This window comes from Saccopteryx leptura, chromosome 2 (assembly GCF_036850995.1).
Source record: "Saccopteryx leptura isolate mSacLep1 chromosome 2, mSacLep1_pri_phased_curated, whole genome shotgun sequence".
NCBI classification, from domain to species: domain Eukaryota; kingdom Metazoa; phylum Chordata; class Mammalia; order Chiroptera; family Emballonuridae; genus Saccopteryx; species Saccopteryx leptura.
Window position 1 is genome coordinate 344422846 of NC_089504.1, and position 470403 is coordinate 344893248.

The window sequence follows — 470403 nt, forward strand, 5'->3', positions numbered from 1 at the left end:
TGGAGGTTGTTGTGGTTGAGCGTGGGGAGGAGGCCCCATCTGTGCCTGGCCAGGAATGATCTGGTGGAGAGAAGGAAGGGGGGCAGGCTGCTGAGCCAGCTGCTCTGGGGCAGCTCAGGGCAGGGCAGCTCAGGGCAGGGCAGCTCAGGGCAGGGCAGTGCAGGGCAGCGCAGGCCACGGTTCCTGGGGGAAATGCTAAAGAGCAGGTTGTCAGTGTGCCAGCATGAGCATTGAAGTGAGAGTGGAGACTTCTTCAGAAAAAAATAGCAGGAGTTTTGATATCAGGTTCTGCAAATACTGGCCACACTAAGAGTTAGGGAACAGGAGGGAATAGAAAGCAGGGGGTGGGGATGGGAAAGCAATGTCATTTGGTGGCGGTGGAGGGAGGTGAGTCCAGAAAGGGCAGGCTGGCTGCTGGAACTTCCTAGCTAGCTTTCAGAGGTTCTTCTTTGCTGGGGAATGAAGTCCAAACACTTCATGGCACGAAAGGTCCTGCATGACCTGTCTGGTCTCAAAACCTCTCCCTGACCCCAGTTCCTGTTGCTTCCCCAGATGCACCTTCTGAGCCTTTATAGCTTCCAGATCCCACAGTCCTGTCTTTAGGCCTCCCTTCCCTGTTAGGTGCTTCCCTTTGCCTACTATACTTTTCCCTGTGGATGTCAGCGAATGGACTGCTCTCCTGTCTACAAGGCCCTTCTGGCTGGCTTCTCTCTGTGAAGCTTTCTGTCATACAGGGTTGGGCCACAACCCCCTTTCTCTGCCTAAATTTTCTCTTTCCAGGTGGGGGAAGATCACTTACTAGCTGTGCAACTCTGAGCATCATTTCTTCTGAGCTCCAGTTTCCTTGCTGGTAAAAACTGGGATAAAACAGTATGTATATATGTAGTTGTCAAAATTAAGTGAGCTCATATATATAAAGTGCTTAGAACAGTACTTGGTTAAATTAACTCCTCAATAATAATTTCAGTGTTATTCTGTAGTATATTTTATATGGAACACTTAAAATTGGACAACTTGTATTTTGAGACATTTTCCTTCATTAAAAAAATAGAAAAACAAAATATATGATCATACACAAAAATTATTTGTGTTGCCTGACCGGTGGTGGTTCAGTGGATAGAGCATTGACCTGGGATGCCAAGAGCCCAGGTTTGAAACTCTCAGGTCACCAGCTTGAGTGTGGGCTTATTAGCATAATCCCAAGGTCACTAGCTTGAGGCCAAAATCACTGGCTTGAGCAAGGGGTCACAGCTTGGCTTAATCCCTACCCTCCCAGCCCCCGGTCAAGGCACATATGAGAAGCAATAAAAAGTTATTTATGTTCAACAGTCCATCCTTAGCTTTTTGTGTATTTAACTATCCATCACTTTAAGAGTTTTGTTAAAATACTTTATATCCATTTATATAGTATGTTAATATATACACATTATACATTAATTTTAAACATTGTAAATATATACTTGATACTTATTATATACTAATACAATTAATATAATGTAGAGAGTTAATTTAGAATAACTTTTTTGTTATTCTTGACACAAAAAATTAGAGAGCTTATTTCCCTGCTGGCTACTCTTATGTAGTTTTTATTCCCACTTATTTGAGGCGGGGGGAGGCAGGAGAGGGAGGTATCAACTTGTTGTTCCACTTAGTGTTCCACTTAGTTGTGTGCTCATTGATTGCTTCTTGCACATGCCCTGAGTGGGGCTGGCAGGGTGGGGGGATTTGAACCCATGACCTCCGGTACACCAGGTCTATGCTTTATCCACTGAGCAACCCAGCCTGGGCTCTTACGCACTTCTAAATTTGAATCAAACAAAGTGTATCTAATTATTCTTTAAATAATCTCTTGTGCTCCCCACAGTTTTCAGGTAGAGGGTAAAACAATCTGTGAGAAATAAGAATGTATTGGCCTCGCCCTGGCCGGTTGGCTCAGCGGTAGAGCGTCGGCCTAGCGTGCGGAGGACCCGGGTTCGATTCCCGGCCAGGGCACATAGGAGAAGCGCCCATTTGCTTCTCCACCCCTCCGCCGTGCTTTCCTCTCTGTCTCTCTCTTCCCCTCCTGCAGCCAAGGCTCCATTGGAGCAAAGATGGCCCGGGCGCTGGGGATGGCTCTGTGGCCTCTGCCTCAGGCGCTAGAGTGGCTCTGGTCGCAACATGGCGACACCCAGGATGGGCAGAGCATCGCCCCCTGGTGGGCAGAGCGTCTCCCCCTGGTGGGCGTGCCGGGTGGATCCCGGTCGGGCGCATGCGGGAGTCTGTCTGACTGTCTCTCCCTGTTTCCAGCTTCAGAAAAATGAAAAAGAAAAAAAAAAAAAAAAAAAGAATGTATTGGCCTCTACCTCTAAGAAACATAGTTTATTCCTCTGTTCCGTGACTCGCATCTCCCTTTTCATACCCTGTATTGTCATTATCCACCTGTGGGCCCTTTACCTCTGATTTTTCTCCCTATTTACTCTTCTACTCATTTATACTTCAGTATATTTTTTTACATTTCAAATGTAAAATTTATTTTTTTCTGATTATAAATAATACATATTCATTGTAGACCATTTGAAAAATATACATAGAAAACCAAGAAAAACATACACATAATACCATTACCTGGCCCTGACTGGGTAGCTCAGTTGGTTAGAGCATCATCCCAATATACCAAGGTTTTGAGTTTGATCCCCAATCAGAACACATACAAGAATCAGCCAATGAACACATAAATGGGTGGAACAGAAAATCAGTGGTTCTCTTTCTCTTTCCTTCCTCTCCTCTCTTTCTGAAATCAATGAATAAAAGTATGTACACACACACACACACACACACACACACACACACACACACACACCACCTGGATATAACTCCTATTAATATTTTATCATATGTGTTTTCAGTCTTCTTTCCATTTGTCCAGCTTTATCTCTACATATCTATATCTTTGAAACAAAAATAAATACCACTAAATGCTTTTTCACTTAACAGTAAATGATGCCAATGTACTTTTCAAGCCGGTTTCAGACTAACCACCCTAAAGCACAGATTTCATCATGTCACTTCCCACTTCAGGAACCTACCATTGCCATTCACACAGCAGCATACCTCTGAGTGTCTCTTAGATGCTGGGTCTGGTGGAAAGAGCTATTGATTTGGAGCCAGAAGATTTGAGGTTGAGTGTGTTCAGTTACCAATTGCATGATTTTGGACAAGTTACTTAACCTCTCTGAGCTATTTGCCTACGGTGACAGATGACAAACATCTTACCTCAAAGGGTTCAGAAATTAATGTAAATGAAAGTGTATCATGAAGGGTAACATGCTATACAAATGGTAATGGTGCTACATTTCCCTACTCCAATAAAATTGGGAACCCCCATAGGGAGGGTCCATTGTGAAGCTAATACTGGGCAATGTGGTCTCTGTTTTAAATAAATGCTTGCTTGAGCCATGAACAAACAAATGTCTATCTACTAGGCCTAATTTAGCCCTGATCATTCGTATGCACTACTTCAAGATTTTCTGATCATTCTCTGTGGAGTTAATTTTTTTTTTTTACATAAAAATATTTTTTATTTGTATCAAAAGAATGTACCACTAACAGGCAAACTAAAAGAGGGGAATTTACCTTCAAAATACATGACTAAGAGTAACCAATTAAGAATTCTTACAAATTAGTTAGAAATAAGACAAGCATCTTCCTGGCAAAAGCCTCATAGAAGTAACTCATAAAATACAAAATTAACAAAGAAAGAAAATTTTTTTTTTTTTGTATTTTTCCGAAGTTGGATAAAGGGAAGCAGACAGACTCCCACATGTGCCCGATCGGGATCCACCCGGCACGCCCACAAGGGGGTGATGATGCTCTTCCCATCTGGAGCGTGGCTCTGTTGCAACCAGAGCCATTCTAGCGCCTGAGGCAGAGGCCACAGAGCCATCCTCAGCGCCCGGGCCAACTTTGCTCCAATGGAGCCTTGGCTGCGGGAGGGGAAGAGAGAGACAGAGAGGAAGGAGAGGGGGAGGGGTGGAGAAGCAGATAGGCGCTTCTCCTGTGTGCCCTGGCCGGGAATCGAACCCTGGGACTCCTGCACGCCAGGCCAACACTCTACCACTGAGGGCCTTAACAAAGAAAATTTTAAACATACCAGGTTTTGCCTATCACAATAACAGGAGAAGAGAGAGCATAGCCAATGGTGGTTAAGTACGTAAAGGACACAATGAAAAACTGCTGATGAACTTTTTGTTGGCGACATGCTAATATACCCTTTGACCTTACACATTTCTGAATTCCTTCTAAGAAAAATAAAAATGTGTAAAGATTTAGTTAGACTACTGTGGCCAATAATAAGAATAGGCTAAATAAATTATGCTAAGTTCATTTAATGAACTACTATGCATGTATTAATATTACTGAAATAAATATCTGACATGGAAAAATGTCCACCATTTACATTTTTAAAAAATCTTAAATGCCTGACCTGTGGTGGCACAGTGGATCAAGCATCAACCTGGAACTATGAGGTCACCAGTTCAAAACCCTGGGCTTGCCCGGTCAAGGCACATATAGGAGTTGATGCTTCCTGCTCTTCCACCTCTCTCTCTCTCTATCTTTCTCTCTCTCTAAAATGAATAAATAATAATAATTTTTTTAAAAAGTCTTAAATGGAGGCTACAGAACAGTGTAATCAGGGTGAACAAATTTTGGTAAATATAAAACGTATTCCAAGATAGTCTAAGAAGATAGACAGCAAAGCATAGTGAATATTTTCCTTTTTATTCATCTGCATTTCTACAACGTACATATATTACCAGTATATTTTTCCTTGTTTGTTTTTAATAGGAATTAACAGAATTTGAGCTCAGTAGAAAAACCGAATTTCAAAGTATCACAGTTTGAATTGAATGGAATCATTTCAGGTTTTCTTAAATGTGCCTGTTACAAATCAAAGTTCATCATTTTGTTTGCAACAATTTTTAAAAATCAAGTGGTCATGTAAATGAGGATGCAAACTGACATAAGATGGCAAGAGAGCAATTGACAAAATAGCTACAAACCTTGTTCCAATGGCTGTTACAGTATAATAAATAAAATGACAGTGAACCAACAGACCTTTATTTTCATCTTCAAAGAACAAGCTGTTCTTTTTTTTCCAAGATAAACACAATTAACTTAAAAACAGCATTTACAATGCCTCTCTAAAACATTCCCCTTTAACGGGAAACTTCAGAGAATCTTAAAAAATATATATATATATTTTGTTGTCATTGTTAAGACAAAGCAGAATCTGACGTAAGTCAAGGGAACCCAGTCATACTTCAGGTCTTTCTCCTCCAGGAACCAGCATTGTTATATTATTTCCATTTAGCAAAATCTGGTCTAATTTAGTAATCCTTCTTCCTTCTGGTGTGATTTCAGTGACATCTTCCAGTCATCAAAGTCATCAAATCCTAGAAGTGTGCCAACAATTTCCTTATCACTGTTCATCACGATGGGAATTCTTGATCCGATGCACTTGTCCACAAGCTCTAGGCGGGGCAGCCACTGTGACGGGTTGGTGGTAGCGTTTGCCTTCGTGGTAATACCGGACTGGAGTTCTTTAATTTAAGGTGACCAATTGTCGTGGTTTTCTCATGACTGAGGGAATGTGGGACTATGCATTTTAAAACTGAATCCGAGGGGGTTCTTGGAACTCAGAATTTTTAGTGTTAAAACTAGAATGAGTTGGTCACTCTATTAATAATTCAGTGATGGATTTGAGGGCTTGAGGAAAGAATTACTCAACTCTGGGTTCCACAGCCAAGGTCACTAATATAGCACTGCCAGAGACGTGAGGAGAATGTTTCTATCTGGGTTGCATGAGGTGTTAGACCCTGACTGGCAGGGCCTGCCACTTTACAAGAAACTCGATTTTACCGATTCATGCCCCAGTGATCTGGCCTTTGGGAATTTAATTAAAACTTATAAATGATGGATAAGTAAATAAGAATGTCAATTTAAACTGTTCCTGTTAGTTTTCTAGGACAGCCTCTTCCCTGTTTAAGATATCCAAGAGGGCATTCCCTCTTGGGTGAGCCAGTGGCAGTGGGCATCACTGGAGGGAGTCTAGAAAATTGGATTTTAAACAACTTTCCACTGCCCATTTTTCTAGGGAGATCTATGTAGAATGCTTGTGGCTTGTGGAGACCATGGATCAGGCTTACTGGACTGATCACCAGCTCTGTCAAGCCTCTGTGCTTATCCTCATCATCTCTTTGCCTCGTCTCAATCCACTTTCCAAAGTTACAGTCCTTAGGTTTCAGATTCGTTTATACCACTCTATTTGTCTTTGGTTATGTGCTTCCTCTACTAAGTCTGTGTCTCATGCAAGTTCGAGGATCCATAGGGTCATATCACATGGAGTATTCTGGGAACATTACCTTGAACTGGCTCATTTTCTCTTCTTTGTTTAGTCAAAAGAGGCCCCCTGTTCCAGGCTTGAGCATCCTGCTTTCTCTCCATTTTTTTTGCAGCAGTCTTGTCCTCTCTCATTGGGATTGTTACTTCTGTGGCTTGCAGTCTCTCAGACCACAGGGATTTTTCACCATCAGCACCACCTGCTGCCCTGATTCCCAGAGGCTTCTCTCCCTTTCCACCTGGCCTTCTCACTGCCCTCTAATTGACACAAGTTGGGGTTTGCGTTTGCCAAGAAGAGGAAGGGGCTGCACTGGTGTGGGGTGATGGGTGATCTGGACATAGCCTTGGGGGTGGAGCCTGGCTCTGAAGCTATCGTTGAGTTGTTTGCCTGTGCTTACAATGCCTGGCACTCTGCAGTCAGAAAACGGAGGCATCTTTGTAGATCCAACTAGTTGTTCCTCCCAGGGAGGCCCAGTTGTGTGGAGTGTTCACTCCTCTGGGTTGGAGACCGTAGTAGTATCCACACCAAACTTTTACTCTGGACTAGCTAAGTGTTTGCTCCACCTGGGTCTCCACACTCTTACTGAACACTGCAAAGGAGGGCCCTGGGATGGATGGTGGCCGGGAGGTGGGCTGGCCACCCACGCACCTCATCTCATCTGCCCATTCATAATCCAGTGATGAAATGCTGGTTATCAGGGGCAGGAGCAGTAAAAGGGGAGAAGCAAAGCAAGGTACCCAGTGGTGCCACCAGTGGTGCCAGGTCAGAAGGGACCAGGTACAGGCTGGCTTTCCCTGAAGTCTTCTTCTTCCCTACTGTTGGTTGACACCAACCCGGCTGTATATTCCTGAGTCAGCCTTGGCAACCTATAGCGACAGGCTCCTTCTTTGACACTTTTTTTTTTTTTTTTTTTTACAGAGACAGAGAGAGAGAGAGATAGGGACAAACAGACAGGAACGGAGAGAGATGAGAAGCATCAATCATTAGTTTTTCGTTGCAACACCTTAGTTGTTCATTGATTGCTTTCTCATATGTGCCTTGACCGTGCAGCTACAGCAGACCAAGTAACCCCTTGCTCGAGCCAGCGTGGGTCCTAGCTGGTGAGCTTTGCTCAAACCAGATGAGCCCGCGTTCAAGCTGGGGACCTCGGGGTCTCGAACCTGGGTCCTCTGCATCCCAGTCCGACGCTCTATCCATTGCACCACTGCCTGGTCAGGCTTTTTCTTTTTTTTTTTCTTTTTTTTTTTTAAAATTATTTATTTATTTATTCACTTTTAGAGAGAGAAGAGAGAGAAGGGGGAAGGAGCAGGAAGCATCAACTCCCATATGTGCCTTGACCAGGCAAGCCTGGGGTTTTGAACCGGCAACCTCAGCATTCCAGGTCGACACTTTATCCACTGCGCCACCACAGGTCAGGCAAGGCTTTTTCTTTGACTCTTGTAGAGTCAGGCTTGTGGCCTCCCTGCCACCTCTCAGGCAGCCCAGGACCCGACTTCTGACAGCCTGTCTCTGCCTAGCAACCCTGCAAGGGTCCCTTTTGTGTTTTTTTTGTTTTGTTTTGTTTTTTGGTGTTTTTTTTTTGTTTTTTTTTTTGCATTTTTCTGAAGCTGGAAACCGGGAGAGACGGTCAGACAGACTCCCGCATGCGCCTGACCGGGATCCACCCGGCACGGCCACCAGGGGGCGATGCTCTGCCCCTCTGGGGCATCGCTCTGTCGCGACCAGAGCCACTCCAGCGCCTGGGGCAGAGGCAAAGGAGCCATCCCCAGCGCCCGGGCCATCTTTGCTCCAATGAAGCCTCGGCTGCGGGAGGGGAAGAGAGAGACAGAGAGGAAGGAGAGGGGGAGGGGTGGAGAAGCAGATGGACGCTTCTCCTGTGTGCCCTGGCCGGGAATCGAACCCGGGACTTCTGCACACCAGGCCGGCGCTCTACCACTGAGCCAACCCGCCAGGGCCCAAGGGTTCCTTTTGTACATAAGGGTCTGACCTGTCTGTTGTTCACTGGGTTTATAAAGCTTTATTAAAGATAAATAGGTTCTGGTCCTGGCCAGTTGGCTCAGTGGTAGAGTATCAACCCAGAGTGTAGAAGTCCCACACAGAAGAGGTGACCATTTGCTTCTCTATCCATCCCCTCTCCCTCTTCTCTCTGTCTCTCTCTTCCCCTCCTGCAGCCAAGGCTCCATTGGAGCAAAGATGGCCCGGGCGCTGGGGATGGCTCTGTGGCCTCTGCCCCAGGCGCTAGAGTGGCTCTGGTCGCAACATGGCGACGCCCAGGATGGGCAGAGCATCGCCCCCTGGTGGGCAGAGCGTCGCCCCTGGTGGGCGTGCCAGGTGGATCTCGGTCGGGCGCATGCGGGAGTCTGTCTGACTGTATCTCCGTTTCCAGCTTCAGAAAAATGAAAAAAAAAAAAAAAAAGAAAGAAAGAAAAAGAAAAAGAAAAAGGGTGTATTAGGTCAATAGTAAGCAAAAGAGAAAAAAATTCTTTTTTTTAAGCAGGAAAGAGAGAGAGAGAGGAAGAAACAGAGATGAGAAGTATCAACTCGTAGTTGCAGCACTTTAGTTGTTCATTGATTGCTTCTCATACCTGCCTTGACTGGGGGCTACAGCTGAGCCAGTGACCCCTTGCTCAAGCCATCAACGTTGGGCTCAAGCTAGTGTGACCTTAGGCTTCAAGCCAATGAGCATGGGATAATGTCGATAATTCCATGCTCAAGCTGATGACCCTGCGCTCAAGCTGGTGAGCCTGCACTCAAGACAGATGAGGCCATGCTCAAGCCGGTGATCTCAGAGTTTCAAACCTGGGACCTCAGTGTCCCAGATCGATGCTCTGTCCACACTGCCACCAGTCAGGGGGGGAACAAAACATGGCCCCAAGTTCCTGGGTGCTCTCAGCCTCCATATGGAGCTGCAGACACCTCTTAGGGCTGGTTCTTCACTTGTGTGCTGAGCTCTGCCAGCCCCAATCCCTCATCCACCGGGCCTGACCTTCTGGCTTTGATCCCAGACAGCCCGGGGTGATGAGGGTAAGAAGGCAGACACAGCTCCCCAGCTACTCTGAGCTGGGCAGTGGGTATACTTTGTAGATGTAGCCAGTTGAAGCTGACACCCCCGCCCCCGGATTGCATCTGCCCTATTTGCCCAGATGTTCAAGGTCCCTGCGTCCTCTGACAAGCATGGGCCCATCCAATGGCTCCAAAAGGCCTCAGAAATGAGATCATCCTACCCCAGTTCTGTGAGGTGTCACAAAAGGCACAGCAATGTACAATGGTTAAGAACACTGATGCCAGTCAGGCAAACCAGGGTTTGCCTCCCTCTCTGCCATTTATTAGCTGGGCAACCTACTAAATTAAACTCTTGGACTCAGTTTATTCATTTATAAAATAAGATTAATAATATCTACTACTTGAGGAACAACTAAGTGGAATGAGTTGATGCTTCTCTCTCAAATCAATGGAAAAAGTAAAAAAAAAAAAAAGGAAAGAAAAATATCTACTACTTCAGAGGGTTGTCATGAGGATTACATAAAAGAATGCTTTGGATTTAGCACAGTGCCTACACACATTACTGCTACTATAATCCTTACCCTTGGGGGGGGGGGTATATGGGCCTAGGAGGGGCCTGGACACCACAGTCGAGGAACTACCTGCTTTGCCCTTTTGGTCCTGAATATTTAAATCACTATGTATTTATTACTTCCCTGCAATCTTCCACCAGAGCGGAAGGAACTGGCCCTTTGAATAACGAGATCACATGAGAACAGAATCATGGTGCCTTAGCTACAAGTCTTTTTTTTTTTTTTAGATTTTATTTATTGATTTTAGAAAGAGAGGAGGAGGAATGGGAAGCACCAACTTGTAGTTGCTTTTTGTATGTGCCTTGATTGGGTAAACCAGGGGTCTTGAACCCACAACCTCAGCATTCCAGGTCAATGCCTAATCCACTGAGCCACCACAGGTCAGGTGCTATGGGTCCATTTTTGACCCTGCTTAGTCTAGGCTTCAGGTTTGGTACCCTGACTTAACTGTCCTAGACTCCAGCTGCCTGACCAGTGGCTCTCATGGCCTGGCTCTTGGGCACTGCCCTACTACTTGCTAGATTAAAGGTACTGGGGCAGATTCTATTGCTTGCCCAGGGTCGGGTGGTGGTGGTGGTGGCCACAGGCCTGCTGCCATGACAACCAAAGGACACTGATGTAGGAATGTGAAACTGGTGGAGTGGAGAGGGTGGGAAGAAACTGGGATCCAGGGTGTCAGAGAGCAAAGTAATATATATGGGCCTTTTTAGCCTGGAAATGAATTTCTCAGTAGGTCAACCCTACCCATATTCTCCAAAACGAGGCAGGAGAAGGAAAAGCCAGGGAAGGCCGTTTGCTCAGAGTTGAAGATGCTAGAAGTGGGGGAAGACCCTATTAGTGCTAGAGAGAGAACAGGCATTCCCCTTCCCCAGTTCTCTAAGCCTTCAAAGAGACCAGTGATTTGATTTATAGCCAGTGCTTTATTAAACATAAATAGTCTCATAAGAGGAAAAATAAACATGTCCCCAGGCCAAAAGAGAGTATGTGTATTTATGAAAAAGAAATGTGTTAGGTCCTTGATCTGTGCTCTGAAGGGATGGTCAGTCAGGCAGGGCCTGGGCCAACCGGTAAGGCAGATGAGGGTCTCGGTCCTGGGGCACTCACTGCTCCTGGGTGCCCCAGGAGATGTAGTCTGGCCGCGTGGCAGCGTGGTACTCGTCGATGAGCTGCTGTACAATCTCCCTGGACGTGTCCAGCTCATCAAAGTTCTCCTTGAAGATGTCCTCCTTGCGGAACTGCTCCAGGAAGGCTTCCCGCTTCCGTAGCTTGTCGTACTGGCGGCAGGTCCGCTCAAAGAGCTTGAAGTGTATAGAAAGCAGGGTCACGAGATACTCTGAGGACCAATACGATCCAGAGAGCCAGGGAATCAAGGCTGGGCTATCGTTACAGTAAAAAAGCCAAAGCAGAGCAGCAGGGGTGGAGAGGTGAGGCGCAACCAGGGGAAGTATGGGAAATAGGTAAAGCGTGAAACTCACCGAGGAGATGCTGGTATGGTTGGCCATCATGAGCCCGCTGACACGGTGGGCAGACGGCAGGTAGGGAGACTTCCTGGACAGGGCCACCTGGATGCTGGCTGGGCCCCAGGGGATGAAGTTGGCCAACTTCCGTTCCCGGATCCTCTGCAGGCTCTTGTGCACCTGGAGTTGGAACAGGAGTGGTGGTGGTCACCTCTCCTCTACCCCGATGGGTCCCAGGGGTGGAACGAAGGGGTCCCACCTACCTGAGTGGGATCCACCTCCCCCTGGATGATGTTGAGGATGGCAATGTAGCAGTGGTTGGTCTGGCGATCCCGGCCGGTGGACACCATCACGTTCTTGGGCTGTAGCAGCCGCCTCATGACATCCAGGACCGTGGTCTTCCTCACACTGGCCACCTGAGGGGACAGTGGGCCACAGTGACGAGGCCAGCACTCAGGTCAATATCCGGAGATGCATGGACAGAGAAGAGTAGGCAACACATGTTCCCCACCAGACTCGGGGCAGTATGGTCTCTTTGGGGAGTGTCTTTAGATTCAGGTCTATACTGAGCCTCTGCCGTGGGATCAGGAATCTTAGGCAGCCTCAGCTCAGCAAACTCATGTCCCTGTACAGGAGCATAAGCAGATTCCATACAGCCCAGCCCTTGCAGGGAGCCAAAGGCAGGGGAGAGAGGAGAGCAAGTCAGCACGGAACTCATCTAGTCTGTGCCAGTCCCTGAGCACAGAGCCTCCTGGGGCAGCAGGGAGAAGAGAAAGACGAGGTTAGGGCTTCTGGGCCCCACACCGAGAGCTCTTCTTACCGACTGGTCTGTGGTGAGGGGGGTGTAACCAGTCATGAGGAAATGGAGGCGTGGTGTGGGAATGAGCGAGGCGATGAGGCCGATGAGGTCGTTGTTCATGTAGCCAGGGTAGCGCAGGGTGGTGGTGCTGGCCGACATGATGGTGGATACCTGGGGATAGGGATGCCATGTCATGGCTCTTGACCTGGTTGGAGGGCGCTCCTTTCACCAGAAAGCACTCCAATAGGGACAGATTCCAGTCTAAAGGAGTCCAGAAGTGGGGGCTCACCAGCTGGTTGATCTGGGAGAAGGATGGGTTCTGGATGTGCAGGCGGTCTGTGGCGATCCTGTTCAGGGCTGTGTTGTCCAGCACCACCTGGGGGGATGGAAGAGGGTGGCAAATTTTGGGGATTAGAAAGAACAGGACCTCTGCCTGAGCCTGGGCTTTGAAGTTTAATTTCCCTTGGGCCTCAAAGCCGGAAAGACCTACCCAAAAGGGACTTACACAGGACTGGGGCCTAGGAGGTCTCAAAATGGAACTTTTAAGTGCATAAAAATGATGAAACAGGGGGATTAGAAGTAGGGAAAGGTAGAATCTAGGACTCACCACACAGTCTGCATTCTGGGTCAGCCTCTTGAGTGTGAGCAGTGAGTTGTAGGGCTGGACCACCACATCGCTCATCTCGTCCTGGTTGGGAAACACTGAGTATGTCTGCACCAGCTTCTTGGGGTATCTGGTGGGGGTTGGGAGAAGAGAGTCAGAGCAACAGACTGGAGGCTTGGTAAACATGCGGCTCCCAACAACTTTTGGGAAGCAGCTACATCTGGATGGGGAAAATAGCGTGGGACCATGAGATCAGTAGAGAAGGTAGACTTGACTTTTGGATGTCTGTAACCTTCCCAAACGACAGAGAGACATCTTAGGATCTAGGGTTCCAATTCCAAACTGTCCAAACTCCCTGAACCTTTATCTCTTAATCTAGGTCTGGATTCTAGGCTCCACTCCCGGGATTTGGTTCTCAGCCATCATATCTTGACTTTCCTCACTACGGGAAGAACTAGAGGTCCCTTTCCTGCTCCAGTGAGTAGGAAGGCATATCTGGAGGGACTCCCAGTTACTTAGGAAACCAAGTCCTCCCAGCCGCTCAAAACACAGACGTACCTGTCGTTCAGCCGTTCTAAGAGGTAGGAGCCTAAGCCAGAGCCTGTCCCCCCAGCGATGGAGTGACACAACACAAAGCCCTGCATGGGAAAGGGGCAGTCAGAATCTAGGTATCTTTTTTTTCTTTTTTCTTTTCTTTTTCTTTCTTTCTTTCTTTCTCTTTCTTTCTTTCCTTCCTTTTTCCTTTCCTTCTTTCTTTCCTTCCTTCTTTCTCTCTTTCTTTCTTCCTTCCTTCTCTCCCTTCCTTCCTTCCTCCCTTCCTCCCTTCCTCCCTCCCTCCCTCCCTCCTTTCTTTCTTTCTTAGACAGAGAGAGAGTGAGAGAGAGGGATAGATAGGGACAGACAGACAGGAACGGAGAGAGATGAGAAGCATCAATTATTAGTTTTTCATTGCGATACCTTAGTTGTTCATTGATTGCTTTCTCATAAGTGCCTTGACCGTGGGCCTTCAGCAGACCAAATAACCCCTTGCTCGAGCCAGCGACCTTGGGTCCAAGCTGGTGAGCTTTGCTCAAACCAGATGAGCCTGCGCTCAAGCTGGAGACCTCGGGGTCTCGAACTGGGTCCTCTGCATCCCAGTCCGACGCTCTATCCACTGTGCCACCGCCTGGTCAGGCAGAATCTAGGTATCTTGTGGCAGGATTTCAAATTGGGCCCGTCCCACAATTTCTCGGAATCCTACCTTTCTGAGCCCTCTCCTCCACTCCTCTCCCCCCACACATAGAGCTTAGGCGACTTCGCCTTATTTCCCTGAAGGTCTGGAGGCTTCCAGTGCAAAGGGTACATGGGTGAGTCTCATACCTAACAGGTGGCTTCTAAAGGGCGTTACTGAGCCTTCCCTATGTCAATTTCCACCAGCATTCCTGACCACTTACCTCTAGACTGTCACTGCCATCTGCCTCCCGGTCTATGATATCAAAAATGTCCTCATGGATCTTCTCTCCCTGTACAGATGTGGGGAGGGTCAGAGTGGCAGGACCATGAGGCAAGGACTCCGACATCAGAACAGCCACCCTTAATTCTCCTTATAGCACCTAGAAGTCCTTTTTGGAGCACAGTGGCCCTGCTTTTTATTTTCGCTGAGAGGCAGTGTAACAGTGGTTAGGAGGAGGCACTCTACATCCAGACTGCTTAGGCTCATATACTAGCTCTAGTTCTATGTAGCTGAGTGACTCTGGGCAGGTTACCTAATCTTTGCATACCTCAGTCTCCTCATCTGTATAATGAAGGTAATAATACAAGTTCATATACCCTTATCTAAAATAGTTGGGGCTTAGGTTTTGGACTTCAAATATTTCAGATTCTAGAATATGTACCCAGAAGATACATATAATGTATGTTCAGAAAAACACTAGTGGGGTCTGAGGTGTGCTAATCAAATACAGGAATATTTCTGCAAAGAGAAGTATGCATAATGACAATAAATTGAGTAGAAGTTATAAAATAGCCTGTCTCCATTGAGAGTTGGTTTTGCTGCTAAATAAGTTATACATAGTCTTTTGCTTTCAGGGTTTTTCTTTCTTTCTATTTTTGATTCTAGAAAGGCAGCTAAGTGTCTGTGGGTTAGAAGGTTAAACAAGTTAGCATGGTTTGGTACACAGCACTAGCTAGTTTCGTCTCTCAATAATATTACATAGCCCTGGCCGGTTGGCTCAGTGGTAGAGCGTTGGCCTGGCGTGTGGAAGTCCCGGGTTTGATTCCCGGCCAGGGCACACAGGAGAGGCGTCCATCTGCTTCTCCACCCCTCCCCCTCTCCATCCTCTCTGTCTCTCTCTTCCCCTCCCGCAGCAGAAGCTCCACTGGAGCAAAGATGGCCCAGGCGCTGGGGATGGCTCCTTGGCCTCTGCCCCAGGCGCTAGAGTGGCTCTGGTCGCGACAGAGCGACGCCCCGGAGGGGCAGAGCATCGCCCCCTGGTCGGCGTGCGGGGTGGATCCCGGTCGGGCGCATGCGGGAGTCTGTCTGACTGCCTCCCCATTTCCAGCTTCAGAAAAATACAAAAAAATAAAATAAAATAATAATAATATTACATAGTTGACCTAGAGAAAGGAACTCCCCTCAGCATCTCTCTCCCTCTCCCATTTATACATTCTCTATCTGATTTCATCTCTCTAGGGGAAGTCACAGGGCCTGTCTCCACACAGGAAAAGTGTTGAGCCTCCTGCCAGGGAACAGCAAATGACCTGGGAGAATCCACTGGCCCAGTTATTGCCAGCTCCTCCTCCATGCTCTGACAGGTAGATGTTCTCTGGGTTGTAGAGCTTGGCATAGGGGGAGTTGAGGATGGAGTGGATCACCCGGGGCTCCAGGTCCAGCAACACGGCCCTGGGGATGTAGTGCTCATCGTCTGCCTGTCAAGGAGAGTCCAGGACGGAACCCAATTAGCAAAAGCCTTGCCAGTCCTCCATCCTCCCAACTCTCCTGCCTACCCTCCCACCTCAAGCCAACCACTCTGGCTCCTTTGCCCAGAGGGCTTCCCAGTAGCAACCCTCTGCCCTTCCCTTTTAGGCCCCTTGGGCAACTGCCGGCTCTGGCCAAGTCGCTGGTTGCACCTGGTAGAAAAAGACGTCCTTGCGGTCAGTGCCCTCGGTGGCGAATTCCTCCACGATGCCCTCGGGGCTGATACCATGCTCCGCGCACAGTTGTTTCCAGAACTCGAACCCAACTGGGGTGGAGGGAAGGGGTGGGCGGGGGAGAAAGAGGAGATCTGGGTCTGGGCAGGTTCCAACTAGCAGCTGGGGGACTGAGCGCCTGGGTCGGGGGATAGGAAGTCAAGCTTCAGGAGTCTCCCACGACCGAGGAAAGGGCTGTATGCCAGCGACTGGGCAGGGAAAGGGCCCTCGGGGCTGGGCAACTGAACACTGGGTCAGGCATGTCTCGCTTTTCGATTCTGGGAAGGGCAGATGGGAGTCTAAGATCCCGCAGCGAGATCTCACTGAATCTAAGGAGCCTGGCCAGTAGAAGGGCTGGAGGTTCGCTCACTCTGATTGCCGCACTGGCCCAACTGTAGGGTGATGATTTCCCTCGGCATCGCTCCTCAGGCACCGCCTTGCAGCCGCTCTAGCTAGCAAAGCCGCCGCTCGCCAGCCCGCTCACCGCACGACGCAGGCGCCAACCAACCAGCCCCGCCACGAACTTTCTCCGCTCCAATGGCAAGTAAGTTCTGGTGATGGCACTTCCTTATTCATTTGGCTTCAGTCATGCCAACTACGCGTGCGCAGTTCCGGATGGGTCTCTGCTCCCTGGAAAAAGGGACGCACTTTGACGCAGTGTTCCCTTGGTAGACGCGAGCTGGAGCCCTTGCGCAGGCGCACTGTTAAGGGAAGCCACCTCCCCCCCCCCCCCCGCCGAATCGCGCATCTGCGCAGTTGGTGTTATTGTCACTGTCGGGCCGCGGCCCCGGATGTGGTGGCTGCCGGGGGGAGATGGCGGAGGCAGAGGGGGTGGCCGCGGCCCCAGACCCAGCCTCGGGGCCGACTTTCAAGGGCCACGGCGCCATGTCAGGCACCTTGGAGCGGGACCAGCAGGTTGAGGCGGCGCAGCGGGCCCTGCTGGAGGTGCTGGGGCCTTACGAGCCTCTGCTGAGCCGGGTGCAGGCGGCCCTTGTGTGGGAGCGGCCAGCCAGAAGCGCCCTGTGGTGCCTGGGGCTGAACGCAGCTTTCTGGTGAGAAACTGGACCCTCGGAAACTCTCCGAGGCGCGAATTCGTCAGGTTTCTCTAGAGCTCCACCTCTCGCCTCCCCTGTTTTCTTCGCTGCACTGGCTCCTTCCTTACCTGCCTAATTTTGCCTCACCTTCCACTCCATCCGTCCTGCGAGTTTTGGCACCGCAGTTCTCCGCAGGGCCTTCCAGTTGTCGTCCCTGCTTACCTGGCCCCGCACCCTCGCCCCGCACATCTGGCAGGAGCTTTTTGGTAACATCTTGACCCGCTCGCTGTGAGCGAGGGCGCCTCATTTTAGCCAGGGAAAGCTGTGTCCCTTAAGGCCATCACCTCCTTTCTCTTGTTTGCTCAAATGTGGTTAGAAGATTGTCTCCAGAGATTTTAGTAGTTATTTGGGTAGATGCATGAGATCTTGAAGAGGTATAATAAGAAAACAAGCTTGAGCGATGTGAATTAGCATTAGCATGTTGAGATATCCTTTTGCCCACTCAAGGAAGTTTGTGAAGTCTGAGCGTCAATGAGCGCCTCCAAAACTGCAATTTGAAAGTTACAAGCGTTTAAAGAACAGTTATGAAGTAGTGATTGTGAGATTTCTCCCATTTAAAAGCCATTTATGATTGCAACTCTTCCTAGTTCCAAGGAATTAGGCGTTTTTAGCCATGGTTTAGCAGCAAGAAAATTGAGGATATCTAATTGTGTGTTTTCCTGTGCTGGAAAAGTGGGACTATAAATATACTTTTAAGAATCTGTATGTGTCATGCTCTGTGAAAATGGAACTGCTGCGTCTCTAATTTGTCATCACCTAAAGTGGACTAAGGTCTTCATAGAATCTGCCAAGCTGATCTAGGGAAGTATTGATCAAATTCCCAGGGAACTGAGGTGTAGGGGGGCTTCAGCAACTGAATGAAATGGCTATCCTGGGTAAGCCTGAAACAGAACAAGGTGTGTGTTTCCAAAAATGTTTAAATTTTGTTCAAAATGGCTTACCTTTTAAAATTCTTGGTTTTAAAACCAAAACATTTATGGCCCTGGCCAAGTAGCTCAGTTGGTTAGAACGTTGTCCTGATATGCCAAAGTTGAGGGTTCTATCCCCAGCCAGAGGACACACAAGAATCAACCAATGAAAGCATAAATAAGTGGAACAACAAATCGATGTTTCTCTCTCGCTCTAAAATCAATGAATTAAGAAAAATGTAAACCCCAAAACATTTATTATTCTTTCTCTGAAAGATTTTCAGTCAGCTGGAGCAAAAACATTTTCGAGGTCATTGAAAGGAAGACACGGTAGCCTGACCAGGCGGTGGCACAGTGGATAGAGCGTCGGCCTGGGATGCGGAGGACCCAGGTTCGATACCCCGAGGTTGCCAGCTTGAGCGCGGGTTCAACTGCTTTGAGCAGAAGCTCACCAGCTTGGACCCAAGGTTGCTGCCTCGAGCACGGGGTTACAAGGTCTGCTGAAGGCCCGTGGTCAAGGCACATATGAGAAAGCAATCAATGAACAACTAAGGTGTCGCAACGAAAAACTAATGATTGATGCTTCTCATCTCTCTCTGTCCCTGTCTAGCATTCTCTCTGACTCTCTCTCTGTCCCTGTAAAGAAAAAAAGGAAGACACAGAGTTCAACTATTAATACTCTCACAGTTTGAAGGAGACTCAGGTTAAAGTTGTCACAGTTGTCTCTGTCATTTGTTGCTTCCAGAGTCTTTAGGAACTTGATGATAATTTTTCTTTTTATACCATTCTTCATTTTTGGGTGGTCAGTCCTCTTCCTTGATCCCCAGGTACCTACTTCTCTCTTGTTCTGTCGAAACGTGTAACCTCATTCAGGTTGGTTTAACAAAATGACTTGTTTTTTCCTTCTGTTTTCCTTCTGCATCACTATCCCAACCCCAAATTCCAGACCATTCAGTCAAAACTTCATTTCCTAAATTGGGATTGTACTTAAGGAAAAAAAAGTTGGTCCTCAGTCAACCAGCTTTGTATGAAAGTGTGACTGGCTGATATGATATATGTATAAGAACTTTGTCAGGATTTAAACAAATCCTGATAAACCAAGGGTTTATTAATGCACATGGATCAAGTAGCATGTAAGTTGTGCGTGTGTGTTTAACGTAAAAAAGGCCCCATTTGCAGGGGAATGAAGAGACTTTCTCCATACCCCTTGCCTGAGAGAGATTTTTGAAGTAAAATGCAGATGGAGGTCTACATAGAAGGAGCTGCTCTGTTTGAGACACATCTTTAAATGTTATAGTGTTAGTCTTAATTTGTTTGCCCGTAACAGTGTATGCTGTATTTAGAATCTCACCCAGATCCCCCTTTCCTACTCCTGGTCTCCCATTAAAGCATTGTTTTGATCAGTCTTGATCTCTGGCATTTCCTGGTAATTTGCTGTGTATCCAGAACAGTTCCTCTTGTTACTTTCCCATCACACTGGAAGTAGGTGGGGAAGAGATGTAGCAAAATGAGGGTGTGACTCTTGACACTGAAAGCAAATGGGTAAGCCCTTGATGGAGAGGACTCATACCTGTGAATGGTACAGAATGACTGGTGATGTTAAGGCCCCAGAGGCGAATGTAGTTTGGCATTGGAATGCACAGGATTGTTTTATAGTAAAGGTGCTTCCTGGAAGGTAGTTTGAGGTTCAAAATGAAAGTCAGAGTTTACATTCCAGTAGCATCATATGGAATATGGGTGTTGACAGTTCACTTTGTAGAATGTTGAAGAGTGACTGTTTAATTCTTGGTCATTTTAAGTGTTTAGGAAATGAAGGAGGTCAGAGAGAAATCAAATCGGAAATATTTTTCACTATTTGTTTTGAATAATGATTGATCATTGAGGTTTTACACGTTTTGGGTGTTAAAAGATTGGGTAGGAGTACAAAAAATCAGAATTCAGAAAGGTGACTTTTATCTTTCCGTGTACTGTATTCTCAGTGGAGGTTTTTCTGTATCTGAATGTGCCCTCTTTCATCATAATAAACAAACAAACATAAAAGATAGAGGTAGATGTAGATACCTTGTCACTACGGTATTTCAAGGTTTTTGCTTTTTATATAATTTCTTTCAGGCTCCAGAGAAATTACGGTGATTCAATCAGAGATCTTCCAGCCCGTTTTGCTTCTGGTCACAGATATGTTATTATTACTAGGCTAATAACAGTCATGTCAGGCCTTCCTTTTTAATAGTTTATAATTTCTTTCCTTTTCTTTTTTTTTTTTTCTTTTTTTTTCTTTTTCTGAAGCTGGAAAAGGGGAGGCAGTCAGACAGACTCCCGCATGTGCCCAACCGGGATCCACCTGGCACGCCCACTAGGGGGCGATGCTCTGCCCATCCAGGGCGTCGCTCTGTCGTGACCAGAGCCACTCTAGCGCCTGGGGCAGAGGCCAAGGAGCCATCCCCAGCGCCCGGGTCATCTTTTGCTCCAATGGAGCCTTGGCTGCAGGAGGGGAAGAGAGAGACAGAGAAGAAGGAGAGGGGGAGGGGTGGAGAAGCAGGTGGGCTTTTCTCCTGTGTGCCCTGGCCGGGAATCGAACCCGGGACTTCCGCACGCCAGGCCGACGCTCTACCACTGAGCCAACCGGCCAGGGCCTCTTTCCTTTTCTTTTTGTTTGATTTTTTTTTTCTTTCTATTTTTCCCCCCAATTGCTTGTATTTTCATTATCTTCAACATCACCTATAAATGAGTGATTTGGGGGAAGAATATGAGTCAGCAAGAGTGTATTCTGACAAGATCAGAAAAGAACATGTTTGAGTAACTTTTTGGTTCGGATGAGACCTCGTAGATAATGGGGAGGGCAAAGGAGCCCTGGAAATGTATGAAGAGCATACAGTTCAAGGAGGGCTAGGTGACTGCTGAACTCCTTTCTGGTTTTCAATATTGTATGATTCTAAGTGGTCTTTACATTACAGATGCTGATTTAGAGGACTCCACAACCTGTTTCCCTGTTGGGGTCTGCTTTTACAGTCACTAGGCTGAGTTAACCATACCATATTCTAGGAGTTATTATGGAATCCATTGTGTTCATGATGGAAAAAACACAAGGTATTCCCCCCCCCCCAAAAAAAAAATCTACTCAAATTAAAAAAATGACCCAATCTGACCAGTGGTGGCTTAATGGATAGAGCATTGATCCAGAATGCTGAGGTCCCTAGTTCGAAACCTGAAGGTCACCACTTGAGTGCGGGCTTGCCCAGGACTCTGGCTGGGCTTGAGGATACCCCCCCACCCCCACCCCTGTGAAGGCACGTGTGAGAAGCAGTCAGTGAACAACTAAAGTGAAGCAACTATGAGTTGATGCTTCTCATCTCCTCCTTCTCTCCTTTCTGTCTCTCTCAATAAAAAAAGCATTATTTTTTTAAATAACCCAAAAAGTGATTAAAGGTATAAAGAGATTCTGATTTAAAAGGTTATAATTTGAGTAAGAAACAATAGTGAGGAACAGGAAATGGAAGGGAAGGTTCATTTAAGTAGAGACATACGTTCTGTATACACAGTGATACACCGTTCAGCTTTACTTCATTACATCAGACGTTGGAAACATCTTAGTTCAGTTAGGAAAAGGCTTAAAATACTAATTGTATATATGTGTGATGCAAGCATTTAAAAAGTGATGCTTTTCTGATGATATAGGAAAACATATCTATGTATTGTTAAATAAAGAGGAAGGTTTTAAAACCAGATATGCCATATATTTCCATGGAGTTTTTATATGTGCATATATATATATATTTTTGCTTTTTTTTGGTTCTTATATGTACATATTTTTTTTTATTTTTAGGGTTTTCTTGTGCCTATCTTTTTAAATGAAGGGAATAACCATAACCTCTGTTCACATTTTGGGTATATATGTGGATAATGGGTCATTTAAAAAACTTTTTTAAAACAAACATTAAAACACATAAGTAGACAGAATAATATTTTTACCACCATATACTCAACTTTAAAATATTTTCACTTCCTGGCCAATTTTATGTCTTCCACACCCCAGTTCTTTTCCATATTCTTGAATTGGAAGCAAATTCTAGATGCCATATCATTTAATCTGTGTTTCAGTATGTCTCTCTAAAACTAGACTTTAAAAAATACAACTGCCTGACCTGTGGTGGCGCAGTGGATAGAGCGGTGACCTGGAAATGCTGAGGTTGCTGGTTTGAAACCCTGGGCGTGCCTGGTCAAGGCTCAGACGAGAGGCAATCAACTAGGAGTTGATACTTCTTGCCCCCCCCCCCACTCCTCTCTAAAATCAATAAATAAAATCTTTTAAAAATACTACTATCACATGTAAAAAAATTAATAATTTCAATCAGTGTTCAGATTTTCAGTTTTCTCATAAATGTTTTTTTTAAAGCATTTTGGGTTAGGATCCATAAAGTCCATATGTTGTGATTGTTCTTTTACATCTCTTCGCTGGTTCCCTTTTTAGTCTTCTTTCCTTTTTTTGCAGTGTATTTATTGAAGAAACCAGTTTGTCCTGTAAAGTGCCCTATAGACTTGTAAAGTGTCCTGCAGACTGGATTTTGCTCATTGCATCCTCATCTGTGGCTTAACATGTTCCCCTGTGCTATGTATGTTCTATAAATTGGTAGTTGGATCTAGAGGCTTGATCAGATCCAGGTTCAAAAAAAATTTTTTTGCAAGACTATTCATAGATGTATTAATTTCATTTTTTTTCTTGATTAGTTATATTTTCTAACCTTTCTTCAGTCAACATGCTTGCCTTTAGAAATAAGAAAAATAAATATCATAAGGAAAAATTGATTATAGGCTCACAATGGATAGAAGGAGTAATAATGGCCTATTGGCAGTGCCCAGTTTGAATAATTCACATGTGACTATCCAGAATTGACAGCATTTACAGTTGTTTTTGCTAAATTGGGATGTTCTCATGATGATTATGCTGAACAGTGTTTCACATGTTGTCTTATCAGACTTGTCCACTGGGAAAGCAGCATGTAAATATTTTGGCCTGTGTGAATAGACACTGCAGGATTAAACTAATCCAGAGGAGTCTTCCCTTATGCTTCTTCCATCCCTTACCTATGCCAGTTTCAAAAGTACTTTATCTTCAGTTATGTCTTGTCCTTGCTAATAGTTGCAGAGTTTTTTACAGTTAGGCTTTCAGGTTGCCTCCATAAAATGACAAGGACAGTGTGACCCTTTGTATATCCAAAACACAACTATCCGAGATCGAGACTCCCTTTTTGTTTAGGAATTTAGTGTTGAGGGCTGGTAGAAAAGGAGTACATGCTTATCTGTATTCTTCTATATTTGATAGATTCTGAGGGAACATTGATATTGTCTAGTTACCTAGGAGGGGTCAACTCTAGTGGTTTGAGGTGATCTTTCTATTAATTAAGTTTTTATTTATATGGAGGAAACTATTTTCCCAAGAAATATTATTTTATACCACACAAAACTCTTTATTTCTCTGAAGTTCCTTCATTGTCTTGTTCAAGAAAAGGATACATCTGGTCCTAAAATTGACTTGTGGACCAGTATTAATTAGTAGATTAATTAATCTTGTTCAAGAAGATACTAGCTTTCTTTTTTAAAAAAATTTATCTCTTTATTATTTATTGATTTTAGAGAGAGGAAAGAGAGAAAGAGAAAGGGGGGAAGAGGAGTGGGAAGTATCAAGTGGCTTCTTGGATGTGCCTTGACCTGGCAAGCCCACGGTTTCGAACCAGCAACCTCCGCATTTCAGGTCAGCGCTTTATCCACTGAGCCACCACAGGTCAGGTGATGTTAGCTTTCATGATGCAGAAAATACACGTTTTGTGAAACTCTTTACTAGTTCACCTTTAAAATTCAATACCCTTTATCATGATCTGACTTCTGCCTCTTCCTGGAGTCATTTTCTCCCTCTGTTCTTTATGTCTCAGTTCTGTCAAACTACTTGTCTTAAATATGTTATGCCAGCTGGCTGTTCTCCCTATCTGAATGTCATTTCCTTCTTCCCTACACCTTTTGGCTGTGTTTTCTTACCATTTGTCTTTCAAATCCCAGCTTAGATGTCCTCTTCTTTGTTATCATTACCATGTCATGTTATGTTGCAAACACACAGACACATAAATACACTTGGGAATAACATCCATGCTTTACTCTTTTCTGTAACTGGCCTGCTTACTAGGCGTTGGCATTTAATAGGCACTCAAATGGTTGTGGAATTGAGTTGACGCATAAGTGGGGGGATTATAGCAGACTACTAAAATAGTCCAGATCTTGAAGGAACATTTTTATTGCCTCATTTTTGGAAAACCGACCTTTTCTTGGGTGAGTTTAATATCCTGCCTTCCTCCAGTTTATGTTTGTGTTAGTAATCATGATCTGGGAAGTGGAGATTGCAGACTGAGTAGATGGCCTCCCCAGAGAGCCCTTTCAAGTACTCTGGAGAAAACAGTAGTCGCACCACATCTTGCTCCTGGGACATGGAAGCAGCAGCACTAAGGAGCTGGAAGCTCTAGAGCCCTATCCTTAGTCTTATTAAGTTTGCTTGTTTGTTGGAATGAGGACCTGGCTTTGGAGAGAAGATGAATGGCCTGTTGCAACTCTAGAAGCTTATTTCTATTAAGCTGCTTTCATTCTTTAATTTCATATATAATTACCGTATCCTTTAAGTGGTGGGGTGCAAAATTGGAATAAGTTTGTCACTGGTGACTGGCTTTCTAAGTTCTTGTTTCTTTCCAATTCTCATTCTTTGTATAGTTTTTTAAAATTATATAACATGGATTCGTGTTTGTTGGAAACAAAGTACCGCCCTGGCCGGTTTACTCAGTTAAGTGTGTGGTCCCGAAATGACAAGGTTGTGGGTTCAATTCCTGATTAGGGCATACATAGAAAGCAACCAGTGAATGCATGACTGAGTGGAAGAACAAATGGATGGTTCCCTTCTCCCTCTTTTCTCTCTCCCTTCCTCTCTCTGTCTCTGTCAATGAATTAAAAAAATTAAGCCCTGGCCAGATAGCTCAGTTGCCTGAAGTGTTGTCCTGAGCATGGAGGTTGCCTGCTGGAGACCCCAGTTAGGGCACATGTGGGAGCAGCTCTGTGTTCCTGTCTCTCTCTCTCTCTCCTTCCCTCTTTCAAAAAAAAAAAAAAAGTACAAAAATGTCTAGAGACAAAAATGAAAGTTTCTTTGCCAGTCTCTATATTTGTATGTGTATTTATATATACACACAAATAAAACTTTAAAAAATATGTTTTAACATATATTTGTGTGACTTGAATTATTATTTTCTAAGATTAAGAGCCCTATATCTACTTGTAAATCTTTTCACATAATATCATATAAGCTTTTGTGTGAGTTATGGTTGATTTTCAGTTTAGTTATCATTTATTTTTTCTTTATAAGAATGCCATCAATGTACTTTTGTGTTTTTCAGAAAAGGGTATGTTTTGGATGAAAGTAAAAGAAAAAATAAAATCTTTCACTGTCGAAAAATATTTTATAAGGATTGTACTCTTGTTATTGTTTGGTGATTATGTCAAGTCATTAGGTCATGTTGAGTTGAAAAGAGCTCCTTTATAACCACCTTGGTAATCATTACCCTTGTTGGATCAGTTGCTGTGATAATAGCTAATAACACTTCTACGTTGTAAAATTGACTAGAATTTCTGTTCAACTTGACAGTGTATTAGGTGACTTGTATCTTGTCATTTTAGCAGGGTCAAGTATGATTTTTCTTAGGTGGTTAAGTATGTTGTTTCTGATACCTACAAACAATACTGCAAGATTTATTATTGTTAAATCACATATTGTGAGGAAACTGCGAATTTAAAAAGTTAAGGTAATTTATTCAAGGTCACATGATTAATAGAGTGGCTGTTCAGATAATTAAACTCAAGCAAATCTAACATTTTTTTAAAAGACTTATTTGTTGAATTTTGAGAGAGGAGGAGTGGGAAGCATCAACTGGCAGCAGTTTCTTGTCATATATATGTGCCTTGACCGGGCAAGCCCAGGGCTTAGAACCAGTGACCCCAGCATTCCAGGTCGATGCTCTATGCAGTGCGCCACCACAGGTCCGGCCAGCCAGACTAACTTTAAAAGCCATGCCTAACTGCCCTGCTGAACCACCAATCTGGTGATGCATTCAGCTTCCCTTTCAATCTCAAACCATTTCTGTGGTGAGGACTAATACACTGTTTTCTCCAATCTGTTGCATATAGATACCTTTGGATAATACAAAATAAATTACTTGTTAGAAAAATTAAGTTTAAAAGGCACAAAAAATATAAGCTCAGGCTCTGGCCAGTGGCTCAGTGGTTAGTGTCAGCCTGGCGAATGGACATCCTAGGTTCGATTCCTGGTCAGGGTACACAGGAGAAGTGACCATCTGCTTCTTCCCCCCTTCCATTCCCCTTTCTCTCCCTTTTCCCCTTCTCTCCCTCTTCTCCATCTCCTTTATCCCCTTCTGCATCCAGTAGCTTGACTGGCTCAAGCATTGGCCCCAGCTGCTGGGATAGCTCCTTTGGAGCGCATCAGCCTTAAGTGCTAAAAACAGCTCAGTACCTGACCGTTGGCCCCAGATGGGGTTGTCAGGTGGATCGGTCAGGATGCATGTGAGAGTCAGCTTCACTATCTCTCCTCCTCTCACTTAAAAAAAAAAAAAAAAAAGAATACAAGCCCAAATGTATTCTTTGATTCAAAATTACTTGTCAGATTGTTATACAAATTTCTAAATGCTTATTTTCAATTTCTATACTTACTTCCCCACAGACTGGTGAAATCAGCCCTGGACTAGATACTTACTTCAGGACACTGCCTTAGAGGCTTGTGGGTGTTACAATTGTAAGACTCATAAATACTGGTTTTGTTTTTTTTGTTTTTGTTTTTTGTTTTAATTTTTCCGAATCGTTGGAGCAAAGATTGCCCGGGCGCTGAGGATGGCTCTGTGGCTTCTGCCTCAGGCGCTAGAATGGCTCTGATGCAACAGAGTGACGCCCCAGAGGGGCAGAGCATCGCCCCCTGGTGGGCATGCCGGGTGGATCCCTGTCGGGCGCATGCGGGAGTCTGTCTGACTGTCTCTCCCCGTTTCTAGCTTCAGAAAAATAAAAAATAGGAACTCTAAAAATGTAACTTCCATAACATCACACCTAAAAAAAATTAACGATAATTCAATTGTGCTGTCAGTGTTCAGATTTCCCAGATTGTTTGTAAATATTTATGAATTCTTTTTAAGGTGAGAGGAGGGGAGATAGTGGGGCAGACTTGCACATGCGCCCTGACCAGATCCACTTGGCACCCTTGTCTAGGGCTGATGCTTGAGTACCAAGCTAATTTTAGCTCCTGAAGCTGACTCACTTGGACCAACCAAGCTGTCCTCCCTCAGTGCCCGGGGCCATGCTCGAACCAGTTGAGCCACTGGCTGCAGGAGAGGAAGAGGGAGAAAAGAGGAGAGGAAAGGGGAGAGAAGCAGATGGTCACTTGTCCTGTGTGCCCTGAATGGGAATTGAACTGGGACATCCATATGCTGGGCTGATGCTCTATCCACTGAGCTACCAGCCAGGGCCTGTTTATGATATTTTTAAAATTTATTATTTGGGCCCTGGCCGGTTGGCTCAGTGGTAGAGCGTCGGCCTGGCGTGCAGAAGTCCCGGGTTCAATTCCCGGGCAGGACACACAGGAGAAGCGCCCATCTGCTTCTCCACCCCTCCCCCTCTCCTTCCTCTCTGTCTCTCTTTTCCCCTCCCGCAGCCGAGGCTCCATTGGAGCAAAGATGGCCGGGGCGCTGGGGATGGCTCCTTGGCCTCTGCCCCAGGCACTAGAGTGGCTCTGGTCGCAACAGAGCGACGCCCCGGAGGGGCAGAGCATCGCCCCCTGGTGGGCGTGCCGGGTGGATCCCGGTTGGGCGCATGCGGGAGTCTGTCTGACTGTCTCTCCCGGTTTTCAGCTTCAGAAAAATTAAAAAAAAAAAATTTATTATTTGTTTTAGAGAGAGAGGAAGGTAAAAATAGAAACATTGATTTGTTGTTCCATTACTTATGCATTCATTGTTTTTTTGTTTTTGTTTTTGTTTTGCAAGAGAGAGAGGGATAGACAGGGACAGACAGACGAAGGGAGAGGGATGAGAAACATCAACTCAGTTGTGGCATCTTAGTTGTTCATTGATTGCTTTCTCATATGTGCCTTGACTGGGGGCTTCAGCTGAGCCAGTGACCCATTGCTCAAGCCAGTGACCTTTCAGCTCAAACCAGCGACCATGAAGTCATGTCTATAATCCCATGCTCAAGCTGGTGAGTCTGCACTCAAGCCAGATGAGCTCATGCTCAAGCCAGCAACCTTGGAATTTCAAACCTGGGTCCTCAGCATCCCAGGCTGATGCTCTATCTACAGCACCACTGCCTGGTCAGACTCATTGGTTGATTCTTATATATACCCTGACCAGGATTGAATTTGCAACCTTGGTGTTATCAGGAGAAGGCCAGTGGTGAGATTCAAATAATTTAACAACCGGTTCTCTGCCCTAATGACCGTTGTAAGTATAAAAAAATGATATACTGAAAGGTAGTTTATTATTTCATGCATTTAATACTTAAGAACAATAAAAGAGGTACACAAAACTAGATTGTTATAAGAGTTTTAAAATATTAATGAAAAAATATTAAATAATACCTGACAAAAAACAATAAAACTGTTATTTAAGATATTTCTATATTGCTTCTTGATTGTCGTCCTCACTTGCAGTTTTTTTCACCTATGGACGGAATAAACATTACTACGGGCCCTTATAAAACACTGTTGCGCAGATGAACGTTAAAAAAGAGTAAGGAATAAAAAAAAAAAAAAAAAAAGAGTAAGGAATGACCTGACCAGGCGGTGGCACAGTGGATAGAGCATCAGACTGGGATGCAGAGGACCCAGGTTCGAGACCCTGAGGTCACCAGCTTGAGCGTAGCTCATCTGGTTAGAGCAAAAAGCCCACCAGCTTGAACCTAAGATCACTGGCTCCAGCAAGGGGTTACTCGGTCTGCTGAAGGCCTGCGGTCAAGGCACATATGAGAAAGCAATCAATGAACAACTAAGGTGTCGCAATGTGCAACGAAAAACTAATGATTGATGCTTCTCATCTCTCTTTGTTCCTGTCTGTCTGTCCCTGTCTATCCCTCTCTCTGACTCACTCTGTCTCTGTAAAAAAATAAACAAATAAATAAAATTAAAAAAAAAAAGTAAGGAATGTAAATTTGTGATTTCCACATTGGGCAGCTACCCAAGTACCCACCTTAGAGAGAACCCTGATGACAAGTGCCATTTTAACAACCAGTAGCCAAACTCAACAAAAAATTAGGTATCAGTTCTGCTGAACCCATGTGAACAGGCTGAATCCAACCATTGGGTGAGGCTCTAATCAACTGAGTTACCCAGCCAGAACTCGATTTATGATTGATTCCTTCAAATAAGAACTAGCTTTTGGCCCTGGCCGGTTTGCTCAGTGGTAGAGCGTCGGCCTGGCGTGCAGGAGTCCCGGGTTTGATTCCCAGCCAGGGCACACAGGAGAGACGCCCATCTGCTTCTCTACCCCTCCCCCCCTCCTTCCTTTCTGTCTCTCTCTTCCTCTCCCACAGCCAAGGCTCCATTGGAGCAAGGTTGGCCCGGGCGCTGAGGATGGCTCCATGGCCTCTGCCTTAGGCGCTAGAGTGGCTCTGGTTGCAACAGAGCAACACCCCAGATGGGCAGAGCATCGCCCCCTGGTGGGCATGTCGGGTGGATCCTGGTTGGGCGCATGCAGGAGTCTGTCTGACTGCCTCCCCCTTTCCAACTTCAGGAAAAAAAAGAAAGAACTAGCTTTTCCTTCACTCTGGTTTGTTATTTTTTTAGAGGCAGACAGGAAGGGTAATAGATGAGAAGCATCAACTGCTAAATGTGCATGTTAGTTGTTCATTGATTGCTTTTCATACATGCCTTGACTGAAGGCCTCCAGCTGAGCCAATGACCCCTTGCTCATGCCAGTAACCATGGGATCATTTCGATGATTCCACATTCAAGTTAGTGACCCTGTGCTCAAGCTGGTGACCTCGGGATTTTGAACCTGGGACCAGCATCCCAGGTCAATGCCCTATCCACTGCACCACCACCTGGTCAGGCTATTTCATTCTGTTAATATGATAAATTACACATATTGATTTTTGTATGTTGGACCTCCTTTGCATTACTGGAATAAATCCTAGGAATTGATCACAGTGCATAATCCTTTTAATATGCTTCTGAATTCAGTTTGCTAGTGTTTTATTGAGTATTTTGTATCTGCATTCGTAAGGGATATTGTCCGTAGTTTTCTTGTAATGTCTGATCTGGCTTTGGTATTAGAGTCATGCTGGCCTCATAAAATGAATCAAGCAGTTTTCCCTCTTCTTCAGTTTTTGGAAAGAGTTTAAGACAGATTGGTGTTAATTCTGAATACAGGCTTTTAGATGTAGCTTCAGTGCTTTCTGTGTGACCTTGACAAATCCTTTTACATTTTTGAACTTCAGTTCCCAAAGGATATCTAATTGAATTAAATGCTCTTGAATGCATCTCTATCAGTTTGTTGCTCTACACTCAGGTCTAATTTGGTAGAAAGATGTTTGCTTTCATTGTAACTTGTTATCAGGATGAATTTCTCCCTAAAATTAATAGAATCACAGACTTAAAAGTTGAAAGGGGTTTTAAGAGGATATTTGGTTTAGTCCTTTATAGAAGCAAATTATTATCCTTGCCCCATAGATAAAATAGTTGAATTTCAGAAAATTTGAGTGATTTTTCTCAAAGTATGTAACTAGGATTCTAAGTCTTATTTACTATAGAACCTGTAGTGCACATATGTCTTTTCTGAAATCAGCTTAATTGGGTAATGATCTTTCTTGTTTTTCCTTCTTTCTAGGTTCTTTGCACTGACATCCTTACGTCTTGTATTTTTACTTGCATTCAGTTTGATGATCATAGTGTGTATAGATCAATGGAAGAACAAAATCTGGCCCGAAATAAAAGGTAAGTTTGGTAGCATTTAGAACACTTTGAATTGAAAATGGTCTTTCCTATAATTTTTACCTTTAGTTTTGGGGATTTATGAGAGTATGTAGAATTTGGAATATCTTTTGATGTTCAAATTATTTGCTTAAGGAGTCGCTTGAAAGGCTAATAATGTTCCATCTGCATGTAGTTCCTTAGGATTGAGTTCCGCCCTTTCCCTTGGTAAGCTCAAGAAATCTATATTTGCCACCTGAGACATTCTTGCTCTCATAATTGTCCTGAGGAATAAGTAGTCTGTAAGTAGACCTCACGTTTTTAAAAAACCATCCGCTTCATTGGATACTATGTCTTTACTAAGGCAGTATCAATTTGCCTCTCTGGAATTTATTTTAAATTGTCTATTTGCAAACCACTAAAGCTAGGCATTATAACTAATATAAAGTATTCTAAGATATGTTTCCTTTCTTAATGATTACACATACATAAACATAAGAAAAAATAAATGACAGTTATAGAACAGTGTCAGAGATGTCACGGTGCAATTTGTGATTAGTATGTTTGTCATATATTTTTGCCCTAGTTCAAGCCTTGAATGAAGCAACAGATTTTGATAGGTAGAGAGAAAAGTGTGTTTCCAGAGGGGTTTGGCTTGATTAGCCTGAGGAAACAGAAGCTGCAAAGCATCTTCTGAGAGCAAGGAATCGATCAGTTTCACAGGAGTGTCTAGGTTATTAAAGAAGTACCAGGAAGTAAAATTGAAAGTATGTTGGGATTAGATTTTTATAAGGCTTTCAAGTTAGGCTTAAGGTAGTAAGTGGTCATGGCAGATTTTTAAAATTAGAGCTATATGCTGAGATGATATTAAAGATTACTTTATGATAGCATTTTAAAGGACCACATGAAAGGAGAAAAGGGGGAAGGAGGGAGACCTGATAAGGAGACTATGGCAGTATTTGTGAAAAGCAGTTAGTAGAAGTGTCTGTGGAAACAAATGGCAGATAGTTTGGAGAGCTGTGAAGGAGGAAAATACATCAAGACTGAATGGGTTAGAAGAGTAAGGGATAAAAGCCAACTGTGGGATTTCAAAGATAGGAACGAAGGAGAATAGAATTATAGTTAGCAGATATAAGCAGTGTCAGGCTAGGGAGTTGGTTTGGGTGGGAGTTGGTTTGGGAGCGAGGAAAGTTGATGTGGGTTTTGGATGTATTAATTTTGTTTGTTTTTATTACAGAGACAGAGAGAGAGTCAGAGAGAGGGATAGATAGGGACAGACAGGCAGGAACTGAGAGAGATGAGAAGCATCAATCATTAGTTTTTCATTGCAACACCTTAGTTGTTCATTGACTGCTTTCTCATATGTGCCTTGACCGTGGGCCTTCAGCAGACCTAGTAACCCCTTGCTTGAGCCAGCGATCTTGGGTTGAAGCTGGTGAGCTTTTTTGCTCAAACCAGATGAGCCCGCACTCAAGCTGGCAACCTCGGGGTCTCAAACCTGGGTCCTCGGCATCCCAGTTTGACGCTCTATTCACTGCGCCACCCCCTGATCAGGTGGACATATTAATTTTGGAGTGTTGGCAGTATATTCCAACCAGAGTATCCAGCTTTTAAATATATTCCCATTCTATTTTGCAGAGACTTCAAGGAATCATGTCCAAAGAATTTTACATCATTCATTGTAGTTAATGGGTTTCTTTTGCAAAAGAATAGGCAGATTTCTAGGATTGGAGTAGTTATAACATGCCTCAGTAACCTGGTGCACATTGATGTGTTTGGGCAAACCAGATACACTTGAGGGATGGGATGAACTATTTTTTGTGTATACCTTGGCTCTAAGCTTTAGTAATTAGAAGGGGCCCTAATACTCCATTGGGATCCTCTCCAACCCCCACCCCTACTCTGCTGGAGAAATGAGCAAGCAAAAGGCATCATTCCCTTGTCTACAGCTCCCTAACTCTGGCAGTATAACATAGTGTCTCCCTTTTATTTCTTTCCCCAAACCTATTAAAACTTCAGCAGTCAGACCAACAGCCTAACATTTTCATGTTTAGTCTTCCCTACCAACTAATGCTGGTGTTTGTTTTAATATTGTAGTGCCAAGACCCGACGCATTAGACAATGAGAGGTATGGAATACTAATTAAATCCCTTTTTATTGCTCTGATTGATTCTCTTGTAATATTATGGTTCCATGTTGTTAACCTCATGTTCTGGACAAAGTGTAAGCTGAGAACCTAGTCTGTTCCAAGTAATCATTTTAACAAATCCTTAAGTTCAGGCAGCAATATGTTGAAATGGGTAGTGTCCTCTGATAGTTACAAGGGAAGTTTCTGAAAAAGAAACATTATAGTGCCCTATAACCTGATATGCGAGGGAATTAGCTACATTATCCAGCCCTAGTGTGAAAACCTAGAGGCAACTTACTTCATTTGTCTTCCAGCTTTTATACCAGGCCATTTAGTGTTTTCTGTTACCTTTGGCGATTTCACGTTCCTTGGTCAGAAAACACATTGGTTCCTGGCTCTGCATGCCAAAGATTCTTCTTGTGTCTTACAGCTCCTGCTTTCATTTCTCAGTTCGTTCATCCCATATGTGTGACCCAAGAAATTTCCTCTGCTGTGGTTTATTTTTGGTTTGGCTCCGTTTTCTTTCAGAGGGGCATTTCCACCGTTGTTCCCCTCTCAGCAGCAGTGGTGTCAGACTGTGCTTTACTTTTATCCCTGGATTGCAATCACAGTGAATTGCAGTGGTTGAGTGCAGGGATGATGTTTCTAAGCACAAAGGGCCTTGGAGCTGGTGGCAGGTTTACACATGAGGATTGGGCTGCCTGCTTCTAGGGTGGAGTTGTCAGAACAAGTTTGCCCTCATAGTCCCTCAATTCAAGTTTCAACCTGGTGAGCCAAGAAGAAAGCCATGCTTCACCTCCAAAGCCCCTAGGACAGCCACTCCCCAGCCCCCATTTTAAACCTGGAAGCATTGGCTGCCCACACAGCAAGATGGGGGGAACCCTCAGCACCCTCCTTTCACAGCTCCCCCTTCTCTCTCCATAGCTGGGGCTTTGTGCACCCTCGGTTACTCAGCGTGCCCGAGCTCTGTCACCATGTAGCTGAAGTCTGGGTTAGTGGGACCATTTTCATAAGGAATCTTTTGCTTTTCAAAAAGCAAAACCCAGGCAAGGTAAGACTCTTCCCTTTATCACTTTCATTTCTGGCTTCTCAGTTCAGTTTATGCTATACTGAAATAGCCCATTACTATATATATCCTTATTCAAGAAAGACCGTGACTTTTGTAGAGACAAAGGGAAGTTATAGGAAAGGGCTTCTGACGAGCCACTGGGACTAAAGAGCTTGATGACTCCTCCTTTGGTCACTTGCCACTTATATTAGGCCACCTTTCTGACCCAAGATGAGAAAGAAAGCTTGCTTGTGTGCATTCTGTGTCATGTTAAACATGTGATAGTTTGTTGGGTTTTTTTGTTGTTGTTACTTTTAAAAACCCACCACCAACACTTGCTTTTAGAGACAATATTTGGCTAAGTCCTATTCAAACCAGTTTTCCAGCATGAAAGGCACAGCCCTATGGGGCTAGCCACATAAAAGGAGTTTGAATAGAAGTGGATAGCCTCCTTTTCCTCCCAAAGAGAATCACCATTGGATTGCAGAGTGGCTAGGCACATCTGTCATTCTGATGTGCCCATGCTTTCCTCGTAAAGAATTATTTCAGGCACATCTCTACATTCTCTCCTATCCTCACCCCAGCCATGTAGCACAGACTTAATAGTGTTTCCTGACTCCTCCAGTTCTGCTTGCTGAGCTGTGGGATACTGACCTTTTTGGCCGTCTTGGGCCGCTACATCCCTGGGCTCCTGCTGTCCTATTTAATGCGTAAGTATGGCATATACCTTCCTCTGTCAGCTTACTCTACTCATAGCTTTTCCAGCCACAGCTAACTCTGGGTCTAGGAAGAGGACTTTTCTATTTTGATTCTCTAGAAAATTACCATTTTTTAAAAATTTTATTGGTTTTAGGGAGTGGGGAGAGAGGGAGTGAGGTCATAGTTGCTTCACACCAGTTGTTCATTGATTGCTTCTCATACCTGCCTAGACCTGGCAAGCCCGGGGTTTGGAACTGGCTAACTCAGCATTCCAAGCTGACTACTCTATCCACTGCGCCACCACAGGTCAGGCTAGGAAATTACCTTTTTATTTTTTTCATGACCTGTTGAGTGTCATGAAAATATCTTTGTATACGGTGACAGAAAATGATTTGACTTTGGGTGATGGGCATGCAATGCAATCAACAGTTCAAATGCTGTAGAAATGCTTACCTGAAACCCATGTCCTCTTACTGATCAATGTCACCCCATTAAATTTAATTTCTAAATAAAAAAGAAAATATCCTTGTACCTTTATAGCAGGCTCCCCACATATAAAGTCCTTATCTTACCAAGTCAGCTTTAGAAATTGACGAGGTGGTGCCTGACCTGTGGTGGCACAGTGGATAAAGCATTGACCTGGAACGCTGAGGTCACCAGTTTGAGACTCTGGTTTTGCCTGGTCAAGGCACATATGAGAGTTGATGCTTCCTGCTTCTCCCCCTTTCTCTCTCTCTTTTCCCTCTCTAAGATGAATAAAATCTTTTTTAAAAGTAACAAAAAATTGATGAGGATCCCCTAACATATATTACCAACTATAAAGGACTGCCCCCATTTGAGGAGGGGATTTTTAGAGTCAGTTTATTGTGTAACAGGAGAACATAACTCTCAGGGGATTCTCTTCTAGGTCCTTTTCACCCTAGAACACCCCCGCCCAGGAGCACAGTTTTATAAATTTAGTTACTTCCTATTGGCATGGATTCTGCTTGCTTGAGGCTGGAAGAACTGAGTAGTTAAGGCTATGGCTGTTATATATCAGAAGCTCACATGACTTGCTGTGTAGTTTCTGAGGCATTGCTACTATTTGGCCTTGTTTATGGCTCAGTGTGACACCCATATGCAAATTATCACACTGCCATGTTCTGCCCTCAGTATATCAGCTCTGTAGGCGGCTGTAGAAGTGTCTGCCCTCCAACAAAACCTCCTTATGTAGGAGGGAAGACTAGTGAAGGTGACCAGCAGAATTAAGCATAACTGTTCCACACTGAGTGTCTAAGCCCCTCAAGACACAATAGCTGAGGGACAGGTAGGACTGTTTTGTGTAGTTCCTTCTCCATTTTGCCACTATTTCCTACTCCTCTCAGTTGTCACTGTCATGATGTGGCCCCTTGCTGTGTACCACCGACTGTGGGACCGAGCCTCTGTACGGCTGAAGCCAGCTCTGCAGCGGCTGGACTTCAGTGTTCGCGGCTACATGATGTCCAAGCAGAGAGAGAGACAACGTAAGTGTGAAGGGGAGGCTTCCTTCCACTTGGACAATTTGGGGAAGAGAAGGAAAGCCCATAGGTCTAACATAATGGGTAGATACCTCAAAAATGGGAAAAATGAGGTGTGGTTGGTGTTTAGGGAGTGGTAGGTAAAGTGATGGTTTATTCCAGGGATATATATTCAAGCTTACCAATTTTTCTTATTTGGAATTCAAGACACGCCTATTTTAAACAAATCTGAGAAAAGTGCTCCCATGTTGAGTAAAAGACAGTGAAGATATCCCTAGTGTTTGCTGCTTTTTATGAAGCATTTTCCATGTGCCCAAGCACTGTGCTGGCTGCTCTCCATACTGCGTTTTATTTAACCTCTACAACAACCTTGAGAAGAGGGTGGTATTATTTTCCTTTTCCAGTTGAGAAAATTGAAGCTCACAGTTATTAATGGCAGAACAGGTCTTTTAAACCCTAAAGCCAGGCCTCTTTCCACTACTGAGAGCTGTCTTCCAAAGATGATTTAGACTGCTGTCTCAGAAGCCAGAAGTGTACTAGCTTGAGATTCTCCAGCACAGTAAAAACAGTCATGCGAGCTTTTTCTCTGCTGCGGTCTGATCAGGTTGAGTGTTTCATTAAGCCCTGGCCTTCAAAGAGCTCTGCATGTGGTCACTAAGGCCTTGCTTCCCCTGCTGCAGCCAACTGAATAGTACCAGTCCCAAAGGCTTGTCTTAACTAAGGTGGGGACTCTCCCCTTGCCTCTATGATAGTGTCTCCTGTCCACCTTGACATCCAGTTGGCCTGTTGCTGATCCTGAGAACTGTTGACAAGCCTGGTAGTTGATCATCTATCCAGAACAAAAAAGCTTGGGGGTCAGGAGGGGCTAGCGGAGGAAGAGCTGTTGGAAGAGAGATCTTTCTCTTCTGTGTTACCAACTTACCTTTCCACTTAGGCTCTGCATCCCAGCCTCGGGCACTGTTAGACAGGCTTAGGGCCATACTCAGATGGGTTGGTTCTCATAGGTTCTCATTTTATGTCTTCCAAGTACAAAGTGGGCAGGGGTTTCCCCTCAAGGGAAGGTTGTCAGGCCTTCTGCTCTTTCCACATAGTGCGCCGCAGAGCTCTGCACCCCGAACGTGCCATGGACAACCACAGTGATAGCGAAGAGGAGCTTGCTGCCTTCTGTCCTCAGGTATCTTGGGTGTGGGAGCTGCGTTTAGCTCCCTTTTAACCATTTGGCACCTCACATTTAGGCAGTAAGCTCATGGGCTCAAGTACCACCCTGCTTCTGCCCATAAGAGCCCAGACATGAGCATAACTGGAACCCCTGTGAGAGAAGAGAGTATTATATTGGAATTTGTACATAGATCTCAGTTTGAGCCTGGTGACCAGCATACCCTCTTCCATGTTTCCCTTTAACGCCTACCATCATGGCAGAACTTCTGGAACTGGTGTGATCATCTTTTAAAGAGCTCTGCTCACCTTTGGTTGGGCAGTGTGTGTATTCTCCAGGCCATCTGTGAAAAATATTCTTTGGATCATTTTGCTTAAGAGTAAGTGGCTGGTTGACTCCCAAGACTGCTTTCTTTCCTGTGCTCAAGATTGATGAATAAGGGTGTTTTCCTTAGTGCGGGGAGCCTAAAAATGGTCAAGATTTTGAAGGAAGTCCCCATCTGTGCCTGGTTACACTTCTGGCCTTAGGGTAGCCTTTAGGGCCAGCTAATTCGTAAAGCTATTTCTAGGGAACTGCATCTGCTTTTAATGGCATCATTTCTTCAGGCATGTTGGTCTTTTCTTTCCTAAGCTGGATGATTCTACTGTTGCCAGGGAATTGGCCATCACAGACTCTGAGCACTCAGATGCTGAAGTCTCCTGTACAGACAATGGCACATTCAATCTTTCACGGGGCCAAACACCTCTAACAGAAGGCTCTGAAGGTGAGGGGAACCTTGGGTCTGAGTTGATACCCTTCTGTCTGGATACATGCCCTCCCCTCTCCTGTTTTCTGACTAGTAGATCAGGTGGCAGAGCAGCCTTAGGGGTATGGCTACAGCCAGGATGGCACAGCTGCCCTCCTTGGAATCCTCAGTTCTTTAGTCGCCTCAGGTTGTATATTCATGAGGGCCATAGTTGAAGAAGAGATGGGAAGTTATCTGGCCATTAGAGGTCACAGCATTCCGTAAGTGAAGGGGGAAAGCTGACAATGCAATGGGGGTTTTTTTGTTTGTTTTTGTATTTTTCTGAAGTTCGAAACGGGGAGGCAGTCAGACTCCTGCATGCACCCAACTGGGATCCACCTGGCACGCCCACCAGGGGGCGATGCTCTGCCCATCTGGGGTGTCGTTCTGTTGCAACAGAGCCATTCTAGCACCTGAGGCAGAGGCCATGGAGCCATCCTCAGTGCCCGGGCCAACTTTTTGCTCCAGTGGAGCCCTGGCTGTGGGAGGGGAAGAGAGAGACAGAGAGGAAGGAGAGGGGGAGGGGTGGAGAAGCAGATAGGCACTTCTTCTGTGTGCCCTGGCTGGGAATCGAACCCAGGACTCCTGCACGCCAGGCCGATGCTCTAACACTGAGCCAACCGGCCAGGGCCGGTTTTCTTCACCTTAGATATCCAGAGTAGAAAAATCTGGTTGCATGGAGCTGACTATTGGGCTGCGGCCAGGCAGTTACTGTGTCTCACACACTCTTCTATTCTCTCAGACCTAGATGGTCACAGTGATCCAGAGGAGTCTTTTGCCAGAGACCTTCCAGACTTCCCTTCCATTAATGTGGATCCTGCCGGCCTGGATGATGAGGATGATACAAGCATTGGAATGCCCAGCTTGATGTACCGTTCCCCACCAGGGGCCAGGGAGCCCCAGGTCCCCCCCGCCAGCCGGGACGAGACTGCACTGCCGGAGCTCCTGCTTGGTGCCCTGCCTGCAGGATCCAACCTCACCAGCAACCTTGCCAGCCTGGTCTCCCAAGGCGTGATCCAGCTGGCCCTGTCAGGGGCCTCCCAGCCAGGCCTTTCTGACCCACCTCCCCGGAGAGCAACCAGAGGTTTCCTCCGGGCCCCCAGCTCAGACCTAGACACTGATGCTGAGGGGGATGACTTTGAACTTTTGGACCAGTCAGAGCTGAATCAGCTGGACCCTGCCAGTTCCAGGAGCCACTGAGGCACAGACTCCTTTTGGGGGTCACTGTGGTTTAGGTTTTTTCTCCTCATCCCACTAAAGGTGAAGGGGCAAGAGAAGAACCCAGGTCCTACCCCCTGAATTATATTTGTATGCCGGTGGCCTGGCTGATGCTCAGAGGCCTGCTGAGAGTGGATAGCCACTTCCCCGCTCCCAGCTGGACACCCATTTCTGAGCTCAGTCACTAACATGAGGCTGTGCTTCCTTAGGGAGGCTTCTCCCCATCAGGATGGTACTTTTGGAGAACAAAGTAGTCAGGGGTTCCCCTTTGAGGGAGTGCTGCTGTTTGCTTCTAGGTATGGGTGCTCAGGGGCCCTCAGTGGTAGAAGAGTCCTTCCTTTCCTTCCTCCTTCATCACCTCCTTAGAGGTTCAAGTCAGGCAGCAGCTGGAAGAGTTACATTGTCATCCTCTTGCTAAGCTATGATTTGATTTTCTTTTTCTAAGCAAGCTTGCCCTTTGGTTCTGCAGAGCAGACCTGTTCCCTCTGCCCCAGTTCATCCTCATTTCTTAAGGCCTAACCTCCAGTGCTCCAAAATACTGCTTGTGAAATTTAAGAAATGTGAACATGATGTGGGGGTGGATGTCTTCTACATTACCTTGGACCGTGGGGTCAGCTGACTGGGAGGGTGAGTACTTTTCTATCTCATGGTCTCACTGAGTCTTCTGGAGCTGCCTGCTTGTCTTTGGTGCTGCTAACCCCAGGTTCCGTTTGACCATCACCCTGAGCAACTAGCAAAGCAATACCATGCCCATTTCCATACTCCTGCTCCTCCTCTGGAGAAGCAGTGTTCCATGGGGAGTGCCAGAGTAGCACTTTACAAGTGGCTCTGTGGCGTTCATTCGAGGAGCCACCAGCTCCTCTTCACCAGCTATTCTTACTCCCTGTTTTCAGCTCCTTTAATACTTTTTGTATTGAACTGCTTCCCAACTTGGCAGGGCCTCGTTTAAGGATGAGCCCAGTTAGTAAGAATGTGTCTGTAATGAGCAGAGACCCCCTCTAAGGGGTATCTGTTAGACTGCCCCTAGTAAAATCATGTGAGACAAAAACTAAAATTGGTAATTAGTTCTAAACCTGTGCCAGCTTACACCCTCTCTCTGCCTCCCTAATCAGAGCTCAGGCCACTCTCCTGTCCTCTTTCCCTCTGCATTAACCCTTTGCTGATCCTCAGGGACCACTCCCCCAACACCCCACACCTGGGTGAGGGATGCTGGATAGAGCCTATTTTCGTGTGCTACAGGTGGGAGTGTGCTAACATGTTTGCTCATGGTTGATAAGGTAGAGGCCAGGAAGTAAAAATAGTTAACAGTGAGAAGTGAGAAGAACTAGGTGCCTGTTTCGTAGTCACCATTGTGTGACAGGGGTAATGGCATCTCCCCACTTTAGGTTTGTCAAACATTTTGGACACCTCATTTCTTCTCAGAGCCCAGATGTCTTACAGGTGATCTCTGATGTGGAAAAAGTGGGAGGTGAGGGAGGAAGGAGTGGGGTTTTGTGTGTTTGCATGAGTGTGTGTAGCCTCAGGTGTTGGGAGTTATGGAGGGAAGGAAGGAGAGCAAAATCTTTGGAAGGTGTTTCTTGTACCTGGGGGATCCTGCTCTGAATCTTAGTCCTCCACTGTGAATCGGGGCTGGGGGTGGGAGGGTGCTGGGGAATAAATCTTGTATGAGAACAATCTTTCAGAGACTAATGTCGAATGGTGTTCTACCCTTAGGTAGGCCTTATATTGTTAATTTGGTATGCGATTAATTTGAGAAGGTGAGATCCTCAAAAGAGGAAGCCCAGGTGTGAGGGACCCATTTGCCTATCCCTGGTTTTCCTTTGTGGTCAGAACAACCACCATGCTTTGAGGCTACTGTCCCTACCCAGGACAGCCCAGACATGAGTGTAACTGGTCCTCCTGGCCAGCCTCCATCAATGCTAATTCTTGATAATGCCCCCTAAACGTGAGGAGACATTTCAAAGGCTGAGATTTTAGGTAATAAGGTTTTAAAAGTAACACCATGCTTCTCTCCAGATTATTTGAGCTGCACGGACAGCTGCTCTTCAGCCTTAAGCTGACCTCAGAAACTAGAAATATTATTTTAGGTTTTGTCCCATTGGCCACTGTGGGCAGGAGTGGAAAGCACCTGCCAGGTGTTGCCATAAGATTGACTCAACCAACAGGAAACTTCTAAAAGCTTTGTGGCTTAAGAATAACCCCCTCCCAACCCTCCCTTTCCTTGGCTTTCAAACCACTGCATGGGTTGAGCGCCCTCTTGTGTGCGGAGCTCAGAAACGAGCAAACGAAGGTGACGTTATGCTTTTTCCAGGGCTATTTTACGCACTCCAGTCTTCCTATCCTCCAGGAATTACCTCTAGTTTCTGTTTTCCAAATAATAAGACTGACAAGCCTGACTTGTGGTGGCGCAGTGGATAAAGCGTCAACCTGGAAACTCTGAGGTTGCCGGTTCAAAACCCTGGCTTGCCTGGTCAAGGCACATATGGGAGTTGATGCTTCCTGCTCCTCCCCCTTCTCTCTCTCTCTCTCTCTCTCTCTCCCCCCTCTCTAAAATGAATAAATAAAATAAAAAGTAAAAAAAAAGTTATCTACAAAAATAAGTTTAAAAAAAAAAAAAAAAAAAAAAAAAAAAAAAGGCAGGCCCTGGCCGGTTGGCTCAGCGGTAGAGCGTCGGCCTAGCGTGCGGAGGACCCGGGTTCGATTCCAGGGCAAACAGGAGAAGCGCCCATTTGCTTCTCCACCCCTCCGCCGCACTTTCCTCTCTGTCTCTCTCTTCCCCTCCCGCAGTCAAGGCTCCATTGGAGCAAAGATGGCCCGGGCGCTGGGGATGGCTCTGTGGCCTCTGCCTCAGGCGCTAGAGTGACTCTGGTCGCAACATGGCGACGCCCAGGATGGGCAGAGCATCGCCCCCTGGTGGGCAGAGCGTCGCCCCTGGTGGGCGTGCCGGGTGGATCTCGGTCGGGCGCATGCGGGAGTCTGTCTGACTGTCTCTCCCTGTTTCCAGCTTCAGAAAAATGAAAAGTAAAAAATAAAAAGACTGACAAACAGCCTCCAGCCGTGGGATAGAATATGTCCCTGTGGGTAACTGCCCTGTGACCCTGAGCAAACCGTTTGCCCAGCGGGAGTTGACTAAGGTTTCTTCCCATTCGAACACTCTGCCTCATACAGGGTCACGAGTGCTTCGCCGCCGTTGGGGCTGGGTCTCGAAACCTAGGCGTGGTTTACTACGGCGTTCGTTCCGAGTGGGAGGGAGGGAGAGGCTGGAAGTACGGTAGGTTCCCCTGGCTCCTCCGCAGAGTCGAGAGGTACTGGGCCCGGCTCACAGCCCAAGCTCCGGGCAGAAACCCAACTACGGAGCCCCGGAAGGGTCACTTCGTTCCTGGCGAAGGCTTCCCTTCCGCCAGTCACCGCGCGAGGGCCGTCTCCGTCAACGGAAAAAGCCGTTGCCCAGAGCAACTGTAACGTCCGGGTTTCGAAGTTTGGAAAGGCCATGAGTAAAGGCCGGGCTGAAGCTGCGAGTGGAGGTAAGCGGGCCTTGGGAGCCGGGAAGACCCGGAAGGGAGCGGGTGAGGGGGTCGGCTTAGTGACCCCCTCCCCGATATGTCTCTTCCCGTAGCCCCCGGGATCCTTCTGAAGTACCTGCAGGAGCAGAACCGGCCCTACAGCGCCCAGGATGTTTTCGGGAACCTGCAGCGGGAACACGGACTGGGCAAAGCGGTGAGGACCCTCTCCCGGATTCCTCCCCGTGGGACCCTTCGAATCACATGGGGTCCTGCCCTCTCGAGGCTGGCATTCTAGCTTTGGGCTTCCTAACGCTTGTCGCGCGCTGGCTGTCCGGCCCAAGTCGCTCTGATTGCTCCGCACCCTCTCTGCCAGGCGGTGGTGAAGGCCCTGGAGCAGTTGGCCCAGCAGGGCAAGATCAAAGAGAAGATGTACGGCAAGCAGAAGATATATTTTGCAGACCAGGTGAGGGAAGCCTGCGCAGATTATCACCCGTGTGAGACACCAGTATTAGGTGAATCAGTTCCTAGTATGAACTGTCGTTGGCAGAATGAAACTCAGCTATCATTCGCCATTAGAAGGGCCCAACCATCCATTAAATCAAAGTGTGTCTTCCCATGCTGTGATCCAGACTTCATGACATTTACAGATTTGAAATAGGATGACAAAAAATCCTGAATTCTTTCTACCAAGATCCATTTCCATTTGGAAGTTCTTATTCCTAATTATCTAGATTAGAACCACCTTCTACCGAATGATTTTCCTTCTGTCTCCACTCCCCTCCCTAACACACACATTAATTCCAGCCCAGACCTCCATCTGGGATGTCTTTCAGAATCATATGGCTAAAGTAGAATGCTTCATCTCTCTCCTAAATTGGCTCCTCTCACTTTTTTTTTTATTATTGATTTGAGAGAGATAGGAAGTGTAAAAAGGAGGAGAGGGAGTATGAAGCATCAACTTGTAGTTATTTCACTTTAGTTGTTCATTGATTGCTTCTCATACGTGCCTTGACGGGGGCTCCAGCTGAGTCAGGGATCTTAGGCTTCAAGCCAGCAACATTTGGGCTTAAACTAGCAACCATGGGATTATATCGATGATCCCACGTTCAAGCCAGCAACTCTGTGCTCAAGCCAGTGACTTCCGTGTCTTGAACTGGGACCTCAGCGTCCCAGATCGACACTCTGTCCACTGTACCACCACCAGTCAGGTTCATTCCATTCTTTCTTAATGGAATCACTCTTCACCCAAGCCCCCGAGACTAGGGAGTCATTCTTAACTTACCTTATCTCACATGGCTAGCCAGCCATCAAGTCCAGCTGATTTTCCCATTTTGAATCATTTTTTTTCCACTTGTCATCACTGCCCTACTTCAGGCATTCCTCATCTATTGCGATATCCTAACAGATCTCCTGGCCTCCTTAAACACTAGTCAGAGTGATGTGTTAGTGCATCTTTAGTCATGCCATTTTTCTACTTAAAACTCTAGTGCTCTCTGAACAGGTAAAAGGCATTTGGAGACTTGGCCCGAGCCTGCCTCTACCTTCAGCTGGCTGTTACCATTTATATATTTTACTCCTGTATCCCTTGCTCATTGTCCTTCCTCTGCCTACAGTGTTTTCATCCCTTCCTTTGCTACCCCTTTGCCCAGCCTACTCTTACTTGTCCTTTAGAATTTCATTCAGGCATCACCTTCTCCAGAAACCGTCCTTGAATGCTCTGAGCTAATGGCTTTTTCAGGTGCTTACCTCTGAGGCACACTGTATTATAATTGTGTTTTTACTTGTCTCCCTCACTAAACTATCCTAACAGACCCCATTTCTCAACTGAGCCCCTAGTGCCTGAGTGGAGGCCATGGAGTCATCCTCAGCACCCAGGCCAACTTTGCTCCAATGGAGCCTTGGCTGCAGGAGGGGAAGAGAGAGACAGAAAGTAGAGGGGGAAGGATGGAGAAGCAAATGGGCGCCTCTCCTGTGTGCCCTGGCCAGGGATCAAACCTGGGACTCCCGCACACCAGGCCGATGCTCTACCACTGAGCCAACCGGCCAGGGCTGCCCATCAATATATTTTTGTTTGAAAAAACATGCATTGAGCCTGACCGATGGTGGCGCAGTGGACAGAACATCAATCTGGGACGCTGAGGTCCCAGGTTCAAAACTTCGAGGTTGCTGGCTTGAGCATGGGCTCATCTAGTTTGAGCACAGGGTCGCAGGCTTGAGTGCAGGATCATCTAAATGATCCCATGATCACTGGCTTGAGCAGGGCATCCCTGGCTCGGCTTGAGCCCCCCAATAAAGGCATATATGAGAAGCAGTCAATGAACAACTAAAGTGATGCAACTACAAGTTGATGCTTCTCATCTTTCTCCCTGTCTCTATCTCGCTAAAAAAAAAAAACACACCCAAAAACAAAAGCATCAGCATGATTTGGCTTACAGGCTAGTTTGCTGCTTCTTGCATGCCTTAACATAGAGTCCAAACTTCCCAGCTGCTATAACCTGCTCCCTCTTAACAACTGACAAGGCCCCCGAGCCCCAACGCAGTCCTTTTCCAGCAGCTGGTCTCTCACGGGAGAAGCTCCTGAGACTTTTACTAGTCCCTTAGCTAAATACCTTCCACTGAGCCTCTTTGCTTGTTCAGATCCTTCCTGTTATAGAAGCCCATAATTTAGGTAGCACCACTTGGGAAGAATGTTCCTTTACTCTTTTAGCCCAGTGAGAAGTTTGAGCACTAATCTGAAAGATATTTGTCCTATTCAATATCCTGCCAACCTAGAAGACCCTTGAGGACTGGCGTTAGGTTCCAACTTTGATACCTCTTTGGTAGACCCAGCACTATAACTGAAATCCTTCTCAAAAGTACACTCTCACTCTTTTCCTGGGCCCTTTGGAAGGTTGGGGCACCCCAGGTTCTAAAGTATGTGAACATTGCCTGTCTAGACGTAGGGTCTCATCCTATGCCACACATCAGCCCACTTCCCTTTTTCCTCTTGTCTTTGGCAGAACCAGTTTGACACGGTGAGTGATGCTGACCTCCAGAGCCTGGATGCCAAAATCGTGAGCCTCGTGGCCAAGGTGCAGAGCTTGCAGCAGAGCTGCCGCCACATGGAGGCTGGTAGGAATGGACAGTCCGGGAGGGTGCCCCTACCGTCAGGGTCAGTGCAGAGGTCAGGAATTATTAAGGGAATGGTTTGTTGATTGCATTGTCTTTTAGTGAAGATCCCTTTGTTGGGCTGCTATGCCATTACATGAAAAGAAATGTGACAGCTAATGGCTTTTGAAATGGGCAAGGCATGCATTTGCCTTCCCTATTATGACTATCCTCTTCCCATACTTCCCTTTATTCCTGTTCCTTTAGCTACCACTAACAGTCTGTTTAACCTCACACCCAACCCCTACTTGTAGATGGAAGAGGAAATAAAACTAGAATAAACTAAATTTGTAAGTCTTAATTTCTCCTGATGATATCCAGAATAAGGGGCCCATTCTGGACCCTGGGTGTAGAAGCCAGAGTGAGTGGAGGCCTGGTCTCCTACCTCAGGGAGCACCCACTGGGTAAGAGAGAACTCCTTTCTTGGGGGATAGCAAGTGACCTTGGGGAGATGGTGTTTTCAGAACTGAAGGAGTTAACTAGTGCCCTGACCACACCAGAGATGCAAAAAGAGATCCAGGAGTTAAAGAAGGAATTAGCTGGCTACACAGAGAGACTGAAGAACATTAAAGCAGCCACCAACCACGTAACCCCTGAAGAGAAAGAGCAGGTGGGTTGGGTGGCAGGGCTAGTAGGGAGGGCCACCTTGCAGAGAACGGAGGGCAGAGGTTGACCCCAGCAGCTGCCATGGGGACCAGGGCTCGGAGGAACCTGTTTCTCCTGTCTAGGTGTACAGAGAGAGGCAGAAGTACTGCAAGGAGTGGAGGAAGCGCAAGAGGATGGTAAGTGCAGGAACTGCAAAGCAGGCCCTGGAAAGTGCTGCCCAGACCATGCTGACAGACAGTGCCGAGTACTGCCTGCCTGGAAAGGGTGGTTTTGTTTCTTGTCAGGCATCAGAGCTGTGTGATGCAATCCTTGAAGGATACCCGAAAAGCAAGAAGCAGTTCTTTGTAAGTGGATCTCGTTCCTTTTCTTGTTCCCCTGGGGTGTGGTCCAGGGAGGTGTCATCCGCTTGTCTCATTGCCCCACAGGAAGAAGTTGGGATCGAGACAGATGAAGATTACAACGTCCAGCTCCCAGACCGCTGAGAAGCCCTTGTGGCACAAGTAGGGGATGGGAACAGATAAATAAATTAATGAGAAGCTTTCAAAAAGCCCAAACTGGCTGCCCTGTTTAGGCCGGTTTTATTTTTGTTTTCTTTGTTGTTACTACTTTCCACCTTTGAGCAAAGCAGTTGAGAGAAGTATAAACCAGAGTATTAGGCAGAGAGGGAGGGAGTGCTGGTCACCCAGAGTGGATGGTTACACTCATTCCATCATCCACATTTCAAATGCTTGAGCTTAACACTTAGACTTAGAACAAAGCTAAAGGAAAGCATTAGCAATATTTATTGTAATATAATTTGATATAAAAATACTTCATTTCCTCTGGATAATCAAACCTCCCAGATATGAAACCTGAGGAAGGCCGAAAGGGAGCTTAGTGGGACAAGGGTAGAGAGGCTATTATATACAGCACTCAGGGAGTCTCGAGGGCTGCACCCCAGACTCCCCTGGGTTCTATACACCCTAGAAGGCCTTTACCCACCCCCAAGTCCTGGGAGAAATGCAGGCAGCAGAGAGATGGTAGAGACAAAGATATACCTGACAAGGCTGGGGGTGGTTTTGAGGCCCAGCTAATTTTCTAAAATTGTAACTTTAGCAAAATTGCATTGTTGGTATTTAGAAAAATAAAAACTTTAATAGGTGGTGCTGTGTCACATTTGACTTTGCTGTGCAGTGCTACTGCCTGAGAGGGACGGAGAGGGCAAGAGAAGGCAGGAGCAGGAACCTGGCAGGACCAGAAAGCCATGGCTTTACCGTGGGCTGGCCAGGCGACTGTAACCTAGGCGTGAGTGGCCTTTCACTTTTTGTCGCCATGGAAGTGTTTCCTTTTAATCCTTTTCTTCCATCTGACTATTGCCAAAATGGCTAAACTTGGGCCAGTTATTGCCCAAGAGACCAAGACAAGCAAACAGTGGTTTCTAAATATTATAGGTCATGTGCCAAAACCTGTAATCTGAAGCTCAGGAAGGGGGGGAGGTACCCAGACAGACCCACGTTGATTATTTCTACATTTCTACAGGGGGAAACACTGGGTAGGTTCAAGCTCTATGGTCAATATAATAAATTAATGAGAAGTTTTCAAAAAGCAACCCAGTCCCACTGAGGATGAGGGAGACTTGGGACCAAACATCAAGAGGAAATCAGCTGACTGATAATACAGTGTTGCAGTCCAATCTCATAAGCCCAGTGGCTCTAGCCAAGTAGGAGGCTAAAGGCCTCCTGTTGGCCATTCTGCGGGTCAATAAAGCTGGTTCTTCAGTTGATGCAGGACGCCCATCACGATCTCCCGTAGAGTCTGTTGGGGGGTAGCAGAGGAAGCGATGATGCTCAGGTGAAGGCACAACTATCTGTGACACCTGCCTAGAGCAGTTGTGCTCTTTATATTAAAAAAAAAACAAAACCAAGAAGCATTGATTTCTACTCTGCAATACCACTAGAACAGGATGGAGAGATGGACAACTAACTACGTGATAAAGCAAACAAAATGTTAATGGTAGAATTTAGGTAATAGATAAATATTCATTGTAAATTCTTTTGATGTTCTAGTATGTTTAAAGTGCCTCACAGCCCTGGCTGGTTAGTTCAACCAATTAAGAGCAGTGTCCTGGCCCTGGCTGGTTGGCTCAGTGGTAGAGTGTCGGCCGGGCATGTGGATGTCCTGGGTTCAATTCCCAGTCAAGGCACACAAGAGAAAAGCCCATCTGCTTCTCCACCCCTCCCCCTCTGGCTTCTCTTTCTCATTTCCCCTTCTGCAGCCATGGCTCAAATAGAACGAATTGGCCCCAGGCAATGAGGACAGCTTCATGGCCTCCGCTTTAGGTGCAAAGAAGGGCTCCGTTGCTGAGCAACAGAACAACACCCCAGATAGGCAGAGCATTGCCTCCTACTGGGCTTGCCAGGTAGATCCTGGTTGGGGCACATGCGGAGTCTGTCTCTGCCTCCCCCCTCCTCTCAAAGGAAAAAAAAACCATTGTCCTGAAACAACAAAGTTGTGGGTTTGATCCCCAGTCAAGGCGCAATGCACAGCTGAGTGGAACAACAAATGCTTCCCTATCCTCTCCCTGCTCTCTCCCTTCCTCTCTCTGTCTCTCTAAAAATCAATAAAAGTTAAGCCCTGGCTGGACAGATCCGGAGCGTCATCCTGGAGCACAGAGTTTGCCAGTTCAATTCCCTGGTCAGGGCACATACAGGAGCAGCTTGATGTTCCTATCTCTCTCTCCCTGGCTCTCTCTCAATAATAATAATAATAATAATAATAATGATAAAGTGTCTCACAATAAAAATGTTGGGAATCAAAAAAAGAATGCAAGAATCTCAGATACAAGTTCAAGTTTCAGAAAAAGCAACTAGGCCTCAAGAGCAGAAGACTCCGGTTAATATCATTAACACACCTGACCTGTGTGGTGCAGTGGATAGAGCATCAATCTGGAATGCTGAGGTCACCAGTTTGAAACCCTGGTCAAGGCACATATGAACACTTCTCAGTCCTTCTTCCCTCTCCCCCCTCCCTCTAAGGTCAATATACTCTTAAAAATAGAACAAAAACATTAACACACCACAATGTTAGAAATAAGAGTAATAAGCCCCAGGAAAAACTAGTAGGCCTGGGGGTGGGGGCCAGAAATCTTCCCAAAAACCTCAAGTAATTCTGCTTCAAGTGATGGGAACTTACTGGGCAGCCCAGGAATGACTGAGGCAGCCACAACAGGCGCTAAACCAAGGCCAAGTTGGGTCTTGCAGGAGTAAGTGCTCAGATTATACTCGACAGATGAAGCCCTAACAAGGAAATGTGGACTTGAGAAAGCAAAGACGGGTGGAATGAGTACTGAAAGTTGTAGAAACACCCTGAAGAAACCTAAAATCTGCTTCCTGCTTTTCTGGAAATGGCTTGGATCACTCCGTCTGAGGGTGGGGAGAAGACCCCAGGCCCTGTGACCACTGCCACCCCGTACCTGAGGCTTACAGTGCTCCTCAATCCAGCTGAAGACACAGGCTGACAGCTCCTGAAAGCTGGCCATGGAGATGGAGGCATTAAAGGACTGGAACAGGGAGTCCATGATGCCTTGAAACACGTTGAACTTGACCTGGTCAGAGACCTGGTCCTCCCCCTCGTGTGGGTTGTCCTGGTGTGCCTTCACGATCTGCTCATAGTTCCTGAAAGCAGGCAAGCGAGGGCTAAGCCAGGGCTAAGGTGCTACAGCAGCTCACCCAGGCCAGGAAGACTAGGGTGACCCTCCATGCCACCCACCACACCAGGAAGGGGACTCCTAGAGAGCTTTTGGAATATATTCAGCTAGATATTGCTTCTAGCTCAAAAACAGAGAGCAATGCTCTCCAATCTTTCGTTAATCCAACAGGTTTTTCCAGAGTGCCTGCTGTGTCAGGGGTCCTGCCTCTAAAGGGCCACCTGAGGGAGTGAGTACTATCTGATGCAGCTTATGAACAAAAAAGTGTGAACTTAAGTTGGCCTCAGAAGCCCTGGCTCCTGCAGTTCGCAGCCCCCCTTACACTTTCATGATCTTTAGGGCCATGACGTCCTTGCGTAGTGTGGACACCTCCTCCTCCTGCTTTTTCTTCTCCTTGTGCAAAAACTGGATGTAGTCAATAGCTAGGGTGGGGGGTGGGAAAAGCGGGTAAGCACAGAGGAAATCTCAACCAGAGGACAAGGCTCATCTTTTTCCCCTCTCCCCGGATCCCAACTCTTTCGTTACAACCACCCAACCAGGGCCAGGCCAAAAGTGGGTAGGAGGCTAGCCTTGTCAGAGCCCCACTAGCTCCAATCCCCCAGGGCTCTCCCTGGCCATACTCTTCTGTAGAACAATGGCTTTGCTGAGCTTCTGGGAGCCAATGGAGAAGTCTTGCTGCTGGCAGGTGGGGACGATGGTCTGAAGGTCATCATAGCCTCTCTGTGGAGAGAGCAAGGAAAATAGGTTCCTTAACTATTGAGGGGTTAAGGCAAACTAACACAAAGCTCTTCTTCCATGACACCAAGTTCAATGCTCACAAACTAACAGGGATGAGGGGCTGGAAGGAGGGAGGTATTCATGCCCAGGGACCAGACTAACTGTCCAGACGCTGCTGGGGACTGTCTGATGGGGTCAGGGCAAAAATGAATCTGAAATATGCAGGGCCTTGCTATGCTGGCCAGGGCCTCCCCAATTACCTTGATGGCATCCCTCCTCTTCTGTTCAGCCTGAGTGTGTGCTCGCCGCCGCCGGTCTTTGTAGGACTCCTTGTAGGACTCCTGGTGGTAATCACTGTCCTCGTCATCTACACTCAGAGTTGGGGGCAGGAAGAGATCATTCTGGGGCCCAGTGAGGCCCAGCTAGTCCACCTTTTCCTAACTGGGAAAAAGAACGTGGTCCCCAGGTGGCACACAGACACAGGAACCTAATATTCTTGATGAGGTGAAGATGGTGAAACCCTGTGTCCAGCCTAGCACTAGGGCTCTAGAACCCAATTGGATGGTTAGAGCTTCCTAAGAAAAATACTAAAATGATGGCATATCTGAGCCCTATCAGGTTGGGGGTGGGGTGGGGTGTTGCTGCCTACCTGTGTTGGGGACAGAAGAGGCACTGGTGGAACCGATGCTATTAGCTCTGGACACTACACTTCCCTTGCGGGTGCTTTCTACGAAAAGCCCTGGAAAAAAGAGGCTCTAATCACTAAGGGGTAAGGTTGGGGGACATTGCTAGGCCCTCAGACACCTGTGGGCACAATGGCTCCCTGATGCTTAGATGCTGACCTCTCCCCTTAAACCCAAAAGCCAGCCATCTGGGCCACCCACTTCCTGTAGTGCCACACTGTAAAGCTCCTGCCCCTAGTGTCTACCCTGCTCCACTGGTCTGCAATGATACTCGCTGGGGCACAAAATAACATCTGGACTTGATGAGGACGAGAGTGACCAAGCTGTCACCATTTCCATCACTTCCCTGCTCCAGGGCAGAGGGAACTACACGTCACTCTCTCATGCTTCCTGCTCTGGTCCTCCAGCTCCTCCCTCACTGTTTCAGGCTCCGAGAGTGGACTGTGATCAGGTGTGGCTGACAAGGCCAAGCGAATCTACGGGGCTGAAGTGGGAGTGTCAGTGCAGAGCTGAAGACGATGGGGGCGGCACTCACCGGGGTCCAGACTGTTGTCGCTGTAGGCATACTCCACCTACGGCACCAAGCAAGGGAGACAAATTCATCGGACTGCCGCCCCGGAGGAAGTTGCCTCCATTCCCTGTGCGTGTTCCCGTGAACGCGAAAGCGCGCGCACGCACACACACGCACACACACACACACACACACACACACACACACACACACACACGTGCGCCAGGTAACTGATGGACTAAAGGATTTCCCACAGAGCCAAGACTGGCTACGTCTTGGGAACACCGCCCCTCGGCATGATTCCGCCCGCCCCACACCTCCACCCCCAGTCGTAAACCCTGTCCCCTCACACTCGCGCGCGCACACGCCTCAGTCATCTCCCCACCTTGGCACGTGCGAGGGGGTGAGCTGTCTTCACTGCAGCCCCTGGGCCGGGAGAACGAAGATGGGGGTACTTTGGGGACCGAATGGACTTCCCTCATCCTCCAGACCCTCTACGTGCACGCGCCCCACCCACCAGCCCTCCACCGGCGTGCTTGCCCACGGGGCTTGCCTTGACCCAGGGGTCCTCTGGAGAGGCTCCGGGTTCCGTCATCTCCGACCCACCGTAACCGGAAAGCAGCCAAGGGCTGGCGCCTCGCGTAGAAGGGGGAGTGTCCACGTGACTCAAATCCACCAATCCGCACCCAAGGAGAAAGGGCGGGGCAAGGGTGACGCGCGTGCGCAGCGCAGCGCAGGAATAACCCAGCCCGCTGAGTGGCCCAAGCCTGTTCCGACTGACAGAGGTTGCTTTGGCAACGTCACCCAATTGGTTTCTCCCTCCCTTGGGGAGTTGGCGGCATGAAGCACATTCTGTGAAACGGAGTCCCCCCAAAAGGCTTGTTGTAGTAATGTTGCGGATAGTTGTGTACACACGCACTGGCAGGCCTAGCCAGCTCCCGGGGACGCCTTTCCGCCAGGCTCGCCAGCCCGCCTCACCACGACTTGTAGGCCCGTCTACCTCGTCCCACTTCACTAGGCTGCAGGCTCTGTGATGGCGGAGATCTGCCTGGCTTGTTTAAGGATAGTCCTCCACCACCCAGCCCAGCTTCCGGCTGGATACTTGTGGAATGAGTACTTTCGAAGAGCCTATTAGTCAAGTTCTGCTACTTTATAGATAAGGCAACATGTCCAAATGCACACGACTGGCCAATGAGAGGGCCAAAGCTGGCTTCAGTCTGGCTCGCTCCAAAGGCCATGTTCTTAACCACTGAATATTGACTTCCAGCTCAGGCCTTAGCTCTGCACTTCCGGCTCAAGGGTCCCAAAGACACCCAGAGGCATTGGAGCAGAAAGCAGACACCATAAAGGCAGCACCTGAAACATTCAGCTTTAATTCTGTCACAAGTTCCAGAGTTTGCCCTCCACCCACCCAGCCATAAGTAGTGCAGATGCGTGTAGGCAGGAATGGAGTTGGAATGCCAGAGAGGCTTGTTTCCCCATGGGCCACATCCTCAGTGTTGGCCAAACACCAGCAAGCTGGGTAGTCTTCCTGTGTCCACCAGGCCCTGTCCCGCCCAGATTAGCTCAGAGCCCTCCAGACTCAAGATATGGTGAGCACTGAAGCTCCCATTCCTCCTCATCACTGGATCTCTTGGCAGCTCCCGGGGCCAATGTGGCCCCACAGAAAATGCATTATCAGTCATGGCATGATGGCAACTACTGGATGCGCTTCTGCAGGAGGGTCCAGGCTTTCTCCACCTTTGGACAAGCCAGAATGTGGGGAGGAAGAGAGGATGGAGTCAGGCAGGCATCCACTGGAGACTCCCTCCCTGCAACCAAACCTTTCCCTGGGAACCAACCTGGCTCTGGGTGACATGTGGCTCCCATAAGGTGCTTAGCACCACGTGGCTCTGATCCACAAGCTGCTGCCCACTCATCTGGCTCTGCAGCCGGCTCTGAGCCGCAGCCTCGCTAAGGCCGTCCCTCTCCACAATTCGTCGTACAGCCTGGGTACAGACATGACATTTGTCAGCCTACCGCTCAGAGCAGGATGCAGTCTATAGTGGAGATGCGGTTATAGGTGGGCTCCAGATACCTCAGTCTCAGGGATGACAACGGTCCACACCTCATGCACCAACTTCTGCCAGCCAGCTTCAAGTAGAACAGCGGCATCAATCACGCACACATGCTTTCCTGTAGGGACAAGCCAGTCACTGCCAGCTGTACCCTATCACTTGCTACTAGTCAGAGAGCCAATGAAACAGTCCCTGGGAAAGTGGATGGTCTGGCTTGGAGTGGGGAAACTCCCAGAGAAAACATCTGCTTCACTGTGCCCCTTAGCCACTCCCATCATCCCTCCCACTCACCCTCAGCCACAGCCAGATCCATCTCCTCTAGGGCCAGCTTTGCGATAACTGGCCACATAATGTCCGTGAGCTTCTTCAGCTGTTTCTGAGGAGCAGGACAGAGGGAGTAGGCAGTGGTTACCTCTCCTTGCAGATGGAGCCAGCTCAAGGGATGAGGTAGTTGGGAATAGATGAATGGAAACTGGCATTCTGAACCAGACCAGAGAGGTCTACTAGATCCCAACCCCTGGGTCTGTAGCAGCTGAGAACCTTTGGAGAAGTGTGCATTTACCTTGTTCCCAAAAACTCGGCTCCCCAGGACCTTCCTGTTGATAATGCCATCTTTATGCAGAATATCTAGATGACAGAGACAGAGGACTGGGCAAGGAGACCAGGCCACCTCCTCACTTCAGGCCTCCCCCAGCCCTCTCCAGTTATTACCTGTTCCAAAGGCTTCCACCACGGGCTGGTAGGCAGGACCACCTGGGGCATAGGCCCGATGGCCCAGTTGGTCACAGTCGATGACAAATGCTCCTAGGTCCTTCAACCGCTGAGCTACTGAGCTCTTCCCAGAGCCACTGATACCTGTCAGCCCAATCACGTAGAGACCCGGGGGGAGCTCCGGCCTCTTCTGGGTTAGATAAGAGAAACCTGAGTTACTAGGGTCCTCAGGCTCACGCTTTGGCTGAATCCATCAGTCCCTACCTTCCAGCATTTCCAGCCCATCCAAGCAGTGTGTGTGTGTGCAGGGGGTGCTTACATGTGGAGGCCGAAGCAGGTTTCCCAGCATTCGCTGGCGGAAACTGGAGGAGCTGACTTTATCCTCTTCATTTTCTTTGTGGTTTAGGTCTTTCAGCAGCTGGATCTGGTACAAGGCAAGCTCCTCCATATCCTAAAGTAAAGGAGTAGAGATGAGGAGAGGGAAGGAGGGCTAAGATGAAGGACAAACACTGATGTCCAACTTGCCCCCTTACCCTCCCATACTTACCCTGGACGTAGAGTTTGCCTCAGAGGACAACCTGGGAATGAGTTCCTCCTTGCCTCTTTCTACCACGTTAAGATCTTTCTTCCCCTCTCTGGGACCATGGTACGTCCAACAGCACCCCCACCCGCAATGGCCTGCCCCATCCCCACCCACTCCCTCTACCAGTCTCCCTCAAGGGTTACATGCTCAAGGCGGAAGCGGTTGACAGCCATCCCCCCACGATGGGTCTCCTCGCTGACCACCAGGAACTCCAGGGAGGGGTCAGAGCCAGTGGGCCCGTAGGGGTCCAACAGGGGAACGATATCAAAACTCAAGGAGGGCTTGATGTCCACCAGGAACTCACTCAGATGTTTCACACGTTCTGCGTAGGGCTGGAGCAGCTCAGGGAGCAACTTGCCTGAGGAAGGAGCCCAGAACAGTGAGATCTTTTTATTGGGGAAAAGAATGTAGGCCAGTTGGTGAAGAGTATCCCTAAGCATCCTATCTCCAGAGGTGGGTGGCAGGAAGAAAGGACTAAGCTGGGAAGTGGTCTGTGATGGTGCAGGCAGAAGGCAAGCATGGTAGTAGTCACTGCAAGAGCTGGCATGTGTCCAGAGACTAGCAGTGCCAGTAGGCGTCAGAGCCAGACAGAGGCTTTCAAAAACCATATTATCCTTGTGTCCCTTCTTCCTGTCTCTGCCACACTACCTACAACTCATTCACCCATTTATTCACAGGGTTTCAAACTTTAGAGTTCCTCACCTGGGGAACTTGTTAAAAGTGCAGATTCCTTGGCTCCACATTTGGGGGGATTCTGATTGAACAGTGACTAAACCACACACTGAGAAAGCTACATTTATTCATTTAACAAAATTTCCTTAGCAGGAACTGAGTGCCTGGCACTGTGTGTGACAGTGGGGAGAGGTGGAAAGTTATGGTTGGCCCCCACCCTTTCTCAATCTTGGCACTCGCAGATGCAAGGAGTTTTGGGGGTCCTCCACCACCCTAATCCAGTGTCTCTCCCACTCACTCTTCAACAGGTCTTTGTCTGCTACTCCCACAACAAGCTGCTCCTGGGCCAGGATACACGCAGCACTGAGCAACACCTTGTGGGCATTGTGCAAGCGGTCAAACGTGCCGCCCACAGCCCCACGACGGTAGCCACGCATGGGCTGCTTTGGAGATCTGGCCACGGGGGAGGATGATCTGATGGTGGAGGGTAAGGGGACATCCAGGGGCTCCACAGACAGCTCTCCCGGCCCATAGTCGGGGTATAGCAGCACTGAAACGAGTTGCGGGCAACAACTGTAACAACTGGTGGCATAACGCTCTAGCTGTTGCTTAACCGGGTTGTACTGGCTTCCATCCAGGGTCTGGAAGTCAGTCAGCACCACCTCTGGCGGGTGGGCCAGGTTCTGGACTGAGCTGGGCAGGGGAGGAAGAAAGGAGCTCTTGGTTTGGATATTGGTCAGCAGGATTCTGATGTCCAGGTCTGTGTGCAGGTTGGCGCCAGCATAGAAGTGCGTGATGAAATCGAGAACCTCAAACGTGGCCTGTACAGGGCTGGACTGGGGCTGAGCAGGGCTGTCCAGGCTCATGCCCGGCTGCAGGTGTACATAAAGTGTGCGATTCACCAGCTGGGCCGCAGAGGTCAGGATAGGGGCCAGGCGAGGGACCAGGGAGGCCAGAGGCGTCGTCAGCACCAGGAGGCCCGAACGGAATAAGGCCATGCTGCCTAAGCCTGTTGACAATCAGGGAGACCTGTAGAGGGTGACTGAGGGGGGTGTGCCTGAGGTCGCTATCTGTACGGGACCTTGGACTCAAGACAGGGGTCTTGGAGCAGGGGCAGGGTCTGTGCCAATCGAGGGGAAACCAGGGGAGGGGTCTGGGCCGGGTAAACCGCGCCTCGAGGCTGTGCTGTAAGACACGGTTTCCTCGTCTTTCAGACGGGGAGGTGAGCTCGCTGAACTGAACCGAAATCCTGGGAGAGGAAATTGGACAGGAGTCCCTGTGTCCTTAGAGTTGGGGATCCAGAAATCCTGGGTCCTTCTGCTAAGCTGCAAGGTCTTCAAGGAATCAAAGGAGGGGACTAAAGGAATCAAAGGCGGGGGCTCAGGTTCGGCTCGATCTCCTACTTACTGACAGCTCCAGGGTTTGCTTCCACTTGCAGTACAGCTAAAGCTTTCCCTGAAAGCAAACCGGAAACACTAACTTAAGAACTGCGACTCCGAGCTACGGAATCAGAGAAAGGCCAAGAGTCTCAATTATTGTTCGGAACGGGATCCTTGCGAGATTTCCCAGGGGGTGGGGAAATCAGCTGATGGGGCGGGGCCTCCTGCCGATGGGGCGGGGCCGAGCTCGGAGGTTTGGGAGATGGGTGAAAGCTTCTTTTCACAGCTCACACACAGGGATTGGGTGAAGTACGAGGCGAGAGCTTGAAAGTCCTATTCACGGATGCCCTTCAGACCCCGAGAGAAAGACTGGCTTCAGCCAGGTCATTAAGGAGACAGCAACAAAGGCTGAACACCTGCTTTTGTCCTTGATAAATTACGGGGGGACGGAGGTAGGCGGTCGTCACATGGTAGCGCTTAAATTAGGGCTCGGCGTTCCTGGAGTCCTCTTGGGTCCCCTCGGTCCGAGGATCCTTACGTGGGAGGCCACAGAAAAAAATCTGTTCAGGTCCTCATTTAACAGATGGGAAAGTTTAGATCCTGTATGTTGCAGAAACGTATAGGGAGGTAGTGACAGACGCCATATCTTGTGACTCCGTGGCTCCGTTGGGATGCCCTCCGAGATGCGCCCGTTTGCAGGAGAGGAGAGCTCTCCGCATGAGCTCGTTAGAGCCGCCAGAGGATCGTCTTTGCTGACAGGGAAAAAGCCGGCAAGAGCCCGAGGCAGGGGTTTACCGTGAAGTCAATGAGGGCTGGAAAAGCTGGAATTGATAGTTTCCGTGAGGAGGGGAAACATTTCAGGTAAATTGTCCATGGAGATCTCAAACGGGAGGGAAACCAATCTCCAAGGTTACAGTAAAGTGCTGTGGTTTATTTTCCCACATAAAATAAATGTTACCGTATTTCCCATGGATAAGACGCACCCCTTTCCGAAAAATTTGGGGTCTAAAAACTGGGTGTATCTTATACAGTGGTTGTAGTTTTTTGGTTTTTTTTTTTACTTGCGTTTCTTGCTTTTTCCCGCTTGTTTTTGCGCTCATTGTTGAAGACAGTGATTCGTCATCAGACACAGATGAGGACAAGCTAAAGGATGGGGGAGTTTTGACAGTGATGAGGAGTTGTATGAATTTTATGATGAATAAAACTTGAGTTCAATAACGATGTAATACATTTTTTTTTTTTCAAATTTCAGGCCCCAAAATTAAGGTGCGTTTTATACATGGGGAAATACGGTAACTTTTACACTTAACATGTTTTGGAATCTTAAAGGGGTCCCCCAGTCTCCCAACTTGTATAAGCCTCTGGCCCCACAGAACCTGAATCTGCCCCTGGAGTCAAGGATGGAAAATTATAGAGTCACTGAAGCCAGGCTTCTTGCAGGAGACATTTAAATTTTTAAAAGAGTTTTAAAGAGGAGCAGTTTGAAGAAGCAAAATGCAAAGAGCATCAGGAAATACTCTGAAACATCTGGACACACAGTCTCATATGCCAACATTAAATCACTACTGGATGAGGGCATTAAGAGGACAACTGCTGGGTGACCCTTGAGCTGGACCTCACGCTCTCTCCTGTCCTTGGAATGTATGCTCTATGTATCATCCTCACAGTGGGAGCTGTCTTCAAGGACGACACCTTGAGAAAGAGACGTGTTGTTGAGACCATCTGGACTGGACTGTGACTAAACCTAGTTAAAGGCTTCGTCTAAACTTTTAAGATTCTGATGAGTGGGTGCGGAGATCTATTTGTCTTGTGCCTGCCTACAAGTCCTTGTAAGTTTTCTTCTTGCTTATTAAACCTGCCACCTAATCACTATGCTGTACAACTGAAACTAATACAAAATAATATTGAATGTAAACTATAACTGAAAAACAAAACCAAAAAAATCCCCAAAACCCCTGTTACCTACTAATCTGAAGTGATCTGCCTCTTTCTTCCTCACCCTTTCTTTATGGGGAGGGATGTCAGTTTCATATTCCACAGGGGGGAACTCCCCAGGTTGCAAACCGAAAATTGGCAAGTCATCTGGAAGACCAAAGAAATGGCTTTGAAGAAAAGGCATCCACTGGGGAAATTCAGGTTGGACTATATGATAGATGCTTCTGGACTACCACCAGCACACCCCAAATACCAGCAAGTCTAATGTGTGAGGAACTGCACACAGTACACTGCAGCAAACAAGGGGACCCAACGGCTGCCGCAGTGGGCTGGCTTCTACTGGGGCACTTTGGCCGGCCACCGATGCCCAGCTAGAGGCTCAAGCTTCAGTTAGAAAGTTGGAAGAAACCCTGGCTGCGTAGTTCAGTTGGTTAGAGGGTCATCGTGTTACACCAATGTTGTGGGTTCGATACCCAGTCAGGACACATAGAAGAATCAACAAATGAATGTATAAATAAGTGGAACAACAAAATGGTGTTTTTCTCTCTCTCTCTTTATCTCTTTCTCTCCCCCTTCCTCTCTCTAAAGTCAATTTTAAAAAAGCTGAAAGAAGAGCTGAGGTTGGAAAGGACGTTCAGTTGTCCACAATTCTGCGTGCTTTGGGGCTAGTAGACAGGTGGGAGAGCGGGGTAAGAAGTTGGAAACTTTAGCGTGCTGCAAACAGGAGTGCACACACTGCCTCAGATAAAGGCCTGAGTGCTTGTGACAGAGCCTGGTTGGGACATGAAAAGGTGGATCCCTAAGGAAAGTAAGAAGAGAGAAGGGAAGGGTATTGTGGTAATTGGTGGTGAAATGGGGGACAAAGCACCCCATGCCATCCAATCTCTAATACAAAGGGAAGCAAAAACCCAGCAACAACCCCGAGTCAAGAAAAATTCATGATGAGAGAATATATTTCTGCTGAGCTTTTTGATATAGCTGCTAAATTCCAGTAAAAGGCCATGGAAGGTATTTTGTTCTGGCTATTGCAGCTACGGTATGGGAAGGGAAGCAATAGTGTTTCTCCAGAGGTGGCTTAAGGTCAACTGAGGCCCCAGATGCAGAAGAAAATATTGAGCCACTTAAAAAACAGAGAGAGGGAAAATAAAAATATATGTTAACCATGTTTTTAAATAAATAAAAAATATTATGTACTTACTGTTAATGTTAAAATTGCACATATAAAACCAAACTTGGTGTCATTAGAAAAAAGTGTAAAGTCGGGGTTTTGCGGGGCCCTTCAGAAGTTGGGGCCCAGGGCGTGCGCCTGGTGCGCCCACCATTAAATCTGCCTCTATGTTTCTCTGACCAGGCAGGAGACAGAGAAAATGAGCAACATCACCACACAGCTGCCTTCCAGCAGTGCCTGCATGGCACTTGGAGGAGGGGGGGATTTCAAGGTACTCACTGTCTTATGGATTGGATTATTCTAGCTTGCAGAGAGGCTTGGCCTCATGAGGGGGATCACGTTGGGCATAGGGGACCTTAGAAATCTATAGAGGAGGTGCAGCAACTTCTTAAGAAGTTGGGAATGACACAGGCCATCTAAGCTTCTGTGTTGACAGCCACATTCACTGCAGAAATGCAAGCCAAGGTACTCCATCTGCCCCAGCAGCTGGAAGGGACACAGGTATCCATGCTGAATCATCATGGTACAAGACATTTTTATTTTCAGAGAGAAGGATAGATAGGGACAGACAGACAGAAACACAGAGAGATGAGAAGCATCAATCATCAGTTTTTCGTTGTGGCACTTTAGTTGTTTATTGATCACTTTCTCATATGTGCCTTGACCGTGGGGCTACAGCAGACTGAGTAATCCCTTGCTCAAGCCAGCAACCTTGGGTCCAAGCTGGTGAGCTTTGCTCAAAGCAGATGAGCCTGCACTCAAGCTGGTGAGCTCAGGGTCTTGAACCTGGGTCCTCCGCATCCCAGTCCAATGCTCTATTCACTGTGCCACCACCTGGTCAAGTGGTACAAGACATTTATGACTCAGGTAAGTCCATTGCTGATCTGGGGGAAACTGGCAAATCTCAGAAATGAGTGGCAGAAAAGCCCTTGACAGAGACAGAGCTAAAAAAAGCCAAAAGACTATCTCAATCAGCAGTGAGGGGTCCAGTAAAAGTAACTCAGAAGCAAATGTGGTTTGACCACATTGCAGTCACAACCCCATTTGAACAGATAAAGCCAATGCTATGTTGGTTTGCCTGTGAAAAGTCCTAAACCTGAACAACAGCCTTATAAGAAAGTTCCCTTGGCCTGACCAGGCAGTGGCGCAGTGGATAGAGCGTTGGACTGGGATGCAGAGGACCCAGGTTCGAAACCCCAAGGTCGCCAGCTTGAGTGCGGGCTCATCTCCTTTGAGGAAAAGTCCACCAGCTTGAACCCAAGGTCGCTGGCTCCAGCAAGGGGTTACTCGGTCTGCTGAAGGCCCGCAGTCAAGGCATATGAGAAAGCAATCAATGAACAACTAAGGTGTTGCAACGCGCAATGAAAAACTAATGATTGATGCTTCTCATCTCTCTCTGTTCCTGTCTGTCTGTCCCTGTCTATCCCTCTCTCTGACTTACTCTCTGTCTCTGTAAATATATATATATATATATATATATATATATATATATATATATATATATATATATATATAAAAGAAAGTTCCCTTGTTTATTAAACCTGCCATCTACCAATCTGGAGTGGTCTGCCTCTTTCTTGGTGTCTCCTTGCCCTCTGTGTATGGGGGTCAATTTCAGATCTCACCTGGGGAACTCTCCAGGTTGCAAACCAATAGTGATTTTTATTCAATAAGTGTATAGTGCCTTCCATGATCAGGAAAAGTGCTATGCACAAGGGATCAACCAGTGAACAAAACAAAGCCCCTGCCCTCCTAGAGTTTAGATTCCTGTGTGCCTTGGGATGAGGTGATGAAGACTATAAATAAATTTATAGCAGTAAAGTCAATGAGTCAATAATTAAATTTATAACACATCTAGTGGTGATCAGTTCTATGGAAAAAAATAAAATAGGGTAAGGGGACTATAGCAGAGGGGAGGGAATGCTATTTTAGATAGGGTCGGCCACAAAAACAACAAAGACCTAAAGGAAAGTGAACCACACAGAGGAAACAGACAGTTGAAAGGTCCTGGGGCAGAAGGCCAGTAGAGCTGGATCAGATAAGGGAGAGTAGCAAGAAAGTAAAAAAGGAGGCAGGACCAGATCAATAAAGGTGTTGGGAGGCCTTGGGGGAAAACCTTAGATTTAACTGAGATGGGAAGCCACAGAAGGTGTTTTGAGTAGCGATATGAAACGAGTAGACATTCATCTTTTTATTATTTATTGATTGATTTTAGAGAGACTGAGAAAGGCTGAGAGAGAGAAGCATTCATTCATTGTTCCACTTAGTTATGCATTTATTGTTGTCTTCCCATTTGTGCCCTGACCAGGGACCGATCCCACAACCTTGGCATTTGGGATGACACTCTAACCAACTCAGCTAACTGGCCATGGCCCATATCCATTTTTAAAAGACCATCTGGCTGCACTGTGGAAACTGCACTATTGGTGGGCAAGGGTGGAATCTGGGAAACCAGTTAGGAAGCTATTGCAATGATCCAGGAGAGATGATAGCACATGGACTGGGGTGAACTAAAAAATACATTGAAGCTTGAGGGTAGAGCTGTCAGTATTTGCTGGATTGGTTGAGGGATGAGAGAAAGAGAGAGACTGTAGTCAAGGAGTGTCTAAGGTTTTTGGACTGAGCAACTAGAAGCATGGAACTGTCATATACTGAAGTAGAGACGAATGAGAGGGCTGGAAATAAGAAACTGAGGTTTCTACATATTAAATTTATTAGATATTAAGATGTTGAGAAGGCAGTTGGAGATATATAAGCCTGGAGTTCGTGGGGGACAATGGAGTTGGATCTGTGGGTTTTTTGCTGGGGGTGGTCATCAGCATGTAAATAATATTCAAAATCATGGGACTGTTACTGAATCACCTACCAAAATTCAGGTTCATGTACCTGATGTGCTTGTAGGCCAAAACGTTGAGGCATCAGTGCTTGGAGCTGGAGAAGGGTGTGTTCAATTTGACAAAAGCGAGAGGAACCTGACCTGTGGTGGCGCAGTGGATGGAGCATAGACCTGGAATGTTGAGGTCGCCGGTTCAGAACCCCGGGCTTGCCCAGTCAAGGCACATGTGGGAGTTGATGCTTCATGCTCCTCCTCCCTTCTCTCTCTCTCTCTCTCTCTCTCTCTCTCTCTTCTCTAAAATGAATAAATAATTTAAAAAAAAAGCGAGAGGATGGGAGAGCAAGATCCCTCAAATCTGTCTCTCCCCAAAAGCAAAAGAGTAGGGAGTTTTTATGTGGCAAAGGGAGTAAGGGAGGGGGAGTTTCAGGGCACTGAGAGAGAAGTCTGTGTTTCTTTAGTCACAGATAACTTTCTTTTTGAAGACATTCTTTCCTTCTGCTAAACAAACTCATAAATTCTTCTCCTGCCCCTGAAGTTATCTCCCCCTGCTTGACAAAGAGATACACCACATCAGCAACTTATTAGTACATTCCTGAGTACAAAGGAGTTGGGCAAGAAGAGTGGTTAACATTTAAACAAAGGCCTAATTAAGAATTAAATTATTTAATTCTAGCTTCCAAAAATATGAGGATTAAAATCACGAGGTGCTCGGCTACAGGACTGCTCGAGATCATTAGGAGTACGGACCTATGGAAGAGACGGTGGTCACGATCTGCCTTTCTCATCATCACGCCCCCCACCCCCCCACGGGCTACACATACACTCTCACACACAAGTGCAAGGAGAACAGGTCCTACGCCTCAGAGCTGTGTGTCACCTTGGCCCCGACCCTTTCCTATGGTCTTCCTGGGTGCTATAGGGACAGCAGACCATCTGGGCCAAAAGGACAGGGAGATAGGAGGGGTCAGGGTGGCTGAAACTTCCCCCAGGAGCGGAAGCAGCAGGGTGTCCGAAGGCCCAGAGCAGATCAGGAGGTAGGGGCAGGTCAGGGCACAGTGCCTCCTTCCCCCAAGGTCCCATACAAAGCCCCAGGCACCCCAGGCGGGTTCTCTCTATTCCCACGATCAGGCTCTCCGCAGCCATGCTCCTGGCCGCCCCCTCCCCCTCCCCTAGTCTCCCCCTCTGTACCACCCCTTCCAGGGCTCCCCTTCCCCCTTCCTCTGCCTGCATCCTCCTCACCTAGTTCCTCTCTATTCTCCACCCCTCCTCCAGCACCCAACCTGGGAGGAAGTTAGGAGACTGGTGTGGACAAAAAGGGGCCACATAGGAAGCCTGGCAAGCTAAACCTGCATGGCTGCCTTGTAAACTCAGACCTACAGCCACCGCACAGGACGATCTGCAATGAAAACTTTCTAACGAAAAGCAGTTCTTAGTAGGTAGCATGTCCTAGGGTGGTATTTCTCTCTCTCTCTCTCTATTTTTATTATTATTTTTTAAAAAAAACAACACGGCAAATTGTTGTTTTTTATATATATTTTATTTATTTATTATAGAGAGAGGAGAGAGAGAGAGAGAGAGAAAAGGGGGGAGGAGCAGGAAGCATCAACTCCCATATGTGCCTTGACCAGGCAAGCCCAGGGTTTTGAACTGGCGACCTCAGCGTTTCCAGGTTGACGCTTTATCCACTGCGCCACCACAGGTCAGGCTCTCTCTCTCTTATTTATTGATTTTAGTGAGAGATGGAGAAAGAGAGAGAGACAGGAACATAAAGTTGATCTTTTTTTTGTGTGTGTATTTTTCTGAAGTTGGAAATGGGGAGGCAGTCAGAGTCAGACAGATTCCCGCATGCGCCCGGCCAGGATCCACCCAGCATGCCCACCAGGGGGCAATGCTCTGCCCAATCTGGGCTGTTGCTCTGCTGCAACCAGAGCCATTCTAGCGCCTGAGGCAGAGGCCACAGAGCCATCCTCAGCTCCCGAGCCAACTTTGCTCCAATGGAGCCTTGGCTGCAGGAGGGAAGAGAGAGACAGAGAGGAAGGAGAGGGGGAGGGGTGGAGAAGCAGATGGGCGCTTCTCCTGTGTGCCCTGGCCGGGAATCGAACCCGGGACTCCCGCACGCCAGGCCGACACTCTACCACTGAGCCAACCGGCCAGGGCCCAAGCTGTTCTTTTATGTGCCCTGACTGGGGATTGAAGCAGCAACCTGTGAGCTTTGGGCCGATGCTCTAAGCTACCGAGTTATCTGGTCAGGGCTCCTTTGATTCTGATGTATAAAATGAGTGGTGAAACTGCCATTTTCTGGAGCACTTTCTCAATCCATATTTCTAGTATTGTAATTGTATTCTCATGTGGAAGCCAGATGTGTAAAGAATAAACAAGGCCAAATGAGTTAAAAGGAGACAGCCCCACTCACCCTCCTCTTTGCCCCCTGCCCTAGACAAAATTCAGTGGGAGAGATCCCCACAGGCGCAGAAGCTGCCTCTCACCAGGGGGTTTATTTTATTATTCTATTTTTATTGATTGATTTTAGAGAGAGAGGAAGGGAGAGACAGACAGATGGAAACATCAATCTGTTCCTGTATGTGTCCTGACTAGGGATCGAATCTGCGACCCAAGCTATCTGGACAGGGTGCCACCAGGAGGCTTAGCTGAGGCTCCAGGCCTGGCTGGTCTGCCCAGTGCACTGACCGCCTTCCTGAGGTCAGTGGAAGGAGCTGGAGTGGCAGGAGCCACTAAAAGCGCTGCAGGGAGCCAAAGCCAACGTGAGAAACATCCAAACCTGTAAGGATTTTTGTGGGTTTAAACCATTTATTTTATATGTATACATCAGAATCAAAGGGGAAGACATAAACCGGGTACATAAAATCTATAGGTAACAGATTAGGGAGGCAGGAGAAAGCAAAGCGGGGAAATCTGTGGGATTAGATGAAAAGGAAAACGGTAGAGACACATGTGTCTTTTACATTGGTGGTTATAGGATAGTTAACAATTAACACGATAACAATAACAATGAAGGATTTTGTGGTCCCTTGCTTTGGTCAGAGATTGTGTCCTGGAAAGATTACTTTTACATTTCAAAGACATGCTATTGAAGACGTTAAAGGTATGTTATTGTAGCTGGACAGGCTCAATTAAGGTGAGCATGGACCTTGGTTAGAGAAAAATACCGCCATAGACATGACTACCCACCAAGAGCTGCTTTTAGAAAGTTTTCATTTCAGACCAGCCTGCGCCGTTGCTTTAGGTCTCTGAGTCTGCAAGGCCGCGGTGCAGTCCTCCCCAGAGTTTGTCAAATTCAGCCTGCAGCCCTTTTTCCGTTCACACTACGATCCATGCTTTAGGGATTATACCCCTTTTACAGATAAGAAAAACTCAGAGAGGGTAAGGAACTCGCCTGAGGTTCCATGACTAGTGGTCCCATGACTAGTGGTCCCATGACAGACTTTCCTTCCATTCAAGTCTGCCTCACTCCTACTGCTGCGGATAAGAGGACTTGAGGCGTGCCCCTGGATAGCTTCCCCCTCCTTCTGGAAGGTTTCCAGGTAGGTATTACTCGGGCTAGGAAGGTTGTTCCAGCTCGCCCACGTGGTGCACCCCTCAGTACAGTGCAATCCTGCTTCATTCCCCAGAACCACACATCCTCGGGGGCGCAAGGAGAGAGAGGGAGATCACGGGGACCAGGCCTTTATTGCGGGGCGGCTGTTGGAGCACCGAACTCAGGAACCCCCAGTTCTCCGGCTCCGGCCTCCGTCTGGGTGCTGTCCGGACCCTCCGCGCGCTTGTCACTGAACATAAGGCGCCGCATAGCAGCGACGTAGCTGCAGCCGCTGGGGTCGGCGAGGCGCAGGCGCACGAAGGGCAGGATGCGCTCGGAGCTGAAGTAGCGCAGGGCTGGCTGCGGGGCGCGCAGCGCGGCGAGGAAGACCTGCGGGGGACGGAGGCGGAGCGCTCGCCGGGGATGGCTGCAAGGACTCGAGTGCCGCCCCCGCTCCCGGAGCCCGGCCCGGCACCCACCTCTGTCACCTCCTCTGGGTCCTGCGCCGTCTCTCGGAAGACCTGCTCCAAGTGGCGCTGGTACTGGTCGAAGAGGTCTCGGGTTTGGGCGTCTGCTGCGTCCAGCGCCGCGCCGAGGCCGTCCTGGACCTTCTCCTGGAAGGCGGTGCGCACCGGGCCGCACTCGATGAGGCTCACACTGGCGGCCCAGAGCAGCGAGTGGGCGTGGGGGCCAGTGAGATCCGGGCTCGGCCGGACCCACCACGCCGCGCCCACAGCCAGGGTGGGGAGGGGTCTGCGCACCGCAGGTGACGGACGCTTAGGCTTGAAAAGTGGTTCTCTGCCGGAAAAGCGCTCCCACATCCATCTCAGGGTGTGAGAGCGACTCTGGCGTCAGAATTCCAACTCGGCTGGGTCATTGTGTGACCTCTGGGCAGTCAGCTAACTTCTCTGGGCCTGAACTTCCCAATAATAAAAAGACACCTCACCAGCTAGGTCCCGCCTGTGTCGTGGGCCCAGCACAGTGCCTGGCACACAACTATTATGGGCTGCAGTCGGTAGGGCCCGGGGAGAACGCTTGGGAGCAGCTCCAACGAGACGGGTATGGGGGGGGGGTCCCAAAGTCAGGGTTCAGAAGGTCCAGGGGCAGGGAGGTGACTCACTGGATCCCGAAAGGCGGCAGCAGAACCGCCAGACTCTCACATAAACCTTCGATCGCGAACTTGCTGGCACAGTAAACGGCATTGAAGGGCAGCCCTTTGAGGGGAGAGGTGGCCGCTGAGACGCTTGGGGAAACACATCCGCGGAAAGCCCCCTGCGAAGCTGGGTTCTGATCTCCCCCAACCCAGCCCCCTTCCGCTCACCCATTAAGCCTCCCATGCTTCCAGTCACCAATATTCGTCCTGAGCGGCGGCGCTTCATGTCCGGCAGGAAGCACTGAAGCATCTGCAGGGTCCCGACCAAGTTCACGTCTAGCACAGAGCCCACTGCTTCCGCCGAGTGCAGCTCGAACGGCCCGTGCAGGCCGCGGCCCGCGTTGCACACTGCGGGAAGAGGTCTGACCCCATGTGCTTCGCACACCGCCCTCCGCCCCAGCTGGTTCCCTGACCCTGGGGACACCTTGGTTTGGACACAGGGCCGGAAGGCTCTTCACATGTGTTTTGGGGAGGCTCACCCAACACATCCACGTGGCCTTCGGTCACCCGTGCCTTGGCTGCAGCCACAGAATTTGCGTCCTGCACATCCAGCTGCAGCGTCTCCAGGGAGCCAGGAGAGCACCCTTGGGACCTGGCTGCCTCCCACAGTGGGCCCTGTGTGCTCAGGTCCCGAAACGTGGCGTACACTGGAGGTTGGGGGAGAAGATGAGGGTCTGAATGTCCTGCTTAACTTATCTAGGTCCCCTTGGACAAGGGCTGCTCCCTTCTCTCCATCCCAGTCCCCTCAATACCTTTGAAGCTCTGGGATGGGTCTGATGCCAAGCGCAGAGCCAGGTGCAGGCCAATGCCCGAGGAGCAGCCAGTGATGAGCACCACAGTGCGGTCCATGGAGAGAGGGTGTGGGAGAGGCTCTGGGCTGCTAGGCTCTAGTCGCTGGACTAGATATCACCTACTTCACCCCGCCCCTGCTGCAGAGATTCCCACCCCTTGTTGTGTCTTAAGCGCCACCACCTCAAGGCTGAGCCCTCCAGAGGCCCCTGAGCGCTCTCTCCAATCTGCTCTAGAACAAGGCAAAAATGAGGCCCCTGCTTGGAACACCCTCCTTTAGATACTGGTCAGAGGTAGGGTGAAGCTTTGCAATGAGGAGGTGTGGGCTCCCATGTGGGTGCTGAGTGCCCTGGGCAGATCCATGCTCTATCCCACAGGGATAATTATAGTTTCCAAAGTTTGCTGCTGAGGGTGTGAAAGTGTTAGGTTCAGGTCCAGGGCCCCTTACTAAAGGCCTCAACTAGCCAGGTTGAACTTTAGGTGACCTGGCACTGGGGCAGTTTCCAGAAGTCTCCACCTAAGCAATCCTGATTGAAGTCTCACCTCCTCCGACCCTCACTCTTGGACATCCTGCCAGTTAGTCACCTCTCCATCACTTATCTGAATATTCTGTTACTTAGTAAGCACCACCACCCCTCTCTCATTGTTTAACCACCACAGGTAACAGAAGTTTCCCCCTGTGGCGAGAAATACTGTACAGCCAAACTCAGTCCTATGGATTTTCAACCTTTTTTTTTTCATGGCACAAACACACACTAATTACTAAGGTCAGTGCCCCTGACTAAATACAACCATTTTCACCTCATGGCACAAATAAATTAGTTACTAAGGGAGAAGAGGTCAGGGCCCCTTTTTCTTTAGTAATTAGTTTATGAGTGCGTGAGAAACAAAAGTTGAAAATCACTGCCCCCTCGTGGCTGACGCCACCAGGGTCTCAGCCCATCGGTTTGCAGATGCATAAATAAATTTCTTATAAAACTCAGCAGCCTTGTGCGTCCCTTCTTTGGCAGCCTAACAGAAAGGAAATGCTTTGGGAAGGCATTCTCAGTTCAAAGGTCAGGGGTCAGTATTAAGAATGGAGACTAAGGCCCTGGCCGGTTGGCTCAGCGGTAGAGCGTCGGCCTAGCATGCGGAGGACCCGGGTTCGATTCCCGGCCAGGGCACACAGGAGAAGCGCCCATTTGCTTCTCCACCCCTCCGCTGAGCCTTCCTCTCTGTCTCTCTCTTCCCCTCCCGCAGCCAAGGCTCCATTGGAGCAAAGATGGCCCGGGCGCTGGGGATGGCTCCTTGGCCTCTGCCTCAGGCGCTAGAGTGGCTCTGGTCGCAACATGGCGACGCCCAGGATGGGCAGAGCATCGCCCCCTGGTGGGCAGAGCATCGCCCCCTGGTGGGCGTGCCGGGTGGATCCCGGTCGGGCGCATGCGGGAGTCTATCTGACTGTCTCTCCCTGTTTCCAGCTTCAGAAAAATGCAAAAAAAAAAAAAAAAAAAAAAAAAGAATGGAGACTAAGGCAAGGGGGCAGGGAGAACCGGCCTCACAGCAGTGTCCACGCAATAACCCTGAGTCCTCCCGGTACTGCAGCAGCAACACTGACACAGGCCCAGGTGATTCATCAGTTTATTAAGTTGTACTGAACAGTACTTTGATCCCAAATTTCAGCTCACTTCCCTCCACGTCTCCTACCCCTGATCCAACTGGCAGGTCTTGAGTTCCTCTGCTCCAGGCCCCGGGAACCTGCCCCGGCCTGAGGCTTGGGGCGAACGTGGCCCAGGGGTGGTTACTCTGTCACAAGGAGCCAGCCAGCCACCGGGGATAATATCTGATGAAGAGTTTTTTGGCCAGGTCCACAGTGTCACCTTGGGGCTGGTTAGGATACCTGCGTGTGCCCAGGACAAAGGTCTGCTCCAGCTGGAAGACGTCCTCCTCAAACTGGTGCTGTGGGAAGGGGACGCCCTGGGCCAGGCTCTCAGTCAGCATCTCCAGGAAGAGGCGCCAGCGGGGGGTGTAGTAGTCGGCCACTAGTCCGGCCAGCTGCTTGTTAGCGTAGTCTAGAATGTTGCCCTCTGGCCCCCAAAGGGTCAGCTGGTAGCGGCTGTTCAGTTCATAGAGATGGGCCTCGGCCTCACTGACCGCTGCCTCCCGGGCCTGCTCCAGCCAGCTGCCCAGCAGGAAGTGGCTGTCGCTAGCCAGTAGGCTGTCCAGTGAGGGCAGAAGCTCGTAGGCCAGGACGCCTGCCGCCCTCAACAGGGGAACCAGCTCTTTGTTCAGGTAGGCAGTCCTCACCTCCTCGTAGTACAAGCTGACCAGCTCCTGAACCGCCTGGCGAGTGATGTCCACCAGGTCGTAGCGGAAGGCCGGGCTGGAGGCCAGGGTGGGGGCGGCTGTCAGCAGCAGCCGCCAGGCCTCAAACACATCTGATCGGTTGTACCAGACGGTGGTAGCCATCTTTAGGGATGGCCGCCTGACCAGTGGGCTGCGATTGTGGCCACTGCACGCCTCGCCCGAGCAGTTGTAGACACTCCTGAGAAGCAGCCGCCACGCTGCTTCTGCGTCCCCGTGGGAGACCCCATACCGCCGGGCTGCAAAGCGGGTCACCCAGTCCCCCAAATCTGCCACTGGGTCCTTCCGCCAGCCCAGCTCGGCCATGAGGGCATAGACCACTTCGTTCTGGCCAATGCCTTCAGGGGCCATGCCCGTGCCTACCAGGGTGGAATTGGGGAAGAGGCGGGCAGCCACGGGGCCTCGGTTCACGGCCTCCAGCGCCCCAAACAGGCCATGGCTGCCCCCAAAGTTATGCAGCATGCACCAGATGAAGGGCTGGCCCTGGAAGGAGGCTGTGTGGACGTACACGGGCTGGCTCTCAGCAAACAGGTCCAGAACCAGGAGGCGGCCAGGGGGCACCGCCCTGAGCACAGCCCCCACCTGGGCAGGGCCCCAGAACTGGGGCTGGTGCTGGAAGAGCCAGCCTTGCAGGAGCCATATGGCAGCAGGGTCCACTGCGGTTGGAGGTGGGAGGGACAGAGAAGAGGGGTGATGAGAAGAGAGGGAGTCAGGGGAACATTCACCCCATTCTACAAATGAGGAAAGAGGTCCAGAAAAGTAAAATGACTACCACAGGACACCTCCTTCCCCTGCACCCCAACCAACGGGACATCTCATCGAACACACCCTTCCCCTCTCCTCCTCCCCACCCGGGAGCTCCAGAGCATGTGACCAAGCCTCATGGAACATCAGAATCACCCAGAGGGTCACTAAAGGCACAGTCATGGACTCCAGCCCCGGTTGCTCTGACTCAGGAGGAGGGGGAGGGGAGGGGAGGGAAGGAGACTGAATTGGCAGTCCTGCCAGGCTCTGGGCTGGAACAGACCCGGAGCGGAGCTGCTCCAGGAGCCCTGAGCCAGCTGGTGCGCCTCCCAGCGGACACAGCGGCTGCCCCACCAAGCCACCCCTGCCCTGGCTCCTCGCCACCCTCCCTGTAGGTCTCAGGAAGGAGTACCAGGAAGGGCACCTGCCAGTTTGGGGCACATTCCCTAAGTTCTGGCCTGTGTTACATAGCAAATAAGGTAGAGACTAAAAACAAAAACAAAAATGAGGTGGGAAAAGGTTTACAGATGTAACACAAACTGTAAAATAATAACTGAATAAGAATACAAGAACTAACTGTGTTTACATACTCAAAACTGTAAACCTACTTTTGTTCACCCCTGTGCCTTCCATAGCCAGCACTTAATGACACTTACTCTGGGTCAGGCATCATCTTACTTAGGAGGGAGTCCCATTTTACAGATAAAGCAACTGAGGCACTGGGTGGGGGGAGGTAACTTGTTGCAAGTCACAGACGCAGGAAGTGGCGTGCCAGAATTTGAGCAGGTCATCTGGTTCCAGATCTCATCTCTCCACCAGTGAGATTAAATGACATAATGTACGTGTACAAGAGTTTACTAACCCGTCAAGTGCTGTGCGTCACAATCAGGTGTTATTATTCCAGTCCCTTCCCCCAGCCCTACCTCCTTGAGGGCCCAGGGCTTCCCCCACCGCCTCCCCCGGCACAAACCTGAGATCATGGCCTGGTAGACAGCAGCAGTGGCTGCGGTGAGGTAGGAGGGCTCTGAGGATGGGGGCTGCATCTCATTGAACGTGTCAGCTCCGTAGATGTGATCTGTGCCAAACTCTTTGGTCAGCTCCCGCAGGAAGAGGCTCCCCACAGTAGGGAATAGGGGGTCTTCCGGAGCCAGAAGGAAGGAGCAGGAGTAGGAGCAGTTGAAGTGTCCCCAGCTGCCCAGCTGGGTGACATTGACCTGAGGGAACACCCTAGTTGGGGGTGGGAACAGTCCAGACAGTCACTGGAGGCTGACATAGTCTTCTCTGCCAGCCTCATTATCGGCAACTCCTGCAACTCACCCTGGCCTCCCACGCCTCCGCGCTTCTGCACACACTGCCCCGTGCCCGGAGTCCTTCCTTCTCCCTCCCTGCTTATCCAGCTGGTTACTCCTCCACATCTTTCAAGTTCTCCTAGTCTGGAAAGCTTTTGCTGTCTTTCCTCTCCCACTGGCGGAGACGAAGTGACCCTGACCAAGAAGATAGGCCCCCCTGCCAGCCTATCTCTCAGCAGGGGCAGGAACTCAGGGCACTTTTGTCGCTGCCCCCGCCCAGGGCCCAGCACAGAGCCCGGCCTGGCACTGCAGACAGCCTGACAAGTGTTCACTGAACGTATGCATGAGGCTTCTGCCACCCAGCTGGAGAGACGAAGGGTGGCCAGCGAGGCCGGCAGCGTGCACGAAGTACCGGGAAGGGATGGAAACCAGGTGCTTCTGGGCATGAAGGAGGTGGTGACCGACGCTGGGGTCCCAGCAAGGCTTCCTGAAGGAGGGGAGGTCTCAGCTGGGCCCGGAAGAATTTTCCCAGCACCAAGGAGCAGGAATGACGGAGACCAGTGCACCCCTACTACCAGTCATAAGAGCTGCCCTTTGCTAAGACTCTGTGCCAAGCCATGTATATTTTACAAGTGAGGCAACCGAGGCACACAGCAGTCACACAATCTGTCCAAGGTCACATGGCTCGTGAGTAGCGGAGCCAGGAATCAAGCCAAGGCCTATGTTCAGAACTACAGTTTCTCTTTAAATCGTGTCTTGCACAGGAAAATAACTTCTGTTTCTGGGCTAAGTAGGAAGCGAGGGCAGGGAGAACCTCACCTGGTTAGAGCCTTGGGGACATGCCCCGCGAATGCAGGCAGCACGGGGGTCATGCCGAAAGAGCGCATTCGGTCCAGAATCCGATGCTGGAAAGAATGGGAGGGGGGCTGGTGAGCATGGCCCAGACGGGAGGCCCTCCCTCCCCCAGGGCCCGGAGTCCCAGGGTCCGGTGAACAGCCCTGAGGCTGCCCAATACCACCCTCCCTAGCCAAGTTACTGTCCGGCACCCACTCTGCCCCTTTCCTTCCCCATTATCTCACCTGCAGGTAAAGCTGCTTGAGGTGCCAGGAGTGGGGCAGGGGGCCACCCCAGGTGTGCAGGTTGCCCATGCGCCCCCAGGCCAGGAAGGCAGGACCAGTGAAGTACTCATCGATCTCTGACTGGGTCAGGCCCAAGGCCAGGTACACCTGAGCAGGAAGGCAATTCCCATGCACATGAATACATGCATCTCCATTTATTGATCCATTGAACAAACATTTACTCTTCTCTGTGCTATGTTACTAAGACAACATGCAACCTTGCCTGCAAGGAGCCCACAGTCCAGTAGAAACATCTGCGAACAGGTGAGTTTTCACCCTTGTCATGCAGGTGAGGTGAGGCGCAATGGGGCTCTCTCCCAAATGAGAAAGGAGGCTTAGAAGGCTTCCTGGAGTAAGGCTGGCTAGAGTGATGGGTGAGAACAGCTCTGTGCGGAGCCTAAGCAGCCCCAGATGCAGCCAGAGCCCTCGGGGCCCAGGGATGGAAGGTCCCAGGCCCCGCAGAGACTGAAGGCCACGGGGCACTCCTGAGTGTTAGAGGGCGCTCTTGACCAGATTAGCATTTCCAAAGGGCACTCTGGCTAGCAGAACTCGGAAAGCCAGGAATCCTGTTCAGAGGCTCTTGCTGGGGGTCCAGGGCACGAGAGCCTGAACTACGGTTCTGACTAAGGATGGCGAGGATAAGGCAGATCAAGGAACTGCTAATGAGAGAGAATCTGTAGAAGCAACTGGCTGACCAGATTGGGGTGGGGTAGGGGTGAGAGATGGAAGCCCCGACTTCCTAGTGTTTACAGCGGGGTGGGGTGGGGGGTGGGGTCCAGCTCTAGGTAAGCATTCCTATATGTCTCAGCAGTGGAAGCCTAAGTTTCCAGGGAGCTGGAGCTATCATGCATAACACTAACACTTCTGGAGCTCTTATTCTCCGTGTGCCTGACACTGTGCTGATGTGGAGATTGAGTGGGGGCTGGGGACACCCGGGGTGGCCCTTGTGGTGGGCACGTACCCGCTGCCAGATGGCCTCCTGGCCGCTCCACGCCAGCGCCAGGTTGATGCCATTCAGCGCCATCCAGTCAATCTCCTGTTCCCAGCGGGCCCAGTCCCACCACACGAAGGAGTAGCTTTGCGTGCACACATTCTGGTAATAGCGGTACCTGCGGGCAGGGCCATGAGCTGGGCTGTGTCCCTCAGAGCAAAAAGGATGTCCCTTACCCCAGATGTGCATCATCCTGGAAGAGCTCAGAGGACGCCTGACTCCAGATCCAGCCCAGAGGGGAATGGCTCCAAATGTGGCCCCTTTACGGCTTCACTTGGGGATTCACCCCAGGTAGAGCAAAGACTCAGGCCCTGAGCTTCTGAGGTGCCCACACACCTGCCCCCAGCACTCCCCCGGGGCCCTTGAGCCCCACAGATATTTGAGAGAGCGTATTCCATTTAACTCTCCTAGAGCCCTTACTCTGCAGAGATTACGTGCTCTCTGGCAGCGTTGGTCCCTGCCTCGGAAGGAGGAACACATCACCTCTATGCAGCTAGGCAAGTGCTAGAACAGAGGCCTGTGAGAGGAATGGGTGTCAGGCCTCAGTGAGCACCTTTGAAGAGAGGGTGGGGAAGGAAAGAAATAGCATTTACTGATCAATTTTGCAAATCCTACTCCTATCACCATGCAAATCCTCACAACCAACACTGCATGGTCGATGCCATTATTTTCATTTTTCAGATGAACCAACCAAGGCTTGGAGAGGCTAAGTGACTTGGAGAGGGAAAGTGACTTGCTCAAGGACACACGGCTTTTAGAGGCTGAGAATAGAGTGAAGAAGTGAAATGGTCACTGTAGTCAAACTGCTAAATTACTAAAATCACAAAGGTTGACGCATAGAAAAAATTATTCTATTCTTGTTTTAACTAGTCTGGGAACTTAGACCTTGATCTTTCCAGTCCTGGTCAATGTCTGGATATACAGCAAACCTCCAGATAACCTCCCCTGCCTCCTCCGATTGAGTCCAGGTAACCTTTTGATTACCTCTTTGAAGGGCTAAGGAAAAAATGGTCATATCCTGCCCACAGGATTACCATTTGGGACCATTCCAGAGGTTAAGAATGCAAGATGACTGTTCTCAAGAATGTACCTCTTATGTCCAGGGCCATGCCACCGTGAACGCACGGGATCTCGTGATTTCAGAAGAACGTAGCTTTTATTATAAGAACTCTTAGCTTTTCTTTCTTCTTGGAAACACTCTGGGTTTTGCCTAGTTGTGTTTCCGGTTTAAAAACCCTAAGACCCTTGTATATTCATTTATTTATTTTTTGGTGACAGAGACAGTCAGATAGAGGGACAGGTAGGGACAGACAGGATGGGAGAGAGATGAGAAGCATCAAGTCTTCATTGCAGCACCTTAGTTGTTCATTGACTGCTTTCTCATATGTGCCTTGACGGGGGACTACAGCAGAGCGATTGACCCCTTGCTCAAGCCAGCGACCTTGGGCTTTAAGCCAGCAACCTTTGGGCTCAAGCCAGCAACCATGGGGTCATGTCTATGATCCCACGCTCAAGCCAGCGAGCCCGCACTCAAGCCGGATGAGCCCGCCCTCAAACCCGTGACCTTGGGGTTTTGAACCTGGATCCTAAGCATCCCAGTCCGACGCTCTATCCACTGCGCCAGGCTAAATGTTTTTATCATTTATTTCTAGCCAAAGCTCCTAGATTCTTTTCCAGTTAGTTGGATTAGGAAGGGCTAGGATCTGAAGCTAGAGCTGTGCAACCTTAAGGCTGGTAGGAACCAGCCTAGCGCTGGGGTGCGGCGGTGCGCGCGGGGGCTGGAGGCAACTACAGGGGAGCCGACGGGCGGGTCCCGCCGGTACCTGTTGGGCGTGGCCTCGGTCAGCTCCTCCGGCACGGCGGGTAGCGGCTGCGGCAGGTGCAGCTGAGAGCCTGACCAGGCCACGTGGCAGCCGCAGAAGTCGCGCAGGTAGCGGTGCACCCCTGCGGCAGCGGCCACGCCGGTGGAGCCGAGCACCCGCACCTGCGCCCCGGCGCCGCCGCCGCTCAGGCGGTAGGTGTCCAGGCCGGACTCGGCCGCCAGGGCGCGCTCCACTGACACTGAGAAGGCGGCCGCTGGCCCGGGCCCCAGCAGCCGGGCCAGCAGCGCCCGCACGGCCTCCGCCTCCTGGGCCTCGTCCCTGGCCGAGGCCCCCGCCACCACCAGGAACAGGAACCCCAGAGCCGCGGCCATAGCCACCACCGCCGCCTCCGTGGTCCTACAGTCTCAACCTGGTGGTGGCCCCGCCGGAAACCAATTCGGGACTCCCCTAGGGGGCGGGAAGGCCTGGGTCCAATCAGCTGCGTGTCTTGGGTCACATGGAACCGAAGGCAAAGCACCCGCCTGCAGAGAGACTTGTTTCCGGGTCCCAGGCAGCTGTCTGAGGGTGTCTACTGACTGCACGTGGTGCGGGAGCGCGTGACCCCAGTATCATCAGAAGTCCAGGGCCGGTTGTCACCCGCTATCCTGTGCGGGAGCGCGTGACCCCCGTATCATCAGAAGTCCAGGGCCGGCTGTCACCCGCTATCCTTCACAAGCATCTTCAGATACAACACGCTTTCATACGCGAGTCACTTTCCTTTCATTCACCCAACCATCCAATAAATATTTATTTGGAGTTTATTTTGTACCAGGCACTGCCACTCCTCTCTGGGGGAGACCGAGAAACCATATACTTCTGTAAAGGTTTGCATTAGAGTTGTGATGCTGTGAAGAAATACAAGAGCATCCGGCCTAAGGTTTTCTCCCCCCCCCCCAAGGGGACCCACACTTTTTATTTATTTATTTATTTATTTTGGTATTTTTCTGAAGCTAGAAACCGGGAGAGACAGTCAGACAGACTCCAGCGTGCGCCCGACCGGGATCCACCCGGCACGCCCACCAGGGGGCGATGCTCTGCCCATCCTGGGCGTCGCCATGTTGCGACCAGAGCCACTCTAGCGCCTGGGGCAGAGGCCAAGGAGCCATCCCCAGCGCCCAGGCCATCTTTGCCCCAATGGAGCCTCGGCTGCGGGAGGGGAAGAGAGACACAGAGAGGAAGGAGAGGGGGAGGGGTGGAGAAGCAAATGGGCGCTTCTCCTGTGTGCCCTGGCCGGGAATCGAACCCGGAACCTCTACAGGCCAGGCCGACGCTCTACCACTGAGCCAACCAGCCAGGGCCCGGCCTAAGGTTTTCAAAAGGAAGTAACATTTAATCGAAATTAAACTGAGATTCACTGGAAGAGACAGGGTAAGTACCCAAGGTGGAGACAATGTCTATATGAAGACCCCTGAAGGATAAAGAGCTGAGCAGATTTGAGGAACCAAAAGATTGTGCACCAAGTGGAGGGGCAGTGGGCCAGGGGAGCCTGAACGGGCGGTGGGCAGAGCGTGGTGGACATGCTGTCTCTCCTTGGATACTTAAGGTTGGCGGCGGCAGCAGCACCAGCACCACAAGAGTTACCTTCATTTTACATATTGAGAAACTGAGGGCTAGAGAAAGGAAACGGATCAGACGAGATAAATACCTGTAGGAGAGGGCCCTGGCCTAGGAGCTCTGCAGGTTAGAGCATTGTTCCATACACTGAGGTTGTGGGTTTGATCCCTCATCAGAGCACATCTAAAAATCAGTCTTAGGCCTGGCCGGTGATGGTGCAGTGGGTAGAGCATCAACCTGGAACGCTGAGGTTGCAGATTCGAAACCCTCGGGACTGAAAAAGAACACGGTGCCCACGGAGCTTGTCCTGGTCCCTGCTCCTTGCCCTGGCTGCAGACAAGGCTGCAGTCCCCTTGCCTTGCTCCTGGCTGGTGAGCAGCTCCTTCAGGAAGTGTAACCTCAGTTCCTAGTATCAGAAGGTTCTCGGCTCTTCCCAGAAAGCAGCTCTAAGACTGGCCCAGAGAGATGTGCTCTCCTAGAATTATAGCCTGTACCACCTCCCCCCAGGCTTCTCCACTCCTCTCCAGTCTCCTTTACTCCCACCCCACTAAAATTTTTTATTTATTTTATTTTTTATTTATCGATTTCAGTGAGAGGGGAAGAGAGAGATAGAAACAGGAACATTGAGCTGTCCTATATGTGCCCTAACTGGGGATGGAACCAGCAACCTCTGCACTTCAGAACGATGTTCCAACCAACCCAGTTATCCAGCCAGGGCACCCCCACCCCATGTGCCCCCAAACACCCCTCACTCCAGGTGAGACTTGTCAGATTCTCTTCTTGCCTGTTCTACTGTTATTTATTTACTTACTTATTTATTAGTGAGAGGAGGGGAGGCAGAGAGATAGACTCCCGCATGTGCCCTCACCGGGATCCACCTGTCAAGTCCAATAGGGGGTGATGCTCTGCCCATCTGGGGCATTGCTCTGTTGCTCTGCAACCGAGCCTTTCTTTTTTAGGGCCTGAGGCATAGGCCACAGAGTCATCAGTGCCCAAGGCCAACTTGCTCCAATTGAGAGGCTGCAGGAGGGGAAAGAGAGAGAGAGAGAGAGAAAGAGAGAGAGAGAGAGAAAGGGGGAGGAGGGGGGGTGGAGAAGCCTGGGGGGAGGTGGTACAGTGGGCGCTTCTCTTAGGTGTCCTGACTGGGATTGAACCTGGACATCCACATGCCAGGCCGACACCTTACCACTGAGCCAACTAGCCAAGGCCGCGTTCTACTGTTTTACTGGAATTTCTGGATCTTAGGGAACACGTGGGTGAGGAGAATTGGGGCTCTCTATGGGGTCTGGATTAACCGAGAGTGGTGGGGGTGGCTGACAGGGGCAGTAGGTTGTTAGCACATTTAAAGCCTGAGCTCATAGAGGCTGGGCAGGAGCTTCCGGGATGACTCTGACCAGGCCACACTCTTTTCTCATCTTCCCCATCAGTCTGGGAACTCTTTGAGGACAGTAGGGAGCTGTTGAAAAAAATTAAGGTATGAAATGTCAAGCATTTGCTAAAAAAATGAGGAAGATGTACTGTTAATGATTTGGAATGTTCTGCAAAGTATATTCCTTTTTTTTTTTTTTTTTTTAATGGTCAAACCAGTGAGTATAGTATGCTCTTTTTTTTTTTTTTTTTTTTAATATATTTTTCTGAAGTTGGAAACGGGGAGGCAGTCAGGCAGACTTCCGCATGTGCCTGACTGGGGTCCACCCGGCATGCCCACTAGGGGGTGATGCTCTGCCCATCTGGGGCGTTGCTCTGCTGCAACCAGAGCCATTCTAGCACCTGAGGCAGAGGCCACGGAGCCATCCTCAGCGCCTGGGCCAACTTTGCTCCAATGGAGCCCTGGCTGCGGGAGGGGAAGAGAGAGACAGAGAGGAAGGAGAGGGGGAGGGGTGGAGAAGCAGATGGGCGCCTCTCCTGTGTGCCCTGGCCGGGAATCAAACCCGGGACTCCTGCACTCCAGGCCGACGCTCTACCACTGAGCCAACCGGCCAGGGCCTCCCATTTGTTTTTTTTTAAAGAAGGTTATTAGGCCCTGACCACATACATCAGATGATTAGAGTGTTGTCCTGATACACCAAGGTTGCAGGCTCAATCCTTGGTCAGGGCACATACAAGAAAAAGGCAGATAGCCCATTATCTATCTCAAGAGCAGAACATACTGATCTGCTTTAGAAGGGCATGTAGCCACATTCCTTTCCCATCATAACAAGCCAGGATCACACTACAAAAGAGGCCTACAAACTGAGAATGTTACTGCAGACTTTGGGTCCGAAGCCCTCTGCCTTCTTGCGTTTGCTGGCAATTGAATTAAAGACAATTGGCCCTGGCCAGTTGGCTCAGTGGTAGAGCATTGGCCTGGTGTGTGGATGTCCTGGGTTGGATCCCAGTCAGGGCACACAGGAGAAGCGCCCATCTGCTTCTCCATACCCCTCTTGCTTCTCTTTCTCTCTCTCTCCCCCCTTCCTACAGCCAACACTCCATTGGAGTGACCTGGCCCCTGGTGCTGAGGATGGTTCCATGGCCTCCACCTAAGGTGCTAAGAAGGGCTGGGTTGCTGAGCAATGGAGCAATGCTCTAGAGTGGGCAGAGCACCGCCCCCCAGTGGGCTTGCTGGGTGGATCCTGGTTGGGGCGCATGCAGAAGTTTGTCTCTGCCTCCCTCCTCTTATTGAATTAAAAAAAAAAAAAGAATTAAAGACACTTATATTCACACACACAAAAAGACAACCAATAAATGCATAAATAAGTGGAACAACAAACTATGTTTTACTCTTTTTCTCTCCCTTCCTCTCTCTTTAAAAAAAAAAAAAGGCTATGTAAACAGTGGTTGCCTCCCATGGATTACTGGGATACTGGGTATGGGAGAACATTTTTTTTTTCAAATTTATTGATTTTTTCCCCCTAGAGAAAAGGACTGGGAGAGATGAGAAGCATCCATTCTTTGTTGAGGCACCTTAGTTGTTTATTGATTGCTTTCTCATATGTGCCTTGATGGGTGTGTGTGTGTGTGTGTGTGTGTGTGTGGGCTCCACTGAGCCAGTGACCCCTTGCTCAAGCTAGCTATCTGGGGCGTTAAGCCAGCAACCTTTGGACCCAAGCCAGTGACCATGGGGTCATGTCTGTGATCCATGCTCAAGCCAGACCTCAGGGTTTCTAACGTGGGTCCTCAGAATTCCAGGCCAATACTCGATCCATTGCACCATCACCTGGTCAGGCTATTTATTGATTTTAGAGAGAGGAGGGAAAGAGAGAGACAGAAACATTGATCTGTTCCTGTATGTGCCCTGACTGGGGATCGAATCAGTAACCTTCGTGTTTCAGAATGCTGTTATAACAAACCAAGCTATCTGGCCAGGGCCTTTACTTTTTCAACTAATGTGTGTGAAACAAATAGGCCAGCTCTCTGCTATCTCATCATGTCCTCTTTTGCTCCTGGCCACTTGGCCTATGTACCCCAGAGTATTGCCCAGCCAGTCTAGTTGCATGTCTAGCTAGGATCACACTCACCTTGCCAATGAGGAGGAAGGAGTCCTTCTCTGTCTGGCCACCAGGGGGCAGTCGATGTCTAGGACATGCCTTGGGTAGGCTAGGGACCTGGGAAGGCAGCCAGGTCACTCAGATCTTAAGGGAGTTCCTATTCCCTTACTACCCAGAGCTCCTGAGACAGAAAGAGGCCGAGTCTCACACAGGTCACCAATGAACAAGATAGAGAGTGGGTCCTGAGGGTGGTGATGGAACTATGCCTTGTCTCTAACACTGAACCGGTCCACGGCCACCCTCTCCATGCTGGTTCTAGGACCACAAGATGAGGAGGGTTTGCTGGATGGGGGCAGTCTCACTCAGCAGATGTCTGGGGCCCAGAGATTCCACAAGAAGGGGCTCTCCCATTTTAATCCTGCCCCCAAATCCAGCAGCCAGTTTTAGGCAACCACCCCATCGACTCTCTCTGTAATCTGCTTGTTAGACATTTCACATAAATAGAATCACATATTAATGTGGTTTTGTGTCTGGCTTCTTAGCATGTTTTGTGAGGTCCATTTATGCTGCAGTATCAGTACTTCATTCCTTTCTACTGTAGAATAATACCCATTGTATGGATAGATCACCTTTTGTTTATCCAGATGATGAACATTTGGGGGCTATTATAAATAATGCTACTATGAACACTTGTGCACACGTTTGTGTGCCTGTCTTTTCATTTTTCTTGAGTGGATACCTATAAGTTGAATAGCTGGGTCTTATGTTACTCCTATGTTTAACATTTTGAGAAACTGCCACACTGCTTTCCAAAGCAGCTGTACCATGTCAGTCTACCAGCAGTCACTAGGCTTCCCAGTTCCTCCACATCCCTGCTGACACGTCATTAACTTACAATCTTTTGACATGTGATATCTTCTTGTGGTTTTGATTTGCATTTCCCTAATTATGTTGAGCATTTTTTCATGGGCTTATTGGCCATTTAGAGGGCCAACCATATATATATGTGTATATATATATATATATACACACACACACACACACACATATATGTATATATATACATATATATATACATATATGTATACACACACACACACCTGTAAATGGACCTGCACAGTTCAAACATGTTATCCAAGGGTCAACTGTATGATTTGCAAATATTGTCTCCCAGTGTTAACAGTTTTGATTGTCCTTTGCAGCAAAAAAATTTTAAATTTTGCTCAAGTCCAACTCATGTTCATTACTTATCTTTGGTATCATACCTAAAAATTATTGCCTAACCCAAGGTCAGGATGAAGACTCATTTCCTCTAAGAGTTTTAGTTTTCATTTCAACTCTTACGTTTAGGTCCATGATCATTGTGAGTTAACTTTGCTATGTAGTGTTGGGTCGTGGTCCAGATTTGCTTCTTCACATGTGGATACCCAGTTGTACTAATTCCAGTTGTTGTAAAGACTATTCTTTTCCCACTGAATTATCTCGGCCCCTTTGTGGAAAATCAACTGACCATAAATATTAGGGTTTATTTCTGGGCTCTCAATTCAATTCTATTTCATTGGTCCCAACTACCTATTTTAATTAGGACTTCTTTTTTGAGTCAGTAACAGCAGAGGCTCAAAGAGCTCATTTACCTGAACCTGCACTCTGGATTTTTAAAGGAGCCAGGTGGGGCACCACACCCCGGGCCTACTCCAGGGCGGGCTTGAGGCTGGGTGGGGGTGGGGAGATGGGGACATGAAGTGATCTTCCTGCCGTCTTGGAGCCGCAGTTGTCAGCCTGCTGCTCACATTCCTAGGCAGCCCCTGCCCCGAGGCCCCACGGGGGAGGGCGGGGAGGAAGGGCACTGGAAAAGAATGTGGCTTCCTTACATGGCACTTAGCAGGCAAAGGCCCCCTCCCTGCCCACCCCGCCCCGCCCGCCTGGCCAGCCTGCGGGCTCTCCAGCCACCTGCCTACCTCAGCATCACACATTCTCCAGCTGCCCTGAGGAGTCCCACACTGAACCCTCCACTACAGAGAGGCCAAAGGCAGGAAGGCTCAAAATAGCCAGGCTGCTGAGCCCTGCAGAGCACAACTGTTGAAGAGGGAGAGGGCAGGCAGATGTCTGGACCCCTGCAAGCCCCTGCTGTTTGGGTGTGTCATGAGGGAAGGGGAGATGAAGGCGGTCCTTGCCTCCCCTCCCCACCATGGGTAGTGTCTGCAAAGCTGCCTTGGCTCATGGGAGTGGGAAGGCGCCTGGGAAACTTGAGATAAGGTGAGAATTTCACAAACTAACTGCCCAGTCAGGGCCACTGCAGCTGTGGCCTTTGATCAGAGAGAAGCAGAAATGCTGGAGGGAGGGGAGGGTACGCGCGGGGCTGTGGGCACAGTCGGGCAGAGTCAAACACACTTTATTCAGCACAGGAATGTCTGAACAGGAGGGTCTTGGGCAGGGCTCCTGAAAAAGAACTCTGCTTCAAGCCCCGCTGTGAACAGAGCAAAGACCATCACGTACACCACGGGGACCATAGGGAAGAGGGCTCCACACAAGTTCTGGGTCAGGTCACACTGGCCAGCACACGGTGAAGCGGGCAACTGGGGCGGGTGGCCCACACCCAGGGCTGGGCCAGCCTTGGAGCCGGAGCCCAGTGAGCAGCTGCAAGCAGCCCCCTCAGGAAAGCCAAGGTGGGAAGCGGGCAGGGGCCTGGCCCATGCAGGGGATGGTCGCGACCACAGAAAGTGACTGGACAAGGAGCGGCAGCACCTGCTCAGAGGTGCTCGGTCCGCAGTGGGGTGGGAGTGCGGGAGCAGCCTCAGGGTGCTCTCCCCCAGCGCGCAGTGCCGGCTGCTTGTCTCTCACAACCGCCTGCAGCAGCTCTACCCATGGCCTCCAACCAGCAAGCTGCAGGGGCCTTCCCTGCCCAGGACCTCACTCCCCCAACCTGGGCTCACTGTGAGCGTGGGACGGGGCACTAGTGGGCAGCAAGGCTAGCCTGCCAGAGAACCCCTTTGATGACTACAGTCTTTCACTTAGATTCATGATTTGGGGGTGGGGGAAATCTCAGGGTCTGCACCAGAAAGAGCATCAGTTTAAGTCCCCTGCCACAGAGGGCCTGAGAAGCAGCTAGCCAGGACCTTGCTTTTGGGTGACTCCCAGCTGTGCTATTATGCAGAGTGCAAATAAGGGAGGGAAAGAAGGGGATTCTGGGTGGGAGGAGGAGAGGGTATGACTATAGAGTGGAGGTCAGAAAGGGGTGTTGGGTACCCTGGGACCCTTGGGGGTGACAAGGAGCCATGCACAATGGCACAGTGGGGCCCAGCTGAATTCCTGGTTAACAAGACCGGAGACATCGGGAGGCAGAGAACAGAGGTACCACCTTCCTGGCCCCACCGTGCTCAGCCGAGCAAAGGGTGTTAAGGAAAACCCTGTCCACAACTAGAATGGTGGGAGCAGAAGCTCAGAATCTGAGTGTGGATGGCAAAGGCGCTCCTTCCACGGGCTTGGGCTCAAGTGTAGATGCACACAGTCACCACCAGGGGTCAGAAAGGCTGTCTCTGGCTGGCTGGAGACAGGGAGGACAAGGCTGGTGCCCAGGGGCGTGAGTGACAGAACTCAGCTTCTCTAGAAAATCACCACGGTACAACACACAAAGCTGAGGTGGCAGGGGACCCAGGAGGGGGCCGGTTCTATCTAAATGACTCACAGACAGCTGGGGGAGGGTGGCAAGGATGATACAAATCCCCACAATCCAGGGATCACAACCCACACGCAAGAGGAGCTCAGCTCATCAGCATGGATGAGTGGGGGAGGGCAGCAGGGACATAGCACACGAAGGCTCACTCGTCACTCGTCGCTCTTCCCTTCCCGAATGTGTTCGAAGGAGAAGGGGAGGAACTTGAAACCGGTCCCGCTATAGAATTTATTCTGGAACTCGACCCTGGGGAAAGGGAAGAGGGAAGTCATCACAGCTGGGCCAGAAAGATGCCCGGCCCGACGCTCCCCGAAGCCTTCCTTTCCTAGATGAGCTTGGAAAATAGTGCCACCTTCCGCAGCCTCTGCCAGCCCACTGAGCCCAGACCTGGGCCAACTTCTCCCAGGGCACACAGCTCTGCCTCTGAAGCCCAGGACCGGCCCGCAGCAAGGGCAGTGACCAGAGCCCTGGCGGGTCCGCAGTCCTGCTCTGGCCTGCTGAGCAGGGAGCCACATGCCAAAGTTTGGCTGCCCTGAGTTTCTAACAGCAAAGAGGAGGAGCCCCCAAACACTGGTGCCTGGCAGGGCTCACAGCAGACCTCCGAGGGAAGCCCCGAGTGGCTGTGCCCAGCTCCAAAAACCCTGCAAACACCACTGTTTTCTTGCTTGTTTCCTCGGAGGGAAGGAGAAGGGAGGTTTCTTTTTTTTTCCTGTTTTTTTTTTTTTTGTATTTTTCTTAAGCTGGAAACAGGGAGAGAAAGTCAGACAGACTCCCGCATGCGCCCGACCGGGATCCACCCGGCACACCCACCAGGGGCGAAGCTCTGCCCACCAGGAGGCGTCGCTCTGCTGCGACCAGAGCCACTCTAGCGCCTGGGGCAGAGGCCGAGGAGCCATCCCCAGTGCCCGGGCCATCTTTGCTCCAATGGAGCCTTGGCTGCGGGAGGGGAAGAGAGAGACAGAGAGGAAGGAGGGGGGGAAGGGGGGAGAAGCAGATGGGCGCTTCTCCTGTGTGCCCTGGCCGGGAATCGAACCCGGGACTTCTGCACGCCAGGCCGACGCTCTACCACTGAGCCAACCAGCCAGGGCGAAGGGAGGTTTCTGAGTGAACATTGGAGGTTTTCGATTTAGGGAGGAAATTCCCAGGAAAGTGGGGGAAGTCAGGAGGGGAAATCTCCTCAAAGTTATGGCAAAAATATGCTCCAACTACAAAAACATCTGAGAAAGAATTCTTCTCTGGGGAACTGAAAGGAAAAAGAGAGCTTTAACTCCCTTCCCAGGCAGCTCAGCGTCCACCCGCAGCCCCCCTGGGGCCCTCTCAAGCTCGGGGCAGGAAGGAGAGGCGCTCAGCCAGGCCGCTGGGCTGTGCTTCCCCAGCAAGCTCACCCTGGATGGCTGCCCAGCAACCGAACCAGCACCAAATATGGGCAGAAAAATGCTTGATTGAGAGGACAGAAAAGCCAAGGAGAGCTGCCCTGAGGAATAGTTTCCACTCAGGACTGCGGCCTGGGGCACCAGAACCCCTGCAAGCACAGGCGGGTGAGGCAGGTTGCAGGCAGCACTTTACAAACCGGCTTCATCTCCCTCCAAACTAGGAGGGGAGGGAGGAGCTGAGTGCAGGGAGTGGCCTGGGGCCCTGCAGCCTGTCTATGGCCTCTCCCTGCCAGTCCTTGGCCTGTGGGCCTTGGGGTGCCGGCCCAGGACCCTGACAGCAGGACTGTCGGCTCCACCCCCGGGGAGGAGAGGTGAGCAACCTTCTGTGCAGCCATAGGAACTGGTGGCCTTCGCCCCAAGCCTCACATCCCACGGGCTGGACCAGGGTCCCAAGCCTGGCAGACTGGAGAATTCTCATCAGTGCCTGGGCCAAGCTCCCCAGGGAAAACCACATCCAGGAGGGGGAGCTTCAAATTCAAGTCAGACACAGGATTCTCCACAAGAGCAATTCCAAACCAGGACCTGGATTTGTCCCCACATCCCAACACTTCTCCGAAGTCCTTCTACCAGTTCCAGCTACGGGCCTCCTGGGATGGGGTGGGGGGTCCTGCTTGCCACCCACTGCTGTTAGGTCTGAGATTTTCATGTTGGCAAGCCTGTGTCTGCACACAGCAAGGCATTTCTGAACACTGAAAACAGGTTGACTCATCCCATTTTCATTCAATAATATGTAGCCAGATAGCAGGCAAGTCACCTTTGGGTCCGTGAAGTATCCTGAATTTTGGCTTCCTGGCTGGCTAATCACACAAAAAAATCTATTTTCAAATCGGGTGAATGCAGGAAAAGCTTAGAAGTTTTCAGATGCCCATGGGGTTACCACCCTTCTTGCCATCCCTCTAGCTGACAGGTGGGCTACCACCAGCCACATCTCAGGCATTTCGGGTCAGCCTGACCTCGCCTTCCTGCTTAGCCGTGCCCGCCCACCTCCCGACACAAAACTGGAAAGCGAGCGCCCCGCCAGTCTCCCTGCCCTTTCCCCCTTCAAACCAGGGACACGGCTCCCTGGGAAAGTACAAACACAAGCCCCTGTTTGGGGGTACAACGGGCCCCAGTGGCCGCCCCGGGTCTCTGCTTGGGGAGCCCCCAGGCCCTGCCATGCTCCAAGCCACTAAAACACCTCGCAGAATTCCACAGCTGTGAGGACAGCCCCGGCAGTTGAGTTTCTCTGTCACCCCTGCCAGCTCCAGCACCTGGCCAAGGCCGCCCAGTGACCCAGAGGAGAACTGGGAGTCCACAGAGAGAGCGCTCCTGCTATGTAACAGGAAACCTTGTTTCCTTGAGTGCGTGAGTGAGTACGTGAGTGAGTGAGTACGTGAGTGAGTGAGGGGGGAAGGAGTTCCGGGGCCTCTTCCCTTTCCTGGCAGGGGTGTGACTGAGGGGAGGCAGTTTTAGAAAGATGATTCTAGGCCTAGATGCTTCTCGCGTCCTTTCTGTCACTCTGAGCAGTTCAGGGCCTGGCACATGCATCTCTCCGATGGCCCAACTGTCCGGATGATGATGTCAGCCTGGGACTCCATTTCGGGTGTTCCTCCTTCTTCTGGGTCAGCCACTCACTCAGCTATCCCACGGTGTCCTGCCGGGGCACCACCACAGTCCTTACAACAAACTGGTCCCAGTTCTGTCCCTGTAGCCATCAACAGCCTATGAGTGTGCATGTGTGCACATCTACACATATGTGGAACCTGCTAGATAAGAAGGCAGGCCATGGGGCAACAGTCTTCCTGATAAAATCACTTTGGTGTCCACAGTTATAACTACAAAGCACATCCCTGCCTTTGCCTTTTCTGAGGAAGAAAAGACATCTAATTAAAGTGGCAGGAAAGCCCACTCACGTTACATGGTTGGTGGCAGAAAAGAAGGACAGATGACTCAGGAGTCAGACCTAGCAGGCTGGCACCTTAACCTGCTCACTGATGTTTTCAAGGGTCACCCACCTCCTTCTGACCCTACACGAATCTCAGACTAGTGGTTTATAGTCATCAGATTACATGTCTTTCTTCTTGTCCCCACAGAAGAGATCTGGAATATGCATAATGGGACAGCCCTTGCATCAGAATCAGAAAACCCCAGCTGAATACCAGGGATAAAGTGACAGGTATGAAGACATCCAAGCTGGACATCAGGAAAAACAGCACCAATGTCCCTGTAGCTGTTTTCAGCAGGACAAGCAGTTTCCACCCCTCACAAAAGGACTACAGTCCAGAACTCCTGTGGCCCAGGACTGAGGCCAGGCATCCCTGAAGCATGTCCATATTCGGCCAGAAGGGGGCACACTAGCACCAATTTCATTCCCTTCTTTTTTGGGGTGGGATGAGCTCCAAGCAGGCCTTCCATATGGTGGGATTCGAAAAATTGTTGCACAAAGGAGTTTTTCTGCTTTTTCCTCTTCTCTCAATTCTTCCACCACCAAAGCCCCGCAAGCACAAGGTGGCGGACAAGCCTATTCCTTGAAAACTATATCTGAGAAGCTTTCAGACGGTATTATGTATCCTCTACCCAGTGGCCTCCCCTGTCTCTGAACAGACTAAAAGTAATTTCTTTATGAGTCACCACAGCCAGGCGCCCTCGCCACAGGACACCATACTTTAAGCAGGGCAGCCGTGATCACTAAGTTCACAATGTGCCAGGCCACCTGGAGAGTCACTTGGAATGTCCAGGATTTCTTGTTTAATCAGGCAGCCGTGGCATGTGGATACTACTCTCTTCACACGAGACAGTGAGGGTCAGAGAGGTGAGGGCTCTCCCAGGGTCAGCCAGCCAGTGTGCCCAGAGCTGGAATTCAAACCCAAGTAGGCCGCATTCTGAAGCCTGCTCTCTTGTCACCTGTCACTTTCTTGGGCTCATTTATGAGAAGGAGGGAAGACACCTTCACTCGAAGGCCACAGATGAGCCTAAGGAAGAAGTAATCTTGTTATCAACACAACGGGACCCTGTAAACTGCTTAGGCTCACACTGGAGATGAGGCCCAAGCCCCGCGACCGTCCTCATGGTGGGGTGCCTACCTCACCGCTCCATCTAACAGTTCTGACCCGGCACCTGGACTGCCCCCAGCCCGCCCCGGAGGAGGCACCCGGCTCCCCACTCGGGGACCATGGTGGGTGGAAGCTGTGTCCACAAGCCCAAGGCTCAGGAGACACAGAAGTTACTAGGAAAGGAAGGAAGCCAGGAGCACAAGAAAAAGTGAGTCACCACAGCTGGCTCCACAGCCGTCCCCTTGCCCGAGTGGCTGAGGAAGTGTGTTGGCAGAGAGTAAGCTGATAAGCTAAGAACAGGGGAGCGGCCAACAGTCTGACTCATGCGGGCTCCTGGCTCCACAGTAAACAACAGCTGAGCGGGGAGGAGGGTGAAGGGGCAGATGGTGGAGGGTAGCGGGGAAGAGGGTGGGAGGAGGGAGGCGGGGAGGACAGAGGCAGGGAGGAGGAAGGAGGGGAAGAGAGAGGAGGGGAAAGAGAGAAGGGAGGCAGGGAGGAAGGAGGCGGGGAGGATGGAGGCGGGTAGAGGGAGGAATGTGGTGGGGAGGAGGGTAGAGGCAGGGAGAAGGGCAGTGGGGAGGAAGGAGGCGAGGAGGCAGGGAGGAGGATGGTGGGGAGGAGGGCAGAGGCAGGGAAGCAGGGAGGAGGGAGGCAGGGAGGAGGGTGGCGGGGAGGCAGGGAGGAGGGGAGGCAGGGAGGAGGGAGGCGAGGAGGCAGGGAGGAGGGAGGCAGGGAGGAGGGAGGCGGGGAGGCAGGGAGGAAGGAGGCGGGGAGGCAGGGAGGAGGGAGGCGGGGAGGCAGGGAGGAGGGTGGCGGGGAGGCGGGGAGGCAGGGAGGAGCGTGGCGGGGTGGCAGGGAGGAGGGTGGCGGGGAGGCAGGGAGGAAGGAGGCGGGGAGGCAGGGAGGAAAGAGGCAGGGAGGAGGGTGGCGGGGAGGCAGGGAGGAAGGGGGCGGGGAGGAAGGCGGCGGGGAGGCAGGGAGGAGGAACAGGCCAGAGAGCATTGCCACACTGCCACAGCCAGACAGACACTGCTGAAGGGGCTTTTGAGAGAAGACAGTCCCAGCGCCACCTCCCCGTTCATGCCTCACTTTTCTCCTCTGTGATTTAGAACAACAAACAGTGGAATCTTTGAGGAGGCTCAGCTAAAACAAAGGAGAAAAAGCAAAGATAAGGGGGGTGGGAAGATGGGTTTCTCAGCTGAGATTCTGGATTTTCTTCAGGTCTGGATTAGCGATGGAAAGAGACTAGCTCTCTTCTGTCCCTGAGATCATTAACCCCACAGATCCTCTCATCGGTGAGCGCCTACGGTCGGGTCAGTGGGTCTGTGACCCCCTAACCTGGTAAAACTGTGTGCACACACTGGGGGGGGGTTTCTCTGCAGAGAGGGTCCAGAGCTTCCAGAGCCACTGGGGTTCGAGACCCAGAAAGGGAGAGTCACTACATAAAAGAGGAAATACACTCGGAGAGGCAGGGTAGCCAGATACAGTATAGGATACACAATATGTCCCGGGCACATTTAGAAAATACTGATACTGCAAGAAAACTTCCCACCAAACTATTCATGTTGATCTGAAATTGAAATTAACTGGGTGTCCTGAAATTTTATTTGCTGAATCTGGCAGCCTTACTTTGAGGTGAAGGAGTCACGCCCAGCTCGGACCCCACCACTCCCACTACCTAGGCAGGAAGCACACTCCATGCCGGGCCATTAAGAACCACAAACTACATTAAACACACACACAGACACACACACACACAGACACACACACACACACACACACACACACACACACCACAACCCCTAAAGCTGCCCTGCAGCTGCTTCAGTGTGCTGACACACACCGCGGAACCAGGCTGCCCCCACCCGCGTGGAGCTGCCAGGGTCCTGCTCAGACACTGGCACAATGACAGACAGGGGACAAAGGGAGCTCTAGCACTTTCTTGGGCTTAGAATCTATTCCAGAGCTGCTTTCATTGCTCTGAAGACAGGAGAAAGTTCTATGCCAGAGCAAAAAAACCCCAAAACCAAAACAAAAAAAACCCCAAACAGACAAAAACTAAAAGCTCAGCAGCTCTTCCGAGCTATCATCAGGAGCACTGCACAACGCTGCAGAGGCAGGGAGAGGGAACCTGACCACACCCACCCGAGACTTCTCCCTGGGGCTACGGAAAGTGAGCCGCCTATCTGTGGCATTTCCTAAGCTCACTCCTAAACTGGGCCCTGGGTGTAATGATGTGAAAGCAAACACTTCCTAGTGTCTCTGGATTCTGTACAGGCACGAAGCTGTCCTCAGTGCAGCTAAGGACACGCCCCCGCCCCCACTGCCCCCTCACCAGTGTAACCGCAGCGCGTGCAGGAACGCCGAGAGGCCCTCCATGATCAGGAGGATGGCCACGGTCAGGGTGGCAAAGGCGGTGAAGATGAAGAACAGCGCCAGACTGCCTGCCAAGCTCTTCAGATGCAGGCCGATGTGGATGACCATGGTCCACAGCACCTCCGACAGCTCTGGGGACGCGGGAGAGACATCGCTGGTTCATCATGGTGAGAGGTGCCGGGGGCCTTGCACCTTGCTGGCCACCCCTCACCTGAGTGATCCTTGTGGCCTGGCTTCCCACGACCTTAGTGGGACCCCTGTGCATCGTTAACCTGGCAAAAGTGCTGATTCTCCCATCTGGACATCATTCTCTCTGGACTTCGGAGTCTGAATAATCCCGGAATCCTTGGGTCATGTCCGCCCTCCTTAAGCCCCCCGCGTGAAAGTGCCCAGAGAAGGGAAACCAGTGCTTGGTCTGAGTGGGACACACTCACGTGCGTGAGCGAGGCTGAGGGCCCAGAGCCGCAGGTAGGAGGCGGTGTTGGAGATGCAGCCCAGGCAGTACTCGATGGTGTGGATGGCCTGGTGGACCATGGTGTCGCCAAAGTCAAACTGTGGGGGAGGAAACCAGGGAGGAGATGTGAGGCTCGGAGGGGAACGGCTGTGGCCACGTGCACCTCGGGCTCCACGGGCCAGGGGCGCCCAGGGTTGAACGGTGGTGACTTCAGCTATGCCATCCCCAGAAATCCTGCCTTGGTCCCCAACTGGGACACCCTGTTCCCCTCAATACACTATATTTTTAACAAACTACATCTTTATGAAAGTCTTCTCAACACATTTGTTCTTCCTCCCTGCTAGGCTGTGAGCTCACGTGAGCGTGCACGGCGTTGAGCACTCAGAGAAAAGGACTGGGGACTGCGAGACCTGGAGCTGCGCTAGCGGACCCCTCGCCATGCTGAGGGGGCACCCTCCCTGCCGGGCTAAACCTCTGCACTCATCTCACTTACTTTTACAAACCTTTGGGAGCAAGATAACGTGTGTGTGTGTGTGTGTGTGTGTGTGTGTGTGTGTGTGTGTGTGTGTGTGTCTTATGAAAAGATGACACGGACATTTTGGCAAAAGTTTTATCAGTTCCTACTTGGGCAGTTGATTGAGACCAGAGTGCCTATTGGTTTTGTTTCTGTTCTCACGTTCCTTTTCTCCCAATTTTCATTTCAACATCAAAAATTATTTCCAGAATAAAGAAGTTGGGCTGGAACAAGCTTTCAGGAGTTCACATTTAGGACTGTTCCAAGCACAGTCGGGGAAAAACACAGATGCCCTAGAAGCACCAGGTGCATTTCGTGGCCTCTTGCTCTCCCAGGCGAAGAAACCAACAGCCATGATAGCACAGGTCACGCCGTTCCATTCCCGGGGCCCCGCCCACATCCCAGACTAGGACTCCAGGGGCAGAGGGCAGCTGCCCAGCGGGCCTCCCTAGCCTGCTCTAACCTCGGGGCAGAGTCTATTTTTCACCACAGTTTCTTTCAAGTCTCACATGACTCCACACCCAAAGTAGACAGAGCTGCCTGGTAAAGGCTCCCAGGCCGGGCCCCGGGGGTGGGCTGTCAAGCTCAGTAGCAGCTAACACTGGGTCTGCCAGCAGTGCCTCCCTCCCTTCCCTGTGACTGTCACCACCTACGCCACCCACTACCCACCCTGAACACCGCAGTGCGGTTCTTCCGGAAAAAGCCTGCCACGCCATCTAGTCACCTCGGCCCCAGCCATGCTGGCTGTCGCCCCAAAGCCCGTGCCCAGAGAAAGGAGCCACCTGGCTTCAGGAAGCAGTCTCCCCTCCCAAGAGCTCTATAGAAGCAGTGACTGCTGGGCTCCCTTAGAACCAGCCCCTTTCAGCGTTTTTATCCCATCTCCAGTTTCTCCCGTTAAAAAAAAGGGAGGATAGAGGAAGCTTCCTTTCCAGGTGTCACCCTAACTTTCTGCCGTCCATGTTTCCCGATTTCCTGTTTTGTAACCTTGGGCAAACTTCCTGTGTAATAGGGGATGGTAGTGGGGTGAGTACAAAGAGGGTCTGTCACTCAGACCCCCTGACGAGTCGGCATGGCTGACTATGAACTTCTGCAGACACTCCATCTCCCTCTATAACCTTCACCGCCCACGTGCTGCTCGCCAGCTGGGCCCTGGCTCGGTCTCCGCTCCACACACGGGCCCTTCATGGCCGGTCACTCTTACCCCCCAGGCATGAGGTCTAATACTGTGTCCCGACTGAGCCTCTGCAGTGGCCGTCACTGTCACCTGTTCTTCCTCCCTCCTGAGACACTCACCTTCCCTAGGTTTCCCTCCTGCTTCTCTAGAGGTTCCTTCTGTCTGCATTTTGGTTCTTTCTTAAATGTGGAAGTCCCAGCCTCAGCCGCCCAGACATCTTTGCTGCAGCACTGCCACTCAGGGCCTCACGGCCACCCATAGGAGTGACTCCCAGATGGTCACCTGCACTCCCATGTCCCATTTCCAACTAGCTGTGTCTCTCCTCCTGGTGCACCACAGGCACTTCAACTCAAAGCCACCCAGATGAAACTAACTTGCTGCTGTCTTCTGGCCCCAGCAAGACCCACTTCTAGTCCACGTCCCCTGTCCCGCAGTGTCACAGCCTGTCCCCCCAGGAACCCAAGCATGGTGACCACTATTGACTGCCAATATTCCTTAAGGCACTGGGAGCTGCAGCTTTAACAGTGTCATATTGGTCCCTTCATTTCCAAGTCCCCCTGGAAATGCCTTGCTTGTCTCTAGGCCTCCCAATTCTTTCCTGATTCACAGCAGACTAGCGGTCCCCATGCCTCCAGACTGTGCCCCCCACCCCATCAAGCATGTCCTGTGACATCCCCACAGGGCGTCTCAGCAAGGCACATTTGTTGTGTCACTTCTGGCTTCACCACCCTGACGGTTCGTGTTAATCTATGGCTCATTTCTAGCCTCACCTCTCACCAGCCCCTCAACTCCTGACTGAGCTTCAGCCCAGCTGAATACCTGCTTAGCCCCCAGGTGTGACGGGCCTGCAGGCCTCTGCATCATTGTAACTATTTATACTGATGGTTCTGCATTCTCCCCCCTCCAGAGACTCCCGCTTGACCATAACTTTAGCAGTGTTTTCCTGCGGGAATCTTTTCCTGGTCTCTTCCTCACCCCCCTCCAGTGTTCCTCAGGTTCTTTCTGTGTTCTCACAGCATCCTGGGCACACTCTGATCACAGCACCTGTCACCCAGGCTGTCTCCTCAATGTGTTGGGAGTTCCTTGAAGGCAAGGACTATGTTTTTCTTCCAGGTTCTACAGCTTTAAACAGAGTGCTTGATGGTGGATGGTGGATGAATGGATGGATGGGTCGATGGATGGATGGGCTGATGAACGCACCTGGTGAGATGACACAGTAGGGAGCGGCGCCCCTGACCCTGCTGAATGGTTACAGCCTCAGGGCTTTCCCAGGCAACGACAGACCAGGCCCTGGTCTGCCACTGTACTGAGTGCCCCCAGGAGAGGGACGCTGCTTCCGCGGGCTGGCGCACCGGCCTGCACAGGGCATGCAGGTTTCCTCGGCCAAGCTAAATGGGGAAGCTCTAGAGGAGGTAGGCTGGGCATTTTAAAAAATCTGTTTTGTTTGACATCTTTAGATAACTGTGACCGTTATCCAAATTTGGCTGCAGAGAACTAGGCTGTGTATGTGCCTGATAAAGTGTTATGACTACTCAGGAAGCTACGAGAAATTGAGCCCCTGAGGGAGCTGGGGGCCAGAGACTAAGGCAGCTGAATTACAATCCATCTTGCTTGGAAGTCCCACTCCTCTGGGACATGGCTACAAATAAGGGCTTGGCATTTGGGTGCTCAGTTAGGAAGACATTTAGAAAGAGCAGTGTCGTTGGAGAGAATGTGACCAGGAGAGAGCTGGGCTCCTCGCTAACATGGAACCCGCTCCCGCTGGCCATTCCCAGCCGCGCGGCCGGAGCGGTGAGCGGTCCAGGGGGCACAGGGGTTCCCGGACGCCAGCACCGGAGCCTCTCCAGCCTTTGGGGAGGCTGAGCACTCTGTTTTTACACTAAACAGCAAAGATGTTCCCATTCCCACTCCACTGCCCCCTTACAGAGGACCAGGAAGCCAGGAAAAGGAAGCGTTCATGGGTCTAAGTATTTTGGAAAGAAGTTTTGGGGGAAGATGCAAACAGTGCAGCACGGCCTTTAAAAAACCAAATTCCAAACTTGCATATTGCTAAATGAATTCTTGCTGAACTAGAAGGCCTACTCCAGATGCGGCCTGAACACTGAGCCAACTTTCTCTCTATTCCGTTATTATTCTGTGTGTGTGGCTGATATGATAGGAACTCCTTTGACGCAGATGGATTGTTTTTTCTGGGATGCATCTAAGAGGCGAAGCCTCCTTTTCAAAGCTGTCTATCTGGGTCACCCAAAAGTAGAGCTGACCCCAAGCAAGGGCCCAGCAATTCTCACTTCAAGCATCATCAAGCTGATGAGGGCAGCAGGAAGAGGCTAGCTGCATCTCAGACAGGGGTGAAGGGAGCTTTAATCATAAGCACTCAGAGGATCAGGGAGGAAATAGCTACTCCCAGTGGCAGAGCGACCATACATAACATCACAGGAGAAGCAGGCAGAAGCCAATGGGATTTAACTCCCAAGGGAAGTCACTTCAAGAATGCCAGTGCAGACATTACTTGTAGCTCCTTACAAAGCCATTCACAGAGGTATTAGATCAGCAAAGTCAATGAAACAAAGACAGAGGTGACCGACACGAGATGCAGTTAATGGAGATGAGCATTTTCAGAACATGGCTTCACGGACTGGTTAGAAATGGCCAGTGAGATGCAGGATACGCGGGTGTCATGTGTGGCCCCCGGATGCAGCAGGGTTGGCAAAGTGATCACAAGGACGTGAAGAGAAGCCCCAGATAAACATGAAGGCAAAGCAGCTTGTTTCTTACCGCTTCATCCTCGGTAGGCTTGAAAATACAAAGTTACACTTAGTGGGAAGCCACGGCACACACAAGGTCACAAGTCACGAACACAAGACTACCAACTGCTTCTTGGGGAGGACTGTTCGTGTTAAGTGGGTCTGGGAGGCAGGTCTCCTCAGCATACACAGACAGCAAAACCAGCAGGATTTAGAGTGTTAAGACACGTATTTTTAAAAGGCACTCCAACCCTTGCATTTTCTTTTTTAAAAACTCATAGTGAAAGTGGTCAATCAGACTGAAAAGCCCAGTTATCTGGGTCCTCAACTCCTATTCTGTTTGCTTTAAAAGGAATATAATGAATAGAAGAGATTCAAAAGTTCAGAGGCTTTGTGGCATGAGGGGTTAGGCAAGGAGACTGGGATTTCAAAAACGGAACTTGGAGGTGGTGGTGTGGGAAAAGACTAGCTTAGCCTTACTATTTTTCACCCTCCCTATAAAAAGCAGGTAAAAATTTAAAGGTTCAAATAAAGTATCTGTGACAAGAGCACATCAGTGGAACAGGACTTCAAAAGTACCAGTTCCAATTGGGTTACAATTCCAGTTGGAACCATCCTTGGAGGGGCAAGGGATGAGCATGCCGCCTAGGTGGGCTGTGCCTCTGGTACTAAGGGCTGGGAAGCTGGGTCTACTCTGCCTCGGGGCCCAGGGGGGCAGCTAGGAACCGTGATCTGCATGCAGTTCGGAATGTAAGACGCCGAACAACAGACACAACGAAACTGCCGTGGGCTCTGCAGGGGACACCTGGAGTTTAGATCAGGGGCCCACTGGGAAAAGCTGTGGTGCCCTGGAGGGCCAGAAGACAGGCTGACCATTAGTATTAGGATTTTCTTTTTCAAGGAGAAGACTGGAGTGAGGCCGTTTAGGGACACAAGACCAGGGCTGACCCCAGGTGGAAGGAGAGGAAGCCCCGCCACTGGATCTTACCTCTTCTGCATCTTCTGAATGGGTGGAGAGCTGGTCATGCTGAATAATCTCAGCATCCTCCTCTGTCGGTCCGTTGCCCACCCTGATCCCACCAAAGTTGAGAGTTCCCTACACACATGAACAGAAAGAGCAGAATTTGCCTGGGCTTTCATGTGACATTCTGTGAGGTGGGGAAGGGCAATGGTTAGTACATACAAACCTCAGAAAAGCATATATTCTAACAACAAAAACAAAACTCGCTGATCAAACAGCTGAGTGAAGACAAACCACTGTTCCCACCACAACCACCAGCACCCCAGCCCAGCCCCATCTACGTTCACCACCTCATCCAGATGGGAGGAAATACACAGTTCTGCCTGCTGCGCTGAGAAATGCCAACCCTGCCTCGGTCAGTGCTAATTGAGAATCCCACTCGACTGGAAAAGCTTAATACGAACAGACTCTCACACCAACACCAACTGTAGGTCTAAAGCCTTCAGTGGCCTCAGTTTTTCTGGAACTGAACTAAAGAGTAGACTTTCTAAGAGGGAGGGGAGCCAAATGGCATGGTGACTGTAACCTAGCCTGACAAGCTTTCCACAGGAGCCCCAAGAGTTCCAGCAGTCTCTCCCAGCAATATACTGGGTCTCTGCTCAGCAACAAAGAACTTCCTAGGTCAGGGAAGGAAAAAAGGCTTAGTGTACATTAGCGTGTGGCTAGAGAATACTGAGTTTAAAAAAAGAAAAAAGGCTCCTTTCCTTCAACGGCGCACTCGGAGTATGAAAACAACTCCTTCACAGGCACGTGGCACAAGCTGGCGGCGTGTCTGCTTCTCCTCACTTCCCAGGCATAGCGCTCGGCAGGGTCTCCAGAACCAGAATTTCTACGTCAAACTGATATGGGAAGGCTTGGGTTTATTGAGGCAAAAGGGCTCTTTGGGTACAAAAACCAGACAGAACTGGGACTAAGTCTGACTGCTACCAATTAGTGCTGACCTGCCTCAGAGTTGAAGGAGCTAAGAAACAGCCTCTACATATCATTTCTGTCTGCGGAGCCAAACAAGGCAAGAGATGGAAGACTGCTTTCCTGCAAAATGGCCTCTGGGCCAGCAGCACAAACAATGTCAGCAGGTTTGGTCAACTGCCCTGAGCTTCCTGCTCGCACCCTCCTCTTCTCCTGGTTACTGACCACCAGACTCCACTGCTTGACAAATTCTCTCTCTTCTAGCAGTGGTTCTCATGTACTGGTGGGAGAGCCAGTTGCATCAGAATACCTTGAAAGCTGCATTTCAATAAATAGAGATTCTCAAATACTACTCCCTGAAAGTATAAATTTAGTAGGTCTGGGGTAGGGCCTAGAAAATCTGTAATTAAAAAATATTTCCAGCCCTGGCCAGTTGGCTCAGCAGTAGAGTGCTGGCCTGGCATGTGGAGTCCTGAGTTTGATTCCTGGTCAGGACACACAGAAGAAGTGACCATCTGCTTCTATACCTCTCCTCCTTCTCTTACTCTTTCTCTTCTCCTCCTGCAGCCATGGCTCGAATGGTTTGAGCAAGTTGGCCCTGGAGGCTGAGGATGACTCCATGGCCTTGCCTCAGGTGCAAAAATAGCTTGTTGCTCAGCAACAGAGCAGCAGCCCCAGATAGGCAGAGCATCGCGCCGTAAGGGGCTGGCCAGGTGGATCCCAGTCGGGTGCATGCGGGAGTCTGTCTCCCTGCCTCCCCGCCTCTCACTTAATAAAAAAAAAATTTCTCAAAGTACAAGCTGTATAATCAGTTTGATTGTTGATCAAAATTGAAAATGTATGCACACACAAAAAGAGTGCACGCACCCTGTAAGTCTCAGCAATCCCACCCGCTGCTGGGGATTTGCTTGTGCAATTTTATTGAGAAAAGGATGTTCCCTGCATTATATTTGTAATAGCAAAGAGTTGGGAACAACAGATGTATCCATTAGTAAGAAAATGATTACATAACTTTAGCATGCCCAACAGAATGGTCTGTGGAATGCTAGACAACTATACAAAAGTAAGTATCACTATGAAACAGTCTCCAAGATACACTAAAGTTTTAATAACCTAGTAAATCAAGGGGCAGAATAGTGCTACAATTTAAACACAATTCCTAACGTGTTTTAAACATATATGCTGCTCACAAAAATTAGGGGATCAGGGAACGGGGAGATACTCCAGTACTTTCAGCCTTTTGTACAGCACATTTTCACCAATGAAATAAAAGTTAGTTTTGCATCTCATTTGCATAATCAAACAAGTTTTTGTCATTTGCTTTTCTGATGTTCTTGTTTAATAAAAAGAAATCAAATGCTTCTTTTTTAACCGCTTCATATTCATTTTGAAATATCCCATAATTTTTGTGAGCAGCGTATATGTTCATCCACATACACACTTATATAAATAGATAAGATATATGCTGACCTACACAGAAAAAACTTAGAGGCAAATGCTGTTAATAATAGAGTTGCAGAGAAGAGTGTAGTAAGATGAGCAGAAAGAAGAGCACATGGAAAGGATGTCAGTAAATGGGTAGTATGTACTTTAAGGGTTTTCTAAAAAACAAAAAATTCTCATAGGAAGAGAGAAAGTCCCTACTTGAAAACAGTATTAAGTAGCAATATTAAAAAGTCTTCTGATCCAAAGTATCAGTCCTCGTAGACTAGTTCTAGAAGGATGATCACAGGAGTTTTCTAAGTTTAAAATGATCAGAAACACCTACTAAAGGAAATGATTACCCATCTAAATATTTTACTTCCTTTTAAAGGAGTATGATGCTACTAGAACACAATACATGAGTAATTACTACTGGTGAGACTTAAAAATGTTCTAGATTCATTACCTAAAATAGATTAGACTAGTTTGATATTAGGACATTGCAAGATTTTGGTTAAGAGATGTTTTTAAGGACAAATATTGAAATGTTTAACATTCAAAGTGCTGATGCTGAATCATATTAATATTGGAAGAAGAAAAGATCAAAATGGAAGCTGACTCTGGTCTTCCACCAGATGCACGGTGCACACAGCACACCCGGCAGAGTGGAGCTCTCCCTGAACAGCTCAGGACGGAGGGCTCCTAAGTCTCTCACAAAAAAGCAGGCACGTATAAGCCTCCACGGGAAAGGGAGTCCGTCACAGCTAAAATGGGCCAAATGTCCAAGCATCATTCTGAAGCAGAACTTTAAGTGTCAGGAAATCAATTCAAGAATCACAGAGATGTTCTTGTACCATGCTGAAAAATCACCCAATAAATACATGGTCACAAAATACAGACATGAAAGTGGATGAGTCCAAGAGCTGCCACCTTGGATTAAGATGATGGGACCCGGAGAGGGTACAACAGCCACTTTGCTTCCATAAACATGACTGTACTTACACAGTTGAATGGAACCTAGCAGACCAGTGATGAAGATGTCAGAACCTACTCATAAGAGGTGGAAACCTTCTGTCAGCTCAGTGAGTAACAAGGACATACTTCCCAAGAGCACACATGTCCCATGCTCTCAATCTAGTTAAAAAGAATTCTGCTGCACTGTTTGCCACCTCTTTAAACAAAATGTGATGGTTTGTTGGTTTAAATTCACTCACTGTTGCAGCCGCTGCTGCCTCTAGTCCCTGTTGGCTCGGGGTTGGGCTGACTGGGGCCTCCACGGGTTGCCCTTCCTGATAGTGAATGGAAGAAAAGAGGAAGGGAGGAGGAAGCGGAAGAGGGAAGGAGTGAAAGGGGAGACGAATGCAGGGTACATGGAAGGATGAAGATGGTCAGAGAAGGGAGAGGGAGGGGCTTGTAACTCAGCTGCTCTGCAACAGGAGCAATACTAACAGCTGTATGAGTCATGCAAAAGGGCTTTCGGGTGTTACCAGGCAGTGTGGTAAGTGAGCATTACTGCATGGCCAGAAATGAACATCTGGCGACTTATGTGCGTGTATGTATAGAACTCATATGCATTCAGATGCACACGTTCATTAAGTAAACATGAGTATGTATGCTGCTCTTTAAAAAGAAGAGAAATAAAACAACAACATGCTTCAAACCAAATCTTTTTACCGGATGTTTTGGTTGGTGAAAGTATCATGGTCTTATTTCAAAAGAAAATGTCTCAGCGTCAGCGCTGTGGTTGCCCAGGAAACCACACGAGTGGGTTCACCTGGCTGCAGCTCTTGCAGCCTGTTGTATCTGATGCTGCATCTAGACAGGCCCAGACGTGGATTTTGCTGAGCGCAGCATGAGCAAAACATAACCAGGAAAGGTAAAAACTTATGACTTATTCTCTATATCGAGCCACTCAAAGTTGAATCCAGATGCCTGGGCAGCAAAAACATGATTATTTGATTTCAGCAGGTTCAGTGCTCATGCTGGGATATGACACAATGCATTTTAGAAGTATACAGACTTATGCATAATTCATTGGCTCCAATGAGGAGTTGCCTTGATCTTAAAATATATATATATTTAGTAACTTTCAGCAACAGAAAAACACCTACCAAATGTTTCCTCCTCAAATACTGATGGCGAAGGACCAGTGGTTTAAACAGTAGCATCCAGGGAACACACAGCAACGCAACCACAACCAGGAAACACTGAATTCCTTTCTGCAAAAAAGGACGAGGCACATCCCATTAATCAAACATGGAGTTTCCAACTACAGCACCAATTACCCCCAGAACCGTACTTTCTGACTGACCTGTAAATAATGCTATCCAGTTTCTTAAAATAATTAGCAGATGTGGATGCCTGACCTGTGGTGGCGCAGTGGATAAAGCGACAACCTGGAAATGCTGAGGTTGCTGGTTCAAAACCCTGGGCTTGCCTGGTCAAGGCACATATGGGAGTTGATGCTTCCTGCTCCTCCCCCCTTCTCTCTCTCTCTCTCCCCTCTCTATAATGAATAAATAAAATCTTTAAAAAAAAAAAATTTAAAAAAAAATTCTTTCTTTAAAAAAAAAAAAATAATTAGCAGATGTGGAAAAGCCCAGGAATTGCCCCATAGGATGAGAGTTATTATTCTACCTTTTCGGGATACAGAAATTACAGTAGATCCGCCCAAGTAAGGAGGATGGCTTGAGTTTAGATGTGGATGTATAAATTGAAAACCAAATTCTACAGAATGGGCTTTTTAAAGTTTTTTTTTCAGGATAACACAAACATCTAACTTCCATAACCACCTGACAGTCCACTTCTCGGTTGACGCACCTGTCCAGAATATAGCATTGACTTATGAATGTCCTCATAGGAAAAGAGGAACATATTTATGAAATGGATCAGAAGGCTTGGTGCTTTCTCAGATGTATGAGCGTCATAGGCTGTCCACTTGTAAAAAATAAGGATAACCAAGTAGCCAAACAAAGAGGACATGAAGATTATTTGCGGAATAAACCCAAAGTAAATATTCAGGGGCTTCCTGAAATACCTAAAAAGGAACAGAGAAAAAAATGTGAAAAGTGAAGAGACCCAGGATCACCCCGACCTAATCCAAGTGGAATCCTCAAGAGATTTTTTTCCTAACACTCCCTCAAATCTGTCTTTACCACTTTAAGAAGCAATAGCCAGAGCACTGGAGGTGACAGAGACAAGCAGGATTAACTATGACTTCCAAACTTTTGGATCTTGAACAGCTCCAGTACCATCCCCACCATGCTTTCATGAAGAGTTTGGAAAATCTAGTATATTCCAAGACACAGTTCATAATTTTATGTGAGTTAAACATCAAGGAAAAAAAGTAACTCACTCATTTTGATGAAATTACACAAGATTCTCTCAAAGATATTTACTGTAATTAAGAAACTAATATTAGAGCCTTGTCCTGATGTGCATAGGTTGCTGATTCAATTCCTGATCAGGACACATACAGAAACAGATTGATGTTTCTGTCTCTCTCTCTCTCTCTTACCTCCTCTCTCTCTCTCAAATCGATAAATAAAATTTAAAAAGAAAAAAGAACATGCAATTTCTTAAAAGCACTTATTTAACGCAGAGCAGGGTTCTGAGTTACTAATCCCTCCCCAAAAATGTCATGAATTCCTCAGGCAAAGCATTATCTAAACTATGCACATTCTTATGCAGAAACAGAGTGACTCACGTATGGTTGAAAAGGCTCAGGCTGACTCCAAACATCATGTGGATGACACCAAGGATAACAGACATCTTCATCTTAAAGGAGTTGAGGAAGGTCAGTTTATTGGTAGCAATGTTCCAAATCTGTCACAACCCAAGAAAACAAAATAGTATGACAAAGAGTGCTCAAATGGAAAAATAGTCACCCATTTAAAAAAATTATGGAAAATTCTAAACATATACTTAAGTGGAGAGAATAGCGTAACAAACAACTCCCACATACTCATCACTTAGCTTCAGCAATCGCTACCCACTTATCAACTCTTGGTCAACCTTGTTTCATCATACCCCCAGCCCGCTCCCCACCTCCATATTATTTTGAAGCAAAATCCGGATATCATATTATTTTTAAAAATTGATTTTAGAGAGAAAGGAGAGAGAGAAACATTGATTTGTTTTCCACTTATTTATGCATTCACTGATTGATTCTTGTATGTGACCTGACCAGGAATCAAACCAGCAACTTTGGCATATGGGGATGACACCCTAACCAACTGATCTAACTGACCGGGGCCAGATATTATATCATTTTATCTATAAATATTTCAGTGTCTATCTCTAAATGGTAAAGACTCACTTAAAAAATATGACCACAATATGATTATCACTTCCCAAAGTATTAACAAGGTTTCTTTAATATCATGAACTACATAGTGAATATTCAAATTTTCCTGATTGTGTCCAAATACTTTTAATACCTCATTTATTCAAAGCAGGGTCCAGATAAGGTTTATATATTGTGATCCTTGTTACAGCTCTTAAGTGTCTAATCTATAGGTTCTCCCTCCTGTTCTATTTTCTTTTAAGATTTTATTTATTGATTTTACAGAGAGAAGAAAGAGGGTTGAGGGTAGTGAGAAGTATCAACTCATAGTTGCTTCACTTCAGTTGTTCACTGATCACTTGCTGTATGTGCCTTGACCAGGTAAGCCCACGGGTTTTTTTTTTTTGGTGGTTTTTTTTTAAATATTTTATTTATTTATTTAAAAAAAATTTTTTTTTAATTTATTCATTTTAGAGAGGAGACAGAGAGGGACAGAGAGAGACAGAGAGAGACAGAGAGACAGGGGGGAGGAGCTGGAAGCATCAACTCCCATATGTGCCTTGACCAGGCAAGCCCAGGGTTTCGAACCAGCGACCTCAGCATTTCCAGGTCGATGCTTTATCCACTGCGCTACCACAGGTCAGGCAAGCCCACGGTTTTGAACTGGTGACTTCAGCATTCCAGGTTGACGCTTTATCCACTGCGCCACCACAGGCCAGGCCAGCTCTCTTTTTTTATACCTTCTCATGGATTTGTTGAAGAAATTGGGTCAGTTATCTGTAGATGTTCCCATGATCTGTGTTTTGCTGATCATGTCCCTGTGCTGCTGTTGGTCCATCTACTTTTAAATAGTAATTGCCTTCAGCTTTGTCCCTAAGGCGTGAATGCCTGTAATATTTTCCTGACAGTTCTTCTGCCACCACTTGGCCATCAGTTCACATTTCCTAAATTATGACTCTGACATAGTCATTCTGCTGAGCCCAAACCTCCCCCGAACTCTCACCACCATCTCTAGGCTAGAGTATAAAATCTATAGCCTGAGAAGCCAGATCTTCTACCACCTAGCTTGGCATCCTTTTTTTCCTGAACTGGCCTCTTCATGGAGGGCTAATCCTCGGAGACCTCTAACCTGAAAACATGTGACTGGTTCTCTCTCCAGCCCCCTCTCACCTGAAATTCGTCTCTACCTCACTGCCTGATGGACATTTCTGCCTGGGTGTCCCACAGGCACTTCAAACTCAACATCTACCCGGTAAGCATCAAATGAAACATCTGCAAAAAAACCTCTGTAACTACAGAACACTGTATAAATGTGAGGTAATATTATTACAAGATTCCAAACTACTTGAGGGCAGGAATTATGTCTTAAGGTTCTATGTTTCCCCCAGCAGGCACTATGTTTTGCAGACAATAGAGATTTAATAAACATGTTAAATGCATATGTGAAATGTTATTAAACCTATCCAAGCCTCAGTTTCCATTTCTGTATAACGGGACCAGCATCAGCTACCTGATAGACTGATTGAGGATAAATCAGATATGCTGAAGCCACAGTAAGCATTTTAGTAACAGTCACGTCTCCAATAATTAAAATAATAAACTCTGTATCTCCCCACCTCTGTTTTTTCAAATACTTCTCTTCACCTATAACAATCTAAAATATTATTCATTTAATTTTTATTTATTGATTTCAGTGAGAGAGGAAGGGAAAGGGAGACGGAGAGGGAGAGAGAGAAGAACATCCATCTGTTCCTGTATGTGCCCTGACCCGGGATGAAACCCACAACGACCTCTGTGCTTTGGGACAACGTTCTAACCAACCCAGCTATCCAGCCAGGGTGAAAAAATATAAGTATATATATTTAAAGATTTTATTTATTGATTTTACAGAGAGGAGAGAGAGAGGTGGGGGGAACAAGAAGTATCAACTCACAGTTGCTTCACATTAGTTGTTCACTGATTTGCTTGCCGTATGTGCCTTGACCAGGCAGGCAAACCTATGGTTTCAAATTGGCAACCTCAGTGTTCCAGGTTTGCACTCTATCCAGTGCACCACCACAGGACAGGCCAGGGCTGAAATATTTTTAAAGGCCAGACTAATTCCCATTTTAATAAGAAACCTTAATCTTTCTGGCCCATAATGATGTTCTCCTGGAATTTTATAATCCTTACTGACTAAGGCTTATTCTTCAGTTCCCCCTACACTTTTCTTAAGCACACAATGCAAAAGATTTGAGCACACTTTATTTGCCTAAGTATTTGAAAAAATAATTAAATTCTGGGATAAGTTCTTTTAAGTATATAAAAATAAGAATGGAAATCTAAAACCACAGGGAAGAGCTATTTCTGGTTTGTTAAGACATCTGTGAAAAAGAAAAACCAAAGTAAGTTAAATAAATTAAACTGGGAGGGAGTATTGGAAATCGGTCTCCCAGAATCAGTGTTATCAGCTGCCTCTGAAGCAAGCAGCACAGGGAAAGTTACTCTGGCTCCCCAAGGCACCTGGGTCTTTTCTGGCTTTAAAGTGCATTGGATAGATAAACCAAGGTTTTCCAAAAACAGGTCAACTAAAAATCAAGTAACTATTTCTCTTCACTTTCATTTTCTCACTTTAGGGTCCTAGTTTAAAATTTTCGTGTTAGCCGTATAGGAAAGAAGTGTTCTTACTGGATCGATGCCAAAAGGGTATGGTCCACCAAAAACCCCAGGGACAGCTGGGTTCAGCTGCAGCACACGGTTCCCCAGAAGCGTCTCGTCCCTGCCATGTTAGGAGAAAAGTTGCATTTATTTTTTATCAACAGAGGGGAAGTACTGGGGTCCAGAAACTGATCCCAGAAGAAACTACTACAGCTATCCTGTCTCTACAATAAAAAACTAGGGCCTAGCATCTGCGATGAGAAAGTATCAGAGATAACAACACACACACACACATACAGATAACCAAGTAGGGAATTTGGAGGATCTACTTTTGATTTATAAAAGAATCAATGTGCCTAATTAGTTCTCAGTTCCTTAAGACTACTGAATAAGTTTCTCAGGCTGAAGCATAAGTAAGAGGAAACACGGCACATTCTTCTGAAACAGACATTCCCAACTAGCTCCTAAAGAGGTAGTAATTTACTACTTGTCCGGAAAGTCAAAGCTGAATATAAAAGGAATAAACTTTGATTTTTAGCTTCTTTTGCAACTTACGTCCAATTTTCTAAAGTGAACATTGGCCGTACGCTCCAAGATGACCCGAAGATATTAAGAGACTTGGAAAAGCAGTCGTTGTAGATGAGGCCGGTGTAGGTGGAAAACACACCCATCAACAGGATAATGTACCGTCCGCTGAACACAGTGCTAAACATCTGGGAACCAGGAGGAAGAGAGAAGTCAATGAAACCGACCGACTGTAGCTGATGTTGTGACAATGTTATTTAGAATACCCCTTTCTAGACCCTTCCTCTCACACCACTTCACCCCAGCCTGGTCAGAGAGCTTGAAGACCAAAATACAAGGCAAGCAAGAAGTTCACTTCCACAGCACATGGCCTCTTAAGGGTTAGAATAAATGTAACGTCTCTATAAATTTACGGTAAAGCTTCCAGATCATAATTTTCATAATGAACGCTTGAGAAATCACGAAGTTCCAGTCTACTGCAGACGTAACTTAAACATTACCTCATTCTCATTCTTCTGGGAGAGGATCCGGCTCTCCCTTAACACCATCCACACAGCAAACAGGGTCATCAAAATGCCATGGCCAAAGTCCCCAAACATCACAGCAAATAGGAAAGGGAAAGTGATGATAGTATATGGAGCTATAAAGAAATCAAAGGATGTCAGATGGGTACCAGTCTTATTGGGGTGATCACTTTGTAAGGTGTATAAATATCTAATCACCACATTGTGCACCTGAAACTAATATAATGTGTATGTCAATTATAATTTAAAAATTAGTAAAATTTTAAAAAAGGAGGGAAAAGACAAAGCACAGAAAACCCCAACTCCCAACATATCACATTCCTCTCCATACACGGATCAGAGTAACGTGACTTATTCCCACGCTGTAGGCCAGATGGACTTGCAGAGAAAACCTTCCCTGGCACCCTACACCCTCCCAAAGCGGCGCCGATGGCATCTGAGCCACTGCTAGCATTTTAAACAAAGAACACAGGAAGTGAAAGTTTCGCCCCAGCATTGGCAACTGTGTGGTTTATTCTTTCAGTCCTTTTTCCCAAGCCCTGGGACTCCACTCAGCAGGGCCAGCTTTCCCCTGCGCAGCAGCCACTTCCCAGCGGAGAGAAGCTGCTGGGTAAGGGGAGGAAGCCCAGGACCCGGAGCAAAGCGGGGCCCGCAGAGGCTCCAGCTGAAAATGAATTCCTGACTGTGGATTTAATAAGTAACTCTCCAAACAGAAGAGAAAGCTGCTTTGTGCCTAACATGGTCAATAATTGCTATATTTTCTCTAACCTGGAACTGGGAAGCCATTTTAAAATGTCAGAGAGCTTGGGAAAAACTTTTTTGCTTAAAACAGTTCCTACCAATGGTGTGCAAGAGAAAGCCAGGTGTTTTTGTGGGGGTTTTCTTTTCTATTTATTGATTTTAGCGAGAGAAGAAGGGAGAGAGGAGAGAGAAGGAGAGGGAAAGACAGGAACATCGATCTGTTCCTGTATGTGCCCTGTCTGGGGGACGATGATCCAACCAACTAAGCCATCTGGCCAGAGCATAAAACCAGGTGTTTTATTTATTTATTTATTTATTTATTTATTTTACAGAGACAGAGAGAGAGTCAGAGAGAGGGATAGATAGGGACAGACAGACAGGAACAGAGAGATGAGAAGTATCAATCATTAGTTTTTCATTGCGCGTTGTGACACCTTAGTTGTTCATTGATTGCTTTCTCATATGTGCCTTGACCATGGGGCTATAGCAGACTGAGTAACCCCTTGCTCAAGCCATGACCTTGGGTCCAAGCTGGTGAGCTTTGCTCAAAACAGATGAGCCCATGCTCAAGCTGGCGACCTCGGGGTCTCGAGCCTGGGTCCTCAGCATCCCAGTCCGACACTTTATCCACTGCGCCACTGCCTGGTCAGTCAAAACCAGGTATTTTATAGCTGTGAGGTTACACAGAAGAATCTAATCTACTGAGCTCATTCCTATAAAACCACCTCATTTGCATGCATGTGTGTGTATAAGATTTTTCTCCCTCTGAAGGGAACCTGAATGAGATAACGTCTATAATTCTTTCAAAATTTAATAATAAAATTGTTAATTATAACTTTTGCATCATAATCAACAAAGTTCTCCCAATAACCCGCTCTGCAAAGCCACAGAACAGGAGTGCCTCCTGACCACAGTGGGCACCTCTTTACAGGAATTACACTGCAGCTGAGGTCTTAGCATGTTTAGTTTTAAGCCAGTTGTTCGACAGCATTTAAAGTGAGGCATTAAGAGATACAACAAACAAAATATAAAACCTCTAGAGGGGAACGACTCAAGCTTTTTTACCTGGATTTATCTCTCGGTAAGTTCCGATTCCATAAGCATCTACTATGTTCTGAAAGCCATGTGTGAACTTGTTTGTTTTGTTATAGGTTGGGGGAGTCTGGTTTGTCTGCATCCTGTTCAAAATGGAGGGCACCGTGGAACCACTGTGCTCCTGGGAAACATTAAGCACATACATCAAAATTAGTCTGTCCTCCTAAATGTGGTGGTGGGGACACAGGTGTATATATTTATCAAAACCCATCGAACGGTACACATAAAATGTATTTTATTTTATGTAAATTATATCTCAATCTTTCTCAGTCTTTGGGAAAACTGAAGCTGGGTATAAAATTTACAATGAAAGATTTAAATTAAGTATTGGGAAGAAAACCCTGCTATGAAAGAACACTTACTTCTAAAATGTGTAACTAAAGAAAACATGGAGCTTCTTTCCCTGGAGACACTCTCACCTGTCTTTCTAGGACTATCACTGGTTTCTCCTATCTATGGAGAAAGCAAAGTGTATTCTCTGACTCCTCCACCACCTGCTCTAAACGCCCTAATCACCTATCATCTAGCTGAGCGCACTTATTCAAAGTGACTGCTGGTCACCTGATCAAAGTCCCTGACTTGAGATCTTCCTCTTCTTGGGTGAAAATCTTGATTCCTTAGGAGGCCCCTCCTGCTCACTAACCATGCTTTTTATGTCTCTTTGCTGGCTTTTCCTCCTCCACCTTCCAAAACACTGCAGGTCCCATCTTTACCTTCCTCACTTTCTCTCTTGTAGGTCTCATTCCTATCTACCCTCACAAATCCCACGTCTTTCATCCTGCCTTTTCTATTGAGAACCTGTCCCATATTCTGCTTGACAAGTCTGTGCGGATTTCCATCCAGCCCCTTGATGTGAATGAAACTGAACTTACTATCTTTCCCCTAATTTTCTCTTGCTGAACTTTTACTTCTATTAATGGAATCGTTATTCTACTGGCCAAACAGCTTTGATGCCTCAGAAGCATTTACTTTATTTTCCATGCATTCCCCACTGCCCCCACATTGCTAGAAACCAACTATACCTCCCTGATTCTTCTTTCAGAATGTCTCACAAATTCATCATTATTTCCTTTTCCCATTGTCAATTCTTATCCCAAGGGCCCTTGTGCCTTACTACCTGGTTTAAAATAACCTTCTGACTCCCACCTACAGACTCTATCTACTTCCCAACCCAACCAAGACGCTATCAAACAGATGATTCTTTTAAAACTTGGCTTTGTTCATCTCCTTTCACTGTTAATAACTTCCAATGCTTCTCTATTTCCTCTGGAATGACATGCAAATCCTCTTACCTGGGATTTAAAAACCTTTCTCAATCAGGTTCCAATCTACTTTATCAGGTTGACATCCTAGTCTTTTGGCTCACCCGTTACAATTCTTGCTCTTGCCCAACCAAGCATGGTGGTATTGCATTCCCTGCCTTTGTCTATATTTTATCATTGTTGATAGACATCTTACCCTTTCTTCAAAGCCCCAACGCCACCTTCCTCTTGAAGCTTTTGTCCAATCACCTTAGTTGGAAAGGCTGGCACTCTCTCTCCATACACATTTACCACTCTTAGCACAGGCTCTTACATGTTTGCATGTCAGCCTGTCCAAGCAAAGCCTAAGATACTTGAGGGCTTATTTTTTTACATCTCCGCCTAGATTAGTGCCTTGGACAGAGCAGTAGTTCTAACTACTAAGTGGGTCTGCCAGGGTTATTCTACAGAAGAGTCTAATGGAGAGGGAGTGTGGATCAGGAAACTGCCATTCTGGTCATGAGCTACCCTGAAGAATCCTGGCTATAAGATTAAGTCATTTAATCTTTTCAGAACTGCAATTTCCACATTTGACAAATGTATTGTCAAGGTGCAAGATAAGCATATTAAAGAATTCCGAAAGTAAAAATGCCATAAAAGTATAATTAATTAATGTTACTGTTGATTAGAGGCTACACCGCTAGCTGTCAGGGACTCACCGTGCCCCTTCTGAGTGCAAACTGGATGGAGTCTAGGTCAGTGACCGGGCACCAGACCTCTGCAATCAGACACTTCTGCGTCACGTCTATGTTGCACAGGTTCAGGGTGTGGTAGATGGCCTTCATCTTCCGCACTTTGATGAACCAGACACGGATGTTCTTTGCAGCGGCCTGCAGAACCCTCTGGCGGTGATCCTCTGTTTGGTTCAAAACCTTTGGGAGAGAAAGGGACAAGGGAGAACCCTTCTAACACCAGTCCGAAATCTCAGGATATGAATGGCAAGGTGGCACGGCTTTCTGAGGAGGGTTGCTGGGGATCTGTTTTTTTAATTCCTTTGACTAGAATGCCTATTTTTTTTTTTTTTTTGCCAAATTACAAGAAATTAGAATTCTAGTTACTAACATTCACTTTTATTTAGTTTTAAGCTCAAGAGAAACCTAAGAAAATGCTTTTTACCTTTTCCCTATACATTTAATCTTTAATCTTACCACCAAATCTATGGCACAGCACTGTAAGCCACCGGCTTTTACTTGCATCATTACAAGAGCGGTGACTTTCCAGGTGGAGCCTGTAACGCCGACTCAAAGAAGTCAGCATCACAGGCCCAGGCGCTGACAAGCAACAAAGCCATTCTGGAGAACAGCGAGCTGCGGAATCCGCGGAGCATGAGCCACCATTGGGAACGATGGGAGAGGCGGTGCTAACACTACCTGCCTGTGCCACAGAGACCCCCTAACAGGACACAGGAGACACTGGGGTCAGCAGGATCCAGACACTTCAGAGGGATTTGGATTGCCACATGCCACGGTCACCGGGGGCAGGTCAGGCTCATCTTCCTGCCGGGCTTGGGGAAACGCTTCAGTGCCAACCCTCTGGAGACCGGTACAGATTTCCCTGAGAGGAATCCTACTGCCAAGACGAGAGTGGGAGAAGGGTGCAGGAACACTTTACACCCTACTGCCTTATTTATTTATCTTACATTTCATTTTATTTAAGATTTTATTTATTCATTTTTAGAAAGGAGAGAGAAAGAGAGAGAAAAGAGGGAAGGAGCAGGAAGCACCAATTCCCATATGTGCCTTGACCGGGCAAGCCCAGGGTTTCGAACCAGTGACCCAGCATTCCAGGTCGACGTTTTATCCACCACAGGTGAGGCCCCTACTATCTTATTTATTACCAAATATTTAGGATTTTAGTAGCAGAAAAGAGGCTAAGGCAAAATTAGGCAAGCAACCCACCACTCATATTTCCGCATAAAAATCTGTCTTAACTCTCTACTTCTTTGAAGAGGAAAATGCTGTATACTGGGGGTCCCCAAACTGCGGCCCCCTGAGGCCATTTATCCGGCCCCCGCCGCACTTCCGGAAGGGGCACCTCTTTCATTGGTGGTCAGTGAAAGGAGCACATTGACCATCTCATTAGTCAAAAGCAGGCCCATAGTTCCCATTGAAATACTGGTCAGTTTGTTGATTTAAATTTACTTGTTCTTTATTTTAAATTTGTTCCCGTTTTGTTTTTTTTACTTTAAAATAAGATATGTGCAGCGTGCATAGGGATTTGTTCATAGTTTTTTTTATAGTCTGGCCCTCCAACGGTCTGAGGGACAGTGAACTGGCCCCCTGTATAAAAAGTTTGGGGACCCCTGCTATATACTGATCATTTTAACACAAGTCTCCATCATAGTTCCTCAGGTCAGTTCTGAAAAGCAGCAGTAACTATTCCCTGAAAAACTGGCTTGGGCAATAGAATGTGACTTCCATACAGAGGCTTAAAAAAAAGCCACGGTATACTAGGAGAACTCTTACATCACTGAGACTAAAGGGATGAAGTTACTTTTTCTCCTTCTGGCTGTTGATAATTTCACAATAACTATTATAACATCTGGAAGAATGCTAAGCAAACCTGCAAGCAATGTTCTATTTGCTTTTTTCTTTCCCTGTTCCCCACCCCATCTCACTCCTTGGTGATTCAATCCTTTTTTAAAGTTTCAGTTCGTACAGCTGGGTTGCACATGTTCTTTAAAAATCTACCCCTAGCCTGACCTGTGGTGGCACAGTGGATCAAGCATCAACCTGGAATGCTGAGGTCGCTGGTTCAAAACTCTGGGCTTGCCCGGTCAAGGCACATATGGGAGTTGATGCTTCCTGTTCGTCCCCCTTCTCTCTCTCTCTGTCTCTCTTCTCTAAAATTAAAAAAAAAATCTGCCCCTAACCCTGGGAGGGGATAAGACAGTCCTAGAACCCAGAAGGGACTAATATGGCCTATCTCCCACCAGCAGTTGTGGTTAAACAGATAAGCATGTCTCAAAGGAACTGGCAGTAGTCAAGTTGGTGGGTCACATACAATAAGGGTTGGAAGGAAAAACGAGGGAGTTGACATGGGAATTATAACATATTTCTGACAATTTTGCCACTGCTGGAAAGAAATGCTTTGGGGCTTGGTATGTTTATTAGTGTTTCAAGGGGTACTCATCACATTCTTTCAACAGGAAACAAAGCTCCAACTGGCCACCCCTTTCCTTCCACATACACATAAATCCTGACTCCGTCCTTAGAACACTGACAGTCATGGTGTGCGTACACCACACGTTGCGATTTGGTAAAAATCTAACGCAGTCTCTTGTTGGGTATAAGAGTTACACCAGGGCCCTGGCCGGTTGGCTCAGTGGTAGAGCGTTGGCCTGGAGTGCGGAAGACCCGGGTTCGATTCCCGGCCAGGGTACACAAGAGAAGTGCCCATCTGCTTCTCCACCCCTCCCCCTCTCCTTCCTCTCTGTCTCTCTCTTCCCCTCCCGCAGCCAAGGCTCCATTGGAGCAAAGATGGCCCAGGTGCTGGGGGTGGCTCCATGGCCGCTGCCCCAGGCGCTAGTGGCTCTGGTTGCAGCAGAGCGACGCCCCCTGGTGGGCGTGCCGGGTGGATCCCGGTCAGGCGCATGCGGGAGTCTGTCTGACTGCCTCCCCGTTTCCAACTTCAGAAAAAAAAAAAAAAAAAAAAAAAAAAAAAAAAAAGAGTTACACCAGGATGCTGTGGCCAGACTGTGTGGTTAATATCCAAGGTGACCAGAGGGATACTCGCCCGGCTGTGGAGGATGGCTCTGGAGTAGACTGTGTGTGGGAGGGCAGAACTGACTTTGTACATACTTCTGTATCATCTGATTTGCTTTTCTTAACTAAGCATACTTTTTAAATTTATTATAAAAAATATGACTCATGATGAGGAGAATTAAACCCTCTAAGCAGGCATGATTTCAGATGCACAGCATTCCTGTCTCACTTGATGATGATTAATGCTATTTTCAAGTCACTCCTTAAAATTCTCTCCAGCTCTCAAAGGGAGGTATTTTGATTTTTTTTTTTTTTTGTATCCTGAGTAGCTGCCGGTGGCTAATAAACTGTTTGTGTTTCAAGGAAGGAGATGGATCTTCTATTTCAATATTTCACAAAAACAAATTTCCTCTAGCCCTCTTCGTACCATTTGGAGGTCATCAATCCTGGTATTGACTCCAGAAGCCATTTCCTTCCTCTCCTGGGGTGTCTCAGGGCAGGGATAGAGTGAGGCCCGGAATCTGGAACGTACAGACGCAGCCTGAGAAACATGGAAATACCTTAACCTAGCCAATTGACATAATCTAGAAAGCAATCCTAATGTACCAGGAAGGACCAAAAAATTAGTTTGGACTGATGCAGTAATCAACAATAAATATTTATGGAGAGTGGCCTATAGATAGAGCAGTAACATTTGAACTATCTATTAAATTCTCTTAGATTAAAACACAAAAACTGGTAATACAAGTTAGAGTAGAAAAATGGCACAGAAGAAAGATCTGATGGGCAGAATTTCAGACAAGTTTAAGGGCACAGTGCCTATGGTACACTGTGGGTGTGTGGCCCCATTGTCCCAGAACAATGCAGCATTTATAAATCATGAATCCTAATTACTTTTTTTCAACAAGAGGAAATTGTTTTGACGGTACTTTAAAAACGGAATTTGGGCCATTTTTAATTATTTAGAATAGCCCACCATTAGGAGATGACATGCTCACCATGTCAAGGTAAACTAAAAGGGCTGTGTTTCACTATTCTACATTCGAAGGCTTAAAAGAGTTCGCAGCACGGCTGCACCCTGGGGGAGCACTTTTCTCTTACCCTTCGCAGATTTTCTTGACTCTGTTTTTCAGCTGATCACCTTGGAAGAAAATGATGAACACGGACTTGTGCACATAGTCGCCCTAGGCACCGAACAGAAAACCGAGAATTCAGACTTCTAACCTGGAAGGAATCTTCTTAAATAGCTTACTTTCTTGGTGATACAGGAACAACAAAAATCCTTTCCGGCAGCCCTGTCCTTTAACTACTATCCTCCATCTATTTCTTACACATCACTATAAGAACATTTGCCCTGAAATACTAAATCACAAAACAAGTTCTGTATTTGTTTATAAACTCAACTAGGGGCTTGACACAGACTCTGAGATGATTTTCCTCTTCATGCAATTTAGCCCTATTTACCAATTCTACTTTATTTGTTTTTAATTTTTAAATTTTTATTTTTTTATTAAGTGAGAGGCAGGGAGACAGAGACAGACTCTTGCATTCACACCTACCAGGATCCATCTGGTAATCCCCCTACTGGGCAATGCTCTGCCCATCTGGGACCACTGCTTCGTTGCTTGGCAACCAAGTTATTTTTAGCACCTGAAGCGATGCCATGGAGCCATACTCAGCACTGGGCCAACCTGCTCAAACCATTTGAGCCATGGCTGTGGGAGGGGGAGGGGGGTGTAGAGAAGCAGATGGTTGCTTCCCCTGTGTGCCCTGACCAGGAATCAAACCCACGACTTCCACACACCAGGCCGATGCTTTACCACTGAGAAAACTGGCCAGGGGCACAATTCTATTTTATTATTTTATTTTTTTAATGTTTGTTTTATTGATTTTAGAGGACAGAGAAAGAGAGACAGAAACATCAATCTGTTACTGTATGTGACCTGACCAGGTATCGAACTGGCAACTTCTGTGCTTTCGGACAATGTTCTAATCAACTGAGCCATCTGGCCAGGGCTACCAATTCCACGGTAAATCTTATGTTGCCTGAATGCCATAACTGCAGAAGAAAGAGAAGAAAGTCATTCCTGTCTGTTCCCATACTTAGAAATTCCCAGATAAAGGCAACTGGATAACTACAAGAAACAGTACTGTAGCTAGGAGAATGTTGATGTAGAATTTCATGATCCATGTTGAGTTAGACTTTAGGGAACAGAGTAGAAGGCAAGCCATTTCAAATACCAAGTTTATACTTGAAATCTCACACAGGACTACAAGGAAAGGTGAGAAAAATATGCTATATTGGCTTTTCACCAGGACTGTCTCTGGATGCCTGTATTTTTTCATATTCCTATGGAGCTTTTAAAATAGAAAACAAGCAAATAAAACTCTAGAAGGATAAAAGGGGATGAGGAGTGAAGAATATAAGGCTTGCCCTGGCTGGGTAGCTCAATTGGTTAGAGCGTCATCCTGATATGCCAAGGCTGCCAGTTCGATCCCTGGTTAGGCCACATACATGAATCAACCAATGAATGTGTAAGTAAGTAAACAACAAACCCATGTTTCTCTCTCTCTCTCCTTTTCTCTTTAATTCTTTAAGTCAATCAATATTTTCTTTTTTAAAAAGAAGAAAAACAGGGAGGGAAGGAGGGAGGGAGGGAGGGAGGGAGGGAGGGAGGAAGGAAGGAAGGAAGGAAGGAAGGAAGGAAGGAAGGAAGGAAGGAAGGAAGGAAGGAAGGAAGGAAGGAAGGAAGGAAAAGAAAAGAAGGCTCAAGTTTCTGAAATTCCTAAATCCTCTAGGGATAAACTGGTGCACATTGTTGGTGCAGCTGCTCTGCTGTAGCTATGCAGGCTGCAGACCCCAATTCTTTCCGCAATTTGATGATAAAATGGTTTCTGTTGCCCAGAAACTTGGCTGGACATTTCTGAGAACAGGTTCACATTAGGTGTGCTGCACACTGCAATGTCTGCACAACCCAAGAACAGCCTTCAGCTAGACTGTAAAACTGCTCCTCTGGATAAGGGGGACTCACTGTAACTTAAGTGTCACCACATTCACCCCTCAATTCTGAAGATGAAAGTCATATACTGGCCCTGGCTGGTTGGCTCAGCAGTAGACTGGTGGCCTAGCGTGTGAAGCATTGGCCTGGTATGTGGATGTCCTGGGTTTGATTCCCGGTCAGGGCATACATGAGAAGCAACCATCTGCTTCTCCACCTTTCCCTTTCCCCCTTTTCTCTCTTTCTCTCTCTTCCCCTCCTGCAGCAATGGCTTGGCTTGTTCGAGCACATTACCCCGGGGGGCTGAGGATGGCTCTGTGGAGCCTCTGCCTTAGGTGCTAAAAATAACTCAGTTCCAAGCATGGCCCCAGATGGGGTTTTCCAGGTGGCTCTTGGTCATGGCACATGTGGGAGTCTGTCTCTCCATCTCTCCTCCTCTCACTTGGAAAAGAAGGGAAACAAGAAGAAGTTATATAGCAGGTCCCCAACCTCTGGGCTGCGAACTGGTACTGGTCTGTGGGCCATTTGGTACCGGTCCACAGAGAAAGAATAAATAACTTACATTATTTCTGTTTTATTTATATTTAAGTCTGAACGATGTTTTATTTTTAAAAAATGACCAGATTCCCTCTGTTACATCTGTCTAAGACTCTATCTTGACGCTTGTCTCGTAAGTTCGACAATTATATTTTAAAATACCACAGTTTTTACGCCGGTCACATAATTTTATTTTGTGCATTTATCCGTCTCACCCTAAAGGCCGGTCCGTGAAAATATTTTCTGACATTACACCGGTCCGTGGCCCAAAAAAGGTTGGGGACCACTGTTATATAGTGTCACTGCATTATTTTCAGCTGCATGACCCACCTACTCTGAGAAGTCTCACAATTCAATCTCTCTTCTTAGGTAGGGCAAAGAATATTAATTTAAGAAATCCAGCCTGGCCTGTGGTGGCAGAGTAAATAGTGTTGACCTGGAACGCTGACGTTGCCAGTTCAAAACCCTGGGCTTGCTCAGTCAAAGCACATACAACAAACAAGCAACAACTAAGAAAGCAACTATGAGTTGATATTTCTCGCTCCCCAACCTCTCCTCTCTCTCTGTAAAATCAATAAATAAAATCATAAAAATAAATAAATAAATAACATCCAGAAAATAATTTAGGAGAGGAAAAAAAACCTTTAGGCTTCTAAGTAATATTAATACAAAAGTGAAGTGAAGTTTTTACAGAACATTTCATCTTTGCTTGTAATCCCTGACAGCAGGACTCACCATACTAATGTAGGGTTTTGTAAGGAACTCGGCCTCACTCTGTCAAAGGCTAAACTGTTAAGCTGTTCCTGCCTTTCAGAGCTTTGGGTGGGGAAGATCATTCTACCTTGCACAATATGTATCTTTAAGTTTCTAAATCTCCAAACAAACAAAAGACAACGAAAACCTTGCCAACTAAAATTTCGTCAACTTACAGAGATCACAATTTAGGACCTCTCTCCTTCTCTTTTTACATATGGATATATGTAATTAAACTTGGAACCAGATATCTTACTTTAAGTTAACTTTCATAGAAAGTTAATTTGCTTTTGGTTCCAGGTAAGTAAGAGAAAACATACGAAGCTATAGGTTAAAATAACTGGAAAACACATATTTACAATCAAAATAATTTACCAGTGTAGCTTTAAAATGTATAGGTATATGTCATGTATACATTATATGTACACATATGATGGACGTTAAAAGGAAAAGAGCAGTCTCTCATATTCGCAGATCAAAGCGGGGTAAACGTAAGGGCTTCTCTGTGGGAGGGTCAGAGTCAGGTGGCACCATACTGTGTTACTACTGCTCTGAGCTCCCTTTACAAGACCTACTCCATGGGACACAGTTCCCTTGTCTTACAGTCACAGGATCCTCCAGGGGGTTCTCGATTTCAGCCTGTCGCAGGAACACATTCCCCCGGCACACCCGCCAAAGCATGCGCTCAAAAGTAGGGATGCGCTCCCGGTTAATCACACCAGCCACGAAGCTGTGGGAAGAAGAGCCAGATTGGGAAATCTATTCCACGCTGTGGGACAGGAGGCTTTGAGACAAAGAGGACAATGAGAGGAGAGGGACAAAGGCGACAAACACGAGGCTATGCACTGTTACGTCAAAAGGACTGCTGAAGTTTATTCCTGGTCCCAGAAGAGGGTTGCCAGAACACAACTCAGGAACTGAATCCAAATCGACTTAGGAACTCTGCTCAGTCAGCTCAGAAGAGCGTGCATTCTGAAAACTAGTAAAGACCCAGCCTTTTGCTCTTTTGAACAGCAAAAATGCACATGACCCCGCCAAATACAGAGAGTGAGGTGGTACTTACCCAAGTCTTAAAGGCGTGCCTCTTCCCATCTCACTTGGCTCCAGGAGGGATGAGGCCTCTTCCAACAGGTCTGGATCCGCCATCTGCTGATGATGCAATTCAGCCTGAATTCACAAATCAATTAATATCTAATGAAAATAGTTAGTGGCATGCAGGGAACGAGGAACCAGGATTAAGTTCAGAAAATAAAGATGAAAAATAAACCACCAAAAGAGAAGACATACCCACAAAAAGAAACAAGAACAGGGAAAGAAAACAAAGGAAAGTAACAACAGGTAAAGAAAGCATAATTGCCCCAGTAAAGCATCTGGGGAAATGGTTTAAGAAATAAGGAATACAAAAATAAAAACCATTAATGATGGTGACATGTATAAATCTTACTTGGTGGAAGCCATTTTTAAAAAAAATATTTTCCCAAATGAGCCACGAAAGTACCAGGAAATAGCTTTTCATGTGGATAGAAGTTGAAATGTTTCTTTCTTTTCAGCAAAAACGAGGCAGCTTGGCAAATACTCTCAACACCAAATTTCCAGGCAATTACAAACTAGAATTTTCCCTGTGTGAAAACGTGAAGGATGGAGACTCTCTTTCCCAGGAAGAAAGCAAGGGATCGTCACCCAAGGACAGGCACGCCTTTAAGACTTGGGTAAGTACCACCTCACCCTCTGTATCTGGCGGGGTCATGTGTATTTTTGCTGTTCAAGAGCAAAAGGCTGGGCCTTTACTAGTTTCCGGAGAAAGGCAGAAGGGACATCTCCAGATATCTAGGTTTTCCGTGCACTTAAAAATGCAGAATATGAGAACTTTCAGGAAGGCTACTGTATAAAATGCTCCAAACCATGGGGCTTAAGGAGTATTTCTTTCTCCAAAAGGATAAGAAGCACAATAGCAGGACAGGCCTGGGTCTCTATCACATCCATAAAGGAAAGAAAAAGTGAAAACATCTGTATAGCCTAGTTTCTGGGCAGGAATCTAGGGATATTAAAAAGTTCATGCAGGCTTTATAGTTTAAGGATTCTTGAGAACATAGCTTAATCCAACAATCTAAATCAAGTGAAGAGAAGAGAGTAACAGATATTAAGCCAATGTAGAGTGGGTGAGCTGGTTTGTTTAGATTTAAAATGATTTCCACCATGACAGTTTATACAATGAAATGGAGGAGGAGAGGGACCTTCTCAGATGTGCTATGTCTATATTTCCTAGACTCTCTCTACACAACATATCCCACCACCTAGTACTCCTATCAGGAAGGGAAGTTACCCTAAAAAATAAAGGCCAATCAAGTCCACCGCCTGATCTCTCCAACTTAATACCCAGGCAGTTTTTGTTTGACCAAAAACTAGAAGTAAGCCACAATAATCTTCTTCAAAAGCAAAACTAAACAAACAAAAAATCAGGAAATTTTTTTCTTCATTTTCATTTCAAATCTCAAGATTCTAGCCCTGTTAACCCCATATCAAAAAAAAAAAACACCTCATGGACCCTGGCCGGAGAGCTCGGTTGGTTGGAGCTTCATCCTGAAGCACAGAGGTTGCCGGTTTGATCCCCAGTCAGGGCGCGTACAGGAACACGTGTTCCTGTCTGTCTCCTGCTCTCTCCCTTCCTCCCTCTAAAATCAATAAAATAAACATTATAAAAAACCCCACCTCATGGGAACTTCAACTGTAAGTCTGAAAGCCTTAAAAAGTGAAAGGAATTGTTTTGGGAAGTAAATTCTAAAAGCAGGACCAACTCTGATCCAAAAAAAAAGAGGGAAGGGCAGCTCTGGGCACGCCAGAGGGCAGAGAGGTACTGTCAGGAGACTTGGAAAAGCTTGAAATGAGACGACGGGGGCACAGGTTACCGCTTGCTATCAAATGGAAGTTTAGGGGGCTCTTTTTGTTTCTACTTAAAAGTCAAATCAGCTGACTACAAGCCACAAGCAATTTATTTTGAGGATCCAGATGACCATTGCGTTTCAGCTTGCTCTTGGAATGTCCCTTGGCAAAAAACAAAACAAAAAAAACAGTGAAATTGACTGCTACTCACAAGACTCTTGCCTACTTCTCTGTGTGGGCTGTAAGGCCTGGTTTAAATAAACCCTAACAATCAGACTCAGAGAGCACATATGTACTCTGAAGGGGACAAATGACAAAACAGCAACTAGACTACTCCAAAGACTGTACTTGAAACTCTTAGTATAAAAAAAAACACCCACAGAATTAAAATTAAATAGAAATTTACAATAATATTCTAACTCATAATTTCACTACTTCATACTTAAGAATTCTAAGTCTTACAGAGAAACTTAAATTTTTAAAAATATAATAATTATACCCGATGAGAAAATAGGATGAACCAACCAGCACTACAGACTGAGGGCCTTTAAAAAAATCTCAAAAACCATGTCATCGAGTGTCTAATCCTAATCTGAGTTCTCTAGTAACAATAACACTGCCCACGTTCCTCTAAATCACTTGCTCAGCCCTTGGTTTACCCCCTCCCCCAGTCTGAACATTGAAACCATGCCTTGAAAAAGGAAGTAGCAGAGCTTCAGGAGAATATTTCTACTCTCAAGTACAAGCAGCACGTCTAGTTCAAGCTACTTTAACTACCAAGCGCAAGCGCTTTTACTTTCATCTATGTTAAGAAAGAAATTTCATTTCATCACCGAAGGAATTTACCCAAACCCCAAAGGAGATGGCAGATGGAAAAGAAAAATAAAGAAAGCAGATGAATGGAAAACTCAGAAGGAAAGGGAGGCAGGATCTGCATGCCATTAACCATTACTTTTCCAGTCTTCTTTACGTTCTCATGTTATGGTGCTTATGGTAAAAGATGCAGAGAAATCTCTCCAGCTCTTACAGCTCTTCATAAGCAAGAAGACTGAGAAAAGGATAATCATTAACAAGTCACTTTAAATGCTCTGGATAAGAAATGGCTAAGTTAAATTTGTAATCATCTTAAATCATAATAGTCAATGGGTTTACCTTTCCCCTTCTATACCCGTCACCAATCACAACCCCTATACCAAAAGGTGGAAAGAATCATTCTCCGATTTAGCCATTTTCTGCTAACTCATTATTATTAATCATATAATTTATTAATCATATGCACCTATAAGAAGGCTTTGAAATTGGCAGTGTTTTAGGCCATTTGCAAACCTTCTCATTTCAGGCATGGAAGAAAAAAAATCTCATGAAAAACCTTTGTTTCCAAGATTTGAGGGTCTCAAGCTTCCTATCCTTTGCACTACTTAAAGCACGCCCTTGAGTGTGCACACACGCTCCCTCTGTGAGGTCTGGTCTCCTGTCAAGGCAGTGACATCTGAGGCTGCCGTTTAGGAACAGCAGGGCAAGGGCTACCGAAAGGGGCCTGGCGGAGGCTACGAGCTAGTGGCAGGGGCAAGCAAGGCACTGACTGCGCATCTGGAGAGAAAAGGCAGACGGTTCTTGCCAGATTTCCTGCCCTGTGGGGCCGGGGCCAGGGATGAGAGGAACTGATGACAAGAGCAGCGGAAGAACCTCGCACACAGCCAAGGCCTTGTGTTCAGAAGTGCTTCCAAAAATGTTTGCTTTTTGTTTTAAATGTTTTGCTTGATTAGGAGGAGAAAACAACTCACCACGGACTGGGCGTGAAGGTCATGAAGACTTACAGCCTGCCTTCTCAGCATGGGCATTTCATATTTAGACTTATTAGACTTATTAATCACAAAGAAATTCCTAAACCCATAGCTTAAATGATTTTTTTTCATAACTTATGATTTTAAAATCTTACATCATCTTTCCAAAATGGTTCCTCTTACTTTATTTTTCACTATTTTTAAAAAAATTATAATATAAAGTTTAAATAACCATTTTCCCTGTGGGAGTCCAGTTGTCAGTCTTTATTCAGAATTTCTTGCAGAATGAACTAGACTGGGAAGCCTATTTCTATCCTTAAATTCAGGAGGTTATGAAAGACATTTTTGTACTTTTCAGTAACATCTCAGCAGTCAACAAAAGACTATATCAAAAGGATGAAAGACGCGGGGGGAGAATTAAGCCCCAAATGATGCTAAAAGTAGCCGAGCTTTGATCTTGACGCCAGGTTTACACTGTACTGTGGGCAGCAGCTTGAACACGTTTAGAAAAACACGCATCTGGGAGCACAGGAATATACTGTGTCCGGGATGTTTCTTGATATGACTAAGTGATACGTTCCTTGAGCACAGGGACCATGTCTTACTCATCTTATGCCTCACCAAGAGTAGGTGTTCCTCCAACGCTCAGTGAATTAATGAAGATAAATACAATGTGTAGGCAGTGAGCATATGGGAATTCTAGATTACTTGTTCATTAAAACCATAAGGCATAAGTGGCCATGACTGTTGCAAAAGACCTGAAACACTTGTGAGAGTTAATCACACTGTCCCACACCATCTAATGTGACGATAACTGGGGATAGGTGAAAGAAGTTACCATCAGTCCCAAAATTCTCAACTCAGTGAGCTAGCTGAATATTCATTCCAGACCTCTCTTGTAAATATTGCCACATTCTGATTCTTGGGAGGATTAGGTGATTAAATTCATAAGACCTTTCCCCTTTCCCCTGGCCCCAGCAGTCTTTTTAATTAGCATGGCTTCTCTAAGTCAAATCTTAGTTACTGAGGAATGTATCACATCTTCAGCTGACTCTCTAGAGCACAGTGGTTCTCGCACTAGCTGCCTTGGGATCACCTTGTGAAAACAGACGGCTGGGCCCCGCCCTCAGAGGTTCTGACGCAAGTCTAGAGTGGGGACCGATAGTTTGCATTCTGACAAGTTCCCAAGTAAGGCTGACGCTTCTGGTTAGAGAACCCCTGCTCTAGTCTAAGAACTATGGGGAGTTGTTCTTTCCTCAAAAGACAGAAATTAAAACTAGAACTGAGAACAGAACAGATGCTAACTAAAATGGGTCCTCTGTTTTTTTAAAGTTTTGCCACAAAAAAAATATTTTTTTTTTTTGAGCAAAGGAATTAAGTTTATGGGAAGGCACACTGAATGGTGACTAGAACAACCTCGTAAGTATCTGATTTTACTGTAAGAAGAGAAAATTACCCATATTTTAAGCCATCAGAAAAAGCATGTCCAGGCTGAAAGCTAGGACTCCTTCCCAGGTTTTAATTAGGAGAAGAAAGCTTTATGAAACTCTTGCTCCAAATCCTTTCAATGGGGTCACCTCAGCAAGCTGTTGCCTGGCAACTTAGTCACCTACTAATCCAGGAACTAACATTTTCCCCTATATGGTAATACAGTTGAATTTATGTGAAAATCCAGTGATTCCAAACAAGCATCCTACCAAGAACATTTCCATAAAGTATTTATAAAAAAACACTTAAAAAATTAAAGTGTGCCCTGGCCGGTTGGCTCAGTGGTGGAGCGTCGGCCTGGCGTGCAGAAGTCCCGGGTTCGATTCCCGGCCAGGGCACACAGGAGAAGCGCCCATCTGCTTCTCCACCCCTCCCCCTCTCCTTCCTCTCTGTCTCTCTCTTCCCCTCCCGCAGCCGAGGCTCCCTTGGAGCAAAGATGGCCCGGGCGCTGGGGATGGCTCCTTGGCCTCTGCCCCAGGTGCTGGAGTGGCTCTGGTCACGGCAGAGCAACGCCCCGGAGGGGCAGAGCGTCTCCCCCTGGTGGGCAGAGCGTCCGCCCCCTGGTGGGCGTGCCGGGTGGATCCCAGTCGGGCACATGCGGGAGTCTGTCTGACTGTCTCTCCCTGTTTCTAGCTTCGGAAAAATACAAAAAAATTAAAGTGTGATATGTGCTATCTAAAGCAGTTAAAAGTGTGCTCAAAGGTTGATGGGCAAACAGAAAATAAAATTAAAGGTAAAGTTTGATAAAAAGATTTTGAAGAATAAACTTCTGTTATAACTTCATGGAAACCAAATGTTTCTTGTTGCTTCAAATTTAACCTTAAACATTCACTTACCTTAAAATATAATGTAAAAATTTCAACTAACTATGTTTAATACAACTACTTTAGGGTTCCTTTCCCCATCTTGAGATGAAAAACTACAGAAAATGCAAAAAAATTTACAAAACTATATCTGGCTGTGTACTGCATGAAAAATGGAGCATAATCTGACATTTCTTCAACTAAAGTAGGGTGTGAAAATGGCATTGCTTTCAAATTAGCAAATTAAAATAATTATTGGAATAAAAATATGGCCCACTTGTGCAGGTGTAATGCCAGCTGCTCAAATACCAAAAGAAACAATAGTCTGACCTCATCAAAAAATTGCTGAGTTTTGCGAAGTATAAATTTTAATTCAGTCAGTTCCAGGAAGTTTCTCTTCAGAGCTTCCTGGTTTGTGTTGATTTCCTTTAGTTCATTTTCAATCTTCTCAAAATTAGCCTACAAAAAAAAAAAAAAAAAAAAAAAGAAGAAATCAAACTACTAACTCACACTAAGGTCAACGTGCTTGTTTTGAAAGATATGAATTCACCCAATAGCACTACTGCCAACCCGACAGTTATCTTACATCTACCTTGCAAATATATGACTTTACCAGGGCCATTTCCTTTATAAAAAATTTTGTTTAAAACTGACTTTGTTTATATCTTCTATTAACACTTGGTCGAATTTCTCAGGGGACTTCAGATGGATAAAATAAATATTGAAACCTATTGGCTATTCATTTATTTAGACTCTAAGTTAATAAATTACTAGATAAATTGACATTAATTCAGTAAGGTTTCAATAAGCTGAAACATTTATTTAGTGGCACATGATACTGTTCAACATACTGTTCTATACCATAACAAACAGACTTCATTTTAATCCCATCTACAAGAAACTTGCAATCAATACACAACGCTGACAAGGACAGCGAGAATTACTCTACTCTCCATCCACTCAGAAATGCGTACACTTAAATAGCCAGAAACCTATCTGGCTTCTTCAGAATTGTTTACCTCTAAGTCAATCATGTCCCGGGGGAAGGGCACCTCTGGATTTTCGCCAGTGTCCATAATTGGGATATTAGCTTTTCTTATCTCTTTCTCAACAAATCCTAAAATGACAGAATCAAAACATTCATGTACAGCACATGCCTGGAATTACCAGTTTTTGAGAAAAATAATAAGATGCCAAACCTGGCTAAAAAGAGCTTCATTCTAAGAAAGATATTTGGACGTAAAAGAAACAGCACATGTAAATCCTTTTCTCTATATTCCTCTTCCTCCTACCCACACTCTCTAAGGCACAGCTACCCCACAGACGGTCATCATCCCACTACTGTCTTCTTTCCCTCTTCTGATCTTCAAAGTGCTCCACCTCTGCTTCAGCGCCGCACATGTGACTGCCACCCCAGAGTATGACGCTTCGGCTCACAGGTATTTCTGGCAGAGCAGAGCTACAGAAGAGCCAATTCAGTAGAATATTTGCAGTTGACACACTAGTCAGACAACTCTAGCTCAAAAGGGTTTTAATACATTTGGAAACAAGCAGGTCAGTTTAAGTGAAACAAAACAAACAAAAAGCAAGAAGCAGAATAAGGCTCCAAAATATTAGAATAGAAAAGTGTTTCAGCTGATAACTACTGACTTTTTTTTAGGTTGGGGACCAAATTTACCTACCAACAACCGAGAGCTGGCATAGTATAAACAGCAAGATCTTGGATTTTAGAGCCAGAAAAAACAACCTGGATTCAAATGCTGATTCCATCACAACCACTTACATTCTTAGTCCAAGTCATTTAACCTCTCTGGTTTGGTTTTCTTATTTATTAAATGAGGTTAACACTCATAATGAAGGAATTTTGTGGCAAATGAATGATATGAAGTATATGAACACCCTGCCTGATCTGTGGTGGTGCAGTGAATAAAGAGTTGACCTAGAACGCTGAGGCCGCCAGTTTGAAACCCTGGGCTTGCCTGGTCAAGGCACATATGGTAGTTGATGCTTCCTGCTCCTTCCCCCTTCTCTCTCTCTCTCCCTTCTCGAAAATGAATAAATAAAAACTTTAAAATAATAATAATAAATTTTGGCCCTGGCCGTTTGGCTCAGTGGTAGAGCATTGGCCTGGCGTGTGGATGTCCTGGGTTCAATTCCTGGCCAGGGCACACAGAAGAAGTGCCCATCTGCTTCTCCACCCCTCCTCCTCTTGCTTCTCTCTCTCTTTCTTTCCCCTCTTACAGCCATGGCTCGATTGGAGCAAGTTGGCCCTGAGCACTGAGAATGGCTCCATAGCCTCTGCCTCGGGCACTAAGAAGAGCTGGGTTGCTAAGCAACAGAGCAATGCCCCAGATGGGCAGAGTATTGCCCCCAAGTGGGCTTGCTGGGTAGATGCCAATCAGGGTGCATGCAGGAGTCTGTCTCTGCCTTCACTTCTCTCACTGAATAAGAAGAAGAAAAAAAGCATACGAACACCCTAACTCTCAATAGAACTGGGGTTGTTTTTATTATTAATTGAGAGGCAGGGAGGCAGAGAGACTTCTGCATGCACCCTGACTGGGATCCACCCAGCAAGCCCCCTACTGGGCAATGCTTTGTCCATCTGGGGCCACTGCTGTTGCTCAGCAACAGAGCTATTTTAGCACCTGAGGCCAGGCCACTGAGCCATCCTCAGCATGCAGGGACAACTCGCTGGAACAATTCAAGCCATGGCTACAGGAGGGAAAGAGAGAGAGAGAGAAAGGAAGGGGGAAGAGTAGAGAATTAGATGGTCGCTTCTCCTATGTGCCCTGACCAGGAATTGAACCGGGACTTCCACATGCCGGGCCGATGCTGTACTGCTGAGCCAACTGGCCAGGGCCTCAATAGGACCTTAATAACTGTTAGTTTCTTCCCTCTTGCATAAATAGCTCAGATTAAAAAAGTGTCTATGCTGACATCTAAAATTCATGGTGGTCTGTGTTCCATCTCAGAATTCTATAATGTAATTCTGTTATAAAACCCTTCCCACAAAAATAAATAAATAAATAACCAGTGTTTTCAGCTTGCAGCCTTGTCATCTCAGATAAGGTTTTCATTAAGCATCACTTAGCACAAACACCACAAAAGCTACTTGCATCCTAGAAACTCATCTTAACGTCAGGGTCACAACATTTTTCCTACTACTTTCTTTTTCTCCTGTAGTATTCCCTCCCTTTATTAAGAGGACTGATATCTTAATTTAAGACAAATGACTCATTATAGGAACATCATACAAGATCAAAATGCACATACGAAGCTTTCGATCCATTTCTTCACATCTTCTAACTTCATTCACAAATTTCCGCTGGAAAACATTCACATCTGGATTTAACTGCGAAACAAGAACACAATACCAAATAGTCAAACACTGCATCTATTTCCTCTGTTTCACAAGCAACACATCCTGCAAAGTGAAAGCCTAATTTTGGTCAACGTATGATGCAACACTAATAAAAACTGTCTACTGATCTACTCTGGGGCAGCTGAATCAACTGAAGGTAAAAACCCCTTCCTCACAGCTACAACATACTGCAATGAAGGCCAATTAAACAAAGTACAAAATGTTCTTCCCAGATATGTCCAAAGTCTCAGTGAGCTGCCCATGAGCACTCAACCACAACCAAAAATTTGGACTACTAGTATTATATAATAGAAAGTCTGTCTGGTTTTCCTTCTCTCTTTCTTCCCAATCAGAAGAAACAGAAGGCAAACTTCTTTTGTTCTTCTGTTCCATGTTCTTCCCCTTCAAAAGTGACAGGCTGGTTCATCCATTCATATATCACAAGTAATTCACAAAGCAGTGTGACAGATATTCTGGGAAATACAAATAAGAATAAAACAAGTTGATATTCATTAAGAAACTTGCAATCTAGTAGGGACAAAACATGGATATAACCAGTAAGATAGCATGTGATCAATTCCATAAAAGTAGTTCAAACAGAAAAAAAAAAAAGGTAGTACAAATAGCCTGACCAGGCAGTGGCGCAGTGGATAGAGCGTTGGACTGGGATGCGGAGGATCCAGGTTCGAGACCCTGAGGTAGCCAGCTTGAGCGCAGGCTCATCTGGTTTGAGCAAAGCTCACCAGCTTGGACCCAAGGTCGCTGGCTCGAGCAAGGGGCTACTTGGTCTGCTGTAGCCCCACAGTCAAGGCACATATGAGAAAGCAATCAATGAGCAACTAAGGTGTTGCAACAAAAAACTGATGATCGATGCTTTTCATCTCTCTCTGTTCCTGTCTGTCTGTCCCTATCTATCCTTCTCTCTGACTCTCTGTCTCTAAAAAAAAAAAAAAAAGGAGTACAAATAAACAACTACTATAGTTACTCCTTCAAGTTCTATGGAGCAAGCACCAAATATGTGCCAGATACTATACTAGGCACTGGTGTAAAAACAAAGAATAAGATATGCCCTAACTTTGAGAAGCTCAGTTTCACAGAAGAGATAGACACAGATCAATAAATATACTTTGACCAGGGCTGGTGCAGTGGATTGAGCAGTGGCCTGGGATGCTGAGGGTCCCGGTTCAAAACACCATGGTCACCCCAAGCCTGGCTAGAGTGTGAGCAGGGTTTGCCAGCTTGAATGCTGAGTTGCCAGCTTGATCGTGGATCATTGACAGGATCCCAGGGTTGCTGGCTTGAGCCCAAAGCTTGCTGGCATGAAGCCCAAAGGTCACTGGCTTGAGACCAAGGTCACTGGCTTGAGCAATGGGTCACTGGCTAGGCTTAAGCTCCCAGGTCAAGGCACACAAGAGAAGCAATCAATGAACAACTAATGTGAAGCAACTAGGAGTTGATACTTCTCATCTCTCTCCTACCCCTTTCTTTCTCTCTTCCTGTCTCTCTCTCTCTATCTCTCTAAAAAACAAAAAATAAAATAAAAATAAATACACTTTGTTGGGATACACACTATAAATTAAACATACATCTTCCCACCTCATGTCTAAGCATTCCACTACTAGATACTTATGTAAAAAAAAGAAAAAACACTCACAGAAATTTGTACAAGAATGTTTACAGAAGCATTACTCACAATAGCCAAAAAGTAAAAACACCCCAAATATGTTCATCAACTGACGAATGAACAAAAGGTGGAATAAACATTCAACGGACATTCAGACATAAAAAGGAATGAAGTGCTAATACATGCTACAACATGGATGTAACCTGAATACAATATGTTAACTGAAAGAAGCTAGTTACAAAAGATGCATATTGTATGAATCCATATATATATTATACATAGGATTATATGATATTCAGAACAGGGAAATCCACAGAGAAAGTTAGACTAAGCGGTTACCGTGGGCTAGGGGAAAAGTGGCTGCTAATGGGCCCAGGGTTTCTTTGGGGGGTGAAATGTTCTGGAACTGGAGAGTGATGATAGTTGCACAGCTTTGTGAATACACTAAAAACCACTGAATGTACACTGGAAAAGGGTGACTCTTTTGGTATATCTCAATTGAAAAGAACATAGATAGTGGAATCAGATAATCCTCGGTACTAATCTTTGTTTCTCTGAGGTATTTTCACCTACCCCACAGGTTCCTAATCTGTGAAATGAAGATGGTGGCTCCATTAATCAAAGGTAGGTCTACTTCTCAGGGTTATTGTGAGAAATGCCTGCAATAATAATACAAACCGCTCACTATGGCATCTGGTAAAAAACGCAAACTGTCAGTAAGATTGTTAGACAGTGAAGTATGGAAGAGTAGGGAAGAGTATGACAAAGAGAAGGAACAGAGAGGGGACATAAAAGATTTTCAACAAGTTTAATGAGGAAACACGTCTTCCTCAGTCATCTCTCTAACACCCAGAGGGTATCTTTTGCAGAGAAGATAGAAGATACCAATTACTTCTTATACTGAAACCACTCATTTTAATATGTTGCACATTGTCACATTTAAAAAAAGATGCAAAAGACAGAAAACTACAGATACATGTTACAACATAGATGTACCTTGAGAATGTTACACTAAGTGAAAGAAGCCAGTCACAAAAGACATTGTAGAATTCCATTCACATGAAATGTTCAGAATAGGCAAATTAACAGAAACAGAAAGTAGATTAGTGGTTGCTGGGGTAGGGGTGGGGGTGGGGGGAATGACTATTAATGGGTACAGAGTTTCTTATTGAAATAATGAAAATGTTCTAAAATTGACTATGGTGATGGTTGTACAACTCTGTGAATATAATAAAAATCATTGAATTGTACACTTTAAATGGACAAATTATATAGTATGTGAATTACATCTCAGTAAAAAAATAGGAGAACAATCTAGATATGTAATTCACCAAATTAATAGATTAAGGAAAAAAAACATAATAACCTCAATAGATGAAAAGGCATTCAATAAATTTCCACAATCATTTGTAACAATAACTTTAGAAAATAAAAAATTGAAAAGTATTTGAATAATCTAATAAATAAAATTTTCAAAAAATAAAACATCTTATTTAAATTGTGAAACATTAAAAAGATTTCCCTTAGGCCCTGGCCGGTTGGCTCAGCGGTAGAGCGTCAGCCTGGCGTGCGGGGGACCCGGGTTCGATTCCTGGCCAGGGCACATAGGAGAAGCGCCCATTTGCTTCTCCACTCCACCCCCTCCTTCCTCTCTGTCTCTCTCTTCCCCTCCCGCAGCCAAGGCTCCATTGGAGCAAGGATGGCCCGGGCGCTGGGGATGGCTCCTTGGCCTCTGCCCCAGGCGCTAGAGTGGCTCTGGTCGCAACAGAGCGATGCCCCAGAGGGGCAGAGCATCGCCCCCTGGTGGGCAGAGCATCGCCCCATGGTGGGCATGCCGGGTGGATCCCAGTCAGGCACATGCGGGAGTCTGTCTGACTGTCTCTCCCCGTTTCCAGCTTCAGAAAAATACAAAAAAAAAGATTTCCCTTAAAGTCAGGAACAAGACAAGAATACCAAGTGACGGCCACAGTACATAACATTTTGCCCTGTTTCCTTAGTAACAAAAAATCCCAATTTTGTTCAGAGCAGTAATTGCTCAGTTCAAAAACCACATTTCCCAGAATCCCTTGCAACTAGTATATACCATAATCTTGGTGCCAATAATAAAATTAGAAAAGTATGCTGAGGATGCCTGACCAGGCAGTGGCACAGTGCATAGAGTGTTGGCCAGGGACACTGAGGACACAGGTTCAAAACCCCAAGGTCTCCGGCTTAGCGTGGGACCCCAGCTTGAATGTGGGATCACTGGCTTGAGTATGGGATCATAGACATGATCCCATGGTTTCTGGCTTGAGCCCAAATGTCGCTGGCTTGAAGCCCAAGGTCTCTGGCTTGAGCAAGGGGTCACTGGCTTGGCTGGAGACCCCCCTCAACCCAGTCAAGGTACATATGAGAAGGCATTCAATGAACAACTAAGGTGCTTCAATTATGAGTTGATACTTCTCTTCATTCTCCCTTCCTGTCTTTTTGCCCCTCTCTCTTCTCTCTTGATTAAAAAATATATATGCTGAGGATGTCTGGGAAAGTATTTTTCTCCTGATATAAGTACTTCTCCTTCCTCCTTGCACTTCCTTCAGTGATATGCCTACAGCTGTGGTGGTAATCTATAAGTACAAAAGCCAAATGTTTAAGGATGGTCAAAGAGAGAGAGAGAGAGAGAGAGAGAGAGAGATACAATGATCTTAGGACACTGATGACAGTGAAGAGCTGGTACTAATCTTTGTTTCCTTGAGGTATTTTCACCTACGCCACAGGTTCCTAATCTGTGAAATGAGGATTCAAGTTACACAAGAAAAGAACACCCCTTTCACTTGGGTTTTTGGTTACACACAGCTAAACACAATCCCAATGAGTATTAGCCTGCTGTTCCTCTTCGTCAACATGTTGCTGAAGGTCCCAGTGTCTATCTATGGTACAAAGACAAAAAGAAAGAAAAGGGTACAGATTTGAAAGTAAGAAACTCTCTAAATGGTGCAGTAAAAAATTTTGTCAAATGTGACAAAATGTTAAGAACTGGTGAATCTACGTAAGAGTATTCAGGCTTGAAATTTTTCAAAATAAAAAATTTAGGCCTGAGCCCTGGCCGGTTGGCTCAGCGGTAGAGCGTCGGCCTAGCGTGCGGAGGACCTGGGTTCGATTCCCGGCCAGGGCACACAGGAGAAGCGCCCATTTGCTTCTCCACCCCTCCGCCGCGCTTTCCTCTCTGTCTCTCTCTTCCCCTCCCGCAGCCAAGGCTCCATTGGAGCAAAGATGGCCCGGGCGCTGGGGATGGCTCTGTGGCCTCTGCCTCAGGCGCTAGAGTGGCTCTGGTCGCAACATGGCGACGCCCAGGATGGGCAGAGCATCGCCCCCTGGTGGGCAGAGCATCGCCCCTGGTGGGCGTGCCGGGTGGATCCCGGTCGGGCGCATGCGGGAGTCTGTCTGACTGTCTCTCCCCGTTTCCAGCTTCAGGAAAAAAATGAAAAAAAAAAAAATTTAGGCCTGACCAATGGTGGCACAGTGGCTGGAGAGTCGACTTGGGATGCTGAGGACCCAGGTTTGAAACCCTGAAGACACAGGCTTGAGCCCGGGTTCATCTGGCTTGAGCGTGGGCTCACAAGCTTGAGTGTGGATTGCCAGCTTGAGCAAGGCAGGATCATCGATATGACCTTAGGGGTCACTGGCTTGAGCCCAAAGGTCACTGGCTTGAGCCCAAGATTCCTGGCTTGAGCAAGAGGTCACTGGCTCAGCTTGAGCCCCCGGTCAAGGCACATATGAGAAAGCAATCAATGAACAACTAAAGCGACACAACTACAAGTGGGGGCTTCTTATCTCTACTCCTTCCTTTCTCTCTCTCTTTAAAAAAAAATTAGAGGCTCTGGCCAATTGGCTCAGTGGTAGAGCGTTGGCCTGGCGTGCGGAAGTCCCGGGTTCGATTCCCGGCCAGGGCACACAGGAGAGGCGCCCATCTGCTTCTCCACCCCTCCCCCCTCCTTCCTCTCTGTCTCTCTCTTCCCCTCCCGCAGCCGAGGCTCCATTGGAGCAAAAGATGGCCCGGGCACTGGGGATGGCTCTTTGGCCTCTGCCTCAGGCACTAGAGTGGCTCTGGTTGCGACAGAGCGACGCCCCGGAGGGGCAGAGCATCGCCCCCTGGTGGGCGTGCCGGGTGGATCCCGGTCGGGCGCATGCAGGAGTCTGTCTGACTGCCTCCCTGTTTCCAGCTTCAGAAAAATACAAAAAAAAAAAAAAAAGAAAAAAGAAAAAAGATACCAATAAGCAAAAAAAAAACCCCAAAAAACTATGTATGACAAAATGTACCATAAACAAAGGGAAAAGACAAGCAAAAGCCTAGAACTTATCAGTAAAGGAGTAGAAAAAGATTAGCTTCCAGAAGACATGGAGAACTTTTACAAATCCTACAAGTTAGCAAGCAAAAAATAAGCAAACCCAATAGCAAACAGGCACATATTATGGACAGACACTCATGGAAAAATGAAACCTATTATGTCCAATAAACAAATAAAAAGATACCAAATGTACTAATCTAGAAAACGCAAATTAAAACAATAAGATACCACTTCACACTCACTAGATTGGTAAATTTCCTTAAGTCTGATCACAAAGGTGTTGACACAGTTGGTGGAATGACAGAACTCTTGATCTGGCATGAACAGGTACATGCACTGAAAAGTACACTGTGACAACATCCAACAGCCAGAGATGCACACTGTATGTATTCAGTAATGCCCTTTCTAGTTACAATCCTTGGAGTAGCAGCGGGTCCATGTGATCAGTACAATTTTCACAGTAACACTAAGACATCATTTGCCTTTTTTATTCTCATTGTCTTGTGAGTGTCCAGTGAGTTTTCCAGAGTCTCATGACATACATCACAGCAGACTGACTACAGAAGCAAATGAGAATCCAGCTGTCTTCCATTAATTCAGATACTAAAAGATTTTCAAAAACGTAAAAGCAATACAACTTTTTTCACTATTTAAAAAATATATATACGGGTTCGATTCCGGCCAGGGCACACAGGAGAAGCGCCCATTTGCTTCTCCACCCCTCCGCCGCGCTTTCCTCTCTGTCTCTCTCTTCCCCTCCCGCAGCCAAGGCTCCATTGGAGCAAAGATGGCCCCAGCGCTGGGGATGGCTCTGTGGCCTCTGCCCCAGGCGCTAGAGTGGCTCTGGTCGCAACATGGCGATGCCCAGGATGGGCAGAGCATCGCCCCCTGGTGGGCGTGCCGGGTGGATCCCGGTCGGGCGCATGCGGGAGTCTGTCTGACTGTCTCTCCCTGTTTCCAGCTTCAGAAAAAATGAAAAAAAAAAAAAATATATATATATATAGCTATGTTTCACAAATTTGTTATAACATATTTTTATTATCATTTTAAATGATTTAATAAATATTTTAAACATTTCTCAGTTTTAATTTTTAATTCAGTAAATATGAATAACTATAACTCACATAAAAGCCCTTTAGGGTTCACAATTTTTTTTTTTAAGATTTTATTTATTCATTATAGAGAGGGGAGAGAGACAGAGAGACAGAGAGAGAGAGAAGGGGGGGAGCAGGAAGCATCAACTCCCAATATGTGCCTTGACCAGGCAAGCCCAGGGTCTTGAACTGGCAACCTCAGTGTTTCCAGGTTGACGCTTTATCCATTGCACCACCACAGGTCAGGCGGGTTCTCAATTTTTTAAAAGAGTCTTTAGAGGCCCTGGCTGGTTGGCTCAGTGGTAGAGCGTCGGCCTGGCGTGCAAAAGTCCCGGGTTCGATTCCCGGCCAGTGTACACAGGAGAAGCGCCCATCTGCTTCTCCACCCCTCCCCCTCTCCTTCCTCTCTGTCTTTCTCTTCCCCTCCCGCAGCAAAGCTCCATTGGAGCAAAGATGGCCCGGGCACTGGGGATGGCTCCTTGGCCTCTGCCCCAGGCGCTAGAGTGGCTCTGGTCGTGGCAGAGCGAGGCCCCGGAGGGGCAGAGCATCGCCCCCTGGTGGGCGTGCCGGGTGGATCCTGGTCAGGCACATGCGGGAGTCTATCTCTCCCCGTTTCCAGCTTCAGAAAAAAAAAAAAAAAAAAAAAAAAAAAGAAGTCTTTAGACCAAAATGTTTGAGAACCACTGCCCCAGAGAAACTATTACAGATGTATACCAGGAGACACAGACAAGAATCTTCACTGCAATACTGTAATAGCAAAGAACTGCAATCAACCTAAACGCCCATCAGAAGGAAAAAATAATAAACTGTATATCCTTACAATAACAATGTAACAATTTAAATAAGTGAACTAGTATTACCTGTATCAACATGGTCAAATCTCACAAATATTAAATTTAAAAAGTACCTGCTGAAGGATACATATAGTATGATACTATCCATGTACATAGTTTTCAAACATACAAAATTATATACATATTATTTAGTGATACATACATATATAGCAAAAGCAAAAAGTAAAAACCTATGGGAATGATAAAAATAAAAGTTGCTGTAGAAAGTTACTTTTGGGCCTGACCAGGCAGTGGCGCAGTGGATAATGTCGGACTGGGATGTGGAGGACCCAGGTTCGAGACCCCAAGGTCACCAGCTTGAGCGCAGGCTCATCTGGTTTGAGCAAGACTCACCAGCTTGAGCCCAAAGTCGCTGGCTCGAGCAAGCCCCCCAGTCAAGGCACATATGAGAAATCAATCAATGAACAACTATGGAGCCGCAAAAAAGAATTGATGTCTCTCATCTCTCTCCCTTCCTGTCTGTCTGTCCCTATCTGTCTCTCTGACTCTGCCCCTGCCACAAAAAAATAAAAAAGAAAGAAAGTTACCTCTGGGGCAGAGGGTAGAGAAATGAATGTCAGGGAAGAAGGACTGGCAGAAGCCTTCAATTATATGTGGAATGTTTATCTCTTAAGTAGATAGCACAAACATAGGTATTCATTATATTATTCCCTATAATTTTTTTATATGATTAAAATACATCATAAGTAAAAGTTAAGAACACTGAAAGGACATAACGGGTATTAGAAAGGGACACACGATAAAACCAGATGAAGGATTGCAAATTAAGGGTGACTTAGGTTTGATTTAGGTCTCAAGTCTAAAAAACGGGAAGAATATCAATGCATTAACTCAAGTTTAGGTAGTCAGAATGAAGAAACAGTTTGGGAAAAGGGAAGGTGTTAGGATTTAAACATGCTAGCTTGAGACACAGAGATGACAATAATCTCAGAGAGTTGTACATTCAGGGAAGGTGTTTGGGAAGTCAGGGCCAGAGGTGTAAATTTGGGACTCACTGAACAAAGATGGAAAATTTGAGAATAGATGAGATCACTGACAAAGGTGATAAAGGAAGATGGAGTGTGGAGAGGCTGTCCTGAGAGAGCAGAGAGCTTGGAGAACACTGACAGGGAAGGAGAAGATGAAAGAGAGGCTGGTAGAACACAAGAAGGTAAGGAGGGAACCGGAGTCAAGTAGGAGAACACTCCAAAAGAGATGGTATCTATAGTTTCAGAGAATGAGGAATAAGACGGTCACTGGATTATATTCGTGCAGTATCAGCTCACAGAGAACTTCCTGAAAGCTTGTCAGTTCCAGGAAGCCAACACTGATGAATTTCACACTTTTCTGACCACTCCTCTTTCATCCATCCATTCATTTCGACAAATACTGATTGAGTATATCTTCTATGTGGGCACTAAGGATAAGATAATAAATGTCCATGTCTTCCTGGTACTTAGCTCATAGTAGAGACAAAACACTTTAAACAACTACTCACACGGATGAATGTACAATCATGACTATAATGAATGCTACCAATGAGAGGTACATGGGAGCTTTGAGATGACCTAATAGAGAATTGTGAACTCCCCCTCCCTTCAGCAGCATATATCTGATTGTAAGCCCCATAAGGCATATATTTTTATACTCTTAGACTGTCCATTTTCTTTTGCTATCTTCTCCAACTTCCCAGCATAAATCTTCAGAATAATGAGTATTCAGTGTATGTTTACTTATATACTATCTATCTGTAACTGGATGCTTCAGATCTTATAATAAATCTGTCCTACTGTATAAAAGAGCTCTGAAAAAAAAAATTTAACACCCTGCTGCAGATGTTAAGTAGCCCAAAAGAGTTACTCTTTAGGAAGGTTGGGAGACATTTTGAGAAATGTGAATGACCAAAGCTCTGTGCAAGCCTTGAACAGGTTCGTTTGGTGTCCTCCACCTGCATTCCAAGCAATCACCATGAGAATGCTTAGGGTTATTCTCAAAGTGGGAGCTAGTAAAAACGTGAAAGGATGGGCACACAACATTCTCACTTTTAGGAAGATGACTCAAAAAAGTGTAGCAACAGTAAGCCATGCTATAATGCTATTTGTTGCAAATAAAAAGCAAAACATTCACCATTAAGGCAAGTGGCCATGACAAGAAAAATATAGTTCAGCAGTAATAAAGAAGCAGTTCCACCACTACTTACATCGCGAAACTGAACCTTCCCGAGTTCTCCTAATTCACTGACGCAACAATAAGCAGCTTCTGACTGTAGAAAAAGCTGGGCCAGGGTCATCTCTTCACTCCGGAAAAGCTCCCCCATGGCGGCAGAAAAGCACACCAACTGAGTACCCGGATTTCTCTCCAACCTAAGGCAAAGAGAGAAAATTACGTGACCTTGTAAATTACTAAAAGGGCTAAGAGCAAACAACACCAAGTATGGCTTTTTGGTTTTGCATTTCATGTCTTCCACCTCATGCTGACAGCTCTTTAACAACTGTTTTGACATCCTGCTTAGAAAGATGGAAAGGAGAAATTGCAAAGGCTGTTACTGAATCCTCTCCCACAGAGTGCCTGATGAAAAGTCACTTCCCTTGCAGTCAACGGCAGGATCAAATGACAATATGTGGGGACATCTCAATACATAAGAATGTATCCAGATTAAAAACAGGAACTGGGAATCCCAAACAGCTTTTTTAATACCCTGGACACAATATTATGAGGCAGTGACATTCACACTGCTCTATCCTGTTTTCCATTTGTGTCAGGAAACAAAGAGACTTCACTCATTTTCTACCCTCTACTGCTATTTTCTGAAAGCCAAAGTCCCAGCGCTACCCTAAAGCTATTATTACCTTAAAGGGTTTATTTAACCTGCCAAATTCCTCAGAAAGCACCATTTTCTCTCTAAAGAATCTAAATATATAATCATTATTTTCAAAAAAGGAGGGGAGGACCAGCTTGCATATTAAGCTCCATTTCAAAGCGAAGCATGATGGGAATACATTGATAATGACAAAGCAATTTTATCCAGCCACAGCGAATATGCTTTCCACCTCCGAAGCTTTCTGTATCTTATCCCCACCTTCAAGATTAATTACATTGTTCCATCTGTTAAAGCTTCTCATGCATAAGTCAATAAAGGTTTCATTTTAGGGCTGTCTTATCGCTGCCGGGTTAGAAAGACAATTGGCGCTATCAGTGGTCCTGAAACTGCAATTATTTACTCTCAATCAGCCATTGTGAGGCACAGACTGTTAAGAAACTAAACTCAGCAAAACGTACAGTATTTTTAGTATCACGAGAGCATCCATAATGATAGGTGAAACTGGCATTAAAGGAAGAGTTACTCTTCGGGAAGGCTGGGAGACATTTTAAGAAATGTGGATGACAAAACCTTTGTGCATTTGATGTTCAAGGCAGCAGCACGACACACTCCGATATAAGCAAGGATTTCTCAAGAGATTATGTAGCTTGACTTTACGACTTTCTACACCTGAATCATCCAAAACAGCTATTACCAGCCTAATACACATCCCTCCTCAATTATGGGATGGACTCCATAATTTCTAAACACATAAAACTATGCCTGACCAGCATAGTTCAGGGGCTGCCATAAATGACAGCCCCCAAAGAGCTGCCACCCTCGTTGTTGTTTTTTAATTTATTACTATTTTTAACTATTACTAGTCTCCCTAGATATCCCTCCGACTGGAGCCAAACAGGAAACCAAATAAACCAAAGCGATTAGGGAATGGGGTGGGGGTGTCACACAACAAAATATGAAGAAATGGTCATTCTGCACAAGAGGAACCCAAGTAAAGTCCCCGCTCACTGCCTCACTGTCATCCAGTCCTCGACTCCTAACGAGGCATTGAGATTCACCTGCTTCATTTCCTGTCTACCCAGTGAGCCCAGGCACATCTACGTCCTGGAGTAGGGACTAAAAGGGGGAAATCCTCAAATTGGGACCTCCTTTAAGAAGTCCCCTCCAAACTCTTCGAACATCCCAATAACCTTCAGTTCCTCCGCCTACTCCTTAAATAAGGGTAGGGATTTGGGCCTCCAAAGGGGAGTGAACCTCCGGCTCTTCTGCCCACAGGAGGGGTGCCCAAAGAGGGGTGAATCCTCCTGTCCTTTCAGTTTCCTAAGATCCCTGCTAATTCCTTTGACAAACCAAAGGCTTGTCAGAAGAATTTCCTACGCCCCTCGGAGACCGCTCCCTGCCCGGCTGTACCTGCGGCGCTGTACCTACCGCCCCCGCTCACCTCCAGCCACCGGCCGAGCCAATACCAGAGCAGTCACCACAGACCCAGCCCGCAGCCTCCGCGGCTCGGGACTGCAGCGCCTTGACGTTCGTGCGTCCGCAAAGCCCCACCCCCGCGCCGCCGCCGGCCTCCGCCCCTAAGATGACATCATTGTAGTCGACCAATGGGGTGCGGCCTCGGTCGCTGAGGCTGAGTGAGGAGTCCTGGGGGCTCAGGCGAGACCCTGTGGGTAGACGCCATCTTGTCCCCTCTGCGGCCGCTCCGGCCGGCTGGGTGGGCAGTGCAGGTGCGCGCGCGCGCGCACACACACACACGCACACACACACACACACACGTCACACTTTCAGGTGCTCACACACACACACACACACACACACACACGTCACACTTTCAGGTGCTCACACACACACACACAGTGCAGGTGCACACACACACGCACGCACACACACTCACGTCACACTTTCCCCCCTAGCTTACAGAAAAGAAAATTTGAGCCCTAGAGTGTGGAGTCCTTGCTAAAGGTGCTAAATTCTGTAGTAAATCCTTGAACAGGGGTTTGTCACTTGACTATGAAAAACCTTTATTTTTTAATTTTTATTTACTGACTTTAGAGAGGAAGCAGAGGGAGAAAAACCTTGATTTGTAGTTCCATTTACTTATGTATTCCTTAATTAACCCTTGTATGTACTATGACGGGGGTCAAGAGGAAGCTCTAACCAACTGAGCTACCCCGCCAGGATGAAAACCCCTTTTTAAAAACTACTTGGTCTAGCACCTGCAGCAACTGCACAAGGTCCATTTTTCTCCAATTAATAGTGGGGGGAAACCCTAAGACCGTGTTTGTGAAAGTATATTGGTATCTTAAATTTTTTTTTAATTTTTATTTATTGAATTTAGAAAGAAAGTAAGGGAGGGGAAGAAAGAGACAGAAACATCAGTCTGTTCCTTTCTGGGCCCTGACTAGGGATGGAACCCACAACCTTTGTGTATCAGGACCAATCAACCAAGCTATCTGGCCAGGGCTATCTGTATCTTGTCTGGTGAGTTCCCAGTGGGTACATTTAACCACATAAGTTTTTAGTCCTCAAATTTAAAAAAAATAATAATTTGTTTTTTAAAAAGCACGAGTGATGCCACCGGTTTTTATAAAACTACCTCCCTCAAATATTGATCTTGATTCGTTTCTTGACCTGCTTTTTAAAAAGTAGTAGGGATCCCAAGGCGTTTGCAATAACCAGAACTGTATCAGGAAAAACTTGGAAAACCGGTTATTCAGTCTCCGTGGGTGGTAGAACTCTATTGAGAGTCAGGTGTAATGAGGAAGACATTTCAGATGAAAACCTGAAGCTGATAAATCATTGCGTCTACCTGACAATAAAACATCATCAATCCTGCTTTACCAGCCTAAACTAAATAACGAAGGGCAAAAATGCACATTTTATTTGATTTTTCTACTTCACATTGTGAGTGAAGATAGAACTTAACTGCGTTACGATTTAGTTGAGAAGTAGCACCTTGGAGAGCCCCAGACCTTTTTCCTTTCTCTTGTGATCTTAAATGCTCCCTTGCTCTATCAACTTTCCCCGGCAAGGGGATAGAGACCCACATTTGAAAGTCTGCCAAGTTTTAGAAAACCATTACGAAATGACTGTTATTTCCTTCCTCTGAGTCTAAAAAAGAAAACAGACCATTTTTTAAACCTCCGAGTCAGCTGCTTGCTAACCACATATTTTTCATACTCTACCTTTAAGACAGCCTTTCATCTGGACTTAGCTCAATTCCCTTGAACTCTCTTTTTTAATGGCTTCCTTGAAAGCACATCCTCCAGAGCCCCTTTTCTGTCTCCTTCCATCTCCTGCCATCAATCTTTCTCCGGTATTCTATATCTTTCCCCTCTACAATCTTTTCCTTAGCAGTCCTGCCTATTGTCATGTTTAAGTGTCTATGTGTGGGACTCATACCTATTTACCATTCACCTCTCTTCAAGACTCAGAGATGGACTTCCAAGCTGCCTGAATAATATCATTCAGGCAACAAATGCTTGCTGAGGTAATTGCTTACCTGCAATCCTTAGCTTTCCTTGGCTGGTATTTGTATCACTCCAATTACTGCTTTTTTCACAAGGCATTCCTCCCTCTGTATATCTGTATCTGTGTCCAAACTTCTCTCTTCTTTTAACGATACCACCAGTCATTGGGCCAGGACCCACCTGAATCCAGTATAACTTCATCTTAACTTGATTACATCTGCAAAAACACTATTTCCAAATAAGGTCATAATCACTGGTTCCAGGTAGACATGAACTTTTGGGGAGCACTACTCAACCCCATACACTTCCCTTACCAATTTTGGGAAGGAAATTTTGCTCTGCATAATTTTTCAACTGTTCACCTGCAAGTAGTTGGAAGCAAACAGTAAGATTTGCATTTAAGCCCTGGTTAGATAGCTCAATCATTTAGCACACCCTGCCAAAGCACAGAGGTTGCTGGTTCAATGCCCAGTCAGGGCACATACAGAAGCAACTTGATGCTCCTGTCTGTCTGTCTGTCTGTCTCTCTCTCTCTCTTTCTTTCTCTCTTGCTAAAATCAATAAATAAAATTTATTTATTTATTTATTTTTGTATTTTTCTGTAGTTGGAAACGGGGAGGCAGTCAGACAGATTCCCGCATGCACCCGACCGGGATCCACCCGGCACACCCACCAGGGGGCGATGTTCTGCCCATCTGGGGCGTTGCTCTGTTGCAACCAGAGCCATTCTAGTGCCTGAGGCAGAGGCCACAGAGCCATCCTCAGTGCCCGGGCCAACTTTGCTCCAATGGAGCCTTGGCTGCAGGAGGGGAAGAGAGAGACAGAGAGGAAGGAGAAGGAGAGGGGTGGAGAAGCAGATGGGCGCTTCTCCTGTGTGCCCCAGCCGGGAATTGAACCCAGGACTCCTGCATGCCAGGCCGATGCTCTACCACTGAGCCAATCAGCCAGGGCTAAAAAATTTTTTAAATCAAATTTTACTTATTTTTCTCTGATATCTTTAAGATGACAGTAGCTCAGTTTAATGATTGTCTAGTCAAATATGTTTTGACTAAACAAAACAAAGAAACTCTAATTCTTAAACTATTCTACCAAGGATCTGTTCTGAGCATTGAATGAGAGAATTGTCCTGCCACGATCTTTAGGTGGCCTGTAATCACTTTGTCATGCTTGAAGTGCAGATTTTCAGTTTGTTTTCATAGAAGTATTGTCTTTCGCAGTTTCAGTCCGAATTCCTCAAAAATAACTCTGTTTTTACTTCCAAAGCCTGTCAATGTTTAAAATAAAAGCCTTTTAGAAAGAAGTGAAGTCCTCTTCATAATAGATTTTAAGGTTTCCTTTGGAGTTTAAGGAATGTCAGCTTACTTTAGCTCTGTTAATGATTACATCCATAAGTAGATATGAATGAACCTAAGGCATGTGACATTTTAGACAACCCTCAGGGCTCTTGTGACTACACATGAGGCAAAAAGCCTTTAACTCATGGAATTTAAGAAAGCCATGAAAGAAGCTTCTTAAAGAAATAAAAGTTAGGGAACATGAAAGAAGTTGAGATGGTCAGAAGGGAAGGATTGAATGACAGAGGGCAGAGGGTCCTCTCCGTGACATTAGACCTGAAGTATTTGCCCAGGAAAACAAGAAACTAGTTCAAAGAGCTTTCTGAAGTAGAGGGTCTGGCAAAGGTTTCTGTATTTGGTTCCTAGCGAGTTGGAGAAAGAAGGTGATGCCTGGAGTGAAGAAATACATTGGAAAATTCCAGTAGAAAGGATCCGGTTGACTCAACGGTCAAGGAATAGATCTGACTTGAACTGTTGTGTTCCTACTGCCTAGCTTAGGGCCTGGCATTCAAATATACTCTTTAATATATGTATTTTATTTATTGATTTTTAGAGAGAAGAAAGGAGCGGGGGTGGGTGGGTGGAGAGAAGCTGGAAGCATCAACTCATAGTAGTTGCTTCCTGTATGTGCTTTGACCAGGTAAGCCCAGGGTTTCAAATCGGTGACCTCAGCATTAGAGGTCAATGCTTTATCCACTGTACCACCACAGGTCAGGCTCAAATATACTTAATAAATATTTCTGAAAGAAAACAAACCTGGAAATATAGTATCTTAACTTGTGTGTTATGTGAATTTGTAACCATGTACTTATTTAAGGCTGGAGATTGCTATGCTTTACAGTTGAGTTGTTTTTGTTTCATAAAAATCGGGCTTATGTGGTATCTTAAGGAGAGAGTTGTGGGGAAGGGAGGGAGTCTACAGGGAACTTGTAAAAAGACTGTATAAAGGCAAGGTCTTCAGAGGAGAAAAAAATTTTAGGGGAAGCAGAACGTTATCCAAAAGAAAACTTCCAGTTGGATATTGTCTTGAGCTCTATTTCAATTATAATTTTCTTTTTGCTTGGAGTTTTGGAGATTCAGAATACAGGTGAACAATTATTTCTATTAAAAATATATATATAGCCTGACCAGGCAGTGGCAGAGTGGATAGAGTGTCAGACTGGGACGCGGAGGACCCAGGTTTGAAACCCCAAGGTCACTAGCTTGAGTGTGGGCTCATCTGGTTTAAGCAAGTCTCACCAGCTTGAGCCCAACGTTGGCTTGAACAAGGGGTCACTTGATCTGCTGTAGCCCTCCGGTCAAGGCATATATGAGAAAGCAATTAATGAACAACTAAGGTGCTGCAATGAAGAATTGATGCTTCTCATCTCTCTCCCTTCCTATCTGTCTGTCTTTCCCTCTGTCTTTCTTTGTCTCTGTCACACACAAAAAAAATTAAAAAAATATATAATCTTGACCCGACCAGGTGGTGGCACAGTGGTAGAGAGTCGACCTGGGATGCAGAGGTCCCAGATTCAAAACCCCAAAGCCTCTGGTTTGAGTGTGGGCTCATCTGGCTTGCGCATAGGATCATAGACATGACCCCATGGTCACTGTCTTGAGCCCAAAGGTTGCTGGCTTGTGCAAGGGGTCACTGGCTCATCTGGAGCCTCTCAGTCAAGGCATTCATCTGAGAAAGCAATCAATGAACAACTAAAGTGACACAACTACGAGTTGATGCTTCTCTTCTCTCTCCCTTCCTGTTTGTCTATCCCTGTCTGCCTGTCTTTCTCTCACCAAAAAAAGAAAAAAGAAAAAAAGGACCTTAAAATTTTCTGGTAATATGTTTAGCTTTTGACCACACTAGATTTGAATAGAAATGTAAAGTAAATGAATTTTAGCTTTTTTTAAAAATGGACTTTACAGGGGCGGGGAAGGAATGAGAAGTATCAACTTGCCTGACCAGGTGGAGGCGCAGTGGATAGAGCGTCGGACTGGAATGCGGAAGGACCCAGGTTCGAGACCCCGAGGTCGCCAGCTTGAGCGCGGGCTCATCTGGCTTGAGCAAAGAGCTCACCAGCTTGGACCCAAGGTCGCTGGCTCCAGCAGGGAGTTACTCGGTCTGCTGAAGGCCCACGGTCAAGGCACATGTGAGAAAGCAATCAATGAACAACTAAGAAGTCGCAATGCGCAACAAGAAACTGATGATTGATGCTTCTCATCTCTCTCCATTCCTGTCTGTCTGTCCCTGTCTATCTCTGCCTCTGTAAAAAATAAAAATAAAAAAATAAAATAAAATAAAAAAAAGAAGTATCAACTTATAGTTTCTTCACTTTATTTGTTCATTATTGCTTGTTGTATTTGCCTTGACCGTGCAAGCCCAGGGTTTGAGCCAGCAAACTCAGCGTTCCAGGTCGACACTCTAGCCACTGCATCACCATAAGCTAAGCAAGGTAAGTAAATTTTAGAAGCTTTCCAATCAACTTTTACATGCCTCTCTTCAATTCTTTTTTTTTTTAAGCAAAAAAGGAAATTTATTATATCACATAACAAAAAGTCCAGATATAAGAGGGTCCCATCATTAGTAAAATAAAGATATCACCAAGAAACCAGATTGTGCCTGACCTATGGTGGTCTGCTATGAGTTGGTGCTTTCTGCTCCTTCCCTTCTCCCTTTTCTCTCTCTCTTCTCTCTCTCTAAAAAAAGAAAATTAATAAAAAGAAGCCAGATTCTTTTTTTCTGCTTTGCCATCTTTGGTGTATCAGTTTTGATATCCAGACAAAAGAAACCTAAAGATTCTGAGGCAGAGTAAATGTTAAACAGCAAAGAATACTTTGGAAACAAATCTTGTGCAACGTGTTGGAGATTTACTCATTTATAGGTATATAAGAGCCAGTACAGGCCTCTGAAGCAAGAGCAAGCCTAGCTTGCTCTGAGGGACAGCCAGGGGCAGTGGCTCTGGAGCAGGGAGAGGTGGGTGTGGTGAAGGCTGTGTCTCTGATCAAGGGCAAGAGCAGGAACTATAAAAGCAGAAGTTATAAATTTTTACCAAAATAATAATAATAATAATAATAATAATAACAATTTCTTGGTTTAAACAATCCCTTGGATTGCCAGTTCAAAATTGGTTAGTTATAGTGTAGCTTGGCACAGTGGACTGTTATGGCCCAAGTCAGTTTGTCGAGTCTGGATAGTATAGTTACAAACTCACCACCAAGCAGATTTTCTACCGACTCTGACTAGCTTTCTGGTAAGCAGTTGCTCTGGTTCCTTCTTTTGGGGAAGCAGTTTCTCAGGGTCACACAGTGAACAAGTCTGAATGCGTATATTCAAGGTTCAGCAGAAAGTTATTCTAGGCCCTGGCCGGCTGCTCAGTGGTAGAGCATTGACTCAGTGTGTGGAAGTGCTGGGTTTGATTCCCGGTCAGGGCTCTCAGGAGAAGCAGCCATCTGCTTCTCCCCTCTCCCCCTCGCCTTCCCTCTGCTTTCTGCCCCTCCTTCTAGTCCCCCAGCCATGGCTCGTTTGATTCGATTGATTTGGTTGATTTGAACATGTTGGCCCTGGGGACACTGAGGATGGCCCCCTGGAGCCTCACCTTCAGGTGCTAAAAATATACTGTATACTGCTCACAAAAATTAGGGGATTTTTTATTGATTCATATTCATTTTGAAATATCCATTGTGAGCATGGCCCCAGATGGACAGAGTATTGGCCCCAGATGGGGGTTGTCAGGTGGATCCCAGTCAGGGTGCCTGTGGGAGTCTATCTCCACTCCTCTCACTTAAATTTTTAAAAAAATTATTTTATTAGGCCTGACCTGTAGTGGCGCAGTGGATAAAGCGTCGACCTGGAAATGCTGAGGTCGCTGGTTCGAAACCCTGGGCTTGCCTGGTCAAGGCACATATGGGAGTTGATGCTTCCAGCTCCTCCCCCGTTCTCTCTCTCTGTCTCTTCTCTCTCTCTCTTTCTCTCTCTGTCTCTCCCTTTCCTCTCTAAAATGAATAAATAAAAATTTTTTTAAATTATTAAAAAAAAATCATTTTATTGCTCTCCTCATGGTCACAGGACAGCTACAGCAGTGCCAGATGTCAGATTCAGACACAAAATATTAAGAGGCTATGTTGTATCATGCTGTATAGTATAGTAATTTATTAAGCCTTCAACGATCCATTTCAATGTTTAATACTAGATACAGTACTAGGTATAATGTACTGGATTCAAAATGCAATGCTCATTTCCCTCCAAACAGTGTAGTATTAAAATATTGGTCAGAATGTGTATCAGGGTGACTGATAGTTTTAAAAGAGCAGGTTGAGCCCTGGCCAGTTAGCTCAGTTGGTTAGAGCATCGTCCTGATGCATTATGGTTGAGGGTTCCACGGTCAGGGAATATATGAGAATCAACCACTGGATGCATGGATAAGTGGAACAACAAATTGATATCGATCTTTCTCTCTCTCTCTTCCTCTCTTTCTAAAATAAATAAAATTAAAATTAAAAAATGGTTTTAAAAGGGCAGGTTGAATAATACAAGACAAAATAGTCTAAATCAATTGTCCAAAGCAATATCCAGCTCAGTTTGCATGGGATTACCAAGTAAATGTTGTTTAGGGGCTGTTGATTACATCTCGAGTAATCCCTGAACAAAAGGGCTGTTTTGTAATTACTGAGAATTTTATAGTGCTGCACTTCCCTGGATCACTTCCCCTAACCCGTCTATGTCAAGTTCTGTCTAACTACACTTGAGGAGGAAGGTGAACTTTCAACAAGCACATCTGGAAAAACAGTAGAAAATATAAAGGCCAGAAATCCAAGCCTCTTTTCAATTCTTTAATTCAATACAAAGTTTTGGTACTGATATGACCTAAGCCAAAGTATAGGAAATGGGACAAGGTCTTAACTTCAAGAAATGCAACTCTTAAGGATATATAGATAGTACTATGAGTGCACTGATATAGGCATCACTAGCTATGCTTTGGAATTTACAGAGGAGATGAAATTTAAGTTGATTGTTTTTTACTATTCTTGAGTTGAGTATTAAAAGATGAGAGTTGTTTGCCTGTTTACTACAAACCTGGTCTGTTCTTTGCCTTCTTTGCCCATTGGGAGTGATTCTACCACCTTTCTGTAAATTGTTTCTTGCAAGACTGAGTTAAAGATCAATCTTTTAATAACAACAACACTACATATCAAATTTTAGTGATAGAATATCACTAAAGTTCCACTGATTGAATTAGAAATTAATCATAGCTTTAAATGTGTTTATTGCCTATCCAAGTGGTAGCGCAGTGGATGGAGCATCGGATTGAGATGCAGAGGACCCAGGTTCGAAACTCCCAGGTCGCTGGTTTGAGCGCAGGCTCATCTGGTTTAAGCACAGCTCATCAGCTTGAACCCAAGGTTGCTGGCTTGAGCAAGGGGTCACTCGGTCTGCTGTAGCCCCCTCCCCCAGTCAAGGCACATATGAGAGAAATCAATCAATGAACAACTAAGGAGCTGCAACAAAGAATTGATGTTTCTCATCTCTCTCCCTTCCTGTCTGTCTGTCCCTATCTGTCCCTCTCTCTGACTCTCTCTGTCTCTGCCACAAAAAAAATAAAAACCCAAATAAGGCAGAAAGAAAGAATTATTAGAGTCAAAATGACTTAAAGGTTAACAAAAATAAGAGCTAATTCCTTCTGAATGTCAATAAAAATAAGAAAACATTTGGTTAAGTGAGAGAGAGAAGACTACAAATATAAGAATGAGGATTGGTTTTAACAACAGATACAGAAGAAATATAAATCATAAAATACTATATACAATTATAAATATAAATGTTAATACATTAAATATATTAACAGCCCTGGCCGGTTGGCTTAGTGGTAGAGTGTTGGCCTGGTGTGCAGGAGTCCTGGGTTCGATTCCCGGCCAGGGCACACAGGAGAAGTGCCCATCTGCTTCTCCACCCCTCCCCCTCTCCTTCCTCTCTGTCTCTCTCTTCCGCTCCCGCAGCCAAGGCTCCACTGGAGCAAAGTTGGCCCGGGCACTGAGGATGGCTCTATGGCCTCTGCCTCAGGCGCTAGAATGGCTCTGGATGCAACAGAGCTACGCCCCAGATGCGCAGAGCATCGCTCCCTGGTGGGCATGCCGGGTGGATCCCGGCCAGGCACATGCAGGAGTCTGTCTGACTGCCTCCCCGTTTCCAACATAAAAAATACACACACACACACACACACACACACACACACACAGATTGGGAGATTTTATTTAAAAATTATAAATGAACACACCTAACTTGTTTTACATGTTTTGTTAGATTCATATGTTTCATATTTTGAGCAATTGTAAATTGTATTATAGTTTTAATATCCCTTTCCGTGTGTTCAACTATAGAGAAATACAACCGATTTTTGAGTACTTTGCTGAACTCATGTATTCATTCTAGGAGTTTTTTGTATTCTTTGAGATTTTTTACACAGACCATAATGCCATTTGCACCAAGGCAGTTTTATTTCTTTTTTTTTAAGTTCTATTTTTAGATTTTATTTATTTATTTTAGAGAGGAGAGAGAGAGAGAGAGAGAGAGAGAGAGAAGTGGGGAAGGAGCAGGAAGCATCAACTCCCATATGTGCCTTGACCAGGCAAGTCCAGGGTTTGCAACCAGCAGCCTCAGCGGTCCAGGTCGATGCTTTATCCACTGCGCCACCACAGGTCAGGCTGGAGTTTTATTTCTTATTTTCCCATCTGTATGCATGTTATGTCCTTTTCTTGCCTTACTGTGCTAACTAGGTCTTCCAGCACTATGTTGAATATGAGTGTTAAAAGCAGACATCCTTGATTTGTTTCCAATCTTAGGAAGAAAGAATTCAGTCTTTCATTGTTAAATATGATGCTAACTGTAGGGGTTCTGGTAGAGGTTCTTATCAAGTTGAGGATGTTTCCTTTTATTCCTAGTTTTCTGAGAGTTTATTTCATAAATAGATGTTGGATTTTGTCAAATAGACTTTCTACATCAATTGATAGAATCTATTGTTTTTCTTTACCTTACTAATATGGTAGATTACACTGACTGGATTTTGAATGTTGAATCAGCCTACAACTCTAGAACACACTGGCCATGTATATAATTCTTTTTTACATATTGCTGAATTCTATTTGCTAATAATGTCTTGTTAAGGATTTTTAGATGTATTTTTATAAGGGATATTGATCTGTTGTTTTTTTTTTCTTATACTGTCTGACTGGTTTTGATATCAGGGTGATACTGGTCTCATAACATGGGTTGGGAAGGGATCCTTATTCTATTTTCTGGAAAAGATTATGTAGAATTGGAGTTAATTCTTTGAATGTTTGGTAGAATTCTCCACTAAAACCATCTAGACTTGGAGGTTTCTGTTTTTGAGATTTTATAATTACAAATTAAATGTCTTTAAAAGTTACAGAGTTATTCAAACTATTTCTTTCACATTGGGTAAGTTATGGTAGTTTGTGCTATTCAGGAGTTGGAATATAGTATATTTAGTTAGTCTCAAAATACCACCTAGGCCTGACCTGTGGTGGCACAGTGGATAAAGCGTCGACCTGGAAATGCTGAGGTCGCCGGTTCGAAACCCTGGGCTCGCCTGGTCAAGGCACATATGGGAGTTGATGCTTCCAGCTCCTCCCTCTTTCTCTCTCTCTCTCTCTCCTCTCTCTCTCTCTCTCTCTCTCTCTCTCTCTCTCTCTCTCTCTCTGTCTCTCCCTCTCCTCTCTAAAATGAATAAATAAATTTTTTAAAAAAAAATACCACCTTACAAAATAGTTACGGATGATAAAAAGGAAAAGAGTAACTTTACACTGGCAATGTCTGAGAGACACCACCTTAACCAACTGATCAAGGTTAACATCACTAGCAATAGGCAAATTGAAATCATGTACCACCTGAAAGAGTACAATGAGAAGAACAATTGTGTGCTATTCTTGCCAAAGATAAATATACTAAAACCCAAACACAAGGAAATCTCAGACAAGCCCAAACTGAGCACCAGTCTACATAACTGTCCTTTAATCTTCAAAAATGTCAAAGTTATGAAAGTCCAGGGAATAATGAGGTCATATTCCTTGGACTAGAGGAGACTAAAAGGAGTCAACAACTACATTCAAGGAGTGCTCTCAGATTGGATCATCAAGCCATAAGGATACTTTTGGGATAAATGATGAAATTTGGAAGGCGACTGAGAAACAGATTCTGGTTTGTATCAATGTTAATTTTCTGATTTTGATGGTTGTACTAGGTTGTATATATGAATGTCCTTGTTTGTAGAAAATACATAATATTTGAGGGTGATGAAATATCAGGTTGTCAATTTACTCTCAAGTGGTTCAGAAAAAGTCTTTTTGACCTTAAAAAAAAACTTTTCTGTAAATATTAAATATTAAAAAATTTTGTAAATGAAAATTTTTTCCAGATAGCTTCTTCCCATTTTAGTCATTCTATTATTCTAGTGATCTTAAATATTGATTAATATATTTTATATACATTTGTATTGAACATCATGTACTTATTTGGGGATCTCTCTACTTGTATATTATTTCCTCAATGAGATTATAAAACACCAAAGAACATAGCTTATGCCTCTATTTCCTTTGTATTCCCTTATGACTGCTCTTAATAGCCACTTATACACATTAAACGTTTTGGAGCATGAATTATCTGAATAGTTGAATTGCTTCTTTCAATTTAAATCATGGAAAACTTTAAATCATCTCTCTGAAGTATTAGAATGGATTCAGGAACCAAGTCTGTGTTGATTGCTCATTCACACCAATCAGTAGCCTCCAGGATTCATAGTAATACGTGCTTTGGTGGAAAAATGAGTCATTCCACCAACACACAGCTGGACTCTCACATCCAGAACACAATGGGTATGTGGAAATCTGAGTGAAGCACAAAGAATCTATATCTGAACAAGAGTTCATATTCTTCCTGTTCTGTTACATTGTGAAATGGAAACCATTTCCTGGGAAAAGGGCCAGATTCCACAAATGAAATGGTTTTGCTTAGATATGTACAGCTGCTAACCACTTACTGTTTTTATTAAGATCTGGTCTTGGTTCCAGCTGGAAAGTTGAAAGGAAGGGTGTGGGAATCCTCCTGTGAGCAATAGAATGAGTTTAACAGAAAATTTTCTTGAATACCAGCTCTTGACTGGTTCAAGTGCTAGAAAGAGAAAAGCGTTATGTACATTTCTTGCCACCAATGATGTGTCAACCATTCCGTCATGTCCCTTTATATGTATGAACATATTTCAACCTCAAAACAACCTTAGTATTGTTTATTATGTGAAAGTTCAGGTGCGGAGAGAATAATGTAATGAATCCCTATGTACTATTACCTTGCTTCAACAGTGCTTAACATACGGCCAACCTCATTTTATCTATATCCCATCCACTTCCCTCAGGGTTATTTTGAATCATATCCTAGGTGTGGTATCATTTCATCTGTAAATACTTCAGTATATATCTCTTAAATATAAGGATTATTTTTATTTTCTTTATTCTCCTTTATTTATTTTGTTTCTTTTTAGATTTAGTGATTGATATGTATTTATTGCCATCTTATTTATTTATTTATTTATTTATTTTTGAGAGAGAGAGAGACAGGAAGGGAGAGAGATGAAAAACAGCCATTCATAGTTGGGGCACTTTAGTTGTTCATTGATTGCTTCTCATATATGCCTTGACCGGAGGCTCTAGCTGAGCCAGTGACCGCTTGCTCAAACCAGAGACCATGGGGTCATGTCTATGATCCCACACTCAAGCTGATGACCCACGCTCAAGCTGGTGAGCCTGCACTCAAGCCAGATGAGTCTGAGCTCAAGCCAATGACCTCGGAGTTTTGAACCTGGGGCCTCGCATCCCACATTGACACTCTACCCACTGTGAAACCAAAATAGTCAGGCACTTTTTATTTTTCAATTGACATACAATATTATGTTAGTTTCAGGTATACAACCCAGTAATTAGACATTATATAACTAAGTGATCACCTGATAAATCTAGTACTCATCTGACACTATACATAGTTATTACAATATTATTGACTATATTTTCTATGCTGTACTTTACAACCCATGACTATTCTGTAACTACTAATTGTAGTGCTTAATCCTATCACCTTTTTCACCCATTCTCCCAAACCCCCTCCCATTTGACAACTGTCAAAATATTCTCTGTGTCTATGAGTCTGTTTCTGTTCTGCTTCTTAATTTATCTTGTTTTTTAGATTCCACATGTAAGTGAAATCATATAGCGTTTGTCTTCCTGTCTGACTTATTCCACTCAGTACATTTCCCTTGAGGTCCATCATGTTTTTCCAGATGGCAAGATTTTATTCTTTTATGGCTGAGTCACATTTCATTGTATATATGCACCAGTTCTCTATCCACTCATCTGTTGATGGACACTTAGGTTGCTTGCATATCTTGGCTATTATAAATAATGCTGCAATAAACATATAGATGTATATATCTTTTTGATTTAATGTTGTTAGGGTTTTTTGGATAAATACCCAGAAGTGGAATTGCTAGCTCTTTCTTTGTCTCTTGCTATCTAGCTTTTGTTTTAAAGTCTGTTTTGTTTGGTATAAGTATTGTTACCCAGATATTTTTGTTGTTTGTTTCCATTTTCATGAAATATCTTTTTCCAACTTTTTACTTTCATTTTTAATTTTTTGTGTGTGACAGAAACAGAGAGAGTCAGAGAGAGGAACAGACAGACAGGAAGGGAGAGAGATGAGAAACATCAATTCTTTGTTGCGGCTCCTTAGTTGTTCGTTGATTGCTTTCTCATATGTGCCTTGACCGTGGGCCTTCAGCAGACCGAGTGACCCCTTGCTCAAGCCAGCAACCTTGGGCTCAAGCTTATGAGGTTTGCTTAAACCAGATGAGCCCGCGCTCAAGCTGGCGACATCAGGGTCTCAAACCTGGGTCCTCCACATCCCAGTCCGACACTCTATCCACTGCGCCACTGCCTGGTCAGGCTCATTTTAAATTATTTTTATTGACTTTAGGGAGGAAGGATGGGTGGAAGAGAGAAACAGACAGACAGACAAGAACATCAATTTGTTCCTGTATGTGCCCTAACCATGATCAAGCTGGCAACCGCTGTGCTTCAGGATGAAGCCCTAACCAACCAAGTTATCTGGACAGGGCTCCAACTCTTAACTTTCAGTCTCTGTGTGTTTTTATTTTTATTTTTATTGAACTTATTGGGGCAACATTGGTTAATAAAATGTGTGTGACTTTAGATCTGAAGTGAGTCTCTTGTAGATAGCATATGTAATGGTCTTCTTTTGTTATCCATTCAGCCTCAATATATCTTTTGATTGGAGCACTTAATCTGCATTTAAATTAATTTTCTTGAATATGTTTTTAATAAACAAAAGAAGAAATGAACTATTTCTCCTACAAACTCATAGGTTAATGAGTGGGTTTAAGTATTGTTAGTCTGAAGAAGTTTTTGCTCAGCAAGAGAAACTGATAACAAAATAAACAGACAGCCAACTAAATGGGAAATGATATTTTCAAACAACAGCTCAGATAAGGGCCTAATATCCAAAATATACAAAGAACTCATAAAACTCAACAACAAACAAACAAACAATCCAATAAAAAAATGGGAAGAGGACATGAACAGACACTTCTCCCAGGAAGAAATACAAATGGCCAACAGATATATGAAAAGATGCTCATCTTCTTTAGTTATTAGAGAAATGCAAATCAAAACTGCAATGAGATACCACCTCATACCTGTTAGATTAGCTATTATTAACAAGACAGGTAATAGCAAATGTTGGAGAGGCTGTGGAGAAAAAGGAACCCTCATACACTGTTGGTGGGAATGTAAAGTAGTACAACCATTATGGAAGAAAGTATGGTGGTTCCTCAAAAAACTGAAAATAGAATTACCTTATGACCCAGCAATCCCTCTACTGGGTATATAACCCCAAAACTCAGAAACATTGATACGTAAAGACACATGCAGCCCCATGTTCATTGCAGCATTGTTCACAGTGGCCAGGACATGGAAACAACCAAAAAGCCCGTCAATAGATGACTGGATAAAGAAGATGTGGCACATATACACTATGGAATACTACTCAGCCATAGGAAATGATGACATCGGATCATTTACAGCAAAATGGTGGGATCTTGATAACATTATACGAAGTGAAATAAGTAAATCAGAAAAAACCAGGAACTGCATTATTCCATACATAGGTGGGACATAAAAGTGAAACTAAGAGACATTGATAAGAGTGTGGTGGTTATGGGGGGAGGGGGGAAAAGGAGAGGGAAAGGGGGAGGGGGAGGGGCACAAAGAAAACTAGATAGAAGCTGACAGAGGACAATCGGACTTTGGGTGATGGGTATGCAACATAATTGAACGACAAGATAACCTGGACTTGTTATCTTTGAATATATGTATCTTGATTTATTGATGTCACCCCATTAAAAAAATAAAATTATTTAATAAAAAAAAAAGTATTGTTAGTCTGATAAAATGGTTACAGAGTTCCCCATCAGTTTTCACCTAATAGTTTTAGCAGGCATTAATAATCATTATCTAGATTATTATTTAAATAGAGGCTGCAAATTAGTGACATTCTATCATTTTTTCTTCATTTATGAGCTGAAATTATTTATAAATAGAAACTTTTCCACCGATGATTTGGTTTCCCTGAGGTACAATTCAGAGCGGCAGGATAAAAGCTTAGTTATTTCCTTTATTTCTAGTTTTCAAAATAATGGGTTGGTTCTTGAGTATTTTCCAAAGGTGATTTCAGGGAAGTTTTTGTTTGTTTATAATCATTATGAGGCCTGGATGGCTTGGTTGGTTAGAGCATCATCCTGAAGCACAAAGGTTGACATTTCGATCCCTGGTCAGGGCACATACAGAAACAGATTGATATTTCCTCCTCTATTTCTAAAATCAACAAAATAAACATTAAAAAATAATTATGAGCTCATAGATTTAAACATATTTGATGTATATTAACTGAAAAGTAAAGTAGCAGTGCTTTTCTATACATGCTTTACTACTTATATAAAGAAAGACTGTTTTTACATTGCTTGACCTGTGGTGGTGCAGTGGGTAGAACATAGACCTGGAATGATGAGGTTGCTGGTTCCAAACCCTGGGCGTGCCCGGTCAAGGCACATGCAAGCAGCAACCTTACAAGCTGATGCTTCCTGCTCTCCCTACCACCACCTTTCTCTCTCTCTCTTCTCTCTCTTTCTAAAATCAATAAATAAAATCTTTTCAAAAGGAGAAAGAGGCCCTGGCCTGTTGGCTAAGTGGTAGAGTGCCAGCCCAGCATGTGGATGTCCCGGGCTCAATTCCCGGTCAGGGCACACAGGAGAAGTGACCATCTGCTTCTCCAGCCCTCCTTCTCCCCCTCTCCTCTCTCTCTCTCTCTCTTTCCCTCCCACAGCCATGAGTGCTGAGGATAGCTCAGATTATTTGAGCATCTGCCCCAGACGGGGTTGCCAGGTGGATCCCTGTTGGGGTGCATGTGGGAGTCTATCTCCCCTCCTCTCCCTTTAAAAAATTAATTACAAATAAATAAACTGACATTAAGACTGTTAATTTTAAAGGCATTTTCCAGGGAATAGCATAGGATTAGTGCATATTAAATCAAATCTTCTGTGGTTTCTACATCTGTTCTATCACATAATGAAAATTATAGTATGTTAAACTCCCCTTTCTCTGACATTCTCTACACGTTATCAGTCACTATGCCCTATTTCTATTTCCTCTTATAGATCTCTCGTATCAAATCTCTTCCCTTTATGTACACTGTACTCCTTTAATTCAGATGGTCATCGTTTCACGCTGGGGCTATTGCAGTTGTTCCTAATAAAGTTCCCTGCTTCTAGTCTCAGCTCCTTCCAAACTATTATTTATATATCCTCAAATAATTGTTTTAAAAAATTCAAATCAATTTTTCTCTCTTTTGGTTACAATCCTTAAGTAGTGCCTTATAACCTTTAGAATAAAATCCGCACCCTTTAGCATGTCTTCCAGGATGCACTATGATTGGGCAACGTTTCCCTGCCCAACCTCACCTTTAGCCTCTCTGCCTTCAAACAGCTTATACTTTAGCCTCAATAAGATATTTGCCTTGGCAAATAGCCATGAGGGCTCAGATATCCTCATGCCTTTACCAAGATCTTTCCTATGTTTTGAAACCCAACCCCTCAGCTACCTTTTTCTGCTTGACAAATGCCACAGCTCAACTGCTCTGAAATGTCTCCCGACCATTATGTAAACAGAAGCACTCTTTCCCCTGTGCTATCATTGCTCATTATATATATAATGCCTTTTAGGGCCGTTATCCCATTAAATTGTAGTTGTTGAGGTACATGTCTAGCTCTGATATTAGACTACAAGTTCCTAACCATATCTTTCCATCTTTGGATCCTCATATTTTGGTATTGGGATGGGCACTTTATAGGCATTTGATAAATATTTGTTAAATGTTTGACTGAATGAGGTTGAAAATGATTTTCTGAAGCACTATAAGGTCTCAAAGGGCTTTTTAAAGTATCAAAGATTAATTTCATAGGCATACTGAATGTCACAACTAGAAGGAAACTTTGAAATTTTCTACACTTATTTTTTAATTTATAGATGAAAAAACTAAGAACTAAGAGAGAGGAGCAGAACTAAGGGAAGAAAAGCTATTCACTTGAAATCACCTGCTAATGTGGAAGTCGAGCCATGAATAAACATTCTGTTCAGCAGATGTTTAATATAAAATGAATTTCTTCTCTTCTAATAGATTATGTATAATCTATTTTACAGATGAAACATTCAGTTAACAAGATATTAAATTAACGGGAACACTCTCTATCTTTGGATAAATGGACTCTTTATTTTAATCCAGTTCGAACTGGGATAAACTTTTGTTGTTATCTTGGCAGGGATCCCTATTTTCTTTAACTTGATAATATGTCTGATTAAACTCGAGCAAGTCATTTCCCCACAAGTCTAGAAGACATGATAAATACTCATATTATATGTTAATTAAATTTACTAAACTCGCAAAGGATAACCATATTTGCAATGTTTAAAGAGAAACTCATTATTGCCACTAGTTCTGCCTATAGATGACTCTGGGCACATTAAAAAAATTAAACCCTTTTTAAATAGTAAGATTTGTGCTAAGTATGGCTGGTATGCAATTACAATTTTCATTCAAATTCCACTTATTTGTTTATCACAGAAAGATTAAGCATCATATTTATTAAGACAACTTTTTTGGGTCAAAACAAGAAATAATAGACTGAAATTTCTTTTAAAAGTTGTTTGCTATTCCATAATGTAATGTCTTCTAATTCATTTTCTTTTTCTTTTTTTTTTTTACAGAGACAGAGAGAGAGTCAGAGAGAGGGATAGGGACAGACAGGAACGGAGAGAGATGAGAAGCATCAACCATCAGTTTTTCATTGCTACACCTTAGTTGTTCATTGATTGCCTTCTCATATGTGCCCTGACCGCGGGCCTTCAGCAGACCAAGTAACCTCTTGCTCAAGCCAGCGACCTTGGGTCCAAGCTGGTGAGCTTTGCTCAAACCAGATGAGCCTGCGCTCAAGCTGGCAACCTCAGGGTCTCCAACCTGGGTCCTCGCATCCCAGTCCGACGCTCTATCCACCACCTAGTCAGACTTGCTAATTCATTTTCTAAATTTAATTTTTAAGTTTATAATTAGTTAAGTTAAATTAAATTTTAGTTGAATGTTCTAAATTAAATCAAGTTGCCATTTATTTACCCCATCCCTTTGGGTTTCAATTTCCTTATCTGAAAAATCAAATCAGATTTCTAAAGTAATACCTAATCTTGAAAGAACATTGTGGCCCTGGCCAGCGGCTCAGTGGATAGAGCATCGGCCCAGGGTATGGATGTCCTGAGTGTCAACACCCAGTCAGGGTACACATGAGAAGCAACCATCTGCTTCTCTTCCCTTCCCTCTCCCACTTCTCTCCTTCTTCCCCTCCTGCAGCATGTGGCTTGATTGGTTCCAGCGTAGGCCCCAGATTCTGAGGATATCTTGGTTGGTCCTAGTGCAAGTGAATCAGCCACAGGCACTAAAAATAGCTCCATTGATTCAACATGGGCCCCAGTTGGGGGTAGTTGGGTGGATCCTGGTCGAGGGCACATGTGGGAATCTGTCTCACATTCCTCTCATTTAAAAAAAAAAAAATCGGCCCTGGCCGGTTGGCTCAGCGGTAGAGCGTCGGCCTAGCGTGCGGAGGACCCGGGTTCGATTCCCGGCCAGGGCACACAGGAGAAGCGCCCATTTGCTTCTCCACCCCTCCACCGCACTTTCCTCTCTGTCTCTCTCTTCCCCTCCCGCAGCCAAGGCTCCATTGGAGCAAAGATGGCCCGGGCGCTGGGGATGGCTCTGTGGCCTCTGCCCCAGGCGCTAGAGTGGCTCTGGTCGCAATATGGTGACGCCCAGGATGGGCAGAGCATCGCCCCCTGGTGGGCAGAGCGTCGCCCCATGGTGGGCGTGCCGGGTGGATCCCGGTCGGGCGCATGCGGGAGTCTGTCTGACTGTCTCTCCCCGTTTCCAGCTTCAGAAAAATGAAAAGAAAAAAAAAAAAAAAAAAAAAAAAATCTCCCCTCCTCTCATTTAAAAAAAAAAAAAAAAAAAAGGCAGCCTGACCAGGTGGTGGCGCAGTGGATAGAGCGTCGGACTGGGATGCGGAAGGACCCAGGTTTGAGACCCTGGGGTTGCCAGCTTGAGCACGGGTTCATCTGGCTTGAGCAAAAAGCTCACTAGCATGGACTCAAGGTCACTGGCTCGAGCGGGGGGTTACTCAGTCTGCTGAAGGCCTGCAGTCATGGCACATATGAGAAAGCAATCAATGAACAACTACGGTGTCGCACTGAAAAACTGATGATTGATGCTTCTCATCTCTCTCCGTTCCTGTCTGTCCCTGTCTATCCCTCTATCTGACTCTCTCTCTGTCCCTGTAAAAAAATAAAATAAAATAAAAAATAAATTTAGGCCCTGGCCGGTTGGCTCAGCGGTAGAGCGTCGGCCTGGCGTGCGGGGGACCCGGGTTCAATTCCCGGCCAGGGCACATAGGAGAAGCGCCCATTTGCTTCTCCACCCCCCCCCCTCCTTCCTCTCTGTCTCTCTCTTCCCCTTCCGCAGCCAAGGCTCCATTGGAGCAAAGATGGCCCTGGCACTGGGGATGGCTCCTTGGCCTCTGCCCCAGGCACTAGAGTGGCTCTGGTCGCGGCAGAGCGACGCCCCAGAGGGGCAGAGCATCGCCCCCTGGTGGGCAGAGCTTCACCCCTGGTGGGCGTGCCGGGTGGATCCCGGTCGGGCGCATGCGGGAGTCTGTCTGACTGTCTCTCCCCGTTTCCAGCTTCAGGAAAAAAAAAAAAAATAAATAAATAAATAAATAAATAAAATAAATTTTAAGAAATAAATAAATAAAAAAGAACATTGTATCACTAGGTTTCCTTACTGGGCTAACATTTCATAATTAATTGATTTCAAGCCATAATTCTAAATTGAATGCCCTTTGAATATATCAAAATGTGCTAGGTGCTGCATAGATTTCAAAGAAATCCAAACCTACAAGAATTTAGCAGAAGAGAGCAAACATACACAGAAAGAAGCAATAATGTAACAGATGTCAAAGGGGATGATGCTCATAATGTGTCTTTGGAACAGGGTCTATCAGGTACACTGAAGTGGCAGGAGGTTAATGTAAAGGAATAGAAAGAATTAATAATAATCATCAATAAATCATCAATATATATTACATCGTAGATACCAGGCAAAATCTGGATGCCAAAAACTAACAAATCTCCACTACATTGAATAAATGAAGTAAAGCCACAGAAGGCTTTCTTTGCAGAGGGAGACAACAAAGTAACATTTTAGGAAGATTAACGGGCAGTGCTGTGCATGCAGAGTGAATTAGAGGGAAGGGGTTAGAGCAGTGGTAGTCAACCTGGTCCCTCCCGCCCACTAGGGGGCGTTCCAGCTTTCATGGTGGGTGGTAGCGGAGCAACCAAAGTATAAATAAAAAGATAGATTTAACTATAGTAAGTTGTTTTATAAAGATTTATTCTGCCAAACTTAGCGAAAATCCAACATAAAGTACTTGGTAAGTAATTATTATTATATGCTTTAGCTTGCTGTAACTGCTTTATAAATTTTATAAAGTAAAGTTACTTTCCTACTTTATAAATCACCATTACTGTGGAAGCGGTGGGCGGTTAGAAAATTTTCCTACTAACAGAGATACAAAAGTGGGCGGTAGGTATAAAAAGGTTGACTACCCCTGGGTTAGAGACTCAGAGTCCAAATAGGAAAGTACAATAACAGGCAGGCATCAGTGGGACCAGAGAGATGGCTGCGGTAATGGGAAGGACAGGAGAACAATTATGGGGGAAAGATTGTCAGGCCTTGGGATTTCATTTGCTCTGAGAGGTGAGAGAGAGAGAGGAATTAAAAATAATTGCAAGGTTGGAGGCTGGTGGTTGAAAGGATGATGGCACCACTGATGGAAGTAAGAAAGGTCATGAGAAGTGATTTTTGAGAGAAGATATTAAATTCAGTTTATCTGTGTTGAGTTAGGATGATGGTGGGATATGCATCTAGGCTATAAGCAGTGGGAGATGAGAGAGAGGCTGAAATACTGGTAAACAATCACTACTCCTTCTGGCCTCATGGGAGTCAGCAGCTACTTCAGGACTCTTGGTAATGCCTGGCACAGCAAGGACCACGAGAACTCTGCTTCTGCATGATAGACAACATCCCTTTTGATTAATTGATGTATGTCTATGTCGCTATTTTTTTTTTGTTTTTTTGTTTGTTTTTTTTTTTAATTTATTCATTTTAGAGAGGAGAGGGAGAGACAGAGAGAGAGAAGAGAGATAGAGAGAGAGAAGTGGGGGAGGAGCTGGAAGCATCAACTCCCATATGTGCCTTGACCAGGCAAGCCCAGGGTTTTGAACCAGCGACCTCAGCATTTCCAGGTCGACGCTTTATTATGTCACTATTTTTGTTGTTGTTGTTTTTGTATTTTTCCAAAGTTATAAGCGGGGAGGCAGTCAGACACCCAACCAGAATCCACCTGGCATGCCCATCTGGGGCGTTGCTCCATTGTAGCCGGAGCCATTCTAGTGCCTGAGGTGGAGGCCACGGAGTTGTCCTCAGCACCCGGGGCCAACTTTGCTCCAGTGGAGCCTTGGCTGCGGAAGGGGAAGAGAGAAATAGAGAGAAAGGAGAAGGGGAAGGGTGGAGAAGCAGAGGGGCGCTTCTCCTGTGTGCCTTGGCTGGGAATTGAACCCAGGACTTCCACACACCAGGCCAACGCTCTACTGCTGAGCAATCGGCCAGGGCCTGTTGTTGTTTTTTTTAAGTGAGAGGAGAGGAGATAGTGAGACAGACTCCTGCATGCGCCCCAACCAGGATCCACCCAGCAACCCTTTCTAGAGCCAGTACTCAAATTAATCAAACCATTTTTAGCACCTGAGGTCAACAGGCTCAGACCAACCAAACTACTCTCAGTGCCTAGAGATGATGCTTGCAATCAAGCTACCAACTGCAGGAGGGAAAATGGGAGAGAAGGGGGAGAGGGAAGAGGAGAGAAGCTGATGATGTGTTCCCTGACCAGGAATCGAACCCAGAATGTCCATACACTGGGTCAATGTTCTGCCCACTGAGCCACTGGTCAGGGCCTGTGCCACTAGTTTTAAGGATACTGCTCACAAAAAGTAGGGGATATTTCAAAATGAATGTGAAGTGATAAAGCATCTCCTAATTTTTGTGAGCAGAATATTTTTAACATTTAAAGGACCAGAGACATGGATTTTAGAGTCATAGCAAAGAGGATGTCAGGAGTGAAGATGGAAAAAAAAGAGGGAGAGAGACTGGAACCCGCATAGAAAGCCGGAGACAGAACTCACATTAAATACTGACATTAAGAAAGTAGCACAAGCCTGACCAGGCGGTGACACAGTGTATAGAGCATCCCAGGTTCAAAATCCTGAGGTCACTCACTTGAGTGCGGGCTCACCAGCTCACGCAGGCATAAGCGTGGAATCCTAGACATGACTTCAAAATTGCTGGCTTGAACAAATGGTCACTGACTCGGCTGGAGCACCCTGGTCAAGGCACATATGAGAAAGCAATCCATGAACAACTACGGTACCATAATAAAGAATTGATGCTTCTCGTCTCTTTCCCTTCCTGTCTGTCCTTGTCTGTCCCCCTCCCTCGCTTAAAAAACAAAAAACAGGCCTGACCTGTGGTGGCACAGTGGATAAAGCATCGACCTGGAAATGCTGAGGTCGCCAGTTCGAAACCCTGGGCTTGCCTGGTCAAGGCACATATGGGAGTTGATGCTTCCAGCTTCTCCCCCACTTCTCTCTCTCTGTCTCTCCTCTCTCTCTCTCTGTCTCTCTCTCTCTCTGTTCCCCCCCCCTCCTCTATAAAAATGAATAAATAAAAAAAATTAAAAAAACAAAACAAAGTAGCATGATAGCTCAGTTGGTTTGAATGTAGTGCCCAACACAAAGGTTGTGTGTTTGATCCCTGGTCAGGGCACACACAGGAATATATCGATGTTTCTGTCTCACTCTTTCTATAAAATGAATAAAAAATAAATAATAAAAAAAATAAAGTATAATGAAAAAGACAAAGGAAAGGGGAAAAGGAAAATAGCATCATAATTCATAGCAGGACTATTCATAGTAGCCAAAAATTGGAAACAACCTAAATATTCATCAACTGATGAATAAACAAACACCATGTAACATATATATATACAATGGAATATTATTCAACTATTAAAAGGAATGACTTGCCTCGGCTGGGTAGCTCAGTTGGTTAGAGCATCGTCCCGATACACCAAGGTTGCAGGTTTGATTATGAGATCAGGGCACATACAAGGATCCACCAATAAATACATGAATAAATGCAACAACAACTTGATGTTTCTCGCTCTCTCCCCCTCCTCTCTTTCTAAAGTCAATTTTTAAAAAATAAATAAAAGCATCTTCCTACCATTTTGTGTTCTGGAAAACAGCTCACTACAAAGAATCACCCTTCTCCTTATGACTGACTCACAGATGCCCTTCTTATTTATTTAACAAGGACATTTAGATCCTGCACATTTTCATTCTTTGCCTCATAAATGATGATAGAACTGCTTGTTCCTGCTGATCGCTCAGAACAAAATGCTTCTTAACCAAACGTTGTTTAAGCTTCTTGCCTTCCTCCAGGCTCCTGATCTTTGGCCCACTCTCAACCTCAGCCAGCACACAGCTCCTCTTGAGGATAGGCTGGCTTCAGGGAAAAGCGTTCTTTGATCTACTCTCATGGCACCCTTTCACCCATTCCCTGCAACTGGCTTTTCTTTTCCTTTTTTTTTTTTTTTTTTTTTTAGCTTTGTTTAGTCCTCTCTGTAAAAGAAAAACCCTTTTTGTCTAGCCCTTGAGACACGGGCAGGTCACTGTGTTCTGTCTATTACAATAAACCCCCTCCCCTGATTGTAATAGTCACTTTCTTCCCATGCAATAATACTTTCAAATAAACTCTCCCTGTCCCAAGTCCAGATCTGGTTTTTATTTGACAGGTGTTTATTCTGGGGATGCTAAAAATGTTCTAAAATTGATTGTGGTTGCCAACTCTGTGAATGTACTAAAAAAATCATTCAATTGAACACTTTAAATAGGTGAATTGTATATTATATAAATTATATGTCAATAGAGCTGGGGCTTTTGGCTTTTCTTGAGCAGATTTAAGTGCAGTTTTTAGAAAATAAAAGGAAGAAAAAATAAGTTAGCAAATGGGACCAGAAACAAATAAAAATAAAAGGCTACAAGGGAGAATCTCAAGGACAGCAGTACTAAATTCTGCAGAGTTCAAATAAAATCACAGAAGGAGAAATAGTTCATAGAATATGAAGTTATTAGTGACTTTTAAATTTTTTTAATTTTTAATTTATTATGTTGACATAGTTTCAAGTGTCCTACTCAATATAACACTCTCTACATCCCTCATCGTACCCCCCATATTAGTGACTTAAATGCTCTTTTAGTAGAGATAGGAAGCCGACTTTTTGGATAAACTGTAGAAATCTAAGGACTGAATCAGGGGTAACAGATCTGTAGCACAGCAGTTCTAGAAAACAACGGAATTTGAACAAGAGAAAACAGACCCAACCTGAGGAGACAGAAAGGTAGAACCAATAAAGACTGCATTTTCTGTTTGAGTGTGTTTGCTTTTGTATTCCATTTGTAAGATAGGACACCAGTGCATGTTGAAGGCACAGGATGAGGCGAGCTTTATGGCATTTTCGTGTTTGTATTTCCTTGATGTTTTCTGTGTTAGCTTGAAACTGTTCTTGAGACTAAAACTCTTACCCTATGGCAAACTTGCTGTGTCCTGTGACTGCTTTCCAGCACCAAATTATACACAAGTTAGCACTTAATCAATATTTTTATTGTCTTCTGGTTCAGGAAACCTACCCTATATATTGTTTGAAGAAGAAAAGAAGCAATTTTTGAGGAAGAGAAACATGCAGACATTATAGGCACTTTCCATGTAGGTCAGAAGGACAAGAATAGTGCCTATAAATCTGGGCAGGAAAACCTGTGGCAACCAAGAGCCAGCCGCTGAGGACTGACTTTCCACGTGGGATGGTTTGTTTCTCTGATGTGAGGACACATCATTCATCTCAACCATTTATTATTAACAAAACACACTGTCTCACTGTGGCAGATGGCATGGTTGGTTAGAGCATCATCCGGAAGTGCAGAGGTTGCCTGTTCGGGTCCCTGGTCAGGGCACAATGCAGGAGCAGATCAATGTTCCTGTCTCTCTCTTTTTCCCTTCTTCTGTCGCTAAAATCAATATTTTTTAAAAAATGAACAAAACAAAACATTATCTCCCAGGGATCTCTCCCAGCATGGATCCAAAACTAAATGGAACGTATTACAGGCCGTGTCCCTCACATTTTGCTGAATCTTCTTAAATATAAAGCGATAAGACTTAAGGCAGAACCACAATAAGAGATGAACCATGCCTAGCTACTCACCCCTCAGCCCCACACTTTCACACCCCTTGTTGTTACTGCAGGGAGGATAGAAAGGGTCTGCCCTCTCGCCTCCTTTATACTTAGAGACCCTCTCCTTGTGAACCCTTTCTCATTCTCCGAAAGTAGTAGCAACCTTCTCTGAGCTGCTGGACAACTCTCCACCTTGTATGGAAAACTAGGCATCTGTCTCTCCTGCTACACTAGGAATTTCTCAACAGGAAAGACTGAGCTTTATTCATCCTCCTTGAAGTCCCCAGCCCAGTAGCTGGCTCATGGTAAGTAGTCACACTTTGTTGAGCATGTGGACGGATGGAGAAATATGATAGAGTGCAATGAGATTCTAACTGCTGACATGGTTGCATCCTGGTGTTCTTTTTCTGGGCCAAAGGGTTGTTTGTTTCCACTTCTCTACCCTTTTACAGACTCTGCCTCAGCAGCTGAACGCACACAATGGAACAATGTGCCACTCAGCAATTAGAGTGAGCAACAGAAAATGCAAAGCGTCAACCCTGAATGCAAGCAATGGTACGCTAAATGCAATTCCAAATGAAGAAAAACTGCTTCTTTTCACTGAAATGAAGTCGTTTGGGAAGGACTGTTCCGCTCCAGTTCTGGGTGTCAGTGTTGATAGTTCACCAAGACTTAGCACGCCCCCTGTTGGATTTAGCCGGAAGTTAGTAAGAAGAGAGGAGAAACTTGATACAGATCCTTTCTTGGACATGGGTGTATAGGGATAGGGCCATTTCTGCAAAATTCTCTGTTAATGAGGCATCAAATGAGTCATGTATTCATTAGACTATCCCGGTAACATAATTTGACTATCTCAAATACTATCATTCCTTTTTAATTTTTTTGTATTTTTTCTGAAGTGAGAAGCGGAGAGGCAGAGAGACAGACTCGCGCATTCGCGCAACCGGGATCCACCTGACGAGCCCACTAGGGGGCAATGCTCTGCCCATTTGGGGCATTGCTCCATTGCAACCGGAGCCATTCTAGTGCCTGAGGCAGAGGTCATGGAGACATCCTCAGTGCCTGGGCTAACTTTGCTCCAATGGAGCCTTGGCTGAGGGAGGGGAAGAGAGAGACAGAGAGAAAGGAGAGGGGGAAGGATGGAGAAGCAGATGGGCACTTCTCTTGTGTGCCCTGGCCGGGAATTGAACCCGGGACTCCTGCACGCCAAGCTGACGCTCTACCACTGAGCAAACTGGCCAGGGTCCTGTCATTCCTTTTTGAAGAATAAAAATATTTTCCTAATTGGAAAGCCAAAATGGCATGGACTTAATTCTTTTTAGCAAGCATGCAACCACAAAAATCAGTCAACCACTAAAATTCCTCTTTAGCATCCCTCCCCAAGTGAGGTTTAAATGATAATCTAAATGTTAATTGATAGAGAACTGGCTAAAGAATCTATACTTTGGAAAACAAGATAGAACAAGGTGGACTGATATGGAACGATCTCCAAGATATATTAGTGATAGAAAGAAAGAAAAATGCTGAGCAATATATATATATATAATAAATTATTATATGTGGAGAGACTTTCTATAGATGGCTCCACAAAAGAATAGTAAATAGGGCCCTGGCCGGTTGGCTCAGTGGTAGAGTGTCGGCCTGGCGTGCGGGGGACCCGGGTTCGATTCCCGGCCAGGGCACATAGGAGAAGCGCCCATTTGCTTCTCCACCCCCCCCCTCCTTCCTCTCTGTCTCCCTCTTCCCCTCCCGCAGCCAAGGCTCCATTGGAGCAAAGATGGCCCGGGCGCTGGGGATGGCTCCTCGGCCTCTGCCCCAGGCGCTAGAGTGGCTCTGGTCGTGGCAGAGCGACGCCCCGGAGGGGCAGAGCATCGCCCCCTGGTGGGCGTGCCGGGTGGATCCCGGTCGGGCGCATGCGGGAGTCTGTCTGTCTCTCTCCCCGTTTCCAGCTTCAGAAAAATACCCTGAGGTCGCCAGTTCAAAACCCTGGGCTTGCCCAGTCAAGGCACATATGAGAGTTGATGCTTCCTGCTCCTCCCCCCTTTCTCTCTCTCTCTCTCTCCTCTAAAATGAATAAATTAAAAAAAGAGACTGTCAGAAAAATACCAAAAAAAAAAAAAAAAAAAAAGAATAGTAAATAGTCTCCTGAGGAAGAAATTAGTTGCTGCAGACAAAGGTAGAAAAAAAATTTGTTTACACTATATTTTTGTGTGCTATTAACAATTTGTATTTTGCGTGTCATCTGTGAAAATAATCTAAGTAATTTTAAAAAAATGTAAGAGCCTTGTGAAGGTCCAGTAAGATTCTTTACTGTCACTATTCTTTTTTCTAGAAATCTACCAATTCTCAATGAAAGTAACAAACTGTCAAAATACATGTTATTTTTTTTTTCTTTTCTTTCTTTCTTTTTTATTTTATTTTTTGGTGAGAGAGAGATGAGAAGCATTAATTCGTAGTGGCAGCATTTTAGTTATTCATTGATTGCTTCTCATACGTGTCTCGACTGGGGGTCTCAACGAAGTCAGTGACCCCTTGCTCAAGTCAGTGACCTTGGGTTCAAGCCAGCAACCATGGGATCATGTCGATGATCCCATGCTCAAGCCAATGACCTCAGGGTTTCAAACCTGGGACCTCCACACCCCAGGTTGATGCTCTATCCACTGTGCCACCACCAATCAGGCAATATATATGATTTTATGTACTGTTCATTCTCCTTTAATCTCAAAAAAGCTATTTGTTTCTGAGAGAACAGTTATTGTAGTGTTAGGGGGAAGTATTTTTTTTCTGGGGACTATCCTAGACCATGAGCTCTCCAGCTCCTTTCTGGGTTGGTGGCTCTCCAACTGAATTGATGGTTCCCCAAGCAGTTCTTCACACTTCTGAATGAGAATGCATGCCAGACTAGACCAGGTCTTTGCCAAGACCATCATCTATCTAGCTGGGGAAACCCAAGCTTGGTTTCCTGACTAGGGTAAAGGTTTGCAGCTTTTCTGGGGAAAAGGGGGTTGATACCGCTCCAGCAAACTCATAGCTCCAGTGCCATGCTAAGGAACAAAATGGGGTTGCGTGGGCAGCCTCTTTCCCTGGACTTCTGAGCTAAGGGTCCTCCTTGGTCCTGCTCCTTGGTACCCATTATAGTTGAATATATGTCTGTAGTTAGGCTCTGTTCCGTTGGCTCAGTGAATAGAGTGTTGGCCTGGCCTGTGGGAGTCCCAGGTTTGATCCCGGTCAAAGCATCTCTCTTCCCCTTTTGCAACCAGTGCTTCGATTGGTTCCAGCGTGGGCTTCTGCACTGAGGATGGATTGGTTGATTCCAGCATCCACCCTAGACAGGGGTTGCCAGGTGGATCCTTGTTGGGGCTCATGTGGGAGTAAGTCTATCTCTCCTTCTCTCAGGAAAAAAAGAATGTCTGTAGTTAATCCTCAGGCAGACAGGCTTAACACCAGCACGTGTAGGTGACCGTATGTGCCTGTGTGCCTGCCCTATACAAAGGAAAGATACAGTGCTAAGGTAGGACTTGATGATCTCTCTGATTGCTGAACGCTGGTCTCTAGGATCTAGACAGAAGGGTGCATTCCTAGATCCTGCTCTGAGGTTAGTGTCAACCAGGCCTCGGGCGGGGATAAACACAGGGAAAGTTGATTTTCAGTGAAAGGCTAGAAGCGGGTAAACGGCTCTACTTTCTGTTTTATTGCCTATTTAAATTTTATTCTGTTAGGATAGTCCTAAGAGAAACCGAGAAGAGCTTTGCAGCCCCTCACCACCACTATGACCCTAACTTAACTTCTCTCTTCTGTTCGTTCCCCCAGCAAACCCCTCAAGCTTTTAGCACAGCAGCTGGTAACTTGGGGGTGGGGTGGTTAGAGCTTTCTTCGAAAAGATTGTGGGTCCTTTCCCTTTCAAATAATGGGCACAGACCAATACGATGCAATATTCTGCATGTAATTTCACGATCCCGTGTTTCACGCTGTAGAACGTAAAAGGCTAAGGCAGGTTTGCGGGTGAGAAGAAAAAGAGAGAGGGAAAAGTGGAGCGACATTCTAGGACCCGTTTCCTCTCCAGATCACATTCCACCGCCCCAGTCCCGCTCTCACCGCCTCCGCTCCCAGCGGAGGCCCTAGCCTCCCGCTCCAACTATTCCAACTATCCTCCCAGGAAGGGTGGGGCGCTCGGCTCCCGGGTCTCCCTCGGTTGCCTTCTCCCCCACCACCCTCGGTCTCCCCTTCGGCTGAGGTCCCACCCTTTCTGGGGTGGGGCCAGCCAATGGGCGACGAGACTCCCGGGTTTGGCCTGAGAGCGGGGGAGCTCCGAGATCCCCCGCCCCACAGTTCTGGCCGCGGTCCCGGGGCGCACGGACGTGGTTCGAGTTTCCTCCGCTCTCCGATCGTGCTTGTTCTCCGCCCCCCTCCGGCTCGTCCTCCTCTCCGGGTCTCCAGCTCCAGGTTCAGCTCCACCCGGCCGGTCCCGTACGGCTCCGGGTAGCCATGGAGGACACCCAGCTCCATATCACCGAACAGCCGTTTTCCGGGTACTCGGATGCCGAGGATCCGGGGTCCTCGCTCGTGCGGGCGCCCGCGGCGGAGGAGCCGTCGGGGGCCGGCTCTGAGGAGCTGATCAAGTCGGACCAGGTGAACGGCGTGTTGGTGCTGAGCCTCCTGGACAAAATCATCGGCGCCGTTGACCAGATCCAGCTGACCCAAGCGCAGCTGGAGGAGCGGCAGGCGGAGATGGAGGGCGCCGTGCAGAGCATCCAGGGCGAGCTGAGCAAGCTGGGCAAGGCTCACGCCACCACCAGTAACACGGTGAGCAAGTTGCTGGAGAAGGTGCGCAAGGTCAGCGTCAACGTGAAGACCGTGCGCGGTAGCCTGGAGCGCCAGGCCGGCCAGATCAAGAAGCTGGAGGTCAACGAGGCCGAACTGCTGCGGCGCCGCAACTTCAAAGTTATGATCTACCAGGTGAGCTGTCCGGGAGGAGGAGGACCTCGCCCAGAGCTCCGCGCCGGCCCGGGGGCCCAGGCCGGGGACTGGGGTGGGGGGACTGCCGGCAGCGCGGCGCGGCCCTCGCGCCAGCCCGGCCGGGCCGGAGGGATCCCCGGCCTCGGGCGCGCGCTGCGGGGTGTGGCGAGGCGCAGGGGGCTGGGGTGAGCAGCGGGCTCCCGCAGCGCGCAGAGGGGCGCGCTCTGTTCCCCGTGTCTCCTTACCCGTGCCAAACACCTACTGGAACCCAGTTAGGGGGCTGGACTCGGGGACACTGCCCCCGCAGACTGCTCCCAACTCGGCTCTGTCAAAAGCCTTTCTACTCCGAGGAAGTTTTGGAGAAAGCCGTGGGTCCCTGGCGGTTTGGGGGGATCCGCTGTAAACGGACACTGGCGGCGCGGCCCGACTTTGGGGCCTCAGGCGCTGCCCGCCCGATATAGCGGGTGATTCAGGGCCCAGGCACGCACCGGCGGGGGCGGTGTCAGGCGCGGGACGCTGCAGCCAGCGCACCCCCGCGGACCCCGCACCCCGCCTCAGCTCTGGCTGCCTACCCGGCCCCCTCCGTGCGACCTGCCCCCGGGCCTAACGGCACTTTCAGGCCCTTAGGGACACCCTAGCCGGCGACGCGCCGGTACCCTTGGGCCGTTGGAAGCAGGCAGGCGGTGGTGGGTGGGTGAGGAGGGCAAGAGGTACTGGTGAAGGTGAGTGGACCGTCCCCGCGGGGTCCCGCGGTCTGGGCACAGTGAATCACCAAGCATGCCTGCGGGGGTGGCGGAGGAGCTGGCGTCCCGGCGGGAGGAGGCTCGCGCGCCCCTGGCTCCACCCAGGCCGCTTGTTGCTGCCTTTGCACCTTTCCCCATTCTTGCCACCGGCATCAAAAGGTAGTTTTGGTATCTTAACCTCGAAAAAACCTGTCCGTCCCCAATACCCCTCCCTAATGAGGGCACCAATGAGGGAGGCCTCACTGAGGGCTTGGTGATACTTGCCTGGGTGGGAATGTGCCCAGCCTCACCTCCTCTCTGCTTCCCGCAGGCCTGGTTGACGTTCCTACCCCAAGGAGGTGAGGTCATGGGGGTGGAGGGGTAATCTGCGCTCCCTCTCTCCCTCCTTCTCCCTGTCAAAGGGAGTGGAAAGTAAAGGAAGGCTAGATTTCCTACACCCCCTAGGTGAGAAGACCCCTATCAGGGAGCTTTGGTTTCACTGACCGACTCTGGGGTCTGGGGCCTGGTCAGGCCGGATTCTGGGAGACCATCTGGGATGCCAGTGAGGTCCTTGGGTTGGTCTCTCTAGAAGGAGCTGTTCAATATGCAGATTGAGACAAGTGTTTGGAGACAGTAGACACTGGGAGGTGGGTGAGCTGGTCCTTACCTGAGGAGTGTCAGTGGGACAAAGGCAGAAGTGGCATTCCCCACCCCCCTGGGACCAGGGACTGTCCCCAAGAGGCACTTGGCCTTGGAAAAGTTTTGCTTCTCCTCACACAGCTCTATCTAGTAATGTTTGCCCAGAGTTGTTTCCACTGATCTAACTGCTTGGAGGAAGAAGAGCTCTGTGTGTGTGTGTGTGTGTGTGTGTGTGTGTGTGTGTGTGTGTGTGTGTGAGAGAGAGAGAGAGAGAGAGAGAGAGATTTTAAAAGAGATCTATCTAGCACTGAGGGGCATTGAGAGAACAAGGCAGGGGACCAGACCAGATTTATCTTCTTTAGTGTAGTAGAAGGTTGTCATGGAGGGCTGAGTGGGTGACCCTTCTCACTTGAACTGTCCCAGACCACAGGACCTGGGAAAATTCTTGGTCTGGGGTAGACCTCCCTATGTCAAAGATGGAGATTCCGAGAGAACAGGAATGGAGGGGAAAGAGTTCGTGCAGAATAGCATCCCTGCCTTACTCCCTCTCAGCAGTTGGCAGCGATCTGGGGCTGTATGTTGTGTGTCTGGGTGGGGGGGGAGGTCTAATCTCAGGGTGGCTTTGACTGCATCTGTGCTAAACCAGGGCCAGAGGGGAACAGAGAGTTGAGGTAGAAGGAATAGCTCAAGCTGACGACCCTGAGCCCCCAAATGTCAGGGGAACGAACTAAAGTGGGCCAACTCTGAGAGGAGCTCAGAGTTAAAGAAAAGATTCCAGCAGCAGGGTGGGGCTCAGGGAAGCAGAGATTCCCTGAGCTGCAGAACAGATGTTTCAGGTGGGGGCAAGCGGGTGGGGTACTCAGATGCTGGAGGAAGGCTGAGGCTACTCCTCCCTGAGGTCTGCAGGCCTGGGAACAGAATGAGGTAAAAAATAGCCCTAGGCCTTGACAGAGACCTAATAGGGAAGATTGGGGGCAGCAACATTTATGGTAAAATCAAGCTGTTGGGGTAGGATCCTTGGGTGGCCAGGCAGAGAGAGATTTGGAGAAAGGCTTCCCAGGATGGTGTGACTTCCCCAGCATGGGAACCAGAACAGGGGAGGAGATTCTGTATTCCCCATGCAGATGTGGGAGATGATAATATGGCCAAGGGGGCAGGGTGGAGGGAAGCCTGAAAGGGTGGGAAGGCCCCAGCTGTGGGATCAGGTCATCTGGCCTCCCACACCTTCTTCCTGGGGGACACATGAGGGAACTCCTTGTGTGGCCTCACACCAGATTCAGGGAACTGCTACACATAATGGCATCACAGGTTCAGTTTGCATTAGACACCCCCCATACACACACACACACAATTCAGCCCCTGCCACCCACCCCAGGATATCAGAGCCTTTACCTTGGCCTCACTTCTGAGCCGTTACTGTCCTTCTCTGGCATTTCCCTCGGTCTCACAAACAAAAAGTTCCTATCAGGTGACACCAAGCTAGGCAACAGTTAGTGAATGAGAGAAATGAATTGTACTAGGAGTTTGGGGTCAGTGGATTGAGAACTGCTGGGAGGATCGGGCACCATGCAAACAGGAGGAGTTGTGATCATTAAACAGCCAGTTCTCCCAGACAATAATTTGGATATTATTAGAGTTATTTTAGAATTCAGAAAGGGAAGTCAAAATGGAAATGTTTCCTGGAGCAGTTTTGATGAGGCAGTTAATGACCTACACATAAACCCATCAGACCTGCTCCAGGTGCTTGAGGATAGGGCCAGGAAGCATTTAAAGGATCGGGTGGATCATGGACATTAAAGGGGAGGACACCAGAGCTGGAATGACGGCTTGTTGATTTCTCCCCAAATCCTCACCTGACCTACAGCTCCTTCCTGCACTCAAAGCAAAGCAAGGTTACCTTGTTCCAGAACCCCAAACCCTTGTCAAAAAAAATTTTAACTTGGGGTTCTAGTCCCTCTCGTCCCCCTAAACCTAAGAGCCATGGTCACTGGATCCAGAGCAGGGAAAGCGTTTTTAGGGTATTTCTAAGACTAAAGGAAATTATGCTCCTTGCTCTAATTTACTTTTTTAAGTAAATAAAGTCTAACTGTTGTAAAGGTCAGAGTCAAAAATGGAGGAGAGGCTTGACCTGTGGTGGTGCAGTGGATAAAGCATCAACCTGGAAATGCTGAGGTCGCCGGTTTGAAACCCTGGGTTTGCCTGGTCAAGGCACATATGGGAGTTGATGCTTCCAGCTCCTTCCCCCTTCTCTCTCTCTGTCTCTCTCCCTCTCTGTCTCTCTCTCTCTCCTCTCTAAAAATGAATAAATAAAATTTAAAAAATAATTTAAAAAAATGGAGGAGATGGCACAGAGTGGCCAACTGGTAGGGAGAGGAGAAGGGTTACTGTCGCTGGGCAAGTGATCTCAGAGATGATTAGTGGTTTGTTCCATTTAAAAAAAAATCATACCATTGTGAAGGCTTCATCATTTTGTCATCATAGATTTTTTTTTTGAGCTGGAAGATGCTTTAGAGATAATCAACTTCAGTTTCTTTATTTTGTAGCAGAGGAAGCTGAGGCCCAGAAAGGGGAAGTTGCTTGCCTATTGTCACTATAGTGATTGGAGGTCAAAGCTGAGGCCAGAACCCAGGTGCATCCCATCGCTGCTTCTGCTATACTTTCTGCTGCCCACCTCCTCCTTCCATTCCTGGCTCTGCAGCAGAAATCAGAGGGCAAGGGCTTGCCCTAACAGGGTTAATTCTGGCTCCTTCATTCCTCATGGAGATAGTCTCACAGTCCTGACACTGGGGCTGCTTTGTGTGTGTGATGTGCAGTGTTGGCTAACAGTACAGTGGCTGAGGTTGGTGGCCTTTAGCTGCTCAGCCTCATAGAGCTGAAGAAGAGGCCGTGGTGATCACCTAGCCCGATGATAGTGTGGGGGTGGAGAGCAGGGTGTAAGGACCAGAGCTCCCTGGCCAGTCTGTGTGTCCCCTGGCATGGACTCTGCATCTGGCCAGAAGAGGACCACATTAGTTCCTGTCTCCTCAGCCTCCCTGCCACTCCAGTTTTCTCCCTGCGCCCCACAGGGCAGGCTGGCCCCTGCTGCATTGTGTTTTTGTGGCTGCAGGTCTTTATTCAACACTACTGTCAATGGGGTCTGGTAGTGCCCCCAACCCTTCCTCTCCCCTGACTTCTCTGGATCGTCCAAAGCAAGAGTGACACAGCTCAGCCCCTCAGGGGGGAGAGTTAGAAGCTGCTGCGTGGTGCCCCAGAATGTGGACCCACCTGTCATAAAGACATCTTGGGTTTTTTTATCTTAACTTCTCTGTGCCTCTTGGTGTCCGATAGCCTAAGCATAGGTGGCGGGAAGGGAGGCAAGAGAGGCAGGAGGTGCGGACATGACCAAAGGGAAATGGCCAGGATCTGCCTCTTCTATGAGTCTCCCTCTCCTTATCCGGGGCGGCATCCAGTGCCCGAGGGCATGAGAACTGGATCAGCAGTGTCTGAGTGAAGACTTGTTGCCTTCTCTTTTACTCACTGGAGCCTCCCCAGTTAGAATCCAATGACTGGCCTCTTAGAAAACTCCTTTTTGGCCCTGGCTGGTGACTCAGTGGATAGAGTGTCGGCCTGGTGTATGGAAATCCCAGGTTTGATTCCCAGTCAGGGCACACAGGAGAAGCAACCATCTGCTTTTCCCCTCTTCCTCTCCCCCTTTTCTCCCTCTTCCCCTCCCACAGCCAGTGGCTCAACTGGTTAGACCAAGGCCCCAGGTGCTGAGGATAGCTCCTTCAGAGTGCATCAGCCTTAGGTGCTAAAAATAGCTCGGTACTCAAGCATTGGCCCCAGATGGGGTTGCTGGGTGATTCCCAGTTGGGGTGCATGCAGGAGTATGCCTCACTATCTCCCTTCTCTCACCAAAAAATAATAATAAGTAAGTAATATTAAAGAGAAAACTTCTTTTTTACCCCCAGCAGCCTCTTCCTCCCATCACTCCAAACCCTGCCCCCAAAAAGCATCATCCCCCTCCCACAGCTGGTCGGGATGGAAGCCAAGAGCAGGACTGGGAAAGATGCTAGAGGGAGGAAGGGCGGGGGTTCCATTTTAAGTGTGTTTATTAATTCATGGGCCTGAGTTTGTCCCACCCCTATCAGCCCCAGGGCCCTTTCAATGAAGCATTTAAAATGTGGTTTCTTTCCATCCTAACACATTGTGTACTCCCTCCCGCTCCCTACTCACCCGTCCCCAACTCTGCATGCTCACCAAGGCCTCTTTCTCTCAATTCTATCTGCACCCATTCCAAACCCCATTTCAACCCCTTTTCCTCATCTTAGCCCAAGAAGAAGCTGAATGCACCCTCTGACCTGGTCACGCCCAAGATCGTGCCTTTTGACCTTCTGCCTGAGACTGAGCCCTTTGACCTGAAGCCTGATACAGTACCTGAGCTCCCACCCTTTGACCAGCCGCCTAGGGCACTGCCCTATTACCCAGAGCCTGTGCCTCTGCCCACTCCAAAGGAGCCAACAGCTGGTGGGGGTGCTTAGGGTCTCTTGGGAGCCATGGAGTTGTGGGCATGGGGTGTCACTATAGTCCACCATCAGCTCACCACTTAGTGGTGGTCAGTGTGGGAGGGTTGTCCTCTTTCAAGCCACTGCCCTGTGTGGGTGGGTGATGGGTATTGTAAAGCACTCTTGCATTAGGCAGAGTTCAGGCGAATGTGGTGTGTGCAGTGGGGTGGGAGGTGAAGGGAAGGGGCCCTCCCCTACTTCTTTGTTTCTATCTTAATAGTGACACTCCAGACACCATACTTGAGCTGCACCCAGTGCTGGCCTGCATGAAATTGCATGAAACTGCGTGGTGGCTTCGGCTTCCCCTCCCCTCCCCCTGCCGCCTCCTCCACAGGGGCAGGCCATTTTGGCTCTGGGCCTCTCTACAGAAGGCCCTCATGAGGCCCAGGCCTGGGGTCTGTTCTGTGTCCTCTCTGCCTCCCCCCATGGAGCTGGGGAAAACATTTACACTTATTTTTTTCCAGTTTTTAAGAAATGTTTTGCAAAGAGCTCCCTCATATTTGCCAGATCCTGCCTTGGGCGGGGCACTCAAAGCCTGCCAACTCGGAGAGGCCAGAAGGGGGGCCGTTTTAGCTGATTCTGGCTTGGCTCCTCTGGCCTCCCCATAACACAGTGTTTCTCAACTTTTATTTTTGTAATCATCCCCCCAAGGAGTCCCTTTCAGAGATTCTACCCCCTCGGTTGTCCCTTTCCCCATGAAATGTTAATTCTACAGCTATACTATATATCTGTTTATATACCGGGACTCTTTGAAGCACCACAAAACTCTTACAATATCTAAAATCTTTCCTCACCCCCTAAGAATCAATTTCTATCTTCTTGGGGACAATGTCAGCCCTTTTGAGAATCGCACTGTAGCGGAGAAGAAGGACCCTCTGCCTTTGGTTTCTCCTACCTCGTCTTGGCAATCTAGGGTGAAGAGCCTGATTTTTATTTATTTATTTGTTTTATTTATTTATTCATTTTAGAGAGGAGAGAGACAGAGAGAGAAAGGAGAGAGAGACAGGGGGGAGGAGCTGGAAGCATCAACTCCCATATGTGCCTTGACCAGGCAAGCCCAGGGTTTCGAACCAGCGACCTCAGCATTTCCAGGTCGACGCTTTATCCACTGCGCCACCACAGGTCAGGCGAGAGCCTGATTTTTAAAGACTTTTCCGGCCCTGGCCGGTTGGCTCAGTGGTAGAGTGTCGGCCTGGCGTGCAGAAGTCCCGGGTTCGATTCCCGGCCAGGGCACACAGGAGAAGCGCCCATCTGCTTCTCCACCCCTCCCCCTCTCCTTCCTCTCTCTCTCTTCCCCTCCAGCAGCCAAGGCTCCATTGGAGCAAAAGATGGCCCCGGGCGCTGGGGATGGCTCTGTGGCCTCTGCCTCAGGCGCTAGAATGGCTCTGATTGTGGCAGAGCGACGCCCCGGATGGGCAGAGCATCGGCCCCCTGGTGGGCGTGCCGGGTGGATCCCGGTTGGGCACATGCGGGAGTCTGTCTGACTGCCTCCCCGTTTCCAGCTTCAGAAAAAATAAATAAAAATAAAATAAAATAAAGACTTTTCCTTCCTTTCACCTCTCCCCTAGTCTGCACTCTTTAACGACACCTTCTCTGAGCAGATCTTAGGTCTGTGAGATACCTTTCCAACGTCTCTGGCCAGTCCCAGACAGTATTAGGGGACAGAGCTGCTGGTGTGCTCTAAGTCAAGTAAAGGCTCCTACCCAGAACTATATGACATTGTCCCTTCTCCCTGACGAATGTGAAGTGCCTGACTAAGGACCAGACACATATTAGGTGCTCAATTAAATTATAGTCATAGAGGCCTGACCTGTGGTGGCACAGTGGATAAAGTGTCAACCTGGAAATGCTGAGGTCGCCGGTTCGAAACTCTGCGCTTGCCTGGTCAAGGCACATATGGGAGTTGATGCTTCCAGCTCCTCCCTCCCTTCTCTCTCTCTGTCTCTCCTCTCTCTCTCTCTCTCTGTCTCTCCCTCTCCTCTCTAAAATGAATTAAATTATAGTCATAAAATTTCTTAAGTTTATACAACAGGGTTGGAAGGGGCTGGGGACTCCTCTGGGGCTTCTCTAAATTCCTCCCAGACTGGCGCTTTCCTGGGCTGGGGAGCTGGGTGTGTTTGGCAGGTGTGTGTGTGGGGGGGGGGGGGGGGGAAGCTGTGCATGCTTTTGTTCAGACCTGGTCATTAAAGGTAACGCTGGAAACCAAGCCTGTTGGGAGTGGTGGTTTTGTTTAATAAAAAAATGTGAAAACAGAACAAGCGAGCCCTCCCTCCTTGCCACCCCCGAGGCCTTTCCTTTGGTTCAGGAGTTCTGCCAGGGAAGTCGGGTGGAACAGGGTGCCTGGCCTCTGTGTCCAGGGTGGGGGGAGGTGGCTTGGGATTGTGTTTATGGTTGTTGTAGCAACAGGCAGATTGGGTGGGCCTGAGACAGCACTCCAACACTGTGAGTCATAGGGGAAACCTGGCTTGGAAAGGGAGAGAAAAGAGAAAATCCATTAATAGAGGGGAAAAGCCAGTCATGCTGGTATACCCTCTCCAGAACCAGCCTACTGGACGTTGTCCAGGAACTTGGATCGTGCTGCTTCTACCCCTATCCTCTGACCTCCCACCAAGAAAGCAGCTCCTCTGGTGCAAGCCGTCACTCTGGGGGAAACCTACAATGAAGGAGTTATGTTCCTGGGTACCTACCTGAACTGGGGGATGCTGCCCCCAAATCCAGAAATAAGCCTCCCCTTCCTGGGATTGCTCCCTGATGTTCTATTTGAGATCTTTCATCAGACACTAGAAGTTGGACTGGCTATAAGAAGTCTGCAACTCTCTCCCCAGCCCTGTTCACTTCCAAGCTCAGTTGGCAAAGACCTTTATCTAGGAAGCCAGAGGCCAGGAAGACCAGCCAGCTCAGCCTTTAAGGGACGGGGTGGAGCAGCGGGGAGAATCAGGGGTGCTGGGAGTGGGGCAGGGAGACAATGTGGATTTGTTTTCCAGTGCCTGGACCTGTTTCCTGACTATTCCCCTCCCCCCATCACCCTTAGTCCTTCCCTATCCCATCCACACTGTCTGAGCTTAGTAAAAGGAAGGGGTTCTCCTCCACTCTTTGGTGTTGAGTATGTGGGGTTTTATTCTGAGGGGCTATAAAGGAGAGATCAGAGATGAAGGTTATTTTGATACAGTGCTTCAGGTGAATTCTAGGTGGAGATAGATGAAGAGTTTATATCCCAGAGAGTCCTAAAATGGTGTGAAAGAGAGATGACTCGAGTAGTGGACAGGGAGAATGAATTGCAAAAAGAGAACCAAAAAGTACAACTGGAACTAAGAGGGAATGGTAAGAGAAATTGGGACCCTCCTATACTCCAAACAAGGGAGGAAAACACCCCTTCAATGTTTCTGTAAGTGGAAAAAGGCAGAGGGATGGACAGAATGAAGTAGGATGCCCACAGTAGTACTAAGCCAGCTATGGCAAGCATAGACTACAAGTCCCAGCATGCCTGATGCCTAGGTCATCTTGCCTGCTGGGAGGTGTAGTCAAGTAATGAGAGCTTGAGGTGGCTAGATGCCCAGAAAAGCTATTGCCCAGTTTGGGAGAAGAGGTGGAGCCAGCATTCTGGCTTTGTCCCTGTTAATGCTATTGACAGGGAGGGAAGGAAGTTGGGAGGGGTGTTCTTAGTTTTCAGTGTAAACCAGGAAACTCTGGGGGGATGTGGATGGGAGGGAAAAGGAAAGAGGTTGGGAGCTGGGGAGGGAATTTCTATCCCAGGTGGTGTGGAGATACCAAGTGGCCAATGTATATGTATGTGTATTTGCATGTTTATGGCAGGGCTTACCTCACGTTGCCTCATTTTTCTCAGGATTTTCTTACAATTCTGGGAAACAATCTTCAGGAAACCATTTAGAAAAACTGTGTCTCATTCCTTCGTCTGACGTCTGTAAAGAGTCTGGGCCAGAGAGGAGACCCTGTTTATGTTCTGGGCGGTGCTCCCTTTCCTCTCTGTGTCACCCTCCCCTACCTTCTGGTGGGAGGTGATCTGGAGATGCTGAAACGTTGGCCCAGAGTCAGGATCTTGGAAGATCTTTCCAGAATGGAAAACAGTGCTGGTGCTGGGTCCTCCGAGGGAAGGAGGGAAGAACAGGCTCCAAGCTACAGGATCTCAGAGGATGTGGGACCACCATCCTACTCCTGGCCCCTTGAGCTCCAATCTGGGGGGGGGGGGCAAGAATTGAAAAATAATCCTTCCCTTCCATTCCAAAGTCAGAGTCAGAATCAGAAGGAATATCTGTGCTGGGGAGAAAACATACCCTTGGCTGCTAGCCAGCTTTTTCCTCTTTCTTTCCAAAATTTCTCCATGGGGGGAGAGGAGAAAAATGCCCTGGTGGAGCCAAAGAGTATGAGGTCAAGGAGGGGGCATGGGCCACAGCTCCTCTTTCTTAATATTTGTTCTGAAATAGTTTGAAGCCTGGGAAACGCACTTCCTTTACCTTGCCTTCAAGTTACCCTACTTGAGGTCGCCTGATATCGGCTGTGTGTTTATCTCCCTTCCCCTCAACCAGAAAAAACTTTTCACAAACCGCTTTGCTTTTAGGCTCGGCTCGGCAATGTGTGACTTAGTGCACCAGAGGGCGCTCCGCCCATTTCCAAAGTTAAGTTGTGTTTCCTGGGTCACACAGGGCAAGGAGCGGTGTCATGAGAGAAGGGTGGATATAGGGCGCAAGGACAGGGCTGGAGAGCTGCAGAGATATTTAACCAAAGTGCAATTCCACTACAAGCCGATCTCTGACCTGTAGCTCTATTCCCATTCAACACATTTATGGGGTGCAAACAAGGTGTGCAGCTCAGTGCCAGGCGCCGGGGATACACTGGCAAACAAGTCCAGGTCGATTTCACGTGCACCACGCCCTCCCAGGAGCACTGCCAGGATATCCTGCTTCGGGTTCTCCCAGAGTCCCCCAAATGCCCGCCCAGCCCCCCTCATCTCTTCTGCTCTGCTCTCCCTTTAGGATGAAGTGAAACTACCAGCCAAACTGAGCATCAGCAAGTCGCTGAAAGAGTCGGAGACACTACCCGAGAAGGAGGGCGATGAGCTGGGCGAGGGCGAGCGGCCCGAGGAGGACGCGGCGGCGCTGGAGCTGTCGTCGGACGAGGCAGTGGAGGTGGAGGAGGTCATCGAGGAGTCGCGCGCCGAGCGCATCAAGCGCAGTGGCATGCGGCGCGTGGACGACTTCAAGAAGGCCTTCTCCAAGGAGAAGATGGAGAAGACCAAGGTGCGCACCCGCGAGAACCTGGAGAAGACCCGCCTCAAGACCAAGGAGAACCTGGAGAAGACGCGGCACACGCTGGAGAAGCGCATGAACAAGCTGGGCACGCGCCTGGTTCCCTCTGAGCGCCGGGAGAAGATCAAGACCTCGCGAGAAAAGCTGCGCAAGTCTTTCACTCCTGACCACGTGGTCTACGCGCGCTCCAAGACGGCCGTGTACAAGGTGCCGCCCTTCACCTTCCACGTCAAGAAGATCCGCGAGGGCGAGGTGGAAGTGCTGAAGGCCACCGAGATGGTGGAGGTGGGTGCCGACGACGAGGAGGGTGGCCCTGAGCGTGGCGAGGCCCTCGACTTGCTGCGTGGGAGCAGCCCCGACGTGCACACGCTGCTGGAGATCACCGAGGAGTCGGACGCCGTGCTGGTGGACAAGAGCGACAGCGACTGAGTGGGATGCGGGATGCGTGGGGCTCTGCCCAGGAGGCCTTCCCCACCCACCCACTTCCCCCTGCCCCCACCCTGATTCCTTTGCACCCTGAACTTTCTCTTTCGCATACTTTCTCGGGCCCCAAACAGGCTGACATGTTTCTAAATTGAGAACACCTACCTACCCCTCAAGGAGCACGCCTCCGAGTCTTATAGCTGTTAAGTCGGGAGGGGGAGGCAGCCTCCACGAAGGACAGCCCCAGTCTGGGCATAGTCCGGGTGGAAACCGAGAGGGGAGTGATCCATGTCCTGGCTGTGTAAGTTGGGAAACTTACGGGAAAAGACTATCATTTCTATAGTCAGCCCCACTTGGGGCAGGCTGCCTTCCCCCGAACCTCCCCTTCGCACATCCAGCTGCTGTCATTCCTGCTCACTGAGCTCTTCTTTCTTATCCTGATCCCTGGAGGCTTCAAAGCCACAATTAATGTAATAGAAAAGAGTGAGTACTGAAGAAGACCTTTGCCCATATGGGAGATCCCCTTCTGGAAGGACTGGAAAGAAGCTTTTGGGAGAATATGGGCTCTGAGGAGAGAGGGCAGAGTGAGCCATGAACCTGGATGAGGGTCTAGCACAGGCTGTATCTGCAAAGGGTCCCAACAAGGAAGGCTGGAGCCGAGCAGAGCCCTGGGGAGCCGGGTTGGAAGTGGGCACTCCTACATGCTTACGCATCTACACACAGAAACACGTGGCTATGGCTTTAGGAAGGAGAACAGAAAATAGTATCGATAGAAGGTGGAAATGGGTGAAGAGAGAAGCATTTGCCTCATTAGCAGCATATGAAATAGAGGACAAGAATCCTATCTTACTGGGGTTCTCAGAAGACTGCAGGACCATTTCAGGACAAGGAAGGATGATGAGAAAGCGATGACCCAAAGAGAAAAGAGAGGTAAGCCTCATTCAGCCCTTAAGCTGGGATCTGGGTGGTGCCCTGGCGGCAGTCTATTTCTCAGAGCCCAGAAAATTAGGATCCCAGAAGGGGCAGCACCAGTCTGTGGAGAACTGGGAGTTAGGAGGGAGGCAGACTAGAAAGAAAGCAGGGGGCTAGTGGCCAGGCCACCAGGCTGAGAGCTGGAGGGAGCTACCCAGCCGATTCTTCCCAAGTCCCTTCCCTAAAACTAGGATACGAGCTGCAGAGCTGCAGAACTTGCCGTGGGTTCCTTTCCTGAAACTTTGGGGGTGAGAGGGTTGCTATTCCAGGTTCTTCTCAGGATACTAAACGTTCCTCCCCAGTAAAGGAGATTGTCAGAGGCAAGGACAACTCCCCTTCCCTGCAAGTCACTTGTGGCACGGCTCACAAGTTCCCTTAGGAGGCTAAAGGATTCCTCCTCCTCCCCCATCTCCTCTGCCTTATCCTCCCTGCTCTGCTTTTTAGAATTATAGCTAATTGCTTTAAGGGTTTGAGGGAGGGAGGGAGCCCGGGGACACAAACCTTTTCTACAATATAAAGCTTTGCTTCCTCCACCCCTTTTCTTGGTTCCTTTCTCTCTTGTGAATGCTTGGAGACAGGTCAGCTGAGGGAGGATGGGGATTGGGATGAGGTCCCTTGGTGCTGATGGGCTGAAGGGGCCTGAGTTGTGAGCAGATGCAGTTTCCTGCGGGCTCTGGGGAGTCTTTCATGTTGCTGTGTCCTGGTGAGCAGCCCGACCAATAAACCTGCTTTTCTAAAAGGATCTGTGTTGGATTGTATTCTCTGAAGGCAGTTATATAGGATGAGTTACCGAGGACCGGAGGGAAGCCTGAAGGGAGAGGAAAAAGAGAAGACTGTTGGTTTAAACTTGCCTCACTTGCCTGGAACGTGTGTGGAGTGTGTTATTATCACCCCCATTTTAGAGATGAAGAAACAGAGTGACTTGTCTAAGGTCATGTAGCTGGTAAGTGGTGGAGCTGGGATTCTAAGCCAGGCATCCTGGCCCCATGGTGTAACTCTTAGTCTATAACCCTGTGCAGTCTGGATTCAATTCCCGCTGTCAGAAACACGCCATCCAGTCATGCCCAGTTAGTCTGAGCTTCCCCCACATACACACTTCAAAATTATAGAGGAGGCAGCCTTGGAGAGGGGAAAAATCAGAGGCCTGACTCAGAGGGCTGAATGTCATAAAGAAAAGATTCCAGGTCCTGGCTGGGTAGCTCAGTTGGGTAGAGCATCATCCTAAAACTCCAAGGTTGTGTGTTCAATGCCCGGTCAGGGCACACAGGAATCAACCAATGAAAATACAAAACAAATTTTTAAAAAATAGAACCAACTGCCTGACTGGGCAGTAGCGCAGTGGATAGAGAGTTGGACTGAGATACGGAGGACGCAGGTTCGAAACCCCGAGGTTGCCAGCTTGAGTGCGGGCTCATCTGGTTTGAGCAAGGCGCACCAGCTTGAGCCCAAGGTCGCTGGCTTGAGCAAAGGGTCACTCAGTCTGCTGTAGCCTCCCGGGCAAGGCACATGTGAGAGATCAATCAATGAACAACTAAGGTGCTGCAACGAAGAATTGATGCTTCTCATCTCTCTCCCTTCCTGCCTGTCCCTCTTTCTGACTCTCTGTCACTAAATAAATAAATAAAATTAAAAATAGAACCAACCAATGAATGCATAAATAAGTGGAACAACAAATTAATATTTCTTTCTCTCGCCCCCCCCCTAAAAAAATCAATAATAAAGAAGGGATTCCAGCCTAACCTGTGGTGGCGCAGTGGATAGAGCATTGACCTGGAATGCTGAGGTTGCCGGTTCGAAACCCTGGGCTTGCCCAGTCAAGACACATATGAGAAGCAACTATGAGTTGATGCTTCCTGCTCCTCCCTGCCTTGCCTTTCTCTCTCTCTCTCTCTCTCTCTCTCTCTCCTCTCTCTAAAAATCAATAAATAAAATCATTTAAAAAAAAGATTCCAGTGCATGCTATAAGCCAGTCATAGCCACACACATAGATAGTTCTCCCCATGACCCACCTATTTTGTTGTCTGTGCAGCTTCTCTTCCCCATGAGCAACCCGCACCACCTTCCCTCAGGTTAGGGATTTCCTAGCGTGATGGACTCAGATCATCCTGTGGCTTCTGCCAGCATAAAAATCACCTGGGAAGGAGCGTCCCTAATAAACATGTCACTTCCGAGGCTCTACTTTAACTCCTGCTACTACTGTAACAAGCTGAGTCTTTCCTAAGCCAGACATAACCCTTCACTCTCCTGCCCCCAACTCGAGTTCAGAGTTCTAATTCCCCCGGAGAGGTTGGTTTCTCACTACAAGAAATAGAAACTAATACTGATAATTCAGAGACTGGGGCCAAAAAACTTCCTTCTGATTATATTATATTCGAATACTCCAGTACATAGAACATACTTTATAGTTTAAATGCCTTCCTTTGACCAACTCTTTGGCATGGATCACAAGTTCCCTTAAGAGTCTGGCTCTTGCCCCACTTCATACTGTTCTTTAACAGGCTCTTTAGGGAGCCTGGTGGCCAGAAATGCACCACAGACTTTCAGGCCTCTGGGCCTTTGCTCAGGCTCGTGCCTCTCCCTGGAACGGCCTCCCCCTTCCCACTTCCCCTCTTAAACCAGCCTCTTTCCCACCTTCATCCCAGTCATACTAATCACTTCCTTCTCAGGCTCCCATAGAACTTTATGTCAATAAACATTTGTTGAGTAAATGAATGAATAAATGAGTAAATTGCAAGACCCTTTCCATTGCGAGTGTCATAAACTCACCTCAAACTGGCTTCAGCAGAAACAAAACTGAAAACAAAAACACAAAGGGAATCAATGTAATCAAAAAAGTTCCCTATAATAGTACAGGGGTGTCTGGATGCAAGTCCCTTATGTAATATCATTAGGAATGTATTTCTCTTCCTATCTTCTCTTTTCCACTGTGTTTGTTTCATTAAAAATCAGATTTTGGCCCTGGCCGGTTGGCTCAGGGGTAGAGCGTCGACCTGGCGTGCGGGGGACCCGGGTTTGATTCCCGGCCAGGGCACACAGGAGAAGCGCCCATTTGCTTCTCCACCCCCACCCCCTCCTTCCTCTCTGTCTCTCTCTTCCCCTCCCGCAGCTGAGGCTCCATTGGAGCAAGGATGTCCCGGGCGCTGGGGATGGCTCCTTGGCCTCTGCCCCAGGTGCTAGAGTGGCTCTGGTTGCGGCAGAGCGACGCCCCGGAGGGGCAGAGCATCGCCCCCTGGTGGGCAGAGCGTCGCCCCCTGTGGGCGTGCCGGGTGGATCCTGGTCCGGCGCATGCGGGAGTCTGTCTGACTGTCTCTCCCCGTTTCCAGCTTCAGAAAAATACAAAAAAAAAAAATCAGATTTTTCTCATGTTTTGGCAACGATGATCATCAAATAGCTTCAGCATTAACAGCTGAACAATCCCAGTTAAGAGGGTTTCTTTCCACCCTGGCTGGGTGGCTCAGCTAGTTGGAGCACTGTTCTGATGTGCCAGGGCTGCTGGTTCTATCCCTGGTTAAGGCACATACAGGAGTCAACCAGTAAATGTATTAAGTGAGTGGAACAATGAAATTGATGTTTCTCTCTTTTTTCCTTTCTCTCTCTAAAAATCAATCAATAAAAATAACTTTTTTAAAATTTTATTTTACAGAGACAGAGAGAGAGTCAGAGAGAGGGATAGACAGGGACAGACAGGAATGGAGAGATGAGAAGCATCAATCATTAGTTGTTTTAGTTTTTTTATTTTAATTTTATTTTATTTATTCATTTTTAGAGAGGAGAGAGACAGAGAGGGAGAGAGAGGAGAGACAGACAGAGAGAGAGAAGGGGGGAGGAGCTGGAAGCATCAACTCCCATATGTGCCTTGACCAGGCAAGCCCAGGGTTTTGAACCAGCGACCTCAGCATTTCCAGGTCGATGCTTTATCCACTGCGCCACCATAGGTCAGGCCAATCATTAGTTTTTTCTTGCGTGTTGCAACACCTTAGTTGTTCATTGATTGCTTTCTCATATGTGCCTTTACCGCGGGCCTTCAGCAGACCGAGTAACCCCTTGCTCGAGCCAGCGACCTTGGGCTCAAGCTGGCGAGCTTTTGCTCAAACCAGATGAGCCCGCGCTCAAGCTGGCGACCTCGGGGTCTCGAACCTGGGTCTTCCGCATCCCAGTCCGACGCTCTATCTACCGCGCCACCGTCTAGTCAGGCAAAAAATAATAACTTTTTTTTTTAAAAGCAGGTTTTTCCAAATCCTTCCAGCCAAAATCTCAGATATGATGCCCATTGGCCCTGATAGGTCACAAATCACCATGTCTCTCACCAAATCTAGGTCATGTACCATTTCTAGACCTCACCTGAAGGGTGGAATTGAGCATGAAGAAAGGTCGATTTCCCAAAGGAAAATTGGGTTGCTATAATTAACAAAAAGGGGAGAGGATGATGCCAGACAAAACAATAGATGTTCTTTCCGAACAATCTGTTTGTGATACTGTGCTAGGAGCCAAGAGACTAAAAAGACAACAAATCTAGCTTTTTAAAGGGTTTGCAATTAGTGGCAGAGGCAGATGCTCAAAATAGCTCAAACAGATAACCGTGAGAGAGTTAAAGCAAAATGCAATGGTAATCCAGTGGAGAGGAATTAATCCTGCTTCAGGAATATTGGAAAACGTAAAGGAAGAAGGGGGCTTTTAAGTTGTGATTCTAAACATGGGTAGGATTTCAAATAGATTTTGCTTGATTTTTGTGTCACCGGCGCCTAACAGTATCTCAAATACGATTGTATTGGTTAATGTCATTTGGATAAAAGTATAAGAAAAGGACCTTGGCCTAAAAGAGAAAAGGAATTTATATTGGAAGGCTGCCAAGATATCCTATGGACTCCAAGGAACTGCTGAGCCGCCAGGCCAGGAAGAGTAGGAATCGGGATCTCCAGGGACTTCTGAGAGGGAGTTGATGGATGGTCCTCTCTAAAATGCTGACATTAATGGAACCCAGGCTGTGTGCCTCTCAGTTTCAAATTCCAAATTCCTGGCAGAAAGAATCTGATTGAGCCAGTTAACATCAGTGTTCACTCTGGATTGAATAATCTAGGACCATGTCATGTAAGCATGGCTGAAGGGACCCATTCCAGTATATGATTGAACAGGAGAAGAGCAGTTCCCAGGAAAGGAGGACGGGAGCCAGGTAGGACCCAAGAGATATCTGTTGAAACAGTAGGCACTCCATCTATGTTAATTAAATGAAAGCAATGAAAGCGGTGGTCCTAGAAGTTCTAGGAACAGATGAGTGTCAAGGGAGGGAGTTAGGGAGAGAAGAGATGGAATTTAGGGTCAAAGGCAGGACTGCCCACTGTTAGGGGATGATGGGTGTTGGGAGAGCAACAAAGTAGACTGTGTAATGGTCAGGAACAGAAAAGGATATCTTGCTGGGTGCAGGGCACTTTTGAGACAGGCTAGTAAACCAGGACAAGTGGAATAGGGAAACTGAGGCAGAAAGTTAAACTACCATGCAGTTTAGAAACATCTAGTAAATTGCAAAATCTTATCTTCCCTAATCAAGACATGTAGGAGTCAATGGTTTTCACTTTCCTTTCCCAAATGCGGGGTAAAAAGCTTAAATCACCCTACTCAGGGAGATAGCAGAAATCCAATTAATGCCATTTGCCAACCAGACCCAAGGACAGATGAAGTTGGAATAAATCTCATTTTGGTCCATCAGCATAAAACTGATGAATATTCTATCCTCCCTTAATACTTTCCTTTAAAAACCCTTGAAGAAAGAAGAACCCAGCATGCACCCTCCCTCCTGGGAGCATGCCCACACTGTTCTCTAACCCTTCTTCACTCGGTATTTATTGAGCATCTATTCCCCAGGTATTGGGGAGACAAGGGAACACCAAACAGGCAAGTTTCATTGTTTGGAACTGATAGTATAATGAAAAAGACAGGTAAAAAACCGAAACATAAATAAAATGAAAATTAGGATAAGAATTCCATAAGAAATAACATATAGGGCCCTGGCCGGTTGGCTCAGCGGTAGAGCATCGGCCTGGCGTGCGGGGGACCCGGGTTCGATTCCCAGCCAGGGCACATAGGAGAAGTGCCCATTTGCTTCTCCACCCCCCCCTTCCTCTCTGTCTCTCTCTTCCCTTCCCGCAGCCAAGGCTCCATTGGAGCAAAGATGGCCCGGGTGCTGGGGATGGCTCCTTGGCCTCTGCCCCAGGCGCTAGAGTGGCTCTGGTCCCGGCAGAGCGATGCCCCCGGAGGGGCAGAGCATCGCCCCCTGGTGGGCAGAGCGTCGCCCCTGGTAGGCGGGCCGGGTGGATCCCGGTCGGGCACATGCGGGAGTCTGTCTGACTGTCTCTCCCCGTTTCCAGCTTCAGAAAAATACTAAATAAATAAATAAATAAATAAAAGAAATAACATATAGAGATAGAGATTAAGGGGATGGGAACAACTATAGGTGGGGGTAGCTAGAAGAGGCCTCTCTGAGCAGGTGAAACCAGAAAGGTGAGGAGAAACTAGACATATCAAAGCTGGTGAAGGAACAAGATTGCCATATGCAAAGGCCCTGAGATGGGAAGTGGATGGCTTGGAATTTAGTGGGCAGGAGGAAAGATGGTGGGGTAAGAAGGACCTTAAAGGGGATAAGAAAAAGGAGAACTCCTTTATCCTAAGCCTCATGGAAGCCACTGAAGAAACAGAATGACAATATTGAGAGGACTGTCTTTTATACAGGAGGAAAGGGAGATGATGATGACTGAGAACTGTTTTTGCGCAAGGAAAGTAAAGGTCCAAGGAGTTTGTGTTGCACAGACCTGCTCTTCTCTGTGACTTTAGTGAGAGGGGAGTTGGGTGGCCCTCTGTGAATGAACCTTTTTGTTGTTGAGCCCCATGGAGATCCCATCACCCATACAAGTGCCCCTTGCCACTTTTGGTCACTGCAATGACTTGCTACCCATGTACTACCTCCTATGGTCTTCTCAAAATTTCTCTTCCTTGTTATGTCTTCTTCTTGATTAAAGTTTTACTATTAATTCCTCCAGGGAAGAGGAAGTAAATAAAATGTTTCTAGAACTTTACAAAGTCTGATAAGTTTCAGTTCCTGATCTAGCCTACAATTCCTCTGAGCCTCTCTGAGGTGGCAAACGGAAACTTATCCTGGTTACCTACTGCTGGATAATAAACCTCCCCAGGTCTTAGTGGCTTAAAGCAATGACATGTATTTATTTATTAGACTTTATTTATTTTTGGAGAGAGAGAGAGAGAGAGAGAGAGAGAGAGAGAGAGAGAGAGAGAAGGGGGAGGAGCAGGAAGCATCAACTCCCATAGACAACATTTATTTTACTCATGAATTTGTAATCTATGTAAGGCTCAGCAAAAATGGCTTTTCTCTGCTCCATTTGACCGCTGTTGCTGTGGATTAAAAGCTGGGAGCTGGAAACATCTGAAGCCTAGCCCACTTGTTTCTTTCTTTTTTTAAAATTTAATTTTTATTTTTTTATTTATTCATTTGGGGGGGAGAGAGAGAGAGAGAGAGAGAATGGGAGGGGGGAGCTGGAAACATCAACTCCCATATGTGCTTTGACCAGCAAGGTAAGTCCAGGGTTTTGAACTGGCAACCTCAGCATTCCAGGTCGATGCTTTATCCACTGCACCACCACAGGTCAGGCTTTTAAAACTTTTTTAAAAAATATTTTTTACTTATTGATTTCAGAGAGAGAGGAAGGAAAAGAGAGAGAGATAGACAGAAACGTCGATCTGTTTCTGGATGTGCCCAGACCGGGGATCAAACTAGCAGCCTTCAGATATCAGGATGATGCTCTAACCAACCAAGCTGTCCCACCAGGGCTCACTCACTGTTGATGTTTGCTGTCAGCTGGGCTTAGCTGAACTTTTGCTAGAATATCTTCATGTGACCTCTACATATAGCTTGGACTTCCTCATAACACAGTGGCTAAGTTCCAAGGGTGAGTGTCCCAGGAGAAAGAGTCGGGTGGAAGCTGTATTGCCCTCTATGACCTAGCCTCAGAAGTCATGCAGCATCATTTCCACTATATTCTATTTATTAGAAGTGAGTCACGAGGGAATGGAATTAGACTTTACCTTTAGATGGGAGAAGTGTCAAAGAATTTGCGGACATGTCTATAAACCACCATAAACTTACTGGGCTTCTGCATTCTGCTTTTATTCACTTGATAGGTGGAGAGCGGGGGCCTTGCCTTTTCCCCTGCTTTAGACTCTTCTTGGTGGATCCAAGAGGAAAGTTAGGGTGGGAGAGATAGTCAAGGAAGAGCAGTTATTCAGGCTCTTAAAGCAGACACACTTGGATTTGAATCTTGGCTCTGCTACTTACCAGCTCTGTGTTCTTGGGGAAGTCACTTAACCTTGGGTAAGCTTCATCTTCTTCATTGGTAAAATTATGATATCCTTCTGATGTGGTTATTATAGAAATAAAATATGCTAATACATGGGTTATATAATACATACTTAGAACCCCCCTGGCCAGCTACCTCACTTGGTTAGATCGTTGTATCAATACACCAAGGTTGTAGGTTTGATCCCTGGTCAGGGCACATACAAGAATCAACCAATGAATGCATAAATAAGTAGAACAACAAATCTCTCTCTCAAATCAATAAATACACCACCACCACCACCACTACCACCCACCCCAAGACCAAAACCACCACAACCATCACCACCACCATCACCACCAACCACCAAACAAAAAAAACCCAAAGAACAACAACAACAAAATAATAAATAAATAAATAAATACAAAAATTAAAAAGATACATTCTTAGAGTACTTACTGGGTAGTACACAGTAAACATTTTATAAGTGTTAGATATTGCTGATATGATTACTTAACACTTGTTCATTCATATTTAATTAAATCAGGCATAGGTGAGTTCTGGGTTAGATGCTAGATGCTTTCAACCATGTGGGCAGAGTCCAGTCTTTGGAGTCAGCCAGACCCAATTCTCACTGAGTTTACCTGTAGTTTCTAGCTGTGGGACCTTAAACCAATCAGTTTTTCACTTTCTCAGCCACAGCTTCCTTGGTGGAAAATGAGAATTATAATAGTAGGTTCTGGTGAGGATCCAATGAGATAATCTATGTAAAAACCTTAGCTCAGTTCCTGGAACATAGTAATTACTTAATAGATGTTACTCGTTAATTTTATTTATCAGGAAATAGACTGATAAATGAATACATTACAGTCTGAGGTACAGATTGCTATAGTTGATGGGGAAACAACCTGCTAAGGGAGTCCAGCACAAGAAGAGATTCACCTTGCCAGGAAGAAGCTCAGAAAGCCCTGAGGAAGTGATGTGGAAACTGGGCTACGATGAATAAGTAAGAGTTTTTCAGGTAGGAAATGAGGAAAGAGAAGAGCGTCCAGGGGGAGGGAAAATCTGCAAAGGCATAAAGTTACAGAGGTGTTGATACGTTTGGAGGAAGATGATAAATTCATTGTGGGAGCTTAAGATGTGTGAGATGGATGGGATGAGGCTGGAAAGGGGGGAGTTCAGGGCAAAGCATTGGCTCAAGTAAAAGAAACTGCCATCTTTAAGTCAAGGGGGACTGGCAGAATGTGGGGAAAGGCCAGTGGCTGGCCTGGAGAGAAGTTTTGTAGGTGAAACAGAAAAGCTCATGGGTAGATTTTCAGTGTGAATGCCGAGGAGGGCAGCTTCTAACGAGTCAGCTTTTAAGGAGTCAGGGGAGGAGGGGAGGATTTGAGTGGACAGAACAAAGCTATGGCATGTGGACTTCAAAAACCTGGCCATGATCCCATAGGGTATACCTCTGATCATCTACATAGTCTGAGACTGTCATACTATATTTGTTTTAGTTTTCTATCAATAAGTAATATGGCCTCTCCTATCTGCTATACATAATTGTTGTGAGAAAGAAAAGAGGTAAATGAGTATGTAAGAGCTTTGTAAGCAGTAGATAACAGAACAAATATTAGATCTCATGTTATTAGGGTGGCAGTCAATTGCATGGGACAGCACAGCTAAAGCAGAGTTTTAGTGAGTTGTAAGGTGGGGGATAGCTGTCCTGGATGAAGATTAAAGATAGACACAGCAGTCAACACACACACACACACACACACACACACACACACACACCACACACACACACACACTACAGATAGATACAGCAATATCCACACTGGGTCTATGGGAGGGTAATCTCAAGTCTATCACCAGTGAATCTACCAGTTACCCTATACATTCAGCTCTCACTTGGATATAAATGAGGCAATCCAAAGATCCAAATCTGGAGTCTTTCACTGGGCTTCAGGTATCTGGGGAACCATGAGAATTTAAAATGCTGCCTGACCTGCGGTGGTGGCGCAGTGGATCAAGTATCGACCTGGAACACTGAGGTTATCTGTTCAAAACCCTGGTCAGGGCACATATGAGAAGCAACTACTATGAGTTTATGCTTCCCACTCCCTGTTCCTCCCCCTCCCCCTTTCTCTCTCTATCTCTCTTCTCTCTAAAAATCAATAAATAGCCCTGGCCGGTTGGCTCAGCGGTAGAGCGTCGGCCTAGCGTGCGTAGGACCCGGGTTCGATTCCCGGCCAGGGCACACAGGAGAAGCGCCCATTTGCTTCTCCATCCCCCCTCCTTCCTCTCTGTCTCTCTCTTCCCCTCCCGCAGCCAAGGCTCCATTGGAGCAAAGATGGCCGGGCGCTGGGGATGGTTCTGTGGCCTCTGCCTCAGGCGCTAGAGTGGCTCTGGTCGCAACATGGCGACGCCCAGGATGGGCAGAGCATCGCCCCCCTGGTGGGCAGAGCATCGCCCCATGGTGGGCGTGCCGGGTGGATCCCGGTCGGGCACATGCGGGAGTCTGTCTGACTGTCTCTCCCTGTTTCCAGCTTCAGAAAAATGCAAAAAAATAAAATAAAAATAAAATAAAATAAAATAAAATCAATAAATAAAATCTTAAAAATAAATAAATAAAAAAGCTCATGCTGTATATCTCTAGGGCTAGAATCCATAGTCTCCAGCAGAGTCCATCCTACCCCACCACCAAAGGTTAAGAATCATTGATTTTCTCACCAGAAATTAATAAGAGTAGCTATCCTTGAGGAGAAGAACTAGTGGGGGCAGGGGGGAGATTTTCATGTTTAATTTTTAACTTTTCTGAACTATTTGAATTTGCTAACCACAAAATGTATTCGTTTCATTAAAAAAACTGCCATCCAAAAATTAATGAATGGGACTACATCAGACTAAGAAATTTTTGCTCAGCAAGAGAAACTGATAACAAAATAAACAGACAGCCAACTAAATGGGAAATGATATTTTCAAACAACTGCTCAGATAAGGACCTAATATCCAAAATATACAAAGAACTCATAAAACTCAACAACAAACAAACAAACAATCCAATAAAAAAATGGGAAGAGGACATGAACAGACACTTCTCCCAGGAAGAAATACAAATGGCCAATAGATATATGAAAAGATGCTCATCTTCTTTAGTTATTAGAGAAATGCAAATCAAAACTGCAATGAGATACCACCTCATACCTGTTAGATTAGCTATTATTAACAAGACAGGTAATAGCAAATGTTGGAGAGGCTGTGGAGAAAAAGGAACCCTCATTCACTGTTGGTGGGAATGTAAAGTAGTACAACCATTATGGAAGAAAGTATGGTGGTTCCTCAAAAAACTGAAAATAGAACTACCTTATGACCCAGCAATCCCTCTACTGGGTATATACCCCCAAAACTCAGAAACATTGATATGTAAAGACACATGCAGCCCCATGTTCATTGCAGCATTGTTCATAGTGGCCAGGACATGGAAACAACCAAAAGGCCCGTCAATAGATGTCTGAATAAAGAAGATGTGGCACATATACACTATGGAATACTACTCAGCCATAGGAAATGATGACATCGGATCATTTACAGCAAAATGGTGGGATCTTGATAACATTATATGAAGTGAAATAAGTAAATCAGAAAAAAACAGGAACTGCATTATTCCATACGTAGGCGGGACATAAAAGTGAGACTAAGAGACATTGATAAGAGTGCGGTGGTTACGGGGAGAGGGGGGAGAGGGAGAGGGAAAGGGGGAGGGGGAGGGGCACAAAGAAAACTAGATAGAAGGTGACAGAGGACAATCTGACTTGGGGTGATGGGTATGCAACATAATTGAAGGACAAGAAAACCTGGACATGTTTTCTTTGAATATATGTATCCTGATTTATTGATGTCACCCTATTAAAAAAATAAAATTATAAAAAAAAACACAAAACTGCCATCAGGGGTTATCTTGGTGGTGACATAGTGGACCCTTTAAAAATTTTAGCTTGGCCCTGGCCGGTTGGCTCAGCGGTAGAGCGTCGGCCTGGCGTGCGGGGAACCGGGTTCGATTCCCGGCCAGGGCACATAGGAGAAGCGCCCATTTGCTTCTCCACCCCCCCTCCCCTTCCTCTCTGTCTCTTTCTTCCCCTCCCGCAGCCAAGGCTCCATTGGAGCAAAGATGGCCCGGGCGCTGGGGATGGCTCCTTGGCCTCTGCCCCAGGCGCTAGAGTGGCTCTGGTCTCGGCAGAGCGATGCCCCGGAGGGGCAGAGCAGCGCCCCCTGGTGGGCAGAGCGTCGCCCCCTGGTGGGCGTGCCGGGTGGATCCCAGTCGGGCGCATGCGGGAGTCTGTCTCTTCCCGTTTCCAGCTTCAGAAAAATCCAAAAAAAAAAAAAATTTTAGCTTTATACCCCGCCTGTACTAAAAAAACACAAACTCTAATAGCTGTTATTAAAAAAAAAAAAAACCCAAAAAACCTGATACCAACACACACACACACACACACACACACACACACACACACACACATCATTCCATTATGCAAAGTACATCCTCTATGATGTAAGGTAAAATGTCTACATTTCCTATAAACTACTGGCTTCAATGCAGTAAAACTTGCGATCTAAGTTGAGCAGGAAAAAAAGGACAGGTGAGTTCAAGTATTTCAACTCAGAAGCATAAAAATACTGTGTATACGTGTCAATGTTTATATGTATATACTGTCTTCTGCATTCCCGTGAATTGGACAATGTGCGAGCAGTTGGCATTTCATGCTTCAAGTGACGGCGAAGAACAGGGTTAAATCCACTACCCTCTCCCCACGCACTCTAGTAATTACTCTATTTCCACGTCATATTTCCGGGTGTGTGTGTCCTGTCTCACGCAGAAACTGAAGTTCAAAGAGGGTAGGAGTTACCCATGTTCTTTTTGCTGTCCCCTGAAACCCAATTGAGGTGTTGGACCCCCTGAGGATCTGGCGATGCCTGGGGACTAACTGGCTGATTCCCACGTGGTAAGTGGCTCCCACTCTCGGCGCCACGTGGTGTCAAGAACAGGAAAAAGGGAGAGCAAGCAAAGAGAGCCGCATCAGGGCATTTAAAGTGTCTTGACGTCACGCACTGCCAGGAACTCAGCTGAGTTTTTAGCAGGACATTCCAGTCACCTTCCCTCCCTCCCCTTGGGCTTCTGGGCCCAAGACCTCGGCAATTCCCTTGCTGTTGAGGAGGGAGGAGCACTACGGCTTTGGAACAGCCATCACGGGGCGTTTCCAGTCGCGTGTTGGCACCGCCCCTTCTCTTAGAGGCTCTCCTCATTGGCCAGTTGGTGGGACTTCGGGTGTACAGTACACTCTCTCGGGCCTCTGGGTGGAGGAGAAAACTGGCCGTCTCATGAATTATGCAGAACAGCGTGTTGAGGCCAGGCTAGGGCTGGGCGGGGATTGGCTGGAGGGGCTGTAATTCAGAGGTTTCCGGAGCTGCGGCGGCGTAAACCGGGAGGGAGAGCCTGGGGTTCCATCGTCTCAGCAGAGGTAGTGAGCCGGGTCTGGATCCTTGACGAGTAACCCTGCTTGCCTTTGGCTCTCTCCGCGTCTGCTAGGAGAGACCCTGCGGCCCGAGGGAGCCCGCGGCCCGCACACCGGCGCAAGCGCACACCCCGGCTTGTCGGGCCTCAGCCGGAGAAACAGGTGAAGGGGGTGAAGGGTGGGGCCAACCCCCCATGGCTGCCGGGCCTGGGGACCCCGGGGGGCGCCGGAGGGGCTGGGAGCCTCTGGGCTGTTTGGGGAAGTTGTGGAAGGAAACTTAAGTGGGACGGGAGCTTCCGAGGAGACAGGGAGGGTCGTTTTCAAGGGACATCTCCCGGGGATGACAAGAGTGGGTCTCGGAAGGGACAGGGCGCGCTGGAAGGAAGTTTTCGTTCTTCGGAGAAAGGGGAGGCGCCGAGGAGGAAAGAAGGGACTTGAGGGGGAGGACTTCGGGGCGAGAGCACTCTAGGGTGGGGGTGGCAGGAGTGAGAGACAGCCCCCCGACTTCCTGCTCACTGGGGCTCCGGGGGCGTTTCGGCCACGGGAGCGACTGTCAAGCCGGCGGAGATCACGGGGAGGTGGGGGTGGTGTTGGAAAGAGCCTTCTTTCCCCCAGCCTCCCTTTCCTCGGTCTTGCCCTGTTCTCGATCCTTTAGGAGCCAGCTGTGCCCCTCTCGAGGTAGAAATAGGTGTCTTCCCCTTACAGCCTCATGGACTGGTTGGTTGTGGGTAGGATTATTGCATAAGAGTCAAGTTTCCTGTAGGGAAATTGACAGTCTTACATACATTCTAAATTCCTTGTCATATTTTTCTAGGTTAAACATTGCTTCTCTCCAACCCCCTTCTTAAAAATCAAAATACACCCCCTCCCCATCAAGCCAGCTTTAGGGAGAAATAAACCTCTTTTCTCCTTGACATTGTTCTTTTATAAGCACCTGGTAAACTCGTCTAGAAGATAAATAATTGAGCCCTTGCTTTTACTGGATTGTGGTATTGCTTAATTGCATAGGACAGAATGAACCAATCGAGAGTGGGAGTTTTTTTGTCTCAGAGCCAAGATCTTGGGTAAATGCAGAAGAGAGGGAAACAAAGACAGGCTGGCCTTGGACAAGCCATGTGTGCAAACTTTACCTGAGAGGATGTTTGGGCTTAAGTTAGTAAAATTCAAACTGTCACCCAAGTTGCTTTTTCCATGTTTAGTACACATCCCTCTGTGTTATATCAAATGGGTGTATGGTGTTGACACACATTTTCTTATAAAAAATGTAAATCTTGTGCATCTGCTGGTTTTATTAAAGGGTATATTTATTCAGTATATGGGTGGTGACTTTTTGGCTAGCTGTGCTGATAAAGCGTTGGTTTGAATAAATTAGAATAGTAAATCATCTCAATCTATATATGTGGCTTTAGACTGTTACAACTTGATTCATCCAGTTTTCTGTTTGTTACATATTAAGTATCTGTATTTCAACACATTTATTTCCTTATTACATGTGCCAGACTGGAGTACTAGGAGAATTTATGCTCGTACTTTTGCATAATGGGATAGGGGAAAGAAGTCTGCAATACAAAAAAAAATGTTGTAGATGTTGGAGGGTTGATCTTAGTCTCTATATTTGTTAGTGTATCCATCACAAATAAAAACTAGCAAATTTATGAATCTTTTATTTTTCTATGTAGATATGACTTGATGCTCAAGGGGTAGTTCATATAATCTTATCCTATTTTGTAGATAAGGAAATTGAAGCCAAAGGAATATGACACTTGTCCAAGGCAGCAGAGGGCCACAATGGTGAAACTCACACCTCCTGAAATTTTTTGTTCTTTTGACTCTGCTTAAGTATTTGGTCTTTGTGTGTGTGTGTGTGTGTGTGTGTGTGTGTGACAGAGACAGCGAGAGACAAGAGAGGGACAGACAGACAGGAAGGGAGAGAGATGAGAAGCATTTATTCTTTGTTGCAGCACCTTAGTTGTTCATTGATTGCTTTCTCATATGTGCCTTGACTGGGGGACTACAGCAGAGCGAGTGACCCCTTGCTCAAGCCAGCGACCTTGGACTTCAAGCCAGCAACCTTTGGGCTCAAGCCAGCCACCATTGGGGTCTTGTTTATGATCCTGTGCTCAAGCTGGTGAACCAATGCTCAAGCCAGCCACCTCAGGGTTTTGAACCTGGTTCCTCTGCGTCCCAGTCTGATACTCCATTCACTGTACCACCGCCTGGTCAAGTATTTGGTCTTGATGTAGAATGAGTATAGTAGACCCTGTTGGGAAAACTCTCAGTGAAATTCTAACCTACTTGGACAGTGAAATGCTACATAGGGAATATGTAGTAAACAGAAAAGTACAAAGTACAAGTGGAACTTGCTTAGGTTATTTTTCTTTTCTTTCTTTCTTTTTCTTTATTGTTGTTGTGGGGTTTATTTTTGTTTTTGTTTTTTTAGTGATGGGTTCTTTTTCTAGTTGCTCTGTCTAACTAACTTGAGAAGACAATTTTTTTTTTTGGCATAATTTATCAGAATTTAGCTATTTGTTAATGGAAAGAGATATTTATTAGGCAAACTTATAAATGTCATTTCAACCAAAATGCCTTGTGACTGGATCAGTGGTCATTTGTGTTTCCACAAAGTTGCTTTCTCCCATTTGCTTCTACATGGTTTGATATTCAGATGTGAGATGGAGTAGAGATAGTGACCTTCATTTTAGACACTAAGTTCAGTACCTTTTTACCTTATAGTTTTCTCAGATATGGTATTCAAATGAACAAATACCCTTATATTTACTTTTGGCAACTTAGTGAAAGTTGCTGTGAAGAATAAAATTACTTGTTTACAGAACTTGCAGTTTACTGAGGCAACTTGATAAATGCTTTACCTATTCAATGCAACATGTCCTCAAAGTGATGGGGGACAGTGTCTGATGATCAATACATTAGCTATTTTATATAAAAAACATGTAGCACAGATAAAGAACATTTCTGTTATCATGGTAAGTTCTACTGGGCAAATGCTGCAATGAGCGCCACAATCTTTAGAGGAAGGAGAGCTTATGAGGCCTGGAATTGTCTAGGAAGTCTTCTTGCTAAAGGAGAGATTTGATCTGGGTCCCAAATGATGGTTGGAATTTGATAGATATAAAGAATCTGGGGAGAGGAGGTATGGCGATATAGGACAAAGTCCTGGTAGACTAGGAAGTTAAATAGGGGAGAACGAGTGCCTACTTATAAGACGTCTTGAATACAAGACCAAGGAATTTTACAAGACCAAGGAATTTCAGTTCTGCCTTTTTCTCTTTTTGAGGGGGAGAGAGAGAGAGGGAGAGAGAGAGAGAGACAGACAGGAGGGGAGAGAAATGAGAAGCATCAACTCGTAGTTTTGTCACTTTAGTTGTTTATTGATTGCTTTTTCATATGTGTCTTGGCCCGGGGGGCTCCAGCCAAGCCAGTGACGCCTTGGTCAAGCCAGCGACCATGATATGATCCCACACTCAAGCCGGCGACCCCACGCTCAAGCTGGATGAGCCCCTGCTCAAGCTGGTGACCTCGAGGTTTTGAACCTGGGACCTCAGCATCCCAAGTGAATGCTCTATCCACTGTGCCACCACCAGTCAGGCAGGTCTCCCTTTTGTAAGGGAAGCTTTTAAAGATGTTTGAAGCCAAGTACTGGTGTTTAATTATGGAGTGCCTAATGTGTCAGTCATGTGTCGGGCATTGGTTAATTTCTACAAAGTATATCAGTGCCCATGGCCTCTGTCCTAGTGGAGTTGTCATTGAGGGTGGTGACCTTATAAACTGGACCAGCACCCAAAGAGGGGTGTCCTGATTTATCAGATTTGTGTGGGTTAAATGAAGAGATTTTTTTTTTTTGGTATTTTTCTGAAGCTGGAAACGGGGAGGCAGTCAGACAGACTCCCGCATGCGCCCAACCGGGATCCACCCGGCATGCCCACCAGGGGGCGATGCTCTGCCCATCCAAGGCATCACTCTGCCGAGACCAGAGCCACTCTAGCGCCTGGGGCAGAGGCCACGGAGCCATCCCCAGCGCCCAGGCCATCTTTGCTCCAATGGAGCCTCAGCTGCGGGAGGGGAAGAGAGAGACAGAGAGGAAGGAGAGGGGGAGGGGTGGAGAAGCAGGTGGGCGCTTGTCCTGTGTGCCCTGGCTGGGAATCGAACCCGGGACTTCCGCATGCCAGGCCGACGCTCTACCACTGAGCCAACCGGCCAGGGCCAAGAGATGTTTTTTGAGAATTTAAAATTGGCTACAAATTGACCACTCACATTTTATGTCTTCCATGTTAAAAATTTTACTATAACCTTTGATTTATTCATAAAAACCAGCCAAAGAGCACTTGTAGGGTATTCCCAAATCCTGAAGAAGCTTTGGTGGCCTGAAGCAGCCTTGGTGAGGGCCAGCAGGATGACATTGCTGGGCTGTTTCAGTCTTTGTTGGTTATGGGGGAAAAAATGTTGTGGTTACATACTCGTTGCTAGGGACCTTGGCTTTCTCTGGTGCACTTTAGTCAGGATGGACAGATGGTACTTTGGTGATAAATTGGAATGTCTCCAGTTTTTAAAGGGAACAGCATATGGAAGAATGAATTTCTATTAGGTCAGTTCTCATTTATCATGTTAGGATGATCACAACTCTTAGTTCAGATAGACAAACATATTATTTTTTGATAGCCAGTTATTATGCTAGGCAGGATCCAAGTATAATGAAGCATGGTCCCCGTTTTCACGGAACTATGGCATTATTGTGGGAGATGGGGTGTGCTGTGTCATTATGGACTTAGGGCAGAGCAGTTGACAGAATAGTGGTGTGAGGCCAAACTTTGTAGTCAAACAGGTCTGGTATTGGATCGCAGACCTGCCACTTCCTAGTCAGACTCCAAGCCTCGGTTTTCTTATCTGTAAAAGGAGAGGATAACAGTACCTGTCTCCTGAGGCTGTTGAAGATTCAGTGAAATAATACAAGTAAAATGCTTAGCACAATGCCTGAGACACGGTAAGAACTCCATAAATTGAATTTCTTATTAAATGTTTAGTTAAAGAGATTGACTTCTCTTCAGGGGTGAGAAAAGGCTTTGTCATTCAGGGGTTTTACTGGGTGGGAACCCATGAATAGGGTTTTGTAGGATGAATAGGAATTCTCCTTCAAAGCTAAGTAGTGAACAGTTGCATTCAAGGCAGAAGGAACAGGAGTGTAAAGAGGCTTAACACAGCATTGTCAATTCAGGGAACTCTAAGTGGAGGTCCTTAATTTAGGAGAAATAAACTGAAGGGAAAGGAAGCTGTGGAGCTACAGCTCTTATCCTTTCTCTACTGTTAATAAGTGGGTTCAAATGTCATTAAAATAAATTGTTTTGTCCTGTTTACAGAACTAATACATGCTTGGTAAGTACTAAAGGGAAAAGGGGAGCAAATAGAAGAAGGAAAAGGGGGGATATAGAATGATGGAAGGAGATTTGACTTTAGGTGGTGAACACAATACAACAGATGATATATTATAGAATTGTACACTTGAAACTTAGATAATTTTATTAACCCAATGAATTCAATAAAAAATTAAGAAATAGTTTAAAAAGAAGTAATACATGCTATTGTAAACAAATTGAAATTCATAGAAATATAAACTGTCTATTTTATATATTTCTGTTACTAGTTTGGTATATATTTCTCCAGGTTTTTTGCAGCCTTTTCTACTTATTAGTTTATCTTGGACATACATATTTATTGCAAATTTCTTTTTCACAGTTTATTTTTTAGATTTTATTTATTGATTTTTGGAGGGAGCGAGGGAGAGAGAGAGAAAGAAAGAGAGGAAGAGAAAGAGGGGAGAGAAGCAGGAAGCATCTACTCATAATAGTTGCTTCCTGTATGTGCTTTGACTGGGCAAGCTCAGGGATTTGAACCGGCAACCTCAACATTCCAGGTTGACGCTTTATCCACTGTGCCACCACAGGTCAGGCTTCTTTTTCACAGTTTAATAAAAGAACAATGTGGAAGGCAGATCTGCCCCCTCCCCCATTAAATAAGTCTGGATTATATGAGTTTCCTTTCTGCTACCTCTATCCATAACAATAAATAATGTTTATAATTAATGAACTTTTACCTGACCTTTGGCTCTTTACCTACATTGGATGAAGAACTTATATTTTGAGCTTTCCCTAAGGTAACTATATATTATTGCGGTGTCGCAATGGTAGGGCAGTGGGGCAGTATGTTTATGGGTTTCATAGTCCACAGTTGATATAGGAGGTAAAACAATGGACTATGAGGTCAGACTCCTTGGGTTTTTTTTTGTTTGTTTTGTTTCATTTTTCTGAAGCTGGAAACGGGGAGAGACAGTCAGACAGACTCCCGCATGCGCCCGACCGGGATCCACCCGGCACGCCCACCAGGGGCGACGCTCTGCCCACCAGGGGGCGATGCTCTGCCCATCCTGGGCGTCGCCATGTTGCGACCAGAGCCACTCTAGCGCCTGAGGCAGAGGCCACAGAGCCATCCCCAGCGCCCGGGCCATCTTTGCTCCAATGGAGCCTTGGCTGCGGGAGGGGAAGAGAGAGACAGAGAGGAAAGCGCGGCGGAGGGGTGGAGAAGCAAATGGGCGCTTCTCCTGTGTGCCCTGGCCGGGAATCGAACCCGGGTCCTCCGCACGCTAGGCCGATGCTCTACCGCTGAGCCAACCGGCCAGGGCGACTCCTTGGGTTTTAATCTTTATCTATCGCCTTGTAGATCTTGGGGGTCAGTTGCTTTAATTTCTTTGTGTTTCAGTTTATCTAAAAATGCGGGTACCCGCCCTGGCTGGTTGACTCAGTGGTAGAGCTTTGGTCCGGCATGTGGAAGTTCTAAGTTTGATTCCCAGTCAGGGCACACAGGAGAAGCACCCATCTGCTTCTCTACCCCTTCCCTCCTTTGTCTCTCTCTCTCTCTCTTTTTTTTTTTTTTTTTTTTTTGTAATTTTCTGAAGCTGGAAACGAGGAGAGACAGTCAGACAGACTCCCGCATGCGCCCGACCGGGATCCACCCAGCACGCCCACCAGGGGGCGATGCTCTGCCCCTCCGGGGCGTCGCTCTGCTGCTACCAGAGCCACTTCAGTGCCTGGGGCAGAGGCCAAGGAGCCATCCCCAGCGCCCGGGCCATCCTTGTTCCAATGGAGCCTCGCTGCAGGGGGGGAAGAGAGAGACAGAGAGGAAGGAGAGGGGGAGGGGTGGAGAAGCAGATGGGCGCTTCTCCTATGTGCCCTGGCCGGGAATCAAACCCGGGACTTCTGCATGCCAGGCCGACGCTCTACCACTGAGCCAACCGGCCAGGGCCTCTCTCTCTCTCTCTCTCTCTCTCTCTCTCTTCCTCTCCTCCTCTCCCTCTCCCTACACTCTAGCATGGCTCCAGTGGTCAAGCAAGTTGGCCCTGGGTGCTGGGGATGGCTCCCTGGCCTTGCCTCAGGTGCTAAAAATAGCTTGGTTGCTTGGCAACAGAGCAGCAGCCTCAGATGGGCAGAGCGTTGCCCAGTAGGGGGCTTGCTGGTTGGGGTGCATGCGGGAGTCTGTCTCTCTGCCTCCCTGCCACTCACTTAATTTAAAAAATGTGGGTACCAGGTCCAGTTAGAGGAGAGTTGTGAAGGTTAAGCAAGACAATATATAAGTACTTTGCATAGTACCTGACAAATAGCTAACACTTGAGTGCTATTAATTAATATCATTAAAAAGCACAGTATCTAACTACAAAATCAGGAAAGTTATGATTCACAGTAGCCATTAATGACCCAAAACAAAGGAAAGAAGGAGCAATTGGGCGATTCTAACCTAATAGGAGGAAACTAAATGAAGAGAGACCTGGGGGATTTTCATTGTGGTGGAGGAGATAGAGGCCGTCACGTAAAAGAGGTAGGCAAGGCAAACCAAAAATTCCTGTTTATACCATGTCCCCATGAAAAGTCTCTCTGCATCTTTCAAAACCTATGATTGAGACTCATTTATATATATAAAGCAATATTCAACACATTAAAAATTTATTACCACTTAGAAATTTGAACAGTCTCTTGGAGTTCTTTATGACACAAAAAGTGCAGATAATATTGAAAGTTTGTGAGGTAGAGAAGTCGGGCAAGGAGGGTGGGAAGCACGCAGTTTGGGGGTGAGGCAGAGTGAAGGGTGTCTATGAGGCTGGGAGGTCATTTGTTCCCTCTCATCTCTGTGTGTACTTGTGTGCATGTGTATGAGTGTGTGCTTTCATTGGAGGAGTAGAGCTATTCCTGTCCTGTAACTTTAGTTTGCAACGAGTCTGTATTCAAAATAACCTTGTGGTGAAGAAGAACTCAGCTTGTCTACGAAACAGGTTCTTACACACCAGCCCTCCCGTTTGGGATCGGAGAAGGCAGAAAGGAAAGACCTTCCAGTTGTTTCTCGGCTGTATGTGCAGCAGAGCGTGAAAGAGAAAGTAAACTTTCTGGTAAATAAATGGCTTCCCCATTGTGGAGGAGGTGTGCAAATTATTAGGGGGATGTTTGGGTAATTTTTGTAGAAGCCATTTCTGAAAATTGATTTAGATTATCGAAGGTAAACTCAATTTTGGAAAACCCTGCCTTGTCTGGTGTTAACCACCTGTTTTCCCGCTTTGTTGATTGATTTTATTAGTTTGCCGTGTCCTGACCTCTCATTCTTGTTACAAGAATTAGAACATTTGAGTCTGAATTGAGCACTTGCTTAGGGGAAAGCTTCCTAAACTGCATGGTTTTTGTATATTTTCTAATGTTAATTTTGTTTTGCTGTTTAGCAAGCATTCTTTCTGACAGAATCTAAAAGCATTAGACTTTTACTTTGTTCTTCCCTGCTCTCCCCCCTCAACCCACCCAAATGTAATCCTCAAAACCTCAAAACCAAGATGTTAGCTGTGTAATTACCTCTCCTAGAAACCCGAGTGCAATATTGCGTCCAGTTAGCATTAAAATAGTCGGCCTTTGAATGTTTTTCTACTCGTGGTTTAGACAATAAATATTTAATCTCCTACTGACTGCCTGATAGATCTGTTTTGTATTTGGGCCGTTTTTTATCAGTATGTTTAGGGAAAGCAAATTTATTGAAACATGAACCAAACTAAAACATAATTAGGATGGTAACTGTCTAATTCATAGGGGCAGGTGAAATAACTGAAGTATTCTGAAGCCAAATGTCAATATTTATTCTTTTTTTAAAAATTTTTTTATTTTTTATTTATTCATTTTTAGAGAAGAGAGAGAGAGGGAGAGAGAGAGAGAGAGAGGGAGAGAGAAGAGAGACAGAGAGAGAGAGAGACAGAGAGAGAGAGAGAAGGGGAGAGGAGCTGGAAGCATCAACTCCCATATGTGCCTTGACCAGGCAAGCCCAGGGTTTCGAACCGGCGACCTCAGCAGTTCCAGGTCGACGCTTTATCCACTGCGCCACCACAGGTCAGGCTCAATATTTATTCTTAATTGCCTATGTTATTGCCCCTTTGTATTAGAGTGCATAAATAAGAGTAGAATGTGCCCTGGCTAGATAGCTCAGTTAGTTAGAGCTTTGTCCCAATACACCAAGGTTGCGGGTTTAATCCCTTGTCAGGGCACATACAAGAATCAACCAACAAATGCATAAATAAGTGGAAAAGCAAATTGATATTTCTTTCTCTTTCTCTCTCTTCCTCACTAAAATCAATTAAAAAACAACAATAACAACATTGTACTTATTTTTTTTAAAAAGGGGATTGTAAGTGGGCATAAGCATGTGGGACACTTTAGGGTCTTAATTATTATGTTGAAGAATCATGGAGCCATCTAAGATTCCTGTTTCTCCATTGTACCACTGTGGTTCCAGTGGCCATTGTGGGGGAGGTTGTGCCTATTGGGGGACTAGGGCTTTATGGGAACTCTCTGTGGTTTCCACTTAATTTTGCTTTGAACCTCAAACTGCTTTAAAAAGTAAACATTGGCGTGGCATGTGCATGTCCTGAGTTTGATTCCCACTCAAAGTGCCCATCTGCTTTTCCACCCCTCCCCCTTCTCACTTCTCTCTCTCTTCCCCTCCTGCAGTTGTACTTGATTGGAGTGAGTTGGCCTCAGGCGCTGAGGATGGCTCCATGGCCTCTACCTCAAGCGCTAGGAAGAGCTTGGTTGCTGAGCAACGGAGCAATGCTCCAGATGTGCAGAGCATCACCCCCTAGTGGGCTTGCCAGGAGGATCCTGGTCCTGGCATATGTGGGAGTCTGTCTCTGCCTCCCTTTCTCTCACTGAATGAAAAGAAAAGTAAAGTTTAGCCTGACCAGGCGGTGGTGCAGTGGATAGAGCTTCAGCCTGGGATGCAGAAAACCCAGGTTCGAAACCCTGAGGTTTCCGACTTGAGTGTGGGCTCACCAATTTGAGTGTGGTGTCACTGGCTTGAATGCAGAATCATAGACATGACCCCAAGGTCGCTGGCTTGAGCTCAAGGTCGCTGGCTTGAGCAAGGGGTCACTAGCTCTGCTAGAGCCCCCTGGTCAAGGCATGTATGAAAAGGCAATCAATGAACAACTAAGGTGCCACAATGAAGAATTGATGCTTCTCATTTCTCTCCCTTCCTGTCTGTCTGTCTGTCTGTCCCTCTCCCTCTCTGTCTCTCTTACTAAAAAAAAAAAAAGATAAAGTTTATTAATTAAAAAAGAAAAAGTTCTGTTTCTACAGAAATATCCAAGGTGTCCTTGGTCCAAAGTGCCCTAAATGTAGCTGTGTGATTCCATAGACTTCTACCTCAGTTAACCCTAAGCTTTACAATGAGAGTACCATTCTTTAATACCCACTGAGAATATTTTCCAAGTAATGGAGAATGAGACTGGAGGTAGGAACAGAAAAGACCCCTACCTCTCTGGATTGAACTGCTTCCCCTTTTCCAAGGGAATGTGAGTCTTAATCAATTTGCAGCAAGAATATATTAGCTTTGTTTTTCAGTTCCAGACTCCAGTTTTTTTAAAAAACTTATTTATCAATTTCTTTTTTCTTAGAGGGGAAGAGTGAGAGAACCATTGATCTGTTCCTGTACATATGATCTGTGCCCTGACTGGGGGTTGGACCTGCAGCCTTTGCGTATTGGGACAACCCTAACTAATCTAGCCATCCAGCCAGGGCTGCACTCCAGTTTTCTTTATTGAAACTTTTTTTTTTTTTTTTTTTAGAAATAAAGGGTGTGTAGTATATGGAAAGGCTTCTCCTCACCTTGTCCTCTGAACCGTCTTCCTCAGAGACAGCTGGTTACCTATCTCACTAATCTTTTCAGACTGATTTATGTGTACACATGCAAACATATTTTTTCCTTCCTTTCTCAGGTAGGAACAAATTATATCCAATAACTGTATCTTTTTTTTGTCACTTTATCTTAGAAAACACTCCATATGGATATGTTTATATCTGCCTCATGTTTTTAAGGTCTGTAGAGTAGTATTCTAGGCTATGAATGCTATTATTTACTTAATTAATCTCCTAATGATAGGCATAGATTGTTTGCAGAATCTAAAAACAGAAAACAACATTGTAAATATCATCAATTTATGTTCAGGAGCATACAAATAAATCAGTATATGGGTTTTTTTTTGGGGGGGGGGTTGTTTCTTTTTTGTGGCAGAGACAGAGAGGAGAGAGAGGGACAGATAGGGACAGACAGGAAAGGAGAGAGATGAGAAACATCAATTCTTCATTGCGGCTCCTTAGTTGTTCATTGATTGATTTCTCATATGTTCCTTGACCGGTGGGTCTTCAGTAGACCGAGTGACCCCTTGCTGGTGCCAGCGACCTTAGGCTCAAGCTGGTGAGCCTTGCTCAAAGCAGATGAGTCTGTGCTCAAGCTGGCGACCTCGGGGTCTCAAACCTGGGTCCTCCACATCTCAGTCCGACACTCTATCCACTGCGCTACCGCCTGGTCAGACAGTATATGTTTTAATTGTAATATGCTTACTGTTTAGAAATGTAGCTTTTCAGTTAATAGAGTGCACGTTTTCCCCCTTAAATTTGAATATTAATTCTGGGGAGAAGTCTATCAACTTCATTAAATGAAACCCCAGTGGTGTTTGTCACTTGGGCAGGTAGAAATTATTACAACTCCCCCCAACCCCATTTTTAAAAAATATTTTATATATTGATTTTACAGAGAGGAGGGAGGAGTGAGAAGTATGAACTCATAGCTGCTTCACTTTAGTTGTTCATTGCTTGCTTATAGTATGTGTCTTGAGTGGGCAAGCCCAGGGTTTTAAACAGGTGACCTTAGAATTCTAGGTCAGTGCTCTATCCACTGTGCTACCAGGGGCCAGGCCCCACCCCAGTTTTTTTTTAAGCTTGCTGTTCATACACCTATGATGCCAGGGCCCCTGTTGCATTGATGTCAACTTCCCCATTCCTAAAACGGAACAAACTTTTTGTTAAGCCCCATTGCTCCATTGGCACGTGGGATAGGGGTTGTTTATGTATTGTTCCCATGGATGAGTTGCTCACTGATGCTTCTGTTTGAGTTGTCTAAAGCAGCAATTCTTTTTTAAAAAAAATTTAATCTATTTATTTGAGAGAGAGAGAAACATCAATTTATTCCACTTTTTTATGCACTCATTGGTTGATTTTTTTTTTTTTTTTTTGTATTTTTCTGAAGCTGGAAACGGGGACAGACAGACTCCTGCATGCGCCCGACCGGGATCCACCCGGCACACCTACCAGGGGCAACGCTCTGCCCACCAGGGGGCGATGCTCTGCCCCTCTGGGGCGTCGCTCTGCCGCAACCAGAGCCACTCTAGCGCCTGGGGCAGGGGCCAAGGAGCCATCCCCAGCGCCCGGGCCATCTTTGCTCCAATGGAGCCTTGGCTGCGGGAGGGGAAGAGAGAGACAGAGAGGAAAGAGGGGGGGGGGTGGAGAAGCAGATGGGCGCTTCTCCTATGTGCCCTGGCTGGGAATTGAACCCGGGACTTCTGCACGCCAGGCCGACGCTCTACCGCTGAGCCAACCGGCCAGGGCCCATTGGTTGATTCTTGTGTGTACCCTGACCTGGATCAAATCTGCAACCTTGGTGTATTGGGAAGACTCTAACCAACTGAGCTACCAACCAGGGCAATAACAGCAGTTCTCAGAGTATTGTCCCCAACAGACCCCTGTGGATTCCTGAGATCCTTTGGAGGGGGATGTCTTTGAGATCAAAACTACTTTCTTTTTTTTTTTTTATTCTCTGAGAGGAGGGGAGGCAGAGAGACAGACTCCTACATGTGCCCCCACCAGGATCCACCCGGCAAGCCCATTAGGGGATGATGCTGTGCCCATCTGGGGCGTTGCTCTGTTGGTCAGCAACAAAGCTCTTATTAGCACCTGAGGCGGAGGCCATGGAGCCATCTTCAGTGCCCAGGGCCAACTTACTCCATTTAAGCCATGGCTGCAGGACAGGCAGGGAGAGAGAGAGAGAGAAAGAGAAGGAGAAGCAAGAGGGAGAGGGGTAGAGAAACAGATGGTATTTCTGTGTGCCCTGACCAGAAATCAAACCTGGGACATCCACATGCTGGGCTGATGCTCTACCACTGAGCAAACCAGCCAGGGCAATTTTTTTTTAATTATTTAAAAAAAATTATTATTTTTTAAAATTTTTATTTATTTATTTATTTTTTACAGAAACAGAGAGTGAGTCAGAGAGAGGGATAGACAGGGATAGACAGACAGGAACAGAGAAAGATGAGAAGCATCAATCATTAGTTTTTCATTGTATGTTGCAACACCTTAGTTGTTCATTGATTGCTTTCTCATATGTGCCTTGACTGCGGGCCTTCAGCAGACCGAGTAACCCCTTGCTGGAGCCAGCGACCTTGGGTTCAAGTTGGTGGGATTTTGCTCAAACCAGATGAGCCTGTGCTCAAGCTGGCAACCTCGGGGTCTCGAACCTGGGTCCTCTGCATCCCAGTCTGACACTCTATCCACTGCGCCACCGCCTGGTCAGGCAAAAAATTATTATTTTTTTAAGTGAGAGGAGGGAAGATAGTGAGACAGACTCCTGCATGTGCCTGGACCAAGATCCACCTGGCAACCTCCATCTGGGGCCAAAGCTTTGACTATCTGGAACCAATGCTAGCAACTGAGCTATTTTTAGAGCCTGAGGCAGAGGCTCTATGGAGCCATCATCAGTGCCCTTGGCCAATGTGCTGAAATCAGTCGAGCCATGCTGTAGTAGGAGATGAGAATAGGAGAGATAAGGGGGGAGGGGGGTGTGGAGAAGCAGATGGTTGCTTCTCCTGTGTACCCAGACTGGGTATCAAACCTGGGACTTCCTACTCTGGGCTGATGCTGTATCCCTGAGCAAACTGGCTAGGGCCCAAAACTACTTTCATAATATTATTTGTGTTTTTTACTTAGTGGCCTTTTCACTTATATTGATACTACTAGCCATTGTATCCACTGCATTCACAGGAAAAAAAGAACTGATGTCAGTTAATGTGAGTGATGAAACAATAAACAATATTAATTTCATTATCTTTCAACTTTTTATTTATTTTATTTATTCATTTTTTTGAGAGGAGAGAGAGAGAGGAGAGAGAGAAGGGGGGGAGGAACTGGAAGCATCAATTCCCATATGTGCCTTGACTAGGCAAGCCCAGGGTTTCAAACCGGTGATCTCAGCATTTCCAGGTCGATGCTTTTATCCACTGCGCCACCACAGGTCAGATTATCTCTCAACTTTTGAGGATGTGTTCTTTAGCTATTCTGTAAAGAAATGGGAAACCTGAATAAAGTAATTCTGCTGGATATGGAAGTAGAATGGTTGTTTCAAGGAAAAGCACTGTGGAATTGTTTGAGTTGCTATCTCAAACTGGCTGCTTTTTTTGTGAAGCGCCATTTTTACTTGAAAGAATAACAGACAGACCTACAGATACTGGTAACAAATGTGATATTTTTTATTTATTTTTTTATTTTTTTCATTTTTCTGAAGCTGGAAACAGGGAGAGACAGTCAGACAGACTCCCGCATGCGCCCGACTGGGATCCACCCGGCACGCCCACCAGGGGCGACGCTCTGCCCACCAGGGGGCGATGCTCTGCCCATCCTGGGCGTCGCCATGTTGCGACCAGAGCCACTCTAGCGCCTGAGGCAGAGGCCACAGAGCCATCCCCAGCGCCCAGGCCATCTTTGCTCCAATGGAGCCTTGGCTGCGGGAGGGGAAGAGAGAGACAGAGAGGAAAGCGCGGCGGAGGGGTGGAGAAGCAAATGGGTGCTTCTCCTGTGTGCCCTGGCCGGGAATTGAACCCGGGTCCTCCGCACGCTAGGCCGACGCTCTACCGCTGAGCCAACCGGCCAGGGCCAAATGTGATATTTTTGATAGTGTAGAATTGTGGAATGAAATGTATCAACATTTGTAAGGTCTGTCTGTGTGTCTCTGAAATAACACTTTCTAAATGACTAGTGCATGATATTACAAAATCATGCATGGGAAAACATTCTATTGAAAAAGCAAGATAGATGAATGAATCTTAATATAACTGAATGTTAAAAGTTCATTGATATGGTTTCAGATTCCATGTTGCCTCTACCCTATAAGAAATTATCACTTGAGTTTTAGTATAGTATCAAAGAGGAATATCCAAAATTATCTGAAAAGGCTATAAAAATACCCTCCTCTCCTTTCCAAATTTTCTTTATATATTTCAATGTGAACAACGTACTGCAACAGATTGAATGCAAAAGCATATATGAGACGCCAGCTGTGTTCAATTAAGCCAGATATTAGAGAAATTTCCAAAATTTTAACAATGCCACTCTTTCCACTATTTTTTGTTTGGAAACTATAGCTATTTTTCATAGAAATGTTATCTGTGTTAGTCTGTAATAGGTTTATTATTTTAAAATGATATGTAAATTATTTTTCAGTTTTAATTTCTGATACAAATACTAACAGATATAACCTATATAAACAAAAACTCTTTGTAGTCCTTGATTTTTAAAGATACAGAAGGGTCCTGAGAGCAAAAAGTTTGAGAACTGCTGGTGTAAAAGCCTTTGGCATAAGAATCCTTTTGGTCTTTAAAAAGAAAAATTTTGCCTGACCAGGCGGTGGTGCAGAGGATAGAGTGTCAGACTGGGATGCCGAGGACCCAGGTTCGAGACCCTGAGGTTGCCAGCTTGAACGTGGGCTCATCTGGTTTGAGCAAAAGCTCACCAACTTGGACCCAAGGTTGCTGGCTCGAGCAAGGGGTTACTCGGTCTGCTGAAGGCCCACGGTCAAGGCACATATGAGAAAGCAATCAATGAACAACTAAGGTGTCGCAATGCGCAACGAAAAACTAATGATTAATGCTTCTCATCTCTCCATTCCTGTCTGTCTGTCCCTGTCTATCCCTCTCTCTGACTCTCTCTCTCTCTCTCTCTCTCTCTCTCTGTTAAAAATAAATAAATAAATAAATTTGAAAAAAAATAAATAAATAAAAAGGAAAATTTTTTGGCCCTGGCCGGTTGGTTCAGTGGTAGAGCGTCGGCCTGGTGTGCAGAAGTCCCGGGTTCGATTCCCGGCCAGGGCACACAGGAGAAGCGCCCATCTGCTTCTCCACCCCTCCCCCTCTCCTTCCTCTCTGTCTCTCTCTTCCCCTCCCGCAGCGAGGCTCCATTGGAGCAAAGATGGCCCGGGCTGGGGATGGCTCCTTGGCCTCTGCCCCAGGCGCTAGAGTGGCTCTGGTCGCAACAGAGCAACGCCCCGGAGGGGCAGAGCATCGCCCCCTGGTGGGCAGAGCGTTGCCCCCTGGTGGGCGTGCCGGGGTGGATCCCGGTCGAGCGCATGCGGGAGTCTGTCTGACTGTCTCTCCCCGTTTCCAGCTTTAGAAAAGTACAAAAAAAAAAAAAAAAAAAAAGAAAGAAAAATTTTTTTAAGTGAGAGGAGGGGAGATAGACTCCTGCATATGCCCTGACCGGGATCCATCCGGCAACCCTCATCTAAGGCTGATGATCGAATCAACCAAGCTATCCTCAGCACCTGAGGCCAGTGCTTGGACCACCCAAGCTATCCTCAGCGCCCAGGATGTCATGGAACCAGTCGAGCCACTGGTTGCAAGAGGGGAAGAGAGACAGAAGGGGGAGCGGAAGGGGAAGAGAAGCAGATGGTCACTTCTCCTGTGTGCCCTGACCGGGAATTGAACCTGGAACGTCCACACAACACCAAGCCAATGCTCTATCATCTACTGAGCTTCCTGGCCAGGGCCGTTATTTGTTTTTTTAAAAAAGATTCTATGGTTCTGCCCCAGAGAGTCTGATTTAATATATCTGTAGTCATTTTGACAGGCAGCTGGACGTTCTGGTGCAAATGATCCTTGGTTTGAAAACTGCAGTCTTTAGATTAGTGAACTCACATCCACAGGGTTTAGAAATCATTATTGTTTTGGAGGTAAAGGTGAATGGTAGAGTAGACATGTAATCTACCAAGGAAAAATGCTTTGGAGATTTATGTTTATTCTGTTACTCTTCGTGGTGTTCATGAACCCGAATATTGATCAAGGGTGGATTATGACTATCAAAACAATCATTACTTTACCGAATTAATGTTCAGTCTTTTTTTTTTTTATAAGCTATCTATGAACTTGTTAAGACAGTTTCTGACCGTTTGGATTAATTTCTAAAGACAATTTAAGAATTGTCTTTAAATAGACAATTCTGGTAAAGAATTATCTTTAAATTCTCTAAGTAGTGCTCTTTATAATAGTGTTAACTTTCATTTATTACATATAAAATAAGTAAAGCTCTCATTTTCCTTCTTATAATTGTTTATATAACAAATTCAAAGAGAATTTCACTTGTCAGAGATCTTACAGCAGAGAGAAGGTTTAAAAACATAACTTGACCCCACTAGCCTGGAAGTTTGAGGACTCCAAGTTTGTGTTGGGCTTTACTCTTATCTGCATGGTCACTTAACATTTGTGTCCTTATCTGTAACCTGGAAATAACCACCTACTTGATAGGATTGTTACATTATATTGGCCAGTTGAGGGTTCTCTTCAGTTGAGTGGTTGACTGGGAAATCCAATGTTAATTCATGCCTCAGGCTAGGTTCTGCATGGGTGTGATTTTTATTTATTTATTTTAATTTATTTATTCGAGATGGGAGAAGGGAGGGAGAGAAAGAGAGGAAGAAGCCTGACCTGTGGTGGCGCAGTGGGATAAAGCGTCTACCTGGAATGCTGAGGTTGCCTGTTCGATACCCTGGGCTTGCCTGGTCAAGGCACATGTGGGAGTTGATGCTTCCTGCTCCTCCCCTTTCTCTCTCCCTCTCTCTCTCTCTGTTTCTCTCTCTCTCCTCTCTGAAAATTGAATAAATAAAATCTTTAAATAAATAAATTCCTTAAAAAAAAAAAAGAAAAAGAGAGGAAGAGAAACCTTGGTTTGTTGTTCCACTTGTTTATGCATTCATTGGTTGATTCTTTTTTTTTTTTATTTTTTTATTTTTTTATTTTTTATTTTTTTTATTTTTTTATTTTTTTATTTTTATTTTTTTCTGAAGCTGGAAACGGGGAGAGACAGACAGACTCCCGCATGCACCCGACCGGGATCCACCCTGCACGCCCACCAGGGGCGTTGCTTTGCCGCGACCAGAGCCACTCTAGCGCCTGGGGCAGAGGCCAAGGAGCCATCCCCAGCGCCCGGGCCATCTTTGCTCCAGTGGAGCCTCGGCTGCGGGAGGGGAAGAGAGAGACAGAGAGGAAGGGGGGTGTGGAGAAGCAAATGGGTGCTTCTCCTATGTGCCCTGGCCGGGAATCGAACCCGAGTCCCCCGCACGCCAGGCTGACGCTCTACCGCTGAGCCAACCAGCCAGGGCCCATTGGTTGATTCTTGTATGTGCTCTGACCAGGGATTGAAAACCACAACCTTGGCGTAGAGGGAAGAAGCATCTTTTCATGTGCTTTTTTTTTTTTTTTTGCCATCTCTAGGTCTTCCTTGGTGAGGTGCCTGGTCAACTTACTATTATTTATTATTATTTGAGAGAGAAAGAGAAAGGGGGAGAGAGAAAAGCATCAACTTGTTCAGTTTAGTTGTCCATTTCTTGCTTCTCACAATATGCCCTGACTGGCAATTGGAGGGGTCATGCCATGACCAAGGCTCAAACCAGTGACCTCAGGTTCAAGTGAGTTCCCTCAGGATCAAGCCGGTGACCCTAACCTATGGAGGGTGATTAGTGACTCTCTGGAGGGTGATCAGGCCTTCCTTCTGCCCAGTAGGGCAGAACCTCAGCTAGCTACCCTTGCCCAGTGTTGGGCAGATAAAATATATTATGCTCACTTTGTTAAAGATGGCACTGCCCATGTGGAAGCCCATCACCCAGGTGATATTAATGTGTGTTGGGGGCGGGCTGTGGGCAAGCAGGATCCTTGTAGCCTGGGGCTTGGTTTTAGGACTAAGCCTTTTCCAGCCTTTTTGCTGTGGGGTGGTGCAATGCCATCATGCCTCAGATAAGTGACTTTGTATTAGAGACTTCCCTATTTTGTATATTGGATTAAAGGTTTTGATTTCTGCACTATAAAATGGGGGCAGACCAGGAGCTTGCTCTCTCTGTCGGTTCCTGAGACTAGCATTAGAGAGAAGAGCAGAGGAAGCAGCCAAGATGGCGGAGTGCTGAGTGAGAAGCCAGTTTGTGCAGAGTTTGTGCAGGAAGAAGGAAGGAGATGGGGAACAGAGGTGATTAAGTCTGGTGAGCTAGAAACCTTTGATTCTAGGAAACTCGGATAAGTCAGTAGCTTTGTGAGCACTGAATGAGTGGGTTTTGGCGCCCAGTGTGTGTTTTTACTTGCCTGCCGGGTACAAGCTAGGATTAAAGATGATGGCCCACCAGTTCTCAGCTCTGTTGTTTCTTTCCTGACTGTCCGAATCCAGTGCGAACCTGCATGGGCCGGGCTGCTGTGATAGTGGCCCTGGCTACTGGTTTTACACCCAGTATGCCTTACCGTGCTTCAGACACGCCCCCGTTCCCTTTCCTCCTTTACCTGAATCTTGATAGGAATTCCCCTTTCTGCTCTGTGAGACATACACACGGGAAAATTCCCAGTGCGCACTCAGCAGGTGCATCTACAAGACAGTTTGGGGGCTTCCCAGTGGAGTACCCAGTCTGCCAAATGTGGGTGCCTCTCTTCCTTGCTTCCCTGCCAATGCTCCAAAATCTGTAGCAGGAAGCGGCCCGACGAAGGATAGACACTCAGATAACTTTATTAGAGGAAAAGAGAATTTATTAAAAGCCGATGGAGCATATGGGATTAGTAGCTCCAAAGACATGTACTCCCTGAAGTTGATTTTCTTACAGGTTATATCCCTTTACAGTATCTAAGCAATGGGCATGTGATTTCTTTGTTTAAGGTTTCCTAGGACTCAAGGAGAGGGGAGGGAAAGTTTCAGTGGGTTCAGCAAGGGGGAAGGGGTTTCCAGATCACTGGTCATAGTTACATGCAGATCCTGCTATTCTTGCTTTGTATTGTAAGTGACTCTAAGCACCCATTTAGAGAACTATAGGATAGAGTTAATTTATTGCTGGCTGACTTGGTTACCCCTACTGGCTCCATTCCCTTGTATTCTTTTCGTTTCTTCCTTCTCAGGGAAGAGGGGGCCTGTCCCTCCTTCCTCATTGGTGTCCTCAGGATTAAGCCGGTGACGCTGGGCTCGAACTGGCAACCGTGATACTCCAGGGTAGTGCTCTGTCCACTGTGCCACTGGTTAAGGCAATCAGATTATTATTTTTTAAATTGAGTTGCTTGTTTTCTTATTTTTGAGAGGGTTTTAGAGCTCTCTATATTTTGGATAAATTTAAAATTTCCTCTTTACAACCTTTAAGACTGTCATTAAATTCTGTCAGAGGTCAAGCTCATTCAGAAACAAACTTTAGGATGCTTGTGGTTAGTGTACCAGGGAAAGGAAATGAAGCCTTTACCTTTTCCCTCACTAAATTTAATAATCCAACTTTCCTGGATCTAGATAGGACTGGCCAGAGGGCCATGGTCCAGAGTACAGACATAGATACTGGTCTTTATGTTTAAATCCCTCTGTCCTTGCATATAATGTGCTGGATGGTGCATTGATCCCTCCTTAAGGCCTGAACATTGCTGAGCCTAGGTGGATTGGAATAGTGGTGGAGAAATACTGAAAATTTGTAAATCTTTTGAGGGAGGAAAATCACTATTTCTAGAGGTCATTCTTCTTGGACCCTTTGAAATCACTTTTTGGGGGTCAGATTAAGGGTCAAAATGAGAGACAGTTTCCAGGGGATCCTGACAGCCTCTAAGGAGATGAATCCTAGGAAGAAAAGTAACAAGAGTGACTTGAATGCCTTTGTGGACTTCTTTGTGGCTTTATCTTGGGGTTCAGAAATATTAACCTAATTAAAGGAAGAAATGTGATCTCTGCATTACCAAACTGAATAGATGCCACCACTCTGTCACCATTTTGTTCATCCTTTAGTGGTAGTAGACACAGTTGAACACCTCTTTTTGTCTTAAGACACTCTCTTCTTTTGGCTTCTGTGACTGCTGGGTTTTCTTCAGTCCTATTGGTCTTTCTCTTGGGCCTTTCCTGGTTCATCCTCTACCAAAACACTAATGTCAGAGTGCCTCAGGCCTCTAGCTGGGGCTCTCTTTTCTTCTCTTTTTCTGTATTCCTCCCTACATTATCTTATCTGATACTTTGGCTTTAATTATTATCTCCATCTTGATGACTATCAAAGGTGTACCTCCATCCAAGCTTCTCTAGGCTTCCAAAACCTGTATCCTGCTGTTTTCTTGACATTTCCCTTTGGACAGCCTGTAGTTGCCTCCTGTGTGTCTTATTCAAAACATAACTCTTACACTTTCTCACCACAGGCTTGCACCATTCTCCCCAACTTTCCCCTTCTAAGTAAATGGCATCACCCCACTGTGCAAGTAAAAAAATCTAGGAATATCCTTAATTGCCCTGTTCTCTCGTATCTCTGCTTCTCTTCAAGTTATCAGCAAGTCCTATTGGTCTGCCTTTAAAGTTTTCTTAAATTCCTTTGATTGTCACATCCTGGTTTCTGTTCCCACTCTGGTAGACTAGATACCTTAAAAACCTTCCTGAATAAAACACCAAGAAGTGTTAGGTAAACTGAGCTCTTAAGAAAGTTAGGGTAATCTTCAGAGGCAAAAATCAAATTGGACCTTACCAAAAAAGGGGAGAGAAGCCAGCCTATAATAGGGCTGGGGTGGAGGGTTGGGGGAGATGCACCCAGGTCTGTTACCAAGGATTTGAAGTTAACAGCCACTCTAGGGAGGAGACATAGTCCCGGTCTTGGTCTTGGTAAGGAGTTGGAACTGGCAGATCTCCTAAAAGAATCCCTAAGCATAGGCCCGTTTTAAGATTTAAATTTACATGATCTTTTTGGTCTTGGAAACTCCAAGCTGAGATTTTAAAGTCAAAAGATCTGTTTTCCAGAACAAAGAATTACTTCCTCTAAGGTGCCTTTTACCTGATTATTTAAAGTATGCCAGCCTGACCTCAGTCACTCACTATCCTCTCATCTTTACTGCTCTTGTCACCAGTGTTAATCACCTTCCTCATTTTACTTGTCTGTATTCTTCCATGGCAAGGAGGGCAGACACCTATCTGTCCTGTTCATCACTCTAGGTACCTTGCCCGTACTTTTTTTTTTTTTTTTTTTTAATGAATGAATGAGCACATGAGTGGAGTAAGGAGATTCCTTCTGAGAGAATGTAGTGATGTTACCCAATATATATTTTTGTATTTTAGTATTAAGCATTTCACTTTAAAACATAATTTTAATTTTTATCAAGTAAAACATACAAATAATTTAGAAATTGAAGAATACTGAAATCTTTTGTCCCATTTCTCCTTCTACATACTGTTTCCCAGAGACAGTCACTTTCAGAGCATTTAGCTTTTTCTTCTGGTATTTATGTCCTTGATTTAAGTAATAAGCTTATACTGTACTACTACTGCTACCACTACTATTATTTAGCAAGAAAGAGAGACAGGAAGGGAAGGATGAGAAGCATCAAATCTTAGTTGTGGCACCTTAGTTGTTCATTGATTGCTTAGTTGTGCTTTGACTGGGGGGCTCCAGCCCAGCCAGTGACCCCTCGCTCAAGCAGGCAAACCCCTGCTCAAGCTAGCGAGCCTGCACTCAAGCCGGTGACCTCAGGGTTTCAAACCTGGGGCATCCCCTATGCCACCACTGGTCAAGCTTTTTTTTTTTATTAATCTTTTTAGTTTTTTTTTTTTTTTTTTTTTTTTTTTTTTTTTGCATTTTTCTAAAGCTGGAAACAGGGAGAGACAGTCAGACAGACTCCCGCATGCGCCCGACCGGGATCCACCCGGCACGCCCACCATGGGGCGACGCTCTGCCCACCAGGGGGCGATGCTCTGCCCATCCTGGCCGTCGCCATGTTGCGACCAGAGCCACTCTAGCGCCTGGGGCAGAGGCCACAGAGCCATCCCCAGCGCCCGGGCCATCTTTGCTCCAATGGAGCCGTGGCTGCGGGAGGGGAAGAGAGAGACAGAGAGGAAGGCGCGGCGGAGGGGTGGAGAAGCAAATGGGCGCTTCTCCTATGTGCCCTGGCCGGGAATCGAACCCGGGTCCTCCGCACGCTAGGCCGACGCTCTACCGCTGAGCCAACCGGCCAGGGCAATCTTTTTAGTTTTTACATGAGTTGATTTGAGACAAACTGATGACATGTGCCAGGATGCAAGATGTCAGGTGCTCCCCTACTATTCTTGCTATATCAGATTTTAAATGTCTTGACTTTCTGTCATCATTGATGAAGATTTATGTTTTTAAACCACTACTGTACCTTCCCATACATACCTCATACCTCATAATATAAGCATCATAATTTTTAAACTTTTGTTAAACCACGAATCATACATTTTATTTCTACTAAACAAATGTGTTGTTCACTGATAAGCCGTGTAGAGTACTCTGATTATGTTTCCATTCGCATATAAATATTTGTGTTTTTTCCCCGGACTTAATATTTTATTAAAAACTTTTTTCCCTTATTTCTATTGCTAACTTCCCCAAAGGTTCCAGCAGGTTTCTGACATGCCTCGCTGTTTACTTCAAATACTTAATTAAACACATTCACAATCTCTGCATTATCCCCCCCCCCCCTCCCCGCCTGCTGCAGTTGGAATCTCCTTTTACCATTCTGCTATGTTGGATTCCCCTTTCTGTGGTCCTATGTCTTCCTCTTTCTGGCTTTATCGCTTCATGTGCTGAAGCACATATTCTAGTATCACGCTATCAAGAAAAGGTGCATGGAAAGTGCATTTTTTGAGTTGTCACATTCTGAAATATCTTTATTCTCTCTTCATGCTTGAATGAGGTGGGCAGTGAATCATTTGCTCATCATTTTGAAGGCGTTTTTGTCCCAGTTGGCTTAGTATCTGTCAGTGTTTGTGTTCCAAAGTCAGATGCTATTCTGATTTTCGATCCTCACCAAGAGACCTGGTTCTTTTCTCTGGAAGCTTGCATAACTTTTTATTCCCACTGTTCTGAAATTTCACAGGATGTGCCTTAGTGTGGGTCTACCTTCATTCATTGGATTGGTTACTACATAGATGGGTCCCTTTCAAGCTGGAAAGGGAAATTATTTCTTTGCCAATTCCCATTTACCATTTTCCCGAAAACTGTATATTCACTTTGTCATTTACCGGAAATTTGCATGAATTTTTGTACCTATTAGCTATTGCTTAATGAAGATCAGCTTATGCCATTATATGAAGTTAATTAGCTTCTTAAGGTATTTAAGTCTTCTCTATGCTAAAAGTATGTTACCGGTATTTTTTAAGATTTTTAATATTTTTATTCACTTATGCAACAAATGTTTGAGCATCCTCTAGGTGCTAGGGAAGTAGCATTGAATAGAATAAAGTCTTTGTTCTTATGGAGCTTACATCCCTATCAGGTGGTGGTGGAAGGAGATAAACAAATACAAATATATAACATATTGGAGGGTGATCAATACTGTGAAGAAAAATTCAGCAAAGGTATATGTACTATTTTGGATAGATTGGTGTTGAGGGACATTTGTGCAGAGACCTGAGTGAAGTGAGGCATTGAGCCATGTAGCTATCTGGCAGGGGTAGTCAACCTTTTTATACCTACCGCCCACTTTTGTATCTCTGTTAGTAAAATTTTCTAACTGCCCACCGCTTCCACAGTAATGGTGATTTATAAAGTAGGGAAGTAACTTTACTTTATAAAATTTATAAAGCAGAGTTACAGCAAGTTAAAGCATATAATAATAATTACTTACCAAGTACTTTATGTCGGATTTTCGCTAAGTTTGACAATAAATCTTTACAAAACAACTTACTATAGTTAAATCTATCTTTTTATTTATACTTTGGTTGCTCTGCTACCACCCATCAGGAAAGCTGGAACGCCCTCTAGTGGGCGGTCGGGACCAGGCTGACTACCACTGCTAGCTGGGAAAGAGCTTTCTAGGCAAGGAACGGAAATACAAAAGGCCTGGGGCAGAAATGCCCATGGTGTGCTTCAGAAGCAGAAAGGAGACAGGTGTGAGCAAAGGGGACAGCAGTGGGAGAGCAGGTGAAAGAGGCAAAGAGGATTATCTAGTGGGCCCTGGTCGCAGTTTGGATTTGTTTCCAAGCAGGTTTAAGCAGAGGAATAAAATGGTCTGACTTCAATTTTGAAAGGACGTTTAGTGTGGAGACTGCAGTGGAGGGGGAGGGGGACAGGGTGAGAGCATCACAGCAAGCTGGGAGTTGAAGGCAGTAATATTGGTATGAGATGATGGTGGCTTGGTTTCAGATTGCAGCAGTGGAGTTGGTGAGAAATGCTCACATTCTAGATCAATTTTGAGGACAGAGCCAACAGAATTTGTTAATGGATTGGATGTTGTGGCAGGGGGAGGAGGAAGAGGAGAGATTGGAGTCAAGGTTTATTTTCAAGGTTTTTAGCCTCAGCACATGCAAGAACGGAGCTGTCATTTGCTAAAATGGGGAAGATTAAAGGGGAAGTTGGCTGGGAGAGGTTTTTAATGAAGGGGTTAGTGTGCGGTACATTAAATTTGAGATGCTTGTTAAACATCCAAATGGAGATATTGAGTAGGCCGTTAGATACAGGATTCTGGAGTTCATGAGAGAGGATAGGGCTGGAGATATAAATTTGGGGATTGTTAGTATAGGGTTATTTGGAAGGAGTGGGGCTGGATGAACTATTTACAAAGTGAGAACATAGAGAAAAAGTAGGCTTACTGTTAAAATACATTTAACAGACTGACCAGGCAGTGGCTCAGTGGATAGATCATTGGCCTGGGAAGCTGAGGACCCAGGTTCGAAACCCCAAGGTCACTGGCTTGAGCATGGGCTCACCTGGCTTGAGGGTGCGCTCACCAGCTTGAGCGTGATGTCACTGGCTAAGGCATAGGATCATAGACATGACCCCATGGTCTCTGGTTTGAACCCAAAGGTCACGGGCTCAGCTGGATTGCCCTGGTCAAGACACATATGAGAAAGCAATCAATAAACAACTAGTGTTACACAACTATGAGTTGATGCTTCTTTATCTCTCTCCCTTCCTGTCTGTCTGTTCTCTCTCTTTTTCTTTCTCTCTCTTTTTTTTAGGGAGAGAAAAAAATTTTCTGGGGCCTCAGGTGGGAAGACTTGAACATCTTAGGGCAGTCATTGCTGCTTCATTCACATATGGTGGCTGAGCTGGGATGAGACCAAATGCCTTCACGTAGCCTCTCCTTCTGCCTTGGGTTTCTTACATAATGTTGGCTGGGCTCTGGAGAATGAGCCTTCCAAGGGAATTAGGTGGAAGCGGCATAGCCTTGGAAGTTGCATGTGGATAATTCTGTCATACTCTGTTGGTTGAACAGTCAGTGGGTTTAGCCAGGTTCAAGAGGAAGGGACAAAGATCTCTTCTTTCAATGGGACAAGTACCAATGAATTTGAGGTCAAGTTTTCCAACCACCACAAATGCTCTTTGAATTTGAGGTCCTGCCCCCAATCCATATTTACTTTGAAGAAAGGAGTTCTAACACAGGATCCATGAATATGGACTCTTAGCCCCCGTTATGAACTGCTTCGTGCTAAGCAACCAGAATTACCTTAATATCTCTTATAGGGAAAGGGACCTAAATAAATTTGAGAAATGGCTCTTTCTACCCTGTCCTGGTAGCTCAGTTGGTTAGAGCATCATTCTGATATGCCAAGGTTGTGGGTTTGATCTCCTGTCAGGACACATACAAGAATGAATCAATGAATGCATAAATAAGTGAAACAACACATCAATTTCTCTCTTTTTTCCTTCTTTTCTGTCTAAAATTAATAATAAGTGCCTGACCTGTGGTGGTGCCCTGGATAAAGCATTGACCTGGAATGCTGAGGTCGTCAGTTCAAAACTCTGGGCTTGCCTGGTCAAGGCACATATGGGAGTTGAAGCTTCCTGCTCATCCCCCTGCCTTTCTCTCTCTCTCTCTCTCTCTCTCCCTCCGTCTCTTTCTCTCTCTCTCTCTCTCTCTCTCTCTCTCACACACACACACACACACACACACACACCACACACACACACTCATTCTCTTTCATTTTCTCTCTCCCCCAGCCTCTCTAAAATAAATAAATAAAAATTTTAACAAATAAAATTAATAATAAAAATGATTAAGATTCTTCTCTTCAAAAAGTATTGAATTATATGGTGGATTTGTAATGTTGAGACTCAAAAATATCAGTTTCCTTTCTCTGCTTCATTTCAGTTTCCTTTCTTAAATGACTATTAATAACTTACATGGGCATTCTTGATCAGTGGATACTTTTATGACTTCTTTTAAAAACTTAAAAATTTTTTATTTGTTGATTTTAGAGAAAGAAGAAGGGAGAAAGAGACAGACAGAAACATTGATCTGTGTCTGTATGATCCCTGATCAGGGATCGAACTGGCAACCATTGCATATTATGATAATACTCAACCAACCGAGCTATCTGGCCAGGGATATGACTCTTACTTGGGCTTCGGCCAAAGATAACAGGCTTTTCCCAGCAACTTGCCCTTCTCCTCCCTTCAGTTGACTTCAAGCCTGGAAATTGTGACATGATGATTTGCTTGCCCAACCTACAGTTGTTTCTCAAAGGCTTTCCAGCCTGCCTCTGATTCCTGTGAGAGTGGTTCCATCAGCATCCACAGCTTGTTGGAAGGATGCTTCGCTTCTCTCCAGGAAAACTTCCAAGTTCTAGGTAGCCAATCACACCAGGTAGAACTCATCTTGTTTTTCTAGATGCGGAAGCCATTAGGAGTACCATGCTTTTCAGTACTGTAGCCATCAGTGACTGTTCAGTAGAAACTTTTGCAGCAGAAGTGGTATTTATGTGCATGTGCAAATGTGAGTAAAGTATAAAGGAAATGTTTGTTTGGTGTCTCAAGTCTAATATCCAGTTGCAAGCTCTAAATCTGCTGGATACAGGAGGGTTGCCCGCAGAGAGCTTCTCCTCAAATGGAGAAGATGGAATTCAAATAAGAGCAAGCCTCAGCTGCATATGTAAGTACTGCAGGCATTCAGAGTTAAAGCAGGGATTGGACCAGAGGTGAGTTAGGGAAAGCCTAACACTGGCAGGAAGGGGACATATGATGCCACCAAGGGGAAAAACATTTTAGGCAAAAATATCTGTGAGAAAGGAACAACACCTGGGAGGGTGGGGTGGGGTAAGAGGGAGATAAGTTGACCTGATGGAAGACAGGACATTTCTGAAAGTCATCTTGAGGCCGGAGAGAGGAGCTGGCGTTGGCCTACGTTGGCTGAAGAGTCGGAGAGCCTTAGGCTAGGATAAATATTTTGCAGTGGACAATGAGAAATTTGTTATGGTTTTGAGCTGGGGAGCACTGTGAGTTTACTGTTACTGAAAGGTCACTGCAGGATCATCTTTGAATTTTTCAAAAAGCAAAACTGAGAGAGTTGGTCTGCTTCTCAAAAAAACTTACTGGATGCGGTGTCCTCGCCTGGGAGAATCTGGCTTTTCAGTATAATTGTAATTAATGCCAGTGGTTTATTGATTCAAGACATATTTTTGAGCACCTGTTATGAGCCAGGCATTCTGCTGGATGCTGGGGGTGAGAGGGAAGACACATAGTGAGCAAAAACCAAGTTTCTACCTGTCCTCATGGAGCCGGCAGTCCTGCAAAGTGGCTACAAGTGCAAGTTACAGAGTCACAGTGCTTGGGTCTAAGTGGTGACAGAAAGGAAGGCATGTGCAGGGCCTGCGGAGGGAGGCCCGAGTGTTCAGGCAGCTGAGAAAAAGAGCAGAGTGAGTTCCAGGAGCTCAGCCAGCAGGTTGGTGCCAAGGCCAGGTGTTTATAAACACCTGTGTGCTGTGTGCCAGCTGTGCCCAAAGTGCTTTGTGTATGTTAACTCTAATTCTAACAGTGACCCTGGGAGGTACGTCCTGTTTTCTCCCCTTTTTACAGATGAGGGGACTGAGGCACAAAGAAGCAAAATAACTGGCACTTGCCCACATACGTCTTAAGTGGTGGAGCCAGGATTCAAGTCTGGGCACTGGGGCTCCGGGATCCATGCTCTAAGCGCAGCACTCTTCTGACTTAATGTTATACGTTTTGTATCTCATCCTAAGAACAATGCAAGGTCATCAGTGGGGTTTTAAGTGGGGGAGTAGCAAGATCAAGTCTACGTCTTGAAAAGGTCTCTCTACAGTGTGGAGAATGGACTGGAGGGAGGCAAGCACAGGTGGGGAGACGGTTCACAGCTCTTGTGGCCGAGCTGCAGTGTGGCTCCGAGATTTCTGGCTGATTTTCTTTTTTTTAAATTATTTATTTATTTATTTTAGAGAGGAGAGGGAGAAACAGAGAGAGAGAAGGGGGGAGGAGCTGGAAGCATCAACTCCCATATGTGCCTTGACCAGGCAAGCCCAGGGTTTCGAACCGGTGACCTCAGCATTTCCAGGTCAACTCTTTATCCACTGCACCACCACAGGTTAGGCATTGGCTGATTTTCTTTGACTCCTTTTCTTGGGGAAGGTGGGGTTTATCAGTCAGCTGGAGTATTCATGGATTGTGGTAACCTTATGTCCTAAGGGAATGGAACCTGATCATAATTTATAGACCGAATAGTCTTTAGATTCCATCCAGCCCAGTTGCTCTCCCAGTATCAGTTACTGCAGTGACATTTCTCCAGACAAGCATGCACTTAACCTCCATTTGAATACCAAACACAGTAGGAACCTGGGAGGTTGTCCCTTACTCCTCACTTTCTCTGAGTCTTCTTTGCCCTTCAACCAGTCACCAAGCCCCATGACATCTTCCTTGTTAATATTTCTGGAAGATGTCCACTTGAAAACATTTCTGAGGTTGCCATCTAAGTTCAGGCCACCCATGTCTCCCCTTGATTATTTCATTCAAGTTCTTGGACTCCATACACCCTGACTGTCCCTCCCTGACTGTTTGGTTTTTAGTGTGCCATGTGATACAATTAGAATATCATTTTAGATAATGGGCCATTTTCAGTGGGACTAATAGATCCTTTACTTGTAACACTATATATATATCTATTAAAATACCATAAGGTCACATTGACTTAGTATCATGGTTGACTCATGGGTTACTTTTTTTTCTTCTGGTTTTTGTTTTTTAATTTAGAAAATTAAATTTAACAGGGTGACATTAATCAACAGAAGCACATAGATTTTGGGTAAACATCTCACATCATTTGGACAGTCGATTATGTTGTATATCCATCACCCAAAGTCAAATCACCCTCTGTCACCTTATGTTTGTATCCCTCTTTATATCCTTTTCCCAACCCCCTCCCCCCATGGGTTACTTTTCAGTGAAACCTCCCACTCTAGCAAAATGGTTAAGAGCAGGAATTCTGGCCTGACCAGGTGGTGGTGCAGTGCGTAGAGCGTCAACCTGGGATTCTGAGGACCAGCTTGAGCATGGGATCATAACCATGATTCCATGGTTGCTGGCTTCAGCCCAAAGATTGCTGGATTGAAGCCCAAGGTCTCTGGCTTGAGCGCAAGGTTGCTGGTTTGACTAAGGGGTCACTGTCATATATGAGAAACAATCAATGAACAACTAAAGTGATGCAACTAGAATTGATGTATCTCATCTCTCTCCCTTCCTGTGTCTCTCTCTAGAGAAAAAAAAGAGATCTGACCAGGCGATGGCACAGTAGACCCAGGTTTGAAACCCTAAGGTTGCCAGTTTGAGCGCGGGCTCATCTGGTTTGAGCAAAGCTCACCAGCTTGGACCCAAGGTCGCTGGCTTGAGCAAGGGGTTACTCGGTCTGCTGCAGCCCCACGGTCAAGGCACATATGAGTGAGCAATCAATGAACAACTAAGGTGCCACAACGAAGAATTGATGCTTCTCATCTCTCTCCCTTTCTATCTGTCTGTCCCTCTCTGTTTCTGTCTCTGTCACAAAAAACAGGAATTCTGAAAACAAACTACTGTATTTGGGTTAGGATACCAGCTCCTTGCCTTTACTACCTGTATGACCTTGGGTTATTCACTTAAAATTCTGGACTTTGGTTTCCTCCTCTGTAAAATGGAGATAAAAATAACATTTATCTCATAGAATTGTTGTGAAGATGAAATAAGTACCATATTTCCCCATGTATAAGACGTACCCATGTATAAGATGCACCTTAATTTTGGGGGCCAAAATTTGGAAAAAAAAATGTGTTACATAAAGTTATTGAACTCAAGTTTTATTTATCATAAAATTCATACAACTCTTCATTACTGTCAAAACTCCATCCATTAGCTTGTCATCTGTATCTGATGACAAATCACTGTCTTCAACAATGAACGCAAAAACAAGTGCGAAAAAGCTGAAAAAGCAAGTAAGAAATCTACAACCACTGTATAAGATGCACTCAGTTTTTAGACCACAAATTTTTTGAAAAAGGGTACATCTTATACATGGGAAATACAGTAAATAAATATATATCAAGTGCTTAAAACAGTGTCTGGCACATAGTACTATATAAATATTAGCCATATAGCTGTTTGGATTGCTAATATCTTTTTCTCTCTCTCTCTTTTTTTTTTTTTTTAGTGAGAGAGACAGAGAGAGGGACAGATGGGGCAGACAGGCAGGAAAGGGAGAGGGATGAGAAGCATCAATTCTTAGTTAGGGCACCTTAGTTATTTGTTGATTGCTCTCTCATATGTGCCTAGATGGGGAGGGGGGGGGGACTCCAGCCAAGCCAGTGACCCCTTGCTCAAGCCTGCACTCAAGCCAGATGAGCCCATGCTCAAGCCAGATGAGCCCACGCTCAAGCCAGCGACCTCAGGGTTTTGAACCTGGGTCCTCTGCATCCCAGTCCAATGCTCTATTCACTGTACCACTGCCTGATCAGGCTATCTTTTTCTTTCATTTAGATATCACTTAGTGTTTTTACCTTTAGTTTTTTTAGAACCTGGAGCTATCCTTAGGTGAACAAGAATGGAGATACTTAAAAATTTTAATGGTATTTTTTAGAGAGAGAAGGGAAGAGAGAGAGAGATACACAGATAACCCATTTTTTCACCCATTTATATACCCATTGGTTAACCCTTGCATGTTCAGTTCCAAACCAGGGAATTGAACCCACAATCCGGGCACATTGGGGCGATGCTCTAACCAACTGAGTGAGTATCCTGCCAGGACAGGAATGAAGATACACCGCTCACAAAAATTAGGGGATATTTTACCACATCATATTCATTTTGAAATATCCCCTGATTTTTGTGAGCAGTATATTTGATTTGGGAACCACCTAACCCACTTGCCCCCTCCCCTTGTCCCCTTTCATACATACACCAAATTACAATCACAGCAATACTAACTTCCTTCCTATGCCACTGCCCCACCCAGGCAATGAGGAAATTATTTAGCATAAGAAATGTTGATGAAAGGGATGCCGCGTTGGGAAGGAACAATACAGCTGTAAGGTACACCCAGAACCTTACTATATAGGAGGGATGCTGTACATCCACTGTTTTTTCTACTTTGAAAACAATCCTTAAAAGAGGGGTACTTCCCCATTGTACTGAAGAGGAAGCCTGTTCAGTGGTCAAGTAATGTTTCCCAAACAAATAGCTACTAAGTGGCAGTCAGAGTTTACACCCAGGCCAGCCAGTGCGCAGGCTCTCGTTACCCTGACCACATACCCCACTGCTCTGCTTGGGGGAGTGGAAGTGTCACAAAGTGGGGTGGCCATGTGATACACAAAGTTGGTCTGTTTTGTGGTTTTTATATAGAGTCAGACCAGTTCTCAGGAAGCTTTAACCATAAACTGTGCACGTGGTAATTGACAAAGCATGTTTTGCTGTGTTACTTTCAATCTAGAGAGAATTATGTTTGTTAGGCTCTTGCTTCTTTAATCTGAAGTGTTTGTGATCAAACATAGTTCTATCCCAAGTGAAGTATGGAGAATATATATCAGTTAGTTTTTTAAAAAAATTTCTTAACACTATTAGATTTGAAATAATAAGAAGTCTTGGTAATTCATAGTTCTCAGAATCTTTTTCTCCAAAACAGCTGCGTGAGCAGTACTAGATTTGGAGTAACTCTTTTGGTTTTGTTTTTAAAACCCTGGCTGTCCTTCAAGGTTCAGAGCACTAGGTTTTTTGTCTTGTTTTGCTTTTCACATTCCTGGTAGTCTCCGCCTCTTAAAGTTTAACTCTAAGTCTGATACATTTTGTTCTCTTTATTTCTGGATCTACCTTATTATCATTATTTCTAATATGGTAGATGGATTTTATTCAGGATGAATCTGGATATCCATTAGATAACTATGCAAAGGTAGTGCTAGTGGTAAGATTTGGAATGGGAAAAATCAAGTGCTTGGCACAGATGCTTTAACTCTTCCCAGATGAATTAAAGTGAGATAAGAATGAGGGAAGTAGAGTTTTTTGGGGTTTCAAGTGCTACAGAGTGTCATTAAAAACTGTTTCCTTATTTCTCTAAGCTCTACTCCGATTTTATTTATTGATTTTTGGAGAAGGAGGGAGAGAGAGAGAGATAGAAAGGGATAGTGAGAAAGTGGAGGGACAAGCAGGAAGCATCTACTCATAGTAGTTGCTTCTTGTCTGTGCCTTGACCAGGCAAGCCCAGGGATTCGAACTGGCAACCTCAGAGTTCCAGGTCAACACTTTACTCACTGTGCCACCACAGTCAGGCTGTACTTCTTTTTTTTTTTTAATTTTTATTTATTTTTTACAGAGACAGAAAGTAGTGAGTCAGAGAGAAGGATAGACAGGGACGGACAGACAGGAACGGAGAGAGATGAGAAGCATCAATCATTAGTTTTTCATTGCGCGTTGCAACACCTTAGTTGTTCATTGATTGCTTTCTCATATGTGCCTTGACCGTGGGCCTTCAGCAGACCGAGTAACCCCTTGCTGGAGCCAGTGACCTTGGGCTCAAGCTGGTGGGATTTTGCTCAAACCAGATGAGCCTGCACTCAAGCTGGCGACGTCGGGGTCTCGAACCTGGGTCCTCTGCATCCCAGTCCGACGCTCTATCCACTGCGCCATCGCCTGGTCAGGCAGGCTGTACTTCTTTTATAGATTCAATTTTGCAGGATGAGTAGGGAACTCTAATTCAAGTTCTCTTATCTCTCTATGTCCATTTTAGCAAGGAACAGTTGGTTTCTAACTTCAAAGCAAATCCTATTATTAATAATTGAATATACTTGAATATTACAGTAAGTATAGTTCAGATTGGGCACTCAAGTGTGAACATTTTGTCTTTCTAGGAAATAAAAATTAGATTTAAATATAGACTTCTTAATCGTAAAGGCAAACATCAAATCTTAAACCTTATAAAGGTACTACCTGACCTATGGTGGCGCAGTGGCTGAAGCATCGACCTGGAACGCTGAGGTCACCGGTTTGAAATCCTGGCTTCCCTGGTCAAGGGATATATAGGAGTTGATGCTTCCTGTTCCTCCCTCTTTCTCTGTCACTCTTTTTCTGTCCTCTCTAAAATGAATAAATAAAATCTTAAATAAAACACCTTATAAAGATTTGTAAGCAATGAAATTCTATGTTTATTATATACAATTGTACTTTTTCATGTGTGAGAGATGGGTAGGGGGGCAGACAGTGCCAGACAGACAGGAAGGGAGAGAGATGAGAAGCATCAGTTCTTTGTTGAGGCACCTTTAGTTGTTCATTGATTATTTTCTCATATGTGCCTTGACGGGGGTGGGGGATTGGGGGGGCTCCAGCAGAGTGAATGACCCTTGCTCAAGTCAACAACCTTGGGCTCAAGCCAGTGACCTTTGGGCTCAAGCCAGCGACCATGGGGTCATGTCTATGATCTCATGCTCAAGCTGGTGACCCCATGCTCAAGCTGGTGAGCCTGCGCTCAAGCTGAATGAGCCCCTGCTCAAGTCTTGTAACCTTGGGGTTTCGAACCTGGGTCCTCAGTATCGCAGGCCCATGCTCTATCCACTGTGCAACCTCCTGGTCAGGCCAGTTGTACTTATTTTTTTAATTATCTGTTATTAATTTGAAATTTCAAAGTCTTACTGTCAAGGATAATTATGAATTGTTAAGTTAACAATGGTCAGATAAAGCTCTAACATTTAAATGTGGACTCCCTGTCATTTATTACACCTTTAATCCTACAGTGGAAAATTCGTAAAGGTTTAGTGTCTTTGACGGGCATTAATTGCCTTTTACTTTTTTTCCTCTCTAATTTACTTTAAGGAGTTGCAGCTACCTCATACAATTTTTGGAATGTGATGTGAAAATTAATAAATTGGAGCTTGCCAATATAAGTAAATTCAGTGGCCCTCATTGGGGTTAGCAGGATTATATAGAAAACACTACTAAAGAGCAACTAATTGTGTTATGGACTTTAAACAGAAATCCCTTTTTACAGAAAAACGTTTACTATATAATAAGCTTTAAATGAAAATACAAAGCTATAAAAATACAATGACCTGAATTTTTAAAAAGAAATAAGCCTAACAGGTAGCACTTATGGGAGTTGATGCTTCCAGCTCCTCCCCCTTGTGTATCCCTTCTCTCTCTTTCTCTCTCCTCTCTCTCGAATGAATGAATAAATAAATAAATAAATTTTTATTTATTCATTTTTTAGAGAGGAGAGGGAAAGAGAGAGAGAGAGAGAGAGAGAGAGAGAGAGGGGGGAGAGACAGAGAGTGAGAAGGGGGGGAGGAGCTGGAAGCATCAACTCCCTATGTGCCTTGACCAGGCAAGCCCAGGGTTTTGAACCGGTGACCTCAGCATTTCCAGGTCGACGCTTTATCCACTACGCCACCACAGGTCAGGCAAATTAATTAATTTTAAAAAAAGGACTGGTTTCTATAGAAATCAGTGCAAGTATATTCCCATGTTACTTTATACTTTGATTGCTTTAGCCACTTAGCTTTTCCTGACAGCAAAGAGGAGCTTAGTGTAAGCAACAGGTAAAATACAAGTATGCTCTATTTAAGATATTGGTATTTCTAATATAGAATATGGGCAACACCCAAAGAAAACTTCCCTGACACATTGGAAGGTGGAACAGAGATTGTCCTCAGATCGCTGTCTGTTCTGGATGTGCCTGGTTTTCCTCCCTGTCCTCACGTTCTCCCCTCCCGCCGTGCCCCTGTTGTAAACCCACTGCTGCGTGGATGTGAAGTACAAGTCTTATCTTCAAAGTTTTATGAAATGATGTAATAAAACCCTTTGTAAGTGGTCCTGGCTTGTGTTTCTCAACCTGCCTTTGGTTATTTTAGATCGAAGTATGTAAATGAGAACTGGGACTTGGGACAAACATTTTTAGTGATCTTTACAGTAATAAGTTCCCCATTAGACAATAGTTGTTTGCCTTATGACTTGTTGGTAAATTTATCCCCAAGGGGTTGAGAAATTCCTGTTTTGAAAAGTCCAGAAGGTCTTTGGTGACTCATTGTTTTCTTTTTCTTTTTCTTTTCTCTTCACTTGTAGAAAATAGTATCACACTTTCCTTCATATACTAACATTTACTCTCTTCTCACCTAAATTTAGTGAACACCTTGAGAGAAGTGAGAGCCCTGTGTCTTGCCCTAAGCCACCCACTGTGTGGAATGAATTTACTTCTCTCCTCTGCACCCGGAATTGCTGCTTGGCACTTAAATTGTGCAAATCACTTTCTGTGTTCTGGGGTTCAGTGAAAGTGGTATTTAAATCACAGGCTTAGAATTATTCCATAGATAAGAAATACTTTTGTTAGAATTTAGTGGGGTTCTTTAGATTAATTTGTAATTTGAAAAACTGAAAATTGAGATTGTGAAATAAAGTGGGCTTAAAAAAATTTTTTTTTTTCCAGTAAAACAATTACCACAAAGCTAGTTGGCAATGGCTTTCCTAGACAATTTGGCCAGTGATCTCTTACAGATACACTCTTCTTATGAAGAGCATTTGGTTTGATTGTCCTGTGGCCCTTGTTGGTTAAATAGGGTTTGTAGCTAAGTAGACAATAGGGTGGTCTGACTCTTTGCCCATGTCCTCCTTGAAAACGCTACCTGCTCTTTGGCTTTAATTTACAGTAATTAAAAAAATATATAATATATATATGTATATATGGTATCTATTACAGTATTGCCTACAGTGATTAGACTAAGTAGAATATAACATGAGTCATTTTTGGTGCTTTGATTTTATGGAAAATAACTGTTAGCTGGTTTCTGGTTTTAGAAATAGCACAATTACTGTATGGTTTACTGAAACTCCAACTAAAATCAAAACAACAACAAAACCCCTCTGAGTTACTGGACAGTTTTCAACAACTTGTAATTTGTTAATGATACATTAGTTTGGAAAAGCAAGTATTCTTGCATGACCCCATTGTTAATCTGTAATTGATCAGGTATAATTGGGATGCTGCTTTATGGCTTTACCTTGAACGTCAGGGAGCAGACTGATGGCTCTATGTTTGTATTCAAGATAAGCAGTTTATAACACTGGAGTATGTTTTGAGAAGTAGATGTCTCTTTCTTTAAATCCTGTGTTAGAAGAACCATAGCTTTTTGGTTATGTAAGAGCAGCAGTGTCCAATACAAGTAGAATGCAAGTCGCATATGTAATGTTAAAGTTGTTAGTAGCTTTATTTAAAGAAGTATAAAGAAATGGGTGAAATTCATTTTAAAAGGCGAAAGATTTATGCGATCTGAAGAGAAACCAGAGTATGGGTGAAATTCATTTTAATAATATATTTCAGTTTACCTAGTATATTCAAAATGTCATTTCAATATTAATGGGATATTTTACCTTTTTTAATTAAATTCAAATTTCAATGTGTATTTGACACTTAAAGCATATCTCAGTTTGAACCAGCTGCATTTCAAGTGTTCAATAGCCACATGTGGGTAGTGGCTCGCATATTTCAATAGGCAGGTCTAGAGTTTCATTACATTCGCATTGCAGTATAATCTACATAAATTGGCATATTATAGATTTCTATGCAGATCAGTTCCTGGGACACATAAGGCAGATCCTAATGTTTTGTAGCCTGTGAGGCAGATTTTAACTTAGCTCTAATGCAAATATTACAAGAGTTCTATTAAGCTTTGATTTCTTGTTAGAGTAATACATACCATGGTTACAGTGCTTCAGCATGTCGCAGGTAGTCTGCTCTGAGAAATAAGTAAATCAAGAAGTCCAACTGAGTGTATGTGTTTGTATGTATCCAGTCTTTCATTAAATGTTCTCACTATTCCAGAGAACCAGCTCAGTATTCTTTGATCTGTACACACCTTAGCCTTTGGCTATTGCTCGCAGTTTTTTTGATTTGTTTTGTTTTTACAACTTCTTAAGTCTACTTACTTGGTCTGTGTTGCTGTTGAGAAAGCGGGCTAGAGGTGGTTAGCGGGTTGGTTTCTCACCCCTGCACCCCTGGGGTATTCATTAACCGGTGGACAGTGGACAGGCCTGGTATTTAGCTTCTCTTCTCTCATCCAAGACTGAGAAAGTCATAGACAAAATTACTTTTTGTTGAGTGGGAGACTCTCAGGCAGATTAATGCTTATACTCTTAAACCCGTAGTCTTGTCCTCACTCGACAGTCCCACCCCACATTTTGGTCTTAGTTCAGGTTTACTGTGTATGCCTTCTAGTTCACTTAAAAGGGGTGTTGGGTGGAAAGGAAGGAACTGACACCTGTTGAGCATCTGTTGTAAGCTAGGCACTGAGCTGGGTGCCTTAGAAATAGTATCTCAGTTGCCCTGAGGGGTGGGAATTATGTTCTCCATTTAATAGATGAAGTGGAACTCTGGAAGTAATTTTTCAACCTCACATAGCTCTGCTAGAGAATTATAGCACTTGGCATTATGTCCATATTGTCGTCTGACTTAGAAGAAGTGGTGGTGTGGTTCCAGAAGTACAGATTGTGAATGTGTGCGTTGTCTAAACTGGGAGAGACATGCAGGGTCCTTTCCAAAGCATCTTTTATCCTTAAGTCACTGTGTCGTCTAAACTGGGAGAGACATGCAGGGTCCTTTCCAAAGCATCTTTTATCCTTAAACCACAGACCTGACGCCTGTGCTGGCTAGATAGGGTATTTCTAGCTTGTTTACCCTACCGGGGCTTGTAGTGACCATGTGAACATTTTGGTTCACAGTTGGGACCCCTGATTCCAGCAAGATGGCCCAATGGAATCAGCTGCAGCAGCTTGACACACGGTACCTGGAGCAGCTTCACCAGCTGTACAGTGACAGCTTCCCGATGGAGCTGCGGCAGTTTCTGGCCCCTTGGATTGAGAGTCAGGATTGGTAAGTTGTTCTTGAGAAGCTCCTCAAATTGTCAGGCTTTGGTTTGCATCAAGAAGCATGATCTACTGTAGCTCAACTCTGCTATTTCATCAAAAACATATGGGTACAGGTGATGGGGTAGAAGAGGCCAGGAGATACAGAGGTACTCTTAGTCTTGTGTAAAAATTTTCTGTATTAGAAGCACAAACCATCAATTGACTTTTGACACACCAAACAGCTTGCTTGCTGGTAGATGTTTTCAGGACTGATTTGTTTTTAAATTTTTTTAGATCCTTTTTTTTTTTTTTTTTTTTAGATTTTATTTATTCATTTTTTAGAGAGAGGAGACAGAGGTAGAGAGAGAGACAGAGAGATAGAAGGGGAGAGGAGCAGAAAGCATCAACTTCCATATGTGCCTTGACCAGGCAAGCCCGGGATTTCGAACTGGCAACCTCAGTGTTCCAAGTCGATGCTTTTACTTACTGTGCTACCGCAGGTCAGGCTGTTTTTCATTTTTATATATTGATTTTATCCAAAGAGGAAGGGAGAGAAAGACAGGAATATCAATCCATTCCTGCACGTGCCCTGACCGGGGATCAAACTGGCAACCTCCGTGCTTGGGGCCGATGCTCCAACCAATAAAGCTATTCGGCCAGGGCCAGGACTGATTTGGATCTCACTGACTTGGTGAGATCCGCTCTGTGTTCTGAGGTTTCAGAGGTGTGCTACAAATATATATAAGGTCTACCGGAAAGTTCTGTCCGTCTCTATCACAACAAGTTTCGACACGTAAGCACATGTTTATTTGGCGCATGTGTGCCTCTCTATTTTTATCACTTAATGTATACATACTGACGTAGCAAATTAACTAAAACAAAGTTGATTCACATTAGTCTTATGTGTGAAGCGATAATTACCCATGGCTACTGATAAAGTTCATTTATGCCACTGTATTGTATATGAATTTCAACAAGAAAGAAATGCTACAGAAGTATGTAGAAATTTATTGAAAGTGTTTGGTGAAGGTACAGTTTCTGATAGGACATGCAGAAGATGGTTCAAAAAATTCGAAACAGGTGATTTCGACCTTTCTGATAAGCCACGTTCTGGGCGACCATCTTTGATTGATGACGATGTTGTTAAGACCATGTTGGAGCAAGATCCTTTTCTGACAACATCGGAGATCGCAGAAAGGCTTAATTCAGCTCAGCAAACCATTTCGGACCATATTCGGAAGATAGGATTGGTGTGGAAATATGTTATTTAATAAAGTTTATTGACGGTACGGTAAACCTTATATATATTTTTTGTCTAAATGAGAATTCTATCATGGGAAGAAATTTGGGTCCTTCTGATTCACCTTTAATTAAAGGAAGGAGACACAGAGTAAGAGAAATAGACTTGTTCATAGAGGAGATAATTGCATAGAATTCCAACAACTATTTCCTTCACTTGAATGTGTTCAGATTCACCTATTAATTCTGGTTTAATTCAGGCCTGTGACCTAGCTTTTCCAGAATTTAGTGAAGGGCCAGGAAGGTGATTCAGAACTATTGGAGATAGGCCATCCTACCCTGGAATTTCTTTTTTGCTACTAATAATCTGACCATAGAGTTGACAGAGAATTTAAAGCAAAACAGCCAAACAGTCCACTTCACTCACATATTTCATAAGTATAGACTATGACAGTGGCTAATACCATCTAGAATAATTGTATATAATTATTAAATTGCTGATATTTATTGTTGCTGAACAAGATAAATCTAAAATGATGAGTGGGTTAAGAAATTGGCTTTGCCTTGGTTTTATTCTTCTGGACAGTGATTTTGTGTGCGTCTGTTTGTGGATTTCAGAATCATTCTTAATATCCTTCCTTTTCCCAGGGCTTATGCGGCCAGCAAAGAATCACATGCCACTTTGGTGTTTCACAATCTCTTGGGCGAGATTGACCAGCAGTACAGCCGCTTCCTACAAGAGTCGAACGTTCTCTACCAGCACAATCTGCGAAGAATCAAGCAGTTCCTTCAGGTGTGATGAGAAACTGGACCTGCAGAGAAGGGTTTTAGCTTTCTTTCCTGGAAGTATTTATTTTCTCATTTGGCTAAATAATGAGAACCTGTCTTATACTTTAAATCAAAAGAGAAGTGATTAGCTCTTTCTCAAATTTCTATATACTCCCTATGAGCATCATTACCTAAAGTTCACTTCTTTACTCAGTTGAAGTAGTAGTAATGCGATTGTTACAGTAATATTACATTAACTGTAAACTAGGACCCCTCATAGGAAGATGGCTTTTTAAATGTTAAAGGTTTGGCCGTATTGGATGCCCCTGGACAAAGTCACCTTCCTTTAAGACCAGGATAACATGTCCAAACAACCAGAGGCTGTGCCTTTTCCCGCCTAGCACAGCACATCACGACTGTTTTCTTCTCTTCTCCCTTCGCCCTCTGCTGACTGCAGCCAGGCTTTGAGGCCTTTGTTCCATGTAGTAAATGGAATGCTTAGCTTAGGAGGAATTTAGCTCTCAGTTAGCAAAGTGCAGTCTGTATCTCCATAGTCTACTGCTACTTTTCATTCTCCTTCTCTCCTCCTTATAGAGCAGGTATCTTGAGAAGCCCATGGAAATTGCCCGAATTGTGGCCCGGTGCCTGTGGGAAGAGTCTCGCCTTCTCCAGACCGCAGCCACTGCAGCCCAGGTGAGACCCGGGGAGAAACACAGTGCTATTGAAGATGCACTTCCCCCTTGTGTACAAGGCTGTGCTTGCTCTTACCTGGTTGTTAAGATATACTTTGCCTTCCAGGGTAGAAGTGCGCATTAGGTGGGTGTTAGTTATAAGTGGATTTTAAAGTTTTATACGATGAAAATAACTTAATTTTCTTCCTGAGTATATAATGCATTCTTCCCCCTTAAAAAAAAAAGGTTAAAACATTACAGAAAAGTACAAAGGACGAAAGTTTTTTAAAATTTTGAAATGTTACTCCCTCTGTTTTTTCTTTCCAAGAAACCAACATTGATAGCACTGGGGAACAAAATTTTTGTTGCATCCACAAAAACACTTGTTCTTACCTAATTGGAGTGTGCTGATCTCAAATCTGACATTAGTTTTTCTCTGTAAGCTAGAGGTTTTTTGCAATTCAAGATTTTAGGTTTTCATCTTATTGTAAAATTTTCAACATTTAGTTTAACATAAAGAAGTAGAATGTCTTCTTGGGCATCATCTTTGTGAAAATATGATAATTTATATAATGCAGTAAATACACTAATACACTAAAAGATATGATTGCATCAGAATTTGTTTACAATTTTGAAATAGAACATATTAAAACATTTATATTAATAATAAAATTCGTGCAAAACTTATTTAAACTCTATTCAGACAAAAATTGCGTTTGTAGCTCTTGCGTTTGTGCACTTGTTGAGGACAATCGCGTTTGATGCTCCACCATTAGTCTGCTCATCACTAATAGCTCCAAGATTTTTGGGAAACTTATCAAGGTGACTGTTTAGGAAATGAATCTTAACGCTCATGTTACAGCCAATGTCACGGAAAGCCAACAGCATCCTTTGAACCAGAAGTTTATAGTTTTCTGCTTTTTTGTTGCCAAGGAAGTTCTTTGTAACTGCCACAAAAGACTGCCATGCTGCTTTCTCCTCCTTATTCATCTTCCTGGCAAATTCTTCGTCACATATGAGGGTTCGAATTTGAGGTCCATCGAATACACCTGCTTTTATCTTCTCGAAAGACAGGGCAGGAAAAGCAGAAATAACATGTTGAAAGCATTCACTTTCTCTATTCAAAACCTGAACAAACTGCTTCATTAAGCCAAGTTTGATGTGAAGTGGGGGAAAAATGATCCTGTCTCGATTAACTACAGGTTCATTCACAATATTTTGCATCCCTACTTCCAGAGCTTTACGTTTCAGCCACTCCTTCTGTATCCAGTGTTTCTCCCGAGCTCAGCTGTCTCACAAACACAAAAAGCAAGGATACTTCGTGAAACCTCTCTGTTGTCCTAGCAGGAAATTTACCATTTTAAGATCCACACAAATGATCCAGTTATGCTCCTCATACTTCAGAAAGTCGAGGACAATTTTTATGTCATTCTTACTAAGTCATTCAATTCGGGTTGGCTAAACTGCTGAGGGGTTAATGACTGCTTGGCATCAGAAGAAGACCCTTCAGATTTTATAGCCATTTCCTCATGCATCTTATCAAAATACACTTGATCACCATGTTCACTTCCTTCGTCCTTAGAAGAAATAAAACCATTGAAACCTGGAACCGGGAGTGTCTCAGAGTGTGGGATAGGTCGTATTGCTGAAGGAATATTAGGATATGCGATCACATGCCGTTTTTTCTTGCCGATGCCCTTTGTATGGATCAGACAGAAATAACAGTCACTGCTGTGGTCCTTAGGTTCACGCCAAACCATGGGAATACCAAAAGGCATTCCTTTGTGTTTTCCTTTTGTCCAGTCACGAAGCATTTCCTCACAATTATGACACACAATATGAGGAGGAACCTGATTCTTGTCTTGATCGCCAAGGGGAACTTGAAAATAGGCAATATATGCAGGTGTCACAAATGATGAAATAGTGCGCCTTTGACATTGAAGTGTGTAACAGCCACATCTATAACAGAAGGTGTCAGGACTATTCTTACATTTACGCCTACTTGAAGAAGCCATGATTCAATCTTAAAATAAGAGGGTGTTTTTATCAGATAATAATTTTTTACATTTAAAAACAACTATAATTATGTAAAAGTGATGTTTGTAAAGCATTAATTACCTTGTGGTTATGTTCAATCCAAGAGTCGTTGCCCTTTAACTCCAATTTATTATTATTTTTTTAGATTTTATTTATTCATTTTAGAGAGAGGAGAGGGAGAGAGAGAAGGGGGGAGGAGCAGAAAGCATCAACTCCCATATGTGCCTTGACCAGGCAAACCCAGGGTTTTGAGCCGGCAACCTCAGCATTTCCAGGTTGACGCTTTATCCATTGCGCCACCACAGGTCAGGCCCTTTAACTCCAATTTAAAAACCAATGCATGCCATTGGTAACTGTAACAAAAAGATATTAAAATTGCATAAAAACTAGAGCATGCACCAAAAAACGGATTTCAGATTTGGAATCAGTATGCAGAAATATATAGAAACAGTTCTAAAACCTCATGCAACAGGAAATGAAAATATAATTGTTCCCCAGTGTAGTCTGGTGTGTATCCCTTCACACCTTTATCCAGGCTCATATAAACTAAATAAACATGCATACACAAATTATATTCAAATGGGCTTATTTTCCTTCATCTTGCTTTTTTCATTTAATATTATATCATGTAAATCTTAGTTCTAAGTCAAGCAATCTAAAGCTAACCCACTTTTTTATTCACTGTGTTGTAGTCTGTGGTGGAGTTGCTATAATTTCTTCAGATAGTCCTCCTTCAATAGATTTTCACTTAATTCTGGTTGTTGTTTTTTCCATTATAAATACTACTGCAATGTCCCTCTATATGTCTTTATCTATTCATGCTTTGATTTCTCTGTGATAGATTTTAGGCTTTTTAAAATTTTTTCTGCAAAAAGCTTCATTGTTTCCATTTGGTCCAGTGTAGGCTGATTGTTTTTATAAATGATGTTCTTTTATAACATAGCAACACACATTTATATGTGCCTTGTCTATGGGTGCTTTCGTGCTGCAATGCAGGACTGTTTTTGACAGACTATATGACCCACAAAGCCAAAAATATTTACCACCTTGCCCTTAGAAAGTTTGCAGCCCCTGACACAGAGCTACCAGTTGGGTTTCTGAGGCCTCAGCCCAGGCCTCCCTGTTATTTTCTGTTTACATCATCAGGTGTGTTCTTAAGTGTTTTTTATGGGTAAAGCACAAGGAGATAGGAAGACAAGCAGATGTGATTCCTGCTACCAGGGCTCTCAGTCTAGGTGGGATCATAGGTGCATGACACTCAATGTGAAAAAAACAGACCGAGGATGTGAGTCATTTTGCCTGGGGAAGTTGAATAATGTTACCCAGGAGAGCAAAACATTGCAGTGAGTTTGAAGGTGAATGAATTCAGGTGTGCTTGGCAGAAGCACATGCCTGGCTGAGTGGACAGCATGTGGGGAGGTAAGAGTGTGGAAACCTGCTGTATGCGGGAAGAGTGGGTGGTTTGGGGTGACTGAAGCACAGGAGGGGAGTTTAAGTTGTTATGGTATAGTGTGAAACCTCTCGGTTCTGGCTGAGATGTTTATTCCTGGAAGCAGTGGGAGACAGTAGCTTACAAAGGTATTAGAAGCAGGTTTCTGCTGCTGCTGATCACATCTTATTTTCTCCCTTTTAGTGAAGTACCAACTGAGAAGTAGGCATGAGAATTGAATACAGATTAAGTGATCAGCTGTACTGTTGGTATTACAAGACTGGAAAGTGTGGCTTGGGTGGGTAACCCTAGGGCTTTCTGATGCCTGCCCCTTGAGTTAGATCTTGGGGTGGAGAATTGGATTTATCAAGCAGCACTTCCCCAGCCATCCACAAAGAGCTTCAGAGACCATAGACTCATACCCACTGACCACAGAGAGGTCGGCCTATAGAACAGTTTCTAGGAACCAGGCCCTTACTCCTGCCCCAAGGTGTGCCCCACAAAGGCAAGAGTGGGAGGAGGCACCAGTTTGAGTGCTGGGTTCTTTGAAAATCTGTGTGCAGTCTCTCTCTCAGTCTCACCAATTGGATGAGTCACCTGCTATGAAGAGAATAAGTAGGGGTGGAGGTTGCCTTCTCAAAACTTCTAAGGGAAGTTTGTGATCTATGGGTTTGGGTATGGACCATGGGAATGGTCCCCTCTAAAATGGCATGTTTAGATCTATTTTGGAGACTTCTGGTAGCAGTGTACAGAACTCATTGGAAGTAAGAGAGCTTAGAGGCCAAAAGGTCAAGGGTTGGGGTTGAAACTGAGCCAGTGCACTAGCAATCAATTTGAGACTGGAATATAGAGCCAGGAGGATTTGGTGACTCTGAAGTCAGAGACAACTGGGAATTTCTCATTCAGAGCACTGGGTGTATAATGTCTTCCCTGAACTATCAATTCTGTTCCATTGATTGTATCTCAGTCCTATACCAGTATGTACCACACTGTCTTGAGCACCACAGCTTTTCCATGGTCGTTTATTTTCTTTATTAGAAGATAATCCTATTACTTTGACAAAATTTACCATTTTTAAGTTTTATGTGCCAGTTGACATTTTTAAGGTACCAACCTTCCCTTGTACCCCAAGGTACTCTCTCTTGATATGGCATTTCACCCTGGGACAGAACAGTTTTTTGTTATTCCACAGGAATGTATTGGGCAGTGGGCGGGTGGGGGTAGAGGAGAATACAGGGGGGATAAATGGTGATGGATAAAGACTTGACTTGGAGGAAGTAAACATGCAATATGGTGTACAGAAGACATGTAGTAGAATTGTGCACCTGAAACCTGTATAATTTTGTTAACCAGTGTCATCCCAATAAATCCACTTAAAAAAAAATGTTTTGGACACTACATACATTTAAATAGGCATAAAAAATCTGCTGTCGTAAATTGATCTGAAAATGTTACATACTTACCTCGGAGGAGCTTTTAGAAGGTAGGGACCATGACTTAGCGCAGCATGGGGTGTCCTAGTGCAATACACAGAGTAGGCTTATAGTATGACCTAGGGGTGAAAGGCAAGGGCACAGGTAGACGATGTGAGAGCTCGCTTGGCATCACTCCGACAGCAGCTGGAGAGAGTGCCAGCTGCTGCAGAACTGCCCGTTACAACGCCCGGCACGCTGCCTCTGTCTCCCTGTCCCACACAATGGCAGGAAGGGTAGTGGCGTGGGATGGAGACTGGACAGAGGGATTTTCTCCCATTTCCTGTGTTCACCTGTGTGTCGACTCCCTCTTTTGGCAGCAAGGGGGCCAGGCCAACCACCCCACAGCTGCCGTGGTGACAGAGAAGCAGCAGATGCTGGAGCAGCACCTGCAGGATGTTCGCAAGCGAGTGCAGGTGAAGCAAGTGGGGATGGTGCCTGTGGGTTCTGCCTGCATCTTTTGAGGTTTTGGCTTAATTTTCATTCTTCTCAGCGACTTTCTTTTCCCTCTCCCCAAGGAAATATTTTCTGCTTCTGTTTATTTCTTTTTGTTTCAACAGGATCTAGAACAGAAAATGAAAGTGGTAGAGAACCTCCAGGATGACTTTGATTTCAACTATAAAACCCTCAAGAGTCAAGGAGGCAAGTGAATATTAGAGACGTTAAAAGTCTGTAGAAAGTGCCCTGGCCGGTTGGCTCAGCGGTAGAGCGTCGGCCTAGCGTGCGGAGGACCCGGGTTCGATTCCCGGCCAGGGCACACAGGAGAAGCGCCCATTTGCTTCTCCACCCTTCCGCCGCACTTTCCTCTCTCTCTCTCTTCCCCTCCCGCAGCCAAGGCTCCATTGTAGCAAAGATGGCCCGGGCGCTGGTGATGGCTCCTTGGCCTCTGCCTCAGGCACTAGAGTGGCTCTGGTCGCAACATGGCGACGCCCAGGATGGGCAGAGCATCGCCCCATGGTGGGCGTGCCGGGTGGATCCCGGTCGGGCGCATGCGGGGAGTCTGTCTGACTGTCTCTCCCCGTTTCCAGCTTCAGAAAAATGAAAAAAAAAAAAAAAGTTTGTAGAAAGTGAGTTTATGTTACTTGAGTTTCAGGACTTATTTGTCTTGACTCTGTGTTCAGGCTTTGGGGGTGGGTGTCCTTAGGGGCTACTACTGCTTACGGGAGCCTAGTTACGAAGGATAGGAGTGGTCCTTCAGGTCAAGGAGCTTTTTCTTCCTCTGCAGACATGCAAGATCTGAACGGAAACAACCAGTCAGTGACCAGGCAGAAGATGCAGCAGCTAGAACAGATGCTCACTGCGCTGGACCAGATGCGGCGAGTAAGAGCGTGGGACAGCTCCCCTGCGTGTCTCCTTCACCTGTGGGATCTCCGCATCTCGTGACAGAACCTGCTTGGTTTCTAAGTTCCTTCTCTGGACTTGACTACAACATGTGGTTAGAGACGGTCTGAGGAAATGTTTTCTGACTTTTGTTTTGGTTTCCAACCAGAGCATCGTCAGTGAGTTGGCGGGGCTTTTGTCAGCCATGGAGTACGTGCAGAAGACTCTCACGGATGAAGAGCTGGCTGACTGGAAGAGGCGGCAACAGATTGCTTGCATTGGAGGCCCTCCCAACATCTGCCTAGACCGTCTAGAAAACTGGTAAAAGATGAAAGAAGCTTTTCCTTACTTCTAGAAAACTGTGCTAAATTATGGTCATAACTGCAGGCCCAAAGAGTTGGTATTATATCTCAAAGGGTGGGGACTTTTTGTCTAGAAAACTGGTAAAAGATAAAAGAGAAGTTTTTCCTTACTTCTAGAAAGCTGTGCTAAATTATGGTCTTAACTGCAGGCCCAAAGAGTTAGTACTGTATCTCAAAGGTAGGGGCTTTTACCTAGTCAAATTAAGTTCTAAGAGGTAAAACTTTCACTTTATTTGGACAACTTTTAAAATAAAAAAATATATTTACATTACTCTATTCTGAATCGGTTTTATTTTATAATTTAAATAAAGCTTTTGGTCTAACTATTTAACAGGCTAGATTTAAAATAATTATTGGCCCTGGCTGGTTGGCTCAGTGGTAGAGCGTTGGCCTGGCGTGCAGAAGTCCTGGGTTTGATTCCCGGCCAGGGCACACAGGAGAAGTGCCCATCTGCTTCTCCACCCCTCCCCCTCTCCTTCCTCTCTGTCTCTTCCCCTCCCGCAGCCGAGGCTCCATTGGAGCAAAGATGGCCCGGGCGCTGGGGATGGCTCCTTGGCCTCTGCCCCAGGCGCTAGAGTGGCTCTGGTCGCAACAGAGCGATGCCCCAGAGGAGCAGAGAATCGCCCCCTGGTGGGCAGAGCTTCGCCCCTTGTGGGCGTGCTGGGTGGATCCCGGTCGGTCGGGCACATGCGGGAGTCTGTCTGACTGTCTCTCCCCGTTTCCAGCTTCAGAAAAATACAAACAAAAAAAACAAATAAAATAATTATTATTTTAATAATTAATAATTATTAAAGTTATTTTAATAATAATCTAAGATGACACATGCTCTTTATAAGGGAAAAAGTTCAAATCCAGAAAATTAACAAAGAGAAGAAAAGTCTTTTAAAACTGAATTACTCAGAGGTACTTACAGTTAAGATTTTGGTAAGCGTCGCTTGAGATAGCTGTTATTGTGTATATATGAAAGAGAAATCTGAACGTTCTCACATTAGTCCCTTTACATGCTGTTCTGTAATCGGCTCTTTCACGCATTCATCCAGCATGTCTTTATGAGTATCCTGCTATGCAAGGCCCAATTATGAATGGGTTGCACCAGCTTGAATAAATTAGAAACCTGACATGGTGGGGAATCCAGATAGACAGAGCATGAAATTGGAAATTTGGAGCAACTCTACATGAAAATGCCTGTTTGTTCATATCCTGACTAACCCCGAGTTTTGTTAATTTACTAAAAGCAGTTTTGAATGCTTTCTGATCAGGGAACTAAAAAGCTCAAGTTCTGGGAATGGGAGAATATAGTGCCGGAAGGGAGTTGGGAGCTCAGAAGTCCCGTCAGCTGTCCTATCCCACCCCTGCCCATCTCCCGGCATATTTAACTGTCCCTCTTTGAGGTCTTTCAGTCTTTATTAAACTGTGGTTGATGATCAAGGAGAGACACTAATATTTTCTATTCTTGGGGACAGACTTAATCAGCTTTCCTCTCCCTGTCCACTTTTTCTATGTGCATGTTATCAGTATTTTGTAACATCATGTCTTATCCTTTGATCTGTCGAAAGGGCTCATGGGGATCATGCAGTTCACCCCCTCTCTCATGCAAGGGGACAGTCAGCCCCACGGGGGTGAAGGGACTTGGCCAAGGCTGCACAGATAGTGAATGAATGGCAGTTACCTCAAACCCATCCTTCTGGGCTCTTACCTCCTATGTTCCCACAGTCCTCACATTTTGGTGCAAGTATAAGATAAGTTAAGGTAAAAAAGAGAGTGCCAAATTCTGTATTTTACATTCTCCGTATGTGGGTTCTATTGCTTGTCACTTTCCAGTGATAACTCTGTTAGATACCTCCTAGTAACATAAGTTTTGACATCTCTTCCTCTGTGCCTAGCTCCCTCTTGAAATGTAAAATTTTAGGAAGGGACTATTTTAAAAAGGCATAATAAATTCCCCTTTTCTTTCTAATAAAAAATAAATCCCCTCTTATTTAATGACACTGAATTGTACACATACAAATGGTAAGTTTCATATTGTATACTTTGCCACACATAAAAGTCCCCCTTTCTTATTTTAGGGGACTGCATCGTGGTGTTTATATTTATGGCATTCCCTTCCCCCTCATTTACCCGTGTACCCTCCCTTAGGTAACTGGTAGCTTTCTTATTTTATTGGCAGGATAACCTCGTTAGCAGAATCTCAACTTCAGACCCGCCAACAAATTAAGAAACTAGAGGAGTTGCAGCAAAAAGTTTCCTACAAAGGAGACCCCATTGTACAGCACCGGCCAATGCTGGAGGAGAGGATTGTGGAGCTCTTTAGAAACTTAATGAAAAGGTAACTTAGAATCCTTGTCCCTTTCTGTCATCACCCACCCCCATCACGTCCTTAAACGAGAGATTGGCTTGCATCAGAGGCCCAGGACAAAGCTGGCCCAGTGTGAGCTTCTGTCCTCTTTCCCTTCCAGTGCCTTTGTGGTTGAGCGGCAGCCCTGCATGCCCATGCACCCCGACCGGCCGTTAGTCATCAAGACCGGTGTCCAGTTTACTACCAAAGTCAGGTGGGCCATGGCACTTCCGCTTTTGCTAGCTACTGAGGGACGTGCATAGGATAGCAGAGTTGGTGGCCAGGTCACAGGCAGTACTGTGGCGGGTATGGAATGTGTTGGTGAAATGCAGACTTGCTCTTTGTTTCTTCTGTCAAAAGCTAAGGAAGGAACAGTCATCTTTTTGAAGTTACCAGGGTTTATGTCTAGGATTCCACTCCTACAGCCTGGGTCCACAGTGTCTCCTGCTGCAAAAGGGGCAGAGTAACAACACTGATTGTTTTCTGTTCTTTGAACCTAGTTTCCTCTGAGAATTTTAAGGGAAAGAGTAAGGCTTAGTGACAGAGAAGCCGAGGGGGACCACAGGGCAGGTGGGTGGTGGCCTGCAGGGCGGAGTGTTACTTTCACACTCGAGTCCCACAGGTAGGCTGGGGTTTGCCCTTCTGCAGTGAAATTCCCCCCTTAGAAACTTGGTTTGGTGATGGGTTTCAGGTTTAATAGGAAGAAGGCCAGCTTCAGAGAGCGTATTCCTGGAATATGTTTTATGAAATGGCTTTTATTATCCTTTGTTGAATCTCTCACAACTTTGTCCAAGTTCTTAGGCTTTTTTTCAATCCCTTTGGCCTAAAGGGGTGATGCTTAACTTCAGATCAAAGAGGGTCCTGGCAGGAAGAGGGATTTGGGCTGTCATGTATTCACCTCGTAGAAAGGAAGAGTTAGGAATTTTACATTTCTGTAGCTAGAAGTTGCTGGGGGAGCCTACTGACACTTTTTTTAAAAAAAACTAGATTGTTCTTTGCTCAGAATTTTTTTTTCTTCTTCTTTTGAAATAGATTGCTGGTCAAATTCCCCGAGTTAAATTATCAGCTTAAAATTAAAGTGTGCATTGACAAGTAAGTACTCCTTATCTTAGCTCTTTTTTTCCCAAATGACAGAGAAATGAGAACTGTGACAGATATCATATGAACTTAAGGGACTTTATCTCCATTCAGAGATCTTTGTTTTTCTGAACAAAAGTTTTCCTAAGACTTGCTGTGCGTTGTCATTTACATGCCTGAACAAAACCACAAGGCTAGCGGTAGAGATTTGAGTTGTGATCACTATTGTAACTTTGAATCTCTCTTTTTCTTTAACTTTTTTTTTCTTTCTTTTTTTTTTTTTTTTCATTTTTCCGAAGCTGGAAACGGGGAGGCAGTCAGACAGACTCCCGCATGCGCCCGACCGGGATCCACCCGGCATGCCCACCAGGGGACGATGCTTTGCCCAACCCGGGGCATCGCTCTGTGGCGTCCAGAGCCATAGGCCACAGAGCCATCCCCAGTGCCCGGGCCATCTTTGCTCCAATGGAGCCTTGGCTGCGGGAGGGGAAGAGAGAGAGAGGAAGGAGAGGGGGAGGGGTGGAGAAGCAAATGGGTGCCTCTCCTGTGTGCCCTGGCCGGGAATCGAACCTGGGACTCCTGCACGCCAGGCCGACGCTCTACTGCTGAGCCAATCGGCCAGGGCTTTTTCTTTAACTTTTTATGTGTAAATGTACTTTATGCATAGGATATAAAATGGAGAATATATGGGAGAAATGGATACTTATAATTGTTCTATACTTTACCACAATAGAATACTTCTCAAAATTTGGCAATACCTTTCAAAAATGAAAATGCACGTACCCTTTGAAGAGATTAGAAAAGAGAAAATATATTCTTATTTTTAGGTAATATAATTATCTGGAAATTTTGTCGGAATGAACTGGAACATAATTACTAATGAAATAAGAGATTTGAGGAAGGTGGTAGGTTTAATAAATAAATAAGTAAGCAAAACTAATAACTTCAACCATATATTAGCATTAACCAGGTAGAAATTATAATAGAAAAATGATCTCACAATAAGGAAAAATATTCATATGTATATATAGTGATCAGCTTAACAGCAATGTTTAAGATCTATTTGAAGAAAATTATGACATTTTAGTGAGGAAGGAATATTGTAAAAAGTGATAAGACAGGTATGCAACACAATCAAATGTCAAAATAATCTGGAGATGTTTTCCCTGAACATATGTACCCTGATTTATCAATGTCACCGCATTAAAATTAATTTAAAAAAAGTGATGAGACAAATCATATTCCTAGAGGCCCTGGCCGGTTGGCTCAGTGGTAGAGCGTCGGCCTGGCGTGCGGAAGTCCCGGGTTCGATTCCCGGCCAGGGCACACAGGAGAGGTGCCCATCTGCTTCTCCACCCTTCCCCTTCTCCTTCCTCTCTGTCTCTCTCTTCCCCTCCTGCAGCCGAGGCTCCATTGGAGCAAAAGATGGCCCAGATGCTGGGGATGGCTCCTTGGCCTCTGCCCCAGGCGCTAGAGTGGCTCTGGTTGCAACAGAGCGAAGTTCGGCTGGGCAGAGCATCGCCCCCTGGTGGACGTGCCGGGTGGATCCCAGTCGGGCGCATGTGGGAGTCTGTCTGACTGCCTCCCCGTTTCCAGCTTCAGAAAAATACAAAAAAAAAAAAATCATATTCCTAGAATGTAGACTTCTAGTTTTATTATAGAGATGTTGATTCTTTTCAGTTAATATAGCACCAACCAAAATGCAAACAGGATTTCTCCTGAGATTTTCAAGTTGTATCTTAGATGGAAAAAAAATAAGCAAAGGTAGCTTTTTAAAAAATAATTTATTTTTAATTATGGTAAAAAATGGAACACAAAACTTACAACTTAATAATCTTTAAGTGTATATAGTTCAGTAGCGTGGAGTGTTTTCATATCGTTGTACAACAGATCTCTAGAACTTTTCCATTTTGCAAAATCAAAACTGTATTCCTTGAACAACAAAATCCCCATTTTCCTCTCATCCAAGCCTCTGGTAACGACTATTCTAGTTTCAAAAACATTTAAAAATATACATATAAAAATAATGGGAGATGATGTAAGAAGCTGCCCCACCAGATATTAAAATGTATTAAAGTTGCAGTTACTAAATGAGTATGTTACTAGGAGAGGAATAAACTGATCATTGAAACAAAATCCCAAGTCCAACATAAACTTTTAAGTTTATATAAGGAATGAATGTATGTTTAAAATGGTATCTCAAATCAGTGAGGAAAGAATGCATTTTTCAATAAGTGGTTTTGGCACAATTTGGTATCGACAGGATTCTAGTGAGAAGTTAGTTCTATTTTTTACTGTCTATCTGAATAAATTCCAAGAGTATTTACATATATAAAACAAACATATCTTAAAAGCATAGGTGAAAGTATAATATAATGGTGGTAAAACAGCAAAATGGTAGCACCCCTTTGGAAAACAATTTGGCAGTTTCCTAAAAATTTAAATGTGCATCTATCTTATGACCCAACCTTTCCACTTTTATGTATTAACCCAAGAGAAATGAAAGCATTTGTCTACAGAAAGGGTGTACACAAATGCCCATTCATAGATGAATGTCCATTAAGAGGTGAATGAATAAATCAATTTGTGGTGTATCTATAGAATGTAACATTACTCACCAACAAAAAGGAATGAACTACAGGCCTGACCTGTGGTGGCACAGTGCATAAAGCATCGACCTGGAACGCTGAGGTCGCTGGTTTGAAACCCTGGGCTTGCCCGGTCAAGGCACATATGGGAGTTGATGCTTCCTGCTCCTCCCCCCCTTCTCTCTCTCTCTCTCTCTCTCTCTCTCTCTTTCTCTCTCTCACTCACTCTCCGCCCCCCCACCTCTCTAAAATAAATAATTTTAAAAAGAATGAACTATTGATACACATGGATAAACCTCAAAATAATTATGCTGAGTTAAATAATCCAGACCAAGAATAAAGAGTACATACTTTGTTTCCATTTATGTGAAATTCTGGAAATGCAAATGAATCTGTAGTGACAGAAAGCACAGGAGTGGTTGCCTGGGGATGCGGGTGGGGTGGGTGGAGTGTGAAATTGGGGAATGGATCGCAAATGAGTATGGGGAAACTTTGGAAATGATAGGTATATTCGTTATCTGGATGGGGCTGATGTTTTCACAAATGTATATAGTATATATACATATATCAAACTGTATCAAATTGTACATTTAAAATAGTATAACTTATTGTTCAATTATACATCAAGGCTGTAACACAAAAAAGAATGTTTTTTAAAAACAAACATAGGTTAGACATAGGGAGACTTTCCTGATAATGAGGACTCTTAAGTTCTAAAATGTGATATATGAAAATGTATATATCTTCTGTATGGCTTAAAAATTGATCAGTTTTAATCTGATAACTCATTTGGAATGCAGTATTTAATAAATAGTAGTTACTAATTCTAAAAATGTTAAGTGAATATGTAGCAATGGAGGACTTTTAAAACAGTTTAACATAATAAAAAAGCAAAAGACCAGGAATGTGACTATATAAAAAGATTTCATATTAAAAAATATATGAGTTAAAGGGTAGTGGACACACTGGGAATAGTATATCAGATGGGATGCTCTGAGTTGCAGGTAACAGTAAACCTGTTACAGAAAATCCAGTGTGACTTACATAATAAGGAAATTTGCAACCCAGTATAACTGGAAATGCAGAGTTAGGGCAAGTTCCTGACAGTGAGATCAGTGACTCGTTGATGGCATCAAGGATGCAGAATCTCCTGTCTCTTCTCTGTCATCATAAGCACCACCTGCATTCCACGGTTCCCTTCTGGGTTGCAACATGGTTGCTTGTAGTAAAGGCCACACGCTTCCTCGCCTGGGTTCGGCTGAAACTATGGAATGTAAATCCAGCCTGGTATAACTCCTTCCCAGCCTGACTGAGACCATGTAGGTCACATCCTCAACCCCTGGACCACTGCTCTGTGGGGATGCTGTGTTCTGATGGGAAGTGGACCTGAGCTGAACTGAAGTCCTTTTAGGAAAGAGCAGTAGATTCTGGGTAGGCAACCAGCTGTGTCTACTGCTTAAGCAGAAGCAGGGTTGTTACATTTCTCATGTAAAATGTAAATGAATAGCTTATAGAAATTTCCAGCAGTGCAGCAGTTTTTCTATCAGAGTAAATTACAGGTGTTTAAAGTGGGTTTTAAAAAGAAATATGGGGCCTATTTTATATTAACTCTGACTTATGTTCTTAACAGAGACTCTGGAGATGTGGCAGCTCTCAGAGGGTGAGTCCAGCCTCGAGGCTTCCTTTCGTTCCGTTTAGTCTAACTTTGTTCTCTGGCTGTTCCGTCACTTACTTGGTTGGTTTTCCTCCTGTGATCAGATCTCGGAAATTTAACATTCTGGGCACAAACACGAAAGTCATGAACATGGAAGAGTCCAACAATGGCAGCCTCTCTGCAGAATTCAAACACTTGGTACGCAGGAGAAACCTGGACGCCCCTGCCCCAAGGGCCTCGGCACAGGGAGAGGGTAGTGGACAGCCTCTCGTGACAAAGGTGCTCTTTGCTTTTCTTACAGACCCTGAGAGAGCAAAGATGTGGGAACGGGGGCCGAGCCAATTGTGACGTAAGTTTTGTTGGAATTGAAAACCAACTGGGAGGGTTTTCTTTGAGGGGGAGAAAAAAAAGGCCCAGAATTAGAGACACCAACCTGCCATTTCAGCTGTAGGCATTGAGAAAAGTCACTGTGGGCAAAATGACATGATCAGAAGTCACATTGTCCAGACTGCTCTGGCTTGGAGCATTTCCTTGCTGGTCCCAGGAGTTAGCTCTCCATTAAGCAGGAGTGGAAAGTCCCTTGCTGCTTACCCACACCCATTTAGTAGAAAAGAAGCCTGCCACCTGGCCTGGGGCTTTCCAAATTCCTCTTCCAGCCTCTGCCAGCTGACGCTGCTTGGCTCCGTTTTTGAGGCCTGTTTTTCTCTCTGAGGTGGGTTGTAACATCTGAGTTAAAATAGTTTTAAAAAGAAAAGAGCAAAACCTATCTGTTTTTTATCCTCTTTGTTTCTTCTCTACCTCCCATTGATTCAGATTATTAGATTCTTAGTGTCAAGAATAAATTTTTGTTTCTAAGTGAGAGACAGACAGACTGACAGGCACAGGCAGGAAGGGAGAGAGATGAGAAGCATCAACTCGTTGTTGCAGCACTTTAGTTGTTCATTGATTGCTTTCCCATATGTATCTTGACAAGGCGGGGGAAGGGACTCCAGCCGAGCCAGTGACCCCTTGCTCAAGCCAGCGACCTTGGGCTTCCAGCCAGCGAACATGGGGTCATGTCTATGATCCCACACTCAAGTCAGGACCTTGGGGTTTTGAACCTGGGTCCTCAGCTCTATGCATTGCGCCACTACCTGGTTAGGCAAGAATTAACTTTAACAAGAAAATAGGTACATGTGACCAAAAACTAGTTTTTAATCTTTTTAGAAAACTGCAATGCCTGTTCTTTTTCTGATATTTTTCCCTGATCCATTTTTCTCTCTTTTTAAAAATGTAGCAGGCATTAAACAAAAACAAAAACAAATTGAACTTATACTACTTGACAGTAAAGAGTGAAGTAGTTTATGTGTGATGGTAAAGAAAAATGTATGTGACACATTTGCTTAGAAAAAAGCAAGATGCAAAACATTGTGAGTAGTATATTAGCATATTTATTTTAAAAATACACTACACTGTTTTTGCATGTTCATGTATGCATTTAAAAATTCTAGAGGAATCTGTACCAAGCAGTGCTTATGTATTTGTGCTGTTAGTATCTGATGCCACTCTATACTGTTTCTGTAATATTTGCATTTTAAATTAAACACATATTACTTTTATAATCAGAAAAGGAATATTTAAAAATGAATTGGCCTGACCAGGCGGTGGCGCAGTGGATAGAGCATTGGACTGGGATGCAGAGGACCCGGGTTCAAGACCCCGAGGTCGCCAGCTTGAGTGCGGGCTCATCTGGTTTGAGGAAAAGCCCACCAGCTTGAACCCAAGGTCGCTGGCTCCAGCAAGGGGTTACTCGGTCTGCTGAAGGCCCGCGGTCAAGGCATATATGAGAAAGCAATCAATGAACAACTAAGGTGTTGGAACGCGCAATGAAAAACTAATGATTGATGCTTCTCATCTCTCTCTCTGTTCCTGTCTGTCTGTCCCTGTCTATCCCTCTCTCTGACTCACTCTCTGTCTCTGTAAAAAATAAATAAATAAATAAAAATTAAAAATGAATTGGAATTCCATTTCTTAGAATCCATTGGTAGCTCTTGTTCAAAATAAGGTTGCTATACTGCTGGTAGAAGTATCAATTGTTGTAGTGGTTTGGGAAAACAATTTGGCATTATAAAATGAACATGCCTTATAAACCTAGCAGTGCCACTCCTGGGATTTAACCATAGCGACCTTTGCACATGTGTACTGGAGACATGTACAGAATGGCACAGCAGCCTGATAAGCCCTAAGTACAGCTCACATAAACACCCAGCAACACTAGCATGGGTGAATGATTTGGGGTGCAGTCATATGATGGAATGCTATGAAGTGAAAATGAGTGAATTGCTGTGAAAAGCAGGTCACCAAAGAAAACACAGACAGTATGATTCCAAATGTATAAGGTTCACAAACATCTAAAACTTAACAATATATACACTGTTTAGAGATAAAATTATGGTAAAACATAAAGAGAAATTAGAAAATGATAAATCCAAAAGCAAAAATAGCAGTCACGTCTGAGGGGAAAGGGACAGGGGTGGAGTTGGGGAAGGACACCCAGAGAATCTCAGTGGGAATGGTCTCATTTTTAAACTGGGTGGTGGATACATCGACGTTCATTGTATTGCTATTGTTTGTGCCTTTCTCATTTTGTAAGTGACCTGTTGGATCTCTGTACTATTATAAAACCCAGTCAAGGTTCAGGTTGAGGCTTGTCGCATTAGAGGGTCTTGTGTTGAAGAGCACATGTGCATGGAGGGATGTCCGTGGCCGTTTGTCTGTGGCCACCTGCTGGATTACCCTGCTTAGTGCAGTGTGGCTGTGGTTGTTAGTTAGTACCAAATGTCCTTCTTGATATTGTAGGCCTCCCTGATTGTGACCGAGGAGCTGCACCTGATCACCTTTGAGACTGAGGTGTATCACCAAGGCCTCAAGATTGACCTAGAGGTGAGTTCTGCTGCAGACGGGGAATGGCGCTGCGTGCAGGGGCGATTCAGGACAAGAACTTCTGGAGGGGATTGTACTGCAGAAGGTGGAGTGATGACTCTTTATTGGCACCGTGTTGATTTTTCTCCAAAAAAATCTTTAGTATCTAATCTGAGAATATAGTTTTACTTAAGTGCTTAGAAGATACATGTGTACTCAGTTTCAAGCAAACTTGATATGAAAATCTGTATTTAGAAATTGATTTGATAAGCCCTGGCCGGTTAGCTCAGTGGTAGAGCGTCGGCCCAGTGTGTGGAAGTCCTGGGTTGATTCCCGGCCAGGGCACACAGGAGAAGTGCCCATCTGCTTCCCCTCCCTTCCCCTCTCCTTCCTCTCTGTCTCTTCCCCTCCTGCAGCCAAAGCTCCATTGGAGCAAAGTTGGCCTGGGCGCTGAGGATGGCTCTGTGGCCTCCACCTCAGGCACTAGAATGGCTCCTGTTGCAACAGAGCCATGGCCCAGATGGGCAGAGCTCGTCCCCTGGTGGGCATTCCAGGTGGATCCCGGTTGGGTGCATGTAGGGGTCTGTCTCTGCCTCCCTGCTTCTCACTTCAGGAAACTACAAAAATACAAAAAAAAAAAAAAAGAAATTGATGATAGCTAATTTCTTAAAGTTAGGGCAAAACAATCTTTAAACATTCTAATGTTTTTAGTATGCAGAAAATCATGGCCTTTGCATTCTCTTTTTCCAGCTTGCATGATCTTTAAATTAAAGATAGACCTGAAAAAGCAGGAATCCTAGTCTTTGATTTCTGAGGCCTCTCTGTTTAATAAGCAGGTATGCTGCTATTCTTGAAGAATCTGTGAACTGTGACAGTGCAGCTTTGAGCAAGCCAGATTTTACACGTTCCTAGTTATGTTCAGACAACACCTGAGTCCTGTGGCCCGTGTTTGGCTTTCTTCCACTCTGGTGGCAGCGGGTGTGGTTCAGGGCATGGCCTTTTATTCTGAACCCCAGGAGATTCTGGTATAAAGACCTTTGAAGCCATGAGGGCCTTCCAGCTCCCCAGCTCATCTCCCATTTCCTCCGCAGACCCACTCCTTGCCAGTGGTGGTGATTTCCAACATCTGTCAGATGCCGAATGCCTGGGCATCCATCCTGTGGTATAACATGCTGACCAACAACCCCAAGGTTAGTGCCTGGTCCTCTGGACGGAAACCTGCCTTCTCTTCTGCCTCCTCGCTGCTCAGTGGTGGTTGTGGTACCTCGTGCGGGGCCTCGAGGTCCCTCTCTCATCTAAATGAGCACATGTGTTATTTTCAATAGAACGTGAACTTTTTCACGAAGCCCCCGATTGGAACCTGGGATCAGGTGGCCGAGGTGCTGAGCTGGCAGTTCTCTTCCACCACGAAGCGGGGGCTGAGCATCGAGCAGCTGACTACGCTGGCAGAGAAGCTGCTAGGTCAGCATTTACCCCTTCGCCCTCCCGCGCTCCTCAGACAGGAAACCCGGCCTGTGGGCTCTTCAGTTAGGAACCTTTCCTGAGCGAGGCTCTGTGCCGGCCCGAACACGTGTGCGCCTGCAGGTGGGGAAGTTCGGTGCAGAGGAAGTGTGCCTCCCGGTGGTCATTCTCATGAGGTGGGAGGCAGATGGCTTTTCTCCCGGTGGCATGTCCCTTACGCTCCCAAGGTACTACTTTGTCCGATAGGATGATATTTTAAAGTGCAAGTTAGAAGGTGGAGCTATAGGCTTGATGTCCCTGTTCAGTTCTTCAGTAAACTGTAGGTTTGTTTTACATTTTTTTTACCCTGGGAAAAAATTTTAGTAGAATAGTTTATGTGCTTCCTAGGCTATAAGTATCTTTGTCCTTGCTGCCACTAACTGTGACCCTGTAACGCCAGTTGTCAGCTTATTAGTGTGCGTTGCTGGTGCCTAGGTGCCCAGAGGAGGCCAGGCGACAGCAGGGGGACTTGATACATCATCTGCCATCTCTCCTGGGCTAAACATCAATTCAGGGAGCAGAGGGCTGCCAAAGGATGGGATTGTGTGTGTGTGTGCGCGCGCATGCTTGAACACATGTGCATATTCACATGGTGGCAACTTTCAAACACATGAAAACCAGCGGTTTCATGGCCTATTGTAGGACAGAAGTGTATGAGTGTGTTCTGTTTTGAGAAATAAGATCTTCATTCAAAGCTGGAAATTACACTACTTTATTCTCTTTTTTCCTTCAGGACCTGGTGTGAACTATTCAGGGTGTCAGATCACATGGGCTAAATTTTGCAAAGTAAGCAATCTTGTTAACTCCTTGCCATCACCTCTTGGGAATAGGTGTGGGAGGTGCTGCTTACCTGTTAGGTTGTCGTGGAGGGCGCTGGGCCAGTAGGACCTCCCCGAGGGCAGATAGGCCTGAGGATGTTGGTGGCCCGGAGACCCTAGAAAGGATAGAGCTGGGATGGTGGTAGACTTGGCTTTTCCATTATTCTTTTCTCTAGGAAAACATGGCCGGCAAGGGCTTCTCCTTCTGGGTATGGCTGGACAATATCATTGACCTTGTGAAAAAGTACATTCTGGCCCTTTGGAATGAAGGGTAGGTTGACAAAGTACACAGGTGTAACACGTCTCAAGGCCAGTGGCTGGAACCCCTTCTATCCAAACCTTTTTGTTCCTCTTTGGCTTCAGATACATAATGGGCTTTATCAGCAAGGAACGGGAGAGGGCCATCTTGAGCACTAAGCCCCCAGGCACCTTTCTGCTAAGATTTAGTGAAAGCAGCAAAGAAGGAGGCGTCACCTTCACTTGGGTGGAGAAGGACATCAGCGGTAAGCTTGGCTACACCCCCCTCTCCCCCACTCCACTGCTGCTGTCGCCCTGGTTGCTGCTAGTTTCAGGCACCCACTGCCCCCTAGTGGGCAGAAGATGGCCTTGCACCCCTGCCTGAGACTTGCAAAACACACTTGGGCGACTTCTTTTCTTTAAATATTTCCAGCTGAAGGATTAGTTTGCCAATTTTGTTTTGCTTGTTCCAGAGGCTAATATTTGCCTAGACATTTGTAATTTAAGTTTTATTCTTCATCTCCTTTCTTACCTACCCTGTTACTATATCTTGTGCAAGTAGTGGTTCAAGTGTATTATCTGTGACTCAGCTGGCTGGCCTCTCCGGAAGCCTGTTGAACATGTCCACAGTGCCAAGAGACAGGGCAGGATGTTCAGGGTCTCAAGTGCCAGGTTGGCCTAAGTCTTTCCTTCTCAAGGGAAAATAAATCAGGTAGTTTTCTCTGAGGTCACCTAGCCACGAGTTCCATTATCTTCCCTCTCCGTATCCCATGACAGGAAAGACCCAGATCCAGTCGGTGGAGCCCTATACCAAGCAGCAGCTGAACAACATGTCATTCGCGGAAATCATCATGGGCTATAAGATCATGGATGCTACCAATATCCTGGTGTCTCCGCTGGTCTATCTCTACCCCGACATTCCTAAGGAGGAGGCATTCGGAAAGTATTGTCGGCCAGAGAGCCAGGAGCATCCTGAGGCTGACCCAGGTAGTTGTTGATTTTCCATGTCAGGCATTTAATTCTGGGGACAAGTGGCAAATTGAAGGATCCTTGGAGAACAGACAGAATGCCTGACCTTTGTTCCTCTTTATGGGAAAGACTGTTGTAGCGAGTGCTCTTGGGGTGGCTGATGGGTCAGAGAGAGGAGAGGACTCGGAGTCACTGGCCTCTGGCCCTCCGCAAGCACCCCCCTCCCCAGACACACTCCACACGCTGAGGAGAGAAAGCAAGGACTGGCTCTTCAGTAACAGGATGCCCAGCCAGCACAGCGCCTCTCACGTAGTAGATGCTGCAGCTTTATGACCCAGACTGAAGTCTAGCGTGTTTCCTTTCCCCATCGCTGAACAATGCGAGCAGTGTCGAGTGGGATGAAGAAAGGCTCTCGGGAGGAAATGAGTGTCAGCAGCCCTGGGACCTGGCTTGAGAGCAGAATTGGGGAGAGTGGTGATTGAAAGGCGAGGTGGCAACTGGTGGGAGGGGTGTGGAATTGGTATCTAGAATGTGCAACCTATTGAAAAAAGGTATTTTTTAATGTGTTCATGTAAGTGACATGCAAATATTTGACACTAAACCCGACTCTAGTGCTGTCATCAGCGTGCAGGGGCAGGGCCCTTCCAGTCTGATCCCAGCTGCGTTTGCTGGTTTCCAGTCTCTGGATTCTCTGTTCAGATCCTGATAAGGAAACTATGATTTGCCATTTTTGTTTTTATTTAACTTTTCTTAACCATAGAGCCAACGGTGGCTTAAAGTGATCCTTTGAAGTTAGCTGCCCTGCCCCCGTTGATTTTGAAAAGTTGGTTTTTGTGCAGATAGCTCACACACAAACCCACCAGCTCCCCTCCCACTTTCATAGGAATGCCCTCTGAAGAGTTTCTTAGAGCAGGAAGACTAGGAATCGGAAGAGGGAATTTGGGCTAATTGACAACTGACTTTTCTTTCCCCCTTGTTCTGGTTTTGAGTTTTGTTCATATTCTAGAATAGTTTAACTCTCACTTCCTGTCTGCTACTTATCTCTCTTTCCACGTTGTGCTTCAGTTGGGAGATCTGTTTATCAGCCTCTGTCACACTGCTCTTTGTTCCTTCTGCAGGGGACAATTAGGTCCATGTGCTGGTCCCTAGACTAATTTCTTTTAGGCGAGAGACAGGAAGGGAGAGAGATGAGAAGCATCAAGTCATAGTTGTGGCACTTTAGTTGTTCATTGATTGTTTCTCATATGTGCCTTGACTGTGGGGTTGCAGCAGAGCTGTGACCCCTTGCTCGAGCCAGCGACCTTGGGCTTCAAGCCAGCGACCTTTGAGCTCAAGCCAGTGACCATGGGATCATGTCGATGATCCCATGCTCAAGCTGGCGACCTTGGAGTTTCAAACCCAAGACCTCAGCATCCCAGGTTGACGCTCTCTCCACTGCACCACCACTGGTCAGGTGATCCTTTGACTAATTATGCTTTCAAGATCCAAGTTCCCACTCTGAGGCTGTGCCCTCCATTATGATTCACCCCTCCTGTGTGATGGGGAGGCAAGGTTCTTTCCTACCTGGAGGCATTAGTGTTGTCTCAGGGCAAGATGCCAATCAAAAAAAGGAACTAATTACTGAGTGCTTTGCCTGCCCCCTGGGTAGGCAGGTGTATGCAGTGTGCAGGGAGGCGCTCGGTGTGGTGTGAGCCTGGAGATGTTGTCAAAGGGACATGTAGGGGTGGGCGGGGGTGTGTGTGGATCCCCTGGATAAAAGTGGGCATCCTCAGGAAGGTGGACCTATGACCATTTCCTTTCAACTCCAGCCAGAAAGGGATTATTACCTCCCAGAGACAGATTTTCTTCCCAGGACTCTTCCTTCCTCCTTAGTTCTCCATGAACCCACAGTGTTTCCTTATGGCTTTGGCAGAGGAGCCGCTCTTAGAAATGACAAATCCCTTTCCTTAAAAATTGGATAAAGTACATTCACAACCTTGTATGGAGCCATAAATCAGCTTTTTGCCTTAGCTCTCCTATGCTGCTTCTGTTCCATCTCAGGCTGAAGCTCTTTTTCTCAGCTAAGTTAAATCCTTTTCTACCTTGGCGTGTCGGCTCCCCTCAGGTCTGGGCCAGATGGACTTCTAAGACACCAGAACCCTGCCTCAGTAGCTTCTTTGGATTCTGCTCTGAATGAATCTTATTTCGTGGCCAAAAATAAACTTAGGTGACAGGGCTCTAAGGACCCCCTTTTTCTCAGATAGCCATCATACTTCCTGATTCCTCGGTTTCTTTTTTTTTTTTTCATTTTTCTGAAGCTGGAAACAGGGAGAGACAGTCAGACAGACTCCTGCATGCGCCCGACCGGGATCCACCCAGCACGCCCACCATGGGGCGATGCTCTGCCCACCAGGGGGCGATGCTCTGCCCATCCTGGTCGCCATGTTGCGACCAGAGCCACTCTAGCGCCTGAGGCAGAGGCCACAGAGCCATCCCCAGCCCCCGGGCCATCTTTGCTCCAATGGAGCCTTGGCTGCCGGAGGGGAAGAGAGAGACAGAGAGGAAAGCTCGGCGGAGGGGTGGAGAAGCAAATGGGCGCTTCTCCTGTGTGCCCTGGCCGGGAATCGAACCCAGGTCCTCCGCATGCTAGGCCGATGCTCTACCGCTGAGCCAACTGGCCAGGGCCCCCTCAGTTTCAATATAAGCCCCTAGCTTTATAAATGTGCATCTTTCAACCCAACCCCCCCTGACCCCATGCCTCCAACGTGATGTTTCAACTGGACCCCCCAGATTTCATGCCAGTGCCTCCAAGGTTCCTTGACCTCTCGGGGTAAGCATTTAGCACCTAAGATTCATTGACTGCAGCTCTCGCGGGTCTAACTGGAGAATAGGAATTATAAATGGCAGAGATGGCACTCCCCCCCCCCCCCGTTTATTTCACACGAGGGCTTGAGAGCCTTGTTGCAGGTTCTTCGCCTTCTATTTTCCTGCACAGACTCAACTGTACTTCCTTTTATAGAAAGGCTGCTTTTTGTGTGATGTAGTTATTCAACTGGAAAGTCACTGGTACTGTCATCTAAAAATGTAGTAAGAGCAGATTTGTGCCAATAGGAATCGAAGCTGTAACCCTTAGCTTTGGAGCCACCAGCGTTAGAGGCCGCACGTTGTCTTAGACTTGCTGGCCTTGGTGTCTGCACAGGACACCCGGACTGCGTCAGCTCTGCTCCTGCGTTTAGAGAAGTCACTCGAGCAATACGGCCTGGCCAGCGTACTATCCTCAGACCACATCCAGGCAGTTAAACGTTTACACAGTCCAGGGAAAGAATGAACACAAGTCTGGCATTCATCTGGGCGCAGGTGGGACAAGGCTGTGCCGAGAAGTCTTTGTAGTTAAGGAAAGCTTTATGGACAGACTTGAACTTCCTTCCAAGCTGCAAGGGCCTAGGTCATCAGATAGTGCACAGGGAGGGCGGGCGGCCCCGAAGGGAATCGCAGAAGTTCTGAGTCAGCCCTGGGCAGCAGCCGGTGTCCTGCTGCCCTGTACCCCGAGTGGGGGCACAGTCAAGTCAACCACGTTCTCCTTCCCAGGTGCTGCCCCCTACCTGAAGACCAAGTTTATCTGTGTGACACCGTAAGTGGCTTCCTTTCCCAATTTCGCCTTCATTTCTGATGTCCTCAGTTACCCCAGGGAATGGGACGGTGGGTGAGAGTTATCCTGAGAAGGGTAGGAAGGCCCAGGGCTGTGTATAGTACTCAAAGTGACCTCGTGTGTATAAAAAGCTTGAGCTTTTATTTTTTCTGTTGGAGACCAGAGTTTGATGGCTTGTGTGTGTGTGTTTTGTTCTTTTTTTTTTTTTATCCATTGTGTCTTGTCAACCCGGCCCTTCCCCTCCTGCTGCTCCCCATTTCCTACAGAACGACCTGCAGCAATACCATTGACCTGCCGATGTCCCCCCGCACTTTAGATTCATTGATGCAGTTTGGAAATAATGGTGAAGGTGCTGAACCCTCAGCCGGAGGGCAGTTTGGTGAGTATTGGCTGGGCAGGCGGTCCCTGTGGGGGAAGTTGGTCCCCTTTGTGTGACTGCGCATGCGTGGAGCCGAGAGCTGGTCCCGCGGGTTCTAGCAGGGGCTCTAGCGCGGTGCCTTCCAGCAGAAACGGGCCGCGCCACGTGTGTAAGTGTCTGTTTCCCAGTAGCCACGTTAAAAACCACGAAAGGAAACAGGTGAGGGTAATTTTAATACTTTTTATTTCACCCAATAAATCCAAAATACTATCGTTTCAATGTGTAAGAAATGGGCGCAGTGCTTTTCCACTGAGCGTTTGGCATCTGCGGGGTGTTTTGCAGCCACAGACCCTCTTGCTCCGGACTAGCCACGGTGGCCCAAGCTGCCGCGTTCCGCGGGGCAGCCCGCATCTGCTTTACCCACGTAGAGCTGGGGATGAGTTCAGGGAGGACGGGGACTGCGCCCTTCCAGAGGGCAAGAGCCTGTAGGAAGGAGAGTGAGTCTGGGTTCTCTGACCCCGCCCTGGCCATAAGGGGTGGGGCACTGAGTGGCAGAGGTTGCCCTGAGCCTTTGTCCTCCGGAGGGCTAGGGTGTGTGCCCTGCCAGCCGAAGGGCTCAGGCGACTGAACCAGCTCTCCCTGTCTGTCCCTCCAGAGTCCCTCACATTCGACATGGAGCTGACCTCAGAGTGTGCTACCTCCCCCATGTGAGGCGCCGGGGACCGGAGCTGCAGCGATGCCGGGCACCTGTCTGTGTTCCACCGCCCCTTCCACAGCCGAACCCCAGAGCATCGGAACCCCTACCTTTGTGGTTCCAGATTTGTTTTAATCTCCTACTCTGCTATCTTTAAGCAATCTGGGCACTTTTTTTCAAATAGAGAAATGAATGAATGTGGGTGATATATGCTTTTATCTAAATGCAAATAAGAAAGCGTTCTCTGAGACTGTGATCAGAAGATGTGGAAGGGGTGGCAAGAGGGAGAAAAAGGAAATGTCTTTGCTGCTCCCCTGCCCTCCTTTCTCAGCAGCTTGTTGTTGTTAGACAAGTGCCTCGTGGTGCCAGCGGCATCCCTCTGCCTATTTCTGTAAGCTAATGCCACAGGCTGCCTCTAGCTGCATACCCCTGGCATTGCACTTTTAACCTTGCTGACATCCAAATAAAAGATAGGACTTTCAGAACCAGTGAAAGATAGGACTTTCAAAGCCCCTAGATTTCTTTTTAAATTAAAAAAAGAATAATAATTAAGTGGGAAGAACACTGTTTCAGCATAGCTTTTTCTGTATTTAAGAAACTCAGTCCATAGCCTCTTCGGTGCTTTAGGCATTCAGCTTTCTTCAGGCTGATACTTTATACAAACCCCGAGAAGGACTTCGGATCCAACCCTTAAAAGACACCTGGAACTGTGGCTTGGCCTTTGGTTTTGAAATAGGAAGCTTGAAGGAGAACCTGAACAGTCTAGGCTTTTTTTATAAACAGAGTTTTTATTTTCCCTTTTATGTGTTGGCCTATTAGTAGGTAGGCTGGGCGGAGGGTGGCTTAGAACCTGTCTCCCCTTTCCTCCTGGACTTGTGCTCCTGTGTCAGAGCCCGGGTGGTTCTGTGGGTGCCTTATAAGGAATGGGAGGACTTTCTTTCCTTCCCCTAATCCACCTGACCCCTCTGGTGGCATGGCTCCTAGCAGTGTCCAAAGGTCCTTTTTCCTGTTTGCTTTAGGGATCCTGGTCTCAGGACCTCCTGAAATAAGAGGGAGAGAGTTATAGGTTGAACATGACTCAGACTGTGGGGCCCCAACCAAGGGTCTGGTTGAGCTCAGGGAATGTGGTTCTTATCCCAGTTTCTTGGTGATTGCCCACAGCACCTGTAATTACTTCTTCACTTGGTTAACCCAGGGGCAAAGGCTTACAGATAAACTCAGTCTGTGCCTGCCTGAGGGAGTGTGTATCTCCCTCCCCGCAACACTGGTGACTGTCAATCAGTTCCATTGGGGCCCTGCAGATGAGGCAGAGCAGGTCGAATATACTGTGCACTTCAGAACACTTAGGAGCGTGAGGGGTATCGCTCTTTGATACTGGGTCTCCTCTGGCCAGAGGCAGGCTCTGGACAGTGCTCCAGAACCACCTTGTCAGCTGACCAGAGTTTCTATAGAATGCTGTTTGTTACACCCACATTAGCCAGTTCTGAATTAAGGGGATGAGGGCCTTCTCTCTAAGACGAACAGGGATTTGCCCTTGGTCATCCCTGTCCTCCTGCCTAGAAACGGTTGACAGGTAGTACAGAGCTCTCCTTTTCCCAGCAACACTCTCGTTCGTAATAAGCTTGACTCATAAGATGAAAGATTTAAATCAGGTAGACCTGGGGCAAGAATCCGGGCTTCTTTGGAGCAGATATTGGAAAATTCGGGACTTTGAGGTAGCATTTGTATGTGGGTTTAAATATGATTGTAGCAAAGTTCTGAGAGGAGCTGAGACTTGGTTCAGCTGCTCCCTGAAAAAACCAAGCCCTCCGGGATGCGCCCACCTTTTCTCCAGTGCCTGCCCAGCCCCAGCCCAGCCGAGGGGTCCCCGTGATCGCTTCACCTACTTACGCAGTGGTTTGTAAGCTGCTGTCCTGGTCACTGCATCAATTCCAATGTATACTTCATAGTGTAAAAATTTATATTATTGTGGGTTTTTTGTTGTTGGTTTTTTGTTTTTGTTTTTTTGTATATTGCTGTATCTACTTTAACTTCCAAAAATAAAAATATATAGGACCTATGTGACAGTGTGGCAGCTCTGTCTGTGGCTGCTGGAGGTTCCCTTTCCCTGCTCAGTTCTGAGGGGCCCTTACACATAGGCCAAGTCTGAGTCTGGGAGGAAATGGTGGCCCCCGCTCCTGGGCTGGTCACCTCAGTCTCTCATTCCCGAGTTGACCCAGGCCTACTTATGGGGCACTGAGCAAACCTTCCCAACTCATGTTAGTCACCAGCATCCCGGTGAGGGGTCACTGGAGGATCCAGGGGTCATACTCTTTTGCACAAAGGTGTCAGAGTAGAGGCCTCCCCCTCCCCCTTCCCCCTTCCCCTCCCCCCTCCCCCTCCTCCCTCTTCCCTCCTCCCTCCTTCCTCCTGTGGCCTTTGCAAGCTGGGCCTCCTGTCTGGGGTCTGATAAGCTACCTAAGGTGGGTAGGGACAGAGAGCCTCCCACCCCACCCCCAAAGCCTCTCCTTCCAGAGTTGCTCCATTATCACTTTCTCTTCAGTCACCCAGTGGGAATGAACTAAACACTGAGCGGGCTGCTGCTCTGGGCCGCAGTCGGTGGTGATAATTCACAGACAGCAGCGCCCACTCGCTCCCCACTCCCCTGGTGCAGAGGCCCACGGAGCCGGAGCTGATCTGAGCAGGAGTATGAGATGCGAGCCTCCTTCCCCTGCTGAGATGGAAGAGATTAGTGTGCTCAGGCGCGGGGCTAGCGGCTGCTTCCCTCCCCACCCACCCCCAGCACCCCGCTCTGGGCCTCTGCTTCTCCTGGGGCAGGCTGCCAGCCCCTTCCCTTGCTTTGAGCTCAGACTAAGCCTCGTTAGCAGGTCCTTGCTCTCTCCTTCCCCCAAGGGCCCCAGTGACAGCCCCTGGGCCTTGGTGCCAGAGGGGGTCCAAATGGGGAGACCATCCTCTCCTGCTCTCTGCCCAGGCTCCTGTTCGGTCCTAAGCCACCATTTGAGAGCCCAGTAGCGTGGGATGGTGCCACCTGCTGGTGTTCGGGAAGAGGGACTGTTGTGAGGCTTTCCTGTGACCCTGACCCCAGAGGACTGAGAGTCATCTTGTGCCCCCCACCCACTCAGCTGCCAGCTTCAAGACTGCGCCTAGCGGCAGCCACAGTTCTTCCCCCACTCCTCGCGCCCCCTTCCCCCCAGTAATTCCCCACCTTTTCCCAAGACCTCGAGTCCTAGCTCGTTAGTCTTCTGAGGAACACTGACAGTGTTCCAGGGTGGTCAGCACCCTTAAAACACCAGCAAGGTGCAGAGCTGTAGTTCCAGGCTACACAGGACAGCGTCAGCCACATAGGTCGGAAGGAACACCACACCACCAGCTCCCAGAGCTCCCCAACCAGGAGCCACGCCAGCAGTTTTATGGAAAAAAAAAATATTTTATTCAAAAACACTTTTCACAAATGTGTGTGGCCTATGTACAAAGTACAAAAGATTCCCTCTTGTCATCCCTGCCTGCCTTCAGAGAGCTTTAAATCTGGAGCTCCCCATCTCCCCCTCAGCCGCTCCTGGCTGAGTGCCCGATAGCCTTAGAGGGCGGAGCGAGGGAGGTTGGGGGCCAGGCCTTCTCAGACCGCAGCCAGCTATGCAACTGTGATGAGGCCTCTCCCAGGTTCCACCCCCAGCGGAGTGGAAGCCGAGACCAGCTTCACCCTTCAGGCGGGATCCCACAGACATGCAGCGAGCCGCTGAGTTGCTGCCGTCTCTTGCTGCAGGTTCTTTCCAGGATTAGAGGAGATCAGTCCCGGGTCTCCAGGGGACCCACCATGTCCTAGGCCTGCCTTCCCCTCTCTTACCTCTCCTGTAAGCAAGAGAGGCAAGGGAAGAAGGCAGGCTGGGTGGAGGGGAGGGGATATTGGGTGGGAAGTAGGGGAAGTGTGGGCCACAGCATCAATGCTCCGGACGGGAGACCAGAAGGCCAAGAAAGGTCGCACTCAGAGCAGCTTTGACAGGTCCGACTCACATGACCCATTTCCGCAGTGTTAAGGACATGGCCATACCCTGGATAAGCTCTTAGTGCACAGAACGTCTGGAGTCCATATTCATTAAAGTGTAAAATATTACCTAAAATTGAACGCCAACCTCCCTCCTAAGGGAAGAAGCAATAGACCAATACGTGTACAAGAACAGATGCACATATATGCACATGCGCGTGCACACGCGCACGCGTGCGCGCACACACAAACACTTGGGACGCAAAGCTTCTAAGTCAGGAGTAAAGCTTAGAGACATTACCTGTCTCTCTTTCCCTTCTTGAATAACTTCATTCGAATAGCTGCTGCTGCTGAGCAGATGAAGGCCCTGCCTGCGCTGAGTACCTGGCGCGACAGAAGTGGCTCAATCTTTTCCACAACAATGAGGCCCGGGGGCTCCTGGGATACCTTGTTCTGAAGATCAAGGCGGCTGCCTGCCGCTGTTGCAGCCACACACCCAGGACGGCGAAGGCGAGGCGGGCACACCTCCTACACAAATATACACAGGCACACGTACATGTGCTGCCTGCAAAGGCACCGATATGCACAGCAACACTAAAATCACAACAGGACCCTTCACACAAGTATTGTTTCCAAAGAGAAGTGTGGGATTCAAACATTCAGGAGAGTGAGCCTCTGGCGGAGGTGAAGAGCCCATCAGGTGGGGACAGGCGGGGGTCCAGACTGTCCATCGGGCGGCGTAAGAGTTCCTCCACGTGCCGGGCTACATCCATGGTCTCATCCAGGTCAAATTCCCCATCCTGGTCAAGGACGGGGTCAGGACTGGCAGAGAGAGGGGGATGTCAGAGGGACCTGGCCCGCCTCACAGCCCCGAGCTCCCAGGGGCAGTCCCGGGGCCTGCTCCCTACTCAGACCATAGTCTCTCATGGGAACAAGACCAGCTCTGGCCAGACCCCTGTACCCCGAGTTGAATTCATCAGTCCCTGGCTTGCTAGGAAGCACCCCAGTCTCATCTCTCACTTTCCCTGTCCTCATCTGTAAAACCAGGTGGTCGGGCCAGTGAGCTCTGCCCACCTGTAGCGCTAGCCCATTATATCCTAGGACCATTCACTGAGCACCTATGGTGACCTGGACCTTGTAACCACGTAACTGCAATTCTTCCAGGCACCTGGAAGGTAGGCATTTACTCCACTTTACAAAGGAGGAAATGAGACTCAACTGTGTTTGGAATCTTGCTCAGGGCCACCTGGCTGGGAAACCCCAAGCCTATGGTGGTCCCACTACAGCTTGAGCCTCTGAGGCATCCAGACATAAAGCCCAGGCCACCCACAGCTCAGAAGAAAATTTATTCTCTACCTTAGGAGCTCCAGAGAGGAGCACTTGATAGCCTGTTCCCATCCGACACCTAAGGACAACCAACCCGTTCGTAACTGTCCTGTGTAAAGCCCCTACAACAGCCTCATCTGTGCTAAGTGCTTGCCCCACACTCTCTCATTTAGCCCTGCCCCCAACCCCAGGAGACAGGTGTTCTTGCTTTCATTTGACAGATGAGAAAACAGCACCAGAGAGGCTCAATAATTTTCCCAAGGCCACACAGCTAGTCAGCACCGCAGCAAGGACCCTATATGTAGTTTTGAAATGTTCTGTACTTTTTACTGCTGAGCTCACCCTCCCTGAGTCTGGGCACATGCCAGAGCCCGGCCTCGGCTGGGTGGTCTCAGACCTGGAGGAACTCCGGATTCCTGGGCCCACCAGCCCTCCAGGGGTCCAGCCCGAGGCCAAGCGCCCAGTTCCCCCATGAAGCCCCATAAGGAGACAACCTACTTCTGTGGGTACATGTTATAATGAGCCTGGGGGCACACGGCTGGGGAGGGGGCTTGGTCCATGTAGGTGGCACTGCCCGCAGCGGAGTCTGCAGATGTCACGAACCTGTAGGAGGAAGCAGAGCAGAGCCTCAGCGGCCTCGGGGCGGCAGCTGACTTGGGGAGGGGCGCAGGGGGCACCCTGATGTCTTTCTCAGGGGCAGAAGGACCAGGTGCCCACTGGGCCTGGGGCTCTGGCTGCAGGAGTGGAGCCCTGGGTATTGGCCCCGTGGTGACCAAGCCCAGTTCCCTCCTCAGGGTGGAGCCGGGTCTCAGGGGAACAGCATGCTGGGCATGTGAATGGGAGATGGGGGTGGCGGTGAGGACAGCCAGGGGGGGACAGGCACAGCAGGAGACCAGAGCTGGACCCCGGACACTTACTCAGGGACCACTTGCTTGATCTGCGGCTTCACGTATCCGTCCACTGCTTTAGCTGCCGAGGGGGGAACTGTGATGAGAACCAAAGTTTCCAGGAGCTCACCAGGGTGGCAGAAGCCTACCCCGTGGAGTCTGCTTCCTATCTCCCTGGGGGGGGGGGGGGGTTTCAGCAAGGATAAGACTTCCCACAGACCCCAGATGAACACCTGCTGGAGGCTACCCAGAGTCTGGCTTCAGTCTCCTCCCTTCTCCAGCTTCCTTTCCTGGCCCTCGCTTTCTCTCTCTCCGCCCCCACCCCTGCCAAGGCAACAGAATCAACACCAAGGAGCAAACCCAACCACCAGATAGGGGACAGGTTGAAGAGGAAAAACCTGTCCACTGTGCTCCCTACACTCAACCCGGCGGCAGGATTCCGGGTGGGGGGTCGAGACAGCGTGGCGTGGACGGAGACAGGAGCAGAGCACTGTCTGTGGGTTTGAGCTACCCTGGCTCCTCCCCCAGCCCTGCAGCCTCTCCTTCCAGGGGTGCAGAAGTGAGAGTCTACTCAGCTCTTTTCTCTTTGCAGAGAAGAAAGTAGACTCATCAGAAAAATGAAAAAAAAAAAAAAAAAAAAAAAAAAAAAAAAAAAAAAAGAAAGTAGACTCAGAGGTTTCACTTTCCCTCTCCTCACTCGTGAGCCCTGAAATCCTCCCCACGTGCTCGGCACCATCCCATGACCAAAGCCCACAGGGGTAATGGCCCCTGGGCTCTTCTTGGAGAGCTCCCGCTGCCTCGCCCAAGAGCGTGTCCTTGGGTTAGGGAGGACAAGGGCAGGACGTACCGAGCACAGGAGTGTAGTACTTGGAGAAGACCTCATCCTTGGGCCGGTCCGGAAACACGTAGATGAGATAGTTCAGGTCCCCCAGCCGGTCAGCCAGGGACCGGATAGAAAAATCCCGCGTGGTGAATGGCTTCAGGTTCCACAGGTTGCGGTCAGCTGTGAAAAGGACAAGCTTGTTCCCACAACCCAGCACTGTCAGGAGGAGGACCGGGGTTGTGGGGTTCTAGGGATGGCTTGCAGACACATGTGGGCTGTTACCAGCCTGCACTGCAACCCCGTCCCTTGTGCTCCCTGGGCAAGAAAACAGCCGTGGGGACATTCTACCCAGCAAAGCAGCAGAGCAGATACCAACAAGGCTGGGTCAGGGCAGAGCAGGGAGAGCCTGAGACTGCTGAAGGACTCACCCAGCGATTCTAGAGTCTAGGAAACCAGTGATTTTAGATACTCCAAAATAGAAAATGATAGAAAGGGAATGTTTCCTCCCAGACTCGGAGCTCATTTCCTATCGCCCCCAACCCCCTGCCCGGGTGTCTTCTATGGACGCGTGCCTGACGGAGATCAGGAAGCAGGAAAATTGGGGCTGGCGTGTGGACAGAACAGGGCACTCACGAGAGTCAAACTTCCAGGCAATGGTGATGCCCCCGATCTCTGAGTCGCTGAAGCGCAACAAGAAGGTCCCATCGGGTTTGTTGATGAGCAGGTCATGGGCCTGTTGCTTATTCACAAAACCTAGGATGGCCCTGGGTGCATGGGACATACAGTATCACCGCTGGGCTAGCAGCCACTGTCCCGAGCCCACGCCCTCCCGACCCCCAGCCCGCCATTCCTCACCCGTCATTCCAATGGGGCTTGTGATGTTTCTTCAGAACCTCCATGACGCCGTCAAACCACTGCCAGAAGGTATAGTTCCAGCCCGGCAGGTTCTCCTGGGAACCCCGGGGAAACCCCAAGTCAGGGCTTGTGCCCCCGTAGACACGGGTGGCCCAGGAAACAGTCAGTGCCTTCTTGTCCCCATCTAGACCCTCTCCCAATTGCTCACCCTACCTGTCCCACACTCTGGCAGTCCATAAACTGACACAGTCCCCAACTCCTGTCTTAGGGAACTGGAGAGTTAACTCGCTCTCTGCCCTCTCAGACACAGAGATCTAAGACTGTCCCATGGGGTGGGGGTAGGAAGGCAAAGAAGTGTTTGAGCTATACAAGACCTCCACAGTCATTCCCACCCAACCCCTGCATTTCAAAGGAGGGGAAACCACTGCACAGAGAAGGGAAGGGACCTGGAAAACTAGTTAACAGAACTAAGACCCGAGGATCCTGCCTCTCAGCTCTGGGTGCCTTTCAATCAGGGGTCTCAAATTCGTGGCCCGCGGGCCACATGCGGCCCGCCGAATAATTTTGTGCGGCCCGCAGACTAATCCCCTAGGCTTACTTAATTTTATCCAAAATATTTTGAACTTCGTGGATTAGTCTGCGGGCCACACAAAATTGTTCGGCGGGCCACGAGTTTGAGACCCCTGCTTTCTATGGTCCTGCTTTGGCAGTCCCGGCTGCCTGCATTCTCAGGCTGCTAGCCCCCTCCATCTCTCCAGCTTGTAAGAGAGGGCGAGGCGCTGAGCTCAGGCAGTGCCCATCTGTAAGGCAGGGGAGGGGCGGCAGGCACGGGTGGGCCTAGGCAGGCAGCCTGCGGTGGGTCCCTCACCCTGTTGAACTGGGACCAGGACACGGACATGCTGCTGTAGTCCTCGAGGTGGCTGCTGCTGCTGTTGAACAGTTTCTGCGCCAGAAACAGGAGGTTCTCCTTGGTCAGGCCCCGGTTGCTCTGCACCTCGGCCTTGAACTTCATGTTGAGCGCTTCACACAGCTGCGGCCACAGCACTTTGTCGGGCACGGCAAACGGCACCCTGCCCTGCGAGGGAGAGAGGAGCCGGGGGAGAAGGCAGATCGATGGAGTGGGAATGTTTACACACTGACACAGAGACGCAGACAGACAGATACTTAGAGACAGAGGAGACTGAGAAAGATCCAGAGAAGGGAAAGAAAGGTGGGTGTGCAGGCTAGAGACCCAGGCGAGGGGACTGAGGACAAATATCAGGGGCGTAAACCACAAGCCGAAGGAAGACCAGGGACCAGCTCCCACAGATGAAGCTCACAGACCTGGGAGACCCTAGTCCAAGACCGAAGCCCACACAGAGCTTGAGGACATGCCAATGGCAGGGTGCTCACACCAGCTGCCCCATCACTGGCGGTGAGGGGGCCACTCAGCAGATGCCTGAGGGGCTGGGAATGACCCTGGGGGATCCTAGGGTCTGGAGATGGGGGTCCCATGGGGACTTACCGGCTCAGCAAAGGCGTTGTCCCACAGCACAGTGGCAGTAGCATTGTGGTCCTGGCTGCCATGAACGATGACAACCACAGGAAGGGACAGGGTCTAGGGGAGGCAAAAGAATGAGAGGTGAGGGCATACGACCACCATGTTGCCCTCAGTTTAGGCAAGACTCCCAGCCCTCTTTGCTAACCCACAGTCCCAACCACAAGCCCCTCCCAACAACACCACAGCAAAAACAAACACAAAATACTCAGCATCTTTCTTCTTGGCCCATTGCCTAAATTCTGTGGGCTGATGCCAGATTATAATATAGCCTCGCAAACAGGCACCAGCAGAGCGAAAGTCAGCTTTCTGATAGCATCACAGGGTGACTTGTCCGGAGCGTGTGAGGGAGGATTCAGAGCTCTCTGGCTTTCCCAGACCAGCCACGTGGCCTCAGGCAGGCACCTCCGCTTTCCTGGGTAATCTGTGGGGGATGGGCATGTGGGGGCCTCACCTTCACCTGGAACACGAGCTCATTGCTGCCTACACTGAACTGAGACTCAAAGAGGACCGTGAACTTCTCCTCCGTCACGGACTCTGCGCCTCGCCGGTCAGCACGCTTGATCCTCTTCAGTGACTGCAGGGTGAGGTCAGAGGGGAACAGGGAGACAGGAGCTGTGACAAGGGCTGAGCTCTAAGCAGACCTTCCCTCTGAGAGCCAGGCCCTGTCCTCACCATGTTTCTGAAGTGGGCGCTGAGGGTGCCCGTGGCCTGGTGGTATTCCATCACACAGCAGTTGTTCAAGATCTCTCCACTGCACTCACTGTGGAAGAGAGAGGAGCGCCATCTCCACACAGGCCCCAGGCCAGGAGTCTGGTCCTGGCTGCGGACCGGGGCCTGCAGCCTCTGCGCCGTCACCTAAGAATGTTCCTTGGTGTGTCTCTGGCCTTACTTTCCCACCAACCTGAGAGTGCCCAAGCAAAATCTTCAAATGCCATTAGGTAGAAAATACCTTGGACATCAAGATTGATGTGAGGGGTGTCAGGGGCCTCCAGCAGTTCCTACTGCACTTAAAATAAAAATCATGATCTAGGCCAGGGGTCCCCAAACTACAGCCCGCGGGCCGCATGCGGCCCCCTGAGGCCATTTATCTGGCCCCCGCCGCACTTCTGGAAGGGGCACCTCTTTCATTGGTGGTCAGTGAGAGGAGCATAGTTCCCATTGAAATACTGGTCAGTTTGTTGATTTAAACTTACTTGTTCTTTATTTTAAATACTGTATTTGTTCCCATTTTGTTTTTTTACTTTAAAATAAGATATGTGCAGTGTGCATAGGGATTTGTTCATAGTTTGTTTGTTTTTTATAGTCTGGCCCTCCAACGGTCTGAGGGACAGTGAACTGGCCCCCTGTGTAAAAAGTTTGGGGACCCCTGATCTAGGCCTACACGAATCACCGCGATCACCCCCTGTCCACCCCCCTGGTCTCTCTGCAATTCCCTCACTCAGGACAAGCAAGCCACGTTGCTCTGTTTGCCGAACATACAAACTTGGTGACAACCTCAGGACTTTTGCACTTGCTCTTTCTGTTGCCCCAAACACTCAAATATCTTCTGAGAAAAGGCCTTCCTCAATCGTCCATGTAATATTGAAACATCCTATCCAGATGCTGTGATACCAATCTGTTTTCATTGCTTTCTACGGTTTATCACTCTTTGAAACTGTCTTATTTTCAAAAGTATATGACTGTCTCCCTTCCTGGGCAAAATGTAAGATCTAAGAAAGGGAGATTTCTTGCCTGCTTTATCATTGGATCCCTGGGTCACATGATAGGCACTCAGCACACATGACAAAGTCCCCCACTCACACAGTCACTCCTTCCTTCATTCATTCACCCTTTGTGGGTGGCCTGCCCTGACCCTAGAACTGAGCCCTGGGTTCTCTATCCACACACACACCTTTAGCGCAAGGCCCATGTTCCCGCTGCCCAGAAGCCTTCCCTTTCCGTCCTTTTCACCAGCTACCTCCCATTCATCCTGCAGCCTGAAACTGAGTGTCATTGTGCCCCACCCACACCGTGACCCCCTTCCACAGTGCCCTACAAGTCTCCTTCATCGCGCATTCATCATTTCCCATGTCTGCTGCCTGTTCTGCTAGTCAAGAGATTGTGTGAGGACACAGCCAAGTTCTGTTTAGATGACACTGTTTCCCAGTACTTAGCACAGATCCTAGAACACCCAGAGTGCACAGGAGGGACTGGGGGAGACCTCGACTCGGGAGGAGTGAAGCGTACGCGAGGACAGGAAGAACAGACTGGAGAGACACTGGACCACGTCTGCAAGGCCAGGACAAAGGACTACAGGGAGGGAGGCCACGCTGTTGCATCACAAGAACTCCACGGGTAGGACAGAGGCAGCCCCCAGACTGATCTGGGAGAGGGGCAGACATGAGGAAGGACACACGTACTTGCGGGGGTTCTCGTTCTTGAGCAGTGACTTGGCCTGCTGCTCACTGATGATGGTGGCCTTCACCTGGGGGGGGTTCATGTGCACGTTCAGCTTCCCACCCACCAGCAGGCGCACGGTGGCCGCAAACTTGGTCTGGGTCTTCAGGACCTGCGGGGGCTGCTTCTCAATGATGAATGTGCTGTGGGGACACAAGCGACACGATGCTGCCTCAGGGGACAGGGCTCTGGCCCCTCCATGTGGGGAGGATGCCTCACACAGGGCTCAGCAGGCAAAGGAAGAGCACGTGGCAGAGACCCTGGTCCCAGGGAATCCACTGGGAATTGGGGAGAGTAGGGGGAGGGGCGGCAGTGATATGAACTCGGCAGCAGCCCACGCAGTGTTCACAGGAAGCTGGGGAAGGTCAACACCAAGCAGCCATAGCAACTGGGGACAGAGGGGACGGGGCATGAGGCAGAGACAGACAAGGATTCAAGGGAGAGCCACCCATCTGCAAAGCACACCCTGCCTCTCCCAGGCCAACCCCAAGCGGGGCCGGGCGTGGCCGACAGGCAGCAGTCACCTGGTCACCAGGGCTGAGATGATGTCTGTGATGGTGGCGTTGACCTCAGCCAGCATCTCCTCCACCGGGCCGTGGATGGGCAGCTGCTGGCACAGGTGCTCAGCCCTGCGGATCTGCTGCCGGTTCTGCCAGATGATCTCGGCCAACTTCTCACACCTGCGCACGAGCCCCAAGGCCAAAGGGAAGGAAACCGGCTTTACCTCAGCCCCCAGGGCAGAGGTGAAAAGGCTCCCAGGCTGGGGAGAGCCCCGAAGGCCCGCTCCACGCTCACCGGGAAGGCTTTCCGCCTGAGCCACCACTCCTGTCCACTGAGCAGGGCAGAGCTGCCCCGCCTTCCAGAAACAGAGACACGCAGGAGGCGAGACCTGATTTGGACCTAACCAATCCGAGCATCCCTCTGCACAGCCGGCCCTGCCCCCTCCCCAACACATGAGTCCTTTTCCGGGGAGGGGGCAGGGCTGGGGGCACCGAAGTCTGTGTCAGAACCAGAACCACAGGTGAAATAAGACCTGTCACAGACAGAGGAGCCAGCCGCGTAGGGAAATGGGAGCAGGATGAGCAGCTGGCAGCAGCTCCGTGAACCCCTGCCCCGCCCTCCCTGCCGGCCCCTGCCCGCCCCACACCCATTACCAGGACTGCAGCACGTCCAGGCTGCCCTCAGGGGGCCCTCCGTTTCCCGCCAGCTGCTGCTGCCGCTTCCACTGGATCAGCTCGTCATCCAGAATGATGGTCTGCTGCTTCCGCAGCAGCTGCAGGGTCTTCTGGTGCTTCTCGGCCAGCTCCTGATGGAGGGAGGGGCAGGCACTCTGGGCTCCCAGAGAACACAGGGCCTCGCTCAGGAGGCAGGGCTGCCCTCTCCCCGACCTGCTCTGCCTCACACGCCCCACAGGCCTCCTGCTCCCTGGGTCCTCTCCCTTCCTGGCTCTACCCCTCTCTCGGGTCCCCGACAGCTCAGGACGTGGACCCCCAAGTCCCCCAAGCCCAACAAAAGGGACGCAGACCCCACTCACCACACGGTATTGCTGCAGCGTCTGGGCCTCGCGCTGCAGCCAGGCCTCCAGGGACACCTGCTTCTGCTGCAGGGCTGTCTCCCGGCTCAGACGCTCCTGGGGGTTCAGCTGGGCCAGCTGGGCAAACTGAGCTAGAGGAGGGACACGACACCCATGACCATCACCTCCCAGCGTCCAGCAGCGAACCCACAGGAACCACACTCAGCCCTTCTGCAGACAACGCCCTCAAGGTGACACTCTGACCAATGGCAAGTCAGGGCTCCGGCAGCCAAGGGCACCAGGGATGAGCAGGCTCCACTCCCTGGCCCCCCGACTCTCAGTCCCCTCTAGAGACTGGGGACACAGAGGCTGTGGGGACAGCTGAGGAGGCTCCTGCCACCCTCGCCCACGGCCCACACAGCTGGGGGCCCAGCCTTCTTCATGCTACACTGGGGTCCAGCTTGGAGCCACACTGCCTAGTAGGAAGTCGGCCCTGGCCGCTGCCCAGCTGGGTGGACTCGGGAAATCACTGCACTCTCCTGTGCTGCCGTCTCCCGTGGGAAACACGGGAACACTGGTCCCTGCCTCAAGGCTGCCGTGGGGATGAAAAGTGAGAACACAGAAAATGCTCAAGAGGCTGCCTGGCATGTGTCAGCTCCGGCGAGACTTAGTCCTTGTTGGCGAGTGGGTAGAGGACAGGAGAGGGGACAAGCAGCTCTGAGCCCCAAGCGCCCACGCGGCCTCATCAGGGAAGCCCCGCTCCACGGCTCTGTCCGCCTCCCAGAGCGCAAGCCTCTCCCGGGAAGGAGTTTCTCCACCTGCTGGAAGGTGCCGAACAAGTTTGTCCAGGTTGGGTCACTGTGCGCTCAGCTGACCAACAGGAAGAGAAATGAGAGAAGACAGAGAAGAAAGAGAAAAGAAGAGCAGAAGAGAGAGAGAGAGAGAGAGAGAGACCACTGCCCACACAAAAGCAGCAGGATTCTGTCGGGAGAGGAGGCGGCGCTCTTCACACGAGCCTTGGGAAGGTCACCAATGGCAGGAATGGGGTCAGTGAGGTCTAATTTCCTTTTTAAAAAAATCACTTATGAGATACTTAAGACATAGGGAAGACAGAAAGAATGACACAAGGAACACCTGTGAATTCATAACCAGCTTAAGAAATCAACATTTTTGCTTGACCAGGTGGTGGTACAGTGGATAGAGCATCAGACAGGAATGCGGAAGACCCAGGTTCAAGACCCCGAGGTCGCCAGCTTGAGCGCGGGTTCATCTGGTTTGAGCAAAAGCTCACCAGCTTGAGCCCAAGGTCGCTGGCTCGAGCAAGGGGTTACTCGGTCTGCTGAAGGCCCGTGGTCAAGGCACATATGAGAAAGCAATCAATGAACAACTAAGGTGTCACAACAAAAAACTGATGATTGATGCTTCTCATCTCTCTCTCTGTTCCTGTCTCTGTCTGTCTGTCCCTATTTATCCCTCTGTCTGACTCTCTGTCCCTGTAAAAAAAAAAAAAAAAAGAAAAAAGAAATCAACCATTTCCACAGAGACACCTGTGTGCCTTCCGCAGCCTGCTAACCCATCTCCCCACGCCGAAGGGAATCGCTATCCTAAACTCTGGGATACTTGCACCCTCCCAATAGCCATTTTGAACATCCAGTGTCCTTACTTGGGCTGAGTCAAGAAGATATGAATATCTTGGTCAAGTTCCTGGCAGGCCTTGAGGGCCATGTCTCACCGAACTAGGTCCTGCCGCATGGTCACACATGCTGGGACAGACCAAAGCAACTCTAGACAGTCAGGAAGAGCCCAGAACAAGAAGAGAATCCAGTAATATGGCTCCAATCACTGCCGGGGCCCAAGCAGGAAGAGCACTGCCCAGCAGGGAACACAGCAGAGGAGTCTGGATGGCCACCTCAGGAATCCTGCCACCCACAGGGACGTGGTGGTGTTCCCCCCCCTGAGTCCAGCCTCCTATGCAAATGACCCAGTTAGGTTTCTTCTGGGAATTTACAGAAATTTCTAGGAAGGACACCAGGAGAGGTGGGGCAACTGTCTGCTCCACCGGGGGAGCTGAGGCTTCCCTTGCTCAACCAGATCAATAGTCTGTGTTTCTAACAGCGACCTTGATAAATGAAACTAAACTGATGTTGCATGATTGGTACAAACCCAAACAAGAATCCACACTCTAACCCATAATTAGGAAACAGAAAATCCAAGAACAGGCTCATAAATACGGTCAACTAGTTCAAGGCCTTGGGTAGAGAACTAATAGCCTGAATCTCCTGTTCCTTAATCTACAAAGTGGGACATCCTCTCTGGGTTAATGTGGGATGGAGTCAGATGAGTCAAAGACATGATAGACTCATCCCACCAACACTTACTCAACACCTATTGTGATTCGGGCTATGTGCTGGCCTGAGGGTACAGAAAAACAGTGACAGAGCAGGGTTAGGAGGAAAGCTGAAACAGGTAAATTAAAAGAGAACCCTAAAAAAATTAAATAATAAAAAGAAGAGAGCGCCCTGGCCGGTTGGCTCAGCGGTAGAGCGTCGGCCTAGCGTGCGGAGGACCCGGGTTCGATTCCCGGCCAGGGCACACAGGAGAAGCGCCCATTTGCTTCTCCACCCCTCCACCGCGCTTTCCTCTCTGTCTCTCTCTTCCCCTCCCGCAGCCAAGGCTCCATTGGAGCAAAGATGGCCCGGGCGCTGGGGATGGCTCTGTGGCCTCTGCCTCAGGCGCTAGAGTGGCTCTGGTCGCAACATGGCGATGCCCAGGATGGGCAGAGCATCGCCCCCTGGTGGGCAGAGCGTCGCCCCATGGTGGGCGTGCCGGGTGGATCCCGGTCGGGCGCATGCGGGAGTCTGTCTGACTGTCTCTCCCTGTTTCCAGCTTAAGGAAAAAAAAAAAAAAAAAAAAAAAAAAGAGTGGCCCTAGCCGGTTGGCTCAGCGGTAGAGCGTCGGCCTAGCGTGCGGAGGACCCTGGTTCGATTCCTGGCCAGGGCACACAGGAGAAGCGCCCATTTGCTTCTCCACCCCTCCGCCGCGCTTTCCTCTCTGTCTCTCTCTTCCCCTCCCGCAGCCAAGGCTCCATTGGAGCAAAGATGGCCCGGGCGCTGGGGATGGCTCTGTGGCCTCTGCCTCAGGCGCTAGAGTGGCTCTGGTCGCAACATGGCGACGCCCAGGATGGGCAGAGCACCGCCCCCTGGTGGGCAGAGCATCGCCCCATGGTGGGCGTGCCAGGTGGATCCCGGTCGGGCGCATGCGGGAGTCTGTCTGACTGTCTCTCCCTGTTTCCAGCTTAAGGAAAAAAAAAAAAAAAAAAAAGAGAAACAAACACTGATAAGGGACAAAACTGAAAATAAATACTAAAGTGGAAACTTCAATCAATCCCTGGCCAGGTGGCTTACTGGGTAGAGCATCAGACCAGCATGCCAAGGTCGGGGGTTCTATCCCCAGATAGGGCACATACAAGAGGCAATCAACAAGTGCACAAGTAAGTGCAACAACTAAGTGGAACGAGTTGATGCTTCTCATTCTCTCTCTCAATTCAATGAAAATATGTTTTTAATTTAAAAAATATTATATTAAATGTTAAGTACTAAACACTTTAATTAAAAGCAAAGATTAGCCGTGGTCAGCTGGCTCAGTGGTAGAGTGTGGGCCTCGTGTGTGGAAGTCCCAGGTTTGATTTCCGGTCAGGGCACACAGTAGAAGTGCCCATCTGCTTCTCCACCCTTCCCCCTCTCCTTCCTCTCTGTTTCTCTCTTCCCCTCCCGCAGCCAAGGCTCCATTGGAGCAAAGTTGGCCCGGGCGCTGAGGATGGCTCTGTGGCCTCTGCTTCAGGCGCTAGAATGGCTCTGGTTGCAACAGAGCAACGCCCCAGATGGGCAGAGCATCGCCCCCTGGTGGGCATGCTGGGTGGATCCCAGTCAGGCGCATGTGGGAGTCTGACTGCCTCCCTGCTTCTAACTTTGGAAAAATACAAAAAAAAAAAAAAGGCAAAGATTATCAGAATAAATGCAAAAGCAAGACAACTATATGCTGTCTACATTTTAAATTTAAAAAAGCATAGGTAAAGATGTGCTGTGCCAATCAATATAGGAAAGGAAGGCTGGAAAAGTTACAGTCACATCTAATAAAGTAGACTTCAAGACAAACATTATTACCAGAGATCAAGAAAGATATTTCATAATTAGTAACCAATCAGAAAGACAATTACCATAAATATATATGAATCTACAAAGTTTCAAAATACATAAAAGAAATATTTACAGAAATAACTGGAGAAGTACACAATTCTACAATAGAATAGGAGATTCTAATACCTCTCTTTCAGCATCTGATAGAAGAGTTAGGCAAAAAAATAAAGACAGATCCGTGGTTCCCTAAGCGTGGGCCAGAGAGGCCTGTAGGGTTCCCAAGACCCTTCTGTAAGGTCCACAAAGCCAAAACTGTTTTCCAAAGTCATAAGACTTTGCCTTTTTCTCTTTTAACCTCTTGAAATTATACACTGGAATATTGTAGAGACTGCAAGATATGTGAGGTTACAACAGGTTTAAAGCAAGACCCAGCTATCTCCTATTCACATTAAAAAGATTGGTAAAACTGTAAAGCAATGCCATTATACTCATTACACTTTGGTTTGGAAAATATAGATGTTGTTAGTTTTTTGTTTTTACCTTGTTTGGTAAAACTTTAGGATGTTAACATCATAAATATATACTTATTTCATATATACTTAAATATATGTATTTATACTGTTTTATATAATAAAAATATAAAATATAGCATGCATAATATATAGACTATTGTATAAGTATTATATTATAACACACATTTAAATATATTAGTTATATATTTAAAATAAGTATTGTTATATTTGTTAACATTATTGAATTTATTGCTGCTGCTTTTAATGAAATACGGTAGAAAATACATCCTTTTCAAGTCCACCAGATACATCCATCACGATTGAGCATATGCTGGGATACAAAACAAGTCTCAATAAATTTAAAAGAATTGAGATCCTACAGATTATATTCTCTGACAACAGAAGTCAATAATGAAATGAAAATGAAATCAATAATGATATGACATCTAGAAGAAACCAAATATAATATTTGGAAATTAAGAATAGAACCCTAAGTGCCTCGGTAAAAGAATCAGAAGAGAAATTTGAAAAGGCTTTAAACTGAATGATGATGATGATGATACACAGCAAGTCCAAAATCATGAGACACAGCTGAAACATTGCTTCACAGGAAATTCATGGCTCTGAATATATATACATATTAGGGAAGAAGAAAGATCTAAAATCAATGACTGAAGGTTCTACCTGAAGAAGCCAGAAAAAAAAAAGTGCAAAGGAAAAGGCAGCTGACATTTGCTGTTGTCACTGGGATGGGTGACACAGCTCTGGGGTCAGTCTGGCATGGGAGGAAGACGGGTCATATTTCCAGAATCACCCTCAAATTGTACCTGGGGTTAATTCTCTTGAGTCCCCCCCCCCCATACTCTTGTCATGGTAAGTATTGGCATAAATATTAGTTAATAAAATACAGGAATTTTATGACACATCTCTGCAACTTATAAGCAACCCAGGCCAACTTACTTGTTCTCTTTGAGCCTGTTTTACCATCTGCAAAATAGGGATAATACAACTACCTACATCTTGGGACTTGTAAAGGTTGAACTGAATCATGCATGCAAAGGGCTTAGCCTGGAGCCTGGCCCACAGCAGGGGCTCTCTTACACAGAGCCATCACTCCTCCCAGGCTCTGGGGAAGGTTCCCTGGAGAGAGACACCAGCCTAGCCCCAACCGTGCCGGAGCTCACAAAGTGGTCCTCACTCCTATCCTCACAACACATGCCACCCGCACTGCAGCAGCCTCACCCTGGATCCTCAGGCTCTCTTGGTACTGGATGATGAAATACTCCTGAGTCTGCTGCAGCTTCTTCAGTTCATTCTCGGTGTCCTGCGTGACCAGTCGCAGCTCCTCAAATGTCTGGTTGATCTGAAGGTGTTTCTGGGACATGGCGTCAACCAGGATCCCAGCAGGAGAGGTCCCCTGGAGGCAGATCAGAGGTATAAGCAGCAGTGAGCTGGGCAGTGAGGATGGGAGGAAACCTCAGGCCTAGGGGAAACACCAATACTACAGACCCCAAACTCCAAACCTTGAGTAAGAAGAAAAGGCAATTTGAGTTAGAAGGAGAGTCATTTGTCAGAATTGGGGAGCAAGGCTAGGTGAAGTCACATGGTCTTTGTTCTCACTCAAGGCCTTCTGTGACTGAGGGACGAGGGACTGAGGTGAACCTCTCACAGGCGGTGTCTTAGACCCCAAAGTGAAGTTATAGGGGAGGCGTCGACAAGGGCTATGCAGATCCAGACTTTAAAGTGACCTGGTCTGGCCCGACCAGGCGGTGGCGCAGTGGATAGAGCGTCGGACTGGGATGCGGAAGACCCAGGTTCCAGACCCCGAGGTCGCCAGCTTGAGCGCGGGCTCATCTGGTTTGAGCAAAAGCTCACCAGTTTGGACCCAAGGTCGCTGGCTCGAGCAAGGGGTTACTCGGTCTGCTGAAGGCCCGTGGTCAAGGCACGTATGAGAAAGCAATCAATGAACAACTAAGGTGTTGCAACACGCAACGAAAAACTAATGATTGATGCTTCTCATCTCTCCATTCCTGTCTGTCTGTCCCTGTCTATCCCTCTCGCTGACTTTCTCTCTCTCTGTAAAAAAAATAAAAAAATAAAGTGACCTGGTCTGATCTCAACCAAGTCTTCAGGGCCTTTCCAATAAAATGTTCTTAGAATAAATTCCAAACTCCTTCCCATAGCTTCCATTGCCCCAGCTGATAGTCTCTGCCTCTTCCCACCCCCAGCTCCACTGCTGCCCAGCACACCAGCTACTTTCTGTTCCTTGAACACACAGCACATTCCTGCCTCAGTACCTTTGCACTTGTTCCATCACTCTGGAACATTCTGGCACCAAATCTTCCTGAGGCTGGCACTTTAACTCGCATCTTTTCAGAGTGGCCTTCTCTGAAGGGTGAATTTCAAACAGCACTACTCTTGTCGGAGAGTATCTATGTAGTTCTTGGGTTTATTTCTCTCTTGTCTGCCTCCCTGTACTAAGATGTGAGCCTTCTAAGTGAGAGGACCTTGTCTGTCCTGTGAAAATCCCCAAGGCCTTGAATATCAGAGGTGTCCAGGAGCAGCTTAATGGCTGGGGAAAGGAACGATTCCCACCCTCCACCCCCAGCCACATCAACACCTACACCATGGACAAGTATTTCTTTTTTTTTTTTAATTTTTATTTATTCATTCATTTTAGAGAGGAGAGAGTGAGAGTGAGAGAGAAAAAGGAGGAGGAGCAAGAGGCATCAACTCCCATATGTGCCTTGACCAGGCAAGCCCAGGTTTTGTTTTTTTGTTTGTTTGTTTTTTGTTTTTTGTTTTTTTGTGGGGTTTTTTGCATTTTTCTGAAGCTGGAAACAGGGAGAGACAGTCAGACAGACTCCCACATGCACCCGACCAGGATCCACCCGGCACGCCCCCCATGGGGGGCCGCTCTGCCCACCAGGGGGCAATGCTCTGCCCATCCTGGGCGTCGCCATGTTGCGACCAGAGCCACTCTAGCGCCTGAGGCAGAGGCCACAGAGCCATCCCCAGCGCCCGGGCCATCTTTGCTCCAATAGAGCCTTGGCTGCGGGAGGGGAAGAGAGAGAGAAGAAAGCGCGGCGGAGGGGTGGAGAAGCAAATGGGCGCTTCTCCTGTGTGCCCTGGCCGGGAATCGAACCCGGGTCCTCCGCACACTAGGCCGACGCTCTACCGCTGAGCCAACTGGCCAGGGCAAGCCCAGGGTTTTGAATAGTGACCTCAGCGTTCCAGGTCAACGCTTTATCCACTGCACCACCACAGGTCAGGCTGGACAAGTATTTCTTAATTGGAGCCAAATTCATTTGTACTTTTATAGATAGCTCTGTGATTGCAACAATTCAAGGGACACAAGGGTTGTCCTGGAAGACCCTTTGTGGCCTGACTTCTGTTTCCTCTCTGGCTTTACCTGTTGGGGCTCCTCACTTGGCCCCTTGCTCCCCAGCTGCACTGACTACTTGCCAGTCTTCAAATGTGATAAGATGCTTTCCTGCTTTCACATACACTGTTGCTACTTTTTTTTTTTTTTTTTTTTTTTTTACAGAGACAGAGAGAGAGTCAGAGAGAGGGATAGGCAGGGACAGACAGACAGGAACGGAGAGATGAAGTATCAATCATTAGTTTTCCGTTGTGCATTGCGACACCTTAGCTGTTCATTGATTGCTTTCTCATATGTGCCTTGACTGCGGGCCTTCAGCAGACTGAGTAACCCCTTGCTCAAGCCAGCAACCTTGGTTCTGAGCTGGTGAGCTTTTGCTCAAACCAGATGAGCCCACGCTCAAGCTGGCGACCTCAGGGTCTCGAACCTGGGTCCTCAGCATCCCAGTCCAATGCTCTATCCACTGCGCCACTGCCTGGTCAGGCGCTACTTTTGACTAAAAACTCCTCCTTCCTGCTTTCCCTACTGTAGTTAAGACCTCTCCTTCCCCAGGACACACCCTCGGCCAGCCCGCCCAGTCTGAGCGGGGCACTTCTCCCATATATGCCCCCTTAGCACTCAGCTCGCCATAAGAGAATCTATCATCAGCTGAATTCCTACTTTCTGTTCCTTGAACACACAGCACATTCCTGCCTCAGTACCTTTGCACTTGTTCCATCACTCTGAAACATTCTGGCACCAAATCTTCCTGAGGCTGGCAGGAAGGTCTGTATCTATTTCTCCAGTCCTAGCCCAGGTTCAGACACACCACAGGACCTCAATAAAGGTTTACTGAATGAACTGCCCAATTCCTGATATCAGTGCTCGCAACAACAATAAATCTGACCTGTGCTCCTGGCACTATTCTGTGGTCTTTACCTGTGTGATATCATTTTATGAAATTTATTTTGCGTTACTGAAAGTAGTATATATAAGATTTGTACCACTGTCCAAGCAGATGTTCAATTCCTTTATGATTCCAGGACTTGAGGGATGAGTCCCTGTTCTGCCACTCTGGGCCTCACTTCTCTGAGCTTGCCTGTGTTAGTTCTGACACAGACTTTGGCTCCATTTTCTTCTCACAGACTTCACCAGAGAATACTTCTTATTTGGCCCCAGCCCCATTTATTGAATAACAATTTTTTTTTTTTATGACAGAGACAGAGAGAGAGACAGAAAGATAGGGACAGACAGGCAGGAAGGGAGAGAGATGAAAAGCATCAATTCTTTGTTGTGGCACCTTACTTGTTCATTGACTGCTTTCTCATATGTGCTTTGACTGGGGGGCTACAATAGAGCGAGACACCCTTGCTCAAGCCAGTGACCTTGGGCTTCAAGCTAGCAATCTTTGGGCTCAAGCCAGCGACCATGGGGTCATGTCTATGATCCCACGCTCAAGCAAGTGAGTGACCCTGCACTCAAGCTGGTGAGCCCGTGCTTAAGCCAGCGACCTCAGGGTTTCGAACCTCGGTCCTCTGTGTCTCAGTCTGACACTCTATCCACTGCTCCACCACCTGGTCAGGCTTCCCTGGTGATTTGTAACACCATCTCTGACAGATTGAGTTTCCAGGTGTGTGTGTGTGTGTGTGTGTGTGTGTGTGTGTGTGTGTGTGTGTTTTCATCTTCCCCTTCTGTTTCACTGATCTGTTCGTCTATCTGTGGCCCACATAGTATCTTATTTACTATATTTCCATGTATAATACTATCCCTTGTATAAAACACACCTTAATTTAGAGGCCCAAAATTTGAAAAAAAATTATTACATAAAGTTATTGAACTCAAGTTATATTCATCATAAAATTCATACAACTCCTCATCACTGTCAAAACTCCCCCATCCATTAGCTTGTCCTCATCTGTGTCTCATGAAGAATCACTGTTTTCAACAATGAGCGGAAAAGCAGGAATTGCAAGTAAAAAAAATCTACAACCACTGTATAAGATGTACCCAGTTGTTAGACCCCAGATTTTTCGGGAAAATGTGCATCTTATATATGAGGAAATACAGTAATCCTCACAATAATCCTTCATGGTAGGTACTGTTACTACCCCTACCTGAAGAAATACAGACTCAGAGAAGTTAAGTAACTTGCTTGAGTTGCACAGCTAATAAGTGGTAGAGCCAGGGACTGAAGCCAGTGGGTTACTCTATCATATTGCCTCTCATACTTGCTCGTGTCTCTTATTTCTCCAGTGCTCTCATGCTAGTATTTATAAATCACAGTGTGTCTGGAGAGAAAGGACTTCCCAACTCCTCTCTCCATACCCATGGGACACTTACATTGTTGGCTTCTCGGACCAGCCTCTTTTCATTGTACAGAATGTGCCGGATGCAGCGGACCAGCTCCATGGGGTAGCGGTCATATGTGTTCTGAAAGAATCCAAGAGCAGCTGCCAGTGGCCATCCTCTGACCCACCATGCCTGCCTCAGTGCCACGCCCACACCTTCCTCTCCTCCAGCCCTTGCCTCAGCTTTCCCTGGGAAGCCTCAGGAACTGTCACCGGATGCCTGATTTGATTTCCTCTCCTATATCTTCATTTAGTTTACAGTGCACTGAAACTCACAATGTACAAAGCCTTTCTACTCAACTATCGCCTAAGACTTTCACATCATAGAAACCTTATGATATAGCAGAAACGATTATCCCCATTTCAAAGATGAGAAAACTGATACTCAGAGAGGTTAAATTCTTATCCACAAACAAGTCAAGGTACTTTCCGACATGGTCAGCTCTGGGTTCCTATTTTGCTTCCCTCTTCACCTCAGGTTTCTCTTGCTTCCTCCCTCTTCTGGGATGGATTTTTTATTTCTCTAGCACCCTGCTGCTTATATTTAAGAATAATTCTGTAAGAAATACTAGTGAGTTCCAATACATGCTTGACTATGATTACCACCCACACCCCTTTCCTGCTTCCACAAAAACTTCCTCTCTCCCCTATGATCCACCCCTCCAACCCTAAGGGAAGGAGAAGCTACATCTTATATCTAAACTCTAATTCAAGGCTCTTTTATCCAGTTCTTGCCTGCAGGGCAACTCTGCTCCTCTCCTGCACCACTTTAAGAGCCCCAAGAGGGATGTCTGGTTGCCTCATTCTCTCATTTCTAGAATCTGTCAGTCTTCCTTTCTCCAATAAAGGAATCTTGAAGCCCTGACCAGGTGGTTCACTTGGTCAGAGCATACTCCTGTTATGCCACAGTTGAGGTTTGATCCCCGGTCAGGGCACATACAAGACACAACCAGTGAATGCATAAATAAGTGGAACAACAAATTGATGTTTCTCTCTCTTTTTCTGTCTACTTTCTTCCTCTCTAAAATCAATCAATAAAATTTTTTAAAAAAGGAATCTTGATTCTATCCCTTCTGCTTGCTCTGTCTAGAATGCCATTTCACCCATCCCCCTTCTCTTGGGGACAAACACATTCCACCTCTCACTTTGTAATATGCAAAAGAAATCCAACAGGTCTGATGTAGAAAGAGGGGGTGGGGGAAATTGGAACACAGAAAAGTTGCCGATAAGTTCAGGGTCACGCTGTGAGTCAGTGACCAGGCCAGGAAAAACCCAGAGGTTCTGATGCTGGAAAAAGAAGGCGGACACTGCTTCCCTGCAGATGACCCAGGTTCACACCCACCTGGAGCTGCGTGGCATAGTGCCCCAGCTTGATCTTCAGCAAGAACCCATCTTCCCCCACTTGGTGCTCCGCCTTCTTCTGCAGCTCCTGCACCAGGCCCTCCAGGAGCTGAGTGGCCTGGGCTTGGTCCTGGGGATTTTCTAGATCAATGGCATCCCTTGGGGTAGGAAAGGGGAGAAAAGCCTCCTGTGATGTGCCCTTGGCAAGAAAGTCAGGCACCAAGAGGGACGCAGAAATCCCAGACTCCTAAGGGTACTCCACAGCCCTCAAGACTTGTTCTGGGCAGCTCCACAGGTATCAGAGTTTAGAAACAGACCCTCTCCCTTCCCAGGCTCCCACTTCCCTGTTCTCTTTTCTCAGGAGCACAGCCCTTTCCTCGCAGAAAATACCAGAATCACACCAGACCACAAACAGGAGACCAAAAGGCCAAGGGGCCTGGATGGCAGGCATAGGAAGACAGGCCAGGGCCACCTACCAAGGCTGGCTCTCGATCCACTGCGCTAAGTAGTGCCGGACCTCGATGGGGAAGTGCTGTCCATACAGCACCTGCATCTGACGCAGCGCATCTCCTTGCAGCTGCTGGGCCTGGATCCAGCCCGCCATATCCGTTCACCTAGGGTGAGGAGAGGGCTGAGGAGGCAGCTCCTCAGCGGAGGCGAGGGCTGGGCCTGTCCCTGGCCCTGCCATGCCCACCTAGGCCTGGACCGCGGTCAGGCCAGGCCCCTCCCCTCCCACAGACACGCTTTCCTGTGCGGGAAGAAAGATGGTGAGGAGGGGAAGGGCGCCCTGCCCTCCAACAAGGAACCCGCTGAGGCTTGGGGAGGGGCTCTCGAAAGTCAGGTGCCCTCCTCCTCTTCCTCTCCCCTCGCCCCACCGGTGCTTCCCCAGAGGGGGGACAGCTAAAAACTGAAAGAGAAACTTGACGGCAGAGGCCCAAAGCTCTCTGGGGAGGGTTGCAAGAATCCCCCTACCCTACCTCGAACCCTGAGTACCAATTTCTGGGAAGGGGGGATATTCCAGCCCAAAGTTACGCCACCGACGGCGTCCGCTGGACGGCTGGGTCCCTGCGGGCACGTGGCTAGGGTTGCTAAGAGAGGGTTGGGGAGACAGACGCTCCGGTTCTTCGGCGGTGCCCGAGCAGCTGTGCCCCATGGTCTCCCACTAGGAGACCAGCCCGACAGCGCCCCCTGCCCACTGCGGGCGAGGTCGACGCCCACCCGCGGCGCCTTCCCTGGATCCGCGTCCCTCGTCCCCCGTCCGCGCTGCGCCTAAACTCCCGCTCGGTCGCGGGGACCATTCCCTGCACCCTTCCCGGCCGTCGGGCTTCGGGTTCCGAGGCACGGGATCGGAACAGGGGTCCAATGTCCCCTCTGCGCGCGCCGCCCGCGACGCGCTGCCTGGCCACCCACCTGGTGGCACCGAGCGGTCCGGCGGCGGGGCCGGCTCTGCGCCCGCGGCTCTCGCTCCCGGCCCGGGCTCCTGGCGGCTGCGGCGGCGGCTGTTACTACAGGAAGGAGCAGAGAGCAGCGATTTCCTCCTCAAAGGTCAGCTGCCTCCGATAGACCATACACAGCGCGCGAGCTCTCGCCAACACCCCTCCCAGACTCTGTCGCTCCCTCCCCGCCTCCGCCCTCGGTCGCTAGCTCCCCGGAGAGTGCGCAGCGGCGGCCGCGGCCCGGGCCCCGCGCGGTAAGCCTGGGCGGCGCCGGGCGTGGGGACTGCCCCGACGGCGGGGTCCCCCGGGAGTCCCAGGCGGCCCGAGCCTGCGGCTCGGACTGTGGCGAGCAAGAGGCGCAGGAGTGGCAGGGGAATGGGGGTGGGAGGGCCGGGAAATCCCAGGCTCTGGAAATCCCAAACCCGGGCCTCAGTTTTCTCATCTGTAAAAAGGGAGGAAGGAAGGGTTGGACTGGCTGGAGATGCCTTCCAGCTCTAGCATTTGTCATCATTCAAATTTTTCGATTTAAAAAGTAAATGTGTGTGTTTATGTGGGTTGGGGACACAACTTTTCTGACTTCAGAGGCAAAGCCCTAGGGAGGGGAAAGACTGGGGATTCCAGAGAAGCCAGCTCACACCAGGGCCCCAGCGCCCCTCCTTCCATTACTCCCACCACAGTGCACACACCCTCTGCAGTTGAAACAGGAAAGAACCTTGGCAGTCATATGTTTGGACTCTCCCCCCACTGAGATTTTGCAGATAAGAAATGAAAGTCCAGAGAGGGGAGGGGGCTTGCCCAGCGTGACATAATGGGCACGTGGCCTAGTTGGCAAACTATGATCCATACATGACCCTACCCTTCCCCTCACCCAAGCCCAGTTGAATCTGAGGCTGGTCCTACCTTCAGAAAGATCCAGAGAGGGCTGTCTTGAATCCTCACAAGTTCACGACAGCCTATAGGTCTGAGCAGAGCAGGGAACACCCTCCCTGAGCCTTGCCTGGGCCACAGCCCCTCCCTGAGAGCCCCCTAAGGGGCCTGAAGAGTTGGGCAAGGCTGGACTGGAAACCTTCCATCCCCTTTGCCCAGCTTCCCTCTCCTCTGGGCCCCCTTCTGCCTGACAACTGGTATTACCAGCACCAAGGGAGGGGCCAGGCTGGCTGCCCGCTCACAGCCCAGCTGGGCCAAGACTTCTGTCCTGAGGGGATCTTCTCTCCCACCATCCCTCCCTAATGTCTCCATAGACCTGCCCTTTTCTCTTCATTCCTTCCCCCCTTCCCCCCTCCATTTCCCCACCTCCTTACCCCTCACTACCTACCTCCCTGCTTTTATTCTTTATATTTCAGAGAAAAACCGAAGTTTAAAGCTGCAGAAGCTGGAATGTCTGGGTCCCACATATACATTTCCACGTGTGGCCACAGCCTTAGTTGGCAGGATGACGAGGAAAGTGTAAGGGGGTTCACAGAGGACTGAGGAAACCTTGCTCTTTAGATGCTCCACGGGGGAGCCCTGGGGAGGAGGGAGCACAAGGCCCTGCCCTCCCTTCCTCCCCGCTCTGTGCCATGGGTTGTCAGCTGGGGGAGCACCTGCCATGAGAGTTAAGTGTCAAAGCTGGAAACAACCCTAGAGGTGATTTTACAAATGGGGAGACAGAGGCTGGAGAGGGGAAGTGACTTGGCCAATGTCACGCACCCTGTCGGGGGCAGTTCTAAACCTTTACCACAATGGAAAGTCGGTCTGACTTGGCACCTGGGCCCTCCAGGGTCTAAGTTTGAGCAGGTGGGTAAGTCAGTTGGTGGGAGCAGATTCCTTGGATTTCCAAGTCCTCTGAGTTGCATCTGAGGGCAGAGGACCACCCTTGCCATGCACCCACATCTGGGCATTGGAAAAAAAATGATATGGGGGTGTCAGCTCCAGAGTGGAAGCCCTGCCTGCCCACTTCCAAACAGCTGCCTCTCCAGCCTCCTCCCCAGGGTCTTCTGGGGGCCTGCTGCTCTAGCTGGCAGCCCCACCCACAGAACATCTGGCTGGGTTGGGCTGGGCTGGTTAGGGGGTGGGTAATCCTGGGTCCTAAGAAGCTAACATTGAGGTGCCTGTGAACAAAACTGGAAGGGTTTGCCTAAAAGGGTGCGCCCCAGTACCTTCAGAGCCCTCCCGTGTCCCCTCCCCACTCTGTGTCCAGTGGCAGCAGCTGTTCCGCTGGCTGAGCTCTGGTTCTCCCTCTGGCCTCTTAGACTGTGAGGCTCTGAATCACAGTGTCCGTCATCGCATGTGTCCTCCTCCTGCAGTGTGATTCTTACCCTTTCGATTCTCTCTCCCTCTAGGTCCTGTCTCATTCCCCATTTGCTTCTGTCTGGGTTTCTCCCCATTTCTTTGTGCCTCTGTTCTCCCTTAGAGATGCAGTGGGAAGGGGAGGAGCTTTGGAGCTTTCCCAGGATGGGCAAAGGTCACCCAAGGGAGTAAAAGAGGGAAGGGTGTCAGCGTTGGGTTGGGGCCAGGGGTGACTGTGGTCGTGGCTCTGGATAACACAACTACCCAGAAATGTCAAATTTGGGGTTTCTTTTTGCTTTCAGTCCTCTGGTTTGGTCTCTGCTATTTCTTACCACAAAGCACTCTGGTGGTTTTAGGGGCCCAGACTATAGAGGAGAAAAACTGAGGCCTAGGGGGTGGGGTTCAGGAAATTCAGAAACTGCCTCGGGTCTGGGCTGAGCTGGGGTCCCAGGATGGCCTCCCCTAACTGCCTCTCATCCCCAATTTCAAGTCGCAGCATTACATGGGGAGTGAGGAAGGATTAAAAAATAATCTTACAGATAAAAATAAAATCAAATAATTTAAAATATCTTACGGGAAAACATTCCCTCAAAGAATACTGACCTAGTTTATTTAAAATAATAATGATTCCTGGCCTAAGCTGTAGTTAGCACAGTATGCACATATCCTAAACCGAATCATGGCACATTTGTGTACAAACATGTTTTCTCTCTTTAGTTCAACTCATCTTCGCAATAGCTTTGAAGGTAGACAGGGCCAGAATCATCCCCTGTAATTAGTCCAGGAAAGAGACCTGTCCACAGCTCTCTGGCCAGTAAGTGCACAGCTGGCCTAGGACCCAAGTTGCCTGGCCCTCTGGGAAGGGTCTCAGTACAACCGTTCTTGACTTCTCCCAACCCCAGCACACACCTGCAGAGTGAAGATGTCTCCTTCGACTGGGCTGGTCCGTAATTGTTCTGTGGTACTTCACGTGGCACGTTCATCTCCAAGTCAGTCCATGTCCCTGCTCTGTGGAATGAAGCAGTATGACCTGTGTGTCGATCTGAGTCTATGGAGGAAAGGGAGAATTGTCCCAAGTCCTATTTCTGCCTCGCCCTTGGAGGCCAGGTTAGCAGAGAAGGCTCTGCTGATGCCTCTATCCCTGGGAAGAACAGTTAGGGGTCACCTTGACCTAACCATCCCTGCAGGGTGGAGGGACACGGTACAGAGATGCCTTTGTTTTCTTTGCTGCAAGTCCCTTCTCCAAGGAGAGTTCCTGTTGTGCGGGAGCCAGAGGGGAGGTGTCGTGGAGGTGAGGAGCCTTCCCACGAAAGATGGACATGGTCCAGGAAGGATCTCTGTGGCCAGCAGAGAGGGGAGAGCTGAAGCTCTTGGGCTCTTAAACGTCCAGTTTCGCCCCTACCTCGTCTCTGCAGGCATTGTCCACCTCCACTCCAGCTCCCACCCCAAGGCGACTAGAAGGGGACCACAGCCTCGTCCTCGGCATGCACTGCCCCTCTAAGACCAATGTCCCTTCCTCTCCCTGAGGCTCTTCACCTTGCTGCTGCCCCGGAGAATTGCTGCCCCAATTCTTCTTGTCATTAAGACAGGGCAGGACCGAGGGCGAGTGTGTGTATGCACGTGGTGAGGAATTTTGTGTGAATTTGGGGCTGGGGAAGGAGCTGCTGGGTCCTGGGTGAAGCCTGTTCCCCCTTCCTGCCTCTGTCCCCCTTCCTCTACCACTCTTCAGGGAAGTCAGTTTACAGTGAAGTCACCTAGAGAACACAAGGCCATCCCGCCTGAGGCATAGCAACTGTCCTCTATTTCTGGGAAGAGAGTGAGAGGAAGGGTGTGGGACTGACAGGGTGGGTAGGAGGGGGAGATCCTGCCGTCCTCTGCCCAGCGGCCCTGACCACCTGCCTTGGGAGAGAGGCGGGCAGGACCTGGGCTAGGGTGGGAGGTCGTCTCCAGCATCCGTACTGAGTGTACAGTTCCCACCCTATCAGCAGGGCAGGGAGGAGCCCACCCTTGGCAGGGGTAGGCTCTGGAGCCTGGTGAGGGAGAGGAGAGGTGGGCATGGGTACAGAGCTGGCGGCTCAGTGAGACCGGGTGCTGTCTCGAGCAGGCCTAGGTCTGACCTTGTTCCCATCCTCATCCACAAAGACTGCCAGGCCCCTCTTCCCACTGAGCTAGTTTCTCCTCCTTTCAGCTTAACAGGAACGCTCTTGTGGTTCCACCAGGCCAGCCTCCGACCTCAGGCCCTCTGGGGGTAGTGTGGAGAGGGCTGTGCGTCTGCTTTGCCGCCGTCCCCCACCACGCTGCCACTTTCCTTTGTTATGACGAGGGATTCTTTTCTCCCTGGCTTTGTTTCTCATTGTTCTCCGGTCTCTTACTGCATAAACCCGCCCATACCTTCCCTGCCCTCTTCCCTACTCTAAGCCTCAAAAATAGGCTCCCCAGCCCCAGGAGCAAGTGGGGAATATAAAGCCAAAATGAAGAATGGGCCAATGTCCCATCCACTCCTCACTGGCTACCGGCCTGGGCTTCACTTGCTGCTGCGATCACACCCTAGCATGGACCTCCCCACCACTCTGGGCTTCAGCCACGCAGTTCCCCCAATGCACTGGCTTCTTTCCGCTGCAAGCCTTGGCCTCCTCCATTCCACCTACCCGGAATGCCATTCCTCCCTTGGTGACATCCTCCTTATCTTTCATAGGATCAGAGTGGCATAGAGAAAAACACAAAGGCTCTGGAGTCCTGAGGACCTGGTGCAAATCCTGGCTCTGCTGTGTGACCCTGGGCATGTAAGTCTGCCTCTCAGAGCTGAGTGTGCTCCTTTTTAAAAGGAGAACAGCAAGACCAATCCAGTCCCAGGATTGCCATGAAGACTCACTCCAGTGCCCAGCACATAGTAGGTGCTCAGAGACCTTGGCCAGTACAGCTCGGCATTTTCTTCTCTGTAGCCTCCCTGTATTGCAGGCCTCTGTATGGCTCTAACTAAAGGGGTGTGTCTCACTGGTTGGTTCATAATAGTGGCTTCATAAATATTTGTTGGATTAATGAAGACCTCTAAAAGAGCACAGGGCTACCCCAAGCCCTGACAGTTCAGAGATTCCCTTGGCCCTTGTGCAGACCTCTGTTTCCCTCTCATACATCCTGACCCACAGCATCCAGGAGGTTCTGTCCTCTGCCGCCCTGTCCCCTGCCTGCTCGTGTCTTACTGACCTGCTTTTCTGCTCATGGCAGCAGCCGCATCTTTGCCTGGTGCTGGGCTGACTTTGAGTTCAGGCAAGCCAGCAAGGCAAGCCAGCAAGATCGTGGCCCGGGGTGATTTTCTGCTGCCTCCTCTGTGTCAGCCCCGCCTTCTCCGGATAATGCAGGATCGCCTCAGGACTCTGCGAAGAGAGGGCACAGTGACCGTGTCCCAGGAGGTGGGGTGAGGGGAGGCCGGTGCTTTCCAGAGAGCCACCCCCTTGGCTCAGGCTGGAAGGGAGCCCAGACAGGTGAGGCATACAGGGATAAGAGGGAGAGCAGCGTGTGAGAATCTCCAGGTGGCCAGACCTGCAGTCACCTGCACATCATCATCCACATCCACCCCCATGCCACCCCATGTCTGCTCCCTTCTGGCCCAAACTGGCTGGGGTTAAGCTGAGGTTCAAAAGAGGGGGAAAAAAAAGTTCATTCGAGTACCTTCTGCAAGCCACATATGATGCTTGGTTACTTTCATACTCACCTTTCTACATTTTTCTTTTCTTTTTTTTTTTTTTCTCTGAAGCTGGAAACGGGGAGAGACAGTCAGACAGACTCCCGCATGCGCCTGACCGGGATCCACCCAGCACGCCCACCAGGGGCTACGCTCTGCCCACCAGGGGGCGATGCTCTGCCCACCAGGGGGCGATGCTCTGCCCCTCCGGGGCGTTGCTCTGCTGCGACCAGAGCCACTCTAGCGCCTGGGGCAGAGGCCAAGGAGCCATCCCCAGCGCCAGGGCCATCTTTGCTCCAATGGAGCCTTGGCTGCGGGAGGGGAAGAGAGAGACAGAGAGGAAGGGGAGGGTGGAGAAGCAAATGGGCGCTTCTCCTATGTGCCCTGGCCGGGAATTGAACCCGGGTCCCCCGCATGCCAGGCTGACACTCTACCGCTGAGCCAACCGGCCAGGGCCCATTTTTCTTTTTAAAAATGTTTATTTTCCTAATGTTTTAATAGGTAGTACTGCCTAAGGTATAAAATTCAAAAGAGTTAAAAGGATATATGGTGAAAAGTTAGTCTCTCTCCATTCCTGTCCCCCAGGTCCCATCTGCAGGGGCAACCATAGGGTCTTGTGTGTATTTCCAGAAAGATTCTATGCATTTGCAAACATATCCTAGACTTTAGCTCCTATGACTTACGCGTGAGGGAAACTGAGGCCCTCAGAGGAGTGAAGCACTTTAATTAAGGTCACATAGCTGATAAGTTGTCAGAGCTGGGATTTGGAATTGGATCTAACTGTAAAACTCAGCTATTTTCACCACCCACACTCTGGCAGAAATAAGCCCTGGCACCAACAGAGTGCCTTCTGAACCACTGGCAGTGACAGACCACCAGTCTGAGGCCCTGGAGAGCTAGGGTCTCTGTTGTCCCGTCTCGGGTATCTGATGCCTCCTCCTTGTGGCTCCAGGGTCCTGTTCTAATTTAGTTGGGAAGAATCATGCCCCTATGGAGGAAGGGAAGTTCCTAGGTGTCCTTCCATGGCTACTGTGTGGCCAGTGGTCCCCCAGGGCCAACCTGATCCCTGGGGTCTAGAGCAGTCTGGAGAGGGAAGCTAGGTGAGTGTGGATCTCTGGTAGAGTGGATCCTGGTTGTGGTTTCAATTACATTTCCAGAAAATGGCTTCATGATCTCCCTGTGGCTAGGCAGGGCTGGGGGAGAGTGGGAAGTGGGGGACCTGTTCTCTGTGGCAGCCACATAATTGTCCATGAGAGCAAGGGAGAGAGGCTGGAGTCAACCCCTGGTTAAGAGTAAGTCTGATGTATGAACAGAGCTGCCCACCGGAGTTCTAGGCTCTCCCTCAAGCCTTTCTCTTCTGGGTCAGGTTCGCTAGGAGATGACATCAACTCCCTCCTCTGGACATCTCTGCATGTGCTGGTATGCCTCTGGGACCTTTCTGTGTGGGTTCTCTGAAGGTCTTTTGGGATCTCAGCTTCCTGTTCACTTTTTTTCTTTCTAGGATTCTTCATGTGTCCTATCTGGTGTCCCCTCAACTTAGATTATATCCCTGAGGCCCAGAAGAGGGTCTCACCTCATCTCAGCTGGCAAGTAGGGAGAGGTAGGTATTGAACCTTCCTTCCTGTCTCAGGTTGACAACATTCTTGTTTTGCTGAGGTAGTGACCCAGAACATTCTGTCCTTTGTGTCTGTGCACACAGCCAGCCAGCTCTAGCTTGGTACCTAGTGGTCAATCAGAGATGTGCCAGGAGATGGACAACAAAGAGCCTTCCCTGCCCCACCCTCCAAGGCATTCAAACGGGCACCTGCAGCACAGCGGCTGAGACAGCTGGACTGAGTTCTAGCCCTGACCAGTCCTAGGAAGAGGGGTACAAATCTTAGCTGTTACTAAAAACAATTATAATAGTTAATAGCGCTCTAGTGCTTTACAGCATTGGAAGCACTTTTTATGTATTAACTCCCTTCTTACCAAAATGCGGCGAGACAGGTCCTATTACTATAACCATATTACAGTGAGGAAATTGAGGCAGAAAACTTGCTCAAGGTCACATGGCTGAAGGAGTTGACAGTGAGCCTGGTTTTAGTCTGTGCTTTTAATTACTCTACAGCCCTCCTGGTTTCTATTTCTATTCCTAGAGCACAGAATTTGTTCCTCAAATATTTACTGGGTGTCTGTCTGCTCTGGGCTGGGCACAGGGTGGACGCTTTAGGGGGCATGGGATACTGTGTCTACCGTTGGGGGAACATGTAAACAAATTGTCCTTCAACACAAGAGAGGTGCCATAATAGAGGCACTAACCTGTGGTGGGGAACAGGAAGGGCGAGGTTCGTACTGCCTGGAGCAAGTGTCACCAAAGGGCAGACATCAAGAGGGCAGGAGGACATTCCAGGCAGAGGGAACAGTATGCGTGTAGGTATGAAAGCTTACAAGAAAGAGCAATGCGGTGTGCCCTGGTGTCGAAACATCATAGACAGTGGCTGTCAGAGGGGTTGCCAGAGAGCTCAGGGCTGGTGCTTCCGTCCAGCTTCCTGCTCAGGCCTGTCCTCCTGCTCCAGCCTCCAACCTACTCTGTGCAAAGCATTGTGCCCGGTTTTGGCCCTGAGTGTGGGATAGAAGCAGGAGCCTGGGTCAGGGAGAAGGACTTTGTGATCAGCTATAGACACAAGGATCTTTGTGGCTGGTCTTATTATTCTGGAGGTGAAGGGGAGGCTGCTGGGAAGAGCTGCCAAAAGGAGGATTATGGGAGAACTTGAGGCCTTGTCGATCGTGGTCATCCCTAGACATGAAGATTTTCAGACTGTAGGGAAAGGACCTCTGTGTGTATGTGTGGGGTCCTTTTCCTCCTTCTGCCACTGCAGCTGGGGCTTTGGAGATGTGACATGCCTTGCTTTGGTGCTGGCCCTTGGAGGGTTGCCAAGGAAACTGTTGGCCAGCTCCAGAGATGTATCCAGTGGAGAGGAGAGGGGGTGACTCAGGCTGCCTTCTCACACACAGCATCGCCTCCCCATTACCTGGAAAAGGGTCTCAGAGACTTCTTTTCCCTGGATCCTACAGCAGTAATCCTGCTTATTCTTCCTTTTTTGGATAACAGTCAGGCCCTCCTGCAACTCTGACTGGTGGGAGCTAGCAAGATTCCCCAGGGAGTGAAATGGTCTCAAACGCCTCTGTCCCCATAAATTCACTCTGCAACAGTGGCCGGATCCAGTTGGCCTGGGTGATTGTAAACTGCTGTGTCCATCCCGGCTTTCCGCTGTCTGGGTGGTAAGCGGCCAGAGCCCTGACTGAAACGCTGTCCTGGGAGCAAACGCGGGATAATTATTGATGGGCCAGCAGTGGACTTCTGACCTCGGCCTGGGAAGGACAGGACCCTGAACGCGGGCCTCAGCCCGGGGGAAGGGAAGTGGGCGGTAGGCGGAGGGGGTGGCAATCCACGCGACCACAACAGTCTGGCCAGAGCCCTTCTAGTGGTGGTCGACACGAAACCAAGCAGCATGTGCTCGTGGCCCGTGGGAGTTGACTGGAAAGCCAAATGGGGAAGCCACTCCACCTTGGCTACTAGGGGCTACGCGTGGCACCGGCCCCTCGGAGCGTGCAGCCCCCGGGGTGTGCAGAGGGGGATCGGGTTTCTCCACGGCGGCAGCGGAGACGGTTAGAGGGACCGCAGGACTCGCGAGCGGGCTCCAGGCGGAACCAGGAAGCGGCGCGCGCCGGCGCGGGGCGCGCTCTGGGGAGCGGGCGGCGCGCGTGGCCGGCCTCCGCGCGCGAGCGGCGCGCGCGCCCTCGTGGGCCCGGGCGCTAGGAGAGTCGGCGGCCGGAGCCGTCACCTAGGCGGGACCCTGCGCAGGCGACTCCGGGCGTCGGCCCGGCCAAGGGAGGGAGCGAGCGGGCGAACGAGAGGCGGGTGGAGGCACCCGCTGGCGCCCAAGGGGCCGAGCGAGGTAGGAGCTGCGGGGCCAGTCCTGGGCTCAGCCCCCGGGGGAGAGGCCGGGGAACCCTCCCGGACGGGGCCCCGCGCCCCGGCCGCCGAGACGCCCGGCAGGGCCGCGCGCCGCCATCGCTCCCGGGCAGGGTGGCGGTCGGGGTGGCTGCGCGCTGGGTGAGGGGCGGTGGAGGCGAGGGGCCGGGACGCGCGAGGGGCATCGCGCCGAGGCCGTGGCGGGTGAAGGTGTATCGCAGAGGCGGTGCGTGCGCTCGTGTCTGAAGAGGAGGGTGTGGGGGACCCCGGCGGCCACCCCTGAGAGCCAAAGGGGCTGCTGTCGGCCCCTCTCACTTTCGTGGTGCATTTCCGAATAGCCCCCGCCGTCGCCTTGCTTTCCTTCTTTCAAAAGAGGTACCCGCGATTCCCGGGGGTGGGATGAGTCCGGGGGTGCCCGGAGGGGTAGGGGGTATTAGCGAAGCTTCAGGCAACAGTGTCTTATAAGGAGTCAAGGCAACAAGTACGAACATTTCGATAAGGCTCTGGGTGCGGGACCCCACATTAAGACCAGCCAGGCCCCGGCTCGTGTGTGTGGTAGTGGGATGCAGCGTGTTCTTTTTTTCCTAGCCCAGGATAAAGAGTAAAAAAGTGCTCCTGGTGTCGGTGTAGGTATAGAGAGGGAGGAAGGGGAGAGGAAGGGGAGTCGTGTGTCACAAAAACTGGTCTGAGGCTAAAGGAATCTGGCAAGATGGTCAGGCTGATCAAAGAAGAAAGAACTTGTGTGGGGCAAGAGGCGATTGCAAACACTTGTAGCCAGCAGTGATGGAAAAGGCAAAGAAGAAAAACAAGTACCAGCTTTCAAGAAGATGAGATTAATGGAAACCACAAAGAATTTTAAAGGCAGAAAGATAGCAATCCTTCCCAAAGAGCCATGCCCAGTGCTTTTCCTTCGTGTCCTCTGTCATCCTGTCATAGCTTTGTATCAAACAAACAGTGCTCAAGGTGGGTCATAGAATGTTCGAGTTTGAAAGGATGCCAGGGATTATGCTACATTCTTTGTACAGATGAGGAAACTGAGACCCAGATAGGTGGAGTAGGTGGCCTGCCCAATTCACAGAGTTGTGTAGTAGTTCAGGGACTGAAATGTCGGTCTGAAGACTCAGATCATTGCTCTTCCCAGAGCACAGTGAAGTAGATGTTCGCCTAAATACAATTTCATAAATTGTCTTTGGAATATTTGGGGGGAATGCCCTTTGAAAGGGCTAGTGTGTCATCAAAATATTAAACTGATCATAGGTCTTTTTTTTTTTTCAGTCTCGAAATGGTGTTTATCATCTGCTTGTATCTTAGGTTTCCAAAGTGGTTGGATAGTCGCCTAGGCCATAATAAGCTTTCAGCTGTTGAGTACTGTATATTATCTCAAATAATTTTGTTATCATTCAATTAAGATAATAGAACTTTGCCTATTTTCACTAGGTTCTTTTGTTCTTGTACACTTGTTTATATTGTTTATAGTCATTTGCTGTAGTTTTTAGAAGAGGACATATTTAGTGTACCTTTTATGTTTTTCTAATTTTATTTGTAACACTGTGAACATTGGATTGGTTCTGATTATTATTAATGGATTGTACCATTTGAAGATTTATTTTAAGGCTTTGTTGTTTTTGTTTGTTTTGGTACCAATTTCCATCTCATGGATGATCACAACTGTTAGAATTGGTAGCATAAATGGGAAAGGGGCTGTGGATTTTCAGAAAAATTGAATGTCTATAGGCAATTTGTGACGCCTGTCATGTTTCATTAAAAAAGTATCACACCTTTGGACAGGTAAGTATTATCTAGTAGATTACTTGTTTTCTGTAGCATTTGAAAGATGAACATTTCAAGCACCTGGTTGAGACATAAAGGAAGGAATGAAGAGATCTTTCTTTAAAAGCACAAAACATCAGGAAAAAAAAAAGAGTTGATTTCTATCACCAGTAGTTTGGTTATTGCATAACTTGAAGCTAAACTCTGTACAAAATCTTTGCTGTATACCCAGCTAAATAAATTATCCCACCTTCCCACTAGTCCTTGCCTTTTTAGGATTCACATTTTTGCCAGCAGGATATTAATATGGACTGTATTAAGAAATTTAAGGTAGATGTGTTTCTTAAATTGGTACTTCAGATATATGTGATGGAAGGGGAAAACAGCGCTATCATTGGAGTGTTACGACATCAGTATTTTGGTCAGCACTTCCTATTGTACCCCAACTTCTCATTTCATCTTTGTTTTCTTGCTCTCAATTGATATTTAAAAAAATATTGTTTCTATATACAAAACCCACACCAAGACTAGTAAAAGGTGTCATTTATTGCTCTTTTGGTATTTATGTCAACTTTTTAAGTTACATTAAGTGTATTTCAAGTTATATTCAAATTATTTGTGGTGTGTGTTAGGTTTCTATTTATGAATGTCCATGGGGTGGTTCATTTGGCTTATTTTGGTATAGGTAGGTAATACAGATAGTCGTAAAAGGAAGGTGTTATAAATAAGTAAATTATATGCTCAAGATTTGATTGCAGTTTAAAGGTAGAAGCAAAAAAAAGCTTACCTATTCTAGTGCTTTACGAACAGGTATGTATTCATAAAGTACTTACAGATTTCTGGATGTTCTAATTATCAGTGACACATTTTTCTTTTCTACTAGAGTATACATTACCACATTATTCCTATAAAAGGAAGCAAAAACCTCCCTTTTAAAAATTAATTTGTTTAGAGTATTTGAAACTTATTCAAGTTATCTGATAAGTGCAGGTTACTGAGTTCTTTAAAAATATATACTTTTAGTACATAGTAAAGTATCAAAATTGTGTGACTCTGGAACTTCATAATAAAAATAATGTTTAAGAGTTAGCTCTAAAGTGTCACTGTCCCCAATTTTATGTGGTGTTTAAAGGAAAAAGCTTTTCTTTAAATCTGAGCTTTGTTAATAGAACTGTTCTAAAATCAGAAGTATTTTTTCCCCTGCAATGTTGGAAACACAAGAGTTTTGTGCTTATTTCTGGGAATAGAAAGTCAAATTTAACAATCTAGTTTCCGTTGATCAGACAGGTTTTTTTTTATATTTAAATTGTGAGTATCACAGTAATAAAAAGGTTTTTTTTTTATTGTATTCACTCTTAATTAGCATGACCTTATTTTAAGGATTGACATTGTATTTTTAAAATTATTATTAATGATGATTCTTTACAATTGAAAAATCTAAGCCAGTTTAGAGAAGATGTTACATATATCTAAGTCTATATGATTTTCACTAATCAAAGTGAGGAGTAATTTACAGGTGTTAGATTTTTAGTTGGTTAAATGAGACCCTTGTTTTTGGTGGTTTCAGGGTTTTAGATGACGTTTCATTACTTTTGTTAGTTTTGGTCACACCCATGACTTCCTTGGAAGGTATCTTTGAGGTTTGGTTTCTTTTTTTTTTAAATGGTAATATTGGGGTGGGGGTGCTTCCTGTTTGTATTTTCAAAATTAGGTCCACATATTAACCTTCTCGGTAGTGTCACATTGTAATTTTAAACAAAGCAAACATCACATGGCACGTGGTTTGTCTTCGACCTGTTGTACTACTTCTTGACAGTTTTACGGAGCTTAGCCTGAATACCAATTGGGAAGGCAAGACTTTCCAAATCTTTCCCCAACTCTCTTCAGGGTGTAGTGGCTTTGGAAGAAATATTAATAACAGAGATGCAGTTAACCAAAAAGGGGGGGGGGAACACTGCTGCCATCTGTTTCCTCCCAGGTATCTAGAAAATGCACAGCACTAAGAGTTGAAATAGGTTATGTGGAGCCTTGGATGCCAGCCTTTAAGAAGGGTTGCACTAGATTTATATAAGATAGGATTCCATGTATTAAGCCAGGGGTCCCCAAACTTTTTACACAGGGGTCCAGTTCACTGTCCCTCAGACCGTTGGAGGGCCGGACTATAAAAAAAACTATGAACAAATCCCTATGCACACTGCACATATCTTATTTTAAAGTAAAAAAAACAAAAAGGGAACAAATACAATATTTAAAATAAAGAACAAGTAAATTTAAGTCAACAAACTGACCAGTATTTCAGTGGGAACTATAGGCCTGCTTTTGGCTAATGAGATGGTCAACGTCTGGTTCCATATTTGTCACTGCTAGTCGTAACAAGTGATATGACGCGCTTCCGGAGCCGTGAGGCGTGCCTCCCACGTCACTGGAAGTAGTACTGTACGTGAGTGATGCCACGCTTTGTAACCTCTCACTGACCACCAATGAAAGAGGTGCCCCTTTCTGGAAGTGCGGCAGGGGCCAGATAAATGGCCTCAGGCAGCCACAGGCGGCCCACGGCGGTAGTTTGGGGACCCCTGTATTAAGCAGTGTCTATGGTAGTTTTTCTGACTTCACCCGAAGGCCATCCAGAATGTCATGGAGGAGTTAAATAAGAATGAGGAGACATTTAGAGTATGGTGGTAGAACTTTGGAGGAATCACTCTGAGACGTATAACTCTTCCTTGACACTCCTGAGTAATTTCATGTGGTAGATTACTGTCTGTATGAATGTCAGAGTATGAATTAAATGGAGTCTTGAGAAGTCCCTTCTTGAAAAGAGCATGTACTAATATTGTTTCAGTGATTGAAGCAAGTGGCCTTTTCTGGGCCTTCAACTAACATTATTCTAAGAAGTAACATGACTAAATAGACTCCTAATTAAATTGGCATTCAAATTTTCTTTTGGGATCAGTATATTAGCACGTTATACAGTTATTATACATTATGCAATTTGCAAATGGGGTTAACACAGAGTATTTTAACCTCTCATTCCTCCCCTCAGCATTCAAGAAAGGAGAAGTTATAATTTGTCATATACTGAATATTTTCTCTTTATGGTTTATTCATGATAATTACATCAATCCCCAGGTATTATAATAGTGTTAAGATGAAAAATACATATATTGATTGATAAAGAACATTTATTTAGCATTTTGAAGCTAGCTTGCAAAATCTCCACTCACTGTCCATTTATTCTTTCCTTGCCTTTGGTACTCTGACTAACTCTTTATTTTCCCCGATTTCTATTGTGAAGAGAAATATCTCCATATTCTACGCACTGCTAGTTTTTGGAAGTGCTTGTGCTGACTCATTTTTTTAATTATACTAAGATATAGAGTATGGTTTGAGAGCAGTAATGAGATTCTCAGAAAATATGAAAACTTTCCTTTTTGACTCGTTAGAGAAAGGTTGGGGAAGACAAGGGGAAATACATCAATGAGCCAATCAATTATAGTTATTTGTTGGGATTAATTTGGTGACTAATATTTTCAGTGCCCATAAGGCTAGTAAAAGTGAATTTGGCTTGACTCTGCAATGATAACAGGACAGACCCAAGGGTTTTCTAATACTGCTTGTTTTCCCCAGTAGGGGATTTTTTTGCGTATGGGAAATCAAGCCGAAGTTATCAGTAACAGCCACATCCATGATTTGTATTAAAAGTGATGATTTACCACTCCGGGTTCTAGCACTGGTTACCGTGGGCTCATCTGGGAAGATATACTATCGATTATCTACGTAAGCATTATTATGTTGCCTTTCAAAAAGTAATCAGAAAATCCATTGAACAGTAAGTCAGATTATGATCCTAAGCCTAAAATTACAAGGATAATAAACTTAATATCTAATACTGTCCACTTAATAGTGCCAGGCAGACACTGTTATAAGCTCTTGCCATGTTGAACTCATGATCCTCAGAGGGGTGGGTATTATCCTCAGTTGAAAGATGAAGAAATGACCACAGAGAAGTTAAGTAACTTGTCCAAGGTCACAGTGTTAGTCATGACGGGCTGGATCCAGATCCCGGCCCCGTCCATTTCAGCGGCTGCATTCCTAACCCTTGCACTGCAAAGGAGTGCAGGCAACTGCAACTTTGCAGGAGGACTAGCTTCTTTAAGGCTTCTGTTTCTTTATTTGTGTTCCAAAATGGACTCTTGTTTTTATTTTAGTAGAAAAATTTTAATATGTATTTGGAATTTTTTAAAGTTTATGAAGGTGATAAGTATTTTTCCAACTAATTGTATATGTTCCTGGTGGAAATTATATTAAAACAGAGCCTTAATGTTTAAGTATAAGTTGTCCTGTGTTCTTCCACTAGCATTACCATATACATCCTAGGAGAAGAGCTCTGAGCTGTCTTCTTGACCTCTGTTTACAAACAAAAGGATCTTTTGTGCCAGTGTGGCACGTGACATAAATATTGACTGAGGACACAAGTATCCAGCTTGTTTTATTTACAACTTTATTTTAAGGGGATTTTTGGTCCTATTCTTGCTTTACTGAAGCTTTTGAGAGCCACTAATTGTGATTTCTGAGATAGAAAGACTCAAGAATTTAATTTGGGCGGAGGGTAAAGGCAACTGAACGAATTACTGTGTTTAGAGCTATGCAAAGGTCATTAGAAATGAGGCTTAGAAATGTATTCCTTTTCATATCTGATGCTTACTTTCAGCACTTTTCCTTGGAGGTGGGTTGTGAAGTTAAATCTTGAAGATATAATTTACAGCCCTAAAGTATAGTGATTTGAATTTGAGAGATCAAGTCAGGGACGAGAAAAACTTCAATTCCCTGGGCAGAGAGTATAAACCATTTCAAATAAACAGAGATGTCAGCTTCCAGGATTGTCAAACTGTCACCTTTGACCAGGGTTGAATTTTCTTTGAATGTTGACAAAAGTTACAGTGTCAGTGGAAAAAGCTTAATGTGAAGTATCTATAACTCAGAATTTCCTTATGTTTGTGTCAGTGAGATCCTACAATTAAAGCTTTCTTTCTTCTTTTTTTTTTTTTTTTAATGTCTGTTGCGTTTAAAAAGCCTTCAGTGGGGTTTTCCAGTGTTTAGGTAAGAGTAAGTTAGAAAGTTTGTGAAAACTATTTTGTGTTGTCTAAAATTCAGAGCCTGTAGCTGGCAAATCGCTTTGTTTTTGTAAAGAATAGGGTTTAAAAATCCAACCCGGGGGAAGTGTTTTAACTAAGCTACGTTCATAGATGTCATTGTAGTATTTATAAAAAGAAACTCTTGAGCATTTAATCTGTTGAAGTTCTAAAATTGGAATTGATCAGCTTTATTATATAACGTTCTTCCAGACATTCATGTATCCATAGGTTAAGTAAAATGATCTCTCAGAAATAATGCTGTTTCTATTTTTTCACTTTGTTTCATGTTTCTGAAATTTCTTGGTCATCCTTTAGGCTGAGAAAAGTAGTAAACTGGAGATCTACAGAAATCTACAGCTCTTTCCAGGATTTAACAGCCAGTTTGCCCTGTGGGCTTATGTTTTTAAGATTCATGATCTGTTTCTGGTAGAAAGTGAGGGAGAATTATAGTGAGAATTGGACATTGTACAGCCTCACTCCAAAAGGTCTGGAAGATCTCTAATATATAGAGATGCAATGCAAACATTCCTTCTTTTTATGTTGTTGTTATTGTTTCAATTATGTAATGATAAATGGAAACCCTGAAGCTTATCCTAAGCATATTTTAAAGATGAGTTTATCTTACAATGAGTTTAAATAGCAAGTAAAAATTATAAAGTCATTGTAAAGTCAATAGAGATTGGCCTTCCTCTTTAACTGCTGAAGGTATCAAAACAAAATGGAAAACATTTGGCTTCCTGAATGACATGGCTACAGTTAACATGCTGAGCTGGTGATGAAGCATGAGCCTTTGATTTTGCAACACCGGAGCAAAGCACGTAAGTTTAAGGAATGGGTCCTCAAGTAAGATAACTTATATTATCTTACCCACACATTTTAAATTTTGTCATGGAATGTGACATCGTCAAAATTCATGGTTTTGAATTTTTATTTGCCACATATGAACAATCTGAATTTGAACAGAATTTAGCCTTATGTACCAGTTATATTGGTAATTCTAACAGGACACTTAAAACAGTGGCTTTTATGGAACAACTCATGAAAGAATATATGGAGATGTGTATATACATATAGATATATGTACATAAATATTAAAAACTTCTTTATGCTCACAGTGCCAGAAACTGAATGTAAATGACAAAACAAGAAAAATATTTTTAAGGTAGAACAAAAGTTAGTGGGTTAATATTCCTAATATATAAAGACTATATACAAATAATAAAGAAAAGATTATTTTACCAGTGGGAAAATGAACAAAAGAAGAAATACAAATGTCCAATAATTACATAAAATTATGTTCAGTTGCACTAGAATTCAAGAAATGAAAATAAAAATAATAACAATTTTTCCATTTAACAGATTTACAAAGACTAGCAATATATAAAAAATAAAAGCAGTGTTGCTTAGGAATGTGAGGACATGGATGCCTTCATTACTCATTGGTTGAAATGTAAATCGGTGCTTTTTTGAAGTTTGATGTGTGGATCAAGAGCCTTAAAAATGTGCCTGCTCTTCGACCTAACAGTTTCATTAAATGACATCATCTGAAGTGTGTTCAAAGATTTGGATATAAGGATATCCCTTGTAGTGTTATTTAAAATAGCAATAACTTGGAAACAACTTATGTTCAGCGTTAGAGAATTACTGAACTAAATTAAGGAATTTCCATACAATGGAAAATCAGCCATTTTAAATCATGTTATAAAAATTATTTAATGACCTGGGTAAAGTTTATAATATATTACTAAATGAAAAAGAAAATAACAAAATCACATACAATTGCATTTGGAAAAAAGAATAGGCATTGAGAAAAGATTTCTTCTGGATTGTGAGATTCTGGGTGTGTGCGCGCGCGTGTGTTGTGCACCTCCTGTTCATTATTACCTGAAATGCTTTTTCCTTTTTTCTTTCTTTTTTTAACAGGAACAGAGAGAGAGAGAGAGAGAGAGGGATAGATAGGGACAGACAGGCAGGAATGGAGAGAGATGAGAAGCATCAATCATTAGTTTTTTTCGTTGCGACACCTTAGTTGTTCATTGATTGCTTTCTCATATGTGCCTTGACCGCGGGCCTTCAGCAGACCGAGTAAACCCTTGCTCGAGCCAGGGACCTTGGGTCCAAGCTAATAAGAACCCGCACTCAAAGATGAGCCCGCACTCAAGCTGGCGACCTCAGGGTCTCGAACCTGGGTCTTCCGCATCCCAATACAACGCTCTATCCACTGCGCCACCGCCTGGTCAGGCCTGAAATGCTTTTTTTTTTTTTTCTGAAGCTGGAAACGGGGAGAGACAGTCAGACAGACTCCCGCATGCGCTGGACAGGGATCCACCCGGCACGCCCACCAGGGGCGAAGCTCTGCCCACCAGGGAGCGATTCTCTGCCCCTCCGGGGGCGTTGCTCTGTTGCAACCAGAGCCACTCTAGCGCCTGGGGCAGAGGCCAAGGAGCCATCCCCAGCGCCCGGGCCATCTTTGCTCCAATGGAGCCTTGGCTGCGGAAGGGGAAGAGAGAGACAGAGAGGAAGGAGAGGGGGAAGGGTGGAGAAGCAGATGGGTGCCTCTCCTGTGCCCTGGCGGGGAATCGAACCCGGGACTTCTGCACGCCAGGCCAACGCTCTACCACTGAGCCAACCGGCCAGGGCCTGAAATGCTTTTGTAATCAAGAAAAGTAGTTACTTTTACAGAATGGATAAAGAAAATTTGATACATATATTCCTTCTTTATATTATATATAATGGAGTACTATTCAGCCATAAAAAAAAGGAAATCTTGCCATTGGCAGCAGCATGGATGAACCGTGAGGGCATTATGCTAAGTGAGTAAGTCCGACAGAGAAAGACAAATATTGTATGATCTCACTTAAATGTAGATCTAAAAAAACAAAAACAAACTCATAGAAACAGATCAGATTGGTGGTTGCCAGGGGCCAGGCATGGAGGAATGGTGAAGGTAGTCAAAGGGTACAAATTTCAATTGTAAGTTCTGGGGATGTAATATACAGCATGGTAACTGTAATTAACAATACTGTATTGCATTATATAAACTTGCTAAGAGAGGTCTTAAAAGTTCTTACCACACGCATACACAAATGGTGACTATGTAATGGCTGTGTTAACTAACCTTGTTATGGTAACCCTTTTGCAATATATACATACATTAAGTCATCACATTATACACCTTAAACTTAGACAGTGTTATATCAGGTATATCACAATAAAGCTGGAGGGAAAATTAATTTTTTTAAAATTTTATTTATTCATTTTTAGAAAGGAGAGAGAGAGGGAGAGAGAGAAACAGAGAGAGAGAAGGGGGAGGAGCTGGAAGCATCAACTCCCATATGTGCCTTGACTAGGCAAGCCCAGGGCTTCGAATCGGCAACCTCAGCATTTCCAGGTCGATGCTTTATCCACTGCGCCACCACAGGTCAGGCGGAAAATTAATTTTTAAAATGACATGTGTATTGATTTATCTTAGAATAAGAAACATTTTTGTTTTCAATTAGTATTTTCTTTCTAGGGGCAGAAAAATGACTAGTTTGTGATGTTTTTGTTAAATAGTTGGCATGGTATACTTATTTGGTATGGTTAAATGACATTTGTTGAACTATATTAAAATCATTATCATTGTATTCAACATTTGCAAAGTTAAAATAATTTGTGAGAATTGAGTTATATCCTGTACTTGGTGGAATGCTCCATATCTTCATATGCTGATAGAGAATTTTGTTTTCTAAATAGGATAAAGAAATTTTATTGTTTCACATGTGTATATGCTTTGCTAAACTACCATTCTTTTCATGTTGAAGGTGTTTGTTTGACTTTTGAAAGAAAACTTGGATTAATTTATTTTAACTTCTTACAACCCTGACTATTGTATTATTTCAATGTATTTTCTGTATTTGCTTTTGTACTACTTTCTCTTTCATGATGATACCTACAAAGATTGCTAAGTTTCTTTTCCTTGTAATTCCATTAGTCGTGCTTAATGACTTCCCTAAATGTTTATTATGGTATTCATTTGTGAATGTCTGGTAAAGGAAATCTCTAGTGAAAGATACTTTCTCTTGGGTATATGTCAATGTTAATACAGAATACTTGTACAGCTAGCACTTGACTTACAACCACGATTGGGTCCGACAGACCGGTCATAACACGGTTTGGTCGTAAGTTGAGTAGGCTATATGCACAGTACTGTGAAATGATGTTATAAAAATCTTTAAGTCATATCTTATCATAATTTTCTTTCATTATTGTTATATATCATAATTTTCTTTGTTCATTTTATGCCATTTGTATCATCTCTACACCATTTTGTTTCTTATTTTTACATTCATCAGGTTTAAGTAAAACACTGCATTACCAGTACAACTGGTTTAATATTTGCAAAACATACAAAATTACAAAATACAGGTGCATATAAAAATACAGGTGTAAAAAATACCATAGGAAACATTTTTCCAGTTACAAAACATATCAAAATATATAAACATGTACAAAACATTTTATTGGCCGATGGTGCTTGGCTGCGGATCGTTGATGTCGGTCATCTGAGGCAGCAGTTGGGGTTACCGGAGTTGGTTTTCTCATAAACGTGCAATCACAATCACTTTCTTTCCTCCTTTGTACTTGTTCATTGATTGCGTTCTCATATGTGCCTTGACCAGGGAGTTATAGCAGAGCGAGTGGCCCCTTGCTCAAGCCAGTGACCTTGGGCTCAAACCAGTGACCATAGGGTCATGTCTATGATCTCATGCTCAAGCCAGCGCCCCTGCACTCAAGCTGGTGAACCCATGCTCAAGTCGGATGAGCCCACACTCATTTTCGTGTCAAGATCGATGGCCTTTCTTTCCTTCTTGGCAGGCTGAGGCGTAGACAAAGACAATTTCCTCTTGGTAGAAATCTTGGGAGGGGTTTGATGAAAAATATCCAAGACACAAAACACAAATTGCTGTACCGAGTCTAGGATAACAGTTGAAATGGTGCATGTGGAGATGGTAGTGCTGCCGGGAGCTGGTCCGCACTGTCCTACACCCAGCTGGGCAATGCTTGCGCTGCCAGACGCTGAGCGGTCATGGCTAGTGATTGTGGTCGTAAAGTTGAATGGTCGTAAATTGCATATGTCGTAAGTCGATCAATATCTGTATTCTGACTTAATTAAATTGACATTAGTTTTTTTGTAACTAGATTTAGTGTTTTAAAATTTTTTTATAGACTTTATTGGGGTGACGTTGATCAATAAAATTATATAGGTTTCAGATGTACAATTCTATAATACATCATCTGTTTATTGTATTGTGTGTTAACCACTCCCAAGTGAAGTCTTTTTTACCATTTATTCCACCTTTCCCCTCTTGTACCTCCCCCACCCCCTTTCCCTCTTGTAACCTCCATACTGTTGACTGTCTGTGCCTGGGAGTTTTTTTCCTTTGCTTAATCCCTTCATCTTTTTCACCCATCCCCCAAACCCCCAACCCCCAACCCCTTTGACAGCTGTCAGTCTGTTCTTAGTATCTATGAATCTGGTTCTAGTTTGCTTTTTAGTTTATTCTGTTCAATAGATCACACATATAAGTGAAATCATATGGTGCTTGTCTTTCTCTGACTAGCCTGTTTCACTTAGCATAATACTATCCAGGCCCTTCCATGCATTTTAACATTTTAAGGAGTTTAAAGGAGGAAAAGAAAAATAAATTACAAGTTGATGTTTTAGAGGAATTCTGCACAACTATTTAGGTTTTACCACTTTGCAACAAATAAAGCTACAGTCTTAAAAAAAATACGTATTTTTGAGCCTAGCAGACCTACTTATTTTCTGTAAAATTCATCTCAGTAAAAATCTGCCTTAACTTAGATTATGCCTTGTAATTTATTGTAATGAAATTAACTGAATTTTATTTTAAGTCAGTTTTAAGACAACTAAAACATAAAAGAAACCATATAGTATCTTTAATGCTTTTTAAACCTAAATCCATAAATAGTTCAAATTCATGAAGATAAATATTTTCATGTATTGAAAATAAAACGGTAAACATATATTGCCCAATATGCCTTCATTAATAAATTCTGTTGATTTTATGGGTTTTTTTTGCTTATCACTTCTTACCTCCTCTGCCTCCTGAAAATGTGATAATTTTATTTAATACAAAAGTATGTTTTTCTTTGGTTTCAGTTTATTTGTAGTGGCTGATTTTCTCTGTAATCTGTTTTATCTGTGATATTATTGTGACCAGTTAGACTAGTTTCTTCTCTTATGTATCTGAGTCATTTTCACCAAACCATGAGCTATTTTATAAATCATGTAAATTTGGGACCTCAAATTTAACATCATATGTTTTATAATATGGCCTCAGTCAATTATACAACATATTTTTAAAGTTGATATATAAAATGATTTATTGCTTCCCTCATTAAAGCTAGTTACTTGTTTGTGTTACTTGTTATTTTGTTATTTTATCCAATTTTGAGAACTTGGTTATCCTCACAATCTTTTTTCAGTCCATAAACCTGAAGGTTATCCCTTAAAGTAGTTCAAATGTATGTAAAATTCGAAAGACTGCAAAAAAATTACTACTCATTTCAAAAGTTAACATAATTTTGTCTGAAACTCTTTAATCTGCTTCTTTCTCTTTAGCAGCTAGAGGGCTTTGTGAAGTTTTGTTTGTGTGGGTGGGTGGGGAGGGGGATGTTTAAAATACTCCCAAAGTGAGTAAAGAAATGTATTCCAAAATGTTATAGTAATTTGGCTACCAATCAAAGTAAGACTTAATAAGTACTAAGTAAATATTTGTTGACTAGTGAATGAATGGGCTGTACAATCACATTTGCTTTTTAAGGCAAAGTTAGACAATACCTTGATCCATTAAACTATATATGCCAATGGTCCTTAACCATTTGGGGATTAGGGAACATTTGAGACTCCAATGAAACCATTAATCCTCTTCCCAGTAAAATACATATACACATAAAATTCTGCTTACACTTCAAGAGGTTCATGGACTCTGGTTGCAAATTCCTAATATAAACAACCGGCTCCCCATTAACACAGGTTATGGAGTTAGAAAATATGGAGAAGAGATAAATAATCCAAATATGCAGTTAAAACAGACCTCTAGTCTAATCTTATTATTTGGGGGCTCAGGAATGACTTGCTCCCTCAGAAACAATATCAATCTCCTTGAACATTTAAAGGTATTCCATTGTGTAGCCCTACCATAATTTAGTTAATCTATTAATGGATATTTAGGTTGTTTCTGGTTTTTCACTTTTATAGACAACATCATTGTGCAGATCCTTAGACTGAATAGATTTTTTCATATTTAACAGACCATCTCCTTAATGTAAGTTCTAGAAGTGGAGTTGCTGAGTCATGTGCATAAATAGTGCCAACTGCCCTCCGAAAAGGCTATCCCAGCCATACGCCCACCAACAACTAGTGCGTGAAGGGGATGGCCGTCTCCCTACATCCTTCATGACTGAGTTGACAACCTTTATATGTCTGCTAGCCTCTTGTAGTTGTATTTCTTTGATTTCTAGCAAGATTGGACAGGGCCTCATATGTTTATTGCCCATTTTTATTTCCTCTTTCTGATTTATGTTTTTATATAAGTAGCCTGTTTTTCTATCTGGGTGTTTGAGTTTTCCCAAAGATCTTTCTGTCTAATATATTACCTCCCAGTTTCTTCTTCTTTTTTCTCTTCTTCTTCTTTCTTCTTTCTTCCTTCTTCCTTCTTTCTTCATTCTTCTTTCTCCCTCTTCTCCCTCCTCCTCCTCCTCCTCTTCTCCTCCTCCTCCTCCTTCTTCTTCTTCTTCTTTCTTCTTTCTTCTTCTTCCTCTTCTATATTTTAGCTTTCAACTTTGTGTAGTTTTCTGTTTTTGTTTTTTTGAGGTCCAAAGTATAAATTTTTAAAAAGATTTCATTTCTTGATTTTAAAGAGAGGAGAGAGAAAGGGAGAGAAAGGGGTGAGGAGGAGTGGGAAGCATCAACTCATTGTTGTTTCCCGTATGTGCCTTGACTGGGCAAGCCCAGGATTTCGAACCAGAGACTTCAGTGTTACAGGTTGATGCTTGATCCACTGCGCCACCACAGGTCAGGCCAAAATGTAAATTTTTATGTAGTCTAATTCAGCAGTCTTTTCTTCTTTGATCTTACTATTAAGACATGCTTAGAAATACCATTCATACCCAAGAATTATTAAATTTTCATTTCTCTTTTTTTTTTTTTTACAGAGACAGAGAGTCAGAGGGAGGGACAGATAGGACAGACAGACAGGAACGGAGAGAGATGAGAAGCATCAATTATCAGTTTTTTGTTGCAACACCCTAGCTGTTCATTGATTGCTCTCTCATATGTGCCCCGACCGCGGGCCTTCAGCAGACCGAGTAACCCCTTGCTCGAGCCAGAGACCTTGGGTCCAAGCTGGTGAGCTTTGCTCAAACCAGATGAGCCCGTGCTCAAGCTGGCGACCTCGGGGTCTTGAACCTGGGTCCTCCGCATCCCAGTCCGAGGCTCTATCCACTGAACCACCGCCTGGTCAGGCTCATTTTTATTTTCTTTAGAATATTTTATACTTTTTTTTTTTTTTTTACATTTGTCTCTCAATCCATAGGGGATCTATTTTTTTTTTTTAATTTTTATTTATTGATTTCAGCAAGAGAGGAAGGGCGGGGAGAGAGAGAGACAGAGACACCAAGCTGTTTCTGCATGTGTCCTGACCAGGAGTCAAAGCAGCAACCTTTGTGCTTTGAGACAATGCTCCAACTGAGCTGTCCAGCCAGCGTGGGAATCTATTTCTGTGTGAGAAGTGAAGTGGGAATATAGCTTTGTTTTCCTGAAAATGACAATAATCTACACTTATTGATCACTGACTGTGTGCCAAGCACTGAGCTAAATGTTTCACATGTATTAACAGTTTTAACCTAAATCAATTCCAAATGGCTAGCTAGGTTTTTTTTAAATCCACCATTTTCCACCAGCTCCCTCTTTTTTCCCATATGAAAGTCCATCTTTATCCTCATATATGTTCAGATCTTCTTTTTTATTCTGTTCCATAGGTCAGTGTGTTTCTGAATATACTACATTGTCTTATTAGGGATTTTATTTGGATTATTAAAATTTTTCAGAGAATAAGTCAGAGAGGTTAGAATTTGCATAAACTTCCTTTGAAATATGCAATAGGATAGATTTCTAATATGACTCAAAATGAATTTCACATTCTTTGAACAGATGGTAGATAATCACTAGTAGTTTCATTAAAGAATCACTAGATCTGGTTTTCTTAAACATATCTTTTTTTTTTAGAGAGATTGTGTAACAGAAAAGGAATTTGTTCTTTTTCAAGTGAGAGGAGGGGAGATAGAGAGACAGACTCCTGCATACGCCCCAACCAGTATCCACCAGGCAACTCCCATCTGGAGCCATGCTCGCAACTGAGCTATTTTTAGCACCTGAGGTGGAGGCTCCATGGAGCCATCCTCAGTGCCCGGGGCCATTGTGCTCCAACCAATCAAACCATGACTGTGGGAGGGTCAGAGAGAGAGAGAGAGAGAGAAGGAGAAAGGGGAGAGGTGGAGAAGCAGATGAACCCGTGACATCCACACGCTGGGCCACACTTTACTGCTAAGCTGACCAGCCAGGGCCAGAACAGGAATTTTTAAAAATAATAATACTCTGTAAACTTTCAAGTCAAAATAGTGTAGGCCCTGGCCGGTTGGCTCAGTGGTAGAGCATCGGCCTGGCGTGCAGGACTCCCGGGTTCGATTCCCGGCCAGGGCACACAGGAGAAGCGCCCATCTGCTTCTCACCCCTCCCCCTCTCCTTCCTCTCTGTCTCTCTCTTCCCCTCCCACAGCCAAGGCTCCATTGGAGCAAAGTTGGCCCAGGTGCTGAGGATGGCTCTGTGGCCTCTGTCTCAGGTGCTAGAATGGCTCTGGTTGCAGCAGAGCGACACCCCAGATAGGCAGAGCATCGCCCCCTGGTGGGCATGCCAGGTGGATCCCGGTCAGGCGCATGCAGGAGTCTGTCTGACTGCCTCCCCGTATTCAACTTCAGAAAAATACACACACACAAAATAGTGTAATTTCAGTAAGTACAGTAAGACTATGTATATTTTTAAGTTTTAATTTAAAAGCTTAAGATTGCTTTCAAGAATTTTTCCTTCTAAGCAAGATGCAGAAGGAAAGTTATAAATGTTACAAATAAGACATTTGAACTAGAAAACTGTAAACAAGAGTTATATAGGAAATATGTAAAATATTATAGATGAGCATTGTCCAGGAAAAATACATATAAATGTAATTTCATAGTAGCCACCTTAAAAAAAAGTAAAAAGAAACCAGTAAAATAAATTTTAATATTTTTCTTTAATCCAGTGTATCAAAAATGATTCAACATACAATCAACATAAAAACTACTGAGATGTTTTACATTTTCTTTTTGTGCTAAGCCTTCAAAATCTAGTGTATATTTTACACTTACAGCATATCTCAATTTGGATGCAAAATGGTCACCAGAAATACATGAGCTGTGTTCAGATTTCATAAAATCTCTACTTTGTCAATAGAGTCGCATACCCAATTTGTCCCAAGTATATGTGCAAGTTTTCCAGTAACCGAGCATCAGTTTTCCAGTTTACATTTAAGTTAATTAAAACAAAATAAAAATTTTAAATTCAGTTTCTCAGTGACACTAGCTATATTTCAAGTGACCAGTAGCCCATGTGACTAACAGCTGTCATATTGGATAGTACAGTTACAGGCTTTCTCAAGAAACACAGTATATATAAGCTGTCTCCGACTTTTAACATCTGGCTTATAAAGACCACAAATTCAAATAGGGTCCCCTCTCTCTTTTTTAAGGATTTTATTTATTTATTTTTAGAGGAGAAAGGAAGAACTGGACAGAGGAACAAGAAGCATTAACATGTAGTAGTTGCTTCTGGTATGCGCCTTGACTGGGCAAGCCCGGGATTTTGAACCGGCAACCTCAGCATTCCAGGTCTACATTTTATCCTCTGCGCCACCACAGGTCAGGTCTCAAATAGGTTCTCTTGCCCTCTGGGAACTGAAGCCTACTACTCTATTAGAGTACAGAAGGTCCTCTAACCTATAGAAGATGACACCCTAAATTCTCACCAGACAGCCACCCCAAAACACACAAACACACAGATATAGTCTGCTGCACCAAGGGATGGTTGAAGCATTGTCCATGTCCTTGGAGGTCGCTCTCTTTCCTTGGGAGTAGAATTTCTCTAGTCCATGCTATGTGGCACTGGGGTGAGAAACAGACAGGGTTGGAGGGATTATTTTGTTACTAATGTCCCTGACTAGAAATTCTAACCTCTTTTTCTTCAGAAACAAAATTATAAAGGGCAACGAGGTTTTGTAAGATTGTAGCTCAACTGAGGTTTTTGGGTTTTTCTAGGGACTTTACATCTCTTTATAACTTTGTTTCTATGAGAAAATATTCTATGTTCCACACAGCAAACATGCAAATAGATTTCGGAATACAATTTCATTTGTAGGGTGACCAGAAAGAAGGTATAGGGAAGAGGCTGGGAGTTGGCTGCTTGTTGTTTCATTACAGAAGTGTTAAACTTTGATGCATCAGCCTAAACTGTCTCTTGTTACCTATGTGACCTTGCTTACAACTTTAAAACTAAAACAACCCATTCTGTTTTGGGTATTGCTCAACTATCAGATCACTTTTAGACAGAGTTTTTGTTTATTTTGGTTTACTTTGGGGAGGGAGTTGAAACTTAGTTTGCCTAGGAAACAATTGTATTCTTTTTTTGGTCTTAGCTATTATTAATTTTTTATGGTATACTTGAAGTTAATGCTTAAAATTTGAGATCTTCTAGTTACAGCTGAAATTTTTCTTTCAAAAGAATCCCCCCCCCCCCCATGTCAGTTTAGTTTTAGGAATATCTAAGGGAGGGGAGTGGTTTCTCATTCTCTGTGATGAGGTGATGCTAACGCCAACTCTGGGGAAGACTGACGCAGCTTTAGATGTCTGTCTTGGTAGAAAGATTCTGGAACCTCTGTTGATGCCTGAACGTGCCAGTGCGCCTGGTCCTTCAGGCCTTCCTACTTAGTTTATATTAGTGTTTTTAGATCCAAATTCTAGAAGGAACTTTTGAAGAAATGCATAGCACTTCTGTGTTGCTCTGAATATTGGCTGATGTCTAAGCCAAATTAGCTGACTTTTTAATGTTAAATAAAACATCCAGTAGCTTTTCGTAAGGTGGGCTTTAGGAACCCCTTGATTTTAGTATGGTGCCAAAGTACGTTAATTCTAACACTTAAAACATTCTGATAAACTTTATTGAATGTTAATTCCTCAATATGGTTGAAGATTATTTTCATAAAAGAAAAATATTTTCCCTAATATAATATGACAACCTATTTTATTTTTAAAAATTTTTTATTGAATTTATTGGGTGACATTGGTTAATAAAATTATACAGATTTAAGGTGCACAATTATACAACACATCTTCTGTACACTGAATTGTGTGTTCACCACCCCAAGTCAAGTCTCCATCCATCACATCTATCCCCCCTCCACCCTCCTCCACCTTTTTTTTTTTTCTACAGAGACAGAGAGAGAGAGAGAGGGATAGATAGGGACGGACACATAGGAACGGAGAGAGATGAGAAGCATCAGTCATCAGTTTTTCGTTATGACACCTTAGTTCAGGGGTCGGGAACCTTTGTGGCTGAGAGAGCCATGAATGCCACATACTTTAAAATGTAATTCTATGAGAGCCATACAACGACTCGTGTACCTTACGCATTATCCAATAAAAATTTGGTGTTGTCCCGGAGGACAGCTGTGATTGGCTCCAGCCACCCGCAGCCATGAACATGAGCGGTAGGAAATGAATGGATTGTAATACATGAGAATGTTTTATATTTTTAACATTTTTTTTATTAAAGATTTGTCTGTGAGCCAGATGCAGCCATCAAAAGAGCCACATCTGGCTCACGAGCCATAGGTTCCCAACCCCTGCCTTAGTTGTTCATTGATTGCTTTCTCATATGTGCCTTGACCACGGGCCTTCAGCAGACTGAGTAACCCCTTGCTCAAGCCAGCAACCTTGGGTCCAAGCTGGTGAGCTTTGCTCAAACCGGATGAGCCCGTGCTCAAGCTGGCGACCTCGGGGTCTCAAACCTGGGTCCTCTGCATCCCAATCCGACACTCTATCCAGTGTGCCACTGCCTGGTCAGGCACCATCCTCCACCTTTGTCAGTTTGTTCTCCATATCTGTGAGTCTGTTTCTATTTTGTTTGTTAGTTTATTTTGTTTATTGGATTCCACATGTAAGTGAAATCATATGGTATTTGTCTTTCTCTGGCTGGCTTAGTTCACTTAGCATAATAACTTCCAGGTCTATCCATGCTATCTCAAAAGGTAAGATTTCCTTCATTTTATGGCTGATGAGTAGTCCATTGTGTATATGTACCACAGTTTTTTTTTTTTTTTTTTTTTTTTTTTTTTTACGGAGACAGAGAGTCAGAGAGAGGGGTAGATAGGGACGTACAGACAGGAACGGAGAGAGATGTGAAGCATCAATCTTCAGTTTTTTGTTGTGACAACTATGCCTTTACCGTGGGCCTTCGGCAGACCGAGTAACTCCTTGCTTGAGCCAGTGACTTTGGGTCCAAGCTGGTGAGCTTTTGCTCAAACCAGATGAGCCCGCGCTCGAACTGGCGACCTCGGGGTCTCGAGCCTGAGTCCTCTACATCCCAGTTCGATGCTCTATCCACTGCACCACTGCCTCATCAGGCTGTACCACAGCTTTTTTAACTACTCACCTACTGATAGGCACTTCGCTGCTTCCAAATCTTGACTATTATATATAACATTGCAATAAACACAGAGGTGCATATATTCTTTCAAATTTATTAGTGTTTCGGGTTTCTTTGGATATATTGCCAGCAGTGGAATTTCTGTGTCATAAGGCAGTTCCATTTTAATTTTTTGCAATAAAGTTGTACTGCTTTCCACAACCGCTGTACCAGTCTGCATTCCCACCAATAATGCACGAGGGTTCCCTTTTCTCCACATCCTCTCCAACACTTGTTATTTGTTGATTTATTGATGATAGCCATTCTGACAGATGTGAGGTGATATCTCATTGTGGTTTTATTTTATTTTATTATTTAAAAAAATTTTTTTATTCATTTTAGAAAGGAGAGAGAGAGGGGGAGAGAGAGAGAGGAGAGAGAGAAGTGGGGAGGAGCAGGAAGCATCAACTCCCATATGTGTCTTGACCAGGCAAGCCCAGGGTTTCAAACTGGCGACCTCAACATTTCCAGGTCGAGGCTTTATCCACTGTGCCAGCACAGGTCAGGCCCCTCATTGTGGTTTTCACTTGCATTTCTCTGATGGTTAGTGATGTTGAGCATCTTTTCATATCTCTATTGGCCATTTGTATATTGTCTTCTGAGAAGTGTCATGACAACCTACTTTAGAATATTTAAAATATTTTCTTTTTAAAATTTATTTTAGAGAGAGAAGAGAGTGAGAGAGAAGGAGGGGAGAGAGAGAGAGATTCTTGTATGTGCCTTGACTGGGGATTGAATTGCAACCTTGGAGTATCGGACGATGCTCTTAACCAACTGAACTGTCAGGCCAGGGCTTAAATATTTTCTTAGATGAAAATTTAAGTTGTTATGCTCCAAGGAGTCTGATTCTTTTGTCTTAAAGTTCATTATATTATATTAAGTAAAATACTGTTGTGTTTATTTGAGAAACAGCTGGCACATTTTCAAGTATTTCTAAATATTTTCATTATATCTAGGTTTTACTGTGATAGTATTTGTTTTTGTTTGTTTGCTAGCTTCTTGTTTTTTGTTTAGCAAAAGAGAGACAGACAGGCTGACAGGAAGGGAGATAAGTATCAACTCGTACTTGTGACACTTTAGTTGTTCATTGATTGCTTCTCATACGTGCCTTGACCCGGCGGCTCCAGCCAAGCCAGTGACCCCTTGCTCAAGCCAGAGACCTTGGACTCAAGCCAGCAACCTTGGGCTTCCAGCCAGCAACCTTTGGGCTTAAGCCAGCAACCATGGGGTCATGTCTATGACCCTACATTCAAGCCAGCGACCCCACACTCAAGCTGTTGAGCCCGCACTCAAGCGGGTGACCTCAGGGTTTCAAACCTGGGTCCTCAGCGTCCCAGATTGATGCTCTATCCACTGTGCCACCACCTAGTCAGGCAGTATTTGTTATTTGAGTAGAATTTGACCTATATTTTATTTCATGGGGAAAAAAAGAAACTAAATGTTTGCTAGCCACCTAGCACCTTGTGCTGCTATGAGGTGATGGGTAGAAATTTGAGTTCCGTTGTGAATTTTAGTATATGTGCTACTGAAGCGAGCACTCATTGCGAATTTTAACTTGATACTCTATATCAGGAGTCCCCAAACTACGGCCCGTGGGCTGCATGCGGCCCCCTGAGGCCATTTATCCGCCCCCCCCCCGCACTTTCGGAAGGGGCACCTCTTTCATTGGTGGTCAGTGAGAGGAGCACTGTATGTGGCGTCGCTCACGTACAGTACTACTTCCGGTGATGCAGAACGCACACGTCACGGCTCCAGAAGCGCGTCATATCACTTGTTCCGGCTAGCAGTGACAAATATGGAACCGGACATTGACCATCTCATTAGCCAAAAGCAGACCCATAGTTCCCATTGAAATACTTGGTCAGTTTGTTGATTTAAATTTACTTGTTCTTTATTTTAAATATTGTATTTGTTCCTGTTTTGTTTTTTTACTTTAAAATAAGATATGTGCAGTGTGCATAGGGATTTGTTCATAGTTTTTTTTTGTAGTCCGGCCCTCCAACGGTCTGAGGGACAGAGAACTGGCCCCCTGTGTAAAAAGTTCGGGAACCCCTGTTCTATATTTTTTAGTACCTTGTACAGATTAAATCTGGAAATCGTCTTTGAAAGGTAAATTATTTGCTTGTGGCAAGCATGAAAGTTATTCTCTAAATAAAACTGTGTATGCTGGAAAAAAAGCTGGACTAATACCACACTGAAATGATCTTAACTGTGGAATCCTTGATGAGACCCAATTCGTTTTGCACATCCTATAGCTCCAGAAAGATGATCAACTCTGAGCAGGGATGAACAGATGTCCTGGTTTCATAAGAAATTGCTTTTATATCATAAGGCCTTTCGCAAAAGCTAGTCATCGCCCTTGTCATTCTAATTTTGTTGAGATCCTTTGAAAACTTTTTTCCAAATATTGCTTTGAGTGCACAGACTTTGTTGTTTACCTGTAAGGTTTTATAATAGTCAGTGGTATCCTTTCAACCCCCAACAGAAATAAAAAGAAGAAAATTAAAAACAGTAATGAGAAAATAGACTATATTTATTTAAACTTTTAAGTGTTTAAGAGTAGATATTTGAGTGTAAGTTCCATAAAACACATGTTTATTTTGTCTCCTGCTGTATCTTCAGTACCTGGAATAACCCTTGCTCTAGTAGGTGCTCAGTTAAGTAGTCATTAAATAAGTACTGACTGTTTCTATGAGAAGGTTGATCGCATACATTTGTCTATGGTAGACAGACAGATGCTCATCTCTGATAATAAGCGTTGGTTGGTGTTGAAGGTACCTTAATCCACTCATTCCCCTTTAATCTCCATAGAGGGGGTGTATCCAGAGTCTGCTTCAACCCTCAAAGCATGCTTTTTACTGTGGAAGGGAGAAAAGAGAAGGGAAAGCCAATTCTGCGTTTCCTTAGGATTCGCTTAAGGATGGAAGAAATGTGAGTTTACTAGGCAAGAACTAGCTTTTTTCCCTCCATTAAAATTAAAATTAAAAAAAAAAATTAAATTTTTTTTTTTACCATTTGAACCATTTTAAGTGGTATTAAGTGTATTCACATTATAATGCAACCATCACTACCCTCTATCTCCAAAACTTTGTTATCCCAAGTTGAAACTGTACCCATTAAACAATAATTCCCGTCCTTCTCCCCCAGTCTCCAGCAACTGCCATTCTACTTTTTCTCTATATAAATTTGACTACCCTAGGTACCTGATACAAGTGGAGTCGTACAATATTTGTCTCTATGTGTCTGGCTTATTCTTAACTTGTTTTTTTTTAATTTGACCCTTTTGCTTGGAGTCTTGACAATTTTTCTTCCTCCTGGATTTCGAGTTCTTGCTTTGTACCTAGACCTAGCCAATGATGCATACACAATAAGTATCCAAAGACAAGTTAATTCAACAGCTTGTTGCATACCGCCAGGGGGTTATTAAGCTTTGAAAATGTGATTCCTAATCTGTATGTCAGTAGGCTTATCTCTTCCGAGTCTTGCTGATAAACCTGCACTGACAGCACTATCAAAGATCAGTCTTTCTCTGTGTTTCATAAAGCAAATTGTTCTCATTGTTACAGCCTGATTATGAACTGGAAAATTACCGGTACATTATTATAATTGTTTATACAGACATTAAGGCAGACTCTACATGAAGGGCAGCAGCTACAAAAGAGGTGTTGATTGCAGCTTCATTATGAAATGATATGCTCATACTCATTCCTTTTCTCTGCATTTTCCTTCCTGCTTCCCTCCTTCTCTCTCCTCCCTTCCCTTTCCTTTCTTTCCAGTCTGGCCCTCCCTCCCTGCCTTTCTTCCTTTTTTCCTTCCATCTTTCCTTCCTTTTTTTCTCTCTTTTTCATTCTCATTTTTCTGAGTAGTTGCTACAGAGACAACTTGATTCTATTATCCAAATATAAATAACATAGTAATGGCTCTCTATCAGTCTGCTCAGAGGGAGAGGGAAAACAGGAGTAAGAGAACTGAAAGTAAAGAGGAAATACCCTAAATTTTTTTTTGTTTAAAGGATAGAAACTAGTTGAGGAAAAAGAAATATCCTGGGAGAGCTGTTTGGTAAAGAAACACAGAGAAAGAGAGAGATAGGGCCTTGGAGAATGATTTAAAAAGTAGCCTGTGCAATATAGATTTCAAGCAGGATCTTAATTTATGGGTGACTTTTAGAGCCCCTTAACACTGAACCCTGAACACCAGGCTGGTAGAGTGATTTTTTCTACCCCCCTATAGCCACTGCTCATTTGCACTGGGCAGATCACTTCTGCATTCCTTGACTCCATTTTCTCAACCTGTAAAGTGGAGGGTCAGCAGCTAGATCCAACCATGAGAGTTTGGGCCAACGCCATGAGAACCTGAAAAGTATTCTTAATATTCAATTTTGGTGATGTCTATAAATGCAGGTGTTAGTATGCCAGAGACAAAAGTAACAATGAAAAATTCCCCCATACCAAATCTGACTCCTGTGGGAGAGGTGGAAATGGTTGTGATGGAGTTCAGTCATCTCAGTACTATGGGATTTCTGTGACCCTCAGGATGCTAGGAGACTCTTCTAGTCCTTCTTGTTTAAATGTGAAGGCCATCAGTTGCCATTATTGCCCTGCCGCAGGACTCCCACATTTAGATTGCCAACATTTTGAAAGTTTACTAGTCACAAATAGATTCTTGCATTTTCCGTTCCTTGTCATAGGGCCAGTTCAGTATGCTTTTATTGGCGCTTGGTTTGGTTTTCTTTATAGCAGCAGCTGCTAATTAGTGACAGCGTCTGAGCAAGCAGCTTGTCATTTTTGGCAGGGGTAGGAGACATCCATAGCAGTTCAAGACTGTATTTTCATTTGCTAAATTTACTTTGCTACATGGAAGTATGTCTTGAATAAAAATTGGTCTGTAATCAAACATGGTTGTATTTACTGAAATACCTGTGTGAGCTGGCATTTGATCCTGGCATTGAAAAACTCTTAGGAGATAAATAACAGATGCAGTGTCTATCAGACTAATGCCATTGGTCCTGAGCCATCCGTCCATTGTTAATCTACATTCTGCATGTAGAACTTTATCCTCTTGTTTTGGCACAATGATAATCTTTCTGGATTGTATCTGGTAGATACATTTTAGCAGAAGGAGTGAATTGTTGATAAACATTGCACTTTCTGTTTATACTCAACTTATTTTTGAGATATCTTTTTTAAAAAAAGAAACAGTTTAGTTTGCACAAATAAAAAACTCTCTTTGGAATTTCTGCTCATATTAGCATCATCACATTTCATGTAATTTTCCTTTTTGAAATTGCTGCACTGGGGTGTTAGGTCTGTTTTACAAACTTGTCACGATATTTATGGAATGGTACAACTTGCAATTATATTTGCCTTGATTAGCACCAATGATGAGTCAAAACCTCCGTCACAGTTTCTATAGTGTGTGATTCAGTCCCATTATTCCTGTAATAAGGACTCAACTTAATGACCTCCACAGTGTTAAAAATAACATCTTGAGGAAATAACTGACCGACCAGCCATTTCCCACAATTTCGGTTCTTTGTGTAACTCAAGGTCTACCAAAATTATATTTAACACACAATTTTTTGAATAGCTACCATGTACCATGGAATCCAAATGAATGAGAAATGGTTCCTGTCCTGTGATAACTTACAGTGTAGTCAAGCAACAGGTAGCTCAAAATTGCTTTAGTTCTTATGCCCAGAATATAGGGCACATTCTCATTCTAGAGAGGGGAAGCATTCTACCTTTTAAAACTAGGATGATCAACATGATAAAAGGCATAGGATACAGGTATTGTGTTGATTCTTTTTTATTTTACTTATTTTTTTAATCTAGAAGTGGTAAAGATGGTATGAGGCACCTTTCTTTTTTATTTTTTACAGAGACAGAGTGAGTCAGAGAGAGGGATAGACAGGGACAGACAGACAGGAACAGAGAGAGATGAGAAGCATCAATCATTAGTTTTTCATTGCGCGTTGCAACACCTTAGTTGTTCATTGATTGCTTTCTCATATGTGCCTTGACCACGGGCAGGCCTTCAGCAGACCGAGTAGCCCCTTGCTGGAGCCAGCAACCTTGAGTCCAAGCTGGTGAGCTTTTGCTCAAACCAGATGAGCCCGCGCTCAAGCTGGCGACCTCGGAATCTCGAACCTGGGTCCTCTGCATCCCAGTCCGACGCTTTATCCACTGCGCCACCGCCTGGTCAGGCATGAGGCACTTTTCATTGAAGTGTAGAATTTCCAGGTTCCTTGTTCCAAATTTCCCCTTGACATGTTACGTAACACTGTTAAATTCAGAAGTTGTCTTCCACTTACGTAAGAGTAACTACTTCTTAGTGGTGTCGTTTAGTGAACCCAGATGATCTGCTAACATTTGGCCAGGTATTTAATGTACACTGTACACAGCAACGTGGTTATTTCTACATCTGTCATGTCAGTATTTATTATCTCAGGAATTTATCATTTATACCTGACCCATAACTTCATATGCACATCAGCATTAAGTAAGTTGACATTTAATTATAAGTATAATGTGAACAGTTATCCAGATGACAACTGACTTGAGTATCCTTTACTGTCCTATCTTACCCACTGGAATATTTCTCAAGCTGTTTTCTCATTTGTATGAATATGAATGATTATTGTCACTTTAATGAGAAAACTGGAGATTAGGATGTTCCCTGGTAAATACTGGGGATGGATAATAATGTGTCTAATGGAAAACCAATAAGGCATTTGGGAACAAAAATAACAAATATAACTAACCACTCTGCCCCTCATAGGAAATGTCACAATGTTAATTCTGACCACAAGCGGTCAGGATCTAGGTTTTGGCCTCATTGGAAAGTTACCCACCCCCAGCACTGTTCTTGTTTCTCTCCTCTCCTCCCACTCCCTTTTACAATCTTAACACTTTTGGCTAATTTCTGATTGATGTAGAGGCATGACCGTGAACCACCAAACCCCCAGTATGTCTTCTGTTGGTTGTCAATCAGGTTTGTCACCTAGATATTCTCTGCCCTTAGGGTAGGGAATCGTATATAAAGCATTTTTGGAGTGTCAAATATTTTTTTATAGCTATCTGTGAATTGCACTTTGTGTTAATTTACTTTGTAGCTTTTATCATAAAGCAGTCTAAAACCACAGGTATCTTGTGAGAGAAAACGCATTTGGATGGGTGAGAAGTTTCAGTAAGTAAAGTACTGGTGTTTTAATAAGCAAAGAGCAGGCGCCCTGGCGGTGAACAGCCTAGGTGCTGATCCTTCACTTTCTTGCTGCAGGAGTTTGGGCACATTTCCTAACTGTTAAGCCTGTTTCCTCATCTGTAGAATGAAAACAATAATTGTACTGCCTTACAGGCTTTTCACGAGGACTAGATAAGGGTGCATATAGAGGGCATACAGGAGTGCATGAGTTCACGACATAGTAAGAGCCCCTCGAATGTTTATTATTACTACTGTTGCTATTATTTACTATCACTACTCCTACTCTCTTTTTCTCCTCTCTGTGCTAGTTCCTTTGGTGTTATTTAAAGTTTGTTGATGAAGTGTAGAAAGGCTTAGATATGTAATCGTTTATTTTGTTTCCAACATGAAACAGTTTCTAGTGTTGGTAACAGCAGTTAACTTAGCATGTATTACAAACTAACAAGTTTTTCCTTGAGCCCCAAGCTGTGTTCCTTTTGAAGGAGGTAATCTTAGAGTGGGTTACATACGCTCCATCATCATCAAAGCCTAAAATCTTTAGAACACAAGCCTGTCTCACAAAAAGCCTGGTGTCTCTGTTGCCACCACAACCTGAAACTAGAGGGTTGGAAACCACATAGAGCCCTATGACATGCTGTAGGAGCCCTTCTGAAGGACCCATCACATTTTCTTGTAAATCGTATGTAGACAAAAGTAAGCCAGGAACCAACCTGGTTGAAAAGCTTCAAAAGTTTTCTCCTTTTCCACCTTTACACTTTAAAGTCTCTAATTTGTAAATACTGCATGTATACATATGAATTTAAGAAAAATATAAAAGCAAAAACTTAGTGGTAACAACAGAAATGTGAAAAATAAATGATCTCTTAAAATTGGCAGTTAATATAATTAAATATGCTACTATTTATGGTATTGAGCAGGTTCTTATCAATCTGATTCTTAGGGTTTTTTTTTTTTCCTTAGGTTTTTTTTTATATAAAAAGTGCTATTACTTTTTTTAAAAAAATTTAAATTTATTATTTTTTTTTTTAGAGAGACAGAGAGAGAGTCAGAGAGAGAGAGATAGATAGGGACAGACAGGAACAGAGAGAGATGAGAAGCATCAATCATCAGTTTTTTGTTGCAACACCTTAGTTGTTCATGGATTGCTTTCTCATGTGTGCCTTGACCATGGGCCTTCAACAGAACAAGTAACCCCTTGCTGGAGCCAGTGACCTTGGGTCCAATCTGGTGAGCTTTTTGCTCAAACCAGATGAGCCCGTGCTCAAGCTGGCGACCTTGGGGTCTTGAACCTGGGTCCTCCGCATCCCAGTCTGATGCTCTATCCACTGCGCCACCGTCTGGTAAGACTAAATTCATTTTTGAGAGGGACAGGGGAGAAAGAGAGAAAGAAAGAAAGAAAGAAAGAGAAGTGGGAGGAGTAGGAATCATCAACTCCCATATGTGCCTTGTCGGGGCAAGTCTAGGGTTTCGAACTGCAACCTCAGCATTCCAGGTCAATGCTTTATCCATTTCGCCACCACAGGTCAGGCGCTATTACTTATCTTGAGGGACAATTTTGACAAATCCATAAGGTAACATTTGTTTTCAATCCTGAAAGATAGGAAAAGGTCAATAAACATTAGTTGATTGCATGACAAATGATATATAACTGTTTTGTAAATGTAACTATTTTGGGTTATATTTCACTTAGTTTTATCAGGCTAATAAAATTAATTGACAGTATATGAATATATATCAGCTAATTACAAAAAGTTGATTAGAGGCTTTCTTATTGGGGGACCATAGGGGGGAAAACAACATTTTACATAAATTATGATAATTGGTAGAATTGATGTTTTCCCATGTTATATTTTGCTAATACTTCTTTAAAATTAATATACAGTGTGTCCATAAAGTCATGGTGCACTTTTGACCAGTCACAGGAAAACAACAAAAGACGATAGAAATGTGAAATCTGCACCAAATAAAAGGAAAACCCTCCCAGTTTCTGTAGGATGATGTGGCAGCATGTGCACATGCGCAGATGATGACGTAACACCGTGTATACAGTGGAGTAGCCCACAGCCATGCCAGTCGAGATGTGGACGGTACAGAGGAAAGTTCAATGTGTTCTGTGGCTCGCTAAATTCAAATCCGTGACCAAAGTGCAACGTGAATATCGGTGCGTTTATAATGACGCGCCACCACATAGGAATAACATTTCTCGGTGGGATAAGCAGTTGAAGGAAACCGGCAGTTTGGTGGAGAAACCCCGTTCTGGTAGGCCATCAGTCAGTGACGAGTCTGTAGAGGCTATACGGGATAGCTACCTAAGGAGCCCTAAAAAATCTGTGCGTGAGCCCACATCGAACTGCACTGAATAGGTATGAAACTGGGAGAGTTTTCCTTTTATTTGGTGCAGATTTCACATTTCTATCGTCTATTGTTGCTTTCCTGTGACTGGTCAAAAGTGCACCATGATTTTACGGACATACTGTAGATGAAAATGGCCTTTATAAGTCATTAAAAATGTTACAACTCAGTTTTTATACCTTGTATACCTTGTAATTTTTATGTATTTAAAGTTATTTAACTAGCTCTATTTCTTTAACTTAATAAATTATAATTTTTAAAAAAGTGATCTAATTTGTTGTCACTAGGAAGATTGGATGCATAGATGCTCTCTTAATTTAAAGAAGTCTACGTGAGAATGTGTTGTTTCTTTGAAGGTGGGCGGGTTTTCAATATTATTTCATAACTGTTTGGGTTACTACCTAAAGAAGATTTAAAATAATTTTTTTCTGTCTGCTTCCTCTTTTTGTTCCTTGTCATACAGTCTTTTCTCCATGTCTAATCTAAGAAACTGTATGACCACTGTATACATGCTTCTACTGATTGTCAGCATTGAACCTGGCCAGGGCCTTAGTGTGTTGGGCGATGATTTAACTTTAGTTTGAGAAGGGGAAAGCTAAAGATTTATTTTTATGTCAACCAACTAGGAACCTTACATGTTGTCACATTTATTATAGCCCAAATACCATTTTATTTTTAGGCAGTGACTTCTGGAGCGTTAGTGTAAGTCCAGGATGGTTCCAGCCCTGTCCTTTTCCTCGTGTAAGTCCACATCAAACCTGGTAGTTTTTCACAGTCTCACTGCTGTTTAAAGTGTATCTCCATGTGATCGTATTGGTTTTAATTTAGTCAAGTGAGACACTTGAAGGTTCTGGTTCTCACATTCGCTTTGTTTTTCTTTGGAGCTTTACTGGAAACCAAATGCTATTGCGTACAAGCTGCAGAAGCAGGAGGGGAAGTTGGCAAGAATGAACTGCTTTCTGTTTGGTCTGTCTGAGGCAGCTGACCTTTTGGAAGGAAATCGCTGCTCTTTGCTTCTTCCTGTAACAGTGCAGCCTGTAAAGCGTGTAGACGTAGAAGCCGTTATCCTGGCTGGTGTATTACTGGCGCAAAGGCTGTTAGTTCAGAGTTGGGAGTTTTTCAGTACACCTGTTGTACATCTTAGGAACATTCACCCAAGCTCACAGTGCTAGGCTCTGAATAGAAATCCCGGTAGGGACATAGTGAGAAAGAATGTTTCCAAAAAAGTAATTTGTTTTTGCAAAAGTAATTGTATATTATACTTTATTGCAAAGTGCCAGTGTTAATGCTGTGATAAATGTTACCTTGTACACAGTTTTAGTTCATCTTAATGTTGACCATCCTGATATTGTTATTACTTCTTATACTGGATAACCTTTTTTCACTGAGAGGCCAAACATTTTGACTTCTAAGACAATAGTGAGATGTCACTTCATCTCAGAATTAGAATTAACTTTTTAACACCTGCAACCCATTGTTGGAGCCACCTTTACTGCAGGTCTTGTTTTATTTAAACAGTGAGTATTATACCCACACTTTCACATTATCCTCAGAAAGCTGCAGTCGGGCTTCATAAATGAAACACCATCCAGCAAGCAAACAAACGAACTAGCTGACAAGGCATTTCTCTCTTAAAAGACAAGATTTGGCCCTGGCCAGTTGGTTCAGTGGGAGAGCATCAGCCCAGCCTGTGGAAGTCCTGGGTTCGATTCCTGGTCAGGGCACACAGGAGAAACACTTACCTGCTTCTTTCTCTCTCTCTCTCTTCCCCTCCTGCAGCCATGGCTTGATTAGAGCAAGTTGGCCCTGGGCACTGAGAATGGTTCCATGGTCTCTGTCTCAGGCACTAAGAAGAGCTCAGTTGCTGAGCAACAGAGCAACACTCCAGATGGGCAGAGCATCACCCCCTAGTGGGCTTGTTGGGTGGATCTTGGTGGGAGAGCATGCGGGAGTCTGTCTCTGCCTCCCCTCCTCTCAACGAATTAAAAAAAAAAAAAGACAAGATTTTAGTTTTCCATTTATTTTAATCAAAGCATATTTAAGTTTGTTTTCTGTCATATTTTTTGAAAGGATTTACATTCAAATAAGTGTATATTAGCAAAAATGAAGTAGATTATGATTATGGTAAATGCAGAGAACACAGTTACCTGAAAATGGGGGGGGGGACATACCATATTCTTCTGCACTAAGTTTGGGTTTGGTGGGTAGGTGTGCTGTTCCCGTGTAGTTTGGTCTTCCTCCCAGGTTACCTGCTGAGAGGGAAGATTGCTAGGTGTGCGTTGCTGTCGATGTGCATGAAAGTGTAGAGTGTAGCCCAAGAATTGTCTCAGGGCTTCCATAGCAGGATTGCCCTGCAGTGCTGCCTTTCTGTTCTTGGGAACTGGCCTGCTCTGTTCAACCTTACTGAGATAGTGAACCATCCAAGAGGGAATACAAGTCTTGCTCTGGCTTTCAGTGTATGTTCTGGGCACAAAGTAAGTTGATGTCAACAGAAGAGGAAGATTTCCCCCCAGTTCTGTTGGCCTTTGGATAGGAATAAATTTAGGAACCAACAGCTAAGGCTTTCTGGGATCTGATCTTACAACTATAGCCTTCTAGAGGCCTTGAATTGTTACCCTTGAACTATCAAGGGCCTTCTCATAGGCCAGTTGTGTTCAAGTGTGTCATTAGGGGTAAGGGAATGCAGTTTTGAAAAAGAAAATTTTGCACCACTGTGAGTGTTTGTTTTTTTAATTTGATTTTAGAGTGAGAGTAAGGGAGAGAGAGAGAGAGAGAGAGAGAGAGAGACATCAATTTGTTGTTCCACTTGTTTATGTATTCATGGGTTGCTCCTTGTATGTGCCCTGACCGGGGATAGAACCCGCAACGTTGGCAAATCAGGATGACACTCTAACTGAGCGATGTGACCAGGGCCTGTGAGTGGTCTTCTGGGCACTTCATTCTATTAAGAATTGGTACAAGTTTGCAGGGTCAGTTGCTTAGTCATATCAAAGATGAAAAAAGAGCCAGACATGAACTTAAATATATGTATTTCTTATACTGAGATATGACTTTCCCAAATACTTTTTTTCTTTTTCTATTTTTCATATTTCTTTCAGGAATCAAAATTAGACCTCCTAAATTCAAACTCCACTACCTCTGAGATCACTCTTCTCCTGGTCTCATTCCAGTTTACCTCCCCTCCCTTTTGGTATTCTGAACGTTGGTAAACATTTTCACACACACTAAATCTGGGAGAGTAGTTAGTATATATAATGACTTTCTATAGATTCATCACTTGAGTTCAAAAATTACCAAAAAGTTTTCATATACTTTTCATATACATACTTTTTGTTTCTTCTGGACTTCAAAAAAAAAATACTTCATTTACTTTTTACACTATTTCTAGAACAGCGGTTCTCAACCTGTGGGTCGCGAAGGGTTTATTTTTAAAAAGAATAATATGAATAGTTATTGAGTACAAAGCATCTTAAAGGCTTTTAATACTATAAAATATTAAATAAGTAGATGTCAAAATTACAAATTAATCTTAGCTGTTAGTAGTCCTGAACCACTACTTGAAAACACATTAAATTGGTATATATTTGAAAATGATAGAATTGCATTTTTTTTAAGAATTTTTATAATTCTTCCCTGGCCAGATAGCTTAGCTGGTTAGAGCATCATCCTGAAGCACAGAGGTTGCCTGTTTCATCCCTGGTCAGGGCACATACGGGAACAGCTCAACGTTCCTCTCCCTCACCCATCCTCTTTCTCACTAAAATCAATCAATACATTTAAAAAATATTTTATAATTCTAAAATTTTACTATTTCATGCCCTACTTAAGTCAAGTCTACCTAATTTGTAAGGAAGTGTCATAATCTGGATGCAGTCATGTTGGGAAATACTTCTTCCCGTGTCTTTTGTTTGTTTGGTTTTGGTTTTTGTTGTTTTTTGTTTGTTTGTTTGTTTTTGTATTTTTCCGAAGCTAGAAACGGGGAGAGACAGTCAGACAGAGTCTCGCATGCGCCCGACCCGGATCCACCCAGCACGCCCACCAGGGGGCCACGCTCTGCCCACCAGGGGGCGATGCTCTGCCCCTCCGGGGCGTCACTCTGCCGTGACCAGAGCCACTCTAGCGCCTGGGGCAGAGGCCAAGGAGCCATCCCCAGCGCCTGGGCCATCTTTGCTCCAATGGAGCCTCGGCTGCGGGAGGGGAAGAGAGAGACAGAGAGGAAGGAGAGGGGGAGGGGTGGAGAAGCAGATGGGCGCTTCTCCTGTGTGCCCTGGCCGGGAATCGAACCCGGGACTTCTGCACGTCAGGCCGACGCTCTACCACTGAGCCAACCGGCCAGGGCCTTCCCGTGTCTTTTGCATGTCCCTTTATACTTGGTTCCAATGGGACAATGAGTTGTACTAACTGCCCCTGATTATTAAATTTATATTTCAAATTTTATATTCTAAACAAAATTTAATGAATAAAAGCTTTACCAGAAAACTGAACCCAAACTACTTTACCTAAGTGTAATAAGGGTTTGATTCTCTTTGACCTTTCTCTGGTATTTGTCCTCCAGCATAGATGCTGCATACACTTTTCACTTAACATTCTTCTATTTATATAATATTATACTTTAAGAAAATGTGTCTACCTGGACTTATGTTTTAATGTAACCTTTCTATTTTAAATTGTTGCATGATATTTCATCAGGTTAAAATGTTATAGTTTAACCATTCTCCTATTCTGTACATTTAGGTTATTAACAGTTTCCCACTGTTGTGTATTCTATTGTCTAAGGCTGTTCCTAGGAGCTGACCTAGTAGTGCAAGGTGCTCTTCAAAGCAGATTTTGTGAGGTGGGAACTTTATACTATAATTCTCAAGGATAATGAGAGGGAAAGGATTCTCTTTCATCTAAATGGTACAGAAACTCAATATATTGTAGTGGCTGAGGAATTTTTATTTCCTGAACTAAAGGACTCATGCTGTACAAAAGACACATTCTAAGATGAGTTGATCTTAATGATCAACAGTGTAAAATGGATAGAGATCCAAACCTCACTAGAAATTCTGAGGCTCTCACAGGGCTGCCTGAAATCATTTCTTCCTCTTCCATAATGCAGATGGCCGTTACTCTTGGGCTACAGCAAATGTTTCTAGTTATGTAGAAAAGGGTATTGTTGTAGCTTCTTCCCAAGTAGGTTGTTCAAGTTGCTAAATGGATTTCAGTCCAGGGAGAATGAAACTCACATGCATTCAAGGTACAGGCCACTGCGGCCGGCGCGAGCCCAACTTGCATGACAGCCTCCCGCCGGCTGCAGCACAGAGTCTGAGAAGTCCAGATATTTATGTACTGCCAGGGACAATTTCCAGATGAGAGTCAAGCCTCTGCTCTCACTGCTTTGATGTTGTTGTTTCTGTCTTGAATTTTTGCCCTTAATTTTGATTTTGAAAGCATTTTTAATTACTGTGAAAAATGGAAAGAATAGAACAATGAATGTGCACATACATTTTGCCTAGATTGACCAATTGTTAACAGTTATTACATTTAGGTAACGCCTCCCACTATCCCCCATTCCTTTGAAAGTAGGTTGCAGACATCATGACTTTACCCTTTAATACCTGAGTGTGTTATCTACCAATATGTCATTGTTTATCTTCTCAATGCCATTATCGCTCTCAAGAACTCGAACACTCTAACATTGATACAATAATATTCACTATATAGGCCATGTTAAAATTTAATTTAAATTGAAAAATTTTTAATTGTCCCAGTAATGTCCTTTAGAGCTGTGGGTTGTTTTGTTTTGTTTTGTTTTAATTATGTTCTAAATAGTTGTCTTTTTTTTTTTTTTTTTAGTCTCCTTTAATCTTGAACAGATCCACGTTTTTGTCTTTGCTGAGTCTCACAATTTGTGTTTGATTGTTTCTTCATAAGCAGAGGTAGAACATTTAGTTTGTGTGTTCCTTTCTGTGCCTCAGATCTGAAGGCATAAAATGTCAGTTTGTGCCAGGATTGGGGATGGTTGAGTACTTGGTTAAGGAAGATGTTGTCTGCTAGCTTTTTCCACTGAAAATATACCCTCTCCCCTTGGTGCATGAGAAGTGATGTGTGAGGTAATACTTTGACACTGTATAGAGATACCTGTCCTCCAACAAGTATCACCTGCTGTTTTTAGCAGCTGTGATGATCCTTGCGTGAGTCTACTCTCTTTATTTTTGAGATTGTGAGTGTTGGACCAAGATATACTTAGGGTGAGAGTTCTAAATACATAATAAATAACTCACTGATAAAAACTTGATCTTTATATTTAGCAAATTCTTTATATTTAGCAAATAGCTGCTCTCCCTCTTCCCTCACGCCCTTCCTTCCCTCCCACCCCCGATTCTCTCTCCCTTACTTTTTCTCTTCTTCCCAAAATAATATGTAATGATTTGGCTGTGACGTAAAGATTTATGACTGATTGTCTTCCCAGAATGTTATTATCTCTATGTTGCCTGGGCAGATTTTTCCTTGTTTATTTCTTTGTGAGCCAAATACTTTTATTCTTTCTGTTCTCGTCCCATCTGTTTAATAATCTGACTTTGTTAGAGAATTGCCTTCTTGATGGCTTATAAAGTAGTGTTTAGAAAATTTTTTTTAAAGAGCAGATGGCTCTGGTATTGACCTACTTCTAGATGGGAAAGTTTTACTCTAACCTTCTTATTCCGTGTAAAGCCAATTTTAATATGAACAAAGTCTTAATCCTTTATTGCTACTATTCAATATTTTTTCTGTCCCTCCAAGTTCCTCTTACTGGGTAACCACCACCACTGACTACATGTAATTATATTGATATTGATGCAACCAGGGAACTTGCTATTTATATTCTCTCCAAAGTCCCTTAGTCTTTAAATGACACTGATGTGGGTAACAGTTTTGGATCCTGTTTCCTTGCCTTATACTTTCCAGATTAGAAGCAGTGGCTTATACACCTTCTGTTTCACCTGCCGCCTATCCCAAGCCTTTGCCCAAATCAGAGCCTCGCAATATTAGGTTTCTTATTCTAATCTCTTACTCTTTTTTTTAAAACTATGAAATATAGCAAACATACCGAAAAGTACAAAAAATAATAATGACCAACCACTAAAGTCCTCAAGACAAGGGGATTGTGGTTGAGGGGTACAGGCTCTGGGGCCAGACTGGCATATCCAGCCCAGACAGTGCCCCTCGGTAGTGTGGGACCTGGAGCAAATACGTCACCTCCAAAATTAACCTGTGCCCATTAAAAGTCACTCCCTGTATGGGTTTGTCTATTCTGGACATTTCATATAAATGGAATTGATAAATTGTGGCCTTTTATGTTGGCTTCTTTTCCTTAGCATAATGTTTTCAAGTTTTATCCATGTTGTAGCATGTGTCAGTACTTTATTTCCTTTTACATTTGAATAATACTCCGTTTTATCCATTTTATGTTTCCATTTATATCCATGTTACTCATTCATTCACTGATGGACATTTGGGTTGTTTCTACTTTTTGACTATTATGAATAATGCTGCCATGAACATTTGTGTACTTGTTTTTGTAGACATGTGTTTTCAGTACTCTTAGGCATATATACGGGTGGAACTGCTGGGTCATATGGAAATTCCATGTTTAACACTTTGAAGAATTGCCCGGTTACTTTCAAAGTTGTTACAACATTTTACAATCCTATGTGATATGCTGAGCCTCAATTCCCTCAACTATAAAATTGAGATAGTATTAATGCTCACCTCTAGGGTTTTGTGAGGATTAAATGGGTAGATTCATAGAAGTAGGTTTTTTTGTTTGTTTGTTTTGTGGCAGAGACAGAGTCAGAGAGAGGGACAGATAGGGACAGACAGGAAGGGAGAGAGATGAGAAACATCAGTTCTTCGTTGTGACACCTTAGTTGTTCATTGATTGATTTCTCATATGTGCCTTGATTAAGGGGCTACAGCAGACTGAGTGACCCCTTGCTGGAGCCAGCGACCTTGAGCTCAAGCTGGTGAGCTTTTGCTCAAACCAGATGAGCCCGCACTCAAGCTGGCGACCTCGGGTCTTGAACCTGGTTCCTTCTGCATCCCAGTCCGATGCTCTATCTACTGCACCACCGCCTGGTCAGGCTGAAACCTTTTTTAAACAAATGCCTGAGGGACTTTATTTGGGACTCTTACATTCAGATAAGTAACATTGATATAGATGCTTACATTTTCACAAAGTACAATATTCTGCATCCAAAGCTGTTTTGTGTTGTTTGGAATGCTTGTGAACACTAAGTGTAAATAAGTAATGCTCAAAAAGTTCTCATCTTTGGCTAAAAATAAGATTGTGAATCCATTTCTCAGACTTTAGAGAAGCCCCTGTGATGATTTACCAAAGATACAAACCACTTCCCTTGTCAGAACATCACGCATTGAAGATGGAGCTGCCCGTAAATAAGCAGAAGAGAGTGTGTATTGAGGACACGGGGTACTGTCACTGCTTTTGTGGAGTAGCGTTCAATGGCAGGAGAAAGACTGGTGAGAAAGGGCAGGGAATCAGCTTATAACAGGTGTGGGTGTAGCCTAATAGTGGCCGTGAAGAGTTCTGACATGTATGAAAAAAAGCACTCCGTAGAGGCCAGGTTATATTGATATACTTGAGGGGAAAGTGTTTTTCTTCTTTCATCAACCACATATTTTAAACTGTTACATGATAATCTCAGTAAGTCACCTCATGTTCCATGTATATATAATTTTTAGTTAAAATGTAAAAATGATTCTATATTATTCAATGTACTTTTATTTTACATTTTTGATCACTCTTAGGCAAAACCTACTTTCCAGCACTATCACAACATTATTCTGGAGTGGAATTATAAAGCACATGATTTATCAAAATGAAGTGATTACCACCTTACATTTACCAGCTGTTACTCTTCAAATGGCATTTTAGAAAATATTATGACATGTTCATATTTAGAGCCATAAAAAATATTCTGACAAGTGCTAAGAGCTTAGCATTCCACTCTGATAAAAACTGAGAACCAATATAAAACACAAGACAAAATAAATAGTGTGACGTTTATATATATAGTACTCCTGCATACATGGCACATTAATGTAGTCTTTCTTAAAACAATAATAAGCTCTTGGAATATGCTCAGCCAGCAGGACATGTGAAATATTTACCAAATATTTGGTATGTATTTAATTTATTCAGCAAATGTTTATTGACTACTTACCATGGCAAGCCACAGTGCTGGACACCAGGGACACAATAGTAAATAAATGTGCTCCCTTCCCTTACTGTTCTTACAAGTTCAGTGGGAAAGATGGACAAAAACAAATTAATGAAAACTAAAAGGAAAAATGACAAATTGTGGCATATGTTATTAAGGAACAAATAGACCATTGTAAATACAGACTCATCCAAATTATAAAATCATCCAAATTATAAAATCTCTGTTTCAATATCTTGCCTGGGTATTTCACACTGATATCTTGTTCCATAATAACTTTTAAAATAGCCTATAGATTTGACCAAATTGTGTGGATACAGTTAAGCAAAAAATTTACTGATTGCTTATGTGTCACGCACTGTTACACACCCACGAGAAGGAGCAGTGAACAAAACAAGTCATTAGTTTGTGGTGATTTCACCCTAGTGGGAAGACAGTAAACAGATATATGAGGAAGGTCAGGAAGTGAGCAATGATGGGAAGGAACAGGAAGTGGACTGAGGATAGGGACCAGAAGACTGTCTTATTCGGAGGGAGGGAAAGGAGTCTCCGGAGAGAAAAGTTTTCCCCCTGTTTTCCTTCCTTTGTCTCTTGGGTCGATTCAGTTAATGTATGCACAATGCAAGATAAATTTCCTATCTGTTGGTATTGTTCACATACTCACTAAGAGAGCTATGGTGAGGTCTTCCTTCTTTCCATTTCCTTACCCCTAAAAGAGAGTCATACCTACACTCTTTTCTTCATTCTGTTTTCATTCTTCCACACGCGTAAATGCCTAAGCACCTTCATCCATCTATCTCTTTACCTTTTATCCAAAAAAATATATGCTTTGGTATCTGGTTCCAAGTTTCCAAAATCTTTGGATATGATTTATTTGATTAAAAATTACACTGTACAATTAAATGTCTTCCAGATGTTTGGTTACAACGTGGAGAGGGCTCTTCTAAACCAAGTGTTTCTCCTAGTTAACTCTCAGCCATTGAAATTTGATGTCTTGGGTGATCTTATTGATCCCAGCTTTCCTGTCCCAAAGCCATAAATAAAATTGTACACTGCTCAAGTGTTCTATAGCATTGCACAAGTCTAAAATAGGTGACTGGCACCCACCCCACACCTCACTGTTGGCTAACTGACTGGTCCCATAAATAGCTCAGTGTTACACGATCAGACAACAACTAACGGAGATGGGATTTTTGTTTCCTAACATACACATGTTGTCTCTGGTATTCAACAAAAATCAAAGTCTAGTTCACTGGACCCTAACTGTAACATCGCTCTTGGGAGAATTTTGCGAATCAATAGCCAAATTGTTTTGGATGGGATTCAAGAGAGCCCTGCCTTATACAAAATTCTACATTATGGATCAGAGTGTTAGAGCAAAAACCAGTTTTAGTCCCTTCTGTGTACATGAAAGTAATGTTGCTGCTGCAATCAATTTAAGCCCAGAGAGTTTCTGCTGCTTGAATTAAAAATTCTCAGGTGTGTCTGGGAAGATACCTTGGTAGTTTTATAAAACCATTTTTCTGAAATCAAGAGCATGTTTTAAAAACCTACCCCACTACTGGAATATAATGGCTCTTATTTCTGACTCTTTGCTGGAATGTATTGCTTTTATGTTGGGAAGTTTTTTTTTAAGATTTATTGATTTTGCAGAGGGGTGGGGCTTGAGAAGTATCAACTCATAGTTGCTTCACTTTAGTTGTTCACTGATTGTTTGTCTGCCTTGACTGTCCAGGGTTTTTTAACCAGAGATCTCAGCATTCCAGGTTGACAATTTTTCTCCACTGTGCCACCACAGGCCAGACTGTTGGAAAGATTTTTTTAAATTATTTTTATTTATTTATTCATTTTAGAGATGAGAGAGAGAGAGAGAGAGGAGAGAGAAAGGGGAAGGAGCAGGAAGCATCAACTTCCATATGTGCTTTGACCAGGCAAGCCCAGGGTTTTGAACCAGCAACCTCAGCATTTCAGGTCAATGCTTGATCCACTGCACCACCACCAGTCAGGCCCTGTTGGAAAGATTTTTTAAAGGCTATAATTTAATCGATCATTGCTTCATAAATTCCTTAGCAATAGGCCCTGGCCGGTTGGCTCAGTGGTAGAGCGTCAGCCTGGCGTGCAGAAGTCCCGGGTTCGATTCCCGGCCAGGGCACACAGGAGAAGCGCCCATCTGCTTCTCCACCCCTCCCCCTCTCCTTCCTCTCTGTCTCTCTCTTCCCCTCCGGCAGCCAAGGCTCCATTGGAGCAAAGATGGCCCAGGCGCTGGGGATGGCTCCTTGGCCTCTGCCCCAGGCACTGGAGTGGCTCTGGTCGCAACAGAGCGATGCCTGGAGGGGCAGAGCATCGCCCCCTGGTGGGCAGAGCGTCGCCCCCTGGTGGGCATGCGGGAGTCTGTCTGACTGTGTCTATCCCCGTTTCCAGCTTCAGAAAAATACAAAAAAATAAAATAAAATAAATTTCTTAGCAATAATTCAGAAGGTGAACCTTAGAGCATTTTCCCAAATAAATCTGTGCCCTTTGTGTGCAAAACATTGTTCCTTAGATAACTAGTGATAACACATAGGGTTCAATCCATGCTTTATATATTTTCATTTTTCTTTCATTGGCTCTTTATCAAAATGGCGGTTTTTTGTTTTTGACTTTTTTTTTTTTTTTTTGTATTTTTCTGAAGCTGAAAACAGGGAGAGACAGTCAGACAGACTCCCGCATGCGCCCGACCAGGATCCACCCGGCACACCCACCAGGGGCGACACTCTGCCCACCAGGGCGATGCTCTGCCCCTCCGGGATGTCGCTCTGCCGCGACCAGAGCCACTCTAGTGCCTGGGGCAGAGGCCAAGGAGCCATCCCCAGCGCCCGGGCCATCTTTGCTCCAATGGAGCCTTGGCTGCAGGAGGGGAAGAGAGAGACAGAGAGGAAGGAGGAGGGGGGTGGATAAGCAAATGGGTGCTTCTCCTATGTGCCCTGGCCGGGAATCGAACCCCGGTCCCCCTGCATGCCAGGCCGACGCTCTACCGCTGAGCCAGCCGGCCAGGGCTTGACTTTTTTTTAATTAAGTGAGAGCAGGGGAGGTAGAGAAAGAGACTCCCGCATGCGCCTCAACCAGGATCTACCCTGCAAACCCCCTATAGGGGATGCTCTGCCCATCTGGGGCTGTTGCTCTGTTGCTCGGCAACCAAGCTATTTTTTTTTTTTTTTTTTTTTTTTTTTTTAGTGCCTGAGGCTGAGGCTGTGAAGCCATTCTTCGTGCCTGGTGCCAACTCACTCAAACCAATCAAACCGTGGCTGTGGAAGGGGGATCAAAAAACGAAAGAGAAGGGAGGTGAGGGGAGAAGCAGATGGTGGCTTCTCCTGTGTGCCCTGACCAGGAATCAAACCCAAGACTTCCACATACCAACTGATGCTCTACCACTGAGCCAACTGGCCAGGTCTATAATGCCAGTATTTCTTAAAAGTCAAAATATCAAATCTAAAACAAGTGATTTTTAAAAAATCCCCGTGCTAATTCTTTATCATTACTGTTTAAATGCTGCTTATTCTTGCTTCAAGTTTGGAACAGAAGTAAAGGAAATGTCTATGGTGTTAAAGCTATAAGCAGCTCTTCCCCTAATGCTAGATCGGTACTTTTGCTTATAGGACTTCAGTACACTTCATAGTTGGAGCTTTACAGACCCAGTTATATAGCTTTCCATGGCCACACTGAACATCTACATTTGGAAAACATTTTAAAGCTAAAATTCAGTTCAAGAACCTTGATCTTCAGTCTACCAAAAAGGGCTTAAAAAGCATTTATCTTTAGCTTTTATGACTGTAGTAATATTTACTATAGTGGGTTTAAAAGGGGAAGGGGAAAAAACACCCAAACCACCGATTGTTTGTTTAGCAGACTGTAAACATGGCTGTGTGGATCCAGGCCCAGCAGCTGCAAGGAGATGCCCTTCATCAGATGCAAGCATTGTACGGCCAACATTTCCCCATCGAGGTGCGCCATTACTTATCCCAGTGGATTGAAAGCCAAGCTTGGTAAGTGAGCAAAGTTTTCTACATTATATTTTGTGCAGCACAAGCATTTTGAAATTTGGAAAGATAACCTGATGGAGACTTCAAAACTAATACATTAAAAAAAATTGTGACCCATGAAGGGGTATTTAATCCCATCTGAGATTTTAGGAAGATGGAATAACTCTTGGTATATTTAAAATAGGGTATTTTCCTTTTAATAGTAAATTTGGGCTAAAAACATTTGAGCATTGCAGTTAATAAAAAACAATGAAGAAACATGTTTTGAGTGCCTATAGGGTGCCTAGCAGAGTGTGGGTAGTAGAGTTCATATGAAAAACTTAAAACCTTTGTCCACATAGAATTAGTGCTGAATGGGTGCAGATAAGGTATGTCTATTTGCATAATTTAATAAAATGTATTATTGAAAAATTTAACAATGAAGACATTGGTGTTTTTAAATTTACATGTAATTTATATGTGTACATAAAGAGTAAAATATTAATAATTATATGTTAGTGGCAGATATAACAAGCTTGTTATTTCTCAAATTACTCTTTATATATTCAGGGGGGCAATTGTTTTTAAACTCTTTTAGAGATAGTACAATGCAGTACACTGATAAAGCTTTTTAATTGACATTATTGCATGCCAGGCAGTAGGCTGTCCACTGCTCTGCTCAGGGCCGGGAACGTGTTGCTTGGTTACCAGTCTGTCGGTCTGATCCGACATCCATTCTATACTTCAGGCCCCCACCATTGTTGGTGAGGTGTCCTCTTTGACAGAGCCGGGGAGGAGACAGTCTTTATGCTACTGTTTGAGGAGGGCTGTATACCCGGCAGTAACATTGCCTTGGAATAATTGCAATTGTGTGTTAGTAGCAGATTTCTCTTCAGAAACTAGAAATCACCAGGAAGGCAATTTGCTAAGCAATTTAAAAAAGAAATCTCAGCTTTATGTAATTAAGTGAGAAAAAAGAGAGCTAAATGTAAGCATGTCAATTGCACCTTGCTTAGTGCTTTTCCATTTCCTTTTCTGGTTTGTTTGTTTGTTTTCCCCCCAGGAACAGAGAGAGAGTCAGAGAGAGGGACAGACAGACAGGAATGGAGAGAGATGAGAAGCATCAATCATCAGTTTTTCGTTGTCACACCTTAGTTGTTCACTGATTGCTTTCTCATATGTGCCTTGACCGTGGGCCTTTAGCAGACCGAGTAACCCCTTGCTCGAGCCAGTGACCTTGGGTCCAAGCTGGTGAGCTTTTGCTCAAATCAGATGAGCCCGCACTCAAGCTGGCAAGCTCGGGGTCTCGAACCTGGGTCCTCTAAATCCCAGTCAGGCTCCTTTTCTGTTTTAATGACTTGGAGAGTTCAAAAAAACATTAATAGAAAGTTCCTGTTGATTTAAAATTTCATTTAGATTTCCCATGCCCACTTATTACTGAACAAATGTTTTTTAAATAAGTTATTTATTTATTTTTATTGATTTAGAGAGAGAGAGTGAAAGAAACATCGATTTGTTGTTTTCTTTATTTATGCATATTCATTGGTTGATGCTTATATATGCCCTGACCAGGGATCAAACCCACAACATTGATATGTTAGGATGATGCTCTAACCAACTGAGCTACTGAATGAATGTTAAAAGACTTGTGTTGCTATTAAAAGAAATCTGAATTTTATTTAGTTAAACATATTTTTCAATTACAGCAACATACAATATTATATTAGTTTTAATTTATAAAGTGGTCACCCTGATAAGTCTAGAATTTTCCTTCGTTTTAGTTTTCTTAAGAATATAAGAATTTAGGCCTGACCTGTGGTGGCGCAGTGGATAAAGCCTTGACCTGGAATGCTGAGGTCGCTGGTTCAAAACCCTGGGCTTGCCTGGTCAAGGCACATATGGGAGTTGATGCTTTCTGCTCCTCCCCACCTTCTCTCTCTCTCTCTCTCTCTCTCTCTCTCTCTCTCTCTCTTCTCTGAAATGAATAAATAAAATAAAAAAATAATAATTTTAAAAAAGAATATAAGAATTTAGTTTTAGAAAATATTTAGTTCTTCATGTTTACGCTAAGAAAATCTTTCTTATTTTCGTCAGAGAATTAAGTACAAGAGCCAGTACTGGGTTTCCGTGGTTGTGCTCTGAGCCCGGATCTTCTCCAGAACGGCTTCCTCAGCTGAGGAGCACCCCTGCCAGTGAAACAGGCATCCATGCCGGGCCACCGTCCACTGCTTCCAGGCTTTTATTTAATATATATTTTTATTTAGGCCATAAGAGCACACAAATTTAGAGTTTGGCTTTTTCTACTGCCTTCTCCAAGTGCAGATTTGAGCATATCATTTGATGAAATCCATTATCAACGTTTTGGTACACCTGTTTGCGCCTGTATTTGAAATTAGTTGCTGACTGACTTCAGGTTAGAGATGACAGCACTTTTTAGCGACCACCAGATCTCGTTTGGTTTCAGACCTGCGCAGCAGTCACTGAATGTCATCTCAGTCTGATAGCTGTTTGGTTTCTTCAGTGAGCTGAGGAATTGAGCATGCCAATAGCAATCGTGGCCTGGGTTGGTTAAACAAAGAGAGTCAGGGCCGGGGCTTGGGATGGCGGGGGAGGGAAGGAAGGAAGGCCTCCAAACCCTGTCATCTATTAAAGGGCTTCTGAATGAATATGTACTTGTAGGATATTCTGTCTTCATATCACATTTCCAAATTAAAAAATAATTCCCATTAATTTGAGAGAGAAAGGGAAAGAGAAAGGGGGAAAGGAGGAAGGGAGAATGGAGAGAGAGAGAGAGAAGCATCAACTCCTTGTTTCACTTAGTTATGTACTCATTGATTGCTTCTTGTAGGTGCCCTGACCAGGGCTCGAACCTGGGATCTCAGGTGCCCTATTGTGACGCTTTATCCACTGAGCCAAGTGGGCCTTCCAGGGCTTCTTAGAAATAGCAATAAATGTTGTTGCACCTGTCTTAAGAAATATTCTATGTGAAATTAGCAACATAAAGAACTACTTGAGGGTGAGAAAAATGTAGGACATCTTTTTTCTTTCTTTTTTAAGGAAAATTTTCTATTTTTTTAAAGATTTTATTTATTTTAGAGAGAGAGAGAAAGGCAGTGGGGGTGGGGTGGCAATGCTGGAAGCATCAATTTATACTTCTCATATGTGCCTTGACTGGGCTGGCAACCTCAATGTTCTAGGTTGACGCTTTATCCACTGCACCACCACAGGTCAGTCATTTTCCCATTGATTTGAGAGACAGAAGCATCAACTTGTTGTTTCACTTAGTTTGTTTTATTTAGTCGTGTACTCATTGTTTGCTTCTCATCTGTGCCTGACCAGGAGTTGAGCCTATGACCTGTAGCATGCTGGGTTGACACGTTAGGGCCTAGAACACCTTGATTTTACACTTCAGAGATACTAGACTTGACTCCTCAATCTCACTTTCAGGGCCTAGAACATTCTTGACCTTGTGCCCCTTACACCCATGAAGGGGTGACTATAAATAGGAAGTTATCGGAGGCCTTGTTTCCCTCAGTGTACACAAAGCACTTTCCCTTCCCCTTCATCCCTAGCAGATAGCCCAAGCCCCAGAGCAAGTCAGTAGGAGGAAGGAGAAAGGGCAATACGTTGTTTAAACAAAGAAAATGTACTACTGTACAGTTTACTGAGGTAGTTAGTGGACTAGGAATAGATTAATGTAGGCAACCAAGCAATTTGAATTGAACTCTCCTAAAATTTGCAGTGAGCGTTATGCAGAAATCACTTTAGCCAAAGAAAAGGTGTGATATATTGAGGCTGCATTTATATAGTCTCAAGTGCATGTATGTATACATATGTATGTAATTTTTTTCCCCTAGGGACTCAATAGATCTTGATAATCCACAGGAGAACATTAAGGCCACCCAGCTCCTGGAGGGCCTGGTGCAGGAGCTGCAGAAGAAGGCGGAGCACCAAGTGGGGGAAGATGGGTTCTTGCTGAAGATCAAGCTGGGGCACTATGCCACGCAGCTCCAGGTGGGTGTGAACCTGGGGCCCAGCTGTCTTCCCTGGGACAGACTCTTCCTTCATTTAGCACTTCCTGTCGAGATTTGAGCTCTCCTCTTCAACTCAGCATTATTGAGTTACATGTATAAAGTTCTTATTATGTATTTTCCTGGTGGTAACTGTTTTTAAACTTTGTACTTGAAAATTATTTCGAATTTACAAAAAGTTGCAAATTGATACAAAGAAGAACCCCTACATATGCCCAGATTTACCCATTGTTAGTTAGCATTTGCTTTATCCTGTGCTCTCTACATACACACATTTTCGTCACTTGAAAGTAAGTTGCACACATCATGTCCCTTTGCCCTAAGACCTTCAGTGCCCATTTCCTAAGAATATGAACCTTCCCGTACGTATTTATAGTACAGTTATCACCTTCAGTAAATTTTACATGGCTAGAACACTTTTAGGTAACTTTTGTCTATATTTCTATTTTGTCAATCAATTTAATGTCCATTAGGACAGTTTTCCCCCCTTCCAGTCCAGGATCTAGTCTAAGATCCCATACAGCATCTAGTTGTTGGGTCTCTTTAATTGCCTTTAATTCTTCAACCTTTCTTTGTCTTTTGTTACATTATTATTCTGCAATAATTTAGCTCCTCTACTTTTTAAAGATAAAATGTATCTCATTTGGGGTTTGTGTGAAGTTTCCTCATGATGAGATTCAGGTTACATAACCCTGGTCAGAATTCTAAATAAGTGATGTTGTATCCTTCTCACAGTATCACATCTGGAGACATACAACGTCCATTTCCCCCTCATTAGTAATTTTGATTGCTCAGAAAGGTGGTGTCCTAGTTTCTCCTTTGATGTGGCCTTTTTGAAATTTATTGATCCTGTGTCCAAGAATGTTGCCTTAGTACTTCAGGCAAACTAGGATACAAGAAATAAAATAATCTTACCTTCTTACTGTAGTTAGGCTTTTTACAATGTGCTTTTCTTGCCCCCATTGATACTGGAGGAGCAGCATTTCTCATAATTACACCATCGGGTCTCTAGGAGTCTCCTTCAAGGTGGGGTTAGGTCCATAACATGGAGTGGAACAAAGTGATGTCTGCTCTTGGATTCTTTCAGAACACGTATGACCGCTGCCCCATGGAGCTGGTCCGCTGCATCCGGCACATTCTGTACAATGAACAGAGGCTGGTCCAGGAAGCCAACAATGTGAGTGTCCCATGGGTATGGGGAGAAGTAGGAAGTCCCATCTTGCCCAGTTCTCTCTGGTCCCAGTTTTGTCATGGTGACTCAGGGTGCATCTATTGGTATCTGTTTAGATAGGACAGAGCATTGTCCTAAGGGGCACAAAGAAATAGAAGACTGTTCTCTGCTCTTAAGTGATGAAACTGCAACCACAAAACAATGTGAACAGTGTGAAATAATTTAACCCCAAATGAATAATTTTTTAGTTCAAGTGGTGTTTATATTCAGGTGAGATCACTTAAGAAGGACTTCTGCTTAGCCCTCTCTCAGCCAGCTGTTGAAGAGAGGATCAGACCAGGTCACTTTAAAGTCTGGATCCGCAAAGCTCTTGTCAACACCTCCCCTATAACTTCACTTTGGGGTCTAAGACACCGCCTGTGAGAGGTTCACCTCAGTCCCTCGTCCCTCAGTCACAGAAGGCCTTGAGTGAGAACAATGTGTCTTCACCTAGCCTTGCTTGCTAGCACATGGCATTGGATCAGTGAAAGAACATGGAATGAGGGGTCACCATCATTAGCAGGGAAACCCAGGTAACTCGGGCATGTTGAGCTCTGGTGTCTCTGAAGGGAATCAGATGAACCGTGTTGGGATACTCTGGGGGAGGCCAGAGCTGCACCAGAGGTTTCTGCTGCGCTTTATGAGGATGCCATAGTCTGCCAGCTCACCAGTTTCTTCTCTTTTTCCCCTCTGCCCCGATTCTCACAAATGATGTTTACAATTCCTGTGACTCAAAATTAAGCTTTTGGGGTTCCAGCCCAGTTATAGGTGCTAGCACTGGCTTTTCATTGGCATGAAGGCCTGAGGTTTTCCCCCATCACACTGCCCAGCTCACTGCTGCCCCGTCACTCTCCCCTGACCTGTGTCCAGGGCACCTCTCCGGCGGGAAGTCTGGCTGACACCATGTCCCAGAAACACCTTCAGATCAACCAGACATTTGAGGAGCTGCGACTGGTCACGCAGGACACCGAGAATGAACTGAAGAAGCTGCAGCAGACTCAGGAGTATTTCATCATCCAGTACCAAGAGAGCCTGAGGATCCAGGGTGAGGGCGGGAGGGAGGGCTGGAGAGCCGCTCGGTATTGGGAGAGAAGCAGTTTCCTTTCTCCGGAGCAGCAGGGAGTCGTTTGCATTGAGAACAGTGCTGGGAAGATGAGGCTCAGGAAGGAGCCAAGACAAGGACTTGCTGCTAAGAGTGTGGCTCTCACTGAGGCTTCCCATGCCCAGGGCGCCCCTGGTCCACTGGGGAGGACATCTCCTCTTGTAGGAAGGAGCTCCCAGTCTAGTGCACAGTACCAGGCAATGGTTTTGTATTTTATAAGTGCTACTTTACTGAAATGTTAGACTCTCTGAGCAGGGCCAGTATAAGGGCTAAGGACTGTGTTTGAGGTGACACACCTTTAATGTTCTGCGCAGTTATTCAGACAGGCCATCCTGGGGCAGAGACTTCAATGCACATCAGTTGCCCTTAGACAAAGGCTCCCCTTCCTGGTGCTTTGGGTACAGAGAACTTCAGAGTCAATCTTGAGGCTGTGGCGCCTCAACAGCACCCCCTGTTGTTCTTGTGGGAATCTGGCAATGTGACTTAATAGTCTCCTCTCCTTGCATGCATGCCCAGCTCAGTCTCAGAGAATCCGCACCACCAACCAGCCATTCAGGCACGTGCATGTGCACACACACACACACACACACACGTCCTGTGCTTTTCTACTACCAGGCATGTGGGCTGGATCTTACTGATATTATTTATTAACATTGTCTTTCCCATCAGAATATACATTCTTTGAGCAGGAACCATGTCTTATATTTTTATATCCTCAGGCCAGCACATTGCCTGAATGATTATGGAGTTTGAGTAAATGTTGGTGGGAAGATGCTACCGTGTCTCCTGCCCCCCTGGTTCCACCAGACTGACCCCAGAGGAAAGACGGCCCAGTCCTAGATGAGGGAACAGATCCAAGCTATGAGTTCTACCCAAGGCTCTGGACTAGTTATCAGATTAATTATCCTGTACGTGGGTTTTCTGTTTCTTAGTTATGGGTTAGAGTATGGATTCTTGTTTGGGTTTGTACCCATCAGCCAATGTCAGTTCAGTCTCATTTCTCAAGGTCGCTGTTAGAAACACAGACTATTGATCTGGTTGAGCAAGGGAAGCCTCAGCTCCCCCAGTGGAGCAGACAGTTGCCCCACCTCTCCTAGTGTCTTTCCCAGAAATTTCTGTAAATTCCCAGAAGAAACCTAACTGGGTCATTTGCACAGGAGGCTGGACTCAGGTGGGGGAACACCACCACATCCCTGTGGGTGCAGGATTCCTGAGGTGGCCATCCAGACTCCTGCTGTGTTCCCTGCTGGGCACTGCTCTTCCTGCTTGGGCCCCGGCAGTGATTGGAGCCATATTACTGGATTCTCTTCTTGGTCTGGGCTCTTCCTGACTGTCTAGAGTTGCTTTGTCTGTCCCAGCGCGTGTGTCACCATGGGGCAGATGCAGCAGGACCTAGTTCGGTGAGACATGGCCCTCAAGGCCTGCCAGGAACTTGACCAAGATATTCATATCTTCTTGACTCAGCCCATGTAAGGACACTGGATGTTCAAACAGGCTACTGGCAGGGTGCAGGTATCCCAGTCTTTAGGATGGTGATTCCCTTCGGGGTGGGCTTGGCTTGCACGCTGGGGAGGGCGCACAGGTGTCTCTGACTGGAAATGGTTGATTTCTTAAGCTGGTTTATGGATCCACAGGTGTTCCTGGGTCATTCTTTCTGCCTTTCCTGTAGTAGGGAAAACAGCTGTGTTAGGCTTGTTTGCTTGTTTTCTCGCTGCAAGCACTTTGCCTGATTAGTGCATGAGTATATGGCAAAAAGCCACATGTGTGTAGCCTATATAAGGCTGCTGGTGCTTTCCTTGGTGGCGATTTTCCCAGATCATACTCCTGCCATCACAAGAAGCAGTTCCCTGACTCGCTTAGCCGCCACTGCCACCGTGAGGGACTGTGTTCCTGATCCCTTACCCTTCACTGCAAAAGCAGTGTTCCTTTCCTTACTCGCTTGCCCGTCTCTGCAAGCCTCCCACTAAATAGGAATGGCTCTATACTGTCCGTCTCCACAGTTCCTCTGCTGTCTGCCCAAATCCAGTGTGAACCTCTGGCCCCGACCACCAGCATTACACCCGTATGTTAATATCTCATAACTGATTTTTTAAAAAGAAAAATTAGACCTCACTGACCCCATTCCTGCCATTGGTGACCTTCCCAAAGCTCGTGTGAAGAGCGCTGCCTCCTCTCCCGACAGAATCCTGCTGCTTTTGTGTGGGCAGTGGTCTCTCTCTCTCTCTCTCTCTCTCTCTCTCTCTCTTTCTCTCTCTCTCTCTTCCGCTCTTCTTTTCTCTTTCTTCTCTGTCTTCTCTCATTTCTCTTCCTGTTGGTCAGCTGAGCGCACAGTGACCCAACCTGGACAAACTTGTTCGGCACCTTCCGGCAGGTGGAGAAACTCCTTCCCGGGAGAGGCTTGCGCTCTGGGAGGCGGACAGAGCCGTGGAGCGGGGCTTCCCTGATGAGGCCGCGTGGGCGCTTGGGGCTCAGAGCTGCTTGTCCCCTCTCCTGTCCTCTACCCACTCGCCAACAAGGACTAAGTCCCGCCGGAGCTGACACGTGCCAGGCAGCCTCTCGAGCATTTTCTGTGTTATCACTTTTCATCCCCACGGCAGCCCTGAGGCAGGGACTAGCGTTCCCGTGTTTCCCACGGGAGACGGCAGCACAGGAGAGTGCAGTGATTTCCCGAGTCCACCCAGCTAGGAGGCGGCCAGGGCCGACTTCCTACTAGGCAGTGTGGCTCCAAGCTGGACCCCAGTGTAGCATGAAGAAGGCTGGGCCCCCAGCTGTGTGGGCTGTGGGCGAGGGTGGCAGGAGCCTCCTCAGCTGTCCCCACAGCCTCTGTGTCCCCAGTCTCTAGAGGGGACTGAGAGTCGGGGGGCCAGGGAGTGGAGCCTGCTCATCCCTGGTGCCCTTGGCTGCCGGAGCCCTGACTTGCCATTGGTCAGGGTGTCACCTTGAGGGCGTTGCCTGCAGAAGGGCTGAGTGTGGTTCCTGTGGGTTCGCTGCTGGACGCTGGGAGGTGATGGTCATGGGTGTCGTGTCCCTCCTCTAGCTCAGTTTGCCCAGCTGGCCCAGCTGAACCCTCAGGAGCGTCTGAGCCGGGAGACAGCCCTGCAGCAGAAGCAGGTGTCCCTGGAGGCCTGGCTGCAGCGCGAGGCCCAGACGCTGCAGCAATACCGTGTGGTGAGTGGGGTCTGCGTCCCTTTTGTTGGGTTTGGGGGACTTGGGGGTCCACGTCCTGAGCTGTCGGGGACCCGAGAGAGGGGTAGAGCCAGGAAGGGAGAGGACCCAGGGAGCAGGAGGCCTGTGGGGGCGTGTGAGGCAGAGCAGGTCGGGGAGAGGCAGCCCTGCCTCCTGAGCGAGGCCCTGCGTTCTCTGGGAGCCCAGAGTGCCTGCCCCTCCCTCCATCAGGAGCTGGCCGAGAAGCACCAGAAGACCCTGCAGCTGCTGCGGAAGCAGCAGACCATCATTCTGGATGACGAGCTGATCCAGTGGAAGCGGCGGCAGCAGCTGGCGGGAAACGGAGGGCCCCCTGAGGGCAGCCTGGACGTGCTGCAGTCCTGGTAATGGGTGTGGGGGGGCAGGGGCCGGCAGGGAGGGCGGGGCAGGGGTTCACGGAGCTGCTGCCAGCTGCTCATCCTGCTCCCATTTCCCTACGCGGCTGGCTCCTCTGTCTGTGACAGGTCTTATTTCACCTGTGGTTCTGGTTCTGACACAGACTTCGGCGCCCCCAGCCCTGCCCCCTCCCCGGAAAAGGACGCGTGTGTTGGGGAGGGGGCAGGGCCGGCTGTGCAGAGGGATGCTCGGGCTGGTTGGGTCCAAATCAGGTCTCGCCTCCTGCGTGTCTCTGTTTCTGGAAGGCGGGGCAGCTCTGCCCTGCTCAGTGGACAGGAGTGGTGGCTCAGGCGGAAAGCCTTCCCGGTGAGCGTGGAGCGGGCCTTCGGGGCTCTCCCCAGCCTGGGAGCCTTTTCACCTCTGCCCTGGGGGCTGGGGTAAAGCCGGTTTCCTTCCCTTTGGCCTTGGGGCTCGTGCGCAGGTGTGAGAAGTTGGCCGAGATCATCTGGCAGAACCGGCAGCAGATCCGCAGGGCTGAGCACCTGTGCCAGCAGCTGCCCATCCACGGCCCGGTGGAGGAGATGCTGGCTGAGGTCAACGCCACCATCACAGACATCATCTCAGCCCTGGTGACCAGGTGACTGCTGCCTGTCGGCCACGCCCGGCCCCACTTGTGGTTGGCCTGGGAGAGGCAGGGTGTGCTTTGCAGATGGGTGGCTCTCCCTTGAATCCTTGTCTGTCTCTGCCTCATGCCCCGTCCCCTCTGTCCCCAGTTGCTATGGCTGCTTGGTGTTGACCTTCCCCAGTTTCCTGTGAACACTGCGTGGGCTGCCGCCGAGTTCATATCACTGCCGCCCCTTCCCCTACTCTCCCCAATTCCCAGTGGATTCCCTGGGACCGGGGTCTCTGCCACGTGCTCTTCCTTTGCCTGCTGAGCCCTGTGTGAGGCATCCTCCCCACATGGAGGGGCCAGAGCCCTGTCCCCTGAGGCAGCATCGTGTCGCTTGTGTCCCCACAGCACATTCATCATTGAGAAGCAGCCCCCGCAGGTCCTGAAGACCCAGACCAAGTTTGCGGCCACCGTGCGCCTGCTGGTGGGTGGGAAGCTGAACGTGCACATGAACCCCCCCCAGGTGAAGGCCACCATCATCAGTGAGCAGCAGGCCAAGTCACTGCTCAAGAACGAGAACACCCGCAAGTACGTGTGTCCTTCCTCATGTCTGCCCCTCTCCTCGAGTCCTCGCAGTAGGAAGAAGTGGTCCTCCTAGGAAGCTTTCTGGGCTCAGCCATTCCTATGTAGGAGTCCTGTTAGCCCTTCTGGCCTATTATGGCTCTCAGTGAAAGAATGCAACAGGGTTCTTCTGTGAAGATAGTATGATTTGATTTCACTTAGTAGAAATGCATTCAGGAAAACATTTGTATATTTTTTGTGTACTGTATTTATTTCTTGTATATTTTATGGAGCTAACATTCCTTCTAAACACCACAAGTTTTTAAATACCTTCTGTGTGTCTTTCTACCCCATGTGAGCTGAGCCCTGTTGGATTTAGAGTTGCATCTCTCTCTGGTTTGCAGTGATTACAGTGGAGAGATCTTGAACAACTGCTGTGTGATGGAATACCACCAGGCCACGGGCACACTCAGCGCCCACTTCAGAAACATGGTGAGGATGGAAGAAGAGGAAGAACTGCTTTTCCTTAGTTCCCTGAGGGCTTTGTCACCTTAATTTTCTCCTTTGCAGTCCCTGAAACGAATTAAGAGGTCTGACCGCCGTGGAGCAGAGTCAGTGACAGAAGAAAAATTTACAATCCTGTTTGAATCACAGTTCAGTGTTGGTGGAAATGAGCTGGTCTTTCAAGTCAAGGTAAAGCCCTCCCTCAGCAGTGTGTGTGAGCACGTGTGTGAGTGTGAGTTGTGTATATCACAGAAGAATTGTTTGGATCACATAGTACCCTCTTTTTTATTATCAATGAACAGAAAGTGAGGAGACATCATCGTTAGAACTGTGTCTCTTAGATTCTCTTAAGAGGAACAAACAATAATGAACAGAAATAACTGGAGATGTGGGTAGAAAGAGTCAGGAGAAATGTCACTCAGGGTGAATCTGAGTAACAGTTGCAGTAAGTTTTAGACTTTTTTTTTAAGGTTTTATTTATGGATTTAACAGAGAGGAGAGAGGCGGGAGGGATGAGAAGAATCAATTCATAGTTGCTTCACTTCAGCTGTTCATTGATTGCTTCGTGTGTGTGCCTTGACTGGGTACACCCAGGGTTTCAAACTGGTGGTCTCAGCTCTCCAGGCCTACGCTGTATCCACTGTGCCACCACAGGCCAGGAGTTTTAGAAATGTGTTACTTGTGTTTTTCCTACACTCTTTTCTCTTCTCTTACTCTCCAAGTAACTTAGAGAATTTGCTCCATCCTTTAGAAATATTTAATAAAATCTCTTTTACTCTATCTAAAATGTCTAAGATTGTGCCAGAGTGGAAAAGTCATATTATTCCCGGAACCATTCACATTCTGGGTCTAAGCATCCTCAGACTGAAACTCGAAGAAACAGTGACTGTGCTGTGATTAAAAAACAAAACAAAACAAAAACAACAACCTAACCAGATGAGAACGGGAAGAACACGCAGCCCGCGGTGCTCAGCCTTCTCCTGTCTCCCTGTAGACCCTGTCCCTCCCGGTGGTGGTCATTGTCCACGGCAGCCAGGACAACAATGCAACGGCCACTGTTCTTTGGGACAACGCTTTTGCGGAACCGGTGAGTGGATTCCTTGGGCCTGTGGGTCTCAAGGTCTTGATGCCGGTGTCCAGAATCTCTTTCATGCGTTATCCCCGCAAAGAGCAGAGAGAAAATGCTGCTGTTCTGGGAGGGAGACAGAACAGGGTGCAGGTAGAAGACGGAAAGCGGACGGGCTGGAAGGCAGGTCGAGGTTTCGATTCAAGCTCTGCCATTTCCTCGCTCTGTGACCGGGGGAAATTCACTTGACTTCTCTGAGCTTAAGTGTCCCCTAAGTGTCTGCATACTGTTGTTAGACAGGTTAAATTAGATAACATGCAAAATACTTGTCACATTCTCAATACTCAGTCAGTATTGCTCTGAATCCATGGTGGAAACCGTACATGGAAATTCGCACTTCCAGGTCCCTTCTGAGGTCCCCTCTCAGGAGGTTACTTTAGCTTAGAAGCTGCTTCCTGTCATCTTCCATCCAATAAAGGACAGTGACATTTCATGTTTTTTTTCCAAATTTTAGATTCTGTGATTCATCCCGTATCTCTCATGAAGAATGAGACACTTTGTCCAAGGGTAACAATACACTTTTCTGGCTTTATGCACCCAGGTGCTATCTGAATGCCACTGAGTGCTGCGTGATGAGCATATTCAGAGCATTTCAGCAGGCAGAGTTCTGTGTGTCGCATATTTCCAGTGGAGATTAGTCCAGAAAAGCAGGAGAAGAGGGTTATTATAGTTCTCTGGGACATAAAAGTATATTCTTTCCTAATGTAAAGTCTTCTATTCTTTTCTCTTTTTTTATTGTATTTTTTTTCTGAAGCTGGAAACGGGGAGAGACAGACAGACTCCCGTATGCGCCCGACCAGGATCCACCCGGCACGCCCACCAGGGGCGACGCTCTGCCCACCAGGGGGCGATGCTCTGCCGTGACCAGAGCCACTCTAGGGCCTGGGGCAGAGGCCAAGGAGCCATCCCCAGCGCCCGGGCCATCTCCGCTACAATGGAGCCTTGGCTGTGGGAGGGGAAGAGAGAGACAGAGAGGAAGTAGGGGGGGGGGGGTAGAGAAGCAAATGGGCGCTTCTCCTATGTGCCCTGGCCAGGAATCGAACCCGGGTCCCCCGCACGCCAGGCCAACGCTCCACCGCTGAGCCAACCGGCCAGGGCCCAGTCTTCTATTCTTAATAGTTTTCTTTGGAGAACAATATTTTTGCTGCAGAGGTGATATTTTTATCAGAAATTCTATTTTTGTGCTCCAGACCCTGAGTTTGGGGCTCCTGTTAAAGACTACCTGCCTGCATCATATCCTGAGAAGCCTGATAGGGTTACCCCATCTCTCATTTCCTTCCCTGCCCACCCACCGACCTCACTTCCCCGGCCACTTTGGCAACTCCTGCACCGTGTCATTGTGAAAGGATCCTGTCCAAATTAATAAACATTTTCAGAATGTTCGTAACTAGTGTACATTTTATGCTATTTTAAAATAAATACATGCTTGAGGGAATTTATAGATACATGTGTGTATATGTCATGAAATAAGCACATTGCAGCATTGCTTAGCTAAAGATTGAAGGTTGATAAATAAATATCTATCTATGGGGTCTGGTTAAATATATAATTGTTCCCCCCTACTGTAGAAGCATTAGCAGCAACAAAAGAAATGAGTTTCTTTATATTCTGATGTGAGGTCTCCTAGCTATAGTATTAAGTGAAAAAAGGGAGATGCAGAACGTAGATTTTATGCTTCCATTTATATTTTTTATTTTTTTAATTAAGTGTGGGGTGGGGAGATGGAGAGACAGAGTCCCGCATGAGCCCTGCCAGGGATCTACCCGGCAAGCCCCTCACTGGGCAATGCTCCGCCCATCTGGGCAGCTGCTTCATTGTTTGGCAATCAAGCTATTTCAGAGCCCGAGGCAAGGCTATGGAGCCATCCTCAGTGCCCGGGGCCAACTTGCTTGAACCGTTCGAGCCATGGCTGCAGGAAGGGAAGAGAGAGAGAAAGAAGGGGGGAAGGGTAAAGAAGCAGATGGTCGCTTGTCCTATGTGCCCTGACCAGAAATTGAACCCAGGACATCTGGATGCCGAGCAAATGCCCTACTGCTGAGCCAACCAGCCAGGGCCTTTTTATTTATATATATATATATATTTTAAATATATGTATTATTTATTTATATATATATATATTTTTTTGTATTTTTCTGAAGTTGGAAACAGGGAGGCAGTCAGACAGACTCCGGCATGTGCCCGACTGGGATCCACCCGGCATGCCCACCAGGGGGCGATGCTCTGCCCATCTGGGGAGTTGCTCTGTTGCATCCAGGGCCATTCTAGCACCTGAGGCAGAGGCCATGGAGCCATCCTCAGCACCCGGGCCAACTTTGCTCCAATGGAGCCTTGGCTGTGGGAGGCGAAGAGAGAGACAGAGAGGAAGGAGAGGGGGAGGGGTGGAGAAGCAGATGGGCGCTTCTCCTGTGTGCCCTGGCCGGGAATCGAACCCAGGACTCCTGCATGCCAGGCCGACGCTCTACCACTGAGCCAACCGGCCAGGGCCCCATTTATATTTTTTAAAGGTAAAAATGATATATATTTGTTGGCCTGTGTAGAATACCTTTGAAGGTATGAACAAGAAGCAAGATGACCTGCGTTTGGGGAGAGGAACTGGGTTGCTAGGGGACAGGAATAGGAAACGTGCCTGCACTGTATAACCTTCTGATGCTTTTTAAAATTTGATATCATGTGAAAGAATTGCCTGTTCAAAAACATGTTTTATGATAATTAAAATGAAGTACTATGGCTGAATGGTATGGAAAGCAGTTTATTAAAAATTCATATTCTAACCTGTTTTTAATAAAGATGTCTAACTCACAGTTATTATTCTTCCTTACGTTGTTTCACTTTGAACCAGAGTTCTTTCTTGGCAGAAGGTGTCACAGGCAGGGGTTACAATTGTGCCTACCTGTGTATGAGCATGTATGTGTGTACACACACACACATTCTCTCTCTACCTAGAGAACCAGTGCTTTAGATTTCTGTTTCCATTGAGTTTACAGTATAAGAGCCAGACCTCGATCATGTTTTGTTTTCATGGCCAGGAGCAGGTAGGATTGGACCATATATACGTTCAGCAGCTGATTTACAGGACACTGTAGAGAGCATGAATTTATCCTCAGGCTCGGTGAGACAAACGTCTGTAACGACATCCAGCCATCAAGGATTTTCTTTTGCAGATTGAGGGAAGAAATCATGCAGCTGTTTTCTCATAAGGTTCCGGCCTCTCTCCCTCGCAGGGCAGGGTGCCGTTTGCCGTGCCCGACAAAGTGCTGTGGCCGCAGCTGTGTGAAGCGCTCAACATGAAGTTCAAGGCCGAGGTGCAGAGCAACCGGGGCCTGACCAAGGAGAACCTCCTGTTCCTGGCGCAGAAACTGTTCAACAGCAGCAGCAGCCACCTCGAGGACTACAGCAGCATGTCCGTGTCCTGGTCCCAGTTCAACAGGGTGAGGGACCCACCGCAGGCTGCTCTGAGATCAGTCCTTCCAAACCAGATGCCTTCAGGAGTCTCCCTGGCCTGGCCCTCGTGCTCCCTGTCTCTTATAAAATGCACCCAGAGTAATCGGGAGCTTCTGAATAGATAGACAGCCACGTACTTCTCATGTGGAATATTATATCTTTAAATGTTTAAGTACATTGGGCTTTGCATGCAGCTAGTGCATTTTGCAAAGGAAACAGAGCAAAGCATATCTCATGAGAAGTAAAGCCTGGGGGGTGATCAGAAGGTCATGCCCTGATGTTCCCTGGTGTGTGATGCAAAGGCAGGCTCCCACGGACTCCTCGGCCCGCCAGCGGGAATGCCAAGGAAGGAAACTTTTTCCTCTAGGACCTGCTAATTGATATGTCACCTGTCACTCACATCTTTATTTTAAATTTAACTTTTCTTTCTCTTTTTATACCATTCCCCCCCTTACAGTGCTTTAAATGCCCTAATTCAGAGATCTCATAGTCTTTAAGTCTAACTCTTAATTCCTTTAACTGGTTGTGTGTTAACCAGTTGGCCAACATGTTTGCTGGCAGTCAAAGGAGTTTTTTTAGGGGAGGCAGGAATTCCACTAGAATCAGAAAACTGCATTTTACTGGAGTAACTGTTGTGTGATGGAGCAATCTCTGTGGCCTCCCAGTGTGGTCTAATCCAGTTCAAATTCACAGACCCTCTGGGCATCTTAGGATGCAGGCTCTGACTCCATGGGCCTGAGATGAGGCCTGAGAGTTTGCATTTCTCAGAAGCCCTTGGGCGATGCTGCTGGTGCTGGTCATGCACCCCACATCAGAACAGCAAGGGACCAGCCCGCCCAGGCTGGAGTGTTCGAGGCAGGGGTCTGGGTGTTGGTAACTGCTCTGTGCTGTTTTCCCCCACTTCCTCTTCTTCTCTCTATTTTGTTTTTTGTTTGCAGGACCATTTATTTGGGAAAACTCAGGAAGGTCTTTATATTTGTATGATTCTGATAGTGTAGATGTTTGTTTTCCTTTTGATATTTCCAGTGAAAATAGATCCAAGGTAATAATACTGCTAGTGTTACTTTTGCCTTCTTGTATTCATTGTTGTATCTCCAACCAGGAGAATTTACCAGGGCGAAATTATACTTTCTGGCAGTGGTTCGATGGTGTGATGGAAGTGTTAAAAAAACATCTCAAGCCTCATTGGAATGATGGGTGAGAACCATCACTTCTTAAGTCAGTAAGTGTAAGAAGATCAACTTTCTGGTGTTAAAAAAAAAAAAATCACACTCTGCTCCTTTGACCTTTGTGATCCAGGGCTATTTTGGGGTTTGTGAATAAGCAACAGGCCCACGACCTGCTCATTAACAAGCCTGATGGGACCTTCCTGCTGAGATTCAGCGACTCTGAAATTGGCGGTATCACCATTGCTTGGAAGTTTGATTCTCGTGAGTGCCCCTTTCTTTTTAAGAATAGAGCTTTTGTTGCAAAGTTAATACAATTTATTGAGTGCTTATTATTTGTTGAGGCCAGTACTGATTATGGGAAGCACACATGTACATCCGTGACAGAGCCGCAGATAATGAGGGAGCCTGGGTGAAATATGTATTACTGTGGGAAACACCCATCCAGTTTTGAGCTGTGCAACCCTGACGTAGCTACCTGTAATCCAGTGTCTGTCCAAATCTCAGCTGCTTCCCTTTTGAAAGGTTCACCTTCTTATTACTCAACTTTTTTTTTTTTTTTCTTTCTGAAGCTGGAAACGGGGAGAGACAGTCAGACAGACTCCCGCATGCGCCCAACCGGGATCCACCCGGCACGCCCACCAGGGGCAATGCTCTGCCCACCTGGGGGTGATGCTCTGCCCCTCCGGGGCGTCGCTCTGCCTTGACCAGAGCCACTCTAGCACCTGGGGCAGAGGCCAAGGAGCCATCCCCAGCGCCCGGGCCATCTTTGCTCCAATGGAGCCTTGGCTGCGGGAGGGGAAGAGAGAGACAGAGAGAAAGGAGGGGGGCAGGGTGGAGAAGCAAATGGGTGCTTCTCCTATGTGCCCTGGCCGGGAATCTAACCCGGGTCCCCCGCACGCCAGGCCGACGCTCTACCGCTTAGCCAACCGGCCAGGGCTTATTACTCAATTTTGAGCTTATTTCAGTGAAGAATTCCTTGGATAGATTGGAGCCATTAGCATAGAAGTAATCTGCTATTTTAATGATTCCTTTATCCTAACATAAAAATATTGTCATTGATCATTTTCATCTAAGAATGTTAGTTCTTTTCTCTGACCCTCACAATAAGAGTAGTTTTAGAGTTTGTTTCCTGTGACTTACAAAGATTTTAATAGCATTTCATAGTGCTCACACTTGTGGCTGTGAATATGCATTCTCTCTCTTACATACTTTTGCACTGGGAATCAGGGAGTCAATAAGAAATTTCTTCTAGAAAGGAATAGAATACCATTTGAACTCGAAGTGACCTGAGGGAGATCATTGGATCTTTTTTTTAATTTTTTTATAGAGACAGAGAGAGGGATAGACAGGGACAGACATACAGGAACGGAGAGAGATGAAAAGCATCAATCATCAGTTTTTCGTTGCGACACCTTAGTTGTTCATTGATTGCTTTCTCATATGTGCCTTGACCGTGGGCCTTCTGTAGACCAAGTAACCCTTTGCTCAAGCCAGCAACCTTGGGTCCAAGCTGGTGAGCTTTGCTGAAACCAAATGAGCCCACGCTCAAGCTGGTGACCTCAGGGTCTCAAACCTGGGTCCTCCGCATCCCAGTCTGATGCTCTATCCACTGCGCCACCGCCTGGTCAGGCAAGAGATCATTGGATTTTTAGGACAGTGGTATATGCATTGCCAGCTGTCTAACATGTACTTAAAAAAAAAAGAAACAAAAACAAACAAACAAAAAACAGCTACTTGTAGTATGTTTGGGTATTAAGATTTCCTGTTCAGAAATCATGTTTAGAATATGATTGTTCTGTTTTTTGATCTAGAGGAAAGAATGTTTTGGAATCTGATGCCTTTTACTACCAGAGACTTCTCCATCCGCTCCCTGGCTGACCGCCTGGGAGACCTGAACTACCTTATCTACGTGTTCCCCGATCGGCCGAAAGATGAAGTGTATTCCAAATATTACACGCCAGTTCCATGCGAGCCTGCCACTGGTAACAATGTTCGCATTCTGATTTGGTTTTGTTGTGTTTTGGTTATGTTTTAGTTGTGTGTGTGTGTGTCCGTGTGTGTGTGTCCGTCTGTCTGTCTTGCATGACAGTCTTCACAGCACACAGTTACTGCTGTTTGAGCATTATCCAGGGCAGATGTAAATCCTGGGCTTCAGTCTTCAGTCATACACAAAACACATCTGCCACTAACCCCAACTATCAAACTGAAGGGAACAAATTGCTTTAAGCAAACAAAATTAGGATGGTAAAATTTTGTTTTTCAATACTAAGGTAGATGGTTTTGTTTCCTAAGGACAAAAATATTAGGTCTTTATTATAAAATTTCTAGAAAATTATGGAAAAGAACATTGCTATCACGCAACATCTCTCATCTAGAAATCACAGTAAATAATTTGATAAATATTTTTCCAATCTATGTAGCTATGTAGTCTTCATTCAGTCAGTCACCAGATGCTTATGAAGTACTTCCGGTGTAGAGGTTAAAGTCTAATGTCAGAAGGAAGACAATAAACAAGTAAATAAATATGTTTATGTAGTGATGGATGCTGTGAAGGCAAATAAGCAAAGTTAAAGGGACAGGGAAGTGCCAGGGAGGAGAACGGGGGGCAGCGTCTCACTGCTGCTCTGCCCCCTCCCCTCCATTTCCCCCTGCCCATCCAGCTGGCCTCCCCGGCCCTCCGCGGCGTTTTCAAACACGCCAACCGCCTTTCCATCCCAGGGTTCCTACAGTGGCCAGGGAAGGTTTCCCTGAGAGAGTGACATCAGAATAGACCTGAATGAAGTGAGGAAGTTCTACCTAAAGATCTAAAGAGAGAACAGTCTAGGCCTAGAGAACAAGTGAAGAAACCCTGAGATAGAAACGAGGTTGCCATGTTTGAAAGCCCCCGACAGGGCCGGGCAGGCCAGAGCTGGGTGAGCAGGGGTGAGTGGTAGAGGGTGAGGGGAGAGCAAGAGAAGGGGCCAGATCATGTCAGATCATTCCATCCATCAGCTGCTGGGATCTGATACTTCTTAACTTAAAAATATGGGCAGAGTTACAGCTCAGTAAATATAATCTTACAACGTCATTGTAATGATTGCGTAGAATTCCATTGTATGGTGATTCCACATGACATCGTCCATGTTGGTTATTTAAGGCACTAACAATTTAAGTTATTCAGTAATTTGTTATGATCAATATTGAGATAACCTGGTACATGCATCTTGTTCAACTATTTCCTTAGGATAAATTCCTAAAGTAGAATTTGGACCGAAGGGTATATATCATACTATTTAAGCATTTAGACGCATCACGGCAGAATTGCCCTCCAGAAAGTGGAATCTGTTTTCACCCCCACAGATGTCTGTTGGAGTCTCTGCTTCTCTGTCTTCCTGCCAATCATAGATTCTGTCCATCACTTTCATGTTTGGCAGTGTGATCGGCATAAACATGATATCTCAGTTCTTATTTTCATTTCTTTGATTCTAGGTAAGGTCAAAAGACATTTTCATATAATGGTAATGATAACAATAAATAGAATACTAATAGCAGCTAACATTGGTTGAATGCTTCCTGTTTGCCAGGCCCTTTTTTGAGCACATTTTTATGTAGTATCTCATTTAATCCGCAAAACAGGTCTGTGAAGTAGGTACTATCACTGTCCCCCTTTTACATAAGAGGAACTGAGGCACAGAGAAGTAAATAATTTGCCAAAGGTCACACAGCTAAGAAGAGGCCAAGCTAGAATTTGAGCTCAGAGACTCTAGCACCAGAGCCTATATTTTCTTAACCTCTGCTTTATTGGCCATTTGTCTGTTTTTCCATGAAATGTGTTCATGTTCCCTGGTTATCTTTTTTTTTTTTTTTTGCATTCCTTTTTCTCTTAATGATGTGTAAATGATTTTCTATAGTAAATAAACCCTTTGTTATATATAGCAAATATTTTTCTCAGTGTGTCATTGTTCTTTTAATATGTAAGTTTTATTTTGCTGAAGTTTTATTTTACAAAGACTTGTAATTGGGCTATATAGAGCAATCTCTGTCAGCCTTTTCCCTATACTGTCTCTCATGCCTTCCCACCCTAATGTGATGGTTATATATCCTTGTGGGGGGGAAAAAGCCAAAATATTACTAGGTGTAGATGGTAATTGAATTAAATCTATCATTGCTGTTTTTTGTTAGCACAGTTAATCTAGATTTTTAAAATCATATGTTTTACAGCATTTCATAGGTTTTTATCTCTTCTGCCAATTTATAAAATTCTCTGTAGACTATAAAGCACAAACAAGCATGAGATATTAAGAAAACGTAGCCCCTGACATTTGAGGCCTAGAAGAAGCAGGTTAGGATACCAAGCAATTTGTGAACCATGAAGCATTTTACTCTCTTGGGCTCCTCCATCCCGTTGACCATAGTTTAATCTTCATTGTGTTGCATAGTCCAGATTATACTTATTCCCATGCATCTCCAGGAAGCAAGGCTTCATTTGCCGACTTCAGACTATCCCATTCCTACCACCTATTAGCGGGATTTCCATAATCAGCCTTTTAAAAAGTTGTAACCACGGCTAGCCAGACCGCTTCCAGGTTGACCCCCTCGCCTGCCACATCCCAGTGGGATTCTGTGGTGAGCAGAAGAGAAGCACACACCAGCATTCTTTTTAACCAGCCACAAGCCATAGACTGTACTCACTGGAATGAGGAACGATCGGATTATCCCCAAATGCAGAAGCCCCAGGGGCATGAAAGAGCTTGCAAGTATCTGAGTTACATTCACTTTCCTAAAAGAGCGGATACTTCCGGAATTGTCAGATCAAATTAATTCCTCTTTAATGCTTAGATTTTTTTGTGCAATCCCTGCCAATTGTTCGTATATCTGTCACTTAGAAACCTTCATTGATAAGGAAACCAGTTCTTTCCAAGAGAGCCCATTTCTTTTCGGGCACTTCTAATTATGAGAATATTCTTCCTCATAGGACTAGGACTTTGTCCTCTTCTGACCTCCTCCTGCTGGTCCTAATTTTGTTTCCTAGGACACAGAGCAAGTCCTGTCCCTCTGCCACATCTGTGACTTTAAACTTTTTAAAGACACTTTTTCTTTTCACAGTTAGTATGTAATTAATGCTTGATTTTGATTTGTATTGAAGTATGTATTTGCTGTGGTTTGAAGAATTTATGAACATATCCAAGCCAACTTGGGACTTCTCCCCCCTTTCAGTTTTAGTTATTGAGGTTTGTCTACGCCACGTCGTCCTAACAGATTGAAATGTTAAGTGCTGTATCATTTCCTAAGATAAAATTAGGTGGTTGTGTCCTATCCTAAGAAAAGAGATGATTCATAAGGGAGATTTCATTTTTATTCCATTTGAGAACTTTGGTTCTCATCACCGTTCCCCCTCGGCAGCTAAAGCAGTGGACGGATACGTGAAGCCGCAGATCAAGCAAGTGGTCCCTGAGTAAGTGTCCGGGGTCCAGCTCTGGTCTCCTGCTGTCTCTGTCCCCCCCTGGCTGTCCTCATCCCTCACTGCCACCCCCTCCTGTTCAAGGCCCAGTGTTCCCCCTAAAACCTGGCTCCGCCCCTGGGGAGGAAACTGGGCGTGGTCACCATCAGACCAGTCCTGCAGCCAGAGCCCCAGGCCCAGTGGGCACCTGGTCCTTCTGCCCCTGAGAAAGACATCAGGGTGCCCCTGAGCCCCTCCCCAAGTCAGCTGCCGCCCCGAGGCCGCTGAGGCTCTGCTTTGCTTCCTCCTACAGGTTCGTGACATCTGCAGACTCTGCTGCGGGCAGTGCCACCTACATGGACCAAGCCCCCTCCCCAGCCGTGTGCCCCCAGGCTCATTATAACATGTACCCACAGAAGTAGGTTGTCTTCTTACAGAGCTCCACGGGGGAACTGGGCGCTTGGCCTCGGGCTGGACCCCTGGAGGGCTGGTGGGCCAAGGAATCCAGAGTTCCTCCAGGTCTGAGACCACCCAGCCGAGGCCGGGCTCTGGTGGGAGGGAGAGATTTGACTGCAAGATGTTGGTAGTTCAGAGTGGGGTTGGCCAAATATCATCTCCCAAAATGGAGATATTTTTCTTCAGTATAAGGACCAGATGGGGTTTAGATGTGTCTGGACAGCCAGTGTTAGGGGCAGTGGCGAGGGGAGGGGGGGATTTTATTTTATATATTTTTTTCTATTACAGTTTACATTCAATGTTACTTTATATTAGGTTCGGGTGTACAGCACAGTCGTTATTGCGGGGGTAGATATTTTAGTCTGAATCTCTCTGTCCAGCTGGTGAAGGACTCTGTTTCCAAGTGTTCAGATCAGAAGAGATTCTTTTCCCATGAAGCGTAGGCTGAGGGTGCAGGCAGTCTTTGGGCGGCTCACCTGGCGGGCTGTGGGGTTTGGGGTGCTCTGACACCATCCCCTTCCCCTTCCTCTCTCCTCGTTTCCTCCCAAGCCCTGACCCGGTCCTCGACACCGATGGGGACTTTGACCTGGACGACACAATGGACGTGGCGCGCCGCGTGGAGGAACTCTTAGGCCGACCTATGGACACTCAGTGGATCCCGCACGCACAGTCGTGACCTCGCCTCTCCACCTTCCGCTTCTTTGTCCTCACCAGAGGAGTTACTCTTGTGGATGTTTTAATTCCATGAATCGCTTCTCATCAGAAACAATACTCATAATGTGAAGTGTTAATTCTAGTTGTGACTTTAGTGTTTCTGTGCACGGTGGCACCAGTGAAGGGAGTGTGTGTGTGTGTGTGTGTGTGTGTGTGTGAGTGTGTGAGTTTGTATGTTGTGGTGTTTCTCCTCCTTGCTGTCCAGAGTGTAGCTGCAGCACTGGGGCTACAAACACAGGCTGTGGTTGTTTTAACCTTGTACAAACAGGCAGTGTAGTTCCTTCAGCCCTGGAACTTGGCCGTGTGTCTTGACAGTGACCTATGGCCGTTCAAGTAAGAGGACCGAGGGAGGAGAAAGTACCTCCTCTCTGGTGAGTCTTTGTCACTGTGTCTGCCAAGCAATTGTTATATAACCATGACCGTCTCTGCTTTTCTTCTGAAATGTAGAAACTGCCTTTGACAGAAAGCCAGTCCTCCCTCCCTGTCCCCTTACCCCGTTTGCCCGGGTAGGGATGGGAAAGGGGGCAACACAGGAGGGTTGTTGGGGCAAGGGGAGTGAGTCTCATGTCTTCAGACGGGTAGTGGCTTTTTAAATGACACGTATCCCATCTTACTGTTCTCTCTGGCCTTCCTCCCCCCTCTCTGTCCCCCTGCTTCTCGCTCAGCTGCTCTGTGTTCACATGTGCAGACGTGTTTGATGAACTGGAGGGAAGGAGAGAGGGTCCCGTAACCGAAGCTTACAGTGTTGATGGCCTTGGTTTAGCGGCCAGAGTGGGATGCCCAGCCCTGACTTGCGGGTGCTGAGAAGGTTGTTTTGTGGCCCAGGGAAGCTGCCGTCAAGTCTGCCCACCCTTCCTCCGTGCTGGAAGGCTTATTGACAACAGCTTTCTGCTAATGTTGGATGGTATTTTTGTTTCTAAATTGGGATTTCTTCTTTTTCCCTTCCCACCCTAATTTGACATCAGAATTCTTTCTTCCTGTGCCAGGCCCTGTGCCATTCATACCTAGGTCACCTTGTTTCCCTACACTGTTCACACACAATGTCTCGGGGAGGGGGTGGCCGGGACGGGATCTGAACCCAGGGCCAGCGTGTTCAGCAGGTGGTGTCGCCCGCCTTGTGCAGGGTGCTGGGTGTTAGGCATTGGTAGTTTGGGGAAATGCAGTTGGCGAGTTCGCTGGAAGTTTGGTGAGCTGCAAAAACAACAGAAAAAGCCTTGGCATAATCTTGTCCATAGTTTCTTCCACAGCTTTATACCGGAAGGAAGGAACGGGCCCTGGCAGGCAGCGGGGAAGAGAGGGGAGCAGGTACACTTTCCGGGTTAGGCCTACAAGGCCACCCTAGTCCCCCTCTCCAAAAAAAAAGGGACATGAGGACACCCAGGAGAGAATGGCCCTAAAACCTTATTTTTATACATGTGAGTAAATATATTTTTTTTACAAAAATAACTTCTGAACTTAGCGTTTTGATGATAAAGGAAAATATTCCTCTGTAGTAAATTATTTATTGGAAGATGACTTTTTAAAAGCTGCTGTTTGCCCTGGCTTGGTTTCATACACTGATTTATTTTTCTATGCCAGGCAGTAGAATCTGTCTGCCTCTGAGGAGTAGACTGACCTTCCATGGATACCAGCATTAGTGTAGGATGCTGCTAAGCCCCTATGTACCCCTCAGGATTAGATTAGAATTGCACCCGCAGGGATGGGGGTGCTGGGGAACGGTGCGAAAGGAAGGCTGACTGCGCTCAAACCCAGCCTCAGCCCTCGCCTGCCCCTGAGGGATGTCCTCATTGTCCCAGCATGGGGGCGGAGGGCAGACATACTTTCAGACTGGTAGCGGATCCAGGGCATGCTGAGGGTGGAGTTGGGGTAGGTGGGAGGGTGGGTGCTGAGTGTGGGTCCCCATGCTGTAGAGTTGCTGAACTGTCCTCAGTTTTCCTGAGGCTGTGCCTATTGATGGGAGAGGTTTTTGACTGAAAAGTGCACTCGCTATCTGCATTATACTTGCTCTCTTCTCTCTGTTCCTGCAAACCAGAAGAGGTGATGGGAAGCCTTGGCCGCCCCCACCTCTCACTCGCTCCCAGACACACACACAAGTCATCAAAGCGTTCCAACTCCACGTGTGCTGTATGAGGGTTTTGTAAGGGGCGGGGGAAGACAAAGTGAAGATAACTTAAAATGAGAGTATACTTTTATAACTTTTCTTTTTAAAACTTTGTGAAATTATTTCAGATACATATTTTAGTGTTGAGGAAGATTAGTATATAGACACCAAGAAAGTATTGTGTACAATTTTACTTGGAACAATCACAAAATAGTGTATTTTATGTTATAATAAAGGCTTCCTCTGAAAGGACAGAACGGAGTTGTGTTTTAATTTTTTCCGTCAGGTGGCGGGGGAGGGTGGTTTGACAGGGAAAAGTTTGAAATCATCAGTGTGACTGAGAGGAGGAACTAGCTGGGAATTGGCTCCTCTGAGAGCAAGTTGCCAGCTTTGATGCAGATGGGGGGTATTTTCTCCCTTCCTGCTCATAGGGTTCTTTGACAATTAGAATGATAGTCTTTGTCTCCTAGTTTCCCGACTCCCCACTCTTCCTGTTAGAAAGCTCACCTTTAAAATTCAGCACAGGTAGATTGCTGAGCCAGGTACTGTGTGTGTGTATGGGATGAGAAATTGTTCCTGCCTTCAAGAGGTTTAGAGTCGGGGAAAGGCAGGTAACCACCAGTTGTGATAAAATAGTGGTTCATGCTGCTATTAGTAAAGGTACCCCAAAACCATTGTCGAATACAAAAGAACACAGAGGAAGGGCACTGAACAGCTTAAGCTGGCTATTTTTTTTTTTTTTTCCTGAAGCTGGAAACAGGGAGGCAGTCAGACAGACTCCCGCATGCGCCCGACCAGGATCCACCCGGCATGCCCACCAGGGGGCGATGCTCTGCCCATCCGGGGCGTCTCTCCGTTGAGACCAGAGCCACCCTAGCGCCTGGGGCAGAGGCCAAGGAGCCATCCCCAGCGCCCGGGCCATCTTTTGCTCCAATGGAGCCTCGGCTGCGGGAGGGGAAGAAAGAGACAGAGAGGAAGGAGAGGGGGAGGGGTGGAGAAACAGATGGGTGCCTCTCCTGTGTGACCTGGCCGGGAATCAAACCCGGGACTTCCGCACGCCAGGCCGACGCTCTACCACTGAGCAAACTGGCCAGGGCCTTTTTTTTTTTTTTTTAACAGTGACAGAGTCAGAGAGAGGGATAGATAGGGACAGACTGACAGGAATGGAGAGAGATGAGAAGCATCAATCAGTTTTCCGTTGCGACACCTTAATTGTTCACTGATTACTTTCTCATATGTGCCTTGACCGTGGGGCTGCAGCAGACCGAGTAACCCCTTGCTCGAGCCAAGGACCTTGGGTCCAAGCTGGTGAGCTTTGCTCAAACTAGATGAGCCCGCAGCTCAAGCTGGCGACCTCGAGGTTTCAAACCGGGGTCCTCCACATCCTAGTCCGATGCTCTATCCACTGCGCCACCGCCTGGTTAGGCTTGAGCTGGCCCTTAAGGAACAAATAGGAGTTAAGAAAGGGAAAGGCACCCTGGCCGAAAAGCTCGGCTGCGTTAAGCATCGTCCTGAAGCACGGAGGTTGCTGGTTTGGTCCCCGGTTGGGGCACACACAGGAACAGATTGATGTTCTTGTCTCTCTCTATCCCTCCCTCTCACTAAAATCAATACATTTTTTTAATTAAAAAAAAAAAAAGCCTGACCTGTGGTGGTGCAGTGGATGAAGCATGGGCCTGGAATGCTTAGGTTGCCGGTTCGAAACCCTGGGTTTGCCCAGTCAGGGCACATGAAACAAGCAACTACTATGAGTTGATGCTCCCTGCTCCCACCCCCACCTTTCTCTCTCTCTTCTCTAAGAAAATCAAAATCTTTTTTTTAAAAAAGGGAAAAGCATTCAGTTTTTGAAATGGGTACATCACACACAAGTGTGCCATCATCCCCACCCCTGGAAATTTCTAAATATATGGTAATAAAATAATACACTCCTAAATAACAAATGGATCAAAAAAGAAATCGAAGGTAAATTAGAAAAGACTTCGAGATGAATGAAAATGAAGACACAACATAAAACCTACTTGGTGCAGACTGAGAGCAGCCCTGTGCGAAGGAACTGGGCTGTGGGAAGGAGAGAGGCTGCGAGACAGGTGGGGGAGTCAAAGGGAGGGTGTTCGTTTCTGAGAGCCTGGGTCGAGAGCACAGCGAGAGGGAGAGAGGGCTTAACCATGGCAGCAGAAGAACCTCATTCTAGAGCACAGCTTCTCAAACTTCCCAACAGTAGAGTAAGAGCCTAACTTCAGTGGATGCCTTGCTCCAACTTGCAAAACTACTACCTTGTGTCACAAAGAAGTTTGATTTTCCCTGGGACAAAACCAGTAAGCTAACACAGATGGTGACCCCAATTACCAGGTAAACTTAGGGTGAACTACATGCGACAAGTGGTGCCGTGGAGTTCTCTGACTTGAGGACTAGTTGTTATTTATCCTGAGAACACGTGTGATGGGTCCTATCTCCTTGGCTATAAACAGGAGTGAGACTCTTTTCTGTATTTGACAATATCTTAGATTGCCTGGGATGCACATCACATCCTGACTTAATGTTTATACAATAGTAAAAGTGTTTTCTTTCCTACTACCTTTGCGGAGAGAATTTCTGGGTCGGGAGGAAAATGTTGGTTTTGAACAGTTCTCAAGCTTGAATCTGCTGCAGGATGGGGTGCGCCCCACCCCAGTTGAAACTGCTTCCTGGCACTCTTGTCCACAGTCAGCTTTCTCTTCCTCCACTTGCACAAGTTTGAGGACCACGCTATTCTAGCCCTAGCTTCCCAAGTCTGCCAGCTTGGGCCAGCACCCAGCTTGTCCCCATCAGGCAACCTGCTCCTTTAAGAGCACCCCCCCCCCATCCCAGCTCCTCCCTCAGGCCCAGTGGCCGGATTTCCCTGTTGTGAGGCCCAACCCTTGAAAGCAATGACTTCATCTTGCTGGCCGGCTGTATACTGAGACCAGAGTGCTGAGGGGGCTCTGGGTGCTTGGGAGTAGGTACAGGTGGGCTGTGACAGGTGCGTGTGGGACATGAACCACTGCCCAGGGCTCGGGAGGGACACAAAGCTGGAACAGGGCGGATCCTGGGACAAAGCAGAGCCACTTGGGAGTGGTCAAGACCTGTCATTCATTAAGCAGCCGCTGTGTGCCAGGCACGGTGCCAAGCCCTTTCGGCACCTTCTGAGGGGGTATTATATTCCCATTCAACAGATAGGGGGACAGAGCTCAGGGCAGCCACCCGAATTACCTGGGACTATACAGATAGCACGTGGCAGAGCCAGGATCCAAACTCAGGTCAGTGTGACTCTACAGCCTGATGCTCTCTCCTCTGCCTCACCTGCCTGACAGGGATCCTTGTCTTCTTCCCAAACTTCCTTTGAACTTAGTTTTCCTATAGAATGGGGGGGGGGGGTAAGAAACCAGTTGTTCCCTGAGGCCCCAATGCCAGCACTCTGATCCAGTGGTGGGATTCAGCCTGTTCACACTGGTTCGGCAGAACCGATACCTAATTTTTTGTTGAGTTTGGCAAACCGATTGTTAAAATGGCATTTGTAATCAGGGTTCTCTCCAATGTGGAAATCATAAATTTACATTCCTTACTCTTTTTTAACATTCATATGCGCAACAGCGTATTCTAAGCATCTGTAGTAATGTTCATTCCATCCATAGATATAAAAAAAAATTTGACAAAACTATTCTTATTTATTCATTTCACAAAACTCATTATACCATTAATGAAATACTACATACATTTTAATTTCCTCACGTTTGGTACTTCAGTAAATGCATAACGTCGAGAGAAAAGGTTCCAAACAACAAAGGAGTGACAAGCTGTCATTGGAAATATCTTTTTTTTGTGTGTGTGTATTTCTGAAGTGAGAAGTGGGGAGGCAGAGAGACAGACTCCCGCATGTGCCCCACCGGGATCCACCCGGCATGTCCACTAGGGGGCGATGCTCGGCCCATCTGGGCTGTCGCTCCATTGCAACTGGAGCCATTCTAGTCCCTGAGGCAGAGGCCATGGAGCCGTCCTCCATGCCCAGTCCCACTATGCTCCAATGGAGCCTTGGCTGTGGGAAGGGAAGAGAGACGGAGAGGATGGAGAGGGGGAGGGGTAGAGAAGCAGATGGTCGCTTCTCCTGTGTGCCCTGGCCGGGAATTGACCCCAGGACTTCCACACACCAGGCTGATGCTCTTCCACTGAGCCAGCCAGCCAGGGCTGGAAATATCTTAAGTAACAGTTTTATTTTATTTTTTGTCAGATGTTATTTAATATTTTTTCATTAATATTTTAAAACTCTTATAGTCTAGTTTTGTGTACCTCTTTTATTCTTATTTGTTTTAAATGCATGAAATAGTAAACTATCTTTTGGTGTATCTTTCTTTATACTTACAATGGTCATTAGGGCAGAGAAGCAGTTCAATTATTTGAATCCCATCACTGCTCCAGTCCCTTCCTCCTCCCAGGAGCTGCCTAGAGATGCTGCTGCCTCTTCTGCTCCTGCTGCTCCTGCTGCTGCTGCTGCTGCTGCCGCTGCCACCACTGCGCATATTCCAGCTGCAGCAGGAGCAGCAGTCCCGGCGTCCCAGGCTGTCCTGGCTTGCTAGCCTCCGGTACCGTGTGGCATGGGGGGCCCTGTGCTGGGTGGCCGCCTGGCAGCAGTGGAGACTGGAGCAGAGCACGCTGCATGCGGGCCGCAGCCAGCAGCAGACCCTGCGGTGGTGTCTGAAGCGGGCCCAGGATCCCCGCCCTCCCCTCAGGGGGAGCACAGGTGGGTTTTCCAGCATCAAGGGAGGTGGTCCAAAGAGAAAGAAACCCCACAGGACAATCAGATTCCAGAACCTGAAGACTTCCTTCCCCTCTCTGCTGCCGTCACAAGAGAGGCCGGACCCAGAGACTCTCTCCCAGGCTGAGGGTTGTCCACAGTGAATTTTCCCATCCTGGACCCTGACAGCCCCTTCCCCAGACTCTTCTGTGTCCCTTCCTCAAGAGTCTCACCAATCTTGCTTGAAACTCTTGGGAAACCCTGTGGCTTCATGAGGAATTTATGATGTTTTTGGGGGCCACAGATATGAGCACCTTCCAGAATCATCTCCCTCTGACCAAGGCCAGCCAGGCCCAGGGAGAAGAAAGTGGGGAGCAATTCCTGCCCCCTTCCTCAAAACCGCACCTTGGGGAGGCCTCTCTGCAGGTAAACTAAGGAGGCTGGAGCCCCACCATAGACCTCTACTTGTAGCCACAACCCTCCATCAGTGTGGGCAACGAATCCCCAAATGGGGGGCTCAGGGTCTGACTCAGGCTGGGGCCAACCACCTCTCTCATCTCCCCCCAGGCTACCTTTCTGGGTCTGGCAGCCCTAGACAAGGCCTACCCAGAAGTGCTGGCCCCAGGAAACGCAGCCTGTTTGACTCCTACATCCCCCTGGCCCTACTCCCTCCCCTGGCCTTGGCAAGCCCTCAGCCAACCTAGCCCTCCTGGAGCCAAGGACCCTGCGACCCTGCTCCTGGAGGCACTGAGGTCCCCAGGGCTGCGGGCACTGGAAGCCAGGACAGCAGTTGAACTCCTGGACATCTTCTCAGGCCTGGAGGCTGATGGAGAAGAGCTGGTTGAAGCAATAGCTGCTGGGAGCCCAGGGGCACCTCTCCCTAGACGGGCAGCTGAGCTGCGGGAAGCCCTAGAGCAGGGCCCCCGAGGACTGGCCCTGCGGCTCTGGCCAAAGCTGCAGGTGGTGGTGACTCTGGACTCAGGAGGCCAGGCGGAGGCTATGGCTGCCCTGGGGGCCTTGTGGTGCCAAGGGCTGGCCTTCTTCTCGCCTGCTTATGCTGCCTCTGGAGGTCAGTAGGACTCAGGGGGGTGAGCTGGGGCCAGGGGCAGAAGGCACACAGCTAGCTGGCATATAGTGAGGCCTACATTATCATCTGATTTAATCCTCCCCAACACCCTGTGCATCCTCCCCGACACCTCAGCTCCATGTTAGAGATGAAGAAACTGAGGCTCACAGGGGTTGCACCAATGCGCACAGCACCAGCATCTGCCATATCCAGACCACTGCCTCTTCCCAGTTAGGGCCCCAGAGGCAGTGTGCGGAGCCTGGGGAGGCCACAGAGGGGATGGAAGGGCAGCAGTAGGATCAGATGCTCAGAGGATTGAGGCCCCAGGGTCCAGGGTGAGGGCCTAGCGGAAAGCAATGGCGCCACCAGATGAAGAGGCCGCTTGCTCCCCGCAGGGGTGGTGGGCCTGAACCTGTGGCCAGAGCAGCCCAGTGGGCTGTACCTTCTGCTCCCTTGTGCTCCCTTGATTGAGCTGCTCCCAGCCAAGGAAGAAGGCCGGGAAGAGGCTGCCACCACTGTTCTGTTGGCTGAAGCCCAGAATGGCGAGGAGTACGAGCTGGTGCTGACTGACCACACCAGCCTTACCAGGTGACCACCTGCCCACCCCCCAGCCACCTCAGGCCTTCCAGGACCCGGTTGAAGGTCAGGGGCAGGCAGGAGCTAATGAGTCCTTGGGCCTGACCTCACCCCCACTCCCACCCCGTCAGGTGCCGCATGGGTGATGTGGTACGGGTGGTTGGAGCCTACAATCAGTGCCCAGTCGTGAGGTTCATCAGTAGGTAGGTGACTCCTGGGGAGCTGAGGGGCTGTCCCTGTGCCCTGGGTTCCTCTGCCTCCCCCTCTCTTCTCTCCAGGCTGGGCCAGACCCTGAGTGTGAGAGGAGAAGACATTGGCGAGGACATATTCTCTGAGGCCCTGGGCCGGGCAGTAGGGCAGTGGCCAGGGGCTAAGCTGTTGGACCACAGCTGTGTGGAGAGCAGCGTTCTGGGTAAGCTTCTCCATCGGCTCCTGCCCCTTATACTTGGTTGGCTATCTCACAGCCCATACCCATCCTGCTGGGAGACCTCTAGGAAGGAGGTAAGACCCAGCCTCCTTTGCTGCTCCTAACAAAAGTCCTTCCCCATGTCTAACTCCCATCCCTCCTACAGCAGTCTCTCCCCATTTCCTTTCCTGACCAGTCTCATATTTAGGACTAGGCTCTTGGTTCCTCTCCCCTTACCCCCCTCCAAACCAACAAACCCCCAGTTTCCCATGAACCTCAGAGTAGAGAAGAACGGGGTGGGGCAGTGGGCACTGGCTTTGGAAGCTGCCCTATTCACAGGAGTGTGTGTGTGGGGGGGTTTGTCTGCAGATTGCTCTGGGGGCTCTGCTCCTCACTATGAGGTGTTTGTGGCACTGAGGGGGCTGAGGAACCTGTCGGAGGAAAATCGAGACAAGGTATGTGAGACAGACACAGGATCTGACTGCATGTCCCCTTCACTCTGCACGCCCCCAGATGCAGTGGGCACAGCAGAGTGCTGAGGAGGTGGGGGCAGGGAGGAGAACCTTCCCGAGGCCCTGGGAAGGGAAGGATGAGTCCCACAGACACGCGTGTGTACACACGAAACTCCTACCCACACGTACAGTGGGCACAGTCGTGTGCACCTCATCCAGCCTCACGCAGGCCGTTCTGTTCTCAGCTTGACCACTGCCTTCAGGAAGCCTCTCCCTGCTACAAGTCCCTGCGGTTCCGGGGCAGCGTGGGCCCTGCCAGAGTCCACCTGGTGGGGCCAGGGGCCTTCAGAGAACTCCGGGCAGCCCTCGCTGCCTATCCCTCATCCCCCTTCCCTCCTGAGATGCCCCGGGTTCTGAGGTGCAGGCCCCTGGCCCAGCTCCTGCAGAGGAGAGTGTTGTCCTGAGCTAAGGCCTGCCCACTGCCCTCTCCGCCCCCTGAAGCTGCCTCGCTCATTTCTCTGGGGCCTCTCTGGATGGGGAGCCCTTGGCCAGGGTCTTTGATTCTGTGTCACCTGTTAGTTGCTTATCAGAGCTGCTGGGCCTTGGGGAGGTCCAACCTAGTTGGTCAGTTCTGAGGACGTGACTTCAGGGGTGTAGCAGATGCCACCAGTGACCTGCCTGGAGTCCCCTTGGCCCACCCTGGAGGACACTTCTAGAGAGTTCCCATACATGCTGATGGCTCCTGTGCCTCTCAGCTCAACGTGCCAGGCAGGCTGCCAGTGTTCCCAGGAGCAGCCCTCAGTCGACAAGGAATAGGAGTTGTGAATACCGACCTCAGCTTCATTATCCTTCAGTACGACACCTGAAGCGTATTCTGCATCAGCTGTCCACAGTGGAAAAGCTCTCATTAACACCGTTCTTAAGGCTTTCCTCCCATCCCTCCCATCTCCACTCCCTTATGTGTTTTCTAGGATCACCTCTCAAATAAATCTCTTGCACCCAGATTCTTGACTCGGGTCTACTTTTGGGGAAACTGTTGTGGTCCCTTCTGCTCTGCTGCTGCCACGGCCTGCCCCTTCCCTTCGGCTCTGACCACCAGGGCTCTCCCCCCCCCCTCCACTGGGGTAGGCCCCACGTGTGTGTGCACTCAGGAGTCCTTGCGGACCTCTGCCATGGCCTAGGTCAACCCAGAAGACACAGAGCCCCCTCCTCCTACCTTCCCCATCCCAAGCTTAATCTAACCGTGAAGGGGGTACTCTAAACTCCCCTGGCCCTGGCTCAGCCCAGGTCTCTTTCCTGGCCTGGCACCCACAGATCACCTCCATGGGAAGTGATTATACTGCCAATTATAAAGCATCACAGCCGGAAGTGACTGCAGAGACCATGTGGGTTAACAGCCCATCTTACCAGTGGGGACACTGAGGTTTCATGACGTTGTGACACTTGATCCTCCGAAGTAATGCAGCACCTGTGTCTAAGTCTCCGACTCTGCCCCTGAATTATTTCTGGATTCCATCCCTACATCCAGCTCCCTGCGCCCATCTACCCAGCCCCTACATCAGCCCATGATTCTTTCCTACTGAAATCCTCCATGGCTCCCCAGTGTCCACAGGATCAAGACTAACCAGCTTAGCCACGAAGACCCTTTGACCAATCCCGGGCCTTGCTTGCCTGCCCAGCCAACTCTCTCCTCTTAGGGAAGCCATGAGCATAAGGACCACACCCTACTATCCCACATGAATTAAGCACTGTCGCCTCTGGGTCTCTGCTCAAGCTGTCCCTTCAGCAGAATGCCTTGTCCCCCAACCTTACCTGGTAGAAATCCCCTTTTCATTAAAAGCCTTTTCAGGGCCCTTTCTCCCACTGAGCTACCATTATATGCTAGGTCACACCCCCACCTGGACTTCAGAGTTCCTTGAAAACTGGGCATGTCCTATGTATACTGTTGCTCCAGAGCCCCGGGCAGGGCCTGACATAGAGCAGGTGCTCAATAGACAGTGTCCTGAATAGGAGAGACTCCAACATGGCGGCTCACTCACTGCTGATGGTGGGATGGAATCCCATCCCCCCCCTCCAGGAAGGAAGCTGGGGAAGTCAAAGGATAACAGTATGTGCTTTTTCCCACTGCCCAGGTTCAGTTTCCAAGGCTTTCCATTTTGGAGGCTAGTGGAAGGGGCAGCGGGAAGAGAGCTGGGGGTGGGGGGAGCCCAGCTCAGAAGCATTTTTCAGTTTAGGAGAAAGCCCTGGGGCCTCACAGTCCCCAGGGGCACAGGCAAGGAGCAGGGGGAGACAGGCCTGCTCCCCGCGTGCCCTCCCCCCACACGCACCCTGTGAAGAATGGGTTTCATGACTACCTCCTCTCCTGACCCTAATTAGCAGCTGCCCCTCCCTACATTGTCCCAGGCCAGCTCCCCAGCCAAGGCCCCCTTTGTGCTCCCAGATTCCTGGGTGCAAGGTGGCCTCATTAGTGCCCAGAGACCGCCCTATCTCCAAGGAGCAGGCAGACAGACAAAGGGGCTCAGTGATCCAGTTCCAGCCTCTGAGTGCCTTGGCGGCCATTCTTTGGGCCCAGCCTGGAAACGGCCCCTCTGTGTGAAGCTAATCTTAGACTTGCCTTTGTCTGGCCCCAGAGTGGACGCAAGTTGCCTGTCTCTCCCCCGCCACCTCAGAGCCCTATAAACCCCAGGCTCCTGGTAGCAGGTCACAATCGACGGCCTCAAAGTTCCTAGCTATTTGCTATTTGGACCAGTGGAGACGACACCTTTCCCTGCTACTCCACTCTGAGCTCCAGACAACCATGAACCCTCCCTCCACAAAGGTAAAGACCCAGGGATGGAGGGATCTCATCATACCAGGGGGCAGTGAGAGTGCTTGCTCAGGGACTGGAAGAAAGGCTGAAGGTGTCTCCTCTCTTGGTCTTCTCCTACGTAGGCTCTGAGGCAGGCAGAGGACCCTTGGCCGAGAACCTGCCTTTGTTAATGTTCAGTTGTGCCCTGTTCACCTAAGAGCTCGTGTTTATTGAGCACTTACTATTTCTCAGGTGCTGTATTTGCACCTGTCATCTCATTTCATCTTCCCAGCAGCCCTGCAGAGTAGGAATTATTTAATATCCCGTTCACAAGTGAGGAGGCTGTGGCCCCTGCGAGTGTAGGAAACTGGGCCAAAGCCCAATTCAGGGTCCCCAGCAAAGGAGCAGGCAAACAAGGCAACTTGGATCCTACCAGACCATGTTTTGGAAGGATTGGCCGCTATGGATAAGGGGAGCAAAGACTAAGTAGGACCTGTTACCCTGAGTGTATAAACTTCTGGTGCAGACAGACTCAGACACACCTGTGTGTTTTCAGGTGGAGTGGTAAGCACTCTAATGGGGGTGCAACGAATTAAGGATACCCAGAAGAGTCAGGGATTCATTCTGCCCAGGGGGCCTAAAAGGTTTCCTGCAGAAGATGCTGTGCTAGGACTTGAAGGATGAGAAGGTAAAGAAGGCAGATGAACCCTTCTCCAACCCTTCACACAGCATTGCCAAGAGGCAGGAAAACGAAGGGACAGCGAGGGAGGGACGAAGGCCAGGAGGGGGCGCCCAACCATCTGGGCAGGGTCTCGGTGTAAAGGCTGGTTGCAGATGCGGGTGAAAGACTCACAGCGCCCTGTCTCCACCTCCCTAGGTCTCCTGGGTCGCTGTGACGCTGCTGCTGTTGCTGTTACTGCTGCCGCCCGCGTTGCTGTCGCCCGGGGCGGCAGCGCAGCCCCTGCCCGACTGCTGCCGCCAGAAGACGTGCTCCTGCCGCCTCTACGAGCTGCTGCATGGTGCGGGCAATCACGCAGCTGGAATCCTCACGCTAGGCAAGCGACGGCCCGGCCCCCCAGGGCTGCAGGGCCGGCTGCAGCGCCTCCTACAGGCCAATGGCAACCACGCGGCCGGTATCCTGACCATGGGCCGCCGCGCAGGCGCAGACCCAGTGCCGCGCCTCTGTCCCGGGCGTCGTTGTCCCACTGTGGCCGCCACTTCTGTTGCTCCTGGGGAGCGGCCCGGGGTCTGAGCCGTTGCTCAGTCTATGTCCTGGTCCTGCTCTCTTCCCTCTGCCCTCTTGGTGTCAGCCCCCAGAAAAAAGTTCAATAAAGACGAGTCTCAGTTACTGTGTCTGGTCTCTGTTCCTGTGTGGTAGAGTCCTGCCCTCCAGGGGGCGTAAGAGTCTTGCGAACTATAAAGAGCCCGAGGGCCTAGAAGCCCGGCTCTGGGGCACCTTACTTTGGGTGTCGTTGAACCCGAAACACTCTTAGATGGGGGGCTCCCAGAGCAAGGAACCGTGCAAGGCCCGGGGGTGCAGAAAGAACCACAGATGTGCATGCTTGGAGGGGAAGATGCGGGATATGTACCTCGATACTCTGCTGTATCGGACCTTTAAGGACAGACACGAGAGGGGAGGGAGAGCAAGAAAGCCTGCGCAGGGGAGCCGAATGCGGCTGGGTAGGGTTGGAAGTAGAGCCGGTGGAAAAGGCAAGGAATATGAGGTTCAACATGAATCATCCAGAGTTGACTGCAGCGTCTGCAGTGGCTGCAGGGTAGAGGAGTGGGGAGGAGTAAGGGACTGGAGGGGAGATAGTTTGGCCATGCAGCCCAGATTTTAAAGATCCTCACAAGTCATCAGGCTTTGAGCTTTATTCTGTAGGTAGATGGGAGTCACGAGGGTTTTGTTTGTTTGTTTGTTTGTTTGTTTTCGTATTTTTCTGAAGCTGGAAACGGGGAGAGACAGTCAGACAGACTCCCGCATGCACCCGACCGGGATCCACCCGGCACGCCCACCAGGGGGTGATAATCTGCCCATCAGGGGGCGATGCTCTGCCCCTCCAGGACGTCGCTCTGTTGAGACCAGAGCCACTCTAGCGCCTGGGGCAGAGGCCAAGGAGCCATCCCCGCGCCCGGGCCATCTTTTACTCCAATGGAGCCTCTGCTGCGGGAGGGGAAGAGAGAGACAGAGAGGAAGGAGAGGGGGAGGGGTGGAGAAGCAGATGGGCGCTTCTCCTGTGTGCCCTGGCCGGGAATCGAACCCGGGACTTCTGCACGCCAGGCCGACGCTCTACCGCTGAGCCAACTGGTCAGGGCACGAGGTTTTATACTGAGATGGAGCAAGGTTTTCCTGTAACTTCAGCGGAACACATCTGTTACGTGTTGAATTGTGCCCCATCCCCAAATTCACATGTTAAAGTTCTAACCCTTAAGCACTTCAGAATGTGGCCTTATCTGGAGGGTCGTTGCAGATATAATAAGTTAAGATGAGGTCATATTGCAGTGGAGTGGGTGTCCATTGCAATATGACTAGTGCCCTTATAAAAAGGGGGAATTTGGACACAGAAATGCACACAGAGAGAACCCGTGTGAACATGAAAACAGAGGTAGCTGATGCATCTAGAAGCCAAAGGACGACAATGATTGCCAGCAACCCACCAGAAGCAAGAAGAGAAGAATGAATCAGGTTTTCCATCACAGTCTTGAAAAGGAACCAAACTTGCCATCATCCTGAGCTTGGACTTCTGGCTTCCAGAACTATGTGACAATAAATTTCTGTTAAGCACCCAGTTTGTGGTACCTTGTTACAGGAGCCCTAGGGAACTAATATAACCCAAAAGTAGAGAGAGAAAGATATGTCACTTTTAAGCAATCTAACATCCTGATAATGCTGGGCTCAGACTGGGGTGGGGGCACACAACTGGCTTGCTCTCTCCCAAGACCATCTTTCCATTCTCAATGGCTTTAACTGTTTTGTTTCAGGAAGCAACAACCCTAAGCCTCCACACTGTCCCCGTAATTTTCTGCTTCTGGAGTGAAAAAGTCCTATGTATGCTCTCACCTGGGTCCTTCTTGCTGCTGTACTGGTTAAGTCTTGGAGAAGTTGGAGTTCAAGGCCCACCAGGAAATCTTTGGAGATTTGCAGACTGATTCTGTCCACCTTGAAAGTGTCTTTCTCTGCCCCAAACTTGCTTCTAGCCTCTCCTCCACTTGAATGGCAGCAGTGAGGAGGAGTGTTAAATCAAGACCATTGGAAGAGGGAGAATGGGTAGAAAATTGCTCTCCAACATAGTTATTTTGTGCCAATGACATGCATTATGTTATTAAATTCTCACAACCACACGAAGTAAAAATTTTAGGTATTAGCTCCATTTTACAGGCAAGAAAAGTGAGGCTTTAAGAGGCCAAGTCACATATTTAGTAAATGGCAGAGCCTGGTTTCTATCCAACGGACTCCAAAGCTCGTTCTATCCACCCTGCTGGGCTAAGAGGCAGAATTTGCCAGTGTGAGTAGTGCATTTCTAGCAGTTGAGTTTTTAGCCTTGTCTATCCCCAACCAGAAAAACTAGCCTCTTTAAACCCCTTGCCGTCTCACATGGGAGAGATCTAGGGGTGCTGCAGAATAGCCCAACTCCAGCAGATAGCACTGTGAACCAGGTATCATTCCCAGCGTGGGCGGAGAGTGGGGAAACCCGTGGGGCGGAGCCACAAGGAGAGCCAGAGAACCACGCGTGGGCGTGGCCATCGGGAAGAGGCGTGTCTGACACTCAAGCCACGCCCCACCGCTTCGAGCCTCTGCTCTGGGTAGGCGTGTCCCAAATTCTCTCCTAGAAAGACTCGCGTGGGCCGCTCCCACTCCTGAAGGAGGGCCGCGGAGAGAGGTGCGGGTGTCGCTGCTGGCCCCTCCCTGCGCGGGGCACGTGGCGGGCACAGACCAAGCCCGGGAGAAAAAAACCTGACTCGTGGGGAAAAGAACCACTGAGACGGCGCCGAGCCCAGCCGAGAGCTGAGGGGTTCGGAGCAGAGAGGCGGCGGCGGTTGGAAGCAGAGAGGGAGGGGAGGAGGCAGGCGGGCGCATGGGGCGCCCCGGCCCCGCCGGCAGCGCGCCCCCTTGGGCCCGACCGCGCTGAACGCTCCCCGGCGCCTCGCCTCGAACTCTCCCCCCCAGGCCATGCCGGTCATGAAGGGGTTGCTGGCCCCGCAAAACACTTTCCTGGACGCTATCGCCACACGCTTCGACGGCACTCGTGAGTGGGGCCGAGGCTGGGGCTGCGGGTTCGAGCTGGCGGCCAGGACTTCTTCGGGGCTGGTTGGGGTCTTCTGGATGTGATGAGACCCGAGGCGAGAAGGGAGAGTGGGTCTGCGGGTCGAGGAACTCCCGAAGCCGGCTGGGAACGGCCAAGGAGCCGGCTGGGAACGCTCTGCGAGAGGAGGCGTGGGGAGGGCTAAGTGTGGGGGCTACGACATGGGGTGCGACTGGAGGGACGAAAGGCCCTTGGTGCGGCCTTGGAAACGAGGCCTTGGGAGCAGCCCACTCGGGGCAGAGCTCCGCTGGGAGCGTGTGCGGCGGTGCCGAGATGCGGAGGTCGGACGAAGTGGTCAGGCGCTATGGAGTCGACTCCCAGGCGGCTCCAGCATCACCTTTCCCCAGGAAAAAGAGGGAGGGAGGGAAGGAGACAGAAAAGATCAGACTTCGGCAAAACCTAGTTTAGATTAAGGCCACGCACTCCAAAATCGTGGCGCGTCTGTGTCTGAAGAGGGTGAGGCAGGAGGAAGGGTGTGTGTGTGGGGGGAGGGGGGGATCCGTGTGAGAAGGGGAGCTCCCTGCTCGCCCACCGCAGCTTGGGTTCCAGGTTCAGCACCTTGGACAGCCACACTCCTTCCCCGCCTCTTCTCCCGTCTTTCCCTTTTCCTACTGTGCAGCAGCCTTTGAGATCTTTGACTGCCCTACTGGGGCACCCTCGCCGGGATTTGGAAGATGTAGGGAGCGATACCTGAGGGCGGAAACTGAGCTGCCGGGTGCCCTACTTGCCTCCCTAACCTTCCTCCACACTCTCCTCCCTTGTTTCCATAGTGCCCATCACCGGGGCAACAGTCCTGGGAAGGAAGGAGGCTGCTGCCCAGAGCCCAGCACCTCCCAGGCACCCTCAGTAACCCCATCATCCGCCCCCAGACATTCACCCTTCTTAGTGCCCCGGGACTGTTTGTGTCTCAAGTCCCTCTGCTCAGCTGAGACTCTGTCCCTGGATGGCCCATAGAGCCTCCCCATGGCCTCCCACCCACTGGAACTGGAGGGAGCCAGGTCAGGTCTTGTTGCTGGGGTTGCTGGAACCACAACTGCATTGCTCAGTCCCATCAGACTTTGAGCGCTGGCGACAAGCCTGCTGAAATGAGCTAAGGGATGCTAAAAAGAGGACCTTTCTTGGGATGCAGGAACTGAGGACGCTACTCATTACTGTCTCCCTCCTCCCACAAAGGAGGTTTGTGAGTTTGGGTAATCTCTATCTTTTAGTCTCCTATCCACAAAATGGGTGTGATATCAGCAGAATCTCTGCCCTGTTCACTCTCCAATAGGTGGCAGGGTAGTGGCTATGGGTGTGCTTTGAAAGCTGTGCAAATGTGGAGGCGTCATCTCACCTTCTCAGTGTAGCATTGACATGTTATCAGAGGTTCTCCCCTAGGTAACTCCTGTAACTTACAACAACCATGTGAGGAAGATAATTATTCCCTACTTTGCAGATAAGGAAGCTGAGAGGCAGAGGAGTTAACTGCTCAAGGTTACACAGTCAGTAAGCAGCAGAGCTGGGGTGCTGGAACCCATTCCTTAACTCACCGTGCTATGCTGCCACCTATAGTATTGATAAAAGCTTACTAGCTTGAAGGCAGGGGGATGAACTGCATGAACTCTTGGGGTTCCTTCTCTAATCCCCTAGTAGTCCCTGTCCCAGTTCCAAGCCATCCTTAAGTCCTTGTCCTTTTGCTCTATCTTTTCTTACTCTCATTTCAGAATATGCCAAAGAGGGATCCAGGTAGCATGTGGAAGCCTAGAAAGCTTCTGGCTCTGTGACTTCTGATCACAGCTTGGGGTCAGAGGGTGGCAGGGTTACTGCCCACCTGGAAGCTGAGCTCCATTCCTGGACTTGACCTAATCTTGACCCCTTCTTTCCACAGATAGCAACTTCCTGCTGGCCAATGCACAGGGCCCAAGGGGCTTTCCCATCGTCTACTGTTCTGACGGCTTCTGCGAGCTCACAGGCTACGGACGCACCGAGGTCATGCAGAAAACGTGTAGCTGCCGTTTCCTCTATGGCCCAGAGACCAGTGAGCCAGCCCTGCAGAGGCTTCACAAGTCCCTGGAGGGCCACCAGGAGCACCGAGCTGAAATTTGCTTCTACCGGAAGGATGGTGAGGGGCCTGGCCTGCCCTGCAGCCCTGCCCAGACCCCAGGCTTTACCCAGAGTCCACTTGGCGCAGTGGAAGCCTGAGTGCTGGCCCCCACACTTCCTGACTGTGTGACACTGAGTATATCCCTGACCCTTTCTGGGCCTTAGGTCTCCCATCTGGAAGGTGAAGGAATTGGCTGACATATCTTGGGTTCTTTCCAGCTCTAAACATTTGCCACACCCTTTGACTATGCCCAGGAACCAGGGGGTTAGGGATGCCAGGGGCTGCTCACCCTCGCCCTCCATCTTTCCACACTTACAGGCGCGGCCTTTTGGTGCCTCTTGGACATGATGCCCATCAAGAATGAGATGGGGGAGGTTGTGCTTTTCCTCTTTTCCTTCAAGGACATCACTCAGAGTGGAGGCCCAGGACTTGGCCCCTCAGGAAGCCATGGGGACAGTAATCATGGTAACTGCAAGTCTGGGGAGAAGGCGCAAATGGTCAGAGGTCCTTGCCCAAGGTCACACAAGACCTCTCCCAACCCAGCCTTATGGGATGTGCCCCCACTTATCTCCATATGCTTCTTCCCAATAGAAAACTCCCTTGTCAGGAGGGGAACCAGCTCAAGACTTCGATTCGCCAAGAGACAGAGCCGTACTGTCCTACACAGACTGAGTGGCCACTTTAGTCGCCGGGGCCAGGGAGACATGAAAACCAATAATGTGAGTTTTGTCTCCACCCCAATATCTCCCAGCCATGATGCTGAGGTACCGTGTTACTGTCTCCCTATTCCCCTATCTGTGTGGTCTCCCACCAGTGACTTGTTCCTGTCTGCCCATTTCTCATGTCCAGCTCTACGCTGACCCATGTCCCTCCTTACCTCTTTCCATCCCTACCTCTTTGCTGCCTTGTTATTGACATTACTCTGCTCAGAAGATGTCACAAAGCTGGGACTCTAACAGCAATGACATCACCTACCTCTGGCTTTTAAGGCTGCCCTATGGGGAGGTGAAATCACAAGCTGTGGTCCTAGGGAGAAAGCCCCCACTGGGGGCCTTGCATCTAGCCCTGTGTACCACTCCAGGACCCTGATAAACCATGGGATTGAGACTCCAACCCTCTTTGTAGTCTCTTAGGGCTATAAGGAATGGGGTGCTGTGCCAGCCTCCCCTCACTCTGGGATATTCCAATCCCCCCTGGGCCCCCAGAATCCAAGAGGAACTTGAGGGAGAAGTTAGTGACCCCTCAAGCTAGGGCATGTGCCTGATTTGTCATTATATCCTTAAGCAGGGTGCAGGTCACACCTTAAAATACTCCCCACAAAACATGATTCATTCAAAGGGGGCCTGAGCAGTAGCTTGGCAAAGAAAGGAAGTGTCAGGTGCCAGCCCCTGAGCCCCTCTCCTGCACCTTCTGTCTCTCCTCATGGTTGTGTTTGCAGTGCCCACTTCCCCCTTTCCCTATTCTCTTCCACTTCCTCCTCCATCCTTCGCTCCTTTTTCCCTCAAGTGTCTCCAATTGTCACCCTTTTCCCCTTAGAACGTGTTTGAGCCAAAGCCATCAGTGCCTGAGTACAAGGTGGCCTCCGTGGGGGGGTCCCGCTGCCTCCTCCTCCACTACAGCGTCCCCAAAGCCATCTGGGATGGTCTCATCCTTATCGCCACCTTCTACGTTGCGGTCACCGTCCCCTACAATGTCTGCTTCTTGGGCGATGATGACACTCCCATCACTTCCCGACACACCCTTGTCAGTGACATTGCCGTGGAGATGCTCTTCATCCTGGGTTAGACCGTCTGCCCCACGTACCCTGGTGGGTGGGCTGGAGGGACCCACTCATCCAAGCCCCACTCTATCCTGGGCTGCAGGACCCAGTCATTCAGAGCCCATCGATTTCTGGGTCTTTAAGTCCTAATTGTCTATGTGCCCTTACTCCTGATTGCTACAGCCGTCTGCCTTTAGACCTTTCCTCCCTAAGGAGCAGCCAAAAGTCCAGTTTGTCTTCCCCATTCCTGCCTCTAATTCCATCCTGGGTCTCTAAGGCTTGTTTCCAGCTTACCCAGTTCCTCAGCCCCTTGGCCTGAATTTCTAGGCCTAGACACCCCAGTAACAGCCTCTTGCCCCGCCAGATATCATCCTGAATTTCCGCACCACCTACGTGTCCCAGTCCGGCCAGGTGGTCTCTGCTCCTCGTTCCATTGGCCTCCATTACCTGGCCACCTGGTTCTTTGTCGACCTTATTGCTGCTCTGCCTTTTGACCTGCTTTACGTCTTCAACATCACCGTGGTGAGTGACCCCTGTCCCGCTATGCAGCCTAACCTCCCAGCTTCAGCACCATATCTTCTGGTAAGGGATTGACTCCAGACCCAGACGCGGTCCTTCCCAGCCATCTTCCTGTGAGTATTTGTCAGGCATCTGCGATGGGCAGAGCCCTGCGCTAGGAGCTGAGAAGGATCTGGGAGGGTCTGTGCTCTTGGGGAGCTCAGTTCACAATCTCTGAGGGAAGCAGAGACAAACGAAAAGCTAAGTGGGGCTACCAAGGCGGCACTGGCCTGATACTAAATGAGTGGTACGCTTCACATTTTTATTTAACAACTGATGAGCATTTAGCTGTCTGCAAAGCACTGTGTGGGGGGCATGACTACCGAAAGGGACAGCAGGAACAGGAGAGATGAATGAAGTGGAGAATGGGGCCCAGGTCTTGTGGGCACGGAGCTGGCTGACCTTGGAGTTTCGGGCTGGAACATGGGCATGGGGAAAAATGATCTAAAATCTCTGTCAGTGCCAGGGAGGCCAAAACACCCCCGTTGGACAGAGGTGAGTGTGGCCTCAGAAGGGTTCCTGAGGGAGGTGAGAGGAGGGCTAGACTCTAGATAGAGAGTAGGAGTTAGCTGGCATACGATTCGGCTGGCAGGAGACGAGGAGAGAGAGCATTTGTGGGGAGCACAGCAAACCCAGACAAGGAGGGAGAGGCTGTGGGGTGGGTTTGGAGGCAATGCTAAGACCTGTGCCCTCCCGGCTCCCTAGAGACTGCACGGAAGTGCTCTTGAGTGGTCAGCTCTGCACCAGCCAGTAGATAGTAGGTCTTCTCAAGTCCACCCTCTGTCCCCAGACCCCCTAGGTTTTGGGTGGGGAAGTGGAGAGCAGTTTCCCTGTGTGCTCCTCTCTCTGCCACACTTAGCTATAGTGGGAAACCACCTACACGCAGCCAGATTTAACTAGCCGCCAATGAGCTGTGGGCCTCTTCTGGCTGTGTACACGTGTGTGCACGCTCCTATGCACGTGCTTGTGTATATCTGCCCTGAGGCTCTGGCCATTCCAGGCAGAGCTTCCAACCCCTCCCCATCTCCTGTGTCAGCTGGGAAGACAGTTGTCCCTGGAGAGAGGGAGAGCTGCAGAGAGCCCTGTCCCTCCTCCTAGGCAGTTCTTCTTCCTCTGGGACCTTTACTAAGTTCTTTCACAAACATCATCACATAGGAGCCTCACAATAACACTGCAGGTAAATTCTCTTATCCCTCGTTTTCAGAGACGGCTAAGGGGCTCAGAGAGGTTAAGTGGCTTGCTGAAGGTCACACAGCAAGCAGTGATAAGCAGGAGATTGGAATGAGGTCTCCAGACTCCTAGTCTAGTATTTTTTCCAATATGGTTCCCTGCTTCCCAGGGTACCTAAGTGTATGGTCTGGTATAAGGGAAGGTGAAGAGCAAAGAGAGAGGATGAGGAGGCTTCGGCAGAGTTGCAGAATTGAAGGAGCCAGCCCTGGGACAATCTGGTTCAAGAGGGAGAGGAGGGCCCTGACCCAGGTCAGGTAACTGGGGGAAGCGCTGAAGGACTGAAGTCAGGAGCTCTGAGAGCTGGGGGCAGGCACTAAACCCCTGAGAGGGTCCGTGGGGGACCCAGGGCCACCTCCTTCACCTAAAATGAGAGAAAATAGCATGAGGTGGCTCAGGAGCCATGTAGTGCCAGCCCTGAAAGGACAGTGAAGGGTCTTCATACCAGCTTACCCGCGCACTGTCCCAAAGTCCCAAGCCCTGCAGTGAGATGAGCTCCCACCTGCTCCTCATCTCCAAGATTGGAAGAACTAATTGAAGCATTAATAACCACAATGAAAATAGTCGTAAGGTAATATTACCTATGCTTACAGGATAATGACTAGGTTCCACTAGCTCCCCCAACCCCCCTCTAGCCCCACAAGGGCTGAAATCTCAAAGCCCAGGCTCCCTCAGTCCTAGCTCTCCTTCCTTCAACATTTCAGCATGCCCCTCTCATCTGCAGCTGACCCACAAGTAGAGAGGTCCCCTAAACCTTCCCCAGCCCTTGCCTCTCCCTACTCTACTATGCGTCTCTCTGTCTTGAGGGTGACTTTCACCACACTGCTGTTGTCACTAACAGCCAGCTCTTGCCCACAGCTAGCTGTGCCTAGGACACTAGGGGCTCGTGCAGGGCCCGGAGGTTATCCTGTCTCTTCCCGCTGTGACCAGGACTTACTCTTTCACAGCCCACGGTGAAAGAGGCAGTATGACTTTGGTGTTAGCCCAGATCTGAGTCCCAGCTCTATCATTTCCTTGGTCTGTGACCTTGAGCAAGTCACTAATCTCTCTGAACCTTAGTTTACTCATCTGCAAATTGGGAATAATGATGATAACTGGACAGAGGGCACAACTTTTTAATGAAGATTATAAATACTTAGCCCAGTCTGACACATAGTAAGTACCTACTGTTGGCCATTGTTTTAGCATTATTCCCCCACCCACCCACCCCACCCCTGCATTTCCTGGTCGCCTTCTCAGGACAACAGAGATATTTTTCCTGCTGCAGCCACCCCAGGGTGCTGGGGAGGGACATGGAGACCCGGAGTTGTGCCTCTGACAGCCTCCCCCTCTGCACTCCTGCAGACCTCACTGGTGCACCTGCTGAAGACGGTGCGGCTGCTGCGGCTGCTGCGGCTGCTGCAGAAGCTGGAGCGGTACTCGCAGTGCAGCGCCGTGCTGCTCACGCTGCTCATGTCCGCCTTCGCGCTCCTTGCCCACTGGATGGCCTGTGTCTGGTATGTCATCGGGCGCTGGGAAATGGAGGCCAACGACCCACTGCTCTGGGACATCGGTAAGCCAGTGAGGCCAGGCTCTCACTGACCACCCATCCACCTGCCCTGTCCACTCAGGCACCCAAGCTAATACCTCTACCAGTACCCACACCCACCACTCATATTCCTCTATTCATCCAACCAACATGCATTGAGCTCCTCCCGGATCAAGCAGGGGAATACTGATTTGACAATAAGGGCTTTGCCTTGGGGGCAACTCACAGCCTACCAGGGGAGCAATCAAAATTCAGTATGGGACACACTCTGGTGGTAGGGAGGGTATTTGGGGAGAGGGAGCAATACCCCTCCCTGGCCCCTTCTGGTAGCTCCCTACTGCTGTCAAATAGAGCTCACACTCAGTGCATACTCCATATAGTGCCGCAGCCTTTTTCTGTCCCCACCTGGCTTTTTATCCCACACCGCCTGTGCTACAGCCTCACTGGCCACCCTCAGCACCCAAGTTGTACTGCTTTCTCACCTCGGGCCTTGAACATGATTTCCTCTCTGTCTATTCTGTTCAGTCTCAGCTAAAATGCTGACCTCAGGGAGCCTTTCGAGAACCATACTCCCCTCCACCGCCCCACTGGGCTGGCTCTCCCTCACCCAGTATGACTCCTAAGATACCCTATAAGTTCCCTTTTGCTGGCTCACCTCCCACCTCTGATGATTTATTTCATGTCTTTCTCCCCTCTCCCCTCCAGACTATAATTTCCACAGAGCAGGGAGAATGTCTGGCTGGCTCAAGTTCTAGCCGCCTGCACACAGGAGGTCCTCAATAAACTATTCAAGAGTGGCGGAGGCCCCTGAACAACTTCCCTGTAGGGAGTTGATACCCTTGAACTGCAACTGTAACCAATTCATGGTGGGGAGGCCCAGGCCCAAGCTGCTCCTCACATTTCCCGTGCCAGCCCATGCAAACCTCCCCTCTCTGTAAACACTTAACCAAGGTCAAGTGCAGGCAGCTCCGGGAAACCCAGTTCTCCACCACTGGCGCAGCCAGGGCTCCTTGCATCCCTCCATCCCCCAGGCTGGCTGCATGAGCTGGGCAAGCGGCTGGAGGTGCCCTATGTCAACGGCTCGGCAGGCGGCCCATCCCGGCGTAGCGCCTACATTGCTGCGCTTTACTTCACGTTAAGCAGCCTCACCAGTGTGGGCTTTGGCAACGTGTGCGCCAACACTGACGCCGAGAAGATCTTCTCCATCTGCACTATGCTCATAGGCGGTGAGGCCGGGCCTGCCAAGCCCCGGGGGTGGCCATGCTAAGCCAGCGTGCAGATAGGGAAACTGGGGCCCAGAGAAGGCCATCCGGACATAGCCGTTCATTCATAGACATTTCCTCTGCACCTACTATTCTACACGCTGGCCCTGGGGAGTGCCACAAACAGGTGTGGCCTCTTGCTAAGGGTATGGGAAGCCCAAGTTCATGACCTAATAGCGCGGTATAAGAGAAAAGTATCAGGTCTGACCCCTCTCGGGATCACTCTATTCCTCTCCCCAAGCCAGCACCTTGCACCAGGTAGGCTTGTAGAAGCCCAAGGGTTCTCCTGCCCTTCCCCAGGGACCTAAAGACCGGTTCAAGGCAGGGTGGGCTTGGGAGTGGTGGTGGGGGGCGGGGTAACCTAACCGAGGCCCGCCGCCGCCACTGCAGCGCTGATGCATGCCGTGGTGTTCGGGAACGTGACAGCCATCATCCAGCGCATGTACTCGCGACGCTCGCTTTACCACAGCCGCATGAAGGACCTCAAGGACTTCATCCGCGTGCATCGCCTGCCACGGCCGCTCAAGCAGCGCATGCTCGAATACTTCCAGACCACGTGGGCCGTCAACAGCGGCATCGACGCCAATGAGGTAGTGGGCTGGGACTCCGGGTCTGCAACGCAGGCGGCGCGATGGGGCGGGGGCGCAGCCTCGCTGGGTTTGGAATGGAGGCAGGTGGGGTCCAGGGAGGTGAGGTGTTGTTCACAAGGGCACACACCCACCAAAATTCACATCCCTTTTCCTGTGCACTAGAAATTGGGAGCTGAAAGGGAGCTCAGGCCTCAGCTAATGCCATGTTCCTTTTAGTCAACATTTCCCAAGCACCTGCTGTGGGCGAGCCTCTGTGCTGGATACAGGGAGCTTGGAGGTGATCATACTCATCTCCTTCCCTAGGGAGACACCAGTCGGTTAAGGGAGGCAGATGGATAAATTACACAAGGAATGGGACTCTGCTGGAGGGATGGATGTGCCACTTGGGATCCTCATTGTGTCTTGGCCTAAAGGAGTCAGGGACAGAAGAGGGGTCACCATGAAGGACAAGAAGGAACTCAGCCTGCTACTAGAAGGCCATCCAGGCAGAAAGAGCAATAGGAACTCAGGTCCGGAAATGTTGACGTAAAAGAGCACATGAGTTCAGGGAACTGAAAATAGTTCAGTGAGCCTTCAGGAACAGGGGTGTGAGCACTGTAGGATGGAGAGGAAGAGGAGTTCAAAAGACTGAGCGATCAGACCCAGCTCGTAGATGGCCTTGACTTTAGATTGTATCCTGCAAAGTGGTTAGGTGGGGAATGGCCTGGGGATTTCAGAGGTATTTCTGAGAGCGGACACCGTGAGACTTGGTGATCCTGATTGCAGAAGAGGGTCTCTGAGTGATTCCCAGGTTTTTGGCTTGGGGAATGGGGTATGATGGGGCCATTACAGGGGTGCCAATGAGAGACCAGTGTGGGGCCGTGATGAGAATGTGGTGCCTGTAGGAGATCCAGGTGGAGCTTGCCTTGGAGGTAATTGAAAATATAGGTCTGAACCCAGGTGTAGGGCTCTGGACTCACAGAGAGTGGGAAGTCATGGAGCTGGTTGCCATGATGCTGGAGACTGGAAAGTTAGAAGACAGCCAAAGAAGAGGAGCCTGGGGCAATAGGGACAAGAGAGAGCGCGGTCAACAAGCCACAGGAGCCAAAGGGCTCCGTAACATGAGAATGGAACTGTGACTATTAAGTTTGGCTCCTAGGAGGTCATTGGTAATATTCAAGACGTAGTGTAAGCCTGCAATTTACAGATGGCCCAGAGAGGAAACGGATTGCTCAAGGTCCACAGGGACTTAGGAGCAGAGCTGATTTCTTGTCTCCTGACTCCCCATTTGACGCTGACCCACCAGGAATGATCCTTGCATTAGTAGGGTTGAATAACCCAGACATGTGTGAGTGACCAGTATGTGGAACCACAGTCATTGGACAGACAGAAAAAGACCTAGTGTCTGCCGCAGCAGTTGTGTTGGGAGGTCCACACACAAGTAAATTTGAGGTTAAACACACACAAGTCTTCTGAAAGGTCAGAAATGGTTAACTTCTAAGCAAAGGGCAAGTTGGAGTTATCTCTTTGGAGACAGCCCAGCACATCTGTAGAAATCAAGAAGCAGGGGAGGGGTGGCCAAAATGACCTATGCCCTTTATGCAGTTACTGCGCGACTTCCCGGATGAGCTGAGAGCTGACATTGCTATGCACCTGAATCGGGAGATCCTGCAGCTGCCGCTGTTTGGAGCAGCAAGCAGGGGCTGCCTGAGGGCGCTCTCCCTACACATCAAGACCTCATTCTGTGCTCCGGGCGAGTACCTGCTGCGCTGTGGGGACGCTCTGCAGGCACACTACTATGTCTGCTCAGGCTCCCTCGAGGTGCTCCGTGACAACATGGTGCTGGCCATCCTGGGTGAGGATCCTACCACCACCAATAACTACCCTGGAATTTTCCCCCGGAGGTTTTGGGAGTGGCCAGGAATCTAGGAACTAGGATACTCCTAGTAGATATCTGGAATTCCTGCTGAGGAAAACTCTTCCTTAGTCCCTTCACCCTACTAACGTCCCCTTTTGACCATCGTCCTCAGACTCCCCTAATTCCATTGGCATCCCTCAATCCATCAACCCTTCCGCAGTGACTGTCCCCCAACTCAACTGACTCTTCGCCATTGACCTTTATGCTTTTTATTTTATTTTATTTTGTGACAGAGACAGAGAGAGGGACAGATAGGGACAAACCGGAAGGGAGAGAGATGAGAAGCATCAATTCTTTGTTGCGGCACTTTAGTTTCTCATTGATTGCTTTCTCATATGTGCCTTGACCGGGGGGCTACAGCAGAGCAAGTGACCCTGGGCTCAAGCTGGTGAGCCTTGCTTAAACCAGATGAGCCCACGCTCAAGCCAACAACCTCGGAGTTTTGAACCTGTGTCCTCTGTGTTCCTGTCCGATCCTCTATCCACTGCACCACTACCTGGTCAGGCTGACCTTTATGCTTTAACTGATCCCTCTGACCATTTTTTATTGATCATTCCTCCAGCCTTACATCACTCATTGTCTATCTTCCAACTTCACCAGTCTTTCTCCACTGACCTTTTCCCAATTCCATTGATCATTTTCACCAATCCATTGATTGAGCCACCTTCAACCATCCTTCAAACACACTGACCATCCCTCAAATCCATTGACTAGGTATACCCTTATGATCCCTCTGCCCCAGCTCACTGTCCCCCCGCCTTACCCACAGGGAAGGGGGACCTGATTGGGGCAGATACCCCTGAGCCAGAGCAGGAGACTGGGTCAGGAGCAGGCCCAAGCTGTGTGCTGAAGACCAGCGCTGACGTGAAGGCACTGACCTATTGCGGACTGCAGCAGCTGTGCAGCCGAGGTCTGGCTGAGGTCCTGAAGCTCTATCCTGAGTGTGGGGCTGCCTTTAGGGCTGGCCTGCCCCGGGATCTTACCTTCAACCTGCGCCAGGGCTCTGACATCAATGTATGTAGACCCTCTATGGCCTCCATTTCCTCCGAGCTTCCTTCCTTCAAAGCAGACCTCCCCCAGCCCCAGAGGGAGCCTCAGGCATTGCCTTCCACCTGGAAAGCATTCTCTCTCAACCCCAGGCCCGCACATCCATTGCCCCTTCCGTGCTTAAAATTTTCCCAACCCCACTGACCCTACTCCATTGGCTATCACCCAACCCCAAGCAGCATCTCTCATTACCTATACTTCCAACTCTAGTGACCCATCTCCTGTTGTCCACTCCAGACTCCCCAAAGGACCCCCACTTTGGAGACACTCCCCCTCGTGTGCTCCTCCTCCATCAAGTCCCTCTCTAGACTGGGCACCATCAGCCTGGGCTTCCCCACTCACCAAATATTTCCTGAGCCCATTTTGGTTTAGCTTTGTAGGTTACACCTTAGGCTTTTGTCTTTTATTGTTATTCACACTGATTTTCCACTCAGGATTTCTCTGAGTCAGAGTTGGAGGTATCACTGAATCAAATTTACAAAAAGACCCCATCTTCTCAAACCCCACAGCCTCGATGGGTGGGACTAGGAGGTGTTACACTAATGGAGTGGGGAGGTGTGAGTAAGCGGAACCCCCTCTGTCCCGACAGGGCCTCAGCTGCTTTTCCCGTTCCCCTAGGCTCTACCAGGTAACACCCCCTTCCTGGGTGGAGTTGAGACTGCATGGGAGAGAGGTTGGGATTGCTGCACCTTTCCTTGCTCCTCTGCTGCAGAGAGAAGGAAGGGGGATGGGGAGCGTCATCTGCCAGTGAAGACTGTTCCTTAATGAAGGGGCCTGTTGTTCCCTGTCCTGCACCGTCAGCTGCCTCCTTTGCCCACAGACACACTCAGAAAGCCTCGGCTCCTCCTCAGACAAGACCCTGCCATCCATCACAGAGGCGGAGGCTGGGTTGGAGCCCGGAGGTGGTCCCAGGCCCCGCCGGCCCCTCCTGCTGCCCAGCCTTAGCCCAGCTAGGCCCCAGGGCTCCCTGGTCAGCCTTTTGGGGGAGAAGCTGTCCCCATTCTCAGCCCTTGTCTCCTCCCCTTCCCTTTCTCCATCCCCTCCCCCTGCCCTGGCTGACCAGGGCCACAGCCCCTCCTCCCATGGTCCTCCCAGGGGCTCTGCGGCCTGGAAGCCCCCCCAGCTTCTTATTCCCCCACTGGGAACCTTTGGACCTTCAAACCTCAGTCCCCGGTGAGACACCAGCCTCCCCTGCCTTCCCCATACCATTCCTGGCTTCCAGAACCTTCTCTGGACTCTTTCCCCAGTGCTCCTCCCTGTTTCAGTTCCATGTAGCCACCCTGCCCTTCCTGATTCCCCGCAGCTTGCAGCCCCGTCCCACCCCCTTGACCACTGCTTCTCCTCAGCTCCCTGGCACTGCTGCCCCCATTCCCCCTCTGCCTGCTCTGTTCTGGCCCTGACCCTCTCCCCATGGGACTGATGAGCACTGCCCTGTCCCAGGATAGTGGATGGCATTGAGGACTCGGGCAGCACAGCGGAGGCTCCTACGTTCCAGTTCAGCAAGAGGCTTGAGCACCCTAAGCCCCATTCTCAGGCCCCTCCTACAGGTAAGGACCATACTCACCCGTTCATCTGCTATTTACTCATTCATTCATTCATTCATCTACCCAGCTATCCATCCCGCCTGTAGTAAGGGCCTACTATGTGCCAGATGCTGTGCTGGGATACACAGATAAACCAGACCTGGCCCGCACTCCTAGTGAGCTCCAAGCCTAGTGGGGGAGACACCCATGTACTCAGATAAACAATTCCAGAACAGCAGGCTGAGTACCACAACTGAGACAAGAACAGGGCTCTGCGGTGGGACGAGAGAGCTCCCCTAACTCTCCCTTCTAGAGGAGGGACTCTTGACTTGGGTCTTAAAGAGTAGGTAGAGTTTGAGGGCTGTTGCAAGGCATGAAGGCATGACAAGAGCACATTATGTTCAGGTATCAAAAAGAAGATCTGTGCTTAGAGTGGAGGAAAGCAGGGGGTAAGGGGGGGAAAAACTGGGAAAGTCATAGGAACTCAAAACTAACCTGGGAGTTTGGGTTTCCCCATCACCCTGACCCCAGAGTTTCCTTGCCCCTTGCTCTCTGTCTACCCAGCAACAGGAGGGGGCCCAGCTCAAGCTGTAGACTCATGCTCCCTGCACTCCCTGCATCTCACTCTGCCTGCAGGGACCAGGCCTAGCCAGGAACTGACCACTGGGGCTGAGGAGGTGAAGGAAAAGGTCTGCAGGCTGACCCAGGAGGTGAGTGGGGGCTGGCTCCTCCCCTCCAACCTTAGAGAATATCATTTTAGGTTCCGAGACATGCCTCATATAAAAGCATTTCAGGATTTGGAGTCAGAGTCTTGAATTTAAATATTCACACTAGACCTGTGGTGGCACAGTGGATAAAGCGTCGACCTGGAAATGCTGAGGTCGCTGGTTCGAAACCCTGGGCTTGCCTGGTCAAGGCACATATGGGAGTTGATGCTTCCAGCTCCTCCCCCCCTTCTCTCTCTGTCTCTCTTCTCTCTCTCTCTCTCTCTCTCTCCCCCTCCCTCTCCTTCTCCCTCTCCTCTCTAAAATGAATAAATAAAAAATTTAAAAAAAAGAAAAAAAAATATTCACACTAGTTGGATGACCTTAGGCAAGTCCCACAACCACTCTGAACTTCAATTTCCTCATCTAAAAATGGGAGGAAAGAATCCGTTCTTCCCAGACTTGTGAGGATGCAGTGAGAGCACATACATGGTCTCTCTGGAGCACTAAGTACTACTGCCCCTCATTCCCAGCTGGCTCAGGTTGTCCATCCTGGAAGGAGGGCCTCTCCCCTCTGCACCACCGTGGGCTGCTCTCCTACACGGAAAGGCCCCCAACCAAGTCACAGTGCTCCAGGCCTTTCCCTACCCCAGCCTGAGAAATGAGTGCTAAGCAAACATGGGGGGTAGAGGACAGGGAGGCTGAGAGGCCTTCAGCCTTGGGGGACCTGGAACCCGATGTCTGATCCTGGTCAGGAAGAGCCCAGATACTGTGTGTGGAGCCTCTGTCTCTGCCTCGTCCTCAGGGATCTCAGAGTTGCCACAGCAAACCAGGTCCAGCCTTGGGAGCTGGCCTTCCCTCCTTCTGATAAACATCACGCTTCCCAGGGGGGCACCTGGGCTGAGGCGGAGCCTGGGGTTAAGGGGTGGGGCCAGCTCCTGTACAGCAAGACTGAGGGTGGTCCTGCTTCTGCTCGCAGTTCTAGGCCAGTGGCTCCAGACCTGAGTGTCTGTTGGCACCTGGAAAGCCTGATAAAATGTGTACTCCTGGGTCTCTCTTTCTGGGGTAGGGCCCAGAAATCTGCATTTTTACAGTTATTGGTTGATTCTGCACTCTTTGAAATTTGAGAAACACGTGAGCTTATGTGATGGAATCATCTGACAGTAAGGCTCATCTGTCACTTCAAAGCCATGCAGTCTCTTTGACCACATTTTTCTTCTTTTTTTTCTTTTTTTATTATTTAGTGAGAGGGTGGGGAGGCAGAGACAGATTCCTGCATGCACCCTGACCAGGATCCACCCAGCAAGCCCACTAGGGGGTGATGCTTTGCCCATCTGGGGCCCTTGCTCCATTGCAACTGGAGCCATTTTTTAGTGCCTGAAGCGGGAGCCATGGAGCCATCCTCAGTGCCCGGGGCCAACTTGCTCCAATTGAGCCATGGCTGCAGGAGGGGAGAAGAGAGAGAAAGAGAGAGAGAAGTGAGATGGGGAGGGGTGGAAAAGCAGATGGGCACTTCTGTGTGCCCTGACTAGGAATCAAACCCAGGACATCCACACGCCGGGCTGATGCTCTACCACTGAGCCAAATGGCCAAGGCCGACCACATTTTTCTACATCTTATAAAAGTGGGGTGTCGAGGAGGATGTATGTCAATAGCTGCTGTCTATAATCTTTTTTTGGAAAGGGGCTGGCATATTTACATCAAGACAAAAATAATCTCGGCCCTGCCTTTTACTCAAGGTGGCCATGAGCAGAAAGTGGTTATGAAAGAACTTTGTAAACTGTAGAGGGGGCGCACCTAAGAGGGTAGTGAATGTTGTGACACCTGGGAAACAATTTTGACTTGTTTTTAACAGATCTCCCACCTCAACCAGGAAGTCTCTCAGCTCAGCCAGGAGCTCCAGCAGATGATGGGCCTGCTGCAGGCCAGGCTGGGTCCCCCAGGCCACCCAGCAGTCTCAGCTTGGCCTTCAGACTCTCTGTGCCTCCAGCTGAGGCCTTCATTCGTCTCTCCCTGTCTGTCAGGACGCCCACCTAGTCTCCAGGATACTACTCTCACTGAGGTCCACTGCCCAGTCACTATGGGGACAGCAGAGATCGGGGCTGCCCCCCCAACCTGAGACTCTATGTGTTATCCCCCTACTCCTCAAAGACTGACCTTGTGGGACCCTCCCCAGTGCCAGAGGCCTCACTCCCGACCCCAAGCCTCATGAGGCACAGCTTCTGGTCCAGGTCAGACTCATTCCACTGACTCTGGCCCTGGGCCCAGGCCTGTCTGGGGTGGGCATGGCCACCTGCCATCAGGGAGGGGCTGGGCCCGTGGCCTCCTGCCTTGGGTCAGCAGCCATCAGCTGGTCTGGTTGACTCTGGATTCTCATGACTTTTTCACAAAGCCTGGTCACTTCCAACCCTTTTCCCTTTTCTACACCCTCTCCTACCCTCCTCCTCTGAGAGGGGAGCCACCTAAGGTCATGGAACCCAACAGGCATGAGACAGAGTGCAGTGCCGATTGGGCTGGGCAAATGAGATGGCCTACCTTCTCCCCAGGATCTGGAGGCAGGTAGAGATGGGGAAGCCGAAGGGGATGGGGAAGGGCCCAGACACAGCCCAGGAAGTAAAGAGTGAGGCAACAGCAGGCAGGATTTGGGTGTCTACAATGAGAGGGATAGATGGCAGATTCCACAGCAGAGACAGCATAGTGATACAGCGAGGTCTTCTGTCCCAGCCCCTGGGTCTCTGCTGGACACCATGACAGCAATGTTGCCTCAGAAGGGCTAGGTTTGAAACCCTGGTTGGTGTTTGAGCAACCCAAAACTTCTTAGGCCTCTTACTGCTAGCCCAGGCTGGAGAGGCTCCCGGCATCCCACAGCCTGTACAGGAAGCAAACAGATGACCCCTGTATATGTATTCTTTGGCTCTCAGCATTTTTTCAAAATATTAATGAGTTGCCAACATTAAAAATCAAGAGAGTACACATAAAAATCCAGCTATTCCAGCCTCTCTAAAAATTTTGGGAGATCTGGCAATCTCAGCGGGTATTGGGTGGCCACTGTTGTCTTTAAAAGGGAACTGCATTCTCAACTTCTTTACAGTCCCCATGTTTCTTAATCATCTCCTGATCCCCAGATCATTTATTTGTCTGGCCTCTGTGGATTTTTGAGCGTGCAGTTTTTGCCTTAGAGCATGCTCCCAAGTTCCTGTGTCCCAGGGGGTACGTTTTGGGCCCAGCAATGTCTATTTCTATCACTGGGCACGGGCCTTTAACATCTCTATTTCTTTCTGCAGGCTGTCACTGAAGGTGGTCTCTTCTGCTGCCAGCAACTTGAAACAGTCCCAGCAGCACTCCCTGTCCCTCCCCTGCCTCCAGACTTCAGCCAAGCCTGTTCTCCCCTTTTTCAAGGGCCCTGACTTCTCACAAACTCACCCTCGTCTCCAGCTCTCCTTTACCACTCAACACCTTGGGCTCACTTTTGGATAGGAAATAAACTCTTTATTTTTGCAGTTGTTGTCTCTGGCTGTTTCTAGAAGTTGGTCTGAGAGCCCCAGGGCTTTGGAGGAACCTAAACTGCGGTCCTCCCCTACTATACCCCAGAGCCCTGTTGCTTTCCCTAGAAAGGGCAAAGGAACCAACCAATTCACTTGGCATCACATTCATGCCACCAGAGGCCCCAGGGATGAGGCAGAAACCTTAATGAGTCACTATGGGTCATTATACTCCCTGTTATCCTTATCCCAGTCACAACTATAGATTCAGACTCTGTATGTGCGGGGACAGAGTTCTGGCTCAGCTTCACCTTCAGGGCTGGAAAGGTGGCCCACAGGACCCCTTACTGATCCTGTACCTGTTGCAGGCCAGGTACAGCAGGGTCTGGGGGAAGAGCTTGTCACCAACCAAACACCTGGTAGGCATCCCACACTGCTCCATCCTTTGTTTTCCTAAGCTCTCTCTTCCCTCTTAGCTTTCACTTTGTTGATTATCATTGCAGGGGTGGAGAAGATGAGTGTTATGAATGTTGTTAGAAAGACACCCTGGAGCCTGACCAGGCGGTGGCGCTGTGGATAGAGTGGAGGACCCAGGTTCGAAACCCCAAGGTCACCAACTTGAGTGCGGGCTCATCTGGTCTGAGCAAGGCTCGCCAGCTTGAGCCCAAGGACGCTGGCTTTGAGCAAGGGGTCACTCACTCTGCTGTAGCCCCCAAGTCAAGGCACATATCAAAAAGCAGTCAATGAGAAACTAAGGTGCCACAACAAAGAATTGATGCTTCTCATCTCTCTCCCTTCCTGTCTGTCTGTCCCTATCTGTTCCTCTCTCTGTCTCTCTCTGTCTCTCCATCTCTCTCTCTCTCTCTCTCTCTCACACACACACACACACACACACACACACACACACACACCACCCTGGAGACCAGATGGAAATAGGTGTGGGTAGTTTCATGGCAGGTTGTCCCAGAAAGTTCAGTTCTCCAGCTCAGGCTCCAGAGTATGATTAGTGTTGGCTTGTGTTACAGGAACAATGCCCACAGTGGTCTCTAGGGTGAGCTTTGATCCCATACAGGTTTTGAGCAGTGCCCTTGGGGTTGAGATGCAGAAGCAGAGGAGGTATGGTTGGGGTTGGTTTAGGGCAGGGGTCCCCAAACTTTTTACACAAGGAGCCAGTTCACTGTAACTTCAGACTGTTGGAGGGCCGGACTATAAAAAAAAACTATGAACAAATCCCTATGCATACTGCACATATCTTATTTTAAAGTAAAAAAAAACAAACAAACCAGGAACAAATACAATATTTAAAATAAAGAACAAGTAAATTTAAATCAACAAACTGACCAGTATTTCAATGGGAACTATGGACCTGCTTTTGGCTAATGAGATGGTCAATGTGCTCCTCTCACTGACCACCAATGAAAGAGGTGCCCCTTCCGGAAGTGCGGCGGGCTCGGATAAATGGCCTCAGGGGGCCGCATGTGGCCCGAGGGCCGTAGTTTGGGGACTCCTGGTTTAGGGGGTGGGCATACGCCTAAGTAAGTAGTCCTAATCCATATTGGGAGGAGCAAAGTGCAGGCGAACATAAATTATTCTGATCTGTATTTGTGGATGGGGAGAGACACTGCTCCCGCTGGGCAGTGGCGGGAGCTCTCCCTTTGATCTCAGCCAGTAGTCTCTAAAGAACTCTTCCTATGGCACTTACATCACCTTCCCCATCACAGAATGTCCCCAACAATCGGGCTTCTATCGTTGACTTGGCCCGAAAGTGCAGACAAGGGCTTTCTCTGGGTTAGCGAAAGCTCAGGACCGGTCCACGCGGCCTCAGGTGCATATTCATTCACATCATGTTCTTCCTTCCCCAATTCTGCACACACAGTCTACTGCCTTCTTCCAGTGCTCCACCACCCGCTTCTCCCGGGGCGCCTGGAACCCTCAGTGACACGATTGGCAGGCCTGAAGTTACCGGCCGGGCTCCGCCTCGCGGGGAGCGGGCTCCACCCTACGCCCAAGTCCTAGGCAGCCACCCGCTCCGCCCAGCGCTACGAACTACAAGTCCAGCCTTTCCTCGCGCGCGCTCTCCCGCCTCTCCCGCAGCCTCCACCCGCGTCGTTCGCGAGTTGGCCAAGAATGCCCCTCATTGGTCTCCCCGCTGTGTCAGTCACCTGGGAGTATTGAGGGGCGGGCCGGAGGTGAAGATCCGGATCCGGAGCGGCTGAAAGGCGGAAGTGGAGGCCGGAGACACCGCCGGGGGGAGAGGAGCGGAGCCTGTCCGAGCCCCGGCCCCAAGTAACGCCGCCGCCCCGGAGCCGCCGTGAGTGTCCCTGTCCCGGGACCCAGTGTCTCGCTCGCGTTGAGGTGTCTTCGGGGTAGTCCTTCCTCCCGCCCATCCCGGCTTAGAGTGAGACTGACCCCTCCCCCGACCCGTAGCCCCCTCTTAAGGAGTTCCCCAGGCGTCGGGCCAAAAGGAGAGCCCTTCTTTGCTTCCCTTCCTTGCCTTTCATGACTCCTGGGAAACTCTTAAGGCTCCCCTCTGGCCTGTCCAGTCCACTTGTGAGAAGGAGAGACCCTAAGTTCCGCTCTCTCTGCTCCCAGAATTGGAGGAATCTTTGCCAGGTGTGAAGGAGCCTGTCCCCCTTCTCTTTTAGAGGTGGTGAGGAGTGCTGTCTGTCGTCGTTTTCCTTCCCTCCGTCCCACAAAAACAGTTGTTCCTCCAGCCCTAGAGGAATTTTATGTTGATTTCCTGGAAGGACGCGGGGGGTGGGCTTCCTGGGTGAGACCATTCCACACACACGCACAGGCTCCCACAACTCCTTACTTCCTCTCTTTCCTCGAGCCAGAGAGCCAACCAGGATCTCAGTAAGAGTTTAAATAGGAATGGCTGTCTTCTCCTTGTCTTGTCCCCTCTGCCCCAAGCCCTGCCTTCTAGTTATGTTGTTCTCTTGTGTTATCCTCTGAGTGTATCTCCCTTCCTGCCTCTAAAAATTTCAGCTGAGGTTTGCTCAATTCTAGCTACAGATCAGGGTGGATCTGCCCATTCATTATCTTCTCACTCCCCTCCTCCTCCCCCCTCGCTCCAGGCCCAGGGCTGTCCTTGCAGAGCATTTGAGTGGTTTCCAAGCTGTCTCAGAGGCACTGCTCCTCCTGGGACTGCTGTCTGCTGGTCTTTGGGGAGGAGAAAAAAAGACCAAAAATGAGCAGCCTGGAATTGATGGGTCCTGGGCTATTTGATTCACAACCCCAAACACACACACACACACACACACACACACACACACACACACACACACAACCTATTAACAGGTATATGCCACTTCTAGTTCCAGGGTCTATCTCTAGTCTCTTCTGGGCTTGAACAGATTGTAGATTACAGAGGAATATATTGAAGTCACAGGAGCACCTTTGGGTTCTTGATGTGCTAAGGCTTGTAGCCCAAATAATTCATACACATGCCAGAAAGTGCTGATTCCCCCGCCTTTCCAAGATACAGCCCATGCTGACATCTGATCCTTGTCTATGCTTGGGACTTAGGTGTGTGAAATGGCTGCTGTCTTGGATCATGCAGGGACGTTCTTTGTTATGTGGCCAAAGTACAGGTCAGAGACTGTTCCTTAATGAGGGCAGCCTGACTCTTTGAGGCCATGGCTGACCCTAGCTATCTACAGTTGAGGGTGGGAGGGAAGGCCATGCAATCTTTGGGAATTTCTGTAGCTCTTCAGTGTTCTGGACTATCTCTGCTGCCCGTGGATGCTGCTTACAAGTGCTAGTCTTCGCCTTGAGATCTTTTTGACTACTGGACTGTCATCAGTGTCTGACTCCTACCAACTTTTGAGCTAGATCTGGAATGCACTTATTTCAGTTTTTTTATTGGACAACAAAAACACCTTTCTTATCAGGATCAACAGTCAGATCACAAGCTCTCTATCTGTGTGGGCTTCTTTGGAGGGTCATTGACTTCTACGGGCAACCTAGTTTTCTGTAAGCTGGTTAGCCTGTGTCTGTGAGGGGCAGAGCCAGAGAGGCCTGTCTGCTCACCAGGCCTGACTCTTGGCCAGTGTTACCTCCTCAGCAGTAGGCTGTGGTTTCTGGAACTCTTTGGGAGCCCCTGGATAAGGCAGGTCAGTCTTCCGAGGGGACCTTCTTTGTCTGGACGTGCTCTCCTAGCTGTGATTCTGAAATAGGCTTTTGAAGGAGAGGCTCTCCCATTCAGAGAGACAAGAAAAGCACCAGTGCTCCGGGTGGTTAGGCAGCCACTCCTGGCATCCAGAAATCTCAAGAGATCTGAAACTGTTTGGCAGAAAGAGAGAGGGCTCTGTGTGGGATAGAAGGAAGCCCCTCCTTACTAAGGTCCTTTCTCTCCTCTCTTGCCTTTTACAACTAGTGAGCCTTTTTCTGCCTTTATGCTATAGAGAGGCAGGAACAACTGATTTTTAGAAATCATTTTCAAGTTGCAAAGCTATTTTCACATGTGTTTGTCACAAAGATTCTGTGAGATAATGGGATTTGTACCTCCACTTTAGAGATGATGCTGAAAGAATTTAAGTGGCTTGCCTTAGAACATACCGGTAGCAAGCTGGGACATTGGATTTGGGATTAAATGTGCCTCATCTTTCTTGATAGCGGGTCCCCCTTTGGTCTGTTTGTTAGAAGAGTGAACATGCAAGGTGAGCAGGCAGTGACCCAGGTACAGACCCTTTAGCATTCCTCATCCTTGGTACTTCTGCTCTGCTTCTGGTTTTCTTTCGCCCTCTTACTCCACCCTCCTAGCCTCATTTTTAACCACCTTTTCCTCTGCCTGTGTAGACCATGGCCGTTATAAGTCCCAAGTCAGTACTCTTCAGGGCCCAAGAGTTTGCTGACATCTGCATGCCATTAATTTCTTAGGAACCTGAAAGTCGTGATGGCTAGAAAATGAAAGTAAAAGTGAGTGAACTCAGGGGTCCCTCTGCGCAGGGTTAAGGGCATGGCGAACCAGCAGAACTGACCTCTGCTTAGCCCTCTGGTTCCCCTTTGGTGCTGCTTGCTGCTTCCAAGTGGGAAGAATGTGGCTCTCCACCAAGGGCTCTTTTCACTAGAATTTACATTGAAACACAGCAAGGTCATAAATTTAAATTCAGCCCCATCAAGCAAGTACTTCTTAGGAAGAACTTTCTTCTCACCCTTGCCCTGTACACAGGGAGGCAGTGCGATGGGGTGGAAGACATGAGAACTTGAGAGTAGCCAGACCTGAGTTGTTGTCTGGATTCCCCTATTTAGCAGTTGCATGGCCTTGGGCTTTTTACTTGACCTTGCTGAGCCTCTGTTTCTTCCAGTATATTGAGGATACAAAATATTTTGCAGAATCAGAAACAAGGGGTAGAGGAGCTAGTCCAATCCCTGGCGCAGAATAGATACTCAACAAAATAACAATTTTGTGGGTCCATGGGATTTTGAAGGTACATCATAATTCATCCCTATGATTCTGAGTCAACATTTGTACCAAGTGTTGCTATGATGCCCAGTGCTTTGCTGGATGGTTTCCCATGTTTCCTTTCTTTCCTTCTTTTTCCCTTCCCTTCCCTTTCCTTCTCTTATTTTCCCTTCCCTCTCTTCCCTCTAGAGAAAGGGTGAGGGAGGAAGGGAGAGAGATGAGATGCTTCAACTCATAGTTGCGTCACTCCAGTTGTTCATTGACTGGTTCTTATACATGCCTTGACTGAGGAGTTTGAGCCAAGCCAGTGACCCCTTACTCAAGCCAGCAACCATTAGATCATATTGGTGATCCCAGACTCAAGCTGGGGACCATGTGCTCAAGTCGGCAACCTCAGAGTTTAGAACCTGGGACCTCAGCGTCTCAGGTTGACGTTCTATCCACTGTGCCACCACCAGTCAGGTTCATGTGTTTCCTTGCTTCATAGATATTAAACAGAATTGATGTGGGTTGTACTTCCATTTTACAGAACAGAATGCTAACTAAGTCCATGGTTATGCTTCTCCCACTGGGTTTCTCAGATCCTGCTGGGGTCATGTCCTGTGGATACTCAGAGCCACAGATGAGGTGAGGTCTTTGCATCTTCTAGGCACTTCATTCCTACTCAGTTTTAAACATTTTCATATTAAGACAGTCCTGGATTGCCTGACCAGGCATTGGGGCAGTGGATAGAGCATCGGATTGGGACATGGAGGACCCAGGTTCGAAACCTCGAGGTCGCCAGCCTGAGCACGGGCTCATCTGGCTTGAGCACAAGCTCACGGGCTTGAGCATGGGGTTGCTGGCTTGAGCCCAAAGGTCACCGGCTTGAAGCCCAAGGTCGCTAGCTTGAGCCCAGGGTTGCTGGCTTGAGCAAGGGGTCACTTGCTCTGGTGTAGCCCCCCCCCCATCAAGACATATGAGAAAGCAATCAATGGACAACTAAGATGTCTCAACGAAAAATTAATGCTCTCATCTCTCTTTCTTCCTGTCTATCCCTATCTATCCCTCTCTCTGACTCTCTCTGTTGCTGTCAAAAAAAGTCCTGGATCTGTTCTAAACTGGAATGCAAAGTTTGCATGAATTTAAGCTAAAACAGGAAACTTGACGTCAATAATTTGGTTGCAGCAGATTGCTTTGGGTTCGATTCCCAGATTCCTGGGGTTTTGCTTCCCCCACCCCCAACTTGAGTCAGGGGTACTTTTGTTGTGGCCATTTGAGAACCACTGCTTCAGGTAAGATTTGTAAGCTAGGATGTCCCCAAATTCAGGTAAAAGCACCTTGAAGAGCTTTGGCAGAGTAGAATAGGCTGTTCTTTAAGTTAACTGTCTGATATTAAGAGATTAGTTTTCAGAGTTAATATCCTTAGCTCTTGTTTTTGGGAGCGATAAATTCAAGTAAAAGCTAAACCTTTTGAGCTTTGTTTCCTATATGCCAGGCACTTCAGAGCCCTTTGCAAATATTGACTCCTTCAGTCTTCACAACAGGTCCAGGAGGAAGGTACTGCGTTTAATCCCCGTGTAATGGTAGGGCACTCTGCAGTAAGTGGCAGAACAGTGGACAGAATCAAAAGCCTGTGCTGGGGTCCCTATGCAGCACAGCCCCTCCTTGCCCCGCCTCTGGGCTAGCTGTGTGCTCTTCCCTCTGCCTGGAAGGCTCTTCTCCACCTCACCTGCCTGGAAGCCGCACCTCTCTCCTTTCTCTCATAGTTCAGTTGGAATGTCACTTCCTCCACGAAGCCTTCCCTCCCCCAGGTAGGATAAGGGCTTTTCTCTTCACTTTGCTGTTCTCACATTGCTCCTTGTCTACCTTCTGTCTCCTGTGTGAGCCCTGTTGGGGCACCAATCATGGCCTGTTTTGTTAGTGTATTCAGTTCTACCGTGGTGCCCAGCATAGTAGCCTCCACTGTGAGTATTTAAGGGCAGACATTCACACCTGCCTTTGAAGCAAATACCTGCCCATTTCCCTTAACACTTCCTAAACTCACACATCTTGGATGTGGTGACCTGAGATTAGCACTCACATCCATCTGATCCGAAAGTCAGTGCCATGTCTTTGATCCATCCACCAGAAAGTTGCCATGTCTTTGATCCATCCACCAGAAAGCTGCTCACAGATGGGAGAGAAGACAGGTAAATAGGATGACTGTTAAGTATAGATGATAGAGGAGGTGGGTGGGGAAGATGTGGGGATAGCTCACAAACTAAATTCCAGAGGGTGGAGCTCTCCAAACCATTTCCAGTGAAGGATTTCACAGGGAAAAGCTGGCATGGCTTTGGCCATCCACTGTCCTGTTGACTACTTGCTACAGCATGTGGATCTGGTTGCTGTGCTTCTGCAGCTGTGTGGGGTGAGGCAGCAGCGACCCCAGGCCAGGACTTAGCAAGGGTCAGTGGAAGTGAATTTAACTGTGGTCTGTGGGTGTGACTTTCCACGGCTGCGCAAGGCTCATTTTTGAGAGAGGGTGGGCATAGGAAAGTGGCCCAAGCAGCTGTTTAGATCGGTATAGTGAGAGCAGCCCTCCCATTTGTAAGCCATAGGTGTGGCCTTTAAACTCCCTGCCCTGTCCCTGCAGGATTTGGGTATTACCCTCTGATCACCACCTCGAGACTGTTAATGGGTCTCCCACCAAGCCCCTTTCCACTCCTTCCTTGGCCCAGCGCCCTGTAAAGTTAACTTATCTTTATGAACATAAGTTTGTGGTAACCAGAATCTTTGGATCTCTTTTTTTTTTAAGTGAGAAGAAGGGAGATGGTGAGATAGACTTTCATATGTGCCCCAAGTGGGAACCCCCATCCTAGGCCGATGCTCAGGCCAACCAAACTATTCTCAGCGCCTGAGTCCAATGCTCAGACCAACCGAGATATCCTCAGCACATGGGGCAATGCTCTAACCCAGTGGTAGTCAACCTGGTTCCTCCCGCCCACTAGTGGGCGTTCCAGCTTTCATGGTGGGCGGTAGTGGAGCAACCAAAGTATAAATAGAAAAATAGATTTTTTTTTAAAGATTTTTTTAAATTATTATTCATTATAGAGAGGGGAGAGAGAGTGAGAGAAGGGGGGAGGAGCAGGAAGCATCAACTCCCATATGTGCCTTGACCAGGCAAGCCCAGGGTTTTGAACCGGCAACCTCAGCGTTTCCAGGTTGACGCTTTATCCACTGCGCCACCACAGGTCAGGCCAGAAAGATAGATTTAACTATAGTAAGTTGTTTTATAAAGATTTATTCTGCCAAACTTAGCGAAAATCCGACATAAAGTACTTGGTAAGTAATTATTATATGCTTTAACTTGCTGTAACTCTGCTTTATAAATTTTATAAAGTAAAGTTACTTCCCTACTTTATAAATCACCATTACTGTGGAACCGGTAGGCAGTTAGAAAATTTTACTACTAACAGGGATACAAAAGTAGGTATAAAAAGGTCGACTACCCTTGCTCTAACCGATCAAGCCACTGGCTGTGAGAGGAGAAGAGAAGCTAATGGTCGCTTCTCATGTGTGCCCTGACTGGAGATCAAATCCAGGACATCTGCACGCCAGGCTGACACTACCCACTGAGCCAGCTGGCAACAGCCTGGATCTCGTTCTGTCACAAAATGAGCTGCTGCCTTTATTTATTTATTTATTTATTTATTTATTTATTTATTTATTTATTTATTTAGTGAGAGAAGGGCAGATAGACTCCCATGTGTGCCCTGGCCAGAATCCACCTGGCAATCCCTGTCTGGGGCCAGTGCTCTTCTCATTTGGGGCCATGCTCACAACTGAGCTATTTTTAGCACCTGAGGCAGAGGCTCCATATAGCCATCCTCAGTGCTCGGGGCTGATGTACTCGGACCAATTGAGCTATGGCTGCAGGAGGGGAAGAGAGAGAAGGGGGCAGGGAAAAGTAGATAGTTATTTCTTCTTTGTTCCCAGAACATGAATTGAACCTGGGACATCCACATGCTGGGTTGACACTCTACCATTGAACCAACTGGCCAAGGCCACCTTTTTTATTTTTAATACACTTGTTTCAGAATAGTTTTAGAAAAATTTTGACGGTAATACAAAGTTTTCATAAACCTCTGCATCCAGTTTCTGCTATTGTTAATATCTTACATTAGTATTGTACATTTGGCACAACTGCTGAACCAGTGTTGATACATTATTATTAAATAAAGTCCATACTTTATTCAGATTTCCTTAGTCTTGATCTAGTGTCCTCTTCTGTACCAGGATCCATGACATTCAGCTCTCATCTCTCCTTAGGCTCCTCTTGGCTGTGAGTTTCTTAGACTTTCCTTGTTTTTTGTGACCTTGACAGTTTTGGGGAGTACTGGTCACGTATTTTATAGTGTGCCTGTCAGTTGGGATTTGTCTTATATTTTTCTCATGATTACACTGTGGTTATGAGTCTGAGTTTTGGGGAGGAGGACCATAGGTAAAGTGCTGTTCTCATCACATCATATCAAGGGTAAATACAATCACCATGCCTTATCACTATGGATGTTAACCTTGGCCACCTGACTGAGGTGATGTTTGGCAGGTTTCTCTACTATAAAGTTGCTCTCTCTCCTCCCCCTTTCTTCCTGTCCTCTTTGGATGGAAATCACTATGTGTAGCCCACAGTTGAGTAGTGGGGAGTTATGCTCCCCTCCTTGAGGGCAGAGTATCTACATGAATCATTTGGAATTCTTGTACACAGACATTTGCTTGTTCTCCATATTTGTTTATTTATACCAGTATAGACTCATGGATTTCTTTTTAAATTTTTGCCTCGATTTGAGAGAGAGAGAGAGACAGAAACATCAACTTGTTATTCCATTTAGCTCCATTTAGTTGTGCACTCATTGGTTGTCTCTCGTATGTGCCCTGACCCGGGATTGAACCCGAAGACCTCGGCGCACTGGGGCGATGTCCTGTCCACAGAGCTACCCAGCCAGGGCCAACTCGTGGATATTTATTTTACATTTTGGTTTGTAATCTAATACTACTTTATTTTATTGCTCAAATTGTTCCAGCTTTGGTCATTGGGAGTTCTTTCAGGTCCCTTGGACATACCCCCATCATTGTGGGGGATTTTGGTTTTCATTTTTTGAGCATTTACTTACTTTTCAGCATTATGAGATATTCCAGACTTCCCTTGTGTATTTCTTGCCCCAGTCCTAGAAGCAGCCGTCTCTGCAAGGCCACTACCATTTCGGCAAACATTTTCTCTAGGTTTTGTTAATGTGGAGTTACGTGGATGGATTCAGGTTGTTTTTTCTTTTGATGGTTAGTCAGTCACTGAAGACTCCAGAGTTGGGTAAGCTGAAGGTGCATCCAGGAAATCCACTGTAAGAATCCTGGGAGTTAATCCCAATAGCAATCTATTGCCTCTCTACTCACCCATTCATACCTCTCATACCCCTGCCGAATGCTTTGACTGATCCCAAAATGGTCAGATCTGTTGTTTACCCTGGAGTTTACTCTCCAGTTGGGAAGATGAGGTAATAATTGTTCTCTCTCTCAGACACTAAGTTTTCCAGCCAAACTTTTCAGGACTCTGAGTCTCATAAGAGAGTCCACATGGTCTGGGCCAGCATTCTTTTGCTGGCATTCAAAAATGGACCACCCCTTTGGGAGGTTTGTGCAAGGTTTATGGCTCTAGGCGGGCTCAACGCAGGCTGTCACTTTGAGCTGTAATCCTGAATCATTGACTAGCTTAAATCCTTCCATTCTGCTGTCATCCCTCTGAAGATGTGTAACTTGAGCACTGCTAGAAACACTAACTTGGGATCTTAACAGGAGTTGGTTTACAAGCCTCTTGCCTTCTATTCATAGCTCTGTGTGTGTCCCCTTCAGGTGGCTCTGTTAGAGCATCCCGGGCCTGGGGGAGGGCGTGGGGGGCCTCCCGAACCCTGGCTGCTTTCCTAGTCATCACATCGCTCTTGGAGCTACTCAGAGGCTGTGGTGATTAATGGTGCCAATTTCCAAACCTCTAGTATTTTCAGCCTGGTTTTTAAAAGGAACTCTGGTTTCTTTGTCAGCTGTCCTAGTCCTGTCCCCTCCCCCTCTCCACAACTGAACTACTTCTTCCCTTTCTTGAAAGAGGCTTTGAGATGGAAGGGAGGGCACTTGAGCTTTAAGATGCTTTGTGTTGTGGCGCTATTTTTTTAAGGGGCTATACTTTGCCTGATTGCAGGGTTTTGACTCATTGCTGATTTTTTTTGATGGTGGTAGTCTCTCCCTCCATTTTTGTGACTTTGGAAACCAGTCTTCAGAGAATACAAGGTTAGGCTTGTTGATAGGACAGAAGGTGTGAGCTAGTACTTTTTCAAGGACACTGGTGAAAGTTGTTTTAGACTGTTGGGGCTTCTGTACTAAAACCCCAAAGACTGAGAGGCTTATAAATAAGGAAATTTATTTCTCACAGTTCTGGAAGCTGGAAGTCCAAGATCAGGGTGCCAACGTGGTAATAATCGTAAAAAATGGAAGGCCCTGTTCCAGATTGCAGACTGCTGACTTCTCTCTGTGTCCTCACATGATGCAAGGGGCAAGGAAGCTCTCTGGAGCCTCTTAAAAGGGCACTAATCCCAGTCATGAGGGCTTTGTCCTCATGGCCTCATCACTTTCCAAAGGCACCAACTCTCAATACCATCAGGTGGGGATTAGGATTTCAGCATGGATTTTGGGCGGACACAAACAGTCGGACACAGCAGTTGTCCAGTTCAGCATTCTGTCTAAATGAGGGGCGCTGAACCATGTAGTCGGGAAACTGAAAACAAAGGAATCGTTAATAGTACCTGGAGTTCTAGATTGAGGAATCCTCTTTATTCGGAGGAGCTTCGAGGGGCAGGGCTTCCCTGCCCTGGGAATATTTCCTGCATGCTTACTCAGAGCCAGGCCCTTGGCTCAGAGTCTTATTATATGCAACCTCTTCCCAACAGCCCTGGGAGATGGATACATTCTCTCCATTTCATATGTGAGGAAATGGATTCAGCAACACCACACAGGGTCACCCTAGTAAGTGGTGGCTCCAGGACCTGAACTGAAGCCTGTCTGACTTGAGCACTTGTGCTCCACCCCTGTGCAGAAGGAACTACCTGGGGTAGTGAGGGGTCTTCTCTGCTGGGCTGCGGCTCTCTGGGCATCTGAGCCATCCTGCAGAAGGGTGTGTATTTAAGCCCTTAGCTGCCCCATTTACTTTCCAAACCTAACCAGGCCTATATTTCAGGCTTACTTCACCACATTTACGAGCACCTATTGTATGTCAGGCTGGATATTACATGTTGTTAAAACAAAGGAGACCCACATAGTCCAGCCTTTGAGAATCTGTGTCCTTTTTCTTTTCTTTTTTTTTACAGTGACAGTGAGAGAGAGGGATAGACAGGGACAGACAGACAGGAATGGAGAGAGGTGAGAAGCATCAATCATCAGTTTTTCGTTGTGACACCTTAGTTGTTCATTGATTGCTTTCTCATATGTGCCTTGACCGCAGGCCTTCAGCAGACCGAGTAACCCCTTACTCAAGCCAGGGACCTTGAGTCCAAGCTGGTGAGCTTTGCTCAAACCAGATGAGCCTGTGCTCAAGCTGGCGACCTCGGGGTCTCGAACCTGGGTCCTCCACATCCCAGTCCGAAGCTCTATCCATTGCGCCACCGCCTGGTCAGGCTGTGTCCTTTTTCATCTGCAACAGTGCTCTTAACTTCTCTCGCCTTCTCACTCCCAACCCTCAAGCCCCAGATTCTCCAACCACTCCACATACAACAGTGTTTTGAGAATTTGGGGCCATTGAAGTAGAGTGTGATTCATTCGTTGAAACTTGTTCAGACCCATTCATTACCTGACTTATTCACCTGACACCATTCTACATTTTGTTCAGCAAAAATTAAGAAAGAAGAAATCAGCCTAAAATACTGTTCTTTGGCCCCCAGGTTCCCGAGAGCAGCCCTCAGATCTCACAGTGGGAACTTTGACCTCATTTGTTGTTGGTCAGGCAGCCTCTGACCACAGTGTGTGTGGTAGCTGAACAAGAGGAATTTGATTTGCTTGTCTCTGATGCCCAATTCTCTTTTCCCCGCTCTCCTTTCAAACACAACCTCTGTCTTCCACTGTCTGTTTAGGAGCTGAGGGCAAAACAAAGAGGGCAGTCAAGTAAATTGGCCTTCTTGTGATTGTTTTTTATAAAGACAGGAAAGGTTTATGAGAGTTATCTGCTGCAGTTGTTGGTATGAATAGCTGAATGAACAGGTGCTGCTGATGACATGACCTTCAGCAGAGGTTCTTGGAGTGTTTCTGGGCCTGGGGCAGCAGTAGATATAGCAGCTGTCCTGGCTGGTGCTCCTGCCCCTACAGAGATCCTCCTGAACCAGAGGGGAAGGTGGGCCCTGATTGATGGGATTCCAGTTAGAACTGTCTTCAACAGTAACTGCATGAGTAAGACAAATACAAGATAGTTTTGAGGCTTGTGGGTCAGCAGGGAGCCTACATCTATCCGACCTGTTTTCATATAACTCGTGTTACATCCTGGGGCCATGGCAGGTGTACGTTGGGGCCAAGGAAAAATCTGTGCCTTGGCTGGCTCTCTTCTTAGCATCCCGTTTGGCACAGGCAGGTGAAGAGTTGGGTGGTGGGTGTGAGCTATCACACAGCCTTAATCCCAACCCCTCCATGCCTGGAGTTGGATGTATGTGTTGATTTGTGCTGCAGAAAGTGCCAGACTTCAAATTGAACTTTTGCTTGAGTTGTCTTTTAGAGCTGCTTATAGATGGGACGAGAAAATCTGCTACAGCCTTGCTGACTGAGCTGTGCTGAGTCGAAGGTCAGGCCTTCTAAGGGAAAATCATCTCTTGGGAATGTCATTGTTAGGGCTTAGGGCCCCTGGTGCCCCTTAGAATCAGGAGGCAGGACAAGCCTTGCTGGTACAACTGCAGGCTGTCCTGTCCAGCTGGCCTTCCTCCCTAACCTGTCACCTAGATGCCTGGCTCCTTTGTTGGATGCCTGGCTTCTTTGTTGGCCACCAGGACCAGTGGGTGAGAATCCTAGAGCTGTCCATGAATCCTGGGGCCCTTCTGTGGACAGTACAGGCAGATCGCACTGACCAAGCTGTGTCAGCAGCTATATAGAGATCCCCCGCCCCCCAGCAGCCTTCCTCCCTGTGGGCGCAGGAGGAGAGGAGCAGAGACTGGAGGTTTCCATCCCCTGAAGTTAGCGCTGACTCTGCTTCTCTCAGCCTCCCGTAGAACCCATCTGTTGTCAAGAGCTGAGAAAGCAGCTTGGAGCTCAGGGAAGGATTTTTTGGTATTCTTGGTGGGGCAGGGCTCCAGGAAGCTGGGGGTCAGTCCCTCAAGGGGCCTCCACCTAACCCAGCTTAGCATCTGCCCTGAGTGCCACAGCCCGCCTTCCCGCACGAGGGGAAGAGGTGCAGAAGCAGCTGTGCTCTGTCTGCGCTGACGCCTGGCAGAGTTCCAGGTTCAGCCTGGACAACGTGGTGAAGGACCACTTGGTCCTGGTTATGCAGGGTTTAGGCCTCCTGGTGCTCCTGTACACTGGGCCCTTTTTGCAGGTGTTGATGGAATTGGTGGCCTCAGCTAGAGCTCTTGTGGACTTCATTGAGGCTTTGCTGTGTTGTCTAGTCTAGGCCAGATGTGGCCAACAGTTTTTGCCCTGGGCCAGATTAGAAAGAAAACATTTTCATGGGCCAGATGAAATATTAAAATTAAAAAATGTTAAATACAAAAATGATTCATTTACGTAAACAAAATTTAATTATGTAATTTCTTTATGAATAAATGTGAGTGAAAAATTAATATACAATATTATTTTAATAAAAATATAATTACATACCGTATGAATACCAAACTGTATCACAATCAATCGAAACAATATTTAATTAATAGAATGAGCTTGAAGGGTTTATATCACAACTAAAACAATTATTTCATTTTACAAACAGCCTGGACATGTTTTTAGTTATCAACTGCAGCTATTGTCTATGCTACAATGCCACTTGATTGAGCACACTTGACCACAAAAATAACGAATTGTTTGACGTTGGGTGCGCACTGGCAAACTCCACCTAAAAGAATGTGGGTTTCATATTGCCACTAAAAGTCAAATAGTTCATATCGAGTACAGACGAGTACAAAAGTTGTAAATCTTTATAATGGAATTTTTTTAAAAAATAAAGAGTATTGCAAATTATTCGACCAATTATTGGAAGTTAACCCTAGATTAGTCACATGTGGAGTTCTTTTCCGCATATCACTATCTTCTTAAATATCTCCTTAAATATCTCGATTTCCAATAATCAAAGACGCTTCTGGCCTGACCTGTGGTGGCGCAGTGGATAAAGCATCGACTTGGAATGCTGAGGTTGCCAGTTCAAAACTCTGGGCTTGCCTGGTCAAGGCACATATGGGAGTTGATGCTTCCTGCTCCTCCCTTTCTCTCTCTCTCTCTCTCTCTCTCTCTCTCTCTCTCTTCTCTCTCTCTCTCTCTCTCTCTCTCTCCTCTCCTCTCCTGTCTAAAACGAATAAATAAAGTCTTTTAAAAAAAAAAGACGCTTCCGCTTCTGAGTAGCTGAGATTTTAAAGTAGCGGAGAATAGTAAAAATTTAATCGCGGGCTGCATAAACTCATTACGCGGGCCGTTTATTGGCCATGCCTGGTCTAGGCAGTCAGTCCCAGAAGAGTGTTATCGTTGGGTGGCCAGGGAAAGATTCAAGGCCTGTCCCAGTGGAATGGAACCCAGCTCACTGCTAATCCCCTTCTGGGATGATTTATCTCCCATTCCCCTAGAGAGGCAGTCGTCCTGCTGTGGCTATGTAAGGGCAGCACCCCCTTCCTCTCCTTCCATTTCTCCTAAATCTCCCACCTACTGGTAGGATGAGGAGCCCCGGCCCTGGCCTGACACACCCAATCAGAGTGCTTCTTAAATCTCATCCTGCCTTCCAGGGCCAAGCTTCCTCTGTTTAAAACTCTCCAGGGGAGACATAAGTCCTACTAAAAAAAATCCTCATTTTTCCATAGTTAAAAGCCACATGTGTTAAAGTGTACATAGGAGGTGGCAACCCCCATTTTATGTCGTGGATGTAATGGTATTGGTAATATTCTTGGGTTTTCTATCTCTGATGGGGAAGCCTTGCTGGAGTTAAGAGTCCCATGCTCAGCTTTGCCACCATCTGGCCGTGACCTTGAGCAGGTCACCTCATCTCACCTTACCTTACCTTCCTCTCGTCCTCTGTAACTGGGAAGAGGAGGATTAGGACCTTTTGAGCTTTGACAGCCAGTGAGTCAATAGTAGTTAGACTCTTAGTATAATAAACCTGCCACTTGTTGGAACCTTACCTTCAGCTTAACACTGTGCTATGTATGCTGTGCATTGTTTTGTTTAACCTTTTCAACAGCCCTGTGTGATTAGTATTAATACTGTTTTACAGATAAGGGACTAAAGCTGACAGCAGTTGCTTGTCTGACTTGGCCAAGATCACTTGGCTAATAAACAGCAAAGCCAGGCTTTAACCAAACCTGGTTTAGTCTCCCAAGTCCTAACCTGCTAGTAGTGCTGAGGAATGGTGAGTGGGTACCTCATGTGGCTCATGGCTTGTGTTGCTTCAGATTCTCTGGGTCTGTAGCCAGCTAGAGGCCTGGGAAGTCCTGCTGTGAGTCTGCCCTCTGGCCCAGTGTGTGGTAGTGATGATTTTCTCCTGAGGAAGAGCTGTGTTCTTGAGGTTTCCGGTAAATCATCCCCCAGCTGATCTGAGCTTTTAAATGTCTTCCACCTTAGCCTGTGCACCTAATTACCTCTCTTCCTGCAATCCACATTTTCTTCTCTTCTTCTACTATCTCCTCTAGCCCAACTCTTGTGGTGTTAAATATTCAAATATTCAGGAATGCATTTTTCCAGAGTAAAGTGTAGCTGAAGAGTCACTGACCAGAGCCACCTCCAGGAGGGATGGGGCAGGGCCACTTGGTTCTTACCGCCCGCCTCCCTCCCCCTTTCCGGCTAACCTTGAGTGAGCCTCCAGCCCAGCCTCTGGTCAACAGAGTCTCATTGGTTTCCCTAATCAGCTCACTATCCAAGCTGTGCTAGGACTGTCAGCTAGAGGAAGTCGCTGAAGCAAACAGGAAGCGTGAGAGACACCCATCAGCTGGAATTGCTCAGCCTTTTACCAGGAAGAACACAAAGTATGACGTGGGTGACTTCATGGATTAGAGAAAAGGCTCCACCTCTAGAGATTCTAATTCAGTTGGTCAGGGTTATTTTTTTTGTGTGTGTGACAGAGACAGAGAAAGAGGGACAGATAGGGACAGACAGAAAGGGAGAGAGATGAGAAGCATCAATTCTTCATTGCAGCACCTTAGTTGTTCATTGAATGCTTTCTCATATATGCTTTGACTGGGGGGCTATAGCAGACTGATCCCTTGCTCGAGCCAGCGACCTTGGACTCAAGCTGGTGAGCTTTTGCTCAAACCAGATGAGCCTGCATTCAAGCTGGTGACCTCGGGGTCTCGAACCTGGGTCCTCTGTGTCCCAGTTTGACGCTCTATCCACTGTGCCACCACCGGGTCAGGCGGTCAGGGTTATTTTCTAAATGCCCAGGGTGATTCTGATGAAAAAAGTCTGAAATCGCCTGACCTGTGGTGGCGCAGTGGATAAAGCGTTGACCTGGAAATGCTGAGGTCGCCGGTTTGAAACCCTGGGCTTGCCTGGTTAAGGCACATATGGGAGTTGATGCTTCCTGCTCCTCCCCCCTTCTCTCTCTCTCTGTCTCTCTCTCCTCTCCCTCTCTCTCTCCTTTCTAAAATGAATAAATAAGTAAAAATTTTAAAAAATAAAAAATATTAAAAAAAAAAAAAGTCTGAAATCCACTGACTTATAGTATCCAGAGCAGAGGAATCCAAAGCAGGGAAGATTAGTGTTCTGCTTTCTCTTTCTCTGTGCCCTTGGCCCTACAGCTAGCTGGGCATATGCCCATTATTCCTGTTCACTGGGCTGGAGTGTTTAGGAGCTTGATCTCTTCTGCCCTTTCATACGCATTGTGATAAGAGGCATAACATTCCCCCTAATCCTCACACTCGTCCTCATCCCTGTGCAGATGTGAGACTAGGAATAGTGTCCATTCTCCATGGCCTCTGACAAACCATGGTTCTGATCTGGAGGGTGAGGCAAACAGGTCATGGCAAAGAGAGTCTTCTGTCATGGGTCCGAGGCTCTACCCATTGAGCAGCTTCAGGTTTTATCCAGGAGGAAATTCATCCTACTCATGTGCTTTTCTTGGTGCTGAAAAAACTGGTTTAAAAATGTATTTCTTATAAGATACCCATTCTTTAGCTCTTAAAGAGAATTGATTTTTGTCTGAAAGGAGACGTTTACTGTGCCATTTTGGTTATAATTCCATTATTTGACAGAATCCATGGATGATTCTTGTCATTGGTTCAGAAGGAAAGATCCCCACAGTGAGATTCTCTCCCCTAGGCGGCAGTCCAGCTCTGTGCATGAATTCACCTTTACCACCTGCTCGGGAGGGGAGGGCATAAAGCTTCCTAGGGCTCTGGGTGTGGCCCTTTCCTGTCTTAGACATACCCCTGTCTGGGTGTGCCCTTCATGGCAAAATCAGCTTCCTCCGTGCTTTATTGTCTGGGAAGGTTCTCCAGCTCAGTTCATGTGATCACCAAATGGGGCCAGGAAAACCACGAGGCAGCGGGCCATAAAAAGTGTTGCGTGTGCCTGCTCAGGTGTCTCCGGAAGGCAGGACCAGCATCCAGGCAGAACGTGTCCCCAACCAGTTTGTGCCAGGCAGGCACCTCTAGCGCTTTTAAAAAATACAGATCCCGGGCACTCCTCCAAACCTCCTTCTTCCAGGGGCTGGCTGCACGTGTGATTCTGATATGCAGAGTCAGGAACTGCTGCATAAGAGTTATTTGTCTCTCCTTGTGACTTATAAAAAATCAGATTCTGTGTGGGCAGGTTTGGAAACCCACTGGTTTGATAGGGACAAGACTTAGATATTACTTCTATTTTTCTGATCTTGGAGGTGCTGGTGGCCATGATCTCAGCTGCTTTGGGTTGTGTTTTGTTTTGTTTTTTAATAGGACTTCATCATTTTTCCCCCTCTCCCCACTCATTCATAACTCTTTCTCTAGTGCCCCAGCCACACTCTGTTGCTTGGCCAAGATTCTGTACCACGTGGATTCGTGGTAATAACCAACTTGTAATTCCATTGTGGTTTTCCTCTGTTGCTGTGGCCCTGCCGGCCCTGCCGGGTTGCTCCTCCCACAGTTGGGATTACTCAGGGATGGCAGGATCACAGTGATTGTCGGCTGGAGCCAGACCTGCTGGGCCAGCAAAACGGCTGCCACAAAAAGAGGGTCTCGTTCACCCAGCAACCCAAAATCAAACACGGGTGGGTGTTGTCTCCGTCACTCTGCCACAGCAGGGAGATGGCAGGGGAGACCTGTGAGCACGCAGGCAACCCAAGTTTGTGGACAGGCTCTGTCGCCTGTATCCTGGGTGGCCTTGAGCAGGGCATTTAATACCCGAATGCCAGGCTGTTCATCTGAAATAGCCTTTACTTTAAAGGTTAAGGGAGATAATGGTTGTGCAATTGCTAAGTAAATGTTAGCTGTCTCTGAAAATTATTTCATTTGGGAAGCACTCTGAATTCCCTGTATGTACGTAGGTTTTGTGAGGAAAGCGTCTCAGGGAAGCCAGAAGCACAGGCCTTGTGTCAAGGGCCATAGAGTCTTGCAAAACCATTGATGGGGGTGAAGAGGGACGGCATCTTAAACTATAAAATATTTGAAAACTGGCATTTCTTGACACTATTTGAAATTTCTGCCCTCCCATTCTTCCTTCCTTTTTACTCTTGGGGAAGAGGTGGCCCCATTTCAAACCTCTTTTCCTTTGGTGCTGTTTAGAAAGGAAACTCTTGTTCCTGGTAATGAATCATTCTTCCTGAAGCTCAACTCTAAATGAGTTGGCTGGGAGAACTTGGACATAAAAAATGATTTGAGGTTGCACAGAGCCAGCCCTTTGCTGTCAGCTTCTTGCATAGTGTAGACCTCTGCTTCCTACAGAAGTGCCCCTCTTCGTTTACATCCTTGTCCTGTCCTGACTGCAAGGGAATATACTTCCCTTGCTCAGCGGGCAGGTCAAGGCTGTCCCTGGACCCTGTTCCAGAGACCCTTCCTGTAGAGACTCCACTATGCAAAGTTCAGTCTAATCAGAACCTTTGCTGCCAACTTGAGTTCACACTCTGTACATGACACCTACTCACAGTGCTTGTCTATAAAACACTCTGTGTATTTTCTGATATCTTTTGATATGTCTTCTAGAGACTTCTGAAGATAGGCCCCTCATTGATCTTTGCAGTTTCAAAACCTAAAAAAACAACAAAGAGTCTGCACCTCCAAAGTTATCGCCAGTTGGCTAAGATGTCAGTGCTGGAACAGCGGCTGCTGGGGTGCAGGTCTTGGTGTCCCCGTTTGTCTCCGCCCTGCCATACCTCCCCCCTCTTCTGCGTCACCCTCTGCCTCTGCCAGTAGAGAATGGAACTGAGGTCTCTATTTGAAAGGGAAATTTGGCAGCCGTTCTGACTGTCAACAGCATTCTGGCTTTGGTGTGTGCTTGGTTTTGTGTGTGTTTGGTTTTTTAATGTGTGTGAGACTTCTTGCCCATAAAAATGAGAGAACTAGGGGGAGAGGCTAAGGATGAGGCTTTGATTCCAGTGCACAGCCCAGCTGCAGACTGAGAACCCGGCCAGTCCTTCTGGAGATGGCAGGACAAGATGGCTCTTTTAGTAACAACTCTCACTGGCCAGGCCCTGGTCCCTGAGTGCCCACAAGGTTGGTTGAGCATCTTGTCTGAGGAGTTTCCTTTTGGGACTCCCTATGTCCTGGTTGGCATCACACTGGCTTTGCAGAGGTGAGCTGTGGTCTTAGCTGCCATACTGCAAGTTTGTTGTTTGTTGATCTAGATCCTAATTTCCTCCTGGGCGATTTTTTGGTGCCCCAAGGATCCTGTTGACTCCACTGTCACCAGGCTGGCATACGCCCATTCCTCCTGTGTGTGTATCTGTATGTGAATGGACACATTTGGGATAGGGAAGGCAGTGTGTTTGCTCAGAAGCATGAGCCTAAAGTGGGTAGACCACTTTTCTCTTTACCACTCACATGGTTGTGGAGCAGATATGTGTGTGTTACAGACTAGTCGGGGCTCCTCAATCTTCTGGGTGTGGAGGGCAGGGAGTTGGGGTGAGGGCAGTCAGCCAGGACGTCAGGGAGCTGATTGAAGAAGGGCTCACTGTGCAACAGTCTCTGGACTAACCCAGTACTTCTGATTTCTCCCTTGCAGTTGGAGGCCCCCTTCCCACTAAGTGCCTCTTTGCATAGCACCGGCCCCTGCCCCCACGCTCACTGGTACCACTACAGCAGGACGGGCCATGGCGGGTCGGGGAGGTGCAGTGCGACCCAACGGACCAGCTGCTGGGAACAAGATCTGTCAATTTAAGCTGGTCCTGCTGGGGGAGTCCGCAGTAGGCAAATCCAGCCTTGTCCTCCGCTTTGTCAAGGGACAGTTCCACGAGTACCAGGAGAGCACAATCGGAGGTGAGTGGGCACAGGGGAGCAGGGGTGGCCTCCGGAAGGCCAAAGAAATGCCTCAGCAGGGAGGAGAAGGGATCCACCTGCCCAGCGAAACTAAACACACCTGGGGTGGCAGCGCCTCCTCCTCTGGTCTCGGTGTCAGAGTCCCAAGAAGCTTCTAGTGAGAATTAGCTGGGAGTCAAAACTGGCTTCCTCTCCTGGTTCTGCCTCTTAATTATTTGTGTGGCCTTGGCAAAGGCCCTTCCACTGAGCCAGCTTTGGGAAGGGAGAGAGGCTCGTCTGGATTCCTGTGTGGCCTTCTTACTGTGCCAGGCTGTGCATCTGCCTGGGCCTCTCCCACTTTACAAAATGGGGAAATGGCTCAGTGAGTGGGCTGGCATTTCTAAAGCTGACCTCTACCTTTTCTTGAGCTCAGGGCCCATCATTGATTTCCCAGTCATCAGCATTTAGGACGTGAAAATCTGGACTCGGCCTCCTGCCTTGGTAGCCAGTAGAAACCTTGAGGGGCCAGGGCCGACCTTGGGCTTGAGTCATCTTTTCTCTACCCCGTTGGTTGGTAGGAGGCTTCTAGGCAGCTGGAAACAAAACGGGTCATGTCAGCAGTCTTCTGTTGCCTCCTCAGCACTCGAGTCAGGAGCCGGAGAGGGGGAAGTGGGGCGGTGCCCTGTGTCCTTAGGGAGGTGGGGGGGAGGCAGGCAGAAGAGCAGACTTTCAAAAACAGAGCTCTGTCTGGGATCCTGTGCTGGGTCCCGGGGCAAAGGGGACTGCCACTTGCCTGTCCCAACTCTGTGACTCATCCTTGAAACATACATATAGGTGCCACATGTTCCCTTGCCTGCTCTAGCCCCAAATAAGGTCACTGTGTTTCCTGAAGGTCAAGCCACTGGGTGGCCAATCAGGAATTGGTCAAAGCTGGGGGTTGTGGCTAGCCAGAGCGCCTGGAGGTGGCGGGGCGGTTAGGAAGCTGGCCACCCAGCCTCCGCCTGGCAGTGGAACAGCGTGTACTTTCAGGCGTCCCCAGCATAGCTAAGTATGTAAGTGTCCTCAGGAAACAGAATGCTAGCGACACCCCTGGGCTGGAACAAACTGAGGGACGAGAGAGGTTTCCAACTGAACTGTTCTCTCTGAGGGGAGGGAGGAGGAGGAGGAGGAAGAGGGCAGGTGGGCCCACCCTTCTGAGCTTGGAGTCAGGTTTTCCCTGGGCTTTTCCTCTCCCACCCCTGGTTTATTCCCTTCAGAGAGTACTCCTGAAATGGCTCGAGTGCGAGCAGGCTTCCCTTCTCCTACCCTTGCCAAGTGTGAGTCTGTAAAGCCTGTGCATTCTGCAGTCCCCTCAATACAGATACAAAAGTACAAATTCCACCTGCCCTGCTCACACCAGCTTTGGTCACCATGTTGGGGACGTTTCTGTACCCATCTCAGCAGGCTTCTGTGGCCAGAGCCTGGCTGCAATGGTGGAGATAATGTGCAGTGGCTTCTCGAGCTGCTGCTTGCCTGGTAACACCACCTTCCCTCTTACAGCGGCCTTCCTCACACAGACTGTCTGCTTAGACGACACAACAGTCAAGTTTGAGATCTGGGACACAGCTGGACAAGAGCGGTATCACAGCCTGGCCCCCATGTACTATCGGGGAGCCCAGGCTGCCATCGTGGTCTACGACATCACTAACACAGTAAAGATTTTCCCTTACTCCTCGATCCTTGTTCTTAGATGGGGTATGGGCAGATTTCCTTTATTGTTTGGGGGTGTTTCACCAGAGTCATCCGGCTGGTAACGTCTTAGACACCTTGGCTCTGCCAGCTGGAGCTTCCCTAGTGAGGAGCCTTTGGCACAGTGCCTCCTCTGTCCCTTTGACATTCCGGCCCTGTCTCCCCAGGATACGTTTGCACGAGCCAAGAACTGGGTAAAGGAGTTACAAAGACAGGCCAGCCCCAACATTGTCATCGCGCTTGCGGGTAACAAGGCAGACCTGGCCAGCAAGAGAGCCGTGGAATTCCAGGTGTGGAGGATGGACAAGACTCGGGGAGGCGCGAGCCAGCCGCACTAGGCTTTCCCCAGGCCACTGGGGGCTTCAGGAAGGGCCACACTGGGAGGCAGCAGGGGCGCTCCTCTCTGCTATCTTCTCGTGGCTCGAGCCTGGGCAGAAAGGAGTTGTCACTTGCCTCTCCTTGTTTCTAGGCAGTAAGGTGTATGCGCATATGCATAGCTGAGATTTCTGCTTATTTTTTCTGTAAACTTTTTGATGAAAATTACTGAAAAGGGAATACTTTTTTCTTGTAATATATGCACATAGTAAAATTCAAACAGTTCAAGAAGGTATATAGAATTAAATTTAAGTCTCTAACCCTAAACTCAATCTCCCTTCCCTCAAGTTCCTCAGTTTCTGGTCTTTCCAGAAATATGTGCGTGTATGAATCCCTTTGTTTACAAAGATGGGAGTGTGTTTTACCTACCGAATACTTATTTTTTTTCCCAGTTCTGAACTGATGGACTTTGAGGTTGTTTGTAACAGCAAAAGACTAGAAACAGTGTTACAGTCAATATGCACATACTTCTGTGCTTTTGTTCAAATGTGCAACTGTATTCATAGGATAACTTTCTAGAAGCATTCCCTAGCCTAGTGCTTTTGAAGAGCTAGAAGACAGAACGCACATAAGGACACCCGCATAAAGCACATGCTGATGTTTGCAAGCTGCGAGGTGCTATGCCTGAAGTGGGGTGCAGGCGTCTCAGGAACCCAGAGGGGGAGCTGCAGGCCTCAAAACCCTGGCCTTGTCTCTGTTCTGTAGAAGGCACTGTAATCAGGGAAGATTTTTTATTCTGTGCCCCTGCCAACTGTCAACATTTCCCTTCCACCCGCTTTCTCACCTCCATCCGATCAGGAAGCACAGGCCTATGCAGAGGACAACAGCTTGCTGTTTATGGAGACATCAGCAAAGACTGCAATGAACGTGAATGAGATTTTCATGGCAATAGGTAAGCAAATGCCTCTCCTCCTTCCCCCATCGGAGCATAGCAGTTCTATATATAGTAAGTCTGTGGGGTCCCTTCACCAACAGATCTTTCACCATTTTTAATATTCTGATAAAATCATTTTCTTCTTCATCTGACTCCCAGACATAGATAGTTCACCCCAAAAGTTTTATCTAAAGCCTGGGTCAAATTCTCAACATTTCACCTCTGAACTTTTAGTTTGCCACCCGCCTAAAACCTGGTGTTCCCATCCTACTCACTTCTTAGGATTTTTTAGCCCATTTGGCTCTGAAGTCTGCCTGGGTTTGAGTCCTAGCTCTACTATTTATTAACTCTGGTTTTTTGTTTTTTTTTTCTGAAGTTGGAAACAGGGAGGCAGTCAGACAGACTCCCGCATGCACCCGACCAGGATCCACCTGGCACACCCACCAGGGGGCGATGCTCTGCCCACCTGGGGCATCGCTCTGTTGCAACCAGAGCCATTCTAATGCCTGAGGCAGAGGCCACAGAGCCATCCTCAGCGCCCAGGCTAACTTTGCTCCAGTGGAGCCCTGGCTGCGGGAGGGGAAGAAAGAGAGGAAGGAGAGGGGGAGGGGTGGAGAAGCAGATGGGTGCTTCTCCTGTGTGCCCTGGCCGAGAATCGAACCCGGGACTACCGCACGCCAGGCCAACGCTGTACCACTGAGCCAACCGGCCAGGGCCTATTAACTCTGGTCTTGAGCAAGTCATTTTAACCTCTCTTTGCTTCAGTTTCCTGAAACACTCAGTGCATCTGGCACATAGAAGTGAAGCCTTCAATATGTTCCTGAGTGGGTGGTAAAGGCCGGATTCGACCCAAGTGGACTTGGGAGACAGTATTGGAGTACCCCCACAAATACATTTCCCCCCTCCCAAACAGCCAAGAAGCTCCCTAAGAATGAGCCCCAGAATGCAGCTGGTGCTCCGGGCCGGAACCGAGGTGTGGACCTCCAGGAGAACAACCCAGCCAGCCGGAGCCAGTGCTGCAGCAACTGAGAGCCCCCCTTGCCTGCCCACTGCCCCCACCTCCTCCACCTGAACGACCCGACTGGAATCCACTCTAACCAATCGCACTTAACTACTCGGGCCACCACTTGGGGAGGAAGGGGGGTTGGGATGGGGCAGGGGGAGGGTCCACCATGATTTCTCCATATAATTTTGTTCATAGCCAGAGTGAGTTATTTCACCTGCACCTTTCTGTACAAATACTAATTCAATTTTAAGTCTTAAGTCACTTTTTTAATATATATGATCTTCTCTTCCCACTTCCTGCCCTTTCTACTGTTTTCCCACTTCTTCCTTTGCTGGTAGTAGCCACATGCCCGTTTCCCCCACCCTTGTATATGGGGAGGCAGGGGTTGGAGCAGTTACCCTCCTTTTTTCTTGCTGATTAGTGGGCTCAGCAAGAGCATCCATATCCTTACTGTGTTTGGAGTGTGCTTTGTTCTGGGCCGTGGGGCAGGCCCTAGGGACTAGGGAAGGGAGAGACAGCTCTTCCCTTAGCTGACTGGCATCAGGCTGCAGTCCCCTCTCACCCCTCTCACAGCTGGGAGAGAAACCACAGCATTATTGTGACAGCCACGAACCCATTGCCCACAGCCCCCCCCCCTCCCCTCATCCTTGGTCACCCTGACCTCTGGCTCTGAGCCCTGTTCTGACCAAATCACGATGATGAGTTTTTGGGGGGCGGGTGGGTAAGGGGGGGGAGTGGGAGGGAATGGAACCAACTTTTTCTGTATTTTGTATTGTATGTTTTCTTCAACATGTAACCAATCAGTATCTTGTCAATATAGTCAGCCGATGGATCCACCTCCTGCTTGTCTTTCTTGTCTTTCCCTGGCAGAATTTATCAGACTATATCCTCTCTAGCTTACTTGAAGTTAATTTAAAATGGACCACTGAATCTTGTTGAACAAAAGCTGCTCCCCCCCCCCCAAATGAGGGGATGCTGGTGGTCATGGTAACCAAGAGAAGGAGGCCCATACTGTTATCAGTGTTAATGGCATGGAGGTTCAGTAAGAGTGGCCTGGAACTGAACCTCACCAAGTTTGAGGTTGAGGGGCCTGCAGTTTCCTCTCCACCACCTCTAGATTATATTGGGATGAGGTGCAGTCTGGGTTTGAAAGGAGTTGATTTCAAAATCAAATCAAAAAAAGCAACAAAAAAAGAAAATAGTTGGTTTCTTAAAACACCAGAAAAAAGCTCTTTGGGGTCTGTGGTTAGTCTGTGTCAGGCCTGTGAGGGGCTGGGTCCTCTCACTCTCTTCCATGAAGAGGAAGGAACACCAGTGACCTCAGGAACTTTGGACTGATCATAAGGCCAAGACAGCAGCCTCACACTAGGTCCAAGCCATCTAGTCCCTCGTCTCGAGTGGGCCCTCTACTGGTTCTGGAGCCAGGTAGGTGACTCTTGAGTCCTCCCAGTTCTCTGCTGCTCCCTGCTGGCTCTGTTGCTCCTAGCTGCTGAGGGCACGGGCTATTGGTCCAAGCAGAGTGGAGCTGAGTCAGACCACATTACTCTCTGCTACCCAGCCCCGCCCCTGCCCCATCCCCACTTTTGTCCATGACCACAAAAGCCTGATTCTTGGTGGATCACCACCTTGAGGTACCTTTCTGGCCTCCCTCTACCTTCATTATACCTCCAACTCTGACCCCAACCCCGAGAAAGGACCGTGGACACTAAGGCTGTTGCTCACTGTGGTAGTTTTATCAGGTCAGGCTAGGTTGGAACCCGTTTTAGAGCCGCGACCCCTGGGTCTCAAGGACTGTCCTGGCGGGGCTCCAGGAGAATGCAGCGAAGGGCACCGGCCTTGGACACACAACTTGCCCGAGGGGGTCGGGCAGCAGGTCCTGGCGGCAGGATCCAGGTCCCGCGGTAGTAGCATTTGCTGGTGCATCTTCTGCTCCATGCAGTAGCTGCTTCCATCTGGGCTGTAACTCTTCATTTGCCGCTGGCTTATCACCATCAGGCACTGGCGATCCACTCGCACCACCAGCTCTTTGGGGGTGAAGCTGTGGGCATCCACCTTCATCTGGAAACGACTCTCCGTGTGGACATTATCCCGCCTAGCTACATCATCCCTGAGCACCGGCAGCGTGGCACCCTGGTTCTGTTCTGCGAGGGCCGCACTGGGAGACTGGGACGCTACCCGACTCCCGTTGGGGAGACCGCTACCGACCTGCTGCATCCAAGTGAGCAACTGCTGTCCAAGGGTATGCGGCTCTCAGTATAGGGCTGGGTGCTCGTGCAGGACACGAGAGGATGATCTTCCTGCTGCCCAACCAGCAGCTCCACTCCTGCTCAACGGGGATCCTTCCGCCTCGGCAGAGGCAGAGTGGGAGTTCAAGGTCAGTTACCTCTATGGGTCATGTTGCCATTTGCCCTGGCGCGCCCGCTGCTGCTTTTATCCTGGATCCTGCCCCCTTTTGGGGGGGACCCTCCTCACCTCTGTCGGAGGGCCCAGTTGAATATGCTCAAGAAGGCTGGAGCTGTTACCAGCGAAGAGTGGAGATAACATTGAGCCATCAGGGGTCTTGCCCTTCCAAGAACCGGGCTTGGGGGCCATTCGAGTATGAACACATATAATTCATTTTGGAACATCCTGCCTTTCTCTGATAGACCACAATCCTGTGACATTGTGGGGGGTGGGAGGTGGACACATCTTCCTGGCTTCCTTTATTCATCCAATCTTGGGCTTGCTGTGCTGCAGGCTCAGGCTGGACTCAGGGACCACAAAGATTAAGATGAGGCCCAGCCCTCAAGGTGCCCCCAGGGCTGGAGGAGAGGCGCTCCCATACAAAAAGGTTTCCTCCTCTGCTTCTTCATCCCCACCTTGGTAGCCTTGTTCGTGGCCACGGCCATGCCTCTGGTGCTCGGTACTTTTACAATAAACCCTTTTTGTGCAAGTATAATGGACATACAGAAAAGTACACAAAAGGGTCGAGTTGCCTTATCCCAAAGAGAACACACCTGTGTGACCACTTCACAGGTCAAGAAAAGAACTGTTGCCGCTTAATGTCTGCAGCTGCAATTTTGTCTCCGGAAACATGAGACTGGAGCAGGGTAGGGATGGGAGGCAGATATGCCAGGAAGCCAATTAGACCCCAGGCCTGTACTTCTAGGCTGGGGACTTGGGAGGAGTGCAGAGCCCACAAGTCCTCCATCCAAAAGCCCGCTTTCTGGGATGTTTCTCCTTATCTCCAAGACGACAGCAATTCTGACTATCCTGGAAGACTTCGAGAGAGATTAAGAGTGAGCAGGAGTCTATTTGGGGTGCTGGCTCGGGCCTTATTTGGCGGTCTGGGATTAAGAGGCAGCAAAGAAAAGTCTGGAAGGTGGAGGCAACGGGAGCAGCGGTGGAAGACTACAACTCCCATCGTGCTCTGAAACAGCGGCGCTTGCGCAGTAAGCGCCCGTTGCCCATGCGGCCCTAGGGCAGGGAGCGCCGCGCCGCGCTCCGCTGCGGGGGAGGCCATGGCGGAACCTTCCCAGGCTCCGGCCCCGGCCCCGGCCGCACAGCCTCGTACCCTCCAGTCCCCAGCCCCTGCCCCAACTCCGACTCCTACCCCCAGTCCGGCTACGGCGCCGACTCCGGCTCCCACTCCGGCACCAGCCCCTGCCCCCGCTGCAGCTCCAGCCGGGAGCACCGGGACGGGGGGGCCCGGGGTAGGAAGTGGGGGGACCGGGAGCGGGGGTGATCCGGCTCGGCCTGGCCTGAGCCAGCAGCAGCGCGCCAGCCAGAGGAAGGCGCAAGTTCGGGGACTGCCGCGCGCCAAGAAGCTTGAGAAGCTAGGGGTCTTCTCGGCTTGCAAGGTGGGGGCGGGGCCTGGTGTGAGAGGGGCGGGGCTTGGGACATCGACATCCTAGGGCTCGGGTGGCAGGGAGAGCAAACCTCTGGCTAGGAGCAGCTCCTCGTCCCCGGGATACACACAGGGTTTTTGACTGATCCTCTGTCTCCAGGCCAATGAAACCTGCAAGTGTAATGGCTGGAAAAACCCCAAGCCCCCCACTGCACCCCGCATGGACCTGCAGCAGCCAGCTGCCAACCTAAGTGAGCTGTGCCGCAGCTGTGAGCACCCCTTGGGTAAGACAGTTCCCTTGGAGCTGAGGGTGAGGGAGAAGCAGGGGCTGGCTTCTGCTTGGGCAGGATGACTTAAGCGCCACGAGCTTCATCTCTTAAAAAACTAAAGATGCCTTCTAAGGAGGGATTGGATTAGGAGTGTGTATGTCCCAAGGGAGGAGAAAGAAAATCTGCCAATAGCAAACATACGAAGGACCACCAGGGGCTGACACAGGAGCAGTCTTGTTGATAGTCACAGTGGTTGGGAGGACAGAGTGTATCTTGGCTGGTGATGAAGAGGGGCAGGAAGTCCTGTTCATCTCTTCTTTCCATTCTTCCCAACTCTACCACCTGTTCTTCTTGCAGCTGACCACGTGTCTCACCTGGAGAATGTGTCAGAGGATGAGATTAACCGGCTGTTGGGGATGGTGGTAGATGTGGAGAATCTGTTTATGTCTGTTCACAAGGAGGAGGACACGGACACTAAACAGGTCTATTTCTACCTCTTCAAGGTGAGCTTCCTCCAACTGAAAGTGAGTGAGCATAGGAGTTGAGATTGTGGGTGTGCAGCTCTGATCTCTGCTGACCTCTACCCCTTCCTCTCCTCCCTCTTCCTCTTCTTCTTCCTCTTCCTCTTCCTCTTCCCCTTCCTCCAGCTTCTTCGAAAATGCATCCTGCAGATGACCCGGCCCGTGGTGGAGGGATCTCTGGGCAGCCCCCCATTTGAGAAGCCTAATATTGAGCAGGTGGGATGAAGAAGGGGCTAAGAGAATTGAGGGCATCTTGGAGGAGTGAGGAGCCTATTTTCTCTATCTCCTCGAGCTGGGAATAGGGAAGAAGTTTCAAGAAGAGGAGATGTTTTGTGCTAACCTTAGGGTGTGCATGGGGGTAGAGAGAGGACATGGTTTGTGTTCACAGAGAGCCTCAGAATGAGAGGAGAGCCTTGCCTCTGCCCAACAGAAAGCCTCTAGTTTTGGATAAGAAGCTCGTGCTGGCTGCTCACACCTCCTTCCGGGTTTTGTCCCCTGCCCACCCCTTCTCAGGGTGTGCTAAACTTTGTGCAGTACAAGTTCAGTCATCTGGCTCCCCGCGAGCGGCAGACAATGTTTGAACTCTCGAAGATGTTCTTACTCTGCCTTAACTACTGGAAGCTTGAGACACCTGCCCAATTTCGGCAGAGGTCTCAGGCTGAGGACGTGGCTACATACAAGGTCAATTATACCAGGTAGGCCCAGCCAGGGACAGCATGGGGAGAAACTTACTGGCTCAGCTTGGACTCCACGGTTCCCACTCTCACGACCTCCCACTCTCTGCAGATGGCTCTGTTACTGCCACGTGCCCCAGAGCTGCGATAGCCTTCCCCGCTATGAGACCACTCACGTCTTTGGACGAAGCCTTCTCCGCTCCATCTTCACCGTCACACGGCGGCAGTTGCTAGAGAAGTTCCGGGTGGAGAAGGACAAGCTGGTGCCTGAGAAGAGGACCCTCATCCTCACCCATTTCCCGAAGTAAGGCTCCTTCTGGCCTGTCAGGATTTTTCCCCAAGTTCATATCCTCCCTGTTGTCCCCCCCTTTTTTTTCCAGGAAGGCTTCCTGGATTGGTCCCTCCGCTTCCCTCCATGAGCCTTCTGGGATCTGGGTACCTGCCTGGCAGAGTTGCCCATGGCCCAGATGCAACTCGCTAGCATTTGCCTTTTGTACTAGTCAGGGGACGACAGGTACATGGCCTGAGGGCTAACACGACCCCTGCCTGCACCCCTGCGTATGCCCCTGGTAGACATGACCAGTTGTTTCTTCTGGGGCCTGGGCACAGCCTCAGAATCTTTCCCACCACAGCACTCCAAAAAAAAACCCAAAGAAACAACCAGCTTACAATTTAGGTGAAACCAATTTCTGCTCCCATTCCAGGTCTTCCTGAAAGATTTTCCTCTGTTGTTGCCATACCTTCCTCTCATATTAAAACTGCTTCATAACAATCCATCTCAGGAAGCCTTCACTGATTAATCCAGGCCCTCCAGTGCCCCTTCTGCCACCAGGTGGGAATACGGTGGCAGGAGGGGGTAGATTCTGAGTCCCATCTTGATCCTGAGGCCCAGAGTGACTTGGTGTACTGCCTGGTCACACATTACAGGATGGCATCAGTTCAGACCTGTCTCCCTGTTCTGTAGACTATGGCCTCTGATCTCTGTTCTAGATTTGTCCTGTCTTCCTTTCTTCAACTAGGGTCTCCCAGAAGGCAGAGGGCTGTACCTCCCCCCCATCTGAAGGTGGAGGTTGTCTCTCTTCTTAGGCTCCTTGTTCCCTGAGGAGAGGGTCTGTCTCTCTGACCTACCTGCAGCCGCCCTGGTGTCTGGCCCAGCTGCTCCCTTGCTTGGACAGAGGAGTGGACATTCTGTACCCTCCCACAGGTTCCTGTCCATGCTGGAGGAGGAGATCTACGGGGCAAACTCTCCGATCTGGGAGTCAGGCTTCACCATGCCGCCCTCGGAGGGGGCCCAGCTGGTGCCTCGGCCGGGTACGTGCCTCAGCAGGTTCTGCAGGATCTTTGCCCGGCCTTTCTGGCTGAGCACAGCCCCTTCTCTCCACCAACACCTTTGACCCCCCCCCCCCAGCCCCTGACTCTCATTCTGTCTCTCTCAGCTACTGTCAGCGCAGCGGTGGTGCCCAACGCCCCCATCTTCAGCCCCACCATGGGTGGGGGCAACAACAGCTCCTTAAGTCTGGATTCCGGAAGTGCTGAGCCCATGCAAGGTGGGTCCTTGAGCCCTGACCCTCACTCACTCCTCCCCCAGTCTCTCTAGCTGTCGCTGAGAGACCTCGCTTTCCTCCCCAGCAGGCGAGAAGAGGAAGCTTCCTGAGAGCCTGACCCTGGAGGATGCCAAGCGGCTTCGTGTGATGGGCGACATCCCGATGGAGTTAGTCAACGAGGTCATGCTCACCATCACTGACCCCGCGGCCATGCTGGGGCCCGAGGTAGACAGCCTGGCTTGCTGGCCAGCAGGAGTAGGGTGCCCTCGTGGACCCGAGAGCCTGGCTCACCACCCCTTCTCTGGTACCCAGACGAGCCTACTGTCAGCCAATGCGGCCCGGGACGAGACAGCCCGCCTGGAGGAGCGTCGTGGCATCATCGAATTCCATGTCATTGGCAACTCGCTGACACCCAAGGCCAACCGGCGGGTGTTGCTCTGGCTCGTGGGGTTGCAGAATGTCTTCTCCCATCAGCTGCCACGCATGCCCAAGGAGTATATCGCCCGCCTCGTCTTTGACCCGTGCGTTCCCAGGAAAGCCCCAGTCCCGGGGCACCACACCCTCGACCTCCACACCCCTTGTCCAACTTCTGGAAATTCTTCCTCCTCAGTTCCCGGCCTTGAATACAGCTTAGGGCTCCAGAGCTGTGGGGACGTGGGTAGCATTTAGGGGACAGGCAGGGTCTGTGACCTGGCCCTTCTCCCCTCAGGAAGCACAAGACTCTGGCCTTGATCAAGGACGGGCGGGTCATTGGTGGGATCTGCTTCCGCATGTTTCCCACTCAGGGCTTCACAGAGATTGTCTTCTGTGCTGTCACCTCAAATGAGCAGGTCAAGGTGAGTGGATGGCCCAGCCCCGTTCCTGCCCCATCCCACCACCTGCTTCAGAGCAGAGGACATGGTGATGTAGCAGACCCCGGCCCCTTTTAGTGGCCAGTTTCTCACTCACCCACAAGGTGGCACTTGTACTCTGAGAACGGTCGATTCAGAAAGCACCTGTTGACAATGGATCATGAGAATCAGGAACACTTTTAAATGGATGTCAGTTTTCTTACATACATTGGGGAGTTATTAATTTTTATGGTTGCCTTACACTGGGCGACAGTCCTGGCTTTTATCCTTGCATTGTCACAACAGACGCTCTAGTAGGGTTCCCCGTTCTTTTTTTCATGACTCAATTCTGCATGGTGCTTCCTAGGTCCTGACACATGTGGAAGTCAGTGTCTCTTCAGGGTTCAAAGGCTGTGACAGTCAGGGTCCTTGGTATTCCCTTTACACATTCTGAGGCCCAGGGACCAGGAACTAGTGGCCCGTGGATAGCAGCTTCTGCCTGACGTTGGCCACGTTTCCTCATGTTGAGTTTCAGTTTTTCCTTCTGTAAGTTGACAGTAATACCTACCTCATGACTTCAACTTGGGACTTGGTCTTTAACTTGCACCTGGCTCAGAGCAAGTGCTTCGAAAACCAGTGTCTCAGTTTTCTCCTGGTAAACTCCCCTCCTCTGCCAGTCACCTTTCCGCCTTCCTGCCTTGGAGTCCCTGGCTATCGGCACTTCCTCTCCAATTTGCTCCCTCCTCCCTGGGTCCTCTTGAGCCCTGTGCAGCCCCAGGCCTGACCCCTCCGCCACGTAAGTCCTGCTCCCTCCCCTGCAGGGCTATGGGACTCACCTGATGAACCACCTGAAGGAGTATCACATCAAACACAACATTCTTTACTTCCTCACCTACGCAGATGAGTACGCCATTGGCTACTTCAAAAAGCAGGTGACCCTCACCTCTCCCCCCACACTTGCCTGCCCCCTGAGGCAGGAGGCATTCCCTAGCCCCCTGGTGTGTATGGACTGGGAGTCCCTTCAGGTCCCCTGTTCCCTACAGTGTCTGTAGGGATGTCCTTCCTGCCTGTCTTCCTCCCTCCTGCCACTGCCCCAGGGGCCTGCAGGGCAATTGGCAGAATTGGGAGGTTCTTGGGGGTTAGTCAGGAGGGGCAGCTGACCTAGAGTCTTTCCAGGGACAGATTGGGCCTTGCGGGGACCAGCGGAGGGGACCTGGGAACTGGAGAGAGGAGACACGGCACGCAGTGCCCCTCAAGTGCTTCTGGGGGAGGAGCTGTTAACGTTGGAAAAGTCTTGTTGATAGATTGAGTCATGACTCCCACTTCCTAGGGTTTCTCCAAGGATATCAAGGTGCCCAAGAGCCGCTACCTGGGCTACATCAAGGACTATGAAGGGGCGACCCTGATGGAGTGTGAGCTGAATCCCCGCATCCCCTACACGGAGCTCTCCCACATCATCAAGAAGCAGAAGGAGGTTGTGTGTGTGTGTGCACTCATCCATGGGGCTTGTGGAATGTGTGTATGGGATGAGCACACGCGTAGGTGTGTACCTGTGTCCGTGCATGTGCATATGTGAGGTCGGGCCAGGATCTCCGTTCTCACTCTGCCGCTTGGGGAAGTTAGGAGGAGCGGCAACTGGATTCAGGGGCGGAGGCTCTGACTGGCTCTGGGAGGGTAGCTGCTGGGCCTGGATTGGCCCCTCAGACCCTGCCTTCCTCAGATCATCAAGAAGCTGATCGAGCGCAAACAGGCCCAGATTCGAAAGGTCTACCCCGGGCTCAGCTGCTTCAAGGAGGGAGTGAGGCAGATCCCCGTGGAGAGTGTCCCTGGCATTCGTAAGCAGGGCCCTTGGTGCGGGAGGGGCATGCGGCTTGGTGTGTGTACAGGCATTCTTAGATGTGTCCTCCACACTCCGCTTTGCAGGAGAGACGGGCTGGAAACCACTGGGGAAGGAGAAGGGGTGAGTGTTGTGTGGAGGGAGAGGTTGTTGGGGGAGGCGGAGTGACAAGAGCCTCAGACTTGTCATCTTTTGCCCCAGGAAGGAGCTGAAAGACCCTGACCAGCTCTACACAATCCTTAAAAACCTGCTGGCTCAGATCAAGGTGGGGAGACCAGGTTCCCTTCTGGGGTTCCTGGCTTTATGACCCAGTGAGGGGTGGGTGACAGCCACGAGCTGGGCATGGGGCCCAGTGGGCCCGGCTCCAGCTCGGCTCTTCTCTCCAGTCACACCCCAGTGCCTGGCCCTTCATGGAGCCTGTGAAGAAGTCAGAGGCTCCTGACTACTACGAGGTCATCCGCTTCCCCATTGGTGAGGATGCTTCATCCCGACCCCTTCCACTTGTGCCTGCAAATTTGCTCATGCCTTCACTGGGCCTCACAGCCCCTGTGACCCACTCTTAGCCTCTTAAAGGCGTTCCCTTCTGTCCTGCTGCCCCAGACCTGAAGACCATGACGGAACGGCTCCGCAGCCGTTACTATGTGACCCGGAAGCTCTTTGTGGCTGACCTGCAGCGGGTCATCGCCAACTGCCGCGAGTACAACCCCCCAGACAGCGAGTACTGCCGCTGCGCCAGTGCCCTGGAGAAGTTCTTCTACTTCAAGCTGAAGGAGGGAGGGCTCATTGACAAGTAGACTCCAGCCTTGGACCATAGCCTAAACCTTGAATGTCTCCATCTCAGGTTCTGATCTCATCTCTAGGGAGACCCCTGGTGCCCAGGTCCCTCTCGGCTTGAGACACTCCAGCCCCTGATCCTGCAGCCCTTGTTGGGCCCGTGGGCACCCCCAAGGCTGCAGTCTTGTCCCACCCTGCATTGTGTCTGACATTGGGAAGGGCCTCCTGGGTCTGGGGCTCAGCCCTTCTACAGAGACTGGTGGCCAGAGGGTAACTGTGTCCAGTTCTAGTGGCGTTCAGCCCTGGTCCCTACAGAGCTATGGTGTCTTAGAGTCCTGAGCCTGGCCCGGTCACTGTTTCCTCGAGGGCAGGACTACCACTTTTAGATTGAGTCAGGGGGCTTCAGAGGTTAGAAGTTCAGCCTGGACTGGAGGGGCCATGCCTTGCCTTGCCCTGCACTGTTCTGTCTGTCCCCCAGGGGTGGGGGACATGGGGACCATTCATTTCCTGGCATTAATCCCTTGGAGGGATCAATAAAGCTCTTTTTTTTTTTCCTCTGTGTGATTACTTCTTTAGTTGCATCCCCAGCCTTAGCAGGCTAATCTTGCACCTTCTAGTAAGTTGGAGCCTATTAAGTTCAGGTTGTGCTGAGGACACATCCCCAGCAAACCTTTGCCTAGTGTGCCCCTGGGGCGACGGGGCTTGCCTGGCTGCAGCTGCCACTTCTCCCTGCGCCTGGTTCCTGGTCCAGGTGCTTGGATGGCATGAGTCCAAATCTCCCACTTGCTGCCTTTGCCTGGGTGACATGGTTACAGCTCACTCCAAAAGGAGTGGGGGTGGGGTGAGGAAGTGGATACTTCTCTCGGGAGGCAGGGGTGGCTGGCAGGACCTAGAAGTTAGAGTGCTTTCCTGTCAATCGCTGCTTTCCAGTCCTCACTCAGGCCAGTGGGGGGCGGGGAAGAGACACCGGGAGGCTGAGCTGGGCTGGTGCCTCCCCTCAGTTTCAGTTTTCATTTTCGATTCTAGCAGAGCTCAGGAGCTGGTGTCTGGACTAAGCCAAGCAGGGCTGCCCGTGGCAGGTGGTACAGGTGAGGCTGGGCAGGGATCCGATGCAGTCTGTCTTACTCTCGCCTCCCCTCTAGGCCAGATCTGGTTCCTGGGAGGTGCCTTGTTCCACCTCCCAAGCAGGATGGAGCCTTGGGGAACGGGAGGTCTCTGCACCAGACTGAGCTGGCCAGGAGCATGGAGGGGGCAGATCTGAGGGAGGTTGGACCTAGGAGGGGGCCAGGAGGTCCAGAGGTCTGAGTCCTGCAATTCCCAGAATGGAGCTGCGACCCTACCAGTGGGAGGTGATCATGCCTGCCCTGGAAGGCAAGAATATCATCATATGGCTGCCCACGGGTGCTGGGAAGACCCGGGCGGCTGCTTATGTGGCCAAAAGGCATCTTGAGACTGTGGACGGAGCCAAGGTGGTTGTATTGGTCAACAGGGTAAGTGGCCTGCCCTCTCCTCAGTGAGTTCCCAGCTCAGACACCTCTCAAGACCCTCCAGAACTCCCGAGCTGCTGTGAGCGGTCCTAAGCTCCCTTTCTCACCCATCCCTGTCATTGCCTCCCCTCCCCCCATTCCCTTGACCCAGATCCAGCTTCCTCTCCTCATCCCCTCTGCACCCCCAGGTACACCTGGTGACCCAGCATTATGAGGAGTTTCGTCGCATGCTGGATGGGCGCTGGGCCATTAGAACCCTGAGTGGGGGCATGGAGTCACGACCTGGGTTTGGCCACGAGGCACAAAGGAATGACCTGCTCATCTGTACAGCTGAGCTGCTGCAGATGGCACTGACCAGCCGTGAGGAGGAGGAGCATGTGGAGCTCAATGGTGAGGGTTGTGTGCCCCTGATGCACCCCTGCCTGCCAACCCCAGGGCCCCTCTTCTTGTAAAGATGTTGGGAGATCTTGTGGGAGTGAGGACTTCCCCATTCACCAAGCCCCAGGATATACCCTTGTAGAAAAAGAACTGGCTACAGTGGCAGGTCATAGACAAGTCGCTTTCCCCAGCTTGAGCTTTAGTTTCTTAATCTGTAAAACAGAGGTAAATCATCCCGACTGGCCATTCTCTGGGGTCTGGCTTCCAATTGTGAAGGGAGGAAGAAATTCTCAGATGAGTTTTGGAACCACATGAAACAAAGCTTATGGGAGAAAGGGTTTTGCATGCTTTGGTTCACAGCCTTCCTTATGCGCCCCCAGCCTTCTCTCTTCTTGTGGTGGATGAGTGTCACCACACGCACAAAGACACCGTGTACAACATCATCCTGAGCCGGTACCTAGAGCATAAATTCCAGAGGACACAGCCCCTGCCGCAGGTGCTGGGTCTCACAGCCTCCCCTGGCACTGGCAGGGCCACCACGCTCGATGGAGCCATTGAACACATCCTGCAGGTCAGCTTGGTTTCTGTGACCCTCCCACCACTTTACCCACCAGGGACCTCCCTGGCCTGCCCTAGCGCGTGGCCACCGGCCCTAGCCCAGTTCACCCAGGCAGGGTCTGGACCCCTTCCTCGCCTAAATTCCAGCCTTCAAAGACTTCTTAGTGCACTTAAAAAGTTCCGTGTGACCTAACCCCTGCTCAAGTCTCCGACCTCGCTTCCTCTGCCCTCCGCCTCACTCCTGTATTGGCCTTCTCTCCGTGTCCTGAGCATGTCAGCCTTGTTCCCATCTCAGGATCCTTGCACTTGCCATTCCTTCTGCCCTGGATGCCCTTTACCCTGTACTTTACCTGTCTGGCTGACCTTATTGTCATTCAGGGAACAGCTTAACTGTCACCCCTTGGAAGCCTTCCCTGATCACCCCCACTGTACTCTGTCATATCATCCAATTTTATTCTCTTCAGAGCTAGTTAACATGATCTGCAGTTCTCTCATTCTGATGTTCTTTACTAGTTTATCAACAGTCTACCCAACTCTAATTTGAGATGCGCTATATTTCGAGTACCTGGAACAGCACTAGGTACAGAGAAGACAAACAATGAATATTTATTGAATAAATGAATCCCCACCCCTAATAGCCCTGCCTCAGCTGGGACCCGTCCTGCCCCAAAGTTCTGCCTCTTGTCCCTACAAGACTCCCCCCCCCCCATTTCAGTGAACTCCTCTCTCTTGCCTCAGCTCTGTGCCAACCTGGACACATGGCGTATCATGTCACCCCAGACCTCCCGCCCCCAGCTGCAGGAGCACAGCCATGAGCCCTGCAAGCAGTACAACCTCTGCCAAAGGCGCAGCCAGGTGTGTGGAAGGAAGGGTGGGGCTGGGCTTGGGTGGGGGCTGAAATTAGGGCACCTGAGGCTGACCCTTGACTCCACCCTCTGTGACTGCAGGTTACTTGTTTATGTATCTGAGTGTCCACTTCTTTCTGTGAAATGGGGCAGATCCTACTGTTTGGTTTCACTCAAGTGTCACCATAGACCTCTGTCACACATCTGGGCATGCATTAGAGTGCTTTGCAAGCCATAAAGCTGGGGCAGTTTGTAATGAGGCTGTTCCAAGCTCTTTCCTGCGGTGTGGACACTAACTGGTATCTGCTATGACAGGCTGGACAAGGACTGGACATCACTGTGCTCAGGCCAGAGGTCAAGGGCATATATGGGGTGGAGACAGAACAGGAGCCAGGTGCAGAAACCTGACCCGTGCCTCCAGCCTGGACTCTGCCCCACCACAGCAGCATAGAAATTCCCTCATGCCCTCACTCTTCTGTCTAGGACCCGTTTGGGGACATGCTGAAGAAGCTCATGGAACAAATCCATGACAACCTGGAGATGCCTGAGTTGAAGCAGGACTTTGGGACACAGACGTATGAGCAGCAGGTGGTGGAGCTGAGCCAGACCGGTAAGAAGGGAAGACGGGAGGACTATATGGTGCCTCCAGGGCCCGGCCTGCCTGGGCGGAGCCTCTAGGGGGCGGGGCTCAGTGTTTGGGGCGGAGTCTAGGCAGAAATAAGCGCTGGGGGCGTGGCCGCTCAGACCTTGACTCCCTGCGGGTTTGCAGCGGCTGAGGCCGGGCTCCTGCAGAGGCGGGTATATGCGCTTCACCTGCGACGCTACAACGACGCGCTCCTCATCCACGACACGGTCCGCGCTGTGGACGCCCTGGCCGCACTGCAGAGTTTCTACCACTGGGAGCGCACCACTAAGACCCAGATCCTGCGTGCTGAGCGCTGGCTGCTGGCACTGTTCGATGGTGAGGCTTCTTTGGAGGAGGTGTGTTGGGAAAAGAGGTCAGAGGCCAGCCGAGCGCAGGCACAAACTCTGAATTGGAAAGGTTCCAACAAGAGTCCTCAGGCCCTCTTTTTCTAACCAAAAGTCAAGGCCGTGGATATGACAAAAGATGTATGCCCTCATTTGTGAAGGTTTACATGGGTTTAAAAACTAATACTGTATATGTTATTGACAAAAAGTTTTTGAAAACCATTTAATTGGAACTGTCCCTGAAAGTCTAGTGTGTGTGGTACCTTTAAACTGGAAAAGTGAGGTGGTCAGAGGGTGAAATTTAAGGCTAGAGGCCTCAGCACAGCTGAGGACAAGGATCTTTATGAGGAAACCTGAGGTTGAATTAGTTCTGGGTTGCAGAGGTAAGCATCAAAGGTCAAGGGTCGTCCTGGTAGCAGGGTTGAAGACGGGTGCTGGATAAGGTATGTGAGCAAAGGATTCTTGACTGTAGGCCTCTGGTGTAAGGCTGGCTGGCCTTGAGGCTGGGCAGGCAGAGGTTATTCTTACCTGTGTTCTTGGTACTGCTCAGAGGAAATTCGGCAGAAGCAAGTATCCTCAGGCCCCCTCTGGACTCCTGCAATCTTATCCCTGTGGGCCACCCACTGCCACATCCTGCCCACTTCCAACCTGAGTCCTGCACCTCTGATTTTGGGCTTTTCCGGCAGACCACAAGAATGAGCTGACTCGCCTGGCAACTCATGGCCCAGAGAACCCCAAGCTGGAGACTCTGGAACAGATCCTGCAGGAGCAGTTCGGAAGCCCGGGCAGCCCCCGGGGCATCATCTTCACACGCACCCGCCAGAGTGCCCACTCCCTCCTACTCTGGCTCAAGCAGCAGCCAAATCTGCAGACAGTGGACATCAGGCCCCAGCTGCTGATTGGAGCTGGTAACAGCAGCCAGAATGAGCGAATGACCCAGGTATGGGCTTTGGGGAAAGGAGGTGGGGCTGGGGCATTCCGTTAGGGGAGAAGAGAAGAGGAGAGAGTCTTCAGCACAGAGAAATGGGGGTACTGATTATCCCCAGGCAGAGGACAGAGCTGAGACGCATGGACACTGAAATCCCAGGACTGACGGTTCCCCAGGTCTGAGGGTCTCTGGCTGCAGAGGGGCAGCAACCTGGGCATCTGCAGGGAAAGAAGTGAGTGATGTCCTCAGGACAGAGGGTCAGGGATCTGGAGTCCCTTGTAGGAGAAGAACAGTCCCCAAGAGCTCCTAGAGCGCAGGGTCAGGGACCCTTAGGAGTCCCAAGAGGAGAGAGGGGTTAAATGTTCAGCTGGGAAGAGGGCCAAGATCCTGGGGGTTCCTGGAGATTGAGGTGGAGACTCAGGGGCCCTCAAAAAAAAGGGGCCCAGACTGAGTAAAAGGACTGACCCAGGAGAGACTGGGCTAGCCAGAGGATAGGCCTGAAGCCACCTCATGTACCATCCTCTTTTTCCTCCCTTACTCCCAGAGGGACCAGCAAGATGTTATCCACAAGTTCCGGGATGGCAGCCTGAACCTCCTGGTGGCCACGAGTGTGGCAGAAGAGGGACTGGACATCCCCCAGTGCAATGTGATTGTGCGCTATGGGCTCTTGACTAACGAGATCTCCATGGTCCAGGTGCCCAGCCACCCCCCGAACAGTCCTGAAAGGATCATGTGTGGAAACCTAGCCCCACTCAGGCCCCCTCTCATCTCCCTACCCAGGCGAGGGGTCGTGCCCGGGCCGATCAGAGTGTGTACTCATTCGTGGCAGTCCAAGGCAGTCGGGAGGTGCAGCGGGAGCGAACCAACGAGGCACTAGAGGCTCTGATGGAACGGGCCGTGGCTGCCGTGCAGCAGATGGACCAGGCTGAGTACGAGGCCAAGGTCTGTGGGCAGTCCTGTGCCCCGTGGGGCGGGGGGCTATAGACGTTCTGCCTGGAAGGTCTCATGCACACACACACACACCCCTCCGCCTCCTTTCTCTGGGAGCCAACTTGGCCCACCTGGTGAAGGTCTGAATCCAGGGAAGGGTAGAGGCCAGGGATGGCATTGCCAGGAAGACAATGGCTGTTTTTCCACAATGCCTTGGGAACAGGCTCCATCTTGCTTTTAAGTTATCTTCATCACCAAATACTTTGTGTATCTTTGACAACCACCTTTCAGCTCTTCTGGAACCAAGCATAGGGGGAACAAAATTAAAAAAAAAAACACCTGCACAAAGTAAGCCCAGAACCAGGACTCCAATCAGTCCCCTGAAGTAGAGCCACCATTGTTCAGCCCCGCACAGCATTGTCCCTGTTTACTCCTGTCGTCCCAGAGTAATGGTACCCGATGTTAGAGTCAGAGAAGCAATTTCCCACAAAACCCTCCGAAGTGGGGGCAGAGATTCAGTGGGAAAGCTTGCCCGGCTCCCACTGTTGCCCCCAATCCAATATTAGTTTCCTCTACTGAGCTGCTTCTGGAAGCCCCAGGGAGGGTTGAGGAAAGTCTCTCCGGGTACTAACAATCTGAGGCCTTTGGGAACCCTTTGTTCCCCTGGGCATTCCCGCAGTTGAGTATCTTGGGCCAAAGCCGTGCCTGGTGTCCCCTCCCACCATAGATCCGGGACCTGCAGCGGGCAGCCGTGGTCAGGCGAGCGGTCAAGGCAGCCCAGCAGGAGAGCCAGCGGCAGCAGTTCCTGGCAGAGCAAGTGCAGCTCCTCTGCATCAACTGCATGGTGGCCGTGGGCCACGGGAGCGACCTGCGGAAGGTGGAGGGCTCCCACCACGTCAATGTGAACCCCAACTTCTCGTGAGAACCTTGGAAGGGGCTGTGCGGGTGAAGGGAAGGGTGGGGTGCATTATGAGTTTGGGAGGCTAAACAGCATTTTAACAAGTACCGAGTTTGCATTTTCACAACAGTCTGGTTAGATCGGGTTTATCACCACCCTGTTTCACAGGTGAGGAAATAGAGGCTCAGAGAGGCTCAGTAACGTGCCCAGACTCCCACAGCCACTATGTGGTTGAGCAAGAGTTGGAATTCAGGATGCCAAATGCTAGTTTGAGGGGCCACAAACTAGCCCCCTGGTCCTACATACTCTGAAGACATCAAGAGGGGCTGTTTGTCCCTGAGCCATCCCCTCATCTGCTTCCTAGAGGGTAGTCTTCCCCTATCCTCCATTCGTTTATTTATTAAGTATTTATTAGGTACCTACTGTGTGCCAGGCCACCATGCCAAGGGTATTTACACATTTTCTCTTGTTTGAGGAGGTAGCAACCAGGTCTTGAGGGCTGGATTGGGCTTGACCGTGAGAAGATGAGGATAGGCAGGAATGATGGGCTGGGAGTAACGGTGGTTGACTTGATCGGAAGAGCTTGTGAAGGATGAGATTCTGCAGACAGACAGACTAGCCTTTGGAGGACCTTGAAGGTCAGACTTAAAACTTAAGCTTTTATCCTGTAGGCAGTGAGGCGACTTGGATGGATTTTGAGCAAAGGGGTGTCAGATTTACATTTTTAGATCACTCTGGCAGTTGGCAGAAGGATAGTGTGGGGGTGGGAGTAAGGCTGGAATGGGGTGGAAGGGTGGGGCAGGAAGGTCCATTGGGAAACTTAGATCATCCAGGTGGGTAGTGCTGAGGCCTGAACTTGGGCGGAAGGAAATGGAGTGGAGGCAGCACAGGCAGAGCTTCCTGAAGTCTCGGTGCCTCTTGACAGGCAGGAATGTCAAGGCTCAGGCAGAGGCTCAGCAAATAGGATGGCATGTGGTCTGGAACTGGGGGTCCATGAGGGCTGTGGCCACGCCCATTCCTTTCCAGGGTCTACTACAATGTCTCCACGAAGCCTGTGGTCATGGACAGAGTCTTCAAGGACTGGATACCTGGGGGTGTTGTTAGCTGCAAGAACTGTGGGGAAGTAAGTGCTGGGGCCATGGCCCTTAGCTCCAGTTTTTAGAAGTCCTCATTCTGAGCAGGAGGCCCAGTGTCTACCATCAGGGTGCCCTCAGTGGGATGGGGAGACAGCCTTGCCCCAGGAGTCCCCAGTCTGAAGAGAGTGGTCCAGCCCCTAATTTAGGGAGCCCACAGTATGATGAGATGGGAGACATAAGCCCTGCACTCAGAGACCCTAACTTGAGGAGAGAAGCTAGTCTGAGGGCAGACACCCAGACCCACTGTCTCTGTCCCACCCCCAGCCCTGGGGTCTGCAGATGATCTACAAGTCAGTGAAGCTGCCGGCTCTCAAAGTCCGCACCATGCTGCTGGAGACACCGCGAGGGCGGATCCAGGCCAAGAAGTGGTCCCGTGTGCCCTTCCCAGTGCCTGACCTGGACTACGTGCAGGACTGTACCCAGGGCCTGTCAGACCTCTCCCTGGACTAACCATTTTATCACTGCAGTGCCCATCTCAGGCTGTAGAGGGCAGGAGAATCTGCAGCAGGCATCATCTTCCCCTGAGCAAAGTCTGGGTGCAGGTTCCTTTTGCCTGAGTCACCAGCTCAGGGCCGGGTGATGACTAGTCTCAGAAGAACCCCAGGTGCCCAGGCTGGCTTCAGCTCCCACACTGAGGAAGCAGCTGAAGGACCACAGCTCACTGACCCTCCTCACACTCACTCATACTTTCTTTTTTTTTTTTTTCCCCAGAGACAGAGAGAGTCAGAGAGAGGGATAGACATATGAGAAACATCAGTCATTAGTTTTTCGTTGTGCATTGCGACACCTTAGTTGTTTATTGATTGCTTTCTCATATGTGCCTTGACCATGGGCCTTCAGCAGACCGAGTAACCCCTTGCTCGAGCCAGGGACCTTGGGTCCAAGCTGGGAGCTTTTGCTCAAACCAGATGAGCCCGTGCTCAAGCTGGCGACCTCGGGGTCTTGAACCTGGGTCCTCCGCATCCCAGTCCGATGCTCTATCCACTGTGCCACCGCCCGATCAGGCTTATTCATACTTTCATACACACTGGCTGGAGTGAGAGTGGGCAGGGGCGAGAACAGAGGCAGGAGAATGCCCACACTATATAGTACTTCCTCTTTAACCATGGTTTCGCTTTTGCAGTTTGTTACTCACAATTAACTGTAGTTCAAAAATATTAAATGGAAAATTCCAGAACTAAACAATGTATAAGTTTCAAATTGCACACCGTTCTGAGTAGCATGATAAAATCTTGCGCTGTCCTGCTCTGTCCCACCCGGGACGTGAATTTTCCCTTTGTCCAGCATAACTATGCTGTACATGCTATCTGCCTGGCAGTCACTTTAGTAGCCATCTGGGTTATCAGACCGTCTGTCAAGGTTTCACAGTGCTTGCATTCAAGTAACCTTTCTACTAGCCTAACCCTACATCACAATGCCTACGTCATTCACCTCACTTCTCATCACAGGGGTGTTGAATCATCTCACATCACAAGAAGATGAGTACAATGTTTTGAGAGAGACCACATTTACATCTTTTAATTTTTTATTTATTCATTTTTTAGAAAGGAGAGAGAGGGAAAGAGAGAGAGGAGAGAGACAGAGAGAGAAGGGAGGGAGGAGCAGGAAGCATCAACTCCCATATGTGCCTTGACCAGGCAAGCCCAGGGTTTCGAACTGGCGACATTTACATCTTTTATTACAGTACCTTTTATAATTGTTCAGTTTTATTAGTTGTTAATCTCTTAGTGTACCTCGTTTATAAATGAAGCCTTATTAAAGGTCTGTATGTATAGGGGGAGATGTAGTATATGTAGAGTTTCTGGCGATCTTGGAATGTCCCCCGTGGATAAGGGGACAACTGTTCTAGGAACCACTATAGTTCCCTTGGCCCTTTGACATTCTTTCCCCGCAAGTCTGTCCCCATTTTTTGAGATTCTTCATAAATTAAAAACAAAGAAATGGGAAGTGGTGTAGAAAATGTATGGCATTTTAAAAACAGATTTGTTGAATAAGTAACAAAATAAACTGTACATATTTATAGTGTTTAATCTGATAAGTTTTAATGTATGTATGCATGTATGCTCCTCTACAATCAAGATAATGAACACAGCCATCATCCTCAAAATTTACCTTGTGCCCAATATAGGCCCTCCCTTCTCCCCTCCCATCCACCAATCTGCATTTTTTGTGTGTGTGTGTGTGACAGAGAGAGAGAGACCAAGAGAGGAACAGATAGGGACAGACAGGAAGGGAGAGAGATGAGAAGCATCAATTCTTTGTTGCGGCACCTTAGTTGTTCATTGATTGCTTTCTTATATGTGCCTTGACCAGGGGGCTACAGCAGATCGAGTGACCCCTAGCTCAAGCCGGCGACCTTGGGCTCAAGCTGGTGAGCCTTGCGTGAACCAGATGAGCCTGCGCTCAAGCCGGTGACCTCGGGGTTTTGAACCTGGGTCCAATGCTCTATCCACTGCACCACCGCCTGGCCAGGCTTTGTGGTACATTTTTAAGGTTAAAAGTTTTTGGATTTTTTTTTTTTATATATATTTTTCTGAAGTTGGAAACGGGGAGGCAGTCAGACAGACTCCCGCATGCGCCCGACCGGGATCCACCCGGCATGCCCACCAGGGGGCGATGTTCTGCCCATCTTAGGGCATCGCTCTGCCGCAACCAGAGCCATTCTAGCGCCTGAGGCAGAGGCCACAGAGCCATCCCCACCGCCCGGGCAAACCTTCTCCAATGGATTGGCTGCGGGAGGGGAAGAGAGAGACAGAGAGGAAGGAGAGAGGGAGGGGTGGAGAAGCAGATGGGCGCTTCTCCTGTGTGCCCTGGCCAGGAATCGAACCCAGGACTCCTGCACGCCAGGCCGATGCTCTACCACTGAGCCAACCGGCCAGGGCCGGGTTTTTTTTTTTAACACCCCCCTTTTGCTATCATGTAACCTTATTTGGAGAGAGCATCAGAAGTCTAAATTTGAGCGCCATCAAGAATGCCCCTCCCACACACAAGAGGCTCCAACCTCAATGCCCCTTCTTCCAATAACCCCAGGTCATCTCCCCTGGGCTTGGGAGAGGCCAAGAGGATTTGAGGGGTAGGTATAGGGGGTGGGGAAGTGATAAAGGCCTAAATTTTCTGTTCTCATTTTTAATAAGAAAGAAAGAAAAAGAAAGGCAATATCTAGGTTGATTCTTCAGGGAAAGGGCTATTTCTGTAGTAAGAGGCCCAGCAGGCAGGAGTCACCTTCAAGAGGAAGGGAGGGGGGCTAGGGTAAAAATCTGAGAGCAGGACGGCAGTCCTTCCTGCCATCTAACCTCCTCTCCCACTACATCCTTGGTCCTGCCTCAGGGTAAATGAGAAAACATGCACTCTCCCTTCCCCAGTATTTTCTTCCTTCAGTTCACCTCTTCTCTGATTGACAGCCAAAAATCCAGTACTAGGCTTTTTGGTTTCCATCCTCCCTCCCAAGAAAGTACCCTCCTCTCCCAGGGCCAGTGTACCTTGGCCCTGCCTCAGAGTCACCCTTCTTCCTCCTGCCCCTCTTGGCTTCTCAGGGTCCCTTCTGTCTATTGGCTCCCACTTCGCCTTCAGTTGTTATCGCCCCTGCCAGCAACGTGCCTTTCACAGGTCAATAAAATTAGCGACTGGGGGCAGAGGCAGGGAGGTGGGGGCTCAGGGGTGCTAAGCTCAGTGGCCTTGAATGCGACTGGACACACGAAATCGGGACGCCTGTCATTCCAGGGCTAAACAGTGACAGCTGAGGGACCTGAGCTGGCGTTGGGAGCGGAGAGGGGCTGTGTTGCCGGGAGAGAGATGGATTGAGGAAAAAGATGACCAGGGTATCTAATGGTCCCCTCATTGGCCTGAGCCCCTGGATAGGGGATCCTGACTTTGGAGGGGGCTTCCTTTCTCGCACCCACCTTACCAGGCTGGGAGAGCTTGCTTGAGCTCAGTCAGAAAGGGGAACTCGGACAAGAAGGGGTTCCAGGGCTTTCTTCTTCGTGTGAGGGGTCTTCTTATGAAGCCACTGCCTCCAGGGCAAGGCTGCCCGAATGAGAGGATTTCATGAGGTCCTCAGGATCCAGTCATCCTAACTTCCCAGCCCTTGGAAAAGCCAGAGCTCCCGACCTCCCTAGTGGCTCCCCCCTTCCTCCCCACCTGAATAAGCGGGTCCACCCACCCTGCGGAGACTCAGGGAGGGGCTGGGCCGCGACGCCCCCTCCCTGGCCCCGCCCCCCGCCCCGCCCCGCCCCCTCAAGCCCAAAGCCGCGGCGCTCCGGAGCGCAGCGAGAGCAGGTGGCCACGGCGGGCTCCGTCTCTGTCCCGCAGGTAAGTCAGCGACGCGGTCTGGTCCACGCCGAGGACCTTGAGGGCAGCTCGGGAGAACAAGGCGGCACCTTACACCTGTCCTGTGCCCTCGTCTCAAAACTGGGGGACCCCAAGGAGCAGTGAGGACATCCCTATTAGCTCTAAGCTCTGACGCCGGCATCTAGCGGGTGGGACTAAACTCTGGGGAAGTTTAGAGGGTCCTGGCTAGTTATTCCTGATGCCGGGGCCAGCTCTGATGAATAGGAAAGGGCAGAGCTGGGTATTAGGCACACGGTTTTCTGGAGAGAGCATATTGGGGTTGGTGACTGCGGGGCTCAGGGTAAGGAACCTCATTGATTAGCATGCCCCATGCCTCGTTCAAGTGCAGCACCCTGCCCACCCCCACTTTAGAGAGAATAGAGCCCAAAAGTCTTATGTTCTATGTGCAAATGAGGTAAGAGCCCATGCACAGCTGAGCTGGGGCCTGGGTTTTCTGATGAGCTCCAGGGCACCTGCATCACTTGTTTACACCTGGGTACAGATATGCTAGGGTGAAGGGGATAAGGGAGCAGGGGTCGTCCAGATTGCTTGGGAAACCCAGAGGCCTGGGGACTGATTAGATTTTTCTGCTTCCATGTCTCGGAGCTAGGTGGGGGAGGTGATCACATAAGTGACCCTTATTGTAGGTATGGGGTGCATTTACACTTCTCCATGTTGGGATTAGGGCTGTAAAAGAGGGGTCCTGCCTCCCAGAACCTCATGGGAAGCTTCCTGGAAGACGAAGTCCTCAACTGACAACTCAGATGTGATGCTTAGCGCTCTGAGCCCCAAAGGAGAGTCAGACTTTGGGCCTTGATGCTGGGTTGGGGTAGAGCAGAGGACTCGAACTGTAGAAAGAAGGGAGATCAGAATACTGCCATAGATCCAGCCAGAACCCCATTGACCTAGCCTAGATCATTGCAAACCCACAGACAGACTAACATCTAACCTTGGGTGGGAGGGCTTCCTGTGTCGGATTTCCCTATTCCATTGTCTCCTCCCACCACACACTATCAGTGTCAGGAAGTTCTTTCTCACATCTGACCTTCATCCCTTCTGCTTCTGTGCCAGCTTCTTATTTCTGGGAGGCAGTGTGCTATAGTGGAAACAGTGGGGGCTTTGGGGTCAGTTAGACTTGAATTCTATCATCTCTACCTACTGTGTGACCTTGGGCAAGTTATTTAACCTCTTTGAGTTCGCTTCCCCACCTGTAAAATGGGGATAATAATAGCATCCAGCTCATAGGGTGGCTGCAAGGATTAAGCGAGAATACGTCTGCAGAGCGCTTAGCACAGTGCCTGGCGCCTGGTGAGGGCTCAACAAGTATAAGTGTCCCTGCATGTGTAGGACAGCAAAGCTGATCTGCAGTGGTAGGGGTGGGGGTTGGAAGTTTTTTTTAAAACTTGGCCAGAGTGAGCAATGCCCTTCGCCACCATTATTCATTCCATCAGCCCCCACCCACCCCTGCTGGTCGCTGGATCTCTGCTGGACCTGTCTGGGCCGCCCAGGGCTCCTCACCTCCTCACCTCTTAGTCACCCTCTTTTTGTGTCCAGGGTGAGGAGAGGGTTCCCAGCAAGGGAGAGACTGATGGCAGCAGGAGCCCACTTAGAACTGTGCCTCAAGGGAACACATTGGCTTAGACACCCAACTGAAAAAATGACCCTTTGTAGTCATCTCCCTGCCCTCTCCACCCCCAGAAATCCATGTTGGGATCAATCTGCACTTTTTCCAGGAAGATAAATAATGAGTGACTTAAATTCCTATTTGGGATCATCCAAACAGCCCTCCAATGGAATGACAGCTTCAGTCCCTGGCCCGAGGTCTGGAGCCTGCTGGGGAAGGCTGGATCTAGTAAGCACCGTTAAACCTGGCGAGGGGGTGTGTGCCCATGCCCTAACTGCAAGTTTCTCTGACTATTGCCCTCCCTGTGGGGTGAAGAATCGGCAGGGCTAAGGGTAAGAACCTGTTCATCCCCTTCAAGACCACAATCCTATACCTGTGACTCTGGAGGCCCCTGCCCAGATGGTTGCCAGCTTGCTCCCCTGGGCCTGTTCTCCTCAGGGCAGATTATGCCACTAGGTGTAAACCGTAGTTTTGCAAGGCATGAAGATGGAACCAGGATGTGAAGCTTGGTATCCACATATGTGCATGTGAGTCCCTTGTAGTGCAGAAAGGAGCTGGCAGTAGGAAGGAGGGTGGAATGGAGCTGTCTCTCCCTCCACATCATTGTCTTTTTGCAAAACCCTCCGGAGTCAGAGAAATCTAAATTGGAACCTGCTCTTCCAGGTCATTAATAGTCTGTTTGCTTGATTTATAGCTTAATATTCAGACATGTGTATGTGGGTCCCCATTTGTCCTCTTGCCCCAAGCCTGGCAGCACCTGTGACCGACACTGCTATTTGGTGAATTCCCTTCCTGCTGGCTGTCCCCCAATGTAGCAGTGCTCCTGTAACGCTGGGCTTAGAACACACCTTCTCCGGACTAGGAAGGAGCTTCAAGGTGAAAGGAAAACTGTCAGCTGTCACCAAAAAGCAGTCCCCCCCCCCCAGGGCCTCCTGACCTCATTCTCTACCCAAAATTGGGACAGTTTTTTAAAATGTCCTGTGATGCTTAAGAGGGAAAGGATGAGCAGAGGAGAGGTTGCCTATCTCCTGAGTGTGGGGAGGCTGTGGGCACTCACGGATCCAACAGCCAGGAGGGAGCTGAATGGGGCTGCAACAGCAGGAAGGATGGAAGTTAGACTGGGGGAAGATCAGAGCGGACTCCACCATCCCTCTAGTGGCCCCTCTCAGGGGGAGCTGTGCCTGAGGTCAGGAAGGGGGCCACATGTCTGTAATGTGGGTCCTCCTATAAGTTTGCATGCTGGGCCTTGAATGAGGAGGAGCGTGGGGCAAGCTGGCAGACTGTGGGGGTCATCCCTGGTAGGAATCAATGGCACATTGGTCTCAACTGTAGTTGAGTGCCCTATGGCACCTGGACACACTGTCTGGTCAGAAAAGAGATGTGGCCTTTTGGTGGCCATCCCTGACTCACTCCATTCCAGATGCGCTATTTGAGGATCATACCTGCCACCTTGGCCTCATTAGTGCTGTGAAGTACTTGATGGAATTGGACACCCTCACATTCAAACACACACTCACACACACTCACTCTCAGACACACATACCCAGGCGTGCATGCCAACTATGCTAATTCACAGATGTTGCTGTATGCAGTTGTACATACATACAACTGACCTAGACACTGCTTCAAGGTCAATCTTGGGGATGGACCCCCTGCAGAACCACCCTGCACGTGCACTTTGCAGACCCCTGAGCCTTCACTACAGTCACGGTCTCACTCTCCCCCAATGGTGACTTTTCATTCACCTTGGGGGACCAGCCAGCTCCAGTGGCCAGGGGCCAGGGGCCTGCAGTGGTTTAGTGTCGGGGACAGAAGGCAGCTGCACTGCCCTCCTGGGACTCCCCGCAAACCCCCCCAGGCTCAGTGTTTGGGACCTCTGCTCCCCCAAGTCTCTCAGAGGGTGTCTTCAGTTTCCATGTCACACTCAGTCCTCTGTCCCCGTGTGGTTCTGTGGTCCTCTTTCGGCCTCGGCCTGTCAGTGAGTCTGTCCTGCACCTTCTGCGAGCTCTCTGCTCAGTCCCTCCCCTGCTCCGATGCCTGTCACTTTCTGTTTGTCTCTCCTCTCTCCCTGTCTCTTGAGTTTCTCCTTTACTGTGTCTTTCTGTCTTTCTCTTTTTCCCTGTATGTTTATCTCTGTCTGTCTCTCTCTTTCTCTGATTTTCTGTGGGTGTTTCTACCCTTCTGTCTAACACACACACACACACACACACACACACACACACACACCATCACTCTCTCCTGTCTCTAAGCTCTGTCTCTGATTGTGTGGCATCTCTCTAGTCTGTCTTTCTGTGTCTGTGTTTCTGTCTTCACCTCCTCCCTGTGTTACTCTCATGAGGTATCCCAAGGGAACAGGACAGCCAGATATCTGTCTCTGAGTGCGAAGAAGAAAGCACCGGGGGAGGGGTCTGCCATCACTGCTGGGCCCCTCCAGTGGCAGACAAGGAGTAGGGGAAAGAGCAGGCTCTGGAGAGGGCAGATGTTGGCCTCTCCCCCGGCTCCTCTGCTGAGAACTTGAGATATTGGGGGCTTTGGCTCCAGACTCTGAAATGTTGTTCTTCAGTGACAAGGCCCAAGGGAGTATACCTGAGCAGGGCTGGGGTTCAGGGTGACGGGGGAGAAAACCCCTGGCTGTCTGGTTGATCTGGTTGGTACTGAGCCAAGGGTAGGGTGTTGGGGACTTGGAGCCCCCTCAGAAGAGGCATTGACCAGAGTGTGGCTGAATTGACACTTTTCTTTTTCCTCGAAGCAGCCAAGCTCAACGCACCCACCTCAGGCCTCAGCTTCCTGCTCCAAACCACCACCGTTCCCCACCCTGTTCCAAACATTTCCGCCAATGCCCCTGGGCCATGGAGCCTGTTCAAACAGCCTCTCTGCCCTCTCCGGGGCCTCCCCACCTCCTCAGGCCTCACCTCACTGACATGGCTTCGCGTACAGGAGCGGCTGTGTTGACTGTTTATTTGACTAAGGTTTCTTTGGGTGGGGTGCGGATTGACTCCACGGATACTTCTCCCCACTTCAGATGCCAGGCAGGAGGCCAGGCGGACCCCGCCATGCTCCCACTGCCCTCGCTGCCCTCCCCAGGACTCCACCGGCCTCTCCTACACCCCAAGCCCCAGATTCCTCTGCCCTCTGACCTCAGGTCTGTCCATTCCTACATCTGACACCAGCCACCCCCCTCCCACAGGACAAGCAGACTAGGGAGGTCTGAGACACACCCCTGCACACCCCTGCCTCGTCCCTGGCCTAGGGGAAGGAACATGTCCAGGGAAGGTGCTGGGAACTGGAACCCTTCAGTTCTCTGGGGGAATCGCAAAGAGGAACACACGGGGTGCGGTCTTTGGAATGTGGGAGAAATCTGCCCACCTCTCATTGACCAAGGCTTAGACTAGCAATAGACTGGGCAGAGGTATAGTTCCCTGCTGAGTTTGGGACCCCTCCCAGGATCCATCCCAGAATGATCTTCCTGGGACCCCCAGGGTCTTTCCATCCCTGGAATTTGTACGGTGCTGCACTATACACAGAACGGTCTCATCCCAACCTGTGAGCACCGGGGAAGGTAACAGAATCCCCATTCAGGCAGAGTCTAGACTCGAACCCATGTCTCCTCACTCCCCACAGCCAGGCCTCTTCCTGGGACTGAGCTAGCTGCTCCTCGGGCAGAAGGAACCCCAGGCTGCAGCCATTTCTTGGCTCTCCCTGCACTGCCCCCTCACTCACATCCCTCCGTCTTCACGGGCCTGCAGTGGAGATTCCCGTCCCCACTGTGGGTCTGCCTGGGAAGGGAATGTAGGAGCAGGTAGCATTCTGTGACCTCATTCTGAGATCTGCCGTCCTAGTTAGCGGCTTCCTGAGGGGAGAGGGACATGAGAAGCTTTTAGAGATGGTTTCAACCATTTGGGTGCTAACTGGGAATGAGACTGTCCCTAGGTTAAGCCTGGGGACAGCTATTCCCAGGCTGTAGGATGAGATGTGGGGGCAGAGAGGCCAGAGAGGGGATCAGGAAGTTTCCCCAAATAGCCTGGCCAGCAGCCAAATGTAGGAGCCAGGTCTGGGATGGGGTGGGGGCAGCCCAGCTGGGGAGCAGCTGGCCAGTTGGCACATGGGTCTGGACCTTGGGAACCTGGTCAAGGGGCAGAGATGAAAGAGGACTACTGCTGTCCCCTCTTTTCTCTCCTGCTGAAAGGGCTTCTCTGGAACTTGAGCAAGGGGGAGCGAGGGAGAGAAGAGTGTGTCTACACCCTGTCCCTTTTCTCTCACAGGGGCCCTTGGAAGCACCAACCTATTCTCCTGCCCTTCACCCCAGTGATACTGATGTATTTATCTATTCAACAGATATTTATTGAGCACCTACTATGTGTTATACTTGCTAGGCCCTGCCCTAGGAATTGAAGGAGGAATAAGACAGAGTGAGTAAGAAAGAATACAAGGAAGCAGGAAGGAAGTCTCCCTTAAGGAGGGCAATGAAGGAAAGTCCTCTCCTGGAAGCAGTGTTTCAACGTTATCCCCCAGAAGGGGAGCCAGGAGCCAGGAAGAGGAGTGTGCCAGGCAGAGAGAACAGTTCCCGAGGATGCTCGGAGGTGTGGGCGGGCCCGCTGTGCTCTGGGGAGAGAAAGAGCTCAGTGTGGCCGAAGTATCATCAGCAAGACAGGAATTGACACAAAAACAGATCAGGGGGCCACAGAATATTTTGACCCAGATTTTTGACCCCCAGGATGTTTTGAATGCAAACATTTCTAAACCAAAACATACCAGCACTAGGGACTTTTTTAGAACGTGTTTTCCAGTTTGAACACTATTCATTCAACTTAATTTCTTGGTCAGATTTCCCCATTTTTTCTCTCTGGTACAATTAAACAAATTTCCATTTTTTTCATTCCATTTAATTTTACTGAAATTATTTTCACCGGCAATCATTCTGTAGTACATTTTGCTATTGAAATTCTATTCATCAATTAATTTGGCATTGATTAAAGTCCTGACCCTATTATCTTGTTGTTGAGAAACTGACTAGGTAAACTCTCCAATTTGGTAAAGTTTAAATTTAAAAACAAAGAATCTGTGGTCAAGACTAGATTCTTTTGGTCCTGGCTGGTTTGCTCAGTGGTAGGTCATCGGTCCAGCGTGCGGAAGTCCCATGTTCGACTCCCAGTCAGGGCACACAGGAGAAGTGACCATCTGCTTCTCCACACACCTCCCTTCCTCTCCCGCATCCATGGCTTGAATGAGCAAGTTGGCCCTGTGCAGGGAGGATGGCTCCATGGTCTTGCCTCATGTGCCAAAATAGCTCAGTTGCCGAGCAACAGAACAGCTGCCCCAGATGGGCAGAACGTCAGACCCAGACAGAGGTAGCCGGATGGATCCTGGTCGGGTTGCATACAGGAGGAGTCTGTCTCTCTGCCTCCCTGCCTCTCACTTGATTGAAAAAAAAAAGATTGGATTTTTTTTTGGTCATTTTAGTCAACAACAAATTTTCTTGTGTCCAGTTCTAACCATGGTCAGTGTAACTTTTACCAGTAATATCTTATGTGGAGAGTTGTATTTATATCTCAGTTGGTCTGTGGAAGGGATCTGGTAGAAGGGGCGGGTTGGGAGAGAAGAAGGCTGGAAGAGGATTCTCTTAAAGCAAAGAAGTCTTTCAAGGTTTCAGGCAGGAGAGTGTCACAATCAGATCTATCTTTTTAAAAGGCTCCTCTGGCCACGTGGAAAACAGACTGAGGGGGCAGGCAGTGCAGAAGTGAAGGCAGGAAGGCCTGTCCGGAGGCTGTTAATGCTAATCCACACGGAAAAGAGAAGTGAGAGGATTGAAGAAAGATTAGGGAGGTAGAAAGGGCAGGGAAAGTCCTGCCCCTCTCCTCACGGACCCAGCACAGCCCTCTCCACATGCCCACAGTGACCTCAATGGCATTCCCCACACCCCCAGCTCCTGCGCCTCTCCTCCAAGGCCCCAGACACCTCAGATTCTGGCCTCTGGAGTTTGCACAGGGTGGAGACCAAGAACCAGAGTGTTTTTCTTGGGGCTCCCTCCCAACCTTTCTCCTGACTGAATGTGGCTGAGGGTCAGGGATGCCCTGCTGAGGTTGGGTGGGGGGTGGCCCTTGGATTGGCCCACCAGAGCACAGGGCTGGAGCAGCCAGGGCGGCCACAGAGCTGGCAGTGAAACAGACCCAGACACAGGGTGCTTGTCCGGCCCCTGGCTCCAGGCTCAGGGTGTGACCCTGGGCAGGGGGACAAAGAGGCCTCTGTCAATGTGTGCAGGGCACAGAGCCCACCTGGGCCAGTCCAGGCGCCTGAGGAGTGAGGGAGGTGGGCCTGGGGGTACTTGAAAAGAGAAGGCTTGAAGTGACAGACCTGAGGTTTGGGTGTCAGCTGGGTCAAGTCACTTTCTCACCTTGGTCCTCACTCTTCTCCCCTGTAAATGGCATCTTAACCCCAGGCTCCCAGACCTAGTGTATTATCAGGACCCCCTTAGTTGACTAAAGCATTGCCTTCTTTAGAATTGTATTTTTAAACATTCTTTAACACATAGTGATTACTTTGTGCCTGTTTGCAGAACACTTTGCAATTATTGATTCATTTAATCCCCAGAAGGACCCTCTAAGAGAGGTACTATTTATCCTTATTTTACAGATGGGAAAACTGAGGCACGGAGGTGGCCAAGGTCACACAGGAAGTGGCAGAGGTAGGATTTGAACCCAGGTAGTATGGGTACACTATGGTGTTTCCGGGAAGGAAGGGTGGGGCAAACCATAGGCCAAGCACCTGAAGTGGGGGCCTGATTCTTCAGCGGGGACGGAGGTATACTGGAGTGCCTTGGGCAGCATAACTGTGATGTCTCCCATCCCGGAGCCTGGCCTCCAGGGCAGGGCTGGGACTGCAGTAGGAGAGAGAGAAGTCAGACTTCAGGAGAGGAGCCCAGGGACCAGAGAAAGGGGTAGAGCAGGGATCTCCTGGAGCAGGTCACAGCCCTGGCATCTTTGGCCCGGAAGCAGCTGTGCCCATGACAGGCGGGGCAGATTTGGTATTCCTTCAACAACGATGCGTCATACTCTGCGGGGTGCCAGGCTTTGTGCCACATACCTGGAGGAACCAGCCCGACCCCTGGGAGCCCAGGGTCTGGCCAGACTCAAAGCATGGACATGGGCTGAAATGGCAGGAGATCTCAGCCAAGGGACTGAGGGTGCTGGGGGAAAGAGTCCAAGCCCCCAGTGGTGGGGACCTTTAGGCTTCAAGATAAACCTAGGCGCATGTGCAGGGCTTGACTGACTGAGAAAGGAGGCGGGGCCTCCCAGGCTGAAGGTGAGGAGCTGGGACAGAATGCCCTGAAACAGCAGGTGGTCCTGGTGGGCGTGGCTGGAATCAGCGTGCGTAGGCCTCTGAGCTGGAGTGTGCTCTCATACACACGTCTCTAAATCTGTCCGCTCTTCAGACTCTCATGGGCGCTTGTTAAAAAGGCAGACGCTGGGCCTCTCCCCACCACTGAATCCGAACCCCTGGAATTAGGGCCCAGCCCAGGATGCCTGAAAAGCTCTCAGGGCCAGGAACTTGGGAATCCTGCAGGGCAAGATTAAAAAGCCCCAGTGACCAGCTCCACCTCAGACCAATCCTGTCAGAATCCCTGAATAGGGGCCCAGGCATTAGAAGTTTTCTAATCGCTGGTGATTTCCAGAGGGCAGTCATGGTTGAGGACCCTCAGGTAGGCCGGTCCTTCAGTCAGCCAGGTGTGAGCTGAACTGTCCCCTCCTCATAGAGGCCTTCCCTAGCCACTCGTCCTCTTGACCTTATGTATTTAACTGCTTATTCGTGTGCCCATCCTCCCTGGACTGTAGGCTCCACAAGGGCCCCCCAGGACCTTTGTTCACTGTTGGATCTCCAGGCTTAGAATGTAGGGCCTGGCATATATTTATAGTAGGTATTCAACAATTTTTTTTGTTTGTTTGTTTTTTTGTGGGTTTTTTTTGGTGCCGAAACCCAGGAACGAACCAAACAATTTTTTTTAAGGTATCAATTCCCATTTTCTTTCTTTCTTTCTTTCTTTCTTTCTTTCTTTCTTTCTTTCTTTCTTTCTTTCTTTCTTTCTATTTATTTATTATTTTGTATTTTTCTGAATTGAGAAGCGGGGAGGCAGAGAGACAAACTCCTGCATGCTCCCTACTAAGATCCACCCGGCATGTCCACTAGGGGTGATGCTCTGCCCATCTGGGGCGTTCTCCATTGCAACCAGAGCCATTCTAGCACCTGAGGCAGAGGCCATGGAGCCATCCTCAGTGCCTGGGCCAACTTCACTCCAATGGAGCCTTGGCTGCGGGAGGGGAAGAGAGAGATCGAGAGAAAGGAGAGGGGAAGGGTGGAGAAGCAGATGGGCGCTTCTCCTGTGTGCCCTGACCAGAAATCGAACCTGGGATATCCACATGCCAGGTCGGCACTCTACCGGAGCCAACCGGCCAGGGCCCCATTTTCTTTCTTTTAAAATTTTTATTTATTAATTTTAGTGAAAGAGGAAGGGAGGGAGAGAAAGAGAGACAGAAACATCAGTCTGTTCCTATATGTGCCCTGACCGGGGATCAAACCTGCAACCTTTGAGTATTGGAACGACGCTTTAACCAACAGAGATATCTGTCCAGGGATTTTTTTTTTATTTTGGCTTTTGGTTTTTGGAGAGAGAGAGAGAGAGAGAGAGAGAGAGAGAGATCAATTTGTTGTTCCACTTATTTATATATTCATTGGTTGATTCTTTTATGTGCCCTGACCAGGGATTGAACTTATAACCTTGGCATAAGGGGACTCTGGCCAGGGCTCAACAAGTGTTTATTCAGCGAGTTTACTGAGCCCCTACTCTGTGCCAGCTATAAAGGGAGACACGCTCCCTAGATTGTCTCTTATTCTTCTAAGAACCCTGTGAGATAGATACGATTGGGCCTGTTTTACAGATCAGAGAGCTGAAGGAACTTGCCCAAGGTCTGGTGGCTCCAGAGCCCAGGCTCTGTCCTGGGCCCCGAGCTGTCTCCCAGCCCAGGCCTTGGAACAACCCTGCTGTGGGAAGCAGCTCAGCAGCCTGGAGGCTGGACAGAAGGCCTGCGAGGGGATGGGCTGTGTTGAAACAGCCCGATCTTAGGGTGTTTCTTGGAACCTCTTGGTTGGTTTTGAAAGGCCTCCTTCATGGCCTGCAAGGGCCGTGTGCTTCCACCCGCTACACCTATTTGAGAGAACTCCCTGATGTGGTCGTCAGCTGCTCCCTGGCTAGCAAGGGTCCGGACTGTGGCCGCCCTGCCATTTCCCTCAACCAGTGGGCTTGAAGGCACTCCCCTCCCTCCGGCCCAGGTGAGGCTGGGTTCTCAGGGTCATCCTCAGCTTCCCCCACCTTCATCCTTCTCAAGTTAGAGTGGGCTAGGTTCAATTTCTCATACTGAGGAAGGGAAAAGGACCCAAAGGTCTGGAGGGGTGGGCAGAGGGGGGGAGGATTCTGCTGGACAAACTAATTAAATAAAAGCATCAGGAAATGAAGGGTGGGTCAGGGAGACTCAAAGATCTGAATTTCCACAGGGTTGATCCTGGCTGGTAGTCAGGGCCTCTCCCAGCCTCTTCTGAATGCAGCTCTTTAAGTAAGAGGAAAGGTAGCCAAGGTCCCAGTGAGGACCCCTGAGCCTTTCCCGTCCCTTCCATGGGGCAATATGGGCAAGTCCCCCCAGTAAGCTGGCTGCCTTCTAGACTGCTCTGTTGCAGCTAATATTCCGGGGAGGGGTCCACCCTTGCTGTGGGCACCCTGGTTCCCAGTAGCTCCAGCCTCTCCTACACAACTAAGGCAGCTCTGCCAGGCTGGGTAAAGAGATTGAAATCATTTCTGTTGCATTGGCTACAGCTCTGGGCTGGGAAAGATTGGGAACAGGCTGGCAGCGTTGGAGGCAAGATGATGGGTTGGGAGGAGGGGTTTAGTCCGGGCAGGGGATGGACACCCTGGGTCGGGAGAGGGAATCATTGGTAAGGTTTTTCGGGTTCCACCGAGGTCCATTTGTCTTCCTTTTCTTTTTGCCCCATTAGTTTCCAGTGCACAGCTGAGAGGAAGTTCTTTCTGCGGTCTTATCACTATCCCTCCTGCTATAACTAACAATGCCATCTCTCATATCGCAGTGGCTCTTTGTAGCTTGAAAGGAAATTTTCTATATATGTTATCTTATTTAAACTCCTTGGCTGTCAGCTTGGGGTCAGGAGAGTCATTATTAGTTATTGTTCTCATTAGGCAAATTTCATAGAGGAGGAAACGGGTATGGAGAAAAGGGGCGTGTTCCCAGTCACAGGTTATAAGTGACAGAGTTGTAATGTAAGTACCTGTTTGCCAGGTACTCCCGTTCCATGTCACTCAGGAGGCCTCCAGAATCCTCTCACAGACCCACACCCTCTTCCTGGCCCCTCCCCCTCCCATCTCAGAACAACTCAGCAGCAGCCTGGGCGAGCTCGTCCTGTCCAGCCCCCTGTCTCCAGGCCGCGCGGCGGAGCCTCCACGTGGCCCATCTCTGGAGCTCACCTGGCCGTGGCCCAGGAGAGGGTGATGGTGGCAAAGTCGGGGCAATCAAGGGTGTCAGCTGCTGCTGTTTCTTTTTGGGCAAAGACTTTTAAAGTTTAATGTGATAATCTCGTCCTGATTACTGCAAACTGAGGACCTCTGGCTCATCCAAGAATCCATTACCAGCCTCACATGAAGAGCAGGAGACTGTGCGGGTCCTTCCAGCCTCCCAGCCCCCAGCCTCTTGTGTACTGGGGAGGACTGAGCCTTGGTTTGTTTTTGTTGTTTTGTTTGGTTTTCAGTGGAAAGGTGTTTCTAGTTCATGGTAGAGGGGCTAAAGTGGGGTCTTCCTACTTCAAGATCTGAACGGAGTGACCCCAACCTTCCCTTCTACATCTGAGAAGTTATTGTTCTAGAAAGGGGCTTCCGGGGGATCTGGGTGTGAGGCCGGTTGGAGGGCATAGAAAGTCAGCCCAGGCAGGAACACAGGAAGTCATCACACCCCCTACCCCATTTTACTAGCTGGGAGACCGAGGCCTGTTGCTGTTGTCTCCACATCATGCCTGCCCACGGTAAACCAATTAGCACCGTGTCTGGTTCTGTGTTCCGAGTGCCTGTCTCATTATTTGGGGATTTATGTCTCGGTCACCGTGAAGGACAACTGTCAAGGTTTCCACTGGGAGGAGCCTGGCCAGCCCCGGAGCCCAGGCGGCAGGAGGTGGTGCCATCCTGCTTGGGGCAGGATGGAGATTTAATTTCAGGGGGATTTGCAATGGGTGGGGATCCACTCTGGGCACATGGTGGCTCTGGGCTATTTTAGGAGGCAAAAGGCTGGCCCAAGGGGGAAGGGAGCACAGTGGACTTGTTCAAGCCATCAGTGATTCTGCCCTTTCAGTGGGAACAGAAACGACCCATGGTGGACAGGCAGGCCAACCAAAGGTTGGGGCTTCTCCCACCTGCCTGGAACCCAGGAATCCAGAATTATAATGCCACCCTACCCCAGTCCAGGCAATGAGAAATATAGCTGTGGCTGGCTGGCCAGGGGTCTGTGGCTTCTTGCCTGAGCCCCTTGGCTCTAAGGCTTTGCCTCAGCTCAGCCCTTGGTATTATTAGTGTGAACGATTAGTGTAACCATCCCTATCTTTGTAGTAGAAATTACACTCAGGAAAGGTGCCATGAGGCAGGGAAAAGGGCACGGCCATAAGGCCAGCCTCCCTGGGCTCTTGTTCTGTATGGGTCACTTCCAAGCTGGTAATGTGGGTTGGAAAGTCCCTTCACTTTGCTGAGCTTGTGTCCATCTTCAAAGCAGGGACAATAACACCTCATTAACACCATATTATTAATTGGGCACATATTATGTTAGGGATGATCTCACATCACCCTCAGAGATGTTGTTACGTGTTAATTGCCCCATTTTACAGATAAGAACACAAACCCAGAGAGGAAAAGGAACTTGCCTAAACCCACACAGCCCATTCCATTCCTCACGCGCACATTTCGTCCCTCAAACCTAGCAGTATGGATTGGCTGCATTCGGTGTGCCAGGCTGGGAATTCATCACAGACAAAAGAGAGGAAGAGGAGAGAACGGATGAGACTGGGCAGCAGTGAGAACTGAGTGGTCCAACTAGAGACTCGGTGGCATTATTTAGACTAAAGGTCATTTTCTGGCCAGGGGGAGGGCATTCCGACCAGGCGCCTGACCCCTCCTTAAACAAGTGGCAGGTATGCAAGGGGGCACCAGCACTACCCAGCACCTCCAACTCTCATTACTAAGAACAGGTTTTCTGTTTTCATCCTCCTCACCCCACCTTTATAGGAAAAAATATAATTTTTTTTTTTAAAAATCACAGGGCCCATTGGGAGAAGGCCTTTAAAGGCGCCATGACATATAGGAAAGAGAGCCTAGAGTTTGGAGACAACCACATGGGGGTCAACTCCACCCCTTTCTTGCTGTGTGTCCTTGGGCAGATAAACTGACCTCTCTGAGCCTCCCTTTACTTATCTTCAGAGTGAGGACAGGAATACTGGCTTTTCAGGAGGACAGAAGTTATGGCAAGGGCCTAGAATACAGACACCACACTACTAAGGGCAATGTTTTGTCTGTGTGCAGGGTTGGAGTTTAGGAGCGTGTTATTCCTAGGTATCTAGGTGAAGCCACGTCTTTGTGGTGGCTCTAAGCTGGCACCTGTGGTCCTGCTGAATGATTTTGACAGGCCAGGCAGAACAGGAGAGCCAGCCAGCCTAAACCTAAGGTCTGGTGCTGACAGTTTAAGAAATCACTCTCTTGGCAACTAGATGGGGATGCTGAGCTTGCCAGCATATTACATGAAAGTAGATATGAGGGGTTTCATGGACCCCCAGCTCTATATAGAGCAGAGTCATTATTGCAGAAAAGTTAAGGGCTGGACAGCATTAATAGAGGACAATGTTGAGGGTCAGGGGAGGTGATTCTTTCCCTTTTTCTGTTCTAAGGAGGACATTTAAAGCTTAAATAAGTTTAGAAGGATGTGACTGAAGTAATAAAACACCTGGAAACCATTTAGCCAACATATTTTTATTAAGTTGCTTAGTTCAGGTCAGTTGGTCACCATGCAAGGTACTGAGAAGAAGGGAATTAATAAAGGCCCAGAGTTAACTTAGTAGAATGGGGTATCCAGGGCAGGGTTTAGGAACAACAGTTCAATACAGTGTGATAAGTGCAGTGTTTGGGACGCATATGAGGTACCCTGAGAGCACGTAGGAGGGGCTTCCTCTTAGGGGAAGAGGGGAATAGTGGAGGGAAATGGGTTTCTTTAGCTGGGAGAAGAGACCTCTTAGAAAGAAGCTGCCAGTTGATTTTAGCTGGCTGTGGAGAGTGGAGTGTACATTTTCCAAATGACCAAGGAGCAGATCAAGAGTCAGTGCATGGCATTAGAGGAAACAGCTTTCAGCCCCCCATAGTGATGATGTTTCTATCACTGAGAACTACCGAGCAATGGAGTGAGCTATCCCAGCAGGCAGTGAGCTCCCTGTCATTGGCATGTTCAAGCAGAAGCCAGGGGGTAGCTTGTGAGGGACCAATTACAAAAAGGACAGTATGACCTCTAAGATCCACTCTGAGTCTGAGCAACCACAATTCTTCATGGACAGACAGGATGTGGACCGTGAGGGGAAGAGGTGTGAGTGAATCAGGTTAGAGAGTGGGTGTGCTGCGGGATGGTAAGTTACACATGGTGTACCGTGACTGTCATCCTCTTCTGGATTGATTGATTTTTTTCAGTAACTGCTTTATTGAGATATAAGTCACATACCATACACTTCACTCATTTATAGTATACAATTTAATGTAGG

At 47.3% G+C, this 470403-nt stretch overlaps 19 protein-coding genes, 2 non-coding genes and 1 pseudogene across 42 annotated transcripts; 11 read left to right on the forward strand and 11 right to left on the reverse strand.

Annotated features, from left to right (window-relative positions):
- Nucleotides 1-5293: 5293 nt before the first annotated feature.
- Nucleotides 5294-5469, reverse strand: LOC136393698 (U6 snRNA-associated Sm-like protein LSm5 pseudogene; annotated as a pseudogene).
- A 5385-nt stretch (nt 5470-10854) lies between these two features.
- LOC136392107 (tubulin gamma-1 chain) lies at nt 10855-16608 on the reverse strand. The gene is made up of 11 exons (XM_066364120.1): nt 16353-16608; nt 15923-16035; nt 15554-15721; nt 14248-14316; nt 13373-13452; nt 12818-12944; nt 12500-12586; nt 12232-12381; nt 11675-11827; nt 11430-11591; nt 10855-11252 (listed from the first exon to the last, which is right to left on the reverse strand). The coding sequence occupies exons 1-11, from the start codon at nt 16399-16401 to the stop codon at nt 11055-11057; spliced, it is 1356 nt and encodes a 451-aa protein (XP_066220217.1). The 5' UTR covers nt 16402-16608; the 3' UTR covers nt 10855-11054.
- A 124-nt stretch (nt 16609-16732) lies between these two features.
- RETREG3 (reticulophagy regulator family member 3) lies at nt 16733-40943 on the forward strand. The gene is made up of 9 exons (XM_066364121.1): nt 16733-17034; nt 30887-30993; nt 33067-33097; nt 34022-34148; nt 34771-34855; nt 36209-36346; nt 37432-37514; nt 38127-38259; nt 39023-40943. Exons 1-9 carry the CDS (start codon nt 16796-16798, stop codon nt 39478-39480), a joined length of 1401 nt encoding a protein of 466 aa, XP_066220218.1. The 5' UTR covers nt 16733-16795; the 3' UTR covers nt 39481-40943.
- Nucleotides 40944-42799: 1856 nt separating this feature from the next.
- On the forward strand, nt 42800-47500 carry PSMC3IP (PSMC3 interacting protein). Its single transcript, XM_066364124.1, has 8 exons — nt 42800-43022; nt 43115-43215; nt 43375-43464; nt 46001-46112; nt 46613-46758; nt 46877-46930; nt 47039-47098; nt 47180-47500. The coding sequence occupies exons 1-8, from the start codon at nt 42989-42991 to the stop codon at nt 47234-47236; spliced, it is 654 nt and encodes a 217-aa protein (XP_066220221.1). The 5' UTR covers nt 42800-42988; the 3' UTR covers nt 47237-47500.
- A 13-nt stretch (nt 47501-47513) lies between these two features.
- On the reverse strand, nt 47514-53001 carry MLX (MAX dimerization protein MLX). 2 transcript variants are annotated; one of them, XM_066364122.1, is made up of 8 exons: nt 52904-53001; nt 52375-52411; nt 51806-51895; nt 51417-51523; nt 51060-51159; nt 50762-50861; nt 50206-50407; nt 47514-48548 (listed from the first exon to the last, which is right to left on the reverse strand). In XM_066364122.1, the coding sequence occupies exons 1-8, from the start codon at nt 52943-52945 to the stop codon at nt 48492-48494; spliced, it is 735 nt and encodes a 244-aa protein (XP_066220219.1). In that variant the 5' UTR covers nt 52946-53001; the 3' UTR covers nt 47514-48491. The 2 variants fall into 2 exon arrangements, with proteins under 2 accessions (XP_066220219.1, XP_066220220.1); XM_066364123.1 differs by lacking the exon at nt 51806-51895.
- Nucleotides 53002-53704: 703 nt separating this feature from the next.
- On the reverse strand, nt 53705-57895 carry COASY (Coenzyme A synthase). The gene is made up of 10 exons (XM_066364125.1): nt 57781-57895; nt 56672-57382; nt 55845-56059; nt 55438-55569; nt 55119-55308; nt 54970-55034; nt 54699-54783; nt 54428-54525; nt 54192-54338; nt 53705-54090 (listed from the first exon to the last, which is right to left on the reverse strand). Exons 2-10 carry the CDS (start codon nt 57369-57371, stop codon nt 54049-54051), a joined length of 1674 nt encoding a protein of 557 aa, XP_066220222.1. The 5' UTR covers nt 57372-57382; nt 57781-57895; the 3' UTR covers nt 53705-54048.
- Nucleotides 57896-66329: 8434 nt separating this feature from the next.
- Nucleotides 66330-69267, reverse strand: HSD17B1 (hydroxysteroid 17-beta dehydrogenase 1). 2 transcript variants are annotated; one of them, XM_066364128.1, is made up of 6 exons: nt 69132-69267; nt 68859-69026; nt 68548-68727; nt 68347-68440; nt 67706-67883; nt 66330-67616 (listed from the first exon to the last, which is right to left on the reverse strand). In XM_066364128.1, the coding sequence occupies exons 1-6, from the start codon at nt 69226-69228 to the stop codon at nt 67377-67379; spliced, it is 957 nt and encodes a 318-aa protein (XP_066220225.1). In that variant the 5' UTR covers nt 69229-69267; the 3' UTR covers nt 66330-67376. The 2 variants fall into 2 exon arrangements, with proteins under 2 accessions (XP_066220225.1, XP_066220224.1); XM_066364127.1 differs by having other exon boundaries at nt 66330-67883.
- Nucleotides 69268-70885: 1618 nt separating this feature from the next.
- NAGLU (N-acetyl-alpha-glucosaminidase) lies at nt 70886-77930 on the reverse strand. Its single transcript, XM_066364126.1, has 6 exons — nt 77474-77930; nt 75621-75768; nt 74621-74767; nt 74361-74446; nt 73223-73479; nt 70886-72164 (listed from the first exon to the last, which is right to left on the reverse strand). The coding sequence occupies exons 1-6, from the start codon at nt 77842-77844 to the stop codon at nt 70954-70956; spliced, it is 2220 nt and encodes a 739-aa protein (XP_066220223.1). The 5' UTR covers nt 77845-77930; the 3' UTR covers nt 70886-70953.
- Nucleotides 77931-84909: 6979 nt separating this feature from the next.
- ATP6V0A1 (ATPase H+ transporting V0 subunit a1) lies at nt 84910-142943 on the reverse strand. Of its 5 annotated transcripts, none has more exons than XM_066364159.1 (22): nt 142841-142943; nt 140779-140941; nt 130615-130693; nt 128361-128458; nt 127672-127800; nt 121450-121532; nt 120990-121116; nt 117199-117281; nt 116525-116618; nt 113053-113265; nt 111063-111213; nt 109233-109372; nt 108763-108920; nt 108238-108328; nt 104992-105110; nt 104106-104322; nt 103397-103504; nt 98922-99029; nt 97965-97982; nt 93482-93599; nt 93007-93178; nt 84910-86452 (listed from the first exon to the last, which is right to left on the reverse strand). In XM_066364159.1, the coding sequence occupies exons 2-22, from the start codon at nt 140893-140895 to the stop codon at nt 86359-86361; spliced, it is 2517 nt and encodes an 838-aa protein (XP_066220256.1). In that variant the 5' UTR covers nt 140896-140941; nt 142841-142943; the 3' UTR covers nt 84910-86358. The 5 variants fall into 5 exon arrangements, with proteins under 5 accessions (XP_066220256.1, XP_066220253.1, XP_066220254.1 ...); XM_066364156.1 differs by having other exon boundaries at nt 121450-121553; XM_066364157.1 differs by having other exon boundaries at nt 121450-121553; nt 142828-142938.
- A 30201-nt stretch (nt 142944-173144) lies between these two features.
- Nucleotides 173145-187510, forward strand: CAVIN1 (caveolae associated protein 1). The gene is made up of 2 exons (XM_066364130.1): nt 173145-174204; nt 185101-187510. The coding sequence occupies exons 1-2, from the start codon at nt 173734-173736 to the stop codon at nt 185800-185802; spliced, it is 1173 nt and encodes a 390-aa protein (XP_066220227.1). The 5' UTR covers nt 173145-173733; the 3' UTR covers nt 185803-187510.
- Nucleotides 187511-200508: 12998 nt separating this feature from the next.
- Nucleotides 200509-270414, forward strand: STAT3 (signal transducer and activator of transcription 3). 4 transcript variants are annotated; one of them, XM_066364133.1, is made up of 24 exons: nt 200509-200773; nt 240173-240323; nt 242186-242330; nt 242900-242998; nt 248235-248330; nt 248475-248556; nt 249140-249234; nt 249404-249555; nt 251764-251922; nt 252053-252145; nt 252964-253023; nt 257227-257256; nt 257355-257448; nt 257552-257599; nt 260089-260172; nt 261243-261341; nt 261477-261612; nt 262385-262437; nt 262646-262740; nt 262833-262972; nt 263484-263696; nt 267243-267285; nt 267620-267682; nt 268317-270414. In XM_066364133.1, exons 2-23 carry the CDS (start codon nt 240196-240198, stop codon nt 267642-267644), a joined length of 2169 nt encoding a protein of 722 aa, XP_066220230.1. In that variant the 5' UTR covers nt 200509-200773; nt 240173-240195; the 3' UTR covers nt 267645-267682; nt 268317-270414. The 4 variants fall into 4 exon arrangements, with proteins under 4 accessions (XP_066220230.1, XP_066220229.1, XP_066220231.1 ...); XM_066364132.1 differs by having other exon boundaries at nt 263484-263693; nt 267570-267682; XM_066364134.1 differs by having other exon boundaries at nt 263484-263693.
- Nucleotides 270415-271815: 1401 nt separating this feature from the next.
- STAT5A (signal transducer and activator of transcription 5A) lies at nt 271816-294970 on the reverse strand. Of its 3 annotated transcripts, none has more exons than XM_066364137.1 (19): nt 294826-294970; nt 293892-294029; nt 293417-293573; nt 292067-292156; nt 287608-287782; nt 281739-281869; nt 281359-281510; nt 280729-280884; nt 280168-280347; nt 278441-278528; nt 278220-278342; nt 277733-277825; nt 277097-277303; nt 276229-276323; nt 276007-276137; nt 275398-275553; nt 274581-274632; nt 274162-274266; nt 271816-273159 (listed from the first exon to the last, which is right to left on the reverse strand). In XM_066364137.1, exons 2-19 carry the CDS (start codon nt 294017-294019, stop codon nt 272997-272999), a joined length of 2382 nt encoding a protein of 793 aa, XP_066220234.1. In that variant the 5' UTR covers nt 294020-294029; nt 294826-294970; the 3' UTR covers nt 271816-272996. The 3 variants fall into 3 exon arrangements, with proteins under 3 accessions (XP_066220234.1, XP_066220232.1, XP_066220233.1); XM_066364135.1 differs by having other exon boundaries at nt 274581-274647; XM_066364136.1 differs by having other exon boundaries at nt 274581-274647; nt 293892-294046; nt 294826-294965.
- Nucleotides 289490-289565, reverse strand: TRNAT-AGU (transfer RNA threonine (anticodon AGU)). Its single transcript has one exon. It is a non-coding gene; the product is annotated as a tRNA-Thr (tRNA).
- Nucleotides 294971-304522: 9552 nt separating the features above from the next.
- On the forward strand, nt 304523-374492 carry LOC136392119 (signal transducer and activator of transcription 5B). 8 transcript variants are annotated; one of them, XM_066364141.1, is made up of 20 exons: nt 304523-304739; nt 335730-335791; nt 348136-348275; nt 352109-352265; nt 353370-353459; nt 354363-354537; nt 357632-357762; nt 357991-358142; nt 358616-358771; nt 359153-359332; nt 359710-359797; nt 359876-359998; nt 360804-360896; nt 364157-364363; nt 365479-365573; nt 365676-365806; nt 367357-367527; nt 370928-370979; nt 371278-371382; nt 371970-374492. In XM_066364141.1, exons 3-20 carry the CDS (start codon nt 348148-348150, stop codon nt 372094-372096), a joined length of 2361 nt encoding a protein of 786 aa, XP_066220238.1. In that variant the 5' UTR covers nt 304523-304739; nt 335730-335791; nt 348136-348147; the 3' UTR covers nt 372097-374492. The 8 variants fall into 8 exon arrangements, with proteins under 8 accessions (XP_066220238.1, XP_066220237.1, XP_066220241.1 ...); XM_066364140.1 differs by having other exon boundaries at nt 348139-348275; XM_066364144.1 differs by lacking the exon at nt 335730-335791 and adding an exon at nt 347467-347680.
- On the reverse strand, nt 339314-339389 carry TRNAV-GAC (transfer RNA valine (anticodon GAC)). Its single transcript has one exon. It is a non-coding gene; the product is annotated as a tRNA-Val (tRNA).
- Nucleotides 374493-377136: 2644 nt separating the features above from the next.
- On the forward strand, nt 377137-382479 carry GHDC (GH3 domain containing). Of its 2 annotated transcripts, XM_066364147.1 has the most exons (10): nt 377137-377233; nt 377427-377510; nt 378667-378988; nt 379287-379408; nt 379550-380051; nt 380444-380636; nt 380756-380827; nt 380903-381036; nt 381400-381485; nt 381728-382479. In XM_066364147.1, the coding sequence occupies exons 3-10, from the start codon at nt 378697-378699 to the stop codon at nt 381944-381946; spliced, it is 1620 nt and encodes a 539-aa protein (XP_066220244.1). In that variant the 5' UTR covers nt 377137-377233; nt 377427-377510; nt 378667-378696; the 3' UTR covers nt 381947-382479. The 2 variants fall into 2 exon arrangements, with proteins under 2 accessions (XP_066220244.1, XP_066220245.1); XM_066364148.1 differs by lacking the exon at nt 378667-378988.
- A 1618-nt stretch (nt 382480-384097) lies between these two features.
- HCRT (hypocretin neuropeptide precursor) lies at nt 384098-385522 on the forward strand. Its single transcript, XM_066366328.1, has 2 exons — nt 384098-384300; nt 385148-385522. Exons 1-2 carry the CDS (start codon nt 384280-384282, stop codon nt 385520-385522), a joined length of 396 nt encoding a protein of 131 aa, XP_066222425.1. The 5' UTR covers nt 384098-384279.
- Nucleotides 385523-388204: 2682 nt separating this feature from the next.
- KCNH4 (potassium voltage-gated channel subfamily H member 4) lies at nt 388205-405303 on the forward strand. The gene is given in 17 exon segments (XM_066366329.1): nt 388205-388517; nt 390442-390675; nt 390976-391122; nt 391249-391376; nt 392194-392437; nt 392781-392938; nt 395546-395753; nt 396761-396955; nt 397382-397581; nt 399166-399415; nt 400248-400492; nt 401115-401153; nt 401346-401698; nt 401966-402072; nt 402685-402758; nt 404608-404857; nt 404860-405303. Coding segments are annotated over 17 exon segments (3051 nt in total). The 5' UTR covers nt 388205-388441; the 3' UTR covers nt 405003-405303.
- Nucleotides 405304-408430: 3127 nt separating this feature from the next.
- Nucleotides 408431-432913, forward strand: RAB5C (RAB5C, member RAS oncogene family). 2 transcript variants are annotated; one of them, XM_066364149.1, is made up of 6 exons: nt 408431-408545; nt 428001-428254; nt 429773-429924; nt 430129-430251; nt 431135-431228; nt 432124-432913. In XM_066364149.1, the coding sequence occupies exons 2-6, from the start codon at nt 428089-428091 to the stop codon at nt 432237-432239; spliced, it is 651 nt and encodes a 216-aa protein (XP_066220246.1). In that variant the 5' UTR covers nt 408431-408545; nt 428001-428088; the 3' UTR covers nt 432240-432913. The 2 variants fall into 2 exon arrangements, with proteins under 2 accessions (XP_066220246.1, XP_066220247.1); XM_066364150.1 differs by lacking the exon at nt 408431-408545 and adding an exon at nt 427554-427571.
- Nucleotides 432914-433956: 1043 nt separating this feature from the next.
- Nucleotides 433957-434430, reverse strand: HSPB9 (heat shock protein family B (small) member 9). Its single transcript, XM_066364412.1, has one exon. It carries the CDS (start codon nt 434428-434430, stop codon nt 433957-433959), a length of 474 nt encoding a protein of 157 aa, XP_066220509.1.
- Nucleotides 434431-435596: 1166 nt separating this feature from the next.
- On the forward strand, nt 435597-443025 carry KAT2A (lysine acetyltransferase 2A). Of its 2 annotated transcripts, none has more exons than XM_066364152.1 (18): nt 435597-436055; nt 436203-436326; nt 436669-436814; nt 436959-437048; nt 437346-437527; nt 437619-437810; nt 438711-438817; nt 438943-439053; nt 439136-439275; nt 439363-439571; nt 439760-439886; nt 440702-440812; nt 441211-441354; nt 441601-441715; nt 441804-441840; nt 441919-441982; nt 442104-442188; nt 442318-443025. In XM_066364152.1, exons 1-18 carry the CDS (start codon nt 435717-435719, stop codon nt 442509-442511), a joined length of 2517 nt encoding a protein of 838 aa, XP_066220249.1. In that variant the 5' UTR covers nt 435597-435716; the 3' UTR covers nt 442512-443025. The 2 variants fall into 2 exon arrangements, with proteins under 2 accessions (XP_066220249.1, XP_066220250.1); XM_066364153.1 differs by having other exon boundaries at nt 435598-436055; nt 439139-439275.
- Nucleotides 443026-443497: 472 nt separating this feature from the next.
- On the forward strand, nt 443498-451475 carry DHX58 (DExH-box helicase 58). The gene is made up of 13 exons (XM_066364154.1): nt 443498-443579; nt 443813-443981; nt 444167-444368; nt 444737-444927; nt 445653-445769; nt 446243-446369; nt 446529-446720; nt 447415-447668; nt 448201-448350; nt 448437-448598; nt 449314-449504; nt 450511-450607; nt 450885-451475. The coding sequence occupies exons 2-13, from the start codon at nt 443814-443816 to the stop codon at nt 451068-451070; spliced, it is 2037 nt and encodes a 678-aa protein (XP_066220251.1). The 5' UTR covers nt 443498-443579; nt 443813; the 3' UTR covers nt 451071-451475.
- The last annotated feature ends 18928 nt before the right edge of the window (nt 451476-470403 follow it).

Excerpts from the sequence above, each read along its gene's own strand:
- NAGLU (XM_066364126.1), bottom strand. The coding sequence starts at position 77,844 with ATGGCCGCGGCTCTGGGGTTCCTGTTCCTGGTGGTGGCGGGGGCCTCG. Across the intron at positions 74,447-74,620 it reads TCAAGCAGCTTTACCTGCAG|CATCGGATTCTGGACCGAAT; the intron begins GTGAGATAATGG and ends CATTCTTTCCAG. Across the intron at positions 72,165-73,222 it reads CTACCAGGCCATGATCTCAG|TGGACCCTGCTGCCATATGG; the intron begins GTTTGTGCCGGG and ends CTCCAACCGCAG.
- ATP6V0A1 (XM_066364156.1), bottom strand. The coding sequence starts at position 140,895 with ATGGGGGAGCTTTTCCGGAGTGAAGAGATGACCCTGGCCCAGCTTTTT. Across the intron at positions 121,554-127,671 it reads CTCAGCAATTTTTTGATGAG|GCTGAATTGCATCATCAGCA; the intron begins GTCAGACTATTG and ends TTGTGAATTCAG. Across the intron at positions 111,214-113,052 it reads TTGCACTCAGAAGGGGCACG|GAGCACAGTGGTTCCACGGT; the intron begins GTGAGTCCCTGA and ends AATGTTTCCCAG.
- CAVIN1 (XM_066364130.1), top strand. The coding sequence starts at position 173,734 with ATGGAGGACACCCAGCTCCATATCACCGAACAGCCGTTTTCCGGGTAC. Across the intron at positions 174,205-185,100 it reads TCAAAGTTATGATCTACCAG|GATGAAGTGAAACTACCAGC; the intron begins GTGAGCTGTCCG and ends CTCTCCCTTTAG.
- PSMC3IP (XM_066364124.1), top strand. The coding sequence starts at position 42,989 with ATGAGTAAAGGCCGGGCTGAAGCTGCGAGTGGAG. Across the intron at positions 43,216-43,374 it reads AACACGGACTGGGCAAAGCG|GCGGTGGTGAAGGCCCTGGA; the intron begins GTGAGGACCCTC and ends CCTCTCTGCCAG. Across the intron at positions 47,099-47,179 it reads AAAGCAAGAAGCAGTTCTTT|GAAGAAGTTGGGATCGAGAC; the intron begins GTAAGTGGATCT and ends ATTGCCCCACAG.
- RAB5C (XM_066364149.1), top strand. The coding sequence starts at position 428,089 with ATGGCGGGTCGGGGAGGTGCAGTGCGACCCAACGGACCAGCTGCTGGG. Across the intron at positions 429,925-430,128 it reads TCTACGACATCACTAACACA|GATACGTTTGCACGAGCCAA; the intron begins GTAAAGATTTTC and ends CTGTCTCCCCAG. Across the intron at positions 431,229-432,123 it reads TGAGATTTTCATGGCAATAG|CCAAGAAGCTCCCTAAGAAT; the intron begins GTAAGCAAATGC and ends CCTCCCAAACAG.
- COASY (XM_066364125.1), bottom strand. The coding sequence starts at position 57,371 with ATGGCCTTATTCCGTTCGGGCCTCCTGGTGCTGACGACGCCTCTGGCC. Across the intron at positions 56,060-56,671 it reads AGACAAAGACCTGTTGAAGA|GCAAGTTGCTCCCTGAGCTG; the intron begins GTGAGTGGGAGA and ends CTCCTTCCTCAG. Across the intron at positions 54,339-54,427 it reads TTGTCATCCCTGAGACTGAG|GCTGTACGACGAATTGTGGA; the intron begins GTATCTGGAGCC and ends GTCTGTACCCAG.
- LOC136392119 (XM_066364141.1), top strand. The coding sequence starts at position 348,148 with ATGGCTGTGTGGATCCAGGCCCAGCAGCTGCAAGGAGATGCCCTTCAT. Across the intron at positions 354,538-357,631 it reads AGAGAGCCTGAGGATCCAGG|CTCAGTTTGCCCAGCTGGCC; the intron begins GTGAGGGCGGGA and ends TCCCTCCTCTAG. Across the intron at positions 371,383-371,969 it reads TATAACATGTACCCACAGAA|CCCTGACCCGGTCCTCGACA; the intron begins GTAGGTTGTCTT and ends TTTCCTCCCAAG.
- KAT2A (XM_066364152.1), top strand. The coding sequence starts at position 435,717 with ATGGCGGAACCTTCCCAGGCTCCGGCCCCGGCCCCGGCCGCACAGCCT. Across the intron at positions 436,327-436,668 it reads CAGCTGTGAGCACCCCTTGG|CTGACCACGTGTCTCACCTG; the intron begins GTAAGACAGTTC and ends TTCTTCTTGCAG. Across the intron at positions 441,355-441,600 it reads TCATCAAGAAGCAGAAGGAG|ATCATCAAGAAGCTGATCGA; the intron begins GTTGTGTGTGTG and ends TGCCTTCCTCAG.
- DHX58 (XM_066364154.1), top strand. The coding sequence starts at position 443,814 with ATGGAGCTGCGACCCTACCAGTGGGAGGTGATCATGCCTGCCCTGGAA. Across the intron at positions 444,369-444,736 it reads GGAGCATGTGGAGCTCAATG|CCTTCTCTCTTCTTGTGGTG; the intron begins GTGAGGGTTGTG and ends ATGCGCCCCCAG. Across the intron at positions 448,351-448,436 it reads ACGAGATCTCCATGGTCCAG|GCGAGGGGTCGTGCCCGGGC; the intron begins GTGCCCAGCCAC and ends CTCCCTACCCAG.
- STAT3 (XM_066364131.1), top strand. The coding sequence starts at position 240,196 with ATGGCCCAATGGAATCAGCTGCAGCAGCTTGACACACGGTACCTGGAG. Across the intron at positions 242,999-248,234 it reads CCGCAGCCACTGCAGCCCAG|CAAGGGGGCCAGGCCAACCA; the intron begins GTGAGACCCGGG and ends CTCTTTTGGCAG. Across the intron at positions 253,024-257,226 it reads ATTAAAGTGTGCATTGACAA|AGACTCTGGAGATGTGGCAG; the intron begins GTAAGTACTCCT and ends TGTTCTTAACAG.
- RETREG3 (XM_066364121.1), top strand. The coding sequence starts at position 16,796 with ATGGCGGAGGCAGAGGGGGTGGCCGCGGCCCCAGACCCAGCCTCGGGG. Across the intron at positions 17,035-30,886 it reads GGGCTGAACGCAGCTTTCTG|GTTCTTTGCACTGACATCCT; the intron begins GTGAGAAACTGG and ends CCTTCTTTCTAG. Across the intron at positions 38,260-39,022 it reads TCTAACAGAAGGCTCTGAAG|ACCTAGATGGTCACAGTGAT; the intron begins GTGAGGGGAACC and ends CTATTCTCTCAG.
- STAT5A (XM_066364135.1), bottom strand. The coding sequence starts at position 294,019 with ATGGCGGGCTGGATCCAGGCCCAGCAGCTGCAAGGAGATGCGCTGCGT. Across the intron at positions 280,348-280,728 it reads ATCTCAGCCCTGGTGACCAG|CACATTCATCATTGAGAAGC; the intron begins GTGACTGCTGCC and ends GTGTCCCCACAG. Across the intron at positions 275,554-276,006 it reads TGCCTGGAAGTTTGACTCTC|CTGACCGCAACCTGTGGAAC; the intron begins GTGAGTGCCCTG and ends TCCTTTTCACAG.
- MLX (XM_066364122.1), bottom strand. The coding sequence starts at position 52,945 with ATGACGGAACCCGGAGCCTCTCCAGAGGACCCCTGGGTCAAG. Across the intron at positions 51,896-52,374 it reads CGACAACAGTCTGGACCCCG|GGCTTTTCGTAGAAAGCACC; the intron begins GTGAGTGCCGCC and ends TCTTTTTTCCAG. Across the intron at positions 48,549-50,205 it reads AGGAGCACTGTAAGCCTCAG|ACTCTACGGGAGATCGTGAT; the intron begins GTACGGGGTGGC and ends ACCCCCCAACAG.
- LOC136392107 (XM_066364120.1), bottom strand. The coding sequence starts at position 16,401 with ATGCCGAGGGAAATCATCACCCTACAGTTGGGCCAGTGCGGCAATCAG. Across the intron at positions 13,453-14,247 it reads ATGGCAGTGACAGTCTAGAG|GGCTTTGTGTTGTGTCACTC; the intron begins GTAAGTGGTCAG and ends TTTCCCATGCAG. Across the intron at positions 12,945-13,372 it reads TTAGAACGGCTGAACGACAG|ATACCCCAAGAAGCTGGTGC; the intron begins GTACGTCTGTGT and ends AACCCCCACCAG.
- HSPB9 (XM_066364412.1), bottom strand. The coding sequence starts at position 434,430 with ATGCAGCAGGTCGGTAGCGGTCTCCCCAACGGGAGTCGGGTAGCGTCC.
- GHDC (XM_066364147.1), top strand. The coding sequence starts at position 378,697 with ATGCTGCTGCCTCTTCTGCTCCTGCTGCTCCTGCTGCTGCTGCTGCTG. Across the intron at positions 380,052-380,443 it reads TGCTTATGCTGCCTCTGGAG|GGGTGGTGGGCCTGAACCTG; the intron begins GTCAGTAGGACT and ends TGCTCCCCGCAG. Across the intron at positions 380,828-380,902 it reads GTCGTGAGGTTCATCAGTAG|GCTGGGCCAGACCCTGAGTG; the intron begins GTAGGTGACTCC and ends TCTTCTCTCCAG.
- HSD17B1 (XM_066364127.1), bottom strand. The coding sequence starts at position 69,228 with ATGGACCGCACTGTGGTGCTCATCACTGGCTGCTCCTCGGGCATTGGC. Across the intron at positions 69,027-69,131 it reads CCCATCCCAGAGCTTCAAAG|TGTACGCCACGTTTCGGGAC; the intron begins GTATTGAGGGGA and ends CCCAACCTCCAG. Across the intron at positions 67,884-68,346 it reads CTGCCGCCTTTCGGGATCCA|TGTGAGCCTCATCGAGTGCG; the intron begins GTGAGTCACCTC and ends CTGGGCCGCCAG.
- HCRT (XM_066366328.1), top strand. The coding sequence starts at position 384,280 with ATGAACCCTCCCTCCACAAAG. Across the intron at positions 384,301-385,147 it reads TGAACCCTCCCTCCACAAAG|GTCTCCTGGGTCGCTGTGAC; the intron begins GTAAAGACCCAG and ends CCACCTCCCTAG.